The sequence below is a fragment of the Oryzias latipes genome, chromosome 23 (genome assembly GCF_053564925.1).
Source record: "Oryzias latipes strain Hd-rR chromosome 23, Olatipes_Hd-rR_3.1".
NCBI lineage: Eukaryota > Metazoa > Chordata > Actinopteri > Beloniformes > Adrianichthyidae > Oryzias > Oryzias latipes.
The window spans coordinates 5718094-6221015 of NC_136259.1; the positions used below are offsets into that span (position 1 = coordinate 5718094).

The 502922-nt window shown below is 40.4% G+C and overlaps 12 protein-coding genes and 3 long non-coding RNA genes across 52 annotated transcripts; 8 read left to right on the forward strand and 7 right to left on the reverse strand.

The window, feature by feature from the left end:
- Positions 1-595: 595 nt before the first annotated feature.
- nrcama (neuronal cell adhesion molecule a) lies at positions 596-63650 on the reverse strand. 15 transcript variants are annotated; one of them, XM_078941478.1, is made up of 33 exons: positions 63470-63590; positions 55026-55053; positions 42134-42175; positions 28449-28564; positions 27555-27572; positions 27176-27281; positions 26734-26927; positions 24684-24806; positions 24440-24610; positions 22910-23021; positions 22620-22804; positions 22250-22381; positions 20377-20520; positions 20063-20174; positions 19804-19970; positions 19574-19721; positions 18198-18322; positions 17848-17877; positions 17193-17294; positions 16545-16742; positions 16380-16450; positions 15666-15891; positions 15458-15573; positions 14158-14365; positions 13405-13527; positions 13143-13319; positions 12944-12976; positions 10820-10900; positions 10041-10163; positions 9765-9917; positions 8465-8596; positions 8308-8386; positions 596-4979 (listed from the first exon to the last, which is right to left on the reverse strand). In XM_078941478.1, exons 4-33 carry the CDS (start codon positions 28516-28518, stop codon positions 4745-4747), a joined length of 3894 nt encoding a protein of 1297 aa, XP_078797604.1. In that variant the 5' UTR covers positions 28519-28564; positions 42134-42175; positions 55026-55053; positions 63470-63590; the 3' UTR covers positions 596-4744. The 15 variants fall into 15 exon arrangements, with proteins under 15 accessions (XP_078797604.1, XP_023807963.1, XP_078797605.1 ...); XM_023952195.2 differs by lacking the exon at positions 55026-55053 and having other exon boundaries at positions 63470-63650; XM_078941479.1 differs by lacking the exons at positions 27555-27572; positions 55026-55053 and having other exon boundaries at positions 63470-63650.
- Positions 63651-69162: 5512 nt separating this feature from the next.
- pnpla8 (patatin-like phospholipase domain containing 8) lies at positions 69163-79967 on the reverse strand. Its single transcript, XM_011490897.4, has 10 exons — positions 79845-79967; positions 77003-78035; positions 76752-76901; positions 76528-76679; positions 75023-75117; positions 74778-74949; positions 74599-74656; positions 74221-74415; positions 71349-71544; positions 69163-71279 (listed from the first exon to the last, which is right to left on the reverse strand). Exons 2-10 carry the CDS (start codon positions 77888-77890, stop codon positions 71005-71007), a joined length of 2181 nt encoding a protein of 726 aa, XP_011489199.1. The 5' UTR covers positions 77891-78035; positions 79845-79967; the 3' UTR covers positions 69163-71004.
- Positions 73271-79732, forward strand: akap14 (A-kinase anchoring protein 14). Its single transcript, XM_020714107.3, has 2 exons — positions 73271-73394; positions 78891-79732. The coding sequence occupies exon 2, from the start codon at positions 79015-79017 to the stop codon at positions 79525-79527; it is 513 nt and encodes a 170-aa protein (XP_020569766.1). The 5' UTR covers positions 73271-73394; positions 78891-79014; the 3' UTR covers positions 79528-79732.
- A 2146-nt stretch (positions 79968-82113) lies between the features above and the next one.
- Positions 82114-85477, reverse strand: LOC101166268 (THAP domain-containing protein 5). 2 transcript variants are annotated; one of them, XM_078941493.1, is made up of 4 exons: positions 85446-85477; positions 83493-83702; positions 82991-83177; positions 82114-82826 (listed from the first exon to the last, which is right to left on the reverse strand). In XM_078941493.1, exons 1-4 carry the CDS (start codon positions 85460-85462, stop codon positions 82188-82190), a joined length of 1053 nt encoding a protein of 350 aa, XP_078797619.1. In that variant the 5' UTR covers positions 85463-85477; the 3' UTR covers positions 82114-82187. The 2 variants fall into 2 exon arrangements, with proteins under 2 accessions (XP_078797619.1, XP_004082934.3); XM_004082886.4 differs by having other exon boundaries at positions 83530-83702; positions 85446-85472.
- Positions 85469-89056, forward strand: dnajb9a (DnaJ heat shock protein family (Hsp40) member B9a). Of its 2 annotated transcripts, none has more exons than XM_004082887.5 (3): positions 85469-85655; positions 85924-86164; positions 87902-89056. In XM_004082887.5, the coding sequence occupies exons 2-3, from the start codon at positions 85948-85950 to the stop codon at positions 88366-88368; spliced, it is 684 nt and encodes a 227-aa protein (XP_004082935.1). In that variant the 5' UTR covers positions 85469-85655; positions 85924-85947; the 3' UTR covers positions 88369-89056. The 2 variants fall into 2 exon arrangements, with proteins under 2 accessions (XP_004082935.1, XP_078797629.1); XM_078941503.1 differs by having other exon boundaries at positions 85593-85631.
- Positions 89057-93760: 4704 nt separating this feature from the next.
- Positions 93761-118199, reverse strand: LOC101166763 (aldo-keto reductase family 1 member B1). 2 transcript variants are annotated; one of them, XM_078941495.1, is made up of 10 exons: positions 118087-118199; positions 98565-98732; positions 96215-96331; positions 96066-96143; positions 95825-95947; positions 95632-95738; positions 94768-94849; positions 94463-94546; positions 94007-94089; positions 93761-93902 (listed from the first exon to the last, which is right to left on the reverse strand). In XM_078941495.1, exons 2-10 carry the CDS (start codon positions 98613-98615, stop codon positions 93860-93862), a joined length of 768 nt encoding a protein of 255 aa, XP_078797621.1. In that variant the 5' UTR covers positions 98616-98732; positions 118087-118199; the 3' UTR covers positions 93761-93859. The 2 variants fall into 2 exon arrangements, with proteins under 2 accessions (XP_078797621.1, XP_004082936.2); XM_004082888.5 differs by lacking the exon at positions 118087-118199 and adding an exon at positions 99084-99278.
- Positions 104247-112283, forward strand: LOC101167007 (aldo-keto reductase family 1 member B1). Its single transcript, XM_004082889.5, has 10 exons — positions 104247-104442; positions 104783-104950; positions 107424-107540; positions 107612-107689; positions 107808-107930; positions 108017-108123; positions 110035-110116; positions 111152-111235; positions 111916-111998; positions 112117-112283. Exons 1-10 carry the CDS (start codon positions 104377-104379, stop codon positions 112157-112159), a joined length of 951 nt encoding a protein of 316 aa, XP_004082937.2. The 5' UTR covers positions 104247-104376; the 3' UTR covers positions 112160-112283.
- LOC101157022 (aldo-keto reductase family 1 member B1) lies at positions 114732-120448 on the forward strand. Its single transcript, XM_023952249.2, has 10 exons — positions 114732-114891; positions 115774-115941; positions 116020-116136; positions 116316-116393; positions 117761-117883; positions 117957-118063; positions 118146-118227; positions 119499-119582; positions 119981-120063; positions 120143-120448. The coding sequence occupies exons 1-10, from the start codon at positions 114820-114822 to the stop codon at positions 120183-120185; spliced, it is 957 nt and encodes a 318-aa protein (XP_023808017.1). The 5' UTR covers positions 114732-114819; the 3' UTR covers positions 120186-120448.
- A 5640-nt stretch (positions 120449-126088) lies between these two features.
- Positions 126089-129962, forward strand: LOC101157264 (aldo-keto reductase family 1 member B1). Its single transcript, XM_023952250.2, has 10 exons — positions 126089-126249; positions 126431-126598; positions 127925-128041; positions 128152-128229; positions 128307-128429; positions 128504-128610; positions 128705-128786; positions 129043-129126; positions 129238-129320; positions 129404-129962. Exons 1-10 carry the CDS (start codon positions 126184-126186, stop codon positions 129444-129446), a joined length of 951 nt encoding a protein of 316 aa, XP_023808018.1. The 5' UTR covers positions 126089-126183; the 3' UTR covers positions 129447-129962.
- Positions 129859-136832, reverse strand: LOC101167259 (aldo-keto reductase family 1 member B10). The gene is made up of 10 exons (XM_004082890.5): positions 136615-136832; positions 135060-135227; positions 134865-134981; positions 134673-134750; positions 132315-132437; positions 131563-131669; positions 130870-130951; positions 130617-130700; positions 130464-130546; positions 129859-130385 (listed from the first exon to the last, which is right to left on the reverse strand). Exons 1-10 carry the CDS (start codon positions 136678-136680, stop codon positions 130343-130345), a joined length of 951 nt encoding a protein of 316 aa, XP_004082938.1. The 5' UTR covers positions 136681-136832; the 3' UTR covers positions 129859-130342.
- Positions 136448-142872, forward strand: LOC144989305 (uncharacterized). The gene is made up of 3 exons (XR_013653439.1): positions 136448-136560; positions 139083-139137; positions 142758-142872. It is a non-coding gene; the product is annotated as an uncharacterized LOC144989305 (long non-coding RNA).
- On the reverse strand, positions 142698-143363 carry LOC144989303 (uncharacterized). Its single transcript, XR_013653437.1, has 3 exons — positions 143231-143363; positions 142935-143051; positions 142698-142836 (listed from the first exon to the last, which is right to left on the reverse strand). It is a non-coding gene; the product is annotated as an uncharacterized LOC144989303 (long non-coding RNA).
- A 16788-nt stretch (positions 143364-160151) lies between these two features.
- tfec (transcription factor EC) lies at positions 160152-203497 on the forward strand. 10 transcript variants are annotated; one of them, XM_020714343.2, is made up of 8 exons: positions 160157-160406; positions 193449-193703; positions 194379-194480; positions 197080-197200; positions 198026-198082; positions 198177-198252; positions 199033-199180; positions 202356-203497. In XM_020714343.2, the coding sequence occupies exons 1-8, from the start codon at positions 160242-160244 to the stop codon at positions 202824-202826; spliced, it is 1395 nt and encodes a 464-aa protein (XP_020570002.1). In that variant the 5' UTR covers positions 160157-160241; the 3' UTR covers positions 202827-203497. The 10 variants fall into 10 exon arrangements, with proteins under 10 accessions (XP_020570004.1, XP_020570005.1, XP_020570002.1 ...); XM_020714344.2 differs by having other exon boundaries at positions 160163-160406; positions 197080-197125; XM_011490901.3 differs by lacking the exon at positions 160157-160406 and adding an exon at positions 187430-187624.
- Positions 203498-233523: 30026 nt separating this feature from the next.
- Positions 233524-459956, reverse strand: mdfic (MyoD family inhibitor domain containing). 12 transcript variants are annotated; one of them, XR_013653436.1, is made up of 6 exons: positions 459684-459956; positions 459257-459429; positions 456012-456122; positions 440558-440905; positions 431784-433024; positions 233524-233618 (listed from the first exon to the last, which is right to left on the reverse strand). XR_013653436.1 is itself a non-coding variant. In XM_078941502.1 (5 exons), the coding sequence occupies exons 2-5, from the start codon at positions 459348-459350 to the stop codon at positions 317265-317267; spliced, it is 558 nt and encodes a 185-aa protein (XP_078797628.1). In that variant the 5' UTR covers positions 459351-459429; positions 459684-459955; the 3' UTR covers positions 317250-317264. The 12 variants fall into 12 exon arrangements, 11 of the variants coding, with proteins under 11 accessions (XP_078797628.1, XP_078797622.1, XP_023807895.1 ...); XM_078941502.1 differs by lacking the exons at positions 233524-233618; positions 431784-433024 and adding an exon at positions 317250-317269 and having other exon boundaries at positions 459684-459955; XM_078941496.1 differs by lacking the exons at positions 233524-233618; positions 431784-433024 and adding an exon at positions 380889-381136 and having other exon boundaries at positions 459684-459955.
- Positions 459957-460306: 350 nt separating this feature from the next.
- LOC144989304 (uncharacterized) lies at positions 460307-480683 on the forward strand. Its single transcript, XR_013653438.1, has 3 exons — positions 460307-460423; positions 466983-467098; positions 480543-480683. It is a non-coding gene; the product is annotated as an uncharacterized LOC144989304 (long non-coding RNA).
- Positions 480684-502922: the final 22239 nt, after the last annotated feature.

Here is a 502922-nt window from a genome sequence, read left to right on the forward strand (position 1 = left end):
TCGAATTTGACGTGCATTAAAAGTAGCAGCGGACGCAAATTTGACCCATGTCAAAAAAGAAGCAACCGACAAAAACCTTTTGCACGAATCGCATTTCACATGAACGCAGGATTACGATGGACTTGGCAGAACTGTTTAGAAGCGTCACACTTTTCTCCCAAAAGTGCGACTCACTCTCCAGCGTGACTTACAAATGCTTTTTTCTACTTAATTATGCTTTTTTTTTGGCTCCTGCGATTTATACCCCAGAAAAAATATGGTATTTGTTTTTGTTTATGACAAAATTTCCTCCTTTTTTAATTTTCAAATAAACAAAATGTTTCCATTTATCTTTGTCATTTTTCTATGAATTTGGATGGAATACCTACTGCACATCACCAGAGCTCCATATAGGAACAGAAACCCATCAGCACAAAACACCAGATGTACATTAATCTCATTCAGATTATTTATTTTTGATGTTATTTTCCTCCATAGGCTTTTATTTTGAAAAAAAGGGGGGGGGGGACTATTTTCTCCAGTAGATGGAGCCAAAACACTTTTTTTGTTAGTGACTTCTCTAATTGAAAAAAAAAATAACTTGAGTGATTCCAGATCCTGAAAGCAACATTTATTGATTTTTTTTTACTTCATTAAAAAAACAAAATATTTTTGCAATAGTATATTGTATAGTAAACCATTTGGACAGTCTTTCATGCTTTTGTCATATTGGGGGGGTCATACATCCCATGGAAAGTTCACCATTTATTACATACCAATGTGTAACTATGTCTCCATGCAGGCTCCAAATTCCTTTTTCTCATTGTGTATTTTTGAGCACACAGTCCCACTAGAACATCTCTCGCCAGGGTTCTTAGTTTAGAACAGCGTGGAAACATCTCCTGCTGTTCTAAAATGAGACCTGTGGGTTTTTCCAAATGTCTCAAACTGTTTTTTCTTTTGTAAAAAATACAGAAAATGTGCATCAACGGTCAAACTCAAACAATACAGGTGTCACACGAGCTCAGTAACAAGTTAAAATAATCTCCTTCAATACCTGACAGGCTAAAACCAAAGCAAATTCAGCATACTAAATACAATCAGAAGAAACCTTCACACCAACTGAAATGTCTAAAACTATAATTAGCTTCAACCGATGCCATTTTGCCCCCCCCCCCCAGACAGCTGGACTCTAATATTTACAATAAATAAAAAAGAAAAAATATATATATATATATTTATCTACACATAGAATGCAGACACGTAGCAACCTAAAAACTTGATGCAAGTTATGATAAGACATTGAAGTATTTCCGAAAATAAAATAAAAAAATGTACATGTATGTTTAATCCCATAGAGTGGGGGAGGGGCGCTGCTTTGCAAACACACACAAACACGCGCACACAAACACATTGGAGTTCCAGGCTGTGTCCGAATTCACGACCTACTCCCAAATTAGTGAGTGTAAAGTAAAGTAGTGAGTATTTGTCCGATTTGCATTAAAATCCAGGGCAATGGACAGTCCTGCACTATATATGCTTTTGAGGGTTAGGGAGTACTGACGGTATTCGGACACAGCCATAGTGTTGGTGGAAACAGGATGCGTATACGTCACCCGCGTGAATAACCGTTAGGCATGCATGTGCTGCACACACGCGCATGCGGCCAACCATTCCAGCTTTAGCAACTCCCATTACAGCAATAGAAAAGTCAAGCGAGTGCTCCGCTCACGACTAGACGTCGCGTACTGTCGAAGGTAAAATGCACAGGCCGCGGTATTTACCGTGGCGAAACAAGCATTTCCGTTCACCTTGACAGATACACTTGTACACCCATCCTTATCTCTCAGTTCCCTTTTCCAAACGCTACGGTTTCGTGTAGCGCAACACCAGGGGCGGAGTCTGGTTCCCGGTGGCAGTTATCTGGTAAGAAGTTTGGCAGTAGTTTTCTTTCCTCCTGAAGATGAAGACGTAAGGACACCATCTATCCTTTTTTATTTAGTGGTATTATGAAAGTGGGGTAGCTGAGCGACAGGATTGTCATTGTCAAAAGCATAGCAACCTGTGGCTAAACTGGTTTCTTACTGCCCAAGAAGAGTTCCAAAGATGCTAGTCGTAATTGGGCTAAAACTAGCCATGCCTCCAATAAATGGGGAAGTTTGGTTTGAAAGAGTAGACTCCGATCCGCCCATGTTTCCTATTTCAGCTTGACTTTAGTTAGTCTCATCACGTGGTACCAGGCCACAAACAAAAAGTACATCAAAGTATTGTATTCATGTTTAACCTCCAAAGAATGTTTTGTTTTGAAAAGATTTTGCTAAACTTTAATCATTTGGATTTGTGTCAATATGCTTATCTTGTTCATGTGATACAGTACCTTCACACATCACTACACCTATAAGCTTCTTTTTTTGCATTGGTTTTCTTAAATCAAACACTCAAAACCATATGACTTTTCTTTGGATTGCTATCATACCTCTGTATGTAATAAAACGCGACTGTGTTCTGCGTTGTCACAGGTTTTTTAATAAAAAAAAAATTTCAGTGGTAGGACCAAAACAAAACTGAAAAGTAGGTTGTTCGTAAAGAACAAACTTCTGAAGTCTATTCCCCAAACTTATCCTACATGGACCGGTACATAAAAATATTGTTTCCCACAAAACTGGCCAGTGGGGGAAAAAAAGGGGTAAGTAGTTAGGTTTAATATTACTGTACCGGCTTGTACTGCAAAAAAATGCCCATAATACATCTGTTTAAAACTCATGTGTTCCACAGGAATACTCCTACCTAGTTTTCAACGTGATGCAACATGCTAAGATCAATTGGACAACTTGTCTGCGTAACCTGACAGAGGATGGTGCAATCTGGTTACTTTGGTAGGATTTGGATTATTTAAAAAGTGAAACACCAAAACTGTAAATGGTTAGTCAAACTGCACCATATAATACAAACATGGTTCCATTGGTTTTGTATGGGCCATTCCAATGGATACCAACAACTTCAGACATTTTGTTATTTTTAAGTTTTGATGTTGGTGCAGAGGAACTCTGAAACTTTCGGTTTTATTGGCTGGAATTTAGAAAATGTAAAGATCATTTAATGATAAAACCTAAGAAAAGGTTTTGTGAATCGGGTCACAATTGATTCATCAAAAGGTAAATGGGATCACTCACTTGTGTCTAAGGGTTTGCTTTAGCTTACCCGGTTTACCCTGTTTGCGACTTTTGATGGTTCTTCACAGTTCACATTCTCACTTTTTCACGTATGACCAATTTTCATCCATTCAATGTGCTCAAAATATACATATTGTGTGTGTGTGTGTGTGACACGGCCTTGAGTCTAGTTCAATGTGAGTTTTCTTCTCCAATTTCATGGTCACTATTAGGAATAACACCAATTGCAATAATCTAAACCGAATTTGATTTTAACTTTTTATGACTTGCTTTAGTGCTCCACAGCTTTTTTTGAAGTAATGAGCGCTTCGTGCCAAGACTATAACAGTATGACAGAAGTACCGATTTGGGTGTTTGGTGGGTTCTGTTGTATGAATGAATTTGCATGTTAAGTCAAGTCCGTGTCAATGGAACGGTGAAAATGTTGCTTCACAAAAGAAATCTTTAGAACAGGGTCAGACATTAGTATGTATGCAATGGAGAAAATAAACAAGCTCTGCTTTGTTTTGGGTATGAAGACAGATGCACCTGTAGATATAGGTCACTGTTCTCTGCAAAGGCACTAGAAATTGGGCTGAGAGCTTCTTTATTCTCAACAAATCCAGAAATGATAGGATTCTGAAAGTACATATGTTTGTGGAAATAGTAAAGGGGTGGGATGGTCTGAACAGGTCTGCCAAGTTGGAGTACTTGACCATTACGTTAGATTGACGATATATCCACTTTATTTTTTAGTTTGTGTGCTGTAACGACAATACGGTGCAACAAAAAAAAAGTGACAAGCAGAAGACACGCATAAGAGGCTACACGCATAAGAGGCTACAAGTTCCACCGACCGGCTGCTAAGATGATGAGCCCTGGTTCCTGTCGGCTTCCTCAACTTTACAAACAGGTCTGGAAATATAAACCTCCTTATTTGAGTATTTTCATATAATATTATATGTACAGTCTGTCTTTAAAAAAACCCCCACTAGTTTCTACTTTGAGTCACACTTGTCACAGCTGCATCCACAAAAGACACTACTGCCATTTTTATCGCTATCACTCAGCGTCTAACACTCCCTGAAGATAGGACAATAAACCGTACCTAGATCTCCTTAGGCGCACATCGGTTTTGAAGCGCAGCACATCTCTGAAACGACCAACACATGGTTGGTAAAACACTCTTTAGACTTACTCCATGCAGATGCTAATGAACGCGACTTGATGCATATTTGCCTGCCTGCGGGTCGTATACCATGCTTTCGCCAAACGTAAACCAAAGAAGATAGCACACAAACTTGAACACATCCTTCTTTTGTGGTACATTCCGTCTGCTTTTCCACTTTGCATAATATCCATCCTTTTCACACCTTCTTTGATTCGTTTGGGGGAATATGTGTTCATGGGAAAGTCACAGTGTGACTGGGGGCTGACGATGTGGAAAATGAAGTGTCAGCAGTCTCGGTGACAGGTAGCCTTGGCTGCTGGAGTGACAACCGCCGCTGGGGCAAGTGCAGAGCAACCCTTACCACAGCAACTACCACCACAAGAAGGGTTCCATTTGCCAGGGTGACCGTGGCAACTACTGCGACCAGGCGGCAGACCTTTCGTTAGACAAATGAGTTCATGGCATTGACGGGCGACGGTGCCTCCGAGCTCTCGTTGCCTTCGTGCGTGTCTTTTTCTTTCTTGCCACTGTACTGGCCTATGAAGGAGCCGTCTTCGTTGAACTGTCCGTCCCCGCCCTCCCCGTAGTCCACCAAACTGTCGTCGCTTTCATCGCGCCGCACCGTCCCATTAGACGGTGTCCGGCTGCCTTTTAAGGGCTTGTGGTCCTCCATGTCACTGTAAGGCATAGAAAATGAATGAATGCAGTACAGGACCCTTTGAGGGTTCTTGAAACTTTATACACATTGCGTACGTTGCGTTTCCACTGCACAAGTGTTGGATGAACAATATTATGTAGTCTCGAAATTTGTTTCACATTGAATTGTTGGATTAGAAGTAGAACAAATGTACAAACAGATAGACTTCAGTAAAACATTACAAACTAGCTTGTTCTGGTTACACTGGGGTTGGCTTTGCTTGTACAGTGGAGCGGCTCAGTCACAAAGGAAATGTGTTGCATTAGTGCTTTAGATGGTTCAAGCCTGGGTGCACGGCTAGAGAGGATCTAGCAAACGCGTGCTGTTCAGTCCTTTGCACCTTTGTTTCAATCAAAGTTTGGAAAAGACTTCAGTCATTTCAGTCCGTTCCATTTTTCATGCATGAATTAATGCAATGAAAAAGTCACGATCCTTCTTTGATGCGAAAACATCTGTCAGCTAAACATTTTAAGCTAATTTCTTTTTATAAAAAGCTAACTCACAAAACGCTAAAATGAAGGCATTAAGAAGCAGTAGAGTATGTGATGTGTAGGCCTTAATGTTTGTTTGCCAAGTTTATAGAGGCATAAAGTCTGTTTATGGCTGGCATTAGTGATGTAATCACAAGTAGACATCTGTCAAGTACTTTGGATGTAGTTTGAGACACATGGTTCCATGGACTGCTAGCATTAGCAAATAAACAAAAACAAAACATTTGCAACAAATATCACAGTAGCTGTGTTTGCTCTTCTAAAGGCCATGTCCCACAGCCACTACGTACATTTTGCTTGTATTGCACAGATGAAAATCGGTCATACGTGAATACATGTAAGAAAAACTGAGAAAATGTGTGGTCTTTATGTTAAATCTTCACAGATGTATCACAAATGAACCACGTTGAAAACCATGGCAGAAATATGAATAAACCACGCAAAGAACACGTAAATCAATGTAAAGCATATGTCGTTTGTGATTATTGCACTGTTTATCTGTAATTCATTAGTAATCTGTGCATTAATTACGTCATTTTAACTTGATATATGCGGAATATAGGCGAAATAAAAGTTTACATCGGTTGTACATGCGTGAAAGGTCTGTTAGACCAGCGTGGAACAGTCGTGGAAAGCCACAAATTTGTGTATGCATCTTGCGAAAATCGTGCACAATCGAGTAAGATTTACGTAAAGATTGCATATAAAATATGTATAATATGTGCAAACTGCATTCTTAATTGCAATTGCAATTCTTAATTAAACATTCTTAATTAACCAAATCGGCTCAAAACCGAATTTACGTAAAGACCTGTCGGCCGAAACATTCGACGGACATCTGCGCACATTGACGAGCGCAAGAACCAATTATGAATGACGTATATCACCCATGAATCACGAAAGACCGAAATTGAAAATGCGCAGAATGGATGTAGTGGCTTTGTGACTTAGTGGCTTAAAATATCTTTCTTTCTTGAAAGAAAGAATGCATCAATCACTCAAAACTACTTTTTATATCTCACCTTCAAATACACTTCCTTCTTAAGCTAACTGCTAAGCTAGGCTAGTGAAGCTAATTATTTGGCATTGATTTATGCATTCTGAACATCAAAAAATCCTTCATAACAGTAGCTGCCATATTATTTGGGTATTATGCACAGTCCACTTGTGATTTACTTTATTAATATAGATGCGCCTTAATGCCAGTAGTAAACAGTTTATAAGTACAAATGATGTATTTTGTTGCTAATTTTAGCTAAAGTTAGAACATTCTCTGGACATTCTACGAGCTGCATGAACTGCATGCCAATTTTAGCACATCTTGTCTTACCTCTCTATTGACCTGAACCCCAAGAACAGAAAGATAAAAATGCAAATACACATGAAAATTGTTCATGTCAATTAAAAACCCTTTTTTAATGTGCAAAAGAATCACCACGGCTTTTCTAAATGAAGAATGGACATGGGATTGTTAAAGCAAGAACAGTGCTATTAAAAGATGAAATACAAAAAAAAAGACTACTGGATTTTCCGTACAATAGGGCACACTGGTTTATAAGGCACATAGTCAATGAATAGTTTCCTTTTGAAATTGTCGAATAAAGTGCATTTTTTGCGAGCCACATGAGTCAGAGATAAGTCCATCATTCAGTCAGAAATAATTAACTGTGTTTACAGGAATTCTAGAACTTGCTTGTAACATGCTACATGCTAGCCACGTTAGAAGCGTAAGCCACATTAGAGAATTTACAATACTTGTAACTCCCAACCTTGTTTGCAATATGTAAAAAACAGACTAACACAGACAAAACTATTATAAGACTAAGCTAACTCCCAACCTTGTTAGTAACACTTAAAAAACAAACGTCTGACACAGCTACATGGTAACCACGTTAACGTATTTACAATACCTGTAACTCCCAACCTTGTTTGCAATACATAAAAAACAGGCTGACATAGCTAAAACAAGTGTTACTGTGACAAAGCTAACTCTCAACTTTATAAGTTACACGTAGACCTTAGTCACGTTAGAAGCGTTAGCCATGTTAACATATTTAAAATACCTGTAACTCTCAACCTTGTTTGGAACACGGAAAAAAACAGACTGACATAGCTAAAACAAGTGTTACTGTGACAACGCTTACTCCCTATCTTGTTAGTAACACGTGAAAAAAATAGACTCTCTGACACAGTTACACGTTAGAAGCGTTAGCGTGTATATACCGAGCAACATAGCTAGAGTTAGTCACGTTAGCATATTCACAATAACAACCAAAAGAAGCATTTTGACAGAACACACCTCTCAAATTGCTTCAACATCAGTAAGCACAACCAGATTATACTGTAATGTTTCAAATCAGCCACACTGTCATTTAAAAAAGAAAATCCAGTTTTTTAAGTGTGCCTTATCGTGCGGAAACCATAGTAACTGATAGAAAAAAAAAACAAAGTTTCCATATAAATTTCAGTTATTTTGTTAATATTTATCAAGGTGGTAAAATTGTGTTTTTTATTAGTTTTGGAACTTGATGCTAAATGCTTTACTAAGAAGGTGATATAAGAGTTATTAGGACTTCTAGTTTTGCATGAAAAAAAAGCTTTACATGATACAGGATGTGGGTTAAACATAAGATAGTTTAGACTGTGCCTTGCCTCCATTGAGTGTTTCGAAATGGAGTCTATAGGGAAGAGTGTCTCAGCAGCCTGGTAGTACGTTCTACATACAAATGACCAAGTGACACAAGTGTAAATCTCTAATTGCGTTCACGTCTGACCTAACTATTGGTACAAAATACATTATTATAAGTTGCTTCACACCTGTACTCTCCAAAAGTCCCATCATCCTCCTTCATAGGCTGGATCTCTGGGTCTTGGTGAGCATCTTCTTTCTCTTTTACTGTGAATTACATTAAAGACACTTTAAATCTTTAACAATCCATGTTGGTAAGTTGGAAACATTAATCTAAAGAGTTACCTGGGTATTTTCCACCTTTGTTCCTCTTGATGAAGCACACTATGAGAAGCACCAGAATGAGGAGAGCGATGGCACACATCAGTCCTATAAACCAGCCCTGGGTGGCGATGTCCACCTGGCGGTTTGGCACAGCTGGATACAGAAACAGGAAACCGGAGGGAAACATATGACAGAGTAAGCCAGCATATTGTCCAAACATAAAAATGAGCAGATAAAATGGGGGGAGGCTGCTCTCTTCAAGCTGAGCTGCAAACAAAAGATGGGATTCTAAAATGAGTTGATATGAAAACAAATCGTGAGACAAAAAATACAAGATGAAAGAAATGAACACAATGGACCTTAAGGATGATGAATTAAAATGGCATGCTTGAAACTACAGAAGCTACTTTCGGTCACAATTTATGTTGATTAACAATCGATGGTTGTGTCTGAATTTCTTCACTACTCACTGCTGAGCACATTTGCCATTTTGTAGAGCTACCCGGATCTACATTTACAAAATTCCCAAGATATTTAGAAGAAATCTATGCGAAAAAACCAGCGTGATTTGATGTTTACTAGATCGGCGAATGTAGACCACAATGCAATGTTTTAACTATTTTTTATGTGAAAAACATGTCTTCACTTATTTTTTATTAGCCTTCCAAGTTTTCATAATAAGAACACAACAATAGTCTTACTGAAATTAGGTTTTTACAACGGGAAATCTGTGATGTCACATTTTCCGTTCATTAATAAAATAGATAGTGAACATGGTTTCCGAATTTCTTTTTACGGAAGTTGAAAACGGCCTACCGTACTTTTTTTAACAGTTTCTGTCTCGTTATATCGTCATGCGATAGATCGCGTAAAATTTTTTCTCTACAGGTAAATTGGCAGCACGATAATGTGTCAAAATGAGCTACAATGCATCCAGTTAGCATTCAATGCTATTCCAACATTGAATCAAGATTATATTCTGTGTATTTCAAAAACAAAGCAATTAGATTTTCGTTTTGCCTTGATAGTTTTTTCGCAAAAAAAAAAGAGAAAAACTTCAATTAGCATTTTTTTTAATGAAGCTGGGTTCCTAGGTTATATTTTCATGAACACAAATGAAGCTTCTATTATTTAATTGCCTAAATGTGTAGTGTTAGCAAAAACAAAAAGACCTGAGGACTCTGGATGACACTGGACATGCACAGAAGTACACAACTGCACAGTTATGGTTGAATGAGATACTAGATATCAGATGATGGAAACAAAACTGAAAAATAACAAAAAGGGAAAAAACCATCCACTGTGAGGCATGCCGCCTCACCTGGCACTGTAACCGGCACTTCCTTTGAGCTGTGCATCCGTTCAGCCTCATCTGTAGCTACCACACGCACTTTATAGGACATCCCCGGCTTTAAACCCTTAATCATATGTGAGTGCGTACCATTAACCCACTCCTTTGTCCAGTCCTCTTTACCTATAGTGTTTGCAATGGATGGAAAGGAATTAGCCTTCAAAAAGACGTAGTAGTAAGAGCACTTTTAAAGGTAATTTAGCGAAAGCATGCATGTTGAAACGCAAATACAAAGAGAAGCCTTACTGTTCTCTAACGTGTACTGCACAGCTACATTCTTATGGTGTCCAAAGTATTCCCAACTGATCATTACACCCTCCTCTGCTAGAGATGCATTAACTGCGCCAAACGCAGGGCCAACGGTAGGCGCTGCGCACACAAGAGATACAACAAAACAATTCTTTTTTTTTAAATAAAAAGGCAGCAACATTTGGAATAATTGTTCAAAACTTACAAATCAGTGTCTAATTCGGTAAATGGATTTGGTTGGTGATGTGTGTTTTCATGCATCAAAATGACTACCGTATCTTGTGCTGCAAGAGCAAGACCAGAATACTGTGCTCACTTCACGTTTTTTTTTTCTGTCCTACCAACAGAACTATTTTTGAAGACAAATTGTTGCATATCATCCATTCTGTCTGGAGGAAAGTAACAAGAAAAAAAACTGAGGGCAATTAACTTATTCAGAAATAACTCCTACAAAAATACCTTAATTCAACTTTGAAACACGGTGGTGGTGGTGGTATCATGATATGGGGCTTTTCCATTAAATCCCAGATTAAATTAAAGAAAGAAAAGAAAAGAAAAGCCTACTGGTTTTATGATTTGTAGGTACAACTAAAACTGAAATTTAAAAAAGTACCTACATTGTTATTGTTTGCTATAGGTTGGTGTTTGTGTGACAGTTTTAAAAAGTCATGCTAGTGCAGAAATTGAGAAAATGCGAGGAGTGTTGCAACTTGCAACAATGCATTTTGGTTGGCGATTTTTTACAGTTTGGGCAGAAAGAGTGATAGGGGACATACGGGGAGCGCCAGTGCCCTTGTGAATTGGGGGTTGCAGAGACTGAGTGATGGGGAGGGTTGGGTGAGGGGACTCTGTGGGGCCTGAAAGAACATGGAAAAGAGTGAAACAAAGTGCAAACTGTGCATAACATTTAAGCAGCAACTAACATTCCTGCATGCATTTTTTTTAATGCATCTGATTACAATACAAATTTGTTGGTACCCCTAGGTTAATGAAAGAAATACAATGGTCAGTTCTTGGTAAGCTTAATTTTCGCATCCTTAAACATGGAGATAATGTGTCCAGCCAAAATTCTTAACATTCTCTATAAAGCTCCGTGGTTTGTTGGTATGGAATGTAATAACTTTTGGTCTCACCTAAACATCTCCTTGGTCGTCTTTCTGGATCCCATTAGCTCAACAATTGGTTAACCTTTAGGGTTCACCTTTAATGTTATGTGGGGTTCTGGGCTCTTTTGCCTTAAGCTTTCCTTTCTGAATATCTCTTGTAGTCACAGGAACGTTTCGTCTGTTGTTTTCCCTCTTACCTAAACTCTGCGTGGTATTCACTATAGCCTTGGTCACATATACCTGTACAGGTATTGCAGGCTTCCAGTTGTTTAGTCCGGTAGAGGATCGTAGAGAGAAGCAGCTGCGTCTTAAGGGGAGGACAAGTATGTCTAGCAGTTAAACTCAAGGGACTTCATGACAAATGAAACGTGCAATTGTCATGAGTTTGTTAAATGTATCGTCAAGTATATTCTTTGGGCCTTCAAGGTAGGTAGAAAAGTGCCAAATAAGTATACGCCATTTACCATTTTGCACATAAGTCTGTTTAACAACAATTCAAAAGCAATGTCAAATTTGTATGATTTAATTTTCAGATTCTTAGAAAAAAATATAATTACTTTTTTTTTTTTAAGGTTTCAGTTATTTCAGTGACCATGCTTTTCTTGAAATTAACAGAGGGGTACGAAACTACTGTATGTCTATGTCTATGAATTAAAGTAGTTAGACAGCTAAAAAATACAAAGGAGCCGCATGTAGAAGTGCATTCAAATTGAAGCAAATGAATTTGAGGAGGACAAAAACAGAAAAGGAACAGATCACAAGCACGACTAATCTAACATCTAAAGATTGTAGATTTGACATCGGGACAAAGTCAGATTAGGTCATGCATTGTTGTTTGTACCATATTTAGTAAAACATGTAGTTTGCTATCATTTTTACATGCATAAAAATTAAATATTAGAACTACTGTATTTTTCGCACTATAAAGCACAATTTTGTTTTTTCAAACCGTAACAAAGTTGGGTATTGTTGTAAATATGCTAACGTGGCTAACGTGTAGCAATGTCGGACAGATTTTTTTTTTTGTGTTGCTCACGAGGCTGGGAATTAGTGCTGTCAGCGGTTTTTGTCTATTTTACGTTGCATACAAGGTTGGGTGTTCAAGTAAATATACTAACGTGGCTAACATGCTAACATGTTGCCCTGTGTTTTTTCTTTACATGTTACTAACGAGGTTGTGAGTTAGCGTTAACTGTGTCAGTCTGTTTTTTTTTTACGTGTTGGATACAAGGTTGGGTGTTCTTGTAATTATGCTAATGAAGCTAACGTAGCATGTCAGTTTTTTATTTTTTATTTTTGCTTACAAGGTAGGGAGTTAGCATTGTTGTTTTTGTGTTGCATACAGGTTGGGAGCTAAAGGTATTGTAAATATGCTAACGCGGCTATCATGTGAGACTGTTTTTGTCGTTTTACCTTGTAACTTACAAGGTTGGGTAGGTAGCATTGCGACAATGACATTTGTTAAAGCGGTTTCAGTCTGTTTTTTACATGTTAAAAATAAGGTTGGCAGTTACAGATATTGTCAATACGCTTACCTGGCTAACGTTTTTAACGTGGCTAGCACTGTAGCATATTAAACCAATTTCTAGAATTACAGTGAACACAGTTAATGAAGTCTGACTTTAGGAACTTATTTCTGACTCTTTCTTAATACGTCTTATAGTTTGGTGTGGCCAATATATATGACAGGTTGGAAAATAGACCATTCATTGAGGGTGTGCCCTATAGTGCGGAAAATACGGCCTAGTTTGCATTGTTTACAGAGTGTTAATAAAGTTAACATGCATGGGTTACCTTTGCCCGTCTCTATATTGGGCTGAATACGAGCTTCAGAAAGAAGAGAGAGACAGAAATTAAGGAGGTATAAGACGAGTCATGATCATAAATCTGGAGAGAAAACCTAATATGTGGAACAAAAATGGGATTTTCAGGTATCTGACCTCTTTTGGTTCACATGTGGCTAGATGCTAACAGTTAATACACATAGTCTCACCTGTATCCATGGCTGTGAATGCCTCTTCTGTGATGGTGGGACCAGAACCTTTAATCGTCCTCGCGCTTAAGTAAAACTTGTAGAGCATACTGGTGTTCAGGTGGTCCAGGGTGGTGGCCGTTTCGTTGGCAAAGAAATTTAATTCGTGGACGAATCCTTGCTCAGCTGACTGGTTGACTGTAGTTAAAAAAAGATGTGGATGAGGAAAAAACAAGAAATAAACGTAGGACTTTAGTAGCCTGTCAGCCTTTTTTTTAATCACCTGGCTGGTATCTGAGTGTATATCCCGTGAGGCGGCCATTGTTGTTGACTGGAGGGCCCCATTCAAGTGAGAGGGAGTCCAATCCAGGACTGATCACATTCAGGAAGGAAGGAGGTCCTGGAACTAAAAAATGAAAAAGGAATGATGGGAAATTTATGAACAAACGACATTGGTAAAGTGGCAGAAAAAGTTTAAAAAACATAATTGGACTCATTTTTTTTAATTGAGGATGTCACAGTCAATCCAGTTCTGTTTGTGATTTGCTAAATTTGGGTTTTACGTTCTAGATCCTTGACCACTTGGGACAGGCACACCAAGGCACTGGATTGTGCCCCCTTGTGGTTGCATTCAGCTACAATGAATCAATGTTGAAATCTTTTTGATATATTTTGATTTTTTTTAAATATTTCTATATTTTTTTCAGACTCCCTTCCAAAACCACTTTTTTTTGATAAAAACAATATTTTCACATAAGTATTTTTATTTTTAACTGAACAGAAATAAAATGTTCACTACAATAAATAGAAAATGTCACATTTTAAACCAACACAAAGCTGCTTTTTACCACAAAGAAAAAAGAAACCATATGAAGGAAACCTGATTATTCAGTTTGATTAATCAATATTGCAAGACTCTTAACATTTATGATATTACAATAAACAAAAAAATTCACATTTACATTCATTTCTAAATTGTTTTTCTAATGACGATAATCCAAGATGATTTTTAATCTGGATTAAGCCTCAGACTCACCTCCCTCAGGGGTCTCAAAGGTCTGGTTGGAGCTGGAAGGTCCTTCTCCTTTGTTGTTTAGAACCTTGATGGAGAGCCTGTAGATACTGAAAGGTTGAAGGTCGGGTATCTGTCCATGACTTTGGTCTCCGCTGAAAACAATAACTTTCTCCCGCTGCTGTCCTTCTTCCTCTCCCCCAAGCAAACCGCGTAGTTTTTGGTAGGTCACCTTGAAGAATGAATTTGATACAACTGAGACAGGTAATGGGCAACTGTTATGGACTCTGACCCTTTAAAATGATGGAATAAGAAACCAAAATTTTTAATTTGTTCAGCCAACATCTATGGATCTAACAGTAAAGCTGTGTGCACATCAGGCATGTGTGACGTGTTCAAGAACATGCTGAACGTGTTTTTTTTAGCATACCGTGTTAACATTAGACTGTCGCTAACCGATACCAGCGCTTATGCATCAGTTGGAAGAGGCTTGGTGTAAGATGTTGAAGCGGTGCAAATCGGGTGAATCTTGCTCCAGGCTTTTTCTTTCACACCTCAGTTCCGATATATGAAAGATTTGGTGTCATAGAATTCTGGCTGGACACAAACCGCCATTTTTATTACGTTTGGAACTTCCGTGTTTTGAAAAGGAAGTCATCTATATGTCACTACCAAATCCATACCCCTTATTAGTCAAAGTTCAACCGGTTTAACTCTTGGCGAGCGCTCAATCATATGTAGCACCCGAAAACTGACTTGAAAACTTCCCTAGGGATGCATAACCGTGCAAATTTCTATCATGGAAGCCTGAAATGCGCATATATATGTGTTTACATAGACTTTCTACTGGAAGTGCTTGTTTGAACACGCGTTCCCGAGCCTGGTTTGCAGGTAGCTTTAAGGCTATGAATTCTCAGGAGTCTGGCGATACGATACGTATCACGATACACATGACACAATACGATGTATACCCCAATATATCCTAAGACTATATCAGACTTTATCTCAATAAAGTTGTTATGTATGGGACAGTACTGGTACTGACTTGGAACAGAGTTTTGGTACCCATCCCTGGTTGGGTGAGTTGTGTATGTCTCATTGAGCTACTCAAAGAGGCTCTGTAAAATACACTAAACAACATGTTTGCTAATGAATAATTAATTAAATATCGTTTTGGAAGCATTTCAAATTGATACAAGTATTGCTAAATGAAATATCGCAATATTTCACTGAATCGATTCTTTTCCGACACCCTAATGAACCATTTTTTAGCCATGCCAAACCTAAAGATAGTGATTCTGCAGGAATCTCTTAAAACCCACACCTTGTATCCTTGAAGTTGCCCTCTAACCGAGGAGGCGTTCACAGGCTTCCAGTGAACCTCTGCCAAGGTGCCATCCTGAACCCTGACCTGAACTTTTTCAGGAGCGGACAGAGGAACTACACACCAGAAGAACCAGGATGTTAGGGGGGGGGGCTTTCAATTCTGCAACAATCAGAAGGAGAATAAAGTTGTTCCGAAATTCACTTACCATCTTCCCCAGAGTATCCAATTGCAATTTCCGGATCGGGGCCGTTGCCGTAATCGTTAAGAGCCTGAACTTTGATTTCATAAGGAACGTAGGTTGGAGTTCCATCAACAACCAGTTGAGACTTATCAACCACGTTCTGAGAAGACCAGCTCTCGTCCATATCCCTCCGTTTCCAGTGGACTTTGTACTTCAGACCTGGTCCGTTGGCCTGGTAACCTGTCAGTGGCTGCACAGTCATTTCAGAGAGATTAGTGCCTAAAAACATCAAAACCCCTTATTTCCATTGAGTGGTACAGTCCAGTCTAGAATGGTCCAGGTAATTCAGGAGAGCTTTTCCACACAAAGTTGGACCATTCAGGGTGAAGCTAACAACAATGAAGGTCATCCAGCAGATAATTTTTTTTTTCTGCTTGGCTTTTGGCACTTTGAATAAACGAAGAATTAAATTTTGTTTGAGAGAAGATTGCGGGCGGCGAAAAGGAATACAGCCACTTTCTTGGAGCTTTCTTTTGGTGCAACGACCTTCAGCCAATCCACCGGGGGCCCAAAAAAGGTATGTTGCTGTCCGACGTCATGGGTCCATTTTATGATGGACCTGGCCATACCGCTCAGGCCTTTAAGAATAACCTCCTTATGTGATTTAGCTCCACGCCAGACTACATCCCTTAAAGCTGAGTTTTTAGGCGCCGATTCAAACAGCTCAAGCCATCTTACCATCCAGGAAATAACCATGTTGTCAGGCTTTGTTCCAACTCCTTGAACATTTGATGGATTTTCATCAGGAGCTGAACAAAAAAAAGAAGTTATTGCTCGGCATGGTTGTACATTTTACCATATCAGCATTATATTTATTTAACATTTTGAGTTCATGTCTATTACCAGCAGGGTTGGTTCTGTATTGGCTTGATGGGTTACTGGGCTCGCTGTAGCCGACGTTGTTCCGAGCCAACACCCTGAAGGAGTAGTAAACGTATGGAGACAGCTCCAGCTGGGTTGTGGTTTTGGAACCATCGACTTCTGTTAAGTTTACCCACAGTCCTTTATGGTGCAGCGAATCTTCATACTGAACCAGAAAGCCTGGGTAAGACACAAACGAAATAAACATTGATGTTTTGAAAGTAGACAAAATGCAGACAAACTCCTAAAAAAAGATTATCGATTCCGTTTTTTTTTAAACTTTAGAAACAATTTTTTAAATTTTTTGTTCTTTTCTTGATCAAAATCTTGAACTCTGAACAAACTCCACTGTTTTTCTAACCACTCTGTTTGATTAGTTTTTATGATGTTGTTACTCCATTCAATATTTTTTACTCAAGAAAAGCTTTAAGCCCTTTAACCCGGAGTAGGTGAAGGTTCTCAGTCATTCCGGGGGCGTTGTCCTGAAGTTGAGTCGTAGCAACTGGCCGTAAAATCTACTTCCTTGAAATGTTTTCCTGCTCATCCAAGAGGCTTCATCAGTCTGAGTGGTGCAAGGAAATGCGGCAGAAATGTAGGATTTTTACAAATCACAGAAGCAATGTCTCATACTCAGTATGGGGCTGTTGTTCTCATCTCCAGGGGTCCAGGTGAGCTGAACGCTTCTTTCCGCCTGGTCAGTCAGTTCTAGGTCAGTGGGCGGGTCTGGTTTTCCTGCAAAAATGAAAGAAAACGTTTTGCTATTGTGTTTAAAGAAAAATATTTTTTATCGTTATTTTAAAGCCCCACTCAAATGAAAATGGTGTTTTTAACATGTTCTTGCCGCAATTTTCTGATGATGGATGAGAAAATTAAGCTTAAAATTGCATTTCTGAGGTTTTTTTCTCTCCAAATTGTTGTGAATCAGGAGAAGATGAAAAAATGCTGTTTGAAAAATAATAAAAAATAATAAAAGGAAATATGCTGAGCAACGGGGAGGGGAATTTTGTGAATTTTGAATTAACTACTGCCACTATACATAAACTATGTCCTACAGGATGGCAGATTTTTGTAATTTTAGCAAAAAATAGCAAAATCATGATGAAGCGGCCCACAGGAATGCCTTGAAAATAGTTCCAGTGATGATGGGAGTGGGTCTTCAAACATAATCAATGAAGTTCCTTATGCACGCATTTAAAGACATTGTAAGCTGCAAATGCTTCTGGTCAGAGGATCAATCCAAAGATGGAGTGATAGAAAAATGAAAGCTGCACTGTGGTTGGTTTACCGTAGAAAATTCCAGGTGTCGGAGTGGACTCTGACAGCGAAAAAGAAAAGGAAAGTTCCAGACAAGGATAAAGTGTTAGTGGCTGATTGAGAACAGCAGAGAAAGCAGGTAAATACTGAAGACAAGAGGTTCTAGGAGGACAGCTAGGATGTGGTCAAATAGAAACCAAAGCCTAACAGCGGAGACCAAAACAGGAAAGGTGTTTGAGACAGAGGAAGAGGGAAAGCCTGAAGGTGATTGATTCGTATTAAATGAGGTCAATACATAATAGAAATATTGATTAAAGAAAACAGAAGTGAGTAGATCCGCATGGATTTACGACCAATTTTTATGGTCCAGTGTGAACACACCGACGACAGTGAGCACGGCGCTGGCTGAGTCCTGATCCAGGCTCGTCTTCATCATGCACGTGTAAGTGCCTTCATCTCCCTCAACCACGTTTTTGATGGTAAGACTATCGGAGTCCACCTCAAACCTGAAATGAAAATTAAATATATATAAATATATATATATATTTTTTTCAATCAAAAACACTCACCGGCCAGTTCATTAGGTACACAGTGCTAGCACCGGGTTGGACCACCGTCATCCTTGGTGGAATAGATTCATAAATGGTACTGGAAACATTCCTCAGAGATTGTGGTCCATATTGACATGATAGCCCCATGTCAGTTGCTGCAGATTTTTGTAGGCTACACATCCATGATGCCAAACCACATCCCAAAGGTGATCTATTGGGTTAAAATCTGGTGACTGTAGATGCCATTTGAATCCAGTGAACTCATTGTCATGTTCAAGAAACCAGTCTGAGATGATTCCAGCTTTATGACCCGGCACCTTCCAGTCATTAGAAGATGGTACACTGTGGTCCTAAAAGGATGGACGTGGTCAGCAACAATACTCAGGTAGACTGTAGCGCTGGAACCATGTTGAATTGGTACTAAGGGGCCCAACGTGTGCCAAGAAAATATCCCCCAGACCATTACACCACCACCAGCCTGAACCGTTGATACAAGGCAGGACAGACCCTTGCTTTCATGTTGTTGACGGCCAATTCTGACCCCACCATCTGAATGTCGCAGCAGAAATGGACACTCATGGACACTCATGGACACTCAACAGGGAACGGTTTTCCAATCTTCTATTGTCCAATGTTGGTGAGCCTGTGTGAATTGGAGCCTCAATTTCCTGTTCTTAGCTGACAGGAGTGGCGTTCCATGTGGTCTCCTGCTGCTGTGGCGCATCTGCCAAAAGGTTGGACATGTTGTACGTTCAGTGATGCTCTTCTGCAGACCTCGGTTGTAACCAGTGCTTATTTGAGTTCCTGTTGCCTTTCTATCAGCTGGAACCAGTCTGGTTTGCTCACTGGATTTTCTTCTCCTTTTTTGGACAATTCTCTGTAAAGCATAGAGTTGGTTGTGGGTGAAAATCCCAGTAGATCAGCGGTTTCTGAAATCCTCAGACCAGCCTGTCTTGCACCAACAACCAAGTCACTTCAATCACCTTTCTGCCACATTCTGATGCTCAGTCTGAACTGCAGCAGATCGTCTCGACCATCTCTATAGTACATGTCTGAAGGCGTCGAGTTGCTGCCACGTGATTGGCTGATTAGGAATTTGCATTAACGAGCAGTTGGACAGGTGTGCTTAATAAAGTGGCCGTTGAGTGTGAGTGTAGAAATAAACATGTCATTGTCTGTGAGACGCCTTGTGACGGTCTTTTGTACCTCTCATCGTCCGGCAGCTCTCCTCTGTCCTTCAGCCACGTCATTATGGGAATGAGGGATTTGTCATGTTTGACTTTACAATCAAATCTAGCACTCATTCCTCTCTGCACCACCTTGTACTTCGGTTGCTCCAGGATGCGCGTGGGTTCTGGACAACAAAAAGGGTTATAAAGCTGATGCTGTTAGTTTTGCCGCTAATGTCTACCCGAATGGGTTTGCCGTTTCTTTACCTTTAACTTCCAAGTTGACCGAGTTCTCTCTCATCCCCAGGTTGTTCGTGGCAACGCAGGTGTACTTCCCAGTATTTAGGACCTGCGCCACCATGATTTCCAGAGTACCATTCTCATGGATCACATACTGATCACCATTCTCAATGCTGATCCGGCCATCCTTGAACCTGGACACAAATTAAAAATTAAAAAAGTTTCTTATTCATTGAACTAACGGAAAATTAAACTTTTATTTTGGAAACCCCTTTGTGCTTCCTACCACGAAATAGTTGGTATTGGTGACCCGAAGGAAGAGCAGTCGAGAAAAGCTGGTCTGTTAGTGATAACTTGGTACACTTGGTTGGGTGGAGTGAGCATCTTTGGTGGCTCAGCTGTCAAGAATTAAAAAAAAAAAATTAAATCCTTAAATCAGTTTTTGTCAAATAAATCCTAAACTGAGAAATGTAAACTCAATGTTGAACAAACGGAAATATGCAAAGCCTCAAACGAATGTTAACTGGAAAATCAACTGGAAATCTTTGTATTGCATTTAAATACCTACAGTACATGTAAAAGAAAAAAACTGCAACTAACCAAGAACGCTGACGAAAGCGTTAGCCATGACATAGCCAAACTCGTTCGAAGCGTTGCATTGGTAGACGGCGCTGGACCCGATCTGTACGTTGCTGATGATCACAGTGTCCTCGTCGACTTTGCGACTTCTGTCCGCAGCGGCATCTGCCACTCACAAGCAGAACAGAAAAACATCAGGACTTCCTGTTTGAAGCTACTTTAAAAACCAAATCATTGGAGGCATGCCATTTCAACAAGTCACCACTAGATGGCTCGTTGTGAAATAAAGTCAGTTCTCATTTGGTTTAAGGTGATGTGGCCAAAATTATAACACAATCAAACAAATTTACACTTTAGATTGAAAAACGTACATTTAATCTATTAAATTGCATTCATACAGCGGTCCTTACGTCATAAAAATAAGCCACAAAAAATTTCCATAATAGAAAGCATTTTTTCTTTTACAATAGTTATAGATGTTTTAACCCTTTACCACCAGAGATGTCACCAGTTGCGAAAAAACATACGCTCTTTCAGAAACCAAGACTTTTTGACCGTTAACGCGATGAACGTGTTGATCTGATTCTGACACGGACAAAAGCGGCTTTTCGTATTGGCTAACACGTTTTCTAACATAAAGTGTTGCATATCAGCGCAAAGCCGCTTTTCTTCGCTTCAGGATGTGCTGGAATTACCTACATAGCCTAAACGGTTGATAAGTTACGGTAGATGAAGATTGTCAACGCTGGAGCTAAAGCTCTGGTGTTAAAGGGGTGAAGGTCGTGTCACACAGCCACTACGTACATTTTGCAGACGTTCCACGTACAACATTTCTGCACTTCCAGGATACACGCGTGATGTGCATAATTCAGTGTTTCTTGAGTTTGTCATTCGTCGATGTGCGCAGATGTCTGTCTGGGGTTTCGGCCGACGGGTCTTTATGTGAATTTAGTTTTGAGATGTTCAAAATTTTTGGTCGGTTGAGAATTACGCAGTTTATGCGTACCGGTAGTCTACAAAGTTTGTACCCATTTATGAAGTAAGTCTTACACAATTGTGCATGATTTTTGCAAGATGCATAAGCAAATTTGTGGCTTTCCACGATCATTCCACGAATGTCTAACTGACTTTTCACGCTTGTGCCACCGATGTATAACTTCTACATCGTGTAAACGGCGCACATATCATGGTAAAATTATGTAATTGACGCACAATTCATGTTTTACGTAGATTTCCGTGTTTTTTGCATGTTTTTTTCCGTACTTCTTCCGTTCTTTTAACATGGTTAATAAGTGATACATTTGTAAAGATTTCATGTAAGGACCACAACTTTTCTCACATTTTTCACATTTATTCACGTAGGACCAATTTTCATTCATGCAATATGAGCAAAATGTACAAAGTGGCTGTGTGACACGGCCTTCAGGGTGTATAGCTCCTCACTATGCACTTTTCTCTCTTTGTTTAAACGTTTTCAAAGTTCAAAACGTCATAGAAAAATACGTCTATATATAGAATAAGGATAGCGACTTGATACTCTTTAAAGCCTCACGTAAACTGAATGCATTCTGTACAGAAGGCACGGCATGCAGGAGATTGATTGACAGGGGTCAACAGCCAATCAGTATGCAGAACAAAGTGCGCTGTTTAAAAAGAAAAAGAAAAAACGTCGAAACTGGGAGGCTACAAAATGTGAACCCCGATATCGCGAGGAACCACTGTGTTTCAAGTTTAAGGTTTCCTTTTCATTGACGTTGAGGTAGAGTGGTTTTATGACATTTTACAGATTCTTTGTTATTAATCCTGCTGGTCATTAACTGTACTGCGGCGTATTTGTGCCGTATCAGAGGAAAGCATCATATTCTCGTTAACCTCAATGTCTGCAAACACTCACTTTCTATGGGAACCCCATTGACAAACCAGCTGATTTTTGGTTTTGGGCTGCCGTTAACACGACACGTTAGAATCCCGGTCTCGTTGGGAGCAAGGATCAGGTTCTTGGGGGCACTGATCCAGAATGGAGCAGCTGGGAAAACAAAGAAGAGAATATTAGATGTGTTTTTGGAGAAAACTTGACTGAAAAAAGTTTTGCCTCACAGATAAACCAAGCTGATTTGGCTTTTTTTCCCCAAATGTGAGATCATAAGACGACAAATTGAGCTATGAATTTTGAATATATCTCCTATTACCTCTTTTTAGCTCTTTCAGGACTTTTCTAGGGTTCACTGATAGACAAGGTTGTAATGAAGCTAACCGGAACGTACCTTTGACAGCGACTTTGATGACGTGGTGAACTAAGCCCAGCTTGTTCTTAGCTGTGCAGCGGTAATCCCCTGCATCCGACTCACTCACATCCGAAATTTGCAGAATTTTACCAAAATTGTGGAGCGCCATTCTGTTATTCGGAAGCTCTCCTCCCACCTTCTGCCAGGAGACATCGGGTGTCGGCCTATCGCAGAAGACATCACATTTAGCCCTTATTCTTCTTTAGTAATTGGGTTAATCTTTTAGGTAACAGGGAGTAGGCAGCTGTTGGAGGCAAAATTCCACTTACAACCCCTCAGCGATGCACTCCAATTGAAGAAGTACCCCCTTTAGAACCATCTTGGTGCTGGTGGGCTCTGAAGGTAAAAGGATACGAGGCCGCCGTTCTCCTTGAGGATTGTCTGAACACAACAGAGGAAAAAATATCAAAGACGACTTTTGGTTAAAGAGGGTTAAAGTTTTTTCTTTTTTTTAGGTTTGGTTTTATTCTAAACTAAAAAAAAAATTGTAAAGAAAACAAAAAAATGTTGTAGCACCTTAGAGAAAAAGCCTTCCCCCGTTGCCATGGAAACCTTGGAGTTTCTTACTCATCATTCTTTATGCGATGATCATAAAATAAAGACTTTGATTTAAATGAGTTAAATTATTTTTTTTTTAATTGGAGCCAGGTCAGTTCAGCAGATAACCACTAGGTGGCTTGTTGCACAGGATCCCCCACACCCCATTCATTTCAATGTAATTCACAAAATAACAGGTGACCCTTAACTCTACAGCCTTATGGGAACTGTGAGGCTACTGGTTTAACCATCGTCACACGTGGAAACCTGACATGTGCATAATCGTGCGTCTACATTAACGTTTGAACGCAAGTGGGCCCTCAAACATGCGTTTCCGAGCCCGGTGTGAGCGCAGAATTTGTCAAAGGCACCTGTACAGGCGATGTGGGTTTTTTAAGTCTTCCGAGCCAGAAGAGGGTCGTGGAAGGTGCAGCCGCACCCTAAAAAGAGCACATGTGTGTCTTGTAGTTCCCGTGTGGTGGAAACGACCACCTCAAGGGACGTCATGAAAACATACCATTATCGAGTGTGTGGTAAATATACCCTGAAGTCTTTTTTTTTCTGGGGGCAGTTGAAAAACTGGAAAAACTGTACGACGCACCTGCGTCTCCATTACCTCACCCTAATTTATGGGTGTTTTAAGTGTTCACACCTTCGCCCACAACAGGCCTGTAGAAAAAATGTGTGTGAGCATTTTCGCTCTAAGATCTTAAGGTGCATGCCCGTACATATTTATCCATTTTTCAGACAATCCGTATCCACCTACAGTATAGGGGCGGTTAGAACAACAGGCTTTAGTTTCCCAATTATTTTCCTTTGAAAGTCATTCTTGACTATATTTTATAGCTTCATAGTTTGGGATCCACTACTGGACTTTAAATGACAAAAGTGTTGAAGTGGGGAAAAGCACTGGTGGAGCGAATGTTGGCTAAATCACGGGATCAGGGATTAGGATTAAGATGATGGGTTTTATGCCAGGGAGGTAAAAATTGGGGCAAAGGTCATGTCAACTGGGCTTATGGAGGTAAATATGGACACTCACCACCAGAGAAATCAGTGAGATTGTACAAAGCAGCCAGAGTCTCATTTAGAGTGTCCACTAGAACATAACAGAAGAAAGTAAGCATGCAAAAACTAGGAAACATGCAGGGAATTTGATGTTAATCCTTTTTTTAATTGTAAACGCAAAACTAAACAGGTGCGTAAAGATTTGGGATGGAAAAAGTCGTATATTTGAGCTTTTTTTCCAGTCATCTACTTACTGTCTAGTACTACTACTGAAATAGGCTGTTTCTGCTGGATGGTCTGTGTGTGGGGGAAACGAGCGTAGCAAATGTAATCATCCCGAGCATCTTCTGGGAGAACGTTGGAAAAGTACAAGTCTCCGTTCAAAGCCTGGGACACTCGTTCATCCAGCTGCAGCCTCTGAAAGTCTGCAAGAAAAATGCCAAATATTTCACTTTTAAAACCAAAAAAAGAATCCAACATTTGTATTTTTGGACTCACTGTTATCCATCCAGAAGATGACAGGAGGCGGAAGCCCCGCAGGAGGCTGGCACCTCAGTACCAGGGGGGCCCCCTTCTGCCTGACCATGGCTTCATTTCTCTCCTTTGGCCATAAGGGGGACCCTACGAGTCAGGAAACGGGCAACTCAGAGCTTTGCAAAAGACTTCACACTTCTTTTAGTTTTTGTTGACACAAAATGTTGTTATAGACCCACATATATTCACTGTCTTTAACATGTTCTTGTGGCATTTATTTTCTGATCTTGGAGGACATATTTCAAGAAAATTAAGCTTAAAATTGCATTTCTGAAGTGCTGTATCTTACACACTGCGGGGTCCACCGTCAATACTTCATCTATTTTCGCAATTATGTTATTTATAAGGCACCTTAAGCGAAAATCAGAGACAAGTCCACCAGTTAGTCAGACTTTATAAACCTCCACAATAACTCTGGAACTTGAATGGAACATGCTACATGTTAGCTAGATTACCATATTCATAAAACCTGTAACTTCCAACCTTGTTAGTAACACATAAAAAAAGCAATCTGACACTGCTACACGTTAATTACGTTAGTGCATTTAGAATACCTTCAACTCCCAACCTTGTTAGTAACACATAAAAAAAAAACACTACCTGATGCTGAATAAAAAAACAAACATTGCTGTGACTATGCTAACTCCAGACATAAAAAAACACAATCCGACAATACTACGCATTAGCTACATTAGGATATTTACAATACCTTTAATTTTCAACCTTGACAGTAACACGTAAGAAAAAACGATTAATAAAGCAAAAACAAACGTAACTGTGACTATGCTAACTCACAACCTTGTTAGTAACGCAGAAAAAAAACAGTCTGGCACTGATACACATATTCACAATAAATTTAACTTAGTAACACGTTGAAAAAAAGACTGATGTTGCTAAAAAAAACGTTACTGTGACTATGCTGAGAACCTTGTTAGTAAAGACTAAAAATACACAATCCGGCATTGCTACGCATTAGCTAGGTTAGGATATTTACAATACCTTTAATTTCCAACCTTGACAGTAACACGTAAGAAAAAAAACGGTTAATAAAGCAAAAACAAACGTAACTGTGACTATGCTAACTCACAACCTTGTTAGTAAATCTAAAAATACACAATCCGAAATTGCTACACATTAGCCACGTTAGCATATTTACAATACCTTTTAACTTCTAACCTTTTCAGTAACACGTTAAAAAAAAACCCACAGTCTGACACCACTTCACGCCATGTTAGTGTATTTACAATAACACCCAACCAAACATTTGTGCCTCTCAAAATCGCTTCGACATCATTTAACACGACAAGATTTAATCCATATTTAGAGCACTCAGGATTATAGCGGCACTGTTGTTTTGTGTGACAAAAAAAAAGGCACTACAAGTCTGGCTTATAGTGCGCTAAATATGGTAATTATTTCTTCAAATAAAACAGGAGTAGACAAAAAATAACATTTGAAATATTTTTTATGTAGAAAATACAATGGGCGGGGCCACAAGCTCTCTGCCCCACTCTATTCAAAAAATTGCAGACGACTAAATCCATGTAGAAGTTGTTTTCCTCATCTAGCTTAAAACTTTCCAATTTCGCTCGCCATTTTTGGTCCACTAGCAACGTTAGGTTGGGGATGTGAGAGGCTGTAAGCTAGCAGTAACGTTTGTCAACAGAGAGCTTTCAGTAACGAGGAGGGGAGGGAGGGGAGGGTTGCTCTATGCCAACAGTCCCACCCACAACTCAGAGGATAGTTTTTAATGAAATACTGTGGCTCTACAAGTTATTTATTTTGGCTAAAAACCACATTATCATAATTAAAAGACCCTAGGAACACTTTGAAAATAGATCAAAAGATGATTGGAGGGAGACTTTAAAGACCTTTTTAGAAAGTTTTTAGGGTTTGTTTTAACTGGACAGTTTAAAGAATTAAAAAAAAATAAAAATAAAAAACCTTGCAACACAATAGAAATAACCCTCCATGTTTTGCTAAGGAAACCCCAGGGGATATTAGAGTGTCTCACTTGACTGCCTGATGACGATCTTGTTGGTCAACGCTTTGCCGTGCTCGTTCTCAGCCGTGCACTGGTAGGTCCCCTCGTAGGCCTCGGCCTTCCCGCCAATGATGTCGATGTCCAGCGTTCCAGAACCGGGATTCATCACGATTTTGGAGTCACTCTTCACATCGAAGTCGGTTCCGTTTCTGGCCCACCTAAAGCTACAATCCATAAGAGCAAAGATTCATGCTTAAGGCAGGAGGTGAAAGGAAAACAAGTGAAATTCAACAATCTTAGGTTTTATGTAACCCCACTGATTTAGATGGATGAGACCAGATTACAGTTGCTATGGTGATTTAAAGCTCCTCTCTGTTCCAGGTTAAGATACCCTTGAGTTTAGTGATTTGGCGGAAAGAATCCATAACACTAGGCTTTCGATCACTCCCTAAGTGTTGAATGTTGGCCTCACCTGGGCTGAGGGTTCCCTTTGGCTTCGCAGTGGATGATGATGTGTTCTCGCGGGTCAAAGATGTAATCCTTGGGGGATTGCAGTGTTATGGTCGGAGGTTGAGGCACTAGAGGGACACAAGCGGATTGGTGACTGACTGGATCTCTGGAGGCCAGCTGTGCAGGCGACATGCAACAAAGCATCTGGGCAAAAAGCAGTCATATTTTTGGAGATGGAAAGCACTGCAAAGACACGACAACCCTCACACTGCCAAAAAACAACAGGAAGTAACAATTAAAGCGCAAGCTGGGCACGGTGTTATGGCCACTGCATGCACAGCACTCCTTCAACCAGACAGACGTTTTCAAAACTGCACAAGACCCATCAGTGTTCAACTTACATCCTTCCAGCACTTTAGCTTTTTGTCCACCATGACGGAAAAAACCCCAAAAAAACAGCAGGATTTGAGAAAAAAAGAGTTAGCTTTTCACATCATAGAAACAACCAGTTTAATTGGAAAAGGATACAAGCTGCTAACTTGTGATTCTAAACTATGATTTTTTAACAGATTTCAGATAAAAACTAATAAAAAAGAAAATTAAAAAAAGCAAAGATGAGACAGAAACCTCTCTAAACTCTGTTCTGTGCTTTGACTGTACATGAGAACTGGAATAAGTGACCCCTCCCCCCTCATGTTCAACACAGGAAGTACTTGCTGGTCCCAAAATGCCAAAATCTCATAGACTTCCCAGTCATTATATACATCAAAATAACTATTCTTGCTTTTATTTTTTAACATGTTCTTGCCAACTCTAATTTATTTTGTGTTTTTGTTACTCAAGTTATAAACTGACCAATCAGATGGCTTGGTATAAGTGTGTGGTGAACATTCGAACATTTGACAGATTTCGTGTCGTCCCTTTTCTAGTGGTAGGGGTGTGGGCTTCTAATAAGATCAGTATTGACTGGCCCGAGTGGTTGCCATAGAAACAATGACTTAGACCGACTCGGATCAATCAATGCTTAAAGACGTCGTCTGGCTCCAACATGGCGGCATTTGTATCGTGAAAAAATGGCAACTGAATTGACTTCATTTCGTTGGATCTGGAAGTAAGCCATTTTTTACGTATGACATCACATTCCCTTGGTCCAGTTCTCATGCTTCCATAAATTCAAAAATGTTTATTTTATCACAAAAATCAAAGCCATTAACAAAACATTGATCTTTTTTTTTTTATTTATAGAAAAAAAACATCCTGTTGCCTGTTAATGTAAATATGGGGGTGATACTCACGATCAAGAGGCACTTCAAACGCTGACGTTACATGACTCAGCAGAATCAGCAGCACCACTCTGTAGTCCATTTTCAGTTGGTGATAAATATCCGTCCTTCAGGTCAAAGTTTACAGCCTATAATAAAAAGTGAAAAACACAATAAAAACATACATTTTTCATTCATTTAAAACCTGTGTGATGTGATTAGCAGATGTTAAGGATAAGATCCTTCAATCAGGAATGTTGTTTTAGAATATGAGAGCACACTTGAACAATGTAATTTTTAGAAACATTCAAAATTTTTTGATCTTTCTAGTCATGCTAGGTTTCCAATACAACTCTGACAACCAACCAATAGGATCCCAGACCACGCTGACCAATTTTTTTGTTTGGATATGTAGATCCAGACAGCACTACAAAATGACGCACAGATTATGTAGTGAGTAGGGAAGGAATTCGGACACAGGTCAGAATTCCAAAACTGAATGCCCACGAAATTTCCCAGATGTCTCTGCGCAAACCCAGTGTGCATCGATGCTAATTAGATTGAAAAAAACATAGACGTCAATGCATGGCGTTTGAACATTTTTTGCAAAAATTAAATGTATTTTAATGTTTGTTTGTTTTTCAAATAAACCATCAACATTTTCATCACCAGAACACAGTGGATTCATAAATATTTGTTGTAAAAATGTTCTAATTTGTTAGGTTTTTACTTTGTGGAATCATAATCACATTTTAAAACGGAAAAAAACAACAACAAAAAGTTAGCATGCTGTCCGAATTGCTTTTAAAATCCAGGCCACTAGATACCATTTATTTAAATATACACATTGTGTGTCAGAAGATCCAGAAACCCATGTTGTAACAGTAAAATGTGTCCAACACAAAAGGTCTTCACCTCTCATCTGTTTGCTCAGTTGCTGGACAGACAAGTAAAAAAAAAGTATGAACTGCAGAAAAAAACACACAAAGCCTGGAAATAAAAATAAAATTAGAGCTGTTCAGCAAAAACAAATCAAATCCGTGTTTTTTTTTGTTTTTGCTCTTGTGTCGTTATATCAGAGCTGGCATCATATTTTAGCATCAAGTTCATTTCTGTGTTGTGTGTGAGGTCCTGTGTCTTTGTGAAATGTATCGGAGGGATTCGATTTTTTGAAAACCTGTTATTGTGATTTTTATGTTTTTTATGTTAGTAAACAATTAAAAACTGAACCAAATTATTTAAACACTTGAGATTATTTTAAAAACATTTGGTGTTTTCCTAATTTTGTTCAACACCAGCTGTAAAAATCCTCCCAAAAACGTCTATACATTCATAAACTAATGATTATTGTTTAGTTATGAATGAAAAAGTGCAGCTCCTTTGCTGCCTGCATGCAGCTTAATGTCTTATACAAACCACAAACAAACCACAAATGTAAAATAGATTCATAACGACGTGTTATGAATGTCTACAATGCATAAATAGTTAATAAAGAATGATATTATTAGCATACGCTGAGTAAACTACAGACACGCTATGACCCATTTTATTAGGGGTTGCGCAATCAAGGCTGCCCTCCGTGCGTTCTTTCACCTTGCAGTCTGGGCCATAATTGTAAAGGAAACATGAAAAACTCAACAGTTTTGAGTCTAAAAATTATTCAAAGTCTTTCATGTTAATTATATTTAGAGAACAGATTATAATTAGTTCCTCACGATGGAGAGGATAGTTTACAGGTGAGGCACTGGCCGAATGCAGAACTTTTTACACGTGATTTATCGGAATAGAGCTGTGAAGGCAAAAGCCTGGAGCCAGAGTGGGGGAATTGCACCACTTCAACACTTGACATCAAGCTTCTTCCAATTGTAGGGGGCGGACATGCGCTAGTAAGCAGTAAAAACAAAAAAGAAGAAGAAGCCCCTCCCTGCCGCTACCTGCATGTGCGCTGCGTGATCATCACCGGATGGATCCTTGTTCATGTGTGTAGGTACTTTAAGGTGGAAAAACTCCTCACTTGTTCTCAGCAGATGTGCAGTGACAGACCTGACGATGAAGAAGAGCCTCAATGCAAAAAGGAGCTTCCTCTGCAAGGTTGATAGTCCTGCAGAAGCCTGAAGTAAAGCAGTTCTTTTGTTCTTTATTTATAGACACACATGTGCACCGCTAAGGAGCCTCGTCTGGCACGTTGTTGCCTGTAAACATTTAGCATGTGAGTGCGTCCAGCTGGAAAACAAGACAAGCGCGATACATGCGTGCCGTGTGGATCGAGTTACTCCCGAACGCAGCGGATCATCAAGCGATGGGTCACTAATGCGCATGAGGAAGTTCACATGAATGACCCGCGGACATCTGGAATTATGAGTGCTTGGTTGTTCCTCTAATCTGCTGTAAACTGGCGCGTGTTCATCAGACAGCTTTGATTATGACACTGCAATGAATGCAAATAGTGAAATGGCCTGCAGGGTCACATGGTTGCTGGAGCCTATCCCACCTATTGTTGGGTGAAGGCTAGTTGCAGGCTTGTTGTTAGAATTGTTTTAAGTCTCTCATACTTCTACCAATACCTGCTTAGAAAGCTGATTTCATGCAGATGACATCTACACATAAAATCATTCAGTTTGTGTCAAAAAAAGGACTGAATGCTGCTTTTTTGAGAGTTGGTCAGTTTGTGTTCTTTGTCTTAGTGTCAACCTACTCCAAAGTTTCGCTTTAATCGTATATGTTTATATTAAATGTGTTCTAAAAGGTCAAATGTGACTTTATCCGGTGTCTCTGAATGAATACAACAGTTTTCCTTTGAAATGTCTTTGATTTGATTTACCTTGTTAAACCTTAAAATGTGAGAACCCAAACTTACCATAGTGGTACAGTGCAGGCAGCAGCAGGGTTGGTTCCCTCAAACTACAGTTCAAGAATGGAAATAGCATATCGGGTGTGTCCAAATTCAAGGGCTGCGTTCTTCCTGGGCTGCATTTGTAGGCTGCTTACATCACACAGACGCGACGAGACCGTCCAAATTTAACGATTCCTTAAAATGCAGCCAACAAATGCGGCTTTCTTTTTCCCGATTTCAAGGATTGGTCTGGTGTGTCCTTCTATGCTCTACACATCCCAAGATGCATTGCCGCCTGAACCAGGATGTTTTTTTTGTCATCAATGGCGGACTGTGAAGCGGGACCCGGAGTTGGAGATAATTACACCTTTACAGTTGGTACTTCCATGTATTAAAAGGGATGCCATCCATACGTCACAACCAAATCCAAGTCCCTAATTGGGCAAAGTTTGGCCTGGTTTAACTTGCAGCGCTCATTCAATAGCTGCGTGTTTTGTACATAGAGCCCGAAAGCTGTTGTAGAAGCTTGTGTAGCTACGCGCGAACAGAAGACTTTTAACCCTAGAGCACTATCGCCGTGTGATTTTTACCCAAGCAAAACTATTTATGGGAATTTCAATGTGTGGCGTGTCAAAGAGTCTGTGCCTTCACCTGGGAAGTCTCACATGTCCCAGGAATGGATGGTGTATCTTTTTATAGCGAAAGTGTTCTAGGGTTAAACATGGAAGCCCGAAATACACGTATACGTAGACTTTTCATTGGAAGTGGCCACTTCAGCGAGCTTTACTGAGGGCAGTGTGAACGTAGTTTAAGAATTCCATCTAGGCCTGCACAATATACCGCAAATTTATCGTTATCGCAATATCCAGCTCTGCAATATGCATACCGCAAAAGACTGCGAATATCGCAATAAATCGTAAACCTTAAATGTGTTAATACAACCTTAAGGCAGCTTGAAGCATTTAACGAATCAAATAAATCCCTTTATGCATTTGACCAATCGGATGGAGGCCTAATATGTTAGATGTTTGTCTCCTATGTCAACGAGGGTCATTTGGAGTATAATTTTTAAACTGTTGCAATGAAATGGGAATGATGTTTTGTTTATTTTGTTATATGTTTGTATACCGCAAATTATACCATTATCGCAATATCAATCTTAAATATCGCATATCGCGAGTTTTCCTCATATCGTGCAGCCCTAATTCCATCTATTGTCTAAACCCGGTTATTTCCTTTTGGGGTCAGGGTGTTGCTGGAGCCTATCCCATTCAATGTTGGGATTGGTGGGGCACACCCTGGAACGTTAACCAGTCCATCAAAGGGCCAAATAACCACAGACAGGAATTCAAACATGAAGCATATTCTTGGAGTACAAACACGTGTATGGAGAAAGTGTCCAAACTCCACACTAAAAGATTCTACCTGGTATTTGAACCAGAGCCTTCTCAGTATGAGGTGACCGTGCCAACCACTACACCACTGTCTTGGAAATTTACTTTGTGAAATTTGAATTGCGTAGAAAGAGTGACTCCAAAACTTCTTGGATGTATATAGCAGCTGTACCCAGGGGACATTCGTTCCCTGGCAGCAGTGGATACAGTTTATTTTTTGCTAAGAGAAACAAAGCTGTAAAGTATTGGGTTTTTTTCTGCCATTTTAAAGAATGATTAAAAGCTGGATTTGCCACAAAAACAATAAAAAAAAGCATTATTTAGACAGAGACATTTCTATTGTTAAGAAAACCGACTTCATCTACACTCGTAGCTGTCAGACATCACCCAAAATAGATTATTTTCCCCAGACTGTGGGCTGGTTGAATTCATGTGCCAGTACCTCCTGTCAGCAGCCTCAGACAGCCCTTATATAATCTGCTCAGCAGTGTTTTGCTGTCAGTTATGTCTCAGCACATTGACATTACAATGTTTAGCTAGCACACAATCTGCACACAGGCTGTGGACACAATATTCTAAGACGGCATGCGGGAGGTGTTTGTATACAGAGACCCAAGACCTTCAAGGTTCCTGAAGGTGAAGCTACCGGTTGCATCGCCTATCTGCAGCGAGTCAGAGGCAGAGGAATGAAACCTCATCTAGAATCTCATCCACCTGTGCTAGACAGTGAGACCGAGCTGATCCCACCTCGAGACACAGCTAATTGGGACAATGCCACGTTGGATGGGATACACTGCAGAATGCATTAGATCGCTGAATGCAGTAGATGCAGTTCATGCACACTAAATCTTTTAATCTTATTGTAAAAAAAAAAAAAATCTGGTAACACGATCAAATGAAATCTTCTAATTTAATTACAATAATGTGCCATAAAGCTGCAGTAGACATAGAAACACCCCTCCCATGGTGACATTGGTAGTGATAAGCTGTGTTGGGTTTTGTAGTGATCTAATGCACAAGAACATAGTGCCGCTAGCTTTAGTTTGTTTCTCCACCTTGTATTTTTGATCGCCCTTTTTAAATATATAATTTATAAAAATAACCCGGTTGGGAAAAATCGATCGGCTCAACTGTCCTCATTACGTTCTTCTATTTTTACGTTTGAAGTGGGTGACATCTCCAGAGATGACACTGAGCAGAACATCTCTAATGAATTGTAACTGACTGAATTTAATACTACATGAGCAGAATATGTCAACGCAAAGGGGGCATCTGTTTGGAGTCACAACAGGCAAAACTATACCAAACATAATCTAACAAGAAAATGTCAGCATTTCCATATGTCAACGATTTTGGCGTAATCTTCACTTTTGATCTAAAAACCTAACTTTTAATCAATGTAGGTTAAAAAAGGCACTCTTTCAAGCTTGTTTGTTTTAGACTCAATTGTACTAATGGGTTTCTGAAAGTGTTTTTTGAATATTTTATAGTTAAAGATGATACCATAGGGCAGTACTGTGCATTCAAGTGGAAGACATTACTGTGGCACCACTGTTCTCCAGAGAAAAAGGGACGATGTGTTGCATATCGGTTCAAAGCTGCTTTTTTTTCTGCGTCAGAATCAGCTGATCTACGACGATCGCATAAACGATCCAAGACTTTCAGTACGTCAAAGAGCGTGTGTTCTTTAGGTGTCGCCGGTGACGTCTCCAATGTTAAAGGGTTAAAGTCATTAGGACGTGCAATCATTACTTTTTTTCCCCCTCTTCAGCTGCCAGCATTTTCCTACAGCAAAGGTTGATGTGCAACATGCTGACATGAACCCAGAAGGCCCTCTGACCCTCACTCCACAAAACCTTGAAGCGGCCCGCTTGGTCACTGCACAGCCTTCAGTCACACCAACCAGAGACGACTGAGAGATGACAGGCTGATAAGAAAGATAGGCGAGGGCAAAAGGGGAAGCGAAGGGAGGTTTAGAAGTACGGATGGGAAATACTCTGCAGTCACACCCGATCATGGCAACAGAGATATTAATGAGACGTCGGCGGGGTATGTTTTTATTCCATCTGAGGCTGAGGATAAGAAAAGCTACCTCCTTCTACTCGTCTGATGAAATCAAGGGTTTTCTTGGTATGTCCCATTTGCAAGAACGGGTTCTCCAGATATATTGGAAGGTGCAACAGCCTGAGTGCATGACTGCTGACATCTGAGAAAGCCGACGCAGCATTTTTGTCATTGTTCCATTTCGGTTTCCCTTGGGGGGTTGGGGAGACGTGCATCTGAAGGTTTCCAGCTTCACCCGTGAACAAAGGGAAGTAAAAACGTAAACTAAAATGCAACACGTTGCTACAAATGAAACTCTAAACTCAAGTTACCGCGTGGAAACTAGAAGGTGCGTTCTGTAAGTAAATACACAACCCGTCTGCGGAGATTGTAACCTTTGTAAGGCCATGGCTCCAGGCAAGACCTTTACCTCTTTTCTCACAATGCTGATCTTTCTTTCAGTGAAGCAGACACAATTGCTTGTCTATTTGGACCTTCTCTTTATTTAGACAGTAATTTAACCTCGTAATATTACCAGGTTTTAGGTGAAAACACCAACTTTGACTTTTTCCTCAACCAATACATATGTTAATCTTCATTCTAGCGCTATCCTACAGTGGCCCTGAAGCGCCAAACACACCAACAAATCTTTTATTGCAAAAATATTTTAAAGATCACAACGACAAAAAAAAAAAAAAAAGAAAAACAAATGATAAAAAACTTGACATTTTAGAAAGCAAAAGAAAATTTCACACAAAAAAAAGTAAATTCCAAAATAACTTAACGGAAAAAAAATGAACCGTTTCGGTAAACACAAGTAATTTTCGAAGTAAAATGGTCAAAACAAAACACGATAAGAAACCTGAAAAAGGTAGGTTCTATGGGATATGGGATTGGATGATGATGTTTGATTTTTAACGTTTGATTTTTTTCAAATGCATCTTCTACATCTGCATAGTACTGATAAAAGTTATTATTGGTATGGAGTATATCCAGTGTTGCTTCATTTGAAATAACCTTTTGTTAAAATGATGGACAAACGTTATTAGTCAATAAGCCATGTCCCATAGTTCCTGCCTTCTCCGGTTTCTTTAAAAAATGAAAAAACATTTCGTAAAACGAGTAATTTCTAAAAATCAAAACGAAATGTTAAAAATCAGAAAAGGCAGGTACTATGGGACATGGCAAATTGGACGAAGACGTTTGTCTATCAAATCAACCGAAGGTTATTTGGGATGAAGCGATGCTAGATATCATCTTCCAATCAGCCAAGCCCTTAGTACCTACTTTTTTCTGTTTCCTTATTTGTTATTGTTAAATATTTGCATTGAGTGATTTGTTGATGTGATTTGCACTTCAGGGCCACCGGACTATTTTCTACAAATATAAACTATCGCAAGGTGAAGAAAAAAATCTTTGACTGTACTCACTGTACTTCTTGAACAGTAGGGATGCGAAAATTGACCTTCGTCACAATTCAGTTCAAAACTTAATGTTTGGGGTTTGTTTCGGTTCAATATATGATTTGTGTCTTACAAAACAATAAAAACCTAAAGATTCTGAAAAATATATTTGTTAAATTTGTTGATAAGCAAGTAACAATGAAGAAAAACCTTTCAGTTGGCTTTTATCAAGCAAAAGTAAATCCTTCGTACACACGTGTTTAACACTTTCAAGGTAAAAGTGTCAGTTTGCCGAAGGGATGCAGTGATGTACTTTTGGTTCATACTGTGGTTCATACTATGGTAACATACTGTTCGGTTTTAAACCACTGAACACACTCTATTGGTTCAACTTCTCCTGACACGTGGACTACCTGTTCGACAGCCTTCATATCTTTTTACACACCTGAGAATTATTTACCTTTGTACAAAACAACTTCACACAATAGGTGGATAACGTTGCAGCTTCCTAAAATTGAAAGTTAAGAGAACTGTAAACTCTCAGGTGAGGTGGTGTTTATAGTTAAAGGACAACAGTCTGAACGGCCCAATAGTACCATGTTTAATAATAACACGTGTCATAAAAGATGTTTTAAACTTAATATCAATGATAAATATAGTTTTACTGGACCACAATGGATGGACTGTAAAAGTCGGATGCTCAAAGGCCCTCTGGCAGTTGCAAACTGCTGACTACATCAGGCGCCACCTGCGACGCGGGAAGCTAGTGTGAAAAGGAGCTTTCACTACACTAACACAGCAATCAAAGGACGGAACTGACATACCCTTTGTGTCCAAAACCCCCTAAACCGGATCCCACTGGGCCGTTTAATCCAAACAGGCGTCTCCGCCTGCTTTAAACGCACGCACCCAGCAACATCCAAAGAGCCGTCCCACCCATCCAGCGCTTGCTTTGCTCTGAGGCTTTACGAAGTGCTGATGGTCAGCACGCGCCCGCCTCTTTCCGCTACTCTAACACTGGCCCGTGGGGACTATTGTCCTTCCAAACTGTTTACCACTGGGAGAATGCTGAGGTGGCAAGGCTGTAGGTTATCCCTCTGAGTCCCGGCGCCACCGCGCACATGAAATCACCAAAACGGATACAAGCAACCAACAATAGGAACATTTTAGGATCATTTGCTATTAACATTTTTCTGTTGATTTCACTTCAGAAAATGTGGACACCTTGTTTAAATTTGAGGCACTCAAACATCCTGAGGAATGTTGACTCTAACAGCAGTGCGACATGAATCAGCAAAATGTCAAAATGCTTCGACAAAGACAGTCCAGACAATAACAATGTATTTAGTATAGCTTGACTTTGTTTTGATGTTTTACAGGCAGGGGTCAGTTTCTGTAAAGTGAATTCCTGCACTTGCATGGCCTGGTTTTCTGAGTAAACACAGGCTACACATCAGTAGTGCTGTATTAAGATTTGTGATCTTGTTATGTGCAGTGGATTAGTGTTACTACTTAAACTCTTTCATCATATTCTAGTACCATTTTCTTCAGACTATAGGGTGCACTGGGTTATAGGATACATTGAGTGAATGTGGTTTGACTTAACTACCCAGAATGCCTAAAGGGGCCAAGAGGCAGGCCATTGGTCAAAGGGATGGATGGGAGGTTTTACTAGTAAACCATTTTACCAAAATTGTTGATCTATTCTATGTTCCCTGAAAAAAACGTTTGTGTGATTTTAAATGTATACAGTTTGAGACCATTTTAACTTTTTTCTTGACTGGAAGACCACAACTTGCTGTAAAAGCATTTCAAGCTATTTATTGGACATTTGGAAAAAAAAGGTGAAAACTCGAACGTTTTAAAACTTTTGGCAGCTGAATGTAATGTTTTCTGCACCCTTTTTTTTAAACCTCTGACATAAGAAAACATACCATGAATCATTGCTTCCCACTGGTGAACTGCATGTGCACCCACTCATGAGCAACATTTATGCTGGCAGAAGCCAATGCGATTCAGGTTTTACATATCAGGGACTGGGAATTGAAATGGTGACGCTCTGATGAGGATACCTGCCCCAAACAGAAGCATAAAAGTGAAGTCATAGTCAGAACTTTTCAGTAAAGTTGCTTCTCATCTGAATACTAAAGAAAAATCTGTGAAAGTTGCTAAAAATGAGTTTGTCAGTCTTTTTTTTTTTTGGAAATGTCAGTTTAATGGCTTAAACTGAGTACACACTGGGAATTGGATGCACTTTGAAGAATGCGCTAAGCACACTTTCAGCCTGAGGTGTTCAGACTGGACAAGAAAGAAAGGGCGTTATCTTCTTCTTCTACTATTTACTAGCCCATGTCTGCCCCCTTTAGCTTGAAGAGGCTTTGTGCGAAATGTCGAAGAGGTGCAAATCTCGCAGCACAAATGAAACAGAAACAGAAATGGTTCAGTTAATTGCTAGCATCTATGCCAGGGCTCCAGACTAACTTTTTTCACTAGGAGCACAGTGGCCCCTAACTGAAAATTTTAGGGGCGCAACCAGAAAATTTAGGGGCGCATACCGTAAATCAACATTCTAACCAAATCTACTAATTTCCACTGTATTACTAATAAATACTTTAATAATAGATGCAGAAATTACAATGTGCTGTTTCAAATTCAGTGTCACATTTTATTCTGCACTTTTGAAGATGCAACAAAACAAAAGCATCACTGTCATGACAGTACAAATTTATCTTTGTGACACCAAATAGGTGCAGCCAAGATGCACAATAAGCGTGTTTGAGATCACCCAGGTGAACTCAACGCTGCACAGATCACCTGGTGTGTGACATATATTTTTGTTTTTGCTCCAACATCAACTGTCAATCGAGAAAGGGGTGGGAGCAAGGGGCAAACCTACCCGGACACAGCTGGAAACTGAACTGACTGAAAGCTGCCCTACAGACTACAAAACAATGCATTATGGGACATGTGTCCTGATGGTTTTTGTAGTGGAGTGATTAATTAAAATAATTTAAAATACCAATTCATTAAAAAAAGGCTACATACATCACAAAACATTAAAATAATCATAAAATATATAATAACACAGATCATACTAAGGGGGAGAAGAATATTAAAACTAAATTGAATGTTAAGGACAATTCCAATTTCCTGTTCTCCTTCAGTCTTGCTGTAGACTCGCTTTCATCTCACAGCCCCCCCCCCCCCCACCCCCCCCGGTCTCCCCAACGATCTAGGCGAGCCGCTGGTTCATCTCAAACACGTCTATCGTTGCATTTTCCCCACGTATTTTCAGTGTGTCTAAAACTAATGTTGTTTTTGCTCGCACGTGTTTAAAGTTCAAGCCCCGTTAGCTGTCACGCATGTAGGTGTGGGACATTTATTCTCCTCAGTTGACCCGACTCCCGCGGGAGCGGTGTGCTGCCGTAACAACCGCGCAGGACCGTTTTATGCGCCGCCGTAACCGTAACCAAAACCTAAACCTTCCTCCGGTTCTGTGCGGCCCAGAGAAAAGTTCAGCACGGACTGCATGTATTTAGAAAATTACGAGCGAATAGATACGTTCTAAAGGAAAGTAAGGAACTCCTTAATGTGGTCCGGGGAGGGAGCTGTCAGGTGTCCTGCTTTCAAGCCCTGTCATTGTCCCGCCCCCAAGAGTCATATACCCCACTGTGATTGGTTGGTCAGCTTCGCGCACGACAATGAAAAAGTGTCATTCATACAAACTGGCGGGCTGCAGTAACATTAAACCTTCATATTAAGGCGGGGACCGCCAAATATCATCTTGGGGGCCGCGAGTTTGAGACCCCTGCTGTACACTCTGGCACTGGTACACTAGCCGCAGGTGGGAAGAACGAATCAATAGTTCGCTTGCTCATAGCTCAGACGCACATATCAGGTTTTGATATTTGTCTCTCCGTTTCCTTCCCACAGATGTTTACGCGCAATCGATTATCTCTAGGCCCCTCCCCCTACATGCATTTTAGCCACTTACAGTGGCTTTCCCTATTCTTCTCACACGCAGTGGCCGCCTCGCAGACAGGCATCACGCGAGAGTGTACGTGCTCGCGTTTCATGAGTATGTGCGCGAGTGTGTGTCTGCCTGCGTCCGTGTGCGCTTGCGTCTCATTAATTATTTCATTGATCATTGACGTGCCCCTTCCACGTTTAATGTATAAAAAATACGAAGGGTGGGGGAAGCAAATTTACTGGTCGCGCATGTGCGACTGGATGTAAAATTCAGTCGCACACTCTCAAATTTTGGTCGCAAAATGCGACCAATTGCTCGCAGTCTGGAGCCCTGTATGCAATGGCGAATATGGATTTCGTCATGTAAGGAGAGTAGCCTTGGTTTATCTTCATTTGAAGAACCAACATAAATGTCACCAGGCTTGTCCCCGTGTCTGAGTTCACCAGATAAACCACCTAGCCTCTGAGTTAGGTGAGTTTACCTGCATCACTACCAAATCCAAGTGCCTCATTGGTTTTGAGACAGTTTGACCTAGTTTAGCTGGCAACACGCGTTCCATGGCCACTCGCTTTGTACTTAAAGCCCGAAAAATAGCGGTATAAACTTGAGTATCTATGTGTGAATGCAAGATTTTGGAAAACAGAAGCCTAAAACGAGTGTTTATAAAGACTTTTCATTTTACTTTGACCGCTTGAACGCGTGTTCAGTGACCGGTCTTTTTGTATGTGTAAGTGTTTACAAAGACTTTTGATACAAATTGGCTGCTTGAAGGTGTGTTTTTGGCCACTTGTTTTGTACGCAGAGGCCGAAAACGATCTTAAAAACCTGCATAGCTATGAGTGAATGCTAGATTTTGAAAAGCAGAAGCCTGAAACAAGTGTTTACATAGACTTTTTATTGAAATTGGCTGCCTGAAGGTGCGGTCAATGGCCACTCTTTTTGTACTTAGAGCCTGGAAACGGTTGTACTTAGCTTTGGTTGGGAATTTATTTCATCAAACATCTCTCACTACAAAGGATCATCCAAAACAATATCTCAAGATTAAGTCAACTTAAAAACAGCCTTTATCTTCAGTTTCAAAGCTACACTGAAACATTTTGAGAAACCAGATGACGCTAAACGGAGATTCCAGATGTTTCATGTCAGCTGATGTGCTGACATGAAACAGACAAAGGCCATGTATGCAGGTTTAAAGGGACTAAAATTGGCGTCGGTTTTATCCTCGTGCTGCATGTCGCTGGACCCATGCTGTAAATTCATCTGTGGCTGTAAGCGAGCCAAGACTCCCTGGTGCTTCTGCAAAGAGGATAGTATTGACGAGCTGAGAACTGTACAAGGCTTTGGTGGGCTTTCCCACAACAGTAGCTGTGCGGTTCATTTGATCTATATGTCTTTGTCCTAAAGGTCAAATCTCTTCTGTCTTTATGGCTCAGTTTAAAGTAATGGATAGTCAGTCTCTTCGTGATAACACCACTGCAGAATACATCTGAGAGGAACGATAGTGATGGTCTGGACTTCAATAACACTCTTCTATCTATTAGTACTAAAAGCCTTTTTAATTTAGTTCACGTCTAGAGTTGCTGTTGGAACAAGTGTTGTTGGAGATTGGAGGTAGAGAAATATCTCATATCACATACATCTGTATTACCTTCAGGTTTAAAATCACTAAAAGCTCTCGTCAGGGCTCTTAAGAGATTTGTGGCTCATTCACGGGCCGGACTTACCATTGGGGAAAGGTAGGCAATTACCTGGGGCCCCCGACTTTATAGGAGCCCCGAGCTGAACACTTCATAAAATTGTCTACGCCCATCATTATTTAACCCTTTTATAAAAATATAAAATTAAAAAAAATTACTGAACATGGCATAAGACTGATTATGTAAAGGTTTTTCTTCCTCCCCAATCTTTCTGCAGCACTGGTTCATTCCAGTTAAAAGGCAAGTCCAGAGACTTGCAAGTTAGCAAGCAGAGGCAGCATTGTCAGAGTGGGCGGTTTCCCGCTCCTTTTATTCTGAAAAACAGACAGACGATGTGGCCACTACTTTTCAAATTTTATAAAAGCGTTTTTGATTTACCTGTAAAGGCTATAGATGTCCGCCTCCAGAGGGTTGGGCAACCTGCAAAAAAAATGCAAAAAGATAGTGAGATGTGTATAATTTTATTTTTAGCCAAGAACACGTCTTTCCTGTTAGTTTGTTACGTATGTTTACAGATACATCACTCATTTTTTACTTTTCCCAAATACTAAAGCATCACAACATGTTTGTGAAAGAAAAGCAGAATAATGGCTTATAACACACGCATGAAAGGGGACGATCAATTTTATAGTTGAAAAAGATCTATTTGGCAAACATTTAGTGGGGAGAGGAAAGTGTTCATGAATGACAAGGGCTGCTTTTCTTCTTTATGTTCTTATTCTTTCTAAACAAATTTAATTTTAGGGAATACCCTTCAAAAATAGGATTTGCTAACTGGGTGACTTATTTTGTTAAAAATAAATATAGAAAAGAAATTAAAATGATCTTTGTGAGATAACAAAAGAAATACCAACAGATGCTGTAAGTTCCAGAAAATATATGAACATACTTTTTTTAAGTATGTTAAAACTGTATAAACTCAACCGATACTCTTGAGCCCTTGAACCCAATACTCAGGTGTATATGATTTCTTTTTCTTTTATAAATCACATACAAGTCGCCAAACTGTGCAAAGAAAACGCGCCTGCTGTGACTTATATGTGATTTGATTTTAAAGAAGGAAAGAAACAGCCACTGATGCACTGCAGATGTGTGCATCAGCATTTGCTACTGACACCAATGCAGAAGAAGATGCCCCGCCCTTCTCTCCCTCCCGCCGAGTTTGGCGGTGTTGTACCAAAGCAACACAGAGGATGAAGAATTCAGCGGATTTATTGATTTGAAGTGATAAAGAGTTCAGTTGACATGTTAGCATGTTCTTCATGCTATGGTTGTCTTAATAGTCGTTCATATTTTGCGCCAACACACTAGATTCCTCCTATATTTCCTAAAAGCTACATAAGCATCAATGTGTTCCGGTAGCGAAAGGTGCGTTTATTCAGTCTATTATTGTTAACTATTCCATTATTATGATTTGGCTTTCAAGATGAAATGTTTATTCTTGTTCCCGCTTTCTCTTACATAAATTTCTCCCAAAAGTGCGACTTCTACTCCAGAGCGACTTCTAGTGCGGTAAATACGGTAATCGAATCTAGAACTTGTTTAATAATCTGTTAAGTTCACAAAAAGCAGCTCTTGTGATTCAAGAAGTTGAGTGCTGCTTGAAAGCAATCAAATGAATTTGGTCCTTCAAGCAAACAGACTTCAATTTATTAATCATATAAGGGCCATTGTCGCCTACGAGCACTTTATGAATACATGGAAAAATTGCCCCGGCTCTCTCGGGAGTTGCCAGCAAATGTCTTTCATGCAGGCACGAGACACTAAATCAACCCAAATGCCCCCCTGTCACTTTTATTACTTTACCTCCAGCGGGGTGCACGCCCAAATGAAAGGCTGCTTCTCGAACACATGCTTGGTGCCCCCCACCACCTCCAGCAAACAGATCTCTTTTCGTGACCACGAATGCATTATCCAAATCTCTTGAGAGAGACCCTCCATTCATCTCACATTAGCAAAACAAATTCGACAGACAAAGAGCGTGGGCTTATTGAAACGCGAGCAATCAAAGCTGTAGGTAGATCAGAGAAATGGTGAGTTGGATGAATGGCGATAATAAACTGAGGTTAAGCTGTTTAAACATATGAACTGTGACATAAACTTAACACTTAAACCAAAAGCTATAACTGTGTAAACAGAATACCAACCAAAACATTTTTATTAGCATGTATTTTAGTTTAAACTCTCACCAAAAAAGGTGCAAGTGAAATAAAGAATAACAGATTGGGTTGTACGAAAACCATCTATGCTCTAGATTCAAGCACTTTGAACTGAACTAAAGTGATTTTTATAGGAGCTGAACCTGAACATCCTAAGCAGAGACAACACAGATGAGGCAAAAGAAGGGGAAAAAACAAGGACCACAATATCCTAATGAATGTAGACAGGAGTGCACAGAGACTTCAGAGGACCGTGGCTGAGGAGGAAGATTGAAGATGATGGGAGGAAGAGTGTCTGGGTGAAACAAGAAAACATAAGGGGGGGGGGGGTTAAGTAAGTTGGAATCAAAAGCATGAATTATTTAAGTAAATCTAAAAGTGCTTCATCAGGAGGGGGCAAGAGGGGAAAGCAAAGACGATAAGACATGAAGGGAAGAGGGATGGAGGAGCTGACGTTCTGGGCTCAAAAATGTTTTGATAGAGATTAAAAGGCCACATAGGAAATGAAACAAAAACAATTCTCATAAATAATACTGCATCCTTTCCTTAGAAATACTAATGCTTTTCAGGCTAAATGTGCAACAATAGCAAGGGTACCTTTATGGAGCTAGTGTAAATAGTGCATGCACAGTGTTGCTACGTTTATAAAAAAAGAGTTGAATGCGATTAAAAATTACTTCAAAAAATTTGAATTGAAATTTAACTTTTTTTCTGAGACAGAGGTATTGGTCAGCTTAAGTTTGTGTTTAGTATGAGTACTTTTATGGAACTAGCTTAAATGGTACACTGCGCAGTGGGATACTGCTGCATTTACTGTAAAATGAAACATACAATAGCAAAGAATCCAGAATGGTTTCTGATCATTTCTCATTTAAATATAATGTAATTTAAAATAAAGACACAATTCTGCCTCATAGTGTTTTATTTAGAAAAGTACTTTTCTGAAGCTAACTTAAACTGCATAGCTACGTTTCGCGTAAAACGGAAACACAAAGTAGAAAAGAATGCAAAATAATTTTTAGGAATTTAGGCTTAAATGCAATTTTTTTCTTTGAGACAGACATTGTTCATCTTAAACAGACTTTATTATTTAGCAAGAGTTCTTTTGTGTGACTAGCTAAAGTGGTACCCTCCACAGTAGGCTACTATTAGGTTTAGTGTAAAAAGAAACATACAACAGCAAAGATTACATAATGGTTTTAAAAAAAATCATTTTTTGTTCTGCTTAAATGTTTTTTTTTGCAAGAATATTTTTTATTGAGCTAGCTTAAATTGCGCAGTACCGCTACGCTTTGTGTAGAAAGAAACACAATAGAAAAACATACGAAATAACATTAAAAGTTGAAATGTAACTTTCTTTGAGACAAAGACATTGTTTGGCCTTGAACGTGTTTATTATTCAGCATGAACTCTTTTTATGGAACTAGCTTAAACTGTGCAGTACTGCTAGTGTAAAAAGGATCATAGAAAAGAAGACATAATAATTTGTAAACATTTAATTTGAAATGTAATTTTCTTTAAGATAGAGACATTGTTCTGCCTAAACATTATTAAGCAAGAGTACTTTTTTGGAGCTAGCTTAAATGACACATTCACCCCTATGTTTAGCGGCAAAAGGCACGTTGAATAAAAGGCTAAAATATATCAATTCTGATAGTTTACAATAAAATCAAAGAATCTTACCAGATGGGATAAAGACTTTGCTTTTTCAAATGCATTTTACTTCTTAGGAATAGAATAATTTAGAACAAAGTTTTGAGAAATGTTTCCCTTAACTAGCTTTAGCGTAATTTTTTTCAAAGAATCCATAGAACAAATATTGTAACATTTATATATTCCGCTTACTTTTATGCTAATATTAACACCTGTTTTCTGATATTTCCTTTTGGGTATGACATGATACCCTAAACTGTTGAATTTAGTGTATTTGGAGAGCTTGTGTAACTCTACTGAATATTTATTCTTTTCACAAGAAAAAAATCTCTAGACTAGCACAAAATTAAGATAGAACTGAGGCCTTTTGTTTCTGTCCGTGTCCTTGAACCAATACATCTTCATAACGTCTCGAACACCAAGCACAAGATCCCAGTGATTTATTAGCTCCCTTCTGTTTCAATTAGCCTGCTGGGTTTATGGATCCACTGGGAGACGAAGCGCTGAATGGGTCTGGTTTTTTTTACTGTGAGAGAATAACTGACTGCAGGCATGAATAGAAATGTGTGTGTGCACCTTAATCCCTAAGGCTAACAGGCCAGAGTAGCAGCTGGCATTCAACCATTAGTCTATCGTGACTGTTCCATTGACGATCTAGATAGACTTGATCGTCCCATTGACGATCAAGTCTATCGTGATCGTGCCATTGTAGTCATTGACGATCAAGATAGACTTGATCGTCAATGACTACATAACATGGAGTTCAGATTAAATCTAATTTGAAGTTTGTTATTAGCAACAGGAATTTAAAATGTTTTTACTACTAAAGGAAACTGAGTAGCCAAAAGGCTGTTTTAAAATATCATTACTAATATAAATCCAGATCTATTGGAGTCAGAAACCAAAATAAAAAATATTTAAATTTATTTTCTTTTCAAATCATAAAATCAAAAGTTGAAAGTTCAAGAATGCAGAAGTGGACATGGTTGCAGACAGCAATATGGCTCTCTAACATCATTAGCAGGCACCAGAAGTCCGAAACCGGAAGTTCACGTATTACCTACCCCCTATTTTGGTTGGCAAATACTCGAAACACTAGTTCAACTGCCGACCCTAACAGTTTTTTTCCCCCAGCTTTAAACGTTAAAACTGTAACACTGGAGATGTCTCTTTTAGAGCCTGATTTAATTTGCCCGCCTTAAGCGATCACCGATCAGCGGATAGGCGGACAATAGCAAGTAATGTGTTACACGCCGGCTCAAAGCCACTTTTATCCGTGACAGAATACGCCAATTCACGTTGATCACGTTAGGGGTTAACAAGTTTTGGTTGTTGACGGAATGTAATTAGTTTTACAAATCTGTACAGGTTTGTTTAGGTCCTTTTTGAAATGAATCAAACGATTACTTTTTTGCCCCGTCTTAAGCTCATGTTGCAGACTGAACCTTCTAGTCACATTACAAGGGTTTCATAAAAGGTGCTACAATTCTGAAATTTTGTAGAATTTTCATTGCCGGCTAATGTCTTGCCTGCAACCATAAATTCTTCTTTTTTTTTGGTTGAGTTAGGACTCACAGCAGCAGAGCTGAAAGAGGTTGTGTTTGCTTCCAGCGAGATTCCAGTTAATGAATCCTGATACTGAATCTCAGCGGCCGTCCACGCACCAGCATGACCCCAGGCCGTGCAAACAGCCAAAAACACAGATGCTGCTGGCGTGTGAAACTCACATCAACAGAGAGGAAGAAAAAAAAGAAAGACAAAAGCCCCAAAAGCATTTCTAACCGCTTCTCTGCTTCAAGGTAAAGTACGAAAATGAGCGAACACACAGCGATCCAGGAAGGCAGACAGTAACACCTGAGTAACAAGATCTAGGGTCTGTCTGGAGGAGCCCTGAAGGCTGCTCCATTCAAACATAGCGTCTGGATGTGAAAAGCTCTGGTGTAGTGCTAGGTTATGTATTGGTGGGTGTGGTTTTGCAGGTGTGTGAGCCTATAGTATAAAATAAAAAGATGCAGGACGATGTACTCTGGATTTACAAGCCAAGCAAGAATTAATAATTGCAGCACTTTTGTGATGTTTTTTTTTGTTAGTTCTGTTCACACACTCAAAGGTCTGTCTTCGTGTGTGTTTAAATGAGTGAAAGATCAACATTAGAAAGTGCTTTTTGAAAACCCAAAGCTTGGCTTAAGAGCACTTTAAAAGAGCAGACTGTTTACAAGCCACTTTTACATAGTAGGAAAGAAAAAAAATCCACCTTAAATGTCTGTTTGACTTATTTTGAGCCCAAAACATCAGTATTGCAGCTTTAAGGTGGAAAATCTCTACTGAAAAGCTTGTGTGTTAAAATCAAAGTAACAGTTATGAATAATTATCTAGATAATTATTCCAGATTAGGAAGAGGATGGAGTTTGGTATTTATTTGAAAATTCTTCATCCAAAAACAAAACAAACAAAACATTTTATTTTGTTATTTATGTAAAATGAATATAAAAAAACTCTACACTTTCCCAGCCTCTATGACACAAAAAAACTCAAATATAAACATCTTTCTTAAAGTTTCAGAAGCCAAAACATTATAAAACTGACAAATACAGAGATGTTCTTGTAATGTGGTAGTTTCCCTATGAATTATTAGCCTTTTTAACACCGTAACTTATGTTTACAGCACAAAAATGACAGTGTAATTCTTGCTACCTATTTATGAATTACATTTTCCAAAGATTTTCATAAACTTTGATCAGGTTTCTGAGGTTATTAATTCCAGATGTACGTTGTAGGATGGGGGCGGGGTTTGGCTGCCATGATTATTCCAGAGATTTTTCATGTTAACAGTCTTGGGGCATCTCTCGAACAATGGCCAACAAACACACTCCAGAGCCAGACTAAAAGAGGAGCCAAGAAGCGCTGGATTTCATCACAAAGTTTTACTGTTTCCTCTAACTTTCCCTTTTTTTTTCTTTTCTGTCAGGTCAGAGGTTAAACGGACAGTTTTTACGCCCCTGTCTTCATAAAAAAGCCACAAAAAATGCAGATCAAGAGAAAACACAAGATTTTTTTATTTTTTTAAATATAAAAAATTTCCTATTCAGCTAAAAAAGACAAGAATTGGCTTTGTTTTTTTAATAAACAGCAGAAAGCACACGAAATGAGAGAAGTGGCAGAAAAAGAAGCGACAGCATTTGCAAGATAATTTGAAAAGATGGTCTTTTTGAGCCACAGCCAATGCAAACGAAGTATCTCGCCAAATGAAATTTGACTGCACGATATATGAGCCACAGTGAACCAGAGGACGGGCGGCAGTTATGATTTCTATGCTAATATTTGAATTTCTGCAGGCTTTCCCATCGACCCCCTCAAAACAGCTTTGAAATGTTAGTTCAAAGAAATATGGGAAACAACAAAGGACATTTCCAGTTTGCTTTTCAAAACAGAAAACTAAGACTTCCTTTAGTGTTTTTTCTTATTTTAAAAACTTTAAAAACATTTTTATAAATAAATCTTTATTATATTGACTATTTATCATTGGTAGTCCGTCTTTTTTTATGTGGAGTAGCATGTCTTTAAATTTGCATTTTTTTTTTTGTTTTGTTTTTGTCTGCAGCGAATTTTTTTCAGCAAGCATTAATACAACTGTACAATATTTACATGTATTCAAATATCACCTAGCATAAATAACCCAAAATATTTTTATGACCACTTTTTAAACTTTAGTTAACGTTCAACAGATTTTTACTAGCTATATTTGACCACCAGATGTCCCCGTTTCCTATCGTTTTTGTGAAGCTGGATTCACACTGGCTGTGTCGACTCGAACCGAAGCGAATGAAAAGTCTATGCAAATGCACGCAGGCCGGAATTTCCGGCTTTCGCGTCTGAAACGCTTGTGATCACACGCAGCTACGCAGGGTTTTAAGTACGGTCGCAGGCTCTACGTACAAATCCGGGGTTTATTGATCCCGCGCTGAAAGTTCAACCGGTTGAACTTTCATAAGCTGGTTCTTCCAGTCAACACACTTAACCGCGGCAATGTGACCAATTGGGGACTCAGATCTGATAGTAAAGGTGTGTGTAGTGTCCTTTTCAAAACACGGAGGCACCAACGTTGAAAACATGATCACAAAGCAGATATTAATAATTGCGTTTTGTGCATGGCTGGATTAATATGACAGCTAGATACATTTAAAAAAACAGGCCTGTGAGAACAAAAGGTCTGAGCAACATTTGCACCGCTTTGACTTATCACATCAAGTTTCCTCCTACTTTAGGTAGTGGACAAGCGCTAGTAAACAGTAAGAAAAAAACAAAAAAAACACGTGTCTGGTGTGAACATCGTCGGTTGAATGCGTGTTCATGATGGCGCGAATAGAACGTTCTTGAATGCACTACGCAGAAGACCAGTGTGATTGCAGCTTCAGATTAAAGCCTCAAAGCTTTGAGGCTTCACTAGTGCACTAGTGCAAGGCTTCACTAGTGCAATTAAATAGTTGCTCTTGAGTTTTATTTTTTTAATGTGCTATCAGCTATTTTGTTTCTTCTTCAACAATGTCATCTGTATTTGTCTTACATGCTGCTGCGCACGGCTAGCAATAGCGCTAGCAGGGTTTACTTTAATAAAATCTTAAAAAACAGTTGATTAACGTAAGTCCTCTTCATACCGTCAGGTTTTTGAATAATAACAACAGTTTGTCAACCCTAAAGATGATGGATGGCTAGCTTAATGTTAGCATAAACCGTCATATACATATCACCTAAAAAGAAAAAAAAACAGAAACAAAAAACCTACAATAATTGGGGGAAATTGTTTTAATGAAAACAGATAAACCCTTACGTCACAAGTCTAAACTATCCATGTTTAATTTGATGCTTTCAAGGATCATAACACACAAAAAGTGTTTGCTAAAAAGCCTTTTGTCAAATAAAAATATTTTATACATTTTATCCAGAAAGTATTTATCACTTTTGAAGAGCACTGACACAAAAACCTTAAATCTACTTTATTTTTTGGACTGATGTTCTGATAACTTCCCTCATGATGAAAGTCCAGAAGAACTGCTAAGAGTTATGCCCTTAGTGACACGACACGTCAGAAACACGCTAAAAAATGACCACCGAGCCGTAACCCTGGAGACCGTCTTATTACAAAGAAGACATGCGGGCGGGAAAGTAAAGATGGGCACAGATGCTGAAACAAGAGCAGGTCAACGAGAAACCGAATTGTGGAAATCGCTGTAAAGAGGATGAGGATGTGCAAACAGGGAAGAGTATATATATAGGATGCCTAGGAGACAGCTAATATTGACAGCATATCTTCCACCACAGGAAGACAAAAGTAGGAGAGCAAAAAACGACGGAAAGCTGACACTATAGATCACTGGAGAAGAGATTTCTATGTGATTGATTTCATTTATAACGACAGGATAGTTGTAATAAAGTAAAATGCATTAAAAATGTTTTTCTTTTGTCGAACTTCTGAAACAAACTGATTGTATTTTACCTAAATAATGTGAAGGAAACTTATAAGTATTTTTACAATTGAGGATATTTGGATAAACAATACTTATTTTACATTCAACCTCATTCTTTTGCCCTAAATTTTCTGCTTCAAAACAGAAATTTAACAGCTAAACTTGCTCATTTAATCCACCAGCACAATAAACCTATTTATTCAGATCAAATATCCAAGGGCTCAGTTGATAAAATCGACGACTGTATCTGAATCGATCCAAGCTTGATAGATCAATTGGTGGTTTTTGATAAAAGTGAGGGGTTAAAAAACATTTCAGAGTTTTGCAAAAGATCAAGAATTTTTCAGTGTTGTGATTTTACCAATTCGTATAAATTCATCCAAATCCTGCAACATTTTCTTGACATAGCAGCTTTGTCCAATCAATGCAACTTTGGTGAGTCACTATTATTTTGAAAAAGTTCAACCTGTCAAACTGTCTTCACCAATCAAGTTAAGAGGTTAAAACGTTTACATAATCAATTTAACCAGTAAACGTATTTAACGTTCCAGCTTTCTCGTGCTGACATGGCTGATTAAAATATCTGTTTTATATGAAGTGCGACAAAAGTCACAGCTAAAGGTGGAGTTTAGCCAACTTCCTGTAGGTTCAGGTGGAACAAGGTGCATAACATACTCATTTTAGGGACTTTCTCGCATTTGTTCGGCATCAGCGCCACCGTTTCATCATAATTGGTAACATTTTCCAGGGATTTATTGGTCTAACGCAAATATAACTCTTACTGCTCTACTGTGACTATAAAGGCCCGTACACACCGGGACGAATATTCGCCAGCGTTTTTCGCCACGTTTTTTGTGTTCACACCCAGGCAATTTTCGCTGACGATGAGCCGAGCGAACATGCAATTTCATTCCCTGACATTAGATGGTGCTTAATGTAAACAGAAATACTCCTGTACACAAGGTGGCGCTGCGCAACTTTACGCTTCTTAAAGTCGCTTTTCACTCAGAAGAATAGAGCAAGTATTTACACGCTTGTCAGAATCATACAAAGAAAACATGAATATTTCAAGCACCATGTAGCTCCAACTGGTGCTTGGTTCGGGGATATTTTAGAATGTCCGTCATTATTTCTTCGCGGCAGTGCAGACGCTACTTGGCGTCTATCTTCTTCGCTGGTATGTGTGCTCAGAAAGGCAGTTTTCTGTTTGAGCGCCCCCAAGTAGTGTTTTACTGTAACTTCAGAAGCTCCAGACACGTGTGCAAAAGCGCCATTCTCACTGGTTGAATAGATTTCGACGCGGTCCGTCAAACCAAAAAAACGAACCCGAGGCGTTTTTTAAAAAGTGACACTTTGACGCGTGGCGTTTTTTCGCGTCGGTGTGCACACTCACAGTGGTGCCCTTTGTTTAGTCACAAGCCGTTAAACGTCGCCGAAAATCGCCGGCGAAATTCGTTCCGGTGTGAATAGGCCTTAATACCCAACAAAAACAGTTTGCAAATATTTTTTAATGAAACTGGAGGTTACATTTGTGTTGGAGCACAAGCAAAGGTCTGACAGGAACTTTTCAACAATGAAACGTGAAAAATCACAACTCATGTGTAAAGAATGTGAGGGGTTATATAAAAATGCACTTTAATAAACTGGCAGAAAAAAGCCAACTGCTTTAAAATTTCTATGTCCTTCAACTAAAAATTATTACTGACAAATATTGCAACTTTTAAGAAAGGTTGCCGCAACTTCTAGCTTTGTTGTACCACAAAAACCGTCTACAAGATCCTGAAGGGACGGTTTATGTACTAAAGTTGGTGGCTGGGTAGCTTGGTTGGTAAGGTGAAAGACTACCACGCAGGAAACCAGGAAACCAATGGTAATGGGGCAATTACCATATCAATGGCGAGCAATTAACATCACCCAGTGAGGGCCCTTGGGCAAGGCCCTTAAAGCTACGGCCTCCCAACCACGGATCGCCTGCAGCTCACCACTCCCCCAGGGGATGGGTCAAAGGCGGAGAACAATTTCCCATTGTGGGATAAATAAAGTAAACTTTCTTCTTCTTCTTCTAAAATTCACACTTATGTGTGAATAATAAAAGTGTCCAAAAATAGAGATTGTGAAGAGTAAAATGATGCTCTATCAAGGCTTTTGTGTAGACGGATTCATTCATTTGTGTGCTTTGTTTCTCTATTTATAATTGCTGTAATTGCTCTTGGGCCCTGAGGTCAAACACATCCCAGCTGCTATGTCTCTGTGGCCCTCGGCTTGTTGATGACAATGTGTTGTTCTTTTGTGGCACGAGGAAACAAAAGCGGTATCAATCAAAGCCACACACGGTCAATGGGACCTCCCCGACAGCCGGGAGACACACCTGAGCAGCCAATAGGAGGAGGCTGCTTTTGGTGTGGCGGTCTGTGCATCAACTGTGGCCCGGACTCACCCGTCGTCCACTCATGAAAATCAGCGCAGAGCCACTGATTTGCTTTCAACCTTTGGCTTCAGTTTGTTTAAACAAATGTAGTTAGCCTTATATTCAAATCCAGGATGAAACACAAAGCAGGAATAAACGCACCTGAAAGTCAGAGAGTCACATAAAGCAATTCCAATGTCCTTTCAAAGCCTTACATGGGAAATCTTTCAATCTTTTAAAAAAAAAACAAGTATGAATTTATCAAAGCAAAGAATGTAATAGGGAATAAAACTTCAAAGTAATAGACATAGTCCTTTGACTTTTTTTTAAAGGACGTTAAAAGCTTTTGGCAGTATTTGTTGGAACTTCATAGGTTTACATAACCAACATGCCTTAAGATGCTAAATTTTCAGTAGCTTCTAAAAAGGTTACGTAACACAAAATTTAGGAATTTTTATCATTTACGCAAAACCAGGACTCTAATGTTACCTATTTTTGAGATGTCTGTGCACTCATCCTACATAGTATTAGTGTTTAGTCAAAAGTAGTAGTCAAACTAATAGTATCCTGCTGTGGCGGAATACTCCCTCTATCAGGAGATATCTTGTTTTACCTGGTTGTCAGTCTGTTCAAAAAGAAAAGCCATTGATACCCATTATAGACAAACAGGTTTTTTCCAGAGCAAATATATCTGCCATGCAGCACATATCAAATATCAGTTAATGGCAACAACAAAAAAAGCAACAACGTTAATTATCCTACAATTTATTTTTTAAAAATGTAAACAAGTCATTTAGAGATAAGCTTAGACAAATCATGAGTATGGTTGTTTTTTAAATACCTCTGAAAAGTAACAAAAGACACTTGCTGTTTGCAGCCAGTGGGCAGAAAGCGAGCGCTGGCTCGCATGGAGCTGGCTAAAGGTTAAATGGGCTTTGTGAGCCATGTTTCGGAGAAGAGATTGAGTGGGGATGGTGGGGGGGCAAACACCAGCAGTGTGCATGGCGATGTAAAAATACAGGCAGAAAGAGGTTGTGCATTTGAGCTGAGTCATGTGTACCCCTCCCTCCCCCAAGGAAACCAGTATTTTAAAGAAATGTGCGCATTTAGAGGATAGGTTTAATAATGGGACGATGAAGCTGAAACATGAAGACGTTTGTACGCTTTCATGCAACATGCTCATCAAATGGCCAAAGCATTGGGAAATATCACCAAAGTTAAGTCAAACTTTACCAATCTTTTTATTAACCCTTGAACATAAGCAACATCGCCAGCAGCACCTAAATATCAAACACTCTTTGACCTACCGCAACTCTGAACGTTTACACGATTAGCATAGTTTCAACATTCTTTGTCAACATTCTTTTCTCTGTGACAACATCCGCAGTGCTTACGCTAGTTGCGCAAACTGTTGAAGAGTTACAGAAGTCAAAGAAATGTCAACTCTGGAGCTTAAGCTCCGATATTTTAAGGTTAAAGTCACCAGTATTGTCATTGGTTTGCTGGTGCAACACCATCAACCAAAAACCAAAGGACAACGTTGACTAAATGTAAGGAAGGTACTTGTAGGTTTATTCCTTTCTTACCTTTTAAAGATGAGTTTTTAGAAGAGTCCTTAAAAAAACGAAATACCTTTTTTTAAGAAATGTTTCCCACAAACATCCACCTTTGATTTTTACATATCAAGAAATTCTGGGTAAAACCTCTAAAAAGCCATAATTCTTTAACAAGCACCATGACACAGGCTTTTCTTACAAATGAAACATGTAATCCGGTATGGTTTCAGCTATAACCAATAGGGTCCTTATAATTAAACAGAATTTTGGAACTTCTTGATATGGAATAATATTAAATAAAGATGACCAAAATGGAAAAGACAAATGAAGGGTGAGAAGAGCATAGAGGTCAGAGGAAGGATGGATAAATGGTGGAAATAGGAATTTTGGTAAGAATATCAATTTATCATTTGCATAGCACTGTTAAAAGCAGGAGAAACCAAAGTGCATATGAATACAGAAAACTAAATTGAAGAACAGAATGAATGAGGGAGAGATGAATTTATGATAATAGCAACTGGGACGAGCCAAGAAGGAATGTATCAGAAGATTGCTTGGAAGGCCCAGTTTCGAATCCTGGCTGGGACCTTTCTGTGTGGAGTTTGCGTGTTCTTGTCCATCATGCGTAGGCAACCCTAACCTGTTTCCTCCCACAGTCCAAGAACATGCTTCATAGGTTAATTTGGTGATTCTAAATTGAATGTGACGGTGTGTGGTAGAAAGACTGTGGACTACCTTTGGAAGTCCTACCTTTGCCCAACAGTAACCAGGACAGGCTTCGGTAGCCCCGTGACCCCAGACGGCATTCAGCAGTAACAGAATATGAATGGATGGATTGACAAGTTTGATCAATAAATGGATGAAAATTAATAAAATAAAGGAGAGCATAACCCAATCTCAACCTGGTTGTTTAATGGATCAGCCCAGGAAAATGTGAAATTCGATTTGGTGGACATACATACAAAATGCTGCTGAAACCATTTTTTCCAATCTGTTCCAAACCTTCCATAAGTACAATTTGTGTTTTTTTTAATACTAGAATATTTTGAATTCAACCCAGAATCTGATCTTGAAGGGAAGACCAAAGTTCCCCTCAGGCATCTGAAGCAGCCTGTAAAGGCGGGGTCGACTCACATCCCAAAGGGTAATATATTAAAGTGCTATGACAGAAAGTGGGTATGGATTGTATCCTGGTGCCAAAAGACAAGGTGAGGGACGCAGCCTGGCTCCGCAACAAACAACGGAGTACGTTGCACCAGAAAAGAAGCTGGGGCTCAGCAGTTTCCAGGGTCAAAGAAAGAGAAGATGCAGAGCGGGACATCACTGATGGGAAGTGGTGTTGACATAGAGATGCGTCATCATAACATGTTAAGTCATTTACATCAGCTGGTTCTTCCAGCCATTCTGGGTAAAAGTCATTTATATCTTTTATCGTTTCCTGGAACAATACACTAATATACTTGCCCCAACAATCCTCGCTCTTTTGGTTCGACTTAAGCTAAAAGCTGGGTGAACAACCAGACAGATGCTTATCCTCCTGCCCCCCTACCGTCCCACATCCGCGATGGCGTGTCTGTCTTTAATTAGTTTATCAGATCACGAACTCGGCTCTGGCTGATGGATGGCTTCCCTGCTCTGAGAGCCGCTTCTGTTCCTCGTCCTCCTCATGGTCCGGCTGCCCCGTCTATCTTCTTCTACAAAGACATTCTTTCGGTTCTAGCAGAGGACTCCCATTGAAGCCTTTTTCCTCCAGCGGAGGGGGGGGGCATCAGACGAGTGGGAATGAGGACATAAGCGAGATCTGTTGAATAGAAACAGCTTTCCTGACCCCACGACTAACAGATCCTCGACATCAAGTGTGCTTCCAAAACGTGGGGGCTGGAATGGTGATCCTTAGCGGAAGGAAGTGATTAAGACCTTTGGACTTTAGAAGTCTAACGCTTGCAATATTACTTATATATGTACTTATACTATAACACTTTAAACATCTTTGAAATTCACAGTTGTGGTTATCTCGCTATAAACTCAGTCTTTTTGTTGTTGTTGGTTTGTTGGCTCCCAAAGGCCTCTGTTGACATAAATCCTCACTAATCATTTTAAGACCGTGGCAAAGATTCTGCTGGATGAGACTGATAGTGTATTTTTAAAACCTACTTCAAAATAAAAGACGATCCCACCATTGGGATTGGAACATTCCTCCTTTTTGTTTTAGGATTTAAAATGGTTAAAGATTAGGAGGCTGTACAGTGCACGCACCATGGAGACTGAAGACAATCGTCTCCCATGGTTACAAGCATGATCCAAAAAGAAAGTCAAATATGGTTTTTGATTTTCTAAGAGTGCTTCTAAATCGAATTTTGTGTTTCATTTTTCTCATTTAGTGTCTTCTTTTGTTTGTTTTCCATTTACTTTGTTACAAGTAAATCAATGTTTCCTTCTTTGTTTGTGACTACCCTTCGTATTTGTCTTTTCTTTTTTAATGTATCTACCCTGTAAACAGTATTTAGTCAGCTACCAATTGTGCAAGTTCTTCCACTTAAAAAGATAAAGGAGGCCTGTCATTTTTATCATAGGTAAACCTCAACTATGAGAGACATAATGAGAAAAAAAAATTACATTGTCTGATTTTCAAAGAATTTATTAGCAAATTATGGTGGAAAATAAGTATTTGGTCAAAAACAAAAGTTCTTCTCAAAACTTTGTTATATACGCTTTGTTGACAATGACAGCAGTCAAACGTTTTCTGTATGTCTTTACAAGGTTTTCACAAACTGTTGCTGGTATTTTGGCCCATTCCTCCATGCAAATCTCCTCTAGAGCAGTGATGTTTTGAGGCTGTCGCTAGGCAGCACAGACTTTCAACTCACTCCAAAGACTTTTTATGGGATTGACATCTGGAGACTGACTAGGCCACTCCAGGACCTTGTCCCTTTGCTGAAAAACAGAAACAGCCCAAAGCTTGATGTTCTTTGGATACAACTCAGCCTTCTTTTTTCTCCAAACACAAGTAGAATTCTTACCATAAAGTTCTATTTTGGTTTCATCTGACTATAGGACATTCTCCCAATCCCCGGAGAGTGGTTCCTGGTCCTGGACCAGAGTCCACTTGGATTTATTCAGACTGAAAGTTTGTTCCGGATTATTGTAGAAGGAAAACTCTTGTTCATTTTAAACGAACCAAATGTGTCCAGTCTGAACACACCCTTAATTGACATTTTATCTTGATCTTTATTTTTAGTTTGTTGCATCTTAGTTGATGCTCTCTTTTACTTTTTAAGAAGTTTGTTCATTTTTTTGGAACTTTTTTTTATAGTATGTCTCTAATGTATTTAAACAGCTGCATATTTCTTGAATGAATTCGTTTTTTTTAAGCAAACAAAAACATTAATGATAATCAGACCTGTTTTGGTTGGTATTCAAGTCTATTTTATTTTTTAACTATATTATGGTGCTTAGCAACGATCACACCTGTTTTGAGTTTGAATTCCCCACAACTGTATCCGCCTTTTGGCTGATTAGTCGGTGCATGAAAGGTCTACAGTCATTTCATCTAGAATTGTAGTTCTATCATGTTTGGTTTTTAAGTGCCTTGCCTTCTGTCCACAAGAAGGCAAGGACACTGGTACACTTTTATTTACAAGGCCATGCTTGGACTGCTTCCCTCCTACATTGGAGATTTACTAACGAGGAGAAATGTTGATTCATATTCAGTGCGTTCAAATGATCAACTGTTGCTCAGTGTTCCATTTGTCCGCACAGAACTGGGAAAAAGAGCTTTTTCTCACGCTGCTCCCACTTCATGGAACACACTGCAGAAAACCTGGAAGCTCCCTGAACTTATCTCTGTAAATGATTTTAAAGCCAGACTGAGAGCACTTGAGGTCAGCTCCTTTAAATGTAACTGTTTTTATAATTGAAATTGTAATTTTATTTGTTGTCTGTTTTTGTAACTCTTTGCTGCCTCTTGGCCAGGACTCCCTTGTAAAAGAGGTTTTTAATCTCAATGGGACTTTCCTGGTTAAATAAAGGTTAAATAAAAAAAAAATAAAAAAAAGTAGTGGTTTATCTTATAAGATTGTTTCCTTTTGTTTTTTTCCCTTCATCCTGCTTCTGGTTTTCAGCATTTAGGTCTTCCACAACCTCCTCCCTCTGTGAGTTGGATCAAATCCAGCGGTAGTCATTGGCCGTGTTGGAATAATCACCTCAAACTACAACAGAACAGCTCAGACACAGATCGTGCTCACCCGTCCATGAACCAGAGCATAGAAATGAAACCAACCATTCGGACCGGATCGGTAGATATGTCATTTTACTCACCCAGCTTGTACCAGTCTGGCAACTCCCCTCCCCCCAAAACACACACCACTACCACCTTCCCATCTGTTACCCACCTGATCCACACAAACGACTCAACTCCAACTGGCTGCTGGCATCTAGTCTATGACAAAAGACATGTCATCGTTGACATTTCGGGGATATTTGGGGGGGTAGGACCCATGTGTACATCTGAATATCGCAACGTCCTAAAGAGAGACACTAAGTCCACTTCATATGAGTCTTTTGTTGAATGAAAATCCAATAAGAAGAGTCAAGAGTTACTCCTTATAGACCTAAAACTGGATTCGACCAAACTACGGCCAAAATGTCCCTTCCAAACAATTAAAAAATCCAACCGAACACCATCTGTGTTCCATAGTCTGCTATCTTGAAAGCTCCCTGACTGTTCCTCCATACCATTTTTCAATTCATCAATCTACAGTTAATTGAATGGGTCCTGATGCGGTAATGAAAAAGCCCTCCAAACACGCTCAGAAGTGAGTCAAGAGTGTTTAAGCTTCTCCCAACCCCAGGCCCACCATCATCCCTGCAGGGTGCTATTTACCCCAAAGTCTACCCAAGGATCTATGATGCTAATTGTTCTCATTTTGGCTGCAACGTTCACATGAGTAGAGACTTCGGAGACGGTCTGAGCTGTTTATGAGTTCATTAAAAAATAACTTGCGAGGCAGATGAGCTTCACCTCCAGGGATGAATTCATGGTCATGAAGGTATTAGTGCTTTAAAAGGCAAATGGTCTGTAAAAACAAATCAAATGGCTTCCCAAAACATCTTAAGGGGCCACGGCTGACAGCCAGGACGTCAGTCCTTCTTTATGCACTGACAGGGACGCTGATATACTGCATTCCTGATTATCTTTCTTATCACTGAAGGGAACCTCCTCTGTTAGACGCATTATAAAGATTTAAAGATTAAGTCCCTAAAGTCTGAAGGCAGCATCCAGTTTTCCCTTGTTTCAAGATCACACCACCGCTTATAAAAATAGGAGATGGAGTAAACTGGGGTGAGCGGTCAGCTCATCATGAGATGTATGCTGATGATTAAATAAATATTTGTCCTGCTACTAATTTGTCGAGGTATAGCATATTAGATCTATGTAATGACATGGCTGAGCGAAATAGGCGTACAATCGTGAAACAACCCTCGCACATAATTACATACGCAAATGTCCTTCGGCGAAACAGCTTATTTCACATGCCTAAACTGAACGTCTATCCACTAAACATGACGACACAAACTCACCACACAATTTTTTGTCAAGCGCCTTAACTTGAAAATGACATTTGACAATTGGGGGGGGGGGGGGGGGGGCAAGAGTTACATTAGCCAGTTCTTCTTCTTTTTGGCATATCTCTTAGGGGTTGCCATATCGAATCAGCTTTCACTGATTCACACAAGTGGTCTCTTAGAGATTTTTATGCCAGATGCCCTTCCTGACACAACCCTGCACGATATGAGGAAAACTTGCGATATGCGATATTAATGATCAGCATTGCAATAACGATAAAACTTGCGGTATGCGAACAAATAGCAAAACAACTAAAAACCTCATTCCCCTTTCATTGCAACAGTTTAAAAAAATTGTACTCTAAATGACGCTCGTCGACATAGGAGACAAACATCTATGATAAAAGGGCTCCATCTGATTGGTCAACAATGGGAAGGCGTCCATCTGATTGGTCAACAACTTGAAGGGCTCCATCCGATTGGTGAAATGCATAAATGGATTTATTTGATTCGTTAAATACTTCAAGCTGCCATAAGATTATTTTAGCGCATTTAAGGTAACCATTTATTGCAATTTTCACCGTCTATTGCAATATGCATAATGATAAATTTGCAATATATTGTGCAGGCCTAACCCTGTATTTTATCCGGGCTGGGGACCGGCATGGGGAGACCCAGACTTTGGCCACCGTGGGTCTATATAATTAAGGAGTAGCATGAAGGGTCTTGCCCAAAGACCCATACTGGCTGAGGCTCACTGCGACCCCTGGAAATCGAACCATGATTTCCAACATAGCCATCCAGCCACTAGTTGTGTTGGCCTTCTTCTGATCAGTCATAGAAGCTTGATTCTACGTCTGGTTCTTTATTATTTTAAAGGACAATTCTTTTTTCTTTTTTTTTGACTTATTGCCAAGAATTTCCGAGTATTTGTGCAAAATTATAATATTAAAGAGGATTTTTGACTAAATGCTACCATGTGATGAGCCTTGAAAGAAAGTGGGACGAAAGCGTGGATGACTCGTGCTTTTATATAATTGCGAAAAAGTGCAAACTGAATCTTTTTTTACATGAGAAGAGCTTCATGAAATCTTTGAGTCCTGAGTTCATTTATCTGGAGGTTGCATCCTAATTCTCAACATGCAGAACGCTTATGATGCAAAACTTCACACTTTGGGGGACTTTTTCTTCGTAGTATTTCATTCCTACAGAGCAATAATGTCACAGCATGTTTTAATATTTAATATCCAGTTACTTGTCTGTATTTGTTTTGATCATTAGTAGTCAGTTTCATTGGATTTTTTTTTCGTTTTTCACCATCTCAGAAGAGTCAGAGTGAAGCTGCTTCAGAATGAGCATACTGCCATGCCACACCGACATAAATAAATGAGATGCTAACCGTAAATATTAATACTATGGGAAATGTTTCAGCCTTCTATATATAGAGCTACAAAGCAAGTTATTTTTAATCCCACAAATGCATCTTCCAGCTCTAGAAGTCAGTGTTGTGATTATGAAAAAAAAAAAATTTCTTTTAGATAATTTTCTAGAGACTTGGGTCTTGAGGGTAGAGTAAAACGATATGAGGAACACTTTAGCTGATCAATATTGTGTTGACGAAAAGTTTTTAAGACCGTTTTTGTGCTCTACTGTACGAAAACGCGCGTTGAAAGTCGAACCAGTTAAACTTTGACCAATCAGGGACTCAGATTTGATAGTGAGGTAAGGATGGTGTCCTTTTGAATTCATTCCAACTGTTTGAAAATTGATCATGGAGGAGAAATTAATATCCAGAAAGGTATTACACAACACCAAGTCTTTCATATATCAGAATAGAGCCATGAAAAAAAAGGTCTGGAACGAGATTTGCACTACTTTGACATTTCGCACCAAGGGTCTTTCGACTGTCGGTGGCGGACAGGGGCTAGCATCGGGTAGCAACGGTCCAGTGAGAACGGCGTGTGCTACAAGCGGGTTTTGAACACGTGACACAAGTCGGGTGTGAACGTAGCATCAACGGCTCTATTTGATTACTATAAGCTGCCATGAGATTGTTTTACCACGAGTGTAAACATGTATGGCAGTTCACGCTGTCTTTTGCGATATGTGTATCGCGATAACGATACATTTGCAATTTATTGGAAATGTTAAAGCTGTTTATAACGACACTTTTAAGAACTAATATCACCTGCTGGGTTTGCAAACTTTTCAAGATGGAAACCTCTGTCAAGATGCTTAAAGTTTGCATCAAACTTATGTCATTTTTTTCTTTTTGAAGTCAGCTTCATCACGGTAAAAATCTCAAAGGACTTCCATCCTTAGTTCTCATGTCGTTCTTCCGCCGCTCGTGCTGCTACCGAGTTCTACGAGCCCAAATGTGGCCCGTGAAGGCGGCAGCGGCGGCAGCAGCACCGCGCCGGCTTTCACTCCACTTGAAGTCGCAGCTCTTGAAGGGACTCCCAGAGGAGCAGAGCGACAGCTGGCGGCATCGCCGAATGAGCACCTCGGCTTTGCGGGGCCTGCCAGCCCGCCGCTCAGCCTGTATGTCTGTCTGCACCTGCTCGGACCTGACTGCATCACCCAAAGAAATTAAAAAAGAAAAAAAACGGAGAAAGGCGCTCAGTCCGACAGCCCGTAAACGTCTCCCTCCGGCTTCTTTGATGTCAGGAATAGACTGCAGTTTTACCGCCTTTGATGTTCAGCAAAAATCACAAGCGCCTCCATATTGTCTTCATTCAAACCCATCCAAGCTATCACATCGCGGCACTATTATTCCTTTGACACCCGCGACAATGGGGAAACACAAAAATTATCTTAAAATGAATAAATAAATAAAAAGAATACAAATCGTGGGGGTGAAATGACGAGGATGAAAATGAAACGAAGCCGGTTGTTTTTTTTTTTTTTACCTTATCCCCCCCCCGCAAAAAAGCGTCGGTTTCCTCCAAGACGCTGCTGGAGGTGATGGGGTGTGAGAGCTGGAAGGACCGTGCCCGGCTGCTGCGTCCGTCCCCCTCAGCCGCTGCAACAGTAAGCTGTGGTCCTCCTCCGATCCATCCGCTCTCCTCATCCGCACCCCCTCAGCTGCCAGGAGCAGCAGCGCGGCGAAGATCGTCTATGCAATTAGACCACATACCCAGTCGAAATATTTCCTCCTTTCACAAAAAAGAAGAAAAAAAAATTGTAGTCTCTATTAAAGAGTTTGTCGATATAACGTCTTTTTGTTTTTTTTCTGTGCTATATAATTCAATGTATGTGTTCTACGGTGAATGCTTTCCTTTAGTTTTCCACTGCCTAAATTGCTACAGTTTATATACACAATAAATAAATACTGAATAAATGTAAACATGTTAACATTTCTTAGTTTTGAAGTATCTTAACAGTTTTGGAGTCGAATAGGTGTCTAAAGCACGTTCTGGTAAAACGTGCATATCCCAAAACGTGGACGGCTACAAGCGCTGTAGATTCAGCAAGTGTAAAAAATTTGTATCAGCGTGGGATGTCTTTCTGCGCAGTTGATCTTTGAGTTTATTCCAATGGTTCCAATCTGGCGCAGAAAAAAGAAAAAAGTAGCGATTGCAGCGCCCCCTTTCAAGAAATGGCAGTATACGGAACTGCAGATGGAGAAGCGTGAAATAACTTGGAAGTACATGATGCCTTTTTTCCCCATTCCTTTTGCTTATTTCTGCAGATTTTTTTGCTCAGCTTTAGTTTTATTTACGATTTTTTAAAATATATTTTTAAAAATTATATTACTTATTCAAAATTATAATTTCATGTTTACTTATTGCTTGATTAGCTAAAATGAATTTTATATTTGATTCTTTACAAAAATGTGTCATCAAATCCTTTTTTGTGAGAAAGCTACAGGTGCTCTGGTCGTTCAAAACACACAGATTAGAGACTCTTGACCGATTTGGATAGCCTCCCTGCTGTACTAATGAGTGGGTATAATTCAATATTATGAAAACTGCCTTTATAAAAGTACAGGAAGAAAAGGGTTAACTCTTTGGTAAATATTGGATTTTTCTGCCACTTCAGGATCTCCAACAGAAGAAAATGTAATAATACGTTTATAAATTTAAAATTGTAGCATTGCAAATGTTTCTATTTGTTGGAAAAATAAACTCCAAAATGAAATAAATCTGAAAAATCTGATTTGAAACACTTTGCCATCCCAGTCTGATTTGAAACTACAGATGATTTTACATTAAAAGCACTTTTAAATGGAGACGCTGTGACAGAATCTGTTGGGTTTTGCATGTATGTGCATAAAAACAAACACAAAGAAGTCAGTTAGACTGTCATTTAGTTTTGTCTGCTTTCACACTGCACTTTTGAGAGTGGACCAAACCATTTCACGTTTTGGCAGTTACTTGTTTGGAGAACTTAATCCGTGTCAAACACTCACCAGAAATTGAAAAGAAAAGAAAATGAAAGCTGGCGCTCATCTATCCTATCTGACGATGCCTGTGTCTTCACCTCCTCACTGCATCTCTACTGCCGAGATATTCTTAAACTTTTTTGTGTTTTTGCGCTTCTTTGGATTTTCTTGGTGGGATGAATAACCCTTTAAATACTGGGGATGTCGCCGGTGACCCAAAAAAACAAACTCTTCAAGTATTGCATTTCCAATCTCTCAATGAAGTGTTGCACGCCGGCGTGAATTAGCCTTTCTCCAATTCAGAGTTAGTTGGAATTGCTTAACAGCTGAAGAGTTTAGCTAGCCCAAAGAACCTTTTCAAGATTCAAGATTATATTATTTGTCATTGTCATTAAAACAACGAAATTGCATTTGGAGCCTTGACAATCCCCCTAATTATTTCAAAGCTGTAAACAAAAAAACTCAAATTAAAACTCAAACCTTAACAGTGGAGCTAAAGCTCAGATGTTAAAAAGTTAAAAATATTTTATACTCTCATTTGTTTACTTCGGTTCTTAGGCGTAATAGAAAGTTTGTGTAGCATTCTGTCCATTTGGATCCCACTACAGTTTACACTCACCAAGAGAAGCGAATTGACTAAATAAACAAAGTCGGTTGTGGACCAAATCCCAGGTCTTTAAATTATAAATTTTTAATAGTCTAGTTGGGGCAGCAATGGTGCAGAGGTAGAGTGGTCAACCCCTGATCCGAAGACTTTGTTTTCCGCCCATGTGTCCAAGTGTCCTTGGGCATAACTCTGAGCCCCACATCGCTCCTAGTTGTCACCAGTGGATCCGCCATCAGAGTGTATTCGTTACCATTCTATTATTACTTTCTATTAGAGTTTTACTTGTATGTAGCTGTTTTTGCAGCGTGCCCCATAAATCAGAAATATAAAGTAAAAAATGTCTTGCATTTAGTGTAGTACTTATCTTATCTGAGAGGGGGGGGTATGATGGGGGTTCTGGCAGGTGGTTGGAAAAAACACAACAGAGATTAAGCTGATTAAACCCATGTTTTTTTTTTTTTTAAATGCCAATATAAGTGTTTGCAGATGCTGACAAAGATGGACACCAAATTTCATGTTTAAATGTGAGTTCTGAGCTTTACAAAAGACATTTTTTTCAACGTCTTCCTGTTAAGTGCATGCCTTTACATTGCCCTGATGTTGAAACAGTCTGCATTTGTGTGCATGTTCAGGTGTGTCCACACACAGGCACACATGGCAGAGGTCTGTGGGGAGCCACACCACCGTGCAAACTGCCTTTGGATTCCTGCTGGCGGCTTTTTTTCTTAGCAGCTCTATTTTCATGAGTAATCCGACTAAAACACACATTTTTGATCATTGCCACGTTCTTCTTCGCAAACTCCTCTTAGGGATTTTGATCTGTTGCCTCCAAATTTCTTGAGCATCATTGGGAAGCTACTCAGAGGAAAAAAATTAGAATTAGGAGTTGTAGATTTTTTACTGCGTTGGCATGGTGAGCTAGCATAGAGTGGCGTTCCCTCGGTATTTGCACATTTTTAACCAGAATGTTGTGTAAATGTAATACAGGAGTTGTCGGCTCAAGCTGACTGAAGCAATGTCACATAGGACATGAGTGTATTAGGAATGTGAATAACAAAAAAAAACCTCCGTTGCCAAGTAATTCCAAAAGTTTACTTCTGCAGATTCTTCTAAAAATTAGATTAACCTGTTCGTCGCCCGCACGCAACACAAAAATAAAATGGTTGCTATGGAGATCAACCAACAGAAAAGCCGCTATTTTTGATTAAAAAATTGTTTTTTCATAAGTTTGTCACATGCAGTTCTGACCATGGGTAGCAGTGGAAGAAGAGGGTAAGCCTAAAGCCACTCAGCCGGTGAGAGGGGGTAAAAAGGGTGTGACCATGGGTGGGTGGGGGTCGTGAGGGCAATGCGACACCCACCCACGGCCTTAGATTTAGTTTCTGAGCTTCTTGGTGGAGTTGTACACCCTTACTATCAGTAAAACAAGCAGAATAGGAAGACAATGCCGCTTTGACGCACAGCAGGCATGTCTTCCCCGCTGATGTTTACTCAACAGTCCCTTGTAAATCCTCTGATGTTAACCAGCGTTCAGGTGGACATGAGCTTTCCTCTGTTGTGACAGGTAGAAGGATCCAGTCCAATGTGCCTCATGTACACAATGACTAAAACTATTATAAAATGATGTCGTAGAAGTGTTTATCCACTTGGGGCAAAGTTGGCTACAGTTCAAAGTTGGCTTTTACTTTTGTGTCCTCTGGCATTGTTGTTTCTGCCAGCAGGAAGAACAAAGAACATCATTGGATATTTGGAAATGGAATTAAACTATTTTTGGACAATTTTTCATCCCCAAAAAATAGATCTATGCGTCCGTACAAGTGGAGCAGAATGGAGCGGAGGGGGGAGCTTGTGGCTCCGCCCAGCATGTTTTCTACATCACAAATACAATCTTTTTCAACTGAAAAATCTTCAGAAATTCAATTTTAAGCTTAATTTTCTTCATACTTGCCTCCATCATCAGAATAATGACACAAAATAATGTTAAAAAGACCAAAAACCCAGTTTTCATTGGAGTGGGTTTTCAAGAAGTCAGCTTTTGTTGTTGCTAGGGAACACCTTAAGATAATGATGCTGCTTGGAAAGCCAGAGGAGAGACAACCAGTTCCTGCCACAAGCAGAGACTAATAGTGTGGTGGTATGAGCCACATATATCTTTCTCCTTTGTGTAAACACCGTTTGTGAGACTTTACCTTACACTTTGACCTCACCGGGTTGGAAAATGCAAACAAGATAAATGCCATTTCCAAGTGTTAATGACATATTTATGTGGATTCTGCACTCATCCTTGCGAGAGACCAAGGATTATTTACATTTGACGAGATAAAATCAAATCTAAAACTTAAATCTGGCCATTTTGAAACGTGTAAAAACAGGAACCTATGAAAGCTTGAACAGTTTAGCTTTAGTGAGTTTAGCTAGATTGAGAAGTGTCACTTTACATTAAAAAACTACCGTACTAAAGCAAAAATTAAAAATACCAAAGCAATTCCATCTAGTTTCATGATTACTAAACTTAGCTTAAGTAGCTGTAGCCATTAGCTAGCTAGCAGTATTAGTGGTTGTGAGAACAGAAGATTTAATTTTTTTTAAGACTATTTGCACGTGATTTCTAAAATATACACGGCCTGTGCTGGACTTAATTCTTGGCTGCGCTCATTTTGAATACTGAAAAATATGTGGCTTATTAGCCGCTTTTAAAATATTTGCTGTGTCACCAGGGTAGCATTCTTGTTTTTATAATTATTGCCCCTCAAAATACGTGCGACCAACAACTAAATTTAGATGCACTTAGAATACATGCGGGCAATGCAGCAATGTGCAACATGAATTTACATCAGTTTTTGTGCTTGGTCACACTTACAATATGTTACGACAACATCAGCCATTTTTTAATTGAGAAAATATTCAAACCAGGTCCTTAAAAAATGTAAACAAAAACAGAATCAACACAGGCAATAAAAAAAATGTAAACAACAGAACATACAACATAATAAGAGAGAGGTAGATCAGCCCACTTTACAAATCAAAAACCACATTTATCAAAAAGACAACATAAGACTTATTTTTTTGGTGGAAAAAGGAAAAAACTAGTCAAATATAATTAACATTAATGATTGACGACCAAACAGAACCAAATTAAATATATTTAATTGAAATAGGCCTATCTTTCTATCCCCCCCGCAAAAGTAGGATTAATGGTTTTTGCCAAATTGCCTAGCCAGTGAATATAAAGACAGCACTTCCTGGAATAGACCATGCGGCTCCTTTGAAAACAAAAGGTGTGGTCTTTTCAGAGATGGTTAAAATGTTCAATACTCAAACAAAACAAACATAGATGTTATTTGTGAAATGCAACAAAAGTCTAAAACTGAACTTAATTTGTCATTTTAACAGAAAACGATGTGAAGGAAAGATTAGCTCTACTTAAAAATGATTCAGGAAGTGTATGTCACCATGACAACAGCACAAATTACAGCAGTTACCTACAGAAATACTTGTATTTAAAAATAGGGTAAATGAAGATTACACAACTGTTATGAGTTAAAGTTTGAAGGAAACCAAAATGTTTTCAAATAAAAAAAAAGAGAGAGAACAAACAGAGAAATTAAATCCAGTTTTATTTAATGACATTTGGGGTCATTTGAAGTTCTTCTGAACAATAGGAAAGAGAACAATCACAGCATCTGAGATTATTAGGATACAAAGTAAGGGTCATGGAAAAATGATTAAATCTAATCTTTGTGACAGTTTTTTTGCCTTTGTTTTTAAATATTATTTACATTTTTCACCCATTACAGGTTAATTCAATACAGAGTGCAAAGTTTTAGTTTTGTTGTGTAAAATTTGACAAGTAGGCAGTAAAATCTGCTGTGCAGTTACACTTTTGTTTGAGTAACATCTTAATCTCTGAACACCAATTCACATCAGGCTTTTTTGGAAAGATTTTGGAAAGATTCCCTCAATGGTTGTTTGTACAAATGTGTCAGTTTAGGTTTTTATGTTCATAGTAGTCATTAAAAAAAAAAAAAAAAACTAAAATTATAAGAATTTTCATGCAGCTTTGATCTTGAATTGTTAGCTTAGGTGTTGATTTGTTCTAAATTTGAATAAATCCCGTTTGATTTCTAAGACCATCGTAAACACATGCTGTTCCACAAAGAACACATTTCATAACACTGTATGATCATCGAAAATTATAAATATATTAAAAGACCCCCCCCCCCCCCCCAAAAAAAAAAAAAAAAAAAAGCTGGCACTAATTCCTGAGGTCCGGTTGAAATGTCCGTCACACACTGGCGTCCAGACCCGGAACCTCCTTTAGTGTCATAAATCAACGTTTCTGTACATAGCAGCTGGTCCTACTCACTCCCAATTTACAGCCTGTTTCTTTAAATTCTCAATCAGCTTAATCTAGATCTTAAATAATGCTTCATGACATCCTGCTCAAACGACCCAAAAAACACTTCAGTGGCATTTTTATACACTTACTAAGCCCCGCCCTTCTGCGGTTGGCACAGATTTTTCAGGCACCATCTTTTTCCAGATAAATTTCAGCTTTCATTTTTTTTTTTTTTTAATTTTTGACAAATTTTCTGATTTAAACATTTTAACGTCTGAAGCCGTACCACATATTTTCTAAAAGTGGAACGACCCAACACAACGTTCTTCAGGGGATGTACACGCAGAGAAAAGTATGGCTAGATCCCGGGTAGTACCGCTTTTCCCCTTAATTTAAAATAAAGCTGTTTGTGTTCGATGAAAGATGGTTCAACCCCGGAGACATTCGGCTTTGAACTCAAGCAGGGGACTGCAACCCTTGTGGCTCTCTGGTTAAAGAGGAAGAAAAAGTTTTCAATTTTAATAAGTACTTATATAGTAAAAAGTAATGGATCACAGGTCCAACATTGTGTCAGATATTGTGCAGCATGTTTCAGCTGAAGGTCAGTAATCTGCAAGGCTAAAACCACAGATTTTCTATTTCTGAACTAATTCAAAGAGCGACTTATGGTCCAAAAAATAGGGTAAGGTTTACTTCATTAGTACTACTTTAATTTGAGTTAGTTAGATTTAGAAATGTCTGGCTGAGATGCACCACAAACGGTAAAATAAACTGTTTTTTGTTTTTTACTACATTTGCTGCACTGAGATGATTGTATGTGACGCAGGGTGTCTTTTATTTTGAAAGGTTATAAACAACTTCATGTTTTGAGCTATTTTCTCTTTAAGTTTATATTTTTTATTTTATTTCTAATTAAAAAAAAAGGAAAATAAATAAATATTGTTTTATTTTTGGCCAAAAAGCACATTTATGTTCTACAAATTAGTAACAATAACAGAAATATTGTCTTATTTTTCAAAAAAGGTGAAATCAGACTTAGTTGCTACTGAATTCACTGGAAGGTGTTGCAGACCCCTGGACTGAACTTCAGAATTTCAATTTTCCGGGTTTCTAGCTACAGTTTGGACCTGAAGGGAACGCCCTCGTACATGTCGGATTTGAGTTTGGCCCACTCGGCCAGTCTCTGGACGGTGCCCTTCTCCTGGCCCAGCACGCTGGCCGTCCTCTTCAGCTTGGCCACGTTGCACTCCAGGTAGCGTTCTCCTTCGCTCTTCAGGAAGTTGAGCTTCTCCTCCCGGCTCTCGTTCAGCGGGATGTCCTCTCTCATGTAGGGGTTGAAGCGGAAGTAGGTGTCAGGGGGCAGCAGGGCGTCCAGCATGGTGTGCACCTCTGAAACACAGCCATTTAGCCGCATTTAGGAGTCAGGGGGGGAGGGGCTGACATTTGCGGGGGTCTTACCCTCGGTGTCCGTGGCGCTGCTGATGACGTGCGTCAGCTTGGTCTTCAGGCTGGTGTAGGCGGTGCTGTTCTTGCCCAGCGTCTCGTATCGCCCGGTGCCCAGCGACACCACGCACTGCAGAGGCGTGTTCGGCCACAGACACTTGCACTCGTGAATCGCCAGAGCCGTGGGGTTGTTGATGAGAAGCCCCCCATCCTAAAAGATAATGAAGAAAACCCGCCTTTAGTTTCAGGAATCAGACTCAAGAGAGTAAAGAGAGTGGACGGGCTTTCTCAACTTTGTGTTAAAAATGTGCTTAAAAAAAATTATAAACCAGAAAGGACTAAGATACTTTCAGCTTCATGAACCCTTTCAAAGAATTGGCAAAAATTTCATTTAAATCCACAAAAATAAATCGCAATAAAATTTCCGTATTTTCTTAACTTCAAAGCGCACCTAAAAGTCGTGAAAAAAAATTCCAAAACAACAGAGCGCCTTAAGTGTAGATTCATTTTGGTTGTGTTCACTGATGACGTAGCTATTTTGAGAGGAACATGGGGCTTTTTTTTTACAACTTTCTGACAAGGTTAGGCATTATTGTTAAAATGCTAACGTTGCTAGCATGGACTGTGTTTTTTAAGGTCTTACTAATATGGTTGGGAGTTAGCGTAGTCACAATATTGTTTGCTTCAGGAGTATTACTTGGGTTGGGGGTTTTTGAAAAAACGCTAAAGTGGCTAACGTGTGGCGATGTCGGACTGTGTTTTTTGCGTATTGCAATTAAGGTCGGGAGTTGCAGACATCGGAAAAACGCTAATATGGATAACGGTTATAACATGGCTAGCATGTAGCGTGTCGGACTGTGTTTTTTTAACGTGTTACTATCATGGTTGGCAGTTAGCGTAGTCACAACCTCGTTTGTTTCAGCTGTATTATTTAGGTTGGGGATTATAAAAATGCTAATGTGGTTGTGAGTTACAGGTATCGTAAAAACGCTAACATGGACAACGGTTATAACGTGGCTAGCGTGTAGCGTGTCAGACTGGTTTTTTTAAGTGTTTCTAAAAAGGTTGGAGGTTAGCGTGGTCACGGTTTTAGCTGTATCAGTTTGTTTTTTCTGTGTGTTACAAACAAGGTTAGGAGTTACAGGAATTGTGAACATGCTAACGTGGCTAATGTGTAGCGTGCTACAGACAAGTTCTAGAGTTGATGTGTTTATCTCTGACTCTTTTGTCTCGATTAATGCGCCTTAAAGTGCAGAAAGTACTGTAATTATGCAAAATTAGTTGATTATGTTCGTTTTTGCAAACAACAATTGTAGTTTTATGTGCAAAAATATTGACATGAGTGATCAGGGGGAAAAAAGCACAATATCTACCCACTGTCTCAAATTAGATCCACACATTTTTAACGTGGTGTAAATGTAATGTAAAGAATTATTTATCAAGAATTTTTTGCATTTTTTCAAATACAGAAAATATTTAAAATATGAATAACAATAGAGGATTTATTCTCACCATAAAGTTTTGAAAATTAGCTAAACTTTTCCCACAAAAAGTGAGATTTCATGAAGGCGGCCATTTGGAAATGAACAGGAATAGCCCTTCTATTGCCCCTAGTGGAACGATGATAAACTACAGGGCAGAAAACAAATTATATTTAATGGGTTTTAAGGTTCTGATAAGATAGGGATCTCAGAAAAAACATTTTCTATGGGTGATGTCAGTCTCACTGGGTCCAATTCTCATATGCAGTCAATGGATGGAACCAAAACCTCCAAAAATAACATACGTGAAGCTGATGTAGATTTGGGTGACTCATAGGTCTGTGCACCCCTGCAGTGTTTGTGTGTTTATTCTGGTTTTGTTATCTTTAGGAATGTCGGCGCTCTCCTGACAAATGCCTCTGCGGGAGCTGAAAACTGGAGTAGGAGTGAGAGCGGTGGGCGGCGGCTGCTGAGGAAACGGTGCAGCACCAGGAGGAGGAACACGTGGACAACAACGCCATCAACACTCATCTGCGGCTGCCGCCAGGCGCCACGGTCAGCAAGGAGCGGAGGCAGAAAGGTACAAACAGAAATTGCAGCACGGCTCAAACGGAGACTCATTTGGCACATTTTAGGAGTTTTTACTCTGACTTTTTGGAGAAGCTGCGGCTCAATAACTCATCCGTCGCAGAAAGACAGCTCACAGTAGCAAAGCTCATCTAGCAGAAGTAGGGTGACGAAAAGAATTGAAGCCTTAAGCCTGATTATTTCCCACCAGGAACATCTAAAGATATCTGCCCTACTAACCGAACTTCATTACAAAAACGGACAATTTTTTTCCAAAGTGAAGAAGACGAGTGGCTTCTAAAGAGAAAAACTCAAATCTAAAACTTTGGTTCCGTCTTCCATCTCAAAGCTGATCAGCCATATCTGCACCTGTGACCTCCAAAGCCATTCATTCATCAGCAGCGAAGCTCACAGAGTAGTTCATTATTATAAATTCTCCTCTAAGTTGCAACCCCGCCCCCCTTCCCCTCTGCGTTGCTCAGAGTTCTCTCCTGCTAGCTTACAGCCCCTCACGCCCCTAACATTAGCAGTGCAGCAAAATTAGAGCTGTCCAGCCGTACGTCATTGCTACAACTATTTAAATAAAGAAATACTCAGAATTCCACATTTTAGTCTTTAATTTTCCTTATATATCATTAGAAAATCGCCAGCAGAACTTGTTAAAAACACCAAAAATGTTACTTGGATTGGATCTTTAAAGCAACTTCAACAAAACTCCACTGACAAATCAACTTCTTTGGGATTTTAGTAACATTTATTCAACGAGGAGGACTGGGAAAAAACAAAAAAACACACATGCATTGTGATGCAGAAGCAGTGCTTTCAGCTCTGGGTTTTACCTGATGAAGGTCTTTTCCGAGGACAAATTCCTGAAAGTATCCGGGGGCGGCGGATGAGGCGCGGATGGCCTGCCACAGCTTGTGTTTGCAGTCTCCAAGGTAGTGGGACTGGACCCCAGGCATGAGCCTGTAGTTCCTGAACACGTAGGCCTTCAGGGGCAAACCTCTGTTGACAATAGTGCTCACTGCTGCCACCTTGTGGGCAAAACGCACACATACAGCTATTTAAGTCATGGGAGATGCAGAAAAAAGACAAATTAAAGACCGGTTCTGATCAAAATGGTGTTTTTAGAGGACATGAGGTCTGGAGGACATATAATAAGAAAATTAAACTTCAAATTCTTTATTTGTATGTCTCCAAAATATGACGTGACTCACTTTAGGACTGTGGGGGTCCCTCGCGCTCTCAATCATGCGCACTTCACCGAGCCGCTCCCTAAAAAACAAACAAAAAAAACAAAATGTTTTGACTTCAGTTGAAGCCTCCCATCCGCTCTTCAGAGAAATTCAGGTGAATGTTCTAAGTGAAAAGTCTCAAACAAATGCGACGGACTCACTTGAGGATACTTTCCCACATTTCGCTGTCGTAGAAGGCGTGGCTCCAGCCCATCTTCACCGTTCCCACGATGACGTTCTGCTTGAAAATGTCCGAGCCCAGCTTCCGGTACAGGTCCTCGCACTGGTCCAGCGGGATCTGGAAAATGCCCAGCATGAACGCCAGGATGGCGCCTGGATCGGAGCAAAACCAGACTTGAGGAAAAGCCAAACTGTGAGAAGAACTTTCTGGTGACCAAAGTCCTGCCTGTGCTGACGCCACAGATGTAGTCGAAGAGCTGATGGATGCGTTTTCCGGTGAGATGTTCCAACTTCTGGAGCGTCAGTAGGGCCAACAGTCCTCTGGAATGAAGCCGCACATCCTAGATGTTAGATTTCACAGCATAGCTCCATCAAAAACATCTTATTATAAGTTATTTCATCATTTTTACATTGAAACTGATTTTTTATTAAATCTATATTTATATTTTTACAACTTAGTTTCAGGGCCAGTTTGTAAACACATTTTTTTTTTCAACTTTAAAGTAGTATATTTACGAGAAAAAAGTCATACCTCGTATATTATAAGAATAAAAATGTAAATTTACAAGAAAAAAAGCCAATAAATTTATGAGTTTATAACACGCAAAATTGCGAGATTTAAGGTTGTAAATTAACTTTTTAATTTTTTTGGTCCCTAAAACTCTGTCGTACATTTTACATTACAAAGCTTCACCAGCAGTTCTGCTGACGCTCCGCCCACATGAATGCCTTTGATTGGCTAAGACAGAACCCATTCATTTCTTAACACCGATTGACCTTTCATTGGGTCAAAGTTGAGAAGTGAGACTCAGCCTCCCTGCTCCCTAACCCCCATAAAGCCCGGAAATACCCAGTGCTCTGGATTTAAATGACGTCATATTCCTAAACGCCAAATATGAATCCACAGTGTTCTGAAGATGAGAAAAAAAAGAATTTACACAAATTTTTTAAATTGACAAATCATTCAAAGCGCAATGCATTGTGGTCTATATTCGCCAACCTAGTGAGCATTGATGCACACTGGTTTTTCGCAGAGACTTCTGGGAAAATTTCGTTCGAATCTACAATTCAAAAATCCAGTGCCCTAGAAATTTCCCAGAAGCCTCAGCGAAAAACCAGTGTGCATCAATGCTCACTAGGTTGGCGAATATAGACCACAATGCATTGCGCTTTGTATTATATTTGCAAAGGAAATGTATTTAAATCTTTTTCTTTTTAAATATCAACGTATATAATATGATCATCATATCAATTAAGCTTTAACAACAGGACATGGATGACGTCATATTTGCTGTTAAAAAAAAAAGAAGTGAGCATGGTGCCGAATTGCTTTGAAAATCCTATATAGTTTTTAGTAGTTAGGGGTTATGGGGGAGGAATTGGGACACCGATGATATATTTCTTAGCTTAGCTACACTGCTTATTGGTGACTGGCGCATCACTGCCCCCAAGTGGTGGGACGCTGTCTCTGGACCCGCGGCCCACAGATTCAGAATTTTTTCAGAATCCAGATTTTTTTCTGTGGCCCACTAGTTGGGGCTCACCGACCAAAATTGAGCCCCATGGTTAGAAAGGAATGACCACAAAAACATTAATAAAGATCTTTGATTGTGGCTCTTGCTGGGTTCGGTTCAGTTAGGTCCAAATGGGTTTTTTTAGTGTGAAAGGTTACTCAAAGTGGTTGTCAGTTCACTTTAAGGTGTTTTTGAAAGAGGTTTTTAGGCGCTTCACCTCGTTCCTCCACCGTCGATGGACAGCACTCGTATTCCTCGGCCTTTGACCGGATCGGTGTAGCCGAGGACGGCCAGCGCTTCCCTCACAGCCGCCTTCAGAGGAAGGTCGCTGGCCTGGCGCAGACGCAGCAGACTAGGGAGCAAGCTCTCCTACAAAAAAAAACAAAAACAAGGTTCCACAAGATGTAAAAGGGAAAAGGTCTAATCAACCCGGATGCTGACCTTGATGGCCACGGCTCGGGTCTCCGGGAACTCCAGCAGATGGAGGCTGAGCTCCTCCACCCGGGTGGTGAGGAGCTTCACGTCGCTGACCCTCTGCAGGCCTTTCACCAGAGCTCTGGTCCGGTTGTCTAAACTCACTCTGGCGATGATCTAATAAGAAATCACAATTAGGAAGCAAAGATTCTCAGAGTGAGTCATAGATGGGATCAAAGATGGTGACGTTTGTCGTTTGTTCTCAGACTCAGCCTCACCTTCTCCCGCTGACTCAGCAGCAGCTGCTTGGCTCTCTCTGCCTTTTCCTGTTCGCTCTCGGTCGTCTCCGCCGCCTTATCCACGGCGGGCTCTTCCACCTCCGTCGCCGGCGGCGCGTCCTTCTCAGCCGCCGCCTTTTTGGGGTCGCCGCGAAATTTGGGGACCAGAGGTGCGATGTAGCTGCCCACGAAGGCCTGGACGCTGGGGCGTGGGTAGGACAAATACTGGGTGAAGCCCTTTTTGGCAGGCGCCGTGACATCGGGGACGGACTTTTCAGCAGCCTCCGCGCCGGGGCTCAGCTTTTGCGGTGGCGAGCCTGGAGAGGCAGGAGGCGGAGCTTGCCCCTTTGCTTCTGACACTGGAGACAAAACCGGAATGGGATCCTGGGTCATCTGAGGAGCGGCGTGAGGAACGGCACCAGAAACGTGCCGCTGCCTGTTCTCTCCGTCCTCTCCTTGGGCGCTGGAGCCAAAATAGTTGTTGATGTGGTGGGACAGCGACTTGTACGTTTCATCCATGTTGGCGGTCAAAGTGGCGGGGTGAAAAAGCTGCTTAGCAACCGCAGACGAAGTATTCGGAGTGGATGGATTCGCCTCCTGAGCGCCGAGTGGCGTTGGCTTCTTGACGGCGACAAAAGGTGTTTCCGGAGCTCGCTGCTTATCTGGCGTGTCCCCCGCCGCCTTCTTCGCGCCTTTCTCCTCCTTCCCTGCGTCTTGAGATGGCGAGGCGGCCGGGTTGTCTACCTGCCCCGCGCTGGCCGGACGCTTCTCCGCCCGGGCGCCGTCTGAGACATGACTGCTAGGTTTGAATCTGGAGAACTTGGAGACGAGGTCCGTGCTGCCGACTGCCTTGGTCACGCTGTCGATGGTGAGCCGGAGCCGCGACATGCGTCCGCTGATTCAGCAGCAGCACCAGGGGGGAGAAACAGCTGGAGCCTTAATGTTTGTGCAAAGGAACAGCCATTTTGGCAGAAATGTTGGCCGTTAGCTACAGCTTTAGCCTCATTTTAAAGAAAGCTTTCAGTTCAGCTTCCTAAAAAAAAAAAAGAAAGACAAAAAACACAAAATTAAATGATTTTGACAGAAGAATTTGAAGTCAGAATAAATTATTTAAATGAGTGCTTTTCATATTTAGTCAGAATTTAAATGAAATACTTAAACGTTTTGATGTTACTAATAACAAATGGAAAAAAAAACGGCGTTTCTTTCGTTTCTATTTTACCCTAAAACTTAAGACAACATTAAAGCTACGATCCCAGAGATTTGCACCGCTTTAACATTTCACACAAGGCCTCTTCCATCTGTAGATGGTGGGAATAGGCTACTAAAACATAGAAAAAGAAGAAGCCTCTCCCTGCTTGTCCAGTGTGAACACCATGGGCTAAACGCATTCAAGGCTGCATGCCAAATCTGTATGTTTGCTCGAGGCAAAGCATTCAACTCATATTTGTCACAGGCCCTGGACATTAATTATTGCTATTAATTTAAATTAAAAAGTCAGCAGGCAGTAGGATTATATAAATACGCTTCTTTTCACTCTTTTTCAAGCAATAAATCAAACTCCGCCCGACTTTAGTTCATACCTAATTATATTTAATGAATCCAATGTGACCTAAGTGTGTTTTGCATCCATCGTTGAAAAAAAAATCCTCTAGTGATAATTATACACGTTAATTTTCTTCTTAATTTTTTTTAATCAATGCATTTCATTATTTCTGTAATGAGTTTGATATATATGTGAATTTTTGTTATATTGTCTACAGTATATTATGAAATATATATTTTTTGGGGTGTTATTTATTACTTTCCAATAGAGCTATGGTGAAAATGTCCCCTTTGTGGGATCAATAAAGTTTTATTATTGTCCATTTTGAAACACGTGTTGCAGGATCCCGCCAGCAGAGGGCGTAAGAGACCGCCTCTTCGTCTCAAGTTGGTAACCATGGAAACGGCTGTGTCTGGGCCTTCGCAGAAACGTTCACGCGTCGTTCGTTGACCAAACAAAAGCAACAATGGATGGAGTTTCTCCACATCACACATATCACGTGGAGTCGTCCGCGCTCGTGAACGCGTCGCTGGAGAGACACCGGAAGAAGAAGAAGGAGGACGAAAACGACCCCAAACACGCCGAGGTGGACTCTCCTCCCCGGCTTTCCTGCGAGGACTTCACGGTGGAGTTCGGAAAAGAGCAGATCGAAACTCTTATTGAAACGTGGGGGGTCCGGTCCTGCTGGCGTCACAGTCTGGACTTTCTTTACGTCACCGAGCTGGAGCACTGCGGCGTGTTCCACTACCGGGCTCGCTTCAGCGCCCCCACGGCTCGACAGCCCATTAGCCAGACGGCTAGCGTCTTCTTTGGGGTGGAAGTGTCAAAGTTCGCACCCCGGGCGACCCCGCTGGAGGTCCACTTCGTGGTGGAGTCGAACAGGCTTGTGAACACCTCAGGGAAGCACCGGTTCCGAGAAACCTGGCTGACTGACGTCATCGACAGTAAAAAGCGGCTCGGAGCAGAGGCGGACCTTTGAACTAGCTAGTTTAGCTAACATGTTGTAAACAAACGCGTTTAAAATAAATTTGTTATGTAACCTCGACGTGTACGCGAATTTTGGAATAGTTTGTTTAACGCCAGCTACAAATCCTTACTCGAAATCTGAAAACATTAATGTTTTGAACCTAATCTGATTAAGAAAAAAATAAATCATTGATATGTAATGTACGCCGCGAATCACAGACGTGTTGTTGTGTTTACATCACATTTACTAAAATGGCTCTTTTGCTTAACAAACAAATAAGTAAAATTAGTTTAAGTTTGTATTGATAAATGAATGACTTCTTTACTTACATAACTGTTGAAATATTCCATTCAATGCAGACCTGTAGGGAGAGGCTGATAGAGAAGATGAACAGGAAGATTAGAGGAAGTGACGTACAATTCCAACCACACCGCTAGGTGTCGCCAAAAACCTCTTTCACTAAACAACCCATCAGATTGCGGTTTAAAATAAATCAAAACGAGTTATTTGTTACTCCTAATTTTTTAATTCATTGCAGCTTTATTTGTAAAGCCCTTTAAAAACTGCCACAGCGGATTGAAGTACTAAAAAAAAAGACAGGATGAGGTAGAAAAAAGTAACAAAAGGTCACTTTAGTGTCTATGGTAAATAAAAATGCTGAAGCTCAGAAAGATGCCATTCAAACAATAGAAAAAACAAATAAAAGAAAATAGAAGTAGGAAATTTCCTTCTGCTTGGGATAACAATAAGAAATTTTCCTTCAAATACACTAATACAAAAACAAATCAAATCAAAGAGCATCTTTTGGAATGTAAATAAATTGGGTTTTAAGTTCTGTGTTGCAGAACTTTTCCACATTATTTTGTTTATTTAATCTGTTTGTTGGTTAATGGGTTTCTCTTTTTATTTTCCCTATTATGTCACTTGAAACTTATATTTGGAATGTCTTTATTCTGTGTTGTCTCTTTCTAATGAAGAGGTTTTAGTTATAATTTGTTTGAGGCCTATTCCAAATAAAAATTCATAATAACAAAAAACTTGCCAAAGATTTTAAATTGATGACTTACTGAGCGGTTTCTATCGTTAAGTTTTTACAGATATTTTGAATATTTGATTTTGCTGAATATAGACAAATGTCTGATGCAACACGGAACTAACAATGGGGCAAAGTACTGGGCAAATTTTCTGAAGAAGATCAGTAATATTCATAATTGTTTTTCAAAAGTTTGTAACAAAACCGTACTTTGATTTAAACGTTTTTAAACAAAAAGTGGAAGTTTTTATTCCCCCCCCCCAAAAAAAAATCTTTACATTAGGGACCGTTGCATTACTGTTGCTGCAGTCAATATGTAATTTTAAGACTTGTTTATTAACATATTTAACACATGACTAAATGTGTTTTGAGACAGTTTCAGTTTCCTTTTTTAATCTTTTTATATTCCTAGTTCTGCTTGTAGCGTAAATGTTCATAGAATACAATTTAAAGTAGACCATAGCAACCAAATGTTTAGTAAGCCGTAATGAAATCCACATGTCTATTATCTACAATTATTCACACAAAATTACTCTTTTATTACATTTTTTTATTCAAAGTTTTTTGAATATTTTTTTTTGTTTTTGCATTTTTTATGGGTTCTAGGTAATATTTTTTTGCTAAATATGCGCATTGGGAGTTGGGTCATCTAGACCCACTAGACAGAGCTCTGAACCTTTTTTCTTCAATGATTTGTGATCTTCACTGGTGTCCATGGATTACATGAAATCTTTCCACCTTTATCCACCTTTGTCATGGTAGGGAGAACACGTCAATGTAAGGGGGGGGTCATAGGATAGCACAAGGGTTAACCGATAATTACTTTGAAAGCACATTAAAATCCACGGTTTCAGTTGGGTGGAGATCCACTCTCTCCTTGGTCCTTCTTAGTCTTATTGATTAAACACTGCACACCGTCTTTTATCCGTCTCTTTTCTCCCTTTGTCACTTTTTTTTCCTAAGGCAACTAAGAAAAACGTTTACGTTTCTTTAAAAACATTTCAACATATTCACAAAAAAATAAATATTAAATAAATGCATGAATACAAACAGAACTCCTAAATTTAGGGAAAAATGTAATATAAATGATTTTGATAAGAAAATTTACTGTGAAAGTGCGATTTTTAAATTATTCCTTAATAATAACTCATTAAATTGATTTGATGCAAATAAAATAAAATAAAAAAAACAAACGTTTAAATACTTCGATTTGACTTAGTTTACTTTTTTGTTACATAAACAAATATTGAAATGTAAACAGGAGCGGATTTCAAAACTGCCTTTTAAATAATGAAGAAAAAAAGGAACCATCAATCAGGTTTAGAAAAGCACAGGAAATAGTATTTTGTTTCTTTTCAATCTTGTATTTGAGTCACTCTTCTGAGGAATATTCATATTCTCTTTCAGATATGACTTCTTCAGTGTTTTTTTTTTTTTAAATCAGAGTTTTTCAGCTGAAAACCAAAAATATTTCAATTTGATAAGATTTCTTTATCAATTAAAGCCACCTCAAACTCATCAAACTCTTTGCATCATTAGATGCGAGGTTACAGTAAGTTACACACTTATAGTCTTTTCCACAGTTGTTTTTTATTTTACATAACAGGAAATTCTGAGCGAACGTTTGTGTGAACATCTTCTAAAGCCGTCTGTCGGCGTCCCTCTGCAGCAGAGCGATCTCCGTCTCCAGCGCCTGGATTTTTGCCACCGTGTTCTGCTCCCTGCGGTCCAGCTCCATGATTTTGGCGTTCAGACACAAGACTTTGCACCACAGCTGATCTCTATTCGTGTCCTCCGCTCTGCAGTAGGAGTGCTCATCCGCCGAAGCGCGGCCTCCGCCTGAGGACTCCCTCGCCGTTGAATTTTCCTCTAAAAATGTTTGACCCGGCGCCGTTTGGGGGTCAGCCGTGTCTGTTAGTGCGGAGGCGTCGCAACAAAGCTCGGCTACGGCAGAGTCCAGCTGCGCTTTGGTATGAAGTCTGTCAAGAGGATGCTGTTTAAGATCGGATCCTGCAACCATCCCATCATCACAGACTCCAGGCTCTGGAATCTCTGTTAGAAAAACAATACCGGTGCCGACCACAAGAGGGAGCCCTCCTGTCTTTGAAGCTTCTGCAGCATCCTGTCTTGCATTTCTTTGAGCTGCTCTCCATGAATTCCTCAAAATCAGAGGTTTGCTGCTGTAATAAGAAGCTTCTTTAGGCTCAACTCCAACCTCTGAGGCGCTGGATGTGATCATGGGGCTTTGCTTGCTTAAACAGAAGTCTTTCTCACCGTCCTACAGGACAAAAACATAAAAAATGACCATTAAAAAACGGAAAATTACAAGTAATAAAACATAAAAAACTCAGAAAATAGATGTGTCAAGACAAATACAAGCAAAAAAAAAGCGTGTTATTTGGATTTTAGTTACATAAACATAAAAAAAAGACAAATGCATACATTATTGTCAGCAGGAAAAATGGTGGGGACGGCTGTTTGCTTCAGATAACGGATTCCCCATCGGATGTCAAAGCAGCTCTGTGTGAAATGTTCACTGCACAGATACTGATGTCGACTTGGCGTCCAGCCTCTCCGGTTCATGTTTGCCACCCATTTGTGGAGCCGCGGTTTGTCTTGTAAGGGAAACCTTCAGTGAGGACGACAGTAAAAAGCCTCATTAGCATCTTAGACTGAGCCATAGTAAATTCACCAAAATAAAAGCTTTATTCTTACAGTCTTTTTCATATTTTGAGAGTTCTCAGTGGTCTTTTAGCAATGAGCGCTTTTAAGCTTAATTTTTCTTTATATTTGTCCTCCATCATCAAAAAAATGCCAATATAATATGTAAAAAACAGCAAAAACACAATTTTCATCTTGGTGGGTCTTTAAACTGCATAATTAGCTCATAAAAACTTAGCGTCTAGGGGAGTGGCACCATAGAACCAATGAACATGATGTCTACCGACTAAGTAAAGGTTTGAGAGCGTCAGAAAACATACGGGTAAAAGCTAATTCTCTTGTGTTCTTGTCTGGACGAAGTTCCTCCTCGGTTTCTGCAACCTTTGACGGCGCAGTAGCGAGGCATGTCTGAGCGGAAGCGACATGAAAACACCTCCAACGGACTGCCACAGTTCTGAGAACGCAGAACAGCGTGAAAATGAGCACTTCCGGTCTGTAAAAAAATACAAAAAACTTTATTGTACATGGCAGAAACATTACAAAAATATTAATAAGCCGTTTACCTCAATACAAAGATGTAAAATAAAATAAAAACACTTTCGAACTGTAAAAAAACAAAAAAAAACGTAATTGAACATGGCAGATACAGTACAAAAATACCAATAGACTGTTTACTTTAATTCAAAGATGTAAAATAAAATAAAATTAAACAAATAAAAACACTTCCGGACTGTAAAAAAGAAAGAAAGGAATAAACTTTATTGTACATGCTGACATGTAAAAAAAATATCAATCGACAGTTTACTTTAATACAAAGATGTAAAATCAAATCAAATAAGAACAACACTTCCGTACTATAAAAAGAAGAAAAAATGTTTATCGTAAATGTCAGATACAGCACAAACATATCAATTTACTGTATACATTCATGCAAACAAATAATATAAATAACATTTCTGTACTGTAAAATAACAAAAGGTATTGTACATGGCAGATAAAGTACGAACATATCAATACTTCAATACTGTACTTTAATACAAACATGTAAAATAAAATAAAATAAAATAAAGAACAACTCTTCTGGATTGTCACCAAAAAAGTAATCAGTGGCAAGATTAACTTTTATACCACTAAATTAGTTAATTAATTAATCAAACCTTAAATGTAATATATCTACATATACATATATATCTTTAAATATAAAAGTTTGAACAGTAAAACTTATTATTTTATATTTCTATGTATTCTACATAGGCCAAATATAATTTTAAATCTGTTTCTTACTTTTATTTTCATTGGAAGACTTGACCTAACCATTTTCCATTGTGGTATCATCTGCAAATTTTAGGTTTTTTATCGCTTACCTCAATTACTTCAAGTGTTGCCGACTGAAATCGTTTTGGCCTACAAGTTAAAATAATGTATGTCAATTGTCGCACTCCTTTGATATTGTTAAATCTACAAGAAGTGCCCTATAAAGTTTTGAAAGCAGTGTTTTTTATTATCCGCGTAGAGATTTTAAATGAAAAATGTTTTTTTTTTTCCTGAAAATCTAAAAAGAAGATCACTGGGGATGATTTCTTTATAATCCAGTGTTGTCAGAAATATACCTACCAAGCATAAAACGGCTTTGGGACTTATGGACAATAGCATGAACACCATTTTTAAGTTTGATTTTTAAAAAATAACGTTTAGTAATCTTCTAATATGTCCTATACGTTTGTGTTCAAACTGGAACTGCAGCATTATTTAAACTTAATTTCTGCTTCAAAAAATACAAAAGCTCAAAAAACAATTAGCATCTGTAAATCTTTTGGACTGCTGACATAGATTTACTCTCGCATTTTCTCTTTTCTCTTTATTTTTTTGTTTCTTTTTATTTCTTATTCCCTTTTGTGTTTATTATTAATAATTAGTATTTTTTAAAGAATGCAACATGTTTGTTCTGTATTCAGAATTCTATTGTACATTATATGTGCATAATTGTTGTATTTTCTTGTTTTGTAAGTTGCAATTGTTCAATAAAAAAAAAAAAAAAAAAAAAAAAAAAATATGTCCTATACGACCGTTATACAAACCCGGAAGTTTGCGTAAGTCTCTCTTGTTTCATGGGTAATTTTTTTTGTTTAAATTTAATTAGTATATATAATATTTATCACTACTGACAAATATAAACATAGAAAAAGGTATCCACATAATAAAAAAAAATATCATTTTCTTTTTCCTCTGTAACTACCGTGATCTCCATTGCATTCGTCCACGTGCATACAGTTTTAACCAATCAGAGCTCACCTTGTGACCAGCTCTGACCAATCGCGTTGAGAGTCGTGGTGTTACGGCTCTGGAATGCATTTCGTCAGTCCCCGCTAGCTTTCGTTTCGCATCAGCTGGAGCTTTTGGCGGCTGACAGAGCTATCATTCGGTCTGTTTGTCATCTCTTTTACAGGTAAACCTTTTTTTAACCGTACAAACCTAATTGGTTTTTAATTTGTAAATAAATAGCCAGTAAAGACGCGTTTCTGTTTGAAGCTGTAGCTTTCCATCAAAATATTACCGGTTTTTGCCGCTAACAGGTAAAATTAGCTAGCTAGCTAGATTAAGTAACTTTTATTCTTTCCTTTTTTATCGGTTGGTAAGTTTTGGTTTTAAACGTGTGTCTAAATAGTCTTTTTGTGCCGCTAATATATCTCCTTCCTCCCCACATCCACTAACAGGAAAAGAGGGTCAAAAGCACCGATATGGCTCCAGCTCAGTCGGTGTTTCTGTTAGCCGTACATGTCCTGCTCATATCCGAGTTCATCCTGGCAAAGAGGGACTACTATGATATTCTGGGGGTCCCCAAAGATGCCACGGAGCGCCATATCAAAAAGGCTTTCCACAAACTGGCTCTGAAGTACCACCCCGACCGGAACAAGGGCCCAGACGCGGAGGCAAAGTTCAGAGAAATAGCAGAGGGTAAGTGGGGTAACTTATTGTGTCAATCAATGTTGTGTCCGAACCCCCTCACTAACACCTAAAAGACTATATAGTCCGACTAATAAGAAGAAGAATATGCTTTGCATTTGTTTCTTTTTATTTATTTATTATTGCTATCCAGCTTCTGCCGCTTTGTTCATTTTTTTCTGTTTTGCATCTATTGATTTTCAACTTTGTTAATAAAGTTTTTTTGAAGAATGAAAATAACGTTAAACACCGTGCCCTGGAATTTAACGCAACTCCGACGGATGCTGACTATTTTCTTTTAAACGACAAATATGACGTCACTACGAGAATTAGGGCCACCGTGAAAAAAACAACAACTTATATTTGGTTTTGCTTTATTAACAGTTTGTTTAAAATATACATATTGTATTTTTGTTCTCAATAGTTAAGAATTTCAAAAGTTTAACACAAGTGTGACATATATTTAGAACTGTTATATTATGCATGTTATATTTCTGAAATGTATTCTGCAAATGTTCAAAAAAATGTCACCAAATTCAAACTATAAAATAATAAAAAACAAGAAAAATTTGAGGCAAAAATTCTTAAAATAATGAAGGGAAAAAGTTGCATTTTAAAAGAATAAAGTAGTACAATGATGGAAAAAAGTCAAATAAAGTCCTAAAATTATGGGAAAGTTTGAGAACAAGCTCATAAAATTATGAAGTGTCACGATTTTACAGGAATTCAGTCGGAAAAAAAGGTTAAAACATTAATGAGATTAAAGCTGTAAACTTATTAACGGAAATCAAGATTTTACTGAAATGTAATTGTACTATTTTAAGAAAAGTTAAGTTTTACAACAACAAAGTTGTAAATTTGTGCTTCAAAAAATAATTTAACAAAAGGAAAATCAAGTTTTAAAATTTTTTTCACATTTAGCTTTAAAAAAGGTTTCCACCTCTCTAAGAATCTGCTTTTCTTTTTATTGTACAATTTTTAATTTGAAGGACTTCCAAATGTATTTTTAAAAAAGCTTTGCAAACATAAAAATCTGCCAAAAATTCTTACATTTTTTATAATTGTTATGCACTAAATTTACAAGTTTTTTACTAATTTACATTTTATTGCAATAAAATGTTTTTATTGTCATTTCTTTAATATATAATTGTACAACCGACTTTTTTTTCCCCCCTCATAATTTAATAACTTAACTGAATACTAAATTATCACCTGTGGTATTTTACAATCCAAATGAAGCGAGTTCAAAAAATAGATGTTTTGGAAATCATTTAGCCTTTTTTTTAATATTTCTATGGAGCAAAAACTCAGTGATGTCCTGATCAAATGAGTGCTATGATCATTTATTTAGATTTTCTTTTTTAGTGTCCCTAAAACTTCATACGTCACCAGTCTTCCAATGTAAAAACATAATAAAAAGGAACATTTTTTTTCAAAGATTATTTATGTATCCATTGTGCTCTGATGAAATCCAGGATGATTAATAAAAAAATGAATTGGGATACTTTTCCCCCCCAAATGATTAAAAGTTCAAACACAATTTGCCAAACTAGTAAGGATTGATGCACGCAGAGAGTTATGGGAAATTTCCAGGGCAATGGATTTTAGAATGGTAGATTCATACTCTCAGATAAATGGCAAATGCACACTTTTATTGTATTTTAATTGGACAAATGGTGGGGTATATTAGTGGGGTATATTTTAGGAAAAAAAATCCAGTCTATTCTAAGTATATTCTCCTTGTTTTAGCATATGAAACGCTTTCGGATGACAAGAGAAGAAGAGAGTACGATCAGTTCGGCCACAGCGCGTCCTCGACAGACGGCCCCGGAGGAGAAGGAAGCGGCCACTATAACTTCAAACAGCACTACCAATCCTTCAACTTCGACGACATTTTCAAAGACTTTGACGCCTTCGGCCAGCAGCGACACCAACACCACTTCCACTCCCACAACCAGGCGCACCAGAAAAGACAGTTCGACGGCCACTTCCAGGCCCACCGAGAGGCCATGAACAAGCAGCGGCGGGTGTTTCAGCACTCCAGCTTCGGGGGCGGGGTCTTCGACGACATGTTCGAGGACTTGGAGAAGATGTTCTCCTTCAACGGGCACGCCTCCAGGACTGACGGCAGGTTTCAGGGCTCGGCGAAGCAGCACTGCAGGACGGTGACTCAGCGCAGGGGGAACATGGTGACCACGTTCACCGACTGCTCCTGAGGGGACGGCTGAATGCTAATTTATCACTTTGTGGACAATACCGGGGTAGGACCCACCCACTCTGCAAACCAGCGGAAGCAAGTTTTACAAATAGATGTTTTGGAAATGATTTCTTTTTTTTTTGTTCTATCCACGCTGGCCTGAAAAATGACAACTTGAAAGCAATATTGTTGCTCCTAGCATAAAAAAAGAGTGCCAGGATCATTGAGGTCATTGATAAACTTTGATTCATCTTTATTTTTGTGATGGTACGATCCAAAAGACTTGGCTCATTTTCTCTTTTGAGGATAGTGAAGCCATGAGTCTTCATTATGTAACCTTTAGTTCTGCTATTATCACCTGCAAACCCCCCCCTCCCTTTTTTTTGCCAATTTGAAGGAGCAGCCGTGACAGTTTTTTAGTTTGAAAAAAGATCTGATGTGAAAGAGGCACAAGTCGTCACTGTTTCCTCCATTTGAATTCTCCAGAGGAAGTTTATCGGTTCATGCTAAGCTGTTCTTTGTCCGACAATAAGAAAATATGCTTGCCAGTGAAGCTAAATGGTCTGAAAAGTTTCCAAACGGATCAAAATGTGCAATATGTTGCCTATCATTCAAGACAATGCTGTCATTGTCTTACGTCTGCACTTTACGTACGTGTGTGTGTGTGCTGTTAATAAACTGCATCCTTTTTGAGTGATATAAAAAAAGCAGCAGTCCTTTATTTATTCAGATGTAACCCTTGTGCTATGTTAGATGACCCCACCCTTACTTTGACGTGTTCTCCCTACCATGACAAAGGTGGATAAAGGTGGAAAGATTTCATGTAATCCTTGGACACCAGTGAAGATCACAAATCACTGAAGAGAAAAAGTTCAGCGCACTGTCTAGTGGGTCTAGATGACCCAACTCCTAATGGTAAAGTGCTTAGGATAGCACAAGGGTTAATCATATGATTAATTTTGCTAATCTTTTAGTCTTGGAACTAAAGATACATTTTAATAGGAAAGACAAACAAGATTAAAACAGGCTTTTATTTTGAAAAAACAGCAACGGGAAAAACATCCACAGATGCGAACCTAGTTGAGAAATGGTCAAATATAAAAAAAATGTAGATTATAATTAATCCTTGTGCTATCCTAGGTACTTTAACATTGGGAGTTGGGTCATCTAGACCCACTAGACAGTGCTCTGAACCTTTTTTCTTCAATGATTTGTGATCTTCACTGGTGTCCATGGTTTACATGAAATCTTTCCACCTTTATCCACCTTTGTCATGGTAGGGAGAACACGTCAAAGTAAGGGTGGGGTCGTAGGATAGCACAAGGGATAATGAAGTTTGCAGACGACACTACTGTGGTGGGGCTGATCTCTGGGGGTGATGAGACGGCCTACAGAGATGAAGCCCTGAAACTGTCCAGGTTGTGTCAGGCTGATAACCTCATCCGCATCCCGTCCTACTGCATCACAGTGTGGTTCTCCCACTGCACTGAAGCAGAATGGCAGAACTCCAGAGAGTGTTTAAAAACGGCGCAGAGGATCATCGGCCCCCCTGTCCCCTCACTGAAGGACATCTACCACACACGCTGCCTCAGCAGGGTGACATCAACACCGACTCCACCCATCCTGCTTTGTTTGTTCTGCTGCCCTCTGGCAGGAGGTACAGGTCCATCAGAACCAGGACAAATGGACTAAGGAACAGCTTTTTTCCACAGGCAACACCATACGGAATACACACACTTCCACCAACTACACCCAACTCTGACTTCTACAAGTGCTAAATTACAACTACGCAATAACTGTCTTCTGTGCAATAACCGGGTCTGTGTGCAATACCACACAATATCTACTATGCTGCGCTCATGGCAACTCATCTCATTGCACTGCACAACAACCCACAGCACCAACCACCGTGTGAAATTTGCAGACGACACAACTCTGGTGGGTCTGATCACCAAGGGCGATGAGGCCACATACAGGGAAGAGGTAGATCTGCTGACAAAATGGTGTGGAGATAATAACCTCCTGATAAATGTCAGTAAGACAAAGGAGATTGTTGTCAACTTCCAGAGGGGCCACTGATCGTCGATGGTACTGCTGTGGAGAGAGTGAGCAGCACAAAATTCCTGGGGGTACACATAAACGAGGACTTCTCCTGGACCGCCAACACCACAACATTGGCAAGTGAAAATTACAGTTGCATAGAAAACATATGTTTGCTTGTGTAACCCTTGTGCTATCCTAGGCAATTTAACATTGGGAGTTGGGTCATCTAGACCCACTAGACAGTGCTCTGAACCTTTTTTCTTCAATGATTTGTGATCTTCACTGGTGTCCATGGATTACATGAAATCTTTCCACCTTTATCCACCTTTGTCATGGTAGGGAGAACACGTCAATGGAAGGGTGGGTCATCTAAGATAGTACAAGGGTTAATGCTGCAGAGGCATCATTACTAGTACACATGTTGACACGTGTAGTACTAGTACACATGCATGATGCTGCACTGCTATATTATCAACATGCTGCATGATGTACATATAATTTTCTGTCGACATAAATGTAAACTTTATTGTGGTATATATAGTATACTAGGACCAGGCTATTATAGTAATATAGATTTATACGTTTCTGACACAGTGACTGAACTTTTCTTGCAGGTTTCCAATGGATTCAGACTTAAGGAAAAAGTGGGACTTGGCAAAAAGAAGAGCTAACCCAGATGGATCACTGTGGTTACCAACTAGCAATGCAGTCAGGCTATGTTCAAAATATTTTGTGGAACCAGATTTTGATAAGACTGGCCAGACTTTGCTTGAAACCTGGCACCATACCATCTGTGTTACACAAATAGATCACTCGCATGAATCAGTGGGGTAAATCTATTGTTTTTCTTTTTTCTTTTTAGGGAGATGCACAGAGCCTGTGGCAGGGACCCCAGGCCATCAGAGACTACAAGCCTGCACCACAGAGCTGTGAGAACAACACCCCCCTTCCCAACAACCGGAACAGCTTCTTTTCACCCACGGAAAGCTGCGGGTCCAGACAATATGCGCAGAGGAGCTAAAGGATGTCTTCACAGACATCTTTAACATCTCCTTGGAGCAAGCCATCGTCCCATCATGCTTCAAGGCTACCACCATCATGCCTGTGCCAAAGAAACCATCACCATCCTGCTTCAACGACTACCGCCCCATAGCACTAACGCCCATCATCATGAAGTGCTTTGAACGGCTAGTCATGTTACACATAAAATCCACCCTTCCCCCCACCCTGGACCCTTTTCAGTTTGCATACCGACCCAAACGATCGACAGAGGACGCCATCTGTTCTGCTCTCCACCCAGCTCTCACCCACTTAGACAAAAAGGACGCATATGTGAGAATGTTGTTCATAGACTTCAGCTCTGCATTTAACACAATAATACCACAGCAACTCATTTGCAAACTGGAGAAGCTGGGTGTTAACACCCCCATCTGCAACTGGCTGCTGGACTTCCTCAGCTGAAGACCACAAACAGTACGTGCCGGCAACAACACCTCAAATACAAGCATTCTCAATACCGGGGCACCCCAAGGCTGTGTGCTTAGTTCGCTGCTCTTCACCCAGCTTTTTTCCACAGGCAATCACTATACGGAATACACACACTTCCACCAACTACACCCAACTCTGACTTCTACAAGTGCTAAATTACAACTACGCAATAACTGTCTTCTGTGCAATAGCCGGGTCTCTGTGCAATACCAAACAATATCTACTATGCTGCGCTCATGGCAACTCATCTCATTGCACTGCAACACAAACCCACAGCACCAACCACCGTGTGAAATTTGCAGACAACACAACTCTGGTGGGTCTGATCACCAAGGGCGATGAGGCCACATACAGGGAAGAGGTAGATCTGCTGACAAAATGGTGTGGAGATAATAACCTCCTGATAAATGTCAGTAAGACATTGGAGATTGTTGTCAACTTCCAGAGGGGCCACTGATCGTCGATGGTACTGCTGTGGAGAGAGTGAGCAGCACAAAATTCCTGGGGGTACACATCAATGAGGACCTCTCCTGGACCGCCAACTCCACATCATTGGCAAAGAAAGGTCAGCAACGTCTCTACTTCCTGCGGAAACTAAAAAGATCAAGTGCTTCACAAGCCATCATGACCACATTCTACAGAGGAACCATTGAGAGCATCCTCTCCAGCTGCATCACTGTGTGGGGTGGCAGCTGCACACACAACAACAGGAGAGCCTTGCAGCGCATAGTCAACACAGCCAGGAGAATCACTGGAGCACAAACTCCTCTCCCTGCAGGACTTATACATCACCTGCAAAGCACTAACAATGGTCAAGGATGCACATCACCCTGACAGCACACAACCTGTTCCGCCTTCTGCCCTCGGGGAAGAGGTATAGGAGCCTCCGCTCCCGCACCACCAGGCTCAGAAACAGCTTCACACACCAGGCCATCAGGATGCTAAACACCCTCTCCAGCTACCCACCCACCCATCGCCCCCCGTGAACAGTGCTCAAACGAATCCCCCCCCCCCCCCCCCCCACACACACACTGCCTTGAGACACTGCGGTGAGTGCAGTCGCACTTTTTCTTATGTATGATTTATTAATAAATTTTTCAAAATAATAAGAAAAAAAACAATTCAAAAATACAATTACAAAGAAAGAAAACATGTACACAAATGAATGAATAAAATCTTACTAACAATATACTGTGCTAGGGTTAATCAAAGTGGGTCTTTAAGTTTACGCCACCAAACCTGGTTTCCTGGGTTTGGGGTCGTGCACCACCACTTCCAGACACATTTTACATACATTTTAGGATTTTAGTAATACGTTATGACTCTATGAAATATTATTTGACAGCTATTTCAACATATTTTTTATCCCTTGTGCTATCTTAGATGACCCCACCCTTACATTGACGTGTTCTCCCTACCATGATAAAGGTGGATAAAGGTAGAAAGATTTCATGTAATCCATGGACACCAGTGAAGATCACAAATCATTGAAAAAAAAAGGTTCAGCGCACTGTCTTGTGGGTCTAGATGACCCAACTCCCAATGTTAAAGTGACTAGGATAGCACAAGGGTTACACCACGTCAGTAATGTATAATAGACTGTATTTTAAGTTTTAAATTCCAGTCTTTCATCAATAGTCAGTGACTTATGGTGTACCACCTGCTCTGTGCTTGGTCCTCTACTTTTCTTTTATTTTTTATTGTTGTTTTCAACAAAATAAATTTTGGAATTCAAAGCTATCATATTTATACCCTAGCACAATTTGCAAGAACCTTTTTTTTAACCAACACTACTAAAAATCTAAAACCTCCACTAGACTTCTGCTTAGGTTGTCTTTGTTTTCATCCCACATTTATGCAACACAGTCACTGTTTCAAAACAAAATACAAACAAAAGAATTTTTTTTGCGTTTATTTTATTAAATTCTTACATATGCTTAAAAAAGCATGTAAATCATTACAATCATTACATTACATAGTTAGTATTCTGTATGGTAGGGATAGTCTTTATGCTTTGTGGCCCTGTAGAGGACAAAGAAACATTTTTAAATCACCTTCTAGAGTTTTCAATAAAAGCACACGTTTTAATTGTATGTCTTTCATTGAATGCAGGCATCTGTACTTACCACTCTGCAGGGAATCCTCTCCAGTTTTTGTTCAAACTCAGGATTTTCTTCATGTCCTCCTCACTTAACTCAAAGTCAAACAACTGAAAGAGATAAGAGAGAATATGACTTCAATACTTCAATTTTGTTTTTGACAAAACACACGATTCCACAAAGAAATAAGATCAACCGCCATCTGACATTAAAATTCTTCTTACAAAACATATCTTACACATTTTTAATAGAGTTTAATAACATTTTATTATATAAATCTATAACGTAAATGTAAAAAAAGAGATATTGGAGATAGCGGGTGGGGCTACTGAAGTTGGCATGACTTCTTCTTTATAAATCCAATGAGAAAAGGGGGAGGAGTTTAAATTAAATGATAACCATGGATAAACAACACAGCCAGGAGGTAAAGTAAATTAGGTAAATTAATACATCTTAATCTCACAATAATAATTCAAACAATACCTGGATATTTTCCTTGATTCGACTGGGTGTTACGGACTTGGCGATGACCGCCACGTTTCTCTGGATGTGGAACCTCATGAGAACCTGCAAGAACAACAAATAAATAAAAGCTTCACGCTTAAATTTAAGGAAAACTGTTGAGTCTTTGAGTTTCTGGATCGTCACATCTAAGCATCTAAGCTGAAGCTTTGAAAATCTTCATGACACCGTCTGTTAGGTTGCCTGTTCACCAAAGTTCAATAAAACCGTTGCTCCTAAACGGTATATATAATAGCAAAAACAATCAGCAGGTTGACTCTTCTCACATGTGCTGCGGTCTTCTTGTACTTCTCAGCTATGGCCTTGATGGTAGGTTCCTCCATCAGGGTGGGGTCATCAGGGGAAGCCCTTCAATTAGAACACATGATGAAAAGTGCAACCGGTGTATAATGCTATGTTCATGGAGGGGCTCCTTTTTCTTCTTTTACTTTTGCTACTGTTGCTACTGTAGGTGCACGTCCACCACCTACAGTTGGAAGAGGCTTGGTGATCTTGTGATTTAGGCTGTTCCTGATATATGAAAGACTTGGGCCGGCTCCTCCTGATTGCCGTAGCGGTGTCCAAAAGTGTTTTTTTTGAGGAGCCCCAGCGCTATCCCTCTGCCGCGCTTGTGTACATGACCGGGGACTATTGATGACGTTGTTAATTAGTAGTAACATCCTAATTTGAAGACACTATTTTTTCCACATCTCTCCGCTTGGACTAATAAAAGTAGGGATACAAAGATGTACGGGTAGGGAAGAAATTCAGATTCAGCCTTAATGTCATACAAGTCCACTCTCGCACAAACCGCATTTTTTATTGATCCTCCATGATCAATCTTGAGAAGGTTGGTACTTTAGAGAATTAAAAAGAACGCCATCCATACCACTATCAAATCCAAGTCCCTGATTAGTCAAAGTTCAAGCTGGTTTGACTTTCAATGCTCATTTTGCACATAGAGTCTGAAAACGATTATAGGAACATATGTAGAGGCATACAAGTGCCTCTACAAACAGAGTTTTGAATGTGCAAGCCCGAAACGCGCACACATACGCATTTATATAGACTGCTCATTGAAAGTGGTCGCCTGACCACGCATTTCCAACGAGGGTGTGAACAAAGCTTTAGAACAAAGTACATCTTCCTACCAGGGTCTTTCAGGGGAGCCCAGAGGAGCATAGGCGGTCACGAAGATGCCCTTTGACCTGCAGTAGTCGATCATCTTCTCTTGGTTCAGATATGGATGGCATTCAATCTGAGAATAGACAAAACGGCGTTGGTTTCTTGTTTACCGAACACCGTTCATTGGTAAAACACGAGTCACGATGAGATGTTCTTCACCTGGTTGGTTACTGGTTTGTGCTTGAGGCCGGGTTTATTGAGGATGGCTTCAATCTGATCTTTGTTGAAGTTTGATACACCGATGGCTTTCACCAGCCCGTCATCCACCAGCTTCTCCATGGCCTGTAGAGAACGTTTCCACTGATGTTAGTAGGCGTTCAATAGATTTTCACTCTCCCTTCATTCATGCATGCACACTAATCTGCTTGCATCATTCCACCAACTCAGCATCTTCCATTACCTCCCAAGTGTCCACGAAATTGGAATCATCAGGGATTATTTGCTTCTCATCATCCATAGGCAAAAGCTTGTCCCCAGGCTGTAACAGTGAAACAGTGACTGAGCTTGATTCGACAAATTGGTCAAATATTGAGGTATGTAGGAACAAACCTTCATGCCAACTGGGAAATGCATGAGGTACAGGTCCAGGTAGTCAAGTTTCAGGTCACTGAGAGTCTTTTCACATGCTCCTCTCACCAGAGATGGAACATGGAAGGTACACCACAGCTAGAAAACACCAAGATCCCTTTATATAGACAAACTCTGTAAGACTGATATAACATAATCAACTTGTGTTTTGGATGAGGCTCTGTATTTCGGGATGGGGGGGGTTGAACTATCAAATGGTTCTCGTGCGCGGCAGTTTTTGCAGCTCACCGCTCCCCTGACTGTGGAGAACAGCTCGGTTACGGGACATTAACTTTAACAAATACAATCTTTACAAACTCATATGCTGTATGTTTTCATTTGTCTTATTAAAAATAAAGAGTTTGATTTATTTACCGTATTTTCCGAACTATAAGTCGCCCTTTTTTTCATAGTTTGGCAAGGGGTGCGACTTATATTTGAAATAAATTACATTGTTAAAAAATTTCACGTTCGTTATTTTCACACTGACAACCGCAAGAGGGCGCTCCAGGCTCGGAGCGGTACTTAGTGGTACTTTCATACCACTAAAAACAACTGAGGAGGGCTGAAAAATTCCACCTAAAAGAAAATCATATTCTGCAGATTACAAGCTGCAAGTAGTGAAATATGCAGCCGAAAATGGTAATCGAGCAGCAGAAAGAAAGTTTGGAGTGTCAAAGCGTCACTTTTTAAAAAACGCCTCGGGTTCGTTTTTTTGGTTTGACGCCCCGCGTCGAAAACTATACGACCAGTGAGAATGGCGCTTTTGCACACGTGTGTGGAGCTTATTGAAGTTACAGTAAAACACAGCTTGGGGGCGCTCAAACACAAAACTGCCTTTCTGAGCACATATACCAGCGAAGAAGATAGACGCCAAGTAGCGTCTACACTGCCACGAAGAAATAATGACGGACATTCTAAAATATCCCCGAACCAAGCACCAGTTGGAGCTACTGATGCTTGAAATATTCGTGTTTTCTTTGTATGATTCTGACAAGCGCGTAAATACTTGCTCTATTCTTCTGAGTGAAAAGCGACTTTAAGAAGCGTAAAGTTGCGCAGTGTCACCTTGTGTACAGGAGTATTTCTGTTTTACATTAAGCACCATCTAATGTCAGGGAATGAAATTGCATGTTCGCTCGGCTCATCGTCAGCGAAAATCGCCTGGGTGTGAACACAAAAAACGTGTTGAAAAACGCCTGGTGAATATTCGTCCCGGTGTGTACGGGCCTTTATAGTCCGGAAAATACGGTACAGTAAACACTTGTTTTTCCCGGGGGTTACGTTCCATAAAGAACCCGTGATAGGCAAAATCCGTTAAGTAGAAACCTTTTTTTTTACAATTATTATACAATTAAATACTCTATTATACATTGGAAAAGGTAGAACAAACAGGCTCAAGCATTTGTTTAACAAATAAAAGTACTTTAGAAACCTTTTTTTCAACAAATAACTTCTGTGCTGTACTGTCAAATAATTTGAATCCTCGATGTGAACAGAAGGCTTCAAATCGCGGAGATTAGCCCCGCCCGAGTAATTGGATTAAAGGGGAGAAATTTTAAAATGATTATGGAAAAAATACAAAGTACAGTGGGACAAATAGTGACTCAGGTGTATTTCACTGCTCTTCAGACTGAGCCGCTGCATCTTGACTCCGCTCTGCAGTGTTTTCTTCTTTTGAAGCCCGCGGTGCAGGTGTGTTTGTTCGGGAGAAGAACATAGAGATAGGCAGTTGTTTTCGCTCTTTTTTCTATGGGTTTTGGAGAAACTCGAAATAGCAAGATGATTTGCACGTACGTGTTGTAAATTTGGCAAGCTGTTTTACGTACGTGTACATATTAAACTGCAACATTATTGACGCACAGGTAGAGAAGAAGCGGAGTGACTTTTTAGCCAATCAGAATGCAGAACACAATGCACGACGCAAATCCGTGAAGTAGCGAAACGGTGAAAAGTAAACCGCGTTATAGCGAGGATCACTGTATATCCTTTCCTTAGTTTATTTAACCGAAAGACTGTTTTTGAGAAATTGTGTTTTTTTGGAATCACATACTTTATTAAATACTAATTATTAAACTATTAACTACTATTTCATAGTTGTAAAGACCTGTCACCACTTTTGTTCAACACTAGCTAGGATAGGCTCCAGCAACCCTGTGACCTCCGAAAGGGATTTAGCGGGTTAAGAAAACAGATGGATAAATCATTATAAAATAACAAATAATGAATATATATTAATAAAATAAATTCCTATCAATAAAATACAAACACCAGTGAAACTATTTTGTTTTTCAATCTTAATCGACATGATTAGCTTTTTTTTCGAGCTCACCTTGCTGACGATGAACAGATCTTCCCTCTTCACCACTCCTTGGTCGATCATTGCATGAATTCCTGCCCCGACCTCTTCTTCATTCTCGTAAAGGTAGGCACCGTCTATGTGTCTGTAGCCGTTACTTATAGCTACTTTCACAGACTCGCAGACTTTTCCCGGTTCTGCCTGTGGAGACGGAGAAAGCAAACCTCAGCAAAATCGAACTAAAGTAAGAAAAAAATCCTCAAATTTTACTTTTAATATCAGAAAATTGCATTAGGAAGTGTGGCAAAACATTTTCATTCATTTCAACAAAAGGCCTTAATTCACTCTTGCCAAATTATATGGTGACATAGCATGACTCAGCAAAAATTGTTGCCTGCCACCAACCCCCTCAGTCAATCTGAATGCAGGCAGACAAAACAAAACTTTTACTAAAAAAGAAGGAAAATAATCAAAATTAAAATATAATATGAATAAAAATGGGACAAAGATAAAGCCAGGAAGACCTAACGGACTCTCCATATCCAAACTTACCCTCCAGGTTCCCAGACCCACAATGGGAATCTTAGCTCCGGTGCTGAGAGTAACTGCTGGGATCATCTTGGAAGCCGTTCACATGTAAAGTTAACAAGCAACTGTTTTCACTGAGCAGATTTGTTTGGAACCAAAGTGACCGACGCCTTTTTATTTCACCATGTGGGAGGGTTCAGAGACGTCTGTTACTTCCATCTTCTTTAGAAAAACAGAGGCACTTTCAGCCCAAGCTGGTGTGACACAATAATTATGTAATAAGGCGGGACATTGTTGAAAAAAGGAAATGATTGTTTTCATGGATGGTGACCAAAGCTCTGAAAGCTGCCGTTTGGCAGCACTCATTACTCACCTTTATGAAAAGGAAGGGTTAGGGGTGATTAAAAAAAATTGTGGCAAAGTGAAAGGTGTGTAGAGGACAGTCTATTACACAACACTTGACATTTCACCAAACTGCAGTTTTAGACGCAGAGCATAGCCTGAATTTAAAAATACAATTTTATTTTTGCATTTAGAAAAAAACCACCAGCTTCAAACAAAGCCTGTGTGACTGAATAATCCTGTGATAATCTGATTAAAGTGGAAAATAATTTCATTTTTTCCACTGTTATGTTGTGCAAACATGTCACACACTCATAATCCAACAAATTTACTGGTTTTAATTGTTGAACCAACAAATGAACTCAGATTGTTTTCCCCTTAATGTGCACAAAACTCTGATGATTAGTGAGTAATTTACAAACAAAACAGTTATAAGGGTAGTAATAAAAAAAGAATCATTTCAGCATTTTCTGGAACAAACAGAGGAACTGAAGGTTGTATAGAGCAACTAAATGAATCAAAGAAATACTCAGAAATTCAATTTTAAGCTTTATTTTCTTGATATATGTCCTCCATCATCAGAAAAAATCCACAAGAATATGTTCAACATTAAAATCCCCATTTACATCTTTTTTAAGTAAACTTTTAATTAATTGTAACTTTACACAAATAGTATGAGTCATTTGTTTTCATGTTTAATATACATTTTTTTGTTGTTTATTGATCTTTGAGGACCATTTTTGCATTTTCCGAGCTTCCTCCTCAGTTTAATCCTCTCCCTCTGAGTCAGCTGCTGATCCAGTAGCTCCAGCTACAGACCTGCATCCCCTCATGGTCGCCACCATTGACTGTAAATGAGAACTGGACTTAGTGACCCTCTCTCCCTCCCTCCTTAGAATCTAAACAGGAATCAGACTTCTATAAAGAAATAAACAGCTATTATTCCGTTTTTTAGATTTGTCAGTATAAGCATTTTTGCTCTGCTTTTATCATCATATTTCTTCTGATGTGCAAGTTATTCAACTTATAAGCTGACCAATAAGATACCTCAATTGAAGTTTGTGGTCTCACGTCAAATGTTTGATTGACAGATTCTACCGAGCGGCAGGGGTCCCCCTATGGAAATAATTCAGTCTCAATAATCAAAAAATGCACACAATCTGTTTCACAATCAGAGCGTGTGTATTTGTTATGTGTGCATTTCTGATTATTGAGACCGAATTACATATATATGTATTTTGCCTAACCCTCTCTCTCTCTCTCTCTCTCTATATATATATATAAAACATATATATAAAATAGGTTTATAGGAACACAGTGATTTTTTTGCCCAGTCACTGTGAGTATGAGGTTTGAGTTAATGGAGTAATGTCCACTCCTCGTGGCGTGTAGCTTTGATACTATATCAGGACATCGTTCCTTCTTCATCCATCTAGTAAGGTTCATCACAGACCAAACCTTAAGGCCGGGATAGGCTCGGGCAGCCCCGTGACCCCGAAAGGGAAGAAAACGGTTTAGAAGATGAATGAATGAAAAGTGGGAAAAGGCTGACAAAAATCCCTTTTTAGTCCTTGAAGACAACATGCCAGGTTGCAAGGTAAACATTGCAAGTTGGAGCAAGTCTTCTGATCTTTGGAGTTCATGTCAAAGAGCCACATGACATCAGAGTGAACAAACCAGTTAGGATGAGAATTCAGGGGGACTTTTGTCTGATATTGAGTTGATCTGATTTAAGTTGATCCAACTTAATTGAATCACTTCAATTGGTAACACGTAATTGAATTAAGTTTATTTATTTATATAAAGTTTATTTAATTTTTTTATGTCTATCCAATTCAATTTTAATATGTGATCTAACTTAAATTTTTTGTCATTTTTTTTTTTTAATTTTGTTTATACGACTTAAATGGACACATTTTTGTAAAGTTTCAACCAATGGGACTTGTGATTTCCATTTCAAAGACATGAGTGACCTAACGATATCTCGCATTACAAGGCAGGAACTCACTTGACGTGAACTCTATCTTTAATATCGGAACATACGGTGTCTTTCCACTCAAGGGGGTTGGCCATCGTCCTCTCCCAAACTCTAACTCCTGGTGCAGAAAGAAATAAACATAACAGTTAAAACCCTTGTGCTATCTTAGATGACCCCACCCTTACATTGACATGTTCTCCCTACCATGACAAAGGTGGATAAAGGTGGAAAGATTTCATGTAATCCATGGACACCAGTGAAGATCACAAATCATTGAAGAAAAAAGGTTCAGAGCACTGTCTAATGGGTCTAGATGACCCCACTCCCAATGTTAAAGTGCCTAGGATAGCACAAGGGTTACATTACTAAACAGGTCAACAAAACACAAGGACAAAAACTCACACTTAAATCCCAATCTGCTCAGATAGACAAAGAAAATGGTCTCCCACAATTCATTGCGCTGCCTTACGTTATGACGCATTGACGATTCACACCAAAGTTACACCAACTTAATTGAATTAAGTTGATTGAAAGTAAAAATAACTCTGTCAGACAATTACATGTTATTTTTAAGTTGAATGAACTCAAAAAAACGATTTATCTTCGCCAAACTAAATAATTAAGTTAGATCAATGTGAAAAAGTTCATCTTTCCAACTGCAGCCCAAATACTCTTTTTATAGTGATAACAGCATATTTGAAGTCTCACTCCAACCATCTTTAGATCTATTTTCAAAGCATTACCGTTGGTTTTTGTCATGGTAATTATGCCAATAACTCAAAGATGGATCATCTTAGGTGACCTTTGACCATTTTTTATTCTTAAAGACCCACTCCAATGAAAATTCTCTTTTTAACATGTTCTTGTAGCATTTTTCTGATGGTGGAGGAGATATTTAAATTAAAGTTAGGCTCAACGTTGTATCTCTGAGTATTTCTTTGTTCAAATCATTGTGAATTAGACACAGCTGTATGAAATATATCGTATTTGTGATGTAGAAAATGTGCTGTAAGCTCCTTACTCCAAGCTCTCAGCAATGGGGAGGGGAAGTGGGGGCGGGGTTGCTCAGTGCCAACAGTCCCGTCCACTTGTTTCTAATGAACTACTGCCGCTCTGCAGAAACTAAGTCTTAGAAATTAACACAGGTTTTTTAATTTTGGCTAAAAACTAGATAATCTTCATGACAAAAACCAATGGGAACACTTTGAAAATAGATCAAAAGATGGTTGGAGCGCGACTTTAAATATATTGTTAGTTATTCTACACAAACGAATACACATTTCCTGGATGATCAGGAGCTTATTTCAGGCAAAAAGGTAAAAATGTTTTTTAAATATTTGAGGTTACATGTATTTGAAAGATGTGGCTCCTTCTTCGTCACAAAGCTGCTGTTCAGGCTGAAGAGCTCCTCTCACTCCCAACAACCAGAGATAACAGGGTTTTTAGAAGGAACTGCACATGATCCAAGAACGTCTTCTTAACCCTGAGGGACAAAGAGGTTCTTTTCTTAGACAGATTTCAAAAACCTCCTCTGACGTCATCCCTGTTTCTGGTTTGTGTCACATTTTGTTTTGCCTTTTTCAGCAAAATTTCTACAAAAGTCACAAACCCCCCCCGACAATTAGTCAATTGTACTAACACTTTCAGACACTGGTAGTACTTTACAGTATGGCAGTGGTCATTGTTTTGTTATAGTAAAGTTATAATTACTGTAATTACTAAAGTAATTCAATGTTATAACCTGGTAATTACAGCGACTATTATGTGTTTATACCAATATTTCAGTTGAAAAAACAGAAACGTTCAACTTCAACATTCAAATTAGTCAGGTCAATAAATACATAAATACTAGGCAATAATAACATTACGTTATTTTGGTAATGACCAAGGTATCACATCAATCTTCATTTATATAAAACTTTTTACACACAGTAACATCATAGATACTAAAAAATGAATACATTGATTTTAAAAATAGCTGGAACTACTGGACCAGCAGCTGACTCAGAGGGAGAGGATTAAACTGAGGAGGAAGCTCGGAAAATGCAAAAATGATCCTCAAAGATCAATAAACAACAAAAAAAGGTATATTAATCATGAAAACAAATGACTCATACTATTTGTGTAAAGTTACAATTAATTAAAAGTTTACTTAAAGAAGATGTAAATGGGGATTTTAATGTTCAACATGTTCTTGTGGGTTTTTTCTGATGATGGAGGACATATATCAAGAAAATAAAGCTCAAAATTGAATTTCTGAGTATTTCTTTGATTCAATTAGTTGCTCTATACAACCTTCAGTTCCTCTGTTTGTTCCAGAAAATGCTGAAATGATTCTTTTTTTATTACTACCCTTATAACTGTTTTTTTTGTAAATTACTCACTAATCATCAGAGTTTTGTGCACATTGAGGGGAAAACAATCTGAGTTCATTTGTTGGTTCAACAATTAAACCAGTAAATTTGTTGGATTATGAGTGTGTGACATGTTTGCACAACATAACAGTGGAAAAAATGAAATTATTTTCCACTTTAATCAGATTATCACAGGATTATTCAGTCACACAGGCTTTGTTTGAAGCTGGTGGTTTTTTTCTAAATGCAAAAATAAAATTGTATTTTTAAATTCAGGCTATGCTCTGCGTCTAAAACTGCAGTTTGGTGAAATGTCAAGTGTTGTGTTATAGACTGTCCTCTACACACCTTTCACTTTGCCACAATTTTTTAATTTAATTTTCCTTTAATCAAGGTGAGTACTGAGTGCGGCAGCTTTCAGAGCTTTGGTCATGAAAACAATCATTTCCTTTTTACAACAATGTCCCGCCTTATTATAAAATTATCGCGCTTGGCCTGAAGAAGCTCCTCCCTCTGTTTCTAAGGCAGATGGAAGTAAAAGACCACTTTGAACCCTCCCACATGTTGAAATGAAGAAACGTTCGTCTCAAATCTGCTCAGTGAAACAGTTGCTTGTTAACTTTACATGTGAACGGCTTCCAAGATGATCCCAGCAGTTACTCTCAGCACCGGAGCTAAGATTCCCATTGTGGGTCTGGGAACCTGGAGGGTAAGTTTGGATATGGAGAGTCCATGAAAGGTCTTCCTATCTTTATCTTTGTCCCATTTTTATTCATATTATATTTTAGTACTTATTTATTATTATTTAGTCAAAGTTTTTGTTTTGCCTGCATTCAGATTGACTAAGGGAGGGGGTGGCAAGCCATGTTTTTTGCTGAGTCATGCTATGTCAGCATATTATTTGGCTAAAGCAAAAGGGTGAATTAAAGCCTTTTGCCAAACTTTTTAACTCCTAATTCAATTTTCTGACATCAAAAGTAAAATTTGGGGATTTAAAAAAAAAAAAGTTTTGTTCGTTTTTGCTGAAGTTTCATTCTCCGTCTCCACAGGCAGAACCGGGAAAAGTCTGCGAGTCTGTGAAAGTAGCTATAAGTAACGGCTACAGACACATAGACGGCGCCTTCATTTACGAGAATGAAGAAGAGGTCGGGGCAGGAATTCATGCAATGATCGACCAAGGAGTGGTGAAGAGGGAAGATCTGTTCATCGTCAGCAAGGTGAGCTCGAAAAAAAAGCTAATCATGTCGATTAGGGTTGAAAGACAAAATAGTTTCACTGGTGTTTGTATTTTATTGATAGGAATTTATTTTATCATTATTTGTTATTTCAAAATGATTTATCCATCTATTTTCTTAACCTGCTATATCCTTTTCGGGGGTCACAGGGTTGCTGGAGCCTATCCAAGCTAGTGTGTGACGAAAGCGGGGACAGGTCTTTACAATTATGACATTATCGTCAAGTCTTTTTGTCTCCTCCAGCTCGTTTCCAACTCGATAGACCTTGTTATCCAAAGGAAATGGAATCAATTCAATCACTCATCTAATTTACTTTGCTTTTCTGTTTATTTTGGCAGGTAGTTCGTAATTTAAAGACAGAAATCAGTATTTCAATTCAACATTTCAATAAACCTAACATGTCAAACATGTCAAAATGCATTTAAATTTAACTTGCAACCAATAACCAGCAATAAATATGAAAGACATTCTCAATTCATTATTAGTCAATACTGGTTGTGACTTTGGTTTGGTTTCTGGAGCTGGAGGGGAATCAGAGCAAACAAAGATGCAAGTGTGAGCTTTTCCAGTGATGAATGAGATGAGTTAGGTGTTTGTTTGTTGTTGACATGGGCATATCTTGCCCGGGTGGAGACTTTAGGTTTGGCCCGGGTGGATACATTCCCAATTGCTGAAATGTTGAACATGACAGTAATAGTTAATAATATATAGTTACAAGTTGAGGAAAGGATATAAATGAAAAAACAACTTTTCTTTAATAAGACAAAAGAAAACATTTTTCATACAACATAGGGGTTTGTAAAGATTGTATTTGTTAAAGTCCCGTAAGCTAGCTCTCTAAAATCCTTCAACAAATACAATGAATGAAGCAGATATTTTCAGACTAGACCTTCATCCAACTAGATAAAACATGCACAGACTACAAATATGCAGAGAGTCTCTTGTGTTTACAGGCTGTCATAAACCTGTTTACTTACCGTAGCAGGTCTTTGCTGTACTAGAAGACCAAGTGCAGCATGGATTTATTATGAACAGTTTATTGCACACAGCATTGGCTGTATATGAGAACTGACTGAGGGACATCACCCATAGAAAACAGCTCATTTCCAGCTCCAATGAAATTAAGTCAATTCAGTCGCCATGTTGGTGCCAGACTTTGTCGGTTGGAGTCATCGTTTCTATGGCAACCGCTCTTACCAATCAGGAGTGAGCTTGTTGGTAAACCACACCCCTACCACATCAATGACATGTTTGACACGAGACCGCCTACTTTTACTGAGCCATCTGATTGTTTCATTTATAACTTGAATAACTTGCAATAAAAAAACATTTTAAAAAGAAGATTTGCAGGAATGTTAAAAAAGGTAGCAGAGCAAGATTGGTTACTGTGAATAAAGGCCCGTTCACACCGGGACGAAGTTTAACGCCTCGTGACTAAACAAAGGGCACCAATGAGAGCGTGCACACCGACGCGAAAAAACGCCACGCGTCAAAGCGTCAAAAAAAAACCCCGCCTCGGTTCGTTTTTTTTTTTTTTGACGCCTCGCGTCGAAATCTATTCGACCAATGAGAATGGCGCTTTTGCACACGTGTCTGGAGCTTCTGAAGTTACAGTAAAACACAGCTTGGGGGCGCTCAAACACAAAACTGCCTTGCTGAGCACACATACCAGCGAAGAAGATAGACGCCGAGTTGCATCTACACTGCCGCGAAGAAATAATGACGGACATTCTAAAATATCCCCGAACCAAGCACCAGTTGGAGCTACTGGTGCTTGAAATATTCATGTTTTCTTTGTTTGATTCTGACAAGCGCGTAAATACTTGCTCTCTTCTTCTGAGTGAAAAGCGACTTTAAGAAGCGTAAAGTTGCGCAGCGCCACCTTGTGTACAGGAGTATTTCTGTTTACATTAAGCGCCATATAATGTCAGGGAATGAAATTGCATGTTCGCTCGGCTCATCGTCAGCGAAAATTGCCTAGGTGTGAACACAAAAAACGTGGCGAAAAACGCTGGCGAATAACGCCTGGTGAATATTCGTCCCGGTGTGTACGGGCCTTAATAGCTGTTTATTTCCTCTATGGGATTTTTGGCTTCTTGGAGCCAGCGGGTACTTCCTGTCTGGAACTTGGGGGGAGGAGTCTTCATTATCTTTAAGTTGTGGCTTTATTCTTCGTTTGACTTGATAGCAATGCAGCAATTATCTTGACTGATATTGTGAACTTTTACCAGGTTGTGCTGATGTTTGACCCGATTTTTATTGGCTTTCTTAGCTGGCGGAAGGCTCCTTATAAGTATCAGACAGAGGGGGTTAAATCGTCTAACAAAACCAGTGCTTTGCTTATAGAAACTTCAAATCCATCCCAAAATACAGAGCCTCATCCAAAACACAAGTTGATTATGTTATATCAGTCTTACAGAGTTTGTCTATATAAAGGGATCTTGGTGTTTTCTAGCTGTGGTGTACCTTCCATGTTCCATCTCTGGTGAGAGGAGCATGTGAAAAGACTCTCAGCGACCTGAAACTTGACTACCTGGACCTGTACCTCATTCATTTCCCAGCAGGCATGAAGGTTTGTTCCTACATACCTCAATATTTGATCAATTTGTCGAATCAAGCTCAGTCACCGTTTCACTGTTACAGCCTGGGGACAAGCTTTTCCCATTGGATGATGAGAAGCAAATAATCCCTGATGATTCCAATTTCGTGGACACTTGGGAGGTAATGGAAGATGCTGAGTTGGTGGAATGATGCAAGCAGATTAGTGTGCATGCATGAATGAAGGGACAGTGAAAATCTATTGAACGCCTACTAACATCAGTGGAAACGTTCTCTACAGGCCATGGAGAAGCTGGTGGATGACGGGCTGGTGAAAGCCATCGGTGTATCAAACTTCAACAAAGACCAGATTGAAGCCATCCTCAATAAACCCGGCCTCAAGCACAAACCAGTAACCAACCAGGTGAAGAACATCTCATCGTGACTCGTGTTTTACCAATGAACGGTGTTCGGTAAACATGAAACCAACGCAGTTTTGTCTTTTCTCAGATTGAATGCCATCCATTTCTGAACCAAGAGAAGATGATCGACTACTGCAGGTCAAAGGGCATCTTCGTGACCGCCTATGCTCCTCTGGGCTCCCCTGAAAGACCCTGGTAGGAAGATTTACAGAAGCAAAATGAACAGACTCAAAAACAGCTTCTTTCCCAAGGCTATAACCATCCTCAATTCCAGAATGCACAGATGAAATATGTCATATGTACATGCTTATATACATGTGTATATGTATATATGCTTATCCATATTTCTGTCCACTTAAACCTTGTGCTATCTTACATTGACGTGTTCTCCCTACCATGACAAAGGTGGATAAAGGTGGAAAGATTTCATGTAATCCATGGACACCAGTGAAGATCACAAATCATTGAAGAAAAAAGGTTCAGTGCACTGTCTAGTGGGTCAAGATGACCCAACTCCAAATGGTGAAGTGCCTAGGATAGCACAAGGGTTACGTGTCTACCCAACGTCAACACTCTACCTCATTAATACTTCTTGCACATCTGACATGTTTACACACAATTTTGTACACAATTTTGCACACAAATTTTGGACATTCTATATTACAGTTTATATTTGCACACTTGTTGTACATACATACTGATTTATTTAATATTATCTTTCGTCTTTTGTTATTCTTGCACTGAAATGGTGATGCTTCAATTTAATAGTACAATGGGCAATGACAATAAAAGCAAATCTAATCTAATCTAATCATATAATCTAATCTTTATTCTTAAGCTTTGTTCACAATGTCGTTGGAAACGCGCGGTCAGGCGACCACTTTCAATGAGTAGTCTATATAAATGCGTATGTGTGCGCGTTTCTGGCTTGCACATTCAAAACTCGGTATGTAGAGGCACTTGCATGCCTCTACATAAGTTCCGATGAGCCTTTGCAGACACTATGTGGAAAGTGCGCATTGAAAGTCAAACCAGGTTTAATTTTGACCAATCAGGGACTTGGATTTGATAGTGACGTATGGATGGCGTTCCTTTTCATTCTTGGCAGTATCAACCTTTTGAAAATTGAGGAGCATTAAAAAATGTGGTTTGTGCGAGAGTGGATCAAGGCTGAATTGCTTACAGATGTACAGCTTCTGCGTATCCCTACTTTTATCCCTCCAAGTGGAGAGAAAAGTAGGTGGAAAAAATAGTGTCTTCAAATTCAGACAATATTACCACTTGATGTCATCAATGGTCAATAGTTGCTGTCATCTACGTTAGCGCGGTTTTATAACTTTAAAAAGTCATGCTAAAACAGAAAAGTGAATACTTACATTTAACTGTGCTTCTACCCGTTCAATGTGAAGAAAAGCCTTTCTCCTTCACACAACAAGCGGATCATACTACTGGCAGAGGGATAGCCAGCCCTCAGTAACTGCGGCTCCTCAAAAAAACACTTTTGCACGCCAAGCAATCAGGAGGAGCCGGCCCAAGTATTTCATATATTGAAATAGTCTGAATCACAAGATTTAAATGGTCAATGGTAAATGGTAAATGGCGTATACTTATATAGCGCTTTCTACCTTCTTTCAAAGGCCCAAGGCACTTTACAGTCACAGTCCCATTCACCCATGCACACACACATTCACACACATTCACACACATTCACACACTGGCGGCGGCTCCGCTGCCAAACACCGGCGCCAACCTCCCACCAGAGGCAAGGTGGGGTTCAGTGTCTTGCCCAAGGACACTTCGACACATCGGCGTGCAAGGCGGGAATCGAATCTGCAATTTTACGATCATGGGTTGACCGCCCTACCGCTGCACCACGGATTTACACTCCTTTGGAGTAGGATGGCATCAAGCCTCTTCCAACTGTAGGTGGTGGACATGTACTAGTCCACCAGCAAAAGTTATAAAAGAAAAAGGAGCCCCTCCCTGTTTGTCCGGTGTGAACACTGCATCGTAACGTGCATTCAAGCACACGCTAAAAGTAACATGGCCGGTGTGAACATAGCATTATACTCTGGTTGCACTATTCATCATGTGTTTTACTTGAAGGGCTTCCTCTGTTGACCCCACCCTGATGGAGGAACCTACCATCAAGGCCATAGCTGAGAAGTACAAGAAGACCGCAGCACAAGTGAGAAGAGTCAACCTGCTGATGGATTTTGCTGTTACATAGACCGTTTTGGAGCAACGGCTTTATTGAACTTTGGTGAACAGGCAACCTAACAGATGATGTCATGAAGATTTTCAAAGCTTCAGCTTAGATGCTTAGATGTGACGATCCAGAAACAAGTTTTCCTTAAATTAAAGGGGTTGTATTTGGACAAAAGCGTTACATTCTAATGTCAGGTTCCTTCTCCTCTACCAATAGTTCAACTCAGTACTCTCACCTTCACTTTATGTTCTGCTGCTCCAATGCCGAAATCTATCAGCAAATTTATGGATATTTCTGCCCTCCGCCTTGAGCAACTCTCATTCTATGGTCTTTGGACTCTGTTTTCAGTGGTGCCAATTTTCAAAAATTGCCAATTTTCAAAAATTGGCACCACAACACCACAAGTTTTGAAGATTGAAATACGACATCTTGAAAGGTATTCTTCCAATCGCACACAAACCTGATCCAGTCAACCAACTGAAAAAAAAAAACAACGGCGAAAACTTACAGGGCATGTCACATTCAATAACCAGTAGGAAATGTTACCTTCGAACCTTTGACATTTGAGGCGGCTCATTCAATCGTTACTTGTTAAGGATGAATATGAGTCTATTGTGGCCACTTGAATCACAGGAAGTGTTAAAGTGTTTGAATTTTCTGGTAGTTTTCACTGTAAGTGAACGCACCCATCCTCATCATTATGATTGGTCCTTCATCTAAGCCCCGCCCCCACATGCCAAGAAGGGGCCAAAATGTGAAGATTTCTGATAATTAAACATGAAAAAAAAGGAACATTTTCAAAATGTATTTTTTAAAATACGTAAATTTAATCAATTAAATGTCTTTCCTCGTTGCTTTGTAATAAGTGTATTTAATTTGTACGTGTTTTTAAAACTTAGTTATGCAGCATATTCCATATGATGGATTCCTGTTGTGGGAAATTCAATAATGAGATTGAAAAAATAGAATCCCGTCATTGAAGATTCTATTTTTATTTATTTTTTGTTCTTGCAGGTTCTCATGAGGTTCCACATCCAGAGAAACGTGGTGGTCATCGCCAAGTCCGTAACACCTAGTAGAATCAAGGAAAATATCCAGGTATGAGATGTAATAGATGTGCAAATATCAAATTCCAATACAAATTTATTCATAAAGCATCATTTCTATTGGGAAAATGTTTTTTAAGTGTAAGTGTTTTTAGACAGTAAACTGTCTCTTTATTGCAGCTATTATTGATATTCATCTCAACATTAATATACTTTTTTAATGAACTAAATGCAGTTAAATAAAACATTCATTACTACATTCCATGAGTTTACTTCAGATATTCAGATGTTTGAATCTAGCTTAAGTTATACTTTATCTTTTTAATATTTTTAAAATTATTAGTGTGGAAAAAATCTATGTTATTTCAGCTACAAATTATCCTGATTACATATACTTAATTTAAACTCCTCCCCCTTTTCCTAATTGGATATATAAGGACAGAAGTCACGTCAATGACAGTGGCCCCTCCCCCATCTCCAATATCCCTTTTTTTACATTTTACGTTACAGTTTTTACACATACATTTGACCTTTTTATTGCATTGATTGATTTTTATATTAAAATGTTATTAAAATTCTATTAAAATGTGTAAGATATGTTTTGTAAGAAGAATTTCAATGTCAGATGGCGGTTGATCTTATTTCTTTGTGGAATGTGTGTTTTGTCAAAAACAAAATTGAAGTATTGAAGTCATATTCTCTCTTATTAGAAGCTACTTTTATCTCTTCCAGTTGTTTGACTTTGAGTTAAGTGAGGAGGACATGAAGAAAATCCTGAGTTTGAACAAAAACTGGAGAGGATTCCCTGCAGAGTGGTAAGTACAGATGCCTGCATTCAATGAAAGACATACAATTAAAACGTGTGCTTTTATTGAAAACTTTAGAAGGTGATTAAGTCACTTTATTTAAAAAATGTTTCTTTGTCCTCTACAGGGCCACAAAGCATAAAGACTATCCCTACCATACAGAATACTAACTAATCATAATCCACATTTGGATGTTTTTTGAGCAGCAGACAATAATCACGATTGTCTTGTAATGATGTATTTGCTGTTTTTAAGCAAAATGTAAAAATTTAATAAATTAAATGCAAAGAAAAAGTCTTTTGTTTGTATTTTGTTTTGAAACAGTGACTGTGTTGCATAATTGTGGGATAAAAACAAAGACAACCTAAGCAGAAGTCTAGTGGAGGTTTTAGATTTTTAGTAGAGTTGGTAAAAAAAAAAAGGTTCTTGCAAATTGTGCTAGGGTATAAATATGATAGCTTTGAATTCCAAAATTTATTTTGTTGAAAACAACAACAATAAAAAATAAAAGAAAAGTAGAGGACCAAGCACAGAGCAGGTGGTACACCATAAGTCACTGACTATTGATCAAAGACTGGAATTTAAAACTTAAAATACATTCTATTGCTGACGTGGTTTAAAAAATATGTTGAAATAGCTGTCAAACAATATTACAGTCATAACTTATGACAAAAATCTTAAAATATACTTAAAAAATGTGTCTGGAAGTGGTGGTGCATGACCCAAAATCCAGGAAACCAGGTTTGGTGGTGGAAACTTAGAGACCCACTTTGATTAAAATGGTGTTTTTAACATGTTCTTGTGGCATTGGTGTGTCCAGCACTCTTTGTGTATGCTTAATACCTGTCTGTGAGTTTGGATGGCTGGGGTAAATGGCGTATACTTAAAAAGCGCTTTTCTACCTTCTTCGAAGGCCCAAAGCGCTTTACAGTCACAGTCCCATTCACCCATGCACACACACATTCACACACTGATGGGGGCTCGGTGAACACTGGGTGAATGAATCTAGCCCTTGTGCTATCCTAGGCACTTTAACATTGGGAGTTGGGTCATCTAGACCCACTGAAACTTTTTTCATCAATGATTTGTGATCTTCACTGGATTACATGAAATCTTCTTCACCTTTATCCACCTTTGTCATGGTAGGGAGAACACGTCAATGATAGCGTTTAGCACAAGGGTTAAGAGTGAGTGTGAGCCTTCTGAGGGAAGACCCGCCCTCCTACTTCGTGCTGTGGACCAATGACTGAGGATCCACTCCTGTTTCCTTGCAGAGTTGGCAGCTTTTGTTTGTGGTGGCCGGCTTGTGAAGTTTGATTGTTGGTTGACGTGAACAACTAGTTTAACTTTAAATTTCTGACATCTCTTCATTTGTTTGTTTGTTCAGCTAATTAAAAGCTGCACTTTAGCACAGCACTGCAGTCTGGGACTTTTATTTTATGTTAAAAATTATTTTCCCTTCCATTGGGTTGTGATTGTAACAGACATTTTTCTGATGATGGACATAAATTAAGAAGTATTTCTTTAACCCTTGTGCTATCCTATGACCCCTCCCTTACATTGACGTGTTCTCCCTACCATGACAAAGGTGGATAAAGGTGGAAAGATTTCATGTAATCCATGGATACAAGTGAAGATCACAAATCATTGAAGAAAAAAGGTTCAGCGTACTGTCTAGTGGGTCAAGATGACCCAACTCCTAATGTTAAAGTGCCTAGGATAGCACAAGGGTTAGTAAATTGGGAGCAGAGGGGGAAAATAAAAGCTTTTTAGAAATTATTTTATTTGTTGAAAATTCGCTGGGCGGTTCAACAGGGAAAGGGGGGCGGGGTTGCTCTGTACCCAGTAATCCCACACACAATGTTCAAGAAACTTGGGAGGACTTAAACACAGATGAACTGAAATGAAGACTGCTTTGGATAATCATCAACCTGAAGCTGCTGTGACTGACAATTCAAGACACGACATGATCAAAACCAAGAAATATAACTAACAAAACCGAACCCAAAAGACAGAATTCTCACAAAAAGATCTCTTTTCAGCCTAGCTTCATGCTTTGCATACTTTGGATTCACCCATCTGTCTGTATCCAGAGGTTAAACAGTGGCTTTGTACTTGAACCGCCTCTTTTATTAGCTTGTGTTGCTATGATAACATAATTTGTCCATTTTTGCTGAGTCATCTTTCTCCTGCAAAAAGCCAGCTATCTTCGTCTTATCTGTAATATTTTCTGATAGGTTGCATGTAGAAGTCTAAACTACAGCTTCTCTAGCTTGTTTATTAACTATTTTAGAGCTTTATTGATAATATTTTCTAGGAATTGATATAAAAAAAAAGGAAAAATGTAAAGTTGTGCAATAGAAGCACCTTGTACATACAGAGAAATCAATAATTTCATCAGTTAGTGACAAATTAATAGAGCTTGATATGTATTTGCTATTAATTTTACAAATGTAAAAGTTTTGTACTATGAGGTTTGAAGCAGTTGTGGCTTAATTAAATTTTTTTAACTTCCTGTGTTTCAAAGTTGATTAAAACAAGTAAAAATGTTTTATTTTGCAGACTGTTAATGCATAATTTCAGTGTAAAGCTGAACATGACTAAAAATGTTCTTTTCTGATAAGTCCTGATCTCACCGAACGAGGTCAAGGTTTAAAGCATTTAGCCCGAGACGCTTTCCCCTCTTTTAATAAATAACCAGGGATGCAAACTCCAACAGTTGCAGAACCGTTTGACCCCTCCCTCTCTGAGATATAAAAGTGGGCGCCACGCTCCTCGCCCTCCTTCTTGATGAGCTGCTTGTTGAGCTGTGGTGCAGAAGATCCTCAAGATGATTCCATCCGTTACTCTCAGCACTGGAGCAAAGATGCCAATTGTGGGCATTGGAACGTGGGTGCAGAAGGTAAGACTTCCATTTGATCCAGACTGATTTTGAAAATCAGAAGCAAAAATCCCTCAAATCCTTAGAACATCTGCTGTGTCTTTGGAATGCATGTTTGCACCATAAAAGGTCATGAATGTTCATAAAGTGTGTTTACTGGAAATGTAAACAGTTGGAGGGTTATGTAACATTCTTACACAAGTTAGTTTCAGTCTAAATGCCCTCACTGTGCCCTAACCCCTAAAGGAACATCTAGTGCTCTGGATTTTGACGCAATGCTGATGAATCATCACTACTTTTGTTTTATTTTTTAACTGCAAATATGTCACCCATTTGCCGAAGTGAAAACCTAATATATATGAACGTTTCATGAAGACTTTAGCAATCCACTTTGTTTTGATTATGAAAAGGTGGATAATTTCTCTTGAAAAAAAAAATGTAAAACACGTTTTTCACATGAAAAATCAGTCAAACGCAATGCATTCTGTTCTGTATATGCCAATCTTGTAAGCATTGATGCACTTTAGTTACTTTCAGAGACTTCTGGGAAATTTCCAGGGCCCACCTCATACAGTAGTGAATACTGACGGAATTCTTACAAAATTCCAGTTTGGAAGCAGCAAAAAGATCAACTAGAATACATGAGTTCTACAAGAAAATTTCCTCAGCACCCATTTCTCATTGCATGACATCATTTCTTATCATTCTGAGGCAAAATTTTGCGTCTATTTTATTTTGTAATTTGTGAACAAAACTACACCAAGAGGGTTAAAGATTCATACACAAGTACCTGATTCGTATAAACATGTTGCAGGTCTTTTAAAGTATGTTTGCAACTGAAAAATGATCTCAGCTGTTGAAAATTATATGTATTTTTGGTACTTTTTGCTTGTTTCCCTGCAGGCGGAACCAGGGCAGGTCTGTGAGGCAGTGAAGGTTGCTATAGGCAACGGCTACAGGCACATAGACGGCGCGTACGCTTACGAGAATGAACAAGAAGTGGGGAAGGGAATCCACGCCATGATTGATCAAGGAGTAGTGAAGAGAGAGGATCTGTTTATTGTTAGTAAGGTGAGCCAAGTGAGGACGTAAATTAAGGCATGGAGTAGTTGGCCATGAAAATAAATCTGTTGGTTTTTGGGTGTCTAGCTGTGGTGCACCTGCCATATTCCATCCATGGTGAGGGCAGCATGTGAGAAGACTCTCAGTGACCTGAAGCTGAAATACCTGGACCTCTACCTCATGCATTTTCCAACAGGGATGAAGGTTTGTTGGTACAAAGCCAGCTGGTCTTTTTCGCAGAACTTCTAGTTGCGTAATTTGGATCATCCATCTTGTTTACGTAACACATGCTTAGAGTCTGGAAGCAGCTCTTTTCCTGTTTATCTTCTCGACTCCATATTTCAGTTTCGCAATCTTAACATATCTGTGTTTTCTCCTGACAGCCTGGGAAGGAGATTTTTCCTTTAGACGAGGATAAGCAAGTCATTCCCTCTGGCTCAAATTTCTTGGACACTTGGGAGGTAAAACGGTTTTGTTGTATTGATGGAACTTTGCCACCCTTTTTTTTTTACTAAAGATCGTCTTTCGATCTATTTTTTAAAGCATTCCCAGTGATATTATAATTATAAATTATGCTGTTTTTACCCAGAATCAAAAAGCCTGTGTGGCTTTTTTAGGACATATTTTCTGCAGAGTGACTGCACTACAAAAAATGAATCTTAACAAATAAAAAATGTCTTATTTTCTATCTTGGAAGAAAAATAATCTAATCAAAGTTTTTCAAAAGCAAATCAATCTTAGTTTTCAAAAGACCTGCATTAGTGACTAGAATGTTTTTCCTAAAATAAGAATTATTGGTTAAATCATTAGCAGAGTTTTAAGAGAAAATCTTCCAATGAGGTTAGAATATTTGACTTGTTTCCAAGGGGGCCCTTTTTGCAATGAGTGGTTCATTAGATATTCACCTCTGAATTGTGGGTGGGACCGTTGACGCTGAGCAACTCCACCCCCACTTCCCCTTCCCCTTGCTGAGAGCTCTCTGTTTACATGCTTAGATGAGGAAAACAAAGACGTACATGGATCTAATCGCCTTCAAGTGGATCCATCAGAATGGAGAGGAGCAGGGAGAGCTTGTGTCCTGCCCAGCACCTTTTTCTACATCACAAATGTCATCTTTTTTTTTAACTGCATTTTTTCATAAAGAAATACTCAAACACAATTTTTAAGCTCAATTCTCTGTATGAATGAGAGAAATGCCACAAGAATATTTATTATGTGCCCATTATGTGTTGTTTAGATTTGTTTTCCTTCTTCAAACAGACATTTTGGCAAAATCTGAATTCATTCCATACCTGTTTGGCTTCTCCCTATCCCCATATTTATCCCTCCAAGCAGAGAGATGTGGACAAAAAGTGTCTTCAAATCCGGACGTTACTACCACTTAATGTAGCCCTCAATAGTCACGGGTCATGTATGTTAGCTCGTAGCTGCCAGCGTTTGAAACATACATGACAACATCCCTTTCATAACTTTAAAAAGTCATGCTAAAACAAAAAAGTCAACATTTACATTTAAGTAAAAAGTTCTGGGATTCAGAGCACACCTACGTGGAGGAATCTGTTTTTCCACCGCGTCACGCTTGTGGCGAACCATCATTTGTGGCGGAGGGTTACCCAGCTCTAAGTTGTGATGGCTCCCCATTAAAAAAGCAAGTTCGGATTCTGTCATGTTTTGTCTTTACTTCCCCTTTTCGGTTGGCTGGGCAACCCGAGACACCAGAGTTTGGATGAGTTTTCCCATTAAACAGCCTCTGAGTAAATGTGCCCACTGCTAAAGTCCCTCTCAGACCTTTTAACAGTTTTTAACTTTATGTGTAATCCGTCTGAAGGAAATGGAGAAGCTGGTGGACGCTGGGTTGGTCAAAGCCATCGGCATCTCCAACTTCAACAAGGATCAGATTGAAGCTTTGCTAAACAAACCCGGCCTCAAGCACAAGCCAGTAACCAATCAGGTAAAAGGAGACAACATTGGCAACACGTGTTGCACAAAAATCCTTAAAGTAAACAAATTGTGTGAATCCTCAGATTGAGTGCCATCCGTACTTGACCCAGGACAAGATGATCAACTACTGCCACTCCAAGGGCATCTCAGTGACAGCTTATGCCCCTCTGGGCTCCCCTGAGAGACCCTGGTGAGAAGATGAACAACTATTACCTCACAAGTGCTGAGGAAAGTGGTTGCGTCCCAAGTTTGTAATTCAGTTTTCTGTGAAGGGCCACCCGCGATGATCCCTCGCTGCTGGAGAACTCCACCATTAAAGCCATTGCTGCAAAGTACAAGAAAACAGCAGCACAGGTGAGAGGTCAACGTCTTGATTCCACTTTTTTTTCATTTCATATTTTCATAATTGATTTTGTTAATTTATCAATGAGCAAACTGCACACCAAATATACAAACCAAATACATTTACTAGTGCATGTTTGCCACCTACAGTTGGAAGAGGGTTGGTGGGAAATGTCGCAGTGGTGCAAATTGGGCACAAAATTGTTCAGTTCATTGCTAGTGTCCTTGCAATGGTGGTGGATGTGGATTACTACTGTGTCGGGAGAGTAGCCTTGATTTATCTTTATTTGAAAAACCAACGCAGACGTCGTCGGGGTCGTTGCCGTGTCTGGGTTCACCACTTAGACCAGCTACGCTCTGAGTTTGCTGAGTTTCATTGCACCACTACCAAATCCAAGTCCCTGATTTGTCAAAGTTTGACCTGGTTTAATTGGCAATGCATGATCATTGACTGCGTAATTTGCATAAAAAGCCATCGTGCATCGCTACGCACCATGCACGAACATGAGAGTTTTGAACGCAGTAGCCCAAAACACTCATGTTTATGTACGTTTACATAGACATGACGATGTGTACAAACCTTAAGAGAAAGAAAGTGACTATTCGCACCTAATTTTCTAAATAGGCCTCACGGACCCGGAGGAAGGTTTGGGTTAGAGTTAGGGTTAGGTTAATACGTGCAACCAACAACGCCTTGGATGCACTTAAAATACCTGTGGGCAATGCATCTATGTGCATCTTATGTGCGGCCAACATTCCATTAGTTTTTGAGTCTGGTCGCATGTATTGTATGTGCGAATAACATCAACCTGTGCAGGAAAAATGTGCATGAAATAACTTTATCATCTTTGGCGGTTAGGCTTTAGGCCGATATTGTGCATTTGGAATGAACTTTACCATAGATGAACACTTTAAACCTGAGAGCCTAGACTCTGATGGTGGTTAGAGACCAGACCATTCGGAAGCAGGTGGAGAACGGGGTAGAGGAGTTACGGTGAATCATATAGAATGCAAAGAGACACCACCTTTCATGAATTTAAAGACAAAAATAGGATTGTGATTGACTGAGAAGTAGGTGGATCAAAGTGACGCCCTGATTGACAGTAGTGTGTAGAGTGACGTAACAACCCAACGTACCAGAAAATAAGGTAGATCTTAAAATTGTGCCATAGCTTCACCAGGCTCACTCAAAAGTTAATGTTCTGAGAAGAAAAGCAACACCACAGAAGAAGCATCACATGGTATATCACGCCTATTGAATCTTTTTTGTTGTTCTTTGGAAGGTTCTCATGAGGTTCCACACTCAGAGGAATGTGATTGTCCTTGCCAAATCCATTACGCCCAGCCGCATCATTGAAAACATCCAGGTATAAAGACCGTCCTTGACCTTTTTTTAAATATATAATTCATTATTTATCAATAAACATCCAGATGTAGTTGTGCTTGTATGGGGTTTTGAATTAGACGAAGCTGTAAAATCCCTGATTATAAAAATCCCCAATGTTCTGCAGCATGTTTCTATAATGTTCGTCGTTAGCAAACAAACATACATATTTTTACTCCTAGAAAAGTTCAAAGATAAAACCTTTTTTTCTTTTGCAATGTTTGATTTTACTCCTTTCTCTCTTTGAAGATTATTCAGTATTTAAAATCATTTGTGAAATGATACACTAGAGACGTTAAACTCCATTTCATCAGGAAAATCAATGGAGCTTCAGCAGTTTCCTTCAAAATATTCAACCAAAGTGTTTTTTTTTTGTTTTAGTTGTTTGACTTTGAGTTAAGTGAAGAGGACATGAAGAAGATCCTCAGCTTGAACAAAAACTGGCGGGGATTTCCAGCGGAATGGTGAGTGGTAGTAGAATGTAAGCAAGTGTTTGAAAAAAAGGCTTTCCATTCTGAACTGTATCCTGACTTCTCTCCACAGGGCTACAAAACACAAAGATTACCCCTTTGGTACTGAATTCTAGGTCTACTTCTACTCACAAGCTTTCCTGTGGACTTTTTTTACTTATCAAAGTCTACATGGCCTGCAGTCAATAGAGTGGCACGCTTTTGTAAACAGGATTCCGGTGACTCTTGCACTTATTCACTAATATTTTTATATTTTCTGCAGTATTTAACCATTTAATAAACAAATTAGCATTTTTTTTTTTTGGGAGGCAGTTGATGTTAAATGGATGTTACTTTGATGCAAAGTCAATAAAAATGATGTGGCTGCTTAAGAAAAAAATGTGTTGATCAGAAGCTTTTTTTCAATATAAGAAAGAAAATTATCACTAATAAAAAAAATGTATTATTTTTCCATGATATTGAAAATTGATATTGTATATTTTTAATGTATTGTTTGGTGATTTGTGGTTACTGTGTGCACTCATAGCCGTTTTTTCATAATTTTTTTCTCCTTTTAATGTTTCTAAATTGTACATCTTATCAAATTAAAACAGATACTTTTACTTCCACTTTCGGCTTCTCCCATCAGGGGTCGCCACAGCGAACAAGTCGCATGGTAAATTTGGCAATGTTTTACGCCGGATGCCCTTCCTGACGCAACCTTCTCAAACCGGGCTTGGAACCGGCAGAGGTAGAGAGGGGAACAGGGAGCAGCCCGGAGTCGAACCCGGGTTTCACGGACGGAAGGCGCCGCAAACCAGCACGAGCTAAACTGGCTCCCCTCTATCAAATCAAAACAGATGATCAACAGAAATTAGTCTAGTTTCAGGTCAGTATGTTATAGTTAATCTTCAGGTCCAGTTTGTACGGAGCCCGGGACCTGACATGGGTAAAACAATAAATGTTTCGAAACTCGAAACACACAAAACTGGGGAACAATACAATATGGACCAGCACAGGAGGAAGGGAAAGACAGGACTTAAATACATACAAGGCAACAAGACACAGGTGGAAACACTCAGGACTGATGGGGCAAGGTAAAACTCGAAATAACAACAAAACAGGAAATACTACAAAATAAAACAGGAAATCCAGGAACAAAACACAAAGGAACTGAAACCGTTACACTTAGATGACCCCACCCTTACATTGACGTGTTCTCCCCACCAAGACAAAGGTGGATAAAGGTGGAAAGATTTCATGTAATCTGTGGACACCAATGAAGATCACAAATCAATGTAGAAAAAAGGTTCAGAGCACTGTCTAGTGGGTCTAGATGACCCAACTCCCAATGTTAAAGTGCCAAGGATAGCACAAGGGTTAAAAACTGATATATACAAAAACGCACAACACAATACACTGTACAAGAAAAATCTAGCAAAACAAACAAAATAGCGCTAATTAGGAGTTTTATTGGGATTTAGATGCTTGAATAAAGAACCGTTCACACTGTTTCCTCCTATAATCACGATGGAAATGATCATGTAGTCCAGCAAACAGAACAAACTAAAGGGTATTAACAAAATTCATCAAGATGGAATCGTATTCCCATTCTTTAACAATAAAAGCTTCTGCGATTTGGCCAGTGTGGGGAACCCTGAAGTTTACAGGAGCTTAACACTACAAAAAGGCTTGTCTCTACAGAAAATGAAAGCTTAAATTATAGATTATCACAAAAATAAAGCTTTTTTTTCCATAAAACACTAACCAATACAATGGTTTCCTTTTTGTCAAATGGTATCACACTTGTAAAGCAACATAGATCTGTTGGATGGGGTTGCTTCCCCTTCAAAAAATGTGCTTCTCAGTCTAACTTCTCAAGGCCCTGATTGGCTTTAGAACAGGAGTCATCATGCAACATTTGGACACATTAATCAAGGTGGTGTTTCTCAGAACTATGTTGAGTCACTGAGGACCCAGATGCACGTATTTTGTTAAGTCAGAGACAGACCGGGACGTCCCGAGATTACAGATTCCTGTCAGCACTTAGTTTGGAATAGGCTCCATGCTCAGAGCAGAACAACTGGACCAAAACAGCCTCTGTAGCCGGGCATTATGGGAAGTAGAGTAGGAATGTAGGGACCATGACGATGACACACAGCAACTCTTTGAAATGTGGTTAGATAAATGCAGGCTCATTAAAACAACTTTAACATAATCCACATCACTTCTCACACTGTTTCCCAACAATCTATATAGTCTATTAGCAATCTATAGACATATCAGCGTAACTCCCAATGTTAAAGTGCCAAGGATAGCACAAGGGTTAAAAACTGATATATACAAAAACGCACAACACAATACACTGTACAAGAAAACTCTAGCAAAACAAACAAAATAGCGCTAATTAGGAGTTTTATTGGGATTAAGATGCTTGAATAAAGAACCGTTCACACTGTTTCCTCCTATAATCACGATGGAAATGATCATGTAGTCCAGCAAACAGAACAAACTAAAGGGTATTAACAAAATTTGGCCAGTGTGGGGAACCCTGAAGTTTACAGGAGCTTAACACTACAAAAAGGCTTGTCTCTACAGAAAATGAAAGCTTAAATTATAGGTTATCACAAAAATAAAGCTTTTTTTTCCATAAAACACTAACCAATACAATGGTTTCCTTTTTGTCAAATGGTATCACACTTGTAAAGCAACATAGATCTGTTGGATGGGGTTGCTTCCCCTTCAAAAAATGTGCTTCTCAGTCTAACTTCTCAAGGCCCTGATTGGCTTTAGAACAGGAGTCATCATGCAACATTTGGACACATTAATCAAGGTGGTGTTTCTCAGAACTATGTTGAGTCACTGAGGACCCAGATGCACGTATTTTGTTAAGTCAGAGACAGACCGGGACGTCCAGAGATTACAGATTCCTGTCAGCACTTAGTTTGGAATAGGCTCCATGCTCAGAGCAGAACAACTGGACCAAAACAGCCTCTGTAGCCGGGCATTATGGGAAGTAGAGTAGGAATGTAGGGACCATGACGATGACACACAGCAACTCTTTGAAATGTGGTTAGATAAATGCAGGCTCATTAAAACAACTTTAACATAATCCACATCACTTCTCACACTGTTTCCCAACAATCTATATAGTCTATTAGCAATCTATAGACATATCAGCGTAACTTAATTGTCGCGTCTCTTCAGTAACCACCTTGCAGCGTGCCTCCGCTGTACCAAAGCAGCAAGTAAAACGTATTCTACCTGACTTTGATACAGATGTTGAAAATTGGTAAGCGAAATATAACGTCAGAATAAGTGAACTATCCCGACAAGGAGTGCAAAGTGCAGGATTTCCATTATTCTTTCTCTCGTTGCTTTGCCCCGCCTTTGTGATTTCTGGTCACATGGTTCCGTTTACAAGTTTTGGTTCAGATCTGAATAGTCTAGTAGACAGCAGTCTGAATACAGACCAAACGCAAAGTTCAGGGGCCTCATTTATAAACGTTGCGTAAGCACAAAAGAAGGCGTACGCCACTCTCTACGCAATAGTTGAGATTTATAAAAAGCAAACTTGACGGGAAAATGTGCGGTCCTTCACGCAAGCTCTGACCCAGGCGTACGCACAAAAACGGGTGAAATGAGAAACGGCGACGCCGTCGGCAGATGGAAGAAACACGTGAAAGTGAAAATGACAATACTGCCTCTCATAAATAACATGAAGACTTCACAAAGCAAGTCCTACAATTAACAGCTACACCAACACCCGTTTGATCGATCAGCAGTGAAACAAACAAAAAAATCAAACGAAAATCACAACAGAAATTCACATGAACACATATTTGCAAAAAGAAAAGTGAAATATGTTCTGCAATATTGGCATGTTGTGCAATTCATCCTCATAAATAATATAGTTAACAGAACGAAATAATGTACAAAACTGATATTCTCGTTAATGTGTCCGTCTGGCGGAGCCGATATAGGTGCGGGCGTGCGGACGGACGGACAGACGTACTAATTGTCCACTAGGGAAAGTTGTTTTCATATTAAAACATTTCTTCATAAGCTATGGAATTATGGTATTCATGCATATGCCTTTAGTTTGTTTTATTTTTGATAAAGCAGTGTATGGCGTATGTCTCAACCATTCAGAAAGCAACAAGAAATTACATTTGCGCTGATCAATTTCCCATTTCCACGTCGATTATTACCGACATCTGTAGCTTGTCAGATGTAATTAAATGGATAGAAATAAAATGCCCCATCACAATGCGTAATGACGCACAATGGCTGATCTTGCACTCTTAGAAGATGTGGCAAATGGAAGAATTCGGAGGGAACGCATCTTTAGACAGCAAGAAGACGTGCTGGCAAACGAGGACGAGTGGCTTATGAGCCGGTTCCTACTTCCTCTGCGGGCTTTTGGGGGTGTGTCACCCGGTGCATCTGGCGCGTTGGCGTCCCCCTGCGCCTCAGTCACCACTAAGGGATTCCCCAATTCTTGCCGCTTGTCTCTCATCAAACCCCCCCCCCCCCCGTGGCAGACACACTCTGGCGATGCAGCGCCAGACGTTTTTTTGCCTCGACTTTGATGTCCGACCATTTCTTTTTTATTTAACCAGGGTCCGAGGTCGTCAGGCTACAGCATTAACGGCGTCTGCCACTCACGTGGCTTTTTGGCATTAGTAATGCCCACACTGCGCCCTCCAAACAACACTTTTCTCCTCTTTTCCATCTCGCCAACGATAAATTCTACTTCACATTGAGTGAAGTTACGTTTTTTTCATTTCCTCTCGGTGTGTGCCATGGTTTCGCAATCAATGAATATTCATTCGTTGGCGTTTCACGGACTATTTATGGGCAACTATGGGCGTGTCATGAGGCCGCAAAAGCTGCGCAGCATTTAGAATTGGTTGTGATTTATTAAGGGAAAGATGCGTAAGATGTGCGTGCGCACGGTTTTATAAATCCGAATATTTCTGTGCGTACGCACGTCCTAGTTTTCATCCGTACGCCACTTCTGACGCAAATCCTACGAAAAGTTTTATAAATGAGGCCCCAGGACTCGATCTGGTCCAAATCAAGGGGACTTGGTCCAGACTAACAGTCTTTTCCAGTGTGAATACACCTCAAAACTGTACATTTGCCTGTTTGAAGTGCTGCTGTTTAGCACAACTTTGAAAATACCCCCCAAAAATACTCTTGTATTTAGAAGAAATGGTCTAGTATTATGGATTAATGAGATTAAGACTGTAATGTTTGCATTTATGAGCCGATATGACTAATCTGTCAAGCCTGCCTTTCGCTCAATGATCATTTTACTCCTATACAAACAGAAAACTCATTAACTTTTGCTTTGTCTTCACGTATGGCTTCAGAAGATTTCCTAATCAGAACAACCCGAGCAACGAGTTCTGGTTGTTCTTTACCACCAAATGTAAAGATTAATTTCGGTTCAGTTAAGGGGAATAAAATGATTTAACATACCGGTAGGTTATTTTTGTAACAAAGCAACTAATTTCAAAGGCACTTGAGCGGATCCTCACCTCACAGAAGGTCGAGCTAGTTTATGGTCTCCTTGATTTGCTGACGGTGCTTCAATTCTGTAATCCTGACACTTTGCTTAGTCATGCTCACTCACATTTCTGCCATTCAGTAACAGTTTAATCAGCAACTTCTGCTCTCTTATCTGTTGTCCTAAATGTATTGCAGCATTACATTGCACTTTTCAGCTGAGTTTTACCAAGACACTTTTCATTCACACGTTAATCATTGGTCAGGTCTTTTTAGCACTTAGAATTTTCTAGAAATTTGAATTTAGCCTCAAAAACCTTTTAAATGATGGAACATTTTGATTTGATTTTTATTCATGCCAATGGATGAAACTGTTGGTTTAAGTAACTAAATAAAAATGTTTATTAAATTTAAAAAATAATCATGTTTTTCGATTTTCCCTTGGTCATAACTTTTTTTTATTAATTAATAACGAGGGTTTATTGCACGTAAGGAGAAAGTCAGAGACCATTTAAACTCCGCCCACTCCTGATATAATGTTGCCACCTGTCACCTGTGGACAAATCTTGATTTTTGAAGCTTCTAGTTGAGCTGTTGTACTAAACTCTGAATATTGTCGGCATGATGACAACAGTTACACTTAGCACAGGCGCAAAAATGCCAGTTGTTGGTCTTGGAACATGGCGGGTAAGACTCTATTTCTGATTTAGTTTTGAATCAATTTGTAATAAATAGATGGATGTGTGCTGCTGCTTGATCTCTTTTATTACTTCACAGTACGATTATCCATATGGAGTTCTGTTAGTGCCAACTCTTTTAAGTCGTACTTTGTGTGAATTTATGTTAATGATATTTATCGTCTTTGCAGGGAGGACAAGGAAAAGTCGGTGAGGCTGTGAAGCTGGCTATAAGTAATGGATACAGGCACATAGACTGTGCTTATGTGTATGAGAATGAGGAGGAAATTGGGGCTGCGATTCAGGCAATGATTGACCAAGGAGTTGTGAAAAGGGAAGAGCTGTTTATTGTCAGCAAGGTGAGCATAATGTTGTTGTTTTTTTAATAAAGATATGGCAGATTTCAAACTACAAAATCTTTCACAAATTCCCTAATGGTGTCCAAATTCCTTCACCACTCACTTCATAGTGCACTACATCGTACGTTTGTCATTTTGCAATGATGTCTGAATTTACAATTCCAAAACTCAGAAATTTCATAGAGGTTTCTGCAAAAAACCAGTGTCCATCGATGCTAAGTAGATTGACGAAAATAGACCACAATGCATTGCGTTTGAACACTTTGTGTGAAAGAAAAAAGTATTAAAAGGTATTTTCTTTACAAACCATGAATATCATCAGAACACACTGGATTTATGAATAGTCGCTGAAAAATACTTGTATTGATGAGGTTTCCAATTTGTAAAACTGGTGATGTCATATTTGTTATTTAAAAAAAAAAAAGGTAGTGAGCATGGTGTCCGCATTGCTTTTAAACTCCAGGACAATAGATAGTCCTGCACTGTAGTTTCTTTTAGTACTTATGGAGTAGCAAGGCATTCGGACACGGCCTAGTTTACTTCATTAAGTTACTTACAAATACTTGCTTTCTGCACTTTATAGCTTATTTTACATTTTAGGAAGACTGTTGCAAAAAAAATTAGCCATGAGATTTAAATAAAAATGTTTTTACAAGATACATTTCTCATAGGTGTGGTCAATTATCACAGTAAGGTGAGTCATGACAAGCCCCGTTGCTACAAAAAATTAAAGTAAAAAAAAAAAATATATATATATATATCTATATATATATATATATATATATATATATATATCTATATATATATATAGGTAAATATGCAGCCCTCTTATCACATTTCCTACCTTGAAGCAAATGTGGGTGCCGCCCGGTTCATGATGTCATCCTAGAGTCGGCCTCGGCAGCGCGTCTGCGTATCGCAGACAAAAACAAACATCCGAACTTTTGCAAAGGTGGATGTGCACATAAGTATAGCTCCACATAAGTGGGTGTGTCTATTAGCATGGGGGCGGTGCTAGCTGCGCAGACTCTTCCTGGAAGGGGCTGTTCCTCACTTTGTGACATCACAATGTGAGAACCCGCTCGATTTCGTGGATTGGGAGGGGCTGGTGCTCTGTGCGCAGGTTTTCACAGGAATACTCAGAAATGTGTGTGAACAGGCTAAAATACTGCTTTGGGGTTGTTTAAAGTGAGGAATAAACATTTTACTACACTTAAAAGCTCAAAAAGTTGATTTTACATGACATAGGCCCTTAAATGAAGGAAGTGATATATCATTAATGATTGTAAACAGAAGAAATAACATTTCTTCTGTGTTTTTTTTTAGTTATGGTCCACCTTCCATGTTCCATCTCTTGTGAAGTCGGCGTGTGAAAAGACTCTCAGTGACCTGAAACTGGACTATTTGGACCTGTACCTCATGCATTTCCCGACAGCAATGAGGGTGTGTTTATGCTAAATATTAACCAATCTCACCAATTAGATTTCAGATTAAGGGTTAGATAGTCATGAATCTTGTCTTTTAAAAAAATTGAACCTTGTTTTAATTTCCAGCCCGGGAAAGAGCTTTTTCCAAAAGATGAGGAAAATCAAACCATTCTTGATGACACCAATTTCTTAGATACTTGGGAGGTAAAACAAAAAAATTACATTTATGGAAGATTTAAAAACTTTTGATGAAAGCCTACAAGTGTGGAATTTGTCTGAAGGCCATGGAGAAGCTGGTGGATGACGGAGCGGTGAAAGCCATCGGTGTATCAAACTTCAACAAAGAGCAAATTGAAGCCATCCTCAATAAACCCGGCCTCAAGCACAAACCAGTAACCAACCAGGTGAAAAATCTGTTTCCTTTGGAGAGTATTATCTCAAAATATGTACATTTTTTTAAAGTTGTGTTTTTCTTTAGATTGAGTGCCATCCATATCTGAATCAAGAGAAAATGATCAACTACTGCAAGTCAAAGGGCATCTTTGTGACTGCCTTTGCTCCCCTTGGCTCCCCCGAGAGGCCCTGGTGAGAAGCAGCATAAATGCTGGTGACTCATATTTGAAGAAAACAATTCTAACACTATCAGAATACTTTTCCCCCCCCATTATCATTTCAAAAGGGCTTCCCCAGAAGACCCTACGCTGCTGGAGGAACCCATCATCAAGGAAATCGCTGCCAAGTACAAGAAAAGTTCAGCACAGGTGAGAACACCAGTCAACCCGTTTGATTCTGTCTTTTCAAAATAAAAGGCTATAACATTTTCTGAAAAATCATAATATATTGCGAATTGTAAGAAATACCAGCATATACTCGCTGAAACGTAAACATTTTTAGGTTAACTGGTACGTATTACAAATCCATTCCCATTTGTTAGTTAGATTATAGGAAATTAATCACAAGGATATTAACTTAATGACTTAAGACGACTCAATGGGGTGTTCCACCTTTCTTTTGTAGATTCTCATGAAGTTTCACACCCAGAGGAGTGTGGTCGTCCTTGCCAAGTCAGTAACACCCAGTCGTATCAAAGAAAACATCCAGGTATACATTTGAAATGCCTGTTTTCGGCCAATACAAAAAAAAATGCTAGAAAACTTAATCTTTTCAAACAGTTTTTCTCTAAAACTACATGTTTTTTTTTTTTTTGCTCAGTTGTTTGATTTTGAGTTAAGTGAAGAGGACATGGCCAAACTCCGAAGCATGAACAAGAACTGGAGAGGATTTCCTGCTGCATGGTGAGGAGTTTGAAACCAAATATGATCCTAATATTTTTATAATCACCTAATCTATACATTAATGTGTGTTTTTCTTTTAACAGGGTGGCCAAACATAAACACTACCCCTTTAATACAGAATACTGACCCATTTTGGACTCTCTGTTTCCTTTTTTTTTTTTAAATACACAACTCAGAATGGCTTGTGGTGCCACGTTAAAAAAAATTAAATCAACACATGCAAAACCAAATAAAACCAGCTTGTTTGAATTTATGCAAATACATTTTCCTAAATGTTTATTTTGTGTAACAGGTTTGATCTTATTTAGTCTAAAAAAAAAAAAATCACAAGTTAAATTGGACAAGAATAAAAACATGGCCGCTTAAACATACATGTGTTTATCTAAAAAAAATACTTTTTTTATTTTTTTTTACCATTTACTAAGAAACAAAGTAAATTTCCTGTAAAATACTAACTATAAATATTACGGTATTGTTTGAAACACCAGTAACAGCAGATGAGGGGTTTGGCCGGTAAAGAAAACTGCACACTGAAAGCTTTTCTTCCACAGAACCTTTTATTGCAAAGCTTGAAACCAGAAAAAAACAGGAAGTGAAAGCAGAGATTTTAGTAACTGAAATAAAGCACATGACAACCAAAAAGTGACTCATGTGACTCGTTTTTTGTCATAATGACACAGCAGCTTTTTTAAGTGCTTTAAGGTTTGTAGTGGAATACATGAGGAGTGCATTTATTATTACATTTCATCAAAGGTTTTCTTCGCTTTAATTCTTTTTCTCATTGTGATGGGATATTTACTGTAGTAGTCAGTAACTCTAAAGACAGAGAAGAATAAAAAAATTATAATGTATATACGACATGTTAATGCTTCGTTTTTTGGAGTTGAAATGTTTGGAGTGCGTTTGCGAAGCTTTTAGAGAAGCTAAAGATTTCCCGAACAACGACGCAAAGCCAGCGAGCGCATCGGAGTTCGGAAAAGTCTGGAGGGTAAAGCAGATGTGGAAAATCGGCTACTTTCCACTCAAAATTCAGTGTTGAATGGATAGTCTTTGTGTTTTAGACCCCTGTTGGAGGAAAAACAAACACAAATGTGATTAAACTAAAACAACTAAATATTAACAACAACAAAACATTTGTCTTACCAATTCATTGGACAGGCTCTCCAGTTCTTGTTGAATCCCAATATAGTCTTCATTTCCTCATCAGTCAGTTCAAAGTCAAACACCTGCATCATGAAAAGAGGATGTTAGTGAAGGAGATGGAAGGAAAATCCAGACTGGGAAGTTCGTCCTCACCTGGAAGTTTTCCTGAATACGTTGAGGCGTGATGGATTTGGGAATCACGATGACGTTTCTCTGGATGTGGAAGCGGATCAACACCTGAGAGCGCAACGGCAGAATCTTTACGCTGCTGCGTGATTTATGGTCAGAAGATTATCAATCATTATTTAACTCCGGTTTATAACTTCATCGGGGTTCTTTACACAAAAAGAAAATAAAAGATTATCAGTGTTTAGCTGCTAAAATGAAAAGGATGAGAGTTGTGGACCTGAGCAGGAGTCTTCTTGTGCTTGTCTGCGATGGCTTTAATGCTGGGGTCCTCCAGAAGGGAGGGGTCTTCTGGTTTAGCCCTGAGATGAAATGCATACATTGTTTTCAGAAAAACTGAGCGGGTCTTACTCGACCACAACTAAACTAGTTCATAACATACTTGGAAAACAGGAAGTATTTTACATCAATTTGTAAATTTCCCACCGAAGCCAACAGAAATTTCACGTGGAGTTCCCCAAGGCTCCATCCTGGGGCCATTTCAATTTAGCATCTATGTGCTGCCCATGTTTTACAGAACAGCAACATTAGTTACCACGGCTATGCAGATGACACACAGGTGTATATTACAATGACATCAGGAGACCCTGTACAAGCTCTTGGTAAATGAACTGAGGACATTATTGACCGGATGGGCCACAAATGACTTCAGCTAAACCAAAACAAAACCGAGGTTATTGTCTTTAAAGAGAAACGGTTGGAGGTTGCTACGGAGATTCAATCTATACACCAAAAACCACCAACCAGACAAGAAACTTGGGTGTCACAAACCTACATGATGATAAACGACAGTAAGGCAATCACAAATTCAGCCTACTGCCATCTTCAAAATATTTCAAAACTTACAAAAAAAAGAGCTGATGTCTTAGCTGGAAAACCAGATATTTTGACCCCTCCAGGACCCTGTACTCACCAGGGCCTGTCTGGAGATCCGAGGGGGCTGTAGGCAGTGACTGAAATGCCCTGAGACTGGCAGTAGTTGATAAGCTTCTCCTGAGTGAGATATGGATGACACTCCACCTAAGAAAAAAAAAAGGTACAACTTTAGGAAATAAAATGGAAACCAGATATCAAAATATTCTAATTCTAAACAATAAATCTAAATAAAATGGTGTTTGTGGTGTTATCAACATTTTTCTAATGGAGGACATATATAAAGAAAATTAAGCTCAAATTTGCATTTCTGAGTATTTCTTTATTTAAATCATTGTGAACCAGGAGCAGACGAAAAAAATGCAGTTGGAAAAAAGTCATATTTGTGACATAGAAAATACGCTGGGCAGGCCACAATCGGGACAACCTAATCTGTACTTCTGTTGTTAAATAAAAATACCTCTAAAACGTGTATAAGAAATAATCAATTGTATTTTATTCTTCATTTTCAAAAACAGTAAGCTAACGGGACACAGAGAGGACAGATGGAGTGGATATAAGGTCAGAGCAGATAGATGGTCCAGCCTGAGGGGAAAACTGTGCCAGCCATCATATACTTAGAGGACGTCTTGGTTTGGATTAGAGGAGACATAATGACATTTCAGCCTCTTGGCCTTTAAGCAGCACTGGCTGTGAGGACATCTGTTTTCCTGTTGTGCACAAATCCATAAACAAATCCTCCATAAACCAGCTGCTTCCATCTGCAGAAGCTCAGGGCACAGCGACGCGTACCTGGTTGTTAGCAGGTTTGTATTTAAGGCCGGGCTTGTTAAGAATGGCTTCGATTTGCTCCTTGTTGAAGTTGGAGATACCGATGGCTTTCACCAAACCGGCGTCCACCAGCTCCTCCATCCCCTGACAAAAAAAAAAACAAGAACACAAGGCATGAGAGCAAAGATTGAGCTCCAAGTTCTGGTTACGTCACTCCAGCGTGATAATCCTGTGTTCTTTTATTGTGAGAATTCTAACCAGTGATCCCATCAGAGGCCTAAAAAAGGCTTTGAAGGAACCAACTTCTAAAAGAGCCTAGAGCCTCATCTGCAGTTATGCAACGATCTGATAAAACAAGTTCCCTCCTAAACGGGCTCTTTGGGTTTTAACCCTTTCCTAACCCGTTTGAGTTATGGTTGTTCTGCCGCGAAGGAAGCGCTAAAACATAACGGTTGCTACGTACAAAATTAACTTAACATCCAGTTTTTCCATCAAATCATGACACTGCCATGTTGGAGCCAGGTTTCATCAGTAAGCAGGGATTGGTCCGAGTCTGTCTGAGATAACATTTCTATGGCAACCACTTTCACCAACCTTGTTATTAACACGTAAAAACATAAAAAATACAGCCCGACACCTCCACACGTTAGCATATTGTCAATAACACCCCAACCACATGGATGGATTGGGGCGGCCGTGGAGCCCACCATGGCCGCGGTAGGGCGGTTGAGCTCTGATTGGAAGATTGTAGGTTTGATTCCCGCCCATATGGTAAATGGCGTATACTTTTATAGCGCTTTCTACCTTCTTTCGAAGGCCCAAAGCGCTTTACAGTCACTGTCCCATTCACCCATGCACACACACATTCACACACTGGCGCCAACCTCCCACCAGAGGCAAGGTGGGGTTCAGTGTCTTGCCCAGGGACACTTCGACACATGGGCGTGCAAGTAGGGCTGTGACGATAACCGCATCACCGCACGTTTTTTTTTTTTTGTTACGTTTTGCATATGGCGCGTGAATGCAGCTATAAAAAACACATTAAACACATTCATCTTTCCTGATAATTGACTTTTTCTTCTAGTCCTGTGTTCAGACTTTCCTTCTTTCTTTCAGACTGTTTTCTCCTTCTCTCCCACCGCTCTCTCTCATAGGCGCGCACTCTCAGTGCCTCCGCGCTGCACGTGCCACGCGGCTCCCTTTACACACAGGAGCGCGCTTTCAGAAGCACACAAACTCATTCTACAACAGAAGTTTTCGTCTCGCGAGGAAATATGACAAATTTACTGCGTTCTAATTGTTAATTTACATTGTATTCATTTCCGTTTCAAGCTGCGTGCGTTCTTAAGGGCGCGCGCAGGAGGATTTTGTGTGTGTAGGGAGGGGAGGGGGGTTATTAGGGTTCACCTTCACTCCAAACCTGAACGCGCACTGTTAGATTTCCATGAATATCACTACATGTTTTGTTTGGGAACTATTTTTTGCAGCGTAACGTTACGTGTCTGTATAAACAAAGGCGGAGCCTCCTGCCCCGCGTTCTTCATGGCTACCGGAAAAGTGACAAAGTGTCTGCAGTCTGTTTATTACTGGGCAATATTTAATATTCTGAGAAGATGTGTGTACCAAAGAGCACAGGTGAAGGCTCGCGTGCAGCTAGAGAACGGTCCGCTGCAGAGGGATCAACACGCACCCAAAACACACATGTGCGCACCTTCCTCCTACGTACATGCAGCGCTGACCCACACAGTCACATTCAATCCACAACACCTATATGGGTTTTATATATAGTTAGTTCATTAGTTAGGTAGTAGTTAGTTGTTACTGTTATTTTATAATAAAGAATACTACGTTGTAATTGTATTTATTACTGATGCGGCCGCCGGGGGATTTTCTTTTTTTGGGGGGGGGGGGGCGGGGGCGGGGGGCTGCGGTTAACCGCGACACCCCGCCCCCTGGTGGTTCATCACCGCGGTGATGAAAAATCCGACACCGTCACAGCTCTACGTGCAAGGCAGGAATCGAACCTGCAATCTTACGATCATGGGTCGACCGCCCTACTGCTGCATCAAGGCCGCCCACCAATATGTCAGTGTCGACTTCTACCTTGCCTCAGGTGGAAGGTTGGCGCCAGTGTTCGGCAGCGGAGGTGCCATCACTGTGTAAACTGTGACTGTAAAGCGCTCTGGGCCTTCGAGGAAGGTATGTATACAAGTATTTAGCATTTACAATATATAAGGCACACCAAAAAAAAAAGGCTTTTAAGTGCGTCTTTTAATGCGAAAAATACTGTACTTTTGTTGAGGCGTTTGGTTGGTTTAAGAGTCAAAAAACTTGCACTACTATACACTTCACGACAGACGTGCTGTTAGCGTAACGAACCTCCCATGTCTCGAGGAAGTGCGTGTTGTCGCTTATCGTCTCTCCGTCGCTGTTCAGAGGGAAAAGCTCCCCCCCAGACTGAAAGGAGACAAAAGATCAGCAACAATTCCAGCTAAAACATGACCAAGAAAACAAGACCAAAATGTAGAAAATAAACCGGCAAAAGATAAAAAATGGTCAAATACTCCTCACCTTGAACCCCATTGGCCAGTGCACGAGGTAGAGGTCTAAGTAGTCCAGTTTGAGATCACTGAGGGTTTTCTCACAGGCTTGTCTCACTAAGGGTTTCTCATGGAAGGTGCACCACAGCTGGAACATTTATTACAAAATAAAAGTAAGAAATGGGTTTTAAAGGGACACACGCAGGCTCTTTGCTTTGTACTTTACCTTGCTGACGATGAACAGGTCTTCTCTTTTGACCACTCCCTCCTTGATCATGGCGTGCACCCCCTCACCCACCTCCGCCTCGTTCTGGTAGACATAGGCTCCATCGATGTGCCGGTATCCGGCTGCGATAGCTGCTTTCACGGCCTCTGCCACCTTACCCGCCGGAGACTAACGGAAAAAAACACTCTAATCATCGTTTGATCTACTTTAAAAAAGTTTCAACTGATTTTCTTAATAATAATTTTAACATTTTTAACAAACAAAAAAAAAATCGGTGTTGTTTTCTAGGACATTGCTCATTGAAAAATTTGCCTCGAAATTGTGGCTAGGACTGTTGCTTCCCCACTTCCCGTTATCCATTTGTTTACACTCTCTCCCTCTAGCTTACAGCCCTCACAACCCCAATCTTACATTAGCGGTTCAACAAAAATAGGAAGCTCTATTGGAGCCATCAGGCCATACGGGTTGGACCCAGATGGCAGCTCAGACGAGGACAAGAAAGATGTACATGGATCTAGCAGTCTACAAGTGGATGCATCAGAATAGAAGGGTGGAGGGAGCTTGTGGCCCCGCCCACAAGATTTTTTACATCGCAAATACGATCTCATTCAAACAATTTATTTCTCTCTTCTCTTTATTTCTCACGTCACACCGATTGGAATAAAGAAATACTAAGAAATGCAATTTTGATCTGAATTTTCTTCAAATACGTCTTCCATATTTAAAAAAAGGTCACGACAACAAGTTAAAAAAAAACATGCACGTGCACAAAAACAGATTATGTGCAGGTAGATATCATCAAAAGAAATAAAAGGATAATAATTCAAACAGATTCTATATATTATTAGGGGAAAAGTTTGGCCGTAGAGTTTCATTCTAACTAAAGAGACAAAGAACTAAAGAATTTGAGTAAAAATAAACAAGATGAATGGTTATTCTATTGGTCTCATAAGGAAAGTTTAAGGGTGACCAAGAATTTACAATGAAATAAATAAATAGAAGAAACGTGTTAAAAACTATTTGTGGATTTTAATTTGGATTGTAACTTTAAAAACTCCCATTATTTGAAAGGAGAACTAGCTTTCGAATAAGCAAGAAGCAAACTTGAAGTTAATTTCAAAGACAAAACCTACAGGATATCTATTACTAATATATATTTACCTAACATAATATTAGCATGAAAACATCTGAAACAATAGTTTAAAGTTCTTCTAATGTAGCTAAGAAAGGCGGTAGAGCTGATATAACAGTTATGCCTTTGGGAAGACTTCCCCAGAACATTTGCCATTATAAAAGGCTTTAGCCACGGCTAATAAAAGCGCGTGCGGCTTCAAAAATCAATGACACACCTAGCCATAGCATTACGCCGCGTGCGATATTGAGCAAAACTGCTTTGGACCGCGAAAGAACGTCTTTCGAAAGTTAGCAGTTACAAAAGACAGTTTCGCCGAGAGACAAACACAGCGAGGTTTACCTAACCTAAAAACCTGCCGATTTTCAGGTAAAACGTAGCTCAATTGGGAAGAAAAAATAAAGACATAAAATAAATACATACCTTCCACGTGCCCAGACCCACAATGGGCATTTCCACACCAGTATTTAGTTTGACTGCTTTTGCCATTTCGGAGAAGCTAAATTAAAAGTCTAAGATAGCGAGAACAGCCGTGGAGCGTGGAAGAAAAGACAAGCGAAACGGCGTTCGATTAGTGATGCCTTAAGTCATTCACCCCAGCGGCGAGTGTTGTATGGAAGCAAGAAGGTATCAAAATGTATGTAGCAGACAGGCTTGGGTCATGAGTTTTACAGTCCCGCAATTGCGTCAAGCTGTGTGTTGTTAAGGCACTAAAGTGGACTACTCGTAATAATAATACAGGAAACAATATTAAGCAGAGTTTGGCTAAGTCCGAATTCCTTCAGTCATTACTACACAGTGCACTTTATAGCACGTCCGTTATTTTGTAGTGCTGCCCGAATCTACAGTTCCAAAATCAAGTGCCCTAGAAATTTCCCAGAACTCTCTGGGAAAAACTAGTGTGCATTGATGCTCACTAGATTGGCAAATATAGACCACAATGCATTGCGTTTGAACAATTTTTACAAAGAAAATGTATTTAAATGTATTTCTTAAATAAAATATTAACATTTTAATTTTCAGAACACAGTTGATTCATAAGTGGTTGTCGCAAAACGCTCATATCAATTAGATTTTCACTTCATGAATTCGATGAGGTCATATTCGCCATTTAAAAACAAAAGTAGTAAGCATGGTGTCTGAATTGCTTTTAAAATCCAGTGCACTACATAGTCCCGCACTGTATAGTTTTTTTTTAGCAGTTAGGGAGTACGGTGAGAATTCATACATAACTAAAGTTATTTTAAAATTCGTATACGAAAAAAAAGGAAAACATTGCCAGGTCCAATTGGAGTCATTCTCTATCAATATGGAAGACTCTCCTGAGACAAATATTTTTCCCTGATTTTTTTTTTGTAAATTTGTAAAAATCTAAATCCAAACTCAAAGCCAACCCTAAAGTTTTAAATTGTGCAGTTCCTTTAGTGACCACTAGAGGCTGGTTTATAAAAGATTTGACTGTTTAAATGTCTTTTTTTTTTATACTTCTTTTAAACCTGGTTTCATCTTTAAAATAATATTTATATAAAATCCATTAGACAAAATATTGTATTGACTTACAAGATTGATAGAATATGGTTATATTCTTATGTGCAAAAATATGGATATAAATTAATGTTCTGAAAATGACTGTAGTTTTCCTAAACGTTTTTCTTAAATTTTCTTGAATTTAAAAAATGTGCAAATGCTTAAAAAATGCAGTGAAGTATAATTTCTGGGTAGATATTTATGAAAATGAACGCAAACATTGAAGTGTAACAGCTGAGCACAAGCTCCACATTATGCTAACAAGTCTTTTTTAATGTTATTAACAATAAGATAAAGTACCATGTTTTTAAGAAGAATCTTGTTATTTACTGTAAAAAACAACCAAAAAGTAAAACTAAAACACACACCTCTACGGAATAGTCAACTCGGGTTTGCTTCTGTCGATTTAAGGTTCAAATCAGGTCATAAGATAAATAAAATATAGACCCATTTGACTCATATGAGGATCTAAAACAGACAGGAAATTGCTGTTTGCTCCTAATATGAGCAGTCAGTGTTAATAACCATCATCTACCAAGGCTTTAATCATTTTATCCTGAGCAATAATTGATCATAGATGCCAAATAAAAGCAAAATCTAGGTTATAAAAGTGGGAAGAGGAAAAGAATATTTTTTGTAAATAATAATTTTTAAAAGACATAACAGAGTCCTCAGAGCACCTAAACACGGGTGGAGTCAGATGTAGCTCAGGTTTCTTTCACACTGCACTTTGTTTTTTCCAGTTGAAAAAGAAAGTGCCTTTGAAAAACAATAACTTTATATCACACAAAATTAACTTTCTGAGCTTTTAAGTGTGTTATAATGTTCATCCCTCGTGAAAAACAAGCTCAAAAAGTGCCATTTTGATTCATTCACGCAGCTCTGAGGGTTCCTCTAGAAACCTGCGCTCTGACCACCAGCCTCTGCCATCCACGAAAAGGAGTGGGTTCTCACATTGTGATGTAGACAAGTGAAGAACAGCAAAAGTTTGGATGTTGTTTGTTGTTGTTGGCGAAACACAGACACGCTGCCGAGGCCGGGGCTAGGTTGACATCATAAAATGGCGTACATGGCGCAAAAGGAGGTCCCTCAGAGATTGAGTCGCCTTACTTTCGGGTAGTAAAATAAAATTGTTCTTTGGCATGCCAAAGGTAATGTATTATCATATATATGGATATAGTTTACTCTGAAAGGCTATTTAAGAGAGCCAGTTTCCACGGTAAAAGCACAAATCATCACACTTTCACCACTGTGCTTGATTCATATTTGGTGTAGGGGTGTTGTTTTTGACTCCACCTGTTTGTCCGTTTACCTTGATGGCTTTATTTACCTTCACTCGTTTTGTGTGTTTCGTGTTTTTTCAGATGTTCATGCAAAGGCTGAAACACCTGTTTCAACAAATGGGAGATTCCATTTGAGGTAAGCCAGAGAGGGGTGCTAAAACATACGTGTAGTCCTGCATCTGTTTTGGTTGAAAGAAGTCTACTAGTATAGAAACTATTTTTCTTTATAAACTATGTTAAATACTTTTATGCAGACAGGGCAAAATAAATGGTTATTTTTGTATTAAATGGATGTGAAGTTGTAGTTCTATGAAACTTTGGGATTTTTTCTGGTGGGATTCAGAGCTGATGGGTAGAAGTCCAATACCATCCAAACTTTTTCTGTTTACATACCGTGATTAAAAGAAAAAAGTGTAAAAGAAACCTATATCTATATATATATATATATATATAATTTGCTATATATATATAGCAAATTATATATATATATATGCTATATATATATATGCTATATATATATGCTATATATATATAGCAAATTAGCATACTGTTAGCAACAGGTGGAGTCATAGATGTAGATGTGGCCCCACCCAGAATTCTTTTAAGAATTCAAGAGTCTGACTTCACTGATTTTTTTTTCTTGGTGAAACACTTTTAGAAAAAAATATAAAATCAAATAAAACATAGTTTTATAATATTTTATAACATTCTTTACATGGCTATAGGATAATCAGGGACGTCCAACTCATTGTGTAACCCTTGTGCTATCCTAGGCATTTTAACGCTGGGAGTTGGGTCATCTAGACCAGTGTTTTTCAACCTTTTCTTAACCACGGCACACTTTAACCTTGAAAAAAATCCCGCGGCACACCAGCATCCAAAAACTCATAGTCTGTATTGATCTACAGCCCCTCCACAATCTCAAATGCATTTTTGAGATAATTGTGGTAGAAAAAGCTGGAAACTGCAGCCGTTTTTTTTCTAAAAGATGCAATAAAAGTTAAGTTAGAAGATTTAAAAACAGTTTGATGTGTGTTCGTTGGTTTCAAGACGTTTAACAACAGATCTCCTTGTGCGCTCTCACTCTCACAACCCAATGTATCATGGGAGATGTAGTGCATTAAACGGCCAGAGATTGGTTTTCAGAGCTTCATTGTTTTGTTCACTTGTTCCATGGTCTGACACCGGACTCTGTGGAAAGCTACACGGCTAAAGACGAGCTTTAGCTGGTATTTCTGTTGGAACTGAGCGACTTTACGAGCTAAATCGGGACAAGGAAGTGAAGACTTTAAGCACTTCTGATTGGTCAGACTGATGACATGTGATTAAGCCTTCAAGAATGATTGGTGGAGACAGTTAAAGGGGCGGGACTTTTCCAAAATACAGCCGAAGGTGCAGCTGAATCGCGGTACCGTCATTCTTATCAAAATGTCTGTAATAAAATAAAATAAACGCAAAGAAAAAGTATTTAACGATCTTTTATATTCCTAACTCCTCAGTGTTTTATCAGGGCCTGTTTGGATGAACACAGAACTGAAATCCTGGAGATGGGAAATGTTTTTACATCAGTTAATGAGGACAATTTCCCACGGCACACTTGACCATCTCCCACGGCACACTAGTGTGCCGCGGCACACTGGTTCAAAAACACTGATCTAGACCCACTAGACAGTGTGCTGAACGTTTTTTCTTCAATGATTTGTGATCTTCACTGGTGTCCATGGATAGCATGAAATCTTTCCACCTTTATCCACCTTTGTCATGGTAGGAATAACACGTCAATGTAAGGGTGGGGTCATCTAAGATAGCACAAGGGTTAAGGCCGTGTCACATTTCCAGTCCGTGAAAGAGATAAATAGTTTCTACCAACAAGCTAAGTTTATTATTTTTTTAAGCTAACTGCTCCAATTTAGGTGGTAGCTGTAAACTGACCAGCTGAATCGAGGAGTTTGTAGGACGGTCTGTTAAAAAGTCGCTCACACATCAGAGCCGACTGCGCTAAAGCCAAAAAATCTTTAAATCTAGCATCACATTAAGCACTGCTAACTGCTAAGCAAAGGCCGTATTTAATTAGCAAATCTCCATTTCTCCTCAAACTAGATGATGACTTTTGAACTAATAACTTCTTTTCAGAAAACTCCCACAATAAGACAGAGGAAGACACCGCCCTCTGCTGGTCAAACTGGATCATGCAGCTTTAACCCTACAAGGAGATTTGATATATTTAGACGTTAAATTGGTACTTTGTCATTTTGAATCCAATCAATTTTATCCTTAGAACTGTGATCTTTAGAATTAAAAAGTATATTCTAATACAACCATTTGTGCATTTTTTTTATATAGAAGGAATTTTTGTATACGTTTACAAATAATCATCTTTAACTCTGAGTTAAGTTGCTTTATGTTTCCCTTATATTTTTTATACATATCTGTACACTTAATGTTATTGTGTGAGTTTGTGTTACTGAGGGATTGTCGATTTATTTTCTGTTGAAGTTTGTTTTTGTTTTATTTTGTTTAATTTCTTCAAAGCAAATATGTTATTAAGTGGATTAAAAAGAAGTAAGTGTCTTTTCTGAGAGTATTTAATTGCCTTTTTGACTCTTTTTTTCCCCCCTGGATTCTAAAAACACCTAAATGCATGATTAAAAATAAAGGCACATCCCCGGTGAAGTGTTGCTGTAAAGATTATTGGGTTAGTACTGCATGTCCACCGCTGCTACTTTGACAGCGGTCTTTTTATGCTCCATCTCATATGTCAGAAGCATTAATAGTCCACTCAGCCAAAGGGTTATAATAGAACAGTGAAGGTTGGCCAAATAAGGTCTAAAAAACCCTCTACTCCTGTATTTTGACATCCTGTGAGACATTAAGCCCACATTTTTCTAATAATTTTAAACCCCATTGATATATAACTGAGTTTGAGTTAAAATAACTGGATATTAATTGGATGATCAACTTCTTTTTGGGTTAAATATAATGCATTTTAACATGATCAATAATATTAACATCCAGAATGAAGTTAGGAACTTATCATTTTGTAATTGTTATATTTTCAAAACAAAAGCCCCTGTATGTTCCACCCCGCAGCCACTAGAGGGCACACTCACACTTTCTAACTCATTGTAATGGGTCTAAACATTTTAAACATTAGCAGATAGAAGTAGTTATTACATTTACTAAAATGATTATTCACTTCAAAATAATAACAATTAAAAGAAATAAACTCAATCACATGTTTCCCTTTGAAAGTAATCTTAATATTTGATTTTTATTATTTGATTTGATTTATTTTCGCATAAAAAAGAACATTATCGAAACGAGATTAATCAAAACATAGAAAATAAAAGGATGTGATGATGGATTTTTTACATGCCAATAGAATTATTCGAAAGAAAGTAAAAAAACATTAAATATTGCAGAGCACTAAAGATTAAAATAATTCATTTTTAATTAAGATTTTGTTTGAAGAGAAATTTGAAGAAAAGTGACATCATTGTCAGGATTGACCTTTAACCTCAGCGAAAAGACAGGAAACAGGGGGACTTTTTTTTTTGGCGACATCAGATAAATCCTCACAGACCTTTAACTGAGCCATTCAACATCCTGGGCAGAAGATAAGACATGGAGCAGACAGCCGTCTATGTGGGGGAAGAAAAAAAACATACAAAGGGGAAAAGTTGTGTGAGCCTGCAGTCTGTGTGTACCTCACAATGGCTCTCGCTAAAGTTTGCGTCTCTTCTGATCTTCTCCCAGCTGGGTGTCTGCTTTTCAGGCCTCCTCTCCTCTGATCTGACTTCAGACACCAGAGGGGCCCCTTTTGACAACCTCCAAACTGTCAAAGTACCCCAGGAATCAAACACCGTCGCACGCCGTCAGGATCAAAGAGTCACAGGTAAACCACACAAAGACACTGCCACGTGCAATCGCTACCTGAAAGGCGGATTTTTCTTTTCTTTCGGAGGCTCTTGTTTGACATCTGCAGACTGATGGTGTTTGGCTGAATGGAGTGGATAGAACCAATAGAAGCCGAAGCAGCTGCTAATGAAACTTTTAGACAAAGATTACAGGCTTTAATTCAGGTTGGACTTGGAAGAAAAACGTGGCTCTCAAAGAATCTGAAGGACAAGGTAAGTGTCACAAAAAAAAAAAATACAACTTGAGCGGTATAATGAATGCTTGTCTAGGCTTTTCACAGCACATCAGACGCTCTTCAGCTGAGACCCAACCTGTCCTGGTGAGATCAAACATTTTTACGGCTTCCCTCCCCTCCTCGCCTCACGCCTCTTCCCAGTGGACGGCGGCGGGCTTTTGCCGACTTCTTCTCTGTTTCTGCCACGGCGCCCTGGGTCATGTTCTCTGCCTGTGAGTCTAATGCCCGCTGTCGGCTCGCGCTGGGTTCACTCACATTCCGGATTCTCTGGCTCGCCAACAGCAAACCGGATCAAGGGGGAGAAGATTCAGACGTCATGGAGGGAATCATTGGTCTGGAGCATTAGATGTTCCTAAAAAAAAAAAAAACAGGAGATGATCCAAGATGATTTAGTTAAAAAGTAAAACTCAGACAAATTCCACTGATGCCGCAGGAAAGGTTGTTTAAAACACAAAACTCCCACTTCAGATCCAGTTTTTGGTTAATTATTGCCCGGCAAATTGTAATTTAACTAAAGAAAACACGCACAAAAACAGGAAATTGTGCATTACATGTAAAAAAAAGAAATGTCAAAATTGATTTTAATGAAGGAAATTCCTTATGCCCATTCATTTCTAGCTAAATCTGTGTCGTTGAAAGCGCGTAACCCCGGCTAATTGTTGGATATTTGTGCTTTTAGAAATTCAAACCTGTTTTTTCCAGACTGTAAGGCGAACATCAAAGCCTTCATTTGTTTTTTTCATATAATGTGCCTTTATAGATGGAATCATTTTGGTTGTGTTTATTGATGATGAGGCAGTTTTGAGAGGAACACTGTTCTAATATCGGAATGTGGCCAAAAACAGTGGCTGTGTTAGTGTTACCAACAAGCGTAGATGTGTTTTTTTTTTTTTTTTTTTGCATCGCAAGCAAGGTTGGGAGTTCCAGGTATCGTAAATACTCTAATGTAGCTAATGCTTCTAACGTGGCTAACATGCAGTGTGTTACAAACAAGTTCTATATTTACTGTGAACGCAGAAGTCAAACTTTATTAACTTTGATTCTTTTGTCTCACTTAATGCATTTGTCGTTCAGTGTTCCTTAACCCTTGTACTATCCTAGCCACTTTAACATTGGGAGTGGGGTCATCTAGACCCACTAGACCAGGGGTGTCAAACTCATTTTGGTTCGGGGGCCACATTCAAGGCGTCTGATCCCAAGTGGGCCGGACCAGTGACATAAAAGCAAAAAACAGTTTTTTTTTTTGTTTTTTTACTTAGTTGGAAAAAAGGCCTCAGCCAACATGGTAGCCTAATAATTTATTATTACACATTCATTTACAGAGGCCAATGGATGTAAAATAAAATGCATTTCACTTAAAAAAATTGGTTTATTTAATTCTTATTCAGACTGAATATTTTACATCTGACACTGAATCGATTCCTATAATAAACTCAAGAGGGGCTACGGAAGAAAAATGAAACACCTGCCTAAAATGTAAATGTGCAAATCAATGAATAATTAAACTAAATTAAACTTGCAAACATTTGTGAACATAACAAGAATTTGGAGTTAACCTCCTTTCTCTCCTCAAACTTCAGCCAGCCATCAACATCAGGATTCAGATCAATTCAATTTTATTTGTATAGCCCAAATTCACAACAACAGTCGTCTCGATGAGCTTCGCATCGATCCTGTGCAGAAACATATTTACTGTCATTCAAGTGTGCAAGACACAATGAAATGTCCAAGAATCTTTTCCTGGTTTCTGCCTGAATTTTGTGGCAACACCTGCCTTCTTCCTGACCTTTGATGGGCGCCATCAGTGACCAGACTGACATCACATGACCAGTTCACTCCAACATTGTCCAGCACTGCAACTAGTGAGCTGACTATGTCATCACCTGTTGTTGTGTCCATCAACTCCAGAAACTCCGCTATGACGTCTCTTCAGCACCTCTAATAAATATGCACAGTTGTGCAATATGTGTATCTTTGCTTTCATTAATAGTGACCGAAAATACAATAAATGACTGGATTCCTTAATATGGCGCCCAAGTCTCCTCAGAGATGTTGGATCTGTGATCATAATCCTTGACAGACTGCTTTTTGGGAACAACACTTCTGCAGCCTTCAGTATTTTTCAATAGGTTCACCATCTGAAAATGGTTTGGATGTCTGCTCCAACTCCTCTGCAATCAGGTGTCTGTCACTGCTCCATCACTGACGTCACGCTGCAGTAAATGCAGACGTTTGTTTTTTCAGTCCTGCTTTTAGTGGATAAATCCTCTCTTTTCTTAACTGCAAATGGTGAAACTTTCCTCAATGTCTCATTGTCTCATAGTGGTGCTGAATGTTATATTCTTTGAGCACTGCCACCTGTTGATGCCATAACAAGCACGCAGGTTTTGCTTTCGACTCCGTAAACAAATAAAACTTTGTCCTTTTTTCATGGAAAACTCAGCACTTCACTTCAACCCTTTTTTCTTTTTGACAACATTTTGGTCATTATGGTGTCACTACTGATCATTCTTATAACAATGTAACACCAGTGGGGCTTGCGGGGAACCAAACTACATCTTATTCAGACACAGAGCCACTAGGTTTCACTTTTGGCAGGTGCAAAGATATGCATTTTCACCTGTTTTGCTCAGCCTTGCTCCCCCTAGTGGCGGAATTGCGCATTTCGGTTATTTCTTTAAAAAATCATAACTCGCCACAGGAATGGACTAGAAACGTGCTTGTTTTTTTAAACATTCTTATAATTTTTACTCTTCCTGACTGGGCCGGATTGAATCATCTAGCGAGCCGGATACGGCAAGCGGGCCGTATGTTTGACACCCCTGCACTAGACAGTGCTCTGAATGATTTGGGATCTTCACTGGTGTCCATGGATTACATGAAATCTTTCCACCTTTATCCACCTTTGTCATGGTAGGGAGAACACGTCAATGTAAGGATGGGGTCATCTAAAATAGCACAAGGGTTAAAATGAACTACTAAAACAGACCATTCACTGACGGAGCACCTTGTGATTCTGTGTATCCTGTAGTACAGAAAATACAGTGCATGTTATTTGCAAACTCATTCATCTTTTTCCAAACCTATTTGATCTCTTTTGGAGCCACTGGGTTGCTGGAGCCTATCCCAGCTACTGTTGGGCAAATGCGCTAATAACTACGATTCTCAAAGCACCCCTCCTTCACATTTGCTAACAATGAAAACCCCCATATGGATTGCAGGTAGTCAGGAGAGTTTGAATAAACTTTATATGTTTAATTACTTGTACAATTCATATACAAGGGAACTTATCGAGCATTGCAGAAAGAAATCACAATCAAAAAAAACAATGCACTTACACATTTGAAAGAAATTCATTCAATACTAAAATAAAAGGGTGCAGATGAATCCTCTAAAAGCCGGGTTTTTTTCAGGACGTGAACACCATCAGAGTAAAAGCGTGTCTAACATGATTGGGAAGACGGTTACAGATTTCCACGGCATAAAAATGGAATTGTGCTGCACCGTATCAAGTCCTGACGACATGTTCCAGCAAAAGGTCTGTTCTCAAAGTCCAAATCTGGGTGATGCAGTTTTGTTTGTTGGTTTTTCTGAGCATTATTTCGCATGCAGACAAACATCAATCCAGGCAAGCACTTAAATTAAACTTTAAAAACATTATGATTATTTCTTTTTGGGCCAAAATCCAAAGACTTGTGCCGTTTTTTTTAGGACATAGTTTCTGCAGAGCGGCAGGAATTCATTGGAAATTCCCCTCTAAATTGCTCCCTCTTCCCCTCCCCGTTGCTGAGAGCTCTCTGTTTACATGTTCTCCCACTAGCTTACAGCCCCTCACACCCCTAACCTAACATTATCAGAGCAACAAAAAAGATAAACACGGATCTAGTCGTCCACATCAGAATGGAGCGGAGCAGAGAGCTTCTGCCCCTTCCCAGAAATACGATATTTTTCAAACTGCATTTTTTCTTCAGCTCCCTATTCACAGCGATTTGAATAAAGAAATACTCCGAAATGCACTTTTTGTCCTCCCTCATCAGAAAAATGCCACAAGAACATATTAAAACATGTTTTTAATCATCCAGACAAGAGAAACATGTTAAACTTGATCAGTTTTGTTGTCGTTTCCTAGATTTTTCTGTCTCATCACAAACATTTTTTTTCCCCCTCAATCTTCATAAGTTTAGGGAATTTGAATGGAATGCTAATGCTTGAGTTCCACCCTGGGATGTCAGACAACAGAAGACTTGTGCTGTCGGTGTTGGCATGTCAACCGCCGCATAGCATTGAAATTGCGTTAAGGTGTGAGAAGGAAGACAGGGTTCCGCGACCCCAGAATATTCCAGACGACGCGTCTGAGGAAAGTTACACGCTGTACACTCGGTCTAAAGCCTCTTTTTCATGAAGATGAACTTACAAAACCTTCAGAGATTTAACTTCCTTTCTGGATTCCTTCAACAGTCGCCCAATTTGAGGTGTGTGACCATGAAACCAATCCTCCCAAAGACACATTCTTGTGTATTTTTTACTTCCATGAAATTATCAAAGGTGTCTGCTATGCTTCTCAGACAGTGGTTTTTTTTCCGTTTTTTTTTTCCATTTTTTGCTTGATTAAACACTTAGTTCAGACTCTCAGACACAAGATTGCAGGAAAAAAGGGAAGTAATGAAGTGCTTTTTGAATTTGCATTCCTGAGAGCTCCGGCGGACGCCTTGATTTCCCTCAGCCTCCGCTGTTTGTCCACCGCCGAGAGACGTCAGCCATCTCGACCGTAACGCGCAACAAGTGTCCATCCAGCCTCCTCCATATTGCTCCCTCATCAACCTAACTGTCGTGAACAAACACAATCAACATGCGCATGAAGGGGACTTCTGAGACTTTTTTCCCCCCTTAAACTGCTTCTGATGGGCCGTCATCATTGTCATTATGCAGATTAACATGACCGTGAATGTTATATCTGGGCCCTTCACTGTTCCATAAGGCTGACCAAAAACACTTGTCTGTTTGCTTTCTTTTTCCGTTTCCAGGGGAGAAAAAAAGAATTTCCAGAATATGAAATTAAAAGACTTGTTTATTTCTTGGTGTTCCTAAACAGCAGCCGTAGATCCCCAGTTAAGCATTAAAAGCTTCCAAAACAAGAAAAGCCAACATTTCTTTGAATAAAGTGTGACTGAAAACTCTCTTTTTGTGACTCATTTGCACTCGAACACGTTTATGTCACGCGATGACTTGCCAGAATGGCAGACTATTTGTGTCTGGGGTTTACACAAACCCTTTGCACCCCACTCCTCTGTGCACAGAAACAAAAAAAGAAAAAAAAAGGGGAAACAGTTTGATTTAAATCAGAAGTCCTTTCTCTGCCTCATAACTTGCAGGAATAATTCAAACACCAAGAGGAGGCGCTTGAACCTGCAGCCATTTGAATCTGGAAAATCATTGCAAGAGGAGCTAATATATAATTTTTGGGACAAAGAAAAGGTATGTGATCGTTTCAGATGTCCTCCTTTTTGGGTCATGTTCATGCAGGAGGCGATGGGCTGATAATTGGAAGAATCTGCAGGACCTGTTCCAGCTTTAACCCTTGTGCTATCCTAGGCACTTTAACATTGGGAGTTGGGTCATCTAGACCCACTAGACAGTGCGCTGAACCTTTTTTCTTCAATGATTTGTGATCTTCACTGGTGTCCATGGATTACATGAAATCTTTCCACCTTTATCCACCTTTGTCATGGTAGGGAGAACACGTCAATGGAAGGGTGGGGTCATCTAAGATAGCACAAGGGTTAAAGTCTCTTCACGCCACATAACGCAACCCAGGACTCTACCGAATTTACTCGAATACAAAATCCAACCTGATCCGTTTGGGGCAAGTTGTCAATTGAATCAAATTGTTAAATGAATTTAACAAACACATGTGTGATAGAATGTGCTAATTATGTTCCCCTTGGATTATTTTGATGTGGAAAAACAACAGTGGGATTCTTGTTTACTTGATTACGTTAACATTTTTGATTTATACTTGATTATCTTGGAAGAAATCCAAGCAGCAGGTATTTGTCTCTGAGTTACACTGGTTGAAGTTTTGGCTGAAGATGTCCTGGATTCATTTACAGTCACTGAATCGGATCGTTCAAAACGAACCCACATCAACTATGAATCGTGTCAACAACCACAAAAATTGATACAATCATTGTTCAAATAAATCGTTACAACACTGATGAAAATCAATGCATTTGAGAATAAATGTTGATCGTAAATAGAAATGTAGAAAAAATATTTGAATTGATTATCGTACTAAAGAACATGATACATGAAGAAAATGACCCTCCTTCTTTCTCCTTTTCTTTTTCTCCTCTACTAATTTCTGCTTGGACATCTTGATCCTCTCTGACAATCTTCCCCTGTATTGTTCTTTTGTCTCATTTATTTTTTCTAGTATAAATACAATATTTTTTGCCAAACTTTTCACTTCTATGACGGAGTTTTTAAGGCCACAAAAATAAATAAATAACTAAAAAAATTCAAACTCGTAAGTTTACGAGATCAAAGCTGAAGTGGGCACACAATGCAGGAGGTGAACGCCATGCGGCAGCAGAGCAGAGCGACTAAACTTATTGAACGGGTGAGCTGAATGTTTATTGATAACGTTCCAAATCTTTGGAGGATCATTTGTTTGATTTATGATTTATTAAAGTTTCATTTATTGATTGGCTGCTTGCAGATTATCTGCAGCTCGTTGATGAAGACATTGATGTCCCTGCAGCTGTCCACTGAAGCCCTTTCTTCCTCCACCAAAGACAAGATCTCCAAGTCTTTGTGACGCTTCCGTCTGAGGAGGAGCACTTTTTGGCATTTTCAACGTTCTCATGCTAATATTTTCATTCATCTTTGTTGTTTTATGCTAAAACGAGACGGAGGGGAGGTACGTAACACTGTTTTCCTTCCACTTTGGTGTTGTGTGCATGACAGGTTCATGACGTAATGTGACAAATGGACTTCTGGGTATGAGAATGATGAGGGCAGAATGAAGTAGCGTCCTCTACACCCAAACGTGTCTCTAAGCTTCTTATTTCACATATGAAACTCCGCTTTAACGCCAAAAGGTTCAGAATTTCGTTGTTTTTTTTAAATCTATCTGGAAATAAAGCTTCTCAGAATGCTCCACATCTTTCATCTTCAACCAAGCGAAACTTTGGATTTTCTCTGTAATTTATGACTTTTTTATCGTAATATTAGAAGATTTAAAGTACAAAATTTACAACATTTTTTCTCAAACATTCATGATTTTAAAGTTGTGATAAAAAAAACAAAAAATTGTTTGTAAACTGGCCGTAAAACTGCGTTGTACACTTCTATCTATCTATCTATCTATCTATCTATCTATCTATCTATCTATCTATCTATCTATCTATCTATCTATCTATCTATCTATCTATCTATCTATCTATCTATCTATCTATCTATCTATCTATCTATCTATCTATCTATCTATCTATCTATCCAGGCTATGTCCCCCCAAGGTGGGGTAGCCTAGACAGGGCACACCATTTTAACTCCCTCCTTCTCTTCCTCAAACCCTCCTCCTTCAGTGTGTGCGCGTGTGTGTGTGTGACTACCATCGCATAAAGGCCCGTACACACCGGGACGAATATTCGCCAGCGTTTTTCAACACGTTTTTTGTGTTCACACCCAGGCGATTTTCGCTGACGATGAAACGAGCGAACATGCAATTTCATTCCCTGACATTAGATGGCGCTTAATGTAAAACAAAAATACCCCCTGTACACAAGGTGGCGCTGCGCAACTTTACGCTTCTTAAAGTTGCTTTTCACTCAGAAGAGAGCAAGTATTTACGCGATTGTCAGAATCAAACAAAGAAAACATGAATATTTCCAGCACCAGTAGCTCCAGTTCCAGTTCCAGCGATGAAGAAATTATTGTTCTGTTGAATGATGAAAGACGCCGGAAAAGACGCCGATTTTGGGTACATCCCATAGTTACGAGAAGAGAAGAACATGGGGAGTTTTATCGACTGGTACAAGAGCTGAAAATGTATCATGAGCGTTTTCGGGGATTTTTTTGAGAATGTCCGTCAGTGACTGCATCTTCTTCGTCTTATTTCTCTGCGGCAGTGTAGACGCTACTCGGCGTATATCTTCTTCGCCGTGACGTATGTGTGCTCAGCAAGGCAGTTTTGTGTTTGAGCGCCCCCGAGTTGTGTTTTACTGTAACTTCAGAAGCTCCAGACACGTGTGCAAAAGCGCCATTCTCATTGGTCGTATAGTTTTTGACGCGGCGCGTCAAACCCAAAAAACGAACCCGATGCGTTTTTAAAAAAAATTACGCTTTTACGCGTGGCGTTATTCGCGTCGGTGTGCACACTCACATCGGTGCCCTTTGTTTAGTCACGAGGTGTTAAACGTCGGCGAATATCGCGCGCGAAATACTTCCCGGTGTGTACGGGCCTTAAGGTTTTATTTTGAACTATCAATCACATTAGAACAGGAAATACAGTACCTGTTATCTATTTCATATTTTCTAATTGATCTTTATTTACGATCTTACTTTTTACTCTCCTTAACAGTGATTCGTAGCTTTAAATCCTGCCAGCCTTCTTTATTGTTCCAATGTAGGCATGTTCTGTGTTTTTCTTCTAAAAATGGCATTTAATGATCAGAATGACACTGCAGAAAGAAAGAAAAAAACTTCCCTAATAGCTAAACTTCCTCATTGTTTTTAGTCACCTGATATTATTTACAATATTGGAGGAAAACTCTGTACTTCTCTAATCTTGCATCACGGGAATGTTGTTTTGAGAGGAGTGTGCGTGTGTGTGTGTGTGTGTGTGTGTATGGGGGTGGGGGGAGTCAAATCAGGACACAAGGGTGGGGGTGCATGGGCAGCGGACCGTGCGGACAAAACCTCAAATCTCCCAATAGGACAAACAGAGTTGTGTGGGTTGTGAAGGCCTCATGAGATGATGAGTCACAGTGAGGAACTTTGAATAAATGATGAAGGTCTTGGAAAGTCAAATAGCAAACATCAAAGAACCACCTTTAAAGATAAAAGTTCTTCTTTAAATATGAGGCTTATTTAACTTCTTTTTTTTTTACTTCTTAGCGCAGAAGCAGAAGTGTTGAGCTTTGAAGAGTGGGCTGCAAAGTTGAGGCAGTGTGCAGGCTTTGTGCACGTCACTTAAGCATTTTTGCAACTTTGACAACCCCCCCCCTGCTGCTCGAGTCATCCGATGACAAAGACGCCCACACAAACGACCAAAGGACTAAAAGCTTTTAGTGCAACTCCTATAGAAAATCTGATGCTGAAGAAGTGCTTTCAGCCCCCTCTTCTGGAAAACCTAAAAATTACCACACAGAACTTCCCATGAGGTCTAGAGATCCCAGAATTTTACAGATTTTTTTTTTTATGATCAGAATTTTAAGTTTCCTTGTTTAAAAAAAATCTTAATTTTAGTTCTGGATGCGTTAAGTGCTGGGCTAAAGGAAGGAAATGCTGGCAGAAGGCAAACTGTTTGCTTTGAGAACCGGCTTCAAAGCCGTGGGCTCCTCTCAGCAGTGGCACACACCCTTGACTGATGACAAGTGAAGGGAATGCTCTTTCACGCTCTGAGGCCTTTTCCTGAGAACACACTTTGGTGCCACAAAAAGAGATCTGATTGACTCGCGTTGAAGGCGTACAAATATTGACGTATGTAGACGCAGCCCCCGCCCGCATGTCACGTGAGAAATAATAGATTCCTGCCTCGCCTAGTCGTTAACAGCTTCTAAAGGCTTGGAGACCCCTGGAAGAGGGAAACTTTTAAAAGCTGAGACGTCGCCAGTGACAGTGACATACCCTAACTTTTGACTCTGTCACAGATTTTTGTTGGCTATGTCCAAATTCCCACCCTAATCCCTAACTACTAAAGAACCATATAGTGCAGGAATGTCTGCCCTGGATTTGTAAAAGCAATTTGGAGACCGTGCTCATAACTTTTCTTTGTTTTTATTAACGGCAAACATGACTTCAGCTATTGTATGAAGTAAAAAATCGATACGAGCATCAGCCCAGCAGCAGCGCGATTTGAGTGTTGAGCTGCGGTTTGGGCGCCGCGTACCGCCAGAGTTGAAAAATTTGATGCGTCGCATCATCATATCAGGGTTTCAGCTTTGGGCATGTGTTGCTTGCAGTGACTCGATCAGCGGGTAGAATACAAATCCAACTTTCTGATCTACTGTCTTGAACTTCCATCCATTTTCTTAACCCGCTGTTTCCCTTTCGGGGCCACGGGGGTTGCTGGAGCCTGTCACAGCTACTGTCGGGCGTGGGTGGGGTCCACCTTGGACAGGTGTATCGTGCCTGCGACTATCACTTGGTCCACATAAACATTACTTATTATTTTTGACGTCTTATTTTCAAGATTTAAAAAAAGTCTTACACCAGGGGGTGTTCATAAACCTTCTAATTGTGAATTTGTTCTAATTGTTTAAAGCTTCAGACATGCATGTCTGCTTTTTTCCACTCCCCAAATTCAGTTTGGGACTTCTCGTTCATCTTCAGAGAGATTCACTTGATTTAATGTGATTACTGTCTGGGAGGTAAACTCTTCTACGTTAGAATTGACTCTGAAAATAGTTTGTATTCAGAAAAAAAGTTAAGGCCAGAGTTAACCGAGTTAAAAAAACAAAAAAAAAACTATGAATGTAATCGTTCATATTTTGACAGGATTCCTGGTTAAATTGAATTATGCTGTCGCTGCAATTAAAAGGCGAGGGGGGCGCCAAGGAGCGACCAAAGTTCAAAGGGTCGGAAAGGGGAAGCTAAATAGTGACCTCGACTCTTCAGACAACCCGAATGGTGTGATCGGTGGTGAAGTCCTCATTCCTCGTCTGAGCCCTTCATCATTATCCTGGCTCAGTGATTCAAGTCTTTAAAAAAAGAAAATAAAAACTCACAGAGACCTTGTTCTTGACGCGACAGGACACCCGGAGGAACAATAAAAGGGAGCATTAGTGGGTTTGAAAAAGCAAATAAATACATGACAGCCCAGCAACAAAGCCCGGCGTGGATAAGCGGGAGATCCAGGGTGGTTGAGAAGAAAAGAGAAGGGGGGGGGATGGAAATAAGTAGTGGAGCTCAAAGGAAGGAACGAAGGCTGAGCGGATTGGAGGTGATGATGAGTGAAGAGCCGTACAAAGTCCAACATCTATGGAGCGGTTTTAATGAGGCCCCACATCGGTGTACATGTGTGTGCTTCCTCAGCTGCGACACGCTGCAAATCCGCCGCGGTGATGTCCCCAAACTTCCTGATTCGAAGTGGGTGGGTGAGGATTTGTGCTCCATTAGTGGAGAAATGGGACAACCGTATTCAAATGTGATAAAAAAAAAAATAATAATCAAGAATTGGCTTGGAGATTTTCGATGAGATCATGGATTTGGTCTGTTTTTACAGTGCGCTGTCGAGAGCATCCGCAGTTACATCAGCTGCTCAGTTAGTGGCGGTATCGCTTAAAAATAGCCCTGAGCAAGAAAAAGAAAAAAGAAAAAATGTAGAAGAGACTCTTGTAGTTCAGTGATCATCAATGATTATCACATTAAAGATAAAGTACTTTTATCACCTTCTCTTTTTGGTTTGCATCCTTCAAATTCTTGTGTGGATCAAATGAGAAGTTCTAGTTCTCCAAGAAAATGAGAGACATGGTTTGGTTGCAACAGAATCCTGATCCGACTGAATGCAATGTGAGCTCTGATAATAGATCTGATAATATATGATAAATATCATTTTCTTCTGGATGTTCTTGAATTCCTCTTGTAGTTCTGTGGAGCAACAACTGAAGCAAAAAAAAAAGAGTGTAATTCTTCTAAAAGTTTATTATTTATTATTACTGTTTTGGTACTTTTGGTGACTATAAATATAGTTTATAATATAGTTTATTGTCTGCATAGAGAAGATGTCCCATGCTGTCTGGTACATCAGTTCGCAGCCAATAACGTTGACACACAACGGCTACAGTCTCCATACAGAGAAGCCATCCATTAAAACCAACAAGCGTTTATCCTAACTCATGGTGTTTAGCTCATGTGAAGAAACAGTTGAAGCTCTGCCGACTGGCTCCGAGGCTCTGTCAGTCTGTAGATTGCATCTTCAGAGCAGCAGGAGGCCTTTACCATCACTGTTAGCGCTCAGCTGGAATTCAAGCTCCAAAAGAGGCGATGCTTGTCGGACAACCAGCTGATGGAGCGCCTGTGATCCGCATGAGAGCAGAAGATCACAGGCAGAATGTTTGTAGCATCACACGGCCATTCAGCAGATAATCGATAATGAGCCACTAAGCTAATTAGGCAGGAAAACAGGGACCCTGAGGCTTTTAGGAAGAGCCTAACAGGTGAGGCCCAAAAGAAACCAAAATCATGAGATTTTTTTTTTTTAAATGACGTCTTTAATCTATTTTATGTCAATATATGAAACAAATCTAACATTTCATCCTTACTTTGTGTAATGTTTTCATGAAACTAAAATATAAAGAGGTAGTAAAATTGATATTTTAAAGGCATTAAATTAGAACATAAGATAAATTATGATACTGTCATGTTAAAATACTGAAGTATGAACTATTTCTTTGAAATTTCAACTATTGGGCCTTTTTCTATACATTCTTTTAACTAGTGCTACAGATAGCTGACTTTCTTTGGGGAAATCATCACAGAGAGGATTTATTGGGAAAATGTAAAGATTTTTAGGAGATACACATATTTCAACATGGATAACATAAGGCGTTAAAACTATTCCAACTATAGAAAATGTGTAATTTTTGCATAATATCCACCGCAAAAACTGACAGAAAGTAAAAAGACTTGTGTTTAAAAAAAAATTGTCTTCCAAGAAAACTAAACTTATTTTGTCCAGTCCAACAGAAATGTACACAAACTTAACTAATTTTAGTCAAGTTTAACCTCAAACACTGTTAGAAGATTCATAACTCCCTACTGTATCAGTAAAATCCGTCCAACAAAAAAGGCCTTCAGTTCTTATCTGTTTGCTCAGCTGTTGGACAGGACAAGTTAAAAAAAAAAAGAGGAAAAAAGGAAAAGAAAACGGGAGTAAGACAGAGGGCGGAGCAGTCAACATTTTATAGATCTACTCTGTTGGAAATCGTGTTTTAGGTGTTTCTAACATGTTCCTGTGACTTTTTTTGATGATGGAGGACATTTATTAAGAAAATCAATCTTATCAAGAAAGTTTATTTAATATCCAAATAATATTAGAGAATTAGAGAAAATAGATCTAAGGGCTAAGCGCTAGAATTGTTTTTCTAAACATAAGTATTCTTGGTAAGACCATTTTTCGTATCCCTTTGGTAGATTTTATTTTTGTCCATTTAAAGAAAATCTGCCAATCAAATAAGAATTTTTGACTTAATCTAAGGGTCCTGTATTGCATGATTCTGATTATTTTACTTTTTAACAACCATTGGCTTTGATTGATCCCCACTTTCTCCAAGCTATCACGCAGCACGTCTCCAGAGCCACGGTTTATCAGTTCGCAGCTTTAGCCTTAGTTGAAGGTTGACCCGTTAGGGTACTGCAGGTTTTTGGGTTGTCCGGGCCCGTAGAGGGTTGTAGCGAACTGCATCGTAACCCTTGTGCTATCCTCGGCACTTTAACGTTGGGAGTTGGGTCTTCTAGACCCACTAGACAGTGCGCTGAACCTTTTTTCTTCAATGATTTGTGAACCTCACTGGTGTCCATGGATTACATGAAATCTTTCCACCTTTATCCACCTTTGTCATGGTAGGGAGAACACGTCAATGCAGGGGTGGGGTCATCTAAGATACCACAAGGGTTAAAGAGGTGCTTCTTTCAGTTCATCTTGAGGCTTGCATGGCTATGTCAAGGTACGTCCATAAAAATGGAACGTTCGATTGTCGTGCGTGTGGTAAATGTATTGCATTTTATCATCAGTGAGGTGTGGGTACTGGCCCCTTGCCGACCATGGACGAATACCGGTGTGCAAGTGATACGCAAGTAGGACGGCCACACCAACTACGCTCCAATTGTCTAATTTCCTCATTTCTGAAAGTCAGGCTGCAACCACGGACGTAAACAACACTAAAGGGCCCCTTTCTCAGTATGCAGTATGCTAAAGGCTTTGGTTGTTGCTGCATTGGTAAGAAAGATTGTTTTTTTTTTGTTGTTTTTGCAAAAGTACATATGTACCCACAGTGCATATGTCATAAGGATACAAACAAAATAAAAAAAGAAGAAAAGAAGGATTTGGACTTTAAAAAACATATTTTCAAAACCCAAAGACCAGGAATTAACATACAAAGAAAGAAAAAGGATTATTATCGATTCATAATGTCAAAAAAAGTTCTGAGCCACTGTAAGCTCTATAGCACTTAAAAAAATCTTATTGTTGCTGAATGTGAGTTAATTATTCTTATTGTTATGATGATAAATTATGCTGAAGCAGTGCGCTGTGCAGAACTCCTATTGTTGGTCTTTCAAGATGCTTTAGGTCTAGTAAAACTCTCCATTCTCGAGCACTTCTATGCCGTGGCACTTGCAGATGCTGATTCCATCCCAGAGCACGGTTCATGCGTAAGCAGTGGAGTCGGGGTAACAAGGTAATTTCTGCAGGATGCCTCGCTTGAGGCCTAACAGAGAAGCCCACAAACTGCAGACAAAGACTCGGGCTTAATCCTCACAAACGACCCACTTGTTCACAACGACAATTTTTTTTTGTTTGCAGGAATGCTGCGAGGTGGACAAAACCCCTTCTTTAAGTAACAAAAACCAAGCATTCTCATGCCACGGCTGTGCCATCTTTGCAATTTTACACAGAGCTGCCTGGCAAATTCTTGTGCAATGTTGTCTGCAATGTTGGCAATGCACGGAAGTCAAATATCTCTGTGATGGAACGACCAAATGCTGTGCCGGTTTCCCGTTACCTTAAAGGAAAAAAAGAGGAAAAAAGATCCTTTAACTCTGACATTAAACATTTATAGGTTCAATCATCTTTGTAATGACATAAGTATTGTATTTTATGGCAATAAGTCGCTCTGGATGATAAGTTGCAGCAGTCAAAACAAAAGAAATAATGTATAAGTCGCACCTTTGTGGAGATTGCTTCTGCACAACTCCGCCAAGCCCGCTGTAAAACTAAGCGGCACTTTTTCTGCTTTGGTGACAGTAGCAAATACGGATAAACTCCGCTGCAGTGCCCTCTAGTGATTGTATGTGAGAAAATAAACTTAAAAAGAATTTAAAAAAAGAGAACTCGCGTATAAGTCGCACCTGAGTTTAAGTCATGCCCCTGGTCAAGCAATGCAAAAAGCCACAACTTGTACTCTGAAAAATATGGTAGTGTAGTGGAAAATGACAATAACAAATTCCCAAAAAGTTACCTATAGAATACAGGTTTTAAATACTTTTGTAGAAATGATCTGGAGACAGGTTCATGGTCTCCAAGAATGTCAGGAAGATGGGGAGTTCTATAGGCTTGCTTTGGACAATATTCCCCCAAATACAGTGTTCCCTTGATATATTGTAGTTCATTTTTCAAGGTCTCGCCATTTCGTAGATTTATTTTCAGTGCTTTTTTCTTTCTTGCCTTGTTTCCTCTCTGGAATTCGTTCAGTTTGCCAAATCTACAGAAATCTTCGATCGCGATCAGATCTTTGGTTTTATTCTAAAGAAAAAAGAAAAAAAAGACGTCATTTTTATGAAAGTTTGAACTTTGAAATGTAAAAATGTTCACGTGTGTTTTAGAAAAGTGTATAAAGTGAGTAGTGAGGAGTTTTATAGCCTCCCACTTTGCGGATTTCATCTATCGCCAGTTATTTTTTAGAGCTTAACTACTACAATAAACCCCTATTTATTTTGGTAGTTAACCATTGTTTGGCCAAGTTTAATTAAGCTTGAATTTTTATTTACATACACCTTAGAAGGTGTATGTATTTATTGCCAATGTAAATTTATTGGCTAACGGAGTGTTTAAAAAGAAGTTCAAACAGCACTAAACATCTCTCTGGTACATTTTATAAGCACCATAAAATATGCTTTTGAATCATTCTGCACAGTCATAGTTCACTCTCCACATGTGGATGATGGTGTTGGGCTTACTAGCAGATATGCTTTCATTGATTCAAACATGTATTTCTCCGAGAATCAACTGGAAGGCTGTTTTTTTTCCACCATACTGTTGTTTTCTTACAGTGTTGGTACATGGATCAGGGGAAAAGTCAGTTGAGACTTACCACAAATGTCCCCTCCCGGTTTGCATGTTCTCCCCATGTATGTTTAATTGGTGTAAATGTAAGTGTGTGTGGTTGTGTGGGCTTCCAATGGGCTGGAGAGCAGTCTAGACCCTGTCTTCACTTAACAGTTGGTGGGATAGGCTCCAGCAACCTCGGAATCCCCAAAGGGAGTCAGGATGTTTGGAAAATAGATGGATGGATGGAGTTCTTGTGAGTTATTAACTGTCATGAACAGAAGGGCCCTTCTTGTTTTTGCAGTCGCATGTGGCAGACCAAATGTCTCATTTGTTAGATTATTACCCAGTCTTCCAAGGGACAAATTATCAACATTGGCAACTTCTAGACAATGGTGTATTTATCTCAACATTGTGACTCAAATCAAATGAATCTTCAACAAACGAATGCTTCTTTGAACCTTAACATTCAGACACTATTTTCTCCAGCAGTAATCAGATTAGTTTGTTTATCTACTCCAGAATAGGAATACTAGATATTTAAATAAAATCTTTCTAAAGGTTTATGGATGGTTTAGTTTTGATTTTGTCTTGCTGTCGTAGCAAAGTAAGAACATATTCTGTAATCCAGGTGTGATGCCTGAATTGATGTTTCATTGAAATGTTGTCCCTCATGACTTTCCAAGTGAGCATAAATTCAACAGGAAGCTGGAAGAGTCCCACCATTCAAGTCATCTGACCATCTTCCCCTCATTTTGATCTTCCTACAGAAACTCCACTATAAATCAAAACTATTTCATGACTAAATGAGTTCATTCACTAAGTGTTGTTTCCTTTTTTGTTGTGTGTGTGTCTTTAGATCTTTCTTGTGTTGCCAGACATGTATCAGTCGTTCCCCGGCCCGGACAGCTCGTGGGTCGTTACTGAAAGAGACGGCCAACGCTGGTGTGACTCTGGGCCGCATCCGTGTAGCTGGCCTGATTTCCACCAGTCCTACGGCGGAGCGGAGGCTCGTGTGTGGCGTCAACGGATCAATCCGTGGAAGGTAGGACGCTCCAGAGAGCACAACAGCGACACTTCTCAATCCTGGTCATCATGTTTCGTAAATAAATTTGATGTACTTTTAGGAATATAAGTCGCAGTTTTATGCATAGTTTGGCCAGGGTGCGAATTTCCTCAGGTACAACTTTTATATGGATTAAAAAATAAGTAGAAAGCGACAACCACTAGAGGGCAGTACAGGTGCGTGCGTCAGTATTTGCCACTGACAACGCAGAAGAAGTGCCGCTCTGTTTTATGCCGGGCTTGACAGAGTTGTTTCTAAGTGACACAAACGATAAAGAATTCAACGAATTTAGTGATTTAAAGTGAAATAAAGAGTTTAGTTGACTTGTTTGCATGGTCTGGTTATCTTAATAATTGTTCATATGCTGCGCTAAAATGTAAGCATCAATGTGTTACAGTAGTGAAGCGTGCACATATTCTTATATATTCTCTAATATATCTCTTTTATTGCCATCTATTCCGTTATCATGATTTTCCTTTCAAAATAAAATGTTAAATACATTTTTCCAAAAAGTGCGACTTATACTCCAGTGCATTTTATGATTTTTTCCCCTTCAATATTATGTAATTTTTGGCATTTGCGAGTACTACTAGCAAAAGAAAAGAATGAGAGAAGAAACATAAAAGAATACAGAGACAAAAAAATAAGTACAAAAAAATTACAAGATTACTGCCTTAGCTACTACACTCCCCAATCCAAGAGGAACCCCCCCCCCCCCCCCCCCCCAAAAAAAAAAGGAAAGAGCCCTCACTTAAGATGAGTGAATGCTGCGCGAAAGATTCCAAAAAACCAGACGGTTGATGTGTAAACCGTAACAGGATGACCAATTGTCTGAACAATAGGGTACTGAAAACACCTAAGTAACAAGGAAAATGTACTTAATGTACAAAAGACACATCTTTTAAGTTCAAATAATGCTAGTTCACATCAAACAAAACCAGTATTGGAACAAAATAATTGTGCATTTGAAGTTAAAATTCAGTTTCTCCACAAAAATTAGCCATGTTTGCTAAATATTAGTTGCCTTTTTCCTTATATGGAGGCCATCTCTGTAGAGTTGTGCAAGTAACACTGACTTTTTATGCCGTTTTCTTTCACCAACCACCACAGAACAAAATAATTTTTGCTGCTTAATATGTCTAAAATTCCCCTGATAAAGGCAAAAACACACAATTTCACAGGGTATTGTTGTCTGGTTTCTAGTTGAAGTATCACTTGATATTGGACAAAACCAACTTCCTAGAAACTTTTCATTAAGATGTAACAACCTTTTCAAAAATCTTGAATATCTTAAAAAGATCTTATTTTAAGCAACATTTCTGATGTTTTTTTGTACTTTATGTAATATTTTGAAGCAAAAGTTTTATTAGTTAATGGTGAGACTTACATGTACTTGATTTAATCTTTAGACACATTTTCTTAAAACGTCTCATTTTAGTGTGGTCTAGACTTAAGGATAGCTGGACTGTTGTATCGCTAAAATAGGACATGTTTGGAGAAAAGGTTTAGACGTAACCCAAATTCATAGGTATAAAACTCTTTTTTGAGCAATCCACACTTATTTTAAGAGATAATATTCGCGATTACCAAAATAATAGACATAAATAGTTCCATTGGCAAATTTTCCACTTATTCCTTAACTTGTTTTGAGACGGACATTTTTCCCAGCGTAACATGACCTGACTTCCACGTTGAAGCTGTTTTTATAGCAATAGTCATATTTGTTAATTAATGGTTATTTTTACAGTATTCAGGAATATTTTATCAAAATAAAAAGAATAAAAAATAACATTTGTTTGTTTGCTTTTACCCTCCATATTCCTCGTTTCTTTGTGCCTCCCTACATTACATTCATGAGCCCAGTGTAAACAACAGCGACCTTAAAATCCTACAATCAATGGGAGTTTGTCTTCCTCGCACTAATAGCCGGTGTAAAACCGCAGGTATGTCATTATAGGTTAAACAAAAACACGGTTTTGCATGTTTGTTAACGCAGATGCATGAAAGGCATCCACCGCCATACATATGAAACCAAAGCAGGCCGTAAACACAGAGGGACGTCAGTCCTCCTGCCCCTCGATTTCAATGACACATTCTTCCTCCTGCCCCTCGATTGGAAAAAGCAGTGCTGCAGTGAAGAGTCCAGCTAACAATGTATTTTCCACCCTGTTGTTTTTTTTGGTGGGCATACACAAACGCTTGAGGGTGTGGAAGGGTTGATACCTGCCTGGAGGTGAGCGTTGGCCTTCAAAAAAGCCGAGGCAGCCGCTTTTTATTCATAAAATTGATACATGTTTCTGGTTGCAAAAAGGAAACTTTTTTGGGATGTTTTGCAGCTTCTGTCAGAAAAAATCCCAGTTGTTTTTATATTCAAAACTCTTGCACCCATCAGTCTTTAAGGAGCATTTTTTGGTCTGCAGCTGGGAAGGAAATTAGGAACTACAGACTTTTCTTGAAATGCAGCTGGCTTATTTATATATACAGAATGTGCAGGAAAAAAAAGAAATGGGTGCTTTCAAGCCAGCAGAAAAATATTCATCCGATTGCCGTAATTGGAGTAAACTGTGTCTGCAGTGTTGGTGACATCCTCAACATATGTGTTTTTGGTGGTTTTAACATGCTCTTGTGGCCTTTTTGTGGATAATGGAGGAGATATGTAAGGAAAATGAAGCTTAAAATTGCATTTCTAAGTATTTCTTTATTCAGATCATCCACTGGTAGACAGCTAGATCCATGGACGTCTTCGTTTCCCTCGTCTTACCTGACTCAAAATTAGATAGCTCCGATATTGCTTGCCAATTTTTTTTGCTCCGTTAATGTTAGATTGGGGGTGTGAGGGGCTGTAAGCGGGTGGAAATGAGGGCGACGGGACAGTGGGGCGGGGGCAGTCTTTGCCAACAGTCCCACCCACAACTCAAATGTACTACAGCCGCTCTGCACGAACTGTGTCCTAGAAAACGACACAGGTTGTTTGGTTTTGGCTTAAAGCGGCATAATCATAATTAAAAGACCACAGGGAATGAGTTTAAAATGGATCCAAAGATGATCAGAGTGGAACTTTAACATCTACAACCCCTTAGAGGGCCATCTTTCTCACCTCACTTTGAGAAGGTCCAGGTTTGAATCCTGTCTTTCTCCTTTGTATGTGGAGTTTGCATGTTCTCCATGTTCATGCGTGGGTTTTCTCCGGGCCCTCTGGTATCCTCCAAAAATCCAAAAACATGCTTTATAGGTTAAATGGGATCCATAAATTGCCTCTAGGTGTGGAAACTGGGTGTACCCCGCCTTCACCCAAATAGCAACTGGGTTGACTCGAACGGCCCCATGAAACCCGAAAAGGACTCAATGGGTTCTGAAAATGCATGGATGTATGAATGCAGACGCAACCACGTTAACAATGCAAACGTACAGCTGGGGCCTTCATATTCCAGAGTCCAAGGATTCTCTGGATTCAAATACAAGTAAAGATCCATTGCCATGTACCCGAAAGTAAAAAGAAAAATTAAAAATTCACTTGTCCACTAAGCCAAATGTATGCAAATTAGGAAACAAGGTGGAAATGCCATAGAATGCTTAATAATGTTCATGAAAATCAAGGCTTTTTGTCTTAGGTTTATCATCCAATTCACAGGATCGCGATGTAAGGAATGTGTTTCTAAGAAGAAAGCAAGGGGATTTTTGAGTGAAAGGGCACAAGCAGGTCATAGATGCCTCAGTTGGTGTGGGCCACCCATCTATGGGGCTGCACAGCTGTTTGAATGACGGTTTAACAAGAAATAAATATGAATTAATTCTGATAAGTAAATAAAAAACACATCACTTACTCTAAAGAGTTAGTTTTCCTCATTTTTTGGGGGGGCAAAAGTCATAGTAGTTGCATTAAAATACAGTGTCATCAATTAGATGTCCGGTTTACAATGTGATTAAAAGAGCAAACAAGCCTTTCATTCTTCACCAAAGGTTAAACTCTTACCGGCTTAAAACAAAGGTTAAAACCGAAGAGATCTGTTAACTAGATCTTTGCACTCGCTCCACTACCAGTTTTTATTGATTCATCAAGTAAATTCAATTAGAAAACTAAATTAAGTCTTGGCTTAGAGTTTGCTACGAGGCTTGTAGGAATCAACGTGTTTAAAAATGACATACAGGTAACACAGTTGGTGTACAATAGTCACTGTTTTTACAAAAATTTCTTTTAAAATTCGAAAAAAATTCAAAATATGGTTAATTTCTTGATTACTTTAAATATACGGTTCTAAGCATGAACACTAATCATCAGGGGAATTTTATTATACCAACTTCTGGTATGAATTAAACACTTGCTGTAATAGAACTGCTGCCTTTGTCTTAAATCATTACGTTTTTTTCCCCCGACCCTACCTGATAATCTAATGTTATCTAAAACACTAATAGGATTAGACAGAATAACCCACTAAATGCCTCACATTCACGTCGTAAGTGATTCACGCTGGATATGGGTGCAGCCCTGAAAAACGTACTCATGCAAACACACATCACCACCTGCCTGCCTGCCTCACCCCTGACCCACTCCTACAGCAATTACTCCTACAACGAAAAAAAAAAATCAACATTGGCCAGTTTTGCTTCAAACATATCGTAATCCGGCATGGCTGGAGGTTTCGAGGCCACCAAGAAAGCTATTAACAGCACCCAGAGACGTGAGGAGACCTCCGGGAAAGGTTTTTGTGGAGTGTTGCTATGAAACTGGGAGCGACAGTTCTGGGAAGGAAGGGGTAAATTACAGCTCAAATTCCTGTTGGACAAATGAGCATCCAACTGTTCCTGTTCATTGAACTAGAATGATGGTCTAACAAACACTTGATGAGGGCATTAAGCGACATTTCGTTATCAACATACTCTATGATAAACCCAAAGTTGACTTGTGAAACAGCAAAATTCACCAATGTCCCACAAAAACCAAAGTATATCCTGTCCCTCTTCTATTTCCAACACCTGCGACTTTTGGCCTTGTTGGTACAACCTGCGCCGATACCGTCCCAGCTGAGGCAAATTGACTTAAAACAGCCATTCATCTGTTTAACTCTTGTGTATCGCCGGGGCCCCCGCATACTCCATAACCTTTATGAGATTAATGCAATGGATTGAGTCGGTGTCTGCCAAAATTCCATTCCTATTTAAACCTTCAAGCCCATACCAGCAGCCTAATCCTATTAGACCCAATTGAGTGAAGTCTACAGTCTTTTTCAGTTAAACTAAGTTCATGCACTAATAAGATTCAAGGGGGCAAAAAAAGTACGATGTTCGGACAGTTTGTGTGCGGAGAAGGATCAGGAAAACAGGTAAATAGGGACTAGACTAGTTGCTGCAAGCGTTGATGGAGTGCTGAGGTTGTGTTTGGCAACGACGGAAGGACCTACAGTTCATAGGAACAAGCTAGGTGACAGCCCCTCATTGTTGGATTATTGTCCCCGCGCGATAAAATGAGCCGAAACAGATTTATCTGACATCATTGAAGTCATGAACTGCACAGCCACAACGCCAGAGTGGAACAGAAGGATTTCAAACCCGACCGTGGAGCAGGAAATGCAAAAGATGAAGTGGTTTAAAAGCATTAATGAAATCATAGTCAAACATTCATCCGAATGTCGGCACGTGCTCAGCATTCAGCAGAGACATTGCATTACACCGTGTTATAGACGTCAGAGGAGCTAAAACGCTAAAAATAGAGGTTCATAATTCTTAAAGGAACCAAACAAAGAAAAATGAAAACATGCTTTATTTGGACAAAAGTCACATTTCTACCTGACAATTTGTTCTAGAGCAGGGGTCGGGAACCTTTTTGGCCAAGAGAGCCATAAACGCCACATATTTTTAAATGTAATTTCGAAAGAGCCATACATTAATGTAGTGTCCCTTTACCACACTGAGACACGGAGACTTAACCTCTTTTAAGGTTCTTTATTCTGGTTACTGCAGACCCCTAACAAACGCCGTACAATTAACTCAGCAACTCCTAAGTCTCTCCCGCCGAGACGAGAGCGCGTCTCCCAACTTTATGTTCACCTGCTCCCGCTCCAGCCCTCCCATTTCCCTTATTCGGCCCATAGCTGAACCCCATTGGTCCAAACACCCTAACAACAGGCTGAGCGACAGATCTGAGGGCCAATCAGATCTCTGCTTGATCGATGCGTTCCATGAACTCCAGAACTTTTAACGCGGCCCAACAGCCAAGTTAAACTCAGTCCGCGACAATATGTTTAAAACTAAATATACAAGTGAATGTGTGCATTTGATGTAATTCAACACTTTTAAAGTACAATAAGTCTGTGGATTCTTTTTAATAACATTGTTATGCTGTTGCTAATAAATGATGAGTATTTCTCGTAGTAGTTTTGCTGATGGTCTAGTCTGGTTGATACGTGGTGAGTTTCTGCTTCATGCGGGTGTTGAGACTTTAAACGGGATCTTAGGTCTGAATGTTCTTTAGATGTGAGACAGACATGGAACCAAACACACACCCACGCTGCAGGAGTGACAGGCAGCAGGTTTTACGTTTTTACAATCCCTGCGCGATTCACCTGCTGCCGGTCCCCACAACCCCCCCCGACCCTCTGCCTTCTTCCTCACACATCCCGTCTCCGCAACTGCGCGCTCTTTCTCAGAGACGGGAGCGCGCAGTTTTAGGCACGGCAGTTCACAGGTTTCCAGATGGTACAAACCCTGTGAAATAATAAATAATAGTAAACTGAGAGTGCTGGCGCAGATTTTTCTCTCCAAGCACCGCTACTACTGCGCGCCTCTGGGATCGCATCGCGCCCGAGAAGGACTGGTCTAATGAAAAAAAAAAGGATAATTAAACATTTGTCTGCGAGCCACATGTGACCATCAAAAGAGCCATATATGGCTCGCGAGCCATAGGTTCCCGACCCCTGTTCTAGAGGGTCAAGTATGATATAGTTAGATTATCTTTATGTAAATCTCATGACAGCAAAAGTTAAACCTGTGTTTAAAACAAGGTTGCAAATTGAATTTAGTTGGACTAATTCAAAGTTTGAGTGAGTGGGTTGCCTGATAAAAAAGACCCAAACTGTGCAGGATGTACATTGCCTTCACCCGTCAGTAGCAGAGTTGGCTACTTATTGGCAAACATAGCAGGTTCAGAAAATGAATGAATCAAAAAGTCCCTGTTAGTAATCCAGTAAATTGTTGTTTGCAAATGAGCTTCAGTCGGGAAGCTAAATAGTTGCTATATGTTGCTACATTGCTAGGTTGCTATTATGTGCTATTGCTATCTATTATGTTTTGGAAAAATTGTAAAAAAAAAACAACAACAACGGGATAAACCATTGAGCTATGGGGTAGCCAGTCTGTGTTTTTTGTTCATTGACTGTATATGAGAACTGGAATGAGTTACCCCTCCCCCCTGGTATTCCAAATAGGACGTACCCCTTGGCTCCAGGAAACCAAAATCCCATAGACCTCTATAGAAAAAAATAAACAGCTATGACCATGTTTTTCGACATATAAGTCACAATTTTTGCAACTTATCCTCAGATGGGACTTATATGTGATTTAAAAAAAAGGCTCACACGTTCGTTATTTTCCCACTAACAACCACTAGAGGGGGCTGTAGGTGAGTGTATCAGTGTCAGTAAGAAGCGCCGGCCTCGGTGGAGTTGTCGAAAAGCGACAGACGAAGAAGAGTTCAACTGATTTAGCAATTTAAAGTGATACAAAGAGTTTAATTGACTTGTTTGCATGTTTTTCTTGCTTTGGTTATCCAAATAACTGTTCATGTGTTGTGATAATACACCTGACACTTTTTCAGTTCCTCCGATGTTTTAAGGAAACTAAATACGGTATGGAAGTGAAGCCTGCAAATATTTAATTGTATTATTGTTATCTAGTTTTTTTTTTTATTGATTTGCCACTCGAGATGTCCGGTCTTGTTCCTGTATTTTGTTAAATAAACGTGTCCCAAAAATACAGTATTCAGTCAATATATGTGTCTGTATAACCCGTCTTCCACTGCTACCTTTAAAAAAAACATATTCTTGCTAATCCTAATTTTTGTTTATCCCAATATTTTTTCTGTATCAGAAATGATTCAAGTCATAAACTTGACCAATCAGGTGCCTCTATAAAGTGTGTGTGTTTTCATGTTGAACGTCCAAAGGCAGATTTCGTGTAGCCCGCTTTCAAGTAATGGACTTCCAATAAACTCACTCCTGATTGGAGAGAGTGGTTACCATAGAGACTATGACTGGGACTAACCAATCCCTGTTTACCAACGTCGTCTTGTGTTAACATGAAAACGATTTTCTATGGGTAACATCATGATCAGTCGGTCCAGTTCTCATATACAGTCAAGGATTTCAATCTTTAGGTCTTGGGTTCGGGTTCTTTAAAACTAATCATTGTGCAAATTACTTCACTGTGGAGAGACCATTAAATTTGGAAAAGTTTTGTTCTTGTTAAATCTTCAACCAAATCCTCCTTTTTTAGTTGTAAATGATCCAAAATTTTATTTGTAAGTTTACAAATACACATAGTTTAAATTCTATATAAAATTATTGAACATTGACATGATGAATAAAGGTTCTTAACTTGTCCAACTGACGCTTTGAGCAAAGATTTAATTATTTATTGAACTTTTAACCCACTGATATAATCTAAATTGAAAAGTTCTCAAGCTCAAAGAACATTAGAACACAAGACAGAAGCCAAAAAAAAACACGTCGTCTCATTGAACCCTTTCTGTTATTAGGGCTTGTGGCTACTGCTTTGTTGCCCCCCTCCCCTTTCACCTTTGCCCCTTTTTGAAAGAGAAACTTGCAGAAGCAAAAGGCTCACACACATAAAAAAAAAGGAATCAGAATGTGACCCTGCTGGTGTCGGCGACAGAGACACGGTCTGAGAAGCTTCCTTTCAGGACAAACTAGCCAGAGGTGCTGCCTTTGATAAAAAAAAAAAAAAAAAAAACATCCAAAGACACTTCAGAGACCAAAGAATAACTTGCCTATTTTACCTTGATTTACTACTTTACAAGAAAAGATCCCAAAAAGATTTGTTAATGATAAAGATTTTCTTAATCTTATTGGAAAACATTTTATTGATAAACTATAAAATTATTATCATACTGGATTAAATTATCATAAGTGGACTTCTTTTAGTCTTTTTATTGATTGCATATTTTTCCGAATTATTATTAAATTTTTATTTAATTCATTTGTCTAGTAGACCAAAAAAACAAAAACAAAATTTGAACGCTTCATTTTGCTCAAAATTGAATATCCATATTTATATTATGACAGCTAATGTAGGTTTAACTTCATTTATGCAGTTATTTAATTCATATCATACTTTTTAGCTCAATTACTATTAGGTTACAAATGACCAAGTATTGAACTGAACAGATGAGAGAAAAGTATCTGTACAACATAACTACTGAGAATCCAATTATGAAAATTGTTTATGCATCCTTCTTTTTATAGCTGCTGAACATAATCATTTAACTAATGCATAGTGCATTTTTTGGTAAGTTGGTTTTGGTACTCCTGTAAAAATCTCTTTATAATGCTTCATTTAAAAAACCTGTTTACAAATGTGGAAATCACCAGTGATGTCATCAGTCAGATTTATAAACATTTGAACCCTAAGGCAAGGCAAGGCAAGGCAAGTTTATTTGTATAACACAATTCGTACACAAAGTAATTCAAGGTGCTTCACAACTTCACACCCTACAGAGTAGCTGCTTCATCATTTGATTAGCAACACTTAAAGTGTGTTGTTTAAAATTTTATCTCAGTATTTTTTCTCTGTTTACAAATCATAGCACAGGAAAAAAAATCACCAACGTTATTGACTGACTTTTACTTATAAATGAAGTTCACACGCTGCTCCCTTTTCACATGGCTAAAGAATATCCTGAGTTTAATCCTCCATTTAGAAAATGATGCAGAACAACATTAAAGAAAACCTGGACGGCTGCACTTGACTCGCTACCACTAGTTCTATAATTATTTAGCCGCGGTGTCACATTCTCTGGGATCACCAGCGCCCTCTGCCTTGAGGCAGGCGTACTGCGGGCCTCATATAGTGTATTTCTGAAAGCACATTTTTTGCAGATGAAAAAAAGACTAAATGGGTCACAAACTGGCACCAAGGTAATCAGACAGTTGACGAGCAATGAGCAAATGAAGTAATTAAAATTAAAAGCGTCTTTTAAAATAAAAGACCGAAACAGTAGTGCATGCACTGTTTGGCGCAGCCTGGGCCTCCACTGCCATTCTCTCTTGTATTTGAACAGGAAAATTCATAAATTGGCTACTTTTTTTTTTTTTTTTTCATCAAAGAAGTATTGAAAGAATATACATGTCTAAAAATTAATATTTGATTTTGATTTCTTAATTTAAAAACATAATTCATTTTTTTATATGTATGGATGTTTTAAGCCATGACTGCACATCACTGGAAATTAGCATTCTGAAGCTAATGAGGAAAAGCCTGTTTGTGTTTTTATTTTTTTTTATTTTTTACAATGCACACACAAAGCGCTGTTTAAAAAAAAACATGCAAAATTCCACTTCCATATTATACTACATAGGCAAATGCTAACAATTGAAAAAACTGTTTGGTGAACTCATGGACCCATTCTATTACGAGCTTGCTAAGAATGATTAAAAGCTAATCTGTTTATAATACTTAATTTATACAACAAGCATAAAACCTGTTTGCAAATGTGGAAATCACAATTTTTTAAGATAGTTAGCTAAAGCGTATTGGGTTTAACAGATTAGCGTGTAGGCTATGCTAATCAAGGCTAACAGCAGGATCAGTACTAATAATACTTGCTGAGCAATGAGCTCATTAGCTTTGTAACTTAAACTTTATTAGTGACTATTGTTTAAAAAATCAATTACACTAAACAGATGGAACTAATACAAACTTTAACAATAGGCTAAAGACTGAGAATACCTCAGCGAAAACATTTCACATTAGCTACTTGTTTTTTTTGATAGACACCAATGACGTTGACTTGACTGAAGGTATTAGAGAAGAGAATAAAAACAGACACAATGATAAAGGGATTTAAAAAAAAAAATCAAAGAATTGGAATAATTGGCATAATTCAAGGTGGCTGGGCACAGTCAGGGGGAGTGTCAGCATTAGGCAAATCTTTAGCCATCCTCAAAGAAGGATGGTCTGCACAATTAGCCACACGAACTCTGACCCTGCTCAGAATAATTAATGAATAACAGAGGGGATAAAGACAAAAGGCGCAGAGCGGTCTGCTTGAGTGGTGAGCATGGCTAATACATCAAAGAATGCTGTTAATTGGCCCTGCGGCTTTCATTCTTTGCCCTATTTCTTTCAATTCATTGACTCAAAATAATGGGTTCAGGTTCATTATCAACAGGTCGTAAGCCCTGGGAGTGCCAAAATTCAACAGGGGAATCAGGGTGGTGTGAGTGCCTACGCTTGACAGTCCATGTGTACCACTGGCCCCCAAGTCCTGACAACAGCATTTCCACACAAGGAGAGAAAATTGAGAGTTTCCACAAATGTGTTGAGAGGAGAGGAAACACCACGGCTTTTCTGTTTGTGATTTGGTGGTCCTGGAGTGACTTTTTTGTAAATTCGGTACGACTGTGACAATGCTGGAATATAACTGGTACGGACAGGTGAGTCAACAGGACATGTGTGCGTGCGAATGCTAAGTGTAAACAACTGCTTCTACCGCTAAACGCTTGTGTTGATTCTCTCGAGTCAGATGATAATAATCTGTCACACAGCAAACTGTGATGAGATGATCAGAAAAAACTCTAACATGCTTGGATTTGAAACAAAATTGCATCATAATCAATGTTGTATACTTCCAGTTCCATTTCCTCAACTTCAAATCAAGTTATCAAACAATTGTATTGCTGGCGCGCCCAAGTGCATGACCAAAGTAAAATAAAAGGCAGCTTTGTTTGAGACAATTGTGAAAACATCTCAACAAAAATCATAGACCAATTTCCTTTCGAGCTTAGAAAATGTGAATTTCAATGACATGACAACACCAAAATAAACAGCATAAACCAATCATATTCAACTGCATTTCTATTGGATGTTTGTCTTTATTTCAAAAACAAAGCAGATTTAGAAAAATCTGCCTTTTAATGGTAGCGTCTGGCAAAACGGCGGTCACATCAAAGGAACATTAAAGTTCCAAACTTTTTCTTTATGCACATGCAGAGCCAGAGAAGACATGAAAGAGCAAAGAGGGGAGGAGGCCTTAATTTAATCACCATAACTTTTTCTGCTCATGACACATGATCTGTACACTTTTGGATATTTCAAAACATCTTTTTCGGCTGACTTTACCTCAACATCTTTTTTCCACATACATAGACGATCACTAATGTAGGCTTTGTAGGAATTAATGTAATCATTTCTGATAGAAAGATCTCATAGTAATGTGTAAAGGATCATTTTAGGGCTACGGAAACCCAAAAATACCACTGCGGTCATTCACAAAGGTCAAAACCAACGGCAATTAGTTGAAGAAAACAAACCACATTTGTACTAAAGTATACAAGTTCTCTAATTGGCAGCAAAAATCAATTTATTTTTATTTTCTATTAACCTTGCCTTTCTCTGCATTTTCTTAAATGGTTTATTTCAAGCAATCAGGAAATAATGCACAAAACAATACAATAAGCATTTATGTAATCCCACCCCTGTTCTACTGTAACCATTTTATTACATGATTTATTTTACCTTATGTCTTTTCTTTTATTTAAATGTAAAACATTGTTGTTTTACAAAGTTAAAATTAGCCATCTCACTTCTTTTAACTAGTGACTTCAGATTACTTGAACATTTTTTTTAAAAGCAGTAATTATAGACTATAAAGCAATTTTAAAAAAACACAATATTATTGCAAAAATTACATTTTTCACTTCAAAATTTGCTCCCCTCCTTATATCTGACCTAACTTTAAAATCCAAAAAAACAAAAACTATTTACGTTTTGTTTTTAAATAAAAGTGCAACCAAGCCTTGGAGTTGGAGATCACTGCTATAGAGGCAAAGGTTAAGGCAGTTTGCTGGTGCAGACCACAGTATTCATAGAGAGAAAAAGACAAAATGGAAAACAGCTGTTGCTGCACATTACTTAATAAAAAAAAAGTTTCAACCATTTCTAAACAAGAAGAAAGCATTTAAGAGGAATGCCCATTCAGCAAAAAGTTCGAAAAAATGCGCTAAACCCTGAAAGTATCGGGAAGCATAGAAGCAAAATCAAGTGAACACATACAGATTGTGGGATTTGTTGCTTAAAACAAGCTACTTTTATCTAAAAAAATGTTCTGTCTGCAGCCGGTAACAAGTTTAGCCCACAGAAATGTACATTGAGGCCCAGGGGTTGAATACGTACGATTTAGTCCTAACACCAGAAATGTGATTTATTTCCTTTTTAATAATAAAATTAAAACTTTTTGGGGAAATTAGATGGTGATGATTATGTTTTTTTCTTTCATAAACTTTAAATTTAAATTAATCAATGATCAGTTGACTTTGAATTGTAATATTTTGTTTTTCATAATATTTTTTTAACACTTTCATGGATTTTTTTCAGCTGAAAAACTGATCAGCGAACGTTTTTAGGGTCTAAATGCTCATTGACTGCCTTCTTCGTGGCTAATTTAACATCAATTATTTCTGTTAATGTCATCCAAAAGAGTGAAATAGCATTAACTGACAGATTCCTTATGATCAAATGATCATTGAAAGTTGCATTATTCATTTATGCTACAATCTGCCACCCCTTCTAACTTTTTTACACAATAACCAGAGCAGCAAACAGCCAGGAGACTGCCAACCATTCTGCTTTAAAAGGTCAAATAAGTCAGTGTTTTTCAACCTTTTTTGAGCCACGCCACACTTTAACCTTGACAAAAATCCCGCGGCACACCAGCATCCTAAAAAAAAAAAAAAAAAAAAAGCAGAAACTCATAGTCTGTTTTGATCTACAGCCCCCCCCCCCCCCCCCCCCCCCCGGCAATCTGATGTGCATTTTTGTGATAATTGTGGCAGAAAAAGCAGGAAGTTGCAGATGTTTTTCTAAAAGATGTAATAAAAGTTAAGTTACATACAAACTGTATGTTCGTTGTGTTTTCAAGACGCTGTCCCTTTAAGCCAATGCATCATGGGAGATGTAGTGTGAAAACTGCGAGAAAACGGCAGAAAGACTCGCGTCTCTGAGCTTCATGGTTTTGTTCACTTGTTCCACGGTCTGATACCGGATTCTGTGGAAAGTTACACCGCTAAAGACGAGCTTTAGCTGGTGTTTTTGTCGGAACTGACTGAGTTATGAGCTAAATTGGAACAAGGAAGTGGAGACTTTAACCACTTCTGATTGGTCAGACTGATGACATGTGATTAAGCCTTCAAGAATGATTGGTGGAGTCGTGGAGACAGTAAAAGCTGCGGGACTTTTCCTTACACAGTTATAGCTGCAGCTATTTCGCGTTACCGTCATTCTTATCAAAATGTCTTTAATAGAATCAAATAAACACAACGAAAAAAGTATTTTATGATCGTTTATATTCCTAACTACTCAGTGTTTTATCAGGACCTGTTTGGATGAACAAAGAGCTGATTTCCTGGAGATGGTTAATGTTTTTAGATCAGTTAATGAGGGCAATTTTCCACGGCACACTTGACCATCTCCCACGGCACACTAGTGTGCCGCGGCACACTGGTTGAAAAACACTGAAATAAGTCATTAGAAAAAACACTGTTTGGAAATATTTAAAAAAATAATATTTTCCAATGACAGCTTCAAGAGAAAAACATATGTATTTATGTTAAAATATAATTATATCTTAGTTGATAGCTGTTGTTTTTCTCTACCTTAAAACCATCACTATCTTAGACTGAGTGTGGAGGTCAGGGGGGCTTTAGTGATGGATGGATAGATTTTTAAAGATCTCCCATTTTGTTTTCTCCGTCTTTGGAACATCAGGAGTTTTCTGTTTATATTTTAACATTTTATGTAACCCTTGTGCTATCCTAGGCACTTTAACATTGGGATTGGGGTCATCTAGACCCACTGGACAGTGCTCTGAACCTTTTTTCTTCAATGATTTGTGATCTTCACTGGTGTCCATGGATTACATGAAATCTTTCCACCTTTATCCACCTTTGTCTTGGTAGGGAGAACACGTCAATGTAAGGGTGGGGTTATAGGATAGTACAAGGGTTAAATAGACTAACCTGTCAGTGGGTTTTATTGATAATTAGCAGTAAGATTGGTAGAAACCAATGTTAGAAGAATTTTTAGAAGATCTGGAAAAAGGACTAATTGGGGACGAGTTTTTTGACACTAGATTTTTTTTCTTCTTTTTAGTAAAGTAACAAAAAAACAATGCGGAAGCTGTTGCTTCGGTGACCCTGTCTGCTTTCATTTTGGGGAAGTGTCTACGTTTAGTGAAACAGGAAGGGAAACTGGAGACCCACTCCAATAAAATTTGTGTTTTGGGTGTTTTTAACATGTTCTTGTGGCATTTTACTGACAATGAAGGACATTTATAAAGAAAACTGAGCTCAAAATTTGAGTATTTTTTTTTAATTAAAATTGTTGCAGGCGAAAAAGAATGCAGTTTGAAAAAGATCCTATTTTTTAGGTATGGCATGTGGAGCAAGCTAAATGCTCCCTGCTCCACTCCGTTCTGATGCATCCACTTGTAGACGACTAGATCCATGTACATCTTCATTTTCCTACTTCTGACCTGCCATCTATCTTAAAACTTTACGGCTGGATTGCTCCACTATTGCTGGCCACTTTTGTTGCATTGGTATGGTATGTTATCTTAGGGATTTTGAGGGGCTGTAAGCTAGCAGGAGAGCGTTAAAACAAAGAGCTCTCAGTTACAAGGAGGGGAGGTGGGGGCATGGTTGCTCCGCTTAATCGAAAATGTAGATCATTTTTTTTGGATACATGTTTGACTAACTCCAATTTTAAGCATCAAAATTTCAGTTTGGGGAGGTTCACAGACGTCTTAAGAAGGCAGATTGGTTCAAACAAATGGCTAACATGCAGACTAAGGGATTCAAACTCAAAAAAATGTTGGCATGATAGTGACTTCATAGCATGCTTAGAACTGGCAGTGACTAAACAACAGAGAAACTAAATGGAACTCAGGCACTGCTAATTACTCAATTTAGACCACTAATTGGGACGGCTAGGCGGGCTGGATGAGCTGCATGATCCAATCAGAATTTGAAAATAAATAGGGACATTTTTAAACATCATCCTGATTGAGTTTGAGTTTGTGATTAAGTGGAAATTTGCAGACTTCATACTGTACTTTGTGTGTATTTGTGTGTAGGCACAGTGAAACTAATATTCTTCCAATGGGTTCTTGTTCTAAAAGACGATTATAGACATCTTATCTTAGTCTTGTGTGTACTTTTTCTAAAAAAAAAAGTATTATATATATATATATATATATATATATATATATATATATATATATATATATATATATATATATATATATATATATATAAATATGAAACATACATATTCATATTTGATGTATATAAAACATATATAGTTTATTTGATATATATATATATACATACACATATATGTATGTGAAACATACATATTCAAGTTATATATATATAAAACATATATAGTTTTATTTATATATGTTTAATATCTATTTATATATATCTATGTGTATGTCTGTACGCATATATAAAAAAAAACAAAAAACGCCCCTCTCACCCTCCGCGGTTGGTTTCTCCTCCAAGCTCGGGTCCTCTACCAGAGGCCTGGGAGCTTGAGGGTCCTGCGCAGTATCTTAGCTGTTCCTAGCACTGCGCTTTTCTGGACTGAGAGGTCTGAGGTCTTTCCAGGTATCTGTTGTAGCCACTCCTCCAGCTTGGGGGTTACTGCCCCGAGTGCTCCAATTACCACAGGCACCACTGTCACCTTCACTTTCCATGCTTTCTCCAGTTCTTCTCTGAGTCCCTGGTATTTCTCCAGTTTCTCGTGTTCCTTCTTCCTGATGTTCCCATCGCTTGGTACTGCCACATCCACCATAACGGCTTTCCTCTGTTCTTTATCCACCACTACAATGTCTGGTTGGTTCGCCATTACCATCCTATCAGTCTGGATCTGGAAGTCCCACAGGATCTTTGCCCTTTCATTCTCTACCACCTTCGGAGGTGTTTCCCATTTTGATCTTGGGGTTTCCAGTTCATATTCTGCACACATGTTCCTGTATATTATTCCAGCCACTTGATTGTGGCGCTCCATGTAAGCTTTACCTGCCAGCATCTTACACCCTGCAGTTATGTGCTGGATTGTTTCAGGCGCCTCTTTACACAGCCTACACCTTGGGTCTTGTCTGGTGTGGTAGATCTGAGCCTCTATTGCTCTGGTGCTCAGGGCTTGTTCCTGAGCTGCCAGGATGAGTGCTTCAGTGCTGTCCTGTAGGCCAGCCCTTTCTAGCCATTGGTAGGACTTCTTGATATCAGCCACTTCAGTTATGGTCCGGTGGTACATCCCATGCAGGGGTTTGTCCTCCCATGAGGTTCTCAGGACCTGCCTTACTCGTTGGAGGTATTTAGCTGTTGCAGCTTTCCTTGTTGCCTGCTCAAGGTTGCCATTTGCCTGCAGAATTCCAAGGTACTTGTAACTGTCCTCGATGTCTGTTATTGTTCCTTCTGGGAGTGAGACCCCTCCTGTGTGGACTACCTTGCCTCTCTTAGTCACCATCCGGCTACATTTCTCGAGCCCGAATGACATCCCAATGTCAGTACTGTAGATCCTGGTGGTGTGGATCAGGGAGTCAATGTCACGCTCGCTCTTAGCATATAGCTTGATGTCATCCATGTATAGGAGGTGAATGATGTTGGCCCCATTTCTGAGTCGGTAAAAAATATAAATTCCTTCAGTATCCATAGCCAGTCTTGGTTATTATTTGGCTGAGGTGGTTCAGACCTATGCAGAACAGCAGTGGGGACAGAGCATCACCTTGGTATATACCACATTTGATGGACACTTGTGCAAGTGGCTTCCCATTGGCTTCAAGGGTGGTTTCCACAGCTTCATTGAGTTTCCTATGAAGGCTCTTAGAGTCCTGTTGACTTTGTACAGCTCCAAGCATTCAGTGATCCATGTGTGTGGCATTGAGTCATAGGCCTTCTTGTAATCAATCCAGGCTGTGCACAGGTTGGTGTGTCGTGACTTACAGTCTTGAGAGACTGTTCTGTCGACCAGGAGTTGGTGTTTGGCTCCTTTGGAGTCTCTACCAATGCCCTTCTGTGTGTTACTCATGAATTGATCCATGTGCCTATTTATCTTGGTTGCAATGATGCCTGACATATATTTATATTTATATGATATTTATTTATATATATATATATATATATAATTTTTAAGTGGTACAAAGACATGTATTTTGAATACTAAAATGAGCACTAAAGGAATAACTTACATAAAAGATGATTTAATTTAATACTGTAGGATAATCATTTCCAAACCAAAACAGATCATTTTTAAGCTTAAATATCATTTGTAGTCTTCAAAAAATCTATAGAACTGAGATTTATTTTTAGACATCAGTTTGGAAAAGCTATTGTTGGCACATTCTAATGCTTTTGGTTAAGGCTTTTTTATTAGAAAACGTTTATCCTTATTAATCATAGAGCATCCTGACTTTGGTTAAATTTCAACCTTCTATTTTTTAGCCTCCAATAGGGATTGTCGTCTAAATATCTCTTCAAAGAAAACGTGTTTAGTAGTAATATCAACATTGAAATAGCCATCACCCATTTTCAATTGTTAGATTTACCGTTTCGTGCCTTTAGTATTTCATACACATTAGCTACGAAAACATTTATTTTGATTTAAATCCAGGCGAGAAACAGGTTGATTCCTCAGTTTTATTTCTATTGTTTCTTAACATAAGAAGACTTGCATAATAAAATATATTTTTCGGAGAATTTGAAAAACAAAAACGAACAAGTTAAACTTTAACTGTAAAATAACAGTTCAAAAAAAGGCAAAATTTTAAATGAAACCACTTTAAAACGAGAATATGAGAGATTATTGTAGTTAAAAGAATGTTGTTTTTTTTTGTCTTGTTTTTTTTAGCAGTGCACTGTGTTCTGCCTCCTGATTGGCTGTACACCTTGTCAATCAATCTCCATGCCTTGATTGTCTCCTGTACAGAATGCTTTCAATTTGCGCCATCTATATAGATCTTTGATCGTGATCAGATTTTTGGTTTCATTATTTAAAAAAATATTCATGTCTGTCTGAGAAAAGTGCATAAAGTGTGAAGTGAGGGGTTTTACAGCCTTAAAACATCTAGAATTCTTGTAATTCTGTGTCACAGATTTCGTGGGTTAGCTTATAGAACATAACTCCCACGATAAACTACGAACCAGTTTATCAGCTTTTAATTTCTATCAAAATAGAGCAAAATAAATTGGGCAATAATTTTTGAGGATTTTTTTTATACTTGTTTTGAATCTGAGTTGTATATTGAGCTGTAACTCCAAAATACAGATGACTAAGGTTGTGTCTTCACTACTCACTATATAGTGCGTTCGCCATTTTCTAGTGCTGTCTGAATCCACAATTCCAAAATCAAGTGCCCTAGAAATTTCCCAGAAGTCTGCGAAAAAGCAGTGTGCATCGATGCTCGCTAGATTGGTGAATATAAACTACAATGCATTGCGTCTAAACAATTTTTGCAAAGAAAATGTGTTTAAATGTATTTTTTTTACTAAAATGTCAACACTTTCATCCTCAGAACTCAGTGGATTCATCAATGATCGTTGCAAAACCCTAAGATCAATTAAATTTTAACTTCGTGAAATCGATGACATTGTATTTGCTGTAAAAAAAAAAAAAGAAGTTAGCACGGTGTCCGAATTGCTTTTAAATCAGGGCACTAGATAGTCCCATACTGTGTAGTTTTTTAGTAATTAGGGATTAGGGTGGGAATATCTGACACAGCCTAAATTTCTAACTAAAGTTTGAACAAAAATGAACAGACTCTATTTGTTGCAATTAGCTATCTATAATCTGCTACTTATAGCTTGATCCAGCAAGGCAGATAAGGTTTTTATTGGTAAAATTTTATACCATCTGTCTATTTCTTGTTCTGTGGGAATTTCTTTTCAGTCTTTCTTCTAAGACAGGCCACCCTTGATGTGAATTAAATAAGATAATTTTAAACTTCACTAACTTTTTGATTTAGCTGATTGCTGATTTTGCCCCTTGGACTCTCCTTTTATCCTTCATCGTCTTGTCATGCTGGGTAAAGGCGCTTTGGCACTCCACTTTCTACCACAGCAGCTCAGTCGTTTAAACAGCAGGAGGACAGAGATAGCCAAGACCAGCAAACAAACGTCTCTTTGTCTGCAACACAATCCATATATTATTAGCTACGGTAAGGTCAAAGTTGATTTAATTTTCTGCTTAGTTCTCATTAAACAGCTATTGCATTATTTAATTTTCCACAATCAAGTTAAGGAAAAAAAAGTGGGGGAGTTGGAGGACAACTAATCAATATATGTCCACCAAAAGCTTTTGAACAGTGTCTCACAAATTTAGCCGACAAATGCACTTTATGTTGGCGGTAGACGGCCGGATCTTCACTCTGATGTCATTTATGCCTTCAAAAGTCATTATGGAGTTTGTTGTTCTTTGTAAAATCAAGACCAGGGATTTGCTGAATAACGTTACGATAAATTACCTCAAAAAGGTTTAACTGTTTTTACTGCTTATTTTACAGTTGCTGTTATGATACATTAAACACCACACTGCACCTAAGCCAGTGGAAAAGAGAACTATAACTTTATTAAAGCTTATTAACTTAAATAGTTGCCAAAATTAAATGAGTGTAAAAATGGTTTTAGTAATCCAAAAAGACAGAAAAAGATTATTCAGAAATATAGTGTAGACTTAACAAATTTATATAAATGTTATAAATTGAATTGAAAAGAGCCTAAATTTTTTGGGGAAATAAAATAAAGGCAACAAAATAGCAGAACAAATGATGTCCCAAAAAAGGTCAAACAAATTATGGTAATGAAAATGGACAAGCCTTTTTTATTTAAATGACAGCTTGTGAGATACGGTTTCCTTCGGAAAAATGTTTCTAGTGTCTTCAGCTATCAAAGGAAATAAATACTAATGACTTGATAAAGATAATTTACGTAATTCAATTTTTAAATTTGAGTCATAAAGTTCTAAGACTTAAAAAAAAACTATTTCCAATACTATATTTATAACAGCCCTTTCTCAATCTGCTTTTTTAAATAATGCCTGATGGTTTTTTTTCCATTGGCTTATATCCTTTACCAATTTTATTGTTAGTTTTTAAATACAGTTTTCTAATTTGATTAAATCATTTAGACTAGTTTTTCCTGGTGTTTTTGTTTGTAGTCAACTTTAAAGTCCCACTCTGATCCTCTTTTTAGCCATCTTTAAAGCGTTCCCAGTGGTATTTTTTAATGATTATTGAATGCCCAAATCAAAAAAGCTGTTGTTTTCGAGAACATAGTTTCTATAGAAAGGCAGTAGTTCATTAAAAACATTCTTTTTTCTTTTTCACACCTTTCCCCTCTCTCTTCCCACTGGGAAAAAAGAAAAAGTAGAAGTATATTTAAAACATAAAATGGAATAAATAAATAAAAACAAAACAAAAAGGGGTTTATACAAATGTCCCCGCTTTCCTATCACACATAAGTGAGAGATAGATAGATAGATAGACAACTTTATTCATCCATTTGGGAGGTTCCCGCATGGAAATTGACATCTCCATCGCATACAGCACTGGTTGGCATACATATAGGAAAAAGGGAAAAGCAGCACAGTGACTGCTTTTCTGCTTTTTTAAATGCTCTCCCACTAGCTTACAGCCTCTCACTCAGAATGGAGATGAGCTTGTGGCCCCGCCCATTGTATTTTTTACATCCCAAATACGATCTTAGTTTGATAAATGTTAACACTATGCAGCTGAATATCTAAGCAATTATTTCTTTACAAGCCCTATTACCACCTTCATTAAATATAACCATATACAATTAGTTATTTAACAGAAACATTTATTATCACACATTTACTCAAAATAGAATGATTAAAACTAATTGGAAAAGATTTTATCTTTATACAACAAACACCATCACATGCTGTTTCAGGTTACTGGACAGTGAGGCCAAGTATGAGGTTCCTCTTTCAGTGTTATAACACCGCAAAATAACCTTAGCCTCACCTCTGCTTTGTTCCTTATTTTTACCCTGCCTTTAACAGATTTCTTTATTAATGAAGGAGATGTTGCTTAAAATCGTATTAATTTTTCATCAGAAATTTCAAAATGTTTAAATATTATTCATGTGACTAAGACCCAATCGCCAAACTTCTTATCTTTAAAGATTTTTGTCTTTGATACATCATTCAAAAAAAAAAAGATTTATTCCTTAATTACTCACAAGGAAACGATAAATCAAGTCAGTTCTGTTACGTCTGAACAACTGTTTCCATTGACTCACATGAGCCCTGCGGAAACGGAAATAAAATAAGGCAACAAGTTAACTAAGACATTTTTGTTTGTTAAAGTCTTTCATTTTTCCCAGCACATCGTAATCCTTAGGAAATTTATGCTGGCATGACGTTCTGAGCAGTTCAGCCAGGAAATGCGGTATAAACTGCTATAAATAATGGAAAACATTCAAAAAAGATAGTTAAATAAAGGTTGAATGTGGAAAACCATCTTCAATTACTTGAGCCTTTATTCCAAAAGCCAGATACACAAGTAAATCAGGTTTCCATGCTGTGACATTTGTTTATTTTTGATGCAAACTTTGTTTTTTTACGTCCACACTGGGCATTTGACGCATATTCAAGGCACTTTTAGTCCATGGTGTTCACACTAGACAAACAGGGAGGGGCTTCTTCTTCGTTTTCTACTGTTTACTAGTGCATGTCCACCACCTACAATCGGAAGAAGCTTGGTGCGAAATGTTGAAGCGGTGCAAATCTTTTTTCACAGCCTTATTCCGATACATGAAACTACGTATATGATGTAATTCTGGCCGGGAACAAACTGCATTTAATTTGTCCTCCATGATGAGTTCCCAAACGCCTGGCATGTCTGTCAAGGACCAAATGTTGTAATTTTTTAAAGTAATAACTGTCTTAACCCTTGGGCTATCCAAGGCATGTTAAGTTGCCCTACTAGACAGTGCACTGAAGCTTTTTTCTTCAATGATTTGTAATCTTTACTGGCGTCCATGGATTACATGAAATCCTTTTCACCTTTATCCACCTTTATCATGGTAGGGGTAAGACGCCGATGTAAGGATCGGGTCATCTGAACCCCACAAGATGGCACAAGGGTTATAAACGTGCGTGGCTACATGTGAGTTTTAAACGCAGAAGCCTGAAAGGTGCATTTACATAGCCTTTGCCTTGGAAGTAGCTGTTTCAGAGGGCGGTGGTGTGAACAGAGCTTCGTATCTGAACTTTAGCTCCAGCGTTGACTTTTTAGTTTTGGACCCCCATAAGTCTTCGACTATTTATGCAACCAGCGTAATTCCAGTGGCGGAGAAACACAGTTATACGCTGATTTGCAACACTTTATGCAACACTATCTATCTATCTATCTATCTATCTATCTATCTATCTATCTATCTATCTATCTATCTATCTATCTATCTATCTATCTATCTATCTATCTATCTATCTATCTATCTATCTATCTATAAATATAGATATATATCTATCTATCTATATATAGATATATATATATATATATATATATATATATTTTTTCTTTTTGAGAGCATCTGTGTTCTGACCCAGTTTAACCCCTGTCTACTGGTATGTCTGTGCGTGCCTGGAAGAATCTGAGCGCGTGTGCAGAGGGGCTACAACCTTTCAGGTGTTCCTGTGAACAGCCTTCTTTTCAACCGCTCACAGAGGAGAATAAAATGCCCTAACTGACTTAGCTGCAAAAATTGTATTAGTCCATTTTGACTAATTGCATCTTCTCTTTACTCACTAAAGGGAAAGGCTGCTGCGCATCCGCCCTCTTTTTCCTCCTTATCCCAACTCCCACAGTAACACAGTTGTTTACGTAACTTTGAAAAATATGTATTTTTTATAAATGTGTGTGTGTGTGTGTGGGGGGGGGGGGGGGGGGGGGGTAAAGTTAGCTACTATATTTTCTGCATTATTGGAAAGCTTATGTCATATTGGGCCCAAAATAATGCAAGACTTTTCTCTAAAATTAAAACGGAAAATGATAAAATTGCAGTTAGTTTTTTTACAGAAATATTTAACTAGTTGATGTTTTTGCTTCAAATATATATATATATATTTCCATTTAATGTAACATTACTGTTCTTAAACCCAATGTGTCATCAAAGCAACAAGGGCACACCACCACACACAATTTCACGAGTAATCCAGTTAAAATAGCCGCAATATTTAATTCATATGAGAATCATTAAAAGTGCAGTGGTGCTGTGTCCATTATGCATTCCTTTTCTAGCAGGATAAAACACTCCTCAGATGTGGGAGCTGCACTTTGAAGTGTTGTCTCAGAAGCCGGCCAGCTCTTACAGGAAGTGCCTGATGTTTAAAACATGCCCTGCATGGGGAATAACAAAGGTGAGCACTTGTGGCTCCCCCCAAGACGAGCCAAAAATGGCCAGCCAGGATTCGGAAGAAAGCCCTGCCAGAGCGTACACAAAGAAGACATCAAATAAACAAAAAATGTAGACAAATGCACACATGGGTAATGGTACAAGAGGGGGGAAAAATGTCAAATCAGCCAAATATGCAAGCTATTGAGACAAGAAGCAAGAATAATTGCTGAGCTTGCATTCAATAACAATTGACATACAACTCTATCAATGCTATACACGAAAAGTGGCCAATGTGTAATTGAATCATCTTCTATGAACATGTGCAGAACAAACTCCAATTAAACAGCAGAGAAGACTTCTTTAAAAAAAAACACAATCTATATCGGCATGCTTTAACCTGATCATTGTGATTCAATTTGCGTTATCACATTCAGTGTCCTAAAATTCATTTTGATGTGTTTATTATAGGGTATCAAAGAGTTTGCATACAGTTTCTGTTTTTGATAATTGTTGAATCAGCAATGAGTTTAAAACTTCAGGTTTGAAATCCATTCCCACACTGTCCAGAATTTGGGTCAGGGTGACTTTTACAATATTGTGCGCCGCTCTTTGGCTAAGATTGTGGTTTGGTATGGAAAACTTCAACTTGTGAGGATCTCCTGCTGAGAAGTCTGTGATCAAAAGAGTAAAGTCCATACGTCTTTTTGTGCGGTTCTAAAGTATAGGCCGCGTGTAAAGCATGTGACTCATTTACACAGTGGGGGTAAATGTAGAAAAAGGAATTACCAACTAGCCTGTTTTAGCAGCATTGGAACAGAATTACAAAAATGGTCACAATGACTAATAAAAAAAAAAAAGGAAATTTCCCACAAGAAATTATAGTGTGAGCATTGTGTGTTGCATATATTGTAATGTTACCCTTACTTTTAGGCTTCACACCCAACAGGCTTTGCAGTTGCTAAGGGCATGGTCTGGTTGTTGTGTATATATATACGGTGATTAGTCAGTTGGCACACGAGAGAATAAACTTTAACGTTCAGAAGACAAGAATCGTCTCCTCATCCGTACAATGTACGTTAATAGATAGCATTCACACAGCCTTCGGCAAAGTGGGTTCAAGCAACCACTTCCAATATAAAGTCCACCTAAACATGTGAATGCAAGTTTTGGGCTTCCACGTTCTAAACACCAATCAGTGACTTGGATTTGGTCATGGATGACGCCCCTTTTGATACTCAGAAGTGCCAACCATTTGAACATTGAGGAATAATTGCGATTGATGTAATCTGAAGGCCATGTCACTATGTACATTTTACACAGATGAATATTGGTCATATGTGAATACATGTGGTAAAAGTGAGAAAAGTTGAGGTCTTTATGGGAAATTTTCCCAGATATATTACAAATAAAACACGGAAAGAACACGTAAATCAACATAAAAGCCACCTAATACGCTTATCATGCATGAACGGTGTGGGATTATTGCTCTGTTTATCTAAAACTCATCAGTGATTTGTGCGTCAATTATGTAATTTTGACGGTATATGTGGGTATACATGGTATAAAAGTTATGCATCGTGTACATGCATGAAAAGTCAGTTAGACATACGTGAAAAGGTCGTAGAAAGCCACAAATTTGCATATACATCTTGAAAAAAATCACACACAATTGCACAAGATTTATGTAATAATTGCATATAAACTACATAAAATATGCATAAACACAAATTTTCAACAAACCAAAGATTTTGAAGAGCTCAAAAGCGAATTCACATAAAGACCCTTCGGCCGAAACCCTCGACGCACATTGACGAATGACGAACCCAAGAAACACTGATGAATTATCACGCGTGTATCACGAAAGACCGAAATTTCATTTGTGGAAAATGTGCAAAATGTAAGTAGTGGCTGAGTGACACGGCCTTAAGCTGTCATGGCATGAGGGACCTTTAAAACCCACGTTTAGCCCACCTCAGCATCTGTAATGTCTGCTTTGCAAGACTCTGACTGTTGTGGTTAAATGGACTTCCACAGGAAGTCGGTGTCGTGAAGATAACCTGGGAAAATGTGCTGAGCTGAGCTGGATCTCCTGCAAGCAGGAAGTCATAGTGATCCACAAGCAGGAACTTGCTTTCTGTCAACTTTTTTCATTTCTACACATGCACCTTCCAACCTCCAAACTGTCATCTGGATTTTTTTTTGCCTCTGTCAGGCCTTTTTTCTTTTTTTTTCTTTCTTTCTCTAAACCAAAAAACATGAACACATATTATCACACACACACACAGGAAGTAGACCCTGCAGCTCCCAAATAAGCTGATGTGTCATGCCTTCCTTTCTGATATTTCTGCAAAAGCTCAGGAAGGGGGCTTGCTGCACCTCTCGTTTTCTTCCTCTTCTTGCGCCCGTGTCTGGCGTCAGGCATCGCTGCGGTGACAGTTGTTCTTCTGGGAGAATCTGCTGCGGTGGGAGACGCTGCCATTCTGCCGAGCCATGAGCCGCTGTTGTGTGGTCAACGTGGTCACTTTGACAGAGATCCAGCTCGTGCAGGTAGGGGCGGGGGTTGCAGCACAGATACGGGGTGGGGAATTAAATGGTTTATCACGTTCCAAAAAAGGTTTTGTGTGTTTTTGTTTGCACGGATGGGTTACTGCACTTTATTAATATAAGATAAGTTCTTTCAATGATAGTAACTGAGTATCCATTAGGGATTGCACATTTCTTGATCAATTCACGGTCTTAATCGTATATCCTTGCAGATTTTGCAAGTGTGTGCTTATACGTTGGCTATAAGGGTCAGCAAAATCTCCCAAAAAATACTGATGACTTTTTGTTTCTACTTTCATCTCAGGTCATGAATCTATATTTCCAGTCTGCATTCTTTAACTCATTCTATAGATTTTTTTTTTGCAGAAATGAACCCAAGCCTCCTACAAAGTTTGCCCACAATTTGTACATCTGACTAATGTCCCCAGTGTTTCATAAGCTGATGGATTTTTCTGAAGTGAAAGAAGAACTTGGGTAAGACTGAAACTAAGTTTGGCAAGAGCGTTTGATTTAGAAGAAGAAGACGAAGAAGGAAAAAAAAAGGTATGAGGTCTCGTTTTTTAGAATGACACTGGGAGCGAAGCATTTCAGAGGGGAGAACAGCAATCCACCTTTTTGCTACAAAAAGGTAAACGATCACTGTCAATTGCATCACGCAAACAGAAGGGGAACGGAGTGCAAGAGATTGCAACACTTTGGACTGGAAGGTCTAGGACAAAGCTAGAGGACGTTTTACCTTGTGGGTGAAACAAAACGGTTTGCAGAAGTTGCTATGCGTTCTTGCAATTTCACGGTGTGGTGTTTTGTTGGATTGGATTCCAGTATTCTTTGCACTATAGCGCGCTGCGTCAATGAATGACCTATTTTCAAACTTATATCATATATTATAGAAGGTGCACTGAACTAAAAGGCGTAATGATTGAGACAAAAAGTCTGAGATTTTGTGAGTAAGACTTTACTGTCTTCACAGTAACTCTAGAACTTGTTTGTTACACACTTAGCATTAGCTATGTTAGAAGCGTTAGCGTATTGACAATATCTGTAACTCCCAACCTTGTTTGCAACACGTAAAAAACCAAACTGATAACGCTAAACAAATGTTACTGTGACTACTCTAACTTCCAACCTTGTTAGTAACAAGAAAAACAAAGTCCGACAAAAGCTACATGTTAGCCACGTTAGAAACATTAGCCGCGTTTATGCATCACAATACCTTTAACTCCCAACCTTGTTCGCAAAACGTAAAAAACCAAACTGATATCGCTAATTTTTTTTTTACTGTGACTACGCTAACTTCCAACCTTGTTAGTAACAAGAAAAACACAATCCGACAAAAGCTACATGTTAGCCACGTTAGAAGCATTAGCCGCGTTTATGTATCACAATACCTTTAACTCCCAACCTTGTTCGCAAAACATAAAAAACAGGCTGTTACCACCAAAACAGATGTGACTGTTACTAAACTAACTCCCAAGCTTGTTAGTAACATATAATAGTCCTTCGCAACTACACGTTAGCTGCATCGCGTATTCATAATTATATACAACCAAACATTTCAACAGAGCGCCATGTTTCCGTCAAAATTGCTTATTTGTAAAAACGCAGTCCAACACAGCTACATATTAGCTGTGTTAGGAGCGTTAGTTACGTTATCGTATTTACAATACTTGTTTACTCCCAACCTTGTTTGCAACATGTAAAAAAACAGACAGATACCGCTAAAACAAACGTTACTGTGACCAAGCTTGTTTTTTAAAATGTTTGTAAAGACACCTTTACACGTTAGTCGCATTAGCGTATACACAAAAACACCCAAACATTTCTACAAATCGCTGAGTAACTCTCAAAATTGCTTGTTTAAAAATAAAAAACAGTCTGACTCAGCTACGTGTTGGTCACTTTAGAAGCGTTAGCTGTGTTAGCCAAGTTAGTATATTTATACTATAACTCCCAACCTTGTTTGCAACACTAGTAATCCAGATCGATAGCGCTTAAACCGAAGTTACTGTGACAACAAAATCTCCCAACTCTGTTATTTACACGTAAAAAAAAATAAAAAAAAATCACACAGTCCAACACCATTACAGGTTTGCCGCGTTCACATATTAACAATAACACCCTACCAAACATTTTGACACAGCACCGTCTAGCACTCAATTTCTACAAGGCGCACTGTCATTTGAAAAATAAAATAAAAAATAGATTGCTATATGGGCTGTGCATGTGGGGGATGGGCCGTCATCTACTCATCTTGTTTTAGTTCCAATAAGAATAACGATTTTAGCAAGATTCTGCTGTTTAATTATTAAAAGATCAATTTTTTTTGGGGGGGGGGCGGGGGCGGGGGTTGTATTATCATAGTACCGTAAAGGTAAATGTACATAAAAAGTTTCGGTTGACAAAACAACGAAGTATACGTTTTTTTTTTAGTGTGCTACAGGTTTGCATGCCAGCGTTGACCGTGTAAATGTGTTTAAATGAAGCGTGAACCTGTGACCTCTTCCCTGCCAGTAAACCTAAACAGTGCAGCGATTGTTGAAGCAGGTGCTGAAAAAAAAAAGCACCTTTAAAAAAAAAAAAACTATTTTTGAGAAACGCCACAAATCTCCAAAGTCAAACTTTGATTGGTTCGATTTTTATCTCATTCCTGTCCCTGTCCTACATTTGTGGCAGCCACTGATCCTTCTCAGAATTACCGCTTCACACGTTCACAGGACCGCCATTGTTACGACTGGCCTCGGTGACTGAAGCACCATTGCAGCTCAAATCTAATCAGATCCCCTTAAGTGGATAACAAGCGTGTCTCCGGCATTTACAGTAGTGAGAGGGTCGAAGTGAAACCAGGACAATCCGCCATCACACAGCACAGATGCGGTGTGCAGCAGTTTAGGCATCTCTGCCGCTCTCAGCGGTGGAAAAAAAAAAAGAAAAATGTTGATTGGGAAACAACTGGGATCTTGTTTGGCCAAAAGAAGCCAGATAAGAACTCTCAGTTAGTACTGACAAGTTGAGTATTGTGATGAGCTTGTACTTTGTTGAGCTGAGGAGTGGTGAAAAAGGAAAACCAGTCCAGCTGATAAGGGGAAATGTGAGGGTGTACAGCCAGCTAAAAGCCGAGATTCCCGAGTGTTGCTGACATGTAATGCAAAAACAAAAAATGTTGCTTTTCATCAGCAATGAGCTTAGAGAAAGATACACCGCAAAAACAGGCCCTGCAAAATAAGTAAGAAGTTGTTACCGCATTGGTAGATTTTCTTTAAATAAGCAAAAAATAAATAAATCATAATCTGCCAATGAGGTAAGGAAAAAATGGTCTTACCAAGTTTTCCTATTTTAAGGAAAAAAATTCTAGTCGCTAATACACGTTTTCTCAAACCAAGATTATTTTGAAATGAAAATCTTTCAGTTTTTCCAGTGCAGTGCAGCAAAAATACAAATCTACCTGAAAAGCTGGAATTGGGAACTTCTTTTTTTTCTTTCTTTTTTTACAGTACAGTACTTACATAGAATTTTTGGTGGTACATTTGACCCTTGTTTCCACTAAGTGGTCCAGGCCAGTTTGGGGCAACGGGGGTCTAACCTGGTCCAGTTCGGTCCTGCTTAATGAATCTATTTTGTAATTGAATACCAGACTGGACTGTACCATACTGCTCACTGGAAACAAGTCTTTATTGTACTTATTAGGTACTTGAGTACTATGTGAATACCTGTCCTCTTACATTTGTTGGGTACCATGAAATGCACATAAATTTGACTAAGTAGAAAGTAAATTCTGGGAACTTCTTTATTTGTTTACCTATCTTGCTACACATGGTAAATACCAAACAATGAGTCAACAACTAAATTCAAGGAACCGTATATGAGAACTAGACTGAGCAAGTGTGACGTCACCCATAGAAAACAACTTACTTCCGCTTCCAGCAAAATTGAGCCAATTCAGTCCCAATTGTTCTGCGATACGGATAAATAGAATGACTGAGTAAGAGCTAAAAAAATAAATAAAATGGGATTTGGGCTTCCTGCAGGTACTTCATGATTTATAACGCGATGGCGGAGGGATTACTTTGGCCAGTTCTCTTATACAGACAATGGTAAATCCCAGTAGGTATTGCATTAATACCTAGTAAGTATCCAGTAGGTACAATAAAAGTACATTTATTACCACTTAGATACCCTGTGAGTACCATACTGTAATGTAAAATGTGTTCCCTGTATGTATATATATATATATATATATAGAGAGAGAGAGAGAGAGAGAGAGAGAGAGAGAGAGAGAGAGAAAACATTTTCATTAATTTACTAAAAATTGATTTCTTTGTGTCTTTCCTTTAATTTTTCTGATTTGCCAAATGAAAAACATCTGTCACCTGTTTCTAAAGCTCGGTGCTCTAAATGTGTCCTCATGAATGCAACAGACGAATAAAATAAAGTCTTTTAGGGTTTCACTTCCCCAGTCACTTCAGTCACGGCAGTATTTGTTCTTATCCGAGTTCCTTTCCGTTTAAATCGATTAACTGTGGTCTGTCGGAAAGAAAGCACTCATTTAAAACAGTACAAATCTCGCCAGAGAGGGGAAAAAAATTGCCAGACAGACTTTAAACTGACAAAAGTGAGTACTTGCTAAGAATACTTGGAGACACATTAACCAATAAACAGCAACAGTGGACATCTTTATGAGAACCAGACAAATGAGGCATTTTAGGGGAGATGTTACCTCCTAAAATAACCTTTTTGGATTGGAAAGAAGACCTTAAGGAGGCGAAAACTTTACAACTCTTCACCTATGTTTTTATTGAATGAATGGGTAAAAACGGCATTGAGATATTTAAAACCCTAAATAGGGAACAAGGGTCAATTGTGCTGCCACAGCCCCTGAAGCTGGGCAGCAGAGGACTTTGGGAGGTGATCGGTGATTGGCTGTCCGTACACGAGTGGGCGGGCCAGAGGAATTAGTGATATATGCTTAAGGCAAATATCCTGCAGTGATACAACCCTGGGTGATCTAACAATCCGACGTTTGAAGTGATTATCATGCTATGCAATTTGAGGACTTACTCCCAGCTGTAGGCCTAATTAGTTCACTTAGAGTCCCTCTATAAAACTCTGCTGAGGGGGCAGGAAGAGGCAGACACTTAGTGGGAAGTCAGCAGCCTAACGGGATAGCAGCCGCAGCGGATCTGGATCTCTAAAGGCGACCTGCTGCAACACCAACAAACAAGTCCAAAGACTATCCATTTTCTTCTCTCTTTTATTTGAGAATGCCACACTTAAGCGACTGCAGCTACTACAAAATGCGGGATGCCACCAGAGCTTCTAAAGTAAGAAAATCAAAGTTTGCATTGTTTAAAAATGGCTCAATCAGACCTTCTAGAATCTATGCGTAAAGGTTTGGTGACAAACAAATTGAAAACTTGGATTTTTGTGCCAGTGTGTAAGCGGTCTTCTCCAATTTTGCTTCAAAATGACCAAAAAACAGCTTGAAAATTTGCAAAGTTATTTTGCTTTAAAAAAGAAAATCACGCCAGCATCCTATTTGACGATAAAGTCAAGATGTGTCAAACATGATTCACTCCGAGCGCTAAACTGTGTTGCACAGACTGCTGCAGGGTGCCTGTAAACTTGTTACTCATGAATGAGTAGCATCGGAAAACAGCTATATCTGTTTTGAATGAGATGATAACTTCTTCGAAAAACTGCGGTGACAATTCCCTTAGTCACTGCTGTGTCAGCAAACGAGAAGCAATGTGCAATTGTCCACATCCTCATCTGCTTTTTTGTCTCCAGACCACTTATCCCTGTGTTGTAACAGCGGCCTTCTCTTTTTTAGGTGCAAAGCCACCTGGAGAACTCCAAGTTCCATCTCCACCAAAGCCAAAACCAGCCGGTGAAGCAGTACCTGACGCTGGGCTCCAAGCTGGCCTCCTCTGCGGGTTCGGGTCACGCCGTGCAACACCCACACACCCCCGGCCAGCCGCTGGCTACCGTGCCAATCATGAGGAACGGACACATGGCCCCAGTCAGTGACGGCAGCAACCCAAACAGCCCTGTTACCCTGCTCACGTTGGCCAGTCATGACAGTGAGGTAAGAAAAAAAAATCATGTGAAATTGAAATCGAAAGAGCTCTGGATGTCCCCGGGAGCAAAGTGAAATCGCAACCCAAAATCTCAGCCAAAATAGACCTGGGTCATCACTTTCGTTGAGTTTGCAACGCCCCTCGACGCATTTCTTGTCAACAGAACAGATTCCTCGCAACATTTTCTTCCCTGCGGTTCATTTCGCCGCCTCGTAGATGAGATCTGCTGTTTGAAATCGTTTCAAATCAAGGCCGATGAATCACGGTTGGAAGTTTATGATGGAAAGTTCATGTCCAGAATACCTCGGGGGCCACACTTGCATGTGGACGGGCAGTGCATCTTCATGCAGAGCAACTAATCATCCAAATAAAGTGGGGCCGTCATTGATCTCTCCCTGTCTTTGATCTGTTCATCAATAACTTCAGACATGCAGTCCTCTGAGGAGAGAGAACCCTATCAAAGCGGGAAAGTAGTTTAACAACTGATGCATGTTCTTCCCGCCATTCAGCCTCTAAACATGGCCGCCAAGAACTCTTCCATTATTGGATTAGTTTCTCAACGGCTCCTCCTCGTTTTCTTCTACTCAAAAATGGATTCAACGTTGACACCTCGGAGATCTGGGACAGTATATGAATGCCATGAGTCTGTCCTGGAGAACACTGAAATCACTGTTTTCTTTTAGTTTCCAATGGATGAAGTTATTGATGACCTGATTAGTCTTGAATCCGGTTTCAATGATGGAGGCTTGGATTGCATGGAGAATAACATCATAATGCAAAACAACGTAAGTATCAATCAGTCCTACACTTTGATCCTGTAATCAACAAATGATCTTTTGTGTTTCTTTTGCTTTTTAACCCTTTAACACCGGAGCGTTAGCGCCAGTGTTTACACTATCGACTACTGTAACTCTTAACTAACATAATTCCAGCAGATTTGGAAGTGTGAAAAAAGCAGCTTTGCACCGATGTGCAACACTTTACAGCTGTGAAGTGTTTACGCAATTAACGTAAATTTGTCGCGGAGAAAAGCGATGTTATGCAACACTTTGACGTTAGTAATGGTGCCAAGTGTTTATGAAAAGCTGCTTTTTCCCCGTCAGAATCACCTGATTCATGTTGATTGCATAAAAGGTCAAAGAGTTACGGTATGTCAAAGAACGCGTGTTATTTATGTTAGAAACACCTTTCGATGTTTAGGGCTAGCTAGCTAGCTTTAGTTGTAGCTTCAAGTCTAGTGTAGTACTGCTTTTTTCCCCCCCAAAGCTTTATAAGAACTAAGAGATGAGGTTCTCCCATCCAGACCTTTAGGCACAGGCTTGACACGCATGGGAAAAACGGGACCTAGCTTCCCTCCGAGGTCAGATTAGGTCTAGAGATGAGTCAAAGTTCACTCGGAATTAGCAATATTAACGAAGAAGCTCGACAAAGCAGGACGGGGTTTTAAGAGAGAGAAGCTGATGGGCCGTTGAAGATAAAGAAAGTGACTCAAAAGTAAAACACTCCTGAAGAGGGAGGAAGAGATAAGGGGTGGAGGAGGAGGAAGGGAGAAGTCGGTAGGTTTCCGATGGAGACAGAAGTGCAACAGATGAGTGGAGCGGGGCTGATTCATGCTGCTGGAAGGAGCCACTGAGCCACTGGACGGCCTAATGCACACGCTCCCCGTGGGCTTGTTCAGAAATAATACCGTGCTTAAATGGATCAATTCGTTTTAATTAGTCGTACAGTACGATGCATCACGTCGTTTCGCCGTGTCAACACATTCGGAAATGCGGACGGGAGAGGGATTGAGGTGATTACTGTAGAAGCAGGAAGGGAATTGTTGCAATCTTTCATTTTCCTATGCATGCTTCCCCCCCCCCCATCCCTCCTCCTCCTCCTCCTCCTCTGCTCTTCAGTGTTGATGAGAAACACAAAGTACACTTCAACCAGCTGCAGATACCGACACAAAAGTTTTCCCTCCTTTTTTTTTAAATGTTATTTTCCTCTCATTCCTCCTGCTTTCGGCATTCCATCCCACTTGCGGCTTTTATCCATTCCCCGCTCCGGCAACTGCATTTGACACACGTGTCACGGAACAAATTAGCTGCAAGCCTCTTTGACTCCATCGCGACTTCTGTTCGTTTTTTTTTTCCCCCATAAATACACACACGAGAATTAGACACACTTGTCTGTCGGCACGCCATACCCCGGACTCTGTGAAAAGGCGTCATTATTGGCGAGGTCGGCCTCGCTTTCCCAGACAAGAAAAGATGCGTAGGAAAACAGTTTTGCCTCTGTTCAAGCAGTTGACCTAGCTAATGTTTTTAGTTAATGCTGTGCCGTTTTTAACACAAAGAACGCCGCTGTTCAAGACAAAGAGGTTAAACTATTTTGAGATCTCAACACATCTTGTATCATAGAGACATGAGCTTATAGTTTGGAGCTCAGGACTGTAGATTACCATTATAAGCTTTACTGTGGCACAGTAGTTCCTCCTTTTTTTTTTAGGTTTTGTTGTAGAAATAATCCACAATATGTATAATCTGTGAAGATGTTTTCAGGTTGTATACTTTATACACTTTTCTTTGACAAACACTAAATTGTTTGCACTTTTCCCTCTTGTTTAAACTCTCAAAGTTTGAACCTTTGTCGAAAAATCCGTCCGGAGATTTAAATGGAAAGCCCTCTAAACAGGAGACGTAGCACAGAAGAGGTTCATTGACAAGGTCTACAGCCAATCAGGACGCAGAACACAATAACAAAAGAGCATGCAGTATTGCCCTGAAAGAAACCTGTTGCAAAAAACAAATACACTGAAAGGTGAACAGCGATGTAGCGAGGGATCACCGTAGTTCAGTCTGAGGTTTTGTCTGAATTCCCTCACTTCTTGGTGCACTATAGTCATTCGCCATTTTTGTAGTGCCTTTCGAATCTATAATTTCAAAACGGAGTGCCCCAGAAGTTTCCCAGAAGTCTCTGCGAAAAACCTTGTGCACCGACGTTCACTAGATTAGCGAATATAAACCACAATGCATTGGGTTGACGAAGTTGATTCATTTTTCATCAAATAATCAAGTTTTCACTATCAAAACACAGTGGAATTATAAATACTTTTCGTAAAATGTGCCTATTTGTGGGGATTTGACTTTGGGAAATTGTCATAATTGACGTTAAACAATAAATAAGAAGTTCTGAGCATTTGTCTGAATTGCTTTTAGTCCCAAAATATATACTTTTTTTTGTATTTAGGGAGTAATGAGGGAATTTGGACATAGCCAGAGTTTGCCTTCTGTTAACCACGATGCCCAAAGCATGCTGGGAGGTCCAGAGAATCATGAAATTCCTCTTTTTCAACTGACGATTTCTCCCTCTTTCCCTTCCTCTCCTCTCTGTGCCCTATAGGTGTCCCTCAGCAGCAGCATGCTGGACGTCTATGGGGGTGAACAAGGTATGAACCCCCCTATTGGTGGAATGAGCCCCACATCTAACCCCACAAAGCTCACTGTAAAAAGGGAATACACAGGTATGAACTCATACCGAGCCAGCTGCCAATCCCATCGAGTTGCTCATATTTGATTTGGAGGTTAAAGGAGCAAAAAAATAAAAATCAAAATAAAAAATTCTAAGCAGTACACAGAAGCAGGTGGTAAAAACGACAAACCTCGCAATTTTCAATCAGGACGTTGATAAGGCAAAGTGGCTGCTTATTTCTGTCTGGCGTAACATTTAGTTTGTCAGCTTCAATTGGACTTTGCCTATTAAACATCACCCAAAAAAAGAACAAAAAAGAGATTTAATTGATTTGGATAATAGAAAGGATTCTTAAAGAACCCTTTACTCTCAGTGGGCCAATAAGTAAATTACAGTCAGTTTTATTTCGAGTGTGCATAGAGGACAATGGGCTTTTGGATACTTTAAATTGACTTGATTGAATCAACAGAGACAAATTGGCAAATCCAATATCAGCTCACTAACTATGTAATTTCTGAGAATTTAAATATGGACGCATTTTTGTGCCTCCTCAGGACTGAATTCGCTAATTGCAGAATAAGTATTCCAAAAGTGGTTGTGATTTTTTTTTTCCAATGAGCTTTAGAAATGCCAGAGGGGATAAGCCGGGCTCTGTGTGTGTGTGTGTGTGTGTGTGTGTGTTTGTGTGCAAGGAGGTCAAACTTGTGTCTGCATTGTGATGCACAGAGGCCTCACATTCTAACCTCGACCCTGAACTCGCGCAACACAACCCACGACTGTGTGTCTGGTGTGTTGTGGACGTTGTCTTTTAAGGGTCTAAATTTGCGAGCGTGGCTAACCCATTCGTTCTCCTCTGTGATTTATTTATTTTTGACAGAGCACGACACCAGGGTTATGGCAAAAGAGAGGCAGAAGAAAGACAACCACAATCTGAGTGAGTGTTTTTTTTTTAATTTATCCCAAGTTGTGGCTTGTACGTCACTTTGACAGGGCGCTAATAATTCCCTCTTTGTTCTCGATCCGCTTAGTTGAAAGACGGCGAAGATACAACATTAACTACAGGATTAAGGAGCTGGGGACGCTCATCCCCAAGTCAAATGACCCGTAAGTTCTCCAGTTTCAATTGCTTATGACTCACGTTTTTGAAGTGCTGGAAGAAGGCGGTTCAACTCGCAGAGGCTCTGGTGCTGCCGGCTGAATCTAAAGGAGTCCTCGGGGACATTTTTAGTCGTGTTTCAAGGATGCACTTGAACTTCCGTGGCGATCGACGCTCTTTGAGATGCGCGGCCCATCACTGGGGTTCATCTCGACGCATGAGCGACGAGGAAAGGGTCACGGCTCAAAGGGGCAGGTCGGACATTTGAATCCAATTTTAAAGCATAATTGGAACATACAGCATAGACAGTGTGGAAGACCCTCCGCCTGTTCACAGCTGAACCTTGCTTTAATGGAAGGTTAGCATTGTCACTGTTCCATTAACACTGGATCAAAGAGATTATTAGTGCAGATCAGACCAACTTCTTGCTCATGTAAAGGAACGTTTTACTGCTGGTGTCTTGTTCTTTGACTTGCACTTTAGTACCTTAAGTCCATTGCTCCACTTTCCTGTTTCTTTCCTACTTAAAGTCATTTTTCCTGTGCTATTTTTACTCGAGGATTAATTTTACCGAATGTGAATGGACTTTCCACATTAACTATTCTATTAAAATTCCCATTTGGTGTCCTTGCGTGATGTCCAAAGGATGAGTAATTGCCCCGCGCAGGTCTCCATTTTTTATTCATTTAAAAAAAAAAGGCCTCAGTTAAAACTTCCTTTGAGTGTAAACGATATTCTGCCCACATCACGGGGTAAAAATAAAAAGGGTTATGCACCTTTTGTTGCAGCGACATGCGCTGGAACAAAGGCACCATCCTGAAGGCCTCGGTGGAGTACATTCGGTGGCTGCAGAAGGAGCAGCAGCACTCTCGGGAGCTGGAGAGCCGTCAGAAGAAGCTGGAGCAAGCCAACCGGAGGCTGCTGCTGAGGATCCAGGTGAACGGACGGGTCTTTCTTTATTCAAATCGCTCTGAATCAGGAGCAGCCAAGAAAATCGTATCAGTAAAAGATCGTATTCGTAAATATGCTGGGCGGGCCGCTCCATTCTGATTCACTTACGTCTGTGTTTTCCCCGTCAGAGCTTGAATCTGGATCAAAACTGTACGTCTGGATAACTCAAATGTTGTTCACCATTTTTGGTGCACCAGTAATGATTGGTTGAGGTTGTGAGGGGCTGCAAACCAGTAGGAGAGTGTAAACAGATGGATGATGGGAAGTGGGGGAGGGGTTCACAGTCCCGCCCACAGCTCAGAGGGGAATTTCGAATGAACTACTGTCGCTCTGCAGAAACTATGGCTGTGTCCAAATTCGGGGGTTGCCTCCTTCAATGGCCGTGGCCTTCCCGGGCCACGTTGCCGGGTCTTTCGTCAAGCGGTTAGGCCGGATGTTAACGGCTGTGATTTTAGACGAGTCTTGCCTTAAGATAACTGCAGCCGTTACATTGTCAAATGTAGGAAGCGTGAGTCTCGAATAGAGAGATATAGTGAACCGGGCATGGATCTAGAAATTTTCCTGGCTTATTTGATCCAACTTTTAATCTTGGAGGTGTCCTAGAAAACAACAATTTCCCCCCCCCCCCCTTTTTTGCTAGACCACTGGGAACGCATTGAGAAAAATGATGGGAGTGAGTCTGTAACCCTTGTGCTATCCTAGGCACTTTAACATTGGGAGTTGGGTCATCTAGACCCACTAGACAGTGCTCTGAACCTTTTTTCTTCAATGATTTGTGATCTTCACTGGTGTCCATGGATTACATGAAATCTTTCCACCTTTATCCACCTTTGTCATGGTAGGAAGAACACGTTAATGTAAGGGTGGGGTCATCTAAGATAGCACAAGGGTTAAATATTGTGGCAAACACAGCGAGGGAAAGCTGGATGTCGGCAGAGGTTTGACAGGTCATGCATCTTCAGTCAAGCGTTTTTTGTTTTTTTTTAACTCAACACGGCGTTCTTGTTTGATTTACCCGTGTCAAACTGATCTTCAAAGCTTTACGGTCCCAAATTGTGGCCCCCTCCCCCCCATTCCCCAATCACAACCACTTGTATTCAAAAGGGCTCCTTTCACCTTGTGATGTCATGTGATTGAAGGGTGCCTGATAAACAGAGACGCAGACAGCAGCTTTCTCACAGAGAACAAAGAGAGATGTTTATAGACAAATGTTTGCACCTGCAGGCTTTTAGAGACCTTTATTTGTTCTGTCTGCCTCAGTGATGGAAGGACTGTGAGTGAATTTAAAAACTGTCGTCAGGGAAGAAACCAGAGCCAGAAACAGGCAGATGCTCCTGCAGAAATACAGAATTAAAAACTTGGAATGATGGTCATCTCAGTTTTATTTGTTAAAACTGATTAAATAAGATAGGAGTGAATGGTAGGGGTTGCAGAGAAATGTCCAAACTTTCCTCCCAAACCTCAGAATGTGAGGGAGTGGCATTGACTGTATATGAGGACTGGAATGAGAGACTCCTCCCCCTGGCGTTCCAACTATACCTGTCATTATTTTTGTCAGAAAATCCTTGCTTCTTGCTCTGCTACTTTTTTTTAAAAGCACAACAAAGAAACATATGAGAGTAAATTTGTAAAAGTATAAGAAAATAAGTACATTTTAAAGAATATATTCGCAAAATTCTTATTTTTCTGAATCCTACTTTCATGAGGAAAAAGAGAATTCAGACACAACCCCCTTATGAGAAAAACACTCAGCATTTCACGGTAAAGTTGTAAAATTAGAAATTCATGTCAAAAGTCAGAAATTCATGTCAAAAGTTAAAAAAGTGAATGTGAAAGAAAAAAAACATAAAACTACAAGAACAAAACTCATTTTATGACAATAATATAAAATTATAAGGAAAAAGTCAGCATTTAACGAGAATAAATTTGTACAAATGTGAAAATAAATTTAAATTTTATGATAGAAAAAAACAAAAAAATTAAGAGAAAATAATCAACATTTTGTGACAATGAAAGTTGTAATTTTGTTTACAAAAACATCACAAAATCCCGAGTAAAATGCCAACATTTTATGAGAATAAGGTTGTAATATTGTGAGAAAAAAGTAATAAAATTACTAGAATAAAATAGTTCAATTAAGAAAAAAAGTCAATATTTTATGAGAATAGAGTTGAAAAGATAAAAGCTGTAATGTTAAAAAGTTTTAATGTAAAAGTCCCAATTTTCTAGAAAAAAACTTCCGGCTTTTAGAAACTAAAACAATTCATGAAAATAAAGTTTTACATTTACAAAATAGGTAAAACAGACTCTTTAGCAGAGTGATTTTCTCCTGATTTCCGCTACATAAAATAAACATAAGGTTTGATTGTCTTTGTAAAAACATTTAAAAAGTTAAATGTTTTGATGTTTTTTCAACTTTGTTTTTGGTGAAATTTCTTTTTTTATAATTGCACGACTTTCTCTTTCCTACTTAAAGTCTTTCTCTTTTTTTTAACGGAGGCTCTAATACTTCCTCATATTTAACATGTTCTTGCTAATCCTATGTTTTCTAAATATATATTCTATTGTGCAAGTTTTTCAAGTTAACCCTTGTGCTATCCTAGGCACTTTAACATTGGGAGTGGGGTCATCTAGACCCACTAGACAGTGCGCTGAACCTTTTTTCTTCAATGATTTGTGATCTTCACTGGTATCCAAGGATTACATGAAATCTTTCCACCTTTATCCACCTTTATCATGGTAGGGAGAACATGTCAATGTAAGGGTGGGGTCATCTAAGATAGCACAAGGGTAATACTGACCAATTAGATGCCCTCAATTATAGGATTGTGGTCTCACGTTGAACGTTCGAAACGTTTCCAGTGGTAGGCCATGCTGGCCAATCAAGCTCACTCTTGATTTCCATAGAAATGTTGACTTAGACCGACTTGGACCAATCAGCTTGCTGGAGATTTCTGGTTCCAACATGGTGACGTCCGTATCACGAGAAAATGGCAGCTAAATTGACTTCATTTGGTTTGTATGGGTGACGTCACATTCACTCGGTCCAGTTTTCCTATACAGTCAGTGGGTTGTAGGTGTGGTTGGAAACGTTTTAGTTCAACTCCAATGTATGGACAGAGAAGATTTAAAATCTAAAGCACTTTTCTTCGTTTCACAGGAACTTGAGATCCAAGCACGAGCACATGGACTTCCAAACATGACCACTGCCCTGGGCACCGTCGAACTGTCCAATCACCTCCTCAAACAGCCGCAGCAGCAGCAGCAGCAATCGCCTCCCCAGGCCCCACAACCACAGCAGGCCACTCTTTACCAGGAGGACCCAAACAACGACTACCTCCAGAGAATAGCTGCGGTGACCGCCATACCGTCCATCACCGCTGCCGGCCCAACGCAGGACCACATTTCTGGCGGGGACGCCTGCACCACGTTCTCTGACCCGCTGTCCCACTTCACAGACTTCTTCACAGCCTCACTCAAGGAGGAGAACCAGCTGGACGAGATCCTCATGGACGAGGCGCTGTCGCCGTTCGGGACCGACCCGCTCCTCTCTGCTGGTTCCCCCGGAGCCGCGTCCAAGGACAGCAGCCGCAGGAGCAGCTTCAGCTCCGGCGAGGGCGACGATCTATAAGGGTGCCTTTTTTTCCCAACCAAAAACACTGTTGCTGTCACGTTACAGCTGCATTCTCCACTCATAAAGGGCATACACAGAGCTTCCAGAAGACTGACTACTAGAGACTATTGCCAAGGCGGCAAGCAATTAAAATGACAGCTGACAAACTTTATAGAAATGGGTGCCTCTCAAAGAGGCATCTGCTTGTGATGTGCTCCACTGTCCCTGAGGCTGACATTTGGGAATGCTCTTTGGGACCAGTTGCTCCTTATGAGGAAATTTTTCTTTTTTTTTGTTTTTGGTGTTTGTCTGCCACTCAAACACAGAAGGAACAGACTTGTATGAAAAAAGGGAGACATTCATCAGCATTTGATGTACACAACTGCTATATTTAAAGCAACACTGTCTGTGGTGGCTACACACTGTAACATATGCAAAATAATCACTAAAAATGTGCTGATACTGTCCTAAAAAAAGAAAAAAGAAATCTGAAAAAGGATTTTTACTTTATATTTGTATCGTTTGAGGGGCCGTATTTCAACCTTTGTTTAAGGAGAACTAATGTACTCACCTCAAAGCTTAACATGTACTGGGCCTTATGTGTGTGTGTGTTTTTTATGTTTTTTAATAAGACTTTTTGTATTTATGTTTGTTTAATCCATGTATTCATAAAAAATATTAATATCTAACAGGATCTGATTTTATTTAATTCTATAAATGCAATGTTTTTATTTTAGAAGAGTTAGTAACGGTAGCATATTCACAATACCTGTAACTCCCAACCTTGCCACTAAAACATGTTACTATGACTAAGCTAACTCCCTAGTGTGTCAATAACATGTAAAAAAGAAAAACAATCCGACATCACTACACGTTAGCTTCGTTTAGAAGCGTTAGCAGAGTTAGCATATTCACAACAACAGTAACCGCTAACCTTGTTTGCCATAAACAGCTAAATACATAAGGGTTAATGGCCGACGAAGTGTGCGGTTATTACTTTTTAACGCACGCCGTGGAAGCCTGAACCGTCCGACGCGAAGTGCGTTAAAAAGTAATAAACGCACACTTTGAAGGCCATTAACCCGCTGATACCATGGTCACTTACAAAAGCAATACATATTAACCAGGTTTTAGTCCTTAATTCTTGTTTTTTTTCCGATTTGAATCACTTTTCTCACAAAAAGCGGACTATATGTAACATATAGTCCGCGTCGCGCCGCACCACCGCTGCAGTCAAGTTTCGGCGATAGATATATGCTGATCGTCCCGATGGCTTGAATAAAGCATCAGTTCAGAGAGAAAGTTTACCTCTTACCGCTTGTTTTTGTCCAGATGATGAAGCAAAAGGTTGTTTTAAAGAAGCCGGCACAGTAATACAAAACATTTAAGCTAGATGACCGAACTTCTTTTTTCACCGTGCGGTTATCAGGTTTTAATGCATACCCAGCAGCCAATCAGAATCGAGTATTCAACCGGACCATGGTATAACGTAAAATGAATGTTACTGTGACTATGCTAACTCCCAAGCTTTTTAATAACATGTGAAAAAAAAAACAGTCCGACATCGCTACACGTTAGCTGTGTTGGAGGTGTTAGCATATTCGCAACAACAGTAACTACTAACCGTGTTTACAACGCATAAACAAAAAGAATTATACCGCTAAAACATATGTTACTGTGACTAAGCTAACTCCCAACCTAGTTTGTTACACGTAAAAAAAAAACTGATGCTGTAAAACAAACGTTACTGTGAATATTATTTACAGCAAAACCCAACCAAACGTTTTCTCTCTCTCTCGAAATCGCATTGACACTAGGAAACACAACCAGAATTAATGCATGTAAAAGGCACTGCGGGTTCTAAGACTATTAAATGATTTAAGGTTTTTAAATGAACCTTCTAGTGCGGAAAATACGATAACTCTTTCAGTGTGGCTTTGATTGGCAGTTCGGTTGACCCAACAAACATTATTCCACATAAGTCCCACCCAATTACAATTACAATTGCCCATTTTTGGAACAATATGTATGGGTGGAGTAAATTCCATTCAATACGGCTGTCTTATGTATCATTTTCTCTATTTAGAATCCTATTAGTGTCTTCAGAAAGTGATTTTAATTTTGGATAACAATTGGTACTCATGGTAATTTAAAGTGCTTTACTGAAAAACACCAAATATGGGCAACTCGAGGGCCGCATTCCTGCATGTTCTCCAACATACCCTGCTCTGGCATGCTCTATGTGGCTGGACACATTTGATCCAGGTGATCAGTCGTGAGGAGGGCTTGGATATCTGGACATCATGGAGACACACCGGCCCTCGAGGCCTGGAGTTGCCTCTCTCTGGACAAAAATCCCAAAGGGGACAAGACAGGGTACACCTTTGACATCAGCAGTCCAGGTCAAATTTAAAATCACAAATTACAATTAACTATCTATTAAAAAAGATTAAAAGAGAAGAGAGAAGAGACAAGACATTCAGGTGTGGTGCCCTACTCTAAAAGTCTTAATTAGACGTAATCAGACAGGCAGATAGGACTCTACTCTGCCCCACCGTTTACCATTTATCAGTTCAGAATAGTTCCATATAAGTCATGTAAAAAGTGTGGCAACACAATTTCATCTGTCTGCATATCTTCTTGTGGGTGTGCTGTTGTGTTATGTTTACTGAGTTTTTGCATGACTTTTTAGCCGTCGACTGCTGATGACGTCATCAAGTGGAAGTAATGTCCGAATTTTAACGAACATTTTTTGTTCATATCTCTCCGCTTGGAGTGATAAATGTAGGGATAGGAAGAAGCCGTTGGGGTAGGGAAGCAATTCAGATTTGGCCAAACAGTTATTACATTCTTGGAACATGTGCTGACATATCAATCAATTCTTTTTTTTTTTTTTTTTTGAGTACAATTAAACACTTCCAAACGTGAAATTAAAAAAAATGAGGTAAATATTTTTCCTTCACATTACATATTTCAAATCAACAAACTCAGATGAAAACCTTTGAAACCAAAGTGTGACAGGATTGATTTCTTGTAAACTTGGATCATTTTACATCGATAAAAATAACAAGACCCCTAGTGGTTACTTGATGAACTGGCCTAACTTCGGGGATTTCCCTTTTTTTTTTTTTACTGCGCTTCAATCTGGAAGTCAGAAGGCTTGCTCCTGTGCTCCAGCTATTATTTTCTCTCAGACACAGCAGTCCTGATTGAAAAATGTATAACAAATAAAGAAAAATTAGACAAAAACCAAGCATGTACCAATTACATCGACTCAGATAAGATTTTTATAAATTTAAAAAAAAAACATCCTGTATTCTTGAGGCTGCTAAGCATGTCAGTTTAGGTGAAGGAACTTCTTCAAATTTGTGTTTTATCATCACATAATCATGGAATACTCTAGAAATACAACTAAACAAGTAAAACCTCAAAGCTACCAATTCGAAAATTTTCCTTAAATTCAATACAGAAACAACAGTGATGAGGTTGAGGCTTAAGCTGGACAACTTGAAGCAACTTTAAGCAGAATAACTGAAAAGATTTTAAACTTTTATTCAGTTTGAAATGTAGTTTGCCTAAAGAATCTTCTTCATCCAGAAGATTCTTTTTTTATTACACCCAATTATTTAAATATTGTTTTTTTTTTACATAATTTAATGATCATATAGCAAGATGTTTGTCTGATTTTGTTGTATTAAACATGCACCTGTTATTTAAATTCACACCAAACAAATGAAAAAACAACATGTCAATGCTTCCCGCAAGGATTCCTCATTAAGGCTTCACTAAATTAATGCTTCGGCGTTATTAGTGTGTTTTTGCCGGTAGAGTCGATTCCTTCCTCACTCCTCTTCATCTGTAAAAGAGACTGAGCCGATAAATCATTAGACAGTACTGCCACTCCAACTACAAAGCGGTCAGTGATGTTTTTGGCTAATTGGCCAAAGCAGATTTGGAAGGTAAATATGGATTTTCCTAATGTCAAAAAAAGAAGTGAACTTATTTTGAAAGGGTTTTACACCTTAAATTTCGATTATGTTTTTGTCTTGGGAGACTAAACCCACCGAAATCCCCACTGTTGGTTTTGCACAGAAATACAAGGACAACCTTTTTGCCTAATTTACTGCACGTTAGCAGCCTCCAAAAAGCATTCAATAAAACAAAAAGGCACACAGATAATGACCGTAAACCTTTTTTAAAAAAGCCTGTTCACAATACCGTTAACTCCCAACCTTGTTTGCACACATGAGAAACAGGATTAAAACCGCCAAAGCAACTTTTACTATGACTACGCTAACTCACAACCTTGTTTTTAACATGTAAAAAAAAAAACCTAAAGACATTCGGACACGCTACATGTTACCACGTTAGCATGTTTACAGTATCTAAGCATCTGGAAAAAGACAAGTACAGCTAAAACAAATTTTACTGTGACTACGCTCCCAACCCTGTTAGCAACATGTAAAAAACATACAAGAAAACAGTTTGACACGCTACATGCTAGCCTATTCACAACACCAGTCACTTCCAACTTTGTTTGCTACTGTAGGTAAAAATCTGTTTGCTTTTTACTCATAAATAATATCATATTGCTTCAACATCAGCACTAATCCATACATAAGAGACCCTAGATTATAGCGCACACTGCCGGTTTTTGAAAAAGGTTAGGGCTTTTAAGTGCGCGTTATAGTGCGGAAAATACAGTACACTTCCTTACTAACTTATTTTCTATGGATAAAAAGCTGAACATCCATGCCCAGCTTATGCACATGCTTCAAAAAGAACAGTGGTGATATCAGAACATGCTGTTTCTTATCAAGCAAATAACAGCTCATTGTGGCCTGGAAGTTGTGTGTTTTTAATGCATGAAGAGAATATGAAAGAACCCTTCAAGCCCTGTTTGTTTTATATTTATATTTATTCTTTTCTAATTTTTTACATATAAAAAAAAGTGGACAAGTTAGTTATTTTTGTATATGTGTTGCAAACACAGCAGCAATTTTCACTTACACAACAAAAATCCATAGAAAACTGTCATGTCTCTTTTTAACAGCAGATGGCAGCAGTGAGCTGTGTTTAATCACCACCTTAAGCTGGTGTGGAAACAAATCCAAAGCAAATAATATGGCAAAGCAGATGTTTTTATTTCATTTTAAAGGCTGTTAAAAAAAAGAAAACATTATTTTATTTGAAAAAAAAACCCCAGATAAAGTAATGTATCACAGCAGCACAGTATATGCCGAAGTCCATAGTACTTTTACTTCCCAGTACACAAATCTAAAGAAGGCAAGTGGTGTCGTGAACCTCACATCCGAGTCGTTCTGTCACCAAAACAATGTTGTCAGACCTCCTGCCACCCACCAACACTGACACCACCACTGAGCAGGAGAAGCTGTCACCTGCGCAGACGCCACGGCTGCCAGCGTGCTACAATGCACTCACCTGTCGAGCCAGCAGTTGGCAGCTCTTAATCACCTTCAGCTGAGGTGACTTACTTTGGAAAAAACACACACACACACATATATGCATGGGCCCTACACATTCACGAATGCAAACAAGCCTAATCAAATGTGTGCAAACACAAATGTGCACACGCAGGCAGAAACGCACTCCCGTGCACAGGTGCGTGTCTCATTGCACTCCGTTGCCAAATATATGAGTACGAGTAGTGAGGGGAGGGAAAAAAAAACACCTTAAAACCCTCATAAGGATCTGGACTATGACAAGAATTGTGCACAAATTAGGTGAAATTTGAGTGGGAATAACAATATGACAGCTGGCTGAGAGGCACCAAACATCAAGTGTCATATCTATTTTCAGCTGTGACTCAGAGCCGTGTGACAAACAACACCATGCTGCTTCTCAATCAGTCAGCCCGTCTGCTGGAAATGTGGCAAACTAGCACCGGGTTGAGCTTTTTCCCCTTCAGGAGAAAGAAATGATCTGAGGCTACGGTCACAGTTGAAGGTGAAGTTATAAAAACTTCGCCCAAGTCTGGGTGAGGAACTTATCAATGTTTTCTCGCAGTAAATGGTTCTAGAGGACTCAGCCCTTTTGGGTTTTTGTGTGTGAAGAGACCCCACCCTTGACCGACAAACTCCTGCGTCACTCTGCCGGCACGGCCTTAACTGGAGGATGAAGGCAGAGAAAAAAAAAAATGAACAAAAAGGGGGGTCTTTGTGGAGATGCTATAAAATTAATGCGATTTCCAGAGTTTTTATGAATCCAGCCAGATGCCAAATACATAACTTCAAACAAATTGACTTCCAATTATTGGTGCCTCGGCGCACCACTTCCAGATGTGCAACAGATGGGAGCCGGGGCGACCAAAGGTGTCTCGGTCCACGCTTTGGTGCAACTCTGCAGTAAAAGCGGCGGTCCGGTTGTGTGTTTTAAATCACAGAGGGCTGTGGGCGGGAGGTGAAGGGAAGGACACGGGGGGGATAGTGGAGGAGGAATCAAAGCACATCATTAGAAAAAATGTAAATCTGCACAGCACAGCCAGTGGAGAGCCATATGTAGCTCTAATACAGATGATATTCAGAAAAGACAGATGAGTTGAAGCTGAAGCCATATCAAGGAGGTGCAGAGGGGAAAGGGGGGGGTGGGGTTCAGAGATGCTAATGTTAATGGTATCACGCGGGTACCAAGCAGTGCTGGGATTAAATGGTCAAAAGCAGCCATTATGTTTGTTTTTGTTGCGTTTTTTATTTTTTATTTTGTCTGAAGCTATGCTAGGCATGTTTAGCCCACAGTGTTCACACTCGACAAGCAAGGAGGGGCTTCTTCTTATTTCCGTTTTCTTTTGTTGACACTGTTTACTAGCATTTGTTTGCTAATGGTAATTATTAATTTCTCCTCCATGAGAGAATTTTCAAATAGTTGGTACTTCTGGGAACTAGGACACTAAGAAAGTCACTGCAAAATCGGAGTCCCTGATTGGTCAAAGTTTGACCTGGTTTAAGTTTCAACAAACATGCATTGCGACGCGTGAACAGGAGAGTTTTGAACACGGAAGCTCGTAACGAGCTTTTACCAGTGGAGGAGCTAGAAAATTTTGTATGTGTGTGTGTGTGTGGGGGGGGGGGCAGCAGTGTACGGCCATTGCACAAGAAAGGATCTAAAACAGGTATTTTGAAACATTTATCTTATTATTTTGATTAAAACAGATGTTGTATGATTGTTATGAATTTCTATGATACGATTTGTTTAAATATTTGTAATGATGCAATGTATTATTTATAAATAATAGAAATATTGACTCAAAAATTAACAGGGGGGGGGTTCAAGCAAAAAGCCTTGCTGTAGCTCCGCCTCTAGACTCTTCATTGGGAGTGTCCATTTGAACACGCGAGTGTTATGAACGCAGCTTTACAATAGGCATGGATGAAGGATGTTAGATGACTATTAGAAGATGTCCCCCTTCATAGTTTAACATACTAGAGCAGGCATGTCCAAAGTCTGGCCCGTGGGCCACATGACATTTCCACTGGCCCAACATTTGTTTGGACATTAGCTCTGCAGAAATTATTAATAGTATAATAGTAGAATATTAAAAATAGTTTGCATTTATGTGATTATAAGGGTTCAAAGCATGCAGGCTGAATGGTTGGCCCCCACCATATTCGGCCCCTGTACTACAGCGTTATTGGGAAGTAAGGGGCCCCGCTCTGCCCAATTGTTGGCAGAGTGTCCTCTTGAAAACTTTCACTCATTTAATTAGTCGCTGGTAAAGCCGCATAAAAGCAAAACAAATGTGATTTGAGGCGTAGCTGGGCACGGGCTGCTTCCCGCCGCAGAGGAAACTAATAGAATATCCAGTCGTGGTACGGTGTCCTGGGAGGGTCACGGCTCTGATCCCATTATTACCACAAACTCAGACCCTAAGGGAGCCGGGGGTAGCTGCACGCTCCCAGAGCTGGTGGCGAGGGAGTCCACGGGGGCTTTATCTAGTTCACTAGCAGTCTGCTTGAGCACCACAGGTCCTCCTCCTCTGATCCTCGGGGCCAAAGAGGCTCTCCTCGCCGCTGCTCTGTGTTCCCGTGTCCTGGGCCGCCTATTCAAATACAGCAGAGAGCGGGGGGGGGCTGCTTTGCTTGGCCGCCGTACCTCCGTTCAGCCTTTAATTCCCCCCGCTCTGCCGGAGCTGTATGCTAATTGACCCCCGCAATCTCCCTCCCCGCAGCCCGGTGCGCCACCACCTCTTTAGCACCACTTTAACCTTGTGCAATCTGGGTAACCTTGGGACTGAATGGGATGCTGCAGAAGAGAAGAAGCCCCTGATTGATTTGTAATTCTAAAGAGGAGAGATGGCCAGTATTCCCCAGTCCGTGCCGCCGTTGGACTCAAATACGAAAAAACTAGCTGAGAAATCATTGGCATTTTGGGTTTCTTTGTCCTAAAGTCTCACTTCAATCATTTTTGATCTATTTTCAAAGCATTCCCTTTGGTTTTTTTAAATTATGATGATGCCGTTTTTAGGCCTCAATCCAAAAATCTGTGTTGCTTCCTGGAGCAGGAGTTCATTAAAAATGTAGTGGGCGGGCCTCATATCCTATTTACACAGTTCCAGCCCAGCATGTCCACAGATTTACAAAATGTTAGGATTTTTTAAGAACATCTCAAATTGAATTTATAACCGTATGTACAAAGAAAATGAACCAAACAGCTGGAGTCTGCTGCTTCTTTTTCTGCACATCCACTTCGACTGCCTTGACCCCCAATGTGCCAAATTTAGATGTTTTTCACCAAACTGTACCGTTTGCTTCATAGGGATTTCTACAAACCACTAAGAATGATCCCTGTTTTCAAGTCTCCATGAATTTGCACTCTCCCACTGTCCTGCATTAATGAGCAGTTGAACAATTCAGGAACTTGTGACATTCTGAAAATGTTTGTAGTTGACAGGAAGTCAAAAAGTAAAAAAAAGATCTTGTCACCAGAATTGAAGAGGTTTTATAAAGCCTTATTTTAATTCAATTAAGTCTTAGACTTTTGATGAATCACCCTGTGCGCCAGCTGCAGCTCGGACGAGGAAAACCACTTTCTATGTCACAAATACAATCTTTTTCAAACATTTTTTTTGGTGATTCCCAACTATTTGAATAAATTTAAGCTTAGTTTTAATATATATGTCCTCCATTGGGAGAAATAAAAACGCCACAGCATGTTAAAAACACCAAAACACAGGTCTTCAAATGTCTAAAATGATGCTTTTGGGGAGGGGACGTTAATATGATCATCATTAGCTAGGGTTAGTTGATTAGCAGTGCATTGTGGGTGCTGTGATGGGCATCTCATTTGCATTATTCATTCACCTTCCCACTCTTTCCTGTATTCCTGTACCGCCTCCGCGAGCCGGCCTCAGGAGCTGGACTCATCTATTATAGATGGGTAATTGTTTATTAAATGCAGGCCTGACCCTATTATGGCTTCTTACCCGCGTGCTGCACACCGGGCGGAAGTCGCAGAGCGTCTGTCTTTTCCCGTATTCCTAAAGATCTGACAGTCGTGTGCTAAGGAGGTGAGGCTGCTTTGGAACCGCCGAGTGTCAGAACAGGTGAAGATGAGAAAAGAGAGGGAAGTTGGCAAACAGGGAGGAAGAGGAACTGAATCTCCCTGGGAAAAAAAAAAAAAGGCAAAGACAAAACGTGGAGCTAAAGAAATGCTTTGCCTCTCATTACCCTGACTCCTAATCTACCTCTGCCCTATCCTGGACTATCCCCGCTCCAGGCATCTGCAGGCTAAAGCTTTAAAGTAGGCAGTTTGTCCAAAGCGGATTTATTGCCTTAAATGGGACTAGCTGGTAAAAATGACACTTTTAAAACTCCCTCAGCCGCCAGAAAGTCAGTCTAAACTGACACTAGAGGTCAGTATTGCCACAGGGTTCATTCAAATGGTGCCTCTTCCTGAGCCAACAGCTGGCCAGGCAGATCCCTTCCAGAGGAGACGGGACGCTGGCAAAAGAATTCAGGTAATGGAAATGAATTGAAATGAAATGATTAGGTGCAGTTAATTACTCAGCAGCTCAGGCAAATCAGCTTAACTTATATTAAAATCGTTACTGGAGATGCAACGACAGATTCACTGAGGAGATATTTAGCCAACATGCACTTAAGCAGGACCAGTGGATTGGACCGAATGCAGGTCTACGAAGAGCAGAAAAAGAAAAGAAAAAAACCATTAGCACATTTTTTGCTGCATATTTACAGCATATCGATAACGTTTGGTTCAATTTCCACTGCAGGGAAAACAGAAATGCCCCCCTGATTTCTTTTGTTTTTTTTTTGGAGCCAGTCAAAATACTGGCTGAGACGCCTGTGTGGCACAACAGTGAGGAAGAAAGGGGGTGTGCCCGCGCATGATGAAGCGATCTGCATGATGGCACGTCCCTGGTTATTGGCTGGGCCGGGAGTGATTAACATGGGGTGTTAATTAGTGGGTCGTCAGGAGTGGGTGTGCGGCTTTAACGACACGACTCGGAACAGCTCGGTCACACATAAACACACACTCGTAGGCCTTCTTTTGCAATTAAAATGGATTTGGCAGTTCACACAGAGGAACATTATTTGAATTACACATCTTAATATGCTGGCTTTAATCGAAAGTAAAAAAAAAATACTGACATCTACTGAAACACAACTGGGGGACATGTTGGAGAGATTTGCACCCATGGAATTAACCTTAAATGATGACTTTTGTGTTAGAAAGTCATTTAAGATTCCGCCTTAAGGTGTAAAAAGCAAAGAAAAAACCAAACATTTTAAAATTGAATGAAAAACAATATAAACTTAAAGAAATACGTGAAAGAAAATCTGTAAAAAAGTTTTTCTAGTTAACCATTATGACAATAAATTAGCAGCATTTATAGAAAAACAGCTGGAATTCCATCAGTTGCAATGCTGCTGAGTTGATTAAAGGGCCGAGAGGAGAGTGACGGGGAGACGGCGGGAAGCCAGGAGGGAGGTAGCAAGCCGGCTCCCCCCCACCAAAGCGTATTTATCCCTCCAGCATCCAGCCCTCACGTTAGGCCCGGCGCTAAAACGAACAAGCCCCTGTAAATAACGCCGCGTTGGCAAATAAACAGCCGCAGACGGCGGCCTTGTCATCCGGGGATTAGCCGCCTCCAGAGAAAGGCCCCGTCACTGAGCTGTCGGAGAACCTGAACAGTTTACAGCACCCTCCGCTCCATCCTGGGACAAACAATTATGGAGCGTGGGGGAGGCGCAGACAGACGCGGATGCTAGCGTTTGCAAAACATCTCACATTCTCTGATGCAAACGCTCCTTTGTTAGATGCCGTTTAATGCTTTACCCTCCCTACGTTACGGAATTTGTCATATTCGGTTGGAGCTGTCATAGCTAGAACAGTGTGCGCTAATGTGTGTAATCTGCTTTGCAACACATCAATTATGATGGATATTGCTCCGCTGCCATGCTTCCAGGGTTTTGCTACAAGCCTGCAGGGGAATCCGTCTTTTCTTGTTAGGCATCCTGTTTAGTAAATAATGATACACCTTGCCTGCCTTTGGCGTGCGCGTCTGTTAACGTGTGTGTACTGGAAGCGTGTGAGCACAGCAGTGCAAGCCGATGGCGCTATATAGACGAGTGAGAGTTCAATCCGGCAAACCAAAGGAATCCATGGGAAGGCTATAAATATCACCAGCGACTGGTAAGTAAGTGTTTCTAGAAGTGTCAGGGAAGCAGAAAAATCAATATTTAGCTCTTTTATTTAATTCCAGCTGTAGATATTCTTGGGTAGCTGCGAAAGCTCTTTGCCTTCCAGAAAAGCAAAGTCAATGGCAGTTTCACCCTCTGCTCCTCATCCTGTACTGGATGGTCAGGGGAGCTCCTTCTCCAACAGGCCACGGCAGCTTCGCTGTCACACAAACTGCTTCAGGAGATCTTTCATACCTCACTCCATTGGACTCTATAACTTGTCATCCATGTGCAATAGATAAAGTCATTTATGGTCTGTCTGTTTTTCTCTCATGATATGGCACGCAATACAACTGTTCTAATTCACTGATGTTCCTTTCCGATTGATTGTTCTGGTTCTCTGTTGTCGTCTATTGTGTGCATGTTTGTATCTTGAGCCTAACGCCGACGCTGCAACAACTGAATTTCCCAAGCTGGGATCAATAAAGTATCTTTATCTTATCTTATCTTTTCGCATTTTTGTTGCCTGATCTGGACTTCTCTGTTTTTTTCTACATAGACTTTCATTTTAATGCCTTGTAGCTAAGTGAATCTACCCCCTTTTGTATTTCCACCTGGAAAAGGGCAACATCAGGAGTGTGGTTTACATTTTTCTTTCTTTAAGTTTGCTCTGAGACCATCAATGCTTCGGTCGCATATGCCGGCAACCTAAATGCAGGTTTTTCAGCAAATTCTGCAGGGAGCAGCGCGGCAGCGTCTGGAATCGGGAGGCGGCAGTCGCATTTTCACACTCTGTTCGCTGACCGCCAAGAAAAAGTTGAAACTATACAGCCAAGTCAGGATTTTTTTCAAATCGGTCAGTGGCCGCCAGGGCACATTTCGAAATCGGGTGGTGGCGGTCCAGTGACAGGTGGAGGGCAGGAAGGCAGCAGAGCAACAATTGACTGATAGGAGGGTCTTCAAGGTCCCCCAAAGCCACCCCTCTATCCCTGATGCCGTCCCACTGCAACCGTCTGATTGTTTCGAAATCGTACAGTAGCAGATGTCAGACGTCAATCTGGCGAGTCACGCCACCATGAGTCCAGTATGAAAATGGGGAGACAGCATCAATGCTCTTCATCCCATGAAGACTCCGGTGGTTGGACGGCTTGGACCTTCTTTTTGGGCACTAGGGCACTTGGGCAATATGTTGCCTAAAAATTATAATGTGTGCTGCTTTTTGTATACTGTACACCCGGCCGGCGGCACTTGATATGGACGGCTGCTGTGACATCGACCAATCAGGGCTTCTGCCAGCAGGCGATCCGGTTACCACCGCCCTGTGGTAAGTAGGTGAGAAGGAGGCATGTCATACAGATTTTTTGTTTATTCAACCCCCAAAATCCAGCGCATAGCCTTTGTGTGTGGTCAGTACGGGGGCAGTGTGCCCACCTCACTAATGACTAGACCGTGGCACAAGGGCTTCTTACGACTCCTGTCATAAGTGCGTGTAACTTACATTAGCCTTACAAATACTTTACGATACACTTCCCACACCCACGACAATGGTATGTTCCCTTTTTATGACCGCACAAGCCCCCCCTTGCAGTGTCTTCAACCCTCCACAGGCCTGGACAATCCAAAAACCTGTAGCAACCAGTGACTGAGGCATTACGCAGTTCCTATCACTTGGCGGCCCCTGGGGTCCCCTCTGGAGCCATGCCTGGGGTAGTGGCTAGTAGGCGAGTGCCTGGTCGCAAAAAGTGGCTGTGTGACGTGTCAAAAGTGGGGCCCTTCACTCCAAGAAGAACATATTGTTTCATGTTGAGCATAATAACAAGTACCGCATGGCTTTTTATATTCACAGGTTATCATTTTATGTGCCGCTGTGTATCCCCACACACCTCCGTCAGTGGAATAAACCCGCTGAGATTTGGCAGCTTTATCTGAGACTCGGGCCGACATCAGTGGATATTCTATTTACTACATGGCGAGGTGCTCTCCAGCGTCCCATAAAACCCTTCATTTCTGAACTGAGCTGGTCAGGGTTTCAGGGTTAAAGCTCCCCAGTGACGACGGTCTAAGTACCTGCTCAGTCTGTCTTTGTTAACACACAATCCTCTGCTGTTTTCCCGTCATAGAAATGTCTTTTTTTATGGAGTGGCACCTATAGGAACAGGTGATAAAGGAGGATATAGTTAGCGCTGCTCAGAATCCTCGTGGCTTTTTTTAGGGCCCTTTCAAGCTCGGATGGTTCTGTGACTCATTGGCATAAATTAACTGGACCACTGACGTCACCTTGAGGGCTTCAGATAGCAAAAATGAACCCTGAGGGGATGTGACCGGGTCATTTTTACTCCGCCATCTCAACAATTCTCCCAAATTAGATGAATGTATGGGACAAAGTTTGTTTTTTTTAAGTAAAAATCAACACACCCCTATTAATAGTGCAAGCTATAAGAAAAGCTGGTTTAAAGTCCGATCATCCTTTGTCAATTTTTTTATTGTTTCCAGTGGTCTTTAAATCATGATTGTGTCATTTTTAGCCAAAAACAAACAAAAAAATGTTTTGTTTTCTTGGACACAGGTTCTGCAGAACGGCAGGAGTTCAATAGAAATTCACCTCTGAGTTGTGGGCGGGATTGTTGGCGTGGAGCAACCCCCGCCTCCCCTTCCTCTCCCCGTTGCTGAGAGCTCTCTGTTTGGATGTTCTCCTGCTAATTTGCAGGAGAGGTAAGGAGGAGTTACTAAGCCTAAGCAAACCGGGGACTGAGGGATGGGGGGTCCAGAACTCGCTTCTGGGATGGACTGGATGGAATGTGCACTGACTCCGCCTTCTTTGGGATGCTGGGGTCCAAAAATGTATCTTTTTTTTTTTTTTTAATAAATAGCGACTCGTCGCATTTCGGGCAGACACTCTGCAGAATTACAGGTTACTCCACTAGGGCGGGTCAGTCAATTAACTCACCTGTTCAGCGTCCTATTTAAGTCAGGTGTACAATTGTTCATTCTCTTTTACCTTCAGCGCTCATTCTTTGCCCCTCCCTCCTCCCTGGCTTCCACCTGTGGGCTCCGTTACGGGGGATTTTGTTACCCGAAAGTGTAAGGAAAAAGAATTATCTCAGGGAATTGAACGGAGCCTTATGCCAAAACGAAGTTGTGAATCAAGTTGTGAATGCCAACCTAAAGATGTTGTGAAATAAATATTCTTCTGCAAGACTTGTCTGACTGAAATGAATACTAAATAAATAAATAAAAATACATTAAATAAATGTTTATTTTCTAACTTGAATCCAAAAGCAGTAAGATTTGTAGAAAATACTAATAATTAATCTTTGTTAGGGTCGCCAGTTAAAATAAAGTTGTTGGTTTTTTTTTAACAACAATGAGGGGACTTCCTGTTCTAGCCGAGTCCCCTTGACTTACAGCCCCTTACACCCCCAAACTGACATTGGCAGTGCATCAAAAATGGAGAGGAATATTGGAGCTACTCAGAGGTAGGTCATTTATTTTTTTCTGCTTCTGATTCACAATGATTTAAACAGAGAAAAGCTGAGAAATCCAACTGTAAGCTTTTTTTAATATACATTTATATATATCATATAGCAAAAAACATTTATCAGTGTGGGTCTTCAAAAATAAAAAGAATTCCACCAATCTGAACAGAAAAAGATTTTTAAAACTCCTGACTGTTTGTTTTTAGTGTGAAGTTGTACTCTTTCACATAGGAATAGATGAGTATTTGTTTGTTTCTGAAGCCAGCCCCCAAAGGTCATCTGAGGAACTGCAACTTTTTATTCTTTCCAAAAGATGTTTTGTTTCTCTGACAACCAAATAATCGTTAAAAATACTTTAACATCCTTGTTACACAAAGTTATTGTTGAGATATTTTCTTTTCGTATTAGCTTGTGGATGGTGACCTTTAGTTTGGTTTGTTGCCAGTGACGTTTTCGTACTTCTGTAAGAGTCTCACCAGATCCAAACTTCATTTATGTTGATCAAGTTCATGTTTAAGTGTCTAGATTTCGGTCGAGTCTGGTCAGGTCATCTGCAGCTCCATTGTTTCACCTTTTAACACCAGTGTTCACATTCTTTCAGCTACAGTAACTCTTCAACCATTTCAGTCAGACAACTCTTGCAGAAGAACATTTATTTCACAACATCTTTAGGATGACATTCACAATTTGATTCACAACTTCGTTTTGGCATAAGGCTCCGTTCAATTCCTTGAGACAATTATTTTTCCATACACTTTCGGGTAACAACCCCCGTAACGGAGCCCACAGGTGGAAGCCGGGGAGGAGGGAGGGGCAAAGAATGAGCGCTGAAGGTAAGAGAGAATGAACAATTGTACACCTGACTTAAATAGGACGCTAAGCAGGTGGGTTAATTAACAGACCCGCCCTAGGGGAGTAACCTGCAATTCTGCCGAGTGTCTGCCCGAAATGCGACGAGTCGCTTATTTACGCAATTAACGTCATTCCAGCGGATTCTAAACACTTTACAGAAGTGACGTGTTTACACAACAACCTAAGCAAAGCCTTTTTCCCCCCTCTGCTACAGAATCAGCTGATTCACGTTGATCGCAGTCGGTGGAGTTACGAAAGGTCCCAGAGCGTGTGTTATTAGGTGATGCCAGTGACAAAAACAACCTGGTCTTTGGTGTTTCTGTTATTTTATCTACCAGTGCCCGACACATCCATTTAAAAAATCCAAATGTTGTTTAAAGCTGAGGTAACTTAACTTCTTTTTTTCATTCTGTTCAATAGATATCGACTTGCCTCTAGATAAGTGAACCGCACCAGTGTAAACTACATCCAAATATATGATAATGCCTTTGGTACACTAAAGAATGTTCTTTTTAAAATTAAACATGATTTATTTTAGTGTTCATTTTCCTACCAGGGAGGCGTAACACTTTGTGGTTGTTGTTTTTTATGAGGATTGACATTGTAATACACTAAAAAGCTCCAAAAAGTTGATTTTCCATGACATGGACACTTTCAGTCATCTAGTAGGTCAGAATTCAGGTGAAATTTTAAGACAAAAATTAACTATTTAAAGAAATGAACACTGCTCTGAACCAAACATCTTAATGTCAAAGCATCTTGAAAAAGGACACTAAGATGCTCTATTGTACTGACGAGCAGGAGAAGACAGAATGCAAAGAATGAAAAGAACAAAATGCATGGAAAAGTAATAAAGACAAATGACGATTCTTTTCTTATCAGTTTTGTGATTCTTGTCATAATTATTTAAAGATAAAAGTGCAAAAAAATTCACATTTTTGTCTTCTAAAGCTACTGACTTATGTGCTCTAGTTATTGTAGTCAAATTTAAATTGTTTGTATAATGATAAACTTGTTAGCTTTAAAGAAAATTAACAAAAAAAAACTATTAAAATAAGATTTCCTCTCCTCAAAAAAAAATATTGTTTGGTTCATTCTTCTGACTCCTGTGGTTTAAACCTGCATTATCATTTTAGAACAGGCGGATGCTCAGGTTTCTACCAATTGACATTGGTCACAAGGTGGGCTGTATCCTGTGCTTGAGATGATAATAACAGAAAATAGAAAAATCCTTAATCCTGCCACTCAGTCATGCACACCCTGCAGATATGTCACTACTCGTTGATTTATAAGTCAGCCTTAAGTTAAAAAAAAGAAAAAAGAAAAACCACCTGCTTCTGGGCATTTTGCAAACACGCTCTCACTCTCAAGCAGAGGTGTGCCTCCAAAAACAGAAAATGAGGACATTTCCTGACGATTCCCCGGGGCTGCAGCCTGCTGGCCGAGCAGGTTTCCTTGAGATGCAGAAACCTGTTGAAACACACAGAGCTCATTCAAACTCGTCTGCATGTCCTCTTCCTCTGTCGGCTCTGTCCTCCCTGCCAGCTGTGCTTAAACTTTCTGTGGACTGAGCTGTAACCTCTTTACCTTGAGCCCTCGCTCCAGCGCCTGTATGCACTCTGGGTAAACCCGTCATTAAAAGTTTCACACAACTTGCAGGGAAATGTGCGTGTTTTTTTTGCCATTGCGGGGAGGCTGTCGGGGCACAAATCGACGGGTTCACTGGGGCGCCATCCCCTCCGAGTTGTTTTCCCCCGGACCGACTGTTGTGATTCACCGTCTTCTTCATGGCCAAAGAAACCAAAGAGATGGCGTCTGACTGCGTTCAATGGTGCGTGACAGCAAAAACAGCGGTGCATTTACACGCGCAAGGGTTTAATATAAACCAAAACCAAATGCCTGCAGAACCGTAGAACAGGCCAGAGCGCCATTGTCACAGTGAGTTACTCCTACAGTCCCACTTCCATCATCTCTAGATCTATTTTAAAAGTGTTCCCAGGGGTCTTTCAATTATGATTAATGCGTTTTTAGCAAAAATGTAAAAAAATGTTTGTTGTTTTCTAGTACATAGCTTTTGCAGAGCAGAAGTCGTTCATTAAAAACTGACCTCTGAGTTGTGGGTGTAGATAAAACCTCGCCCCCCTCTTTTCTTCCCTGTTGCTGAGAGCTCTCTGTTTACATGCACTCCTGCTAGCTGACAGCACCTCACACCCCCAATCTAACATTACATTGGCAACAAAAATGGCGAGTAAACTTACAGCTATCCAGTTGTACAGTCCAGAAGACGTACACGGATGTAGTCGTTTTCAAGTGCATGCATCACACAACACTGTTATTATAAGGCGCACCGTCAGTGAATGGTCTATTTTTTAACTTATGTCATATTTAAGACGAACCATTTATAAGGCACATTACCTGACAAAAAAGTCAGAGATAAGACCAACAGTAAACCTTTATTTACAGCGTTCACAGTGAATTTGTTTAAACTTGTTTGTCAGAAGCTACATGTTATCGATTTTAAAAGCGTTAACCGTGTTGGCGTATTCACAATACTAATAACACCCAACCTTATTAGTAACACATAAAAGACCAGAATTTTACGGCTACAAAAACATTACTGTGACTATGCCAACTCAAAACCTTGTTGTAACACGTAAAATCCAGATTCAGAGAAATAAAACAAACATTATTGTGATTACGCTAACTCATAGCCTTGTTTCAGACATTTCAAAAAGAAAATACAGACTGATACCGCTAAAACAAACATTACTGTAACTATGCTAACTCCTAACTTTGTTTGTAACATGTAGAAAAATAGCATGTTTTCGCTAAAAAAACGTTACTGTGACTATGCTAATTCCTAACGTTGTTTGTAACACGTAGAAAAATAGCATGTTTTCGCTAAAAAAATGTTACTGTGACTATGCTAATTCCTAACGTTGTTTGTAACACATAGAAAAATAGCATGTTTTCGCTTAAAAAATGTTACTGTGACTATGCTAATTCCTAACGTTGTTTGTAACACGTAGAAAAATAGCATGTTTTTCGCAAAAAAAATGTTACTGTGACTATGCTAATTCCTAACGTTGTTTGTAACACATAGAAAAATAGCATGTTTTTCGCAAAACTTTTTCCTGCGACTACGGTAATTCCTACCGTTGTTTGTAACACGTAGAAAAATAGCATGTTTTCGCTATATTTTTTTACTGTGACTATGCTAATTCCTAACGTTGTTTGTAACACATAGAAAAATAGCATGTTTTTGCTAAAAAAATGTTACTGTGACTATGCTAATTCCTAACGTTGTTTGTAACACGTAGAAATATAGCATGTTTTTCGCAAAAAAAATGTTACTGTGACTATGCTAATTCCTAACGTTGTTTGTAACACATAGAATAATAGCATGTTTTCGCTCAAAACTTTTTTACTGCGACTATGGTAATTCCTACCGTTGTTTGTAACACGTAGAAAAATAGCATTTTTCGCTAAAGAAATGTTACTGTGACTATGCTAATTCCTAACGTTCTTTGTAACACATAGAAAAATAGCATGTTTTCGCTAAAAAAATGTTACTGTGACTATGCTAATTCCTAACGTTGTTTGTAACACATAGAAAAATAGCATGTTTTCGCTAAAGACTTTTTTACTGTGACTATGCTAATTCCTAACGTTGTTTGTAACACGTAGAAAAATAGCATGTTTTTGCTATATTTTTTTTATTGTGACTATGCTAATTCCTAACGTTGTTTGTACTACGTAGAAATATAGCATGTTTTCGCTAAAAAAATGTTACTGTGACTATGCTAATTCATAACGTTGTTTGTAACACATAGAAAAATAGCATGTTTTCGCTAAATTTTTTTTGTACTGTGACTATGGTAATTCCTAACGTTGTTTGTAACACGTAGAAAAATAGCATGTTTTCGCTGAATTTTTTTTACTGTGACTATGCTAATTCCTAACGTTTGTAACAAGTAGAAAACTAGCATCTTTTCGCTAAGAAAAAATGTTACTGTGACTATGCTAATTCCTAATGTTGTTTGTGACACGTCGAAAAATAGCATGTTTTTGCTAAAAACCTTACTGTGACTTCACTAACTTGTTTGTGACGAGTAAAAAGCAGAATGATAAAAAACATTACTGTGAATACGCCAACTCCTAACCTTGTTTGTAACACATAGTAAACCACATTGATACTGCTAAAAAGGTTACTTGACTACGCTTATTGCCTACCTTGTTAGTGATATGTAAAAAAAAAAAAATAGTCCTAAATTACTACATTTTAGCTGCGTTAATATATTTTTATGAACAATCAACCTTCTTTGCATTTCGCAAAAAAAACATGCCGACATTCTGACAAATCAACATGTACCCCTCAAAATTGCTCTGACATCAATAAACACAACCGGATTCAATCCATATGTGAGGTGCCCTGGATTATAAGGTGCTCTGTTGTTTTTTGAAAAAACTGAGTCTTAACTGGGCTTTTTAGTGTGGAAAATAAAGTTATTGTCTTAATATATGCCCACCATCAGAAAAATGCTAGAACATGTTAAAAAAAAACACAATTTTCTTTTCCCCAGATAAGCTCACAGTTTCACTTTTTTTCGTCCCTGACCTACTCAACTCTATTTATGTTAAGGCAACAGTGACGGCTCCTCGCATGTGTCGTCTCCGTAAACAGCTCATTAGTTAGCTTAGATGTTTTACCCTCGCCGTCACTTCGAGGTCCCATCTCGTGTTGCCAGGTGGACAAGAGCCCTTTCCTCCTGCCCCGGCTGCCGGCTTTGATCCGCAACAGCTGCCAGGAGGGGATGCCGGTTTCGGTATGAGAAATCAGCTTGTGCAAACAAACGCCTCGCCGGCAACCAGACCTGTGCATCTGCTTCCCATTACTAACCTGTATCTGTCTCAAAACAAGGCCGGTTTTGTTTCCGTTCACGCAAATAAACGAAACCAAAAAAAAAGCCATCATCCGTCATTATTAACGAAGACTTGGGCCAACACAGGAGTAGTTTTCAAAATAAAAGTACCTGTGATTTTCAGAAGGTTTCACACTTTCATTTTTCTGGTGTTGCTCATTGACGCTGCTTCACAACAGGCTAAAAGGACTTGTTTTTGAAATGTTCTACCTTATATGGTACTCCTTCATTCTTATTCATTTATTCAGCCTGCCTTCAAACACGGCAGGCAGCTGAAAGGTGGAGGATGACGAGTGCCGTCTTTAAAAACACAAAAAAAACCTTCAAACTTATGGGAAACTTGTAGTTTTCCTGACACATACATGGTACAAACATGCCGCTGATGGCTTTATGTTGTCAGTCATTCCAATGCAAAACTGCCAGGCTGATGAGGAAAAAGTGCTGCGTTAAGCATCTGCGGTTGCGTGACAGTGGTTGAAGTGAAGTTGTGAGGCCTATACCGAGCCCTTTTCCCCAGAGAACAAAATTGTTACAAAGCAAGGGAGCGCCTTTTTTGCGTTGACTGAGTGAAACAGAAAGCCGCTGCAGTCGGCGAACCTAAAGCTTGCCTGCAGTGCTGCAAGGAGGAGACGGACGGAAAAGAAGGAAGGGCAAAATGGTAGGTAAGGAGGCGGGAAAGACCAGAGGTGGTGGGGAGCGTACCATTAGAGATAGAATGAGGGAAAAGAAAAAGAAAAAAAGAAAAGATCACGTTTGTGCCAATTAATGTGTTTGGAAGCATGAAAAAGGAGGGCGGCTAATTTTGGGCGTGTTGTGCTTGGCCCCCTCTGCCCAGAGACGCAGCCATGAACAGGAAGGTCTAAAAGTTAATTGCACCACTTGTCCACGCCAAAATAAATGCCAGCCCCTGACGGACATCGCAACACCTCCCCGACTGTTGTTTGCCTCTCAGCAGGGACCCCATCTGCTTTAACTTAGATACAGAGTTTCGGCCCTAATGGCCTGCAGGGGACAAAATTCTCGCTGAATACCTGAGACTCGCTGACGAAGATGTTGTTTTTGCATTAATCTGACCACAGTTTGGGGTTCTGCTTAAGTTTTTTTTAAAGGAAACCATCTCAGTAGGTTATTTTGAAGTCCCAATCTAATCATCTCTTGATCTAAAATTGTTCCCAGTGTTCTTTTTAAATGACGATTCTGTCATTGTGTAGATTATAGTTTCTGCAGAGCAGCAGTAGTTCATTAGAAATTGCCCTTTTGAGTTGTGGGCAGGATCGTTGGTACACAGCAACCCCCCCCCCCCCCCTTCCCCTCCCCGTTGCTGAGAGCTCTCTGTTTACTTGCTAGCTTACACCCCGCCCCCACAGTTTGAAGCCAGATGCCAGCTAAGACAAGGAAAATGAAGACGTACGTAGATCTAGTCGTCTTGTCCAGTGGTCCCCAACCACCGGGCCGCGGACCGGTACCGGGCCGCGGGACACTTGGCACAGAAAGAAAAAATAATTTCGATTTTATTGTGTTTTTTTTTTCTTTTTCGAAAAAAAAGTTTTATTTTGAAAAGTGACCGGATTCTCTCTGTTACATCCGTCACACTTACCATAGCAACCAGAGTGTGCCGCGGTAGAAACGATGTTGCTCATGTGATGTTCTGTTGTTGGTGTGACGTTATGAGGACACCGTTAATAAAGTTGCACAAGATTACACAGTGGATTCACGTTCATTATTATTATTGTTATTATTATTATTACTAAAGAGAAAATTCCACCCCCGGTCCACGGTAAACGTGTCTTGCGTTGTACCTCATCCCCCCCCACCGGTCCGCGGTAAACGTGTCTTGCGTTGTACCGGTCCGCGGTGAAAAAAAGGTTGGAGACCACTGGTCTAGTCGGAGCGGAGTAAGAAACCTGTGGCCCCGCCCATTGTATTTTCCACTTCACAAACACGATCTTTTTCCAACTGCATTTTTTCGTCTGCTCCTGAGTCAAAGCGGTTTGAAAAAAAAAATACTAAGAAACACAATTTTGACCTTCATTTTCTTTAAGCATGTCCTCCATCCTCACAAAAATGCCACAAGAACACATTAAAAACACAAAAAACATGATTTTCTTCGGAGTGGGTCTTCAAATATATGTCGAGTTTAACTTTGTGTGAAAAATCCCACAAAGTTTCTTCAATTTTCCAGCCCTAGTCCCGCTCTAAATCACTGCTTCTGGTCTTTCTCGCCTCCTAATCATTCCAAATTTCACTTAGCCCCTCGGGGCGCCCTTATCCGCCACACGCCTTTGTTGATCCGGCCATTTCTATCTCTCCCTCTTCTGGCCTTCAACGTCAAACCGGAGATCCCAACACATCTTCAATTCAACTTCACGCTGCAGCACAAACTTAGCCTTCAGGCTCGCTATCGCTTTGCACACCCTGATGATCCCTGCATGTTCAGATAACGTAATCCCACACCACCGTTCAAGCTTTAAAGAGAAGAGGGAGCATTGACACACAGAAGAGAATTCGAACATGTTTTTTTTTTTCAATTCACTACAAATTTTACTGCTTATTTCAGAGCTCTATCTGAAAAACGAAAACAACAATAAACGAGGTAAACAAAATCGTAATGATGGTTTCAGAGGTAAAAAATTCTCCTAGTTTACGGCCTTCATGTGTTGCATTTAGAGGATTTAAGATGGACTAGATTTTCATTGACCAAATTCTGTGATGTCACCGTTGTACTGACGTCTAGATGGGCCATAGCCAACCACAAGATGGACGCCTTTTCTTTATATTATTTGCAACATTAGCCCTATAAAGCCCACTACATCAAAGAATTTACACAAAATTCAATTTTCTTTGGAATTAGGATGTTTTTGAAACTCTTAAGGTGAAATCCACAAAACAAATGTTGCAACTTATTTTTTTTCATAATATATAAATAGTACTTATTATGATATGTTAAGTAGTGTGGTGAATATTGACATGAATGTACAGGGAAAAAAATCACCCTATTTACCCACTGTCTCAAATTAGATCCACACATTTTTAACGTAGTGTAACTGTGCCATAAATAATTAATTATCAAGAAATTTTACATTCTTTTAATACAGCAAGTAGTCATTTAAAAAAAATAACACTGGATTAGTTATTCTCACCGTAAAGTTTTGAAAATTAGCAAAACTTTTTCCCGCCCAAAAGCGATTTTGAGATTTCAAAGAGGCTATTTTGAAATGAGCAGGAAAAGCCTACCCCCCCCCCCCAGTGGAATAATGATGAACTACAGGGCAGAAAATATGGACCACTTTCAATGCAATGGATTTTTAAGGAAAGTTTGGATCAGATATGAGACTCAGATATGCATTTATCCAATGTGATGTGAATAGAGGTATAATAATAGGTGGTATCCATGTACAGTGGCATTACCACTACAGGATGTTCACAAGTCAACAGTTCAATCCGTCCGTCAAGTCCTAAAGGTTTACAATGTTTTTTAAATCAACTTTCTGTCAAAACCTTTAAAATAATAATAATAATCATAATTAGTATTTTATTTAGAAAGAAATGCGCTTTACATTGTGAAAAAAATCTCAAAGTGCTATATTATAATGCAGCAATAAAAACAGTTTATAAATAAGAAGGGCAATTAGTACTAATGTCTTTAAACCGAAAGCAGCCTGAAAAATGTAGTTTTTGTTTAGTTAGTTTGTTGTGACTTTAGTTTATTGCATTTTTTTACTTAATGCTTCTTTCCTAAATGAGCCCCATAGCTTCTAAGTCGGCTTCTTTTGAGTTCATGGCTGTGATGTTTCTCCTGCAGCATTTGGCTCCTCGCAGCTGCAGACAAACTGTTGGTTGGCGTGACCGAGACAGAGCCCCTATTTTCCTTTCCTATTTGTTAGCCCCCCTTGTTCTGGAGAGTTGTTTTAAAGCCAAGAATCCTTTCAGGCAGAAAATCCTACATTCCCTTTAGTTCCATTTGGAGTTCCTGGGAACAGTTTTGATCATTTGGGTTTATATTTTTAAACTCATCTAGCTGGGTTGATTGAACATTATTTAAGTTGAGTTTTTGAATGATTCATAGTCAATGGTGGGGTGAATCCCCAATATTATATCACTATCTGTATGCTAGCCAATCTATCTGTATGTTCGACCGCCGATTAGAAGATCCCATGTCACTGAAACCCTACTGGCTCCTGGTGGTGATGTGTCGGCGATGAATGGGACTGTGACTGTAAAGCACTGTGGGCCTTCAAGGATGGCAAAAAAATTAATAAAATAAAAAACGCTATATAAGTCTAGACCATTTACCATTTATTTAACATTTGTAAAAATAACTTATAAGATTAGTAAAATAAGGTCACAAATACGACCAAAGTTTAATTTTTTTTTACAAATAAAGACTATTATATTCAGGATAGTAGAAAAAAACAACAAATTTGGTCCTTTATTAAGCGTGAAAGAAGGAATCTGATTCTTTTTTGCAGCACAAAGGTCTGAGAATACACAGTTTTTGACCTTTTTAGTGTTTGGATTTGGATTAAATCTCAAAGACAAAGCAACTTTTTAAGGAAGAGCGGCCAAAACCTTCCCCACAAACTTCAGAGGAAAAACTGGCAAAGAAACAGAAATCTCCTCTTTTTTTCCCTTGTTTCTTTTGACGATTTGCTTTTATTGTCTAAATCAGCAGCGTAATGTTCACGGAAAAGCTTGATCCTGATTTTAAATAAAGGTGAAAAGAAGCTCAACATGAATTAAATTACACTTAAAACTTCAATTAACTGTTGGGTTTACAGATTCCCCTTTCTTCCATCATGGGATTATATAAAACTTCACATTGAATGGATTCAATGGGTCGGTTAATATATGTGTAACAACAAAAAACATCTATTTCAGAGTGTATAAATATTGAAGTGAAGCTTCCTTCACTTGATAACCCTAAATTAAACTTATTTATGTATAGATGTATATAATTGTCTTCTTTCGTGTTTTTTTTTATTTTTATTTAAAATGAACCAATTTTAAATCTAAAAGCAGCATTTTTATATCAGAGCACTCAAACAGTTTTTGTCCTTTTTCTTACAGTGGAAACTATATTTTGCACTCAAAATGATTTAAAAAAAAACGAATGTCACGAATTTAAATGAAAATACCTCAAAATGAGGATTTTCACAGCAAATGATTGTGATTAAAATAGACCAATAAAAATTAATTAAATACAGGTCACGATTAGTAAAGTAACACAAGTCACACAATTTGAAAAGTGATAAACAAATACAGTTTGATTTGATTGATTAGTTCCGCAAAATGTATTTGTATAAGAGCACCAATGAATTCATAATTTATTTTATTGTGTTTGGTGCATCTAAGACCCATTTTGTGAATCTAAAAGACTAAAAGAAAATCCGGACTAAGTTCCTGTATTTTTGGACCACATCAAATTTCGCCCAAAACTGAAAATCTTATATCATAAATTCTACACATTTTACACGACGCTCAAAAATGTGTCAAAACATTCGACTTTGATAAACTAGGAAGCCGAGCCGGTTGATAGATTATTGGGGCATTGTGGGTACTGTAGTCGGGAGCCTGTTGGAGTGATACGCGTGAGCTTCAACTGTTTAAGAATTACTTGAATAAAGTTCGGCGGATCTGACTGTTTTGTTTTGCTTGGTGCACCGTATAGCCAAAAAAAGAGGCTACTTTTTAGGAGACTAAAAAGGTTTATTTTTACTTGACATGTGACTCTGGAGCCTCAGGTTACAGACTCCTGGTCTGGACCAAACAGCGTTGCTGTTGGTGAACTTCAAGCCACTGCGGTCCAGTCCCCTTTCATATTAAGATTTCCCATTTTTCCAGATTATTTAAGATCTTTCAGCGCGGTGACACGCGGCGATTGGCAGCAGATCCTCCTTCTCGCTGTCACGCCAACCATGTCTTTCTACTACTCCGCTCCTGTTTCCAGCGGCGGCAGGGGCCGTGTGTGGGAGTTGCTCAGGAGACATCATCATGAGCCACTTCACTCGAGTGCTGCCTTCAATCAGCCCCTTGAATTAATATTAATCATTTCTCCATCCCCCATACAACATGCCACTCACTTTTGAGCCACCTCTAAATACTGATGGGAAAAAGAAGTGATGAAAGAAAAAAAGGCTTTTTTTCCCCCGTCTTTTCCTCCAGTCATATATGGACACATGTCAACGGATGCACATCGGCAGCTGGAAAACCTCATTTCCTTGTCTTTGTCTTTGCATCCCAGTGGCTTCATGGTTCAAACTGCAGCTCGTGCTTTAATTGTCTCTCATCCCTGTGGAAGAGCGTGGATACTCCAGCCTCTGTGGCCGGTCCTTTTTTTTTTTTTTTGCTCCCCTCTGTAACTGACGTAAAGCCTTCACATAGGAAAATGCCAGGACTTCTAAAAGTTCAAGGACAAGAAATAGAAGTGTGTTTTGCCGATTTTTTACGAGTTTTTCCAAAACAAAAAGAGAAAAAGAGGGAAGCTCAAATCAAAAGTGATCACTCATATGATATATATATATATATATATATATATATATATATATATATATATATATATATATATATATATATATATATAAAGAGAGAGAGAGAGAGAGAGTTTATTTTTTGGTGTGAGTGCAGGATGGCACTGAAGAGTAGGGAAGGTCAGGGAGACATTGAGGGAATCACACTAATGAAAACAAACGAGGGATACGGTCGGACGGAAAGAAAAAAGCATGAAAAGGGAGGGTCGGGCAAAAAAAAAAAAAAAAAAGTGCAGTTTGTGACAACTGCACCACCTCAGACTAATCAAACACAACGCTGCTATTAAAAGCAGTGAGGCTGTACAGATACGTAAGCAAGCTCTAAGCCAGGCGAGTACTGCTCCTTTATTTACATGCCCTCCTAACCTTTAGTGGAGCTCGTCGACTCACGCACGTGCACGTCCTGAACGTGCACACAAACACATGGCAGGAGCAATATGTGAAGGTTACTCCTGCAGCGGGATGACAGTGTTTATTCACGGCTAGCAGTGTGACATTCAGCCTGGTGGAAATGATTAATGCTACAATATACATAGGCGCGAGGAAGAGGAGGATGAAAAGGACCGTTCAGGCCTTCATAGCTGACCTCACTTGCCGCTGCGTTTCCTCGCATCTGATGCTTTGTGAATTCACACAGCGTGGAAAGCTTCTGTTCGTGGATTTTATGTCAATAAAGTTAACTAGCCTGACTGTGTCTCTACTCTGGAAACGCTTCCATAGAGCACGTCAGGAAACACAACCGACTGACCTCTAATGAAACCTTATAAAACAAACTGTCACTGAAGGCCTGAGATCACAGTTTCAGTCTCAAAGACCCACATCGGTCATTTTTGAGGTTCTTCCAAAGTTTTCCCAGTGGTCTTTATAATTAGGATTATGTTGCTTTTAGCCTAAAACTACGTGTCATATTTCTTAGGAACGACATAGTTTCTGCAGAGCGACAGGAGTTCATTAGACATTCACCTCTTTGTTGTTGGCGTGAAACAACTCCGCCCCCACTCCCCATTACCGAAAGCTCTCTGTTTAATTTCAATTCGACTTTTTTTTTATTCAATTTTATTTATATAGCCCAATATTACAACAATAGTCGTCTCAATGGGCTTCATACCGGTAATTGTAGAGTAAACATGTAATCATAAGGAACATAAAGTCATAGAATTCAATAGCTGTTTGCTAAACTAACCTAAACAGGCTAAGCTATGGGCATCCCAGCTCTTAGACCCTTTTGCGGTGAGGAAAAATCCTAAAAAAAACGGATTCCGAGTAAAATACAGAAGAAAACTCTGGGATGTCCACATGAAGGAGGGATCCTCTCGGAGGATGGACAGGAGAAGTACCAGAACTCGAATTGCTTATCTACAACTACATGTTTAAATAGTCCAGCAGATGGGCTTTATCCAGATGGGTGGGGGGACGGCTGTGGGCGTGAGACGAGCCAGAGACAAAGTACACAGCCAAGTACAGGAGCACGGACAGGCCAACTGGAATCTGGAATCACTCCCACTCCCACCAGCGCACAGCCCCTTACACCCCAGCATCACTCCGGATTCACACTGGTCCGTCTGCGGTCCGTCTACGTCGCGTTGCGAAGGGACTCTGTCTCACCATTGTGAGTTAGTTAACATTGTCTCTGATGAGTCTCTGGTCCCTCCCCACTGGCTCCCAGAGGAATGGTTTGTCCTGCCACCCCCGCGTTGAGAAGCTCGTTCCGCTCTCTTTAATCCCCCCAAATTTAAGCAGTCAGTAAAATGCAGGTTTGGGTCCTAAATGAGGATTTTCTTGTGTGCTACCAACATTAAACTAAACAGTGAAATCAGCGGTGTTAACATACGTTATCACATGAGCACGTCAGCGTAATAATATTATATAATTTTATGACATTTTATTTTGAAAATACTTTTTTTTTAAAGCCCGGTGTAGGTACCGGATGTTCTCGGGTTGCCGGATGTTCTCGGGGTCCTTCAGGGTCCTTCAAATGAGTTATATCACTAGAGGAGACATCACGTGGTTCCTCATGGGAGGAGAGCACCGCCATCTTGGTGAGGTCAAGTTTTGAAGACCAAATCACTTTTATAACATTTAATAAAGACATCTGTTTTTGCTTTCAATCACTTCATTATATGAAAAAGAAGAATGGCTTGAAATTGCTTAGTTTTGTTCAGAAATACAAACTTCACGAGTACCCCTAACTTAACTAGTATTAGACTACTTAGATTTTTTTCTATGTTCCTTTATTTTATTTTACTTATGTTTTTATTTATTTGTGTGTTATGTTCATTGTTTCTTTTTTTCCCCTCTATTCTTTATTTTCTATGTCATTTTATATTTGGCAATGGTGACTGATCTTCGAGGCAATATTGATTACATTGTTATTGTTCGTTGTTAACGTTAATGTCATTGTTAATGTATGATACCGCAATTGTCAATAAAGTTTTTAAAAAAACTTAGCGACGTTAACTCATTGGTCGTGGCAACTTACAGCCAATCAAATAGTGTGACGTCATCATTGGTCGAAGGACCCCGAAGGACCCCGAGAACATCCGGCAACCCGAGAACATCCGGTACCCACACCGGACCTGTTTGTGGTTCTCTGGCTTTTTTGGGGACTAGAAATAGAACTCCTGCACGAAGTTTGTGTTGGGTAGAGACGGATGTCAGACATGACGGAGGAGATGTGAACATTCCGATCCAGTCATAAACATTCTACTTTTTTGTGTCAACAAAAACGGAGACGTGCCTTAAACCAGTGTTTTTCAACCAGTGTGCCGCGGCACACTAGTGTGCCGTGGGAGATGGTCAAGTGCGCCGTGGAGAAATTGCCCTCATTAACTGATCTAAAAATATTTTCCATCTCCAGGAAATCAGCTCTTTGTTCATCCAAACAGGCCCTGATAAAACACTGAGTAGTTAGGAATATAAAAGATCTTAAAATTATTTTTCTTTGTGTTTATTTAATTCTATTAAAGACATTTTGATAAGAATCACGGTACCGCGTTTTAGCTGCAGCTATAAATGTGTAAGGAAAAGTCCCGCCCCTTTAACTGTCTCCACCAATCATTCTTGAAGGCTTAATCACATGTCATCAGTCTGACCAATCAGAAGTGGTTAAAGTCTTCACTTCCTTGTTCTTAATTCTGCTGATAAAGTCGCTCAGTTCTAACAAATATACCAGCTAAAGACGAGCTTTAGCTGGTGGTTCATCTCTTAGAAAAAAACAGCCGCAACTTCCTGCTTTTTCTGCCACAATTATCACAAAACTGTCGATCAATACAGACCATGAATTTCTGCTTTTTTTTTTTTTGGATGCTGGTGTGCCGCGGGATTTTTTTCAGGGTTAAAGTGTGCCGTGGCTCAAAAAAGGTTGAAAAACACTGATCTAGACCAGTGTTTTTCAACCAGTGTGCCGCGGCACACTAGTGTGCCGTGGGAGATGGTCAAGTGTGCCGTGGGAAATTGCCCTCATTAACTGATCTAAAAGCAATTACCATCTCCATGATTTCAGCTCTCTGTTCATCCAAACAGGCCCTGATAAAACACTGAGGAGTTAGGAATATAAAAGATCATAAAATACTTTTTCTTTGCGTTTATTTTATTTAATTAAAGACATTTTGATAAGAATGACAGTACAGTACCGCGATTCAGCTGCACCTTCGGCTGTATTTTGGAAACGTCCCGCCCCTTTAACTGTCTCCACCAATCATTCTTGAAGGCTTAATCACATGTCATCAGTCTGACCAATCAGAAGTGGTTAAAGTATTCACTTCCTTGTCCCGATTTAGCTCGTAAAGTCGCTCAGTTCTAAAAAAAAATAGCAGCTAAAGCTCGTCTTTAGCGGTGTAGCTTCCCACAGAATCCGGTATCAGACCGTGGAACAAGTGAACAAAACAATGAAGCTCCGAAAACCGACCTCCGGCCGTTTTATGCACTACATCTCCCATGATGCATTGGGTTGTGAGAGTGACAGCGCATACGGAGATCTGTTGTTAAACGTCTTGAAACCAACGAACACACATCAAACTGTTTTTAAATCTTCTAACTTATCTTTTATTGCATCTTTTAGAAAAAAAACAGCTGCAGTTTCCAGCTTTTTCTGCAACAATTATCTCAAAAATGCATGTGAGATTGTGGAGGGGCTGTAGATTATTACAGACTATGAGTTTCTCCTTTTTTTTAAATTTTTGGATGCTGGTGTGCCGCGGGATTTTTTTTAAGGTTAAATTGTGCCGTGGCTCAGAAAAGGTTGAAAAACACTGCCTTAAACGGACCAGTGGAAATCGGCCTCAGCATCACAGGTGCAATCAAAAAAAATGGCGAGCAATATTGGAGCAATCCAGCCAAAAGGTTTTGCCAGCTCAGGCGAGGAAAACAAAGACGCACGTGGATCTAGTCATCAACAGAATGGAGCTCAGTGTATTTTCTATATAAAAGTTTATCCAAGTGAAAAGGGCTTTTAAAGGTTCTCCAATAGACTTCATTTGGTACTTTAAAAATTATGAAAAAAAAGTTTATGGCTCAGATTTGGCTCAAACACTTGAACAACAATTGTCCCGCTGCTGCAACACATTCATTTATGTGCATAGCTTTTTGTTTTAATTATTTTTTTTTAAATTGTGGGTCAAAAATGTACAGAAACTGCCCAATTAAAGGGATTATTTATATTCTTCTAATTTTAACTGTTTTTAAATGTAACATTTTCTAGTTATAATTATTTTCTGCTCTGTGAAATAAAATATTATTATCATAAATATAAACATCAAAGCCCCTCGTGATGCTTTTTCTACCAGTGTGGGATCATTGAGACATTAGTGGTAATCAATAAACTACGGGGCCAGCCACAGCCTGCAAACCCTCCCAGAGGAGAGGAGCAGCCTCAGGCCGACAGCAGAGGAAACGTGAGAGCCGTGCAGTCGCACAACAAAACAAACTGTTAACTAAAAAAATGACTGTTTTCTTATGGCACAAGTGGGGAAACAATCGGTTTCATTTAAAAGCTCAGGCGGAGGATGCTCTCTGCATCATCATTCATGGAGCGTCTTTCAGCGACTTTAATTAAACTCTCACAGCTCTGCTTCAAAGCTTTCTCAGCTTTCTGGCTGCGTAAGAGGTTACACAATGCGTGTTTATTGGTACACAAGAGGTGTTTTCAATTATTTGTGTTCTAAAGTAGTGAGTGATCGTGTGAATCTTTGTGTTAAAACCAGCGTTTAAGATGCAACCAAGCGGGTGTTGCACTGAGTGTGCATGAAAGCATTTTCATGTCAACAGACCCAAATCTGTGCATTAGGAAGTGATGATTAAGCCTTTTTTTGGGGGGGTACAGTACTGTAAACATGCAGGGACGCTGAGGACTGAGAAACGAAGAGCAGAGAAGGAAAAAGTGTAAGTGAACCGTTGCAGATCTGATCAAAATGGAAAATTATTAAGGGAAGCGGAGGACATTTTTACGTCTACGGCACAAAAATAAAATAAAAAAAAACAAAGGGGCTAACCCAGAGAAACTATTTCTTGGTTAAGGTCGTGTCACAAAGCCACTACACACATTTTGCGTATATTATATGGATGATCTGTGAATCTACATGGAAAAAGAGAGAAAAGTTGTGGTTCTTTATGTGAAATTTGCACAGCTGTATCACAAATTAATCACTGTAACCCTTGTGTTATCCTAGGCACTTTAACATTGGGAGTTGGGTCATCTAGACCCACTAGACAGTGCTCTGAACCTTTTTTCTTCAGTGATTTATGATCTTCACTGGTGTCCATGGATCACATGAAATCTTTCCACCTTCATCCACCTTTGTCATGGTAGGGAGAATACGTCAATGTAAGGGTGGGGTCATCTAAGATAGCACAAGGGTTAAAACCACTTAGGAAGTACAAATAAACCACGCAAAGAACACGTAAATGAACAGTGAACATGAATCATGCGTGTAGGGCTGTCACCAACGATTATTTCAGTAGTCGATTAGTCAGCGATTATTGTTTACGTAAAGTGATTTCCATTTTGCTTTAAACTTTTTTTTTTACTGAATAAAAGAAAAATGTGCACGACGAGCCTTAATTTAATCATCTCAGGATACACTCCCTTATCCACTAGGCGGCAGTATTGCATGTAGAAACTTGTCAAATGGAAGGAAAAATATGGCAATTGAGGTGACGAAGAAGAATCACTTAAAGTGGGCGGAGCCACGCCTCGGTCTGCACAATCCAGCACAACTCAACCGGTAAAACATATTCACGCTGAATCGCAACGACGCAGCCCTGGGACCAATCAAAGACTCGGATTTAGTAGTGAAGTGTGGGTGGCGTCCGCTTCAAAACACGGGCGTATCAGTTGTTGTAAACATGATCACGAAACCGACAATGTGGTTGGTGTCTGATCGGATTAATATGACTCCACTACGGACATTTTCAGGAACAGAGCAGTGAAAACAAAAGGTCTGGAGCAAGATTTGCTCCGCATTCACTTTGAGCGCAGAGCCTCTTCCTGTTGTAGAAGGCGGACGAGCGCTAAAAAACAGTAAGTATGTCAAAGAAGAAGAATCTTTTCCATGACGCTTCCTGCATGTGTGACTCTGATCCGATGTGGTGGATGCGCGTTCATAAAACCGTGTAGAGCGCACTCTTGAACGCATTTCTTCTGTGGCCTAGGAAAGGCTGTACCGCCTCCAAAGGTTCCTGTTGTGCTTTGCCAATGACTTTGTGGCTGGTGGTTACTATAATCATTAAAATGACAAAAAAAAGAAGAAAAAAAAGATAGTCGACAATACCGAATTAGTATTTTTATTTATAGTCCATTAGTCAACTGCGTGACAGCGTGCAGTTATTGCGCTGCTTACTGTATGTGCAACTCATTAGTGATTTGTACGTCAATTAAGACGCATTTGATACGTGCAACGTATATGCGATATAAAAGTTATACGTAGGTGGTACATGCTTTTTCAGGTGCCTGTAAAATAAACACATTTAAATGTCCAATTACATTTTTATTTATTTATTTCCTTTTTTTAATTTGGCAAAAAAGTTGCTTCAAAAAATACAACTCCACTTTATTTGTACTTAGACAATTTGAAACCAGGCAGTCATTGTATCTATTTTTTGTTTTAAAGTTTGACCATTTTTTAAATTGTACTGGAAAAGCTGAGTAACAATCTCCTACAGTTAATTTTACTACTATAGTTCCAAAATTCCCTACAGGTGATTTTAGCACTGTAATACGAAGTTTTATAGTACTATTACCGCTAGTACAAATTTTTTTTTCTGCCCTGCGACTGACTGGCGGTGTCCTGGGTATTATCTGCCTTTGCCTAACAGTAGCAGGGACAGGCTCCAGCAACCCGTCACCCCAAAAGGTGGCAGGTTAAGAAAACGAATTGTACTTATTTTGGCAAAACTGTATTTAACCCTTTAATGCCTGAAAAATCACTTGTGTTTTGTAGTAGATGCTAAATTGAGGGAAGTGGTTCGGTGAATATTTACATCAATAGGTGTTAAAGAGTTAGTGATAAGACTTATTTTTGCTTTTGAAGAAATCCAACAAACAATGAGTCAGTTATTTGTCGAGTTTACCGATCAGCCCACATGGTCATCCGAGCCGCTGACCCGGCAGCCTCTTTACAGCATCCCCGGCTTAACAGAGCAGCTCTGAACCAGCCCCTTCGACTCCACAGAAAGCCCTCCCTGTAGTTTATTTTCCTGTTGAAAAGGGGATTGGGCTGCCGTCAGTTGGTGGCACGCCAGCATCAAGCACGCGTCTTGCCCCTAAACAGGCAGCTGGCAGCCCTCCAAGCTCAGCGTGCAGCGAGGCTGAGCAGAGACGAGCGGTGACACTGATCCCACCCCTATCGCTCCCTGACGGCCCGCTCTAATAGACCCTTCATGCACTCCTACCTCTATCTATATTTTATCTGAAAGCGGCCTGTTGCATGCGTTTGTGCGCCATTCGCCGTGCGCATCTCCTGCTTATCTCTGTGGATGAGGCGTCTTCTTTACTGCTCGTTGTTGACACGGATCCTTTTAACCCTCAACAGAAGTCAGCAGGAGGTTTAAGCCGCTAACCACCCACTCTGACACACACATTCACACCGCTGCAGTCTGAAAGCATTATTCAGCAGGTCAACAGCCACTCCTGCAGCTCGGCAGTGTGTGCGAGCCGCCGTGTACGGCAGCATCTGCTGGATGTGTGCGCAGCGCTTCAGGCTAAGGCACTCAGAGTGAAATTATGTTCTCAGACAAGCTCCATGTTGCCCTCTTTATCCCTGACAGGCGAGGAAACAGCCACAAATAAATAAGCAGAGAGCTCTCTCCCCAGACGTGACCACCATGGCACACAGGCACTCCAGAAGGCAGCATGAAGAAAACAGAATTCACTTTTATTGTACATGGCTGGGGAGGGAGGGGGGGCCATGACCCGATAAGCATGGTGTATATGTCGTATTTGTGCCACTTAGAGCAAAGCCTCTACTGTGGGAAAAGATGTTAAGGGCACAACAAGCATGGAGGAATTTGTCACAGGGCTGCAGGCAGTTTGTAAATGTTGTGGACAGGATAAAAAGGATGTTATTTTTTGTACCAGAAATTTAGAATACACAGTAATTGTGGATTTTACATAGTAGCAGCTGAGCCTTATTAGCATTTCAAGTACTTGCAAAAAAACAAACAAAATACTGTTACTGGACACCACAATCCACCAGAACTCTTATTATGACTTTTTAATGACATGCAATCATTTTAACGAGATGTAAACGTACAAAAATAAAGGCACGAAATTCTACTATTATATTTTTTGACAACTTAGCATCCAATTATAAGCCACTCGTAAATATTTATCCAATATTTAGAATAGACTAACACATACATTTTTTAATTATTATGCTGTTTTAGCCTCAAAAATACCTGTTGTTTTCTAGGACATAGTTTCTGCAGAGCAGCTGTTGTTCAATAGACACTTGCCTCTGAGTTGTGGGTGGAGCTACCCCCCCCCCCCCCATAGCAATCCCCCATCCATGAGAGCTCTCTGTTGACCTAATTAACCCTTGCGCTGTCTTATATGACCCCACCCTTACTTTGACGTGTTCTCCCTACCATGACAAAGGTGGATAAAGGTGGAAAGATTTCATATAATCCATGGACACCAGTGAAGATCACAAATCATTGAAGAAAAAAGGTTCAGCGCACTGTCTAGTGGGTCTAGATGACCCAACTCCCAATGTTAAAGTGCCTAGAATAGCACGAGGGTTACTTAGTTGGGTTGGCTTGGTTGGTGGTTGATTGGTTGGTTGGCTCGGTTAGTTAGTTGGTTGGTTGGCTGGGTTGGGTTGGTTGGTTTGGTCAGTTGGTTGGTTGGGTTGGTTGGTTGGATAGATGGATAGATAGATGGATTTATGAACATTTCAACCCCCTTTTTCAACATAGTTTTACAAACTGCTACCAAAGTTGAAATAAACATAAACCCTTCAACTTAGTAAAGTGCTTACGAAAATAAGATAAGTCAGTCGATTCTTTCACGGAAAATAGGGACTTTGCGCCGTAATGCATAACGGTACAAAGCCAATTTAAAAAAGCTGCTTTTCTCTGTGTTGTAATCAGTTGTTTTTTGTTGTGTAAACAGTTGAAAGTTACAGTAGGTCAAAGAATGTGTGTTATTTAGGTTTCACAAGCAAAACCCCTAAATACATTTAACCCTATAGCCATTCTTGATACAAGCATTTCTGAGACCACTATCTCATTAGCAAAATCAAAACTTTTATTGAAAAACCATTGGATATAACTATTTTTTTTTTGCCCTGCAGGTCACCATCATTCCACTAGGGGCAGTTGAAGGGTTTCTCCAGCTCATTTCAAAATGGCGTCCTCCGTGAAATGTCAAAAACAGTTTGGGCGGGAAAAAGTTGAGCTAATTTTTACAACTTTATAGTTGGAATAACTTATCTACTTTTGTTTATTGCTGTAACTCATTACTTGTTTTATTGAAAGAATCTAAAAAATGTTATAATTAATTGTTTATAATACAGTTACACCGTGGATCAAATTTAAGACATTGGCTAAATAAGGTGCCACAAAAAAATTTTTTTTTTGTTCATTTTCCTGATGTAATGGGCTTTAAATGGTTATACTTAAGAGATTAAAAAACTTTGCCTGAAACATGTTACATTTTGAAAGCATTACATGGCTTCATGCTATTTAATTACTAAACTATGAGGATTCACAACATTACAGACAAACCTTTCGTCCCCAAAGCTGGTTCTACAGCTCTCGCCAGGCTAATGTGATGGCTGTCCTCGGCTCAGCTCGAACAAACAAGGTCTGGTTGAAGAGACTTATCGGGCACACAAAGGCAAAGGCCAGGATGTGCTGTTTCATAATGAGCCATTTTGTTTTTGCTTTTCCAGCCAGAGGGACTCTAATTGATTTTTTTTTGTTTTTGTGTGTGTAGCTTTATTTAAATGTCCACCATGGTAGCTTAAAGAAAGGGAGGGGGGGGGATGCATGTTCAAATGGTGGTTGATGATAATGAAAAGACCCCCCCCCCTCCTCCCCTCCCCAGCTGGCCTATAAAAGACTTGCAGAGAGACATCTTTGAAGGTTCTCCTTCAAAGCCCCAGCCTGCCTCCACGGCTGCATCGGGGGATTTCTGTTATTAATTGAAGTTAATTTTCTGGGATATCAGTTCTCTGGGCACGTGGGAAAGATTGATAGCCCCCGCGCGTCTCCCGAGCGTTGGGTTGTGGAGGGGGGGAGGGGGCAGGAGGACGGAGAAATGACACCATTGCCTCACCATCCCATCCCGTTCACTTTTATCATTCGCAAATCAAATTACAAACATCGGAGGCCAACCTTGGCTGGAGGAGATTTCCATAAGATTAATTAGGCTGGCGAGCCAAAGACAAGAGCGGGGAGGGAAAATATGAAATAATAAATATATATTTATATATATATAAATATATATATATAGGAGGGGGGGTTATGGAGGAATATGGGATGAAATGTGCATGAGAAGGCAATTGGACAATGGGTAATTAGTGCAAGAAGCGGCGTCTCGGAGGCACGAGGACCATAGCGGAGCAGGAGCTCTCCGTTGGCCCCCTTGATGTGGAGGGCCATGCAGCAGGGCCCACATTTAATTAGCGCCACTTTGATACCCACAGGAGTGCCAGGGGCCCCGGGGCAACCACAAAAAAAAAAAAAAAGTGACTGACAACCCCACACCTCCGGACGCTCCCTTCACACCAATTATAGATGCGGCAAGCTGAGAGGACCTGGCGTAGAACCTCATACAGAGGATGCGCGGGCAGATACTTGCACATCTGCATGTGCACTAAATGCTCAAACAAGTCTGTCGACCAGGCAGCTGCTGCTGCACCCTCCTCCGATATTTGCCTCAAATTGGCATTTGGATTAAATGGAGCTTGAGGTGCCCTAAAGGCGGGAAAGAGACGACTATCTCTTACCTGGCCTGATCTGCCACCAGGAAAAAAAAAGAAGGATTAATTTTTTAGGGGGGGTGTGGGTGAGGGGAAGGGGGGTGGCCTGGAAGCACGGATGGAAAAGGGAAAAAAAAAAATGCCATGCCAAAAAAAATAATAAAAAGATACCTAGGAGAGAATAGGGGGCTAAACAACAGGCGCTGAAGGATGCAGATGCAAACACATGCAAAAAGCTTTGTGGTGCCAGTGTACGATCTGCAATATTAATGCGCCGGCAGAGTCTAAGTAAGTGACTGGAAAGCGGGGAGGTTTTCCTGCGTCGCATTAGTCTATATTTAATGTGCATGGATGTGCCTGACACGGCAACATTCTGCAGTGCAACAGTTATGCGAACAAACAACTCCTGGCTGCATGAATTATGCAGCAGCAGTGTTTTCATCCCACAGAAAACACATCTTTAGTAAACAAACTGCTTGCACTTTAGCTAACAAGATGTTTGTGTGAATAATAGATATTTAAATCTGTTCCTCTGACACCCAGGGAGAAAGTTGTGGCTGTTTGTTGTATCATTTAGCACTTTTTTTCTTTTCCACCAGATTCCCTCGCTGACAATTCGTGTTGTTGACAAACACATAAATGAAATAATCAGAAGTGACTTTTTTTGCCCTCAGTGCATCAGGAAAAATGTGTTTTTTTTTCCTAGTAACAAGCCCCGCCTGTCAAAGGTATTCAAATATTCATCTGCGTGACACAATTCCCTCAAAATAGATTGAAGTGTGCAGCAGATGTTGGTAGTGACAACCCACTTTTGTGTAGACTTTTAATCAAATGAAATCAATAGAGTAAATATTGTATGTAAAAAAAAATTTTTAAAGTTGGATCTGCAGTTGTCTGCGGTGTGTTCACTTGCTGATAGAAAGCGAAGAGTTTTTCTCTGCTGCCCTTAACAAGCCTCGCAGACCTTGTTGTGTTTATCCAGACACCCTGGAGGTGCTTCTATTTCATCGATAAGGCTTGTTTGGTTGGGGACTACCTTTAATCAATAGGAGGAAATCAAACAGAGCCAACTAATGGCTGGATAATCAGTGACAAAGATCCAAAATCCACTAAAAGGCCAAAGGGCTTCTTGTACTTCAAATCCCAGGCAGAAGCACATATACTCTCACTGGGTGCTTTGAATTCAGGCAACTTTTCCTAATTTTTGAAAATAAATATATACCATAAAAATATTTTGATGCTAATTTCTTTACCCTTTAACATCTGAGATGTCGCCGGTGACGGCAAAATGACAAATTACTTATCGTAACTCTTCAACAGCTTACACAAATAATGTGAATGAGCTGATTCTGACTCTGACAAAATCTGTTTTTTACATCGACTTTGCACCGATGTGCAGCACATTACTAACATAAAGTGTTGCACAGTGCGTCAAGCAGCTTTTCTCTGCTTCTGAATCCGCTGGAATTCCCTTAACTGTGTAAACGGTTGAAGAGTTAGGCAATTTTGGGGCTAAACCTCTAGTGTAATTTTATTTCTAAATTAACTTTACTTTGGCATCTGGTTGTTGTAACTCATCAGAGAGTTGGTGGCTCAATGACGTAGGACAGTAGAGTCCAGTGCGGGTGGACCTAATCCTAATAGTGGTTTTACAGCGAAATATTTCAACAAGATCATAAAGATGAATGATGAAAATTGGATTTTTGGTGATTCTTGTGGCATTTTTATGATGGTGGAGGAGACATTTTAATAAAATTGAGCTTAAAATTGCATTTCCGAGTATTTCTTGAAGAACCTACAACGGAAAGCCACAATCCTCGTTACATTGATTGTCAGTTTGTGTTGACACTGCAGAAAACCACACCAAGGTTCACTTGCAAGCAAACAAACAAAGACTCTAACTTTTAGGTTGACAACACATGCTCAGATTGCTTCAACACATAAAGCAAGTGGATCATGTGTGAAACTTCCATCAAAAAAAACTTTAAGGAATCAGTTAGAAAATTTTACTTTTAATTCATGGGAGGTTTAAAATAAAAAATACAACTACAGTGGTCCCTTGCTATATCGCTGTTCACGTTTAGCTGTTTTCCTTGTCGTGTCTCCTGTACAGCAGGAGTTCAGTTTGCCAAATCTGCATAAATCTTCAATCATGATCAATTCATTCTGTAACAGTGAATTTAGTTTTCCATGAAGGTTTGAACTTTGAGAGTTTAAACAAGAGAGGAAAGTTTAAAAATGTGCATGTCTTTATAAAATGTGTTGTACGGAGTTTTACAGCCTTAAAATATCTAGCATCATAGTTTGTGGATTTCACCTATTGTGGGTTATTTTTAGAGCTTAACTCCCACGACTAAGGAAGGAACAATGTACTTTGATGAGTTTTTATGTGTGTGTTTTTAAAATAATTATTATTTAAGTGTTGCTCCTGAACATCCACAGTATTGGTAAGCCAACTATCTATCAAACCATTTTTTCCCTACTTCTTTTGAAAAAAGAAGAGTCCCCAATCAGGAACTTGAGTACAAATTTTCTGATTAGAAATGCTTTTTATTCTCAATATGAACCCCATCTTTGCCAGTTTGTCAGCATCATTTTCCACTTTTACCAACCGTCTATGCAGAAAACCCAGATGGTTGTGATAATAAAAAAGAAGAAAAAAAACAGTTCTTTCATGACACACTTCAGCTGTAGCAGATATTCTGACATGCCACAGCATGTGTGATGAATAGGAGTCATTTTTGCTGCCTTTTATTTGGGTCACCCTACCAGTACTTTGCAAAGTTTTTGGGGATGTTTTTTTTTTTTGCAATGGTTTTTACTGGACCGCCTTACTTAGACACATATATAAACCAAGGCCATCGTTTGTTATGACTTACACGTGCTTTTTCCTGGAACACATTAAGGAACAGATTTTAAGTTTGTGGTCGTACTTGCTGTATTTGGTAAAAATAAAAGACTAAAAGGCAATTTTTCAAAAATGATAGTATTACAGAGTGCCTTGTAAAATTAAAAGCTCAACTAGCTTTGTTCATGATAATGTGTTTAAAAATAGCCATAAGTTTTAATAAACGATGCTTGGGTACCTTGATTTTGGTTTGTATTCACTGTTTGATTCATTTCCATCCTTTACAATAATACAATAATTGGATGGGATTACCAAATTACCGTATGGTAGCATAAAAAAAGTTACCTTAAAAATTACTTTAAGTAAATAAGACAGATATGAGCAGTTTTTATGAGCAATCCTTCAAATAAAAAAATTTAACACAATATTAACAGCTGAAAAGAAAAATAAAATACAGAATTCTACAGCTTTAAATCTCTTAAAAAAAATTTAAACTTCAAAATGTCTTATCTTAGTTCAAAAACGCTTTTGTTGCTCCTGAAATAAAATTAACTCCATATCTGCATCATCCAAGCCTGGTTTGTGTGGTGTTAAAGCAACATGCAGTATATCTTCAGCAACCAGGTGGTGCTCCATTTTATTTTTTTTTGTCCTTCCGTCCATTTTCAGAATCTACCGAGTAAGAGGGCCCTGGCTGCGGAGAAGATTGCGCCTGACATATCCTAACCCTAACCCACTAATTCCAACACTAGCCCTAATGCTACCCCTAACCCCCAAATGTTTAGAATCTTTTTTTTTAACTGTTAGGGTCTCCAGTTAAAGTAAAGGTTTTTTTTAAGTGATATGGGGCACTTCCGGTTCAGTTCGAGGACTTCCGGTTTTGGACGTTGATGTCTGCAGCAAAGCCCTCTTCCGCTGAGTCCCTATCAAGGTCATGCTGGAGCCAACCCATCTACTGTTTGGAGAGTCCATCAGACTTTCACACACTTTCACAAACACAACTAGGGGCAACTTTAGAGTCAGCCATTAACCTGTGAAGCACGTCTTTGAACAGTGTGAGGAAGCCAAAGTGCCCGGAGTAAACCCCCGCATCTACTACGAGAACATCCCAAAGGACCCGAGCCGAGATTCAAAGCACTCTCGCCTTCTTCCTATGAGGCGAGAGTGCTAACCCCTCCTCCACCGTGCGCCCGTTCATTTATTTGATTAGTAAATTGAAAAGCAAATAAATAAACTCCTGAGACAATTCCAGTGACATTTTGGCAAAAGGTCTCATACATATGTGGGCACATAAAAATATCGTAGAATACGAGCAAAAACATTCCCCCTCTTGATCTAGGCCCTCCTTCCACCAACTGCCATAGGAGCCTGGGGTGTCCACCCTTCACACCCCTCTTCTGTCTGCACACGGAGCCTGGGGAAGCTATAGCAACACCAGATGGGCCCACTTGTTACCACAATAGTCGTCCATTTGTTGTAAACCAGCCTCTCCTTTGCCCTGTTAGCCCCTCTGTTAACCTTATACATATTGATGCAGAGAAACTTGGCACGACACATGCAAGTCAACTCAATTGATGTAGGGCCGGACAGCTGTCAGAGATTACATCCATTACATCACTTTGGCTCTAATCACCCGACGGGCAACAAGCCCAGACTGTTGAGCAACAATGGCCTTTATTGGAGACGACAAATTGGGCCCTGTAAAAATCTCAGTCGTAGGCCTTGTAATGCAATTTGTCACTGCCTCGACCCAACTTTTTTGGTGGTCAGTGACGTTATATCGCTTTTCCGTGTGGACATGTTACTTACATTAGCACTTACCCCATCCCCTCTTTTTGAAGTCTTCCCTTCAAACCAGCTCACTGTTAGAAAGGAAGTCCCCCTCCCTGTTTATCCGTTCTTCCCATCCAGATATCGCGCCTTCCCGGAGGTAACACCGGTGAAGAAGGAAGGAGCTGTCACTGTAAGACAAACTCATTTGTATGTGATTTGTTGTTGAAGCAGTTATATATATGCAGGCAAGCCTGCGATGATCAGAGGAACATCTGTTCTTCTGAATGCATCTGCAGCTGTCGCACTATTGTGGTATGATCGTGCGGTTCAGAGTTCTTAATTAAGACCGTGGGCTTTTCACAAATCGTTAGATTCCGCCTGTTGTTTCATTGATTTACAAGATCAAATCAATATGATGACAGTAAGAAACAAGCTTGACAGGAAAATACCATCCTCATTAAACAGTCTCATTTAATAAAGGCTGTTTATTTCACTTACTGTCAATTTTTATCGTCAATGCCAGATTGGACCTTAAAGATCACAATAAAACCCAACTTGAGTTGAGTTGAGAGTATTCAAATTGTCTTAGCGATGTGAAATCTGCTGTTTACTCTGTGTGATTAGACCAAAATGGTTCTAAATATACATTAAGTTACATTAAGGCCATGTCACACAGCCACTACATACATTTTGCGCTTTATCCACATAGAAAATTTCGGTCTTTCGTGATACATGCGTGATAACTCATCAGTGTTTCTTACTTTCATCATTCGTCGATGTACGCAGATGTCCATTGAGGGTTTCAGACGGCAGGTCTTTATGTAAATTTGGTTTTGAGCTGCTTCAGTTAAGAATTACGCAGTTTACGCATATTTAACGTAGTTTATACGCAATCATTACGTACATCTTCTTCTGCAATTGTGCATGTTTTTTGCAAGATGCATTCACAAATTTGTGGTTTTCCACGACCGTTCCACATATCTCTAACGGACTTTTCACGCATGTACCGCCCCTGTTTAACTTTTATATCGCGTATACGGCACATATATCACGTTAAAATTACATAATTGACGCACGAATCACTAACGAATTGCATATAAAGAGTCCAATAATCTTGCACAGTTCATGTTGATTTACGTGTTCTTTCCATTGTTTTAACATGGTTTATTGGTGATACATTGGTCAAGATAAAGACCACAACTTTTCTCAGGTATATTCACATATGACAAATTTTCATCAAAGCAATATGCGCAAAATTTACGCAGTGGCCATGTGACACAGCCTTTAGGGGCCACAAACAACATCGGAAATGAACAAATGCCTCATGCAGCAGCCACGGAGCCACAAACCAACACCACGCCTCATCCGTCCCACACCTGCAAATCATTATCATTTGTTATATATTCTGTGCATCAACATGGAAAACATTACATAAACGGTTCCATCTGGCCGAGAGACGCCATCTTTGCACGCTGGACACCAAATGGCTTGATGTAATTTAACACGATCCCTTCGGAGAAGGAATTCAGCCCACCCCTTCTACCCCTCCAATTCCTGCAAAATATCCAGTGTAAGCCACAAAAAAAACATGTGGTGTTGATGCATGCAAGTGCAATAACATTTACCTTGGAAATCACTACCACATTGGACTGTGTTGGCTGCATGAGAAAAAAACGGTTTATACAGCAAATTACAGTTAATGTTTCCATTGATAAAGGAAGAAATTTTAAAAAAGAGTTGCTTTATTTAAATAAATCTTTACCCTTTTTTTTGCAAAAAACCCCCCACAAAAATCTTTGTTATCGTGCTTTAAAATACAAATAATAGGATTTGCAATTGCAACTGACTGAATGAATGGAATTTTTTTCTACCCAGAAGGCCGCGTGCTTCCGACTTGTGGGATTTGGCAAGTGTTAGACGAAATGCCACCAGTCCTGGCTGCTGTACCATTGCATGTCCCGGACAAAACGAGTGAAGTCTTTGCTCTGAGGCTCCACTGCATTAGGACTTTATTGGCTGCCAGTCTGTGAACGGCTGTAAAACTGTGCTCCATCCATGAGCAGTGAGAGGCTCTTGGCAACCTGTTGGCAAATCACCAAGGAGGGGAGCGTTTCAGCAATGGCACAGTGCCAGAAAGCTGTGGAAGCAACAGACTGGTTCAAGAAATGCAGGACGATACGATCCAACAAGTCTGCATAGATGTTATACTGTCAGTAATTTTAATTTGTCATGGCCGTCAAATCCCATCTGGGTCCTTTCTGAGTGGAGTTTGCGTGTTCTCCTCCTACATTTGCGGCCTTTCTCCAATTTTCTCCAACAAACCAAAAACATGTTTCACAGGTTAATTAAGGACTCTAGATTGTTCTTAGGTGGGATTGTGTGGCCCTACAACAGACTGGCGACCTTTACCCAGCAGTAGCTGGGTAGGCAAGCAAATCCCAGACCCAAGTGATTAAATCTGATTTAAAGACCTGATAGGCTTTCATACCTGACTGACAAATTGAAGAGATTAACTTGAAATTCAGTGTGAATTTCAAGAATGATCTTAATGTCTTAAAAAAATTAAAGGAGTTATGTTTATAGAAGGAATTGTTGATAAATTACTTTTTTAGTTTTGGGCTTTCTCTGTCTAGATATTGTAGGATAAATGTTTACATTTATCAATTTAATTTATTAGTTGATTGCCGTTTGTTGTGTTTTTTTTTGAAGCCCTGTAGTGCATTAACATATCACTCAGCTAAAATAAAAATTTATAAAAGATCACAACGAAAATTAAAAAAGCAAAACGGTGAATAAAATAACATTACATTTAAGAAATTAAACAAACAATCAAACACCATCATCCAATCAGCGATGTCACGTAGTACCTACCTTTTCCAGTTTCTATTTTGTTTACATTTTAAAATTTCATAGTAATTTTTGGAATTTTTTTTTTCTTTTTTCGTACCTTTTTTGTTAATGTTTTGATTTTAAGAATTTTGTTTTGATTCCCAAAATGTATTGATTTTAGTATTGTGATTTGTTCATCTGATTTGGACTTCAAGGCTACCGTCACTTATTTTGACTTTAAAAACAATCCAACTTTTATTTCCTGATGAAATACCGGTTAAATCCTAAAATTTGTTTGTCTTGTCAAAATACCATTTCTACTCCTTGCACTCTCATACCAAATAATGGGTATGACTGACCCCTGCCCCGACCCCCCCTGTTCTTCCTTACTTCACAGAAATGAATTCACTTGTGAAGCTGGAAAAATACGTTTTTGCGTCACATAGTTTATTTGATCGCTTTAAAATGAGGAAAAGCCGAAGCAGCGGCTTTTCAGGAGGACAAATCCATATCTGAAGAGGTCCGTATTGGGCCGCCACCAAGTCTCTTTCCCCGCCCTCTTTGATGATGTACAGCTGTTTCCTCTCCTTCATCCCATCTACTTCATCTTCCTCCTCACAGCCAACCTCCTACCATGTCTTTTTCTAATCAGCTAGCTTTCCTCCCCTTCTATGAAAAAAAAAAAAAGAAGAAGAAAAAAATAGGCCAAGGTAACTTGTCGGCAACTCCGCCTGCCCCCTCCCCCTCCCTGGAGGTTTGTGTGATATTTAACTACGGCTACAGTGGCATTTACTAATTTTATATGTGCAGAATTTATGTCAGATTCTTATTCAGCGAGAACAGGGGAGAGGAACAAAGGTGGCTGGCTGCGTGTCCGCTGTGTATACACTGGTATTATGTGAACTATTCACAACACGTCCGCTGACACGAGCGTCGCTATTTTGTCTATAAATCTGCTGCTTTCTGACCCAGGTGCCACAATTAAAGCCTAACCCTAGCATTTGGAGGAGCAGACATGAAGGAGCCAAGTCGCTGTCCACCCTTCCTCTGATTCAGGAGAGGTAAAGGAATGGGGGGGGGGGGGGGGTCCTTTACAGACAGGACTAGCAGCTTAGGAGCTACATCCTGTTGACCAGGAGGTCAACTGAGTCCTGTGGATGCGTTTGTGCAGACAGCCTCGAAACACACTCATCCAGAGACAGAGTTACAGTTGTGAGGTTTACCGGCTCATAAAAGTACCTTTTCACACACAGAAGATCATTGCACTGCGGATTTAGAATAAAAAAAAAAAATGTTTTAAATAAGAAAAGTTAAACATTATCTGTAATTGTTTAATTAAGTTCAGAATTGACTGAATAAATAAAACAAACTAAGCCAAGGAGTCCAAGCACACGTCATGCCTACAAAGTGCACTTAAAAGCCTTCATTTTGTTCAGCAGTGCACCTTATAATAATTTATATGGATTCATTCCGGTTGTGTTTACTGATCCACTTAATGCACCTTTATTGCTCAGTATGGCTTGAAAGATACTTTTAATCTGGTGCGCCCATAGTGCGGAAAGCATGGCAGGGCTTGACAGAAAACAGAATTAAAATGTAACTAATATTAACTAATTTAAATTTAATTAAAGTTTGGAGTTTTTATCTTCTATACCGGTAATTTTATCTCTTTTTTTCCACTTTTTTCTGCTCTGTTGATAAAGCAACAAACCTATGTAACCACAATTGGACTTTATTTTCTTTGTTTTATTTTGAAATCGTAGTCAAGTATTTATTTTAATGATATAAAAACAAAAACACACATGTCAACGTTTATGTCACACAAAAGGACATTGAATAAATATCAAACTGCTTTATATTTAAAAACTACCCAACATAGGAAAGTGTAATTAAAGTAAATATTAGCGTATGAAACTTTTTTCAATAGTAGAAGATTGTAACAAACTTTTATGCTGATTGGCCAAAAAAAGCTATTCTTCAATCTTAAACTTACCTATCATAATTTAATCACAAAGACTGGAACATGAAAGGAACAAAAAAATCCCACATTGGTCAACATTTCACATAAAGGAATGTGAAAAGTGATAAAGACAAGGAGGAAAGTGAGTGAATGAATGGAGGAAAATGAGAGTCGCGGCGGCAGAATAAGAAAAGTCTTCAAGGATGGGGAAGAAGAATGATGAAAGGTGGTATCTAAAAATGGAGGGGCGGGGGGGGGGGGTGAGTTCAGGAGATTGACCCGTGGGTTTAAAATAAAATTGCAACGGTATTGTATTCCCTCCCATTTGCAGTAGTGCTGGTAAGCTGCTTATTGATGGACGAGAGATGAGACCACCCATACCTGAGGCTCATCCCGCTGTCACAGACGCCAGGAGGAGGGAGAGATGGCACATCACACGCGGGGTCCCTTCTTCTATTCTGCAGCCAAAGCCAAATCCCCGGGGTGGAATACCGCCTCGTCCCACAACTCAATAAAATAATTAGCTTATGGTCGGCCCGGCCCGTTAATCAAGCTGCTCTAACATATGCAAAGGCAAGAAAGGCAGAAAAAAAAAAAAGATTCCATTTTTATCCGTCTTTTTATTTCATGAGACGAAGCTTTTTTCTTTAATCTCTAAAAGTCGCTGACGTGAGTTTTCTTCTCTCCAGATTTCTTTAAAACATACAGGAGACCCAGATAGCTTTTTCATTTTATGTTTAGTCTACAGGAAGCCAGATTACAGCTGCCCGTCCTTGGGTCAAAAGGGAAGTTAAGACACACACACACACAAAAGAAAACAGCACAAATTGTCCCATTTAAGTCTGAATAAAAATACAATTAACTTCCTTTTAACCCTGAAGCTACGTTCACATCAGGCATGTGACGCCTTTGCAAAAACGCGTATTTTTTGACGCATAGGCTTGTTGCGAAATGTTAAAGTGGTGTAAATATCGCAAATCTTTTCTGCAATTATTAATTTCTCCTCCGCGACCAGATTTCAAACGCTTGGGACTTCTGTATTTTGAACAGGATGCTACTCATACGTCACTACCAAATCCGAGTCCCTGACTGGTTCAATGGCCGAACGCAGGACCCAAAAATGGTCGTGGAGACGTGTGGCGTGAGAATTTTGAAGACTGGAACCCCAAAACGCACATTTACACGCTCCAACATGGACTTTTCAGTGGAAGTGGTCGCTTGAATTTGTGTGGACTTGAATTAGAAGGTACGCCGTCTAGACGTCACTAGCAAATCTTGATCCCTGATTGGTCAAAGTTCAACAGATGCAGTTTTTGTATGTAGAGCCCGAAAACGGTTGCTTCAACACGGAAGCGCAAAAACTATTGTCAACTATTGAATTTTTTGGGTGTCAAAGGGTTAAAGGCCAATTATCAGAGCAAATTGCGGCATAGAAAAAAACCTCATAAATATCCCAAAATACACTTTTCCTTCTGAAAGTCTCCAAAGAAAATGGTGTTTTTGCTGATGATGGAGGACATACATGCGTAGATAAAGAATACTAAGCTCAAAATTTCATTTCTCTGTATTTCTGAAATCAAATCATTGTGAGTCATGAGCTGACTCAGCTGAAAATGCTGTTTGAAAAAGATTGCATTTGTGACGTTGTGCCACTGGGCGGGGCACAAGCTTCCTGCTCCGCTCCAATCTGATTCCTCCACATGTGGATTAGATCCATGTAGCCTTTTCGTTTCCTTGTCTAAGCTGGTATCCCAGGCTTTAAAACTGTACAGCGGTACGATTTTGCTTGCCATTTTTGTTGCACCCCAAATGTTAACTTGGGAGTGCGAGGTGCTGTAAGCTAGCAGGAGAGAGTGTAAATAGATGGGTGACGAAGAGAGGGGGTGGGCTTGCTTTGTACCAACATCCCGCCCTTAACTAAGAGACAATTTTTGAATGAACTCCTGCCACTCTGCAGTAAGTATGTCCTAGAAAAAAAACACAGATTTGTTACAATTTAGGCTAAAAATTGTTTAATTTTAATGAAAAGACCACTGGGAACAATTCTAAAATCAATCAGACGATGATCTTAGTGGGACTTTGATACATAAAACACGTACGTAGAGCTTAAAAATGCACCAGCAACCCTCTGAAAACAACAAATGGAAACTTTTCAGGGACTAAAGGATTAGCAACATTGTATTTTTCCATCTTTTATTTGTGATTTAAAAGAAAAAAAACTCTAAAGCAGAAAACGCAGCTCCGTCTTAAATAAATGCAGCAAGAGTGATGTGGAGGTGATAGGGAGACAAGTCTGACAACAAAGTGAGACAACTCTTGTCTGCAGAGGCCTTTACAAGCGTGGCACTGCTAAAAATGTCACTAAAATATGGAGCGTTAATACGAAGGCCTGACACGTTTCAGTGTCTCATTTTTTCCTATTGCTACACATAACAATCAGACGGTTGCAAAAAAGTGTTTTACACTCAAACCCCCCCTTTGGGGGATTAAACAGTATTTTCTCACCTGTTGTATATGAAGGGCAAATAGGCTTAACCTCAGATATGCAAATCTTTTTTTTTTTTTTCCTTTTTTGTGTTAAAAGGATTGTTTTACTTCAAAGCAAAAGGTCATGCCTATTATTTAGTATGTTAGTATCATAAAAACTCTGTTTTTTTTTTATCGGGGTTCTTTTTTTCCTGGAGCGAAAAACGTCATAAGGAGTTAACGAAGCGCTTTGGAAATGTGAGGATGAGAATAACACCAACAGTCACTTTCTCAGCTCATGCCGGTAAAATACATCGCACTGTCAAATCCAGTACACAGTCAAGGACTACCTTGAAGAAAAAAAAAACAAGCAAAAGAAAACAAGTCAATGTGGAGCTGTCAGATAAATAACAGCTCTCACAGAGATCTTTACCCTGGAGGGGGAAAAAATCTGCGAGTGCTCTCTGAGGTTTTCCTCCTCAGAAAATAAAAACAAAGTCTATCCAGACAACCAAAACAGGGAATAAAAAACTCCACCCTTCCTACATTTTTTGTTTTTTCTTCCACCCTGTCCAGCCAGCAACCAATCTCACATCTCTAATACATGAACCCATCGCCAGGCTTTGTGGAGGCCTCCTGCATCAACCAACAAAGCGTTCAATAAAATATGGCGACCTGGTGTTCAAAGCCATGCTAAACGCACCTGACATCAGGAGAGAGGGAGCTGGACGTGCAGCTTTTGTCTGATGGGAGTATCAAGAGTCCAGGTTGAGAGAAACATGCCGGAATGAATGTAATCAACTGGATCAGAACCATCCTTTTAGCCATTTCTAAGAAGGTGTTTCTGTGAGGATGGACTTGATGGACTTCATTTGATTCTATTGAGCTTTGTTGTCATTAAAATAACTAGAGTCTACTAAAAGAACAGTTCAGGTACAAAGTACACTTTTAAAGCTCATTCTGATTGAAAGTTTTCCAACAGAAATTTCAGATGAGTTCATAACAATCCAAAAATATGACTATTTTAAAAAAAAAATATTCTGTCTTTAAAGCCTTACATTTTGCTAAAAAAACAACAAAACAAAACATCAAAACCTTTGAAGGGATTTTCTGACCAGAGTGTTTTAGGTTTTATTCTTCAGATTCCACTGAATTCATTTTGGGCCCATGGGGATGCTGGAGCCTATCCTAGAGACTGTTGGGCAAAGGTGGGGTACATCCTGAACAAATCGCCACATACTCGCATGCACACCTAGGGACAATTTAGAATTAACCTATGAAGCATGATTTTGGAGTGTGGGAGGAACATATGCATGAGGTCAACATGCAAACTTCACACAGAAAGGACTCTGGTGGAATTTGAACCAGGGCAGGAGTGCTGACCACTACACCACTGTGCAGCACTGCATGCTGTATGGTAAGACACCATGGACACTTTCTGGACTTTCTGAAGTTTTGTTGCACCGATGTAAAAAGATCTCGGCACAAAATAAGTAAAGATACATAAAAGACACTCTTTAAGCAACTTCAGAGTAATAGTTTCTGTTGTCACAAACTTGGGTGTTTTGGTATTTGTTGTTGCTGCTGTGCTCCTGATTGGGTACAGCTGTTTTTATGCAGTGATTTGGGTTGCAGATATGTAGGTCTCTTTAGCAGAGTTATTGGTGTAGGAAGGTTTTGTTGGTTTCCTGTGTGTTCCTGTGCTTCGGAAATCAGTTTCCATGAGTTTCCAACCCGGAATTTGGTGTTCTCCATCAATGTCGTCTTACAGAGTTCCTTTTTGAAACAGACTTTTTATTTTTACTCAAAAACCCAAACAATACCTCTTTTTCTATTCCAGATTGAAGCCTGCTATAAAAATACTAGGCCAGTTCAACTAATTACAAGGGGCTAGTAGCACCTGCAAGACAGCTCTCAGTCAATTAAAATGGTCCCAAAAAAAGAACAAAACTGGTTCTAGCCTCAATTTAGGTCTACCCCTAATGGGCATGTCCGCACAACTCTCAAGTTTGGTGGCCCCACCCATTTGCCCATTTTTGGAAAGTTAAAGTTTTGGTGAAGTCTTATCTGTCATGACATGTGCTGTGTTTAACCCTTGTGCTACCTTAGATGACCCCACCCTTCCATTGACGTGTTCTCCCTACCATGACAAAGGTGGATAAAGGTGGAAAGATTTCATGTAATCCATGGACACCAGTGAAGATCACAAATAATTGAAGGAAAAGGATTTAAAGCACTGTCAAGTGGGTCTAGATGACCCAACTCCCAATGTTAAAGTGCCTAGGATAGCACAAGGGATATATAAGTTAAAAATATTGCTCTATTACTGCTGGATCTCAAAAACTCCTGTGTTGAAAAGAAAAACACAACCTTGTTGGTCCTAATAAAGCTCAGATACATTGACCGTAAAACAGTGGACAGCTCAACCCCTCTCTTCTCGTGTTCCGAAATAGAAAGTACCATTGCTTCCTGATACAGGTGCCGCCTTGTTGAAACCAGTCGACATTAATTGGTCTAAGTCGCTCTGGGTCATCCCATCTATGCAATGGCAGCAGTAGTTGCCATTGATATGATAACTCAGAGTGACTCGGATCAATCACTGTCAACTCATTTCAACATGGCGGCGCCCATGTCAGGAAGCAATGGCGAGGGATTTTGCCTCATTTCGCGAGAGATGGAAGTAAGGCATTTTCTATGAGCAACGTCAAAAGTCGATTTGTCCATTGTTTATGCTTGGATACTAAATTATTAGACATTTACATGTGATCTTAGCATCCAATTGGACAGAAAAAACTCAAAATAAAGAAAAAGAACCAGACTTGGTCAAAAAATGTGCTTACCTACAGTGGATGATGCATGCATGTGGACCGCAGGAAATATCAAGTTCATACATTGCTCGATGGCCTGTAGAAATATTTTTAGATTGTAGACCCCTCTGTGAGCCCACAGAAATAAAAGGTTCATGCAATTTTTTCTCTATGGGCATGCTGTGAGCACGTATGTAGGCATGTCAAACAGATTTTTCCTTTTTTCAAATAGACAATCAGTCTTGTTTGTCTGGGTATCCTATGGGCATCCAATGGACACTTACACACTACCTTCACACCCCATGCGTGCTAACTGTGTGCGGTCAGTAAGGGGCCAGTACGCGAACCTCGCTAACGACTAGAGTGTAGCCAAAGGGCACCGTACAACAGTATCACCAGTACATCATAAGCGCATCTAACTTACATTAGCCTTACGAACACTTGACAAGACACTTACAACTCGCAGGCCAATCAATTCACTCTTCTAATAAGGCTGTGCTCTCCCTAAGATGTGGCCGCACCACTCTACAACCCTCCTTGGGCCCTGACAATCCAAAAACCTGCAGCAATCGTAAGGGTCAACTCCTTTATGAGAGCATGTGATGAAGGCTTCAGTATTCATGACCCTTTGCTAAGACCAACTGTAAGTAGGTCCTCTGTCCAAACTTGCTGGATCAAGAAACCTAACAGAAAAATCATAGTTAGTCTTTAACTAAAATAGTAGATACTTTTTTTTAAGTCTCCATATCAAACCACAAGAGAATGTCTACGGTAGTAGACATATACTGGTGTATTGTGTCATCTGAAAAACTCAGCTGTTAGTTATCCATCCTTTGGTTCTTTTTGATGCCAAACTCCTTCCTCCGTACCAATAGTTTCTATGCAATTGACCGTCCTGTTATGCGTGAGTGTGTACAAGTGTGTGTGTGTTGGAAAAACTAGAGGCACAACAGGAGAGATGGAGCACAGCACACTGTGTGGCCAATGATGTCTGCAGATCATCATGTATCATAATCACCCGCTGTAGAAATTAGAGCGGGGATGTTGAAATTTCCATCATGTCTGTTTTCTTTGGGCCTCTTGCACCTAATCACCTCAAACGGAATGCGGCTGTCAATCATCGCGTGACTCCTGTCCTCAATCTATATTCCCACCCTCCCTTGAGTGCTGGGGGGGGAGGCTGCTGCCCGGACAGACAACGGAGGTGCATTCAGCCCTGAACCTGCATTCAGCACCAACGCCCATGCTGTGTGTCTATGTAGCGTCTGTTTTGTTTATTTTGACTCCTTCCGGTTTACTTATAGCTCGGTGTGATTAGTTAAGATCGAAAGCAGCCAAATGAAATAAATAAATGGGAAAATAAATAAAACAAGAGCTGGTGTTGTCATGAATTTTAGATGACAGAGTTGTATTGATTGGACCGTGTTTGAAACTAAACAAGTTATATCCATAGCCCAGAGCACTGAACACGCGCTGTGTAATAATTATTTATGATATATTTTGGAGACGGGGGCCAGTGATGTTTTGGCATATTAAGTTGGAGCAGACTGCAGACTGTAAATCACTTGAGAAATCTTCAATACTGACCACCAAGGCCAGGTCGAAACATGGACTTTCTTAGGGGTCCGAAGAGCCGGCGTTCCCTAGGAGCAGTCCGACGCTAAAGTTAAAGTGGAGTTTATTCACATAGGATGAGATGAAAAGTGTATTTATAACGGGTAGGGAATAATCATACCTGATCTGACTGGAATTTTAATCCACAGATCAGATTCCGACTTGGCTGGTTCAAAGAGGAGCCGATCAAATGTACAACCGTGGCACCGTACATACATAAATGTGCCACATTTAAATGGAAATCAAATGGAGATAAATGATCGCTTCATTTAGTGTGTCACCCAGCACCTCAATGCCCCACTGTCGGGACTTTGAAGGACACCGACACCGATTTGCAAGATTTTATTTTGTGTTTATGTGCTGATAAGCCCCTTAGAAGATGAGACCTGGACCTGTGGGTGACAGGTGAAGCACTTCACATTTAACCAGCTTACACTCCAGTGTGTCTGTACATACAAACAGGGCATAAGTAGCTCGGAAATCAATGGAGAAGAAGTGATGCCAGTCAACCCCCCCCCTCGTCATCGCTAATCCATGTTTAATATCGAGCAACTGCAGGAAACAACAAGGGAGGGAACCTCTAGATTTTCCAATTTTGAACAAATAAAAGATTGAGCAGTAATGTAACACTAATCAGGAACTGTTGTTTACAGAGCTGCGACCTCTGACTCCATATGTGATGCCGTTTTTCCCATGAGGCCTCGGTGCCTAAGGATGTTTGCGTGCACATTTGTGACTAGATCACATTTTCTCCGTGCTTGTGGAGCAGTTTCTCCTCGTCCAAACACCGATCACTCTCGCACATTGCAGCACAGATGGCGAGCTCAACTTGTCTGGCAGGAAAATAGCCACAGAAGCGATGCAATTTCCTAGGATATCCTCATCAGGTGGAGATACCTAATTACCTTCAACAACTTTGGGATTACCCAGTAGACAAATGTTTCCACATGTGGATAGCATGTTGGATGCCCATCAACTCCAGCATTTGATAGCACGTGCCCCTCATCATTGTAAGAAGCACAGCAGATGTTACCTTTACAGATGTTGCTTGAGTAAACGTCCTTTTTTTCTCTTACATTTTTTCTTTATGTGGGACAAAAGGTTATTATTGAGGTTAAAAATCCAAACACTGCAATATCCTAAAAACAGTAGGTCAATTTTGAATTCCGAAATGAGGCATTTAAATTCCCATTCAGACTATATTTTGTTCCATTGTATAATTGTTCCCAGTGGCTTTTTAATGGATGGGGGGGCGTCCCTACAATTGCATTCATTTATGACGAGTTTATATTGGAACGTGTTGAATTGTTGAGAGTGGCTGCCATAGAAATGTTGACCAACTTGGACCAATCACGGCTTATTAACTTTCTAGTTCCAACATGGTGGTGCCCATAAAATGTTGACTGAGTTATCATTCTTATCATTTTCTTTGAGTGAAGTCACACTCACTCAGTCTAGCTCTCATATACAGTCCATATTTGTTCCACCTTAAGCAAAATTGCCTATTGAAATAAGTCGTCTCCAAGACTTAAAAAAGTTAGGAAACAATGGAAAAACAGTGGAAACAGCATCACAAGTTGGTACGCTAAAGCTTACTTCCTACACGTTTGCATTTTTGTGCTTTGCCTTCACCTGCTATCGGAGTGGAAACAAAACAAAAGAGAAAAAAAGCTGAAATTATCAACTTGAACTGAAAGCAGTAGTGAGATTTCCTTTGTTAATTAATTCCATGCCTGCCATTCACCTAAACCAAGAATTTCTAACACTTGCGTGTACATCGCACTTAAGAAGAGAAAAAAAAAAAAGCTTGAAAGCTGGAGGAAGAAGGGTGAAGAGATGGGAGGAGGAGAAAGATGGGGGGTGGAAAATATAAGAGTATTATTTTCCTCCACCTCTCCTTTGGTTTTAATTGCAAGGTGCAAAAGTGAAATGGCTGTGCCACATGATAGTGTTAGAGGAAACAGGGGTGTCAACGAGAAGAGGGGGGTGTAGGGGGAGGAAGAGGGAAGATGGGGGGGGTTGATGGGCAGACAGTGGAGGGGCATGGGGTAGATCAGTGATGGGAAGTGTTGTGGACCCGGCGTGTGGAGGTGACAGACTGGAAAGCGGGTCCCTGAGGTGCTCTCCGAGGAGCGATAGATAAAGATTCTCCGGGGAAATTTCTGTCATTAGCCCTCAGACACAGTTCAGTAATTCAGCTGTGTCAGGTTACTGTTTCTCATGTGGCGGTTGGTGGGGGGCAAAATAAAAAAAATAAAAAATACAAATTATTAGAAAAGCATCCCTTGCCTATGAGGGGCGAAAGCACATCGGAATTCTCGTCAGCGCTTGTATTAGGCACTTCCAAGGAAGGCAATTATGAGCAATTGCGAAGTCGTTGGGAGATACCGATCAGCCCGCTTGAACGATAAGCCAGCTTTAATGATTAAATGAAGTTACTCTGTCTCTGTGGAGCATTTTAAACTTAATGGAACCGATATTGCTTGTCGCTAGAGCGCGATAAATGCACAAGCTGTTGACACCCTGTTTACCATTCAAGCAAACCAGTAGGACGTTGAGGATCCAGTGACAGGATACAAAGAGAGAGCATTGGTGGTGACACCAGAGATATGGCAAGAGTATGAAACAACACAGTCTGACTGCCCAACGTATTAATCTTGTCACCAAAACCAGCCAGCGGTTATCTCTTCTGTACAAGAGCTTCTCCTGGAACAATGAAGGCTTTTCCCTCAAACGGCGGTTGCAAGTTTTGGACGGTTTTATTACTCTGTTAGTGGCATCAATTCTGAGCAACAAAAGGAGCCGATGCTTGTGTGTCACCTCCGAGACAAAGCCAAACCAAGACAAATGAATTCCTCGGGATGTAATTGTTGGAATCGGGGGAAGGAGAGAAAGGGCCCATTATTTTTCGCTTCCACATCATCTTGACACAACAGCGCAGGTACAACAAATGTGCCCTTTCGGAGACAGGGCAGTGACAGTCGCGGGGCCAACATACGTCTGAGGAAGACTGTTTTCATGTGGAAATGACTAAATAATAGAAACATTGAGAAATTTCCAACTTTCTAAAACCAACGAGGGATATTTGGTCCTTTATTTTTTTTACCCTCTCAAGCCGTCCTCAAAGGGGAACCATAATCACTCAACAGAGTCTGAATCGTCCCTGCCACTATGGCTGCAGTCTATTATTCCTGCTGCTCCTCTTCTCAGTCATTATCATCCTGGGTCAGAGGTCAGAGCACACCTATCCCAAGTGGACATTTAACTCCTCTTCTCACAACAAAAGATGCTGGAGATTTCCAGAAAGAATGGGCACAGCTCATTTGAATGGCTTCCTTGTTGCACATTTTGGATGAAAAAAGGTAATAAAAAAACACTCAGTGTTGTCCCTCGCCTTTTTCTGTTGAGTTACCAAATCTTTCCTCCTTACTAAATGCAAGAAAACCCATTCAGAGTAACGGTGACCTTGAATAGATATCCTGCACCTTTAATACAAGCACAGCTCCCGCTTTATGGAGGCCTTTGTATTATTAATACTCTGAGAAAAGGGGAGGTGAGAGGTTGCTGGCTGAGTTTATGGATACTCCAGAACCTGGCAGGCCACAGGAGTAGACCGAGGCTGAGCAGTGAAATAACTCACTAACCACAGAACTTCAGTTAAAAACAGAAGGGTTCTGTTCTGTTCACGGGGCCACACAGCAACAAATACACTTATTTATTCCTTTGGGATCATTGCTATGCAAATATATCACATCCTTCTTTTCCAAAAGGCTGTGCCAACATCAGGTTCAACGGCTGGGAGTGGGATTTCTGTTCCTTAATCTTTGTGTTGAACATCCGGACTCAAATAGAAAAAATAAAAAATAAAACCCAGAAAACAGAACTATTACGCCCCAAGTAGCCGGCTGGGATTTGGTCATGCGCTGCTGAAAGTCCTGCCTGCGTGTGATAGGACATCGATCAAATGTACGACCCCAGGCGCACCAGGGCTGCCCAGGCAGAAGCAGACTTTGCTTTGGACCAAAACTCCAGGGCACTCCAGGCTGTGGAGGATGTATAGGCCAGAGGAGGGGCTGTGCCACAGCGCCTCCAGGCCAATCTGTGAAGACGATTCAAGTGTTGGAAATTGGGACAACCTGGTTCCAGAGGCATGACACCACCAGTCGACTCAACTCTCCACAAAGTCAACGGAAAGTCATGTCTGTTTCAAATCATTCAGATGAAAGAACAACAATCTCATCGTCAAGCCAAATACTTTGGACATTGCAATGTAAAGTGACCGATCGAACAAGAAAATGCACAAAAAGTGTACAAAACAGCTACCCAAAGAGAGAAAGATACAATATCTCCCTTTTATATGAATCTGCGCTCAACTTGAATGAAGCTATTTATAGTGGTAGCTTTGGAGCTCCTGAGAATTATGTTAATTCAAATAGCACATTCTCTATATCAGAGGGAAATAATGAAGGCCTTAAAATTGTGTTTTCTGCAACAATGAAAAAGTCGGTAGAGATTTCTCATCAGACCCCGATCCTGCAGAACAAAGCCGTGTTCGTGGTAAATTAAAACAAAAAGCGGAGGGTTCAGCTGGAATGCACTGATGAGGTTGAACGTCCTGCAGAACTTTAAGCAAGAACAGTCTTTTCTTAATCTTCTTTTTATATACAGCTTTTTTTTCTTCAACTATTCAAAGCACAAAACATCCCTACTTTTACCCATGAAGTCAGCTATATTAAAGAATTGACAGAATTTTTTTTTTTGGAATTCAGAACCCTTCAATGAAATTCATTAAATAAAATGTGCAATTTTTTTTAGATATAAATTTTCATACGTTGGATGATTTTATGTTAGTTTAAGATGAAGAAAATATATACACAGAGTGCTCAGGAAAAAAATACATATCTTATTTAGCCACTGTCTGAAATTTGATCCACCCATTTGTAACCTGGTGTAACTGCTTTGCAAAGAAATAATAATCAGCAAATTTTAAATTCCTTTCATACAGTAAGTAGTAATTTACAAAATAAATAATTGATGAGTTTTTCTCACTGTAAACAAGCTTAGATTTTCCCGCCAAATGTGTCACAGAGGCAGCCATTTTGAAATGAGGAAAAAAAAAATCCCTCTACTGCCCCTAGTGACCTTATAATCCACTACAGGACAGCAAAACATAGACCATGTCATATTCAGTGGGTTTTTAAGGAAAGTTTTAATCATGCCACTGAGATAAGGGTCTCAAAAAAGCGTATCAGAAATGATACAAATTGTTATATTGGGGTTAAGGGTTATCATTAAGATCAAAAGGGGAAAGTTCAGAGTGCTAAAAACACAAGAATTCGATTTTGCTGGAAAAAAAAAATACCACAATTTTCAGATTTCTGAGGACAGAAAACACAATACTACACTTGTGATTTAAATAGAAATCAAAACCAACCTTTGATTGTGACCTTTTGGAGCTAAGATAAAGAGAACAAAGCCTTGATAGAGGATGAAGGATGTTTCTAGAGAGCTGTAAATGACCACTTTTGTCACTTAGGTATGACATGGGAGCTACTTGATCCTATCAGTGTTTGCATCCCACCCTAATACACATGGTAATTCTCAATGGTTTCTGATAGGATGCCTTGTCTTACCTTTTTGCTCACTTTGAGAAAGGTACAGGTACAAAATAGTTTTCAATTTTTACCTCATTTCCCATCATAAACTAGACACATTTTTGTCAACCTGCCATTCACTCAGCGAAAGTGCCAATTTTGACATAAACTTCAAGTTTCTAGAAACTGTTTTCCCGCCAAAACAAAAAACTATTATTCTTTTATCAGCTATACAGCTCGACGTCTTTATTTTTCTCTTCCTGCCCTGCTTTTGTATCGTTCCCTAGAGAATAAAAAAAGGAGAGGAATTGCAAAAATATATATATATTTTTTTACAGCTGCAAAGATAAAAAAAAAAAAAACTGCCTTTCACTGTGCTAAATAAAAACACCATCACTGTTTAGTTTGACCACTAAACAGTATACTGCATAAGACATCAAAACCCTAAAAGGTCAAATATGTATTAGATACTTATGCTCTTTAAATGTTCTTAAATTTTAGCTTACACCATGATTCTGTGATTAACACTGTTGATTTTCTGTGTTTGCATGTTCACACGCATTAAGGCTATTCCAAAAATGTGTTCATAAAGTTGACGCTACCGCCGCATGGAGGAGCTACTTTTCAATGTATCAGCCTCATGGAAGCATTGACTATAAATCTTATTTACCCATGGAAGATGTTTAGAGATCAGATATATTTATTTTGAAGATCACTAGAAAAGCATTGTCAGTCACCTCTCCATGTCTTGGTTCATGACATCATTCAGAAACTCTCCCAGTACGGTGAGCTTCACCATCTGCAACTGTACTTCTGTCTCTCTGTGACCCCGTTTGACGACCTGCTGTCCCGCAATTGTCCAAAAAAGGGAAAAAATAAAAACAGGAATAAAATTAGAGGAACTCTTAATTCTAGATAAAAATAAGAAAATGTCATAAAGTTCACGAGAAGAACGATCAGATTCTCCTCCATGTTGGTTTTGGACTCCATCTACTGATTACTTCGTCCACTCGCCGCCACCAAAGCTGTGTTTCTGATTTATTTGACGTATGTGAATTCACCGGCAACGTTCAAATATGTGAACGTTTTTGCCGCCAGACCACTGCCTCACACCCGACGGCCAAAACGTTCTGCGGGTCCTCTGATGGCGTCTGTACATGACGGTGAAACTGGACGCCCCACACACGTTCAGTTAGAGATACATTTGAAAAGAAATACCCAATTCTGCCACAAGCTGAAGAGCAAGAGGAAACGAAAAAGTCCCACATTTCCATTTTCTCTCTCTGCTTTGTTTACCACCGTGCTGTTTTATATCTTTAAATCCACCATCCAGTACTCTTTGTCTGAGAAAGCCAAATGACCCCAAAAAAAGTCTTCGCTATTCATTAGTTCCCATGGAAAGCTAGTTAATTAACGAAAAGCTCAGTTTTAGGCTTTTGCTAAATGGTCAGGTACTATAATCAAAGTGAGAGAGCTGACAGGCGGCGACACAAGCTGCTAAGCAAAGAAAAGCATTTACTCACGCAGATGTGGACAACAGGGAAAATAATTACGTTCAGCTTGACCAGTCTGGGGTGTCTGTGTGTAAGTGTTGCTTTTAACAATGAGGGCTGGAGAACGGCTCAAATCAATTGTCGGTTGTTAGGTGGAGAGAAAGAACGAAGCAGATAACCAGCCTACACCTCCTCTGCAAGAAAAATAAATAAATAAAAGGACCGATAGCGACCTTTTTTTTACAAGGCCCTCCTCCCTGAAAACTCTAAATGGCTCCTATTGACAATCAACACCTTGAAAAGGTTATAGTTGACTTTCAAAATCTTTTTTTTTTTTACCATCAGCTTCACAGCTCAACATCCTTCTTTTTCTCTTCCCGCCCTGCTTTTGTATCGTTCAAAAGGAGCATAAAAAAGGGAGAGGAGTGGCAAAAAAAAAAAAAATTAATATGGCAATTTAGCTAAGTAATTACAGCCTTTTACTCTCAATACCAACCACCCACCTGCTTGGCAGGGAGAGCTAATAATTCAATTTCTCAGTGACAGTAATGTCAGTTGGTGGACCTAAAGGTCATATCAGTCACCTGAGAGAAAAGGAAGGGAGAGCCCGGTGACACAATCACGCAAGAGCAATTTAACATCAAAGCTAATGGGAGGCCTGCTGCTGTGATAGGCAGAGAATTACAGAGAGGCGGAGAGCAGAGCGGCTCCATCTCATGATGAACTGAGGTCTGGACGACAGAAGACAATTTTTTTTGCAATTTTGCATCGATACAGCGGTTCAGCATCTTTCGGTTTAAAAATTCCTCTCCTTTTTCATCCAATGAGGCGCAACGCTGACGCATGATCTATATTTGAATTTCTGTCAAGTATGAGGGGCACTAAACCTTAAGGAATATATAGATTAAGAGTGCTTAAATATACAGACTTGTCATGAAAAGCAGATTTTTAAGTGAATCAGACAATTATTTTTTAGTTTAAATGGATGAATTTAGGTAAATATTTAGGATTAAAACATGATCAAAAGTTTCTCTGTCATTTTACCTTCAACAGTGCCATGTACTTCTCAAAATCACTTCAACATCAGTAGACACAATCAATCCATAAGGCACTTCGGTTTATAAGGTGCACTTTCATTTTTATTTAAAAAAAATTAAGGCTTTTGAGTGCACCCTTTAGAGCTAGAAATATGATATTCTGATTTCTTTAAAGACCCACTCCGCTGAAGATGATGCTTTTAACATGTTTTTGTGGTATTTTTCTGATGATGGAGGACATAGAGAAAGAAAATTAAACTTGGAATATGTATTTCTGAGTATTTCTTTATTCTAATCATTATGAATCAGGAGCAGAAGAAAAAAGAAGATCATACTTGTGATGTAGAAAATTCGCTGGGCGGAGCCACAAGTTCCAAAGAAGAGGGGAAGGGGGGAGAGCTTCCCCATGCAAGCAGCCCCGCCCACAAATCAGAGGCGAAATTCTTATGAACTACTGCCGCTCTGCAGAAACTATATCCTTTTTTCTTGGCAAAAATATAATAATAATAATAACAGCATAATTATAATCAAAAAGATAACAGGGAACGTATTTATCATAGATCAAAAAGATGATCGGACTGGAACTTTATTATTTTATAGGAAATCCAAATGGTCTTTTTTGGAAAAACATCCCCTAGTAGCGAAGGTGTTTAGTTCTAGAACAATAAAAAAAATAAAGTTGACGCTTCATAAAGCAAGGTGTCAGAAGAGGGAGCGGTAACGAGAGGGCAGCAGAGCCTTTGAAGTAATTGACTAATACAGTAGCTGGTATTAAAGTCATTGAGTGCCAAAAGAGAGCAGGCAGCGGCTTGACCCTGAGCCACTTTGGACTAATCTAGCATTCAATCCAGCGTGTAATGACTGCTGGAGCTGTCAATCCTCTGGGCTCTCTTTCTGTCTCGTGCACACGGGGCGCGTGAGCGCACACTCCCACCAGCACTCCCCCGAACCAGGCTGCAGGTGGATGTCGACTCAAATGTGTTTTTGGAACACAAAAAGAACGGGTCCATCTGAAAGAGTTTCAGGGGATAAAAGCCGGGATTTGGAGCCACTCCGACCTTCTAGAGCATCGGTAAAGACGGGAAAACCCAAAGTTTGTTTCAAAATCTGCGCTTTTGCTAAATGTTCAGTGGAAGTTTGGAAAAGACAGGAAGCGTGCCATGACGAAAACACTAAACTTTGTGACTTAGCTTGAAGATGGTGATTAATATCCTTATTAGGATTGCAGAACAATCACCTTAAAGGAGGGAAGAAGACTTTTATATTAAAGCAATCAATTGCCTAAAATCCTAGGTGCTTCGCCAAATAAGAGTTCATTGTAGAGTGATTCTACTGCTGCAGGCGGACCTGTATGTAGGGTTCTTTAGTCATTTAGTTTGTTAAGGTGATGGGTTTCCACTGCTCTTGAGCAGGGAAAAGGCCAGTCTTTGTACATTTGAAAGCCTTAGATACATGCTGATTTCACAAAAACCCTTTCAAGGCTTAAAGCCCGTGTCACACACCCACTACTTACGTTTTGCACATTTTCCACATATGAAATTTTGGTCTTTCATGATACATGCGTGAGAATTCGTCATTGTTTCTTGCATTTGTCATTCGTCGATGTGCGCAGATGTGCGTCGAAGGTTTCGGCAGACAGGTCTTTGTGGGAATCCGGTTTTGAGATGTTCCAAGTTTTTGGTTGGTTGAGAATCATGCAGTTTACGTGTATTTTACGTAGTTTATGTGCAATTATTACGTAAATTGTATACAGTTGTGCATGATTTTTACAAGATGCATTCGCAAATTTGTGACTTTCCACGATCTTCCACGTATGTCTAATGAACTTTTCACACATGTACCACTAATGTATAACTCTTATATCACATATACAGCCCACATTACATTCAAATTACATATTTGACGCATGAATCACTAATGAATTGCATATAAACAGCACAATAATCACACATGGTTCATGTTCTACGTTGATTCACGTGCGTGGTGTGTTCGTACTTCTTCTGAGGTTTTTATATGGTCCACTAATAATACATCTGTGAAAATTTCAAGTAAAGAGCACAACTTTTCTCACTTTTTCCACATGTATTCCCGTACGACCAATTTTCCTACATGCAATATGTGCAAAACGTACATAGTGAATGTGTGACATGGCCTTAAGAAACTGATGTATAAATGTTTGTGCATGAATTAGCTAGGAAGTTTAGCTCCTTGTAATGCCAATGAGGATGTTTGATAAGTTATTTTTATTCAATTGCTTAGGAATGATCTTGAACATATGAAAATGGCTTGTAAACCTCATTCTGTGAACTGCCTTTGCCCAAAAGAGGCTGGGATAGGCTCCAGCAACTTGTCACCCCAAAATAAATGTAGCGACTTTAGAAAATGAAATTAATTTTTGTAGAAACAGTAAAGTTATGTTTAGAGATTTCTGCAGTTATGTACATATTTTTAGACAAAAGTATACCTGCATATTTATATTTAAATAAAGTCTCTAAAAAGTTTTTTTTTCATTTGACCAATAAATTATTTTTAAATAGTATTTCATCTATGTACATGTCGACAGGTGGACATTTTTGCAGCTAGCAGGTGTGTTTATAACATTTGAGTGTGTGTCGACAGGCTCGCCCCTTCTAGATTTCTATTACATCTGAACCTAACAGTGATTACTGTAAACATCCAGCAACTTGCCTTAGGCTGCATCATGGTTTTACCCCCCTTTCTATATGTCATGGTGCCTCTGTCAGCCCCACCTCTCTCTGCCCTGCTCCGGAGGATTCCCAGCTGTTGCCACTCACCTCATCAGCCTGCTGCCTTCTTAAGGAGATCCACAGCCAGTATTCATCGCCAGTTCGTTGCTCCTCCATGGTGCTTGTCTGGTCGCTTATGTTTATGCTAAGTAAGATATTCCTGTTTAGTAACCTTGCCTTACGCCTCGCTTCCAGGATTGAATCTTCACGAGTGATACCTGGGATTGCCTCCGGAACTGCCTGTCCCCTCTACGCTCTCCTCGCCTGCTGTTCATGCCCTCTCAGCCTCCACCGAAGCCTTCCAGCCACGCCACGTCTTCTCGCCACCTACTTACAGTCTCTAGCCAAAGACATCACCTCCAGAAGTTCACCTACAAGAGCAAATAAATGTAATTACTTACCTAATAACTCTCCTGTGTTCCTTCCGGGTTCCAGCATTTGGGTCTGTCTCGACTCTCGACGTCTCGAAAAACATGACACTATAATCACACTCCTATCCCCCCCTCTCATCTCATGATATAAATAAAGTTTAGTCTAAATTACAAATTGGGTTTATTCAAATATACCTCTGGTAAGAAAAATGGTTTAAAAAAAATCTTATCTAAAAAAAAAATTCTAATCACATAAGCTGCATTCACAATGAATCCGTTTTGTGTGTCAAAATCACATCGGATGACTTTTATTCGACGTGCGTCAAATTCGCTGATCGAAACTGTAGCCTGTGGGAGGAGCTACCACCAGATGGTTATAGCCAGATTGCTACATGGTGCATTGTCTGTGTACATCCTATTTAAAATAGATGGAAGACACAGATAATGGTTAGAGATTGGGTTAGAAATCTGGTTTATTACATTGGAATTCAAATCGCGTCTGTGAATTGACTTAACATCGGACACCTGTAACGCAAAAATCTCGTTCTGTGGGAATGCAGCTTAAGACTTGCTTTCTTAAACTAAGATTATTTTCCAATTGAAAAACTTTCTTGATCTGATTGTTTTTCTTGCAAGACAGAAAATAAGACAAATGTTCTTGAAACTATCTTTTTGGGATGTTAGAATTCAGTTTTTACAGTCTTGATATTGACGCAGTTTGAACGAACACAGAAAATTCATGTCTCTTTTCAAAGCATAAAAATACATAATAAAAAATACTGCCAAAATAGTCGGGACTGATCAGCAAGTTGGCAAAATATTGGTGGTATGAGTCGACGATTGAGATGATCAACAGTAGCAGGTTGCTAAAAGTGCACATTACAGCGTGTTCAAATGCATCTTTACACAAGTGCACTTCTTGTGAGGAGTGCCTAAGGAATCCATCAAGCGTTGGGGAGTTCTCTGCAGCGTCTGCACCTTCTCACCACACAAAGCGATACCTGTCACACAACCTGAGCAGCCGCTTAGAAAAGCAAGTGAGGGCGAAGGGAAAGACAAAGAAACCAAGGTACTTCACAACACTGTCATTGCCATTCATAATACGCATTGACGTATAAAGAGGGCCATTAGGGGCCCCAACCTGGGAGCCATTAAATCATTTTAAATCCTTGTAACATCCCATTAGTGTCAGTGATGGGACCACATAATAGTCTGTTTTAGAGGGATAACCATGAGACGCTTCATTTGGACTGAGTCACGCTGGTCCCCCGTCGTCCTCTGCGATCCCACTCCCTAGATTTTCACCTCAGCACAGACGACAGTAAAGGGTCACCAGTGGTTTAGAGTGACAAGTCTGACACCGGGGGCCCAAAGAGACTCCTATCCTGTTAGTTAACGCCGCCTGGTTGCTGCACGTGGAAGGTGGCTGACTAAGGGGAGCACAGCAATGCTGACCTGATAAATTAAGCATGATGCAGGTAGGCCGTAATAGGCCCATTATGCTGCCTTTAGCTGTACCGATGGAAAACAGGGGAATCAAACTTGGGTTTGCGTCTTCTTCTGGGAAAAGACAGTGCCCTTTCCTGCGATGTGATCCTCATATTATGTATGGGAAGTCCTTAAAGTCACACCAACAGGATGAATGCAGCTTCCATTTTAATGACAGACATCACATTGCAATACCCTAACAAAAGGTTTCTCTGATTCAAATTCAAGACCAAACATCTTCATATTTGACAAGAAAGTGAGAATATTATTTGAAGCAAATCCTTTATTACATCATAAACACCCATTTTTGCTAGTAAATGTGGAAATAAAAAGGTAATTTCTAAGGGAATGTGTGAAATTAGTAAAAAAAAAAAAAAAGTTAAAATGTAAGGGATAAAACCCGTGAAGGTGTCCATTATCAGAAATGAATGGATGATGTGGAGGTTGAACCGTCCAACGCTAAGTGGAGGACGGTTGCTTCCGGAAAGTCCATTAACTTCAAAAAATGCACACCCAAAGGCCATTTTCCCATCTATACCATGGTAAGATAAAAATGATACAATAATTAGTATTGTATTCTCCTCTCTAAGGCAGACCTGATTGTAAGGAGCCATTTAAAAGACAGAGATCTGTTCTATGGTCTTTCTGTTGTGATGAACTGTGAAATAACATGGGTCCACCCATGTTTAAAGTTTCAGTTGCTATGATTACCAACTGGTATTTAAGTTAAGGCTTATACCATGGTCCGGTGAATGCTCGATTCTGATTGGCTGCTGGGGGTGCATTAAAAAGTGATAACGTACAGTGATAACCGCATGCCCAAAAAATAAGTTCCGGTCACCTATCTTAAACCTTCTGTATCAATGCGTCAGCCTCTTTACTTTAAAACAACCTTACTATCTTAGCTGTGAAACTTTCTCTCTGAATGGATGCTTTATTCCACCCATCGGGACGATCAGCCGAATCTTGACTGCAGCGGTGGTGTGGCGCCTTGTGAAGTTACCATGACAAGGCTCCGCACCACGTAACAAATAGTCAAGAATTAGGGTCTAAAAACTGGTTAATATTTTTTTCTTTTGTAAGGGAATGGAATGAATAATGGAATAAGCAGGTTAATGGCCGACGAAGTATGCATTATCACTTTTAAACGCACTTCGTTAAAGCAACTGTCCTCCGCTTCGTGTCAGACGGTTCAGGCTTCCATGGCGTGCGTTAAAAAGTGATAATGCACACTTCGTCGACCATTAACCCTTACATAATGCCGTTCGAAGTGACCATTATTAGAAATGAACAAATGACATGAAAGCCCAAATCGTCCGACGCGAATCGAAGTCCGTTAATTTATGATAATAGACACTTCAAAGACAATTATTCTGTTAATACCATGGTCACTTACAAAATAAATACATCTTTAAAACCTTTTTAGTAGTTTATTCCTTTTATATTTTTGCAATAAATCGCTGTTTTACAAATTTGGAAATTATTTAATACATTATGACGCGCGCTATGGTAACAGCTACAGGAGCCACACTGACCATGATTGTCATGACAATTTAAATAAAGCATCAGCTCAGAGAGAAAGTTCACCCATTTTTGTCTGGATGATGAAACAAAAGTGTGTTTCAAAGAAGCCAGCACAGTGATATGGAACATTTGGGCTACGTGACCGGAAACTTCTTTTGTAGGTGTACATTGTCACTTTTTAGTCCACACCCACTAGCCAATCAGAATCGAGTATTCAGCCGGATCATGGTATATCACTTTTGATGGACCCCTTGCAGCCAATTAGACCCGAGTTTTCCTCCAGACCATGGAATAAACGGACAGATGTTCTAGAGACCTCACAAACTTTAATGTTTTTAAAACCGACAAAATGTAGATCATTTTTTTTCAATCTGAGTGTGTGTAGTTTTTTACAACTGGTTCTAATAGAGTTTCTTGTCTCTTGCATCAATAACAGGAGTGGTGGTAGAATCAGGCACATGTGGAAATGTGTCAGCCCATTGTAGGGTTGGAGAAAAACCTGAGGTGAAATATGCATCTCCTCCCTTCACTCTCTGTTTCTCCATGCTGGATGATAAATAGAGCGTTCGGTGGACCCTTGGTGTGCCCACGGAGTTCTTCAAGGAACAAAGCCGTGATGAATGGATCAATGCCAGCGGTACAGGAAACTGCTTCTTCCGGCCGATGAAAAAGATTTGCCAATGACAATTGGGGGACAATGGTGACCCAGAGAGTGGGTCTTTTGGGTACGGCCCCCCCAGAGGAGCCCTGGGGATGGAGCTCGGATCACCATTAGGGGGAAGATTAAGTGGCCCAGGCTTCGTTCTCGCACTTAATTATACATGCAAGCCCTTCTGTACGGCCCGCTGCAGCGCCTCAGAATGAGGCGGAGTGCTTCTTTGTCTAAGCCGCTGGTCGCCACTTTGATTGCTTATTGGCTGTCTTTCCTGACAACCGCCGGGCACAGACACAACTCCCATTGGCCGGGGTGTCAGGGAAGCCGAAAGGGAAGGATAAAGTACGGAGAGAGGAGAAGGAGAGTTGGATAAGACAGCAGGGGAAGATGTGCGTATTTAGTTTTCATTAACCGAGAGCTTCAAGAAGATGGGGGAGGAAAGAAAAAAATGTCCTTGTCAGAAGGAGAGTCTCAAGAGGTGCTGGGAGGCGTGCCTGTGCCATCCGCTGACACTCAGCTGACAAATATGAATAGAGCAGTTCATGCTTGAAAACAATGGCTTATGAATAATCAACAGGATCCATGTATCCCTCTCATAAACAAGAACATCACAGGGGCTGGAGCGGACAGGAGATGCAAACTACAAAAGCTTTTGTTGTGCGCCAATGACACGCTCCGGTACTCAATTAAATCTAACGTTTGAGGCACGTTGGACTATGTTTAAACTTTTTCAGTTGATCTCAAAGTTGAAAAAAGTGGACTTACATTCTTAAAATCGTCTCCATCTATTGTAAAAAGTGTTCCCAGTGGTCTTTTACTTATGATTATGCAGTTTTTAGCCTTTTGTAGAACATAGTTTCTGCAGAGCGGGAGGAGTTCATTAGAAATTCCAGTCTGAGTTGTAGGCAGGACAATTGGCAAGAGTAAGCCCGCCCCCACTTCCCCTCATCCCTCCGTTTACATTCTCCTGGTATCTTACAGCTTCTCGTCTAACCTAACATAATAACCGGTGCAAAGACGTACGTCGATCTAGTCGTCTACGAGTGGATGCAGCAGAATTTATCGGTCCAGCATATTTTCTACATCTCAAAGTCGATCATTTTCCAACAATTTTAATAAAGAAATACTCAGAAAAGAAAATTGTAGCTTATTTTTCTTCATATATGTCCTCCATCATCAGAAAAAATACATTTTAAAAACACCAATTTTCATTGGGGAGGCTCAAAAACTAGCTTTCCATTAAGTTTTCACTAAATATACACCTATTACAACATAAGTGTGTTATTCAGTAAAAAAATAAACTCTAAAGCTACTTTTTTTGTGTTAAACGCAGCAGCAAACCCACTTTTAGATCAGGTTGCGCAAAGGACAGTGTCAATAATTAATCCTGGAGGCAACTCAGCTTCAGTGTACTCATCATGTTTTAAAGGCAGAGCCGGAGATGACATTAATATGTAATGCGACTGCAAAGATGCTTTTGCCGAGTTTCATGACAGAAAAGAAGGAAATCAACGTTTATGTCCCGAGGCAACCTCTGTTCAAACTCTGCTGTCAGATGCAGGAACATTTAACAGGGATTACAAAGTGTCAGCAGGTTAATAGCTTATCAATACATGGCCTGTGGTGTAGAAGCGGTCAAGTCCCAGAGGTCTAATTCAGGTAATGTATCGTAAAAAGTTTAGGGGGTTGGGGGAATAACATGTTAGGTTAGAGAAAAACAGTATCAAATAGTTATAATTTTTTTATTTTAGTTTTTTCTTAAAAAGATTCAAAAGAACTTTCTGGAAATAGAACATTGAAGCAACCAGTAACTAGTGATAAAGAGAAAAAATGGGTTATTAGATGCATTGATTACAATCCATAAACGATTCTTATTCGCTTTATGAATTTTAAATAATCGAAAAATGTATATGATGTAAAGTAAAAGTAAAAAACAGAACGAAATTCGGAGCATTTTTCATTCTGACATTTTTGAAGAACCCACAGACATGGCTGATCTTGCAGATTTCGTCATCCGACTGGTCTGGATTTGGCCTAAAGCGACCATTTGGAAGCATTTTGGCTTTTACAGGGGCGACGGTCAATTGGCTTTGGATAAGCAAAATTATATACGGGACACAACAAGTTTGCAAAATCACATCCTATGGTTCCCTCCAGAGGAGGAGGAGGAGGGGAGAAACAGTTTGGGTGCTCATGGCCTGAGTGTGTCTACAACACGTTCTGCTGCGAGCTCTTCCAAAGGTCAAAGAGAAAACTTTTCTAAAACATGCAGATTCAGGATGCATTAAGAAGTGTTTCTAAAAACACCAGGCATCGGTGGGGTCGGGTCGGGGCGGCTGGTCTTCACCCACCTGGTCCTCTCAGGGTGGCCAGGCTTGTGGTTATCCTGTCGACTGCAGTGGTGGTCGGACGTGCGGCGCTGGGGGGTCGATCGGCCAGAAGGGGTTACTGCGTGGCGACGGGGGGTGGGGGCGTTCCAGAAGATTGAGAGCATCTGTGCGAGAGTGCATGGATGGGGCAGACCTGGGGTCTGGCTCACTGGGATCATCTGGGGCTCTCCCTAGTAGTGGGGGAGGTGGAGCTGTGGTTGCTTGGGTCGGGTGCAGGGGCTGGCCTGTGGAGACGGGGCGCCGGCTGGGTGGTGGGCGGCTCATGGGTTCTCGGGGCCCTGGCTTCATCCTTGGCCCGCGTCTCAGTGTCCGGTGCCCGGTGGTCCCCATGGCTGCTGCCTGGTACAGCTAAGCACGCCTGTCCTGTGGCCTGGGGGCCCAGACGGCGGGTTCGCCTATGCCGCAGGGGGGGCCCCTGTAGCGCTTATATTCCCCACTATCTCCACCTCTCTTCCTTTTATTCTCTTCCACCCCCCCCCCCTCACATTCTTTCCCTCTCCTTCCCCACACACACTAAATGTAACAACAAAAAAATGATTTACACTCTGGTTTTTCTAAGTTATATTACCTCTTTCTGTGATAGTTAAATCTGTCCAACACAAAAGGCTTTCAGCTCTAATCCGTTTGCTCAGTTGTTGGACAGAACAAGTAAAAAAAAAAAAGTGTTTCTAAATCGAGTAGTTGTCTCCTGATTCATAATCGAATCGTGAAGTGCCTCAAGATTTCCGGTTTAGTGTAGCCATTTGAAGACCGTTTCACAACGCCTGTGTGTATTGTACGCATTTTCCATGTATGATATTTCAGTCTTTCGTAATAGATGTTATATTTCATAGATTTTTCTTGCATTCCTCATTTGTCGATGTGTGAAGATGTCCATCCAGGGTTTGGGGCGACGGGTCTTTACGTGAATTCGGTTTTGAGCTGTTCAAAATTTTTGGATCGCTTAAGAATAATGCAGTTTACGCATATTTTACTTAGTTTATACGTACTATTTACGTATTATGTAAATATTTCGCAGTTGTGTTTGATTTTTGTGAGATGCTTATAAAGATTTGTGGCTTTCACGTATGTCTAACTGATTTTTAAAGCATGTACCACCGATGTATAATGTATGCTCAACGCATATTGCATATACGACGCACATTTCAAATTTAAACTACGTAATTGAAACAAAGAAACACACAAGCACAAACAAGTACTTCTTTCGTGGTTTTAACGTACTTCATGCATGAACATACATCTATAACTTTTCAGAGCACAACTTTTCTTACGTATGTTCACGTATGAACAATTTTCATCTGTGCAATACGTGCAAAATGGATATGTGACACAACCTTTAGCAAGGATGCGATTCATATCAGAATTTGTGGTTGACTTTACGATTCATAATCAATATAGGTTCATTCTGAATGATCCGATTCACTTACCTCAAATCAACCCAGTGCCGGTTTAGTTTGCCAGATTCTTTGTATTTCTTGCAAGATATTCAAATGTAAATAAAACAAAATTGTGTTCAAACAAACAAGTATACAAGAATGAATAGTAAATCCATTCACATATTAGTTTCACATTTAACTGTTGTTTCTCCATATAAAAACTACTATATCAATTATAGAGCGATTGATTTCATTTTTCATCATGGTATAGGTCTCATATAGATCGATTTGGTAGAATCATAAAAATATAAATCGATTCCTCGATTATGTAGATAAATCATTATATCCCTAAAAAAAAAAAAAAAGTAAAAAAGAGTGTCGGGTTCCTGCTAAAAGGAAAGTTTCCAAATGGAAGTTCTTTTTTTTTTTGGCCTTGGCATTGGAAGTAGAGCAGCTTTTTAATGTTGAGAGGTTAACTAAGGCACGTCATTTCCAGAACATAAAATTCAACGCAATTCTGCATTAACATTTATGCCCATAAGCTATCTATTATTAATTATCATTTGAGAATGATGAGCTGAAAGTGACATTAATGGCAGTAACAAGATTGATTTACTTGGACTTAAAGGCAGACGCACGCAGAGTCCATCACTTCAGTTGACGGTGCACTGACTTACACCCATTTCTAGAAGATTTACCCTAAATAGAGCTAAAACCAAAACTGCCATATGTCCTCATAACTTATTCATTTTCTCTAAAATGAATCAAAAAAGGGAATTTCTTCTTTAAAAGACAAATATTCAAAAGATGTTTCTTAGGTGATTTGGAAAATGAATGAGCATAATTGTTTACATAATTAATAAGTTGATTATCACATTACAGCGTATGAATTATGTCGCTTTAATCATAATTCAAACCCAGCACACAGTGTCGGAGGATTATTTCATATGTATTACAATCGTAAATCAAAGAGAGCAGCATTAATCTCGCCTCACCGTAGGACTAATCACTTTCTTGAATTCCATCATCAAACACAAATGCGTGTTTACATCTTAACCAGAAACCCCCGAAGCCAAATCAATAGGGGAAAATCAATTAGAATGTGTTTGCATGTATGGATTGACAACTGGAATGTTCGGCTGTATCGATCCCCCCCACTCTGATCTTCATAAAACCCATTTGCTCTATTGGAAGTTTGCAAATCCAAGCCGATAAGTTGTTCTTTCTCCTGGCGTTGTGGGTAAATATGTTTGTGGGACCCCTTAAAAGATGACCCAACCATACTAAAACACCCAAAAAACATCCTTGTGAATGAACTGACTGTGGTTAATTATGAATGATGCAGTCACTGCAGGCCCACAGAAGAAGACATCCCCACTCAGCAGTCAGATGTAATTACCAAAGTCGTGCGAGCTCCGCTGTGTGCCGTCCATTCCTGACAGCTAAAACTGACTGATGACCTTCCTGGGTGCAGATTTCGTCACACTTTCTCTGTAAACTTCTTAAACCCCCCCTCAGAGACAAGCCCAACGTTATTTACAGTTTGAATCATCAAGCCGCCGCTCGTCTTTCCTATCATTCACAATCAAGGCTTTATCATCCTGCGCTGCCTAGTAGGGGGCCAAGAAATATGACTCCCCCATCAGCGGGTGGCAGGAAGGGTTTATCTAGAAGTCAGGAGGAAGAGGAGGAGAGGGCTAATTTGACACAGCTCGCTTGGCTTGCCATAATTGCTCCGTTACTGTCAGTCCTTGAGAGGCCTTCTCGCTGTACAATTTGGACGCAATTACTGGCCGTTTACTGGTGGCCGTTATGCCCCCGCCCTCCTCTGAAGACTCCACCTTTTCCCTGCTGTTTGAACGGCGGCTGGGATGTGCCACGCCTCATCAAACGTGGATGCGGCCCATTAAAGAACACTGTTAGCATTTCTCTTTGACTTCTCCTGCCTCTAATAAACATGCAGTGTTCCATGAAGGAGCATTGCCATCCTCGTGACATGATATTTATCGTCTCTGCCTGTGTGTGTATGTGTATGTGTGGATGGGGGCGGGGGGTCGCGGAGGACAAAGGTGAGGGAGGGGCAATAGAAATAAAGAGAAATATATTAACAACAAGAAAAAGGAAAAGAAAGAGGAGTGGAACACAAAGATGGAGGTAGTATAACTGGGCTTGCCCACACCCTGGTCCTCAAGACCCACAATCCTGCCTGGTTTCCAGCTCTCCTTGATCATCTTTATGCTAATTGGCTGGCTCAAGTGATCCCACACGCTGATTGAAAACACCTGGTTTAGGTAGTCAGCATCAAGCAATCCTCTTAAGGACCAGGGTTGGCCAGGCCTGGTGCACTGGCAACGCTCGTTCAAGCCACTACTTCCAATGACAAGTCTAAGTAAATGCGCTTAAATGCACATTTTGGGGTTTGTGTTCAGCCAAAATCCTATGACACCAATCGGAGTAGAGCTGTTAAAGAAACAGCCCGGAGCTAAATTTGCGACATGTGCACCTCTTCGACATTTCGCAACCACTGTAAGCTGCGGACATGCGGTAGTGAACAATAGAAAAAAAAAAAGAAGACGCCCCTGCCTGCTCGTCCAGTCTGAGCACAATGTGCCTGAACTTCTTTGGAGAAAGTGATTTTAATTAAGTTGTGGGGGGGTCTACCAGTGCAAAACAACCCCATTCCACCTTCCCCTCCCCTATGCTGCGAGCTCTCTGTTTACATTCTCTCCTGCTAGCTTACAGCTCCCCACAGGAATATTATCAAAAATTCCGCCTCTGAGTTGTGGGCAGGACCAAGAAGCCTTTCATCATTTCCTATGATCTCTTTTGTTTAAACTCTCTCCTACTAGCTTACAGCCTCTCAAAACAACAAGCTAACATTAGCGGTGCAACATAAATGTCGAGCAATATGGTAGCTATTTAGCCGTGCAGTTTTAAGCTAAATAGCATCTCAGATGAGGAAAACAAAGACGTTCATGGATCTATTTTTCTATAAGTGGATCCATCCCAACAGAGCAGAGCAGGAAGCTTTGTGATGTTTTTTCGACATCACAAATACAATCTTTTTTCAAAACTGTATTTTTTCGTCTGCTCCCGATTTAAAACAATTTGAATAGAGAAATACTCAGAAATGCAATGATGAACTTAATTTTCTTTAGATATGTCATTCATCATTGGAAAAACGCCACTAGAACATATTAAAAAGAGTGTTTTCATCAGAGTAGATCTTTCAATTTTTTGGTTGGAAAATGTAAAACAAGCCCACATCATTAACCTTCTACCACTAATGCTTTTGCAAAAATATTCTGGTAGAACTTTCATAAAAGAGGATGCAGGTAGCCCGGTCTACTGCACTTTTTTTCTAATCTGACAAATGACCTTTTTCCAGATAATGTGGTAGATGAAGATTTGAGGAACAGCATTAGTTTTTATCTTATACTACCAGTAGTATAAAAGATATTTACCGTATACTTCTACAAAACAAATTTACCTATTAACATGTACATTGTCCAGCTCCTGGGGAACATTGTCCTTATTTGACATTAAATTAAACAGCAGGCAGGACACCAGTGGTGATCTAATGGCGTTTCTGTCCTTTAAACGTCTCATGTTTCTTCCTTTGGCTCTGGGGTGGCCACGTGTGGAGCTTAGCAGGCCGCTGCCACCGAACAAGAACTTGCCATCCATCACAGCTTTCTAGGCACCCCCAAACATTGGGTGGGGTGGTTAAATATATACTGTAGGTATAGACAAAAGCTGGCATCCATGGGCACACTTACCAACAGTACATATGGCAGAACACAGATGATCAAGCATCCGTTGACATAGGCTTCACCCCTCAGACATGGAGACAATTAATGAAGCCCAGTGCAACTGCAGTCAAAGGCCCAAAATGTCCACTCATTAGCAGTCCACCGCCTCAGAGGCTATTATGAAACATCCAGATATTAGAAGGCTAGAATGATTTGAAGACAAGCAAGAGTAGCTTTGGTAGCTTTGGTTAGATGTGCAAAATATCTGTGATCAGATTAAAGATTGGACTAGAATTGAACTGTTTACATGGGGCCCAGAAAAACTTCCAATTATAACAAACGTTTACATACGCCACACTTTTGATTGTAATAAATCATTTTGTCACGCGCAGAACTGTCTAAGATATCGGAAAGAAAAAGAAGAAGAAATAGCGAGTTCCGTAGAATAAAGCGAGATAATTTTCTAAATGTGCTTTCACTATTGTTATGATTATTTTTAAGTGCTTGTTCCCTCATAATTTTCCGAACAGACGCTGAAGAAGGGTTAGGATTAGGGTAATACAGGCTAACAATATTTAGCTTTGGATGGACTTAAAATCCATGTTGTCAATGCCCCGATGTGCATATGTGGGAATAACATCAGCCTTCATTTTGTCTGGACACCATTGTTAACGCAAGTTCACATGATTGTTTACATGGTTTCTCAGGACTGTGCAGAACGGCATTTCCGCATTCAAAAGCCGCCTCCGCCAGCTCACAGAGCATCCCAAAGCCGCTCCTCTGCTCGGAGGCACGGTCGTCTGGAGTCCGACAGCTCACTTACGCAGAACAGCCGGACGGACAGCAGTCCAAAGCTTCCTCCGGAGGACACATCATAACAAACACGCCGGCCAGTCCTATTTGCAGTCCAAAGGCTCCTCTGTAGCGCCACACTGTCTATGCCTGGCGTAAAACCAGCGCAGGAGTGACCCACAATCAGAATAGATTGTTTACATGCACCATAATCGGAACAGCAATCGGCATAACCCACCTTGCAAGATCGGTCTGATCAAGGCACAGTAATCCGAACGTTATGTTTACACGATGCATCTTATTCTGATCTGGCGGCTATTCCAATTACGTTAGTCCATATAACCAAAGCTACTGATTGGGGGGGAAACACAGAATTAACCTAAAAAAATAATCAAATCAACAATCATTTGCACTGATTTTAAAGTTGTCTGAAGTGTCTTTCTTTGTACATTTGCATTTATTTTAAATCAGCAGGAACAAAAACTTTGAATAATATGTAGAAACTCAGCATAAATAATACAAACAACTGAGACTTTTCATGTTTGTGGAGACAGTTGCTGGCATTGTAACAAATATTTTGTTGCTCATTAATTTGCTTAATTGAGAAACTGCCTATCAGTTTCTTTTTTTTTCTTTTTCTTTCTGCAAAACGTTCACCGTGTCTGTTTGACGGCATAACACAAACCAAGGTTATGTTCTCACTATCACATAATAAACAAACAGAAAATACACCAGGGCCTGATTAAAGGCCTTTACACTACAGAGCACAAAAGAGGCGACAGTGTTTGTTTCTCTGCCTGCTAGATGAAATTGTTTCGGCTTGTTTTTGACAGCTACAGACATGCTGGCTATTATTTGAGGCTGGCTGCAATAATTAACATACACCGCTAACCTGAATAAATTATTGCCTCCTTCTAATGTGTAGACAAGTGCGTGTGTGTGAAATGTGCTGCACGTTCAAACACGCTTTGTTCTTCCTGATTAATTTGTGTGTGTTTGTAATGTTTTTATATTGTGTCAGCACAGGCCTATATGTTTTTCCCCCTACACAATAAAAAGAAATGCTCATTGTGTTGTGTTGCAGAAACGGTTTAATGGTGCCTAACACTTAATCTCATGAATGCAAACGATAACGTTTTTCACTATTTCACTATTTTTTTTCACATTTTCCACTTCTGTTTTTCAATTTGAGTTTTTTTCTAACTTGTCCGTTCCAACATGTGGGCAAGACAGGATGTTATTGTTGTGTTGGACAGATATTACTGTTACAGTAGGGGCTTGTGGATCATCAGACAAACAAAGTTTATATTTTTATAAACCCTTTTTGTATTTAGGCTAAGCGTAACTTATAATAATTATGTTAATATGCATAAGAGAGAGGGAGAGAGTGGGATGTTAGAGATGGGGGATAAGTAAATGGTAAATGGCGTATACTTATATGGTGCTTTCTACCTTCTTTCAAAGGCCCAAAGCGCTTTACAGTCACAGTCCCATTCACACACACATTCAACACTGGCGCCAACCTCCCACCAGAGGCAAGGTGGGGTTCAGTGTCTTGCCCAAGGACACTGCGACACATGGGCGTGCAAGGCGGGAATCGAACCTGCAATCTTACGATCATGGGTCGACCGCCCTACCGCTACACCACGGCCGCCCATTAGGGGGTTAAGATGGGGGACATGGAAGAGCAGTCGATGATACGGAGTCATAACGGAAGAGTGTCAGAAGTATATTGCAAGACTACACTGTTTTCATGTTGTTTTTATTACATTTTCCACTCCTATTTTTCAAGTTTTTTTGTTACATTTTTCAATCCTGTTTTTTAAAAAATAATTTTCAACTCCTATGTCTTTAAAAATCTTTTTAAGATTTTCCATTTTTAAAAAATGAAATTTTCCACCACATTTTTTTAACATTTTCCACTCTAAATTATATTTTTTAAACATTTTCCATTTGTTTTTTGTTTTGTTTTTGACATTTTTCACTTTAAAAAAACACACTTTTTTTTTTACTTTTCTTTAACCCTTGTGCTATCTTAGATGACCCCACCCTTACATTGACGTGTTATTCCTACCATGACAAAGGTGGATAAAGGTAGAAAGATTTCATGTAATCCATGGACACCACAAGGGTTACCTTTTAAATTTGGGAGTTGGGTCATCTAGACCCACTAGACAGTGCGCTGAACCTTTTTTCTTCAATGATTTTTGATCTTCACTGGTGTCCACCGAATTATTAACCGAATTAGGGCTATGGCTAGACTAGTGTTTCATCTTAGACTGCACTAAAAACTATCCAGATGTTAATGCTAAGTAGTGCCTAAACATTACATTTTATATTTCCATATAAACCTGCATGAAAGGAGTGATCAATAACCACAGCTTTCCGGTCTTAGACAGGAGTAATCAGAGTACCATCTCGAAACTTGACCTTGGAAGGTTTGTTGGCCAGCTCCTTATGGTTAAGCCTTTTCCAAGAGCTCTATCTGATGGAATGAGGCACATGGGTTTCCCCTCCTGTGGGTTCACCACATGTGTAAAGGACAGTAGTGGTGGATGTCATGTGGGTTGGGCGATGTTCAAAGGCAAAGCCTGTGGTGGTTTAACTTGGGTTGAATATTTAGTCACCCACATTGTCAGCTCTAGAAGTATTTTCTATGAGTTGCCTCAATTTTACTGAAACACAGCCCTCAACTTGGAGGCAGGTATGTTCACTAGTAGAAAAGTCTTTGATTCTCGGTGCCAAGTTGGTACTGACGTATACGGTCCTACCGGTACCATTTAAAAATGAGGATTTCAGTGCTTTGTTTCAGACATGTTAGTTACTTGTATTTTTTTCCGATTTGTTGTACAGTTCTAACAATAATTTTACCTTTCCAGATATTGTGGGTGGGCTCATTTAAGAATGGGTGTGGCCGTGAGGGTGCATGGGGCTTTGGTCAAAATGCCAAAAGCGAAGCGACTGAAAGGTTGGATGTACTTCACAGCAAAATACTCCAATGACGGATAAGAGTGACGTGTACAATGCTACACAAAAAGATTGTCGTGGCGATGAGCGGTGAAATACGTGCTTACTTCAGCACCTGTGAAAACTGAGATGCAGAGCTGCAGTCTAGACTGTCTGACAGAATAACATAAAGGTAGATTCAAGCGCTCTCCTTCACTCCGTGGACCATAGTTTGTCACACCTACATTTTCTTGGAATTAATCGGCGTGTTTTTCATTTTTGAAGCATCAATTTGAGGACTGGAACCCTTTCAAAAGTATTAGTTTGGCACAAGATAATATCCTAAACAGTATCCATCCCTAATGTTGACTATTGGCATTGTACACATCCATTCGTCTTGCGGCCCAATCACAGCACATGATTAGTTCCATGCTCAGCATGACCACTCAGTTTGGCATAATGGTCAATATCTATAATTCTCATTGATATGCATAGGTTGTTTGGTCTATTGGACAATTTGATTGTAAGTGGGGTACAGATGTCTAGAGAAGATGTGCTAGTTTTCCCATAATTCCTGTTTACACCTTTACTGTATGAAAGAAACATCTTTAATTTCAGTTAAACAACATACAAACATTTGTCTACATATTTGCCTTATAAGTTGTACAAATATGACCCTCCTTCCTAAAAGAAAGCCTGATGTAGCAGCTCATGGGGTCTGATTTTTAAAATAATTGCAGTTACTGCTGTTTGCATGCAAATAAGTAGTTCATGCAACATGAAAACCATAGTTCCTGGTGCGTATGACATGTGTGTTTATAGGCATGCACACTCTCACATATTTATATGTGATAGCAAAAAGGGTAGGGTGCAGGGCGCTCGTCAGACTGGGTAAATCCCATTATTGGCTCTTATCCCACAGAGTGAATTGAGAGTCAAGTAGGATGCATGTGGTAACCACAATGAAATTACAGCTGCTGAGAGACCGAACGCTGCTAATGCACCCCCATTGTGTCCTCAAGTGCATCTAAATAAGCAGGGGTAAAAGGCAGGCTGCACTAGGACGGCCAGGGTTACGGGTTGTGTGTGTGTGGAAGTGATGATCAAAATGGAAAGCTGTGATGGAGGGCTGCATTTAGGCCAAATGGCAGGTAACTTTTTGGGACCACCTGATGCAGGCTTGTCAAAAGTGTGTTTATGAGGTTTATTGTACATAGTGTCAAGGCCAAAATGTCCTGTTCCATTTTCAAAAATAAATGACTCGCTGTCATTGAGTAGTTTCGAGTAAAACATGCAAACAGTGGTACCACAGAGAAAAATGTGTAATTTTATCTGTAATAAACCTGTGGATGGTTTCCTTTATTGGTAGTACAGAAGTAGACATATGCTGATGATGCGTTGTTGCATCACAAATAAGCAATACTCTTCAAATACACACATATTATTAGCTAGAAATACTTTAATAACATTATAGCTGTACTTTTAAAATATCCCATCTCATGGGGGATAACGGTAGAATACAAGCTCCCCTTCAAACCACACTACAATATGGCCGCATCATGAAATCATCAAAAGACTTGGTGTTCTTTGTCGTGGTTGTTGGGCCTAGAATGAGTTCTTGTTGACTGGTGTTCCTGCATTTAGCTCTCAGATACAAACACCCCAGATGGAGAAACTCTGACATCACCAATGCCCCACCTTCCATTCCCAAATTTGGAGCAAAGCAGGAAGAACCAAATGTTGCAGTTCCCTCAAAGACCACTAGAGGTAGAACAGAAGACGTTGGTCTGTGTAAAAAAAAAAAAAAATCCAACTATACACCTAAATTATCCTATGCAATTTACTTGGCTAAGAAGCGTTTTGATGATCATTGAGTATTTACTGTTTACAACAACTTTTTTTTTACAAAATTAATCTCTTTCTCTATTTCAAAGTCCAATTATTGTCATCTTGCTTTATTGCCAAGAAGACCTAAATAAAATCTACATCATGCTGCTGGGTAAAATCAGGCAGAACATCAATATAAACAGTCTTTCCATTTCTTTCTGCCAAATGACATTTCCATTCAACACTCATGTGCGTGGTCGATAAATCCTTTGGATGTATTCCTCACATCTTGACAGATCAGAGATTACCAAGAGATTATCTACAATAACTTTCAGGCTTTTTACTACTGTCAGTTTATAAAGTGTTTTTTTTTTTAACTATAAAAGCTTTTTCTGAAAAGCCTCCTCGTATTAAGAAATACAACTTTATATTGGGGCTTATAGACACAAACATGCAGTTTTTACTGTAATGTTTTGACAGCACCCACTGGTCACTTTAGCCAGTTTGGTAAAGTTTGTGAGACAAAAGCCTGAAGATTAAAAGAAACATAAATGTAGAAACGAGTGGAACAAACTAGAGGATATATGATTGCATCCTCCAAATGGACCGGAAAGTAATTTTTACCGTGCAAAATTAGGAATCAGCGATGCACAGTTGACTACATCACACACAGATGCAGCTCCAGAAAACTGGAAAACTTGCTATTTTCCGGGACCAGGGACACAGCAGACACAGATTGGATGGTGCTACAACTGGCATGACAAAAAATAGTTTAGGAGGGGAAAGCAACTGGCAGTTTAGGATGTTGCATCTGTAAGATTATGGTCATATACCATTGCACAGCGACCAAAATGCAAGTTTTGCAGCAAAATCAGCAGCTGGCGACTGCTGCCGTGGTTTTAGGAAAAAGTTAAAAATTCGGAAGAATTTTTTCTCAAGCAGGTGGCAGGAAGGCAGCAGCACGATAACTGACAGATAGAAAAAAACAAATAGGTATCAACTAGCACACCATAAATAAAGGTTTGCATTTCTGTTACCTCACAGCTTACTTGAAGATATGCCTGTGAAAAACCTAAATCAGTCTAGAAAATACAGTTTGAAGAAATTCCACATACATTTCAAGAACAAAAATGAATTCCATATACGTTAAAGACCAATGAAAATTGTGTTTTTGACATAGATTTTTCACCTAATGGAGAACATTTATCAAGAAAATTGAGCCTAAAATCTAATTTCTGACTATTTCTCTATAGTGAATCAGGAACAGGCGGAAAAAACGAGGAAATTACACTGCTCCCGGCTCCACTCCATTCCGATGCATCCACTTGTAGAGTCACTGGATGGTGGTGGGTCAGGATCCAGACGCAGGGAAGAAGGCTCAGACACAAGACACAGAAAAAAAAAGCAAAAACCAAGGGAGGAAGCTGTATTTACAAATACTGCGGGAACATACAAAACCAACCAAAGCATACAAATTCTCCATGTCCAAGCTGGTATCTGGCTCAAAACTGTGCAGAGGGATAGCTGCAATATTGCTGCACCAGTAATATTAGGTTGGGGTTATGAGAGGCTGTAAGCTAGCAAGAGAGAGAGTAAACAAAGAGATGATGGGAAATGAGGGCAGGCTTACTCTGTGCCAACGGTTTGGCTAAAAACAGCATCATCAAAATAAAAAAAAATAAAAAACACTGGGAAAGCTTTTCACTGAAGATGGAGTGGGGCAGCGACAAAGTACGTCATAGGACAAAAAACATTTCTCAACTTAAGAGTAAAACTCTCTTAAAAAGACAAGATAAGGGGGGAAAAAAACAAGGGGAAGAAAATGAGGACACTGAAGAGGGACACTTAAGCAGTCAGTGGGAGATTCAAAACAGAGATCCGGACCTCGCCGTCATAAGTGAGATGTGTTTGAAAGGTCCAAGCCGAATAGGAACAGTTAGTAGGAAAAGGGCAATCACTTACCTTTTCCATACTCTGCAATGCTTAACCCTCTTGCAACCCCTCTCCCTTCCCCTCAGCACAGGCTCTGCCTCATCAACCAAAGCCTTTGTACAGTCAACAGGGCTGTTTTTATTCATGTAACATTTATCCTCAGAGCTGTCCATCAGGCGCAGCGGGGACGGCTGATCTAAAACAGAGCCTTGCGCTCATGACAGGAGGATAGAGCCGTAACTCTGGAATACTAACCTCTGCTGTTATTTGGCCCGCAGAGAGCCGGAGAAAGGGGGAAAAGGGAAAGAGATACACAGCCTAATGACAGCTACAAACACAGACGTACCTTTGTTCCAGCCCTTTAAAACGCCCAACTTCAGTAGGATTGCTTTAGCTTCTGTGGGCCCAATCAAACTTGTGTTATTTAGACTTCAAACCTGGCCTCCGCAGAGGCGGTGGGGGGAGGCGCGGGGGTACTAGGTGTGCGTCTCTTGCTAATAGCTGCTAGCGTGATTCGGTTAAGCTGCTTATTTCTGACATAAATAATGCATCCAGACAGATGCGCTTGACTTTGTTGAATACGAAGCTCGCGCGTGATTGACACCGAGGTTTGTTGAGCGCCGAGTTGATTCTACAGCCTCACCTTTTGAAAACGGGCCTGTCTCATTTAATATAGCCCATGTTAACATAATTATGACAACCAGCACTGATTCATCCACCAGTCTGCGTAATATCCATGACAAATTTAGGCTACTGTATTTGGAGCGGGTTGGGGGAGCAGCCGGATAAAATTTAAGGGTGGGGGGTATCAAAGGCAACAAGATTGTCTGCCCGTTTAGCAGCTTAGCCAAATCTAATCAGAAATAAGAAGACTATCTTAAGTTTAATTCGGGATACTTTCACGAAGACGCCCAACCTACCCACCCACAAACCCTGCCCCCGTTAGCCTTCTTTTTTTACACTCATTGATTCCAATCAATCAACCTTAATTAAGCGAGCACCTATACCCATATAAGTCATAAGCTAATAGGGTAATGATATGGGCATTTAGCTTGTGCTTTAATCTGGCAGCTGGCACATAATGGCGCACTCGGCCATGAAAATATTTATACGAGATTACTGAAAGCATGTGGCCACATGGACGCAGAGATTGGCATTTCACAGTGTCTTACTGTATTAAATCTTATTTACAAGCGGTAACCGTTACAGATGGGGTGGTGGGGAAAACACATTAGGTTCAATGGGGCCAGCGGCATGTAATCTAAAACAATAAAATGGAGATGTGAGTCAATCCAACCCATTATGGGAAGCACACGCGGCTCATCTGCAAACAGATGAGGATCTCCTTTGGTCCGCCCAATTCCATCTCTCAGGGCCTCCACGGATCCGGATGGGAAATGAGGCTCATTTCATTTTTAATCCCTCGTGAGTTTTGGGTGCTGCAGATTAATTTGCTGCGCGCTCGTTCAAAGCCAAAACCCTACCCTAAAAAGAGGACTCCTTTGAATGGCTTTTGAAGAAAAACCGAGAAGAGGATCTGTTGGTTTCGAAGTGAAAATTCTATTTGTGTCCGGCTTGCCCATTCTATCACCAAAAAGGTATATGGGTGGGAATGGGAGCTTGAATCGGATCCAGCAGGAAGCACTTTGTCAACCAGCTGGAGTTGTTATGATGAAGTGGAGGCTGTGAAGACACGTCCGACGCTCAAGACTGTAGATTTATTCCGATTGAAAGAAACGGCTGGTTTTAAATCTTCTGCCATGATGACAGGAAGTGTTTGAAATGATTTAAAAAACGTCAATTCTCTGAGTATAACAAAGATCTTGAAGTGTGTATTCCTGTGGGACTGGATAGACTCATCAGACAATATCCTTGCAATAATTATGTTCTAGTGTCTATGAAAAATTGTAGAGTTTAATAGCTGACGGAAGGAAAGATCTTCGAAGGCGCAGCGAGGTGTTATCCAATGCAAATTGTTTTTTACTGTGCTTTTAACGTGTTCTTGTGGCATGTTTTCATTATCGGGACATATATTAAGAAAATGTATCTTAAAATTGTGTTTTCTAGTAAGGGATGATGGGAAGTAAGTGCGGGCTGACTCCACGCCTACAACTAGGGATGAATTTAATGAACTCCTGCCGCTCTGCAAAAATACATTCCACAAAAAGACAAATTGTTTTTGATTTAAGTTAAAAAATCTGCATAATTATAATTAAAAGACCACTGAGGACGCTGGTAAAACAAACCAAAGTTTAATCAGAGTGGGACTTTAAAGTCTCTGATTAAAGGAGCTCATTGGTTTCATACAGAGGACGATGAAGTTGATTGTCCATGATGGATTCCAGTTTCCGTAACATCCTCCTCCCGTCACTCACCACGGTCACAGACTCTGTAGGGGACATCCCAAAACAAAGCTGGATCTTTGCACCAGTTTATCAATTCTCTTCCTGTTCCTTTCCATGCATCCGACCCCCAGCAGCTCACTCTATAGAAGAGGGCAGATGCAACCACCACACAATAAAAACCGCTTTAAAGGGCCTTTGACATGCTTCAGTGTAAACTATATCCACATATATAATGATATATTATTGCCTTTTCTCACAGCTCTCTTAGACTCTTCCTGGAAGAGGCTGTTCTTCGCTTATCTACGTAGGAATTTGAGAACCCAAATTGGGTTGGGAGGGGCTGGCACGAGTGCAGGTTTTTAGATGAATAGTTAGAGATGCATGAATGGATCATAATCCCAATTTGTTTTTGTTTTTTTTATGAGGAGAGAACATTATAATACAGTTGGTTTTGCATGTATAGGCCCTTTAAAAATCCTGCAGACTCTGGAGTTTTCTTCAGCCTCTCCTGAGATCTATGGTTGCGTCTCTGTTTGTTGCCATTTTCCTCGATCCTGGCGACAACAGCTGATCGTGTAAACTACACGTCCAGGAAACCCGTCCACAAAGGCGCAGAATAGAAAAAATGAATCTATGGTAACAGGTAGCCAGGGAGTGTCTTTATGTGTGCACATCGGTGCAAAGTGGATTTAAAAGCCGCATCAGGAACATGTTGATCATGTAAACGGTTGAGGTCAAAAAGCGTGTGGTATTTAGGTGTCGCCGGCGACATCTCTGGTGTTGAAGGATCTAGAAGAAAAAGTTTCCAGACTTTTTAAGTGCTGCGACTGATCACAAGCCCTGTCCTTGTAAACTTGGGGGCCTTTGCTGGTAACAACAGCCTGTCTCTGCGCATCTCATCTCTGTTGTGTGATAGAGGGAAAGAACCCCAGGTAAACCCAGCAGTGTTTGTTGGAGTCCTCTCCCTCCGTCTCCCGAGTGGTAATTATTTGATCTTGTTTGGTTCATTATTCATCTTGAGGGAGCTGCTTGTGACTTGTGGATAAATGCCATATGAAAGGCATCGCGCGCAGAGGATGCATCCTCACTTTTATCCTGGCTCCCACAACAGATCAATTAGTAAAACTAAACAGTTAATTATTAATCGCGTTGCTTTGTGTCCCCGTTCCGTCACCAGAAGACAACAGTTCATGAGAGGGAAAGGGAAGAAAGAGGCGGATGAGGTGGTGGTGGTGGGGGCGATGATTGAGAGGGGCTTTAAAGCGAGCTGATGCCGTGTGAACATATGAAGCAAAAAAGAGGGGAGAATTATTAAGCGTGTCCATCATTCCAGGTAACTTCCAAGCTAACCCCCTCCTCCCCCCAAAATGACGTGCACTCATAAAATGGGGTCAAGCAGTGGAGGAGTTCAATGTCACAGCCATCATATATGTTGCCCGTTGGGGTGTGTGTGATTAAAATAACACACAGGGATGTTTCATGTCATGGTGAGCAATCAGACCATATTTGCAAAAAATATTCAGATCAGATGAATTTTAATGAGGTGTACACTCGAGGGGGATACGGTTGCCGGAGCGCTGGGGACAGCAGGTGGAGGCGAGCATGTCCTCTTATTTGGCAGTATGTCAATGTACATAAACTTTTTTTCTTTTTCTTTTTCACTCTGATGGAAAAAAAAAAAATCCCAATCCAGGGGTGTAGTCAGTGTTCAGATTGTTCTGCTGTTCTGAGCTGGGGCAATTTGAATAAATTATTCCAGAAAAAAAATAAAAGAAATTACTCAGTGGGGTTCATTTGGGAAGAAATTATATTATTGCTGGAAAGGTTAATTTTGAAAGGAGCTTGAATGACTGCGAACTGGGGTGGAAGTGGGGGCTGCAGGAGGGAAAAAGAGACGGGCGGGCGGGCGGAGGACTGGTGGTGGTGTTCTCTACACGAGGAGCAATGGGCGTCAAAAGGAAAAGCGGCGAGAGAAAGGATGGAGGGAGGGAGCAAGGGAGGCAGTTATTAAAAGCGATTGCATTGCCTCCCGGATGTCTCAGGAGAGCAGAATCAGTGGAGATGTTAAACCTTGCTTGACACCCCAGTTGGATAATTGTGGGTGTGGGAGCTAATCAGCGGAAGATGTCTCCTCAATTTAAATCTTGTCAGTTAGTGAAGATTAGGCCCTCCTGTCCCGGCCACCATTAGCTTTGTTGCATGTCAATGCGCCGGTGACGGAGTCCACGCGGTCCAGCAGCAAGGGTGAAAAAAAATCATTCAAAAAGGGAAGTAGATTTATATCAGTTAAAGCCAGGATGGCATTTCGAAGAAAAAAAATAATGCAAGGCATCAGGAAAAAGTATTTGCTTCTGGGACCTAACAGGAGACGACCCAATGGTGTTTGAGGTTTTTTTTTTTTGAAGACAAAAAATAATTTTTGTTTTCTGCTGTAAATCTAAAAACGTGGGAACATTTAATATTTGACCCTGCATAGTCAGGTAAAATAAAAATCCTTATCAATATTCGGGATGCCACAATCCTTGGTTTAAAACCAAACTGTATGTTAAACCATCGAACCAAATTGTGGGGAAAGCGTATCTTAGCATCCCAGCTACATTCCACCAGGTTTACGCTGAAAGGGTCAAAAAGGCGTATTGTGCTAAATTTAAGATCGATTTATTATTTATTGTTTTACTAAATTACACAAGGCTCAGTAGTGGGAGACAAACGATTAATCGACTTAATCAATAAATTGATTTATATTTCTACCATTTAACATAGTGGATGTGTCTAAAGCAAGTTGTTATTTGAATCGACAAAAACCCTTACAGAACATTGCATCCCTACAACATATTGCATTAGGTATATGTGGAAAATGTCAAAAACATATTGTGCTAAACTTAGGAAGAACTAAATATTTATTGTTTAGTTGCATAACACAAGGCTGAATAGTGGGGGTGTAACGATTACGTCAATGTCCGTAACAGACTTGATCCATACCGGAAAATACCATTTGGATTGAGAGATGGTACGTTTATTTTATTATAGAATGAATGATATAATGATATAAATGACCAGGTATTTCTGTCTGAGTCACATAGGTGGAATTTTTGGCTAAAGATCGATTTCAGGTCAGTGAATCGGATTGTTCAAAATGAACCCATATCGACTATCGTCAACCACAAGTTCTGATACAAATCCGATTGTTACACAAAGGTTTTTGTCGTTGTTGCTCGCTTGTTAGCAAATTAAGAAAAAGGTTTATTCCAAATTTTCAGTTTTGTAATGCACAAATTATATTTGGAACCAAAACAAAACCCAAAAAACGGGATTCGAACCAGATTTCTGAAGATAGCGTATTATTGCATCCCTAAATTTAGTGTAAAACCCACAACATGTTCATACCAAGGTTTCAATGTGAAGCTATGGGATAAAAGTGGCTGGAGGAAGTCATTCGATTCTGCCATCGAGGCTATTAAATGACTAATAATGTGTGACAGCGCGATCTCATTAATAAAAATGTAGGGGGTATAATTTTAACCCTGGTTAAAAGGAATGAGGGAGGAGGTGGCTAATTCCAAAAACTGCACTGTAGTGAGTTTTACAGCTCAAGTCTAGATGGCTGCAGGCCACAGATTTGCATCCCTCACCCTCCCCAAATTGTAAATATTTGTACCAGGTTTCACCCGACAGCACAATGGTGCCTTTCAGTAAAGCGGGTCCCGTAAGCTCGCAGCGATCGCCAAGGGTCAGGGCAAATAAACAAGCAGGCCGTGCCAAACGGAGGAGCCCTGGTGATTTCTGGGCCCGGGTTTGCTGCATACCGGGCCCTCTGTGCTCTGCTCGCCTCCCTCCAGTCTGAGTACTGACAGATGTTTCGAGCTGAAAGGGGGGGGGGGGGGGGGGGGGGGGGCGACCGAGAAAAGGGAGAGAACGAGTGCTTTCCTTTTTCTAGCCTAACATTTCCACTTTTTAAAAAAAATGTTGCCCGCCTTACTTCAATCAGTGCGTCCCGGTATCGTCTGACACCTTCAGGGAGCAAAACTACAAATTATGCACTAATGTAAATTGATGATAGTTATGTAAAAGGACTTGAAATGAATCGTTGAATAATGTCAATGAGCCCCGAGTGTGTGTGTGTGTGTCGACAAAAAATGAAGAGTGAAATTCTTTAATGTAAAATTATCTGAAGTTACATGTTAGTTTATGTTCATCCTTCACATTTGTACGATTGTGGTCTAAAATTAGCGAGAAGCAACAAGTTAATTACTGTTCTGGTCTGGCGAGGAGGGGAATTTGGCTTTACTTTACAAAATAAAAGAAAAACATTTTGACGCCTAAATGTATTTCCAGTAACAAAAAAAAAAAGAATTCACTCATGTTTTTGCTCTTAAGAAGATGCAAAATTAAGGTAATATTTGCATCATTAGGGGTTAAGGGGTTAAAATAATCTTTATCTGGAGCTATTTGTGGGTTTGCTTGTTACTGAACAAAACCCCAACAAGAGCTGCAAAGTCCCTGTATGGAAAATAACATTTTTTAAGTGTTTTTGGAGCCTTTTATGAATAAAAATGTACATTTTAAATATTTACAATATTTGGTCTATAACAGTGTTACATTTTTCTATCATCGCTTTTACTTTAGACAGCTGCACTTACAAGTCCCTTTCAAAATAAAATACATCCAGTGTCAACTAAGTAACATATTATTTTTTTAAAGCACTAGAGCCTAAATGGAGGAATAAAAGAGCCACATGTGGCTCCTATAGGCTTCAGGTTGCAGACCCCAGACAAGGTCTGGGTGTGTGAGAAACACCAGCCACTGCTGCTGCTGCTCCTCCTCCCTCCTCCATGCTTTCATCCTGCACGTCAAAGCCGGACGCTGCTCTGAAAAATCTTTTTTTTACAACCACTCATGTCAAGCTGTTATTTTTTTCAGGTGCTTAGAACATATTTTATTTGCTTTATTTTGTATTTTTAAAAAAAGTGTATAGAAACAGTGCATTGGCACTAAAGCGAACTTCCGCATTAAATATTCCCTTTAAATCACAGTGGCCGTGAAGGGCCCAGTTAAAAGTATCAAAGCCGAGCGGCGAGGAGACAAGAGGCTGGCGTTTAATCTAATCTATGTTCTAATAGTTGGGCAGACATTAATTATTGATAAGACGGGCAATTGATTGGTTAATAAGATAATGTAATTGAGAAATGAAAATCATCAGAGTTGAGTATGTGTCTGCGCTTCGTCTCGAATGTGAGCCACACGAGGGGTGGGGGGGGTTCTTAGGGAATTGCCTCTACATGGTTTCCATCATTACAGCCACACTATAAGAGCAAAGTGGTGATTAAAAGGACTTGATTGATTTGACTCTTACTGGGATAAGCTTTCCTCCTTCATTCGCTGGGATCTAAATGAAAAAAAAAAAAAAAGATGGATTTTTTGGTCCTAAAATTACTTTGGGGAAAAAATGTAAATAAAAAGGTTTTCAATTCCCAAATAGAAACCAGTAAGGATGGGTCAACTTACCTGCATCCGCATTACTCTAAGTGGACCGGCAGCGGTGAAATCTGCCAGAGACGGTGTGTGCATGTCGTCAAGAGGTGGCCCCACTCTCCCAGTTTTCACTCGCCTTTTGTCCTCGCTCTTTACTGTACTGCTCACACACTCACACACTCTTGAGCTCTAACCCACCCGGAGAGACGGAGACAGACCCTGCCGCCTGACACAAAAGCTATTGACTTTACTGTCTGCTGCAATGAATGATCTTCCTCAGCCAATTTCTGAATTTAGAAATGAGTTCAATACTAATAATGACAGTGGAGGGATTCTTCAGAGGAGTGGAGAAAAGAAGGGCAAAAAAGAGAGAGAAGTGAAATGGCAGAGTTTGTTTAGATTTAAAAGGAAAAGTTGCCATTATTGCTATATTACAGAAAATGACACCAGTCCTTTTTTTTTTTTTTGTCCCAGTCTCGTTCATATGAATTTGATGTGGAAAAACTTTGCGTTGTGTATTTTTTTAATATCGTTTTTTAAGCAAAATTTCTTTCAAATTTCATGCACCGATTTTTACACACACCTTTTATGATCCCACTTCTGATGGGATTTTGTGAGCGCGCTCCGTAATCCACTCCTATATTTCATGCTCCATAAAAGGAGCCCCCATTTTGTGCCTCTAAAATCTTAGAAAAAAATAAAAATAAAATAGGCATATAAATTTTTTTACATGGAATGTGTTTGGCTATTAAAAGAGAAACAAATAAGTCTGGCAAATATTTGTAATTTCAAAATTTAGAAGTATAGGAAACAATTTCAACATTTAAAAAAAAAATTGTGTACATATATATATATACATATTTGTGTGTGTGTGTGTATCTCATGGGAACTCTTCTTTTGGTGCACTTGGGCAGGCAGTGGTTTCATCGGGGTGAAGTGTGTTAATCAGAAACCCTGTGCCCTGTTGAGGCGTTAATTCAACCCCCCCTCCGTTACAGAGAAGTGTAGATTAATAGATAAGGGAGGTCTGGGCGCGGGTCACTGTGATATGGCCTTGCCTGTGTTCGACCGCTTGTCAGACACCTGCCTGGATTAAGCCGCCGGCTTCCTTCTCCGTTGCGCACAGGTGAGAGGTCAGCCATTTACCCAGTTCTCCAGGCTTTTGCTCCGTTTTCTTCCGAGGTGGGGTGGATCTGCATAAAAGCGCTGGAGTCCGTCCGCCGTACGCAGGAGTTTGCCTGCACATCGGGGGGGGGGGGCGCGATCAGGCAACATGGGGATCTGCCGCAGAGGATTACGGTTTAAGACTGCGGAGGAGATGAAGAACCTGGAAAGGAAGTGGGTTTTATTTTATTTATTCGGTTTGTAGAAGGGATTCAACAGGATTTTTTTTTTTTTCATTTTTTGGACTTCATTTTTTGTAGAAGATTGGAGAAGTAAAGCTTTCCCATACACACACAAAAAAAAGCGGGAAAGAGATGAAGAAAAAAATGCAGGAAACTCTACAAATTTGACTTATAACAAGCAAAATTACACCCCGCTGTCATTTAAATTATGGCTGCCCTCTATAAAGGTGTCTTTTAGGTGCATTAATTGAATTCGGCACTATTTCCCAATAATAATCTGTAAAGTTCAGCCGTCCATCCTTCATGAGATCCCCGCCGCGTACCACAGGAGTATCTATTTCAGTGGCTTAATTTATTTTCATGATTCACCGATAATGACGGCCATGCAGGCTGTACATCAGAATTAACCTTCATTTCACTGAGGTATATTACGATGACAGTCCACGACACATTTCACCTACACAAAGGGCATTTTCTCTCCCTCTTTCCCTCTTCTTCCTCTCAGTTTCTCGCCCCCCACCCACCCCCCATGCCTACCCCGGCTGTATAATCATCCTCGGCAGACCAAGATTGTTTGATAGCCGATTAATTTCCATAGGAAATCAAGTGGCCGGCTCTTCCTTTTTCTTCTACCCCCTCCGTCGCCAAACGCGTACAGACGGCTCTTCTCAACAATGCCAAACAGCGCTTACGCTTGGTGACTTTTTCTGTCAATTAGGTGTTTTATTTAATCTCATATTTCCTTTTTTTCTCACTCTCTCTCTCTCTCCTTGTAACAAATTGCATTCCCTGCCTAACGCTTCAGATATCTCCAGCACGGTTAATTTATTTTGGATGATGCCGACGTAACAAAAGTGCTGTAAATTAATCAGGGGACATCAAGCAAAAGTGGTGGGGTCCTCTAATTTTCATGCAAAAACCAGTAAAGTGTCAGATATGGAATCTACCATTTGCCATGGTCGCCAGTAAAAAAAAAAAAAAAAAAAGAAAGATTTCGTCGGGGACCCGACGCCACATCATTTCTGCCCTATTTTCTCCCTCATGAGCTCTTTGTTCTTCACCCCCTCCGTAGGATCCCCCCACTAAAAAAAAAAGGGCCCCCGTGCAAATGGCGATAATAGATTTCACCGCCGCAACAGCATTTTGGCCTATTTTAAGAAAAGGAAAAACCACAGAAACATTCAATATGTGGCATTAACCAGGGTGCGTGGCAAGGTTGCCAAAAAGTGATGAAGAAGTAACTGAATTGCTGCTCTCTGCTTGAAGTTCTTCCTTTCATTTCCTACCCCCCCCCCCTCCTCCTTTTCTTCTTCTCTCATTGACATATCATCTGTAATGAGGAGGGCTGGTAATTAGAATATTCTGGAGAGGTGAGCCCTGTTGGAGCTGGCGGATCCTACGTCGCCCTCCTTTTTTTTTGGGCATCGTGTCTTTGGAGTGGCATCACAGACGGAAAAACAGCTGTTCAACAACGCGGCTCCACGGATGCACCCCCTTTTTTACGGCGTCTGCGTGTGACCGTCCAGGGCTCCTCTATCAGCAAATAAATATAATCAATCTCCAATTTACATACAAATGGGCTTCTCCTGTTCATCCTAATAATCTGCACGGCATCCTCGGAGAGGGAAAATCATATTCACATGGCAATTTCGTATTTACCATTAGATGGCTTCATTGATCGTTGTTTTTTTATCATAACTTTATTTTTTTGCCACTTCATTTTATCATAGGATATTGAAGGCTTGTAGGGCTGACATGACGCATACGCTTCATTATTTTCCGCACAGGCACGATTATGGTTATTGACACTGTCACATCTTTACTGCTGTGAGCTGCAACGCTACGACTAAGACGGTGGTGGGGCGCGGAGGGTGGGGGGCAATGAATATCATTGAAGCCATTAATGGGTGTAAACTGCGGGGGCGCTACAAGTCCGTAATGCGGCTCATTCGTGTCATGTCAGTGATGGGGGGGTTACTGGAGGGGCCGTGACGGAGTCCCAACGCCTCTGTCAGCGGGATCAGTGCCACGGGCATCCGACACATCAAACACGGAAACGGAAGAAAAAGGAAAAGTCGAAACAGAAGACTCACATTTACTCTTGGAAAACTTACACTAATTTCAGGCTAATTAAAACTTATCTCAAAGGAAATCTAGATAAAATAGAAAGAAAAATGCTGACAGGACTGAGGTTTTTTTTTTCCTGCTTTATGAAGAGTACAAGGCAAAAAGATGATCTTAAAAGGGAGGCATGTCAGCTCTGAAATGCCGTTTCCCCTCCTTTTGCATATTTATCACCAAAGAAAGCCAGTAGGTAGAGAGTCGGGAAATCTGGGAAGTTTCGTCAAACAAACTGTGTTGACACTTCACGCGTCTACAGCTGATAACGTGTTGCCGAAACGAAATCTTGAGGATTGGAGACAAACATTGCTGCAACCTCTTCCAGATCAACAGCCGAAGAAGCAACAGCTGCTAACATGTTTGGTAATGAGGCAATTTAGCTGCCATCTCTGGCAGTTCTATCAAAAACAGCAGCTGGGAGTTGGCTGATCTTTGGAACACGGCTTCTTATTTAATTAACATGTTAGTTTGTAGCGTGAGAACCGGAGGACGTGGAACTTTTACACATACACACCAAGAATTTTTTTATTTCCCATTCCCCTTTTTGGTCCGTAACAATTTCAAATGTATTGAACGCTCATTAAAGCCTTGATCACGTACGGGCGCTGCGGGTTTTTGGGTTTTCGGGGTCCAGGGAGGGTCGTAGACAGGAGATGTTGCATTGTAAAAGTAGCGCAACTGCTTTCCAGTTACCTTAAAGGTTGTATGGCCACCTCAAAGGACATCATGAAAACGGAACGCACGTGGGGTAAGTATATGGTGACATATTCGCAAGGCTAAAGTAAGTTGCACATATGACGTATGGGTGATGCTGTTTTACCGCCCTTACATCACACTTTAGTCGATGGTAAGGTGTAAATACTGGCTCCTTAGTGACCGTGTAGGTGATACCTAGCCGAATCCGAATTCTTCCTCTACGGCTTCTCCCACATTTATTCCTCCAAACAGAGAGCTATAGAAAAATAGTGTCCTCAAATTTGGACGCTACTCCCACTTAATGACGTAATCAAAAGCCGCCGGTCAGTCATGTTTGCGCAGAGCTGCTAGCGCTCGTGGATACAGAACAACAACAGTTTTATAACTTTAAAAAAGGTCAGGCTAAAACAAAAAGTCATTACTTACATTTAAATGCAAACTTCTGTGCATCAGAGCACATTCACGTGAAGAAAAGCGCTTCTCCTCCGTGGCACAGTGTGACGCGGATCACCCTCGGGTTGGAGAGCTCAGCATCCCTTCGCCGTGAGGGTTAGCCCTTAAAAACAACAATTTTGGACAACCCTACCACTCCAAATGCCCCTACAGTTGGAGAAGTAGGGAGAATCCAAAGGGGTAGAGGAAGAATTCAGATTTGTCCGTAAGTGATCGTAGGAATTCCACACAAACCACGCTCTGATTGTCAGGAGTACACGCTTATCACATGAACAACACTTACGGGCTACTTGCGCAGTGCACATGTTTTGAGAGAGACAAAAAAGTAAAAAATTGCTACCCTTAGTTCCCCACTATGAGTTGTTTAGGTGTCCGCTACGACCTTTCACCTGCAGCATGCCCGTAGAAACAAATGTGCACAAACGTATTCACTCTATGGGCTTACCAAGCATGGGCTTACCAAGCAGTGTACGCCCTTGATATTTCATGCGGGCCGCACACATATTTGGCAACTTTTTGCTTGCACATGCACTCGTAAGGGCAGTTATGACTAAGGTATTGGAGAATGTGTGAGGTTGTTAAATGGATATTTAATGGTCTACTGTAAATTATCAACAAAAAAAAAGCATTGATTACTTTCTGAAATTATTTCCCAAAAGGGATCTCATATTGGTCGTCTTTCTATCAGGATACAAGGCACTTCTTTGAAAAATTCATGACAAACATTCATGTGGGAATTGTACTGTAAGTGCAAATGAGTTTGAGTTAACAAGTGGGTAACATGTTTGAACTTTCTCCCTCAATCTGTCTTCAGAACCCGCTAAATTCCCTTTTGTGGTGGTGAGATTGCTGGAGCCTATCCTTACATTGGGTTACATCACGAACACGTCACCAGCAGGGCCACACATTCACACCTAGGGACACTTCAGAGACACCAATAAACCTATGAAAAAGGTTTTTGGACTGCGGTAGGACAAAAAAAAACACGCACACCCGTGGAAAAAGGCGGAAACTCCACACAGAAAGAACTCAGCCGGGATTTGAACCCTTCCTGCTCTTATCTTCTTAATGCTACAAAAGAAAAGAACAACAAAAAGCTCATCTTCAACTTAGTTTCTAGATTTTGAAAAGGACTCTTTTCCAGTTTCTACCCATCCTAAAAATACAACTTTTTTCTCTTCCTTTATGTTTGTGCTCCTTATTTGCATTTGAATTGTACACTGTGCAGTTTTATGGGAGGTTTGTTTTGTTCTCTTAAAAAGCTCAGCTCCCTTTACAATTTTTTTTTGTTTGACAAATAAAAACGACTATTTTTAATTATTATTAACTGGTTCATAGTGACCTGATTAAAAAGTACTTGCAAAAAAACATTGTTTTGATAAAGTATCAAGGCTGTACACTGCAAAACTGAGTACTAAGACGGTAAAAGGATCCTTATTGTGAGACAAATTTTCTGTTTTTCAAAGGCAAAATAATCCAAGTTAAAAAGAACATGTACCAGTGACCAGAATTTTTTCTTAAAATAAGAATTCTTCTCATCTTATCTGTTTTTACAGTGTAAATATAAGGGTGGTTCAAAGTGTCTCTTGGGTTTTAGTATTTCAAATCTCTGCTGCTTTTCAACTTAAAAAAAACACCCAAAAAATTGTTTAATCACAAGTTTCTCCTTCAGATCAAAAGCAGCGTCACCGGCTTGTGAGGCGTAACAAAAACAAAGTGAGACGGCGCCGAAAGATCATCAACAGGCACTGACAAAGTGGTGCAATTAAGACGAAAGGGGGATCTGACAAAATGTTTGTCTGAGGTGTAAACAGGCGAGTCAACAGCATGCAAAGATGTAATAAGGAGACGGCGGAAACAGATGACAGCATTTAACAGGTTGTCATTATCAAACAGGATTTTTTTAGATCAACAAACTTCACAAGAGATGAGACTGAATTTAGAGGGAAATTTAGCCTAAATAAAAGGAATTTATTTCTGCTAAATAGATCCAATAATTAGGGGTTACCTGCGCTTGAAATAACAAAAAGACCTAAAAAAAAAGGTAAGACTGCTTAGATTTATCTCTTTTCTCGCAAGCACCTCTAATGCTACATTTACACTGCAGCATCAGCACACCTCGGCGTGTCAAAGTTGTCGACGGGCTTAACCCATCTTACTTGGATGTCTGTCACTGTGATGGTTACTGGATTCTGTTTAGAGATGTTCTTTTCTCAGAAAGACCCGCCACTGGGCATATCTGTTATGTACTGTCTCTTTCTCCAAGATACTTATCCAGTACTGTTCAGTTCCCAGGCTTGCTGGGTCTGCTCGGGTGTTTTGACCCTGCCACTGAGCGTACGCTTTTGCAGGTTCAGTCGCTCCCTCTTGAGCTGCACGCGCTCCCTCCTCTTTCTTACACACGCGCGCGATTTCAGCACATACACATCCTCATTCTACAACACATGCTTCAATGTGGGCACATGGGGCTTATAGACAGGTGCGGCTTATGTATGTACAAAATCTCTTATCCTTTAAAAATGTAAGGGGTGCGGCTCATAATCAGGTGCACTCTATAGTCTGGAAATTCGGTAGATCTTTTAGAGCTTGTTGTCTCAAAAGTACCAAAAAAGTGTGGGCACCCCGGCTGTAGAAAGTCCTAGAATGCGTGTTCAGCATATGGTGTTCACACTGGAAAAGTGCCGAATGTTATAGAACGCGGACAAACATGAGTTCTTGAACGCAACTTTAGGCCGCATGATTAAACTGGATGAGCTGGAAAGGTCTTCTTGGTTTTTTTACTGTTCACTAACACATGTACTGACAAGCTATTGTTTTTTTCACAGCTCAATTCTGATAATTGAAAGACTTGGTTTCATAATTCCAGCCAAGTACAAACCAAGATAATTGATTTCTCCTTCATGATCAATTTTCAAATGGATGGCACTTCTGTTAATTAAAAGGGAGGCCATCCATACATTACTACCAAGTCTGAATTCCTTTTTTTTTTTTTTTTTTTTAACTTGTCCTGTCCAACAGCTAGGCAGACAGATGAGAGCTGAGGGCCTCTTGTGTTGGACATATTTTACTTTAACAAGAGGGGTTATTAATCTTCAGACAAACCAAAGGTATGTCTGAATAAACCCCTTTTGTAATTGAGGCCAAACTTTATTAATTTCAATCATGTTTGAAAATCTTTGGTGTTGGACTGGACGGAAAAGGAAAGAGGGGAAGAAGAGAGAGGGACGTTAGAGAGAGGGGGGGTAGGAGGGTGATAATAGGAGGGGAAGGGGGATAAGACCATGAAGCAGCATAAAGCAACAAGTTTACTGGTTGTTAATCATTATGGTAAGGTTCAAATGTAGTTCAAAAAGGGCGGGGCCTATCCACACACACACTCAAATGTTATAAACACACCTGCTAGCTGCAAAAATGTCCACCTGTCGACATGTACACAAAACAGATAGTGTTCACACGCATACTTATGCCTTAAAACCAACTAGTGTGAAATATTTCAGTCATTCAATCATGCAAACTGTTAGTGCAAAGGTGAGCTAACACCTGTGCTCAGGTGAGTGTTTATGTTCTTCTAAAATGGATGGTGGAACGTGACAAGAAGGAGGGAGAGTGCCCAGGCATCCCCACCCCAAGACCCCCACCGCAGCAGCAGCGGCAGCCGAAATCCCCACGGGAACCGGCAGGGAACAACCGCCGTCCGGGCGACCAAGCCCGCCACCCAGGCCAGGGCCAGCAGGACCGCCGCAAGGCCCCCAGAGCCAGAGAGCAGGGAGGCACGGAGGGAAAGAGAGCGCCGCCCCAGCCCAATCAGGAGAGCAGCCCCCCCGCCGCGCCGGGAGCGCCCAACGCAGGGCCCCACCGGAGAAGGACGCCCACAGCCCCAGACGAGCACCCCACCACCACCCAGGAGTTCCGGGCATCCCCCCGCCCCTACCCCAGGTACGAGCCAGGACCCCCCAAGGGAGACCCGCTCCGCACTCCAGGCAGCCATCCGCCCGGCCCACCGTTGGTCCAGGGAGGAGCAAGGCAGGGGCCCGCCGCCCCCGCCCAGGAGGGGGGAACCCCGGGGAAAAAAGAGGGCCCACAAGGGGTGTTATAAATATGGCCCGACCAGGTTCGGCCATGTTGGAAGTTTGGCAGGGCCCAGCGCTCAGGGGCAAGGACCAGGACCCACCCCCCAGGGACACGAACACCCCCGGCTCAGGTGTAATATGAACCCCCCCCACCATGCGGAGAGAGCACCGCCGGGCCCAGGGAGCCAGCACCCAAGGGACACGGCCGCCATCGCCAAGGGGCCCGCACCCCCCACCAGGGAAGGGGTAGGGGACAGATGGACCCAGGTCCTACCTTCCTTGCAAAATGTGTGTGCGTGTATGTGTGTTTGAAAGGGTGTGTGTGTTTATGTTGGAATGTATATATTGAAGGGGGAGGGGTGTGTGTACTAAGGGGGGTGCATTTAAAATTGGCGAGTAGGGCACTAAGGGGACATCTCCTGATTACTCACAGTGATGTCCCCTCACCCTCCCCACCAAGGGGCCCTAAATGTCTAAGGTGCGGTTAAAATTGGCGGGTAGGGTGCCAGGAGGACATCTGCTGCTTGCTGGCAGTGATGTCCAAGCACCCCCCCTACCAAGGACCCTACATGTCTAAGGTGCAAATAAAACCGAAAGAGGGGGGGCCCACTCCATACGGCAACCATAGGAGGTGGGCCACTGCCAAGTAGCCCCCCCCCAAGGCGCATCGCAGGCTAGACCCCCCACCCCCTCACCCTAATATGAGGTTATATGAGGAAGGGGGTAAGTTGGGGACAGCTGGTAGACTGTCCCCCGGTGGTCAAACAGCTGTCCCCCCCCCCCCCCCCCCCCCCAGCAAAGGGGCCAGGGCCACCCAGCCCAGGGGCCCCACCCCCGGAGGCGCCGACACCCCAGGCCCAGCACCACCCAACCCACACAGAGAGAGAGGAGCCAGAAAGCGTCTGAATTCCTGATTGATCAACCTGGTTTAACTTTAAATTTGCGGCCAATTGCCACAAGTGTTGAACGTGGAGCCCAAAAACAGTTGTAAAAACTAGCGTAGCTACATGCAAACGTAAGAGTTTTGACCCAGAAACGCACGCTTACATAGACTTTTTATTGGAAGTGGTTGCTTAAAGGTGCATTGCTGAGGGAGGTGTTTTATTTTTTCATCACCTTTGGCAATGTTTGTCCCAACTAGAGAGAAAAAAGAAATTCCCCTCCCAAAAAAGAACATACCTGAGAAATAATGATGGAACAAAACATATGTGTTCTTTAAAATCCCTATTGGAACAAGAAAGAAATGTATGAATATAAAAAGAAAAACAAAAAAAATCTTAGCACCTAATTAAAATGATAACTGCGTTTTCATTTTTCAAACTCTCATATCCTGAGGGCCAATTGGGATGAGTGCTGCCCCCTCCCTTCGTGCAGCTGGAGTTTCTTCCTCTCCATCAGTCCGTCTCCTCTCTCCACCTCTCCTTCTCTCCATCTTTCTCCCACTCCACTGTGGCTCACTGAACTGCTCCTACAGCAATATCCCATCATTACCATCTCCCCAGCTGAGCTTCAGCCCCGCCATTATCATGCCGCATTATTAATCTTCTTGTCTTATCAACTTGCAAATCACAAACCGTTGAGCCTTATGGCGCAGTTTGGGGTGCGCCGTTACTCATTTTGTAGGTCTACCTAGCCTGCAAGTCTTTTTTTCTAATCACCTGGCCATCGTCACTCTTCCGCTGTTGCCCGGCGCTCCTCCTTGTCCCGGCGCTTGGCGGCACGTGAGGGGGTTGAGTGCTTTGCTCCGTCTTCAAGCTCCCTTTTTCCTCTAAAATTCTGGCCCTCAGAAGCGGGCCCCATGTTTAGTGTTTAAACTCTCAGATCAGTAGATTGGGATAAATCTGTCACATCAAGTCTTAAAAATATAAATACTAGAGATATTTAACAACAGAAGTAAAACTAATTTTGAATAGTTTAAGTACTTTAACAATTTAATGCCTAAGTGGGGTCAAAAGTGACCCAATGTATTGTTATTCCAGGTATTCCTCATAAAATGTGTTTGTTACAAGAACCCATTACATTTTTTAAATTTATCTATACACACTTTTATATATTCATACATGAATACCCCGCATTTCCAAAGGTGGGGTCAAAAGCGACCCCATGGGTTATAATTCTTTAAAATATTTGAAAATAAAATTATTTATATTTTTATATTCCATGTTTCTCATGCAACATGTTTGTTATGTGATGCTATTGCATTTTAAAGAACAAAATATTTCATTTTAGTCGCTTTTCTATCACTACCTCACTTTTTCAAAAGTGGGGTCCAAAGTGACCCGATGGATTGTGATTTTTTAAAATATTTGAAAATAAGAGTATTTATATTTGATGTTCCAGATATTCCTCGTAAAAGTTGTTTATTATATGAGGTCATTGCATTTAAAAAAAACATTTTTACACATTTTAAAAAATGCAACTTTTGTATCACGATCCCACTTTTCCATAAGGGTAAAAAATGACCCTTAGTGTTTCCTATAGGATTTCAAGGGTCGGTCATTGAAACTTTTGATTTTTATCAACTAAGACTGTCAGTGTACATTTACCGTCCCACCACACAGGCGGTCATGCAAGGGTTTAAGACTTTTTGTGTTTTCTGGTGTTTTTAACTTGTTCTTGTAACTAAGATGATCAGATCAAAGATGGGACTTTAAGAGCTTTAACTATTTATTTTAGGGAAAGTTGAATATTTACATCTAAATTTTGTTTCTTTTTGATTAACAATGAAAAAACAGAGTTGTAGCTTTTTTTTAAATATAACATTTTCTACTTGAAATCCCAATTTTTATTGGATATTTGTGTCACTGTTTTTAATGTTTTTGCAACCATCGTGAACCAATCTTCCTTTTGCTTACTTGGAATCAGTCCCACAGATGACGATACCAGCAACTCGCCGCGGTTTGAATTTCTGCCTTCAATTTTCTTCCGTGCGTCTTGTTTTCGCTCAGACTTTCTTGTTTCCTCAGCCTCATCCTGTTATTCCTGCATGACAACACAAAAAAAACCAAAACATAAACCCGACTTCAATGAAAGACGTTTGCTGGAAGGAGTCAACGGCAAATGGGATTCATTTTGCTAATGGCTCGGCGTTAACGCCAGTCGTTTGAGCGCTGACCCAGAGCGCCTGACTCATGCATCCCCCGATGTTCCTGTCATCTCTCCTGCTCTGTCTGCTGATGTTAGTATTCCAGAGTTGAGCACAGAGGGGGTGGACAGAGAAAAAAAAGAAAAAAAAAGAGACAAAGTTTCTTTAAAGAAACACCATTGACCCCTGGATCCCGCTCTCACTTGAGTTTGCTTTCCTCCAGGGCTAAAATATTCACCCTGGAAATGTGCTGTGGCTATGGCTACGCAACATAAAAAAAAAATGTAAAAAAAAAGTCGGAGAAATCTGCAAGGAATGTGCGCTTCTCCTCTGTGTGCAAGAGTCTGAATTAGCATTTCCTTTGAAAAACTTTGCATTAAAAATCACAATTTTTTTTCCCTCCTTATCTCCACATAGCTCATTAAGCACCATACAACAGGTACCTCGCATAAAATATTTAGGAGAAGACAAAGTGTTTCATGTGCTCCTATGGACCCTGCTATTACCCGGGCCATTCACACAGCATCCGCTCCAAACAGCTCACCCTTTGATCTTCATTAATATCATTTGGCTAAATATTTCAAATACTCTTTCATATGTTTGATTAACATCTTTCAGAATTATTCAGTAAAACAGAAATTAGCTTTGAATGTTCGAGTGCTAATGATGAAATTGCGATCACCCTCCCGTCGCTATGAGGCCGGTGGCATTCAGGAAAAAAAAAAAAAAAAAAAAAGACTGGTAATTTTCCATTTGATCAGCAATATACCGCAATACATAGTGGACAGTCTATAAAACTTCATGTATCAACTTCCCCCCTCGCATTCAAATATGTGCTTAGAAGCCTTGGGTATTAATATTCGTGACGGGTGTATTTTAGAGCACATTTCAGAGCGCTGCGTGCTCCACATTGTAATTTCCAGGCTTATCTAATCAATTCTGCAAGCTCCGTCGGCCTCATGTCTGGTCCTGTGAAAGAAATCAGCTCGGTAGCACCTTCAGAACACTTATAAATAATGAAAAACATCTTTTAAAACGAAAGAAGCGCTTAGGGAAAAAATGTTGATTAGAAAAGTGCTTTTTATCCGTGACTTCAAATCTTTCACATTCCGAAGATGCGGAGGACTTCGGGCAAACTGCGACGAATAAAATACTTCTATCTGGTTGGGGAAAAGAGGAACAAAAAAAAAAAAAAGAAAAGTATTAATTCTTTTTGATAAAAAAGTGCTGACAGCACAGAATGAGCCAGGTGGTATTTGGATACGAGCAGTAAAAATGATATGAGTTCGGAAGATCACTTTCATCTTGGGTATGGAGCTGTCCTTGAAAAGTTATCTGAACTTGGAGCGAGATGTTGCACGACTTCATCTTCTTCTGCTCGTCAGTGAACTTCTGTCAAAACCCAACTTTTATCTGGTTTGTTTCGGCTGTACGAAAAACGCCGTGGTCGCAAACACCCGTATGGGTGCTCCAGGTTTTTGGGTTGTAGATGGGAGCGACATATTAAAGGTAGCGTAACGGTGTCTAGGAGTTCCATTGAGGTTTGTACTTTAAGGGATGTCATGAAAATGTGACAGACCATAGTTGTGCTTGTATCGTTAAGTATTTGTTAGGATAATGTAAGTTGCACAAACGTATCACGTACAGGTCTAATGCTGTTGTCTAATGCTCTTACACCTGACTCTAGTAGTTAATGAAGTGCATATAATGGCCTTTTACTGACAACGCGCTGAAGTTGCACTCACGGGGTGTACATACTATGAGTGCCCATAGGATGTCGACCCAAACTACATTCTATTCTAAAAGAGTGAAGTCTAAACTACAATCATAAAAGAGTCTAAACTATGACCTGTTGCTCGTAGCATGGACGTAGAAAAATGTGCTTCATTCTACAGGCTGTGGTCTACGATCTTAAAATCTCGTGCTATACACGCAGGTTTGCCCTTTTTTTTGTCTACTGACAGTCTGCATCCATCTGTAAGGATAGTTGTGACTAAGGCACAATCAACTTTGGGAGAAGTTTAAGGGGGAAAAAAATGGAAAAAAGCTTTACGCGGTTCGTTTACTGTGTCCTATTTTGTCGTGCAGGGCCGGGTGGAAGGTAAGAACACGAGAAAATACCGGCTTTTTATGCCCGTCTATAAATTAGGAGTGGTGGGTTGATGAGGAGTGAAGGAGAGTCGTGTCTCAGATCACAGACAGAAAAGAAAGGGAAAGAAACCAGGCTGCAAGACGATACATCACACATGGACACAAAGATACACTGGGGTCCGGATGACAGTTATTGTGTTAGGTTCTTGGAAAAAATAAAAAACAGATTACGGGGCAACACACGTGCACTACCCAGCTGGCATTAAGCCACTGTGCACCTCCTCAGGTGAGGATTTGCATTCTGCCTCTGGTAGGTCGACCGACAAATTGCCCAGGCAGCCGCAGGAGACGGAGGGGAGAAAAGCAGCTTGGAAAGTATCTCATTCGTCTGGCGCTCTCAGCGGAGCCAGCCCGACTAACACACCTTACTTCCACGGGCTGAGAGATGCTGGCGGGCGGATGGAGACCGGAAGGCCTGGCGGCCATGGCCGGACCGTCCCTCCCTGGGGCCAGGAGTGGCTCGAAGACCAGTGTCCCCCCCCGAGCTCGCCCTGGGCCCTTAGCCCCGGGGCTATCATTCACAGACAAGCCCCTGTTTTTCCAATCAAAGATACCAACTGAGGGAAATGGACCCAAAGTGCTACTTACTGAGCTGAATTATTCACAACCTGAAATGTCTAGAAAGAAATTAAGAAGAAGAAAGAAATCAGAAAGAAATCCTTTTCAGCACATTTACATCTTTAATCAGATGAGAAAATTACTCGCCCAAAAATTTGGTTTCAAATTGAAGTTCATTTGTTATTTTTATTTTGTCTTTAAATGAATAAAGATAAATGGTATTTCTGTAGTTTGATTAGCACACACAATTTAAGATAAAATGATGGAACAATTAAAATATCTCGCAGTAGTATCGTAAGTATTTCTGTAACTCCAATCCATATATAAGAAATGATTTATTCAGACCACAAATACAAAGACTCAAGTTTCAGCCACACTAAAATAGACTAAGAATTATATATATATATATATATATATATATATATATATATATATATATATATATATATATATATATATATGGGGTTTCAAATTATTACATTAACCTTGGTTAGTTGACAAAAACAAATTAATACTTTTTTTCTAATCGCGTTAATCAATAAAATTTTAAATCCATAATCTTTTATATCTGTTGTGAAAAGGATAACGCCCGAGGAGGTGTCCATTGTCAGAAAATAATGGACAATATCGAGGCTTGATTGGACAGTTGCTTCTGCAAAGTCCATTCATTTCTGTTATACCATGGTCCGGGTAAATACTCGATTGTGATTGGCTGCTGGGTGTGGATTACAAAGTGATAATGTACCCCTAAAAAAGAAGTTCCGGTCACATATCTCAAATGTTCCATGTCACTGCACTGGCTTCTTTGAAACTGACTTTTGCATCATCATCTGGACAAAAATAAGCAGTAAGGGGTGAACTAATTAGCATATTTATCGTTGTCCGTTGCCACTGGAGTCGAGGGCGGTGCTGGCTCAACCATTACCATGACAACGCAACACATCGTATCAAATAGTCCACTTGAGCAGCGTAGTGATATAGAACATTTTGGCTATGTGACCAGAACTTCTTTTTTAGGTGTTCCTGTTCACACTGTCCATTTTCACTTCTTATTACACTTCTCATTTTTATCTCAATTTCAATCTATAACTATTATCGGTTATGGACAACGTGAAAGCCTGATCCCATTGGAGGGTTGCTTATGCAAAGTCTGTAAATTTTAAAAAATGCCCACCTCATCAGACATTATCCTACTTATACAATGGTGACTTGCAGACGCAATACAAATGGAATCAATTATTAGTTCTTTTTATTTTTCTTAGATCGAAATAGTTTTTTGCAGAAGCGACCATTTGATATGTTGTCATGGTAACGGCTGGAGAGCCTGCACCAACCTCGCTCTTCAGCAGCGGAAGAAGGTGGTATATAAGCTGATCGGCACGAGAAGTTAAACAAAACGTTTCAGAGGGGAAGTTCACGCCTTACCTTTTGTTTTTGTCCAGATGGCTAAAACTGCACAATCATAACAATTTACAACAGATAAAAATGTAGTTGGAGTCGGACTTAAAATCAGAGCCCTGGAGCAATCCCACCCCCACTCCCTATTGCTTAGAGTTTATAGCAGGGAGTTTCTAGCCCGCCTAGCGCATTTCATCGGTCCCATATAAGCTTTTTTTTGTTTTTTTCCAAACAGCATTTTTTTGTCTGCTCCTGATGCACATTGATTTGAATAATGAAAACACTCAGAAATAACATTCTGTGCTTACTTTTCTTCATATATGTCCAGCATCATCAGAAAAATTGCTGCTAGAACACATTAAAAGCACCAAAAACACAGTTTTAACATGGACTCTGTTTAAAGGAAGCTGGATGGAGTTAATGTATGCTGCAAAGATTAGAACATGTAGCAAAGTTATAAGAAAAAATAAGGAAAGGGATACGAGGAGAGGGTTCATAGAGGGGCGAGATGATGGTGAGAATTAATGGAGAAAAGTAAAGGGGAACAGGCTCCCTCCAAAGTGTCAATGTTTCCCCACACAGGTGCCAGTCTGTGAGGCACGGCACAGAGCTTTAATGGATATGAGTGTTTGTGCTCACCAGGTACAGTATGCATATTCCCAGCCTCCCCCTTATGTTTGTTGCCATGCTGTCCTCTCTCGGTTTCCTTAATGAGGCTCGACGCGTGGCTGCCTCAGCACCTGCCGTGGGTGGCCACAGGGTTAATCCCGGCTGGCCTCCTCCGTTACATCGTCCTCATGTGCTCTCTCTCTCTGCGCGATGCCTCTGGGCTGCTGACGGCAGCAGGCACCGACCGGTGAGGAGGCTGGGTGGGGGGGAGTGTTGGGTGGTGACAACCCCCCTCCCCCTTTCCCAGTACGGGGCAGAATGAGTTGTTCGAGACGCCGCTTGATACCTGACAATCGGACGGCTTCATAAATTACCAAATGAAGATTGATTGTGCACTCCCCGCGTTGTGTTGGGCCTCCCGTCAGACAAAGGATCAGTTAGGCGAGGAGAGGAGATTACATGTTTGTTCAGCCAAACAGTTAGACGGCGACACGTGGAGATCCGTGAACTGGCACACACTCTCCGGCTGCCCTTGATTGTTGTCAGGCTTAAGGTAAAAAGTGATCTGGCTGCTTCATGCTCTACCAGTTAGATAAAAACAGTCAGTCAAGTGGGGAGTCACCTGGTCAGTCACTCGAACTGGCGATGCAGACTCCATTACAGATCCTGTCAACGAGGCCAAAGGAATCTGTATTATTTATGGAGAGGCACAAAATGTAAGAAAAAGTCTGTCTGTGTGTCTGTGAGGCCTCAAACCCAGACAAGTGTAGGAGAATGTGCCTTTCAGTCCATCTTGTCCGTGCACACATGGATGGCGCGTACACAATGGAAAAATGTTAGAATGTATCATTTCTGCATGGGCGACCGTAACATCAATGTGTGCTTTACTCGACGTAGCGCATTCGTGTCTTTCCAAACCCAAGTGGGTTAAAAAAAAGAAGAAAAAAAAGAAGGTAGATATCTGTGGAAGGGCCGAGGCCATTTTATTCGAGATTGATGCCACTCTTATTGGACATCAACCCACCCCGCCCGCCCGCCCGCCCGCCGCCTTCTCGCATCACAGTAGAACTGTCCACATCAGCAGAACATCTTTGACGCACACTCAGAAAGTTAATCGACTTGAAAAACCACAATCAGAACAATGTCCCTCTTTTTTTTTTTTTGTCGACACGTGCGCATCGTCTCTGTCCAGAAGCGGTAACCTTGCCTTGCAAGTTGCTTACTCAACAGACCTTGTTATGGTGTGGCAGCTTTACAACCCTCGCCTGCTGAAAGGTCAGCGCCGTCGCAACCGATCTCATTCCAGAGGGGGCTCGCCCGTTATGATCGGGCCATTATCATAAGCTCATTCACAAATTGGTGCAGTAAGGGATGATGGGACGTGGGCCATGGGGTAAAAAGATAAAGGGTAGCAGAGTGAAAAAAGAAAAAAACGCAAATAGATACAGGGAAGGAACCCCTGCTTCCTGTAACCACTTGTAGTCGTGGATAAAAAAAAACAAAAATGGGAGTGTTTCAATAGCAGCATGAAGGAGAGGAGGTGGAAAAAAACGGGGAGCACACTTCCTTCATAGCTTTTTTTTTAAATACATGTAGAGGCACTAAATTGACTCGAGGGCCTGTCAGAAAGCTGAGAAAAGAGCCGAAGAGAGGAAAGAAAAGTCAAATAAATCTGATGGATATTCCCTCCCATCAGGAGGCCAAAATGCCAGACGCGGCGTAAATCATGACGCGCAGGCCGTCCATCCAGTCCGAGACGACATTACCCCCACCAGCTGTCTCCGCTTTACGACTTCGCCAATCATCTCATCGAGAAGCCCCAGAACGGAGATTGATGTTTATTCAGATCTGGCCAACATATTTTACATTACACAAGCAGCAAAAGAGACACTAAAACATTTGGCCGGCTTGGCTAAATGAACCCTGAGATCATTTAATGTGCGGAGAACACGAGAAGATAGAAAAGGTTTCGAGCCATTTCCTTCATTCATTCGTCCGTCTTTTGAGCTCAAACTGTGACCAGGAAAGTTTTAGAAAGGGTCAAGTTCATGGGTCACAGTGGTTTAACACCCCTTAATAGTCTTTTTTAAATATTCATAATGTGCACGTTGGAGTTTTCCCACCGTTGCTGTAATATGCCATAAAGGGCAGCCATTCAGCGCTTGCAGGCTGCATGTGTGGGGTCAGACTCCTGATGTGTGCGGTAATGTCAAATCCAGCCAGTTGTGTTTTCTGGCAGAAAGTCAATACCGCCTAAACGTAGGTCTACCTGGAACTGTAGTCTCTTCTCTCCCAGTTTGACACGTCCAGTAGGCTATTCTGGGAGCGAGGATGGCAGAAGGTGGAAGCCACAACATCATACAACGTCTGCTGGTTATGATTACAAGCAGGATAAAGGAAAAGCAAAGTACCATATTTTCCACACTATGATGCACTTAAAAGCCTTCCTTTTTTTTAAGAAACAACAGGGCACTGTACATATGAAATTAATTCTGGTTGTGCTTGTTGAAACTATTTTGAGAGCTACGCAACGATCTGCAAAGTTGCAAAAGAAAATGGATAAACGGATAAAAATCATCAAAATGAATTGACTTCATTTTATTGGAGCCGGAAGTAAAAACCATTTTCTGTGAGTTATGTCACACTCACTCTGTGCAGGTCTCATTTACAGTCAATGGTTACACTATAAAACTAAAATCTGCACTGTAGGAGTTCAGAAGTTTAAAGCCAGTAAAAGTCCTCACTCCGATGGGATCAAACGTTTTATCCACTTTTTTCAGACAAACATGAACATTTTCACATTTTTCTCTCTTGTTTAAATCTTCATTGAAAAACAAGTCCGTTATTATAGAATGAAAAGAAAGATCGTGATTGACGTGACTGACAAATGATGTAGATTTGTGAGTTGCACGCATTCTGTAGAGGAGACACGACGCAAAGAGATTGATTGACATGCACAACAGCCAATCAGGACACAGAACACACTCCTTTGTCAAAACAAAAACAAACAGCGAGACCATGAAATCAAATCAAACTTCATTTGCTTAGGACTTTTTCAACTTGTGTTACACAAAGTGCTTTACATAAAAAACAAAGTTAAAGTATAAAAACAAAAGGCAAGATAAAAGGTGAACTGTGCACTGGCTTCACCTGGCCAATCAAAACTACTAGATTCTATCATGTCCCAAAAACATACTTCCTCTGTTAAGAATGAAAGCTTGCTGTAAAGTCAAGAAGGGAGCGCGGTGAGTTTGTACCCGTTAAAAACACAGATAACAGCACGTTTAAATAATTCCAGGGAGCGGCCGGCCAATAAATTTCTGAGCAGAGGTTAATTTAGCGTGGTGAGACCTCACTGCAATTACCTTGTTCGATGCCCCCCCCCCTCCAAACGCCCTCAGGGCCCGGTCTAAAATGTCACCCAGGAGGAGGGATGGAGGGCTGGAAGGTTTAGTGGGATGGAATTCTTTTACCTCGAGATGCAGTCGTGAAAAACAAGGTAATCAGGACGGACTCCACGCTGACAATAGAGCTCTGCGAGCACGTTTAACCGAGGAGGAGAAATTAGATTTTTCCTGTGCATCTTAATTACAGGAGAAAACTATGGGGAGGGAAGATGCAAATAGAGACAAAATTCAAAATTGCTGGACGAATATAGGAAACAAACTGAAAAATGAAGTACTTGCTCCAAGGAAGATCATGTTTTTAATGTTTTAACGTTCTTGTGTTTTTTTCTGACGGTGGAGTACATAAATTGCATTCCAGAGAATTTCTTTGTTCAAATCATTGTGAATCAGGAGCAGACCAAAAAACGCTGTTTTTAAAAAAGATCGTTTTTCTAACGTGGAAAACATCCTGCTTCATTCTCCAAGTAGGAGGGGAAATGGGGGCGGGGTTGCTCCACAGCAACAGTCCAGCCCACAACTTCTAATGAACTCCTGCCGCATTGCAGAAACTATGTCCTAGAAAACGACACCGGTTTTTCGATTTTGGCTAAAAATGGCAGAATCATAACTAAAAGACCATTGGGGACACTCTGATAATAGATCAAACAGTGATCAGAGTGCGTATTTAAGGGTGAATTTGTTTCCCCCAATAATCCAGAATACACCAGAACAGACACTTGTCCGGGACCACAAACCGCTCTCGGACCCATCTTTCAAGGCGGTCTCGGTTTGTTTCCAATAGAACACAGCTCCACTTAGTTTCTTCAGTCTGAATGCGCTCTGTGCTCGGAGCAGAACAACTAGACCAAACGGCCACTGTCGCCAAGCATTACGGGATGTAAACAGAACAGGAAGGTAGTAACCATGACGATGAGACACAGCAACTCATTACCAACTTTTTACGTAACGCACATTGGCTCTCACACTATTTTCCCGCAAACTATGCGTCATAAATACCTTCCTCGTTGTCTGCTTAGAAACCGCCTTGCAGCATGCCGCTGCCCGACAAGTAAAGTGTTGTACCAGATGTTGATACAGATGTTTAAAATATCAGTGAAATACAAAGTTAGAATAAGTGAACTATCCCGACAAGGATTGCAAAGCGACTTCTTTTCCTCTATTCTTTCTCTTTTTGGTTTGCTCTGCCTTCTTAATTCCTGGCCAATGGCCGAAGAGATCTTTAGTCACGTGGTTTTGTTTACAAGCCTTGGTTCCAAACGGAAAAGTCTTTTTGACGACTGAATCCAGACCATACGCAAGGTTCAGCACTAGTTCCGGACCAAATTAAGCGAACTATGTCTGAACACCCTAATATAGATGAGTATTTTTGAAATGGCAACTATTTCTATTAATGGGATGACATTAGTGTCACACAGTTTGTGACTTGGTTCTGTTTCACGTGATTTTCTGGATCAGCGCTTCCCTGCCAATCCACAAGGCCCCATCTTTATCTCCCTCCCATAAGCCGTGGGTCCGGCTTTGCAATATCCACCGCCGGGATCTGAGATGTCTGTAATTACTACTCTATCTTCATCTACTCAAATCAGCCCGATCCAAATCTTTATTTCCCACAGGCCTTACCTCCCAGGAAGGCGCAGTCAATGCCTTGCGCCCTTTAATCAGACCTCGACTCACGCTGTGGAAAAAGAGGAAAAAAGACGGTCAAGCTGTGCCAGTGGCCTTTAGAAGTGGAAAGGTTCCAACAAAGTTTGCCCCAAATATAAACACAGACTGTGTCTTAATTCAAACATGGCGCAGTGTTTCAGTCAGCTGGGAGCAGAGGTTTTTTTTCTTCATTTATTTAATTGTCTTGTGGCAACTCCAGTAGTTGACAGACTTTTCTATCGAAGGTTTGAGGTCATTAGTGCCATTTGGCCTAACATGAATGGCAGCACGGATTTCACAGAATAAAGGTCTCATTCTAAAATAGGGCTACTTTTCTACCGTAGTGTAATTGAACTACGTGTTACAGCCCCAGTGTGGAGCAAACATGGAGGCCCAAATAGAGGAGGAAGCTCATTTGCACTTCAGAGCTCAACTTCGTAATCTCTGCAGGCCTTTGCTTATTTGCTCATGGCCCCCCCACCCTCCTGCGCTAAATGGTAGCAAACCTCAAACCGCGGGTGTTCCAAAAGGCTCGGCATTAGAATTTATAAACAGTTTGAAAGCAACACAAGCATTGATACAAACATCATCAATATTTCAGAACTGATAAAAACTTCCCCTCTTATGTGCACTTAGTCCCCCCCCCGTTTTGGAAATGGCCTCATCCGGCAGCTTAATTGATGGTTGGTAAGAAGCTGCAGTAGGGAGAAGCAAAAAATAAAAATTGTCATGCACCACCGCCCCCCCCCCTCCCATCTACACTTTCCTGTAAGTGAGAAAGCATCTCTACTGAGGCTTTTTATGCTGTATGTACAAATAAAATCTGCACATTTGATCATCCTTTGGCGCATTAGACGTGTATTCGCCGAATGTTGGCGTGTAGCTTTTTCCTGTCGAAAGAAATTAGTCGCGATACCGCCGTTGGTTAAAAATGTTCTATTTGTAGGTCTGTCCAAAAAATAAACTGTTTTCATTTTGTGGCTTTGAAATAGTTAAAACAGCTGTCCTAAAATAGAAAAAAAAGACGGCTTTTATGTTGCATGTATGAGAAGGAAAGAAAACTTTATTCATGTCCTGAATAAAGTTGTGGTAAAAACACACAAAAAAACGACACACTGTGAGGAGTAAAAGCAGATGCACCTTAGTGATCGCCTTTGACATCACCACAGGGGCAGCTAGAGCCGGCCCAAAGGTCTAATTAGAAACCTGAATTCAAAGAACATAATGCATGAGCTGCATGAAGGAAATGCTAGATTATTGCAGTGCTAAACAGGAACCCACCTGCTGACATGAGAGCAACGCCATCACCGTCACCCTGATTGGAGCCCCTCGCAGTGACCTCCAGATCCCCGTTTAGCCAGACGGAGAGGAGTAAAAACAAAAAAGAGGAGCCAGGAGAAACGCTGCTCCTGTTTTTCGGGTAAAAACAGTCAATACGTGTCTCTCGGATGCTTGTTCGCAGGCGTCTGAAGAGGAAAAGTGCTTTAAAGGTTATTACGCAGAAAAAAAAAGGCAGCTTTCTGTTCCCGTTTGTCCTATCAGGTGAATCTCTCCTTAATAGCTTTAGCTACAGTGTTGACATTATTTTGTCTACTGTAAATTCAATCCTTTGGGCATTTAGTGTAATTCCAGCAGGTTCTGAGTGGAGAAAAGGGCTAATATGTTGCATATCGGTGCAAAGCTGCTATTCAAAGCCTTTTCTGTCTGTGTCAGAGCTGGTTTGTCAAATTTAGGTGTTGCCAGTCATAAACATGGAAAAAAAATGCTGTTTTAAGTGTTTTTACCATGTTCTTGGGGCTATTTTTAAATAATTTAAGCTTTTCTGAGTATTTCTTTATTCAAATTGTTTTGATTCAGGAGCAGACAAAAAGCTTGTAGCTGTGACCTCTGCGCTACAATCGGCGGACCACAATCTTCTGCTCTGCTCCATACAGATGCATCCACTTGTAGACGACTATTTGCACGTATGTTTTCTTTTTCCTCATCCAAGCAGGAATCTGGGTCAAAACGGGCTAGCTCCAATATTGCTCGTCATTTTTGTTGCACTGCTGATGTTAGGTTGGGTTTGTGCCCACAACTCAGAGGATAATGTTTAATAAACTACTGCCGCTCTGCAGAAACCATGTCCCAGACAACAAAACAGGGTTTGTTTTTATTTTTGGCTAAAAACGGCGTAATCGTAATCTAAAGACGACTGGTAATTGCAACAAATAGAGCAAAAGATGGCCGGAGTGCGTCTTTAACCCTTGTGCTATTTTAGATGACCCCACCCTTACTTTGACATGTTATTCTTACCATGACAAAGGTGGATAAAGGTGGAAAGATTTCATGTAATCCATGGACACCAGTGAAGATCACAAATCATTGGAGAAAAAAGGTTCAGAGCACTGTTTAGTGGGTCTAGATGACCCAACTCCCAATGTTAAAGTGCCTAGGATAGCACAAGGGTTACAGGGTTAAAATGGATTATAATGCGCTAAGCAAAAAAACTCCACACAAATATGCATTTCAATGGATAAGGAGCATGCAAGTTTACACACTCCAGGAGGAGGAACAGCTGCTGCCAGCAGGTCTCTGTAGGGCTGACTAACAATATCAGCCCTAAGACTATTAAGCCATTTCAATGTGGGGAGCTTGCATATTCTCCTGCATGTAAACAGCATCTTTTGAACCTTTCAGGTGTGAAACGCTGACACTGGCTTATCAGTCTACACACCACGTTCTTCTTGTTTTCTTTGGCAAAAAGCCATAAAAATTCACAAGTATCCATAGAAATTCCTCTACTTGGAGAACCAATGCCGAAAGAAACGCTGGAAAGGATTCGGAAATTCAGACAATTTGAAATTCATTTCTTTTGAATTTTTCTCTGAGGTCAGTCAGGCTGAAACATAAAAAATGCAAATCCATATTTCTTTACGACATTTTTTTTAAAATTATATTTATGCGAAGACATCATTTTTGCAAAGACTTTTTCTGGGTATCTGCTATAAAATATTGACTACACAATTTAATGTCTGTTACAGGTTTCGGACTGGGGTTAGCTCTTTAACCCTTGTGCTATCCTAGGCACTTTAACATTGGGAGTTGGGTCATCTAGACCCACTAGACAGTGCTCTGAACCTTTTTTCTTCAATGATTTGTGATCTTCACTGGTGTCCATGGATTACATGAAATCTTTCCACCTTTATCCACCTTTGTCATGGTAGGGAGAACACGTCAATGTGAGGGTGGGGTCATCTAAAATAGTACAAGGGTTAAAAACACTAAAAGAGGGGGTTTTAGGGTAAAAAAGGGATTTGTCAAAGTTCAGGATTTCTTTGATTTCTTCACATTTTCCACCAGACTCATCGTTTTGTTTAGTCTCACACAAAGACTCAAAAAATAAATCATTTTTTCATTTAAAACCTCTGATAAACAGTGTTTTGGGTGTTTTTCACAGGTTTTTGTGAATTCTTTCTTGTTATGGAGGCCATTTCATAAAAATGAAGCTCAAAATTGCACCTCTGAGTATTTCTTTATTTTTGTGAATCAGGAGGAGAAAAATAAAGTAGTGTGAAAAAGAGAGTAGCAGTGACGTCAAAAATACCATGGGCGGACCACAAACTACAAAGTCCAAGCTCTCAGCATCGGGGAGGGGAAGTGGGGGTGGGGTTGCTTGGTTCCAACAGTCCCGCCCACAACTCAGAGGTGAACTGCCACTCTGTGTAAAGGATGTTCTAGAAAACGACACAGGTTTTTGGATTTTTGCAAAAAATGACATAATGATCATTTAGAGGCCACTGGGAATAGTTTGATAACAAATCAACAGATTGTCAGATTGAGACTTCTAGAAAACACAAATAGAATTTAAGGTAGTATGAACATGAGGAATCAGTGGAATCATCTGGTAAGTTTTTTTTACGCAAAATTAAAAAAATTAAAAAAACTCAGCATGAAAGATTAAAGTATCTGTTTGTGAGAGGACCAGACTGGAAATCTTTTGAATTTGATCCATTTCTTTTCTAAGCAGCTGTTTGTTTTCTTGCAGTTCATGAAGTATTCTCACCATCACCAACTTCTTCTGGTTTCATTTTGACAAAACAAACATTCCTGAAATTTTTAATTGTTTCCAGTATTCCTAGAAGGCTGTGGAGTTTGATTGGAAACTTTTGGGGTCAAGAAGTTTCTCATTCTCAAAATACTAATACGTATTTTGTTTTTCATTTTTATTTCGGCTGCACGGTGGGGCAGTGGTTAGCACTCTTGCCTCACAGCAAGAAGGCCTCCGGTTCAAGTCCCGGCTGGGGGACATGAAAAACCACATTAACGGGGGACATTTCTGTGTGGAGTTTGCATGTTCTCCCCGTGCATGCGTGGGTTTTCTCCGGGATCTCCGGCCTCCTCCCACCGTCCAAAAACATGCTTCATAGGTTAATTGGCAACTCTAAATTGTCCCTAGGTGTGAGTGTGAGAGTGAATGAGTGTGTGTTTGTGGACATTCTACCCTGCAACAGACTGGCGACCTGTCCAGGGTGTCCCCTGCCTTCGCCCACAAGTGGCCGGGATAGGCTCCAGCAGCCCCGTGACCCCGAAAGGGAAAAACGGTTAAGAAAATGAATGATTTTGATGAATGAATTTTTATTTTCATTTTGCAGGATTGTGTTTCTTTGAAAACTCAAAAACTAAAAATGAAAAAAAAGTCTTGCTCGTCATTTTTGTTGCACCGCTGATATTGATGTTGCCTCGATATGCAACACTTTTCAAACTTGCTTACATTTACAAGCCCTTTATGAACGTTTGCATGCTACATTTCCTAAAGCGTTCCAGGTTGTTGCAAAACCAAAAAGGGAAAGCCGCTTTTCTTTGCTGATTCCCATTGTTTGAATAAAAGGTTGAAGATTCACGATACATCAAAGACTTTGTGTCATTTAGGTGTCACCAGCGACAGCTTGGGTGTTAAAAGGAACAAGCGATACATAGGACAGGGCCTTGCACAGTGGCCCCACCCTCATATCAACACACCAGAGTACAGTCTGCACAACTCTTCCACTGAAGCATAAAGACAGAAGACAAAAGAGGTGTTCCCAGAGATAATCTTTTTAGGCCCAAATGCCAGATCTAGTCAGAACATTCCTGCTTTCTCTCATGCCGATTATTTCGCTGCTCCGCCTGCTTCTCCATCCCGCCTAGCTCCACCCATTTCAATTAACAAGGTGGGACAAAGTGAGTCCAAAAAAATCAATTCATCATGCTCCAGAATTGGCGCTCTCCTTTTGTGATTTCATATCAGAGGTTTACCTATGCCCTCTCCATATGTCGGGATCCTGTCCTGCACTGAGCTGGGCTTTTTGTCTTCCGTCAGTCCCAGGGAGGAGGCAGTCTTCTCTGCTCTGTCAGAGCTGTGACATCCTGAATTTGTGTTTGTGCAGGCATCCCACGTAACTGTGCATGCTTGTATACAGGGACCACTTGTTATTCCCCGGGTTGGAGCTTGGTGAGGCTCGTGTCTCTGTATGTTTACGGCTCTGGGGGCTTGTTGCCTCCTGACTACAAGGAAGACTGATGAATAAATAACAGGCTGCTCTCTCTAGCTAAGTCTCTCTGAGGCCTTGAAGTTTGTGCGAGTCTGTGTATTATTGTGTGCAAGTGCTGGCGGCGGCTGCAGCTTGTGAGTTTCCCCGCTCCGTGTGTACACTCTGTTTGTGACCATGCACTTCCTCAGTGTTTATGTGTGTTTGGGTCTTCGGCATCTCTCAGAGGACCGGGGGCTCCCCTTCATCTCGCTGATTCCCAGCCCCTCTAGGCATCAAGCCCCTTTGAGAGGGATCCCCTGTCTGCCGGAGCAAGGGACAAACACACACGGGTAAGGAGGAAGCTTCCTCCTTTATCCTCAAACATCAGTAGGAATATGCAGAGTCCTGTGCGCGCCCGTGTGGAGGAAACACTCCTCTTTAACAGGAAAGAAGACATCTAGAAGTAAACAACGTGCAGATTTTCCAGAGAGACACAATCTCACGGCTCCAGCCTCCTTCCAAGGAGACGCTTGCTCCTCTAATTGAACTCACACAAGCCAAACTCTGTTAATTCATCCCGACTGGATGCATCGGTAAACACGGAGTGAGGAATTTTATAGGGAGCGAGTTTGTGCACCAAATAAATGCAGCAAATAAAGGCCTCTGTGCCAGTAAGTGATTTCGGCGGCGGCGACTATAAAAGAGCCTTGTTAGCGCTGCGGAAGCTCTATATTCATTTGTCTCTTGCGGCTGCTTATGAAACATGAGCGGGGGGGTGGGGGGGTTTATTTACACGGCATTGTTTTACATCAAGTGGTTGCACTCAATTAGGGAAGCCATCACGATGGTTTTAAGTCTCTAATACGGCGCGCTGAAAGGAACCATGACTTGCTAATAAGGGTGTAATTCCTTTTGTATTTGTATCCATGTGCTGCAGTAGGAAGGAAATAGGCGGGTTGGGGGGGGGCTGGGAGTGGAGGGGCTGCAAATCTGTATCATCAGTAAAAACAATGCATCAATTAAGCAATTATCGAGGAACAAACTGGGCAGCTTTCCAAACCCTCCCAATAAGGCACTGTGCCAAGGGGGCTTGTAATGTTCATTATACCCACATCACAGAGATGGGAAGAGAAGGGGAGTAAAAGGGAACGGCTTGTCTTTTCATTTGTGAAGTCGAGGCATTTGTCTGCCAGCACGGAGACGTTTTGTTCTGCCAGATGTGCTTTTTAGCGAGGCCACATGGTCGGTCAGGGCTGGGGAGAAGGTGCGCGCCGGTGCCAGAGCGCACGCGTGTTACGGGGTGGCACCGAACGGCTTCTTGGCTGCCATCTGATTAATTAAGACTTGAAAGGGGCCCAGTGGCAGCAGGGTTTTAATTGCGGTAATTGGGGTTAATAAGGTGCCATTACACGCGCTGATCACAAGTATTGTTTCATCCAGACGGGCAAATTGAGCGGGGTTAAACACTGATGGTAGAAAGGATGGGAATCAAGGGGAGGGGGACTTGGCATGCATTCATGCCACTCGTTTCTGCATGTTAACACCGTGTATCCCCTGATGAGTATCGGCAGGGTAATGTGCTGGGAATCACCAGTTATTCTGCTACCGTGATTTGGCATTTTCAATAAAGTTATTGGGTGATCTAAATAAAAGATGTCAATGGTATGACACGGGATTGAAAGCATTTTTTGGTCTAAATTTGACTCCAAGTAATCTACTCTTATCAACAGGTATCATTTTGATACCTGTTGCTATTCTTTCGGCTATGTTAAAGATCCACTCTGATGAAAATGGTGTTTTTGGCATTTTTAACAAGTTCTTGTGCCATTTTTTCTGATGATGGGAGACATATAGAAAGAAAATTCAGCTAAAAATTGCATTTCTGAGTATTTATTTGTTTAAATCGCTGTAAATCAGGACGGACACGATAATCCTGTTGGAAAAAGCTTATATGTGTGTCACAGGACCCTACAACAGGAGGCAACAAGCTTCCTGCCCCACTCCACTTTGGTGCATCCACTTATAAACAACTAGATCGATGTTTGTCTTTGTTTTCCTCATCTGACCTAACATCTGACTCAAAACTGCGTGGCTGGGTAGCTCCAATGTTGCTCGACTTTTTCATAGCACCGGTATATTTTAGTTTAGGGGCATTAGGGGCTGTAAAGTAGCAGGAGAGAGTGTAAAAAGATGGATGACGGGAAGCAGGGGTGGGCTTATTCCACGTCAACAGTCCTCCCCACACCTCAGAGGTGAATTTGTAATAAAAATGATTAAAAACAACATTTTTGTTTTTAAATTTCACAATAAATTCACCAAAGACAGCACTAGTTTATAAAAACCAAAGGTACTGACTTTCTTTTAGCGTAACTAAAGATACCAAAATATGGCAAGCATTTAACTTCCTGGTTGAAGCTATTCAAAAAAGAAAAGTGATTGGAGCCAAGGGGGTTCATCAGGAAACCACAAAGTCCCTTATTACACAAACGAAGCAAGCAACAACAAGTATGTGACTTGATAACCTAATAAAAGATACTAACAACCTGGATCTTATTTTGTTATGATTTCTTAGAACAGGAAATCCTAAACAAATGGGAGCAGGTCCTCTTACACACAGGAGGCAACTAGATCCTTGGGTCCAGAACTGGCAAAGCAGTTTTTAAAAACACAGGGAAGGGTTAGCTCTATAGTGGACATTCGTTTTTACTACATAACTCTTCAACCATTTACACAGTTACCGTACTTCCAGCAGATTCTGAAACAGAGAAAAAGCAGCCTTTGCGTTGAAATGCAACATTGTACAGTAGTAAACTGTTTACGCAACCAGTGTTAAATGACTAACTTTGTTGCAGAGAAAAATGGCTTGCGTCGACATGCAACTGTTTGCCTGAATCCAAATTGCTTCCCCACCCCTACGGCTTGTCCCTATCCCTGCATTTATCCCTCCAAGCAGAGAGATATGGAAAAAAATTGTCTCTTCAAGTTTGCATGTTACTACCGCTTCACGACGTCTTCAATAGTTGTTGATCATCGACATTAGCGTGTAGCTGCCAGTGCTCGAAAAATACACATTGGTTTTATAACTTTAAAATGTCATGCTTAAAAAAAAATACTTACATTAAGTGTAAACATCTACGCTCCAGAGTACACCCACAAAAGCGCTTTAGAGATATAATCGTACCTGTGGGGGGGATAGTCAGCCCTAAGCTGCTGTGGCTCCTAAAAATGAAAAACCCTTTTGGACACCACTACAGCCCCAGAAGCCCCTAAAATTAGAGCAATAGGGAGGAGCCAAAGGGGTAGGGAAGTAATTCGGATTCTGCCTTTATGTTTGTAATGTGTTGCATATCGGTGTAAAGCCGCGATAGAATCAGCTGATACACGTTGATTGAAAAGTTACAGTATATCAAAGAGCGTGTGTTATAAAAACCGAAAATCTCAGATGCTAAAGGTTTAGGATGGAGATAACCGCTCGGACGAATCTGAAGCCTAGTGTACGACAGCACTGCAGAGGAAAAACCCATGCTTTTCTTCATGTGTCAGATGTGTACACGTATCCTTGAGTTGTCATGTCAGCGGCTGGAACTACTTTTTTGATGGATGGACTTTTTAAGACTAGTTCCTGTAGGACCTCTCGAAAGTCTACAACAAACCGTAAGTGTCCGCTAATGTTTTAACGCAGGTGTCGGGCAGACAAAGTTCAGGTCCGACATCCGTCAAAGTCTGTAAAGTATATGCTTAGTCTGCTATATTTAATCAAACAAGGACAGTATGTTTTACAGATATGTTTTATAAATAATTGCTGCTATTATGTTACATCTTTCGACACTTTGAATTTTTTCCCACCCCGTCTTCTGTCGGAACGTTTTGTTTATCCAGACTCCGTCAGGAAACAATGAACTGTATTTTAGGCCCCCTCCCTTCTAGGAAAGTACTTTTGTGTCCTGGTGATTTAAGCTAACTTGGCAAAGCTCGGTGGAGTGTGTCTTCTTCACCTGCTGACAGCAAGCATAAAGAAGGGGGAGAAGGGGAGAGGGGCAATGATTGGGGACAGGAAGAAAGTAAGACGGAGAAGAAGAGGGAAAAAAATAAAAAAGAGGAGGCAAAAAGACAGATCATCCCTGGTGGTGCAGCGCTGCTCCGTGCTCTACCTTTCTGTCAGTGGAGAGACAGAGGAACGCCAGGCCAATTAATCAAAGTCAGATGTGGGTGGATGCCTGGAGTCACTCAGGATCCCTGTTCCGCCGTTCCCCCCTTTCCCACCACAACACACAAACACACCACACACTCTTAACCTCCGCCTCCGTCTGCCTCAAAGGTGTAAAATGTTTGGAGAACATACACAGTCATGTCTAAAGGCATCTTTGTTTCTTTTCTCCACATTTGGGAACCCTAACTACATGCTGTTTCTATATTACCCGTAAACAGAGGCTTTAACCTTCACACACCTCTTTAAAGATCCGCCTAAGGAACTTTTTTTTTTTTCTGTAGACCTCTATTCTGGTCGACATCTGTTTTCAGACACTTTTTGCACACATCCTAATCAAGCAAAAGTGAAGGCATCCTACCAGGTTATAGAGGAGTCTCGTTCTTTTAATAGGCAGTAAAACAGTGAGCACCTCATTCCCTCGTGACCTCGGAATGAACAGAACATCTCCCTCGTCTCCGTTTAAATTTGTCAAAGTGGCACTTTTGCTTAAAAAGGGCTTTAAGAAACAGCTGATTTCCAGTAAAAGCGCTGTCGTCTCTTGATGCTTCATCAGACATAATGCCCACCTACACACTTTCCGTTTTTGCTTGCTATTCTTCTTCACAAAACAACGCAAAGACAATTAATCTTCATGTGGAACGGATAGTTGATCAAATGCTCTCAGGCGTGTCATTTCTTTTATGTTGCCCCTTTTAAAGTTAGCCTTATGGGGTCTGATGCTTTTAGTACTCTATTACCTTCCATTGGAGGACAGTGTTGTTGTTGTTTTTTTGGAGGTCTTTGTTAGGTTTTGGGTACAAAATGCTTTAAGGTGCAGGGTCAAAGGTCAAGAGGGCTGAACTTCCATTTATCAATCCACCCCATCCTCTGGTATGAACTTTTATTTGGATTTTAGGACGTGACAATGATTAATTAGAGGTTATTGGAAAAAAAACACCCAAATTGAGAAAATGTCAATTTTTAAAAAGTTTTTAAAATGTATTTCTTTTCATTTCCGGAAATCAACAAATATAAAATATCTTGCACAAGTTCTAATACAGGGGAAATGAAAGGGAATATTCGGAGGAAAACCTGTTTATGTGGCCCTTTTACATTTTTTGGATAAGCAAATTTTAAATAAACACATTTTAGATTATAAGTCGCATTTTGACTCATATGTGATAAAAATAGATAGGCACAAGCGCTCGTTATTTTCCCAACAACCACTGGAGGGCACTGTAGGTACGGGTATTTGCTACTGACAGCAACGCAAAAGAAGAAGGAGCGCTGACCTTGGCGGAGATATTCCATAGCAACACTGACAATGAAGAATTCAACGGATTTGGTGATTTAAAATGAGATCAAGAGCTTAGTTGTTAGCATGTTATTTACGTTAGAGCTATTTTTATTATTCCTATGTTGCGCTAATATACTAGATTCAACTCAATTCTTCCGATGTTTCTTGATGCTAAATACGGTAGTGAAGCGTGCAAATATTCTCTCCATTATTGTTATCTACTCCGTAAATATAATTTGCCCTTCAAGATGACGTGTCCGTTCTTGGTCCCGTATTAAATACATTTTTCTCAAAAGTGTGACTTACAAAGGATTTTCTCATTTTTGTGATGCTTTTGATTTTTTGGCTGCTGCAGCTTAGACTTTGGAGTAATAGTCCAAAAAACGCAGTAGATTTGTTGTTGTTGCATTCTTTGAAACCAGTGGATCAGTAAGGTCAACAGTTAGAAAGTCCGGCAAAAACTACATGTCTTTTTTTTAAGGCTTTAAAGCTGCTGCGATCAAAAGGAAATGTTCTCCATGAAGCTTCATTAGGTGTAGATATTTAAATGCTCTAACGTTAATGGACTTCATCCTCCTGGATACATGTTTATGGAAAGAATGTGGGCTTAATGTGCTCTGCAGTCCAGGACAAAAAGGCGTGATGGTTTTCACAGAAATGAATAAAACAGCTGAACCTCAAACTGTCATTGTTGTCGGTTTCTTCATTTTTATCCTCTTTTACCTTCAGATGAATCTTGGCTCTAATCGGGCCTTCAGGGAGTGGGCATTTACCACATCTGAAGTAAGCGCACGCTTCTCTTCTGATTTCCTGTACCATCCTGGCCCTTTTTCTTCTTCTCTCTCACTTAGTGCTCCTCTCAGGTTCTACCATCTCTATGTTCATCATTAGCTCCAATGAGCTGCGTAAACCAGCCCGAATTCTCTGCAGCATCTCTTTGATGCATACCAATGTTCAACATGCTGTCCATCTTTTCTACAGTCAAAACAATTCTCGCAAAAGCAAATGTTGTAGCTCCCAAAATCACCCCTGGCTTCAGAAAAAAGCAATTTGCTGTTACATCCGGTAAAACAAAGTCCATAAAAATAAGTTTAGAATGACTTAGAGCATGGGTTCAAGAACTTTTTATTGTTTTGTTATATTACCTGTAGGAGAATAAGATTTTTAATTTTGTATCAGCAATTTTTCTTTTATTAGATATCAAATTTGCACATATTCAGGGCCAATTTTTTATTAGAAGGTAGGAAAATGGCATATTCTATTTAGTACTTTACTACCTTCTTAGAAGGCCCAAAGGGCTTTACAGTCACACGCATTTAAACACTGATGCCAACCTATAACCACCAGGAGCTATGTGGCATTTAGTAGTTTACCCAATGACACTTAAACACAACAGAGGTTGACCGCTCTACCTCTGCTGCCCCACTGCCCAACAAAGGTGGGTGGAACTATGGTCGAAGCCGAAAAACATACTAGACGTTTCTCTGCTACATAACCCAGTTTTGGACTTCAATGAGTTAAGTTAAACTCATCTTTTAGGTTGTGTAAGTAATTATCTTTCTAGTGTTGTTGTTCACATTTTGACAAATGCCTTCAGGGGTCGCCACAGCTGATTCACACCAGCAAAGGTTTGGCAGAGATTTTCGCACCGGATTCCCTACCTGACACAACCATGTATTTTACCAGGACTGGGGGACCGGAACCGGGAACCGGGAGACTCAAACCAACTACATAGTTGGGTAGTAACACGAAGGGTCTTTGCCAAGGGCCCACACTAGATTTAGCACATCGCAACCTCCTGGGAATCGAACCGTGATTTGAGCCATCCATCTGCTTTCTGGTTAAAATGCTACCAGGACAGTTGGACCAATGCCAGGCTGGTGATGAAAAAAAAAAAACTTTACTCTACAGTCACAGGTCAGTTACTTCCTCTAAGGTTCAACACAGACATTGCTTTTCTACTTTCTACTCATTGGGGGTTCAAATACACACGCCTTCTTTACTCCTTCGCCATGTCCTGCAGAACAATAGCAAACTGTGAGACGGCAATCCTCTCTAGATGGAGTGGGGCCTTGCGAAACAGATAGTGACCTTTAAGAGACAATATGCTAATAAATAGCCATGGCGAGGGCCTCGGTAGTCCACACAAAGGGGCCTTGGGATACTGGCAGAGTTTTAATCAGGTACTGCTCTTTTAAACAGAGCCCATGGCCACATAATTGATCCCAAAAGGTATGTCCCCGTATAGAACATTGGGGTGTAGTTCCATTACTATGAAAAAAACACGAATAGTGTTTTGCTCTTAGGGAGGAGGCAAAAGTGCAGAATTTTCATGTGTTGATACTGATGGTAGGCATTTTAGCGATTTCTAAAGTTGTGTAGGTAATTTGACCTTCTAGTGATGAATACGCAGCAGCCTGTGACTGAACCAGTGTTGGTTTGTTTTGTTGAATTGTATGACCTCCTAGTTGCATTTTCATGCCTGAAAGGGAGGTTAATTTATATGCTAAAAGTGCTGCTTTTGCTGCAGACGCCTTTATAATTATAAGAAAGTGGCACTGCACAGATACCCAATGGTATCCCTCGCCATGTTTAGCAAAGCATGCAAAGAACCGGGCTTTTGCTGTTTTTAACATGTTCTTCTAGCACTTTGCTCACGATGGAGGACATATATCAAGAAAAATATGAGTATTTATTTATTCAAATTGTTGTGAATCAGAAGCAGACGAAGAAATGCAGTTGGAAAAAGCTTGTTGAAACTACAATCGGCGAGCTACAAACTCCTGTTCCGCATCATTTCGATGAATCCACTTGCAGACAGATAAATCCATGTAAGTCTTTGTTTTTCTCGTCTGAGCTGGAATCTGGATCTAAACTGTACGGCTGGATAGCTCCGACATTGCTCGCCATTTTTGTTGCACCAGTGATGTTAGGTTGGGGGTGTGAGGGACTGTAAGCTAGCAGGAGAAAGTGTAGACAAAGGGTCGATGGGTAATAAAGGCAGTCTCATTCTGTGCCCAAAGGTCCTGTCCACAACTCACAGGCAAATTTCTAATGAACTCCTGCTGCCCTGAAGAAACTATGAGCAAGAAAGCGTTTTCAGAATCACTGGGAACACTTTGCAGTAGATCAAAAATGATCGGAGTGGGACTTTGCCTTAAAGCCGTGTCACATTGCCAGTCCGTACATATTAGCCGTATTTGGTCGGTTGAAAAGGTTGAAAGGTTATGATGTTTCTGGAAAATTTTCATAAATGTATCACAAATGAACTACATTCAGAAGTACGAATAAACCACGCAAAGAACTCGCAAATCAAAGTAGTACATGAACCATGCGTGTTTATTACTCTGTGCATTGGTGCTAAATGCGTGAAAAGTCTATTAGACATACGTGGAACGGTCATGGAAAGCCACAAATTTGCGTATGCATCTCGCAAAAATCATGCACATTGTGTAACATTTAAGTAATAATTGCACAAAAACTACATAAAATGTGCACGAAGTGCGTAATTCTCAACCAACAAAAAAAATTTGGAACGCTCAAAACCAAATTCACATAAAGACTTGAAACCCTCGACAGACGCGCACAAATCAACGAATGACGAACACAAAAAACACTTTTGAATTATCATGCATGTATCACAAAAGACCGAAATGTCATACTTGGAAAATGTGCAAAATGTGTGTCACGGCCTGGACTTCAGCACAAACACAGTGTTCTTCCAAAGGTTTAAAGGAGGAGCCAACTTTCAAAGTGCTCACAAAACACAAACACAGAGCGCATCCAAAGTGGAGGGAAGTTGTGCGTTAGGACAATCCCTCCCCCTACGAGAACAGCCCTCGATTTAGCGATAAAGACGAGACAAATGAGCGTGCAACCTGCCTGTGGTTTCAGCAGCTGCCAGACCGCTGTTCCCGACCGCAGTTCGTCAAAGCTCTCGTCTGCCACCGCAGTGTAAACACATGCGAACCCTTGGCAGGGGAAGACACATCTTAGCTAAACTGCGGTCTGCACTGATTACAGACTTGCAGATGCTGCAGATTCTGTCAGAGGAAAAACATCACATGAGGAGGGATCTCTAACTTCCAGTTGTCAGGTGAAACCACAGCAGCCTGCTTGCTGGCTCGGATTATACTGGCTCTGCTGCGAAATGAGCTCAAACACAAAGCAGGGATCTGATGTTTGGAGAAGAAGCTCGGTTTCTGCACTCAGTTTAACAGTTTTAAGATCAAACTCAAGACAGATTTGGTTCTTAAATGTGCTGTTTCGTCAGTGTGTACATTAGTGGAATAGAAGAAACCCTTTCTTGTCTTAAAATTGCATCGATGTGGAGGTTTGGCACCGTTCGGTTTCAGAAAATCTTCTCTTTATGAGGAAATAATGATCTCAGGAAAAGGGGATCAGGTAACTGCGTTACACTTTCCAGAGCTAAACACAGATCATCTTTCGCAGCTGGATAAATGCTTCGCAAACACGTGCTCTAATATGAAACACTACGCCGATCACGAGCGAGATACCGCCGTTTATTCGCTTGGCACAAGCATGGAGGAGAGAGCAGCCGAAAAAAGCCAAAGTACTTTTCAGTGCCGCTCTGAGTTCTGACACCGAATCCAGACTTCAAACGCTTTCCTTACAGAAAAACGTCTCAGTCCGAGCAAATTAGTTTCTCCCGGATCAGCAGAGTCGGGCATGCTCCGGGCCTAATGCGTCCAACTTGAATAAGTGATGTATAGCTTAATGAACATCGCATACCAAACATTTCGTACCAGGTTGACGACTAAATGTTTCCTTAATTGTCAAAAGATTAATAGACGATGTCAGCTCTCTCGCAATATTCAAATTACCAACGCCTCCTTTAATTGTTGGATTGAAAATCCAAGGACAGAGTTCTTCCACAATGCCTCCATCCTTCTAATGCAGCATCTTGCCTCCAAACCATCCCATAAAATCCCATCCCTTCTCTTAATTGTTCAATATGAAGCCAAAGCATCTGAGGTAATTCAAATGTCTTTCTGCGATGAATATGTGCAATTGTCCTCTTTCCCTATTCTAATTTAATGCCATCTGCGGAAGGTGATTGGCTCTGTGTTGCCACTGCTGCCAACCGGGGTCAGCCTAACCATCAAGCGCTGTAATTGAGTAGTTAGTGGCAATTTTCTCCCCTAATTTCCATCTGCGAAATCCGGGCCTGGCATGGCAAATAGCACATTACACAGGCACGATTGTGACAAAGTGTAATAACATCGTTTGCACAGTTTGAAAACTTCCCCCGAACAAATGAGAATCACTGCTGTACATGTCATTTTGAAAAAAGAAAGAAAAAAACTCCCTCCTTCCGCCCGCCGCCCTCCCGCACCCACACTTGATCTCTCACAAACACGCAGAGAAGACGCCACGCCGAATGAGGGCTGTTGTGACGTCCCATTAACATACAGATAATCAGCCGCCGCCGTCCTTTCAACACCCTAATCCCCCCATGAGGCTTTTGCTCTATCGGAAAACACCATGTTGACGCAGCTCTTAGGAGGCCATCTTGTTTGGCATATTCACCGTGGCACGCTCCCATCAAGGAGGGGATGATTTATTAGGGTGCGATCCATAACCAATGCCACTCGGCGCGTATTTTCTGAGTGAAAAAGCCAGGGTGGAGTTGTAAACTAATGGACCAGCAGGTTTGAGCACTTTTTGGGTGGGAGATTTATGGCGATCGTAAAGGAGCGTCAGGGACAAAGACGCGAGGAAATATGGGTCTTTCAACTAATTATTACAGCAAATCTACACACAAGCTACTGCACACACACAAAAAAAAGGAGGTTATACCAACATTTTATCATGCCGACATGTTCTCTTTGTTCTGATTCTAATAGGCTGACTTTAAAAAATAAAAAAGGGGACGAAATTAAGAATTTGTTATTTGGAGCAATCCATTCTGTACTGTGGACTCCAGACATGACTTACTCTGTAACATAAATTCAATTTTATGGCTCTAGAAGAAAAGACTCCGCTTCGCTCTCATCTTCCCACTCTTTTTAAATATTTCGTAATTACTATGATGCACGACATCAAAAGCCAAGTAATAATAGTTGTAATTTAATCTATTCACACAAGTCATTTTCATAAATTCCTGCCTCTCTCTGCTTAATGTGCATTTCATACATTATTGATCATGCCCTGATGATGTGGTAATGACAACGTTGGTATTTTTTTTTTATTTTTATGTAGACCTTGTGATTCAGAGCTTTCATTACAGGTCCTTCACCAGGCCTTTTGATTATCAAAGACAAACAAAAGATAATTAAGGCAAAAGAGGGAATGGATATTCTGGCAGAATACCACAGTATTATGACCATCTTCTCTATCTGTTAGGAAGACCAACCAGACCTTTGGATTAGTGTCTTCCAACCGCATTCCACAAGAACCCACGGGTACTTGAGAACCATGGAAACGCTGCTTTGGAGCATGAAGGGGGGGACCCTTTTGATATTCAAAAAGAAGTTAATTCTAAGGGAGTGATTGGACAAGTCCTCCTTCAGCTCCAATACGGTGGACTCAGAAGATAGAAAACCTGATAGGATGGTGGATTCACACTCAAAACCTGCAACATCAAAGAATTGACAGATCTTTCTTTTTAATTCGCACAAAATCTTTTTTTTTTTACGAGGTATAGATTCTATTAATTAGGATGTGTTGGGTGATTCTGTATGTTTTGGCTCATAACAATGTTACGGATGTAAAAATATTGACAGGAAAGACAGCACCTTATTTACCCAATGTCTCAAATTTGATCCAAACATTGTGTAACTGTATTACAAAGAATTAATCATTAACACATTTAGCATTCTTTCAATATAGCAAGTATTTATTTACAAAAATGAATGACAATAATAACTAGAAAGTTTTGAAAATTAGTAAAAAATGTTCCAGCCAGAACTGTTTTTGAGATTTCACAGAGGCAGCCATTTTTAGAGAGCAGGAAAAGCCCCTTGACTGCCCCTAGTGGAACGATGGAGAAATACAGGGCATGAAAACATGGACCAAGTTCTATAAAAGGGGTTTTGAGAAAAAGTTTTGATCATTCTATTGAGACTGGGGTCTGTGAAACGGGTGTATAAAATGTAATGTGAATGGTTATTTAGGGTTAAGAGTATCAATTACCCTTTTTTCATGCTTATTTTGGTGTATTCACTTTTAATTTTTGCTGTAAAGGTTGGATCAAGACAATGCAATCATTGAACGTAGGGGATGTTTTGCACACCGCTGAACAACAGTTGCTGAGGTGTTATTCATTATTGATATCAATTTTTAGATCATTTTTCCATTTTGTTCCAGATGTTTTGTGTTTCCGTTTGTAACTTCTTTGTCCCTACACCCAGTCAGCCTGTCCTTCTGTCAATCAAACTGCATGATTCTATGCTCAAAGTAAAACTTAAAAAATAAATAAATAAATACAATTTGCTTCACACTTCCCTGGTAATAGATATGGTAGGGGAATTGACAAATAAAACCACAATAGGTGTTTCTATTATCAATTAAGAATAAATGAGAGGCTCTCATCCGCGGTTGTTTACACTTCATATGTGGTAATTTTTGGCCTAAATCAAATCTAGCTTTATTTGTATAGCACTTTTAAAACACAGGTCACTCAAAGTGCTGTGCATAAAAACATAATCAAAATTAAAAACAAAATAAGAATACAAACAAAAATGTTTTATTTTTTAAATCTGTGCAATGCGCAATAAACATACACATACATCAAACTAGTAAAAAGAGAACATTAAAAATTAAAATATCAAATAAGTTCCTAAATTTCAACTAAAAGCTAGATTAAAAAGGTAGGTCTTAAGCATTCCTTTAAAAAAGGTTATGGATGCCACAATTCTATGTTAAAAACCAAACAGTATGTAACACCGTTAAACCAAATCATTGGAAAGCGTATCTACTGTACCATGACGTTGACAGTGTTGAACAATTGTGCTAATTTTATGTACTCATTACATCAGGTTTGGTCAAAGCAAACCTTATGGTTTTTCTTCATTTTTATTTGCTTAATACCAAATAAAAGTTCTTTAGATTTGTAAAACGCAACCCAGACCAAACTGTAACCCAAAAATCAAAGTTTGAACCAAATCTTGGGGAGAGTGAGTCGTTGCTACAGTACTGAATACCGTTACGTTGAAGATGTCGAACAATTGTGCGAAATTTACAAAGGATTTAGTACTTGTTGCTTTACTACATTACACCAGGCTTAGTAAAAGCTGAATTTTTTTGATTGTTCTTTGTCGCTTGATCTTTACTAAAATTCAAATTCATACACCAAATTTGTAAAACACAACTGAAACAGAACCAAGACCCAAAAATTAGGGTTTGAACCAAATCGCGGGGAAAGAGAATTATTGAATCCGTACTAATGACACACCACATGTGGCTTAGGTTAGCAGATACTTTTATATCTTAGCAAGGGTGCAACGTGTGATTGACCAATAGGATGTTTTTTTAGAAATGTCCTAATAAAGCTATAAATGTATGATGGTCCATCCGTTTTTTTCTTCTAATCTCCTGTAAGTGCATTAACTTTGATATATATTTTATTTACCATCTTGCATTTAATTTAGGTCTGCATCAAGGCAGACCACTGCTGGTCTCTAAATTTTGTTTTTGCACATTCGCGGTCCCCCCCATCCATGAATCCGTGGCCTACTCCCAGTTTTCACTCGGTCCTGTCACTTAACCGATAGGACCCGCACAGGTCTGGAACTGACTCAACTGAAAGCCACAGATTTTTATTAAGAAGTAGGGACAGCATTCATTTTTTAAAACCTGCTCAATAAAATATCATACGGTCGCTCCACATTCCTCAGAATTATAATGACATGAATATTTAAATTTAAATGCATTCCGAGCACGCCAGTTTTCTCTTCTTCACTCCAGCATCAGATCTCATTTTCTACTTAAGCTCCTCCATCATGTTTATGCATATCCACATGCATGATACATATCTCGTTTTTTTTTAAAGCTCCTTAATGCAGGCCTGATAATTTTGCTTGACTTTAATGGGGAATGACTCCTCATTGGCAAGCTTTTCTCTTTAAGACAAAAATAAAAAAATATGATCAAATGCGCCTTTCATGTTGAACAGAGGCTGTTTTTGAAACTTCCAACTCCTTCTTCCCCTCTGTTGCCTTCACTGCAAGTAAATAGATCAAAACAGGAGGCGCAACTTTATATTCCAGTTTTGAAGCATTCCGTAATTGGACACATTTAATTGATATCCCTCAAGCCCATAATTATAATGCAAAAAAAAATGAGAGCACATTCCTCCATCGCATCCTTCTTTTTTTTAATGAAGGAAAACTTGATGAAAATGTTCTCAGAAAATGACAGAGGAGGTGACATTTGTGATACGCTTTAGCTAAAGAACAGCAAGTTCTGATCATTTTGATGTGAATCATTATGTTGGATAACAGAGTCCTTGTGACGACGGAGTGGACCCTTGTGAGTTTTGTTCTTGGGGAGCTCATACTCTGATCTTTCATCATCCCTGACAAGAAACGATCACTTCCTTCCGAGATGCAGAGGAAGCTGCGCTCTTCTACCGCTCCATCATCTGCTGTACGTCTTTTCTGACACTGGATGAGTCTTTTGAAACAAAACAAACGGCTAATGAAAGAAGACGTTTAATGGAGATGTGTGATGCTCTTGTCTTTTTACAAGATGATAATTATATGAAGTTTTGATGAATTTAATGGCCAAAATATTGGACAGTTTAAATACCATCTATCCATACATTTTCTATACCCGTTAATTTAGCTGGATGTACCCCGCCTTAGCCCTGTTTGGCTAAGGCGGGGTACATCCAGCTAAAATACAACAGCCATTATGTTATGGCTGCTTCAAGATGGACATTGTCTGGTGGGGTCACCCTTTTGTTTTTATCGCCAGCTTCAGACCTACATGTAAGAAGGCAAATTTTCACCCTTTACATCGGAGATGCCATTAGTAACACCTGAACCAAACATTGACATGCAGTAACTCTTTGACCGTATATGTGAACAACGTAAAACAGCTGACTTTGACGTGGACAAAAGCAGCTTTCCTCCACCAAAAATTCGCTTCACCAAAATTTAGCGGCTTGAAGGCTCGGCTGGTTAAGTGCGGGATGGGCGTGCAGGAAACCAGGATTTGATTCCCAGGGTGCACGACATTGAGCTCCAATCAGTGTGCAAGAGCATTCACACTACCGCCTAACTATGTAGGCACGAAGGAGCCTCTCTGATCCAGGTTAATGTTTTGGTGCATTCACACTGGACACGATTCGTGCATCAGGAGCATCAGGTTTCTATATTAAGTAGCACTGTCTGTGCATTGAAGAAAGTCACGACCATCTGAACACTCACCTAAGTCACAACCGTCTCTCCATTGGCGAGAGTCAAAACCGTCTGTATATTGACTTAAGACACAACTGTCTGTACACTAAACTAAGTCACAACCATCTGTGCATTGATGAATGTCATAAACGTCTGTATTGACTTAAGATAAAAATCCTATAAACATAGAACAACATTTATGTCTGTACAATGATTTAAGATACAACCATCTGTACACTAACCTAAGTCACAACCATCTGTACATTGACGAAAATCACAACTGTCTCTACATTGACGAAAGTCATAACCGTCTGTACATTGACGAAAGTCATAACCGTCTGTACATTGACGAAAATCACAATTGTCTCAACATTGACGGCATTCTCAACATTCCTTCAAAATCCACCTGAAATGTGTTAATTGCGAAAAGGAACAGTGGAAAAGGATCAACACGGGGATAATGGGAATAATTCGTGCAACAGTCTAGTGGTTATGTGGGCGAACTACTCTGGTTCTTTTTCAAACCTGAGTCAAAAAAATTTTTTTGATTTGTTCGGAGACCAATTTGTAAATACTTTACCAACAATAATTCCCTTTTAAAAAGTTCTTCAATGTAAAGTCATTTTTATAACCAATTGTTGCATCTTTTTGATAGTTTTTTGCACCACTTGCTTTTATTAAAAACAAGTCCCCTAAACAATACACACTTTTTATTTTCCCATAATCTGTGTTCCCAGCTTAAAGGTCATAGCTTGAAGGGAAACCACTCGAATACATTACATGAGTTTCAAAGTACAGTGTTCCCTCGCCATATCACGGTTCACTTATCGCGCAGTCTAGCGAATTTTCTTTAGAACAATTTAGCTTTTTCTTTGTTTTTAATAGCACACTGAGTTCTATGTCCTGATCGGCTATAGACCTCGTCAATCAGTCTCCATGCTGTGTCTCCTGCACAGAATCCCTTCAGTTTACGAAATCTATATAAATCTTCGCTCCAAATCAGATCTTTGCTTTCATTCTATTATACTAAACTTGTTTCTCTAGGAAGTTTTTGACTTTGAGAGTGTAAGCTAGTGAGAAAAATGTGAAAATGTTCATCTCTGTCTGGAAAAAATGAAGTAAGTGTGCAGTGAGGGGTTTTACATCCTAGTATTCTACTTCACAGGTTATTTTCAGAATGTAACACCTGCGAGAAATGAGGAAACGCTGTAAACAGACATTAAAGTGAGGACAAAAACTATTTGAAACCAGAAGTGACACATGTCACCAATTAACTATTAGGGTGTGTGTTACATAAGCAAGGCACCTAAATCAGAATGTAACAACTTTATATCTGAAATTAGCATCTTGACAAATACATTTCCATGACAACCACATTGGGGGATGACAACACTTTAAGTATTTTTCAAATATTTGATTTTCTTGCTTCATGTTTAACTCTAAATTTGTATTTTGAGATGACGTCCTATCAGGCAAAGACGGTGACACTTGATTAGCTTTGACATTTACCGACTCCAACACCAGTGAATGAAACGACTGTTACTAGACTCAGTTGAAGGTTTGATTGTCCGTCAGTTACTTCCTGACTTGGAGGATTTCAGCAATAAAGTCTTTGCGATTTTTTTTCAAATTTGTTTTTCTAAAATGACAGAGTATTAAGTAGAAACACAAAATATTTTACATCTAAACATCAGTTTAATTGGAACCTGTTGAACACAAAAAGTTACGACCCTAACAAGCCAGTATTTTTTTTTGTTCCGCCCCACCATCAACCTGTCAGTGGGATTCACTTCCACTAGAGAGCTGTTGCACTTGACTGAGGTTACAACGAAAGGCAAGGTTAAAATTACAGATACGACACCTATCGATTCATCCAGAGCTGTCACACATACAGTATGCAAGACCCAAATAACTGTCTCCCTAGTTAATTTGCACTATTCTTGCCAACTGTGATTAATCTATTTCTTTTTGCGTTTGCCACCTAAAGCCCATGCTGCTCGATGACAAGTGTCCACAACGGAGTACGGAGGAAAGGATGGCAAACCCCCTTAAAAAAATTCCACCGTGCTCCTCAGCTGTCACAGAAAGGGACAGACAAATCTAACCTGGGAAGACAGTGAGTGGGAACAGACAGAATGCAGGTGTAGAAAACCTGGCCTCTATATCAAACTGAGTGTGATAACAAGCAGTCTAAAGAAGGCTGAGCACAGCCAAAGACATAAGATCAATTTCAGTGCTCTTGATCCCTTGACCCCACAACCCGGAGTCTCTCAGAGAGTCCCAGCGGAGCGCCGCAGAGGCTAGGCCACTTTGAAGTTGCTTCTGGGAGGCTGGCACAGTCGCTCAGCTAAGAACTGAAAAACGCTGCGGTGTGTGTGTCTGCGTGTGCCCCCCCCCCCGGTGCGTGTTTGTGCCTGTGGAGAGGAATGGGAGGGTTGGAGGTAAATGACAGTAACGTGATCACATCCATGGATGAAATGGGAGACGGAGGCAGATGGGGGTACTTGGCATTTCCTGAGCCAGCTTGTTTGTTGCCGCCTAATGAGCTCTCGGACTCCATTAATGAGAGGACTGAATCCATTATCATCATCATTTCAAAAGAAGTCCCGGCTCTAAAGAGCTGCACACATTACCAGGACTTACCCTGGTTGCACCATTTGATCAGGGGAGGCAGCGGGGGGTTGTGACGCACACACATGCGCATACAAACAAACCGTTCCTTGTTGGTACACTCTTTACAATTAACTGATGGGAACACAGGCTGATGCACGTTAGAGGAGTGGTTTGATATATGGCTTAAAAACAGCGTTGAGGAACATTTGCAAAGATATACAGCAATAAAAGGTTTTTAAAAAGGGAAAGAATGGGTACAAATGTGTTTTTTGTTTTTTTATATCTTCCATAAAAAATTATACTTTAACCCTCCTGTTATGTCCTGGGTCATGTTGACCCATTTTAAAATCTAAAAATCTATTTAAAACACAACTTTTGTGTGTTTGTGCCCTTTAAAACTTTTCCTGCTTGGCTTATTTAGTGTAATCAGCAAAAACGGTTGGGTTACTCTGTTTGCAGTTTAAATGGAAACAATCATAAAAGCTCTTCTCCTAAAACGAACATATTTAGAGTGTTAAATTCTTTATTATGTACTTCTCTTTGCATTATTTGTGGTAAAACTAAACCTAAATCTCACTTCATAGTTTAAAATTTTTAGATTTTAAATAGAAAAGGTATGAAAAAGTTGCAAATTTCAGTTTTGTTACTCAAAAGGAAACAAGATATAGATGTAAATATTTGTTTTTTTTGATTTAAAAAAAGTAACTTTTCCTAAAATAAAATGTTAACCCCTTTTAAAGTCCCACTCTGAGCATCTTTTTATTGTAAAAGCATACCCAGTGGTCTTTTGTTAATGCGTATGCCATTTTTAGCTCAAATTCCAAACAAAAAAAAAAAAAACAAAAGCAACTGCCCTTCTAGGACATAGTTTCTGCAGAGCGGCAGGAGTTCACATGGCGAGCAGTACCGAAGCCATACATGGATCTAGTCATCTACATGGGATGCATCAGAATGGAACGGAGCAGGGAGCTTGTGGCCCACCATTTGTATTTTCTACGTCAATACAATCTTTAACAAACGGCATTTTGTCGTCTGCTCTTGTTTCACAGTGATTTGAATAAAGAAATACTTAGAAATTCAATTTTAGGCTTAATTTTATTTATATGTGTCATCAGAGAAATGCTACAAGAACACGTTCAAGACACAATTTATATCGGTTTTAATATAGAATCAGAAATGGGATTCATTTAAGCTGACAAAGCAGTTTTCCTTTTCAATATTTGACAGAAACAAGACCACAAAGATCTTTTAAAATCAGTCTTATATTTGGATCATTCAGTCAAAAAAAAATTAACTACAATTGATTACTAAATCAAAACTAAATATAACAAAAAAAGTGACAAAACCAAACCAAATTTGATTGCCATATGTACATTTCAAAAACGCAGTTAAAACCTTGATACTAATTGCATTTTTCCTTTTTTATTTTTTGCCCCAGTTTGAAAAAAAAAAAAATCAAAGAACTTTTCAAACAACCACATTCCTAGAGAGAAGGCGTGAATTTGGCAGGATTCTAAATATATAAACTCATTTTTCATCTTTTCCCAAAAGCGCATTAGTAATTAGAAGCCTAAAGTGACAACAGTGACCCAGACTAAGAGGGAGCTGTGAAGCTGAGCTGCACTGGAGACATGTTGAAGAAATGCAAGAGAGGAGGGCAAAGTGAGGGACAGAAGAGAAAAAAAAAGAAAAAAACCAACCCTCAGTTACAGAAAATATGGGGCCCTCAAGGACCACTAAAAAAAAAAATAAGGCTCTGATTCATAAATAAACACAGGAGTACATGGTGATATAATGACATGCCAACAGAGAGGGACAGATTCTATTTCCATTGCCTTCACCACCTTTTCCAGCAACATCAAAGGACCAATTAAGGTCCCAGTGAAGCTGGCCGTCAAGGCTGCAGTGGAGGTCCTGTCAGTGTTAGCCTGCCCTCAGTGCTGCTGTCTCTGTCTCAACCTCTCTGCTGACACCCATGACAAGGACCCCTAACTGAACCTGCCTGCCTGCCCGCCCATCTGCCTCAATTCCACTTCCCCAATATATGCATTTCTCTGCCTGTCTTGGCAGCTTCTTTTATCCAACATCCACTCCCTCTTGCTTGCTTTCTTTCTCTTCTGCAGCCGGACTCTCCTAACGGCCGCATTTTCCTTTTGCTTTCTCTAAGCGATCGGCGGTTTTCGTCTCTGTTAAACGCTCCTGCACCTCCCAGCGTGGCATTCCCCGAGATCCGCCGAATGGCTGTCTCATCTCGGAGAACGGCGGTACAAGGAGAAACATGCACCCGCCGTTTGAGTTTGATGACTTCTTCACTGCATCGCTCACCCTCCTGTGTTCTCCTCATCTAGCTGCGGAATTACTGAAATGTTAACGTGCCTTTGCTGCCTTTGATATTTAAGACAAAAGGGTACAGACGTGCAGGCAGCGCACACAGATACAACTGGAACTGAAAAGAAGCTTTAATCTCACTGTTTGCCATGCTCCAAAGCTTTTCCGACTCCTTTTTTTAATCTCTTTGGTTCATCCTTCCTCTTTGCCCTTTTCCACTAGGCAACACCCCCCTACCCCCACCCACACACACACACACACACACATTTGTGATGGCACCAAAAAAGGCCCGGGTACCAATTAATGAGTGGATGTTTTTCAAACCGCTCGCTGCGATTGAATAGAACACAACCTTATAAAAGGCCATATCATAATCTTATTGTATAAAAACCCTACAGGAAATGAGAACTAAAAAAAGAGGAGAAAAATATCATAACATTTAAGTTAAAGGAATTAGACATAAAAACAAAAACCCAAAAGCTGCAGTTCCAAAAATGACCACTGGTAAATGGTTTCCAAAGGGAGCAATCTGAAAACTGCGTTTAAAGTAAAAAGTCGTCTTGTGGACCTTTTTAATGTAGGCTCCTTCAATTCTAATGAATGACAACTGAGAGGCTGGTAGTAAAAGTGAACAGTATAGAAACACACAGATGTATGCTACATTTCATTTATACTGACGGAAAGACGGATTTATAGCATATAAATAGTAAATGTTGTGTACTCGTTTAGCGCCTTTCTCCCTGTCTTGAAGGCCCGAAGCGCTTTATAGTCACAGTCCCATTCACAAGCTTCAAACACTGGAACCAACCTGTAACCACAAGGAACGATGTGGGCTTCAATGTCTTCCCCAAGGAGACTACGACACATTGGCAGGTAAGGCAAACAGACATTTTTACATTTCTAAAAACAGAAGGAAGGAACTTTACAATATATACATGTCCACATATGGACGAACTGATGGACAGACTATTAGTATATATACTTGTCGACAGAGGGACAAACAGGCTTCATGTATACATACGTGTCGACAGACAGACTTCTGCAAGTTGACGGATGGACAAACTTTTAGTGTATATATCTCATTGTTGACAGACACTTCTCAACATGTCGATGGATGGATAAAAGGGGGGACAGACAAAGTATCACAAGCAGGACGAATGAAGGGTTATCCTATTTTCTAGCATACATTCATGTTGAAAGATGGACTTGTAGAATATATACATGTCGACAGACAGATTTCTAAACATGTCGACGGATGGACAAATGGATGGACAAACTTCTAGTAAATATACATAAACAGACGGACGGACTGTTTGACTGTATACATGTTGACGGATGGGCAGACTTCTAGTGTACACACGTCAACAGACGGACTTCCAGTATATTTGCATCTCGACGGATGGACTTTAAGAAAACAAACATGTCGAAGGCCAAATATTCAATTAAAAAAAAACAACGAAAATAATTAGTTCAGTTTATTTCAAGAAGCTCTCATTCAAACTGGATTATACAAAACCTTTTTTTTTTTTTAAACAGAATCTTGTTTGAAACGATCCAGATCTTTGTGTTGTTTCTTAAAAGACGATGACGCAAAAAGAATCATGGAGGAAAAAAAAACAAACAATGGTGACAAGATTTAAGGAGGACTATAATAATGGCTAGTTGCAGCCCCTAATTCAAGACCATCGAAGCTTGTGTATCATCAATGGTCTACACCATTTCCACCCTTTGGACGGCAATATTGCGATAGAACAAAAGCTGGTCTCCTACCCTTCCTGTATCTCCCACTGACACACACTCATGTCTCTCCCTCCCTTTGGTATCTTTCTAGTGCAGTGGCCTCCGTTTACCATCATAACCCAAATTAGCCGAGCAGGCGTTATCCTCTCTCATCGCTGGGCGCCGTTAGAAGAGTGAAGGGAAAGAAAAAAAGAAAAAAAAATTCCTCTCTGCCTCTGTGAAAGCGCTATCTGACAGCATTTTACATCTCCCCAGCTCTCCCGTTACTACACTCCTCTGTCAGACAAAGAAATTAATACCCCCAGTGACTGTGTTTTAATTAAGCAATTTCATGCAAATTACACATTTTAGATTGTCAAATAATATACTGCGCCAAATTGTAGGCAGGCTGATCTGATATGCATGGAGTGTTATTCTTCCAGGCAATGTGCATACATGGAAAATGAACAAAAATGCAAATTTCTAATCTATTATGCAAACAGTGGAGATGCTTTCAGAGATCTGCACGCCTTGCTCGGATAAATACGGCTCTTAATTCTATGTATAGACTGACCAGATTCCCTTTGCTGTTTATTCGATATGTTTCATTTTATTTACAAAATGCACCGTCACTTTTTGTTACAACTTGCTGTATTGGGGTTTAATAGATGCATGTTGAAATAATCAGTAAGTTTTTCATTAAACTGCGTTTCAGCTCCTCACTGGCAGAAAATAATAGGCAGAAAATTGTCCGACTATCCAAGTACAACATGACACACACACAAAATTATCCCATTATAATGTCTTATTTTCTAATACATCCTAATGAAACATAGAGCCTTAACTAATATTAGTAATCCACACTACTCTCCGTCTTCCTCCATTAGCACATTGAACTTATTTGAAATTCATTATAATCCTCAAGCCTTTCAGTGCGCTGGAATCGGTAATGATGACAAAATGAATATAACATTATATTTTATTACAGCCGCCTTGATTTAATCTGGGGCTGTCGCCATATGAGAGTCCTCCAAAATACCCTTCATGAAAACCACGGGTGTCAAAAGTCAGCGTGTGCAGGTAGCAAGTCAAAAAGCAACCCTTATTAGCTGAAAGCTTGAGAAGGGGGGTCTTGCTGTTTCTTTGTGATTCAAATGCATTTAATCAAAGGTTTGTTTCTATATGCTGCCACTTAATAGTGTATATTCCTGCATACAATGAAACCCCAATGAATTGCAATCCATCCAGCGCTCCTTTAGAGAGGAAAGACGCAGGATAAGAGGCGAAGAAGGCGACCTTAATGGTAGGGTATGAGCGAGTTGTTGATGTGCTTCCTGTGCATTCAGAACAGTGTGCCCTTTCAATGGATGTAAGTTTCTACAATGAGCCACTTCTTTTTTTTTTTTTTTAACACTTTGGTATAATAAAATCTCCACGAACAATAGGGGAAACATGCTTTCCACCAGGTCTAAATCATTGAGGGGCAATTACAGGAGCACTAAATATTACCACTCAATGTGACGCCGTTCACAGCTACCTCCACCCTGCGCTCCAGCCACGAGGCTCTTTCTACATCACAGCCCTCGCCTCGCCAGAAAAGTCCGTCAACTTCCGGTGGTTTACACTGATTGTATATTTAAAAAAGATGACTGTGACAGATTAGGGTGTGTTTACAAGTGTAAGTGAAAGGAGCTTAAAACGGAGACGTGGGAAGGAATGTTATGGACAAAAAAGGCAAAAGTGAGACTTCTGTTCTTTAGAGGTCTTGTAGAACAGGGGTGTCCAAACAAAGACAACCAGAATTAGTGAGGAAAAAAATGTGTCGGGTCCAGTTTTCTTCCAACCTTTCTAATAACTTTAAGATCAACTGTAGTATTTTATAAAGATGTTATTTTAATTTCGTGTTTGAATACCAAAAAGAAAAGCATAATTGATTTTATGGCAGGAGATGCAACAATGAAACAAAACTATGATTGTGATATGTGCAGATTTGTGGCAAAGAATGAGGGGAAAAAACACACTTTGAAAAAATTATTCTCTAATGTAAAGATAATTGAGGGAATAATGTCTGTTTTCCATGTGTTTCCTTATGTTAGTCCTCTAAAACTTTAATTTTTCTCTTTGTTTTATTGCTGCGTCTGTTTATTTGTTGTTTCTTTTGTCTGGTCACCTCACCAAACAAATAAACAATAAATATTTTGTAGTCTCAAGTTATGACATCTTACTTTTACAATGTTGCATAATTTTTACCTTACTAAGTATAAATTACATGTGGAATAAAATGTTTGTTTGCTGAAGGAATCCATGATATAAATCACTTTCCCAGTGCAGTGTTTAATACCACAAGGAAACAGTAGAGGGCGCAATGCAGTCTAAGTAGCTGTTATCAGCCGAGTTGGGGGGCGCCCTGAGGGTAGAAGAAGTAAGGTTGCTGCTGAGATTAGTGGGGAACAATCCTTAGCCTTCTATGGTGTGCAGTTCATAAATAATAGCATGTGTTTGTACGTTTTGTCCACGTTAATAAATGTTATTAACGTGGACCGTGGATGTGCGTGTAATAGTTACAACGCTCACGGTTGCTGGAGTGTGTTACACATGTTGGTAGGAGACTGTTTAATTCCTATGTTTACATATTAGTTTGCACCCTTTATTATGTAATATGTACTCATCTGCCAGTTTGTTTTATTGAGAGCGGCGTGACCTTTTGTGGAAATCGATAATTCGCACAACCACTGTATAGAAATGTCCAAAGGGAGTGTGATGATTGTGGGGTTTTTTGTCCATTCAGGTGCCACTGCCGTACGATTTTTGGACTGTTCCATTTCTACTTCTGGTAGCTATTTCCTAATAAACAAGGGAAAGAGCCCACAAAAGAAAACAGTATTTGAAGTCCTGTGCGTTATTTCATCCCGGCTTCAAATGAACTTCTCTTAAATTCCCATCAGCCCCTTTTTGGCTCGTTGATGAACCCAGGGAGGCGCTTCGAGGGTTCGGAAAAGGCGGCTAAGAGGCCAGGAGGGGCCCCGAGTCCTGCTGTCAGATCCGTGCAAATAAACAAAGACCGGTGAGGAACCATCTGCTTCAAACACAAGGTGGTGAGGCGCACATGCCGACTGATGACCGCACAGCAACAGAATTTATTGATCCCAGGTGGGGCGGGGGGCAAATGTTTACAGTGCAACGGTTGGGTGAAGGGGCTGGAAAGAAGCCCTTCCATTTCAGAAGCCAATGCGGTTGATTCACGCCGGAGACGGAGCGCGATTACCAGCTGAACTGTGAGTCAGTGTGGCAGCACTTGGCAAAGAAAGGTAAATGATGTCATCGGGTAAACTGGTGATGGTGTGTTCGTACGTATCACAGAGCTTTACAGCAACATCGTGCTCTGGTGGGTACGGGGAATCTTCGAGATCTTCAAGACCATGTTGTGCGATACAAGCAAATCTCCAAACGATGCTTTGAAGATGATTTTGTGAGGTGAAAAATTAGGTGTCGTTCCGCACAAAATGACTACGACAGACATTACGGCAACATCAGGCATTGTTGTTGTCATGCAAATGCGAGTCAAGAGTGAAAAATGGCGTCCTTTAAATCATCTTTGGTTAACGGACGATCTCCGGCTGAAAGTTTATTCAAAAGTGCAGAGAGGGCAGGAAAGTGGAAATCATTGGGTGGCTTCCTCCTCTTCCTCTTCATCGTTCTTGTGGTTGGGGGGGGGGCAGGAAGCGCTAGGCGGCCAACAACAGGCCTCTGTGTTTTGCTTGCTCATTAAATCTGCCCTGAGGAGAGCCAATTGATCTGCAATTCATTCTCAGAAGCGTTAAATCGATGCGGGGAGACATGAAAAGCCCCAGGTTTTTATGACTTCAGTCAAAGATTCCTGAAACACTTTGTAACAGCAGATAATGGTAATCTGCCTTGTTTGTGAATCAGCACTGACAAATCAATATGGAAAAAAAGAAGAGGGAGAAAAAAATCATGCAGCCTAAGAGGAAGTTGACTTGAACGACAACAATAGTAGCCCCCCCCCCCCCCCCCCCCCACCACCACCACCTCCGTCTATAAAGATCATTATAAATGTGTGTGCCGTACTCTCAATCAACCCACTTTAAGATAAATGATAGTGCTCACAAACCTTATCCACTTACCGCACTAAAGCCAGCACACTAATTACAGCCATCTCTTCTGGAAATGTCGCCAAGGCAAACACACAAACAACCCCGTGGCTTCAAGTACAGTATGTGACACCTGAGCGATCCATTACAGCTCCTTCCATATTGATTGACAAAGTAGCAACATAAAGTAATTATAATTGATTCCAGATGAGCCTCAGCCTGCCATACACAGATCCTCCTCCTCCTTTTTCTTCTCTCCATCTCACTTACTGCTTGGAATCTGAATAGGGAGCTTGGGTAATTAGGTCACGCTGTTAAATTTTTAATGACCTCTGAAATCATATTCATGCTCACAGTGTGTCAGGTACACGTACAGCCAGCCTGAAGTGATACATCACCATTCTATGACAAGAACAGAAGGCCTTAGCCATTTAATTGTGTGACCTTTTCGACCGAGCACCAAGTGAAGCCATCGGGAGGGAGAGGTACTTAGTGGGAAAATGAGTGATTGAGTATTGGTGGGATGAACAATGCACAAGCTCGTAATAATAAAACAGATTCACTCGCTCGGTACACCTCCAATGTGTGTGTGTGTGGGTGAGGGTGCGTGTGTGTGTGTGCAAAAGGTGTTGTCAGAGGAAGGGTCAAAGTTAGGGCCGTTTGATCACGGTTTTCGCGCTTGGTTTTTATGAAGGCGGGGGCTCCGTCATGGTCAAGGCTTAAGCTTTCAAATGCAGAGATCATGTGTGGGATGGTCTGCGATGACAAACGGTTTTTCTGACAGAATTTTGCTTTCTAAAAAAGAATGCGTAATCCAGAACGCCTTATATGTTAATCATTCTGGTTTTACTTTTTGCTGTCGAAGCGGTTTGAGATGTACATGGGACTCTTTAAAAAATGTCAGTGTGTTTTGTTACGAGTAGGCAACAACATCGGGGGTTATCATGAATATTCTAATGCAGCCAACATGTATGCGTTTCTTTTACTTGTTATCAAACTGATGGGGAGTTAGCTCAGTCACAGTAACATTTTTCCATGATTTTAACAAGATTCATTCCTGAAAATTTGACATAAGGACCGAAGCTTTTCTCACTTTTTCCAAGTATGTTCACGTATGACCAATATTCATCTGTGCAATACTGTAGGCAATGTTACATTTTATGCCTTGGAAAAATACTTTTTTTGTATTTCCACTCTGAAACAATATATAGGCGTGACGACGAGTGAGTATGGTTGTGTGATCGTGGCCCTGTGACAGACTGGTGACCTGTCCGAGGTGTACCCTGCCTTCGCCCATCAGTGGGCTGGTTAGGCTCCGGCAGCCCTGTGACCCCAAAACGGGTTTAGAAAATGTTTGAATGGATGGGATTGGTAGAGAAAACTTAGCGCATTTTCCTCACAGCAAGAAGGCCCCAGTTCAAGGCCCGGCTGGTGGACTGGAAACAGAATAGTAAATGGTAAATGTGTAGCGCCATACCTTCCACGAAGGCCCAAAGCGCTTCACAGTCACAAAACCATTCACCCATTCACACACTGTTGGCAGCGCCGCTGCCGAACACTGGCGCCAACCTCCCACCAGAGGGGAGGTGGGGTTCAGTGTCTTCCCCAAGGACACTTCGACACATGGGCGTGCAAGGCGGGAATCAAACCTGCAATCTTACGATTGGGGTTGACCGCCCTACCGCTAATCCACAGCTGCCCACTGAATCACCAATGGGGGACCTTTCTGTGTGGAGTTTGCATGTTCTCCCTGTGCATGCGTGGGCTTTCTCAGGCACTCCAGCTTTTTCCCATTGTCCAAAGACACGCTCCATAGGTTTATTGGTTACTCTAAATTGTCCTTAGATGTGAATGCGAGTGTGTTTGTGTGCGTGACTGCGACGGACTGGCGACCTGTGCGGGGTGTACCCTGCCTTCGTCCACGAGTGGACAAGTTGGACTCGAAAGGGACAAAAAATCACTTCAGAAGATCGATGGATGGACATTTTTTTATGTGAAAGTTGAAACAGAAGGGGTGCAAGTTGCAGCAAACTAATTGAATCTTCTGTATAAATGTTTTAAGTTGTACACAAAATTTGCCCAAGTAGCTAAAATGTGTTGTCAGAGAAAAATCTTAATTTTCATAAACATACTTTTTGTGTGGTAGATCCAAACATGTTTACAGAGACTACTGAAAGGAAAGAGAGAGCAACTCGTGGCTGAGGGGAAGAACCTCTGTTCACCTCATACATGTGAAATCCTTCATTAGTAAGCGATTGGTTCATCCATCGCGAGCATCTGACAAAAAAGGTGTTTTTGATCCTCTATAATTACTATTCACGTGGAAATGATTGGATCTCCAGTTTCCAAACTGACAAGTCTATTTGGACACAAGTAATCCGCTTTCTCGGCTGCGGTTGATACCTGAGCATAATCTGCCCAGTCAAGCAGGGAGGAGGAATCACAGCAACCCACTTTACTGCCAGAGCATGAAACACAAACGATGAAGCTTCGACTCTGTTGCACTGCAGTCATTTAACCCACACAGGATTTGTGGATTTTGTAGAGTATTTTTTTTCTGTATTAATGCTTTAGTCTCGTACAAGCTAAGACCGAGCCTCAGCCGTCAGTTCATGTCTATCTAAAGGTGATAAAAGAGGTACTGTAGGAATAAATGGTAAATGTCGTATACTTGTATAGCGCTTTCTACCTTCTTCGAAGGTCCAAAGCGCTTTACATTCACGAACCCATTCACACACACATTCACACACTGATGGCAGCGCCGCTGCCGAACACTGGGGCCAACCTCCCACCAGAGACAAGGTGGGGTTCAGTGTCTTGACCAAGGACACCTCGACACATGGGCGGGAATCGAGCCTGCAATCTTCCGATCAGAGGTTGACCACCCTACCGCTGCTTTTCATTTCGGCTTTGCACCGAAATGCGACACTACACTAACGTAGAGTATTGGATAACGGTGCAAAGTCGCTTTTTTCCGCTTGAGAAAACGCTGGAAATACATTAACAGCATTAACAGTTATGGTAGTCGAATGAATGTTAAAGGGGTAAACAAGTATTATTTCTAAACTCCATGATGCCGGAACATTTTGGACTGTGGTAAACCAACTAGGCCTTAGGGAGGCAGCATAGCAGCTCACAGGATAGTTAGTTGTCTCAGCATTTACCCGTTGAAATTCCTAAATCTGTCTGCGGGGCTGCTCTGGAGAAACCCTTCAGTTTCAAAGTAAAAGATTGTCCTCACAGGTTTTTTTTGTGATATAATTAGAGAAACTGCAACACTTTATGTGCTTGCAAGGTTCACAAAAAAGGGAAAAATTGAATGGAATCATGAAAGGACAAAGGAAAGGAGGAAAGTAAAGGACGTGGCCCAAATGGGGACAGAGCATCACGCCAAAACTGAAACATTTTAAACCAACACAAAAGTTATAGCTGCTGGTTTTACATCATGCATAATTGAAATAAGAAAGCCTTATAAGAGCATGATATAACCACTTTAAAATAAATTGTGCATGGAGAAAGAAAAAAGGAAAAAAAAAAAATCAACAGAGCAAATTAATAGAAATGGCACCTCAAAAGAGACTTAACTTGGCGTCTTCCATTCATTAATGGGCTGTCCCTTTAAAACATCACTGTGCGAGAAGCATGAAGGACAGGCGGTGACAGGATTACATTCCCTGCTAATAGCACATTTTTCAAATTAAAATTCACGGAGAAATTATGCATCAGGGAAAAGTGAACTGAGGCAGTCGGAGGAACTAAAGAAAAAAAAAGTGTTAAGGAAAGGGGGGGGGGTGTGTGATAAATAACAGGAAGAAATGACAACCTTAAATAGGCATCCACACAATCATTAGGCACGATGCAGCCAACATGACAAGGCAATGATGCTGAGTAAATAAGCTGTTTATTTAAATATCACTCATCTAGCTTAAATAATTGTGACAAACGAGCGCTGCCGCGGCAAAAGATTAAAGGGCGGGAAAACACGCAGTGGTACAAAACCGTTTTGTTTATCTCATTTACAGTGGAGAAATTTCATTTGCCACGGACTGTTGTGGATGCGCTCAGCAACAAGCGCAGACCTTCATTCAAATTCAGATGGAGATGCCTCTAAATCAGAGGGGACTAATGCAATCAGCTTTTCACAGCCTGTTTATGTATTTATCCATTTATATCGCCAACGGGGCTTTGCTTGATGTTCCGTTGTTGTTTGCAGGAAACTCATTTGCTAATAAGTCTAAGCCTTCTCTTTTGAGCTTGGAGTGAAAGAGCTAAGCTTTCTCAATCCCTCGCTGAAAGCATGGCGTGAAACAGAAATCAATATACCAACTAAAGAGGATGTCACAGTGTCAATCTCGAGATCTTTTTGTTAAAAGATCTGAAGGAGTTTTATCAGTTTAATTCAATTCAATGCAGTTTATTTATGCAGTTTATCAAACCTTCATTCAAAAACGAAAAGAAACATCAAATTAAAAAAACAAACAGTTGTGGGAGTTCTAAAAATATCCAACGACGGGGGAAATCTGCAAAGTAGTCAGCTTTATCTACTTATTTATTTACCATAATTTAACCAGGAAAGTCCCTTTAACCCTGGTGCTATCTTAGATGACCCCACCCTTCCATTGACGTGTTCTCCCTACCATGACAAAGGTGGAGAAAGGTGGAAAGATTTCATGTAATCCATGGACACCAGTGGAGATCAGAAATCATTGAAGAAAAAAGGTTCAGCGCACTGTGTAGTGGGTCTAGATGACCCAACTCCTAATGTTAAAATGCCTAGGATAGCACAAGGGTTAAGAGCCATTGATGTTTTTCCATGGGAGTCCTGGCCAAGAGGCAAAAAGTTATGGACACCCAAGATATTTTCTGCAAGTTTTAAAACATTGAAAAGTTAAAAATAGCTAAAAATGACCAATTTCATTTCCAGGTCCTTGATAATGGCGCCAAACTGAGGTCTAAACATGAGATTGAGTTGTTTTTTGTTTCAGTTTGTAGGTGTTTTATACTGAAAACCCATCTTCTCTTTTTCTGCCATGACAATCGGGACTGACAGTGAAAAAAAAAACAAGACTAAATCTCCAGTATCTAAAGTGAAAAAGTGGTGAAAAGTACCGTAGTCAAGGTTTTGGACATTTGCAAAGCTGCGCTACACTTTCCCTCTAAAACAACCATCCATATTTAAAGTTAATAAAGCATCATTCTAACCTTTTATCCTGTGGCTTATTAACCCTTGTGCTATCCTAGGCACTTTAACATTGGGAGTTGGGTCATCTAGACCCACTAGACAGTGCTCTGAACCTTTTTTTCTTCAATGATTTGTGATCTTCACTGGTGTCCATGGATTACATGAAATCTTTCCACCTTTATCCACCTTTGTCATAGTAGAGAGAACACGTCAATGTAAGGGTGGGGTCATCTAAGATAGCACAAGAGTTAATGTAGATGAGTGTATGTGTGTGCATGCATGTATGCATGCATATCTTGTCAAATTTGTGATTCTCCTCCTTAACATAGAGACAAATCGCATTCTGGATCAGCTTAACCACAAATTGTAGCCAATTCCTCCGTGAATTCATGACCTTGGACCTTCATCTATAAATTACAATGAGTAATCTGGCAAATGGAGACAAACCATTCGGTAGGTGCCATTCTTTATCCGTCAAGAACATAAGTCGAAATGTCTAGAAGTCCATCAAGAAATGAAAATAATGCCCTGAGTATTGTGAAAAATTATGAATTGATAAGCCTCAGATGAAACATTAAGTTCAAAGATTGCCCACTACTAATGGCAAAAGGTGAAAAGTTCAAAGAACATTTACGAATTTGGAAACAACAATACTGACCCAATACCTCTCTAAATTACAAGATTATTTCCACTATTTCTACATTGCTGCATAGTTGTGCCAGTTTCAGTGAGACTTTGACAGCTAGCTCAGTCAGAAGTCTGTAGGTTAGCTTGATGGACAGACAGATACATATTTGGCAATTGTTTGGTCGGATGAATGCACAGATGTGTGGGTGGAGGGTTTGATGGATAGGTGGTTAGGCGGGAAGATGGACGAACGAATGGTTGGGTGTGTGTGTGGATGGATAAATAAATGAATGGATAGTTTGTTAGGTGGGCAGATGAATGAATGGATGAATACATGAATGTATTGTTGGATGAATAGAACAATACATAGATGATTGGACTGATTGATGGATGGATGAGTGGGTTGGTGGGTGGATGGATGAATAAATGGAAGGTTGGGTGAGTGGATAAATGGATATCTAGATGACTAGACAAAAGAATGTATTGATGGATGTACGGACAGATGGATGGTTGAAGATACAGATGTTCCTTTTTTATGTCTTACAGGGATGGACTTCTAAGACTACTACTGGCCAAATGCATTCAGAGCAGAGAATCAAGCTGCAGCACAGTGAAATCCTGATGTAAACAAAGCCTTGAAGTGCCACACTAACAATTTATGAAAACAGAAATGTATTTTATCAAGGAGATTCAAAACTTGACTTGACCTGGATTTGTGACCAAATATCTGATGCATCATTAACGCCGGACACGGGACACATGTTCTTGAATGTGGGTTTAATCCATTGCATTCACACTGGATGAGCTGGGAGGGGATTCTTCTTCTTTTTTTGATTTCTACAGTCTACTAGCGCTTGTCCACCACCAACAGCTGGAAAGGGCTCGGGGCAAAATGTTGAAGCAGTCCAAATCTCCTTAATCTTGGTGTCATGTAATTCCAACCGGGCACAAACCGCAATTATTAATTTCTCAGACATGATGAATTTTTCACCGATTGGCATTTCCTAGAATTAAAAGGGATGCCATTCATTGGTCACTACCAAACCCAAGTCCGTGATAGGTCAAAGTTCAACTTGGTTTGACTTTCAACGTGCGTTCAATAGCAGCTTATATAAAGAGCGTGAAAACAGTTGTAGAAACTTGGGTAGCGACGTGTAAATGTAAGAGTTTTGAACATGAAATCCCAAAATAGGCATCTATTTGAGTTTACACAGACTTTTCAGTGGAAGTGGTAGATGAAAGATGCATTACTAAGACCAGTGTAGACGTACCAATAGACTTAACTGACAAAAGCCTGAATCTCTGGCGTAATCAGTTAGGAATAAATCAAATAAAAGTTACGGACTGGTGCAAGTTCCTTCTATTTATTTAAAGAGGACCTGAAGAAAAAAACAAAAAGCAACCTAGTGAGATTTTGGGTTTAATTTAGAACCTCGAATCAGTCTTTAGGACAAACTAGAAAATATTTAAGAATTTAGTCAGATTGAACATAGGTTCATGAACCAAGATGTTAATCTTTGTCAAAAGCTACATCAAAGAAAAGTAATCACATCATGCGGTATCTGTGTCAAGTACCCCTCCACCCCCGGTGAAGTCTGAGACTGAGCAGGTGTTTGTCTGAGGGGTCCGCCTGAAATCAAGGTGTGTGTCTTGTAGAAGGTGGTGCCTCTGCTGTGAACAAAGGCTGCTGGGTAGAGGATTTGGAAGGAAGTCTTGACTGGGGATCCTCATAAATCACCGGCCTAGCTGCTGGATTCTGACAAGCCCATGTAGCTTTATCTGCTGCCGCTGCTGTTCACTCTCATGCCCGCCTGCCTGTTATGTCTGCTGTTTATGCATATCCAGTGGATTTCGCACCTCTTCTCGGATCGCCTAACACCCCCCCCCTTAAACTTCTCTTCCTTTCGTGTTGTCCATTCTTTGTGCTTGCGCATCCTCTCCTCCCAGATCCCCTACCGCTGCTTCATCTGCAGTTGGTCAGGTCTTTTCAAGGCCCATGCGGGCTGAATCCTTCCCCCCAAAAAAACTCCTTCCTTCTGCTTAATTGATTCTGCTGGGGCCCCCCCAAAAAAGCAATATATAAATAAATATATATATCTATACACCACATAACTTATTTATGCCTGCCCTTTGATATGTGGGATATTTAAGAAGGGTTAATATGAATTGGGTTAATCCACGAGGAGTGAGATTTGTGAAATTTTCATGAAGCACTGACCAATAAAAGGAGTTTAATTGAAATAAAATGAAAGTTGTGGCCTGTGCTACTCTCTGTGGGTTGTTGGTGCATCATCCCAAACATCGGATCTGCGAATAAAATCAATGTAGTTTCCATGAAAAATAGAAACTCTCGACTGGGAGAAGTTCTAAAAATATCTTTTTTTTTTGGTTGGACTTCAGTTAACAGGGGGGAGCAGAAGGTACGGCAAAAACAAGCGTCGGCCGCAGCCGTCATTTCCTTTTGTGGTGCATGTGGAGGCACTATCTGCATATGAACGCTCATGTATGTACAGTCGGCGGGTGCTGACAGAGGGAAGGGAGTCCATGCTCGAGAGCTGGTGCATGGAGGCTTGTGGGGCTGCGGTCCCAGCATATTCATAAATCAGGCCTTTCAGGGAGCTGTCAGATGCTCCATAATGAGGGTCATTACTCAGGCAGGGTGTCAAAGCTACTATCACAGGGACCCGTCCCTGGATATCACACTCACTCTGCTCCTTGTTAAATAAACAGTGCAGTATACAAAATGGCAAACAAGCTGAGGGTCAATCTGATGCAGTGCGGGGCCAGGCAGGCCTCCAGAGTAATTTACCCTCTGGGAATACCTCTCGGCTGGGGAGATGGATTACAGAGAGCCCTCGAAAAAGATTAATGGAAATAAAAACACACCAAAAAAAAGGGGAGGCAAAGGGAAGATTTCAAGAGAAAATGGGATATAAAGAAAAATGTGAGAAAACAGACAGACGGGCTGATAAAAGTGAATATGAAAAGGAGGACAACAATTGACTTACAGCACTATTATTGGAAAATTCATCTGTTGCAGCATCTAGCTAGGGTTGGGGCCATCTTCATCTGCGTTATCAAATATTCATCATTTCATTGGATTGCTACCATCTAATGTGCAGTTTTATTAATTTGGAGTGTTGGGAGCAGAACTGCCTGGTGCATAATGGCAGACGGGAGAGTTAAGACACATCTGAAGCATACGAGAGGTACGAAGGTAAATACTTCTGTGTATTCCTCGGAAACCCGCGGTTAATATTGGCATAATTATTTACGTTTTATTTCACGTGCCGTGTTGGCGAATCTCGTACCACTCAAGGTAACCATTACTCAGTAATTTTAATCACATCCAAACGATATTATTCAACTAGAAGAACAATGAGCAGTTGTTAATATTTATATCTTTAATCTCAGTTGTAATATACTACCATATATCCCAGAGTGAACCACACTTATGCACCTTTATTTTACTTGGTGTGCGGCGGCTCATTGTTCACTCTGGTCACGACATTACCAATGACTCATTACTGCCGTTAATTTTCTTTTTTGACAAAAAAGAAAATCCATTTAAACTTTTATGATGATGATGAAGCCAAAAAAAAGTCGTCAAAATTAAGCCTCTTTGCTTCTGTCAGAACAGGTGGTTTACATAAAATGGAAGGTCTACCACCAAATACTAAAGATCAAATGTGCGATTGAAGGCCAAAGGGTTATGAGTGGCCCAGGAGCAGAGTTCCCCGACCTTTTTCAAGCCACGGACACATGATATTTTCACGGACTAGCCTGTACAAGGCTGATGAGGGCGTTTTTTATTTCTCCAGCTTTCCTCAACTTTTGAGGGTAAAGTTTATCTTCATCCTCTGTAAAATATCTGCATCTGCTTTAAACGTTATTTGTACTTTCGATTTTGTGTAGGAAGCATTAAAATGTGAGAAAGTTCTTCCCTTAACCCTTGACTGTCAAGCTCCTTCACACCGGCATAGGCTAGCGCGTTCAACTGACCACTTCCAATGTCCATGTAAATACGCAGTTCAGGCTTCCGCGTTAAAACTCTTGCATTAGCACTTAGCTACGTACGTTTCTGCAACCGTCTATGTACAAAACGCATGTCCATTAAACGCACCTTGAAAGGTAAACCAGGTCCTATCAGGGACTCAGATTTGGTAGTGACATATTGATGACGTCCCATTAAATCACGGAAGTGGCAACCGTTTGCTAATTGATCATGGAGGAAAGACTAATAATTGCATCCTGTGCCCGGCCGCAGTTATATGACACCCAGTTTTTCACACCTCGGAATAGAGATATGAAAGCGAGATCAGTACCGCTTTGACATTTCACACCAAACTTCTTCCAACTGTGGGTGGCAGACATGCGCAAGTAAACAGTAGAAAAAGAAGAAGAAAGCTCTTGCTGTTTGTCTAGTGTGAACACCATGGGCTAAACGCACGTTTAGGAACCCGTGTTTAGGACATTCTCGAACAAGCATCAAAGGTGCGATGTGAACAGAAATTTGACACGCCAAATTTAACATCGTACGACTTTGTAGACGGATCAATACAAAAGTAATCCCTTTTCTTTGAAAACAAACAAACGAGATAAAAAAAAGCTGGTATCTTCTAAAAGTAATCATAAACATGAATCCATCGTATGAAGAACTTTACTAGCAGCATCCTCATAACATTTGACAACAGGTTGTTAAATGTTTTGCATTATTTTGGAGGTAAGGATTGTTATTTCCTCGCTGCCTCTATTCTGCAAAAAGACATTTTCCAAATATGTCAGTTTTTTTGTAAACTTTGCTAGGTTGTGGGTTTAAATCTAGCAGTCGGTGTTGCGGTTTTAAGGAAGTAGCGGATTTATTTTTGACACACAACGAGCAACTTGCACCAAGAATGAGTCAGATGTGGTTGGGAGAATCCAGTAGTTTTCCAAAATAAAACTTCCTTTAGAAGTAAGTAAAACTGAAACAATATAGGTCTTTTTTTTTGTTCTTCTCTGCGGCCTTATACCAACTGTCCTATGGACCGGTACTGGTTGGGGACCACTGCTTTAAGTGAAAATGACTACATCCAATTGAACAATAATGTCACATCTCAGAGTATTCGCGCACTAGCTTCATTAAAAAAATGAGATAAATTAACAGCAGAACACTGTAAAACCATGAGTTTTAAGTGAAAAATGGTGGCCTTTGCAAGGGTTCAAAGCAGGATCGCAAGTTTGGTTCCTACTTTTCAAGCCCTGGATCAGCCAATCACATGAATATGTGAAAGAAGGTGGAAAAGCTTTATTTAAGTGCACGCCGTCTACTATATGCCAACCTCCTCCCACGGACCTATAGAGGGGGGAATACACTTTCCTTTCTTCCTTTGGGCTGAATGGAAAATAAAAGTAACTGACAACAAGTCAGTTCACCAGATAAGTGCTGGGTGATTTGTTACACAAGCTTGTCAGGTCTCGACCGCTTCTAATGAATGACGACCAAACTCTGCAGTGACTTTACTGGGCTTGTTCCAACAACTGTCAGGCTCATTAGTTCTGCTCATTTGCCCATATTTGTCCGAAGTTCGATGGGGTGGTAGCCAGCCAAAATGGCGACAACCACAGAGCTAAAAAATAAAAACACTTGGGACTTCACACTTGTGCCCATCTAAATACATGGTCATTGGTTGTAACTACTTTATTTCTTTAGAGCAGGTGTTCCCACACTATTTTGGCATGTGAGCTACTTTTTTGAGAATAATGTCTTGAAGATCTACCTAATATATACATATATATAGTATTTTGAGATAAAAATCATGTTTAATAAACATAGTATTATGAACCATTAGGACATAACATTGTTTACGTACTGATAATTCAAAAGCTACACAGTAAGAGTACACAAATCCATGTGAGGAGATTAATACTTTTGTTAATACTTCAGTATTAACAGATGAGGCGTTTTATTACAAAATCAGAAAGCAGTGACTATCGTTTTTCACGCTCTAGTGTAAACCGTACAATGTGTGTGTGTGGGGGGGGTCCATTTCTAAAGCGCTGCTGGCTCAGGGTGTGTGAACTTCCAACAAGCTCACTCCTGATTGGTGAGATTGGTTGCCCTAGAAACGATGACTCAGACCGACTCGAACCAATCACTGACGTCCTTGGGCTTCAACATTTATTTTTTCTTCTTTTTTTTTTTTAGCGCAGCAGCCAGTAAGCCATTTTCTATGGGTGACATCACACTCCCTTAGCCCAGTTCTCAGATAAAAAGAAAATTAAATAGTAATAATAATAAGAAAAAATAAAAAGCAAAATGAAAACCAAAAACCATTCTAAAACACAAACAATGCGCTCAACCCTCTTGACCCCCACGCACCCCACATAATCAAACATAAAAAGAGGAATGTATAGAACTCCAAATAGAAAATATAGATAAAATAGAAAGCTATACGATAGATATACTCCCCCATGAATCACCACCCTAACGTGGTGAGGAAGTTTGAGAGCTCGAGTGATCCCAGGAGCTAAGCTGTCTGCGGCCGAGTCAGACAAGGAGCGGTTCAGGATCCCCTGATAAGAAGAAAATCAGGGACCCAACTACGTGGCCCGGATTGGCGTCACCGGAGCCCCACTCTGGTGCCAGGCCTGGGGTTGGGGCTCGCAGTCGAGCGCCTGGTGACCGCGGCTCAGTCTGAAGGACACCGTGGCAACACTCTCGAATGGGCCCACCACCCATAGGAGACCTCAAAAGGAGCCGGTGCAATATTGTTTGAGTGGCAGTCAAAGGCGAGTGCCTCAGCGGCCCAAACCCCGGTCATGGAACTTACCGGGTAGAGGCCCCGGGGAAGACCCAGGACATCCAGGATCCGTGATTTTGTAATGATATAAGTCGATTCCATGAACAACTTGCCTCAGATGGACTGAATCTGGTTGAATCTTTGAAATATAAGCCGATTCATCAAATAAGTGGATTAATCGTTACACTCCTAGATAAAACGCATCGTCATCAGCTCTCATTGAAGGATCTATAAACTCCACGTGTGGTAGATAAATGTAAGTGAGGGTAACCTGTAAGGGTAACTGCTGAAACCCTCCTTCATGCCTTTATTACCGCCCGGTTAGATTACTGCAACAACATACTTTATTGTACATCCTGCAAAATAATAAATAAGCTGCAACACATCCAGAACCCTGCTGCCCGTCTGCTGACACACCCACCCGCTCCCCTGATCACATCACCCCCCATCCTCCAGAACCTTCACTGGCTCCCCATCGCTCAGCATCTCAAATTCAAAGTTCTCCTCTTCACCTTCAAAGCCCTTCATAAGCTAAGCCCCGCCCTACCTCACCCATCTGCTCCAGCATCACACTCCATCCGGCTGTCTGCGTTCCTGTGATACAAACCTTTTGTCCCTCCCCTATCGGACCAAGCATCGAACCTGAGGAGGCGGAGCCTTCTCCATTGCTGCCCGGATACCTCAGAGACTGCACTGACCTCCCAATGTTTCAAAAATCACTAGCAACTTTTTAAACCTGCTTGTAATCTTTAATGTGTCATTTTTATGTTTTTACTTTTATTGTATTGGCTCTTGTTTTAATTGACAGTTTTTTACTCACGTGTTGAAAAGCGGTTTGTGTGCCATTTAAAGCGCTATACAAATACAATTTATCATTATTATTATTAAACTTTGGGTCAGGGGTTACGAATCCTCCAAAGATGGTCAAATTAAAAAGCTTCATATTAAAACTGAGAATAAAACGTAAAATTCAGAGATTAGGAGGAAAACTAACACCTTCAAAAATTCATTTTACAGAATACAAACTCCTTCAGTCTTCATCATTAATGGAACATGTGAAGTCTGTAACTTTTCCGTTCTCCTTGTACTGCTGCAAATGAACAGGGGTCTCGTAAAGGACAAAGTATTAAATACTTCCTGTGGTTGTCGGGGACATGGCCTCCTCTCTCTACTCCCTGCTAACCAAACAGCTTGAAGTGCTGCTTTTCTTTTCCTTTTTTTTCCCTCTCCTCCACCCACTGCTTCTCAGCTCACCTACCTGAAGGCAAAAAAGATTAATCTTTTACATCTGTGAGTTTTAGACAGGCGCTCATGCTGTGCGAGACACTGCAAAGGCGGCCGGGCCCTTATGCAATGGCAATTAATGATTTTGTCATTCCGAGTGACGGCGGACGCCGCTGTAAGTGCGCTAAGAGTTCTTTAAAGGCTGCCGTTGTCATTCGCGGCCATCTGTGTGCGTACCACAGCGGAGGAGAGAGGGACGGGGAAGCTGCTGGCCGTGTGGTGATGCACGTGTGCGAAGGGGTTGCGTCGACTGCACGTCTTGGGGACATGAGGGAACATATGTTGTCTTGGAGCCCGAGGCCGGCCATTGAAGATGAGGAGAGAGGAAACTTCAAGGCAAATGTTTTCCCAGGAGTGATGCAGCCACGATCTCTACAGCTGTTCCTTACAGAGAAAAAAAAATGTAAAAAATCACGCGCAAACATAGTGGGTGACTCACAAAGTGCTGAATGTTTCCAAATTTGCAAATAGACACGTCCTTCTAAAAAAAAAAAAAACATAATTTCATCACATTAGCCTGGAGGAAATGCATAATAACACGTGTGCTTTACATGCACCTGCGGCTGTGCTTGCAGCTCCAACTGTGCTGATTGGTTGCATAGCTGAACAAGCAAGTGAAAACTGTGCTCTTTTTTTTACCTTTTACAGAGTCAAAAGAAAAACAACAACTGTGCGCTAAAGTGTGGAAAACTTTCTGACTTTATTAGCTTGCTTTTGAGCAAAATCCGCTGGGACCCGCGGCAATTAAAGCCGATGAAAACACGGCACATCTTTGTCAGGAGCCACTCGGTTCATTTAAAAGGAAGCTTCGCGTAAAGAGAAGCTAAGAGCAGCCGTCAAGACCCAACGTTGGCATTTTTCTCAATCATTTAGGTTCCTCGGCGGGAAAAAAAAGCCTTAACGCTGGAAAGCAGAAGAAGAAGAAGCACTTTGATGGCCAGGCAATAATTGACCTAGCTTAATATCGCTGAGATGTTTGCATGGGAGCAGACCGGCGGCCTTCATTAGGGTCTAGGCAGCGAAGAGCCTAAGCGTCTGACTCTTTTCTCTGCCTCTCAGGTGCATTCAGAGCCATGATGAATGGCTGCAGAGATGGACTGCTGCTCAGGGAGAGTGCCTGACGGGCCAGAGCGCCGTCTCGGATGATGAATAATGATTCTGCGGCCGATTCCCCACAGGAAGCGCCTCAGACTACAGTCAACTTTTCTTGACAAGCGGCCCTTAACAATGGACAGAAGCCCATCATGGCCAGGTGTGGCAGCGAATTGCTCTTGAGAGAGTGCGAGACGTCACCTCGCCGGGACGGGATTCATCGTGTCATCAAAGCAGCCGGCGCGAGGCTGTTGAAGAAAAAGAAGAAAAAAAAGTCTGAACAAAAAGTCAAACCTAGAAGAAAAAATTGGGACAAAAAAGAAGAAGGAGAGAGTCGGGGAGCGAGTCTGCAAATGAGCTTTGACGGCTCAACAAGGAGCGCGTGTTGACAGGGGAGAGCGATGATCTGATTTACCGACATGGGCGACGGATACGAGGAGCACCGGCGGTGAGGCACGCGGGACAAAACAAATTCAATCATCTTTTCCATCAAGAGGAAAACCTTAGCCTTTCCGACACAAAGCGACCGACGCCCCCCCTTTGCGGCTTAAATCAATTGCAAACAAACCTGATTCTGCGACGAGACACGGGGGGAATAAACAGGAGCGTTCAATTTAATTCCGCCCCGCGCCCTGGGAGAGGAAAACTTTCATCCATCACTTTCACGCGCCCTCGCAAAGCAGTTGGTAACTCTGAGAACTCCAGCGAGAAATTGTCTCAGGTATGATGTCTCAACAAGCGGTTCTGCAGACACACTTGATGTGTTTACAGCACTGAGCAGTAAATACATGCGAGAGCCGACCCCCCCTGAGGCACCCTAGGGTGGTATTTCATGATAAAATTGAGTATTTATTTCTTAAAGTCCCCCTCAGATCTGTTGTAAAAGCTTTCCCAGGACTATTTTTAAAATACAGATGCAGTTTTTAGCCAAAATTTAAAAAAAAGGGTCATTTTTAAGGTAGCAGTTTAAGCGAAGCAGCAGTAGTGAAATCTTCAACTCTTAGTTTAGAGCAACCCCTCCTTCCCTCGCCGCTGCTGAGAGCTCTCTGTTTACATGCTCACCCGCTAGCTTGCTCAGACGAGGAAAACAAGGCGCTTGTAACCCGCCCAGTGTATTTTCGACATCACAAATACATCTGCCCCTGATTCACATTGATTTGAATTAGAAATATGATTCTGAGCTCAATTTACTTTAGATACGTCCTTCATCATCAGAAAAATACTACATGTTACAAAACACCATTTTCAGTGGATTTTCAAAATAAATTTAAAAAAAGTTACCCTAGAAAGGCACATTTTTTCAAGTTTTTCTCCCAAAGACAAAAGATACTTGCTTTCTGTATGAGGTGTTTAAATGATTTGTGCAAAAAAAATTAACATTTCTATTTATTAAAAACCAACAAAATTACAAAAAAACTTTATGATAATAAAACAAAAGATCCATGCAAAAAAAAAGAATTTTATGACAACAGATAAATGAAATAAAATAAGTTTAAGTAGGAAAAATAATAAAAGATTAGAAGTAAAAAGAAGGAAAAGTAAGTTAAAATAACAAAAAGGTTAAAATATTACAAATCAAACAAAGTAAAATGAAGTTTAAATATTGAACGATTAAAAATAAGTTAAACAAATTGAAAATGGGATGAATATTTAATATTAAAACATTAGGAGAAGTGAAACTAAGTTAACCTGAGTCCCGTATTCTTACCTTGCACCTCAGTGAGTGGGTGGTCCTGGCAGCAGCCGAAGGCCGCAGCATTAATCTGACCTGACTGATGACGAGCATTAGCATACAGTATGGCTGCAGGAGCGCGCGCGTAAGCTCTGCACATGTGCAGAACGGTGAGCCAAAGGGGTTTAAATGGGTGAGTGGTGTTGAAGCGCGTGCATCTGGGAAACACGTGCACGGATGCATTGTGTTAGAAAGTACTTGTAGACCAACTCCACGACTCACTCCGACCAGTTCCTCTCCCATTCCCTGTCATTAGGACACACTTAACTGTCCTTCCTTCAAAAATGTTCCCAGCAGTTTTTTGTCAATCCAGTAATAATTCAATTTAGCAGGACTGGCCGGGTTGGGACTGCCATTAGTTTGCAGGAGGTGATTTAAGATTGATGACTTGTGTCCCCCGGGATTCTACTCCTCATCTTCTGGAGCGAGGGTGTGTGTGTGTGTGTGTGTGGTGAGGGTGGGGGTGCCGAAGGTGGCCGGGGCTCTTCGGCTTCACCGGGCGTGGGAGTCGTCGGGCAAATTAAGGTTCCGAATTGATTTCCTCCAAATTTGAGCTGACTAATGTGACAAGTGGCAGCTGTGAGCGCCTCGCCGCCGCGGCCTCGGATGTCTCCTCCGGGCTCCTCACTGTGACACCGTGCCAAGGCAGGCACAGGAAGGAGAGAGGAGCACCGCCGCTCCTCCTCGGAGGCACGCGGCAGCGGCAGGTTCACATGTCCGCATCTCAAGATGGAGACAGACAAAGTCAAGAAGACGTGGCACAAAAATATGCACACACACAAACAGGGCCCAGAGCTCACTTATGCTCTCACACACTCCGTCACCCCACCCTTGTGACACCACTGTTGTGCGGAGTCGCTCAGCCATCAAGCTCAAGTCAGTGACACAAATTACAGCCGAGGACTGCATAAGGGGAGCGCTGCCTGGCCCTGACATTCACACAGATGCTCCCGCACACACACACACACACACACACACACACACACACAGCGCTGACAAGGAACAGGTCAACATGATGATGCTGGTGAATAATTCAAGAGAAAACTGAGAGTGAAAGAGAGCACGAAAGAATTGAGATATATGGTTGATATACAGTATTTATAGTAAATAAAATACTCTCGGAGGGAAATGCATCTGTCAGTGAGGATTTTCGTTGAAGCTCATAAGACTTGTTGCTGATCCATAATGTCAGCTATTTTACGGCTTTTCTGCACAGAGAAAAAAGAAACGTTTGGTCATTTTGGCACTTTTTCTTGCCGTTGTCTGAAGTTTTTTTAAATCCATTACAGTATTCCTTTGATATGTATCTTTTTTTGCAATTTTACATCCGCTCTTTTGTTGTTTTAACAGCGCACTGTATACTGTGCCTGATTGGCTGCTGACCGTGTCAATCAACCTCTTGCTATCCCAAATGCATTTAGCTTTCCAGAGTAACATAAACCTTTGATCGAGAGCCGATCTTTGGGTTTCATTCTGCAAAGCTGGACTTTGAACGTAAAACAACAGAGAAAACTGTCAAGACAAAAATGTAGAAAGTGTCTAGTGAAGTACGGTGGCCCTGAAGTTCCAAACACATCACCCAATCATTCAACATCTAAAAGATCACTACGACAATCAAAAAAGCAGAACAGACAATGAAACGTTACATTTTAGGAATTCAAAACAGAAATTCAAAACAGAAAACAGTTTTGTAAATGAAATGACACGATCCTATAAATCGCAGTGATGGTTATAAAAAGGAAGCATTGACCAAAGGAATACATGTGCGATAAATGGACGTCCGATTTATGAAGGGGAGTTTAGGAGGTTGATCTGTAGACAGCATTGTCTTGTGGTACCTAACTTTTCCTTTTTTTTCTTTGTTCCATTTTATAATATTTCACTTTGATCGCTAGAAGCTACTTTTGTTGTCAGAATTTCTTTTTTTTTTAGTACGGATCCCGGAAAAGGTGGGTTTCTGAAAGATGTATTTTAAAAACTCAAACATCATCATCCAATCATTGAAGTCCCATTGTCTCTACTTTTACCTATTTTTGGTTGTATTTTGTTTTTATGACAATTCACTTTAAATTCTAGAAATTAATTTTCATGTTCAAAAGGGTTTTTTTTTGTATGGAAACCGGAAAAGGAAGGTACATTCGTCCATCGTGTCACTCGAAAAGTATTTGGCGTGAAGCGATGCTGGATATACTTATCCCAAAACGGTTGCTAGTGTGCGGAGGACACATTTGGAAAAAAAAAAAAAAAATCAACTGTCGTGTTTCATTTAAAGAAAAATTGATTTCTGGAAATAACTTTTTTAAAGAAATTTTTAAATTTAATTTTGTTTAATTTTTCGGAAGTGTGTTTTGGTTTCTGGAATTTCAATTTTATTTCTTATTTTTTTCTAATTATTTGTCTGGCTTTTGTAATTGTCTTGATCTTTGATATGCTTCGTGTCGAGTGATTTGTTGGTGAGATTTGCCTTTCAGGGCCACCGTAGTGAGGAGTTTTATAGTCCTAAAACATCTATACCCCTACCTCCTGGATTTCACATATCGCGGGTTATTTTAATAACGTAACCCCGAAATAAACCAGGGAGCACTGTCATCCCATCAAGTCAGCACAGGCGATAGACAGCTGAAAAGCATAGTATGCACGCAGATGATAAAAAAGAAAAGTTAAGTAACAAAAAAAGAAAAAAAATCGTGAAGCCCTTGACAAGTGAACGCTGGAATTGGTTTTTCGCATGAATGCAGCCTTTAAGACAAAAGCACCTCAGGAGATAATTACAGTGTCAAGCTTACCCTGCCAAGTGCCTGACGATTGCCCAATATTTAGCTTTAATTAAATCAAAGCAGAAATGTAATTTCTCCTGAGTGAGGGTCTGGATTCACCCAAACACACAACACGGCTGACGAATACATTTCCTTTGTTCCTGTCACACTGTCATTTATAGCCCCAAAGGCTTCATGTCCTAGAGGTAAACTAACTCTCTGATACTCTCAAGAGGCAAAGACGAGAAGAAAGAGAAGGGGGGGGGGCATCCCACTGTGACATACCACAGCTTACTCAGCTGGTGTGTTTACATGCGTGGAAAACTGCCGCAAATTAGCCGTAAACAATTGGAAATTGTATCCGGGAGCGTTAGGAAATGACTTGGATTTGCTGGAGCGAGAGGTTTTTCTGGTTCTTGGTGCTTAAGTCAATAAATTCCCTGAAGATTTTCTTTGTCTTCAACATTTTTCACCTTTGGCTTCTTTTTCCACCAGCGTGAAGACAGTATGAACAAAAACACGGAGTGGTAAGGAGCCCTCTGCTTATTACCTTAAAATCTTTACCAGTCCATGAATCAACAGAGTGCAAATGTCCATTTCTTTCCCACAAAGCGAAGACTTAAAGTCTGCTTGGACAGCGTGCACAGAGAGTGCGAATGGCAAAAATGTCAGCACAATATTAATATGGGCATTCATATTCCTAATGCAGAATGGCGGTGTGTCAAAAGTTTGGAGTGCAAAGTTTAATAACACCTCTCTGTGTGTGATCTTTGCTCGGCAGTTGGCAAAGTTCAATATGTGAGGACGGTCCACAAACACACACACACACACGGATACAAAGGTAGGAATTTTAAAACGCCAACGAGTGGTGCGTGTTTTTGGCACTTGTCTTCGAAATTACAGATCAGTATGAAACCGACGAGCGGCTTTTAGTTGATTTTTCAAGAGTTTAAAAAGTGCCCTGAAGACAAAAAACACGAAAAGGTAGTGTTGAGCGCTGATATGTGTCACGACATTGATCACCGAAAGAAAAGACACTTAGAATTTTCTTGTAGCTGTCAAAACACAGCGTGTAAACAAATCGGCCCCTTTAGTTAACCCTTTACCACCAGAGATGTTGCTGGCAGCATAACACACACCCTTTGGCGTCATCTAACTCCTCGACCGTTCAGACGATCAACGTGAATCAGCTAATTCTGACGCAGAAAAAAGCGGCTTTTCATATTGGCTTTGATCAAGTTCGTAGCATGAAGTGTAGCATAACGACGCAAATTTGTTTTCTTCACAACAGAATCCGTCAATTTACGTTGATCGTAAATTGTTGTATAAAGTATTGCATATCAGCTAAGGTGGCTTTTCTTTGCCTCAGAATCCATCAGAATTACATTTGTTGCGTAAACAGTTAAAGATTTACGGTAGTCGGTTGTGTCAGCACTGGAAGAACCCTAATACTACGTAAACACCAGCTTCGGCATCGTGCACTCAAGCAGCCACTTTAAATGACAAGTCCTTGTAAACACGTAAATTTGACTTTTAGGCTCCCACGTTTGAAATCTTGTTTAGCTACGTTAGATTTGAAAACGGTTTTCGAGCTCTAAATATAAAACGTGTGGTACTTGAACACGCGTTGCCAGCAAAACCAGGTGTAACTTTGACTGTTAAGGCGCTCTTCTGACATGATGGTAACCTATATAGACCATTGCAAGGACGCTAGCATTGAACTGAACCGTTTTTGTGCCCAAATTACGAGATTTGCTCTGCTTTGAGATATTGCACCAAGCTTTTTCCAAATGTAGGTGGCGGACATGCGCCAGTAAACAGTAGAGAAAGGAAAAGAAGAAGAAAAAGCCCTTTCCTGCTCGTCCAGCGCGTACGTTAAATACCCTATGTCTACGTAGCTTAAAACTAATCCCCCCACTACTCCATGCGACAAATGCTTTTGTGAAAGGTTTCCTGCAGGATTTTAGTCAAGAACGATATACCACAAATTAGAAAGAAAAGGGACAAAAATATGGGACTTTCTCCACAGCTCAAAGAGATCCATTTGCATATTTGCTGGAGTCAGCCTCTGCTTAACTAACACCGGAGCTTTGAGTATTCCCATCTGTTTGCCTCTTTCTGGCGTTATTTGTGTGGCATTCTTGTTTAGGAACGCACAACTGCGCACGAGCCTAATTAATCTCACCAATTACAATGACAATTAGATATTGTTTCAATTTGCCACAAAGTGCAATTAGCAGATGGTGGTCCTCGTTTGCCAATGCGTAGATTAGGGAGAGATGCGTGTTTGAACCTTTTACCTGAGGGCCACTCATGCACAATTGTCCCCAATGAGCATTTAAAATGTTTTCGATTGGGAAAAAACCCAATTGTGTTGGTTGAGTCAGCGTTTTTGGACTTGAGGCACCTGGGAATTTATGTAATAAACATTTTTTTAGCAGAATAATTGCCTTGCTGTGTTTTCAACACACCAAAAGGCTCATGGGTTCCTGCTAGAACTATTTAAGTTTAAAGTTTGACATGGAATCGATGCGCAGGAAGACTCAAACTGACTTTTTTTCCACAAGAAATGTCATCATTTTGTCTCCTGAAAGAACATGTATCCTCTAAAAATATGTGTTGCAAGCTTCTTACAAAGCCTTAAGAAGAGATAAAGCAGAGGATGGGGAAAATGGTGGTGGTGGGGGGGACCTAAGCAATGAAGCCTCTCACCCAGTGATCAGACATGGCAGGATTTTTTTCTTTTTGCCACAGCAGTTGCCGGGGTGACGCTTCACAGACCGCGCTGACCTTCCACAATTTCCAGGCGTCAATCTAAATGGGAGCCCCTTATCTCACCCCCCCCCCCCTGCTCACACCCCTTTCTTTGTAGATGTGCACATCTTTTTATTCTAAATCCAGTCATTATTGTTCCTCTCCACTGGCCAGCAGAAAAAGCCCTGCTGAAGTTGGAGAGTTAATTGAGCATGTCTCTCTAACTGCTGGCTCAGAGGGCTGCAGCGGCTGGCTCCACTGTCTGGCTCGCCGGCCTCCTTTCTGCACGACGTATTTGCCTAGATTGCCAAAGCGCGGGCCTGGCTGAGGCTGTCTTGTCGGCCGGACTCCACTTGAGCATTCATGTCTCGGTAGCGGCAGCATCCGCTCATTACAGGGAGAGATGTGTCAGAACTGGATGGAGCGGATGGCTAAGACTCCCTCTAATGTAATCTGGACATAGAACTTTTTTTTCTCCTCTTTAATGATATGAAACCTGACTTTATTTGAACTGGTGCCCTGTCAGGCCTAACGGCTTGAAGTTGAAAGCCCACCAAGCTCCATCTACTGCAGGGTGGTCGACAGAATTCATGCTAAACTGTTTGCTCCTATTGACCGTTTGTGTTTTTTGGTTTACGCATTTGTGTGTATCTTTCCTTCACATTCCCAACAATTCAGTTCACCTCAGATTTTGGGTCACGGTTTTATTTCATTCGCTATATGACTTGTGTATTACAAAACAACAACAAAAAAACTCAGAAATCCATTTTGAAATTTGCCAATACACTATCAGAGATGACGAAAAACCTTTCAGTTGTCTCAGACTAAGCCTAGTGTAATGTAATAAAGCAATAATTCCTAAATTCTTCTGACATTTACATACATGTTTGACACTTCGCACAACATAAAAATACTAGTATGCAGTAGGGATGCAACGATTCAATTTATCCCACGATTCAGTCAATGGTGTATCACATACTTCTGTTTTATACAAAGAATCTTGGCATCCCTACTACAGTTATGGCGATACAATACAGTCCAATCTTTTACCTAAATGAATACAATCTAGACATGTATTATTCAACTGCCATTTAAAAGTATTAATGAACATGCCTTTATACATAGATACTTGGATTTTTTCTTACTGGCGACGATTATTTTGAAAAAGACAAACCCACAAGTATTTAAAGTATTTAAAATCCTGGCATTTTGGGACAGCTTTGGTCTTTGTGATGAAAAAAGTTGAAATAATGAAATCAGGTATTGTTTGAAGTGCGGGGGGGAAGCTAGTGATTGGACATCTTTGTGTTTGCAATCACATGTACAAAAAAAAGCAAAGACAGTAGACAACACAACACAACACAACATAAGGAGTTTAATGCTCTTCTCCAGGAGAGTGGGCCAAGGACCAAAGAAAAATGTGTTTTAAGCAAAAAAAACTAAATAATTCAAAACTTCTAGAATGTAACAGACTAATGGGTAGAAAAAACAAGAATTAGCAGCTTTAATATTTTCAAAAAGTCCATGCACGAGGAATCAGCTTTAACGGTTTAATGGTCAGACTGACCTTGCATGGCCCCTCCCATAGGCCATCCCACTTCAATCATGTTTGTTGGCAATTTGGAGTCAGACACTATAAAGGCCTGCCAAAACCAGAGTTGGAGTCTTTTCACAAAAAGGAAAAAGGACTGAAAGGGTAAGGAGAACAAAAACAAAAACAACAAAGAAACATAACCCAAACATCCGAAAATAAAGAATGAACTCAACCAACTGTGTGTGCGTGCATGTGTATCTGTAGTGTTATTGCTGACTGGGAACCGGCTAAGATGTTTGTGTGTTTGAAGTGGAGTGTGTGCACCCACCAAACCAGCAGTAGTACAGCCCCCTGACTGAGTGTGCGGTTTCAGTGGGTAGAAAAAAAGCACAAAAAAGAAGCTAATAAAGTTTGGCAGAAACCAATTATTTACTTCCCGATCAATTCTATACCTTTTTACCGATATAATCTTGTTCGTATTTGTGGTTTTAACCATTTTCCACCAGAGCTTGATATCCAGTGTTAACAGTCTTTCAACTACTGTAACTCTAACCGTTTACTAAATTATAATGTGATTCAGACAGATTCTAAAGCGTAGAAAAGTAGTTTTTCAACTGATGTTCAACACTTTACAGTAGTGAAGTGTTTACACAATTAATGTAAATTAGTTGATTCTGCTGCAGAAAAATGGTCATTGCGCCAAATTTTGCAACACTTTACGTTTGGTAACATAAAGTAGATACTTTACGTTTGCTAACGTACAAAGTATTGAAGCCGCTTTTCCTCACTTTAGAATCAGTTGATTCTTGTTGATTCTTGAATCGCCTTGAAGAGTTACCGTATATCGAAGAAGGCGTGTCATTTGGCGACATTGCTACTCTTAATGGGTTATACTCATACTGCTGTTACTCTCAGCACTAAAATCTTTCACATTCCTAGTCTATGAAGCAAAACCCACATAAAGCGGCAACAGATGATGGTTTTAGCAGTAAAAATGTTACCTCTGCTACAATTAAAGACGCTGAATGTAGCGGTTTATCTCCAGAAGATTTACAGCCTAATCGGAAATGTAACTTCGCTCCTTGGGGGCGCTAAAGGTGAAATAAGTTATCTGCCGTTATTTGGCTTAAAACATTCCCAGTTGTATGCAACATCTCCGCCTATTTGATTCACTTTGAGCATGTCTCTCTCCTGGATGCATTCATCCTCCCTAAACTCCTGAGTTGGAGTGGTTCGCCTCAGGCAGAGGAAGCAATAATGTGAACCCTGGAGAGCTATTCAGAGTGAAGAGGAGAGTGAAGAGGAGCCTCCTTCACTGTTCTCCTCTAGCGGGCCGTTTGGGAGGCTAAACGGCGCCGGTATCCCTTATTAAACCATCTGGATGATGCTAATTAGATTATCAGAGATAAAGAGAAGGAGTTTTCTTTGTACATTTTAATGAGATAATGTGTCAGGCAATTGCGAGGAGAAGCGTTATTTTCCAACTGCAAAGACTTTCCAGGTGAAAAATCTACACGAAGGAACAGATGCAGGGGAATGATTAATGGTGCTTATCGGAAACATCTTGCCTACATAAGGTGAAATAGAGATGTGAACGTTGATGTCTTTTGTCTTTATCATCAGGGCTAGGCCACCACACACTGATAACAGTGTGGACATTGCTATGTGCTCATGGGTAATGGGTATCTTTAAAGAAGTTCTGTACGACTATTTAGGCAATTTAAAAGCGAAATAGTATAACTTTTGTTGTTTTTTTTCTAAATAAATGGATACATACAAGTTTATCCAATATAAACAAGGTTGACAAGTTTTCTTTTGAAAACTTTCCTGTATTTTGCAGATCTTGTCTTCCTGGTTGTTTCTTAAGACCGTGTCATGACATTTCGGTCTTTCATGATACATGCGTGATATTAATATATAACTCATAAGTGTTTCTTGCATTCGTTTATGTGTACAGATGTCCGTCAAGGGTTTCGGCGGACAGGTCTTTAGGTGAATTTGTTTTGAGCTGGTCTAAATGTTTTGGTCCATTGAGAAATACACAGTTAATGCGTATTTTACCTAGTTTACTACATACATGTTATGCAATTGTGTGTGATTTTTGTGATATGCATATGCAAATTTGTGGCTTTCCACAACGGTTCCACCAAAGTCTAACGTATGTACCACCGATATGTGACTTTATTGTTGCATATACGCCACACATATTACATTGAAATTACGTAACTGACAATGAATCCCTAATGAATTGCACATCTACAGCACAATAATCATACACGGTTCATGTTCTGTACTGATTTACACGTTCTTTGCATGGTTTATCCGAACTTCTTCTGTGGTTTTAACGTAGGTCATTCGTGATACGTCTGTGAAAATTTTACATAAAGACCACAACTTGTCTCACTTTTTCCACCTCTATTCACTTATGACCAATTTTCATCTGAGCAATATGTGCAAAATGTTCCCCCTACCCTAACCCTTAGTGGCTGTGTGACATAGCCTTTAAATATAGCTCCTATCTTTCACTGTGCAGAGGTATAGCGGACGACCTTTGAAAGGAGGGTCGCATGTTGGACTCCCACATTGCCCAAACATGTGTCAAAGTGTCCTTGGGAAAGACACTGAACCCCACATTACTAATGGTGGTTATAGGTTGTTGCCAGTGTTCACTTAAAGTGAACCAAATGTGTCCAGTCTAAATACAACCTAAGGCTTTACTCTGTATGCCTTACACTGACCATAAAATACTTACATTTTCCATTAAGCTCTGAACTTTGTAATGATTGTAAAAAAAAAAAAAAAAAAAAAAGAAACGCCACAGTCAGACATTTGGTGGATTCCAAACACATTTGGGGAAACAATTGTAAACTGTTTATCAACTACATTTATAAGATTAGTCTGATTTAGTCTATACTACAAATGAATAAAACTCAATTAGTATCAAATAATTTCAGTATATGTCAAAAATTGTTACCATATATGTTTTTTTTCACAACCAAGCTGAAATATTCTAAGATAAATGTCTGATGATGTAAACGTAGATGGATCCCAACTGGTCTTGGATGCTCCAGCTTCTAATGAGAGTGAAAGGGAAGGCTATTGATTAGGCCTGTCGCCAGAGAAGAACATAAAAGTAAAAGTACACATTCAATAAGGGGACTTCATACCCCGTTTGGCTAGTGTAAAGGTTAAGTCCTGGAGAATATCGCACTGATCAATAATCGTCTGTAACTTCACGCCATGGTCCACCATCACCCAAGTCACATAAGAAATGGCAAAGCGGGCTTTCGGGACACACTGCCTATTTGAGAGATTTATTTCAAACAATCTAGCCACAGGGGTTGCAAGCCAGTTGCCTCTGTGCCGGTCCCAAGCCCGGATAAATAGAGAGGGTTGCGTCAGGAAGGGCATCCGGCGTAAAAATTGCCAAAATAACTATGCGAATCATCCACACCACTTAAGACATACCGGATCGGTCGAGGCCCGGGTTAACAACGACCGCCACCGATGCTGTTAACCTACAGGGTGTCGGTGGAAATTTGACTACTGTTGGTCGAAGAAAGAGGGGAGGCAGAAGGGTCCGTGGCCAGAGAGAGAAGGGAAAAGGCAGGAACATAGGTTTGAGAATAGGGACTCTTAACGTTGGCACAATGACAGGGAAAGGCAGAGAGCTGGCAGACATGATGGAGAGAAGGAAGGTAGATGTACTGTGTGTGCAGGAGACAAGGTGGAAGGGCAGCAAGGCACGTAGTATTGGAGGAGGATACAAACTGTTCTATCATGGTGCTGATAGGAAGAGAAACGGGGTAGGAGTGATTCTGAAGGGGGAGTTTGTAAACAGGGTTCTAGAGGTGAAAAGAGTCTCAGACAGGATGATGAGCCTAAAGTTGGAAATTGAAGGGGTGATGGTGAATGTAGTCAGTGGGTATGCGCCACAGGTTGGCTGTGAGTTAGAAGTGAAGGAGAGATTCTGGAGTGAGTTGGATGAGGTCATAGAGAGTTTTCCCAGAGGAGAGAGAGTTGTTATTGGAGCAGACTTTAATGGGCATGTTGGTGAGGGCAACAGAGGTGATGAGGAGGTGATGGGCAGGTTTGGTGTGAAGGAAAGGAATCTGGAGGGACAGATGGTGGTGGACTTTGCGAAGAGGATGGAAATGGCTGTAGTCAACACTTACTTCCAGAAGAGAGAGGAACATAGAGTGACATACAGAAGTGGAGGTAGGAGTACTCAGGTGGACTACATCCTATGTAGACGAGGTCATTTGAGAGAGGTTAATGACTGCAAAGTGGTAGTAGGAGAGAGTGTAGCCAGACAGCACCGCATGGTGGTGTGTAAGATGACTCTGGAGGTCAGGAAGAAGAAGAGAGGGAAAACAGAAAAGAAGACCAAGTGGTGGAAGCTACAGAATGAAGAAACTTGTGAGGAATTTAGGCAGAAGTTGAGACAGGTCCTGGGTGGTCAGGATGAGCTTCCAGAGGACTGGGAAACTACAGCAGAGATTATCAGGGAAACAGGTAGGAAGGTGCTAGGTGTGTCATCTGGAAAGAGGAAAGACGGTAAAGAGACTTGGTGGTGGAATGAGGAAGTACAGGAATGCGTCCAGAGGAAGAGGTTGGCTAAAAAGAAGTGGGATGTAGAAAGGACTGAGGAATGTAGACAGGAGTACAAGGAAGCGCAGCGTAGAGTGAAGAGAGAGGTGGCAAAGGCCAAACAGAAAGCTTATGATGAGCTATATGACAGGTTAGACACAAAGGAAGGAGAGAAGGACTTGTACAGACTAGCCAGACAGAGAGACAGAGATGGGAAGGACGTGCAACAGGTAAGAGTGATAAAGGACAGAGATGGAAAGGTGCTAACAACCCAGGAGAGTGTACAGAAAAGATGGAAGGAGTATTTTGAGGAGCTGATGAACGTGGAAAATGACAGGGAAAGAAGGGAGGAAGATGTGGTTGTTGTGGAGCAGGAAGTAGCAGAGATTGGAAAGGATGAGGTTAGGAAGGCTCTGAAAAGGATGAAGAGCGGAAAGGCCGTTGGTCCTGATGACCTACCTGTGGAGGTATGGAAGTGCTTAGGAGAGACAGCAGTGGAATTTCTAACAAGGTTGTTCAATAGGATTTTAGAGAGTGAGAAGATGCCCGAGGAATGGAGGAGAAGCGTTCTGGTTCCGATCTTTAAGAACAAGGGTGACACGCAGAACTGCAGCAACTATAGAGGAATAAAGTTGATGAGCCACACAATGAAGCTGTGGGAAAGAGTAGTGGAAGCCAGGCTTAGGAAGAAGGTGGAGATTTGTGAGCAGCAGTATGGTTTCATGCCCCGTAAGAGCACCACTGATGCCATTTTTGCTTTGAGAATGTTGATGGAAAAGTACAGAGATGGTCAGAAGGAGCTGCATTGTGTGTTCGTAGATTTAGAGAAGGCGTATGACAGGGTGCCGAGGGAGGAGCTGTGGTACTGTATGAGGTCGTCTGGAGTGGCAGAGAAGTATGTCAGAGTAGTTCAGGACATGTATGAGAGAAGTATGACGGTGGTGAGATGTGCTGTAGGTCAGACAGAGGAGTTCAAGGTGGAGGTGGGACTACACCAAGGATCAGCTTTGAGTCCTTTTTTGTTTGCTATGCTGATGGACAGGCTGACAGACGAGGTAAGACAGGAATCTCCCTGGACAATGATGTTTGCAGATGACATTGTAATTTGCAGTGAGAGTAGAGAGCAGGTGGAGGAGCAGCTAGAGAGGTGGAGGTTTGCTCTGGAAAGAAGAGGCATGAAGGTCAGTCATAGTAAGACAGAATACATGTGTCTGAACGAGAGGGATCAAGGTAGAAGCGTTAGGTTACAGGGGGCTGAGGTGAAGAAGGTGCAGGAGTTTAAGTACTTGGGGTCAACAGTTCAGTGTGATGGGGAGTGTGGAAAAGAGGTGAAGAGGCGAGTGCAGGCAGGTTGGAGCGGGTGGAGGAAAGTGTCAGGAGTGTTGTGTGACAGAAGAGTGCCAGCAAGACTCAAAGGAAAGGCGTACAAGACAGTGGTGAGACCAGCTCTGCTCTATGGGTTAGAGACGGTAGCAGTGAGACAGAGACAAGAGGCTGAGATGGAGGTAGCGGAGATGAAGATGTTGAGGTTCTCCTTAGGAGTGACCAGGTTAGACAGGATAAGGAACGAGTACATCAGAGGGACGGCCCACGTTGCCTGTGTTAGGGACAAAGTCAGAGAAGCCAGACTGAGATGGTTTGGACATGTTCAGAGGAGGGATAGTGGATATATTGGTAGAAGGATGTTGGAGATGGAGCTGCCTGGCAGGAGGGCAAGAGGAAGGCCAAAGAGGAGATACATGGATGTCTTAACAGAGGACATGAAGTTGGCTAATGTTAGGGTAGAAGACGTCCATGATAGAGTGAGGTGGAGGACGATGATTCGCTGTGGCGACCCCTGATGGGAAAAGCCGAAAGAGAAAGAAGAAGAAAGATTTCAAACAAACACACTTTGCATGTAACAAACACCGAGAGGGCCTTGAGGAACGACAAAGTCACTTCTAGTTATTAAGATTTAATAAGCTGCGTAAATAACCGTGGCGTATTATCCCCCCCCATGATAAATATACTTAATTTTTCAATTCTAATGAAAAGCGAGAGGCTGCTTAAGCAAGACAAATGAAGGTTTGCAGCACCGAGTAACAACATTAGCTGGCTAATTAAACAACAATGGAGGATGCCACTGACTCTCACTGTAATTATGCATTGTGGTTTAATGCAAAAAGGGGAACGGCCCAGAAGGAATACAACCTTACAGAGGCGGCTGTCTGTGCCAGCTAGCCACAAACACTTCCACCTTTCTGACTGCTTTCTTATCTGAACGTCATGTCTGCGGCGGGATCGTCTTCTCCTGATGGTAACTTTATCCACCTTACAGATGGATGAACACAGAAATAAAAGGAGTTCCTGCATTGTTGTGGTTCCATAGAAGGAATGGCTAAGACAAATGCATGGTTTGGAGAAAGAAAGAAAAAATTATTTAAATTTGTGATTATTGTTGGTTTGGCACTTTCAGGCTGTTCCTGGATCAGTTTTACAATAAGATAAACTATAGACTATAGATCACTTCACAGTCTTTGTCGCAGCAGCCTAAAGAATGCATGATAAAGAAAAAAAATAATGCATACCTCGTACTTTTGGGAGAAATTTGTTTAACCAAATATGAGAACGAAAATAGACGTTTCTTTGTGAAGACAAATCAAATCATGTAATAGATAACAATAATAGGCTGAACATATGCACGCTTCACTACTGTTAACGTATTTAGCATCATGAAACAGAGGAGGAATCTAGTATATTAGCACAACATATGAACAATAATTCGAATGACCACTCGAAGAACATGCTAACAAGTCCATTAAACTCTTTAGATCACTTCAAATCAATAAATCTGTTACATTTTTTATCGTCTATGTCGCTCTGGAAGAATTACTCGAAGTCTATCGTAACCCTTCGTTAACATTGGGTATGTGCATTTAGCCCACGCTATCCAATACTAGCGGATGTCTGCCACCTGGAGTTGGAACAGGCTCGATGTCAAATGTCGAAGCAGTGCAAATCCCGCAAATCTTGCTCCAGGTTTTTTTTCTTCACAATTCTATTCTGATTTACATGAAATATGTTCAACTGCCTTGCCTCATATGTGAACTGAAGTGCCATCCCCTTCCTAACCCATAGAGTTCAATATGATGTCGGTCCACCTTTTGCAGTGATTACAGCTTCAACTCTTCTCGGCCTGGCTCTCAGTCTCCGCTCTAATTCATCCAAAAGGTGTTGTATCAGTTCCAGGTCAGGACTCTATGCAGGTCAGTCAAGTTCATCCAGACTAGACTCTGTCCTCCATGTCTGTATGGACTTTGCTCTGTGCGCTGGTGTTGGAAGAGGAAGGAAGAAGGAAGAGGAAGGCCTGCTCCAAACTCTTCCCACAAGGTTGGCAGGACGGAATTGTCCAGAATGTTTTGGCATCCTGAAGCATTCAGGGTTTCTTTCACTGGAACTAAGGGGCCAAGTCCTGAAAAACAAGCCCACACCATCATTCCTCCTCCACCAAATTTCACACTCGGGACAATGGAGTCCAAAATGTACCGATCTCCTGGAAAAGCATTATTCGTCACTCCCGAGAACACGTCTCTCTAGAGTCCAGTGGCGGCGTCCTTTACACCAGTGGTCCCCAACCACCGGGCCGCGGACTGGTACCGGGCCGCGGGACACTTGGCACCAAAATTTTGGCACCAGGACGCACAGAATTTTTTTTTTTTTCCATTTTATTGTTTTTTTTCGAAAAAAACGTTTTATTTTGAAAAGTGACCGGATTCTCTCTGTTACATCCATAATGCTTAACACACGTCAGAGTCGCTACACCAAACATCACGTGATACACACCTTGCGTTGTACCGGTCTGCGGTGACAAAAAGGTTGGGGACCACTGCTTTACACCACTGCATCCAACGCTTTGCATTTCACTTGGTGATCTGTGGCTTTGATGCAGCTGCTCGGCCATGAAAACCCATTCCATGAAGCTCTCTGCGTGCTGTACTTGGGCTAATCTGAAGGTCACATGAGGTTTGGAGCTCTGCAGCAATTGACCGTGCATAAAGTCGACAACCACTATGAGCTTCAGTATCCGCTGACCCCTCTCCGTCAGTTCACGTGGCCTAACCGTGGTTCCCAAACTCTTCCATTTTCTTCTGATAGACCATGAATAATTTGTTTCATTAAACAATTCATGTTATTTAAAAATGCCCTTTGTTTTTTGTAACTTTGTCTTAAAAGTGACAATTCAATTATTACTATTTTAATTAGACATTCATTTGTATTAACCTTTTATTGCTTTCTAGATTTTTTTGACAAATAAATTAGAAATCCAGGCAATTTAAAAGGGGGCATTTTTTAGTTCATATTTTTATGCAATATAATTTATTAAATACAAAAAAATAAAGAATTGTGTTTAAAAGTGACAATTTAATCATCTAAGTACTACTGACTTTCAAAATAAAAGCTGTAAAGTAAAGTTTTAGGAAAAGAAAGTCATTTAAATGAGGCTAAATTGCACAATGAAATGTCAACAAAAAAAAAATCATTGGAAATATGAGTGAAAAAATGTTGCTTTACTTAAGCGTTCTGTTTTCAATACGATTGCAGGAATCTATAGTTTCCAGTGGAGCATGAGAGAGAATGACGGCCTTTCTTGCTTCATCTGAAAAGGCTATTAATTGTGATTCCCTGCTGTGAGGTTTGCAAGCCTATTCCACGCGGGGCCTATTTTCTCTCAGACCCTAAAGTATTTCATTAATTGACAATTTGTATACCCTTTAGGCTCAGAAGGTCTCTGACAGATATTCCACATGTAAATTCTGGTTTGGTAAGTGGCACAGTTGAACCCGTTAAGCAGCACCTGCTTTTCTTCTCCCCACTGCTGACCCTCGCTGACCTCCAACCATCCGGCTGTGAAGCTACTTTGGATCGCAGGAAGGCTGTTTTGTGCATTTCAGGACCTGTGCCCGTTAGACGCATGTGAGTGTGCTTTTACTGGGACTGAAATTGCACTTCACACTGTGAGGTGAGGCGCATGCTGTGAGATCTTTTCCCCATAAAGACCAGAGGAATGCTGGGAATGAGATACAGGTGGATACAGGAGAGGATGGAAAAAGAACCCGTCTGCAGGGTGATGCCTCTACAGCTAGAATTTCTGGCAATGCGATTGTAAATAAAATAATGTTACAAAGTAAATCTGATTGAAGAGTTTCTTAGTCTTTCCATAAATTAATTAATTGCATCAACCCTTGAGGTAGAATTATTCAAGAAAAAAAGAAAACTTCTGGAATAGTTTATGGACTATGTGAGATAACACACAGAACCCAAATGAAGAAGGAGTGACTTTGGGAGATCAAAAAATGCATTTTAAAGCATTTTCATTGCAACAGTCAAAAAGTATAATTCATTAGTTCAAGTTACTTCATAACTAGTTGACCTTACATGAACATTTTTTTAAATAGTACAATTGTTCTGAGATTGTTGGTGAAAATAGCAACTGATTGGAAATAAAAAATGTGTTGTATTTAAAAGACTTGATTGACTAAGACATCAAAGAACAATACTTTAAAGCAACTGAACCAAATAAATAATCTGAATAAAAACAAATGTAAAACCAGAAATTAAACTACTGAAAATGCACTGGGAAACTGGGATGTTAGCGACTCAAACATGGTGTTTAGCCGTCCCATGCTACATCCCGGTTCATTTTTCATGGTCTTTTTTTTGTTTTTTTGCAGCGCACTGTGCTCTGCATCCTGATTGGCTGTTGATCGATCTCCTCCTGTTTCCTGTAGAAAATGCATTCCGTTTGCCACATGTACACAGATCTTCAAATTGGTCAGATCTTTGTTTTTGGTTTGAACTCAAAGTTTAAACATGAGAAAAAACTGTGAAAGTGGTCCTGTCTGTCTGAGAAAATTGTATTTAGTATGTTGAGAAAAGTTTTATTGCCTTAAAATAACTATAATTACAGGATTAAACCTCGTCGCAGGTTATTCTTAGAATGCAGCCCTTACTTTATTTATTATTATTATTTTATTCTATTTATTTTTTACTTGCTAACTTTGTCAACTTTAGCCTTACAATATTATAAATACCTGTTTCAGGATTGTGTTTTGTATAATGTAAAACACAATAAAAATACCTTGAGATTAAAAAAAGAATGTAGCCCAAGCAGGAAACGAGGGAACGTAGTAACCCGATCTTTTTTCTTTTGAAATGCCTTTGTAGGTTGTTGTTTGTGCAAAAACAAGCCAAACCAGTCACTTCCTGTCAGATGAAAACATTTGTTAAAAAGGTTATTGAGCTCAAAGTTCAAATCTGTGAATATCTGGCTAATTTAACCAAACAGTTTTACCACTAAAAAAAGCGAGAGGTGGCAGAAACTGAAACCGAACAGAATATTCAGATTTTTTAGTAGTGTATTTATCTGTAATAATAAGCTTGAAATACAGTATAAACGCTGATTATAATAAAAATTAGAATAATAAAATAAATATCTGATCCCTGATAGGGATATGATATCTGATTCCAATCAAGTATGAAAGTAAGCGATCGGGCCCAAATTCCAATCACCTGATCAGAGTGGGACATCCCTAATCAACAAAAATGGACATGTTAAGTGGAAACACCGTATCCACACAGTACCCCCCCCAAACGTACAGGCCCCAGATGTCCCAAAAAGTCAGACCAGACCGGATGAGGACCCATACAGGAAAAATGGGTAAAAAATTCAGAGAATCCTAATACAATTTAAGAAAAGTGGAACATAAACTGGTGTGAACACGAGAATATCAAAGACAGAATCTAAAAACCCAGAGAAAAAAAGTAAGTTGAACACAACATGACACAAAAAATGAAAAACAACCAAAAAATCCCATTCTTTACCAAATGTTTAGCCTTGACACAAAGTTTTATAAATAAAACCAAGATATTTTATGAGGATATAAACAGAAAGATGTACATTGTGTTTCGTATAAACAACATTCTTGTTCGTGGAGAGGCCAAGTCTTTAAAAATGCACTTTAACTGTGCTGCAGCCTGTTATTTATTCACACCAGACTGTTGCCGAAGATATTACAAACAGCTCTCATGATCAATAATATAATCCTCTGATTGTACGTACTACATAAGTGTTAATTATTCACTAAACAAAGTGGCATAAAAGTCCATTAAGCGATGCTCACAGACAAAACAAGTGATTACTCCCAGCATAACTCTGATCTTAGGAATTATGTTTTATTGGTGTGGTGCTGAAAAATGCATGATACAAAATATTTATCTTTATTTTTCAAAGGCTTGTGATGCAAATCTCCGATGGTGAGCTCTAAATGGATGTCTCTTCAAAAATGCATGCGCTCCACAAAGCCCTCTCCCAGTCTGCAGTTTGAGAGGCTTTTTTCATGAATTTGTTATGAAATGCTGGTTGACAAATAGGAAAACATGAATATTGAAAACATTTACAGCATTTTACTTTATGAGTTGACACATTTAATATGCCGGCTAAAAGCCTACAGTTCCTGAACGGCTCCGAGAGCGTGTGTTTGTGTTCGTGTAATGCATGGAATTGTCCATCGGGAGACGCTCACTTAGGAGATGTCCTGCACCTCAAGGCTTCATGGACTCTTGCTTTACAGACACGGGGCGGTGCAGCGGAACTTTTAAACATGCACTCATTGCATCCATTAAGACCTGCTTGTTGGTGTGTTAGAATGGAACTAAATGTTAGCCTCTTTCAGCAGTGGAAGCTTTAGAGCAGGGGGTCACCAACGCATGCCCGTGACGACCATGTAACCCTTGTGCTATCCTAGGCACTTTCACATTGGGAGTGGGGTCATCTAGACCAGCGGTCCCCAACCTTTTTAGCGCCACGGACCGGTATGACGTTTTCACGGACCGGTCCTTAAAGAAGTAGGCAGAGTACTATTTTAACAGCTCTACGCTGAAGGAGGAACAGACAGGTGACAAGACGAACCCAGAGCTTTTATTCTGACACGCAGAAATCATCATCCTCTCCCCTTCCCACACTCATGGTGCGTACTGTCTATTAAATGTAGCTTTCTTTTTTTTGGGAAGTCAAAGGCTCCTCTTCTGTGTCTTGGCTGGGCGTTTTCCCCTTAGCAAAGAACCTTTCCAAAGATATATTTTTTTTTACTCATTTTGTTAGCTCCTGGGTTTTATTTTAGCGGTAACCTATTACGTGACTGAGAAGAGCGCCTTGGCCTGCGTCAAGAGTGACATAGACGGATGGGACAGAGAATCGGGCAATTTTTCAAAATAAAAGATCTTTCAGACTCCAAAATAAATAAAACGGAAGTCATGCTAAGTTATTTATTCTTTCTGTGCAGCCCGGTATCAAATGACCCACGGACCGTTACCGGTCCACGCCCCATGGGTTGGGGACTACTGATCTAAACCCACTAGACAGTGCGCTGAACCGTTTTTCTTCAATGATTTGTGATCTTCACTGGTGTCCATGGATTACATGAAATCTTTCCACCTTTATCCACCTTTGTCATGGTAGGGAGAACACGTCAATGTAAGGGTGGGGTCATCTGGACCCTATAGGATAGCAAGAGGGTTACAGTGCCTACATAAATGCTTTAAGAAAAATCACAATGTAATTCAATGATTTTCAAAAGTTTCATTCATTTTTGGGACAAATTAAGGGAGCAACAGGTGAGTAGCCACGGTTCTGCACTCATACATATGTACAGCGGGTGACGCCCACTCGCCCTCCCCGTTCCTTGTGTGCATCATATTCACCGTCAAATCCGCGTTCACTGTCTTTGTTTTAAGGTGCTGCTTGACGTTTTGTCCAAAAGTGTGTAAACCTGAAGCTCCCGCCGCGTGTGGGAGGAGCTTCTGTTATAAGCACACAAATCACACAGAATGTTGATAAAACGAACAGAATTAAACCAAAAATGTTAAGTTTTTATTCCTTAAGTCTTCGAAAAAAGCTCAACAACTTGTTCTGATAAGAAGATTTATGATTTCCTTGGCTTAAAAAATGTTAAAAGGGATTTTTCTGTACCACCAATACAGCAAGTGACAAATGTCAGCCATCTCTGAGCATGCACAGGGATACACAAAGTCTTTTTTTAATGCAGCAACACAACAAAACTAATGGTAAATAGATTTACTTTTTGCAAAATCTTGCCCTGATCCTTATTAGTTTTGATGGGATAAATCCTTTACTGCTCCAGAACAAGATACGAGCAGATCTGGTGATCTTTTTCGTCCAGTTTACGACAAAAAAAATACGACGGAACAATTTTCTTTTAATAGAACGTCTGCTATAATTTATAATTCTCACTCCTCCTCATTCTTTTGAGGGTAGCTCACCTTACTGCTGGGAAATCTGCTCCTTACTTTTGACTCTTTTAATATTCAGTGTTTGCCAAAAAAAAAAAAAGCCCTCCACTTTGCTCTGACAATCTAACCGGTGCGTGGGTAGATTGTCAGAGAGGAAAACGATAAATAGCACTACAACCGGCGTGATTGAACTTTGTTGTGTGAAGATCAGAGACCCCAAATCACACCTGACAATTCAAACAGGAAAAGTTTACGCACACACACTTACATACCCTTCCTTCACACACACACTCTTGGTTGACTCGTGTCTCGCTCTCTGGGGTGCTGCTTTATTAATGAGTTCGAGACATGAAAAGTATCTGGAGGACAGGAAGTGTCACTCATCAAAAAAGGCTGTTTTTGAACAGTCTTGGCGCATGTTACGGAATTATTCTCTTTCATGAGGACAAGAGACAATCAGTGATTGCCAGGGCTTTTCAGATGACCAGACCACGAGTTCTCCTTCTCAGACATGGCATGAATATTGCATGTAAAGTGTGCAAAGTTAAGGTTCCCTAGTGGGAATATGGGAAGGAAAGATGGCTGTAGATATTTGGTTCTGTTCATTATGACTGTTTGTAATGGGGGGGGGCAAAGAGAGTGTGACTTGTGTGATCAGCAAAAGAGAGTTATTACATTTCATTGATTAAATGCAGTGTTTTGAATAAATAAAGGTGGCACTCTATGTATGAATTGAGCAGATCAATGGAATTGATTTTTCCTTCTTGGGGGGGTAGTTCTGTCTGGCTCAATGAAAAGGTTTTTGTTTTTTTTTAACCTGCCAAGACTTAAGCCAAACCAAGACATGAACAGTGAGTGAAGATTTCACCCTAAGCCAGTGTTTTTCAACCAGTGTGCCGTGGCACAAGTGTGTCAAGTGTGTCGTGGGAAATTGCCCTCATTTACTGATCTAAAAACATTTCCATCTCCAGGATATCAGCTCTGTGTTCATCCAAACAGACCCTGATAAAACACTGAGTAGTTTGGAATATGAAAGACCATAAAATACTTTTTTCTTTGTGTTTATTTGATTCTATGAAAAGACATTTTGATAAGAATGACGGTACCGCGATTTAGCCGTAGATTCAGCTGTTTTCTGAAAAGTCCCACCCCTTTAACTGTCTCCACCAATCAATTTTGGAGGCTTAATCCCATGACGTCAGTCTGACCAATCAGAAGTGGTTAAAGTCTTCACTTCTTTGTTCCGATTCGTCTCATAAAGTCGCTTAGTTCCAACAAAAATAACATCTAAAGCTCGTCTTTAGCGGTGTAGCTTTCCACGGGATCTGGTATCAGACCGTGGAACAAGTGAACAAAACAATGGAGCTCAGAAACGCTAGTCCTTCTGCGTTCAGCGGCTGTTTGCACTACATCTCCCATGATGCATTGGGTCAAAGTGACAGCGTCTCAGCGCACAATGTGTTTTCCCTGTTAAACGTCTTGAAAATACAAGGAACACTCATCAAACAGTTTTTAAATCTTCTAACTTAACTTCTATTACATCTTTTAGAAAAAAAACAGCTGCAGCTTCCAGTTTTTTCTGCCACAATTATCACAAAAATGCATGTGAGATTGCAGAGGAGCTGTAGATCAATACAGACTATGAGTTTCTCCTTTTTTTAGTTTTTGGATGCTGGTGTGCCGCTGGATTTTTGTCAAGGTTAAAGTGTGCCGTGGCTCAAAAAAAGTTGAAAAACACTGCTCTAAGCAATCAACGTCCTAAACTGCATGAACTGGAGGGGTGGAACGACTCATTTGAACGATTTAATTCATATTGTAATTTGTGGTTAAAGATACGATTCATAGTCAAAACTGACGACAAACCTGGACATCTTTAGCCGACTCCAACCAACTTAGAGATAAAAGCCGTATCACACAGCGGCTTGGTACAATTTGTGAATGTTGCACAGATAATAAATGGTCATACATGAATATACGTGAAAAAAGTAAGAAAAGTTGTGGTTCTTTCCTTTAAATTTTCACAGATGTATCACGAATGACCCACGTTAAAACCACAGTAGTTTAATTTGACACTCAGAGAACTAGGCAGAAATTACAAAACACAAGAAAAAAGGAAATGACATTGCATGAAATTCAAAATTCAAATTTAAACAAGCGGAGGGAGAAAAAAAATCCAAATGTAACAGAGATTTCCTAATTCTGCTTCCAGGATATCACATTTTATATTAAATCATAACAAAACCAGGCTGAAAACAGTTAAATATATTTGATAATTGTTATTTTATATCAATGACATTAAAGCTGCAGCTCTGACAAGGGGAGGGGACGGGAGGATTCAGCACAACGTCTGACAGGTCACAGTTTTTGGTGTCCCACCGGCTCTGTAATGCTATAAAGACGCTGCTAAAACACAGTGGATTTATTTCTGTTATTATTTTAAAAAATACCAGTTTTTATTAATGTCCTATGAATTATTCTAGTCTTGCATTTGTAAAAAGACATTCACCAAAAGGAGAGTAAATTAACATGACTAAGTTAACGCAAACGTTTACTCCCCATGTGGCGACTAAGCCTCTAACCGTTACTCGCCAAAGAGGAGAAAATGCTTGTAACTGGCAAGTGTTAATTTCGGTCCCTTCAAAACAAAAGTATCACGATACACTGATTCTTCTTTTAAGAAAAAGTTATATGGTGATATATTTAATTATCGTTTTATCGCATATGTTATATATGCATAAACAGGAGCAGGGCAATATGGCCAAAAAAATTATCTCTATTTTAATCGAAACACGTCTTACTTTAATAAGAATTACGAATGATGGAAAATGTTTAACAAAAACTATTTCATTTTAACATCTCCTTTGGAAATTGTCTCAAACACAAAGGTTGAATAAATACAAGCTGTAAGAGTGTTTGCGGAACAACGCAGCAGATGTTTTGTGAGCTATACTGCTAGCTTAAGCACCTAATAAAGAGAAATACTAGAACGAACTCGGCCGAGCATTTTTGGTCTTGAAATGGATTTTGCTGCGTGTTGTTTGATGCTCCAAGTATGAAATCACAACCACAGTGTCCAAAATCTAAATTTTTGACACACCAGCCAAGTTAGTTGGCAAGTAAAAAAAAAATCTACCAACTAAATTATAATAAGAATAATAGATAGATAGATAGATAGATAGATAGATAGATAGATAGATAGATAGATAGATAGATAGATAGATAGATAGATAGATAGATAGATAGATAGATAGATAGATAGATAGATAGATAGATAGATAGATAGATAGATAGATAGATAGATAGAGATAGATAGAGATAGATAGATAGATAGATAGATAGATAGATAGATAGATAGATAGATAGATAGATAGATAGATAGATATAGATATATGTGTATGTTTTTTTTAAAGATATGTTAAATGCAAACAGAGAGGAAGTTACAACATAATGAAAACACACATTTTTTTTGTATTAATGCTGTATTAATTTCTAATCAATCTTTTTTCTCTGCTTTTGGCCTTTTCACGGTTTTCTCTTTAATGACATATGAGTTGTTTCTGTTTTTTTGCTGAATGACGCCCCCATGACAAGAGGCGTTTCAGTCAGTCACCTGTAGTCTGAACCAGCTGTAAAGCCAAATTCAAACCTGCTGAGAAAACAAGGACAGATTTACCTAACCCTTGTGCTATCCAAGAAGGCACATTAGGTTAGAAGTGGGGTCATCTGGACCCCAACAAGACAGTGCGCTAAACTTTTGTTTTGTTGTTTTTAATGATTCTTGATCTTCACTGGTGTCCATGGATTGCATGAAATCTTTCCACCTTTATCCACCTTTGTCATGATAGGGATAACACGTCAATGTGAGGGTGGGGTCATCTGGACCCCATAAGATGATAGCACAAGGGTTAAGGGGAGCAGATTGACTTTATGGAACCAGTTAAGAATCGTCACATATTCTGCTGCTTCATCAGCTTAGACTGAAGCTACAATGTTGTATTACAACATCAAAATAATACAAAAGGAACACTATTTCTACCACACTGTATAGTCACAAGACTTCGCAAAATTAAGTGTTTCCATACATTGTATTTGTAATGCTGGGATGGCTTGATCAGTTTTTGCCGTCAAATAAACCAAACAGTATTTTTCCATATCAATATAATCGATTTCGTTCATTTTGAAACGATTTTATAATAGTATAGGTCGATTCAGTACACAACTTTCCTCAGACAGACCAATCTGCTTGGCTTGTTCAAATATAAGTTGATTCATCAATTAATTGTTACACCCCTAGCATGAACCCCTCAACTCCCAACACAAAAACACATGGTGCATTGTGGTGTATCAAAAAATTCACAGCATGAAAAACCCAGTGTTGCAAAAAGTGCACGCACACACACACACACACACACAGAGCTGAGTGATCTCGTTTTCCTGCCTTCCAAGGACTGGAACAAATACCAGGCGGTTTGAAGCCCTCCCTGTCAGTGACACTGTGTCAGCTCTGCATCCCTTTCTCTTTACTAAAACAGCATAGGGAACAAGGCCTTTGAATAATAAATACTCCAAAGTTTCCCCACAACTCCAGGCCACAGACGCCTGTCCAGCAAACAATGTTGATGTGCAGACGGAGCGCGCTCTGGAAGGCGTCCGCATGAATCCGAGATGTGTGTTCAGACACAAAACAGGGCTGAGCTTAAAAAGCGGCCAGCTGTACCTGCAGTGCAAGAGTAGCAGCGGCCTGGAACTTCAAAACGTCTGTGGACACTCAGAGATGGCTGACATCCCCTGCAGAAGCTTCTAGGTAGAATGGAAAAAAAAAAGGGGAAGGGGATACTTTCTGGTGAAAGTTCAAAACAAACTTTCACAGTTAGATGACATTTAAAGAAAGAGTGAAACAAGAACTGGGGGACAAAAAAAAAAGGTTCATTAATTTTGTCCAGCTGATGAAGATTCCTCATTTTCTCTCCTAAAGCAATAAATGTCACAAGACAAAGTAGCACGTCATTTTGGCACTCAGGATTAAATTTCTGTAGAACTTCAGGAATGTCCCACAGGCTATGAGGCGTGCAGAATCACCAGCGGACAGCAAAATGATAACAAAATAGCACTTTGTGGACGACAAGAGGTGGGACGGAGTGTCACTTCAGAGGTAAAGCAGGTGGGGCGATGAACAGCAAACCCCGTTCTGGGACTTGATCCATCCATCGGCAGATGATATTTAATCCTGTGGTTCCGCAGCCCGACCCGAACATGACAGAAAATCATTAGCCACAGCGGGCTGTTAACTGTCACATGAGTGATTGAATAGGCAGTGAGCCGTGGAGTTTTTGTATGGCAGTTAAAGTCTGTCCTCGGGAGTCGTGGTAGTATAGCATAGAGGTCAGTGACGACCTGGCGGAGTGCCATTGCTCTTCTCGGAGAAACAGAGGCTCTTTGGTGGAGCGCAGCTCAAGCAGGAACAGGTCAACCGTACATTGGAGGTGGAAAAAAAACGGTAAAGATCTCCGAAAACTGTTTTGAGGTTGTGTCATAACCAAGTTTAACCACGACTGAGTCCAGCTTCCAAAAATGTCTGGTATTTGATCTACACTTGGAGTACACTGAGTAATGTCTAAAGGCCGTGTTACACAACCACTACGTACATTTTGTGCATTTTAAACGTGAAATTTTCACAGAAGAATCCCAAATGACCCACATTGAAACCACAGAAGAAAACGCAAAGAACACGTAGATCAACATACAACATGGACGGTGCGTTATTACTGCGCTGTTTGTAAGCAATTTATTAGTGATATGTGCGTCAATTATGTAGTTTGAATGTGATATGACCAACGCAGAAGTGATATAAAAGTTATACGTCTGTTGTACATGCGTGAAAAGTTTGTTAAACCTGAAGGGAAAAGCAAATGAAAGACAGACTTCAAGTTGTTTTATTTTCCCTTTTGTTTTGGTGATCAGTTATGGTATTACTGCTGTCAGAAAGACTTTCCAAATCTTTTTTATTTGGGGATTTTTTATTTTATACTTTCATTAAACGATTCTTCTTTCTGATTACAAAGGTTCTAAAGGTTCTAAGAGTAACTTTTTTTACTTCGTAACCCTTGTGCTCTCTTAGATAACCCCACCCTCACATTGACGTGTTCTCCCTTACCATGACAAAGGTGGATAAAGGTGAAAAGATTTCATGTAATCCATGGACACCAGTGAAGATCACAAATCATTGAAGAAAAAAGGTTCAGCGCACTGTCTAGTGGGTCTAGATGACCCAACTCCCAATGTTTAAGTGATAAGACAAGGGTTACAGTGAACAATTTTCATTTTTACGTGATTGTCCATACTTTTATTTAATTTATTGTCTTTTCTTTAAACACATCTGGGGGATATTTGTGTGTTCACATCAAATTCTGCAACACTCGTTCAAGCCGCCACTACCGATGAAAAGTCTGTAAAAGCGCGTATCTGTGCGTTTCGGGCTTCCACATTTAAAACTCTTGCATTCACACGCCGTTACGCACGTTTTTAAGTCAGCTTTAGGCCTCTACGTGCAAACTGCACAGGGGATTGATAGCATGTTGAAAGTTAAACTAGGTTGAACTTTGACAAATCAGGGACTCGGGTTTGGTAGTGACACATGGATGGTGTCCCTTTGAATATGCTATTATACAGCAAAAAACACCTCTTATTGAACCTTGTGTCTAATCAAATAATATTATTGGTAACTTTGATGTATCGTTACGTAATATAATTGTTAATTTCTTTCTAAAGCTGCTTTGAATTAATCAAAACCACTACAGTTTGAATGGGACGTTTGAATACCCAATGGTGTGACGTCTATCTGCTCATCTCCATCCGGTTTCCCATCGCTCATTTAGGCATCCCACACTACAAAGTTCTAGACTGTTCTCCACTTAGACCAACTCGCCACGATGTTCCCAGCTTGCTCCGTCTCAGAGAAAGCACGAGCTTCTCTTTTGAATCTTTACATAGGCGTGAGGCAGAGAGTGACAGGGGGAGTGGGCAAAGTTGAGTTTAATGGGAAGCGCGGCGGTTGCTGTTCCTGTGCGATAAATTCCGCCTCTCCTTTGCGCCATGCTACAAGTTCATTAAAGCCGACGCAGTTAAATGTTTTTCTCCATTTCCTCTTCTTTTTAATAAAGGAAGACATGAAACACTGAAGGGCGAGAAAGAAAAAAGAAAGAGGTAGGAAATTGTCAAATTATAAATTAAGCCACTGCTTCAATTATTTGCTTGGTTTGATAATAACATGTGGTTAATTTTTGAACGAGGTTAATTACAAGAGGGTTAATGATATTCTTATAAAAACCAGGAACTCATCACATTTTGCTGCTTAAATTACCCCGGCGTGTATGAGCCAAATATTTTCTCCAATTAATTGGTAATTGTTAATAAATATCTTCCAATCCGGAGGCCGCGGAAGCTGAGGGCATGTTGCGGAATGACATATTTGAACAGTTTCTCGACACATTCTGTTACAATAATTACGATAGCTGACTTCTCACTGGAGGTAATCTGACTCTGGCTGTCTTTGGTAGGTGGCCAATTTATTTCTTGAAGTGGGCAGATATTGCAGTCGGTGCACATGGTGTTATTCTGCGAGTGTGTGAGGGGAGATGGAGGCAGGAGAGTGAAAGGGGAACAAACAGGGGGCAGGTAGGTGTGATCGCTCATTCACACTGGAGCAGCTTGACGCGCGGCGCTACGGGGCATGATTACAAGGCCCCGGGTGATCCCTCAACTCCCCGCCTGACACTTGCTGCCGGTTCCCTGCGCTCGCATCGCACTCTGCCTCTTTTCCCCTCATTCATCTCCTCTATAAACTCTGCACTTTCTTGGTTGTTTTTCTACCTCCCCCTCCTCCTTCAAAAGCAGCTTGTGTTTTATTTACTCCCGCAGCTCGCTGTCTGTCTCCATAATGTGTTTCTGCCAGACTGATAAATAAAGCAGTTTGTCTTTTTACAGTGCCCAGGACGGTTACAGTTAACGTCTCCTTATCAGCCGCCGCTGTTTTATCTGACTCCAGGTACACACTTGCTCCCTCGCAGCACTTTCACACACGGCTGTTGTGTTCCACGAGCGCAGAAATAAGCAGAACTGATCTCTTTTTCCCTTTTTCGAGTGGGATAAATACCAGTTCTTTAAAAATTCCTTCCAGATAAACTTCTGTTTGAGCCAGCAGAAGGGATTTCCTCAAGAAAATATTAATAAATATCTTTTGAAAAAAGGGTACCGTATTTTACGGACTATAAGTCGGCCTTTTTTTCATAGTTTTGGGTGCGACTTATACCCTGCAGCGACTTATATTAGAAATAAATTAAAATAAATACATTGTTAACCCTCCTGTTATGTTCATTTGTGAGGAACAGAGATGATGTTCCTGGGTCAATTTGATGTATGAGGTATGTTAAGTGTTAAGAGTATGTTAAGTGACTCAGAGAATCAGCAAACCTTTTTTTACAGTAAGATCTTGAAGGCTAACAACATAATATTCTATTTTCCAATGATTTCATAGATTCAGAAATGCAATAAAAATGACAACTGTTTCTACAAATACAGGATGAAAACAGAGTATTAGCTGGCCAATGATGCTTCATGAAAGGAATAAATAAATAGGTTTGAGAAAGAATTGCTGTGAAATTATGAGATTAACAGTCTGCTATGATTGTGTCATATGAGGTTATGAAAGTTATAATATCTTGGTCTCAGATTTTGTCAAATAAATTTCCCGTCAAAATGCGACTTATAGTCCAGTGCGACTTATCTGTGTTTTTTTCTACTTTATAATGCATTTTTGGGCTGGTGCGACTTATACTCCGCAGTGACTTATAGTCCGGAAAATACGGTAATTGTAACTTGCTTTGAAAAATCTGAAACCTTTAAGCATCTGAGATGTCACTACGACACCAAAATGCCACATGCTAGTGTAACTCTATTCTGGCAAAAATTGTGTTTTTAACATATTCTTGTAACTTTTTTCTAATGATGAAGGACACATATGGGGAAAATGTTGCGTAAAATGAAATTTTTCCGTATTTCTTTATTGAGATTGCTGTGAATCACAAAAAAATGCAGTTTAAAAAAGACTAATAGTTACATAGAAGATATTCTTGGCGGGCTCCATTCGGATGCAACCTCGTGTAAACGACATACATTTTTGATTTCCTCATCCCAGCTGGCAACAAAAACTTCATGGCTGGAATGATTACAATATTACTCACCGTATTTGTTGCACCACAATAGTTAGTTTGAGGGTTTGAGAGGCTGTAAGGAAGTGCGAGAGAGTGTAAAGAAAGAGGCTCACTGGTCCCGCCCACAACACCGAATTTGATTCGCACATCACGGCCGGCCAGTTTCAATGTTAACAAAACGGTACAGACGCGATCTGAGGTCCAGCGGCGCCATTTGAGCGTTGTGGTGTTGGCCCTAAATGGTAAATGGCGTATACTTATATAGCGCTTCTCTACATTATTCAAGGCCCAAAGCGCTTTACAGTCACAGTCCCATTCACCCATGCACACACATATTCACACACTGGCCACAGTTACATGGGCAAAATATCTTGATCGGATCAATGGTCGGGTTAAAATTCAACCGTGCACATGGGCACAGAAAACCTTTTACCGATTACAAGAAACGTTCATGAGTCACACTGTCGGTCGGAATAAATCATTTGGGCATGAGCAGTAGTGTTGAAAATACCGGAAAAGGAAATGAGTCCCACAGTAAACAAACCTTGCTGTCATTTACATTTATGCAGCAGCTCGGTAATATACGAGACGATCTTCCAAGCGTGTTTTTATTAATTTTATTAATATTATGAAGCGCCTGTTCGCTCATCATTTTATATTTAATCCATGTGGTCAGTGCTTTTTTTGTGTAAGAACGGAGCTCCAAGGAGAGGCTAACATATGCTAACAACATTAGCCTTGTGTGATGAACATAAACTGATGCGGGATATGCCGCAATCAATCTTCATCTTGGCTGCACGTAAATATGTGGGAATAACATCAGCCTTTATTTTGCCGGGACACGGCTGGAAACACAAATCCACGTGATTGTTTTGAACAGTTTCTAAGGACTGAGCGACATTTCTGCTTTGAAAAGTTCGCACACCGCCCCAAAGCCGCTGAATGAGCTGGAAGTCTGAGCTCTGCTCAAACACACGGTTCTCCTGACAGCAGCTAACCGAGAGCGGCGGGACGGATCGCAGTCACACAAACAAACAAACAAACAAACAACAAAACGCACACGTAACAAAGCATCCTCCCTCCCCTCAAACACAAAGTTATTAATCTAACTGCTCTGGTGGTGGATTTCTGGCAGAATTCTTCTAGTTATCTGAAGGGGAAGCTGAACATGTGATGGGCAACAAAAAGTTGGATGGTAAGTGAGCTGATGCAACCGTTGGAATCTCATCCTCTGTGGGTTTAATCTCCACTTGTTAGGTGGACACAAGAGACTTAAGGGGAGTTTTGAAAAGGGGCTAAAATATTAGCACAATGGCCGAGCAGGGTCCTTTCATGCGCTATCCAACAGAGTTCATGTAGTCATGCTTCACTTAAAACCACCTTGTTAACAAAAAAAGGATGTGCGGTGACACTTTGCCGGAGCGCACACTTGAAATTTTTCAAACGCTTGTCTTTTCTTTACCATAATAGACGTCAGGTCTCTGATGTGGCTCGAGAAGCGGCGCGCGGGGTCTTCCCCCCCACCACCACCACCACCCCACACCCCACCTACACTGCATTCGGCAGAGCCATCACTCAAAAGCGGATCTGTGTTGTTCGACATCAAACGGAGGAAGACATTCGCGGCATCACCTGCAGAGCGCTCCAAAGGGATGAAGCAAAACATCTTCAAATCACTTGTCCAAGACATTTCCCCCTATTAAGGCTGCCTCCTCACAGCCTTTAAGGCGGAGACAGGCCCCCTTTTAGATAAGCTAACCAAACCCGAATGTTCCAGCTGGGAGATCAGACACACGCAGCCTGTGTTCTATTACAGAGCTCGCTCGCAACGCCACGCCATTAAAAACGGGAAAAGTCTCCGTGTTTGACGCTGCTAAACAGGAATAATGATGTACTTAACCACAAAGAAAACAGCAGCTAAGACAGATAGCTGCTGTGAGTGATGAAGAAGAAAAGGATGTTTATTTTCTTTATAAAAGGACACTTTTTGAACATATTTTGTGCATCTAGGTGCCCATGTTGTATCTGTTTCAGTGTGTATGACTCCCAGCTGGGAGGACGTGGTACCGGCACATGGGCACTAGGTGTGTTTTGTTGTGTGTCTGTGTGTGAGTGAGTGCGAGTTGTAATCTCAGCAGCAGATCATGTTTTCCAGGCCTCAGATGAGGCAAAGCAGCTTTGGCAGCGGGCCCGTTTCATCTCAGGCACTGGGGCCCAAAACAAAGAGAAAATGATTGATTGGACGATGAATTATTTAGAGGTGGAGAGCCGAGGAACGAACCAGCCATGCTGGGGAGGGAAGAGAGGAAGCCAGGAGAGAGACGGAGACACGCCAGCCTCCCTCTACCACTCGCTCGGCCCTGGCAGAAGACGAGATCGGCGGGTAAAAAACTTGCCCCTAATTGTACTAATGCGTGTCACGGCAAATTTGCCAAAATAAAATATTGATGCGGACGCGCTGACAAGGCAGGAGGGAGCTGATCGGGGAGGAGAGGTGTTTGCTCTGGGATGTATGGGACATGTGAGGATATGCACACTGAAGACGGAGGAGAAACCGCCTTAACTGACTATTTACATGCACTTATAGGGCACCGAGAGAAAATGACAATTTCCCCTTAAAAACCTGCACAGCGGAGCTGGGAGGCTAAAACCCTCATGATTACCGCTTCAGACCACAGGGGGCGCTGCTGCGATATGTGAGGACAGGGAACGAGTGGCGGATGGAGCGCGAGGGAGTGAAGGAGGAAAAGTCAGAGAGGGAGGGAGAGGAGGGGAGAATGCAATGAGGCAAGGCTACAGGGATGAACGCAAAGTGTCTTCCCTTTCTCTCCCCCCATTTTTTCAATATCCCCTCCTCATGAAATTTCATTTGGATTGTAAATGTTCAGTAATTTACCATCATAAATGTGTAATGGGCCCCTGAATCCAATGACATTGTGCTGGCTAATCAACTCATTTGAAAATGAATATAGATCTATTAAGGGGAACTCAGCATTTCCCCTTTGTTAAGACTGGCATGCTGTCAAATATAAGACGACCGCCTTAAAACTAAGAGTCCTCCTTAAGGAATCTAATAATTTAGTCATCAGATGTTTTGATCTTAATCTCAATCTGTGTTTAAGTGCTTGTGCTAAATTCGGATTTGCTTTGCTATTAGGAAAGTGGCAATCAGCAACAGGAAAAGAAAAGAAAAAAAAAAAGAAGACTCATTTGGAACCTCATTGAAAAGCCAGAGAGGGGATAGGAACCTCAACGAGGCAAAAAAAAAACAACTCAAAAATGCGATTTACAAACTGGTATCTGCATCCCACAGCTTATAGAATCCTCCAGAAGCGCACAATAAAACACACACGTGTCTCAGGATTACAGCTTCTTATCTGTAAGAGACGAGGCCCGAGGCTCCACCTAAGAAAACTTAATCAAAACACGAGTTCAACTCACGCCGGCTGGTGACTCTTGAACATGGAGAGGGACGGAGGAATGCAAATGCTGCAGTTCTGTCCATCTGAGAGCGCGTTTGAGTCCTAAAATCAAACCTTACAGGTTTTAAATCTACATTTAAAAAGAAACAAATAAATGTTAAATTAAATTAAAAATATATATATTTTAAGGAGTATTAAATGTAATACGGTAATTAATTCACTTATTTACAAAGTTAGCGTGTAAGTAAAGTATATTATAAGAACATTTACAAGAACCCTCTAATGATCTGTAGAGGCTCATAGGAGGAATAACAGTAGATCTTCGTACAACAGTAGTTTTAACTTTAACCAGTGTCCTGTCAGTGTTAGATGTTTCAATCTGTCTGTGTTTTGCTTTTATGCCCTCTTTTTTTGTCTCTTAAAGCCTGTTGTGATTTTTTTCTGTGAAAATTCCTAAATAAAAACATCCCCACTACCCACTATGTGTTGTTGTTTTTTTTGTTTTTTTTTAACGTGTGACTTTTTTTTTTAAAGATGAAGGACATCTACAAAGAAAATAAAGCTTAAAAATACATTTGCAGTTGGAAAAAGGTCATATTTGTGAAAATACCATTTGAGGGCCACAAACTCGCTGCTTCGCTCCGTTCTGATGCATCCACTACAACAACGGTCCCGCCCACAACTGAGAGGTAAACTTCTACTGAACTACTGCCGCTCTGCAGAAACTATGTCCTAAAAAAACAATACAGTTACTTTATTTTAAAAGATAAAATAAGATTAGTATATCCTCAGCCAAACAGGTAATTATTTTAGTATTTTTGTCATCTTTTTGTCTCATTTTTTAAATTAAAATCTTCATTTTGAATTTGCAGGATGAGTTTTCGTTTTACTTTTTTTTTTTTCTTTGTGGTAAAAAGAAATAATAGTGTAAAAAAACCAAAAGAAGTTGCCTCTGGCTTTAAACTAAAACATCTCACAGACATTTCATTTGCTTTTAAAAGGGTTACTTTTATGTCCGAGTTTGTGAAATTCTCATTTTGATAGATTTACATTTTTTTTTACCCAGAAGGCAACTTTTCTTAAAATCATTTTTTTGCTTTTTTTTAATCTTATAATATTTGAAAACCTGTTATTGGTCACTTCTTCGGTTTATAACATGTTAGAATTTAAGTTTTGAAACAGATTTTTTTTTATATATTTAACACATTTTAAAATGGAAATCTGCAGTAATTTATTATTCTGTCAACTTTCTCTGATCCTATGAGGTTTTCTGCTGGTAAAAGTACTCCACTAACTTGTCCAACTACTGCTGGATTTCTTGCTCCTCTTTCGCTCCTTCATCACCCCCACCCTCCTCCTCCTCATCTGCCCCTTTCACACTCCCGGTCCTGATGCAGCAATCAAGGAGACGAACTCATTTATCAGCCCTGATGGCGGCAGGGGTTGTATTGTGCGCTGCTGGCGGCGATGGTGGAGGAAGAGGAGGGGGGAGGTTGGGCTTGCTTAGTCCTGAATGCGCCGCTTTAGGCTGCTGGCCTGTTGTAAGGTCATTGTAATTAAGTCTGGACTCACAGTGGTAGACCGTGCCTTTGAGGTTCAAATGTCTTTCCCCTCCATCTAACAAAGTACTTTCCAGCACAATTTGATTATATGATCATACAAAACAGTCTTATCCCACACCAAATATTAGGTTCTATCTGTGAATATTGATTTGGTTGTGGACTCAGCTGAGTTGGAATGAGTTAGATCCCCCCCTAACTTCCTCAGTGATTACTTGGTGGAAATAGAATATTAGAGTTTCAGTGATTGCTGTAGATGGAAGGCGCGGGCTCGACAGAACACTTAAGATTGCTAATCTAGGATCCTAAACTTGCTCCAGCTCCAATTACGAGAAGCCGCAACAAGGAAGACAAAAAAGATGAGATGACCTATAGATAAATTTCTGGCGATTCATCCGTCTTCTTTCCTCAACTTATTGCTGCTGCCTTTTTGCATCTCTGTCTTCAACTTTTTGGTACCAGAAGAGGGGAGGGGACAGATCGCTCTTTCTGAGGTGATGGACTAGTCGTCAAAGCCTGACGTTGCTGGCACATGAAGACATATCTGGCGGCCGTTGGCCACGTCATCGCTCCTCTTTCCAGTCTTCGCACCAGATGCCTTTTCTCCTATGATTTCCTCCATGCACACGTTGGAAAAGTAAACAATTTCTTTCTGCTTCCAGCTGCAAAACAACTTTTTAAACTTTGAGCACAGGGCGTGACCTCCAAGAAATCTCCATAAGGTGTTCTACCCTCTAGTAAGGAAAAAATAAAATAAAAGGAATAAGCCAATGATTTTTATTGTGTTGTTTTCTGCGTTAATACTCTCCAGATCCACAGACTTTTGATTTTCATTCCCAGAAAACATGGATGTGGAAGCAAGAACGCCATGTTTTCCATGACGAACTAGGATAGTTATTTCCTAGATATTAGGCCCTGTCAACCTAAAGTCCTTTGCACTCAAAACAAGGTTTTTCTTTCCCACAACATGGCTCAAAAACATCTGAAACAAAGAGTTCAGCCAATGTGACAAACTCCATTCATCCATCTGACTCCTCAAGAAGAAAAGCAGGGGTACCATTTTTTTTCCAAACTATAAAAGCTGCACTCAAAAGCGTAATTCTTTTTTTTTTTTTTTAACTACAATGCGCCCTATATTTAGATTAATTCTGGTTGTACTTATTGATGTTAAAGCGTATAAAGAAGTGCATGGCGCTCTGTCAAAATGGCATTCTATTTTGCACGAGTTGCAAACAAGTGTTATTGTAAACATGCTAACGCAGTAACATGTAGCACTGTTGGGCTGTTTTTTGTTTGTTTTTACGTGTTACTAACCAGGTTAGGAGTTAGTGTTGTCATTGTAACATTTGTTTCGGCAGTAATGGTGATTTTTCTTTTTTTAACGAATCGCAAACAAGGTTGGGTTTGAGTATAAATATGCTAAAGTGGCTAAGGTGTAACAAAGCCTGTGTTTTTTTAAACAAGCTACAAACAAGGTTGGGTTTTATTGTAAATTTGCTAACGCGACTAAAGTGTAATGGTGCAAAAAAAAATTATGCACTACTAACAAAGCTAGGAGTTACTGTAAATATGCTAACGCAGCTAACGTGTAGCTTTCCCATTTAATTTTACATGCTCCTAACAAGATTGCTAACAAAAAAAATTGCTAACAACAACAGTTAGCGTAGTAAAGTTTGTTTTAGCTGCATCAGTCTTTTAACATGTTGCATACAAGGGTCGGCGTTAGTGTGGTCGCAGTCAATTTTGTTTTAGCGATATTAGTCTGTTTTTCCATGTTACAAACAAGGTTGGAAGTTACAGGTATTGTTAAAACGCTAACGCTTCTAACGTGGCTAATGTGTCGCGTGGTACAAACAAGTTCTAGAGTAATTGAAGACGCAATTAATGAAGTCTGACTGACTGGCGAACTTATCTCTGACTCTTTTGTCGTCGTTTAATCCGACTTATATTTTGGTGTTCCTCATATATGGCATAAGTTCAAAAATAGACCCCTTACTGTTGATCCGCCTTATAATCTGGTGCTCCCTATAGTGCAAAAAATACCATAAAAGAAAAAAATGATCTTCCAATTTATATATTTTTTCAAGCTTGGATGTCTAAAATAATTATCTTTATTTAACCCACTTTTGCTAAATTATTACAAGTCTTCAGAAAAGCTGGAACCACAAAGCAAACTGTCAGGAAACTGTTGTTGCTGAGCAAACAACAAGACAGGAAGTGGCAGGAAACTTTTGTTATTTTTAGGGCATCAGAGAGACATTACGTTACAAGCAATTGTGCAATGCTTGATCTTTGTGACATGACGGAAAACAGGCATCCAAAAACATGCAGGGCTCTTTTTCCTGCTTACATAACACGGCAGGATTAGCGCTTTTTTTTCCCCCCGCTGCTCCAAAACGCTTCCCAGACGCCTGACAGCGGACTGAGTCGCATTTCAACCGGCGGTGTACTCTGGCATATCTTTGAACAACCAAACAAGTCAAGTGAAGTGCCTGCAGTCCTTTAAGCACTTTATCCTCAGAGCTTCATTGGGCAACAGACAGGCAAAGAGAAGAAAACAAGACAAAAAAAAAAGAGGGGAAAAATGCAAATGTGTTCTTCAACACTTCGACAAGCCTTTCAGAAACCACAACACAAAGGGCCGAGTACATTTGAGATGTTAGAATGCTAGACTCATAACTGCACTTAACAACAATGGCTTGGAAAAAAGAAAAATAGATGCACAAAGCGATAAAGGGAGAGTCGGAAAGACGTGTTCTGTTCTGAGGCTCGACGGCGTATTGGGGATTCCACGCGTCTCATCGCCTTGTTTAGGGTGCATTAGCAGCCGGTGACACAGCCTCCCTCTCTCCTCATCACTCTATTTTTCCGTGTTGTCGGGGAGATTGTCCTGAGGCAATAAAAGCAACCATCAGCACTTCTCCTCCTCCTTCTCCTCATGCATCTCCTCTTCACGCAGAGATGCGCCAGGCCTAATTTTCCATCAGCAAAGCATGAAATCAAGGGAGAATGCTACACAACAAGTACACTTATGAGCGGGACACGTCGCCGCTTCAACCACACAAGCCTTGCCGCTCGCGCGCACCACACGCACGGATGCATCCCGACTTCTGAATAAATTACGAAATCAAGTGGATGCTAAGCTAAAGTGACAATCAGAGGCTCGCTGATGAGAGCATAAATGTGACTTTGGAAGATGCTTTTACAGACTTTATTGTCGCATCTCCAGAGTTTGGCACAAACATGATGAAGCACTTGGAAGGTTTTTGAACCGGTCGTTGACGGTGCTTCAGGGTTTCGCGATGATTTGTAGAAAAACAAACTGCTGTAATTTGAAGAGCCACAATTATCACTCTGCACACACCCTTACAAGGATTTCTGTCTCAAGTTTCGCTACTAAAGTCAAGAACTAAAGACAGAAATTTCAAGCATTGCATTACACCCAATGGGGAGTTTGATGGAATTTAGTAAACTATTACTTAAAATACATGCCATGACAGTAAAACAATAAAAATTTCCATTTCTAGACGCTGTGTATCCAAGAATGCTTGCAATAAACACACTGCTTTATGACCTCTAAGCAATTTAGTATCCCATAAATGAATGCATCCATGAGTTTATGTGATTTGAGGAGCACATATACCTTCTTATGAGGATTATTTTTTATTTCATTTTTTTACATATACAATCAAAATACCAGGAATAGATGGCCACTGAGCAACCACTAGTTTAAAAAAAAAAGTTGTTATTGGCTGCTGTCCTTACAAAATGCGCATGTGTATAAATACCTATGCGTGCTTTTGCATGGTAACGCCTGAGTAGTTCCCCACATGTCTCCATATATCAATGCCAGGAGGTAGCATGCGTCTGCAATTATAAACTGACAGACACATAAATTACTTTTCACCTTGTAATGAGGCTAAATAATGTTTCAAATGGCATTTTGATATAGAATGTGTAGAATTCTGCACTGGTTTATGAAAGAGAAATAAAAGGGATTTCTGACACACGTTTGAAGACAAGACACTCTGCTCTAAACACTTGATCCAAATACTTGTTATGGGATTCCAAACACAATTTTGGGGAATGGCTCAATGGTTGTAAATGATTGGATGTTAAATATGAGAATGTACCTAGTCGTCCATCTATCAATCCAGTTTCTAACCTTGTTAATTTCACAGGATTGTTGAAGTTGGTACACCCTAGAAAGGTTGCAGGTTTCCTACAAAATCACACCTTGGGACAATTTTGGGTCACTAATTGACCTATGATGCATGTTTTTGGACATTGGGTGTGCCAAGAGAGTCATGGATATCAAATGTTTGTAAATTCAGACTCCACGGTTTAAAAATACGCATCATTGGTAAATTGGTCATTCTGAATTCTCTAAAGGTGTGAATTTTAATGCATGTGGTAGTTTCTTTCTATGTTATCCTGTGATGGAATGGCAAACCATGCAGGGAATGACCAATCTTCACCTAAGAGTAGTAGGGATAGGCACCAGCAACCCCAAAAGGGATGGATGAATGGTTAAGTTAGATCATTTGACATTAAGGTAAATAGAAATATTCTGCCCCTGCAGTTCAGTGATTTGATGGTGTGGTTACATGTTTTGATATTGTTTTTTTCTGTTTTCAAAATGAAATTCAAACTGTTGTCCTCTTGGTATTGATCGACCATTCTAGAATAAACCCCTGTTTTATTTTCCCAGTCAATTCAAATCGGCATTAACCTTTTGAGCTGAAACCCAACATTGTGTTCAAAGTTGTCCCCCAGTAGTTTATCAAAAATGTGTCTGAGTTGTAGGTGGGACTGTTGATGCAAACCAAGCCCGCTCCCGTTTCCCATCATCCCATTGTTTGCACTAGATTACAGCCCCTCAAAACCTCAAGCTAACATTACCTGTGCAACAGAAATGGTGAGCCATATCAGAGCTATCAAGCTGAACAGTTTTAAACCAGCTCACATAAGGAAAACAAAGATGTACGTGGATCTAGACGTCAAGAGGTGGATGAATGGATCAAGCATGGAGCCTGTGGCTTGTCAACTGTAGTGTAAGTAACAAGTACAAGCTTTTTCCAACTAAATGTTTTCATCTGCTCCTGATTTACCGTGACTTGAATAAAGAAATACTCAGAAACCCAGTTTTAATCTTAATTTTCTTCATTTTTCTTGATACATGTCTTCTATCATCAAAACATGTAACAAGAACATGTTAAAACACCATTTTGATTGGAGTGGGTCTTTAATAAACAAATAAAAGCCACTTTCAGAATCTGACATGAAGCAGATGTCATGAAACAGGTAGACTCAAAGGAAACAAAGGCTTACAAGTCTTAGAACCTATGTTTGCCATATTTAATTCAAAATCTGTCCTGTCTTGTTTTTGGTATGTTCATTCCCTTCCTACGGCTGATTACCGGTACCTCAAGCCTGTGTGTTCAAGTTACAAAACGCTAAGAAGGCACTGGGGGCTTCAACAAGAAGTCAAGAAGTAGGACAGGTTCTCGAGTCTTGGCGTTGGCTTCAAGAGTGCATCCCATCGGATTTGTTTGACCAGATGAATGCGGTCAAGAAATGAACAAAAGGCGCAGTTGAGCATACAGATCAACTGTCTGTCAAAAGTTCCACCACACACAAAAACTTAAAAACTCCTGAAGTGGCTTCAGAGAGCCAGACACGGCTGTTCCAGAGATCCTTCCAGCAGGAAACAGAGCGCAAAACTACACTGAGCACTTCTGTAACTCACTTTCGTATCAAGCAGAAAAATAAGGCAGATAGTTATTAGAAGTGCAGCACTGACAAACACCACAGAGATTGGAGAACTTTCTCTTAGATACACACAAACAGAGCGAGAAGAAAAAGATCTCAGAGTGCTGACTGACAAAGATGCCCTGCAATATAGATGACGAGAACAAAGCCTCCCATAACAAACTCCAGTCATATTGAGACGATTTCCTTTTCAATAATGAATCGCCATCAGCATTGCGCGTCAATACTGCCTCTGTGTGTCTGTGTGTTGTGTTGTGTGTGTGTGTGAGTGAGAGAGAGAGAAAGGGGGAAAAAAACATCTATCTTCAACGAGAACAAAACTTCTATTTTTAATCTGCACTGAGAACAAGCAGGCATGCAAAGTCAAAAACAAAACGGGGGATGGCAATCTAAGGCTTTCTGTGGCATGCAAATCACACCCGGACCAAGCAGCTGCTGTGAGCTTATCCCCCCACATCTCTGTGATTGACAGGATTTTTAAAATGTGTAGATTATAAATATTTATAATTGACTTAATATTGACTGCATTCTCTCTGTGTAAGTGAATTTGTATGAAGAGGAAAAAACAAGGGGTAAAAAAAAATAAAATAATGAAAAGACCCAAAATAAATGGGAAACTTTCATTTTATTTCTTTTTTTAAGCACAATACGCCTCTTTTTCAACCCCCTCTGGGTGTACGGTATGTCTGAATGTTTAGTAGCTTCCCTGCTGGTAACACAGAACTTACTTAGGAGTTTGGTTGTTTTAATAGAGAAAGCAAACAGATAGGAGCTAAAGGCCTCTTGTGTTGGACTGGTTTTACTGTTTCTATAGGGGTATGAATCTTCTGACACACAAGGTGTACATTTGTATAAACCCCTTTTGTATCTGGGGCTAAACTTTATTCATATTAATTATGTTTGCATACTTTTTTTGATGTTTAAACAACACCCGTGCCCATATTTGTGCAAAAGTGGATAAGCAGGTGGGTTGTGTGCTTCTCAGAGTGTCCCTTGATCACCTTGAATGCTCCAGCAAAGGAACGAGGCCTGGCAGCCCGACTGATCCAGTCACCCAGTTGCGCGCACATCAGGAGCACCCGCCAGGGCAGGGACCTGCCCCACCCCAAGGCGTTGCAGCCCCAGACCCAGAGCCCTGACCACACGAGACCTAAACTGGCGCCCAGATGAGAGGCACGCCACCCCCTGGGAGTCCTAAGCCCCCACCGACTCCAATCCCCAGAGGCAGGCCGGGACCAACCCCACTGCACACCCGGGCAACCTGCCCCCCAGCCCCACCAAGGACAAACCGGAGGAAGCGGCAGAAACCGACTGCCAAACTGGGAAGACAGACATCAGTGACCAGCAAAAGCCCCAGACAGGGCCAGGGCGCCTGAACACCAGACCCATCGGATGACCTCAACCGACGACCAAGCACCCTCACCCCCTCCGGGCGGACGACAAGTTCACCCCCACCCCCATCAGCCCTGGCTGAACTGATAGGTGGCGCCTAGGGCACACACATCAGGATTGGTCCAACCCACCCCTGGAAGTAAAGGCGACGGGGGTGTGTCTAATGGTTTAAACCATGTTCTGGGTGGACGTAATAATAATAATAACAGTGGCTCAGGCGGTTGAGCAGGTTGTCCAATGATCGAAGGGTCGGCGGTTTGATCCCTGCTCCCCTCAGCCAACTGTCGTTGTGTCCTTGGGCAAGACACTTCACCCTCCTTGCCTCCAGTGTGGCTCCACTGGTGTGTGAATATGTATGAATGATCCCGGTGATGGTCAGAGGGGCCGTAGGCGCGAACTGGCAGCCACGCCTCTGTCAGTCTGCCCCAGGGCAGCTGTGGCTACAACCGTAGCATCACCAAGTACGAATGAGGAGTGAATGAATAATGGACACACTGTCAGCACTTTGAGCGTCTGGAAAAGCGCAGATAAATCGAATCCATTATTATTATTATTATTATTATTAATTGATACTTTGTTTATCCCACAAGGGGGAAATTCTTCTCCGCACTTTAACCCATCCCCCTAGGGGGAGGGGTGAGCTGCAGACTAGCCACGCCCGGGGGGGGGGGGACAAAAACCCTTCGGTTGTTGGACGACCTGCACTACCGCCTGAGCTAAACTGCCGTGTGCCATGTGTAGGAATCATAGAAAAGAGGGAGTTGATTTTGGGTAGGATATTCATTTTAACTGAAGCTATTCTGCCTGTGAGCGATTTGTGTAGGTTAACCCATCGCATTAAGCATCTTCAATACTTAAAAGAAAAAAAAAAGTCTGCTATTTCAACTTAATCCTTTAAATTTAATTTTTTTTATTAAAGATGAGCATAAAAATTGGTGTCTAGTGGTCTCCTGCTCTGTAAAACATTACAACCTGAAGCATTAAACTGATGTTCTATCATAGCTGACGAACTTTGATTTCTTTTTTTCTTCTTGTAGTTCTTTGGTTGCAGCAGCGTTTCGGTTTTAGAAGATGGTAAAAGGCATCTTGATACAGTGCAGTTTTAAGAGAAAAGTTATGATTAGGAGGAAGACGAGAGTGGGGGAGGGGCGGGGGCGTCCCATCGCAGGAACAGGGTGGGCCCCCAACCTCTAAGAAATTGAAATAGATTTTGCCCTTTGATTGAATTGCACTACCTCTTTTATTTTTGGCCATCTCCACTCTCTTTCAGCCCCACATCAAAAAGGCCATCTTGTAGAAGAAAAGGCCAGCCCACACCTCACATCTGATTTACCCGGCTTCGGGAAATCTCATCCATTTTCCCCTTTGATTTCTCCCCCTGTCAAAGTTAAGGTGGCGTTACAAAAGTTTTATTTTGCAACACAGTAAGTCCCAAAAGTGAACTATGGGATCAAAAGAGAGAGAGGAAAAAGAACCTAATGAAACATTATTTTCAAACAAACACAAAGATTCATTTGAACTGCTTTAAATCCCATCGAGGATTAGGATTTAAAGTGAGCATGAAACACAAACCCTTCAAGCAGATTAAATTTCAAATCAAGCAGGCCATGTAAATGATGTGGTGACAGGGGGCCCAGTGCAATTAGCATGGCGGGCTAGTGTTAAAGCAATTAGGCAAAACAGACGGCGAGAGCGCCGGGGCTAAGCGCGGGAAGGGAGGAAGGACCAGTATTTCCATATTGGCTCTTCAGGACACGAGCGCATTGGTGGCAGCGTGAGTGAACGCGGGGGTTTTGTCGGAGGCACTCGGCTTGTTTGTGGATTTCTCAGAGGGAATGAGGTTAATGGGAGCTCGACTTTGTTTACTGACAGCCCGTCAAGCCGTTCTTTTCGGAGAGCACAGAGAAAAGGGCGAAGATTTCCTGTAAGCAAAAAGAAAAAAATGTTGAAATGAAAGGAGGAATTACAAGAACGTTTACTGGTAAACAAGCCCAGAGCGGAAACTCTGAGAAAAGCACTTCTGGGAGACAAAAAAGAAAGAAAAAAAAAAAGCTGCCTCATTTGGGCAAATCTCTCAGGTGTAGCCATCAAAAGCACTGTCGGCTTGTACACAAAGACGTGGCAGGAAGGACCACCTGGAGACAAAAAGTGACATTCGTTTGAGCGTAAATTACTCAAACAAGCATGCCAAGGAGTGGCATTTAATACTTGATGTTTCCCACAGGGAACGGCGGTGAATGCCTCTAATTCCAACTCTGAATTCTAAAACACAGACACTTCGAAAAACAAACATGCACTGGAAGTTGTGTGTGTTGGGATGAGGGCCTTCTGGGATGCTAAGTAGGACAGCAGCTCATGTTTGTCTCAGGCAATGCTGCAGAAGAAAAAAAAAAGGAAAAAATAACAAGAAGCTGGCTTTTATTGCATTATTTTTATGTTACAGTGAACGTAGTTTTGCTTTGATGTTTTTTGTGCACAATTTAATATGACACAGATACAGAACGGCATCATTTTTAGAGCAGAAAAAGATCAGATGTTTGTTTTGGTTTTACCGCCGCCCTGCAAAGCTCAAATTTCTGCAGGCATGATTCTGAGCAGATTTTGCAAAGAAGCAAAGGAATCCGCGATCAAATAACTTCAAATTAAGTAAGCAGAGGCGAGGTAATGTCGGGTGAAGCAGATCTGTGCTAGAAACTTGTAACACGCAACTAATAATACTAAATAGGCACATTTTACTCCAGCACTTTGCAAAAAGCTTAATATACTGGTAAAAGGTGTAGAGAATTAGCATGTTGGATTTTCCAAAATAGAAAAAGAAAAAAAACTCTAAAGTTTATCATCTAGTGTCTTAACACTTCTGTCTGGTTGGTATTTTTACCAAGAAATCTCAATTCTTATTATTATTATTATTATTATTATTATTAACAAAAAATGTTTTTCAAGTTCCACACAGATTTTTATACTGTGTTATCAATTTTCTGCAATTGTGTAAAAAAAATTTCAATCTTACTGTTGTTTTTTATTGTTGTTTTTTTTATGTGTCATTTTTCTTACATGTATGCTGTCTGCCATGAAGTGTACTCCTGTTTTTAATATAAACTGTTATTGAACAATTAAGGCTCATTTCCAATGAGTTGACTGGAATTTTAAGCGTTTCCGTTATAAAATGGTACCAAATCGCACTATTTTTGTGCCCTCGTTGGTTGTAGGAAAATTGAACCGACTGGTTAGGGCGGAGCTACTGTTGAAAGACATTAATTGGCTTAAGGTCATGACAAAAGAAAGTGCTAAGAAAGCAGCTGTATTCCTCTTCGCTATGAGTAAATGTAACTCAACCTTTGGATTATTTTAGCTGAACTTTGAGTTGAAAGCCTAACCCATTTCTTGGATTAGAAAATGATCAGCCAACCCTGTTGGGTTAAAACTGCCCAGTGCGTGGTCAGTCTATATTTGACCCGACAAAAGGGCTACAGAATGACTAAATTTTGAGTATTTTTATCCCAGCATTTATGTAGCCATGAGAAGGCCCAAGTCTGGCTCTCCCTGTGCCGGTCCCCAGCCTGGATAAAATACAGGGTTGCGTCAGGAAGGGCATCCGGCATGAAACTCTCTGCCAAACCACTTGTGCGAATCAGCTGAAGCTGAAATGACCTCTAAAGGGATAAACTGAAAGGTGAAACTAAACCTGGAATTTAAAAAAAATAAAAGAATCAAACTGTTTCAATAACATATTTTACACAAATGGACTCTGTGGTTAGTACCACTGGGCAAATTTCGAGATTCTGTCTTCTGGCAAAAATAGGAATTCTGCCCCAAATCATCAACAAAAAAATCAACTGAAATATTGAAACGAAGGGATTTTTTTTAAATCCTGCCTAAAAGTTTAGACATGATCCATGCTAACAAAAAAAAATAAAAATGTAGCCCTTTTTTGAATTAATAAAGAGAAGTGGAACACAAAGTATTTCCCTGCAGGCTTTTTTAAAATTGCTGAGTCCGAGTTTTGCTTTCCAGTTTTAGTCAACAAAGAATTTTAGGGCAGTAATAACTTATCTGAGATCCGTATGATCATGCCGCTTAAGTACATAATCTCCAAAGGAAGCCAGTAGAGAAATTGAGGTTGGATGTGTCCCACATCCAATGTGTTTGTATGTCAGAGGGTTGCTTAGATACTCGTTTCATAGCGAGCGCTGACGTGACGGCGACTGAAAGAACTAATTGTGCTTCAGAGCAAAGTAAATAATGCACCTCAGTGCGGGTAAATATAATGATCACAGCAGCAGTTTGCTTTCAAGCTTGCTGCTGACAAACTCCAGCGATAAGTAGAGGGGAAAAAGGCAAAGCGGCTGTCGGTTTGATTTATTTACCTTCGCGGAACAAGAGTTACAGCGGATTTTAAAAATAAAAGTCTCATTTGAGCGTAAAAGAGCAACAGTTAGCCGTGAAAAAAAATCTGTAATATTTCAGTTTTTGCTTTCGTCACATAATTAATGTTAGTTAAAAAAACAAAACACTTACGGACAGAGAGAGAAATAATAACAAAGCATTTAAAGCAAATCTAATACACACCGCACAATTGAATGAAATTTCGATTAAAGGGAATTTCCAAAGAGAGTTGTAATTAGTTCCTGTTCAAGTCCTCGTCATGTATGTATACTGTGTAGTACAATCTATCAGACTATGTAGCGCCATATGGTCGCCATGGCCTTTGGGCTTTGTGGGAATTACTTCATGGAAAGAGTCCATGACAAGCAGGAGATGCTGTGTTTTGTTTTAAAAAGCAGAGAGAGTCTCTGAGTAAGAGAAAAAGGAGCCTTTTGAGCAGAGACGGAGGCTCTTCACAAAACTGAGGTTAAACCTGTCGGGAAGAAAATGAATTTTCCCAAAAGTCCTTAGATCTGAGCAAGATGCTAAAGTCTGGATGGTAGCCAAGTGAAACAAGTGACATGAAGCATCTGACTACTGTATCCTAGTAACACAATGAAAAAGAAAAAAAAAACAATGTAGGAATACAAATCGTTCCCAGACTGGGTAACATTTTCCTGCAAAACAAGAGAAATGATCGCAATGAAGGGTGTTGTACACAACAGCTGTGACTTGTTCTGCGCCAGATCGTCAACTTCTTAAACAAAAAGACAAGCGAAAAGTCTTTTTTATGGTTGAAATAAAAAATAAAAAAGTCTGCAGATCCCAATACTGAATACAGGGTTTGGTTTCATTATCCTCAAGGTAGAACAAAATGTAAAAAGGAATGTGCGGGTCATGTGAATGCTGAGACTTTGTATGGGTTTTCCACCACATGGTCATAGTTGTTTTTAAGTTTTCATAAAACAATAAAACCATCTTTATTAAGGTATTTCACCAAAAAAAAAAAGAAGAAAGCAATATTTCTTTAAAAAAAAAGCAACCTTTGTTAAAATGATTTAATCGTACAATTTAGCAGACATACGTATGAGTTGCTGGGAAAACAGGTAAGAATAGTGAATGACTAAAACTAAACAAACAAGCTCAATTGGAAATACAAAGTTTTGTATTAAATGTATTAACTATAATTTTAGTATACATTATCTTAAAGTCATATTCTTAGTTGATCTTTTTTGGGTTTGGATTTCTTCTTTCTTTCAGAGGATGCTGCGTCATCTTCAGAGGAAGCAGTAAACCATTCCGCAATATTCATGTTCTCAGCCATCACTCGTGATTCTTGTAAGTGCGTCTGCTAGGGGTGCAACAAATCATGGCTAGTCAGTGATCTGTACGGATCACTAGACTTGATGCGGCACACACCTGAGCCTTGTGTCAAATATTTCTCCTTAAAAGATGTAAAAACAAATTGTATTTGAGTATTTCTTTATTCCAATTGTTTTAAATTTCAATGCGTCCACTTGCAGACAAATGGATTCACGTACTTCTTTGTTTTCTTCAAAAATGTACGGCTGGGAAGCTCCAATATTGCTCGCCATTTTTGTTGCCCTGCTAATGCTATGTTGGGGTTGTAAGTTGGCGAGAGAAAGTGTCAACAAAGGGATGACGGGAAATGGGGGAGGAGTTACACCATATAAATGGTCCTGGCCACTACTGCAGCTGCTCTGCAGAAAACTATGTCCAAGAAAACAACACAGGTTCCTGATTTTTGCTAAAAACGGCATCAACATAATTATAGATCAAATGAGGATTGAAGTGCGACTTTAAATCAACAGACGCTGTCATGACTTTGAATTGCCACATTAACGTTGACGACCAAAGAAACTGATCATGCTGATAACAGAAGGCTGCTTCTTTAGAGATGAAATTTTGAACATGAAAGCTAAACAAAATCATAGAAAACAAATACCCTAATTGTACCGTCAAGGGTGGAAATGTTTGGTGTAACAATATTTTGTAACATATTGACCGTCTTAGGATGTTTGCTCTCACATGTGATGCTGCCATCTCAGACTATCCTGAACAAGGTTCAGGCTTAGAAACAAAAGGCCTTGCTAACAAAGCTTCCCATAGAGAATAGACTGCGGACTTGGTTGCTATTTACATACAGATGCACTTGCAGGAATTTGCATAATGTTTTCTGTAGCTGGATGCTCAGGGGAGCGGCAATGTAACATATTGGTGCCTAATGAACTCTAAAAAAAATTGATTTTCCACAGAGTAAATTAAGAAATGCATTATAGCTGTTAAAGCAATCTTGGGGGAAATCGGAGCCTTCCTCCACTAAACTACGCTTGATAAGTAATAAATTACATGTTACACTTATTTGCTTTAATTCATGCTAATTTTGCCCAATTAATGTATCACTGTAGTTCTGAGGGTAGCCACTAGAGATTTAATTATTTATTGAGTTTCCTGTGTTTGTGCTTGTGGGTCTGAGCTGTTTGTTGGCAAAGGTGTAAATGGCCATTCCTAGAATAATACGTGCAACAATACACGAACAAAGACTGTTAAACATTTTTCTCCAACACGAATGGATAGAAAAGCAGACCTTACAATTGGATTGATTTTGAAGTAGCTTTTTGGTTGATGTAGACGCTGAAAGATCATCATTAGAAAGCCTTGATCACAGTCTTTGTCTAGAGTGAGAAAGGAGCTTGCAAATATTGTTGATATCTTTATAGTGAGAGTACAAAAAAGATATTCAGTAAGACAAATATCTATATTTTGAATTTTATTTTGAAAACTGTTGAAGTCTGGTTTTTCTAAACCCGAAGTTTAGAATAGTTCAAACAACTTAACGATGCCATGACTTTTACTTAAAATAAAATTGTTGAAGTAGATTAGTGTTGCATATCAGCACGAAGCCGAATTTCTCCGCATCAGAATCCATTTTAATTGCATTAACTGTGTAAACGGACAGAGAGCTGTTCTTTAGGTGTCACAGGTAACATCCATGGTTTGAAGAATTAAGTAGAGAAACCTTGAATGGATTCAGGCAGGTGGGCTTTGAGGACTGGAGTTCAGAAACAATACTCTTGCAGTGTTTTGTCCTTGGGATGGACATGTTTTTATCCTTCTGAATTTCTCAGGAACAGTTGAGGCATAAGAGAAGATCAGCGATGGAGATTGACCATTTTATATGGGGGGTAGAGGGGTGAGAAGACCTTTGGAAGGGTGGCAAATGAGAACAGCAAAGTGGAAGACCATTACAAATGAAAGGATGAAAAACATACAGATTTCAGTCTTATTATTGATAATAATTTGAGGGGCTCCAAAATACTGCTTTTGTTTTTCTTTATAATGGTTAAAGAAGCTTTTACTGGTTACTTCTTAATAATCATTGTCAATAACTATTCCAATATTGACCAGAAAATGGTGGGGGCAATTGGGCAGCAAAGCTTTTAGCCCCTCTGGAGCTCTGCCCCGGGGAAGTACATGTTTTTTCTGTCACTTCTCCACTTTTTTGGGATTAGTGCTTTTCACCAAATTCCAGGAATGGAAAACAATCGTCCCTGGCATTTTCAAGAGTAAAACTAATGAATCTAGCCACTGCATTCTGATTTTTAACTGATGTGTCATCAGTGCAACTCCAAAAAGGATGTAATTGCTCCATTTTCTCCTCCCTCCACGTACAGATTGACCACGATTTCATGATAGCCATAGTTTATGCTAGTTTTCTCTTGAAACTGGACATTGGTGTTTGTGCAGGAAGGAACAAGGCCCAAGGAAAGAACCAAGCTGACCCCAGAACACGTTTGTGGTTTGTTGGATATCTGCCTCATCTCAGACAAAACAAAGTGATTTGTGAGCATGTTTGATGTGGATGAATCACCAAACTAAATCTGGGGTTTGTCCGGACCCTCTGATAGTGGCCTGACAGTGAAGGACTGCAAGCTTTCACAGCTGCCACTCTCTGACTCACATGCATGAAAATACACTCACATGGAGAGGGCCTCCTTCCTCTTTTCCTCCCCCCCTTCTCTGAGAGTGAGTCATTGTTTTGCAAGCCTTTCACTCTCTCCTATCACTCTCCTCTGACGCCACTTTTCCATTGGATCACAGCCCCTGCATGTGGTGACATGACACCAGGCCCGGCCTTGCACTACCTCAAAGGACTACCTCAAAGGGTCCAATGTTTTGAGCCAACTGCTGTTCCATTGCTTTTCACAACTTACCAGTGCAAAGGAGACTTTGAAGGCAACCTGCAAGTCGAAATCAAATGATCAATCCAAATGTACGTTGCCATCCGATAAAATTTTGACCAGCCACTAAAGAGCCTCATGAGAAAGCAGGGTGGATTTCTGGGAAAAGAAATGCTAGATTTGCTGGCATTGGTGCAGAAATGGCTAAAACAAGTATTTCTTTCCCCATCAACTGGAAAATGATTCTAGAACAAATGCACAGACTTTGGTACTGTCTTGGAAGAGTCAGGTTGTAAATAAATGCTCCTGCATGAGGATTTGCCGACGCCGCTGGAAAACGTTGAACACGTCCTTTGTTTCAACAAGCTGCAGAGAGGATAAAGGAGGATCTTTTTTTTCTTTTTTTTTTCCAAGCCACAGAAGACAAAATGAATCAAGGTGCTTATATAGAAAATAAAACAGAGGAACTTTGTGGAACTTCGGGTCGCAGAAACAGCATGCAAACCTCCAAAATGGAAAAGGGGAAGAAAAAAACAAAAAAAACGTCTGAATGTTAATGAAACTGTGGCCTAGTTAGCTATCAGCCAGCTGTCAAAGAATTAAAAAGGAGTTAACTGTACTTAGTTTCTCTTCCCTTCAAGTAGTTCCCCTGCATTCATTTCTGACGCATCCGCTAAATATGCACCCCATCAGACCAATATTAAAAAGCTTAGATGGCAATGCTTTTTCAAGTAAATTAGAGAAAACAAAATCTTCAAGATTAGTCAATTAAGTGCCACATTAGCCTGAGACTTAATTAAAAGATAGCGGGGGTATGTAGTCTTTAAGGATATAGAGATGCAGCGGGAGTGTTTAAACAGCAGACTGAACAAATGGCGCTTATTAAAAACTTGCCTGTGAGTCACTTGACACTTCACACATCCTCTGCACCTTGGGCTACATAAACAGTGTTAGCTCCCTTGGTTCCTACAATGCAAATCTCCAGGATGAGGCAAAAACTCCTCGTGCAACGGTTCCCCCATCTGAGACGTCGACGTCGCTCTTCCAAAAATCGTCGGCTTAACCACCGCGGGCGAGCGTTTGCTAAGCATATCACACTTCAGGCCAAAGAGATTCAAACTTCAAAAATTGCGGTTTAGGACGCGTTTTGTTCCAGAAGCTTTTGAACAAGTTTGGCTCCTGAGGTAATTTTTTTTTTTTTTTTTCCCTCCACCACAAATACTTCTTTCCAGATAACATGTGCATGCGTTATGTCAATTTCTCTGAGACGCATCCTTAATTAGACCTTTTGTTCTTCCGGAAAAGAAAGAAAGAGAAAAAAAAAACCCTGCAAGATGAGGAAAAGGCAGTTATTGTGTCAGAGGTACACTAAAACATCACAGTTCACTGCTCCTGTTGCCATTTCAGCGTCACTTTTTACCCAGAACAATGCGACAGCTGACAGCTCGCACCCAAGAATTATCACGCTAAACTGAATTATTTCTGCCACGTGTTAATTTATTAACAACCTGTGCACGCTCTAATGTAGCCTGCATTTGCATATACATTTTTAAACTAGCAAGCCCGACTGACTGCAGCATTCTTTCGAGGTAGTGGTGGCGGTGGCAGGATTAGGAATATTTCAAGCTGTCTTTTGTTGCTGCGTGTTTAAGTTTTGAAGAAGGGGGCAGAAAATAAAGGAATAAAGGCATACAGATCTCACGTCTGCAGGGCACAAATTCTTTAAGGGCAGATATCTGCACTTCATCACCTTGCAACATATGAGATGTGGCATCTTAGAAGTGTAGCCGCCTCCTCCTCCTCCTCCTCCTCCTCTTCTTCCTCACCGCCGCTGCTCCTGTGCCTGGCTCACGCTCCCTCTGCCTCAGAGCAGCAACTTTAACTTCGATTTCTACTTTCAGATTGCTTTCAAAAGCTGTAAGTTGGCTTTCTTTTCCGGTGACTCTCCGGAACCGTTCTGGTGAAGCACACATACAGTATTTATTACTGATGGACTCTTGGGTTCAAACACTAGAAGGAATATGTAACTCATAAACATTCCCAGACTGGCATAGCAGATGTGCAAGAAAGGCTTTTTTTCTATAAACCAGAGCTGCAGAGAATGTTTAGGCTCTCAAAGTTATAATATGCGTATGCCAGCAGAGGAAATGTGCTCAAAGCAGCATTTATTCATCTCTAAAATCTTGCTATTTTTAGAAGTATGTTAAAATACATTTTCTTTAAATAAAATGAGCAGAAAACCTAAGTTTTGTTTTATGTTTTCATAGTTTTCACCACAAAAAATACAAATTGCAGCTGCTTTAATAACTACAATAAGGTAAACTGATCCACCTCTTTTATTTTTCACTATAAAACTTCACGCAGTTGGTCTGAACCTCTGTTTAAAAAAGCTCCAGAAGTACGCACCTCTCTCTACTTTCTGATACTTACAGCATGCCATACAAAGGAATGAAGCAGAAGTTTAGTCTCAAAAGTTGCTTTAGCGTTTCTGTAAAAGTAGAGTTTAATGAAACTATGAAACAGTTTGAATTTATAAAAATATTTTAAAGGGTCTTTACACCTAGGAAACAATGGGTGATATTAAGATAGAAAAAGATAGATACTGCGGTGAAACTAGGGTAGAGACAACCTGAACCAAAGCATCACGATGGAACTCGACAGTGGCCTAGTTGGCCAGCAAGATTTTGAGTCTAAATGTAAAGGTACATACACACCGGCCGTATCAACTCGCATGTAACCCTTGTGCTATCTTAGATGACCCCACCCTTCCATTGAGGTGTTCTCCCTACCATGACAAAGGTGGATAAAGGTGGAAAGATTTCATGTAATCCATGGACACCAGTGAAGATCAAAAATCATTGAAGAAAAAAGGTTCAGCAGACTGTCTAGTGGGTCTAGATGACCCAACTCCCAATGGTAAAGTGCCTAGGATAGCACAAGGGTTAAACGGCCACTTCCAATAAAAATTTGATGTAAATGCACATAAACAATCGTTTCAGGAAGAAATCTAGTGTCTACTTGTCGCTACGCAAGTTTTTAAGTCCAGTCTCAGGCTCTAACTTTAAAACGAGCGTTCAATGATCGCGCGCTGGAAGTTAAACCAGTTGAACTATTGACTGCTAAAACCAGCCAACGTGTGGGTAGCATCTTTTTCAAAACACGGAAGTGCCAACCGGTTGAAAAGTGATCATGAAGGAAAAATTGCGCTTTTCCTGCCAGACCAGAATTCTATGACACTGAGTTTTTCCGATATCGAAATAGGGCCGTGAAAGAGTAACCTGTAGAAAGATTTGCGGGATTTGCCCTGTTTTCAAATTTCCCACAAAGCCTCTACCAATTGCAGCCGGCAGACAAGCGCTAATAAAGAGTAGGCAACTGAAAGAAGAAGAAGAAGAACCTTCCTATCTGCTTGTCCGGTGCGTGAAAACCACCGGCTTAATGTTCAATCATGAAACTGCGTATCGGGCATTCTTGAACGCGCAACACATGCCTGGTGTGAATGTCGTTTTTCTGCCAGAAACAACAAAACGTGATATGACCATTACAGCCTTCTGGCTTGAACCTTACAGAGGGGGATTTGGATGATCTGGAGAGAAGACTGACGTCAAACCAACCAATAAAGGATGTTTCGCTTTCAGTTGTGAGTTCAACTTTTGAACAGATCCCCTACATCAACATGAATGATTTGTATGATTGTAAAAAGTGACATTGATTGCTTAAGTTGTGCAAACCTTGAATTTCTTTCACCCAACTGCTTCATTCAAAACATGGGGGAGTGGACTGAACGGGCTGAAATGACTTTTGTTGGGTAATCCAAATCACCTAAACCAAAACAGTTTCTTTTAAAAAGCTTATGTAAAGACTACACAAGAGCCTATGCACCTTTGCACAATAGCATATGTTTGCTTGTATGCACATGGGTATGTGGAATGTGGAATTGATCTGTATCCATACTGCATACATGTCAATATGCATGTATGTGAAGGATTCTCCAGCCAACAAGTATGTTTGTAATGTGTGTGGATGAGAGTGTCTGAGGACAGGCCTTTGATAAACATCTACATATGACAGTAACATTGATAAAACTTGTTTTAGTCATTGCTACCCTTCTTAAGCATTTTCTTTAATCATCTTCCAACTTCTTGACACCCTTTTTCCTTTCTTGTACCCTTGTCCTCCAACTCTAGTATCTCACTCTCCCTCTCTTTTTCCATCCAGTCCCAAAAGAGATGGCACTCAAATATGACAAAAAGTAAAGCTTAGAATCACATACAAAAGGGATTTATACAAATAAACATATCGTGTGTCAAAAGCTACATAAGCCCCTGTTGTAACGGTAACATTTGTCCAACCAGGTCATCCGCTTATAATTGCTGCACAGGACAAGTCAAAACAGCTTGTACTGACAGACCTAACCAGAGTATAGAGCTGACCAGTTCATTTCTCAAATGTAGCTTACTTATTTTGCTTTCTTTTTTTTTTAACCTGTCCTGTCCAACGGCTGAGCAGACAAGTATGCGCAATAGGGAGTTCTGGATCTTCTAACACACTAGGTGTGTACTTGTAGAAATCCCTTTTGTAATTTAGGCTAAACCTTATTTAAATTGATCACATTTTTGCAATATTACGATCATGGGTCGACCGCTGCACCACGGCCGCCAAAAGAGGGAGAGTGCCCGGCCGTCCCTACACCAACACCCCTGCCGAAGCGGTAGAGGTAGTCAGCCCCCCCCCCCCCTCGGCACCAGCATGGAATTCTGTGTGATAAGAGGGAATTCGCCCACTGGGCAGTACAGCCAGGCACCCAGACCAGGGCTAGCAGAATCACCCCACAGCCCCCCAATGCCAAAGAGCAGGAAGGCATAGGAGCTAGCTCATTTTTCGCCCACAGTTGCCGAAGAATGTTTCAGTTGGGGTGGGCATCGGGTGCCACATTCCTGCTGCTTTTCCAACAAACAGCCTTTGCATCCTCATTAACAGAGAGGTAACAATGCAGCAATTCCTATTCATGTTTCCTTGTTTGTTTGTTTTCTGCTTTGATACCGATTACACAACAGCTGACAACTACCCCCCCCTGAGCTTTCTCCAAAAAGCTTTGTTAAAAAACACACACACACACACAAAACAGCTGTCGCTTGCGTTTGGCATAAAAGCGAGGCTGACACCCTCAACACTTGGTAATTTACAGCTTTAGAAGTTCTATTGTGCCTAAAAATCCCAGGAGATGCTACAAGTACACACCTGGAGGAAAAAAAAAGCTTTTACTTTTTAATCTATGCCACACATCATCATCACAACAACCGCCGCTGCTGCTGAACGGCTGGTAAACAAAGATGCAACAGGAGATGTAGTTATTTGTTACTTGTGACAGCTAAATAAACACATTAAAGCAAAACATCTGGGGTTTACTGCATGCTTGCGTTGTTTGTTGCTTTATTTTAGTTGCTGTATAAAAAAAGTGAATAGTGAATTCACATAAGAGATCCTCGAAAAAGGAAAAAAATAAAAAACCATCAAGACATCAAGACTCAATTGAATTATTTCCATCTCCTGTTTTGACATTTAAGAAGATCGACCTGTCAGTCATGTGTGTTTCAGGTGAGGGTGGCTGTAGACCAAAGGTAGAGCACTTGACCTCTGATCAAAGGATCACAGGTTCAGTTCTCACCTTGTCCAACCATGGATTGAAGAGTCCTTGGGAAAGACATTGAACCCCACACATTGCTCGTGGTGGTTACACGTTGGCGCCAATGTAAGCCAGCAGAGCCATCAGTAGCTGCGGTTCCATGTGCAAAATTTCTTTAATCGGATCAAAGACTGAATTGAACTGTGTACATGGGGCCCCGATTATAACAAACGTTTACATACGCCACACTTTCGGTTGGAATAAATCACTTTGACATGCGCAGAACTATATGCAATACCAGAAAGTGCTGGAAAAGAAGAAATAGCGAGTTCCATTGTAAACAAGCAAAGCTGCAGCATAGAACAAGATGATTTTCTAAATGTGCTTGTATCATTGTTCTGATTATTGTTAGGTGCTTGTTCGCTCATAATTATTTTTAATCCGTGCTTTTTTCTTGGCGGAACAAAGCCGGAGAAGGGTTAGGGTTAGACTAATACGTGCCAACAACAACATTTACTCTTGGCAGAACGTAAATATGTTGCAATAACATCAGCCTTTATTTTGTCTGGACGTGACTGGAAGCATGGGTTCACATGATTGTTTACACGGTTTCTCAGGACTGCGCAAAGTGGCCCTTCTGCTTTAAAAAGCTGCCTCTGTTATCTCACAAACCGTCCCAGAGCCGCTCCTCTGCTCCGAGACACAGTTCTCCTGAGTCCAAAGCCTTCTCCAGAGCGCACACAGTCACAAAGCACCCTCCCCTGCCCGCAACGCAAAGCTACGAGTCCGGTCGCTCTGCTCAGAGACACGGTTTGCTCGCGCAGATCATCCAGCCAGACTCCTCTGGAACGCCACACCGTCTATGCATGACGTTAAACCAGCGCAGCGGTGACCCACGATCAGGATAAGTTGTTTTCGTGGACCGCGATCGGATCAACAATCGGCATTACCCACCTATCTCGATCGGAAAGAAATTTTGATCCGAATGAGTCTGGTCGGGGCAGAGTATTCCGAACGGCGTGTTTCCATGACGCGTTTTTAATCCGATCAGGCATACATTCCGATTACTTTTGACCATCTAAACGCACCTAGTGTGGTAAGGGGGGGGAATAGGACTGACTATAAAGCAATTTAGGCCATAAAACAAGAAAGAAAAGACACCAAACACGAAATGCACGTCAAATCTGCTGCTCTACTCTTGTTCGAAAACATGTTCATAAAATTGACGCTCCTTCCGCGTGTGGGAGGAGCTCCTGTTAAAGGTGTTTAGCCTCGTCGCTACATGGAACCATTTACTGTACATCTCATTACAATCCATAGAAAACCCAGATAATGTTCAGAGATCAGGTTTATTTATTTTGAAAACTGTACAAAAGCATCAGTAATCACATCTCCATGTCTGGATTTGTGAGATCATTCAAAGACTCCTCCATGTACAGTGAGGTTCACCGTCTACTGCAGGAGCTGAATGAGAGAGACGACTTGTTGTATCAGTGCTTCCGTCTCTCTGTGACACAGTTTGATGACTTGCTAGCCCGCATGAAGGCCCGTACACACCGGGACGAATATTCGCCAGCCGTTATTCGCCAGCGTTTTCCAACACGTTTTTTGTGTTCAAACCCAGGCGATTTTCGCTGACGATGAGCCGAGCGAACATGCAATTTCATTCCCTGACATTAAATGCCGCTTAATGTAAAACAGAAATACCCCCTGTACACAAGGTGGCGCTGCGCAACTTTACGCTTCTTAAAGTCGCTTTTCACTCAGAAGAAGAGAGCAAGTATTTACGCGCTTGTCAGAATCATACAAAAAAAACATGAATATTTCAAGCACCAGTAGCTCTAGCTCCAGTTCCAGCGATGAAAAAATTATTGTTCTGTTGAATGAAGAAAGACGCCGGAAAAGACGCCGATTTTGGGTACATCCCATAGTTACGAGAAGAGAAGAACATGGGGAGTTTTATCGACTGGTACAAGAGCTGAAAATGTATCATGAGCGTTTTCTGGGATATTTTAGAATGTCCGTCAGTGACTGCATCTTCTTCGTCTTATTTCTTTACGGCAGTGTTGACGGTACTTGGCGTATATCGTCTTCGCCGTGACGTATGTGTGCTCAGCAAGACAGTTTTGTGTTTGAGCACCCCCAAGTTGTGTTTTCCTGTAACTTCAGAAGCTCCAGACATGTGTGCAAAAGCGCCATTCTCATTGGTCGTATAGTTTTTGACGCAGCGCGTCAAACCAAAAAAACGAACCCGAGCCATTTTTTAAAAAGTGACGCTTTGACGCGTGCCGTTTTTCGCGTCGGTGTGCACACTCACATTGGTGCCCTTTGTTCAGTCACGAGGCGTTAAACGTCAGCAAATTTTGCACGCGCGAAATTCATCCCGGTGTGTACGGGCCTCTAGTCAGAGGACTAAGGGGTCAGAGGGGGGGAAAAAATTAAGAATCAAATTAGAGGACCTTTATGAAAAATATCAAAAGGTTTAAGAGATTCTCCTCCATGTTTGTTTTTTGTCCTGCTAATCAGGCCAACAGCAGATCACAGGCTAAAGCTAAGCCATTGATTGGTTCATGGGTGTCAAACTATTTTCACCGGGGGCCACATCAGCATAGTGGCCGTCTTCAAAGGGCCAGATAAAACTTAATGTAATGAAAAATAAATGTAACGTTAAATAACTCGTTATTTATTTATTATAACTTTTTAAAGTGACATGTACAGTTGCATAGAAACATATGTTTGCTTGTTTCTCTAGCATTAATCCTTTTACAATTGATTCTGACAGGTTAGGTTATATGGACAGTGTTTATATACATTATGACCTAATGTATAGTTGCCCAATCTGATATTTCAAGTCCAACTCCCCCTTGATATGTATAAATACACACCCATTTTAATTTTTTTTTTTTAAAAATCAAAAAGTTTTATGCTCTCGCTGGCCACAGAAAATGACATGGCGGGCCACATTCAGCCTGCGGGCCTTGAGTTTGACACATTAGAATTGGTTGATGCAAATTTCGACGCCAAAGTTAAGATACTTGAATTCTGGTCAATTTGAACTTACCCACGATGGTCAAAACGCACTGATGTGCCTGAAAAACACTGCTGCTGACGCCCAAGTTCGCTGCAGCAGCTCTGATTGTGTCTGTACATTGATTAAACATTGAAACCGGACCCCCCTGATCCCCGAATCCCGTTTGGTATGAAGGTAGCTTAAGTATACGCCATTTACAATTTTGACTGTTATGTCCCTACAGACAATTTTTAGAAAAAACTGCGCTTCATCTTTTTTTGTTCAAAACATGTAGTTTATATACACGCCCCCTTTATTCCCATAGATTATAGAGTTTATGAAAACGAAACCATTTTATGTAATGTATAATAGCTGTCTTTGTACTGAACTTTTTTTTTTTAATAGTTGCTTTAAAGACCGGAGGGCACCTGCTATCCAACCTGACAGATGACTGGAGGATAGTGAAGTCCCAATTTACCCAAGTGATGTTCAAAACAAACAATCAGTGGCGCTGCTAGGGAGCAATGCGCCCACCGCCCAAGATGACATGCAGCAAAGGTGACATCTAATTTATTGCTTACGGAGGACGTACCAGAAAACAAACTGCCATTCCTGCTCTGCATGTCCCTCCTCATTTCCCTCCTTCATGGTCTGTTGCCTCAAAGAAGAGAAGAAAAATAGATCAAGTTGAAGTTTGAGCATATTTACAGGTGCAGGACTCGAAAACCACGAATACTGAAGCCTCATGTAAGTCAAAATGTAAAAAAAGCCTGTGCGCTTTAGTTGCCTTCAGGAAGACTTTATGAAGAAAGTGAATGTTCTCTTTGAAACAATTGATCTTGGCGTCTTTTTTTCCACCTGTCAATCCTGCCTGACTTGTCACAGGCAGATGCTGAAGACGTCTTCTTACCGGGGCAAAAGACTTTGAACTCTACCGTGCTCGGTTCAGGGCTTTCTTTTTTTTATTTTTATTTTTAAAGCTCCAGTCTTGTCATTTCACTTAGTGCCACATGTTATCTTTGCACCACTGCGGTGATGCCTTCAGGTAATGGGGGGGAGATTAAAAGCAGACAGAGGCTGGTGTGCGGTACGACAGCTTTGGCAAAAGGAGATCTTTAAATATTTAAGGTGTGAGCATGATCACACGTTGCATTTCTAGAAAGAAAAGGGAACAAAGAATATGAAATTTTCCCTTAGAAATCATTTACATTACATTGCCGAAGCCATATTGTCAGACTAATGTCATTTGGAACTGTTGAGTTAGAGTTGCTGCCTTTACAAAAGAGAAAAGACAAACAAAAAGCATCTGACATGCAGCCTTTTAGTGACAGATAAACAGGAAAATGTATCATTGGGCTTTTGTGGAACAGGATCAGTTTGTGCTGGAGAAAACTAGTAAGCAAATAATGCGTGGTGTAAGAAGGTGCAGGCCCCGTGTCAAAACCAGTTAAGTTCCCAGGTTATGACTTATGTGAGAGGGCTAATGGGGTCACTACCTGAAGAGATTAATTGAAAGTGACATTATTTGAGGTCTTTTTCCTTCTTGCACAGTCCTCTGAAGGTTCTTCTCATCTTATTTTAATGTCATGCCACAGATCTGTCTTATTTTTTTCCAAACTGGCATTGGAGGAAAAGAATTCTGATCCTTTGCTGAGAAAGAAAAATAAAATGGTGTAATTCTAACAGTGATTTGTGTTTGTGACACATAACAAATTGAACTTCTTCTAATAACTTTGCGTTGTTGTCACGGCTCGTCACGTTGATGTTTCTCATTATTAGCCCCCAGGTTCGCAAACATCTCGGGACGAGTTTTGTCCCACTTCTTTCGGGCAGATCTTCATGTCATTAAAGTTCTGGTACATGGTCATGTCACTTTGTTTTGTTTTAGGAATCCACTCATAAAAACACCCCTAAGCATAATACCCCCGCCTCCGTGCTGAAAAAACAAAATGTTGCATTTTCAACTCCTGAGGAAGCGGACTACGGCAGACTTGTTACGGCGTTTCCTTTTGCGAATAACCGCCCAACCTATAGACATATACATGATCAATTAGGCCAGGGGTGCCCAGTGAGTCAATTGCCTGGTCAAACACGAAGGAAGTGTGGGTAGACTGCAGGCTATAAAAAAGTAAAACTTAATTAAAAATAATAATAGTCAATAGTCAGTCAGCTACTTCATGGATATGCAGAATAGCCAATCAAACGAGCTCTGATGCGTATTCCAACAAAAATGAGCGCCATGCCCCTCTAGTAGATTTGCCTTCCTCCTCATCTACAGAAAGGTGAGCATTCAGCGACAGACTCCGTACTGGATCTAGCTGCTAACGCGCGTTATTTTCATAGGTCACTCAAAGGGAGACCTCGAACAGAACGCACAAAGTTCATCTTGTGCTGTTGACATAACTACGAATACACGGGTCCAATTCAAGAACCTGTTTAAGGAAAAATGACAGAGAAACCTATTATGATGTAACCTCAAGGCCGTGTCACACATTATTTTTATTGTGTTTGAGCAGATTTCTGTGTGTGGGAACCCCCTGATATAGGCTGGCTGTCCAGCATGTTTCTCCTGACATCATTTGGCAGCCTTTGATGGTGGCGAGTGAAGAATCTGTTGGATTAAAATTGTTATGTTTAAGAGCACCGCCTCCAAAGAATTCTCTTTTAATTACAGAACCCTAGGATTCTGAAGCTTTCTGGATGAATAGGAAATCAATTCTTTCATCTACCATTTACATACTTACATTACATTTACATTAAGAAGGCAAATCACTTTGTCTTCTATTTTAATGCATTATTTCTATAATTTTGGTGTTATCTAGTCTACTTAAATAAACATACCATTCAATAAAAGATAAGAGAGGACCAGACAACACACAATCATGATGAAAATTAAAATAAATTCAAAGTGGATTCGGAAAAAAAACAAGTCCAACTATATTTCATGTGCTTGAAAATTTAGCGAGTCTTTATTAACTGCTCTGCTAAATAGTTTAAAGTTCATTATCACACAAATCACATGGCAACAATGAATGTAATTTTTCTTATTTCGCTCTGCGTGCAATTACACACGGATGCTTAGAGTTATTGCATGATTACCTTTAATGACTCACAACACAATATTATAAAAAGTATGAAAATGAAGAAGCACAATTATAGCAGCCGGCTAATGATGGCTATTAGCCATCCTATGGATTGACAAGAGGATTAAGAGATGAAAAAAAGAAAAGAACAGCCATATTTTCTTGACAAAAACAGATGGTTTTCAATTACAAGCACACCTCTTATTCTGTTTAATTAGTCATATTATTCCAAATCATAAGCGGTACACAAGTCTTAGATCTTCCTCTGATATGAAAATGAGGCAAAACACCATCAAATCACATCTTTTTTTTTTTATTATTAATTTAAGCTTCAGTAAAAGCAGTATTATTTTTTACTCATGGCTAAAGGCAGAAGACTTTCATTTTCTGAGTGAAAGAGTTTTTTCCAGCAAATTGAGCAGGAATACCAGACGGATGAACGCACGGTTACTCAGAGGAGGCCATAGCCTCGCTTTAATATGTCCAAAACTGTAAAATAAAATAAGAAATAGAAAAAGAAATGACCTCCAGATCAGAAATGTCTCCCCAGATGGCAAACAGAAACAATGGAGCAGTTCTAATTGTGAGATTACAATCCAGCACACGGTGAGCCATCAGAGGGGGATTGATTAGAGAAGTTGAAACGTAGAAGACTTTGTGAAAAGGTCATTGCACACTCCACCTGGAGTTTTCGAAAATCTCCTGCCTTCCAGTTCCCCTGGAAATAAGGAAGAAAGCGAAAAAGGGAAAAAGTACGACCCCCCTGGTGATTACAGACTATAAGGACAGTAATATTTTCCCCAGCGCATTAGTGAAATAAGATGGTAATTTCTCAGGGTCAGGGTGTATCCAGGCATAAAATGAAAGAAAATAGAGATAGAAACAGCGGCGGGAGAATTTCCGCTCCGCTTCTCTAGCAGAGGGGCTGGCGTGGGGGTTAATTGAGGGGTTAACGTGAGGGGACACTGGCTAAAAGTCAGACGACTGACCTAGAAAGCAGGAGGTCACTGCTACCTTATGACCTCAACAAACACTGTTGGCCGTGTAACCATGGTGATGCAGCTCTCACAATGCTGCCAGAAAAAGGGAGTGTAGAACATGTGATGCGACAAATTAAAGCCACCATTTGTCTATATGCGAACATAAACTCAATTGTGCTTGGCTAATGTTCCCACTCTTTAACCCTTTAGCACTATAGCTTCAGCTGACGTTCTTTAAGTTAACACAACTCTTTGACTAAACAATTATCGCACTACCAAAGGATTCTGAAGCTGAGGAAAAGCAGCTTTGCTCCGATAAGCAACACATTACAGAAGTAAACCAACTTACTCAAACATGGAGAAAAGCAGCTAAAGTAGTAAAGTGTTCCAAAGCAGTGCAGTTCTCGGTAATATTCTCTGGGTCTGAATCAGTCGTTTTAGGCTAGTTGCGTAAAACACTCTACCAATGTAAAGTGTTGCATATCGACGCAAACTGCTTTTCTACGCATCAGAATAATTTGGTTTACATGGACTGACTTTACTACTGCAGCCCTTGTGCTATCCAAGGCGCTTTAACATTGGGAGTTGGGTCATCTAGACCCACTAGACAGTGCTCTGAACCTTTTTTCTTCAATGATTTGTGATCTTCACTGGTGTCCATGGATTACATGAAATCTTTCCACCTTTATCCACCTTTGTCATGGTAGGGAGAACACGTCAATGTAAGGGTGGGGTCATCTGGACCCCACAAGGGATAAAGTGATGCATAGCAGTGAAAAGCTGCCATTTCTTCAGAATCCATTGGCATTACATTGATTGCGTCCACAGTCAAACGGTTACGGTAGGTCAAAGAGCCTGCGTCATTTCCTGTCCACCAGCAACAGATCCAACAGAAAAGGGATAACTGTGGAATAACAAAAAAGATTCCAAATAAAAATGACTGGAACGAGGTCGGCAGAGAAATGCGCAAACGAGACAGCCTCCGATAATTTCAATGAAAACGCGTCCTGGCTTCACTGTGGCACAGTGGTTAGTGCTCTTGCCTCCCAGCAAATGTTCAAGTTCAAGTGCCAGCTGGGGACTTGGTAGGTTCAAAGGTTGATTGGTTACCCTAAAATTGTCCCTAGGTGTGCATGTGAGTGTGCATGGGTGTGTGATTTGTGGCCTTGTGACAGACTGGCAGCCTGTTGAGGACGTCCCCTGCCTTCGCCAACGAGTGGCCGGGAAAAGGGGGGAAAAAAGGGTTTAGAAAATGAATGAATAAAGTCCAACGTTACAACAGAAATGAGAATACTTCCAGCCTAGTTTTAAACGCTCTAATATCAATGAGCTGAGCTAAGGATGAACTTTTATAAGCAGTACCTTATTTTATGTGATTTTGAACTCAAAGAGGTGGATGCTTCACAGTTTGACAGGTTCCAATCGGGAAAGTCCAGGCCTCACGGGCTTGTGTGTCAGTTTTCCAGATATCCCTTTTTCCATTTGTGGCTGATTACCTGAAATAGGGTTTGTCCAACCAATAGGAACATGGCAAAGCATGGAGTGTTGGAAGACAAAGGGAAAGTGGGCATTGGTGTCCATGCCTCTAAGAATGACTTACCTTGACTCGTACAATATCATTTTTGTTAGTGAATCCATCCTTTCCTCAGAAAGTCAGAGGGTCCATGACGTCACGAGATATACATTTCTTTTTAAATGGGACAAATACAAATTGACGGATCACATAATCTTCATAACTTCATATAAAGTCAGTAGTTTTGACAAAATAGAAAATGCTCTGCTAACAAAATATTTTTCAAAAATAATGAAATAACGCTTACTTTTGGTATAATTTTATTTAAAAAAACAAAAAACAAATTCTGTTTAATACCATGTGCAAATTGAATAACTCAAGGTAAGCAAAGATGCATCAAGACCAACAAAGAACAGATTTGATTGGAAATAGGACATAGTTCTTTTGCGTTAAATTCTTCACATTATTTGTAGTTTTTATAAGACACACCTTTGGCTGGAACTAACCGACGGTTTGAGTGAATCACAGACACAAAATGGAGTCCAACCTCCCATGAACGCTGCAATAAGATGAGCCGTCCATGACAGCACTTGTTCATTAAGGGCACTAGGATGGGACATATTTTGTCCCCATTACAAAAGCAGAGCTAATGAGGGGCCAGCATCAAGCTTAATCACTTAGACAACATCAAAGCGCTTATCCTGGACAAGAAAAAGACCAAAAACTGGTCTAGCGATGCGCAAAATTGGGGAAGATGAAAGAAGGACACTGCGTTTACCCTGTGTTCATTTGCCGTTTCTACGGCATTCCTCTTGTGCTGAAAGTCACTAGGGTTGATTCCCAAAAGCTGCTTGTTTGGTAACTCAGGTCACCACTTCTTAATTCCTTATTTTTACCCTGACTAATAGTAGTGCAGCTCAACAAGTCAATATAAGAAGTATGGATAGAAAATAATGATTAAAAAAAATAAATTGTACCAAATGCAGCTGACAAAGCCAATCAATCAATCTATTGATGGCAATAAAACAATATTCTTTTTATGCTGAGCATTATTCCAGTTGTGCTGCATTTCCAGTTAAACTATCAAAATACATACAAAAATCAAGGTTTAAAAACATTCCAGCACTTTGTGGATAAATGCTACTATAACAAGCTTCCATGAAACTTTAGTAAAGAAAATGTTCATGAAGCCTACAAATACTTTGGGTTTTTAGTGTCTGAAGGTAGCAGATCGTAGAGCTTAACCAGTTTTAACTGGTCAGCAGTGCAGTAGATGCAATGAGATAAGCCAGTAAAAATTGGACTTTTCTTAAAGAAAGACTTATGATCAATGCGTCAATCGGACTAAAAAGTGTATTTATGAAAAACGTTGGTCTAAAAAGATGAAATGAAAAGAAATATTTAGACACTGATTTTGAAAGTAACTAAAGACTTTCCGTAAAACTACAATACATTGGAGATGTAACTGTCCTGTTCAGAAATCTGGAAATACTACTAGCCTGCGCCGGGCTGGTTTTCACACAGAAGCCCAGTGTCAAAAATCTCGCTGCAAGCACACACGCCAACAATCGCTCATGCTCGCACGTGTCCGCTCCCGTTTCTCTGCTGAATCTCAAGTGACGACAGCAACAGCCCCTATTTTGGATTCGCGCTCCTTGGAAGCCTCTTTATGTCGGAAAGCAGATGCCGCAACACTCCATGCAGATTTCCAGGCAGTCGGAGGATTCGCAGCAGGCGTCCATGATGCCGCAGTCCATGTCGCAGGGGCTGTTGCAGTCGTCCCCGAGGTCGTCGTTGCAGCAGCAGCAGCAGCAGGCCTCCGACGTGCACGCGCCGCAGGAGGCCTGGGCCACCACTATGTTGCACAGGGTGAGGAACTCGCAGAACAGGCAGGCCAAGATGCAGTGAACGCAGCAGTCTGGGTCCAAGTCAAGCCAATCAGTGCCAAGTCGTGATGTGACAAAAACAAAAAAGAACACAAATGTGAAGCAGGCTGACAAAAGGGAAGGGTTTTTTTTTAATCCAAAACATTTACAGGCTTGATTTTTCACTCAAATGCGAAAGAAAAGCAGCAGCGAGTCAGCCATTGATTGATGAATGCTGCACGACGGAACAAAGGCATTTTATAGCTGAAGTGTTAAAAGTTAGAAGCTGTTTAAAGAAAATAATCAAAATCCAAGAAATGAATTTCTCTCCTGCCGTTTTGATTAGAAGTCTTAAATGCTTAATGCATTATCATGCGAGGCGTTGGGCTGATCAAACGAGGGTGAGTGGCAAAGTCTGAGAGTTTCAAACAGAAAAGGGGGGATTGGTGCCAACAATGCTCAACACCTGTGATTAGCATTGAACCCGCTCACAGTCTTTGTGCGTCTGCTGGAGAACAGAGAGAGTCCCCTCCCCCTGTGATTCATTAATGTGGCCATTAACATCTTGAATCGAGTTCCGAAGTGCTGAATAAGTGGCATGCTTTATTAAAACAGAACAATGTCGGTTAAGGCGCGCAGTAAAAGAACTACTACCGATTCTCTCAACAATGGTACACAGCTTTTTCAGTGACAAATAGAAATGTTGTTCACATGCAGAACTTAGAAATTGTTTTACCAAACAAGACGAGTCTGTTGCAAACCACTCACATCAATTTACCTTAAAATGAAGCTAGTAGTAAGCACTTTGTCACAAAAGGCCCTGGTTCAAATCCAAACAGAGATGGTTCTGTGTGGAGTTTCCCTCTACTGTCCAAATGCATGCTTTACCGGTTAATTGGTGACTCTTAAAGGGGCTATATCATGCAAAATCAACTTTTTGAGCTTTTAAATGTATGCATTATTTCTTCACCAAAAAACCCAAAGTGGTATTTTGATCCATTTGTGCATTTTTGAGTATTCCTGCTCTCTGAGCACCAGCCCCTCCCCACCCACGAAAACGAGTGGGTCCTCACATTGTGACGAATTAAGTGAAAACAGCCCCTTACAGGAAGTGTCTGCGCTGCCAGCACCGCCCCCAGGCTAAAACACACGCCCACTTTGTCCGCAGAGCTCGGGGTGATCGGCTAAAACGCCGTCCTTTTAAATGCACATCCATATTAGCAAAAGTTTGGACGTTGTTTGTTTTCGTCGGTGAAACGGCGACACACTGTCGAGGCCGGCTCCAAGTTGACATCATGAAATGGGCGGTACCCACACAGGGCAAAAGGCGGAGCCTCAAATATTGAGTTGTCTTTCTTCTGGGTGGGAAAATTAACTGTGAAAATAACTCGTTTGTTATAAATAGATCATTCTTTAATGTGCCAATGCAATTTATTATCATATATATGGATATAGTTTTCTCTGAAAGGCTTAAGAACAGCATGATATAACCCCAAATGGGACAGAATGGCTGGACGGAATTTGGATTTGTTTTGCCTTTTTAAGTCAATTATTTTTTTCACTTAGGAGAAACCAAACACAAATTCATGCGTCTTATTTAAACTAATTTAGTTTCTAAACCACAATAAAGTCGAACCAATAAACAAACAAACAAATATTTAATAAACTTTAATTTAGACGGGGAAAACAACCCATAAAACCACTATAAGCATGCCTCAGCTTTCATACCCAGTCAATAAACTTCATATCCTCTGGTTTGTGCGGGTGGCCCACACTTCTTCCAGCCGTCTCCTTTTTGATCAGAGGCTAAAGCAGCACCACTCCTTTGGAGTGTTAAAAAGGCATGATGTGGACGGATGCAGAAAAATAGCATTACAAACAGGTCACATTTGCATAACTTTCATCAACCCATCTTGAGCTGTCGGGAGAGGCTGTTACTGATTGGGTTAGAAGGAAAAGCAAAAGAAGGAGAGTGTGGAGGATGGACAGGGGAGGCGAGCTGAGGGCCCGCTGAATGCTCATGTTTGATTAATCAAAGTGGAGGGGAATCTGGGTTTTTTTCCTGCCTTAATTTTGCAGTGCTGAGGGCTGCAGAGCTGACCAGAAGCAGCAGCTCGCTGTGATACAAACAAGACCGAGGCGAGAACATGAAACGAGCAATCGTACGTGTCTGCATCTCTGAGGGTGCCTGAAGTTTGAGCGCATCTTATTATCCTCATCCGAGGCCGCAACACCGGTAGAGATGGAAGATGCATGAGAATGTGCCACTGTCGGGGCAACTTGTGGATTTGATTGAAACAGAAAAGGAAGAAAAACATCCTGTTTAGATCCGCATGCTCCAAAAACCCCAGTGAGAATAATGAACACGGCGCCGAGCTCAAAGCCTCAAAGTTCAGCCTAACAAACTCTGAAGGACCCGCAGGGTATAAGCCATGCCAGCGCGGAGAAAGTAGCAGGAGACGGAGAGTACGATGCAAACAAAGTACACAGACAAGAGGCAGTGGCCGCCCGGCCGGCTCTGCTATTCACTTAGATGTATAATTCAACACCGGCGATTAGTCTGGATCTTACGAAACTTAGTGAGAAGATGGAGAGGGAGGGTGGTACAATGCACACAAAACTGGACGCAAGACACATTTCTGCTAGACTGTTATGCTACGCTCACACCGGCCTTTGCAAGGCACGTTGAAAAAGGACATTAAATGAAAAGTAAATGTGTATTGCATTCAAAACTCTCTCGTTCATGTGTAGCTGTGCAAGTTTTTAAGCGCCATGTACAAAAACACACAGCCACTGAATGTGCGTTGAAAGCTAAACTAGTTGAACTTTGACCAATCAGGGACTTGGATTGGCGACGTTTGGGTAGTGTCCTTTTCAAAACATTGAAGTGCCAAGCGTTTGAAAATTGATCATGAAGGAGAAATTGATCATTGCAGTTTTTGTTCGGCCGGATAAACATGATGCCAACTCTTTCATATATCGGAATAGAGCTGTGACAGAAACAGATATGCGAGTATGGTACCGCCTCAACACTTTGTACCAAGCCTGCACTCTTGGTGGCAAACATGGTCTAGTATAGGGTAGGGACAGTTCAGTGTGAACACTGTATGCTAAACGAGCCGAATGCAAGTTCTTGAACCCGTATCACATGCCCAGCGTTTATGTAGCATTATACATAAACCTGATGAGCTAAAGACCAAAGATTCGCAGGGTTAGAAATGGTGACTAAAAATGGTAATGGAAAGCTGGAAAAGCAGAAATTAAAAAAAGGAGGCCAAGACGGCTCAAGTAGAAGTGAGGCCTTGTGGCGGACTGGACGGGGAACCAGAAAACATGTAGAGGTTCAGGACAGGAAAGCACATCTGCGGCGCAGGCAACAGCTCAGAGTTTAGAAAAAGAGGAGGGGAAAAAAAACAAAAAAATTGGAACCGATTACAGAGAATTCATGAATGCGAGGAGACAACCCACCACACTGCAGCTAATGACTCCTCAGAAGCTCTTATCACAAACAGGCTCCTGTGCCAGCAGCTTGCTGCCAAGAAACACAGAGCAGCAGATTCCCCAGAGCTAGCTTCTGCTAGCTTACGCTTTTTATTTCCTGTGTCTGGAGGGGGGGGGGGGGGGGGGGGGGGGGGGGCTGTTTAGGAGGCTAATTTCACAGGCAAACAGATTATGGTAATCCATGTAAACATTTAAACACAACAGCTTGGCTGTTTTCCGAGGGGAAATAAACAGTTGAGAGAGCGAACATATTGATTTGGAGAGCTCTCGCATCTTCAAATAAGCAACACAAAAGCCATAATGAGACTTGTTGAGCTGCCTTTTTTTTGTTTTTTCCTGCACTCTTTATTCTCGTCAACACCAATTAGGAAGCGGAGAAAGAGAGTCTCCGGTGGACACTCTCGAGGTGTTAAAAAGACGTACGTCAGTGACGCTTCTTGTTTTGTTTGTGGGAATTTTGCGTTTCTGCATCACATGGTGGCTGCTACCCATTAACTCTATATGAGAACTGGACCGAGTGGCCCCTCCCCCCTTGCTTTCCAAATTGGAAGTACCCGCTAGTTCCAGGGGCAAGAATCCCATAGACTTTACTGAGAAATGAACAGCTGTTACTCGTTCTATTTGTAAGAACAGCCATTCTTACTCAACCACCTGTTTTTAACACGTTCTTGCTAATGATAATTAATTTTAAAAAGGTTTTCTTTTTTTTAAATTATTCAAGTTATACACTGACCAATCAGATGCCTCAAAAAAATGTGTTGCCTGCTGGCCCCCATGCCCACCGTTCAAAACATTTGGTCATCAGATAGGGGCATATACTTCAATAATCTGATTGGCAAGAGTAGAAACGCTGACTCAGACTGACTCGGACCAATCAGTGCCTCCAAATAATAGCTGGTTCCAAGATGGCGACGTCCACTGACTGTATGATACAACTGGACCATGTGATTGAACTACTTCGCCCATAGAAAATGACTTCTTGCTCCAACCAAATAAAGGGAATCCAGTTACATTGTTTCAGAAATATGGTCGTCGTCATGTTGGAACCAGAAATCATCTGCAGGCAGTGATTGGTCCGTGTCAGCCTAAGTCAGCCAATCAAGAGTGAGCTTGTTGAAGTCTTTGCCCCTACCGCTTGAAAGCAGGCCTGAGAGAATCTGTCAAACACTTTCAATGCCCGACAACTTTATCAGGTTTATAACTTGAAAAACTTCCACTACAAAAAAATATAATTAAAGATAATTAGGATTAGCAAGAAAGTATTTGTTTAAAAAAAACGTAAGAACGAAAATTGTGATTCTGACAGACAAAATGACAGAGTAACAGCTGTTTATTCCTTATTTGAGGTCTATGGGTCTTTGGGACCCAGCAGGTACTTCCTATATTGAGGGGTCAATTAGTCCAGTGACCTCACACTCCCTAGGTCCAGTTCTCATGTTCAGTCAACGCTCCATTAACATCTGTGGACCCCCTTCGTCTGTTGGATTCTTTCAGAATCCCCCAAATCCCAATTTTAAGGCAAAAATTGGTTTTACTAAATTTGGAATAAAAGATAAAATAGCAGGAATCCATAAATACACACCCAGTTGCTGACTACAGTAGATGCAGGCGGGCGGCGGTGAGGTCCTGTTAATGAGGGCCAAGGTGTTGCTAATGGAGAGTAGGGAGAGCCAAAAAAATAAATAAAAAAATTAAAAAAAAGAAGGGCCCGAAAAGGTGTGAGGGCCCCAAAGAAGGCTGGCCAGGGCTCATAATAGGCACCCCGTGCTCTCAGGCCTCATTAGACGATCGCACCTATCTTCAGAATGGAAAAGGACCGGCCAGCCGCCTTCATTACTCCACTCACCTCGGCCTTACACCTGACAAAGTGACGGCTTCCCTGCACGCCAAACCCACTCTCTGACTTATTGTTAAGAAAAATAAAAGCCACGGGGAGGAGAGAAGAGATGTCATTCGCCTGACGGGAGTGATAAATATGATAGTCGATGCACTGCCATCATTAAAAGGTGAGAGAAGAATTTATTAGTAATATCTGAGAAGCGCTCTTAAGAACTGAGTTGCTTCCTTGAGGACATTCTTTAACCCTTTCACACCGGAGCTTTAGCTCCAGTGTTGACGTTTTGGTGGACCAGTGTAACTTTAATAATTTAGGCGATTAGCCTCATAACTCCAGCGAATTCTGAAGTAGAGAAAAGCAGGTTTGCATTGATATGCAACATTGTACAGTATTGACCTTTTCTGATTTCAATGTGTCTCTGCGATCAACGTAAGTCAGCCATTTCTCTTCGAGTCAGAATCCACTGCATGTCCAAAGTCCTGCACGTGGGTTTAATGAGTCCCGCTCTCAAATTTTAACCAGCCTGCAGGCTCTCGTCATAAAATCAATAACATGCATCCCCAGCATTTTCTAAAAACTGTGTACAAGAAGCTAGCTGTGAATGAACGGTGAAAAAAAATGTCAAATTGACAGTAACTTTGGTAAAAATGTATTTAGATATGTCTGGTTTCTTTGTAAAGAAATGAAAAGTATGCTATTGCGATAAAATGTTCATTAAATGGTTCCGTTGCATTTAATGTTCTTAAAATACAGATGTTCAAAGAATGTCAGGTGAAAGAGTTATTAGCCCACAAACATTTTCACATCACCAAACCTGGCCATTTTTGAGAACGAGTGTGTTGCTGCTCTCTTTCTGGTGTTAAAGGCTGAAGGGAAACTAGCAGAATTCAGTTCAAAAAAACCCTAACAAACGATTTCAAGTTGCTACAGCAGAGAAGACGCACCACAGCTTAAACTCTGCCCGTCCTTACGGAGCTACAGTTTGTTCATAACACAACTATCTGCCATAAAAACTCCCATAAAGCTGCGAGGAATGATGTGCCGCCTTATGAGAGCGGTTAAAAATGTCGCTGTAAAAAAAGTCAGAGCCAGCAGAAGCTGGAGGTGCATCTTAAAACGCTTTCCTCTTGTTTCAAATATTCAGACACAAAAGAACATAAAAACAATTGGTGCTGCTAAATATAGCTCACATGTTTATGCTTTTGACAAAATTCTCTTTTTTAAACCATTGTCTTACATTCCTCTGATTACTTGATCAGAGCTTACAAAGCTTTGAACTTCGTTTAAAGCTTTAGCTATGAATTCAAATTTAGGCGTTCAAGCGTCAGCAATCAGCAACAACCTCCATTGCACATATTCTGTACTCAAGATAAACAGATTCAATAGAGTGGACATATTTTAATACAGGCTTTTGGTGATGAATTTGGCTAGAAATTGAAAAATTCCCCGAAGTTGGCGTGGAAAAATGTGGCCTTATTTGCTCCTAAAAATCACATCCTGGGTAAGTCGTTTGATTTCTGAATCTTTTTCTTTTTCCCCAGATTAAACGGGGTCATGACTTTTTTTAGTTTGACTCTTTGCTCCAGTGTTTACATTCATTCGATGGCCGTAAATCCCCAAATATTTACGCCGCTAGCGTAATTCCTGTGGATTCTGAAGGGTAGAAAAGCAGCTCTGCGCTGATGTGCAACACTTTGAAGTAGTGAAGTGTTTACACGATCAATCCATGTGAATCGGCGGATTCTGTCGCTGAGAAAAGCGACGTAGCATACAGTCGTTACTCTTTATGCAACATTTTACTAACGTAAGGTTTACTTTACTCACGTAAAGTGTTGCATTGGCTGCTTTGCTCCACTTCAGAACCAACAGGAACTATGATAAGTGTGTAAACGCTTACTGGACTCTAAAGAAGGTCCACATAGGAGCTTATGCTTTGTGTTAAAGATTTAACATAAAAGGTTGTGAATACGGAAAAGTTTCATTCTTATTTTTAAACTTATCTTGAGTGACGCATTGCTATGCCAAGAATGACATCCACTATTGACCACCACTATTACTGATAGCATTTTGCTTTAAAATAGTAACTTGAACTGTTTTTGTCTGGAATTTTTGACAAGTTATATCATTAATCAGCCTTTTTATATGTGGAAAAATGAATTCATGACCAGCGGAGCAAAAGGCAGAAGCATGTCAGTGCTGAGGTGTTAGTAAAGTTAGACTGCATGCTGGTGTTTGCGTTGATACTCACCCTCTGGCAGAGGCGGTTTGTGCGACCCTGTGGAACTGCCTTTGCTGCGGCGGCTGCTGTCGCTGTTCACCGACAGGCTGGACTTCAGCTTCCTCTGCACCCTGTCTGAGACGGGCGTGGACAGCTGCCTCTTGGGCTGCGTCACCGTTGCTGCTCCGGGGTCAGGCCCGCTCACGGAGCCGGCGGCCATGTTGGCCCCGCAGGTGCACTTCCCCGTAGGTCCAGGGTGGATTCCATTACGCAGGGACGATTTGCTGACGTTACCATGGTGAAAGCCGTTTTGCTCCTTGGTGGCATCCCCACCAGAAGACTCAGAGGCTGGAGGGTTAATGTCGGACTGGGGCTGAGCTGGAAGACAAAAACAAAGTGGAGGACATCATTTTATGCTCAGGCCCATAGTCACATGCACACATATGGGAGCTGTGAATTTTTGGGCGGTACGGGTCCATGGAGGGTCATTTAGAGGAGCGGCCTCATCTTATAGGGAGCACAGGTTTGTCTCGCAGTTCCCTTGAGGCTTGTGCGGCCACTTCAAAGCTCATGAATATGGAACGTAGGATTGTTTTGCATGTGGTTAATGAACTGTTCCATATTTTTAAGTCTAATGTGAGTTGCACGCACTCATGATGTACAAGGGTGACGCTATCGTATGGTGCCCTTACACCACACTCTAGTCCAGGGGCGCACAAATCCAGGCCTCAAGGGCCGACCTCTAGCCAGTTTTCCAGAAAGTCCGCCTTATCCGCTGTTGATTACCAGGACCAGGTGTGTTTAGCCAATAAGCAGCTTCAATGGCAGGATGGTTGGAAAACAGGTAGGACTCGTCCTTGAGGCCTGGATTTGGGAACCCCTGCTCTATTAGTTTGTAAAGTGTGAGTACTATGGGTGCAGCGGATCATGGCTGTTTCGCAATCCATATGGATCACTAGCCACGGTTCTACACACTCGTGTACCAGCCAAGCTTTGTGATCCGTTGCACATGTATGAAGTATTAGTCCCCACGGGGTGTCTAGGTGACATGCAAGTGTTTGTAGGATGCCCCTAGGACAGAGGTGGGCACTGAGGGCCGCATTCCTGCATGTTTTCCAGCATACCCTGCTCTGGCATGTTCTAATTGGCTGGACACACCTGAACCAGGTAATCAGCCATGAGTAGGGCAAGACTATCTGGAAATCATGCAGACACACCGGCCCTCGAGGCCTGGAATTGCCCACCCCTGCCCTAGGAGGTGCACACACACTACGCTCTGTCTAATTTCCTAAATTCTAACAGTCAGGCTGCGTGCATCACTTAAACAGCCCTAATAAAACTCCATATAAAGTGGGCAGGATTGGGGGGGGGGGTTTAAAAAAAAAATAAGGATAAATCTGTATGACACGCCTGCGTCTCACCTACTTTACCCTTGCATGTTTTTGAAGTGTTTGCAACATGCCCATAAAAATTGTGAATACTTTTCTCTACAGGCCATTTCATTATATTTCTTCTACAACCTTGACATTTCCTCTGAGCCACCTGCGTGTCCCGTACAGGTTTGTCCATTTTCCACCAGCAGACAGTTTGAATCTAGCCGTAGAGCAGTTTTGTCTAAGGCTAAGGCAACTAAGCTGCGCGTGTCCCCGCCCACACCAAAATGACACGCCTTTGACCTGCTGCAAACTCCTCCACCTTTCACACAGTCGGCATGAATCGGCTGATTGTGACGCAGTGAAAAGCGGCTTTTGATATCAGCTTGGAGCTGCTATGCAACACGAGACTAACTTAAAGTGTTGTTGCATGGCAGCACAAAGCTGCTTGTGTCTGTTAATCAGCTGATTTACAGCAACTGCGTAAACACTTTGCTGCTGTGAAGTGCTGCCATCAGCAGCTTTCCTCCGCTTCAGAATCCACTGGAAATACGGTAACTGTCTAAGAGTTCCGGCAGTTAAAAGAATGCCAACCAAATGGTTAAATATACGTTTCAAACATTTCATTTAAAGATTATTGTTTTGTTATTTTTTTTTGGGAGAAAAGTGTTGCTAGCAAAGATTTTTGATGAAACTATTCAAATTGCTACATTTGATTGCGCCACTAAAACCGCATATTCAACCAACAAAGGATTACCATCTGTATCATTTGTTTGAAAAAAAGTTGCAAATCTTATTTCAACCGAACAAAAACTTGATCTGCCCCCCCCCCCCCCGTAGATTTAAAGTCAACTTCTTGCAGAAGTGATTGCAGCGACACTGCGAGTTAAACGTCTCCCTCCAAACCTGGCGCTGCGATGTTCCAACATAATATCGATCAGCTGGCAAATATTTCTACCCTGAACGACAGACAGAAGCAAAGACACATAGAACTTTATGAGCCCGGCTGTGACAAAAGCCACCTGTGTAGTCTGAGAGATGTTTGTGCGAGTGAGAGGAAGAGAGTGCCGCGGTGCAAAGACTGAGGAAGCCTGTGATAGAGTACATATATGAAAAGGCTGCTGTCTGCAGCAGTAATGATCTGCTCTCTGAAAGCTCTGGGATGGCCTCAACTAGTCTTTCTGAGAGAGTGTGTGTGACAGCCAGAGAAAGTCTGGAGACAGCGACCTGTCTGATCAGAACCAAGGGGAAGGATGTGACTGAGCAAAGGAGGTGGCATTTTGCAGAGAACACCTGCACATTCAGCTCTACTGGGAGTTCCTCCTGCATTACCTCCCCTCCACATCAGAGCCCCGCTGCACGAGCACACTCTGCCAGATTCGGTGAATTATTCATTTCTTTTCAAGTTTGTCCCTGTGAACCTGGTTTTTTTTAATACTACCTTTATAGACACTGACTCTGTGCTGTCTTCACACCTTTAACTTGAACTCTGGCGTTATTTAACAGCAGCGTCGGCGAAACTTGATTAAAGTGTTTGGTAAATGTCCTGAAAACAAGTGGAAGGCAGTCGTGGAACTTTCCCGTTTCTTTCCATCTTTATTTTCCTTTCCGTCGGCGCACCAACAATTACTGTTAACAAGAGAGCGGAGTGTGGGAACGGGCGCTGGCGCTTTTTAACAAACACATCACCCTGGGAGAGGCCAGACGTGAACGTGGATGTAAAACAAAGCAATTAAATCCACACGCTGGGCTTTGCCTTCTCTTCATTCAGGGCTTCCGCGTGCAGCTCCAATAAACAAATATAGACTTTTGGGGACGGGGATTTCATGCAATTGGAATTAGACAACTGGGTGGAATTCATTATGCAGTGATTTAACAGCAGGTTGAGAGGTATTTTTTCCTCCAAAAGACAAGCCCCTCATAGGCTGCCCATGACGAGCAAGACGGGACTGAGGCTTACTAACAAGGAGGCTGCATCTGTTGCTGCCTAGACGTTTTAAACTGGGCTGCTTTGTTCTTATGTGGCAAAACCAAAAACGACAATATAATGAGGTTTTTTTAAGGTGGCATTGAAGTGCAAACCAAATCAACATATCTTTACGAAACCCAAAAACTTTTAACTACTCGATTTCATCAAAGAATGGGGAGTTTTAGGAGTCTCCCATTTCTTTTTTTACTTTCTACTGTGAAAAACTCCAAACTAAATGCAGGCTGGTCCACTGACCCGTTCTTCAGTCCGAGTTTGGCAACTTTTTATTATTTTTTATTTTTTGAGGATTGAGAAAGAAAGCTGCAAAAACTATAATGACGAAATGGAGTAAAGTGTTTCTACTTTAACTTCAACAAACTTGTTTTGCCAAGCATTCTTTAATACAAAAAAATCTAAGCAATTAATCAAAATATAATTTTTTCTTTAACAGCCAGTTATCATAATAAAAATTCATTAATATTCTGTATATCACCATGAACACTGACTATTGATTCAACAGTTGACACTATTTTTGTTGTTATTTTAGGCAATAAAACAATAATCAAGAATATAACAAAAGTGTGTTTTTAAGAGGTACATTTTATTCTTTTTTTTATATATATTCAGCTTTTAAATGTGTATATACTAAATGTGTGGGATAAATTATGCAAACGTAAGAATGAAGAGTGATTCTAGCCTTCATTATTCACATTTTACTTAAATATAAACTAAAAAAATGTTTTGGATGAGTTTGATATAGCGCCAAAAAGTTTCTTTAAATAATTCTGAAGCAAATCAATTCCCCGTAGAACAATATTTAGGGTAACTGCAGTACCTTTCCAAGTTTTTGTGGTGTGACTTTGCCACATAAGTTCTCACATATAAGCGCAAGTAGTCTGGAGGCAAAATTACCTTTAACTTTTGAAGAGGTCAAGCTATTCATTTGCCCAAGTCTGAATACTTATTAAGAAACCACCACATAAAAAACCGGAGAGCATAAGCAGGGACTGGGGATTCAAACACGCATACAAGTGGCTGAAGTCCATGAAAAGTTGTGCAGTGCAGAGGCAGGTTCCTGGAGGGCCTTCATATCCACTCACAGGCTTTATTTTTAACCTGATGAACACAGTGACGGGGATTAATGGACACACTGGAGCAATATCCATAATCATTGATCAAAATAATGATGATACTGTCAAAGATGGCAATGACAGACTTGCACAGTCACCATTAGAAAAATGAGGAGATAATGAGAAAAAAGAAACCCAGAAACATTAGGATTATGAGAAATGGGCTCTACTGGTAAGCTGAGGAGTGAAAAACTTTTTTGGGAAAAAAAAAATCTGTTTTTTTCATGTGAATTTATAACAATAGAAACCAACGACCAATGCATATGGGACACTTGCATTACCCTAACAACCATTTAAAAGAGCTATACAGATGTCCTTTGTTCCTCGCGGATGTTATGTTCTAAAAATAACCCGCGCTTGTCAAACAATACAAAGTAGTTAGCCTCACTTTTAACAATTAATCTAGGTGTTTTAAGGCTGAAAAACTCCTCACTAAACACTTAATCCACTTTTCTCAGACAGACATGAACATTTTCACACTTTTCTCTCTTGTTTAAACTCTCAAAGCATAAACCTTCATAGAAAAATCCAGTATTATTAAATGAAAACGAAAATCTGTTCCCAATCCAAGATTTGGGAACATTTGGCAAACTGAAAGCATTCTGTACTGAACAGGAGCCTGAAGAAGATTGATTGACAATAGTCTTCGGCCAATCAGGATGCACAATACGATGTACTGTTTTTAATAAAAAAGGCATTCAAATCTGCCCTAAAATCACGCTTAACTGTGGTGTCGTAAAAGATAAATGGTGATAAAGCTAGAGATCACTGTACAGTGGTCTCTTGCTATATCGTGGTTCACCTTCTGCGGTCTTGCTGTGTCATGTATCGTATCCAGCGCCAATCTGCATGTTTTTTTTTATTGTGTTCTGCATCCTGATTGGCTGAAGACAATCTTCTCCCCACCATGTCTACTGTACAGGATGCGTTCAGTTTGCCAATTCTACGTACATAAATCTTTAAAAGCGATCAGATTTCATTCTGTAAGACTGGAAGCATTTTTCTAATGCAAAGTCTTGAACTTTGAGAGCTTGAACAAGAGAGAAAAGCTCATGTCTGTCTGAGAAAAGTTTATAAAGTTTATAAACTATACAGTGAGTGAATAATTTCTTCATGAATTTCACCTCAAGAACTATTCTTGGAATGTAACTCCCACGAAAAACGAGGGAACCCTGTACATAAAAAGCTAAATATTTGCCTAAAAGTGCAAAAGGGGCCAACTAACCAGGGAATATAGACTTTAAGATACAAAGTAGCAGAGTGATAACCTGTATAAAGTTTGGATGAAATAGTTTTTGAAACTCATCCATTGATAACATACACAGCCTATAATTAAGCAAATGACCAATTAACTAAAAACCTTTTAGTGAAATTTGTTACCAAACAATAACAAGAACCCTAAATTTAACTTTAAACTCCTAAAATAATCAAGATTTAAAAAAAAAATAAGAGCCCAGTTTAGCAGGAGGAACTGGACATCCAGTATACACATAATGTAAAAACCCAGACACACACCAAATTGGACTTGTAACTGCCCTATTTCTAGCACATCAACAACTGTTGAGAGCGTACATCTGTGGTTGAATAAAACATGGTATTTCCCTACACACGCTGTCACACACATCACAGGGGAAACTAGGGGGTGAGTGCTTCCTGACTGTCTAAGCAGCATCCCAATTTGGTCCCAGCGACTAGTAGCTGACAGCCTCAAATATCTTGGGAGCATTTTTAAAAGGCCAGTGTTTGATGGATTCATGAAGAACACACAAATATAATTGCCATTTGTCACAGAGTCTTCAGTGGCTGGGCCACACTGGGACCACGCAGCACAGTGTCTAGAGAGCTTGAAGCTGCACTGGAGATGTGCAAGAGATCGCTCTCTATGTAAAACTGAGTATACTGTATAAACACCACAGTTTTTGTAATAGAAAATGGGTCCTGCAGGAGGGAACTGACAATTGCACCCAAAAGACAAGAGGAAAGACGATGAGGCCCACCGCACGTCACGCTTACACTTACACACACCAGGAGAGTATATGCATACATGCATGTCAAGTGAAACAAAGCTGTATAAACAAGAAGTTTAAAAAGCCAAGAATGTGGAAAATATACCACAAAGGTCAACTGGGGCAAAAAGCGAGATTCTCATTTGCACACCCCTACATCAAGAGTTGCAGGTAAGGTGTAGACTAGATCCAACGCCTGCACAGGCTTCTGAAAGCGTGGCCCTTTTTAATATTAATGCCCCCGAGACGCAAAGAAAACAGGGGAAGAGGAAGGGAAAGGTGTTTGTTCAGGCTTATTAGAATGCCCATCATAGACAACATACAGTTATTCAAATGTCACATCACTCCCTCCAAATAAAACACCACAATCCAGATCGTGTAGTCATCTCCTAATAGTCATTATTACACAATGCTATGGGTTTGGGTGTTAGCACAGAATGGAATATGTGTGCAGATATCCATGAGCTTCCTTCAGAAAGTGAGGAACGACATCGAGGAAGCTGGATCTGCAAACTCCTCCCGTGTTTTGTTTATCTTACTGTACCCCGTAGTGAAAAAAAAACATGTACATTTTCCGCCTGACTGGCCATGTACCTGCATGATTGAAATGCTAATTTGCAAATATGCAATGACCCCAGCCAGACTCCCCATACTATCACCCCACCCGCCCCACCGCACTGCCAAAAACAGCCTGAGGTATGATCTCTCCGCCTAACAAACAGAACAGCCTCCACTTTTCAATCCAAAGGGATCTATTTTCTCATTAGAAATTATACATCCTCCCCGTCCGTATTTATAGACGCAAAACCAGGGGACTTACACAGCACTGAGACCGAGGGGGGAGACACACATACACACAGAGGAAAATAGCACAATGAATGTTATTACAAAAGGGCTCTGATTGAAATTTTCCTTGGGCGTATCAAAGCCTCGTTTACCGCCTGACCTTCTAAACTCCAACACAAGGACTTTCTTTATTTTCTGGAAGAACTAGTTAGCAGCAAAAGTCGCTCAAAGCTCAGCATTGAAGAATTACACCAGAGAAGAAGAAAAAAAAGAACATAATCAACAGGAGATTAATATCAACGTATGCAGATATCTGTGTGGCAAAAAGAGCGGTGAACTGTCATCCGGGCAAAGCAAGACCTGGCATTTGATGAGAAAATTAAGCAGTGTTGGAATGTGGGTGCCACGCAAAGTTTGCGGCGTTTACACAGGCTGGACGGCGACCTGACACCGGCTGACATAAATGTCACTTGTTCCAACAGATAATAAAGGAAATGGCGACACTCTGGACATGGCGCAGCCATCTCAGCTCTGTCAGTTTGTCCACGAGCACACACGCCTTCGTATTTATCCACGATAGAACGCCCGCCGACATGCTGCTGATGATGATGATGACTGCTCAAGAACAGTAAATTACCTGTTCGGATATTGGATCCTCATCAGCAGATGCAGTGTGTGCGAGTCTGTGTGAGTCTGTGTGTGTGCGTGAGTCTGTGTGCGAGTCTGTGTGTGTGCGTGAGTCTGTGTGTGTCTCTGCAGCAGAACTTTATTCACAGTCTTCTGTCAAAACTGATCATTTGGCAGCATCTCATTTAAACAAAAAAAGAACATTTTTGTAACACACATCGCTAGAAGAAAAAGAAAAGTATATATTTAACCCTACTCCCTTTTTTTCCCCCATTTTTAAATATTTCGAGATGTTTTATGTCTTTATTTCACCAAGTGGTGCTCAATACTCATGTTGCTTTAAGTGATATATAAACTATAATAAAATATATAATTTTTCATCTGTTCTTGCAAAAAGTAAATACAAGCTATTTTGTGTTGTTTTGCTGTTTTCTTTCATTTGCCTTTTTTCCTATAAACTGAAAATAAACATCTTTTTAACCCTTTAAGACCTTCCGCTCCAGCGTTGACATTGTTTTGACTACTGTAACTTAGCAACCAGTTATGCAAATTACGTAATTCCAGCGGATTCTGCTGCGGAGAAAAGTGGCTTTGCACCACTTTACGCAATTAACGCAAGTTACGTGTTGCAGGACAGCGCAAAGCCGATTTGAAAAGCCGCTTTTCTCCACGTCAGAATTCGCTGATTCACATCAATCGTGTAAATAAAGGTGTAATTATTAATTTTTTTAAATGAATAGAACGATAGAAAAGATTTTTTTCTTTGCGTAAACCTTTTCTTGTGACTTTATTCTGTGAACATGATCTTTAACGTGCTGGTCATGTGACTTAAGGGACACCTCCTCCATCCTCAAAGACAACAATAAGTCAGAGATTTAGCGTTTCTAAATTCAAAAACAACCTTTATGGAAACAGTTCTGCATAATGACATGAAACAGCAGCCTCTTCAAAAGGCAAGAGTTTGATTTGACAAAATGAACCTCTCTGCACACGAGGTACGGTTTGTTTGGGGAAGCGGTAGAACAGTAGCATGAGGAGTCATCAATTATTCTTTGATTTCTTTTTAAAAAAAAAGGTTAATTAGCATTTAAAAATCACTGACTCCTAATGAAACGCCATAATCTCTCACTAGAATCCTAGCGAGGAGGGAAGTCATCCTGACTCGCATTACCTCACACATCCACGTCCCAAAGGCCTTTGCTGCAGAAGTCTCAGGTCTTCTAGCGTGGAATGTGGCGTTAATTTGAGCCTCGAGGACATCAGAACTCTACATGTTTATTTCCTACATTTTATTGAGTCTGTTTCCACTTAAACTTCTATATAAACCATGTGCTCTCTGCCATCTGACTCTTCCCCCCCACAGGTGAACCTGTAGCCTGAAAAGGGCTGGAAGCACGTCAGAGAGCACATTTTGCTCAGATTTAGACTTTGCACCTTTAGACGCCCCAACTTTGAGGAAGTTTAATTAGGATGTGACTCAGAAGGCCTGAGGAAGCTGCCAGGCTTCATAATAATATTCCTTTTTTTTTTAAACCTGCTTCCACTCCTCTCCTTACTGACAAAACAAAAACACAGCAACAGAGCCGGAGTGAACAAGGGAGGGGAGGCGGGGGGGAATGGAAGGAGGAGGGACAAGGGGCATTTTCAGTTACACCGATGACTCAAATATTCCGGGCGCCTCAAACGTCCAACCACAAGAAGCCCGCCCGTTTTAAATTTAAGTGCAGGCGCGCAGAGGTGCACATGCGCATTGTTGTGTTCATGTTCAGGGAGCTCAGTGATCCTCACTCTGCAGACGGAGATGAGGATGCAACTGCAGAGCTACCCCAAGCCAAAACGCAGCAGAGGTCTGCTCCAGGTCAGAGGGAGGATAGGCAGTCCATCAAAATACCCCCCCCAACATCCAGTTCCTTTACTTGCTCAGTATCAATCTCAGCATTAACCCTCTGCTAATGGGACAGCTGTGGGTCAGCGCCTCGCGTCTTCGGGATGCCAATCAACGCCTTAAGCTGAGAGATCAGCCTTCGGGACAGAGGTGCTCGTCTGCCTCTGAGTGGCTTTTAAAACACAGAGACGCCTGTATTGATTTTAGCTCCAGCCCGCGAGAGAGGAGTGTGTGTTTATGAGAGTGTGGAGGTGGTGGTGGTTGAGTCTGCAGTGATATCCATGAGTCTGGATGGGAGCGTCTGGATGGGAGCCAGCTTGTCGTCCCCGGTCACCCTCCACTGATCTGGGGAAGGTGGGGGGGGGGGGGGGGGTGCAGAATGACCTACAGCGAGGCGCTGAACCTGCAAACACGAGGGGGCCAAGGAGTTGGAAGCTCGAGGGGTTCAGAGCTGGCGGGGGCAACATCAGCAGAGATCTGGTAATAGAAAAACGGTTTTAACCTTAATGTTGGTGCCAAAACCCTGTTAGGGGCCAAGTAATCCCCACTGCGCCTCTGTCATTTGAACTAGTTGATCTTTTTTCTCCTGTGAAAAGCAATGATGCCGCCATATGTGGCTCTGGTCGGCGTGGTCCCCATATGTCACTTGAGCTCCACGGCACTGTTTCTGTTTCAATTTTGGTCGTTTTCTAATTCTTTAATTACCGTATTTTCCACACGATAAGGCGCACGTAAAGACTTCAATTTTTGTCAAAAAACGAGTGTGCCTTAAAATCCAGAGTGCCATCACAGCAGACGACACAACAGAGGGCTGAACTTTAGGAAACTAGAATGTGAAGGGATTTGACATTCATTCTTGTTTGCGTCTTTGTACACATACTTCATTTAAACTTGGTTATCTGGCAAGACATCCAAGGAATCAGGGAAAACTTCACCTGCACTGTTCAGTACCACTGGTTGAAGTTTTGGCTAAAGATGTCCTGGATTCACTCCAGTCAATGAATCAGATCGTTCAAAATGAACCAATATCAACTATGAATCGTATAGTCACCCAGAAATTATGATATGAATCAAATCATTTTTTTTTTTTTTTTTATAACTTTTTATTTTTCGTTTTGCACTTTTAGATTACAATCAAATCAAAATAGGAGAACATAATCAAATAAAGAAATATAATAGAATAAAAAAAAAATAAAAAAATAAAGCAAACAAGCAAAGTCGAACAGGTGGGGTAAAACAAAAGTTAGTTTTGAGTTTGAAGATCTGAGCGGGGTGCATATTGCCTCCATTTCCTCCAGTGGAGTTGAAATTTATCAGCTTTCAAGCGTAAGTGAAATGTCATTTTTTCCATAGAACAGATCTCTTCCATAATGCCTGTCCATTGATCCAGTCTTGGTGGTTCACTTTTAAGCCAATTTCTTGTTATGGCTTTTTTGCAGGCCATGATCATGACTTTCAAAAGGTACTCGTCCCCTGTTTGAGTCACTCCTGTTGGGAACAGTCCTAGGAATAGTATCCGTGGGTCAGCGGGTATTCCATACCCTAGTATTTCAAATCATTTTTTTAAATGAATCAATACACCTCTTCGCCTTATAGTCTGAAAAATATGGTTAAGTAAGATATTTGCATATCTGCAGCATAAAAAAACAGAAACTAAAATCCATTATCCGTGTATGCTTCCTTATATCCAACGTGCATTTGAAAGACCACAAACCATGAGTGGAGATATGCATATCTAATCATCTGGCTCAAGTATTTTTGAATATCTTTAAAAAAAAATTAATAGTGAACGGTCTTGGGCACTAAAATATGCTAATTAGCACACTTGAAATTTCCCATATGAAATCTATCTGCACCAAGACAATGAAAAAATAATTACAACAGAGGTAGAATTACAATGGCCATTTTAATCAACCTCTACACTAGCATTTCACCCTATTTATACAGTGTTTGATTCCATGACCCACTGCTAAGTAATCACTTGAAAATTATGCCTCGGTTTATAATAGGTCTGGGCGCAGACACATTATTTCTGCAGAGACAAGGGCTCGGAGGATTAAAGACACCAAGCTTGCAAAACAACAATCAGCATTCAGTTTTAGTAACAAGAGAAGATGGAGAGAGAAACTAAAGTGGCAGAAGGTTAAGAAGTCTCATAGCACTTTAGAAGATGGAATGATAACTCAGCACCTGGATCAGTTTGATATTCTGGCTCTGATATGGCACCTTTCTTTAGGGCTGTAGATCATCACTTAGGTAGCGATCTGATTCCTGAATTAACGATTTGCAGATAAAAACACGATGCTTACTGTAGAATATGTTTCAAGGACAGATTTACTAATGGAGAGCAGATTGACAGAAAAAAAGCACTTTTCTTAATTCAGCTTCCAGTTGATTCGTTTTTTCATGAAATCATAACATAAACAGCCATAAACATGATCATGTTTTGGATTCTTGCCATTGACCGTAAAGATGCAGCGCTCTCATGAGGCACTTCTTAACAAGTTCCATATTATATGTAGAAAACGCAGTTTTTATAACTATTCTATGAACTCATTTTGTTGCATTTATCCGCCACGTCTTAAAGTCCACCGCATGAAAATATTGTCTGACTTTAAACCGGTCTGTGATCACATGTGGGCGACACGCGGAACAGCTCATTAGCATAGCGATGAATCGTCCAGCCCCATCAACTATATTTATAAAGATCGCAAATTCATATTCGTGCTCAATTTTTCAAAAACACATCGCGGATATCCAAGTATTCACCCTACACATTACGGTTTTGAAGCTCCTGCATTTTGTTTTTCCTTTGCAAGTTTTTTAGCATTACAGGATAGAATCCTTTGTAGATTTACGTCATGCTTTCAATTTTCAAAGGTAGATGAAAAGGACGTGACAGAGTTCCATTAAAGAATCCCTCAGCTACTTTTTATCATGGGGTCACAAAATTCACTTCTCAAAAGGTCAATTTCTGGGAACAAATCAGAGACTCACACAAAAGCCAATCAAAATTCTTCATTTAAAAAAAAACGTCACATTCGTTGTACTTCGTTTCAATGAGGTGATAAATAGAAGCCAGTAAGGTCATCTTTATCCAGCAGTGCAGCATTAGGGGAGCATATGACAGTCTAGTGAATAATGTGATGATTAAACTCCTAACAGTGGAGAAGGCTGGAGAGGAATAGACCTGTTTGCAGGAGATATGAGCTACTTGAAGACCAGAACAGTCTCTAGTGGAATGTCTGGTCGGCTTCCGCCAAGAATAGCTCAGCAGCAGATATTTTGTTGGAAGCTAAAAACTTTATTCAATAAATTTGTCACTTTTCAAGTGATACTTTCTGCAGCTCTAAGGCAATCCTGTGTATACTGCACTTTAATGCACAACCGTTTTTTTGGTTCGCATTTTAGGGATTAAACTGGCAGCTTCATGACTGAAACACAATCGGTGGCGTTATCAGAGCATCACAAAGAGTTTCCTCCTGTTGAGAGAATTCACTATCCACAAACTAAACATAAGGCCAGACATAAGGGGAGGGAGCTCTGGATTGCCCCTAGCAGCACAAAGATTAGTGCCCTCAACACATACAAAGTACAGTGAGAGTGTGTGTCATAAACAGGGTAACTTAAGCAGTAATTATTCAAGTACAGACGCAGGAGCATAACAACTTCCTCGAGCATCATAAAAGAACAGTTCGGGCATTCTGCCTTTGTCCTAACAGAGGAGGCAGCGTGCATTTCCCGCTGCAAAAATTCCCTCGCAGGCGGCTGGCTGTGTGTTTGTGTGTTCAGCTGAAGAGGGAAAGACATCAAATACCATGCAAAGCTGTTGTCACAGGGGCTTATTTTCTCGAATCAAAGAATGCGTCTGAACAGAAGCTGCCAAGCTAGAAAATAATAAAAAAATGAAAGAAAAAAAAAACCTCTTGGCAGAAAATAGTTTTTTTCTTTTAGATCTGTGTTTTCCCCCTCTTCCTTTAAGTCTCCCCTTCATAGTACAACCAGTAAACAAGCCTCTGGTAAGTCATCATGCCTGATACAAAACACATATCATGGAAGGGGGAAAAAACACCTCGGGTAAGGTTTTTATGTACGTTTCTGTGACAAATTTGGATTACAGGTGAGCATGCAGCCCCATCTATAATATAATTGAATAACATCACAACAGCTGTAACGGCTCCAATGGATAACATCTCCCTTCCAACTATTTTATCGCTTGTTGCACAGACTATTTACCTGTTTATCAATGACATTTAACCAACATGCTGCCTTAATATCTACATTTAGCATTAGTCTAACAAGATGTCTGGCCAGTCATCTAAAATAAAATAAAAATCCTGAATTACTTGAGGACAGGTTTTCCACCTCTACTCCCATACTTAACTAAAACTCAGTCCAGATCAAGCCCCCATCTTTGCTCCCATTCACGTAGTCATTTCCCATTTAGGGTTGGCTGTAGGGGACATGTACTGATAAAAGCGATACACTTCTGACACATTATTGAGTCAGAGGCAGCAGACATGTCTAAAATTTACAACCCAGAACTTTTTAAACTCAACTGTAAATAGTGTACTGTAAGCACTTGGCTCCAATATTTCAATTTTAAACCTTCTAACACTGAAGTCGTTGCCAGTAAAACCAAAATAACACAAGCTCTTTAAATTACCGCAACTCTTTGACTGGATTCTGACGCTGAAAAAAAGCCACAGAAAAGCACATCAGCTTAGGGGCGAAAGGTATCGACGGCCCAAATCTGTTGGATTTTCACTGGAGATAGAAGGGTTAAATAGGCACCGATCAAAAATCCAAAAGGTTGAACCATGAACAGCACTCATTAAACAATATTAATCAAAAGTATTAGAGTACCGGTACATTACATGTTAACTACATAGCCTGTATGACTAAATTTTAATCCAAACTGTAGTGAATGTCACCTTTCAAATCAATTACAATAGTTTTTGCATGTTACATTAGCTCCAGCTACAACTAAAGAGCCCGTTAAGCTAAGAAGTGATAACAATTAGAGTGAGATGAAAACAGCATAACTGAACAATAAGTGAGGCTCTAATCTAGAAAAGGTTTGTGTTGCTTGGCACAAGGATGTTAATCAAATGTTTGGTCCAAAAACCCCAGTCAAGAAGAACTAAAAAGGAAAAGGAAAAAGACTTTCCTTTTCTGAGATAAAGGCTACGCCTTCATCAAAAAAAACAAACCAAAGAAGACTGCAAATGACCGTTTCACACATCATCTCAGAACATTACACTCCCACCTGACACTAAAGACAGTCAGAGGTCAAAAATGCTTTGTGGAGCCTGCATATCTTTTGTAAATAGATAGTGTTAATAGAGTCCTAATAATCAGTCTGGAAGGAGAGTCGATGCCAGAATCGCACACAGGATTTCCCCATTTTCGGAAATGGCTTTGGATGGAGACTCAAACAAGTAACCATGAGCCAAGTTTCAGTCCTTGTGGCGGATTTTGAGTACATGCATGTTAATCGGACATATGAGCCTAGTTTTGAAGTTGGCTCTAGCTGACCGTGACCAAATCAAAAGTCACAACAATAGCCTTTTTCTATTAAAAAAAAGGGTGCAAAAGTAATCACACTAGAATTAACATCAGCCATCTGACTGTATTAACTATTTCTGAATTGATTGAACAGCTAATTGTTGTTTCTCATGAGAAGAAACCCCAGCTTTTAGACTTACTTTGTACAGGCGTGGAATTGTTGGACTTCTCCTCCGTCACGTGACCTTGTCCTTCAGTGAAGGGTTTCCGGCTAGACGACGTTGATCCTGGTGACTCATCGTCACAAGCATCTAAGGTGATAAACATTCAACCGTCAACAAGTGAGAAAAAGCAGGAAAAGGGCAACAAACTAGTGGTGAGGAAACATTAAAAAACACAGTCGGATCTATGCTAATAAACACCAAGTTTTATCTAAATGAATGTGTTCGCAGCTCTAGAAACAGAAACCACTGCAGGGTTAGAAGAGGAACAACTGGATGAGACTCAGCCTGCAGAGCTTTTTTTTTTTTTTCCTAGAAAAAACAAACCGCTGGCAGACTCCACAATACGGAGGGGCGGTTCAGGTGTGGGCCTCTGCCAGAGCTCTGGATCTCATTTTCTCTCCTTGTTGCTCCTGGGTACGCGCTACCTGCCAAGCTTTTTACTGCCATAAAAGCCCCCATTCAACGAAATTGGAAAAAACATGCGGGGGAAAAAAAAAAAAAAAAAACATCCAGCCCTCGATAGCCGTACAAAGATATACCTTACACTCATCTCTGGAAGCGGTTGCTTTCTTGGTTGCAGGCTTGTTTTACTTCACATACACTATTGCTTTGTTCTGCAAGGAACTGTCCACAAGGACTAGATTCATGAAGTGTGTTGCCTTAAGTCTTTTCAAACCGTGGAGGTTTTTTTTTTTTTTTTTCGCTGAATCATGCCGCTGAGCGTGCAAAAAGCTCAAATAAATAAATATAACTTGACAACTACCTTTAAAGGGGCGGAGATTTCACTGTAAATCACCTCTGCTTGAAAGTAATGAAGGACGAGCTACCAGCCTGCAACTTGTGGGGGCGACGCACCACCAACACATTTTTAGTGGCTACAGTCGGAATGGAAACGGCTCATCTTCACAACAAACAACAGAAAAAAGGGTCAAGAGCACAGAGGCTCCCAACGACTGCATGCGATTGAAATGATATCAATCCAGTCACCATTTTTTGCACTACCAGACGTCGTCAGCAAACAGTGATTGGTCCACCAGTCTCACCAATCAGGATTAAGCTTGTTGGATGTCCACACCCCTACCATTTGAAACCAGGCTTTGGAGAGTCTGCCAGTCAAACGTTTTGAACGCTCAATGCGTCCTTTTATGAAGGCATCTGATTGGTCAGTTTATAACTACTGATAAAAATAGGATTATCCAGAATAAGTTAAAAAAAGGTAGCTGAGCAAGAATCTTTATTCGGACAAAGTTAATGACTGAGTAATTGCTGTTTATTTCTCAAAAGAAGTCTGGGATTTCAGCTTCTAGGAGACGGCGGGTACTTCCTGTTTGGAATGTTTTATCCAGTCAATGGCTGCTCTCAACGTCCAGAAATCCAGCCACTCCAGTGATGGCTTTCTCTGTCCTACTTTCGTTTTTTTGACAGTGCCATAATGATGCTCACTTAAACTGGGATGCTGAACGGTTCATTGCCTGTTTGAAGGGGGTGGACTGAAGAAAAGGGTGGATGGGTATGCCTATTTTACATGTGATAATCTTGGAGGCAACTAGAAAGTTAATTAAAAACTATAATTGGCTGTGGTTGCTGTTAATTGTCGCCATGGCATTTCTTTAGACTTTACTAAAGCAGAAGAAAAGCACAAACACTATCAAAAAAGGAAGGGATTCTTCAAAGATGTCTGATAAATATGCTAAGCATTTATTAAAGACCCACTCTGATGAAAATTGTGTGTTTTTTTTGAGTGTTTAACATGTTCTTGTGGCATTTTTCTAATGATGGAGGACATATTTAAGAGCTTAAAATTGTGTTTGAGTATTTCTTTGTTCAAATTGTTGTGAATCAGGAGGAGACGAAAAAATGACGTTTGAAGAAGATCATATTTATGAGGTAGAAAATACGCAGGGCGGGCTACAAGCTCCATGGATATTTCTAATATTGCTCGCCAATTTTGTTGCACTGATAATGTCAGTTTGGGGGCGTGAGGGGCTGTAAGCTAGCGCGAAGGCAATGTAAACATTAACAGTAAATGAGAACTGAACTGAGTGACCGTTCTCTCTGCGCGTTCCAAACAGGAAGTACCCGATGGCCCCAAAAAGCTACAATTCCATTGACTTCTATTGAGAAATAAACAGCTAGTTGTTATTATATTCATCAGAATAACCACTCTTGGTCTGATAGCTTTTATTAACATGTCCTTTCTAATCCTAATTTTTTTTCCCCATGATCTTTTTATTGTAGTTCAAGTTATTCAAATTAGAAACTGACCAATCAGAGGCCTCAATAAAGGCAGGTGGCCTTGCGACGGATTCTTCAAAGCCTGCTTTCAGTAGAAGTGGTGAGGCCTTCTAACAACCTCGCTCCTGATTGGAAAGTGGTTGCTCCAGAAATATAGACTCAGACCAACTCTGACCAATCATAGTGTAGTGAGAACGTGTGGTCCCAACTGTTGGAACCGAAAGCAAGGCATTTTTTATTGGTGACGTCACACACGATCCAGCCAGTTATATTACAGTCAATGCATGTGGAAAGGAACACTGGAACAATGTGTGCCTTTTTGTTTGATAATTAATCCCTTCCTCTAAGAAAATTTTGTTTTGTAAATATTATTTTTTTGTATTCTTTTCACATATTTTAAGCTATTTTATTTTCTAGTCAGCAAGCTTTATTTTTTATATGTTTCTGCTATGTCTATTACTATGTGTAATTGAATACGATTGGGATGATAACATTGGTTACTGCGGCTGATGTCCTATTTGATTCCTTGATGTTGTGTTTTGTACTTTAATATTCTGTTCAATAAAGCTGGAGAGAAAAAATAAAAAATACAGTCATGTAAACAGAGAGCTCTCAGTGACGTAAAGGGGAAGCCAACGGTCCACAACTCAGAGGCAAAAACTGCTGCCCTGCAGAAAATATATCCTACGAAAAAATGACATTTTTTTATGATGTCGGCAAAAAGGCACAACGGTAATAAAATAAACCCATTGGGAAAACGTATACAATAGATCAAAAGATGATTGCAGTGGGACTTTAACACTTGTGCCAACTTCTTTTATATTTCAGAGGGGACAACTCAACAAAAAAAAAAAAACGGATAGCCTAAATTGACAATAAAAAGTTTGAGACAGCAACAGGTATAAAAAAAAGTTACCCAGCTGAAGACAAGTCACACCTACACAAGTTGTCCCCCTAAATTGACCCCGTTTTAGTGTTTTTCTTACCGTGTGAGACTGACAACAGGGGAGTCTTCTCTTGTCCTGGGCCCCCTGTCGTCCCCTCGGGCCCCTCAGTAGGAAGGCCAGTCTTCGTGGACATGAGACAGTCGTCCTCTTGGATAGAAGATAAAGGAGGGGAAAAAAGCCAACAAGAGAGGTTCCTCCCTTTTCCTCAAGTGCTGTGAAAACCAACGTCTCGTTACTAACACAGGCGCGTGCGACAAACAACGAGGAGAAAAGAAGTTTCACTAATTCAGACTGGAGGGGGAAAAAAGTGACGTCCTCAAACGCATCATGATAGTGGAAATTTCCTCTCCCACGCTTTGACATAAAACTCCGCGTGCGGGTCGTTTGTTCGAGCTGCCGTTTACAAAAATGCCTTCGAGGCTCTCTTTTCCATTAATTCCCGTTTTAGTTTACAAACCAAACTTACCTTTCTACCATGACAACTCCCCTTTCCTTCAAATCTGCCCAGCTCCCATCCTCCCTCCCTGCCTGCCTGCTTGAGTTCAGCCCTTTCCTCTCAGGCGAAAAAAATGAAAAGAGCTTCAAAAAGTTTTTCCTGAAACTTTGCGCGGCAGAATTTTGGGCTGTCCACTTCGGTCCTGTTGGTTTCTTTTCTTTTCTTTTTTTTTTTATTTGGCTCTGGCGACGCCTTCGACGGTGGCTGACAGTAGTTTGCGGAGTTGTGCCTAAAATCTTTTCATCATATCCGGATTCCTGAACAGACTGACGGCAGCCAGTGAAAACACTCCGCTTTGCTCTGCTTTGCTTTGCTTTGCTTGGCGGTTGGGAGGATGAAAGCTCTCCCTATATGTTCACTAAATAAAGTAGAAAAGGACAATTGTATTGATTAAAAAAAAGCTTTCTTTATTTCCTTATTTTTTAAATATAAACAACAAAATGTCAACATATTTATGTCATAAACAATATATATATATTGTAAAATATTACCTAGTTTTTGTTTGCTTGCTTGTTTGTTTGTTTTAATCGAAGGAAATTGTGATTGGGCACTAAACGGGCAGCCCTGGAATGTGGGTCCAAAAAAAACAAACCCTGGGCTTTTTCATTCTTTCTTTTTCTCTTCTTTTTTTTTTTACACAAATGTCTTTCAAATTCTATCTTGTCGTTTAATTCTAAAGAAAGAGGAAACATGCTCACAAAGGTTTAAGGGTAAGGATTTAAATTAATACGCAGATATATGTATGATAAACAATAAATCCTTTTTTTTTTTTTTCGTCCGATCCAACACAAAAGATTTTCAAGTAGGATTAAAATGAATAAAGTTTGGCCTCGATTACAAAGGGGTTTATTCAGACATACCTCTGGTTTTTCAGAAGATTCATAACCCCTGCTGTTAAAGTAAAATATGTCCAACACAAGAGGCCTTCAGGGGCCTGTTTCAGAAAGGAGGTTAAGTGTAAACTCTGAGTGCGTTAACCCTGAAATCAGGCAAACCCTGGGTTTTCCGTTTCAGAATGGGAGGTTTGTTAAACCAGAGAAAGCAGAGTAAGTCAAACCCGTTTCTGAAAGAGAAGTAACTTATACTCGGAGTCAGTGTCCATGGTTACTTATGCTGTGAACCTAACCTGGTCGGGAGCAGGTTTTATTCTCCAAACTCAAGGTTTCTGCCGGTCCCCTCCCCTTTTTAAAGACGAAGCGGTATTTTTCGCTTTAACCTTCATTGCCCACATTTCCGTCACACAGAGACAAGTGACAAGAATGGCTTGTCCTTTTTTGGAGGACCCAATAGACGAGGAGGCTGCATTAATTCGTAGAGAATTACATTTACGTCGTGTAAGGATTTTGAGACCTAGACTCGATTTTTTGTCATTTCCCCATATGTTTTTGTTTGAGCGTTACCGTTTTTCGTTGCAGTCAATTACATATATACAATGAAAACCACATTAGATATGTATTGCTATGTAGATGTTTCATATGTCACATATTGTCAACAAAGCCTACATCCATGACATGCTCAAATTTGACCTGATTGAATTATGTTTTTATACTTCATTTTTAGCTGCTGCCATGTTCTTTTAATTTCTGCAGGATTGCATCTACATGGAAATGAAATCAGGGACATTGAATTAGATGAATGTAACAATTACTTTTTGGAAACACAGTTTGCTAGTAGTACTGCTTACTTTCTTAATCCCATATAAACCTATACCACTTGATCAATACAAGGGTAGACATAAGCTCACTTTTAAAAACACAATTAAATGTATTAATATTAAACTGACCAACGTTTGCAAGAGGGGAATGTTAATAAAAAAAGTCCTCTAAACATTACCGACGTTAAATGAATTTTCCCCCAGATTGGTTCTGTACACTATGCAGCATTTCATGCAATTACACCAGGAATAACACGTCAAAAGTACACCTAAATATCGCCATTTTTTATTTCACACCTTACGCTATTTAAAAAGTTATGACAGCCAATATTTGATAACAATGATTTAAATGCAAACTTAGGCATTAACTTGAGCAGCTATGTTTTCCACGCTAACTGTCTCTGTTTTGCAGATGCAGCGGTGTTGCTTGTCTTCTGGAATATGTGCTCATATTCACTGTAACTCTGCAGCAGCACGTCAAGTTCAGCTGGCGAAAAATACGCAGACCTCTTTTTTTCCACGGTTGCCATGGTGACTCGTAATATCTGCGCTCCATTGATAATGGCTTCTTATAGTCGCGGTGCGGACACTTACCTCTGAATCAGTCCACTCAGAATTGATTGACCTAACTCTGATCAGCTTCTCTGAAACAGAAAACTCAGAGTAGTTAATCTCTCGATTGACCAACTCAGAGTTCAAGTTTAACCTCAGAGTTGGTTGAACCTCCTTTCTGAAACAGGCCCCAGCTCTCATCTGTTTGCCCAGCTGTTGGACAGGACAAGTTAAAAAAATAAAACAATATATACATTATTGACCCACACTCCATACCACTAGGTGGCAGTAATGCGCCAACACGCTGTGGCACACGCTGTGTGTCATCCGCCATAAAACTACACAAGAAAAAGAAGAAAATTTTGTTGTGGAGTAAAATAATAATAATGGATTGGATTTATCTGCGCTTTTCCAGATGCTCAAAGCACTGCCATTGTGTCCATTATTCATTCATACTCGGTGATGGCAGAGGCGTGGCTGCCAGTTCGAGCCTACTCTTTCCATCACCGGTATGGGTACAATAACCATTCGGCCTACAACTACATTTCGGGGTCCTTCGAGTACTGCTGACATCACATTATGTGATTGGCTGTCTGTTGATCCGATGATGTGTCAGATAGTGATTGGTCTGGACAAATTACGATACTACCATAGAAGAAGAAACTATGAAGTCTGTTGTAAACAATCAGAGCTCTGACACAGAGCGAGATTATCCTCTAAACGTGTTTTTATTATTGTTATGAATATTATTAAGTGCTTTTGCAGCAGAAAGGACTTCGGTCCGAAACCCTTCTCTTGACCGCACACTATAACAAAGCACCTTCCCCGCCTGTGAACACGAAGCTACGAGACTCCTGCTGCTCTGCTCAGAGACACGGTTCACTCTGTGGAGCAGCAGGTTCATTCTAACAGCCGCAGATCTTTTTCAAAAGTGGGTTGTGGCAAAACCTCTCCATAAACACTATAAAGAATAATGTCAGACACAACTTAAGAGGGAAAAGAACTTTATATTACAAAAGGAAACGTGAAATGAAAATATGTAGAGCCCGAGCAGGTCGGGACGCTATGTAGTTTGTCCAAGTGGGGTTACTGTAGTGTGATGTTATCTTCAGTCGAAAAGACCCCGAATGGTAGTTGTAGGCCGAACTGTACTATTGTACCCGTAGCGGGATCATCCATGCTAATTCTTGCTGGTAGGCAGTTGCGTTAAGGGTCTTGCCCAAACGCCCTCACTGGGTGATGTTAATTTCTCGCCATTGATGTGGTAATTGCCAGTACCATTGTTTATTCCCCTCTGGGAATTGAACCCTGGATTCCTGCATGGTAGCCTTCTACCTTACTGCCCTAACCGGCTAACCGGCAGCTGAGCACCGTGGTTGGTAAGGTAAAGGGCTGCCAATTACCGCCAAAAAAACAATTACACACCAAAAAAAATTAACAATCAATAACCCACATTATTACTACTATTTTTTTAGCGTTAGCTAATAGTCATTAGCTATGTCTGAATTCCCTCATGACTCCCTAACCTTTAAAAAACGAAAGTGTGGGAGTATTAACCCTTGTGCTATCCTAGGCACTTTACCATTGGGAGTTGGGTCATCTAGACCAGTGTTTTTCAACCAGTGTGCCGCGGCACACTAGTGTGCCGTGGGAGATGGTCAAGTGCGCCGTGGGAAATTGCCCTCATTCACTGATCTAAAAACATTTTCCATCTCCAAGAAATCAGCTTTCTGTGTATCCCAACAGGCCCTGATAAAACACTGAGTAGTAAGGAATATAAAAGATCTTAAAATTACTTTTTCTTTGTGTTTATTTAATTCTATTAAAGATATTTTGATAAGAATCACGGTGCTGCGATTTAGCCGCAGCTATAACTGTGTAAGGAAAAGTCCCGCCCCTTTAACTGTCTCCGCCAATCATTCTTGAAGGCTTAATCACATGTCATCAGTCTGACCAATCAGAAGTGGTTAAAGTCTTCACTTCCTTGTTCTTAATTCTGCTGATAAAGTCGCTCAGTTCTAACAAAAATACCAGCTAAAGCTCGTCTTTGGTTGTTCATCTCTTAGAAAAAAAAGCCGTAATTTCCTGCTTTTTCTGCCACAATTATCACAAAAATCCACGTGAGATTGCGGGGGGGGGGCTGTCGATCAATACAGACCATGAATTTCTGCTTCTTTTTTTTTTGGATGCTGGTGTGCCGCGGGATTTTTGTCAGGGTTAAAGTGTGCCGTGGCTCAAAAAAGGTTGAAAAACACTGATCTAGACCCACTAGATAGTGCGCTGAACCTTTTTTCTTCAATGATTTGTGATCTTCACTGGTGTCCATATATTACATGAAATCTTTCCACCTTTATCCACCTTTGTCATGATAGGGAGAACACGACAATGTAAGGGTGGGGTCATCTAAGATAGCACAAGGGTTAAGTGCCCCATATTTTAACATAATTAAGACGTTTACCTCTTTTTTATTTTTAAACGACTAAAATATATGATATCATCCATTTGCCAGATTAAAACCTAATAAATAGGAACATTTTATGAAGACTTTTTATGGATCCACCATGTTCTGATGATGAAAACCTGAAATATTTTGCAAAATAAATTTGAAAGACATGTTTTATCAAATTAAAACTCATCCAGTGCATTGTGGTCTATATTTGCCAAACTAGTGAGCATTAGCTGCATTTACATGGACAAAAGTAATCGGAAACAATCGGAAGAAAAGTGTGTCATGTAAACACGCTGTTCGGAATTCTCTGCCCCGATCAGACTCGTTTGGATCAAAATTTCTTTCCATCGAGATGGGTTTGGTTATGCCGATTGTTGATCCGATCTTATTAACAGTTCATTCCGATTGTGTGCCACTACTGCTCTGGTTTTACGTCATGCCTAGACGTTGTTTCAGTCCAGAGAAGGCTTTGGAGCTCAAACAAGACCGACCAGCTGCTCTGCGGACGCCTGGTGCGAAGCGCCACCTCGCCCCGCTGGCTCTTCGCCCCTTCCCTTTCTCACACCCCTCACGAAGGGGGTGCGGGGGAGGAGCGCTTCGTGCCCCATGACGTCTGGACCCTGGGCTTGGGTGCCGGTGGACCGATCGAACTGTGTCTCTGAGCAGAGCAGTCGGACTTACAGCTTTGTGATGGAGGGGAGGGAAGAGGATGCTTTGTTACGTGTGGGTTTTGTTGTTTTGTTATGTGTGGGAGACTTCGGACTGCGATCCGTCCCGCCGCTTTGGGTTAGCGGCTGCCGGACTCAGGAGAACCGTGTATCTGAGCAGAGCTGGGACATCCAGCTCACACAGCGGCTTTGGGGCGGTGTGCGAACTTTTCAAAGCAGAAATGCCGCTCAGTCCTTAGAAACCGTTCAAACAATCACATGGATTTGTGTTTCCAGTCGTGTCCCTACAAAGTAAAGGCTGATGTTATTCCCACATATTTACGTGCAGCCAAGATGCAGATTGCGGCATTTCCACATGGATTTTGTGTTCATCAAACACGGCTAATGTTGTTGGCACTTGTTAGCCACTCTTAACCCTGACTTCTTCTGGCTCCGTTCTTCCACAAGAAAAAAAGCACTGACCACACAGATTAAAAATAAAATGATGAGCGAACAGGAACTTCATAATATTCATAACAGTAATAAAAGCACATTTAGAAGATCATCTCATATATTACCAAGCTGCTGCATAAATGTACGTGGCAGCTAAGTTTGTTTACATTGGGACTCATTTCCTCTTCCGGTATTTTCCACACTACTGCGCATGCCCTAATGATTTATTCCGACCGACAGTGTGACCATGTGAATGGTCGTTCTAATCGGAGGTCTAAAGGTTTTTCTGGACCCATGTACATAGTTGAATTTTAATCCGACCACTGATCCGATCAAGATATTTTGCGCATGTAACCGCGGCTATTGATGCACACTAGTTTTTCACAGAGGCTTTTGTTTGAATTCCTTCAAAACTCACTATTTTGTGTACTATATAGTGCATTCGGCATTTTTTTCAAAGGTGTCCAAATCTGCAATTCCAATGTCCAGTACCCTAGAAATGATCCAGAAGTCTATGCGAAAAACCAGGGTGCCAAATTGATTGGCAAATATAGATCACAGTGCATTGCGTTTGAAACTATTTTATTGTGAAAAACGTGTATTTTTAATTTATTTTATGAGAAGCCTTCCAAGCCTTTTTATAATTAGAACACAGTGATTCATAAACAGTGTTTGAAAAAAGATTATTAAGTTCATCAAGTTTGGGAAGTCTAGGAAGTCATATTAGGTGTTTGAAAAAGAAAGTAGTGAGCCTGGTGTCTGAATTACGTTTAAAAATCTAGGGCACCAGGAAGTCCTGTTGTCTTTTCGCAGTTAGGGAGTAGTGAGGGAATTCGGACACAACCCGAGACTCGTGGGAAATTTCTAAGGCACTGGAATTGTAGATTCGGACAACCAGAAATAATGGCAAACGCATTATTATAGCACACTAAGTAGTGAAGGAATTCAGAAACACCCCCATCTTTGTAAATATGCAAAAGAAGGCCACATGTTTTAAATTAAACTAGTTATTTTTATGCCTACTACCATATACTTCATATTAATATTACTAACTCCTTTTTAAACCAGCTAGTCAAAGTTTTACCTTGACAAAAGCTTCAAATTGTATTGCATTGTCCTAATCACTGTAAAGTTTGACAACCTGGTACAAGTATTAGATATGTCAAGATTTTATTATCAAACTTGCTTTCAAGATTTTACTCAGACTTTTTTTTATTTGTATGTAATAAATAGATGCATCGCTGTGTGAGAACAGTTAGAAGAATACTGTTAGCTCAGTCTTGCTGATTGTCATCATAGCCATTGAACCCTATTGGTAACAGTATAAGTGAGATTTAAGCCTGTGTAACATGAGTGCGGAGGTGATTGATGTGAAATATGCCCTCCCTCATTGACTGGATGAACTCCATTTTCTGCTCCTAATGCAGAAATCACTCCGGGTCCCCAGCATAATGATTTACGATGAATCTGTGTCAATGTTGAACTCAGTAAACCCCACGTAATCCATCTTGCAGATATACCTACCCACCCCGCGCTACCTCGCCGTCTCTCACCAGCCCCGTCCCCCTACCGCCTATATGGGAGGCTGAGGAATGCAACTGCGTCTCCACCATCCCCTCTCCCTACATCTGTAAGTGTTGAATCCATTACAGACCTGATGTGTAATCACAGAGGACCTCTGTGCCCCTTTAGACTGTAATTACCTGGATACAGAAACTCCCTCACTCCATTCCCCATTGCTAAAAACTAAGAACTCAAATAACCAGCATGCAGTGCTTTTAGGCTGACCATCTGAGTGATGGGGAACTGCCAAACAGGACTAGAATGTAGAAGAAACAACTGCAAAACTAAAAGTCCTGACTTAAGGCCCGTTCACACCAGGACGAATTTCGCCGGCGATTTTCGCCGACGTTTAACGCCTCGTGACTAAACAAAGGGCACCAATGAGAGTGTGCACACCGACACGAAAAAACGCCACGCGTCAAAGCGTCACTTTATAAAAAACGCCTCGGGTTCGTTTTTTTTCTTTCGACGCGTCGCGTCGAAATCTATTCGACCAATGAGAATGGCGCTTTTGCACACGTGTCTGGAGCATCTGAAGTTCTGAAGTTACAGTAAAACACAACTTGGGGGCGCTCAAACACAAAACTGCCTTGCTGAGCACACATACCAGCGAAGAAGATAGACGCCAAGTAGCGTCTACACTGCCGCGAAGAAATAATGACGGACATTCTTAAATATCCCCTTACCAAGTACCAGTTGGAGCTACTGGTGCTTGAAATATTCATGTTTTCTTTGTTTGATTCTGACAAGCGCGTACATACTTGCTCTCTTCTTCTGAGTGAAAAGCGACTTTAAGAAGCCTAAAGTTGCGCAGCGCCACCTTGTGTACAGGAGTATTTCTGTTTACATTAAGCGCCATCTAATGTCAGGGAAGGAAATTGCATGTTCGCTCGCCTCATCATCAGCGAAAATCGCCTGGGTGTGAACACAAAAAACGTGGCGAAAAACGCTGGCGAATAACGCTTGGCGAATATTCGTCCCGGTGTGAACGGGCCTTTAATGTGGCGTTCCACAAGGTTCGTGTTAAAGACCTACACTTTTTTGTGACATGCATTTAAACTTCAAATATGTTTTACTTTCCACATGTTTTGCTGTTCTAAAAAGAATTAAACATTTTGCAATTAGGTCATCAAAAGAGAATACAACTTGTGGTTTTTGCACACCAAAACAGACCAATGCTTTGTTGTTTGGAAGTAGACGTTATTAAACTTTAATCAGAAGATTTTTGGACTAAGAATTAGTTTGTAAGGTTTATTAGTAGAATGCTATTCACAGAAAAATAATCAAAAACTACTTTATAGTGTGCATTTATTTACTAAAGAAATATCAATTTATTAAAAAGGTCAAAATAGTATGTTAAAGTCCCACTTATCTTTTGTTCTATGTTAAAAGCGTTCCTAGTGGTCTTTTACTAATGACGATGCTGTTTTTACCAAACAGTATTTAAACACCAGTGTCGTCTTCTAGGACGTAGTTTCTGCAGAGTGCCAGTAGCTCATTAGAAGTTCACCTCTGAGTTGTGGGCGGGACCTTTGGCACGGAGTAAACCCGGCACCCCTCCCCCTCCTGAGCTGAGAGCTCTCTGTTTACAATCTCTCCTGCTAGCTTACAGCCCTTCACACCCCCAACTTAACACTATTGGTAAAAAAACGTTTTCAGCCAGATGCCATTTTGGATGAGGAGAACAAAGACATACTTGTGTCTATCAGAAATATAATTCTGAGCTACATTTTTTCCTACAAGTCCTGCATTATCAGAAAAATGCCACAAGAACAAGTTAGCAGCACCATTTTCATCAGAGTGGGGTTTTAGGTACATAGATCCTTAAAATAAATCTGTATTTCTGTTTGTAGAGGTACATCTGTATATTTATAAATGTATTTCTAAATATTAAAAAAAAATGTGAAGTTGCCTTGAGGAGTTCGACAGATTTAGATGTCCTGTAATATGACGTTTTCACAATAATTAGGTTAGATACTGTGGAGAATTGTTTATCAGCGAAAAACATTTTAAAAACTGCACAAATGATACTGTAGTTATGATGTTCCTCACTTGAAATTGAGTTAACTCACCTCTGAGACTGAATCCTGATCACGTCTAAACCCACAATTTACCCCCCCCAACCCTTTCAATCGTTCAAGGTCTGCAGATGCAACATGACTGCACCGTGAAATCAACCCTTTTGTCAGTCTTTGTCCCCCTTAGATAGTGACACTGCTATTGCTGCTGACAAACATTATCTTGTGTGTGATCATGTGCACAGTGTCAACCCCACTCCTCCCTCCTCCTTTTCTTTTTTCTTCTCAAAATAAGTCAAAGTGAATCTGGCTGTGTAGACACAGTAGGTTGTCACACTGTGTCAAGCGCCAGTGTCAGGATTGCATCTGTTGCAGTCACATCTGAGGAGGCAGAGGGAAATGTCTGTGTGTTGACTTCATCTGTTTGTTTGGCAGCTTGCCTGATTGCTGGAGTGTGCAGCGGCGGAGAGAAGCGCCGGCTCAGTCGCTGCACACGCCACCGACAATCCTAATCCTCCTTTTGCTGGGGAAAAGAAGGAATCGCGCTCCCAAAACAAACAATGCAACCGCAAGTTTCTCTTTCATTCTGCAGCGGGAAATAGATTCAAATACTTTTCCCATCCCACATTTTAGCAGCAGAATAAAATCTAATCTAATGAATGTGTGGATTAAGCTTCCTGCCAGTTAACTTGGTGAAAAAGTTTTTTTTTAACAAATTTCATTATATATTGATATTTTCATGAAACAAATGCATTAAAGACCATTTTACTGAATTGTGAAATTATCTTTATTTCAAACTTCATAAAATAAGTGATCAAACATTTAGAAAAACACTGATGAAAGTGGGTTTTTTAAGATGTTCTTGTAGGATTTTCCTCACGATGGAGGACATATATCTAAATTGTTCAACTTAAAATTGCCTTTCGGAGTATTTCTTTATGCAAATCAGTGTGAATCAGAGGCAGACGAAAAAATGCTGTTTGAAAAAATGATATTTGTGTTTCATTCTGATGTATCCACTTATAGACGATTAAATTTATGTACGTCTTTGTTTTTCCTCGTCTGAGCTAACATCTGGCTCAAAACTTTATGGCTGGATAGCTCCAATATTACTCACCACTTTTTGTTGTAGTAAAATGTTAGCTTGTTGCAAGGGACTGTAAGCTAGTGGGAGAGATTGTAAACTGAGAACTTTCAGTTATGGATGATGGGAAGTGGGGCTGGGTTGCTCCACACCAATAGTCCCGCCCACAGCCAGAGGCGAATTACTAATGAACTGCTGCCGCTCTGCCGAAACGATGTCCTAGAAAACGACACCTTTTTTTTATTTTGTCAAAAAACTACAGTGGCCCTGAAGTGCATAATCACATCAACGAACCACACTACGCAAAAACATCTCAAAGACCACAACAACAATTAAAAAACGCAAAACAAATATTGAAGAAAAAAAACAGCATTTTACCAAACAAAACAAACTTCCAGAAAACAAAAAAAACATTTTGGAAAAAAGAAGTAATTTCCAGGAAACTAAAAGAAATGTTAGAAAACCGGTAAAAAGGAAGTACTGTGGGACATAATTAATTGGATGATGAGTCTCGCCTAATGTCAAAAAACTTTCAGTTGCAATTTTGGAAAAATATCACCATCCAATCAGCGATGGCCCATAGTACCTACCTTTTAAAAAGAAAAAAAAAACGTGAAAATAATTTACAGAAATCAAAACGTTTTGGTTTCTTAATTTTTTTTTTTCTAACATATAATTCTGTTTTTTTGAAATTTGTTTTGCTTATTTTAATTGTCGTTGTAATCTTTAAAATGTTTTGTGTCGAGTGCTTTGTTGATCAGATCCACTGTTAAAAAAGGGCACAATCCTAATTAAAAGACCTCTGCAAATGGTTTTAGAATAGATCAAAACATGATTCTTATTTAAAAGTAAATTCATTTCAAGAAACTTTATTGAAAACAAAGTTTTACTGAATTCTTCGAAAATAGTTTTGTCTTTGTGTACTGAAGCAAAGCTTCTTCTGGTAGTGGACCGCAAAAACAATTTCCTAGTGGAGCAAGACAATCCTTTACAAAACTGGGAAGTGGGACTTTTCACTTTTATACTATCAATAATGAACTTTCGCAGTAAGTGAGCCGACAATAAGAAGTGGCTGCAGGACTGAACGTCTTTACTCCGACCTAATGAGCTCCGGCCGTGCCAAGCTGCAGTTCTAATAGCAAAAGTGATAATCTGGTCCTTGGTTGGCTTTAATGGCTAAGGCAAAAAAGGTTTGAGGTGCCGCTTTGAACACCAAGAAAAGACACCTGTACCTGATCCAATTTCCAGAGTTTTCATCCTTCCAGGATGACAGGAACTCAGTAAGTGGAGTGTTCTAAAGCTGACCAGAACACGGGCGGAACCTTGATGCTTTCCAATGATTAATAGCATCGTGATCAAACTTTTTTTTTTGCCTCCAAGCAAACTGTTGTTTGAAGTTGACTGATCAAAACACTCAAACTTTTTTTTTTATTCTGTCAAAGAAGACAGATTCGTGTTCTGCAAGTGGAAACTCATTCATTGTGAAGCTGATCTTAATTAAAATATGAGATAAACTCATTAAAGAAAGTTTTCAGGTTAAAGGTCTTTAGTATTTTTTTCTTTTTTTGTGCTAATAAACACCACTTTTCCCAAGATACAAGAAACCTGGGAGCTGATGGTTGGGCGACTTTGTGCTCGTAAAAACTGCACATCTGGAACTTAGTTCAGGAGTGAGAAGAATGTGTGTAATCAATTGCAAATGTGTGCACAACAGCACCAGAACCCAACAATGTGGACCCCTCAAATATAAAGATAAAAAAATAGAAGAGCAGGTGGATGGTAACCAAAACTGACATTAAAAACAATACTCCCTCAACAACTTGAGCCAAAAACTAAAAACCAGAAAACTGGTTATTAATAAATAAAAAGTTCAGACTAGAAGGACTTCCCGGTTCCGTTCTGGTTAGCTCTTTTCTCAGGAGTTGCAACTACTTACATTTTTTTTTCCAGAAGGTTTTGGTCTGTTTCCGTCTTTGGATTTCTCTTGAATGTCATGTAAAAGAAAGCAGTTTCAAATATTTCTCCTTTCCCCACTCAATCAAGGTGAGTTCGCCGGACTATCCTGGCGTGAAAGCGCCCTGGTGGACCGATACGTCGATGGTGTGCGGTCTAAACTTATAACAGTTGATGTGACAAGCCCAGGCATGACAGCTCCATACCCTCCTCTTATTAGCAACCTCTGGATTTCTTTAGCACTCTAACACGTAGAGCACTTTGACAAGGTGTCAGTAAGTTATCAAACTGCTACTATTATCTGCATGCCTCCAAAGCCTACAGAAATAGTCAGCTATAACAGGATATTGTGACAATTGGTCGTGTTACAAGTTTGTCGGGACTGATGTGTTATTTTCGAGATGACCTTCCTTCAAAATAAAAATAAATGTGTCCATCATTAGTATTCATACATCTCCAGATTTATGTCATCTTTGCAGCCTTTGTTGTCTATAATCAAAAAAAGTAATACTGCGTGGATTTCTATGATCCTCTTTCCATTTACATAAACCATAAGCCGAGCTAAAGCAACGCTGGCTAAAAATCACAGTGGGATCCTTATTTGTTAAGGCGTGACGCCCCATACCCCGGTTGTCCAGCTTTGAGCTTTCCTAACCAGCACATACCCCTGAGTCCTGTTAGCAAAACCCCCCGTGTGGAAGCAGATGAAATTTTACTCACTTTCTTCACCTAAAAGCACAAAAACAAAGCAGTAAAATGCTCTCATATTTATGCAAAAAAAAAAAGGAATTTTTTGCTTCTCTAACACCCCTGATTTCACAGTCCACAAACACCCTGCACTTGATTAATTGCATGCCCCGCCTAAGCGTCCTAAATTATGCTTTGACGTAGGCTATAATTAAATAAGACAAATTCAGGAAGTGTGTAGAATCTCTCTCTTTTTTTATTTTTGGCGAGGAGAAATATGAGTTTTAATTTACCTCATGCAGAGAGAAGCTGCAGTCACCTGCAGAGAGCCAATTCACCGTGCATCCTCAGTGCACGACGTCTGACTCGGACGAAATGCGTACTTAAAACAACCCCCCTCCACCCGTACACCACCACCACCACCACCACCACCACCGCATGCCAATTTATGGAATAGCGGTCAAATATTTATCCAGATGATGAGCTGGGCTGTGTGTTCCTCCCTGGCAATAATTAAAGACAAACCAAAGCTAAAGGTGAACAGCAGCCTTGACATCATTTCACACCGACCTCAGCTAAATAAGACTCCAGGCACAATATGTGAAAGTGCTTTATTTATTTTTATCTTTTTGAATTTTCACTAACCTGATGAAGGAGTTAAAAATGATTTCTTACTGTTTTCCATAAACTGACTTATCAATTGAGAAAACTGACAAACTTGTAGAAACGTAAAGGATATGCATAAAAAAAATAGTACTGAAAGTAACAGAAGTATCAGTGGAAACTATTGACTGTAAAGTACAACTGGACTGAGTGCCCCCCCCCTCAAAGTTGCTAGTTCTAAGTTATTTTATATATTTCTGTAGTTCAAGTTAGAAAACTGAGTATGAAGTAGAAGAGAGGCGGACTCACATCAAATGTTTGAAACGTTTGATTGACAGATTCTTCCAAAACCCCGCTTTCGAACGGTATGGGTGTGGACTTTCAACAAGCTCACTCCTGATTGGTGAGAGTGGTTGCCATGGTGACGATAAATCAGACCGGCTCGGATCAATCACTGCTTACTGTCTGATTCCAACATGGCGGCGTCCGTGTCGCAAATTGACAACTGTATTGACTATATTTTGTTGGAACTGGAAGTAAGCCATGTCCTATGGGTGATGTCACACTCGGTCCAGTTCTCATATACAGTCAATGGTTGAAAACCACAGATAAGAACAAGATTGTGTTGGGAAAAAAAGGATAAAATTGGTCGGGAAGTGAATAATCAGTTTCTGTCAAATTTTGTCAGTTCTTCTTCCTATTGCGTCTCTACGGTCTTTGTCTTTTTATGTGCATGTGATCCAAACAAAAAGACATCCAACAACAAGCTTGCTGAAGGTGAATCCCAGCAATAGATGTCTGTAAAACCACAATCCCACCGCCATCTGCAATGTGCGTTCAATCCACCAATTTCAATGAAAAGTCAATGTAAACACGCGTATATGCAGATTTCAGGGTTCCACGTTCAAAACTCTCCAATTCACACGTAACAACAAAAGTTTCTACCTATACACGATTTTTAAAGTGCGGCCATTGAACAGGCAATGAAAGTTAAACCAGGTTGAACTCTGATCAGTAAGAGACTCAGATTTGGGTGGCGACTATATGGATTACGCCACCTTCAATTCACAGAAGTGCCGAAAAATTGATTGTGGACGAGACATTAATAATGGTAGTTTGTGTCCAGAAGTATATGACACCAAGTCTTTCATTCATCGGAATAGAGCTGGGAAAGAAAAAGACTGGAGCAAGATGTGCGACATTTCCACCGCATTGACATTTCACACCAAGCCTCTTCCAACTGTAGGTGGAGGACATTCGCTAGTACCAGGTAGTAGCAGTGCAGTGTGAACACCAATATATATATATATATATATATATATATATATATATATATATATATATATATATATATATATATATATATACATATATACATATATATATATACATATATATATATATATAAGTTTGTATATATTTCAATTCAATGAGTTAATATGAAACACGGCTAAAAACAAAAGAATCTAAAAAACCCTAAATGACCCAAAATAAAATGTAGTTGAAAAAAAAGGCATTTTTAAATAGTTTTAATATATAATAAACATCAAGGTTGTATCCATTTAGAAAAAAGAACTGGATTGTATCGAATCACCAGAGTCAGTGGCTTTATTTATTTATTTGTGTACCACATCTCTTGTCTATGAAGACTCTCATTCATCCAGGTTGGTTCCATTGTAGTAGTTTTAGGGGATGTCATCTGGACTTGGTTTTAAAGTTGGAAGACGTTTCACCTCTTATCCAAGAGGCTTTGTCAATTCTGAAATAGCTGGTCTAAGGCCAATATATACCAGCTCTTAGACCAGCTATTTCAGAATTGACAAAGCCTCTTGGATAAGAGGTGAAACGTCTTCCAACTTTAAAACCAAGTCCAGATGACATCCCCTAAAACTACTACAATGGTACCACATCTCGTGATACGTATTGAATCATATGAAAGGAAAAGATACACAACCCTTCAAAATAGCCCTAAAAACTACAATATACTAATAATTGCATTTTGTTCTTTGAAAAACCACAGGCAACGCCCATTTTTTTCAAACACATCTCCAATGCCATTGAGACATGAATAGGTTTGAATGAGATGCTTGGCCCCGTGATGTGGGAAAGGGCCCGTTATGAGAGCTGGGGGCGTCTCCCATCACAGCCTGAGGTGCCGCATCCGTCCAGCGAGGAGCGCTCGGCGCCCCGTGATAACAACGAGAGCAAAGCAGCTGGAAAAATCAATAAACTGCTGGAGCCCCTCCGTGCCAGAGTGTATCTGTGACTCTTCATTTTCCCCCCTCTGTCACTTAATACACTCTGGCTCCACAGCTTGTTATTATATTATTACACACTCGCAGCTAAAGTAGAAAAAGATCAAAAATGTAGTGAAAATAAGGTCAAAAATAAGGTCTGGTGATGCGGTATGATCTGTACAGTAAACACTTACATCGCGGGTAGTTTCTATGTAACTTGTGGATAAATATATCCCTATAAATGTCATAACTAATCCATGGACTCAAAGAATTAATGTGAATATTGCATGACGTGCATGGAAACAAGTCAGGATGGAAGAAAAGAGGGATTTTCTAAATCTCCTATCAAAGTTGTCTAATTATGTTAATCAAGAATTCTCCAAATGTCAGCGTTGCTGGAGAAGAGGAGATTTGGAGAGAGGAGTACAGTAAATGTTGAGCTAACCAATCGGCTGAACTGCAACGATGGCGCTGACAATTAATTAAAGCCGGACATGCTGAAGAGGCTGGCTAAAGCCATCCATTCCTTTTTAAGAGCCAACACAAAAATAGAATAAAGCTAATTAATAATTCTTTGGATCAAAGATTTCAACAAAGATGTTGACCGCCTATTTGAACATTTTCAACTTAGTAGAAATACGGGAAAAAAGAATAGTGTCCTTAGTTTAGCTGAAATTACATAACTGAACTTAATACAACTCAATTATTTATTGATGGGAAGTTTGGTCTTTGTGTTTTTTTTTACATTTATTCAAATGCTTTATTTTTTACTTTTTTATGTCCAAATTATAATAAAAGCAGATAAATAAAGCTCAATTTTGAAATTGTAATTACACTAAATTTTACTTCCACCTCTGTCACAGAGCTTACAGATCGGAGTCCCAAACTGTTGATAATTAAATAAATAAAAATGACCGGGAGCAATCACACAATCAACCAATAAATCTCTCATAAATATATCAGAAGATCATGAGATGCTAATCAATGATAGCCTTTAAGCTAGATGCCTGAGTGGGAACCAAACTATTTCTTTTTACACCTATAGAGCAAGATAAAAGATAATAAAGGTGTTGCTGTGCAGTTAGTTTCAACTAAATCTGCTAATTTTGCAGAAAAGTACAAATTCTGAGAAAAAGGTAAAAAATTAAAAAAAAACAAAAAGTTAAATTTCTACCATTTAACAAAAAAATGTCAGGTTTTTCTGATCAAATTAAAAACTCTGAGATCAAAGTCAAATTAAGCGATTAAAGTCAAAAATTTTCCAATTAAAGTCCATGATTAAAGAAAGAATATTTGGTCCATGTCAGAATTCTCTGATTAAATATTAAGTTCTAGGATAACAGAAAGAATCTCAAAATTTTGAGATTGACAGAATTTTGCAGTTAGTCAATATTAAATTAAGAATTTTGGATCAAGGTTAGAATTTCCTGAGTAAATGAAAAATTCTTAGACAAAGTAGGAATATTGAGATCAAAGTCAGATTTTTAGGATTAAAGTCAGAGTTCTTAAATTTGTCAAAATTCCAGTATAACACCAAGTATATTGGATCAGAGTGAGAATTCTCAAACAAAATAAAAAATCGAAGATAAAAAAATACATATTAAGACTAACTAAGATCAAAGTCAGCATTTTGAGATCAAAGTCATAATCTAACATCAAAGTCAGAAATCTGAGATCTAAGTCAGAATTCTTCAATCAGATCCCATTATTAAACTAAAAATATTGGATCAAGGACAAAAATTCCTAAAATTTTTAAAATAAAATCTAAGATACAAATAAAAATTTTAGGATTAAAGTCAGCTTTCTGAGACCAAAGTCAGATTTCAGAGATAAAATTCAGAACTCCAAGACTAAAGTGATCAAGAAATCTGTGAATAAGTCAGTAAGTATTATTTAAATAAAAGGTATCTCATCTAAGATCATCTAAGGTCCTCTAAGAAAGCACAAGGGTTAACCCTTGTGCTATCTTAGAGGACCCCCCCCTTACATTGACGTGTTCTCCCTACCATGACAAAGGTGGATAAAGGTGGAAAGATTTCATGTAATCCATGGACACCAGTGAAGATCACAAATCATTGAAGAAAAAAGGTTCAGAGCACTGTCTAGTGGGTCTAGATGACCCAACTCCCAATGTTAAAGTGCCTAGGATAGCACAAGGGTTACGAAAAAAATGGTTTGAATTACTGAGAACCCTTTTTTCTCCATAGTGCTCATCCTCTTCCATAATTATGGTTGTACAGAGTCAATATCTCCATCTTTCTTTAGGGTTAGAAGCTGTTTGAAACTTCTATCTTTACATTGTTAATACTTACTGCCAAAACAGATGAATGGAATATTAATACAAATATACCAAGTCTTCCATTAATGAATATTAGACGATTTTCTATTCTTAAGGATATTCGTAATTCTATAATAAAATGTTAATGAGCATCTTTCAACTACGAAAAAGCCTGAATTTATGTTCTAAAATAACCCAAAAATGTTGACGTTAGAACAAACACACTGATGTACACAGTAATATTTAAACTCCATACAGCTCATCCTGTGTTGCAGCTGTCAAAAACAATTCTGCTCTTTATTGTGTTTACAATAATTAAATCCGTGACGGCAGGAGTTTTCATCCCTCTGATTCTCTAATTTGATAGAAATGCCGTCTCATTGCTGAGCCACAGGCAAAACCGCACAGGGAGGAAATATTAATTTAATCTAACACTTGATTTCAAACTCAAGGGTATCTCAGCTAAGTGTTGCAATCTGTGCTCATTGAACTGCTGTTGTCGTTTGTTTCATAATGAAATAAATAGGATATGCTTGAGGAGTTCGTTTATTTGCAGAAGAAAACATCCGAGAATTTCCAGTCATGGTTAGAAAGAATGAAGCTACCTGAGTGTGATACACAACAATACTGGAACGTTCCAATTTTGCATGCATCGCTTTACTAAAGTGATTACAGGAATGTATTGAAGAGAATCATTTTTTTTTTCTCTTGGGGCATTTTGATTCAATGCAACTCATCTAAAAATAAGATGGATTGTTTATTATTTTCTGCTTCATATATGTAGCCTCACTATATAATGAGCATATTAAAACAAGGAGCATGCACGTCATCTACATTAGTAGTCCCCCAACGCCTGAGGAAAATGTAGTTCCACAACCTACACTTTTGTCATTTAAATTTTACAATCTGATTCGGAAGGAAGTTTTATTTTGAAAAACTACTGGATTCTCTCCACCACATCCAACTCGTGAAGTCGCTCGGTCACATGTCGAAAAAATACATTCGATACTTTCTAAAAAAGAATAAATTGAGACCCCTATGCAAGCAGAGTTAACAAAAACGAAGACATTTTTACCACTCGGATTCTTTTTGCAGAAAAGAGACTTCAAAATAAAAGACAGCTGCATTTGACAGACAAATCCAAGAAGTTTTACTCCAAACAAGGATTTATGGTACCACAATAATAACAATGCATAATATTCAGGTTGCTGCTAATAAAGTTGCTCAAACGGGGGATTTATGTTGCGGTCCGTGGCTGAAACAGGTTCAGGACCACTGACAACCAAAAGCTTGAACATTTTTAAAGGTCCCCACACTAGAATCACAGTGTGTTCAATTTGAACATAATGGCAAGATTGACTCTTCGCTTCTGCTAGACTATGTTGGACTGCATGTGTCTCAGCGGTCGACAGGTGAAGCTGTTTTTTTGCCATTTGCTTGTGTTTGAACAGTGATTTCAGCGTGGTTGTATTTTGGCAAATGCTTTTACTTCTTCCTCTCCTTCCTTGACTTTCTTTCTGACTGGTGACTCCTGCATTTTTAAATCTTATCTTTCAACAAAGGTTTGTGAAACCCTAAAAACAATGTATTTCTCAGTTTTTATATTTTATCATGATGTTTATTGAAAAATGTGTTGATTTTTGTGATTTCAGTGGGTATAGTCACCTATTAATGGGCATTGGCCTGATGGCAAAAATGTATAAACAAACAAACAAACAAATAAATAAAAACCCAATAAAAGGAATGACTAAAAGAATAAATAAGAAACATAAAACAAATAAATGAATAAATGATAAGCAAATTAAATGAATGGATAAATAAATGACTATACACAAACAAAAACAAGCAAGTAAAAATATAAAGACACGATTGAATAAATGACTGAAAGACTGAATAAAATAAAATAATAAAAAGACAAACAAACAAAAAAATTAATTAATAAAAAAAAATAAAAATAAACAAATGAGTGAAAAATTTAATTAAAAAAAATGCAGACAACCAAATGAATAAATAAATACATGAATGAATGACTAAAAGAATAAAAATGAACAAACAAATAAATAATCCCTACCATGTTTCTTAACAAAGTGTTTTTACTGTATTGTTCAGATGGAACTTCTTCATCTGATTTGGTACTTTCAATATACCATTTTTAAAATCTTTCCTTTTTAATAATTTGACACTTGAACTTTTCTCCTGACACACAAACCAGAATTTCCCATCACAACACAGATCTCTCCGGTACGAGTTTCAAGATGAACACAATATTAGAGCCCATTTGCATGTTATTAGGAAAATGTAATCTACTTTTCCCCATGGGTTTAACCCCCCTTATAAATATATTTAAATACATAAATAGGATAAATATGTAGTTGAAGAACGCCGTTCTCTTATAACACACTCATCTATGGGGGAAAAAACGCTAAATCCCTGCTAGCCTCGACACATATTGCACCCTATTCACGCCTAAACTTCTTGTAAACACACAAAGGGCCCGACTTTTCACCTTCCATAAAAAAATAAAATAACCTGTGCACGCATGTGAAGTATGCATGTCACAGGATCCCAGCTCCTTTCTGCGTTTCCAACTCAGACAGTAACTCTGTTTTTTCTCTGCTTTCTCCCTTTTCTTCTCTGTTTTCACGGATCAGCGGAGAGAGCAAATTGCATCAGCACGGGTCTGGAGGCTTGGAGATGAAGAGCCGTGTGGCTATGGGCAAACACCTGGCCATGGTTAGGGGAGCAGACCAGGAGCGCCGGTCAGAGGAGGAGGAGGCGCATTGGAGACAGATGTGCTGCAGGTTCTTTGGGGGTACGGAAAAGCCTGGAAGCACAGCGTGTGTGTGCATGTGTGTGCGCAAGCTCGTAGTGGAGTTGTGAAGCAGTGGAGCACAAATGTGCGAACCCGCAAGATGTGTGTGAGTCTATTTGTAAATGATGTGTGGTTCATTCGAGTCAGTGAAGCCCTAAAACAACCCCCCCATCACAAGCAGTTAACATTACAATCCTTCACAGCAGTCAGAAGTCTGCAGCTCTGAAGTTTCAGGCTATCCATGCAGCAAGCGTCTGCCGTTTCACTTATTGACAGAGTCACGGCCATTTGCATTACAAAAGGGAACTGTTTGAAAATATGCACAAAACATGTCATCTGTGATATGGCTTCAAAATGCTTCAAACGTGCCCAAAAACAGTGCGCTCGAACGGAAAGAGGACAAAAGAAACGGCGGTGTTGCCGTTTCCTGCAGTCTGTTGCTGAGGGATATTTAACTTTCATGAAGAGGAAGCAGAAAAGAGAAGAAAGGAAGAGACTGAGCGCAAAAGACACTGGCGGAGTTGGAATAAACTGATGTAAGCAGAGCTGCTCTTTGACCTGAGTCTAAAATTCAAGAGACCTCTGAGAGACATGTGGCTGCCATCTGGTGCAGCTTCCATGACCGAAAGCCGATTTCTATAACAATTTGACTTTGGTTCTGTTGGTTCCTTAGCACACTGGAAAAACATGCCCCATAGAAATACGTCAAAAACTTAAAATGAATAAAAGTTTCTTTAAATAAGCAAAAAAATCTGCCGATGGGGGCAAGTAAAATGGTCTTACCAAGAATTCCTATTTTAAGAAATTAGGCTCTAATGTACGAAATGCTCTGCCATCGAACGCCTGGTGAAGGTTAATCTGGGTCGAACACTTTGACCAATGTGGAATTTGGATTTGGGAGTGACGTATGGATGGTTTCCTTTTCAGGTCACAGAGAAATGAATAAATGCGGTTTGAGTCTGACCAGAATTATATAACAGCAAGTCTTCCATTTACGACATTTTGTACTTAGACTCTTCCACCTGTAGGTGGCGGACATGAGCCAGTAAACAGTCGAAAAAGAACAAAAGAAGAAGCCCCTCCCTGCTTGCCCAGTGTGAACAGCTTTCGCTACACCCGCATTCAAAAATGCGCTAAATACATGTAACACACCTGGTGTTCTTAACCTAAAATATTGTTGCAATTAAAATAGTTTTTTGTTTAGATTTTATTTCTTATAGAAAAGAAAAGGCTCTTTTTACTTTCTTCAGATTCTGTTCTTGCAGTGCAAGTTTCCACTTTTATCCAGACATATTTTCTCTAAATGACTTGAGAATCAGATGCCAGTGGTAACTCTCTAAGTGTCATATGTCCACAAGAGACTGGCAAGTAGAACAAAAAACTGGATTTCTGAGGTTTTTCCAACAAAAATGTTAATAGTTGGCTAAATTAGGACAAATACGAAGGTTTAAAGTATAGAGAGTGCAGACAATCGTTGAAACACACCACTGAAAGCAGGGGGCTGTATGGCATTTTATAGCAGGGGGGGAACTACAGCCCGGGGGGGGCCACATGTGGCCCGTTAAACTATTTAATGTGGCCCGCCAAACTGGAAAGATGAACTGATGTTCCTTGTTATTGTTCGATTTTCCCTGTAATTCTGGTTCACTACAAATAAATTGACCTTTAAGGTGCAGAAAGTTATTCTCCATTGATGTGGCGTTGGAAGATTTTTTGTTTTGCCAACATTCATGTGTGCTTTCGGAGTAAGACGGTCATTTTTCCAATCATTCCAGCACCACATGAACACAGCATTTCTCTAAATTTGCATTTGTCCTAGAAGGACATCAACCCATCGGTGCAATTTGCACTAAATGAGAACAAAAGCCACAAATTTTAAAATAAAAACTCCAAAGTGTTCTGTTTTAAAAGATACACAAAAATGTATTAAATAATAAATATATGTGTGAGTCTTAACCCAGATTCCATGTAATTTCTTTCTATTCTCTATTCTTCTCTATTACATTTTAGAACCATTTGTGATCCACAAGTCAAAGAGTCCCCCCCCACCCCCACCCGCCTTATAGTCTTTTAGGGGTCAAAGTAGTGAGGGAATTTTCACAGAATGAGGCTGCACTGAGTCAACCCATGGTTTTGCCCCCATGGCAATCAAAAAGAAATGAAACACTAATAGAATGTAAAAACTGATTGACAAAAAAAATCCCTCTTTTTTAAGCTTTTAAAACTAAAGCAATAAATATCCCAAATGCTTTTGATGTCAGAACGTAGGGAAGCTTGAATGTGGTGCAGAGCTGTACTTTGACTGGGAGGTAAAATTGGCCTCTCTGGCAACCAGCCTCTAGTGGTCATTTGAGAAACTGCAACTTTTTTGTTCTTCTGGGTTTCTTTAAAATGCCTATAGCTTCCTTTTCTTAAGCCTTTTATAGTAAACAATAGCTATAAATATGATAATATATTAGCTTTAGCAAACTAAAGAACAATTTTTTAAAAACATTTCACAGCTCATTTCACTACCGGAAGTAAGACGAGGCCTCGGCAGCGTGTCTGCGTTTCACCCACAACAACATCCAAACTTTTGCAAACGTGGATGTGCACATTGTGCATTTAAGGAGCTTTAGCCGATCATTCCACGGAGAAAGTGGGTGTGTGTGTTAGCCTGAGGGCGGTGCTGGCAGCGCAGACTCTTCCTGGAAGGGGCTGTTCCTCACTTTCATACGGAACAATGTGTGAACCCACTCGTTTTGGTGGATGGGGAGGGGCTGGCGCTCAGGGCGCATGTTTTTAGAGGAATAATCAGCAGAGATATGTGAATGGATCAAAACACCACTTTAGGGTTATTTTTCATGAGGAATCAACATTATAATACCCTTAAAAGCTCAGAAAGTTGATTTTGTATGATATCAGCCCTTCAATTTCATGATAAGGTGTTGTCACATTCCTAAATGATCTCTCTTAAAATCAGCTTCTTGGACTAGAGGCGAAAAATCTTTAGCAAAAATGAGGTCCAGATGACCTTTTGTTTTTATATAACTTTTTCCTGCAATGGAACAATTCTGAGAATCCTCACAGACATAATCTAAATTAATGAAAAACCTGACAAACATAGGATAACACTAAATAATTGGTCTATGAGTCCACTTTTCCCATTGTGTTTGATTTCCAAATGTTGGCAGCCTCTTGCCTTCTTCTGCTGGTGTCCAATCTAAATTAAACATTGGAAATGTTCTTGCTCAGAAGAAAAAAGCCGGCGGATCTTCCGCACGGGTCCTCCCTGCTCCCAACGCCTCTCGCTGTATTTCCAAAGTGTTTGAAATATTTATCCTTGTTTGATCCCATCTGTGGTGGAGAAGGCTTTAAACAACAGAGCTTTTTCGGGTCGAGCGCGGCACAACATCTGAACTTCTTCCTTTGCGGCAACACCTGTGCCTTTCCGTGATAATTGGTCTCTTACTTGGCGTGCCAAGAGGTATCAAATGGGGTCACGTGAGAGGAAGGCGGTTGTGGGGGGGGGTGCTCACTGACTCTTAGCAAAACTAAAATTCTGAACTGGAAAACTTTTCTACAATGACTAATAATATAGATTCATGATTTAACACTTCACAAGTGGAAAAAAAAATCATTTGAGAGCAATCATTCTATTGGAAAAGCTTATAATGTGCCACATTAAAAACAAAACGTCATTGTTAAAAACTGGAGACATCGCAGACGATGGCAAATTAAGACTCGCTCTTGGACTTATCGCAACGACTGTTAACACGATCAATGAAAAACAGCTGATTCTGGAAAAGGAAAGAAAAAGCAACTTTAAAACGTGACGACACAAAGCCGCTTTTCTCCGAGACAGAATCCTCCATTTGATCAAAGACAAAGCTATTAAATTCAACAACAAAAAAATGTCTTCAGTAAAAGACGTAACCTTCTAACAACTGAGCTGTCACCAGCGGCGCTCTATGACATACCGTGACTCCAGAGGTCACTAACTAGCGGTTGGATATCAGATACTGGGTTATGCTGATAAAAAAACTAAAAACTCGAATTTTCGGGGCTCCCTCTGCGTCACTTTTGAAGTTTTGGGTGTCCCCAACTCGTCGTTTTTCGACGTACTGCCGGTTTCCGTTATATTAGGGTCTGGAAAAATATGCATTCGCAAACTTTGATTCTTTCCGCTTTTTTAATTTTCTGATTTGGAAGGAATTTTAGTTTGGAAAGCTACCGGATTCAGTTTACCGCGGCTTTATGTCTTGCCACGTTGCACGACAATAAGCAGCTGCATGCTCGCTCGGAGCGCTAGCTGAGTTTTAAGTCCAAAGCTAAAAAGTTAACAAACGCCAAACAAAACAAAAAACTGAAGAAAATCCTTCGTCGTCAAAGACACATAAAGCTGCTGTTTACAGAGAAGCCAAGAGTCCTTCCAACGAATGAATTTATGGACATTTATTGTTCCCACGTACCAAGTCGCTCTGCATTATATGAGGCGACTGACTGGAATGTTTCACACAATCTCACAATAATAACGATGGATTCACGGTTATATTATATTTAGAAAATACCAGTTTTCTGATAGTTGTCTTTTTATTTTGCTTTATCTATTCTTTAAAAGTTGGATGCAGCTGAAGTTAGCGTCCGGTTGTTAGCATTCACTTTGACATGAAAGGGAAAATCTTCATCACAAAGTCTACGTTTAAACCAGCCGCAAACATTTGACAAAGAATGAAGATTCAATCAAATAAATAAATTCCTTCAAAGTGAGAGTTAGATACTTATTACATGCAGATCCTCGGCTACCTTAAAAATATATAACACTGAATATATAGACATCATTTTGTTCCCCGCATCTTAACTTCAAGAATTTTTTCCTAACGTCAGATCAACAGATTTCAACAGATCAACGTCTATCAGCTGATTCTGATCTGGAGAAAAGGCTTCCTGAGGGCCTGTCAAGTTACAGAGAGAGAGTGTAAACAGAGAGCTTTCAGCAACGTCGAGGGAAAGGGGGGCGGGGTTGCTCCATGCCCACAGTTCTGAGTCGAATTTCGAATGAACTCCTGCTGCTCTACAGAAACTATGTTCTAGGCACAGATTTGGGGTTTTGGCTAAAAACGGCATAATCATAATTAAAAGACCACTGGGAAAGCTTTGAAAATGGGTCAAAAGATGATTGGCGTGGGAATTTCAAGGGGTTAAAGGGTTAAAATAGTTGTGTTGGGAAAAAACAGACCTTGCCAGAAAAATGTCGCCTCAAGAAAAAAGTTTCCTGAAGATCCTGAAAACACGGTGAGCCACCTTCAAATAGAAATTTGGATCAAACTGGAGTTGAAGCTCAATCTGTAGTTTGCCGTGGCCCAAAGTAACGGCACTTGTTGCTGAGGAGCACAAAGCGGCGGCGCGCCTCCTAGCCAATTAACAGCAAAACCCAGCAAACAGATTTTCAATTGATAAAGCATTAATGCTACGAGGGATTTAACACAAATACACACTTGACGGTGCTAATTTAAAGCAAATAGGAGACTTGATGAAAAATTCCCAAGTCGTAGTGGTGGTTGGGGTGGGGGGTGGGGGGGTGAGATAAATGCTTGAATAATTTATCAGATTTAATTGACACAACGACGGTGATGTAAACAGAACTGTTTTGATGTTCCTAAGGCATTTTGACACGCTGAGATTCTTGGACGGACGGACGGACGGGTGGAGGGCGATGACGACACGGCAGAGAAAGAGAAGTGGTGGAGCAGGCATCCCCAACGCTAGCAGCAGGCATCCCCAACGCTCTCCGCTTACATAGTTTTCTAGTTTGAGACGCCTGAACAAGCACCGCTGGGCTTTTTTTTTTTTTTTTTTTTCGTTTTTATCATAGGAATCATAAGAAATAAGGCTGGGGGAAGTGGCTGGCCGTGATAGGCAGCGAAAGTGATCAGCAAACACGGGGAACCGCGAGCCTGGGAGCCAGCCCGAGGCTACCGCTCTTTGGTTTGACCCCGTGACTGTGACACTAAACAAGGATGTAAACACAGAGGAAAATTGAGAGTGTGTGGTAGGGGAGGGGGGGGTGGGGGTGGGAAAGGCAGAAGAGATAGGAGGAAAACGCCAAGGCCCATATGGCGTTTGCCTCAGCGGGGCACAAGCAAGCAAACATATAGATAAACAGAAATAAGGCTGCGCCGCCGTATGTGCAGATGGCTTCCACGGTGGAGGGGACCCAGGGGTGGCCGGGGTTACACGACCGGCAGGCAGGGAGGTGGTGGGGGGGGGGGGGGGGCAGCGAGGGGTCCGATAAGAAAGGGATCTCCGTGATCCTGTCAGCCTTCCCGGTAAACACCCTCCTTATCTGCAAACAAACAGGGTTTACAAGCGGCGGCGAATGAATACATCAAATTTTGATAGAGCGAGCGTGTCGGGGGCCTCCTCGCTCTCAGAATGCATCACCTCCATGATACAGTGTACACCTGAATACATGAATAGACAACAAGGAGACCCTCGCTGTTTGTAGGGGGCAATGTTGACTGAATTTCTAAAGATGTGATTTTGATTTGACACGACTGGCGGCTCACTGGACTTCTTTTTGATGGTTGGGGGTCTGGGGGTACATATATACAAGACAGCTGGAGGAGGAGACAGAGAATCATCCAAGGCAGTTTGTGTCTGGGGACAGGAAAGAATAAACAGCAAGGGAAAAGCTGGAGAGGACAGGAGACAAAAGACAATCAGCTGCTAGAGGATGGGACACTGACTGTCACCGGGATGGGGGGGGGGGGGGGGGGGGGTACAGAGAAGATCCAGAGATAACAAACCCCACCCCCAACCTGGACAAAAATGGGGAAAAAAACAATGCACATTTCTTACTGTAAGTCACACCGCAGTATCAGAACACGTTCACACCTAGATTGTGATGAGCGCTAAAAGTGCTAACTGCGTGTTTTTGAACACACGTTTAGCATTTTGTGTTCATACTGGACCCGAGACTGGAGCATGTCAGCCACCTACAATTGGAAGTAGTGCATATCTCATGAATCTTCCTCCAGGCCTTTTCTTTCACAGCTCAATTCCGATCTATGAAAGACTTGGAGTCATGAAATTCCAGAACAAACAAACCGTACTTATTAATTTCTCTTTCATGATCCATTTTTAAATGGTTGGTACTCCTGTGATTTGAAAAGGACGCTACCCATATTCATTCGTTCATCTCCTTATCATCTCCTTATCCGACAACCCCGTGACCCTTTCGGGGTCACGGGGTTGTCGGAGCCTATCCCGGCCTATCTGAGTCCCTGATTGGAAGTTAATCTGGTTTATCTTTCAATACGCATTCAATGGCTGCGCGTCATGTACGTAGAGGCAGGAAACGGTCATAGAAACCTGTGCAGTGACACGTGAACGCAGAACCTTTGAATGTGGAAGCCCAAAACGCGCATTTACATGCTTTCACATAGACTTTTCATTAAAAGTGGTCGCTTGAACGCACGGTGCCATATTACCCGGTTTAGAGGACGCCAGTACTGAGGAAACAAAAGAGGTCTTAAGATGGACCCCTGGGGAATTCCGCAAATCAAAGCCATGTGATGTGAGACAGCGGTACAAATTTTAAAAAGACCTTTTTCTTGGCTGCATAGTGGCGCAGTGGTCAGGGGTGAATGTGAGTGTGTATGGTTGTATATGGTTGTGGCCCTGCGTCCGACTGGTGACCTGTCCAGGGTGACCCCACCCTTACATTGATGTGTTCTCCCTACCATGACAAAGGTGGATAAAGGTGGAAAGATTTCATGTAATCCATGGACACCAGTAAAGATCACAAATCATTGAAGAAAAAAGGTTCAGCGCACTGTCTAGTGGGTCTAGATGACCCAACTCCCAATGTTAAAGTGCCTAGGACAGCACAAGGGTTAAGGAACATAACAGCGGAGATGTCACCGGTGACGCCTGAAGGACACACGCTGTTTGACAAACCAAACCTCTTCCACATGAATCAGCTGATTCATTGATATACACACCTAAAGAGTCCTCTAGGGGTTGTTGCTATTTATTTTTAAGTAAGTCACACTCCTGGCCAAACTATGCGAAAGAAATTGCGACTTGTACTCCGAAAATACAGTAAAGAAATAACATATGCAAGGAGGCACTAAAGACGTCTGCAATACAGACAGCAAAATAAAAGTCACCTAGAAAGCCAGCAGCAGTCTGTAATTGGCCCCATTTGTTGGTTGTTTTATTTTTATTTTTTTACCTCTAATTTATTCCTAACAATGTGACAGTGCACAAACACCTCACACACTCGACTAAAAAGCCGCTTGGAGCAAAACGTGACGCTGGAACACAGTTGTGTTTATGTCGACCAGCACTTCAAAGGGAAACCTCACCTTTTTAGAAAAAGGAAGCCCACTGGAAATAAGCAGAAACACCCCCTACACACACACACACACACACACACAGCTCTGCTTTATTAACTCCCAATCAATAAACATGCAGACAGTGGCGGGGTAATCAGGAAACGCCAGCAAATGGCCCAGACAATGTATCAAAGCCGCCACTGCGAGGCAACAGCGCAAACGCTAACAAGCATTTTATTACCGGTAGCTGTTACTGACTTTAGTCCAAAAAAACCAAGAGAGATAAAATAGAATGGAGAATTGAATGAGAGGCGCCCCTCAGCCGAGAAACATGCACCTCCTGTGTTTGAAAGGCCTGTTCTTTGATATGATAAGAAATGTATAAATTGTTCCGAAACATCAAATGATCGGCCTGCTGGAAGCAGACGGGCTGTAGGAAGTGTCGAGCTTAGGGGACAATAATGCTGCTCGTTTATTTATTCCTTCATTTGTTTCGTTTTAGTCGACATATAAACATGTGTACGTCTACTTTTTTTTTGTCCTCTCTAAGCAGCTGAACAAATACCAGTAAATAGATACTAAAATATGCTTTAATGTAAAAACCGATTTAATTGTTGGTTTCTTTTCTTTTATTATGTAAAGTTTTCAATTCAATTGAATTCAATTCCATTTCATTTGTATAGCCCAAATTCACAACAACAGTCGTCTCGATGGGCTTAGTAACGGTAATTGAAAAAGTAAAACATAAATTCAAAAGGATTATGAATACATAGAATTCAATAAAAAAAATATTAAATTGAACTAACTAAACAGACTAAACTGGCATCCCTGCCCTTACACCTTCCTTTGCAGTAAGGAAAAACTCCTAAAAAAACGGATTCCGGAAAAAACAAAGAAACCTCAGGGGTGCCCACATGAAGGAGGGATCCTCCCCCAGGACGGACAGGCGATTTACCAGAACTCATAGAGAAGAATTAAATTATCTAACTATACAACTACATATTTAAAGTCCAGCAGACGAGCTTCACCCAGATGGAGTTGTGGGGACAACCAGGGGCGCGAGTCGAGCCGGAGACAGGATCCACAGTCAGGTGTAGGAGCAGGAGCAGAGACGAGGTGCACGGTCCGGTACAGGAGCACTGATGAGCCAACTGAAATCTGGAAGCACTCCCACCCCCTTCCAAGGGACAGTACATGAATCGCACTGCACCAAACAGAGGCATGGAGAACTAAATGATGAATAAAGATCAAGAATAAAGAAGAGAAGGAGGGTAGAAGTAGATGAGAAAAGAGGACAGAGCCCCAGTGCACCATAGTTACCCCAGCTTCCAAATTACTATCAGCCTATTAACAACTAATTGTTATGTTATTGAGTTTAATTTAAACACATTAACATTAAGTTAAATAATCTCTGAATACTAACTAGTCTGACAATAAGCCTGTCCAAAGAGGAATGTTTTCAGTCTAACTTTGAATGTAGAAACTGAGTCGGCCTCTCTTACATGAGCTGGGAGTTTATTCCATAAAACAGGGGCTTGGTGACTAAAGGCTCTACCTCCAACCGTACTTTTACTAATTCTAGGAACCACAAGCAGTCCTGCATTTTGGGAGCAAAGTTTTCTTATCGGATGGTAAGGGACTATGAGGTCCTTAATATAGGACGGGGCCATTCCATGTAAGGCCTTATAGGTTAACAGGAGGATTTTGAACTTGATTCTAGAATCAACTGGGAGCCAGTGAAGTGAAACCAACACAGGAGTGATGTGATCTCTTCTGCTAGTTCCAGCTAACAATCTAGCTGCTGCATTCTGAACAAGCTGGAGACTTCTTAAGGAACTCTTAGGACACGCTGCTAACGAAGAGTTACAGTAATCCAGCCTAGACGTAACAAATGCATGGATGAGTTTTTCAGCATCACTCTTAGAAAGTATATTTCTGATCTTAGCTACATTGTGCAGGTGAAAAAAGGCAGTTCTACACACCTGAGATATGTGAGCCTTAAATGATAAATCCCATGGTTTCTGACTGTGGAATTGAAGGCTAAAAAAGTGTATTAAAAATCGAATGAAAGCATAAAAATGTTGCTTGTTTACATGGTTATGTTCTCTCCCGATTGGTTGCCATAGAAACGTTGACTCATACCGACCTGTCCAATCACTGCTTACTGATGTAATCTGGCTCCAACCTGGCGGCGCCTACCTCTAGTGGCCAAATTGAAGATTGCAACTAAGTCAAACCCCCAAAAATGTAACTAATTTGGCATGTTTAAGACCACTCTGGTGGTGTCTGAACTAGGTTTTTTTTTACAGCAGGAGCTGTAGGGACTTGAAGGTGGCTATGGGAGTGGGATCCAAGTCAAATAGAAACGCATTTTTTCCTGTGTGTGTCCTCTGAATCACAACAATACTTGTTAAAGCTGTAAAACCAATGCTGTCATGTACTTTTTCAACGCTGGCAGCTACGTGCAAACGTAGAAGACCGGCGACTATAGATGACGTCATCAAGTGGTAATGCTTGAATTTGAAGGCATTATTTTAGTAATCCAGATTTAGCCTTTTACTCCTTTGCTCACACCGTCCTCAGCGTTCACGCGGCCACATCCATTTAAAGTCTATGTAAACGCGTGTTTCAGGCTTCTATGTTCAAAATTCTTGCATTCACGCATAGCTACACAAGTGTCAACGATTGTTTTCCAGCCACGGCCTTGGATTTGGTAGGTACGTATGGATTGTAACCCTTGTGCTATCCAAGGCACTTTAGGCACATTGGGAGTTGGGTCATCTAGACCCACTAGACAGAGGTCTGAACCTTTTTTCTTCAATGATTTGTGATCTTCACTGGTGTCCATGGATTATATGAAATCTTTCCACCTTTATCATGGTAGAGAGAACACGTCATTGAAAGGGTGGGGTCATCTAAGATAGCACAAGGGATAATGCACGGAAGTGACAAACCGTTTGAACATGGATCATGGAGGAGAAATTAATATTAGTGATTTGGAATTTTATGAGATTTATCATAATAGAGCTGTGAAAGTAAGATGCGCAAGATTTTCACCGCTTTGACATTTCACACCACGCTTCTTCTAACATGCGGTAGTAAACACTAGAAAAAGAAAAAGAAGCCCCTCCCTAATTGTCCAATTGGCAAGTAGGCAAAATATCTGGTGCATCCGTAGTTTTACAGGAAAGAGATGATTGGATTCTGCATATATGCTATAAATGCTACTGAGGGAAGAAGAAGAATGGTGCAAAAATATTATTTAACCATTTATTTAAAAATGTCCATGCTTCATTTATCCACTTTCCCTCCGACATTATTGCTGTCAGAGGTGATTGTTCAGGACCAATGATTTTCTCCAAAGATCACATCCAGGTGAGAAACTGACACCTGCTCCTCCTGCAAGCCAATTTGTTTGTTTCGTTTTGGGGGCAAAGATGATATTAAAAGGAGATCCTGAGCTGTGGGGAGGGAGTCGGGGGGGTAACAAGCCTCAGGTATGGTGAATGAGTGAGTGAGAAGATGCATAAAAGAAAGCAATGAAATAGAAAAATAAAAAAAAAACCTCATTCAAATAATATTTCACCCTGTGGGCGCTAAAATGCAAATCACAGATCAAAGAGGTTTGGAATGGAAACTAACAAGATTGGGAAAGAATGTCATCAAGCAGGGGTGATAAATGTATGTTCTGGATGTGAGGGAAACATGCTGGACCCAGGTAATGGAGCTGACCTGCACTTGAGCACCCCCCCCCCCCCCCCCCCCCCCCCCCTGCTACTGTCATTCTGCTGCTTTCCCTGGCTGCAGGCTAAAACACGCACAGTACACTAGAAAGTAATTTACTTCATCCTTACAGGCGTCCCGTCCCGTCAGTGGGTGTTTACGGGGGCCTTTTCATCAGAAAGCCAGTTTCTCGAAGAGGCGCCAGATTCCCCTCCTGCATGCTGACGCTCACTTCTCTCCTTTTTGCACTGTGAGAGCCTCGCGCCCCCACGCCCGCCCGGCCGGCCGGCCACCCACCCGGCCTTGAAGAGCGACATGACAAACAGGATCCAGTTGTTCGTTAACAAAAAAAAAAAAAAAAAGGCCTCCATCCATTTTCTTTTACTAAATCAACACCTGCAAATAGTTCAGCCATCTTTCTCTGATTCAGACAGATGTGAGGGAACATTCTTTAGTCGGAGGGGTGTGGGGGGCCAAACGGAGTGGGCGAGCTATAGATAGAAACTCAAGGGAGGGATGTGGCTGGGAGAAAGGGAAGCTTGTTGAAGGAGCCTCCACATTAATGCCTAATTAATGTCTGCCTCTCCATTAATGTCCAATTAACAATTTATGTCTGTCTCATCTACCTGGAGCTGTCATAACTTCTCCTGTCTCCTGAAATTAAATGTGACAATGTTGTCTGGCCACACAATCTTCTGTTGTGCGTCTTTCACTTTCACCGGCTAAAGGAGGGCATGCAAACAGATTTATGGAAAACATACAGAAAACAGGCTGGGCTGGTTAGTGATCGAGTGTTGAAATAGGTGTTTTGTAAGCTAAGAAAACACATTGTTTGACCTAATTCGCGACATGCCAACATGCATTAACCCCAGCCGAGGCTAAGTGCTGTTAGTGTACAGTGATAATGCAGCAACAGGACAGGTTGAGACGCAGAAGGGACATTGCTGCTGGCGGGGCAACTTCAGATTACCTGTCAGCTCGAAACTTTTCTATTATTTTTGATTATTTAAACATGAAACTTGTGGAGCATTTAGCAGGATCAGGGTGTTAGGCTAGCTTGGGATAAATTAAGACATGCTCAAGTTAAGCCCTTTTTTATTATTATGGCCCGCAGCACTCACAGAGTGCAAGGACCATATTGAAACTGCTATGAGGGTCGAACTCTCAAAAAGGTCCGAAACGTCAAAAAAACGCATTGAAACGCCAAAAAATGAGGTCAAAAGTCGGCCAAAGCACAAAACAACATCACAATTGTGTAACGCAACAAAAATACACACACACACGCACAACACCACTGAACAAGTGTCAAAATTGTTGTCGCACAAATGGCGACAAAAACCCAAAAAAGCCCTAAAAAGGCCTCAAAGGAAGGGTTTATTATTACTTTATTTTGATATCTTAACTTAAACTCAAGTAAAACCCATTTTACAAGCCAGTTTTGTTAAACCGCCTCTACGTTAATTTTACGCATTTTCCACGCATGAGATTTCGGTCTTTCGTGATGCGTGATATTTCACAAGTATTTCTTGTGTTCGTCTTTCGTCAATGTTCGCAGACGTCCGTCGACGTGCAACGGGTCTGTACATGAATGTGCTTATGAGTTTTGATCGGGAAAATATTACGCATTTCATGGGTAGTTTACGTAGTTTATACCCAATTATTACGTAAATCTTACACAATTGTGGCTCTAAAAGATTTTCATGCATGTACCACCAATGTATCACTTTTATATCACATATACGGCGCACATATCATGTTAAAATTACCTAACTGACGCACGAATCACTAATAAACTGCATATAAACAGCACAATAATCAGTCACAGTTTATGCATAATTCGCGTATGGTGTGATGAGTATATAAATCGGCCAATCTTTCACCCCTCCAGCGGTCTATACCGAGTGGAGGGTCTCCCGCTACCCCTGTCCGACTCGTCTAGACATGGGGTCAGGTCTCTCACAGGGGGGTGTTGAGCGCCACGCAGAATGTGCTCCCTCCCCCTAACCCCCCCAACCCCAGCGGGCTGCCTCGGCTGGTGCCTAGCAGCTGCCTAAAAACTGGGGAATCCGACAGTTTAGTTAAAACAAAGCATGGCAATGGGCCGCCGCCGATGTTGACCACAATGCTGACGCCATGTAATTTCTTTCCAGTGCTCTGAATGTCTCAATGAAACAGGGGGTTTACGTGGTCTTTGTATGCTTTCTTCAAACTTCTTTTGTGGTTTCAACACTGTTCATTTGTGACACATCTGTGAAAATTTCACGTAAAGAACTACAACCATTCTCACTATTTCCACGTACATTCACGTATGACCATGAAAAATGCGCAAATTGGACTTAGCGGTCGTGTGACATCAACTTTAGCTTAAATTTTTGACTTTATTTGGCTAGCCTATCCTGACCTGGGGTGCACTTAAAAAAAAACAGTTTACAAAGCCGTTTGGCTAGCTTATCTTAAATTGGGACACGCTCAAGTCATTTTACAGAAACATTGTGTGAAAAATTCAGAATAAACTATTAATTTTCCAACGCTAATTTTAAAACCACTTGTCAGCTATTCTGTATCACTTCCTTAGCAGCACTAATGTCGCTTAGCAGTTGATGGCAGGATTCAGAACACATTTAGTTAAGGTCAGCATAACCTGAAAGACTGTTTCTGTGTCTCTACAGTTGCTTCCTCTCTCAGTGTTTGCTTTTGAATGTAAATCCTTAATCCTCCCATCGTTCACTCTGCCCTCCATCCTTCTATATTTTCTCCCCTTGATCCGTTTTGCTACTCCCTTTTTTCCCCCCCTTACACCCGGTGTCACCTGCTTTGTAATCTGATTACTTCAAAGAGGAATTAGTGTGCATATTTAATGCCTATCTTTCCTCCTCTGTGTCTTTCATTTTTTTTTAAATCTTGATGAGTGATGCAGGAAAGAACGGAGATGGGGTGGGGTCGCTGCGCTCGCATGTCTGGCAGATATGCCACGGCCATGCTAATAAAGGACAGCTGATTTATGCGTCTGTATTCTTTTATTTATAAAAAATAGCAAGCGGGCTTATTTCTGATATTAATAATACAAGTGGATCCTTTCTGATTAGGCTTCTGCAGAGAGCTGTGCATATTCAGCATTACAATTAAAGCCTCTGATGTGAAATAGGAATGACACGCTAATGAAGCGAGCTAGCGAGCCTGAACCGCGACTGTCCAACAGCATTATGGGCCATCTCAGATGAAGAGTAATTATACGAGGAACACTGAAATGTCATTAAAATCTTCAGTAAGTGATTTAACCCACCAGTCCTCACAAATGCTTGTTTTAGTTTGCTCTTTTCTACCTTGCTAATATTGCAGGTTGTCTTTTTCTTTTCCCTCCACAACCAAAAAATGGCCGCCTCTCAAGACGTTTGAGACAAAGGTTTACTGTTAGACCACAGAGGGACCAGCGGTGGTTGGATAATTGAAATCATTCCATTATAAATTCCATTATGAATCTGTGATTAGGCCAGATGTGATTACTGTGGATAAAGGATGATTTCCTTCCCCTAACGTGGCCTCTCACATCCACCTGCACCTCAGTGTGCTTCACCTATGACGCGTCGACACTCAAAAGCAACAAAAGGTGGTGTAAATAGTACACAAATAAGTAAATATGTTGTTCATAATCGACTTTCTTGCTACAAACAATGCTAGATCATTTTAGCATAATTTAGGCTACAGTCAAGCTTTTATATGCATGTGAGGAGGGGGCATGCAGATATTGCCACAGGCAGAAATTCATGAACATCAGCAGCTTTTTACCATTTCTATTTTTTTTTAAATGGGGCAGTGTTTAATTGTTAGTTCTAATTGGAGGAATGTGTTTTTTTTTTTGCATATCATCCACACAAAAGTAGATTTACTGCGGGGGGTTACTGATGGTTTAAGGGGATTTCTTTTTTTCATCTTTATGCAAAAAATGTGGAAGGGTAGGTGAAAAGAGACACAAAATTGAACTGCAACTTTATAGATTTTTTCATGAAAACATCAATTTGAAGGAACCAGGGCAGCCTGTGAAAGCCGGGCGGGGGGGAAACGGGGCACAAACATCTCCTCGCCCGTCGCCGCATCAAGAGTCATGCCTCCGAGCCATGCAATCATTTCTCCACTGCGTCCACTATCAACTTGAGAGCAATGCAAATTACTTAAGACGCGCTTTTCAGGGCTCGCAATTATAATAATGATGATCTCAATTAGCGTTGCCATCGCCTCGGACTATTTAGCAGGCAATTTTGCAGCCTGGGGGCGAGGGTCTTCCGAGGAGGCGACACGCATCGTCAGGTCAGAAGGGCTTTGGAGAGAAAAAAGTGACCGAGACAGAGGCTGCTCTCTTAATCAATAAAGTGAGACTGGAGACATTTACCGCCCAATCCCACAAGGGCATGGCTCATAAATTGACCTAATTGGTCGGTGTTAGGGATGACATGAATGATACCAGGGTTATCTCAGGCGTTCAGGATGGAGCCTAAGATGCTATTACGCTGGGATGTGCTTGATCTTCAGTCTTCTTGAAATATACACTCCTCTGAAAGTTTGTGATGGTATGGACGCTCCAAGCTTTCGTGGACTCAAGTTCAGGCCTGGATTGATTTGCTTTACCAAACTGACGTTAAAGTGAAACCGAGCGTTGGTGTAGGACCACGAGACCAGGCGTTTAACAGAAATATGGAATTCAAGCTTTACACAAAGTAAAAATGTTTATACTTATTGATGCATTTCTTCTTGTTGAGAGATTATGCATTGTCAACATGAGGGATGATTTTTAACCAGCTGGTCATAAACCCAAGGGGAAATTTTCTGGAGGTTCAATGACCTTTGACAACAAATAATCAAAAACAACAAAATAAAAATCATGATTATTCATGATGATTTTGTCCGAGTAAAGTCAAACAAAAGATGAATTGGACCAAAAAAGGATGTAATATTGTCTTTTTTTTTCCACTATTTCTTACGCTGATGACACCACACTTCTTGCAATATGACAGCAGAGAAAAGTCCTGATCGTCTGATGCTACGTACACACCAGGCATGTGATGCACATTCCAGAATGCTCGGGACACGAGTTTTTGAAAGTTTTTTCAGCAAATGGTGTTAATACTGGACTGTCGCTACCCAATCCTAGCGTACAGTTGAAAGAGTCTTGGCGCGAAATGTCAAAGCGGTTCAAATCTCGGAAATGTTGCACCAGGCTTTTTTTTTTAAAGCTTTATTCTGAAACATGATAGGCCTGGCATCCTATCTTTCCATCTGGCCATAAACCGCAATTATTAATTTCACTTCCCTCATCAGATTTCAAACTGTTGGTACTTTTGTGAACTAAAAAGGAAGCTACTCATCCGTCACTACAGAGTTGGTCAAAGTTTAAAGGTTTAAATTCCGACGTACGTTTAATGGACGACTGAAAACGATCTTAAACATGGTTTCATGAACGCTCATTCAGCCGTGTTTGTGTTCACACACCGGACAATCAGGAAGTAGCAGGGAGGGGACTCTTCCTGCTTTTCTTCTTCTTCTGCTTACTAGTGCTTGTCAGCCACCTAAGAGGCTCAGTGCAAAAATGTTAACCCTTGTGCTATCTGAGATGACCCCACCCTTACATTGACGTGTTCTCCCTACCATAACAAAGGTGGATAAAGGTGGAAAGATTTCATGTAATCCATGGACACCAGTGAAGATCACAAATCATTGAAGAAAAAAGGTTCAGAGCACTGTCTAGTGGGTCTAGATGACCCAACTCCCAATGTTAAAGTTCCTAGGACAGCACAAGGGATAACCCTTGCAAGTCTCGCTCCGGTAAAAGAACGGCACCCACGTGTCACTACCAAATTGGAGTCTCTGATTGGTCAAAGTTGAGCCTTTTCTCGATTTAGCAGTCAAAGGTGAAACTTTGAGAGTCAACGAATGCCCGTTTTGTACGTACAAAATAGATAGATACTTCGAATCCTGTTTAGTGACGCATGAACGCGAGATCTCTGAACGCAGAAGCCCGAAACGGTTTACATAGGCTTTCCTTTGACGGTGGTCGTTTCTGAGCCCGATGTGAGCACAGCATCACAGGACCAACAGCTCCACAGATGACCCAGAATCCTCTCTTTTGGACTAAACAAGGAAATCGCTGAACAAACTCCATCCTGGAAACCCCATTGTTTCTACCAACGATTGGCGGTTCTTGCACCATCCATCAAATATTTTCATCTCCATCATCCTTCATATGCAGATTTTCACATCCTTCACCCACTCTTTTTCCTCTGCAAACTGAAAATATAAACTTCTTGGGATCATTTTTTTGTATTCTAATTTCATCAATAATCAATAAAATCTCAAACTTTTCATGTGCTTTTCTTTTTTTGTCATGTTGTATAACTGCACTGCCAGTGTGCATTAGCTGGAAGTTTTTCTCCTCCTCTTCCTCCTCCTCACCATTGATGTGGAAAAAGCTTGCACCACCAGCTCCCCTTTCTTTTATTCATTGCACTGTAAATAACTCCACTTTATGAAAAGCAGCCAGTGTGACTCACGGATACCTCTCTAACCACAACCCATTATTATTTCATGGCCTTTGAAAGACGGGTCTATAGCAGGCGCTCTCACACTTTAATGTCGGAGCTCCCTCTGATGTTGTGTAGTACACAGCGGCCCTTGTTGCGCCCCGTATGCAATCCCTCACTTGAATTCACAAACAGTTCCGAGTGCATAAATAGCGTGGAAGACAAGCGCCTTGCGAGCTAGCTAATGCTGCGGAACGCCATAGCTGAGGAGATAACAGGGGCCCGCCTGGGGGGGGGGGCTTGGTGCTCGGGACTCAGACGATGGAAGACATGTGTGTGGCTCCCTGTGAAAACAAAAAACCAAAACCCGGAGTTGTTGTCTGACATCTCCCGGGACGTCTAACGGCAAGGCGAAAGAACACGGATCAGCGTTACGATGGAATGACCGGTTGACATGACTCAGAGAGTGGCTGCCATGTTCCCTCGGAGCAGCCTTCGGAAAGAGCAGAAGGCTCCCGGCATACAGACGAGCTAATGGGCAACCTCTTGGTCATGGTGGATTCAGTCTGAATCTCAATGAGAGTTTCAGGCTGCCGCATGACCGACAAGGTGCTGGAGTTGATTTAGCCACGTCACCCGTCATAGTCAGTCAACATCCATCAATGGAAGGGATAAAAAGCTGCCCCCCCCCCCCCACCCCCCCTTGAAGTGAGGAAGCTGCTGCATTTGACCACTGACTGTATATGACAACTGGACTGAGTGACCCCTCCCCTCTTTGCATTCCAAACAGGAAGTACCCGCTGACTTCAAGAAGCCATGTTTATAATTTTATATCCTTAACATTTATTTCTGTGGTGCAAGTTATTCAAATCATAAACTGACCAATCAGAGAGAAGTACAGTCGTGGCCAAAAGGTTTAAGAATGACACAAATATGAATATATGTTAATTGCTATTATTAAAACTTAAGCAGCGACTTTCCAATTTTCAATATTTACGTAATTCTCCAAACTTTTGGCCACGACTGTATGTGGTCTCACATCGAACGTTTGATTGACAGTTTTCGTGCAGCCCGCTTTCAAGTGTTAGGGGTGTGGCCTTGCAACAAGCTCACTGCTGATTGGTGTGAGTGGTTGCCATAGAAACGTAGATTAAGCCATACTCTGACATGTCGGTGTTACTTCATGCTAAAAGTCCCGCCCACAACTCAAAGGCAAAGTTTGAATGAACTCCTGCCGGGAGAGGTTTGAGTAATAACAGCATCAAAACTGGGAACGCTTTACAATAAAAAAAAAAAAAGATCAGATCGGAGTGGGACCTTTTTTAAATTTTCCGATAAAGTCATAATTAATCATCCAAAGTTTTATATATATACATGTATAACTCTTTTGTTTCTCTTTCGATTGCTTGAATGAACCAATCCCCACCCACATAACATCTTTCCTCCCTTCACACAATAAACGTTACCAACTTTATTATAATTTTAGGGCCACTCAGATGTTAAAACACGTCTCCAAAAAGCATTATTTTGTGCTACATGACAGCTGGACTCTAACCCATTACGGGTCCAGAGAGGTGGGCCCTGCCCCGCCATGTCCCGCTTCTCTAAACAAGACTCAAGGTGATGGAAGCCGGGGGTGGAGGTGCTCGTACTGGGGGGGGGGGGGGGGGGGGGGGGGGGCTTGTAACATATGCATTAAAATTTAAGTGTTTTTCTTGCCGAAGTAGCAGCAGCATCCCCCTGAAACCTAAAAAGTGTAATGCCAGCTGAACAGGAAGGTGGGGCCTTTTTGTATAATAAAATATATATGTGCAGCAAAAAAATAAATAATAATAATAATCTGGCCTCTTGACGGTGGCGGTAGACGGCCGCGTTTCACATCTTTCCAAGTTTTGGTCCTTTATTTTATTCAGCAGTGAAATGCCATGAATACAGAAATAAAAGAATGTCTTGTTACAATTCTCAACCATGACCTTCTAATGTCAGAGAAGCGTTAACGTATGGACACAGTACACAGTAATGAGAAGTATAAAAAAAAGAATAATAAAAAAATAAAAAATTAAAATTGGATCCTGATCAAAAGGAAATAAAAAAAAACACCAATTACATAAACATATGTTTGCTACAGTCCCAATTTACTGTATACATAGGGGGATCATATTCTCAATTATTAGAGAAGGATAGCAGTAGAAAGGATACATGACTCAACTGCCAGACATAATGCTTCATAAAGTATGCACAGAGGTACAAGCAATAAATACACACATTAGGTTAAGCCTTACAGCTACGCAAAGCAGATGCAGAAAAAGCAGGTTTTGCTATTCGCGAGCAATGAGAGAGAAACAGTAAAAATTCAGCTTAAGTCAGAAAAGAAACACAGAATTTTTTTTTTTTTTTGTTTTGTTTTTTTCCTCTTAGAAAAAAGTCTGGTAAATTTATGGGTCCACCAACGCTTTTTTTTTTCCTTTTTGTTTTTTTTCTCCTCTTTTTGAACCTTTTTACATAAGTATGCACAGTTATCAAAATACAGACAAAAATCAACCCAGAAAAAAATCCAGACCTAAAATCTAATGGAGGAGCAGGTCGCAAGTTCTGGAGGTCTTTCTGGTATTTTGTGCAAGCAACTATTTTAGACTTTTTTTTTTTGGAATTTATACAAAAACCCATGCAAATCTACAGGTAATATGCATTCTGGTGCTGACAGGTCTCACCCCTCCCAAAGCCAGGATATCTGAGGTAATGCACTGTGATGCATTTAGGCCATCGTCCTCGATAAGTTGATTCATAATATTATATTCTTGTTTCCAGTCCATCAAATGATTCTTTTTTCCTTTATTTTTTTAAAAATATTTTTCATTTTTCCCCAAGACATGCATGTTTTCAAACACAATTATTCCCTTACAGGTAATCTATACATCACCATTCTACAAAATGCTTGCGGACATTACAACGCAGATCTTCCAAGTGGGAAACGCGGGGAGGGGGGACGGGTGGGGTGGGGGGTGTAAACGCTGGGTTGGAGCCACGCCCTACGAGTCATGGCGTTCTGGTAACTCGTGCGGTGCGATCTGGCGTTAAATGTTGGGGATTGGCTGTGCAGAGGTAGAAGCTTTCAGAAAAACCTTTTTTTGGGGTAAAAGTGGGGAGAACCCCTCCCCCCCTCCCCATATTTTTTGTTGTTGTTTTTTGGTGCGATAAAGATTTTGATCTTCAAGTCGCCGCCTCCAGCTCGGTGTTGTGGGGACGAGCTTCGTTCCTGGGACCGCGTGACCTCTTGAGCTGCTGGACGCATTGACTGTAAGTGGGAACCGGACCGAGTGAGTGTGATGTCACCCGTAGAAAATCAAGACGCCATTTTGATTCGTCGTTTCTATGGCAACCACTCTGGCCATTCGGGAGTGAGCTTGTTGGCGGGCCGCACCCCTACCACTAGATTGAAGATTTGAGAGAATCTGCCAATCAAACGTTTCGATTGTTCGACATGAGACAACATTTTTGTATCGAGGCATCTGATTGGGCAGTTCTTCATTTTCAATACGTTGCACTAAAGGAAACAATATTGTGAGATTTTGGCTGAGTAATAACTGTTTATTTCTCAATAGAAGTCTATGGGATGTTGGCTTCTTGGAGCCAACAGGTACTTCCTGTTTAAACGCAAGGGGA

What these genes read in the sequence shown, in the direction of transcription:
- LOC101167007 (XM_004082889.5), top strand. Translation starts at nt 104,377, where the DNA reads ATGATCCCAGCAGTTACTCTCAGCACCGGAGCTAAGATTCCCATTGTG. An exon ending in ATTTCGTGGACACTTGGGAG is followed by an intron (nt 107,690 to 107,807) that starts GTAATGGAAGAT and finishes CGTTCTCTACAG; the next exon opens with GCCATGGAGAAGCTGGTGGA. An exon ending in GGCTCCCCTGAAAGACCCTG is followed by an intron (nt 108,124 to 110,034) that starts GTAGGAAGATTT and finishes TTTTACTTGAAG; the next exon opens with GGCTTCCTCTGTTGACCCCA.
- pnpla8 (XM_011490897.4), bottom strand. Translation starts at nt 77,890, where the DNA reads ATGTCGCGGCTCCGGCTCACCATCGACAGCGTGACCAAGGCAGTCGGC. An exon ending in CCCGAGCCGTGGCCATCAAG is followed by an intron (nt 76,680 to 76,751) that starts GTCAGCATCCGG and finishes TTTTTTTTGTAG; the next exon opens with GAGAGCTTGCTCCCTAGTCT. An exon ending in ATCGACGGTGGAGGAACGAG is followed by an intron (nt 75,118 to 76,527) that starts GTGAAGCGCCTA and finishes GCTTCATTCCAG; the next exon opens with AGGACTGTTGGCCCTACTGA.
- akap14 (XM_020714107.3), top strand. Translation starts at nt 79,015, where the DNA reads ATGGATGGAGTTTCTCCACATCACACATATCACGTGGAGTCGTCCGCG.
- dnajb9a (XM_004082887.5), top strand. Translation starts at nt 85,948, where the DNA reads ATGGCTCCAGCTCAGTCGGTGTTTCTGTTAGCCGTACATGTCCTGCTC. An exon ending in GTTCAGAGAAATAGCAGAGG is followed by an intron (nt 86,165 to 87,901) that starts GTAAGTGGGGTA and finishes TCCTTGTTTTAG; the next exon opens with CATATGAAACGCTTTCGGAT.
- LOC101157022 (XM_023952249.2), top strand. Translation starts at nt 114,820, where the DNA reads ATGATTCCATCCGTTACTCTCAGCACTGGAGCAAAGATGCCAATTGTG. An exon ending in ATCTGTTTATTGTTAGTAAG is followed by an intron (nt 115,942 to 116,019) that starts GTGAGCCAAGTG and finishes TTGGGTGTCTAG; the next exon opens with CTGTGGTGCACCTGCCATAT. An exon ending in ACAAGAAAACAGCAGCACAG is followed by an intron (nt 118,228 to 119,498) that starts GTGAGAGGTCAA and finishes GTTCTTTGGAAG; the next exon opens with GTTCTCATGAGGTTCCACAC.
- LOC101157264 (XM_023952250.2), top strand. Translation starts at nt 126,184, where the DNA reads ATGATGACAACAGTTACACTTAGCACAGGCGCAAAAATGCCAGTTGTT. An exon ending in ACAAACCAGTAACCAACCAG is followed by an intron (nt 128,430 to 128,503) that starts GTGAAAAATCTG and finishes GTTTTTCTTTAG; the next exon opens with ATTGAGTGCCATCCATATCT. An exon ending in GTATCAAAGAAAACATCCAG is followed by an intron (nt 129,127 to 129,237) that starts GTATACATTTGA and finishes TTTTTTGCTCAG; the next exon opens with TTGTTTGATTTTGAGTTAAG.
- LOC101167259 (XM_004082890.5), bottom strand. Translation starts at nt 136,680, where the DNA reads ATGGCAAAAGCAGTCAAACTAAATACTGGTGTGGAAATGCCCATTGTG. An exon ending in ACAAGAAGACTCCTGCTCAG is followed by an intron (nt 130,701 to 130,869) that starts GTCCACAACTCT and finishes TTGCGCTCTCAG; the next exon opens with GTGTTGATCCGCTTCCACAT. An exon ending in AGAGCCTGTCCAATGAATTG is followed by an intron (nt 130,386 to 130,463) that starts GTAAGACAAATG and finishes TTCCTCCAACAG; the next exon opens with GGGTCTAAAACACAAAGACT.
- LOC101166268 (XM_078941493.1), bottom strand. An exon ending in CTCAAACCTTTACTTAGTCG is followed by an intron (nt 83,178 to 83,492) that starts GTAGACATCATG and finishes TCCTCACTGAAG; the next exon opens with GTTTCCCTTACAAGACAAAC. An exon ending in TTTTTCCTGCTGACAATAAT is followed by an intron (nt 82,827 to 82,990) that starts GTATGCATTTGT and finishes TTTGTCCTGTAG; the next exon opens with GACGGTGAGAAAGACTTCTG.
- tfec (XM_020714343.2), top strand. Translation starts at nt 160,242, where the DNA reads ATGTATCAGTCGTTCCCCGGCCCGGACAGCTCGTGGGTCGTTACTGAA. An exon ending in ACATCATAATGCAAAACAAC is followed by an intron (nt 194,481 to 197,079) that starts GTAAGTATCAAT and finishes TGTGCCCTATAG; the next exon opens with GTGTCCCTCAGCAGCAGCAT. An exon ending in TGTAAAAAGGGAATACACAG is followed by an intron (nt 197,201 to 198,025) that starts GTATGAACTCAT and finishes TATTTTTGACAG; the next exon opens with AGCACGACACCAGGGTTATG.
- nrcama (XM_023952195.2), bottom strand. Translation starts at nt 28,518, where the DNA reads ATGGACTACAGAGTGGTGCTGCTGATTCTGCTGAGTCATGTAACGTCA. An exon ending in AAAGGGAACCCTCAGCCCAG is followed by an intron (nt 26,928 to 27,175) that starts GTGAGGCCAACA and finishes TATGGATTGTAG; the next exon opens with CTTTAGGTGGGCCAGAAACG. An exon ending in ATTCACAGCCATGGATACAG is followed by an intron (nt 12,977 to 13,142) that starts GTGAGACTATGT and finishes TTCTTTCTGAAG; the next exon opens with CTCGTATTCAGCCCAATATA.
- mdfic (XM_023952123.2), bottom strand. Translation starts at nt 459,350, where the DNA reads ATGTCCACGAAGACTGGCCTTCCTACTGAGGGGCCCGAGGGGACGACA. An exon ending in CCTGTTGTCAGTCTCACACG is followed by an intron (nt 456,123 to 459,256) that starts GTAAGAAAAACA and finishes TTATCACCTTAG; the next exon opens with ATGCTTGTGACGATGAGTCA. An exon ending in CAATTCCACGCCTGTACAAA is followed by an intron (nt 440,906 to 456,011) that starts GTAAGTCTAAAA and finishes TTTGTCTTCCAG; the next exon opens with CTCAGCCCCAGTCCGACATT.
- LOC101166763 (XM_004082888.5), bottom strand. Translation starts at nt 99,149, where the DNA reads ATGATCCCAGCAGTTACTCTCAGCACCGGAGCTAAGATTCCCATTGTG. An exon ending in ATTTCCCAGTTGGCATGAAG is followed by an intron (nt 96,144 to 96,214) that starts GTTTGTTCCTAC and finishes TCACTGTTACAG; the next exon opens with CCTGGGGACAAGCTTTTGCC. An exon ending in ATTTCGTGGACACTTGGGAG is followed by an intron (nt 95,948 to 96,065) that starts GTAATGGAAGAT and finishes CGTTCTCTACAG; the next exon opens with GCCATGGAGAAGCTGGTGGA.